The sequence below is a fragment of the Heliconius melpomene genome, chromosome 3 (assembly GCF_056956725.1).
Source record: "Heliconius melpomene rosina isolate 202511_hmr_F chromosome 3, ASM5695672v1, whole genome shotgun sequence".
NCBI classification, from domain to species: domain Eukaryota; kingdom Metazoa; phylum Arthropoda; class Insecta; order Lepidoptera; family Nymphalidae; genus Heliconius; species Heliconius melpomene.
In genome coordinates, this window is record NC_140391.1 from 2,206,012 (window position 1) to 2,782,727 (window position 576,716).

Here is a 576,716-nt window from a genome sequence, read left to right on the forward strand (position 1 = left end):
AAAAGAAAATATTATAAAAATCCTATTTGCGAATAGAAAAGAAATTATTATGCGCTAATCCATCATCGTTAGAGCCGAGTGGGGGAACATTTTATGTATCTGTGTCTTGTACATGTTTATTCCATTATAATCTAAGTATTTACCTGTTAGCACTTACAGAGGCTGTCATAGCAGAGTGCGACGACGTCGGGCTGTGAACGTTACGGTTGTAGGTTCGATTTCCACTTGGAGTAATGATTATAGTTATTTTCATATCTTGCTCTTGTAGATAAAGTACGTTGTAAAAGTAAAAATTGCCTCTATGGTGTTTACCTTGTTATAGTTATCTTTTAATCATCATCTTCTCCTCTCCCCCTCTATCTCTTTCATTCTCTCTGTAGAAAGTGGGTAAGGGATGTGTGTTAATGTAAACTGAGTGTCTTAGCAAGGTTTGGGCAATCCTTGTGTTAAGACACTCCGTTCCCAGCGCTAAGCTGGTAAAACAAAATTATCTATTTGTCAAGGTAAGATTATTACTATATATTTTATCTATGAGAATCCAATAATCGTTGAGGTTTCTTGATCCTGGTGATATTTGACTTAACTAAAAACAATAAAAAAACTACGCAACAAATAAAACAAACATATAAAGGCGACCTTCCAAAGATATATTCTGGACGTGAGGATTTGGCTTTCGACCTTTATCTAATAAAAAAGGGTTTTACGTATAAAACAAAAATATTGTCAAAGCTTAGTTGAGCTTAGTCCTTAAATTGTTAGGTTCAGTATTAGCCTGGTTTTAATAATATCTATTAAACTTATTTTAACTTTATCCAGTAGAGTAGGTACAAAGTGTTTAAAGATACTTCTAGATATAGTTCTCTATTTTTCGCTGGAATTTGAGACACTGCATATAGAGTGATGGAACTCACCGCCGCGTTTTGCCTTATCAGAGAGGGTAATGAAAATCGTTTCTTCGAATTCAGGTAATTCGTTGACTGTCACCAGGCTTTAACTCATATTTTGACAGTTAAAATTTTCACTTATGTACTCTATAATAAAAAATTCTAATAAACAAGATAAAATAAATACTTAAGTAGGCTCCCATACAATAAACATGTTTTTGGCGATTGTTAGATAATGGAACGTAACCGTAAGTGGCCGAGTCCGACTTGCACTTATATTTAGAAATATATATAACTTTAATATTAAATTAGGTCAAAATTATAAAACGTAAATTCATTTTTGTCGACACGATTTCTAGAATCGCATCTAAATCATTAGAGAATGATGTCATGTACATATCAATCGAGTGCAAGTAGCTGAATTGGTTCAAACAATTGTTGCCCTTCGAAGGACGCTACTGCTTATTTGGGTTAATGTCAGATATACCCATTTAAAATGAGGTAGGGTACTTGTATATTCTATTTTCTTTTCAGGGTAGGTTGGGGGAAGGCATGCTGTCTATATCTGCTTGAATTTGAGATATTACATGTTAAGTGGCGGAACTTTATCCCACTCTTTGTCAATTTGAAAGAATTATCTTTGTTTTCGGCAATATCATTATCAATTATTATTTGTAAGTCCGATTGTCGATTTATAAAATACTGGCGGTGCCCGAGCGATTTCGCCTTCTTGAATATATATTTATTATTTTTTAAACGTATAAAATTCATTAATTATTTTAGTATTATCTATAATAAAATTATTTTAAATTATAATATCGATCCCGTGGAAATTCCAGAATAAAATTTAGCCTTTATGTTGCTCTACAACCACCTCTATCTTTTTGTATTAGTTAGGGTTATACCATTAAAATAGGTTTAGCTGTTGCGGAGAATAGCCTGACAAATAGAAACATAGGCAGATCAAAAAAAAATAAACTGAGTGTTTTGGTGTCGTGTAAATAGCAATATGCACTTGGAAAAATATGAAATTACAGACAGATACTACAGTATTGAAAACGAAAAGAAAAATAAAATTTGTAAGTAATTATTATCTAAAATCGCTTTAGAAAAAAACTGTTATCTTATAGATTCAATCTTAATAGGTACATTGTGAGCCATCCATTAATAGATCAGTGGGTAGCTAATTAATAGCGTTTCATTTAATCAAGTAAAAGCAATTACTGGGGGACCACCTTAATTTATCTTTTGGACATAAGTAGAAATAATAGTTGAGTATTTTATATTTATTAGTTGATACTACGCGGGGTAGAACGCTGAAATTTGAGAGGGCTTGGGAGGTCGAGGGGGGCACTAATGATAACTATGACAGAATTTCTGATATAAATGTCAAACGTCCATGTACATATGTGGCAAGACTAGTCATGGCGTAGGGGCTCAAGTGTGTGACTGCAAGCATGACAGATTGTGGGTTCGATTCCCACTCGAGAGAATGAAATATTTAACATTGTCATTTCTCCGCTCTTGTGTTGAGACAAAGTGCTGCGTTGAGATCTGTGATCGTGGACAACCATTCCATTTATATAGAATGGCAGCTTTTTGAGGAATTACACCTAAAGTTACACTTCCACTCATAGCTAACAATAAATTATAAAAGTCCTATCGTAGCGTAATTGTAATCTCTCTATCTTTCTCGTCTCATCGTTTAGTCTGATCTTTACAATAACTTACTTCTAGGCTTCATTATCACCATTGTATGGGAGACTCACAAAATATACCCTACACTAAAACGTGAGCAATCGTAGAGTTGTGAAAAAGCATCTGACTGTAAACACAGTGGTTGTGAGTTCGATCTTCATAAAGTATGAAGCTGAAAATAGCAACCAAAATGGCCAGTTTTCTTTAAAACTAATAGTTATTATCAAATTGGGGTGCCAGCTGAATGTTCTTCTTTAATTAAATTAATTTACTGAGAACATTGTCGCTATGAACAAAAACTGCTCAACTTAGTTATTGATTTTATTTTTTAGATTTTTAAAATGTTACTCTAATCTCAGAAAAAAAATATAATAAACATTTTTTTTATTTCTTTTTACATAGCGGGATTCAAACACGCGGCTCGTAGAAGTTCATAACATATATAACTGTACTTGAAATATTAACACTTAAAAAGTATAGAAATACGGAAAAAAAATTAATAGCTTCACGCAGTATTCCACTAAGAGCAATGCTGTAGGAAAACTAGTGTCCTCTTTTACTCACTCTCCGTCCCGTGTGCTACTGCACCTATTCTGTGGGATGAACAGCCTTATATTACAAAATTCTTTTATATACTATTTATAGCAAACGTTCCTTATTAGAGAAGCCATTAAATATTCCCGTTAAATTTGAATATATGTAACGAACACAAAATGCAAGTATATTTTGTTTAACGAAGTGATACGACCCACGATAAATACAAATCTGTCAGAAGGGACATTTCTCTCAATATTCCGCTTGAATTTTATGCGATTTTTCACAGAGTAAACGTGGTATAGATACTTTTAAATATAATAAAACAAATATTTATTTAAATAGTGTTTAGTTTTTTCATTTGTTTTAGATAGATATAGGTATTAATTAAAATTAAACATTATTTGGACAGAGACAGAGACATTGGTAATTAGAATTAAAGTAATAAAGTTAAATTATTTTTTTAATAATTCATCCATCCATCCATCCATCAGCCTTTCAACGTCCACTGTTGGATATAGGCCTCCCCTAATTCTCGCCACTCCGTCCGGTCCTGCGCCCTTTGAATCCAGCGGATTCCCGCTGGATTCAAGATTTTTTAATAATAATAAATATAAATTAATAATTATAAATAAGAGGAGGTCGTGGCGCAGCGGCACTAGGGTGTGACTGTAACGCGACGGTTGTGGGTTCGCTCCCCACTCGAGGAAGTGAAATATTTACTTACATTTGGCATTGCGTGTTGAGTGGCGGAACTCAACGTTGTTCTTTTCCTCTACACCAGAGCGAAAAAATGAAAATATTACACATTTTCTTTCCCGAGAGAGAATTGAATCCTTAACCTATCGCGTTAACAGTCACACTCCTGTGCATTTCCACTACGTACTCTATCTCTATCTATCCATGTTCAACATATTTTCTCTGCACATAACCTAGTCTATGAATGTCTAATAGACAAGCGCGTGCTATATTGACCCCCACATTAAAAAGTATCGTTCGTAAGAATTGGGTCCGCCAGGGATCGCGATTGCTCTGCCACCGACATTACTTCGCGGCCTATATACCGATGTCAGAGATAAACAACCCTATAGATATTTTAATGTCTTTAGAAATGTTATCTATCTATACATATAAAATGATATGTAAAATCAATTAATATATTTTTTTAAATAGCAGAACATGTGCCGTTGTCTTTTATCATCTAATGGCTCTAAGCAATTCCTTTTTTTTTACAATAATTTAACTTAAAGTTTAGGTAGGTCTCGATTTTCCCTCCCACCAAAATCTAAAGATGGAACAAATTCACTAAAAAATACATAATCTACTTAAAAAAAGCATTTTACGTAAAAAAATATGTCATTTTTAAAGTGTTATGTATTCAATATTTAGGAATCAACAGCGATGCGAACAACACAAATAAGTTATAACAACCGTTAAGAATTTCGATGTAGCTCGATAAGAACGTATGGCTTAGTGGTCAGAGCGCTTGGACGGGTTTCCAAGGTGCGAGTTCAAGATTTTATACGTTTTCTAAATAAGTAAAAAATGTTGCCCGCCCATGCGCTCCTAGATCTCCATGCGTGTGATAGCTGCGTGCGCGCATATTTATTGGTATCCAGGCAAAGCGAGCTGCTATTGTCGCGGCGCGGGCGGCCGTGCTACCCTTACGCACTTTACTGAGGTAAGAGAATTTTAATGAATTTGTTTTATTTTCAAATATAATAAATATATTAATAATTTTTTAATACTAAGTTTCTTCTATACAATAAAATATTTTACTTCAATATGTTATTTTGTAAGAGTCATGCGCTACATGCATTTTTTGCGAAAGAAGAAAAGTCTATTGATTAGTGTGTGGTGTGTGGACGTGAATAGTTTATGTTATATTCAAATAATAGGCTTCAATTTTTTTTTTCGTAAGTATTTTTATTTTATAGTTTCTCGACTCTATTATATATGTATCGTTATAGAATTTTTAAAAAATTTCGTGTTTTATTTTTTTTTATTATAAATTGATACATACCTTTAAAAAGGACGTACCTTTATTTTTAATTTATAATAACTTATTATACTGATTAATCAACAGTTATTTATCAAATAAAAATTTATAATCGAAACCAGTCATGGCTCAGTGGCACAAAGTGTGACTGTAACAGGTTGTCGGTTCGATTCTCGCTCGAGCAAATAAAATTTTTAATATTTTGTTTTCTTCACTTATGTCGAGACAAAGCGTGGTGTTGAATTTCGCTGAAAAATTTGAATCCACTTAAACTACGCGACCAGCCTTGGCAACAACTATCAATATATCAATATCAAAAGTCACATTAATTTAAAGGTTAACTGCCCAAAAGTAAATGAAAAGTAAGTGAGGATTCCATTCCAATTGATGACCAAAACTGGGCTGCTAAAACTAATTATAGAGGCGCCAATTGCCTCTGTCATCTATTATTTAGATACATGTTTCTATATTCATAGGGGTTAGTAGAACATGTTCGTTCTTCGTAGGTTGGAAGTTGTATGGTAGACACGTTAATGTATATTAATTGAGTGTCACAATTCTCCTCTTAGACGTCCTAATTTGATCTGTTGAATGCCTGGAATGGTTGTCGTGGATTTTAATTGACGTGGTATTCTCGTAGACACAATCTATACTTTACTTATAATGACTATTTTATAATTTGTATTTTTTTATTATCTACAATAACTTGGTAATAGTAATTTATATATTTTATAATATCAATTCATATATTTTGCAAGGTAGGTGAGGTAGAGAGATACTAATAGAAACAAATCACTCCGTTCCTAATCGTTGACAATAGTGTCAACTATAGAGTTGTGAAAACCTATGATGACAGTGGACTCGAATTAAGATTCGACAATTAAGTTAATGAATATTATAAATATTTTCCGAGTGGAAATCGAACCCACTACTGTGACGATTACAAACCGATGCTGTGCGCCAAGACTGCCTTTTATATTTATCACTTCAATAGTCTCTTTTGTTACCAAATTTTGTTATTATCGAAGTAACCACAATCTTTTATTATTTAACAGGCAGTATGTGGCAAGCAGGTGTGGCTTGTCTAGCGTTGCTGGTGCTGCCAGTGACGGGTAAAGATCTCGAACCCAGGGATGAACTGCCTCAAGAGCAAGAGCCGGATCTCAATTATGATGATTACAATCCTTTTGGAGAAGATGAAAATGGTGAGAATCTTTATTTTTTCCTTGATTTCGTCGTAATCTTGTGGTGTTAAAGACATGAAAATAAAACGTTTTAGAGAAACCCCTCATAAATAATTATTTCTTAATAGGGATAATAAATATCAATTTCCAATTTTATATGCATTTTCTCTATTTTAATAACAAATAATATTATTTATAATTGTAGTGATTATTATAAGTTGAGGGTAAGTCTAAATAAAGCGTTGGCTTACTCAGTTGTGATCGGACATTAAACGTGTACAAATCAGTTGGCATTTTATTCTTCTATTATCTCGAAAATACTACAAATTGGCGACGAGGGACTTACCGACGTTTGCAACAACGTGTATAAAGTGCATTTCATTATAAATTTTCGAGGATAATACGAAAATGGCGTTTTTTGGGAGTACACTCGGTTATGATCACCACTCGCAACAATGGGATATTTATATCAGTCGGTTTAAGCAATATTGTACAGCTAACAATATTAGCGAGGAAAACGATAGAGCAGGAGTGAAACGTCGAGCCCTGTTTACTCAGTTGTGATCGGACATTAATCAGTTGGCATTTTATTCTTCTATTATCTCGAAAATACTACAATAATATATTATTATTGTATAATAATATATTATTTATTTATACTAATATATTAATATATTATTATTGTATAATAATATATTATTTAATATATTTTTTTATATTAGTCTAAATTTTGGCAGATCATTAAACTTTGAAACTTGTCAGACTTGTTTTCAATCTTGAAGTTTCCATGGCCGTATTTATTTACTTTAAGCCTTCTCTTAGATATTTGCATACAGGCATGATGCATTTTCAAAATATATTTTTTAAATTATTATACTTTCTTCAATTTACAGCGATAGCCGCCGAACGTGACTTTAGAGGTTCTACTACGCGTAAGTTATTATTTTACTTATATTTATTATTATTTAAATAACAATACATATTAAAATTAATAAACCACACGTAGAAATCTGAATTGTAAATTAAGTAGCATTACAATTATGATCAATTAATTGACGCCTTTATTGGTGGCTTTAGTGGTGACGTCTTTTGGTGTATTTCTAATGTGTAATCTGTGCTGTAATTTAACTAATAAGCTTCTATGTTTTTAGCAACTCCCGCTTTCCGAAGACCTTCTGTGCCGGTCGTAAGTAGAGGTGAGAACAAATGAAATAAACAATTTTATATGATAATTTTTCTTTTCTGAATGTAGAATAACACTTTAAAATGTTAACAAAATATATATTTAAATACTTAAATATTATTAAGCAGGATTTCACTCCTTGCCTCATAAATTAATTTTCCCTAATTTTTTCTCGGTTAGCACCGATAATGTTAATTGAGATATTCATTTAACCACTTCTCGCCCAATTTACGATATATTGCATATCGAGTGATGTAATTCAACTTTTCCTTACCGTCTATAAAAGCAGAAAAATAATAATTCTCTCGAAGAAGTTTGAACCCATAGCCATCGCGTTAACAGTGACTCTCTCAATATTTATTTGTTAAAGCTTCTTCAAGCCGATGCGCGGATATGGGAAAAACATTTGCCGACGGAGAGACATGGAAGAGAGACAATTGTACGATATGTCAGTGTTCCAACAAACGCGTCAACTGTTCTGTGCTGCCTTCGTGTCTTTCCTGTAAGATTATTAAAACATTATCGTTTTAAGTTCACGCTCTATCCCGCACAAAGCAGGGTAAGCAGAGGGAACCTGGAAATCTAGTGTTAAGATACTCCGTTCTGTGAATTCTGGAGTGTCGGAAATTAACGCCCCGTTTTGCATCATTACTAGAAGGAATAAATAAAAATATTAAAAAATAATAATTCATTCCCATGAGTGGGAATCGGACCCACTACAGTCGCCTTTACAGTCAGATGTTTGTGCCACTGTGCCACAAAGGTCTCGAAAGCTGTTTAAATAATATATTTTTTTTAATATTTTGTACCAGCGCCTACCACTAGTCGTCCCCCTCCATCACCTGCAATCGCAGCGCAACCCTCAATACCTATACGGGGTATTTCGGGAGAGCCCGGCGTGGACGGCCCGCCCGGCCCGCCGGGGTTCCCCGGGGTGAACGGCGTGCCTGGCGCTCCAGGTATCCCCGGACCTGTTGGACCTATGCCTGATGTAAGTTAAGATTTCTTGTCTTCGGTTATTTGTGTAATATAGTTAGAACTGTTTTTCAATAGCTATAAAATATTATAATATTTTAGAAAAACAGTCCTAGTTTTATCTTACCACTAGGTTCTCTCTGCCTATTCTGCAAAATACAGGATACTGTGTGATAATTTTATATTTTTATATAATTTTTATTGGGTAATTGACGTAATAGTTAACGTTACATTTTGTGATATTCTGGAGGTAGGTATTGGGTACACATGAACACCAGCCGTATCATCTATCCCCTGTAATTACATAAATACAGTTTTGAGCTACAGTTTCAGACGTTTTAATCATATTTTTAATTAGTTAAAGCTTTTTACGGCTTTAATAAAAGACTTCTTACAATGTAATCTGACAAGATCGAATGCCTTCACCGATTTAATTTTAGATAACTCGAAAGAAAAAATGGATTTACCGCGAAATTGATAGAAAATTTAATAGAGTTTAGTAAAAATAAGTGTTATTGTTTGTAATTAATTCAAAATATATTTCTTATGCTTAGCTATAACATTGTTATAGGTAAATGCATACTTGGCTCAATTAGCTGCTGCAGCTGGTGGTGATAAGGGGCCTGTATTCGACCCTTACCATTATATGCAAGCTTCTGTAGGCACTCCAGGAGTTAGAGGAATTCCAGGTATTTTACTACTTATAAACATACAGTATAACTAGAATAATATAAAGATTTATTAACAATTTATTTATAATCAAAATAATATATTTAATAAGCGTATTATACAATCTATTCCCGAGATTTTGTTGTAGCAGTTTTTTACTATTAACAGGTCCACAAGGTCCTCCAGGACCTCAAGGTTTCCAAGGACCTCGAGGTGAACCTGGTGAACCAGGACTTCCAGGGCCACAAGGACTCCTCGGCGAAAGAGGGCCTCAAGGATTACCAGGAAAAGATGTAAATATTATTTTGTTTTATATCTACATACTCGTATATGTACTTTACTCATTTCTAAAAATTAAGAAGCTTCACCGAAACGCGGCTTGAGTTACAACTATATTCTTTTTTTAGGGTACACCAGGTGAAGATGGAGAACCAGGCCCCGCGGGTGCAGCTGGCCAACCAGGCCCCCGAGGACTTCCTGGTGTGACAGGCATCCAGGGACTAAAAGGCCATCGAGGATTTGACGGTAAAGATGGTGCAAAAGGTGAACAGGGTCTCCCAGGAGAAAAAGGACCTACAGGTTTACCAGGGTTAATGGGACATCCGGGGCCTATTGTGAGTATTCTAAAATCTGTACAGTCAATATTTTCTTATATTACTAGTGAACTGATCATTATATTAAAACAGATAATATGTTTCTTGATTATTTGCTAATGCAAATATAAAAAAAAATAAAATATGTAGCTTAATATAATTATTAAGCTACATATTTTATGAAACTGAAACATTTAGTTATTATGATAAAACACATTTAAATGAAGTTATTACATTTTTAGGGTCCCCTTGGAGCACGAGGAGAAAGAGGTCGCGAAGGGCCAGCAGGTCCCCCCGGTATGCGAGGAGTAGATGGCGCGCCTGGGCCATCAGGCCTCATGGTGGGTATTCTTTTTTTACACACAACACTTCCTTTATCCATAAATTTCTGACACATCACTCGCAGTTATTATTCATAGAATGATCGTAATCTGTATTTATCGTAATCTTTATAGGGTAACGTTGGCAAACCGGGCTCACCTGGCTTTCCTGGGTCACCTGGATTAAAAGGTGAACAAGGTGCTGTCGGTCCTAAAGGTAGTCAAGGTATGCAAGGTCCACGCGGTGAGCCTGGAAGACCTGGGCAGCCAGGTGAAATAGGCCCTGCAGGCTTAGCTGGACGTGATGGTATACCCGGTGAAAAAGGAGTACAAGGTCAGGCAGGAGCTGCTGGTCCACAAGGTTTCCCAGGACCTAGAGGAACACCTGGTCTTTCTGGTGATCCTGGCATACCGGGGACTAAAGGCATGCCTGTAAGTTTATCTGTCACTTATGCTCCATGTATGTAAATAACATACACATGTTTTATGTATATTATGTGTACAGAACTAATTCGGCGCTTTAATACATCTCTAAATATATTTATTTAGGGACATGCGAAAGGAGGTCTTGGATCAAAAACTATAGTTTAGGGTTAGGGTTATTACCATTATATTATATTTGGATTCCAATTATGTTTCATCCTGTGTGTAGTAGTAACATTATTTAGTATTTACTACTTACCTTTATTTTATTAATCAAAAACAAGAGTAAAATAAATTTTCTTTTAATTTTAATAACAAATTATTATATTTTAGGGACAACCAGGAGAGAGAGGTTTAAAAGGCGAAACAGGTATAAGGGGTGAACCAGGTACGCCAGGACCACGAGGTTTACCAGGAACTATAGGACCAGAGGGTAAAAGAGGAAAACGTGGCTTACGGGGACCGGCAGGCAATGTGGGTCCACAAGGAGATAGAGGCTTACAAGGATTACGAGGATCACCCGGCTTAGATGGTCCTATGGGTGCAAAGGGTCAATCTGGTGAAAGAGGTAGTGTTGGCCTACCAGGGTCAAAAGGCAGTACTGGGGATGCTGGCAGACCAGGTCCCCAGGGAATTCCAGGACAGAGAGGTTTAATGGGAAGACCAGGTATAACTGGCAAATCTGGACCACCTGGGGAAAGGGGAATCCCTGGAGCAGACGGCAGACCTGGAGAACAAGGGTCGCAAGGACTACAAGGACCACCTGGATTAATAGGTAGCCCTGGAGAAAGAGGCTTACAGGTAAATATTCATTTTTCATGCATTTCATTAGTTTAGCACATATAACATTTTTGCTTCATGCTTTACTTTGTATACATCAGAATGGAAAACCTTTGCCACACCGTTCTCCACATATATGTAATTATTTTAGCTTAAGATATAATTACACGTCGTAAGATAATAAATATAAACTCTTCTGTTATCTTTTTAGGGTGAACCGGGTAAAGATGGTGATATTGGTCAGCCAGGACCATCAGGACCTAAAGGAGATGCAGGCCGAGATGGTAGCCCCGGTATTCAAGGCCAACAAGGAGTCGTCGGTCCTACTGGTGACAGAGGCCCCACTGGTCCTACCGGTCCAGTTGGGTTCCCTGTAAGTATAAATCGAGTGATTTATCACTGGAGAGTCTACATATCGCATTTTATGAGACTATGTGTTATGTTTTTTGGATACTTTCAATAACATAAGTTTTAACTTTTATGTGCTTATTATAATATAGGGTATGCCAGGGGCTGCTGGTTTACCTGGATCACCGGGAAAGGATGGAGAGCCTGGCGTATCTGGTCCTTCTGGGCCACCTGGGCCTGTGGGACCACGCGGTGAACGAGGCTTTCCTGGTGAGAGAGGTATTCCGGGACAAACGGGTACACCGGGTGAAAAAGGTGAAGCAGGTGCTCAGGGCCTGGATGGACCGCCGGTAATTACTATTTTATTCTTGACGCATTCTTTTTTTTATCGGCTTCACACTGTATCCTGCGTATAGCAGAAGATGCAACCACTAGTGTTAAGTCATTCTGTTACCTACTTTCCGCCAAATTTTTCAAGACATTGCATTTGTTGAGTGGTGAAACTCAAGACTTTTCCTTGATGGGCGAAGAAATAAAAATATAATAATTAAATAGGGATCGAACCCACTAGCATCGCATTACAATCACACCTTTGTGCCCCTGCGCCACGACAGCCTCAATTAATTGTATTGAATTCTTATGTAATAGCTCTATAACTACTTTACAATTAAATTTTGTTTTATTCAAATATTACTAGTAATGTTTTTAGTATCAATTGATATATCAACTATTAATCACAGGGTCCAGAGGGTGCGAGAGGAACTAAAGGCCATCCAGGACCAATTGGTGCTATGGGTTTGCCTGGTCCACGTGGTTTGATGGGTCTCGCTGGTGAGAAAGGAGAACGAGGGTCCACTGGTCCTCAGGGGCCCGAAGGACCTCCAGGTAATTTGAAAATTATTTTGAAATATTTTTAAATTAGGATTAAGATTTGGTATTATACCCAATCTTAATTTCAGATAAGAATTTTATTCATGTAACGATAGTGACAAACATGGTATCCTAAATAATTGTCAATACTTCCATTTTTCTTCCTTATAGGTCGCCAAGGCGAACAAGGGCCGCAAGGGCCTATTGGACCAACTGGTCCACCGGGTGAACCGGCTGAACGTGGTGAACCTGGTACACCTGGTGTTCCTGGTGAAGCAGGTGCACCTGGTTCCACTGGGGAGCGTGGTCAACCTGGAATACAAGGGACTCCTGGCTTACCTGGTCCAGCAGGGTTAACAGGCATGCCTGGTCTGAAAGGTGACCGAGGATATGCTGGAGCCAAAGGTCAACAAGGAGCAACTGGGAGTCCCGGTAAATTACCTAACTACTATTACATATAACCGTAAATGTATATAACGCTAATGTTTTATCAGTTCTACCGTAATAGTAGTTATGTCCGTCCGTAAAGTCTAGACTAGTACATTAAAAGTACTAGATAAAAATGCTACAATAGCATTTTTCTGGTAAAAACCTTACTATATTGTTGATAGATGAAACAATTATAAAAGAATTGTATGACATTAAAAAAAGGCATTGTGTAATTTTGATTTGTCAATGTCATTAATAGAATTGCCTACCCAAATATTAACAAAACAATATAAAAATATATATTTTTGTAAAAAAATTAGTTTTACAATAGTTTTTTGCGGTACAGGAATTCCTGGAGAACCCGGTCAGCGCGGACTTCCAGGACAATTGGGAGGTAAAGGTGCGCGAGGGGAACAAGGATCCAAAGGAGACATTGGTCATGCTGGGTTACAAGGTAGACCTGGGGATATCGGACCGCAAGTAAGTAAAAATTATAGCAACAAATGTTTTTGTTATGTCAACGTATATTAAGATCTCTGTTTAATAATTTATTCAATTAACTATTATTTTAAAGGGCCCTCAAGGTAGTCCTGGACAGGCTGGTCAACCTGGTATAACTGGCGCTAAGGGAGCAACCGGTGATTCTGGAAGACCAGGCCTTCCTGGTGCACAGGGTATGACCGGACCACAAGGACCAGAGGGGGCAAAAGGTGAAAGAGGAAATGAAGGAGATATTGGACCACAAGGTCCACCTGGTACCCCTGGTCCAGCTGGAGAAAGAGGGCCAAGTGGTTTACCAGGACTAGTGGGAGCACCAGGAGCGCAAGGGTTGAGAGGTTCACAGGTAATACTATAAAAAATTAATTAATTATATTGTATTTTAATTATTTCGACAAATTATGTACAAATTAAGTAATTAAATAACTACAATATATATTTATATTGTTTGCGTTATATATATTTTTTTTACTTAGGGTGAGAGTGGCGCTCCTGGCAAGCCAGGAGCAGATGGTGCTCCAGGGCCTATTGGTACTCCTGGTCTTCAAGGGCTTCCAGGACCAATGGGTGAACCTGGTCCAGAAGGTCGACCGGGTAAACTTGGGCAACCAGGTATTCCAGGCAGACCAGGTGACAAAGGACCTGTGGGACAGCCAGGACAATCTGGACCTCCTGGTCCTCCAGGATTACAAGTACATAGAATAATTCAAATATATGAAAATAAAAATACTTTATTCAAATAAACTTTTACAGGCACTTTTGATTGGTTAGACATAATGTTCCACCTTCAAAGAGGGCATTTTTCAAGAGAAGAGCCAAGAAAAAACCTCAACGGCTCTTTTCAATATAAAATTAAAAATTATAATGTTAAATCTATACTTCTATACTAATATAATAAAGCGGAAGAGTTTGTTTGTTTGTTTGTTTGTTTGTTTGTTTGTTTGTTTGTTTGTTTGTTTGTTTGTTTGAACGCTAAGATCTCTGGATCTACTGGTCCGATTTTCATTGTTTTTGTTTTATATGAAAGCTGCATTCTTCAGAAGTGCTATAGGCTATATAACATTACATTACACATATATACTAATATATTTTAAAGTACATTTTAATTTGACATGCAGTTTATTCTGCCATGTTAATAACAACCGTCGTTGCTACGCGACCGCTACCGCGACGTTTTTATATTCATCCTTATGAAAATAAATATAATAGTCATTTTTAGCATTTTATCTAGATTGAAATTATAGTTTACTGTATAACATACTAATAAATAATTAAGGAGATGTCACTGATTCCAAAAGACCTAGCCACCTAGCGGGCGGCACAGTATGACCGACGCGAACGGGCAGATGACGTTGACGGTTTTATAAATTTTCATACATTTTCGAACTTTATTTGTTGTTTATAATTAATTTAAAATACACTTTGATTCTCTTCTTATTTTATTTGATATTGCCCGCTAAAATTATCCTACTTAATAGAGAGAAATGTTTAGTTATTTCGTAGAGTCGATATCTATGTACGCACATACGGAAAACTTTAGGTACTTTTTCTAATATTAAGAATACCTATCCTTTAGTTACTTTTAATCCTTTTGTTAGTTCATTTCAATAACTCAGATAATTTTTTCTAATAATGTGTATCTACTTATTATTCTTTTTGATTATTTGAGCTTATATTTTCTTACTAATTCTATTGAGAATTGAAAATAATTTCATGAATATATTTAATAAATATTCTTATAATTGAAGCAGGCGTAGCCGCGTCCGGGTCCACTAGTAATATAATAAAGCGGAAGAGTTTGTTTGTTTGTTTGAACGCTAAGATCTCTGGATCTACTGGATCGATTTACTTTGTTTTTGTTTTGTATGAAAGCTGCATTCTTCAGAAGTGCTATAGGCTATATAATATTACATTACACATATATACTAATAAATTAAAATACTTTCTAATTTGACATGCAATTTATTCTGCCATCTTAATAACAACCGTCGTCACTACGCGACCGCGTTGGTTACCGCGTCATTTTGATATTCATCCTTATGAAAATAAATATAATAGTCACTTTTAGCATTTCATCTAGATGGAAATTATATTTCTATAGAAATTATATTCTTATATTTCAAGCAGGCGTAGCCGCGTCCGGGTCCGCTAGTTATTCAATACAATAAAAATGATAATGTATTAAATTTAAATGATAAATTATATACATTTTTGTCGTTTAAATATTCTTATAAATTAAAGCAAGTATAATAAGTAATTATTTAGCAGAATCTTTATCTAACATGGAAATATATTACTAGGGTCCCTCTGGCCCATCAGGCCCACCAGGCCCGACAGGTGAACGAGGACCTAGAGGTGAATCGGGTCCCCCAGGAGTTGATGGACCTCAAGGTCCTTCTGGTAAACAAGGACCACCGGGCTTAGACGGTGTTAAGGGAGAAAGAGGAGATGTTGGAGCCGATGGGGCAAAGGGCCATGCTGGTCTACCTGGAATGCCCGGTTTGGTGGGAGCTCCAGGTAGAGCTGGCGAAAGAGGTTTATCAGGACCTATGGGACCACCTGGAAAGGATGGTGATGCAGGTTCAAGAGGTACTAAATATAACGTAATATATTATGATAATCCTAAATTATTTTATTGATGATTTAAAATAACTACGGCCCTCACCTTTATAAATAAAAGCTAACCTACTGCGCCACGATAGACATACTCGTATATTGTGTATAAGTATTTTATATTATTTTACAAACAATATTTTATATTATAGGTTCACCTGGGCGTGATGGAACTCCTGGCTTACAAGGTCCAATAGGACCGCCCGGTGGTCGTGGTCCACCAGGCGAGCCTGGTAGACATGGTACACCTGGATCGATAGGACCACCTGGACCTCCTGGTCCACCAGGCGAAGGCTTAGCATACGATGCTGCTGCTATAGCCGCAATGCTTCAACAAGGTTACTATTATCGATTTATTTCTTATTCTTTATTTTAAATTAAATTATACTTACATTATTGTACACGTTATCTTTTAATGGATCTAGTGTTCATATTTTGCAAGAACGAGGAGATGAAAATAATTGGAATAAAATAATTTACTCTTTTTTTGACTGAATGAATTATTGACTCATTATTTTCTTATTTGTATAGGTTCTGTCAAAGGCCCGGATCCGTTAGGTGATGATCCGAACATAATGCCTCCACGTTTCTTTAAAGAAGACATGTCGCCTGAAGAAAGAAAAAAAATCGTGATGAAAGCTTACGAACGACTTAAAGTGTCTTTAGATAAATTTTTACGACCCGACGGTACTAAAGAGGCTCCGGCAAAAACTTGCGGTGATATCAAATACCATCATCCAGAATTTGAAAGTGGTAAGTGAAATAATATGAGAAATTACTATATTGATATTCGTGAGTAAACTAGAAATAAAAGTAGAAATGAATTTTGAAAGCTGTAAAAAAATGTAATTTTCATGGTTTAGAAATTATATTTTTTACCAGCGCTTTAATTGTTAAATAAGATTATTTAAACTTAACTCTTGAAGCATTCCGTTTTATTATTGACAACTTACCTTATTGCATTTCAACACCTTAAAATCAACGTAATTAGTCAAATTATTAATCAGTACATGACTATTTTTCTTTCTACTCGTAATTAAATTATGCTGTATTACTTTTAATGTTATTTATCCATTTGTAGGTCAGTACTGGATAGATCCTAATGGAGGTGATATGAACGATGCAATACTTGTCCACTGCGAAATGTTAACTGGGGCAAGCTGTCTATTCCCTAAGCCCATGATGTCTGAAGATCTGACACGTTCTGATAAGAGTGAGGGCTGGCTCAGCGAGATGGAAAATGGATTTACGGTAATTCCCCCACTTGCCCAGTTTTCAATATATTCCGTGTTGAGTGAGGCTTATCGAGTGGTCACGTTTTGTGTATAGGAGCGAAAATTAAAGCATAATTATTCCCTGTAGTATATATACCAAGTATTTTTTTTATTTTTTCGAATCAGACGGCCGTGTCTTTTCCCACTTAAATATTTGTTTATTTATGCATATTACTTCTTAAAATTATGTTATTTACATTAACATTGTCATTGTATTGGGTTGTTCACACCGTCGCGTCGTAACTGACAAGGTCGGCCACTTCCACTTTTAGGAAAAAATGTAGGTCACGTCAATCATATATAATCAAATATATTGAGAGTTTATGTAGAACTGTTTTCATCAAGTTTCCGTTTAGGAAACTCTATAAATACTTTTTTATATTTATAAAAGTATTTATAGTTTCCTTAAAGGCGCGGTGCGGTTTCATCACGTCGGCCTCAAAACTATTTGTCAGTTAATTTTAGTAATTTTAGTCAGTGTATTTGGCCGCAAAATGCAATAAAACCTCTAAAAACAACCAATATATATCCAGAAAATAAAGACAAATATATGTTTACATTCCAGATTTCATACAAAGCTGATCACAGCCAGATCACATATTTACAACTTTTATCCATAAAAGCGGTACAAAATGTGACATTCCACTGTACCAACACGGTAGGGTATTACGACCCTGCCACGAGGAACTACAAACATGGACTCAAATTGTTGGCTTTCAATGATGCTGAAATACTTCCCAAAGCTAACAACAGGCTTAGATACAAGGCTCTGCTTGATGAGTGTCAGGTAAAACTTATTATATTATATTTATTTCTTGTATCGTTTTTATTTTCACGATTGAATTGGAAAACAGGTTTGGGTTCGATTCCCTGTGGAGGAAATGAGATATTTAATATTTTAATTTCTCCGCTTTAGTGTTAAGGCAAAAGCGCGGCGTTGAGTTTCACCACTTAACACGCCTATGCCTAAAGAGGTCGGCGGAAAGTGAGAGTGAAGTGTTTTAAAACTAGGCTCTCCATGCTTACCCTGCAACATGCGGGATACAGCTGAAGCCTGAAAATAGCGTTATTAAACAAGCGAAGCTTCTTATAACTTTAATATGAATAAATGGTCTATAGGTTCTATCAATTGGTTATTTTAAATGTATTAAATATTTTCACTTACATAACATTAGTACTATTTAAACTTTTAATCATTTTCCAGCATAAAAAATTAGACTGGGCAAAGACAATAGTAGAATACGAAACAGACAAGCCAAATCGTCTACCACTCACCGATGTGGCCGTGCGTGACATTGGGAGACCTCAACAGAAATTCAGAATTGAACTCGGTCTTGCATGTTTTAGTTAAAATATTTCTTCACAGATCTCCTGGTGATTAGGGTGCAATTTTTTTACTCAATATTAATTAAGTTTATTAAATAATTATATAAATAAAACGATATTCCTATACACTCTACATAGAGTTGCATTTTTAGTATTAGGCCAAAAATATGTTAGCAAAGATTTAGAAAATAAAAAACGTGTTCTTTAAGTTTAAGTAATAATTCATATATTTTAATCAAATTAGTCTAATTTTGTACTTATCCAGTACTTAAGAATATATTTTCTAGTTAATAACTTAAGTCGTCGCAACATTTTAATATAATTACAAAGATCCTATAAGGCTGTGTTGTACATAATGTAGGTTTAAGTTAGACGTATGAAGGACCTCGCCAAATTATTTAGGGTATACATTTGTATAATCGTTATATTAAGAAATGTTTTTTTATATTGTATAAATAAATAATTGGTTATTTTTATTGGTTTTTATTGGTTATTGGTTTTTTTGGGATGTTCTATTTATTTACCTACGAGCTAAAAATTACAATATTTATGCTTAAGATTATAGATTTTTTATAATTGCTTTATTTTATTTTGCTATAAGATACAATATTAGTTAAAATTTAATTTACAATTTCAATACCGAAAATAACATAACAATTAACTTGGTTAGAACCTGTACTTAAGTTACAAAAAATTTGGTCAAACTATGATTTATTTTTACTCTCAAAATACTTAAAAAATAATTATAATTTAAAATAATAGCAAAAAGATAAACATGAAATAGCAAAAATATTGATTAATAATGTGATCACAGTTAAAGAATTTAATTTAAATATATTTTTAAATTTCAATCGTACACACGACAGAATCGAATGCAAATATTTTTAAAAAATATTAATAATATCGAGTTGTCTTATAAACGACCCCTAAACAAACAAACAATTGTATAGTAAATTTATAAGATAAAACCTAATTAGTAATTATATAATCAGTCTAAAAGTCAAATCATTTTACGATTCTAGTCTAGACATTAACCTAATGGTCGAGATAACACTGAATTATAAGCATAATATTGTCACTGACATTTTAGTTATATGTTTTTTTTTTAATTACTAAATGGCTTTAGTACTGTGGCCAGTCTAAAAAAATTTAATAAATTAATTTTAACCTGTATATTTATTTATATTTTAAAACAAATTTCTCTTATTTATTTTAGTGAAGTTTAGAGGTTTTATATTCTCATATCAAATCTAAGTTTAAATTATTCTTGGTCATCGCACGAATTCTTTTTAATACAAGATATTAAAGGAGGAACTTCACATTTGCATTTGGTACATTTTTCATCAACAGTTATACTGTCGCCAACATTAAGTGTGTAGTTGCCAAAAGTGCACTGCTCTGAAATGCTTCGCAGGTTCACACCACGGATGATTTTAGACGAGCTGGATGCTGTATGGTAAAAATAAATTTTAAATGATATATTCTATTCTTTTAATACTAGAAAAATAAATTCCAAAATTTATTTAAAAACGGTAAAACGAGAATCTATTACTAAGACTCGCCTGTCGGTTTGTCTGTCTGTCCGCCTGTCACCAGGAGGTATCTCACAAACAGTAATAGTGACACAGAGGAACACTAGGCCTTCTCTCCCTATTTTTCATTATGCACCTGATTTTCGAGACCTTGCGAGTATCACTAATGGAACCTAATAACGCACTTTGTCTACCATAGCGGAGATCAAATCAATTTAAATATAATCATTCCCACAAAAAGTAATCGAACCCAGATCTGTCACGTCAAAACTTAAGCGGCCCAGTTCAAATATAATAAGTTTAGTTCAAATAGCAATAATTTATAGTTTTCTATTACTTTTAAAGTATACTTACGACATTCAAAGTTTATAGGACAACTTTTCATATTTCCAAAGAAAACCGGCGCACATTTCCCCATTATCTGGTCCTGATAGTGTACTTCTAGGCCGCAAGTGATATCTTTACACGTGGTTGGATCGTCATAGGAACCGTTCCAGTTTGCCGTACAGATGCAGGTTTTGCGGGTGTTTGCAGGTTCGATCATTTGACCCTCTTTATAGGTTTGGCCGTCTACTTCACAGGTCTTCAGGTTTGCGATAGCGTCTTTACCTGTGAAGAAATATTGTTTTTTCAATACGGAATACTAGTATGTTTAGTGTAGTTTAGTTTATAATGCAAATTTATATATATTTATTTTTAGAGACTTAAAAATATTATTAAAATTTCCATACAAATATGTATAGGCTGATAATATACTTGAGTTTTGTTACATTTAAAAGTTAATAAAGTTGAATAGGTTACTCGAATGTCAACACTGTAAGTATATACTACGTAACTAAAAATAAATGTGTACAAACTTTAAAAGTACGGGACTCGAACCCGGGCTTCTCACATACCGTCCCAGAGGCCTCTTATTATTATACAAATTATATACAATTTAAAAAAATGTACTTTCTTAATTTGTAATACTACATTTAAAAATGTTATCGTCATTTAAGATCTATCGAGCTGTTGCAGGCAGTATTTATTTCAATAATTATCGCAACATAATGTCAATATACTTCCTTTTTAAGATATAAACAAGAATAAACAATAGGTTATTAATATTGTTCCTGTACTACTTGTCTGTTACGCATATGTCAGGATTCGTCATTCGGATGGTTTATTGTTTCAACTTGCATCGTGATTCATGAATGAACGTGTTTTTGTTTTATATTGCTCAGTGGGAGCGCGTTTAACTGCCTAGGTAGTTATAGATTCAAAACTCACGTGGAAGAATTTTTAGTAAATCCTACTTATTTGTTTCTTGTTTCTGTTACTCAAAGATATAGATAGATACAGATAATAGCTCTCCGCTTCAATTTTTCATTCTGCTTAATTATTTAACCCATTTCGAGTGACGGAAGTTTCGAAAGCGAGGAAATAAAAAAAAATCATTCCCCCGAATGGGAATCGAACCCACAACCGTCGTATTTACAGCAAACAACATGCCTTAAGATCTCAGTAAACATATAAGTAAAAATCACTATGAGATTAGAAACTAAAAAAAATCTTACCACAAACTTTCCCAGTACTGCAACAGGCGTCCAGTTCGAAAGTGTAAATACATTCATTGAGTTCATCACTATCGAAGGACTCCACGCAATCTACGGCGGCGCAATCGAACCTGGGACCGTCCACGTTGCACAAGCACGCCTGGGTGCAGGGGTCGTCGATGATACTTTGTGGTAGCATTGCACGATCTTCGTAGGGAAGTCCCCTGGAAAGTAAAGATGTAGAGAATATATAGAGTATATTTATTTTTTTATCTTATCTTATCTTATTTTATATCTATTTTTTTTTATGATTACGCTGTATACTGCCTAATATAGTGTTAAAATAAATATGAGCAAAAAAATTGGAAAAATACAAAGTACATATTAACTTTATTACATTTTTTTAATTGCTAATTAAAATTCAATTCATTCATTCATTAATTCAGCAATTAAGCTAAAAGGAAACATATATTAATTAATCCTTATATATTATATATTTTCTAAGTTCGAACAGCTATAGCTATAGATATTACATGTTATAATGTTAGAAGGGTCAACATCAAGGCGGGTAAGTATTTCTCGTTTAATAATTATGATATCGAATGAACTATACCTTTGACATTGTATACGTTTGGTATATATTCCAATTAAAGTGTAAAATGTACCTTATTTGCGTAATGCTATATCTAATTCATTCAAGAATTTATTCATTTTATATAAATAAAAAAAACAAAATTTCACAGTCTCTAGTACTTACCAATTTTTATCAATTTAATTTCATTTTAATATAATTAATTAAATTATTTTATAAATATATATGTATATATATATTAATAATTAAATTATAATATAATTAATTATAAAAATATAGAAATTCATAAGAAACTAGCTCTAAAAAAGGCAAAAAGTATATAAAGTCACTATTTTAGTTTGTGTGCGCAGGCGCAGAAGGTTGTGGTATTTCCAAACGAGCGGTCATGAGGTCAGCTGGAGGCTTTTGTTTGACAGATGATAAATAAGTGCAAAAACATGTCCACTTCTTAAGATTTAAGGTCAAGTTTAACAAGGCTTCTCATTCTATATTGTTTTTGTTTCTGATTTTCAATAGATATTCAAATAAAGGAGATGAATGCCGTAAATAACTGTATCTTTTATGAAGCGTAAATGTAAAGAATTCTATTAGTGACAGTAATTACAATTACTTGTTTCTTTAGAAATAAATACATCTATTTAGTTCCATAATGCATACTAAGAAGTATTTATTTTTTTTACCATGAAAATAAAATAATAGTCAGTAATATGAAAAACACGACGGTTTGCGGATTTGATTTGTACTCGAGGAAATTAAATATTTAATATTTGCATTTCTTCACTCTGGTAGCCAGGAAAAGTGGGGCGTTGTGTTCCGCCAATTAACATGCAATGCTTCCGGAAATCAGCAGAAATTGGTGAACGGAGCTTTTTAACACGAGGTTCCCTCTACTTACCCTACTTTGTGCGAGGTACAGCGTACAGAAATAATAAGCAAGTAAAATACAAAAGCATGCAATCAAAGTATATGTAGGATTAATTGCACATTTCATTTAATATAACAATAATCTTCGCGGCGCAGCGGAGCAAAGTCTGGCTGCACTCGTAAAGTCAGCCAGAGAGCCAGAGTTCTGGGGTTCGGCTCTCATATAAGGGAATTAATTATTTTTAATATGCCGTAAGACAATGAGCGGTTAAGGTTAAGTCCTGTCACTCATCACTGAATGAGGACTGACTGAGTCAAATCTCTTCTCTTTCTCGTTCTCGCTATATGTGACATAAGCGGAAATAAAATTAACCATGTAGTATGTAAGTTTAATATAATTGTTTTTTTATTAATCATAATATTCTGTTAATTGACAGACGTCAATGATTGACAAAAATACTGTCAATGTCTCCTATTATAAAGCAACTTACCTATAGAAGCACTTTTCTGGATCTGGATGGAGATCTGGACACTGGAAGGCGTCAGGGCAGTTTGTGCTGTTGTCAACTTTTGGAAGTGCCTCACATCCTAGCTCCATGTAGAAACTGTACATGTTACATTCCCCGGGTATGTCCGCCCAACACGTTCCTAATACTGTTATTTAAAATAATATTAGTTTGAAGATATATTGATATAATAATATTATAGCAAGATAGTAATCGTGAATGGTAATAATATAGACCAGGCGTGGCCCGTGGCACTACCGTGTAATTATAAACGAACGAAGTATTTAATGTTTTCATTTCTTTGCTCTGGTGTGGAGGTAAAGTGGAGTTCTGCCAGTCAACACGGCATTCGGCGGAAAGAGGAGAGCGCAGTGTCTTAAAACTAGTAATAGTATCTACTGATAACGGCTAAAATTGTTTATTTACCTAGTCATAAAATTATAAAACAGAATTTTAAATTACTTCTTTGCAATACTTAAGTAGTGTGGAAAATTCTAATTTCTAAATACATATTCAAATTACATCGTAAATTGATATTGCTTGAACAAATTATTAATTTTGCTTGAAAGGTGAAGAAATATGAGATTGTGGTGTTCGAAATCCCTGACCTAATGTATTGAGTTATTAATGTAAATATGTTTTTACTATTTTATACCTATGATTATTATTATTGATTATAAAATAAATCAAATAAATAAATCAGCTTCACGCTGTATCCCGCACACAGCAGGGTAGGCAGAGGGAACCTAGTGTTAAGACACTACGTTCCCCACTTTGTGCCGAATTCTGAACGCTTCGCGTGTTGAGTGACAGAACTCAACCGCCGCTCTTTGCCTCGACACCAGAGCGAAGTTTTTTTTATTATTTTAATTTCTGATTTTTTTTGAGCCGATTGAAGTAAAAAAGACTTTGAATGTTTAAGGGAACTTTACCGAAATGTAATAACAACTGCATAAAAATCGGTTTAGCTATTTTAAGAGATTAGCGTGTACAAAATAGACAAACATTTTAAGACTTATTGCTTTAAGGTTCTGTACCACTGATAATTTTTGGTTTACCAGAGCAGATATTTGAAATTATTATTATTTTTATCGAACCTACAACTACGTTTGTACTTATAGCTCATATAACACAGCAGTGGCGTGAAATATTTAAATAATTTTCATTTTCATCATTTCTTTTCTTTTTAACTAGTTTATTTCTATCATATATTTTCAACATAGTAAAAGTAATAGGCATAGTAAAAGTAACACGAACGAAATTCCTATTTATTAATAGCATTATTAAACTTCCTTCCCCATTTTTTACTGAATTCTGGAGACATTGCTTGTGGAGTAGCGGAACTCAACACCTCGCTTTACCTCGTTAATGCGAGGAAATGAAAATATTTTGTTTTTCTATTCCTCGAGTAGAAATCGAACCCCGAATCTTCATTTACAATTGCACGCTTGTGTCCCAGCGGCACGACCTGCTCTGAGCGATAATTTATATTTTTTTTAATATTAATAGTCCATAAATAATTTATTATTTCGTAATTTCAAATCAAATTATGAAATGTACTCGTATATACAAGAACATTTATGTGCTCATTAACACTTATAAAAACGATAAATTTCATTTTATTAGAACTCTAATCTATAAAACAGTTACACTAATTAAATGCACTTAAAGTAGTTATTATTAAATTTTATCTAAAACATGAAACAACACTTTAAAAGATATTATTCACGATAAAAATATTTGCAAAATAATTTTTAATAAAATGTAAATAGTTTAAATATTTTTTAAACAAAAATCTCATCTAAATACATGTCTAAATACTAATTTTAAACTTTACTTACAAAATATAGTAAAACAAATCGTTGTTTTCATGATATTCTTCATAATTTTTCACAATAAATAAGTTAAAAGTTAACTTAACCGTAAGTACGTGCTATCGGGTTAGTAAGTCACTTTGCAATGAAGAACAAGAATGAATACTATTGACATACGAACTAAAGATTTTATGTTAAATATAATATTTTCGCCTACAGTACTTTAGGTGTTTTTACTGTTAAACGTGATTTGCGTTTAAAAATCTTGCAGGTCCCTGGTTAATATTACTAGCGACCTATACGCGGCTTCGCCCGCTTTAACTTATTGTAAGATTAGAGATAAGTATTTATACAAAATTGTCTCTATGTGTTTTTTCGTTGTTTAATTTATATTACCGTGGAGTTTCGCCTAAATCCGTTCAGTTAGACAGTGAAAGTAGAACAAACATTCGTCTTCACAAGCGTTTACATTTACATATTAGTAAGATAAGACTAACCTTTACTTACGGCTTCGTCTCTTTCGTTAAATATAAATAACTAAGAGTTATTTATGGTATATGATATGACGCATTTTAATTGCCAGAGCTAACTCTGACTATGTTAACAGTGGGTTACATAAGAACGTTTATATTTATTTACTAGCGGCCCGCCTGCGATTTCGCCTGCGTAAACTACGTTATTAATAATTTCTGTCTCCATGAGTACCAACGTCCTATAAGTGACGTCCATGCAAAATTTGAGACTCCTAGCATTTGTAGTAACGAAGTTTCATACAAACTTTCAACCCCAAATACAACCCCTTAGAAATCGAATATTGTAAATTCCTGTCTTAGCGAGCACCTACGTCCTATAAATAACTCGTATGAAGATTTCAGATTCCTAGCACTTGTAGTTTCTGAGATTTCGTGATGAGTGAGTGACCTTTCGATTTTATATATATAGATAATATTATTATTTAGCTTCACGCTCTATATAGATACGGCCAAATTGAACTAATATCTGAGAATTGAACCAATACCAATTCTCTTCCTGAGATTAGCGCCATTAACCAAACTAACTTCAGCTTTATAATATTGGTGTTAATTTGTATTATAGGTATTGAAAGATAAAAGTTTTTAAGGAATTTGGTTCCCTACGATCAATAAAAAATTACACGTTTTATATTTCTGAAAGAACTGAGGATTGAAGAATACGGTATTTAAAAAATCAACAATAATTTACTAAGACTAGTCGTGGTGCAAGTTCACAAGCGTGTGAATGTAAGCGCGATAGGCTATGTCGACTCCCACTACAGGAAATCAAATATTTAATATTTTCATTTCAAAGCACGGCGTTGAGTTCTGCCACTCAACTCGCATTGCCTCTAGAATTGCCTGCTACATGCTAAATACAGTGTAAAGCTGAAGAAAAAAAGAATCCATAATTTACCATAACCATTTATTTACTTAGTTGGTTTTTGTTAAAGTTAAAGATTTACAGGAAATGGGCAAAATAAAAATCATTCGAACAAATAAATGCAAAATATATTTCAATACTGTTGTAAGCCTCTTTCTACCCTCTTCCAATTGTTTTTTAAAAAACTAACCACTATATTGAAAATTGTTCGTAGTTTTAAACAGCATTACTCAAATTATCTTTTTATAAAGAAAGAATAAAACTAAATAAATGACTTTCAAACTAATTCTTATAAATAACATATATTAATGTTCCATTAATTATGATTATTTCCTAAGTAATCCCTGACATGTTCCTCAAAATATACTTATTACATAAGTACGAGGCACTCGTACTCTGCTGAAGACCTCTCTTCGCCGTCGAATGGATAGTAGCATGTGGCGTGGCTTGGGTGGATCTGAAAATAAGGATTATATATTTCTTATTGTATAATATAATTAAACTTCAATGAGACAGTTAGCATTTTTGTGCCCATTTTATATAATGGACATAAATGGGGGCATAAAATGGACAAATCCTGGACAAACGTATAAGTAAAGATGGACAAACAAAAAATAGCTAAACCAGATCAAAATATTGTGGTGAAATTGTAACCACAATTTAAGTTAATTAAACGAAAATTTAATTATCTTCTAAAACACTTAAATATATTTTAAATAAATATACAATTATTGCAACCTCTACGATTAAAAAGGAATACTCTAAATGCTAGACGAATATCATCATAAATTATTTGTTATTTATAGGCTGTAAGCCCTAATAAACAACATAAAATAATTATATTCACCTTTCCAGGAGTGACACATCCATCGTGTGTGACTCTACCGAAGTACAATTTCTCTCCGTCAGCAGTGACGCCGGCCTCCACCGCGCCGGGCGGGACCTCGCCGTTTGTGGAGAACTGCCATGAGAACATAGCGGGTACTAGCACCTGAAAAACATTATTATTTTATTATTTATATTTTTTTTATTAACGAAATTGGCGCCAGTGTAAGATTGATATAATTCTTAAATTTAGTAGATAATCCTTGTTTTTTTAGCGCCACGATTGTATCCCGTAAACTGCAGGGTTGGCTGAGGGAACCTAGTGCTGAGACACTCCATGACACAAACCTAACTACTAATTTGATTGTAATTACCTCAAATTGATCCTTAAGTATCTCTTCACCACCAAAAGCGATGTAGCAAGCATTCTTAGATGGGATCACTTTAGCTGGGAGGATATCTCCTTCGTGATGTGCTCTGCCCGCGTAGATCTCTTCGCCATCAGCGTCAGAGCCCACACGTAGAGCACCCATGGGAATGCTCCTCTGGCTCAAGCAAGCGGGAACCCAACGGTATGTACCTGGGTAGTTTTGTTACTATTTAGTATATGGTAGAATTATCTTTCCTAGAAATATGTTTAATGAATAGTTAGAAATGTATGATGCATTTTGCATCTTGCGTACAAGAATTAAAAGATGTAATGTCATGTTTCCTTAGATTGGTCTTTAGCTCATTTACGAATCCATCAAAACATATAATCTCTATTGAGAGTCTTATGAGGTATCTCATTAACTGATACTACTGCTAACTCAAGTACTGCTAAGTCTAGTCTTTGGTGTGGTGTGGTAACCCATCAGGTTATCATAGATAGAAAATAACGAATTTTCAAAAACAATATATTGAAGTCACTTTCAATTATACATTTTTCCATTGCTATCGTAAATATTTATTGATATACGTAGAACTTATCAGTTTTTATCAGAAAAAATTGTTATTTTCCGTTTTTATCATTAGATATGTATGGGTGACTCGTTGAAAAAATATGTCAGGTACGTTTAATGTAACAATACTAAATTAAAACAACACATAAAGCAATGGCCAAAACTCTATATGGCTTATTACATACAAGCCTGGAAACATAATGTATTATTATTATAATTTATGTGAAAGAAATTTATAAAAGACAAGGAAAGGAAAGGAATTTAGGAACCATAGAGAGGATTGGCCCAACATCGGCAGACGGTACCCCAAGAATTTGAAGAGATAACACCTCGCTTCACACTACTAATGAAAAAATCAGTAAAAATAACTAAATAGATAGATACATGATAGTCCAAAATTGGATTGTTGTGTCGATTAATCATTTCAAAGACAGTGGATGGATAAGTTTAGCTAGCAGATAATATTCTTGGTAAATAGTGATAAAAGCGATTAAAATAATAAAAAAAATGTAAATATAGAAATGAAATCATGAGCAAAAGCATATTGCTTGGAAGATTTATGACAGTTAGTCATTACATGAATTATTATGTGATTAAGGAGTCATCTCTTCATCTCATAGCAAAGTGCAACGATTTCGTAATCTTTCTAAATAACTAAATAAATAATAATATAGACTAATTTATTGACATTAATGTTCTACATTAGTTAGTGACGTGTCACTAATTAAAGTATTTGCATCAAAACCAAGATTACGTGATCGTTTCCAATCCCATGTCCCGGTAAGACTTACTCCAAGGCAACTCGACAGTTTCTCCGGGTAATTCGGGCACTGCGTCTTCTGGTTGTTCGACTACTTGGACGGGATCAGGAGGAGGGCCAGGGTGAGGGTGACCGTGGGGAGGGTAGAAGTAAGCGGGGTGAACTGGGTAGTATACTACACCGGGGCCATAGGGATATATGTGGGGAGGATGGCCAGACCCGGGAGGGCCGGGAGGATAGCCGTGCGGTGGAGGCATGCCACCGTAACCGTAATATCTGTCTGCATAATACAAATTAAGATGTTATAGTTGTCTATCTATAATATGTTTAAGTCTTGTTGATTGTTTATTAAAGATATAAGAAAACATCAGATTTTGACCTTTTTTGAAATTTTAGATTAGAAAAACAATTAAATGAAGTATTCACATATTAAAAATCTCTTTTGAAGGACCATAGGTTACGTATTAAATTGGGTTAGATATATAAATTAACTTTTAGTATCAGAAATTTTGTTTAAATAAGATTGTAAAATCGATTATGTTCGATGAGTTATCATATATTATAAGACTTGTTTATCAAAGTTATACTTAGATATCTGTTAATGCCATTAAGGTATCTATTTTATCAGTTGGTAACCACTTGTCGAATGTGCAATCCGAACCAAGGAAAAGAATAAACGACATTCTTGCTGTTATTTCTAGAATAATTATATGAAAGCAGTGTAAATTTCTTGAATATTTAATATTTCTAGAAGCAGCGAAACTACTCGTAATTTTATTAGCTGTTAATAATCACCCATAGCTGTATGTTTGCGCATGCGCATTATTCGGCTGTTCTTTTTTTTATTTTTGGTTCATTAAACCTTACAACTGAACTATATGATACCAGTGTTGATACTATAAATTTAACACTTCCTAGTTCTTTTAAGATGTGATTTGTTTTGTACAAGCAGTAGTGTACATAAACATCTATTGCACATATTTTAATTATTTATAAATTTTTAGTACGAGTCCCTAATTACTTATTCGATTGCGATTTTAATTAAAGATAAATTATATAATTATAATGACAATAAACGAACGGACTGTTAAAGTTATTCGTTAATGATAAAGTAAATTTGAAATTATTAAAAATTTCTTTTGTTTCAAAGTATATACACATGTAGGGAATGAAACGCGGCTTCGCCCGCTTAAATTTATTGTTATATTACAGCAAAAAAATCTTACATAAATTGTAACCTGTGTGTAATTCTGAAGTATAAGTTATATTACTGTAAAGTTTCATCTAAATCCGTTCAGCATTTGATGCGTCAAAGTAGAACAAACACCCATCCTCTAAAACTATCCATTTATAATATTAGTAAGTTTATATTCAAATTTAATTGAATTTTGAAACAAAATTAAATTATTCGTGTTATCAACGCGAAGGTTAAATTTACTAGTAATTTCTATGAGTAATTTCTCGACGGAGTGCATTTACTAATGCAAGTGGATTACATTCTATTTACCATCTTCATAGAGACTGGTGTAGAGCAAATCAACATAACAATTGATGACGTAGAGACGTATATTTCAAGTATTCTCTAGAAAATCAGTTTTCTGGTACGTAATGTATTGTTTGTGATATATTATTATTAGACGCTATATGAAAAAATATTATAATATATACAGAATGTTTAACGATTATTAGCCTTAAAGGAATAATTTCTTGTCTCTCTCCAATAACGATATAATTTTACAATACTTTTTATTTTTTTTGAAGATAAAGACTTAAAGGAAATGACAGTACAAAAATTTTATTACTAAATTTTTTAACCATTTAATTAATTTGTTACGCTAACGAAATTATTTTAATATAGAGATATACGGCCATTGCTTTTAATATGAAAATGGGTGAAATTGTTATCTTATCAGTTATCTTATCACTCACCTGCCATGTCGCGTCCGTGTCTCACAAACGACTAATGTAATATAAACGCCACGTACCCTTAAATACCGCACACGACTCATTAACAGATAATACAATAACTAATAATAATTGTAACCTAACCTTAAGAGGCTATCGCTTAGCTGTTGGATCAAGAACCGGATACAGAAGGCAGTATTACTTGAGACGGCACGTATTGTGCGGAGGTTCCTCTCTCTGGAGCCCTAGCCACCGATGGCTTGGACCCTTGTCCCGCCCTCGGAAGAGTGGTTTTTTTATATTTTTAAATGTATCTTTTTTTTTATAATAATTTATATTTAAAAATGTAAAAATAATTCGCTAATTTAATAAAAGTATATGCTGTATTGTAATTTATTTTCTATAAAAATTTGCTAGATCTAAGAAATAAAATGAAAAGCAAAATTGTTTTGCTGTCACATTGCTAAAATGTCATTTTAAATTTTGTATATAGATCTTAAACTGGGAAGAGGATATGGGCTTAGGAATAGGAAGGGCCGAGTGATTCGTGCCCACCTCAGTATAGCCTGGATTCCACTCCAAATATTTTACCAAAAAAACATCTACATAACCCATAAAAAAAAATTAAACTTTAATATGACAGCAAAACTAAGCCCTTTTATAATTGCTAAATATATAGGTACTTATAATTTTATTTGTGTAGAATTGAAGATGAAAGTGTAGTTCTGCCACTCAACACGCAATGCCTCCAGAATTCGGCAGGAAGTGGCGCACGGAGAGAACCCTGCTGTGTGCGGGATAAAGCATGAAGCTGATTTGATTTTAGATGAAGTTACAATGATATTATAAACAATTTAATTCTTTTAATCTTTATCGAATTTTCCAATTTCGTGATTTGGAAAGTTAGTCTGTGTCACTGATTTCCGTCCACTTTGCAACATGGTTGCTACTTGGAGGATTGTGGAGGCATACATTTTAAGATATAGAGGGAGTTAGAACGCACAATGTTCGTATTCCATGAGACGCACGCTAATTTTTAACCAATGCAAAATAATATTAATTATTTCATTCCCCCGAGTGGGATTCGAACCTACAACTAACATATTTGCAGTCACATGTCTCTAAATATATATACATAGGTTTATTAAAAACTCCGATTCCAGCTTCGGTTCTGTTAAACCACTTCCGTTACTTCTCTACTTTATACGAGGTGCCCTGAGCCTACCCTTGCTTTATTATGTGAAGTTAAATAAAATTCGTCATCATTCATCTTATCGCACTTACTACTTCTGAAGAATAAAGTGAAGAACACGATTAACAGGAACTTGGCTACGTTCCAATATTCCAAAATAATAAGAAATATTATAGATACGTGTGATTTCGAATACCGCTACTAAATTAAACAAATTTTACATTGCTAAGTATTTTTCTTAACTTACTGTTTGAAGTAAAATCTAATTATACATATTTTTAAAAAAATATTTATTTCCCACAAAGTTTCATATTCTCCATAAGGAGTTGAGCAATATTCTGGAATTCTGGTAAACCATACTCTTTGCTGTTCCTCCTGTAGTAGTCGACGGAGCCGTAAGTCACAACTAAACTTTTTAGAATATCCTTTATTATATTTTTAAATATTTTCGGCTTCGGTCTGCTATCCTTCTCCGCAATTTTTATCATTTGGATTGCCTATTAATATGTAAGATATTATTATTTACATTACAAAAAGGCCAGAACGTGGCGTAGGGGCACAAGCGTGTGATAAGCGTGACAGGTTGTGGATTCGATTACCCTTCGAGGAAATAAATTTAATATTTTCATTTCTTCGCTCTGGTAACGAGGCAAAGCACGGCGTTGAGTTCCACCACTCGACACGCAATGCTTCTAGAATTCGACGAAAAGTGGGGAACGTAGTGTCTTAACATAAATAACAAATAGTTGTAATCTGTTAGTCAAATCGTACTAAACTATCAGTACGGTTAGTCATAAAATTTAGTTTATCTAATCAACGTGATCATACAATATTTTGTACAAGTAAATAAAATTTCGAGAATTTCAATTTTATAAGTAGTAAGTAATTATCATTATTTATAAGGTATACCTTCACTTTCCAAGAATTTATTAATTCACCTAAGGAAGTTCCTTTTAAATTTAGCCCCATATCTAGCAAGGCTCTTTTTAATATTAGTAAATGATGACGGCGACATATTTCTCCTGAAATATAATATAAATATATAGTAGTCGACGAATCGTGGCTGCGCTGGAGTTAGCTGTATATGCTGCGTCGATTTCATCTTACAATTTTTCTCACTTTTGATTATTCCTATCCCGGGCGAGTAATGCACGGAAGGTCCAAAAAAATATGCGAATAAAAATACAATATTTTTATTCGCATTCGCACATTTGGGGTAGGAAAAAGCTCCCTTTGGCCTTTCCCACTTCCTGCCAATTTAGGAGACAATTTGTTGTGCGTGACGGAATGTATCTAATGTCGTTTTTGATCATATAATTGACCGGAATATTTTTTTGCCGGTGCCGGTGCCGTTGTTTTTGCCAACGTGTACCTACTGTTGGGTACACAGAATTTTAAAAAAAAACTATCTATATAAATATGTGTCATGCGGACATACTAATTCAATATGTTATTTGACCAATAGATAAAATATAAAATAGAAAGTGGACATTTTTATCTTTCGCACAAATATGAAATATCGTACCTTTCTTGCAACCTTGTTCGTCGTATCCATTTCGACAGTCAAGTTTTCCATTGCAAATTTTATTAAGTGATACTCTTTCCTTCGCATCTTTACATTGATATGCAGTTAACTTTGGTTCTGCAGCACAAGCTTTATAACACACTTTTGAGCAGAAAGGCACAGAACAGGTGCCGTTTCTACAAAAGCAACTATCGTTAATCTCTCTGTCATTACCTGTACTAGATCTTTTTAACGCGAGCCCCAAATTTTGGTTTAAAGCTGCCAAGAATAAATAGGCATCTTCAATTTCGCTTGAACCTGCTGACTGTTCCAAAATATCTGTGTATATAATATTTAAAAGAGAAAAGCATTGGTCTCTCAGTTTAGTTATTATCATTTTATCAGGATCAGACTCAGTGGTGAACTTTTGTAACTTTGTGACCAAATTGTACAGATATAGCAACTTTTTTCTAGTCGAAGGACGTTCTTTGGAAGCTTTTAAATTCAACATTTTGAGTATATTGCTGTATATTCCGTGAGCATCAAACTTTGCGTATCCTAAAGCTGTGTTTGCAAATGATTGAAAAATTATCAGTAGTACATTAATTAAAGGTAAATAACAATTTATTTTTATGGAAATTATTTATATTTCTGAACTTACCAGTATCGCAACCATTTTCATCACTTTCATCAATACAGTCTGGTCTGCCGTCACATAGAGAATTCAGTGATATTACACTTGAGCCGTTTGTAGATTCGCAATTCCAGTTAGCCAGGCCGTGCTTATGTCTACAGATGCGCTTGCAAGTGTCTGTGCAATTCGGACAATGATCTCTAATGCAGCTACATTTTGGTGGCCAAGTTATTTTTTCTACCGTTTCACTAAGACCTACTTTGTCATGACTTCTTCGTGCAGCAACAGGGATATCATCACTTTTTTTAGAGCAAAGTGTACTGTGTAACGCTAGCGCAAGTGAACTAATAATTAGAGCAATTTCATTTGCTTTACGATTGATAATTACTTCGCTATCAGTTTCTTTATTTTCAGCTAATTTATTCATGTGTGAAGAAAAATTTAAATATTGCTCTTTAAAATCTAGCTGAGTTTGTAGAACGTCTCTGATAACACGAGTTTGTGTTAGTTCATCAACGTGAAAACAATTATGTTCATTTAAATTGTCTATTTTATTAATAATTTTTATTGAGAATTCCATTCTTTCCATAACTACAAAATATTTTACCATAAAATCCTTGATTTTCGCGATTTTTACGCACTTTAAATGAAACTCTTTAAACGGATTATTCGTGTACGTTACATGTTTGAATGGTCCAGTGCCCAAAATGTATAAAACTAAATATAAACAATTAATACGGCCAAACAGTTACATTTAAAATGTTTATACATATCAAAACTTATTTATCCACTGTTATTTGATTAGAAAAACAGTACTGTTAAATCTTACCTTGTGAACCGCAATATTTTTCATCAGACCCATGTGGGCAGTCAGTGCTACCATCACACAACGTGTCTAAGGAAACGAGATCATCGTTATAAATACATTTTAAGCTGTTCATATCTAGTATTTCAGAGCAAACTTGATAAGCATTGTTGCATATATCAGCTACGGTAAAACTTTTAAGTGTGTGACTGGTTGCAACATTATTATTAATAAAATCGGTCCTTCGAATTTTGTTATTATTTGCAAAATAATTATCAATTTCTTCTTTACCATTAGTTTCTGTAATTACTCTTGGTCTTTCATCCGTTGGTTGGATTACGGGGACTATATTTAATTTTTCATTTATTGAATCTAAAAATCGACGTTTGATATTGCCTAAAAGTTTCAGTTTACTTTCCTCCGTTTTTAAATTATCTAACTCGGCATTGATGAGGTTTTTTATCGTATTTGATAAATTATTTACTGCTTGCGTTCTTTCCTTAGAGTCGTTTCTGTCTACTGAAGGTTTGTCATTTTCTTTCTTTGTTTCATTGTTTTTCTCTTGCATTGTGAAATTTAAAATCTTTTCTTTGATTCCTTCCATAATCAACTGTACATGTTTCTTACCTTTTTCGCCTAAATGCTCAGCTGCTTTAAACAATTTATTTTCTACAGATCTTATCACAAATTCTCTATTATTCGGAGAAGAATGAGATAAAATGTCTTTCGCAATTTTGTTTACTTTATTCGTTATATTGTAATTGTTTTGAGATAATACTGACACATTAGAATCTCCATAGTCAGATAGTCCTAAAATTTGAAAAATTCTACCTAAATATTTAAGACAATATATTTTATATAAATTTGTAAAATTAATCTTACCATTCGTCTGTAATATCATAAATATTAATAAAATAGTGGAAATCAGGCACAACATTACAAAGCACATAAATCCATTAAAATTTCTAAGTAGTAATATTTTTGGTATTAATTGCTAATAAGCAATGGCAATAAAAGAGTTATAATCTACAACAAATTATTTTTCTAATATAACTAGAAGGTGATAAGATAACGGGACTAATGTCGCACAGTGGTTCTGGATTCTCATTTGGGACTTTATAAGTTTTACTTAGATATAACATTCTCTGCGGCAGTCATTAAAAAAACGTTTTACTAAGTGGGTACGAAGCTCTCTATTCTTTTAAAATTAAATCATTTAAAAGGTATAGAACTTATAAGAATAATTAAAATAAAGATTTCTTAAATTTATTTTAGGTTAATTTTGTATAAAAAAAGTATTAATCGTAATTTTAGTTTAAATTACGTTTGTGAATTAATTGTTTAGTATTTCTTAACGCCTTATGTGTTTACAAACGACAATTGAAAATGTCAAAATTAAATATGTCAAAGGAGGATTGACATATTTATTTATAATTATAATTCCTCTACAGTTTAAAAAAGTAAACCAGAATTTGTAAATATATATTGCTAAACTATTTCGAAAAATAATTTATATTGGAAAAATGTTAACTACGTCTATTACTAAACTAACCCAGGTATGTTATGTTACATACAAAATGTAACCTCACTTTTTTATTAGGATATTATTTAATGATTTTTAATACATTTTACAGTCTGCTAATATATTGTCGCAATGGTCACCAATATTAGCATCTCAGTTGCACACATCGGCCGCACTAAACAGAGTGGTCTCCGGAAAATATCGGATCACGAAAAAGAGAGACAAACCCCTTACTTATGAAATGGCAAATCCACCTCATTACATTGCTCATCGAAAGTCTTGGAACTCTTGGAATACATGTAAGTAGAATAATATATATATATTCAGAAAAATCGTTATTTCTCTTTTCTAGGCATTTTTGGTTCATCTAGGAAATTTAGATGGGAATATTCTATACCTATAATAAATATTTTTATAACAGAAAATCTCTATTATAACTAAAGCCATTGCGATTGTTATTGTGATCGTTTTGGGTCCAATCGCCACTCTTAGGAATAAATTATTTACATTTCTCTCTCTCATTTCTGTTGAGACAGTGCGGCATTGAGTTATGCAACTCAAAATCAAATACCTTAACATAAATTTGTCTCTACCTACCCTGCTATAGGCAAAATAAAATGTGAAGCTGATAATAAATATCAAACTTACCCAAAAATTCTTAAATGTTTCTTATAATGTAAAAATAATAATATGCAATTTTTCTTAGAAAATTAAATACTTAGTATACCTTGTTTCCAGCCAGTTTAAAAGATGGTCTGCGTAGATCAGAGACTGCTGTAGAAGATGAATTTATAAGAAGATTCATGACTGGCACATGGCACGGTCTTGTTTGTAGTGAGGTATGTAAATTATTTTACATATACAATTCTTTTATATGCCCGTTTGTTATACTCCTGCTCCTACACATTTGGACCAATTTATGTCAAAATTGTCTATTGGTTTGTAAATGGTTGGAAAATATAATTTTAATTTCTTCTAAGTAAACAAAATTTATGAAATTAGCCTAGCATTTGCTAATATTATTATACATATTGGAAAATTTCATAACAAAGTGGCACAGAATCTGATTATAAATGTGATGATTGTGGATGCGATTCCCACACAAGGGAAATTGGAGGAAAGTGGAGAATCAAGTGTCTTATCATTAGGTTCCCTCTGTCTACCTAATACTTTACACTGTATCTTATATTGCTATATGTGTTATACAGTGTGAAGCAAAGATATTCAGATTAAAATATATTTCTTTGCAAGAAACTTAAAAAAAAAACCCTATTACAGGTAATTATAAAACGTCAATTCAATCATATACGTATAGCAGCCATCATACGACGAGCAGTGTCACCCACAAAAATGTACTTCCTCATTGGTTATACGGAAGAACTTCTATCAACTTGGATACAGTGTCCGGTTACATTAGAATTACAAACTGTGGATAGCCACAAAGATGTTGTCTTTAAATATATTTAATTTGTTATTGTTATATAGATTTAGAATACAGAATAGGCAATTTATTTTTGTTTTATTTATTTACTTTAGTTTCATTTTGAGTGACCTATCACCATATGTGTTTACAGTAGATTCTCTATTCCTAAATAGAGAATCTACTGTTAAAACATTTATCACTTTTCATTGATTTTCCAGACAATGAGAAAAGTGAATCATAACACTGCACTTTGTCTTATCTGGCCAGAGAAAGAAAAATATTTTACTGCACGGAGATTGTACCCACAACTCTTGTTATTATTTTTAGTGTGGTTATTTTTCGTTTTATATAATTGTTTTCATATATCTTAAATATTTAACTAATTTTTCTATAATCTACATAAATCGATTTTATTTTTAAGCAATATAATTACTTGGACTACATTTTATATTTCAGTCATAAAATTCTTGAGCTAATCTCAAATATTATCTGCCCTTAATTTCACAACTTAATTTAAAAAAAACATCTACATCAGTGAATTATCCAAAACATTAAGGAAAGAAAAGAAATAAAAACTCAACACATAAAATTCATATTCTCTTATAATTTGATTCAGCATATCATACACAATGTGTCAACAAACAACAGCGAGACGCGGGCCGCACGCACTCACTCACACCCCAGACACACATACGTACATACACACATAACCACGTTTACACGAACATATGTACATAAATACACACACGTTCATAGATATAAAATGTATGCACACGCATGTATATATATATACACACGTACACGCACACACTGACACCCCGTCCAGCGCGACCGAACTTCTGCACATTTGTACTTTTTGTAATTTGCCTTTAATCGTGTTGCTTGATTTTGTTTTACATAATATATGTATAGTATTAGTAATTGTATTTTAAATACAAAGAAATCGATTATAAATAATTAATTGAAAAATCGAGTTGAGATCGAACTATCGTCATTAATAAAAACTAATTGTAAAGCAGAAAGATGAATACTCAAGTTTTACAATATTTAAAACAATAGGAATCAATAATATGGTTCAGATCAAAAATTTCTTTCAAGTTCGATCTCGTCTCCTTACACAGATTATAAAAAAACGAATTAATTTATAAAGTACACAATATTAATATGTAGATAATCAATTTAATTTAAATATTATTTTCACAGCAATTTAAAAAGAAGGGGTCTGTTATAGAACCAAATACATTAAAAAGGACATGGCAACACAAAATCTAGCAACACCGAACCCAGAATAGGTACACACAATAATAATATAAGTTTCATAAGAAATTTTAACACTGAAATGCTCTCGCGTTATGTTCAGGTAAATTTATATTGTCTATCACAGTGACGTAAAGCATTTGTCCTTACATACTAGTGAGTTATCGCGATCTTATTTATTATTAAATCACCGTAAAACGTTTTGTCTTCAGAAAATATTATTATTTATGATATTTTTTCTTTTTTTTTAAAGTCTCAACCAGTCTTTAGAATTGAGCTAATTCGATAGTGCCTGTGGAATGTCTGTCGAGATACACACAACTTTCGAGGCTAAGGCCGGTTATACACTGACATTTTTTTTTACAGTTAAACTCGAGACTGAAAATAAAAAATATAAAAATAAATTTATATGACTGTAAATTAATTGACAACTATAAGATTAAAAAAATACTGTCAAAAAAACGTCAACGTCCGGCCCCACTTCTGTCAAAGTCAGTTTGCGCAGAAGTCACGGCTGACAAAAGGCGAACGGCTCGCTCGTTGCATAAGCATTAATTGTCGTATTTACAAAATAAAATTTACATTTAGTAATTTAAAGGCATTCGTGATGAAATATTGCATTATTGAAACTTCCCAGTCACAAGTATCCTTTGAGGATTTATAGCAAAACGTAATTGCCAATATTAAAAAAATCGTAATTTTTCTTTTTATATTTACATGACAACTAAAATACATATAATACAGGTATATACAAATAAAGTCATACAATCGAATACTAAACAATAATCACATCTGAGGACTTTCAATAATGCATAGAGTATAAATTGAAAACATAATTAAAAAAAAACGGTTTAAATATACAAATGTAATGTGCGATAATTATTATTAGAGCTATTAAGTAAAATTGACCATCAAAATTGTATTATAAGTAAAGAGATCATCTACTACAAATAAATTACAATAAAATTGTTACATATATTAAAACTTATAGTCATTTGAGACCGTTTTTAAAATATATTTTCGAAATCGAGAAAATTTAAGAAGCACAAAATATAAACTAAAACTTCAATCTTTTTTTAATCTATAAACTAAGTACATTAATGTCATATTACACTTAACAATAAGTGTATTTTATTTAAAAATATATTCTGATAGGTAATAGAAACTTCTAATAATAACTCTAAAAAAATATTTTACATGTAGATATGTATATTTTAAAAACGGTCTCTATATATGCTTTAAATTTGCTTTTTTTTTAAATACTGAAAATATATTCGATTGTATCTGTATTTAAACTTTACTCGATAGACACACCAAAATCGCTCAAAAAGGGTACATGAATATTTTTAAACATACACAATTATCCAAAAAAAAACGTTATACAGAATGTACTTTTATTGATTTGTGACATCATTACACAGTAAATAAAAGGTTACTTAAAATATTATGTACCCTACTGATATCTGTGTGGAAACAACAGAAAAAAATGTATGCCAGCCTTAGTGTAAATAAATTATGAGAAACAATAGTTTTTCACAAATATCGCACTTTATTTATAATTTATATGATAAATAAAACTTTGTGTATAATTAATTACGTCAGATTAATAATTTAAAAAAAAACAGATGACTTTTACATAATTTTAATTTTTTTTTTTTTAATTTAATTAAAACAAAATCAATCAGTTTAAAAATCTATTAATTATACGCAAAACCTTACTTCTTATAAATCAATCCAACAATTTTAACTTAAAACTCATCAGCATGTAAGTACATAAGTAAAATTACAAAATTTTGAAAAAAGAAATCGTTGACATATAATATAGCATCTACAGTTTCAGTTTCAGACTTTATATTTGCTCAGCCATTGTTCTATATCGGACATTTTTATGTTATTATACAATAGTGTTGTAAACAATTCAATGAAAAAAAAGAATACATTTATAAGGTAGTATAGCGAATTGGTGATAATAATAGTATAAAAACGGCGGTTTCAGAAGTAAGTATTCATATAAAGTATTACAATTATTTTATAGGGTATATTTATTTAAGATGCTTTAATAAAAAATATATTATTGGCAGTTTTATTATAAAGTAGAACTTTTATAAGGCATTAATTAATTATCATATAATTTTTTTGTCAATTATGTAACTAATATTAAAAATTTATGACGCAGTAATCTTTTTGAATGCAGTAACGTATTGTTTAAAATTAATTATCTAATGTTACTATAAAGATGGAAAAAAGAAAATAAAAATATATATGAAAATTTACTTGGAAACCGTCATCTCAACTTTTGTGCTCAATGACACCAAACTATGACGCCACGCCCAAACAACACCTAGATAATACAATTTACAAAATTTCCCAAAGATCACTTGATATGACGACTTTATATTCTATCTGTACTTAGAAAAAAATATACATCGAGTGTAAAAAAAACGTATTTTATAAAACACCATGTACCCTAGAAGTAATTCGATATACCCTCCTTTATTCATGATTTGGCTCACATAATATATATCAATGACAACTTTACGATACCTATCACAAAATTGCAGTTACAAGTTAAATTAAACAGCACCTATAGTTTGATATACGTAATAATATAAATATAGAATAAAAAATATTCAAAATCATATATATAATAATGAAGACAAAAAAATTAAGCGTAGACACGATTACTATGCAAATGGTCCAATTGTTTTTTGTGTTTGTATAAAAAGTTCCAGTAAATATCACTATTTATTCCGTTTTGACAACTAACGCTTCACAACGAGGACACAACGGGATCGATCTATAGTTTTTGCTCATTAAAAAAAAAAAAGAAAAAATGGGTTATTAGTTAGTTTTTAAAATTAGTTATTAAAATTCATAATTTAAAAAATATAAAATTAATAACTATTGTAATCTGATTCTAGATTTAAAAAAAACGAAGAAATGCTATTTTAACGAGCACAAACCATACAATTTCCCTATGACTAGTTAAAAAACAACATAGCTCCACCCTTAGTCTAATGATAAACAAAAAGATCGACGATACGAACAATCCTTTGACAAAAAACAAAAAAATACGGCAAACTAATTCCGACGAACGAACGATTGTACGACAGTTTAATAAATTTATCATTCAAAAACCATTTCATTCGGCCAGGGACGAAGTGCCGTCAAAGTATCGGCAACACATTCATTCGTTCATTCACACACACCCATACATTTGTACTAAGTCAGTATGCTACCCGCTAAAGGCACTAAACATACGGACCACCATACGATTAATTAATTATTACTTAAAATTAACAAAAAAAAATCCATAGGATAAAAATTTTAAAAAAATCGCGTCCAAGAAAACAATCACAGTCCGTGTGTTTTGTCCCTAAAGGTCCCGCTGTCGACCATCTCTTAGGAAAAATTTACGATCTAATCTACAAAATGCAACGTCGGCGAGAATACTGAAACAAAAATTATAAACATTCAATTTACAGTGAGTTCGACGAGTCGTGGCCGCCCTAAACTAGCTATAGATAGCAAAAGTAAGGCGCTCACGACTAGTCGACCGTACTGTACCCTAAATCTAATTGAATTTGTAAATATTTCGAATGAAATGTCACAATGAGTCACTTGTAAAAACTACTTAGACCTACAGAGAGGTGTCCGACAGCGACGACACTACTCTTAGGTAAACCGAAATCGGAATACCAAAATCTTTTAAGAAACAGGCTATTCATTTATCACGTAACGCATATATTAACAAAAAATGAAAAGAATAAAAAGTCATTAGAAATTATAAGAAAATTATACAAATTGTATTTTTTTAGACATTACGTTATCAATGAAAAGCCTTCAGAAAGGTACTTAATTAGTATAGTATAGAAGTTTCTAAGTCTCGCTTAAGTTTGTTTGGACACACGCGTTTTTATTAACCTAAGAGCGTCACCCGACTTTGTTCTAAATGAACACCATTTAACATATCGACCACAACACTAAGGCCTTTATATTGCTATATATTGCACATGTTATGTATATTCATATTTTTATTATTTATTTAAATGATTCGAAAAAAAAATATATAAGTTACAATTGACAATATAAGAAAAATCTGTACAGTAATTTCGATTAATTTGATTTGATATTGTATTCAATTGTATACTTAACTTACATGAGCTTCCAATGTTACCAACTAAAAAAAAGTATGCATAAATCTTTAATACCAACATAAAAGTAATAACACACTGCTATATATAGCAATATGAACCTATAACCACCATATCTAAACACGACTCAATGATTGAACCATACAAGCAACACTGTAACGCTAAGTTACCAACTATTGTTCATTTAACATGCTTTGATAAGTGAGACAATTTATAACAAAAAGTGTTAATATTATTTTTTTTTAATTACATTTTTTTTTAAAAACAATCTCGAAACATCCAAATTAATTAGCAGTATTACAAAAAAATAATTGCTGAATTAAAATGAAAATATCGAATGAATTAAATCGTATACATCGATAAAAACCGTAAAGTTGGTATTACTGCAAAAAATGAGAGAAAATAAAAGAAAGAAATAAATTGTCCCACAGATCTCCATTCAGAAATACGAATTTCGAACTGTAAAATTGCACGCCCAGTCTCACCAACATTGCTAACATGCCCATTACCTAAATAAATATACAGTGGAGGAATATTCACTAATTCATAAATGGACGTTTGACTCGCAACATTTAATTTGTGCTTTTTTCTCATTTGTATACACATAATTCCAAAATATCAGAACCCGATTACAATTTTCACAGATTATATAAACGAAAAAAAAAACCGCTGTAATTGCCGCAGACAAAAAATTATATTATTTATTTTATGTAAAAAAAGCATTTCCGCATCAGGTCCCGGCTATATAGAATAATAACATAATTCCTCAACTGTATAGTGATCAATAAACTAAGCGTAAAATTTGCCCACAATCTATTACTATTGAAAAAATATTTTCCTCTCAAAATTTTATATGAATTATTCACACTGTTCAAAATTAACGACGAAACGGTCGTATTAAATATAATTAATATATTTAATTGTGTTCCAAAAGTCCTAAGATTGCACTGATGACGTCACGAACTAAACTAAGCTACTAGCGTTGCCAGATGTAAAAATTTTAAAGTGTAATAATATAAGTAAAATTTATACACAAAAAAATCGTCTATTATTATTAAATTTTAAAGAAAAAAAATATGCCAAATAAAAAAAACTTTTGTACCTATTCTTTTAAATGAAAAAAAAAAACCAACGGAAAAACATGAACAACCCATTTAAACTAATTATTTTTGCAATCACCTGGCAGCGCTATACCACAGATAATTAAAAAAAAGAAAACCTTCGAAATAATTCAAAACAGATTGATTGAAATGAGCAATGTCCATACACTCTATGCTAACGCTTTCACTTTCCACTGCAGAATCACATCGTCGGCTTAGACTATAAACCTGCTAACAGTTTATTAAAAAAACCATGAGTTTATACGTATTATCAGAAGATTTTTATAATTTCAAAAATTGATTTATATTAATTAATCGATTTTGTTACTTCTCTTTAAATAAAAAAATAAATAAATCAGCTTAAAATGTATTTAGCACGTTTACAGTCTAAGCCACCGATATTACATATGAATATATTCTATTTTGTCAATAACTAAACATATCTACGAGTGGAAAGGGAACATTCTAGTACAATAACACATTGAGTTAAAATATTACTAAGGCAGTTTTTAAACGAGACACATCATCGGTTTAAACTTACACTCTATTTCGTCCATTGTTTCTAAACGTAGTCTATTTGATAACAATGACGTATCTCGTTGGTATTGAACTCTACCAACCTTTAGAAGTTATTTAGAATTTGGAAGGATCTAATAGTAATATAAAAAATTAAGTATACAATGTTTGGGACATGTTTGTTTCAGTTTGTATTTTTTGTATATTACCAAAATTAAATAAACATCTTTTAAAGCAAATGTGTGTAACTAAAAAAAGGTATTTATATATATCAAAATTAAAATTCAAACATATCCCAAGTGAAACTAACTCAAACTTCTGAAAGTTGGTAGCACCCGCCCTCACGTTTTACATGTGTGTTTACTATAATGTTGATTTTTAGTTTGACCATCAAATTGACTGTGCTGGTGTTTTCCATACATTTCATCATAATGGCTATCAAACTTGCTATAATGTTGACCATCAAGTTTTCCATACTGATGTTGACCATTGAGTTGACCATCAGGTTTGCCATATTGGCCATTTAGTTGACCATCAATTTTATCGTGTAGATGTAAGTGTTGTAAGTGTGTGTGTAGTGGTCGCTGCGGTGGCGGGGCGTGCGTGGTCGCGTGCTACCTGCGCCCTATCAGCCCATTGCTGTTGGGGCTCGTGGTGGGCGACATCTCGAGCTCAACTAACAACGGGAAGTGGTCTGGAAATATTATATTAATTATTAGTATTACATATATTATATAACATATATTATACAATATATATGTTAAGTGCAAAGTTTTGTAATATTGTTTATTTTGGACGTAACTCATCATGTATTTTAGTTAACTTTTTAAAATAGTCTTTAAATAATTTACAAAAACAAATAGTTATTTTAAAATTTAAATGACTAGTAGAGAAGTGATGAAAAACCTTTCTTTTCCTATACAGCATTTAAATGTAAGACACTCCATTCTATGACAAATATTTCGTCGTATTCAGTGATGTATCCAGAGCCTAGTGTCCGGTGTCTAGTGCCCAATGTCTAGCTACTTAAATATCTAGTGTCTAGTGTGTGTCTAATGGTGTAGTGCCTAATATGGAATGTCTAGTGTATAATGTCCAGTGTCCAGTGTGCGACGCGTAGTGGCACTCACCGGAAGGTATGTGCGGGTGCGGACAGCCGACCACCTTGTGCTCGCGGAACCACTCCTGGCTGAGCGGCCCGAGCAGTCCCAGCGGCGTCATCGACTGTTTACTGTAGAATATGTAGTCGATGATGCCCTTGAAGTCGAAGCTGCAAATAATGTACGGAAATTATATTATAGTTTTTATGATAAGTAAAAATTAAGTATTGAATAAGTGTGTTGTATTTTTTTATTTTGAATTTTGAATAAAGATCAGCGTTAAGCTTCGCCATTCAAATGACTCAAAAATTGTTGAAAAGAAACGTAACTTTAACACTACGCTCCCTGCTATATGCGGGATGCAAAGTGAAATAAAAAAAATTGCAAATCAAAACTCACGTATAGTTAGTATACGGCATGATGTCCTCGCTGTAGGCGGACGCAAGTTTGAAGTTATGCGTGAACTCGTGGTCGGAGCCCGGCATGCGCCGCAGCGACGTCGCGTAGCCGAGCTCCTTGAAGTCGCGGTGCTCCGCCGCCACCCGCCCCGATGATAGGAACTCGACGACACCTGGAGAATTATGGTTAATATTCATATTAACGGGTGCCAATAGGCGCAGGTTAAAATCGTGATTCATTCAAGATTTGGGTATGTTTGTATCCATATTATCTAGATTATACCTGCGGCTTCGCTAATATCGTCAAATGGAAAGAACTAAGAGTTGCATAACACATTGCACATGGATAGTTTATTGCGTTCAAACTATTAACGCGATGTAATTATTTCTTAAGAATTAATTATGAAGATAAATGTACATAAAAAAACGCAAAGATGCAACATAAATAAAATAATAAGAAGTCTCCATTGGCAAAAGACGAAACACTCACCACTATCAGGTAAAGAATTAAAATCTCCACACAGTAAAAGTTGAACATTGTCCTTCTGGCCGGTGATTCTGAGCGTTCTCGCCGAGTCGTCGAGTATGGACCTCAGTTCGTTGCTCAGCATCATGGTCTGTATCAGTTTGACGTCACAGAACTCGGGGTCCCAGTGGATGTGGGCAGTGCATACTAGTATCGGTTGTGCTAGGATCGAGCTGTCTGTTGGTACACCTGGAAATTATAAGAGTTGAGCTTTTAAAAGCATATGTTAATCGTTAATAAAATTAAAGACAAACGCAAAGATAAATAACTGTATATTAATAAAACGACAACAAGTATTTTTAAGTTTACTATCGACGTGCAAAGTAAAAAAAAGAAATGACTAACAATTAAATAAAGAAGAAATGTCTTAGACACATTAGTATAGCGTTTCGAATTACTTTTTAGCCTAAATTAGTGTTTGTACAAATAACAATATTTAGTAGTGGTAGGCTAGTTCTAACAATAACATAGATACTACAAAATATTTACTACAACAGACGAAAATAACATTAAGTAAGGCATGCCAAAATAAATTATTACAGAAAGAGAAAAAAATCTTAATAAAAGAAAGAATCATTACATATAATACTTTTTCAAATTATGACACCCTCAATCGGGGTAACTTTGACAGATACGCACATTGCAAAAGTGTTTTTGTTTTTTTAGTGCCTTCATAATACTTTTCACACATAGACATTCACATAAACAAAATGTTTATAAAAATTAATACACAAAAAAATTGTACAAAAAAATTGTAAAAACATACAAAAAAATTAAAACACATCAGTATACTAGAAAATCTGAATTCTGTAGTCTGTCAAAGTTCCGCTAACTTCGGCATACAAAGAACAAGAACTACTCATAGAAAGGTATTCATAATTTTTCTTCTTATCAATATAGGTAACAGTGGTTCACGTTTTAATTTACAAAAATATGGAGAAACAGTCTTAAAAACACGTCTAATAGAAAACTTTTAGGCAAATTAAACAGAAAACAAGCCAAAATAATATAAACAACCAAAAAAAAATGAAAAGTCATAATCTCCTCCAAAATTGTCATCCCTTATGTAGAACCCCGGCTCTTTTATACTAATTTACTGGTATCTAATCATCATATTTATTTTTTTCAATTTCAAACAGCAATTCGTTTGATGTTAATGATGCTAAAGTAAGTAAGTAAGTAAGTAGTAAGTAAAGTAAGTCCGTCTATATTTGTGTTTTCTTTGTGCTGAATCCTAAGTTTCTTTCTGTTTTTAAAATAAACATATTGAATAAAAATAGTCAACATAATTATATTATACGAAAAAAATTGTGGAGACGAGTTCCGAGTGTCAATGTTACCCGAAGAAACAAAGTTACCCAGATTGACTGAAACAGTTTTGATTTTTCTTTCATTAAAAACAAAAATAGAAGTAAAATTTATAAAATATCTTTCTGTAATTATTATTTATTAAACAATCCAGCAATATTGTTGTAAAATTAAACGATACACACCGATTATAATCTTATCATCGCCGTTAAGGCCTGAGCCGGGAGCACGAGGGAAAGAAAGAAAAATATTTCAAATAATTGTATTTATACATGTATGTGATTGCATTATATATTTTACGTTTCTTTCAGTTAAAGAATAACAATAATTAATAAGTATCAATAATCAATATATACAAGAAATGATAACTTAGTTTAAAGTCATTCTATTAAATAAAACTCATGTAAGTTTTAATAAACTTCAAGCAAGATAATCTAATAATTATTACTCAATTAAAAAAACTAATTACTTATACACTTATAAAATTTATTAATCAATTAATTTTAATTTATTATATAATTTATCTTTATACAACTAAAAAAAAAATCACCATACTATAATCTAAATTTCAACCAATATAGGTACACGAGTACGATTACGGCGTAACAAAAACCAATTCCGAGTCAAAAAAAAAGAGCGTTACATAATTCAAGAACAAGTTTCAAAAGTAATTTAAGTACAGCTTTCCATTAAGCCGTCGCGTCGGTACCAATTAATTGAAAATATAATTTTTTGTAGTGACTTAACAACGCGTTGTATCGCCGTTCCTACGGTTAGTTGGTCTGTTTGCGTCGTCCGTCGGCAAAAATATCGGCAATTAAAAATGTTTGGAAAAAAAATATAATTAAATAATCAATTGAGACTATTTGTGGCGTAGGGGCACAAGCGTGTGACTACAACTGCGACAGGTTGTGAGTTAAATTCCTACTCGAAGAACATAAATATATAAAAGAAATCAGTACAAATTAAAATGACAAAGTGAAGAAAGCCAACATATATCCATTCAAACGATGAGATATGCTATATATTATTTACAATATGAATAGCAACGCCGCGCTGTTTTGCTAGGCGGGAAAGATTAAAATAATTTGAAGACAAACAAACATACTCCCGTGTGTAAATCGAACTCACAACTATCGCGCTACCTACACTATAGGCCACGTATAGAATTAAGTGAGTATAAAATTTGACACGACGTATTCGTAACTATCAATTATCTTTACAGCTAATGGTTGAGAAAAACAAAATTTAATTAATAAAAGAAATGTCACCTGTCTGCCCTACTATTAATAACGTTGTAAGAGATACTACAATAAACAAATCTATGAAAATGTTCTTTTTGGGAATAAATATAGCTTACTATGTACTTTCTAACATAATATTGTATACCCAAGTAAATATATTGAAAAAATTAAGATTTAATTTATTATGACTTCACCGCGGCAATAAATACAATATAAATTAAATATATTAAATACATATAAATTAAAAGTTAGAGGCAGTATGGGGTTCGTTATAGGTTCAACAACCGCTGAAAGGCATGTTTATATTTTAATTTAATATGGTTTGTATCTCTGATCTCTTTAATCAAAAGTCACTTAAAAAGGAAAATAATAAATAGAATTGAACTGATATGGAAAAATAATTGAATATAAAAGAAACCCAAAATAAAAAAGACTGCAATTCTAATCTCACGTTTATAGTACGGTCCACGAGTCGTGATCGCCTTGAAATTAGCTTTAATGAAAATTTGCGCTTCGCTTACACAGGAAGAAAATAATCAAAATTTAGAAAATTTCTAAACTCAGCTACGACAAGGGCAGCCACGACTCGTCGTATTATAAATATTAATATCTAAACAAAAAAAATACAAATTAAAATAAAAAATTATACAACATACCATTCTCCCAGGCCGCCTCCTTTGTCTTCAAGAGTGCCGCCAGCCCGATATTGTCTTTCGGCATCACGCGATTCAACATATTGTCGGAACCTTCGCTGTTCGCCATCGCTAATTGATTGAATTCGATGAGGTGCTCCTTTACTAGTGAAAATCTGTGGAATAGTGGGAAATAAATTTGTTAATATTGAGTTTACAAATTTTCTAAGAACATAATTAAGTAAAATTTGAAATATTAAAGTTGATAAAAGAATTTACTTTTTTACGTCAAGATATTTATAACTTACACGTATTTATACAAAGTAAAATGCTCTATAATATATATTACTCTGGTAATGAAACAAAGCGCGGTGCTGAGTTTAATGAAAAAAAAATACATCTCCCTGAGCGGGAATCGTACCCAAATTCGTCGCTTTTACAGTACGACGTTCGCGCTCACGCGCCACCGCAGCCTACTGAAATGAAATAATAACAATAACAGAAAAAAGAAAACTTACTTAGCAGATCTAAAAAAAATGGCGCATCCGTCGACGTACTTCCTCTCCGACTCGGACATGGTCTTCGCTCGAGACTTAGGCGAGAATATACCGTCATACCCATCAGACTTGAGTTCCGGCAGGAAGAAATTGTAGAACTGATCCGTTTCCACTTCCTTTTGATGATGACGAGAAAAAATATATATTTTTATAGAGAAATGCATTAAATTATATAGTAAGGTAAGAGGATGACGATAATGTGTACATGGTGGAATGACGCAATATGTCAAAGAACATTAGGAACGAACGTAACAATTGAATAAAAGGTAATTTATATTATGTAAGACGTCGTAGTTTTTACACAATATAATATAAAATTATTATGTAAAACTCTTCCGTTACTGAGTGAATGACACACACTGTACAGACGAAAGTAATGGATTTGAAAGATAAAATTTGCAAAGAAGTGCAGGAAAATACTAAGAAAGGATTTCTCGAAATTCCTAAGTGAATGTGAAATTCGAAATTTTCTGCGCAATTTCTTTTAAGCGAAATTATTTTATAAGAAAAACTATGGCATCCCAATTATTTTAAGAAAAAATAATACATATTACAGCAAACAATATTGGCGTAATAAATTATAAATGTTCACAAAGTTTATAAAATTAAAAATCATTTAGCGGACAACGCTACAACGAGGGGTTCAAAAAACAAATTAAATCCACATATTTAAGAAGGAGCAATTACTTAAATTAGTCGCGAGTACGTCGTTTTGACAGTGATGTATTAAGGTAAAAACAATAAGCATGGTTTGTTTTACAAATACCAACTTGCTATACATAACATGTACTTAAATACAAAAACTTTATACAATATAAACTTGGTTTGTATTTAAGTATTATGTTAGCAATTATTTTGTCATAAAATCTTTACAAATCATACTGAATATAATAAAATATTTTGTTATGAAATGTATTGAAATGAAATGATGAATTAACTTAAAAATTTACTACAATCCCTATATCTAATGTAAATTTAAGCATTTTTAATAGTAAAGATAAGCATGACATCGACATATATTAATAAAATTACTTAAGAATTGACAAATTTTATTGTATCAAGATTTTGGAAGTATTGGAACTATCGTAACTAACCTGTAAACTGATGATATCCGCAGCATAATGCCTGATCTCATCAAGTATTCCCTTCTTCCTGTAGTCCCACTCGAGCGCCCAGCTCGGGCAGTAGCCGTACATCTGTCTTGTCGCGTACTTGTCGCATAGCACGTTGTAGCACATTACTGTAAATATACCTGAAAATAGTATAATAATAATTTCATCAAATGAAGTGCTAAAATGTATATCAATTATTAAGGTAAATGTCCTCTTCTGAAATGCGTGGATATCCATATTCAAAAAACATGTAAATCGATTTTTTCGATCGATCGATAGTTGGAATATTCCAAGCTTAAATCAAAATGATGAATAAGACTATTAATTTCTCAAAAAAATAACTTACAAAATTTAGCACATGTGCTAAAATTGAAAGCGCAAATAGAACATCATACTCAAAAATTATCCATTCCAATATATTATCAAATTCCAACATATCTAACAGATAACCTTATTCTGTTGAATTCGGTTAAACATATAAATGTTTTTATTACTAATCTAACCTGTATACAGCTAGCTTTTTAGTAGGTACGTAATTCTAAATGGTAGCCAAATAATATAAAAATTTTGGCCAGATATATCCATATAATAATAGAACTAAAATTTCTAAAACACATGTAAACTTCAAAAGGTTTTATCGGATTTAACTGGAATTATCTAAGTAAAGTATGAAAACGCTTTAAAGTTTCACTTTGGAGCTTACTGCATGTGACGTGAAAACAAGTGGGTATTAATCTTCAGGTCACGTTTTAATGATCAAAATGAATTTTAAGTATAGAAGCGATTAGGCTGCTTAGTTTTAACCAATTATCAATCTGGTTAACCATATAGTAAAAAATACTTGTTATTATTTATTTATTAATGAATACTTCTTATTTTTTACTTTGATCAATTGTATGGCATCAAAGTATTTATATCAGATATCCATACCTATATTATAAATTCGAAAGTAACTCTGTCTGTCTGTCTGTCTGTCTTTTACGCAATCAGGCCCAAACCGCTAATTTAATTGTGATAAAATACCCATATAGAGATACTTGAGGTTCCCGGGATGAACATAGGATACTTTTTTTTCTCATATTTGTAATATTTTCGATATATATATTAAAATACTTATTAATTTGACATGCAATTTATTCCGCCATGTTTATAACAACCGCCGTTGCTAAGCAACGATTTGCAAAGCTTGTTGTTAAAAAACGTCACCCAAAATGAGCTTGCTTAACGCATCTCTCTATTAAAAACTGAAAATAATTTCATAAATATATTTAATAAATATTCGTACAGTTCAAGCGGACGTAGCCGCGTTCGGGTCCACTAGTATAGCATATATTATCTTCTTAGGACAGAACTTTCAATAACATAAACTATAATATAATTGAATCAAACACAACCTAAAAAACCTAGTTCAACATAAAACAACACCACTAATTATACCATACTATCCTAAATATTACGCTCCACATACTATATAGGCGGGCCGTGGAGAGACACGCGACAATGCCTTTGTTTCTCCAACCATTCATCGCCCGGATACGAGGAGCGGGCACTCGTGACTGCGGCCCAACTCATCCTAATGATGATACCTTTTTGCATCTGTTGGCGGCCGAGTACAAAATGGGCCGTTTAGTTGCAAGTTTAACAGCCTCGCTAAGTACCCACGAACACCCCCTTAGGCAGGTGGTTTCAAGTCTATTAGATACAATGTTGATGGGTAACTACGTAAACGCCCAGAAACATAAATTACGTATGAATACATTGGTAATCGATTATGTTCATGTAGGGTAGTGACTAGTGTCAGGTTTTAGGGTAATAGGACTATATTTAATTTATATTGTTAATAATGTAACAAGAATGACGTCGACGTGGCGCAGGGACATAAGCGTGTGACACGGCGGTTTTGATTTTGATTCCTACTCGGGGGAATAGGGGTTCTGGTACAAAGCAAGAAGTGCGACGTTGAGTTCCTCCATTTTACTCGCAATGCCTCAAGCATTCGAATGGGGAACGGAGTGTGTTAACACCAGCTTACTTCTGCCTACTCTGCTATAAACTGGATACAGAGTGAAGCTGAAAAAAAGAGTGTTAAAAGAAAGCGTCAAGACAAACTGATAGCCATCGCGACACACGCTTATTTATGCTAATCGTCACCAAGTCGTCACCTGGCGGCGCGCGGCCATCAATACGGCCGCAGCACGTGCTCCCGCGACGTCCATTGTATGCCCGATGAGACAGCACGCGCATGCCTGATGCCAAACGTCGCGAAACAATGCGCGCATCGTTAAACGTTCCGTTTGAGGTACAACTAAATTTTGTATTTGTGATAAAAAATATTTTTCATATTTGTATGACGTCATTTTTTGGAACAATGGATAATATTTTGGGGAACTTTGGAAGTATCTGACTAAGCAGAATATGTTATTTTCTTTTTCCTAAAAAGTTACTTAGAAGACAATTTGAAAAAAAAAGAAATAATGATATTTATAAAAAATATTATAATATTAAAAAAACACAAAGTTAAAGGAAGGAAACAAACCTTAACGAAACAAAGATGTTACCAACCAGATATGGGCAATCCAAAACAAAAAGCTGATATCGTCACTTTGACTTTCCGCAGTACAAGAAACAATATATTCCTTTTTTGCGAAGGTATCTCCAAATGCTCTATAGACAATGAAGCTATACCGTTACAATGGTCGGTCACGCTCGTGTAATGATTTTCAATATCAATATTATTCGTGAGCGATCAATACAGATTTTTTTGCAGAGTCCATGAGACTCATTAAAAGCGTTTTAGCCGATTGGAGATTTCCATTTGGATTGGCAATGCAAAGATCTCATTAGAGCGGTACGTACCCGGTCACAGAGACGGTGAGATCGTCGATATGACGTAAGACGACTCAATAGGTGCTAACAAGATGTAGTTAGTGGGTGTCGGGATACGAGCTGCCCGCTGTTGCTGACCGCTCTCTATTGATTTCACCTTCAGCTAATGGAGCCGTATCATGCAATTTTCTTGACTACTAATTGGGACATCAACAACAACTACAAAATATGAAGTAGAGTTTGTTTTTATTGCATTTAAGAGAACAAAAACCAATGATACTGCAAGGTCAAAATATTGAATATAATTTTAAATTCATACCACCATGACGTCCAAACGACATAACATATCAAGAAATAGATCAAAATAATGAGAAATGAGCATTTGTCTAATAAAAAATGCAAACCGTATCGGTTTTATTATCACCGAATGCACCGATCGAGGCCAAGCACATGGTGGATGTTTATGGGAACCTGCACATGTTCCGATGATTGATTCCACGAGCTATTTATTATTGACGCAATAGTCTTTGTATGAACTGTATGCTATTGAGCTAGTTTTACTATTGATTGCAATTTGATACGTTACATAATGACTCTGTAGATTGTCTTCAAAGATGAACTTTCTTTTTAATGGTAATAACCAAACTCAACCGAAAAAATATATTATTATTGGGATATTTATTTTCTTACACAATTCTTAAACAAAATTTTTACGTGTACATATATAATTTCCATTAGTATAGATAGGCAAAGTTGTCTATAATCAAAACAAATAAGTCCCGCCTCGCCTTCTTGTCTCATATGAATATAATAGAAGGAGGCGCGAGCCGTCCATCGACTGTGTCATTACACGAACAGTTTGAACTTAGCTTGCTTAGTGATTTGTTATTCACAATGAGTGCTTTAGCAAATAATATTATTTACATAAAACTTTTAGGACACGTTTAAGTTATACTGTTTAAATATAAACAAGCATAAATAAGAGTGTATTTATTTACTCTTATGTATCGGTTTATAGTAGATAATAACAAATAAATTAATTAATAGTTTTACACTGTACCCCGCGTAAAGCAGGGTAGGCAAAGAGAATCTAGTGTTAATACACTCCGATCCCATTTTCTTTTCCAATTTTAGAGACATTGCGTGTTGAGTGGCACATATCTCAATGCTGCACTTTGTCAGCTTACTTAAGCGAGGAAATTAAAATAGTACATACACGTGTGGGAATCGAATCCACAAACGTCGCGTTTACCATCAGACGCTAACATTTCTTGTACCGCTGCACCGCGAAGGTATAAGGATATACCTTTACTAAGAGTAAATAACAAAACAATTAAACATATCGATCGCGAGTTCACGGATGCGGAGAGGTCGCGCAGCCAATGTCTCTCATTGTCCATTGTTCCTAGCCCGCGGAGGGCATTTCCTCTCCTCCCTGGCCAACTGGCCGTGAGCTTGATTGAACGCAATTGTATGGGCGTACAACAAAAAAGGGATATCGTTTAGTGATTATCAGAGCAATTTGTGCCGATCATGCGTATCTGTTCCTGTTAAGGTAAAAGATATAATAAATTATTTTATTTTGCTTATAAGATACTGAAATTGGAAAATACAAATACTTATATAGCGCATAATGATAACAACCAGACAAGTTTATCATGTCATAGTTATTAAAAAAAACCGGATAAACTTATATTACAAAAGTTATAGTTATCTCGACTACAGCCTTAACCTTTCAAATAAAAACAAAAACAAAATAAAAAAAGATAAGAAATATGTTATTGAATATATTTTAATAAAAAAAATATATATCCTTGAAATATACTAATGGCATTTATTGTTATCTTGATTTTGAAATTTGAATTTATTAGCATCTCCATCAAAATGCAAGAATAGAGTATATTATGTAAATGAAAACGCATGTCGCAATCTTATCGTAATTACAAACCTGAGATTCATCTTAAGATGCCGTTTTCATTCCTAAGTTAGATATCTATGAATAAAAACGGCATCTCAAGATCAATCTCAGACTTGAGAGCGATTTATAAATACGGACCCTTAACCATTAGCATAGAAAGAACATTCAGAAATAATTCTAAATACGTAATTCGATACTCGTGGAACGAAATGTTTATATATCACTTTAAAATTTCTGCTCAGTGTCGTTTATCTGAGCTTGGAACGCATTGACCTTCTGATATTCTATATCCTTGTAACAGTTTGTAGTTTATTCTAAAAATATTTAATTAACTGATAAAAATATTATATTTATGAGAATATATTTTACTTAAAAAATTTTAAGTCTGTTTAGTCAGGCCTTCTTGAAGGTAAATGATATATAATGTTTTGTTGATTTTGTAAAAGCATGTCAAATATTTTACTCGAGGTCGATCCGTTCAAGGCATGATGACCTGTATTGAGGAGATGACAACCGAGTAACGTATCCTAGTGATAAGAACTAGCGCGAAAGGCTAACTCTACTGATACACCTGATGTGGAATCAAAGTAGTTCAGCTAAACAATAAGAAATAATGAAATTCCACCTTAGTAAAACCTGTTCAGTATGATAATACTCATTAATTTTGAATTTGAATTCATGTTACGCCCCTATACAACCCGGGAATGGAATCGCTGAGCAAGTCTTCACACAGCATTGGGTTATGTTTGCATCGGATCCAAGAGTTATAATAATAAAATTATTTGAACTATCGAATCATTTTTCACCTATTCTTGTAATTATATTTCACCTATTGTTGGAATGGTTTTTCACTTTGACAATGGTTTGTCATCTAAATATCTAGTTATAAGCTATTTATTATTTCTTTCTTTTTCAGCTTCACGCTGTATACCGCACACAGCAGGGAAAGCAGAGGGAACCTAGTATTAAGACAATCCGCTTCCCACTTGCCACCGAATTCTGGAAGCATTGCGCGTTGAGTGGCGGAACTCAACGCCGCGCTGTACCAGAGCGAGGAAACGAAAATAACTATTTAATTTCCTAGATTGGGAATCGAACCCAAAACCTGTTTTGTTACACTCTTGTAAAAGTCCACGACTAGCCTCCAAGTTAATTTTAATAAAATTATTTTATTAAATCATAATTTTTTTATACTCCGCTGCCACCAAACTTAGCACCGACCGCTCAGTAAAATAATCGCAGGTCAGATCGCAAGTAAATTTCTTACCACAAAAAAACTTAAGTACAAATTGAGTCACACATATTTCCATGATAAATGTCCATCGAGTCATACTTCATATCGCCGATTTATGCGACAGAAACTATTTCACATATGACTCAAACATACGTATAAATAAATATATTTCCTGAAACCAATCCTTGACTCAACTAGAGTATTTAATTACTAAATAACGGATAAAATTTTATCGTTTTTTCAGATAGTAGAAAGTTGTAAGCGATAAAATTGTGTAGAATACTGTTTTTTAAGTAGACATGTTATATTAAATACAAATCTACTAATATACGTTAGTATTGATTAAATTATTTCATATAAAAAAAATAGTTCTTAAGTTACCTAAAAGATTTGTGGAAGTAGGTATGTATATTTTTATACGCATTATTAGGTTTGTTACAAATGAAACCACATTTTACATTCATACATTATACATTGTTTTATCATTTAAACATAGGGAATGATGTATAGGTAAATGATTTTATTAAAGCATGACGGAGGTACGCTAAGGGAATCCAATCGAGCATATAAATGGCTACCAATTTTACTTTAATTGATCAATTTATTTTATGTAGTAAAAAATCGGGTAAGCGTGAGTCGGAGATCACCTACCAAAGTTTCCGTACATATTTCAAGATTGTAGGTCTGCGGGATGTACAATTTATAATTTATAACTTATTTTGAATGAAAGTAACCTTTAGCAAAATCGGTGCATAAATGTCCGTATCTTTTGGTATCAAATTCAGCTGGAAACTCCAAGCGATCTCGAGATAAATAATTTTGATCCTCTGTCAAGACCAGAAAGTAATCCTATAAGGATTCTGTATTTTACTTTCGAGATACGGAATCCTAAAAAAAATATCTTTTCCTTACATGGAATTACTTTAAAATTTGCAATAATCTCCCGTAGAGCCAGGATAAGGATTAGACCTTTTTCGGTCATACACGTGTTTCACCAGAACAATACTTCAAGACTAATAAATAAAAAGAAAATTCTTATCCAAAACATTAACTCAGAAGATTTTTACATATCAAAACAAGGCAAGCATGTTTCAATTAAAATAAAGATGTCGAGAGATGGACAGAACCTACCAAGATGCTGAAGTAGGCAGTATATTGCCGCTGAATTATTGCAATGATAGGTAAAATTACGATCGGGTTCCCGCCCCGCACTGAAGGTACCTATAGAACCTATAAGACTATAAAGACAGGGCGGTCCTCAGGTTATTTATAGCAAGGTGCATGCGCCGCGCCCATACGTGCCGCTATGACACATTATTAATGAAGGGCCTCGTTCACAATCATTCTATTAACGCTTTTTTAATAATGTACGCGATTTTATTAACAATTAAGGTCGCGGAGAATTGAAACCGTCTTAACATTGATTAACGGGTCGATAATTTGTATTGCATATTATTATTGAGGAAATTTATACGTTGTCATTGTTACAATACAATTTTTATTACAGATTTGTATAATAAAGTATTAATGATTCCTATCGAAAATAAACCTTATTTTTATCTTACAAATCACTAATAATAAATGTGACAGTTTGTGAGGATGGATGTTTGTTCCAGTTTCACGCAAAACTACTGAACAGTTATAGATTAAACTTTACAAAAGTAGAACTTATACATCAGAATAACTAACATTTATGTAATTTTCTAGATTTTGTACAATTTGGCCATAATATAACTATATTACATTTCAGCGGGCGAAGCTGCGTTTGACTTGCTAGTAGGTACTATACTCGTATAATCATCCAAAATTTAATATTTAAAATAAAACATAATTCACACAAGCATACACAAGAACATTGGCGCAATTTACCAAAAACTGTCTCCCAAACTGGTTATATTTTTACATGGCATTGACACGGAATACTAAGGATGACCACAACGAGAAGTGGATGTACTTACATGATGGACGAGTCTTATTGGGTCGCGCCAAGGGTATCCAAGGCCTCTGAGGTGGTTGAGTGGCAGTAACTGAAACAGAATGAAAATATTTTATTAGTATATATTTCTATTATTATAATATTTCACTTAAAAATATTGTGTAAATTTAAAATGTGTATAAAAAAATTGAGAAAATGAGATTAAGATATAATCTTTTGAGTTACATATGAGCTACTTTTCAAATTCAAAAATACGTTTGAAAAAATAAGAAAATCATATAAAATGCAAATAATCCTAGGGTAACAGTAATTAAATGTGTTTAAGTTAATCTAAAAGCTAATTTTGATACAAAACTAATTTAAATTGATCTATAGAATACTATATTATGCTGAGACCAAGTTTAAGTTTAAATATAAAGTTGGAACAAGATAGAAACGGCTTCCCAGAAAGCATTCCTAACACGAACAGCCACCTAAAACATTAATTGTTGATGTCCACTGAGAAACAATTTCTTTGAACAACGCCTGTTCGTCGTAAATCGAGTTGATAGTATCTTAACCTTAGAAATATAAAAAAATATATACTTATATTTGCAATTTATAACAAAAAGCTACCGTTATTATAAGAAAATGGTAAATCGTGAGTATTGATTCTTCTAAATTCTTAACTGATTTGCAATCATAGCATTCGCAATAATATGGCAATTTCATATTTCGGACAGCAAAAAGTTTTAATCGCATGCTAAATCATCAATCTTTCATTTACGGTGGTGAGGCGTTTCATAAAAACTTATATACAATTGTTCTATTTATATCAAAGAATCATCTGTGAAATTAATCGAAACATTGTCAAATGTCCCATGGTTCATGGTTGGAATATCTCATCAATATCAACGGTGTAGATAATAATAAAGTTAAAAAACATATTTCCAGTAACTAAATTCAGTATTAAAAATGTAGATAACTTTTGATTTTTTTTGCAACGACGACGTGACACTCTTGATTCTGATATTGGGGACGAAAACCTGTCGTATCTTTTTGTAGATAGCAACTTTTTGTGATAAATAATTCCATGACCTCAATTTTTGAGTATTTTTATATTGCTGAAGGTATTGGAAAATACATAATGATTCTACTTATATGGTAGTTGTGGCGCAGAAGTACAGCATCTGATTGTCTCTTTAACATTCGAGGGTTGTGGCTTAAATTTCCACTCGGGAGAATGAATTAGCATTCTTTTCCTAGCTCTGGTCAGAAGAGAAACAAAACTCAACATACGGAAATAAGCGTAAAGCTACTTTCCTTAAATGGTAACGCAGTTCTCATTTTAATTTTGCCAAGAGATAAAATTTCCAAACAAAATACAAAGAAAATAAAGAAAAGTAAACTGCTGAAGGAAATCTGAACCTAAGTGGAATCACTTAATAAAGTGCTGTCACTTGGCGACACCGAGTGTGATGCGGGGGCATTCGACGCAGACGGTCCATTTGCACCAGCTGGCAGCGTTCCCACTGGAAGTTATGGTGGAAAAAGACCAACATAAGTCATAACAATTTGTCTGCTCTGCTTTCGCAATAGAAATAAATACCGAGATATCAGCGGCTTCATTGACGATGTATATAATAAAAAAGTAAGTATTCTAAGTAAAATGAAAATTAACAAGTAGGTATATAAAATATCATAATAGATTAACTATTGTGATATTTTTCAGTAGGTACCTGGCCGGCCTTACGTGACTCATGATATTATGTACCTATATTATAAAAGATGTTGCTTTTACTATATTATATTTTTAAGTATAATTTATGGAAAAATATATGTACATATAAAAAATAACAAGTATATTAATCTATTATGATAATTCTCGGTACCTGGTCTTACATAACTCATAAGTAAAAAAAAACAAAATAGTAAACTTAATTTTTTTATGACCATTACTAAGTTCCTTGTTAAGAATCTTATCTGAGAATGTGATCTCTTAGACCAAATTAAAGATAAACATTAGTTAGGCTCTCGAGTATTAAAATATGGAGTAGTTCTTTGTTCGGTGTATACCTATAAGCTGCATGTTTTGTTGGGTGTGGAGCGGATCATGTCGCATTTATGTCGTCCGCGTTGGCTCGACTTTGAATATTATGTAAGTGAGCATTTAAATAGGTTTTATTATGATTAAATAACTTACCATACTTATTTGAAACATTTACAAGTATAATATTTATTGTATTTTAATCATTTAAGTTATTTAGAAGCTTTTACTGAATAAAAGTTTAATACACTTCAAATACATATTCTTCCTCGCGTATAACAGGTTAGACAATTCCTAATTATAATTTTCACTAACACTACCAAAAATGCCACTTTCATGCCAATAATAAAATACAAAGCTGAATAAAAACACCAATTTTATACAACACTTAGAAGTTTCTGTCATCGTTTCGGTGTGCGGGCGTCATCTCATTAAACTTTGTAATTAGGCCCGTGGGCCGCGAGCCCCTGCACTAAATCACGACAAGTTTAACATGCGTCCCCCGAACACAATACACGCCCGTGGATGTGTTATTGAATATTAAAAGGTAAAAAAGCTCCGTCTCCCGGCTGCCGGCTGATGTTCTTTTCATATTTTGTAAACAATACCGATGCTAGCGGCCGTTCACACGTATTGAAGGACATGTCCGTATTGTTGTGGAGAGCTTACTGATGGAGCTTTTTTACTATTTCTATTTCTAAATTTCACTCTGTATCCCATAAATAGCAGGGCAGATAGAAGAAACTTAATGTTAAGACACTCTGTTCCCCACTTTGCGCCGAATTTTTGAACATTGCAAGTTTAATAGCGGAAATGTCACGACGGCCCCAAAATCCGAAAGAAATATCATCATTACTTTCAGATTTTGTCCTCATATACAACAAAGGTAGTGTTCTAGTCAACATCTCGTATGTTAGTGAAAGTCGAATGAACAGACTAGATGGGCCAAAGTTGATAAGCGATGGCGTGCTCTTCGCATTGTTCGCGCTCCGATAGCCAAGATAAGGCTTTCTCCGTTCGTCTCTGGAGAGAACAGCTACCGTGAGAACAGCTTGTTTGTTATGAAGTCGACAGTCGACAGTCGCAAAATAGAAGCAATCTTATCGCATTTGCAATCTGTTAACCAAAATGTCCGGTCTTTGAGGTCAATGTGATTTTTGAGAAAGGTTTTTTTTATGTTTAGATACCAAAGCGGTATAACAAAATTTATAATAAAGTTTTCCTCATGTCGTAATACGAAAATTCAACATGTAGATACAGCAATAGTATCTATATAATAAAAAAAAAACAACATAACTTCCAATATCAATTACCATTATTTTGCATTTTAAACTTGTTTAACGAACACAATATCTCCAGAACCATTACAGCGAGATGAGAAACTGATCGATCTTAGGGTTAATGAAATGGACGCGAGCATTTTTAGTCATAGCTTTTAGCCAGACGTCGGGGAGCCGATTGAACGTAAACCGGTATAATCGGCATCACATTCTAAAGCAAAAACTCCACAAGCTAGTTTCTGCATATTCTTTTAATATCTACCATAAGAAATCAAATTTATGATGGCAGCGATATAACGGAGTTCTCTATCTAGTGTGGACGATGAAAAAAAATCAGTGCCTCCATAGGTTTTTGCTGGCCAGCAGGTGGCATGTTATCAGCGTATACACGTAACACATCTCAATTATTCTGAGAGACAAATGTTTATATGAAATAAATTATGTCCACATAATACATTAAATATGAGAGAATGACAGGTTAATAATATACAAATGTTTTTAATTGATTGAAAATAAATTGAACACCGTCGTCGTAGGTAAATAGCTTGTGAGAATGTTGAATGTTGAGAACCTGTACGTAATCTAGGGCTACTTTATCGCAAATAGTAATTTATACGTGGGCCGTAGCTTGTGAGCTTATAATTGGGTTGAAGCGGTCGCCGCTGTCAACGTCTGTCCGACAAGAGATAGCCTCTGTCCTACTTCATTTGAAACTGACTTATTTTAAAGGCACCACAAGTGCATACAATACTGCCAACAAGTTGTGACCTCCCTGTAGTACTGGCTGAGCATTGCACTTAAGTTCAGAAAACCTAACTTCAGGGCGGCCAGGACTTGTTGACCGCACTGTAACGAGGCGCATTGTGTTGCGTACGACGACTATTAAGCTATCCTAAACACACCAATCTGATCGTTTTTATGAGCATAATGCATTTATTACCATTTTCGCGTTGCAAATATGCGTTGACAGTGGACGCGCTCTGAATCTTTAATATTTCTAACTTCTATGAATGTCACGATGGGAAATTTATTATTTTTTTTGTTATTCACAATATAAATAAATCATTTAGTTTATTGTTGTACATTATATCTAAAAGTAACTTTAATAGCATTGTATGTCATGGCGCAGGAGCACAAGCGTGATAGGTTTTAGGTTCGATACCCACTCGTGAAAATGAAATATTTCATCATTTTCTTAAATATTTTATCTTCACTCTATTATAGACGCAAAGCGCGGCGTTGAGTTCCGCCACTTAGAATTCCAGAATTCAGCGGGAATGGGAAACGGAGTTTCTTAACACTACGTCCCCTCTGCCTCTGCTTACCCTGCTACATAATACAATGGAATAAAGCGTGAAGCTGATTTTTATTTATTTAAATAAAAAATGAAGTATTGATGTATATTATACCTAATAATAATAATAATTTTAATGGCATTGTATGAGTATATTCAATAAATGTTTTAGCACACAGTTGTTACATGGAGTCGGATCAACGAACCGGCATAACTAATTTGTTGATTAAACAAACTCTAGGCTAGACATGACTTGTATAATATATGCAATGATTTTGCGGTTTCACTTAACGTTAAAACATGTTTAGCGCCAAACATTTATAATATTATATTATTTAGCTTATTTGAGGCTAATCGTGGTGCAGGGGCGCAATATCTCCTTCCCCCCGGAGGACGTATATGAAGAGATTGATGACAGTGGACGAGGCGAAAGAGGTATACAGAGACCGTAACGTCCGACTCTCTGTTCTCTCCGACCACCACTCTAGGGATACAGCATAAAGATAAGTGAAGTTAACTCTCATAATAACATTTTATTTAATAATTCTGTTCGAACGTTCTCGGGACGATGACCGCAGCGATGTTATCTCCAAACATCGAATTACTAAAGTGAGTTATTTTGGCATAACAAGAATGATGTAACTCTGTAATTACATTGACGTCACATGTTACTGGTTCAGATATTGTATTGAGGTTTGATTATACGCGAACACGTACGACGATTCTTTCACATTCAAATTACAGTTAATCATTTATTTTTCTTGAAGCAAAATTGCGCCTTCACAGAAATATTCTGATAACAAATTAAATGAAATATTAAAACACAATTTCTTCACAGTCTGTGAGGCCAGTTCTCGTGGCGCAAGTGTGACTGTAACGCGACTGGTTGAGGGTTCAATCTCCAATCGAGGAGAGGAAATATTTATTTAAATTTACATATATTTTCATTTCTTCGTTCTGAGAGAGAGATTTCTTCGTTCGGTGTTGAGTTCCCCCACTCAACACGCAATGCATCCAGAATTCGGCAAAAAGTAGGGAACGGAGTTTATTAATACTAGGTTCCCTTTGCCTACCCAGCAAGACTTGTGCGGGATACATCGTAAAGTTGATTATGATTTAAAACACAATTTCATATGGAATAAATTATCTCCGGAATGACCATTCATTGTGAGATTTAAATAGAATCTGTGTACCCAGCATGTGCATCTTTTATCATGGATGTCAGATTGAAAGAAAACAAGTCTTTTGTAGGGGCGCTCGTAAACATTATAGATGGGTTATTTAGTTGAGGTAATAAACCACATTAGTAAAACGTAATAAATAGGGATCTATGCAATAATTTTCATATGACTCGTTCACTTTACGAAGCGTGAAATTGCCGCTGGGATCTAAACATTAGAATGTTGCAACTATACCCAATTTATCATACTACATTTTTATAATAATTTTGTATTTAAAAAATATATTTTCAAGTAATATTAAGGCTAATTGGACTGATATAAAAATAGTAGCAATGTCAGAAGTAGGTAATTCTGTAAATTCTGACTAAGAACTTGCAGGTACCTACTCGTATTTTTTGTTGTAATGTTGTCTCACAGTAATCTCAAATTACATTTTTTTATGATTAATTTAAAACAACAGCTTTTCAAGGTGTCCTCATCCTGTGTCATCAATGTATTTTTTTTACTGTACCTACCTACGGTATTATAAAATTATGTGTATACAGTATACTTATACTTAAAAGATATAGATTACCTACAAAAATAAGAGCTTAGAAGAAACATATAGCTATTTGTAATGAATTTGGAAATTTAACGTGACCAGTTTGAGTTTGTTTATTAAAATAACAAAATTTTATGAAAAAAAAAGACTATCGTGAATTTTGGAAATTGCAAAGTGCCCAGTAAATGCAAGAGAGTTTGTGGTTTAAAATAATGAAATTTAATCAAAACTTAAATCAATAGATAAGGTAAAAAGTGATAACAGAATAAACGTTCGATGGCTTCTTACAATTAATCTAAGAATGCAATATTCCAATAACGTTAACGTAAAGTAGTTGAAGGCGGTTTAAAGGAATGTTATATGCAATTGACCTTAATAAGCTACGGGTTAGAGTCGAGACAACTAGTAACAACCGATATAAGACTTGAATTTTAATAGCAGACAAAGTATTGAAAATTACTTATATTTATATACTTGACAATAATTATCAATAAAAATATGTATACATAAAATATACATGTAACTAACTGATCGATGTTTATACATGGAAAATGTATTAAAAAAAAATCTATCATTACCAATATTTCCAATTTTGGAGTTTGTGCATTTGACAGTTGGAATTCCGACTCTTGTATTTTGATCAACTGACCTTATCATCACTAATAGTTAATGTTTTTTAAATTGAAAAAAAAAAAAAAAGCAAAAAAGGCAGGTAAAGACATATATAATAAAAAAAAATCCGTAACATATTTATTAAAAAAAAAACTACAAACATCACAAAACACCATCAAATATTTGCCAGCAATGACAACATGATAATCGATCATACACACATACACCAGTAATTACTCTCCGCGAAGTCGGCGAAGCGTGCGACCGTCACGAACTTTTACTATAATTACAGTGTCGATGACGTCACTGTTACATTATTACACAGCTTTGGGTGACGATCCGCTTAGCTGGACGCAGCGGGGGTGACTTCAAAAAGATCCCAAGGCTATCGAAGATAAACGTCCAGGTATTTAGTTACTAACGAGTAATTTATAGTAATAGAGACAGAGTAATAGAGTCATCTTTGACTATTCCGCTAGGGATACAGTGTGAAGCTAGAGAGCCATTACTTAATAGGGAGAGCACAAACGCGGCGGCACAAACATGTGACTGTAATGCGACGAAGGTTTTAATATTATCATTTATTCGCTCTGGTAATGAATCAAAGCGCGCGCGGCGCTGAGTTCCGAAACGCAACACGCAATGCCTCGACAGTTCGGCAAAAAGTGGGGAACGGAGTGTTGTAACGCTAAGTTCCCTCTACCTATCCTGCTGCATACAGAATACAACACGAAGCTGAACAAAAACGTTTTGACCAAACATTTATATTAATGCATGACATTGCTACTTTTACATATTATACATTTACAATACGTCATAAAATAAACAAAAATCCAATTACATAAATTTAATTTTGTGTACCTTAAAAAAGAATCAATATTGGATGTTAAGCTTCAATAGTACTTATTCATACATAGGTACATACGTACAAACACAACGTCCTCCGCGCGACCGTTCACGGCCAAGGCCACGCAGATAATAAACGTGTTATGACGAACGACGTGCTCGCTGGTCGTCGCTTCCGAACAAAAAATCTAAGCGCGCATGCCCACGTGGTCCCTCTGCCATGATTTAATGACTTGGAAAATTACAATGGCCTCAGCCATGGCAGAAAACTGTCGCGTGACAAGAGTGCCGGTTCAAAAAAGCTATCGCCAACACACAATCTAAATTGACGTGGAAATCGGATATAATTACATTTGGTATTTCCGTTTATATATACATTATACATATAGACTATTTTTTAGCTTCACGCTGAATGCTGCAGTGGGAATTTGGGAACCTAGTGTTCGCAACACCTCGTTCCCAACTTCCCGTCAAATTCTGCGATTACGTATTAAGTCGCGAAACTTAAAGCCGCGCGTATTCTCGTTACCAAAGCGAAGTAAATGGGAATATTAAATATTACATTTCCTCAGGTGGGAATTGAACCCACAACCTGCCGCGTTGACAGCCGCTTGTATAATATGTATGCACGTAACTAAACGTACGACATAAATTAAAATTAAAAGCATTGACTATAAAATAATCCAAAGACAAGAGGCAATAAACATGTTCAAATGATCTGTAAAATTATTTGCTCTTCCATTACTCACTTCTAGAAACTGTTTAAAGGTCGACCGACATTTCCTCATATCCAGTGTTGATTGCCCGATACGAGCGTACACGGATTCAATCCGTTCACGGGGGAGTGGCCTGCATCAACGAGGGTTTATTGCCAGATAATATCTGACCGACAGACAGACGCTCTTGTATTCCCATCACGTGGCACCCATTCCTCCAACTTAGTGCATCGTACTTGAAAATGTGCATAATGTACGTGCGAACTAGAAGTAAACAGTTTCGATTTGCCTGACAGGCCTAGGATTATAATCCTGGCTGTGCAGGAAATCTGTCGTAATTTTATAAGGCTCGGTACCTATTAATATGTTTTACGGCAGAAGCTTTCGACTTTAAATAAAGATGAAAGATATGCGCATTGATAGAAACAAGTTATAATAATAATTTAGTACATTTTCGCGAAGGATTTGCGAGGTACGCAGGTAAACAGTGTAATCTTTCATCAAACGACTCAAATGGTTAAGTGAGTTTATCCACGAACACCGTATCAAGTCGAAAACGACATGCCATTCCAGAGATACGCACGTCCATACAATTATATTACCTGCCGTATTCATACTGCTACGTGGAATTATTAGGAGATGTAAACGTACAAAATTTTCCGAAATTGACATAATAACAGACATCGACGTACGCTTGATGATATGAGAAGAAAGGCAGATATTTCTTAATATTTGTCGATGATGTTGACCAACAAACTGGTGGAATGCGTCCATTGTTTGAATTCTTGGTGCGTATTGCTCATTTACCTTCACAAGTGTAGTAGTAGTAGTAGATAACGAAGCTAAATAATAGTCTCGGGTCGCGCCGTACGACAAACAAGGCAATTGCTCGGACGCACAGATGGCTATCGGGCACGCCACGTTTAATACAGCGCGTACTTCACTTTAAATACTTAGATATCAATTTTAGAGGAGTCCATTTCATAAAGCGCAAGAATTTATTATGTACCTTATCTCGTGAGCTGCTTACCTACTCGTACTCGTACAGTAGTAACAAGTTTCGAGGAAACCAACTGCAAACAGTAGTAATATATGTTTACTTTGGAGATTAGTTGCCTCTTACTTGTGCATCTCGGTCGTAATGCTCGTAAACTGTAGAGACAGATTTATGTTATATCATAATAGAACTAAATTGAAAAGCGATGTTACTTCACATTGATTTATATTTTATCATCTTTATTCAATTATCAAACCTGATTTCAAATTATTGTTTTTTGTTTTTTAGCTTCACGCTGTTTCTCGCATATGTAAGGGTCAGCCAGAAAGAACCTGGGAATTTAATGTTAAGACACTTTCTTCACCATTAGGACACTTCCGTTCTCCAATTGCCAGTAGTAGTGTACTAAAACGCCGCGTTACCAGAGAGAGGAATTGAAAATATGAAATATTTCATTACCCCAAATGTGAATCAAACACAAACCCGTCGCGTTTATAGTCGCACGCTAGCGCAACCGCGCCACTATGGCTTCAAGTGATAATAAAAATAACATTAAAATATATTATAAGTCAATATTTGTTTACAAAATTATCACATGCACATATGAAGAATAGACACAGCACAAATATTGTGTCCTTTTACCAACTTATGTGGAAAAGGTATCGATAGAACAACTAAATAAATCCGTAACCAACCTCTCTAAAATACGACTTACTTACTTATTTTTCTCTTTTAGGTTAGAATCCTTTCAATAAATAACTTAACATTCCACCTTAAATTGCCGAATTCAACCTCTTGCTTTTCTTAGATACCAATCATACAAAGGAACAAATAGATACATTAACATAAATAACTTTTACTTAGAAAACTCTATAATAGTGATTCGTTTTGGAACAAAAAAAAATCATACGAATCAATTTCCATTACTATTATAGTATTAGTAGAAAGTAGAGTGATTGCGGCCGAATAGCTCCAGAACGACTACTGATGCATTAGCGAAAATAGTGAAATCGTATTAACGCTTAGTGGGTCGTAGAAAATTTGTGATTGTATTTGTTTAAAACTATAAAACGACAATACAAGAGGCCCAGGTGCACAAAGATGTGACTGTAAAGCGACGGTTGTGGATTCGAACCCGGCTCGAGCGAATAGATTATTACTTATTAATATTTTCATTTCCTATCTCAGACGCCAAGACAAAAGCCCGGCGTTGAGTTCCGCCACTCAACACTCAATGCGTAGGAAAATTCGGGGGAAAATGGGTAAGGGAGTGTCTTAACACTTGGAATCCAGTGTGAAGTAGATTTTTTTTAACAATACAAAAGTCAGTGTAGAGAATGATTGTTATATTTCACTTATCTGTTCATCTCGTGTCGTTTGATGTTAAAACATATATATATTCTTACGTACAAAATAATTGGTGTACAGCGATTAGACACAGGCGGTTAGGTTTAACAACGCCCATACGATTTAAGTTTGCCTATTGTTTATGATGATTGTGAAGAATTAAATTTAGGGTACTTTAATAGATAAAATTAGTTCATTAGTATGCATGTTGAGGGGAAAACAAAGGAAATTGTTTTTTATTGTTTCCTGCTATATCTTATGTCTAATTATGGTTTATTATAAAATGGAAAATAATTTTACATCCATCTTATTACCAACTTGAAATAAATTTATTAGAAAATAAGAAATTTATTTATACTACATTTTTATACCTTCATAGATATAACTTATTTTTGAATCCTTTTTAAATAAAAAAAACAATAAATGTTAAAGGATGTTTTTTTAAATACAATAGTCAAAACTCCATTTAAAGTTTGGTAGATAATAGATTTTATCATATATCTTCCAATTACACACAGCGATCAGTTACAATTTTATTATATGTATAGATTATGGTATATTTTTCTTCACTTCATTAACATAAATGTAGTCAACCTGCTATAAAAATAAAGTAAATTTTATAACTAAGCACAATTGTATATCTTACTATTCATTTTATAGTCTAGTTTAGATTTGTGAAATCTATTACCAGAACGAGTGTACAAAAAAGTTGTTCACTTTTTATGTATTTCGAAGATCCAATAAAACCGTCTCAAAGAACTTGGAGCAAAGATAATAAAATATTTTATTTCGAAATTATATTTAGTTGGCCGTCTCTAGTTGTTCTTGAGTGTTACGAAGAGTTCGTTGTAAATCTGACACGTGCGCTTACATATAAAAAATCGAAATCTATTGTTTTAGACAAGAGTATTTTGGTAGAGTAAAAAAAAACAAATAGCTTAGGTGTAGATTCGGAATCAATTACGTTAAAATTTGACATATTTCTAATTATTATAATTAGAGTGTGAATAGTACTTTAAAAACGCCTAAACTCATAGTTATTGGGAACGGAGTGACATCTCACTGAACAATCTCCCTGCTTTCTCTACCATAGAGTACAAGGAGTAAGAAGTCAAGTGAAATTTCAATGAATGTGATATTCAATACGGAACGGAAGAGTCTTAATGGGAACAGAGTGTCTAAATACTAAGTCCCTAGTTTCCCACTGCCTACCCTATGATTTGCGAGTTAAAAAAAAACTCTAATACAAATAAGGTTGCAAATTGTCAGGCCGTAAATCTCGTTATAAATATCTTGTAAAACTCGACTAGACATCGATTGGTGCGATAGCGATATAGCTATTTGTTATTGCACGAGAGGTGATAAATGATTAATTATACATTATATAATTTGTTTTTATCGTAATTTCTTTGTACTTAATATGTACCGATCAATATATATAAAAAAATACTTTTGAGCATGTTTAAGTAAGAATTAATTTAGCTTTTATCTTCCAAAATTGCCTCACGCTTTTTGCTGCATAGAAGGATGGGCCGAAGGAACATAGCGTAAATAAGACATTCTGTTGCACCTGTATAATATTTCCTCGAGTGGGAATCGAACCCACAAGTTGCGCCACTACCGGCATCTAAACATACTAAGCATCTGAAAAGTATCAAATAAATTTCGAATACAAAAACACAACAAATCCAACATCACACTAACCACCAAAAACCAAAGACAGACGCAAAGTCAACGACTTCTCGTCACCATAAATCTGGAGATATATTTACGTAAACAAAGAAACACACACAAACAGACGCACATCAGCTCTAATGTATCCTAATGTATTTCCTTAGGCGTGACAGTCGAGATTGATGGTTAGAGAGTAAAAGTGAGAATCGTGCGGAGACTGCAAAGTCTTCTAAAGCCGGTGTCAATTGGAGCTGCTTGGTTGCGGTGTTGACTGTCTTTTGTTGTGTAATCAATACAGCATTTGCGAGTCAACGCGTGGTGTAACTTGATATCTATTTGACTAATTTTGATCACTGTAGCCTGTATTATATTTTTAAGTTGGTTAAATTGTTGTGTTAAATTGCAAACTAGAACTAAAAATAAATATTTTTTTTAAAGTGTTATTCCACACTTAGGAAAGAAAAATACTTATTCAGAAAACGTATAAAAATTTGAACGTAGCGAGACTCGAACCCGCATCTCCTGGATACCGTCTAGGCGTTCTGACCACTAAGCCATGCTCATCAAGCTATGTCGAAATTCTTATACTTTTGTTGCTACTTATGTTGTTAGCATCTCTGCAGAAAATATATTTTATTACTTTAATAATTTTGTTTCAGCTTCTCGCTATATCTTGCGTATAGTATGGTAAGCAAAAAAACCCATCGTTCAGAGACTCCGGTCTCGGCGAGTAACGGATCCCTACAACGGCGTTAAGCCCCAAAATCAAATTAAAAATATTAATATATAGCTATAGCATACTTTAACAAGCACTTTTGAATCATCAAATGAACATTAAGCTACCACTTAGTACCTATACCAAAACGGAGAAATTACCACCTCGTCACGTTCACATTTTATCGTTTTAACTTCACAGTAAAAAGAAATAAATGAATATAGTATGTAAATGAATATGAAATATAAACAGTGTTTGCTAACAAATTATACAAACTACATTTTTTCATACAAATAATTGAGATATTGTGATAACTACGTGTTACTTCAACATCAACCCAACAAATAAAATATATATATATTTCTATAAACACAAAATTTACAATTCTCTAAAAGGTTGTGAATTCAAATCCAAAGTAACAAAGTTAGATATCCGTTTATAAAAACGTGCCACAAGCTTATTGTTATTCGAGGCGCGGCGAGTTTTAGGACTTCCTATGTGAAAAAAAATTCTTGAAATAGACTCGACTTTTTAAAATTCGACACATATCTATGAGAAACTTTACTGATAGAACTTGTGGCGACAACATTAGTTTATAAGTTATAAGTAAAATATACAATTTTAAAGACATACAAACTTCACACTAATTTACTGGCACCAAAAAGCATTAAGCCAAAATAATATGACATATACATGTGAATACCGTGTACAAACATTTCTCTGGTAGATAGCAGCCTACTACGAGATTGAAAAACACGACTCTAATGGAATACCTAAAGTGTGTATTCACAATAATATTCGAAATCATTTAACAAAATATTTTTGAAGACAGAGTGCAGCGTTCAGTTTCGAGTCTAAATACTTCGAGAGACGTGATACTAAGTAATCTCTTCCTACTATGCGGAAAACTGTTTTTTTTTTGGATAATCCATCGTTTTGGACAGACATATATGATCTAAATTAGTCAAAAACAACCTTAATTAATGATGGGCGTTTAGTAGTTGGAAATCATTAACCTTACAACGAGCTCTCGAGTTGATGACTTATGAAGGATACGTTGATTGGTGAGCACAACCCAACCCGTGTTAAGATGAGCAAAAAACGTAACTGGTCAAAGGAGGGCAATGAAAAAACTAAATAAATATACTTAAACGAAGTATTGTCGAATGAAATATCAACTAGGTATAATGGCGTGCCAGTAATAATAAATGTGCAGGTACGAGGCGCGAGGACGTTTGAACACACACGTCTAGGTGGTTAATCGATTTATATGTTATCATTGGTAGATATGTATCTTCGATTATAGGTATTAATCGTAAACACTATAGTGTTTGTGTAACTCATAAAAAAATCGAAAAAGATAACTCGATAGGAAGTGATCGAAATGGACTCGATAGCGGAAAAATATATAACCGATAGTTTAGAATATGATAGTTTGTTTCTCTCAATATAGAAGACCGAAAGAAAATACATAATATGGTAATTTATGTATATTCATCTTCCTTTGACATTTGAAAATTAAATATAACAGTAAACACCTACACTATACCTACGACAAAATATTGATATTGCAAAAAAGGCAACATATCATTTACCAAGTAGGTACTATTCCTTTAACATTTACATAATAGCAATTGAATATCACATAATGAACATAAAAAATGAATATTATTCTATTTTCTTGTTTACATTCAAGTTGTTAGTATAAAAATAATAAACAAACTATTATAATAACATGTTTATTTTTTACATTTCTAATAGAATCTTCTGGATAACAGTTTAGTTATTGAACAAAGATCAAAGAATGTTGTAACATCGATTTGAACAAGTACGCTTGCAGGAATAGAAAGAATATCAGTAACAAAATCTTATGGCATAGGTTGCGACCGACTTTTTGGGATGCGGCTCGTTAGCAATACAATCGAGTTGATTGCAAATTGGAAGAAACATTTTATCTTTTGAAGGATCGAATGTAATATAAAAATATAGATGGACGTTAACATGTTAACTTATTAACTTGAAGAGTTGTGCACTTGTGTTGCAAGAATTAATGATGCAGGTACTTCAATGGCACCTGCTGCTAAAATATTTCGATGATGTGTTTTAATAATGAAGAAATATAGTCGTAATTAAGTACCCTATATTTTTAAAAAGAGATCTTAATAAATTAGTAAAAACGGACGAATATTCCTTAGCAAATAAAATGACCTCAACTGAGAAGAAAAAAAAATAAGATTAAAGCGACGCCGCAGGCTGTGTTTAGTATTTACGTTATATAGTCAAGGGTGGCCGTACGAACATTTGTGAGAACAGTTCTCCATAGCGCCTTGAGGCCACAGTTAACGCCGGTAGTGTACAATTATATATCTTGTATAATGTTTTAACTACATTTAATTGTATAACTGATCCGTATAAATCACCGCGCCTTGTACGGGCAGGATAACAGCTGCATCCCGTCCCATTACACTTTAGTAACGACTTAAAGTTGGATGTTTTTTCAAAAATTACACGCCAGTGCTCTTTTGCAAATTATTTTATAATAGCTATGTAAAAAGTAAATGCGGGTTTCCTGGATAAAAATGAAACGCATAAATTATACGGTGCCGACTTCATGAAAGGCAGTGGTTGAGGATCTGTAAAATGATGGTTTATAATATATAAAAGTTATGTATATACATCGACTACATTTTACGTCGCTGAATAATTATTGTATTATTATAATTATTGTCTGATCTATTAATAAATGGAGAAATGAAAATAATATACAAGGAACTAGTCTCGCCATTAATATTTTTAAAAATACAATATACGAATCAAAAAATTCCCAGTGTCCTTTAACCACATACGCGAAGTCCCTACAGTGCCCACTTCCGTCACATTTCCATCAAGATTCAACCCATAAATCTATCACAGCACGTCAACAAAGGCAGGGGCCGTGAACCCGACTCGTAGCCGTACCGCTCGTACTTTGTACTTTTGGCTTTCGAACAGTCACCAATGAATACTCACATTGTATTCTGTCATGCGATGCTCCAACTGGCACGAAGAGAGCCACAAGGTGAATAACCGAATTTTATCTTTGTAGACAAAATATATTGGACGTGTGACATCATTAGTATTTTATCCTGTTTAGATTGTGCGTAAGAGGCGAATCATACCGCTCTGCAAGACAAAGGCAGATAACTTTCTTCTGGACAGATATACGCAATATATTTTATTGCGAATTTAAAAACCTTAAATTATAGTGATAAAAAGACCAACGTAGTTACCCAAACCGAAGTTAATAACATGAAGAAGATTAAATAAATAAAACGTTTCCCCTTATACTAATTTCGGGTGTATGAGTTCAGTTTTAAGAGCCTTTCCATTGAACAATAAAATGGAGAATTCCTTTTTAGGTTTTTAGCTGCGCGGGCATTCAGCGGCGCTCGTAAATTTCGTAACTGTACACAGTTCCTTAACTCCGGGCTTTCGGACGAACCACGCCCTATTTAAATGTTATCTTTGGTTGTGCTGGCTTCCGAGAACTACATATAAGTTCGTGAGTCGTGAGTTGGTATCTATGTTTATAATATGGAGTATGCAATCATGCAAAATTTTAATTACCATTTAAATATTTATGTATACCTTCATATTTAATTTTCTCATATGTCTACGTTAAGCGAACAGTTACAAAAAAATCTGGTAATGAAGTGTTAAATTCTAATTTCCACCTATGTTAGTAAATGTGACCGACGAAACGAAAGATTATAAAATATAAACACACCCCTAAAGTGGGGCCTACCCACTAGCTACCTACAATTCTATATATATATTTCATCATATTCCTATTAAGTACAGACAGACAAACGACTCTCATCAAGACCAGTTGAAATACCCACGTATAGGTTACGAGGTTTTGGCAGGAACGACGGGCAGTAAAGACGTCGCGTCGGCATGATTGCCATCTAACGGGCGGACGAGGGAATGCTCATCGACACTTCGACGTTGAATCCAGTACGTTGACATCGAACCAGATCTATATTTTTTATTAGTGAGGTAAACAGAAACTTTCTATTTAATTAAAGGTGTGCCTGTAATGCGAGGGTTTTGGGTTCGATCTCCACTATTATTTATTAATACTTTAATTTCTTCGCCAAGATACTAAAGCAAAAGTGGCGTTGAGTTGCTTCACTCAACACGTAATGGGGTACGGAATGTCTCAAGACTAGGTTCCCTCTGCCTACCCTGCAATATGCGAGATACAACGTAAAGCTGATTTTTTCATTTAATTAAGAGGCGTGTGAATAATATAATCACATGGGATTTTGAGACTATAACGATTATTAATATACTTACATATTGACACATTTTTAGTGAAGTTGGGTATCGCTCTTGGTTATAAGTAAGATTAGTGGTTGATTAATATTTTTAACATAACTGAACACAGTTATGTAACCTGTTAATGTGATTAAAAAATATATTGAGAACATCGTGGCGCGGGGGTGTTAGCGTGCGACATGTTGTGGGTTTGATTCCCACTTGAGGAAATTAAATATTTAATGTTTTTATTTTTCTTAGTCTGGTAATGAGGCAAAGCTCGCTTCCACTTAACACGCAATGCCTCCAGAATTTGGCGAAAGGGTTGAACGGAAGTATCTCAAGTGTTAAGATGCTCTTTACACTGAAACTAAAAAATATACTTCAGTGCTTTTCACAGCCCTATCCTTCTTTATTACTTTAATTTAAAAAGATTTTCAATTCTAGTTAACTAAAAACATATTTTAAAACCACAAAACAAGAAGAAAAACATGGTATCCTATACAATTATACACCAGAGAAGGGACGGGGCGATTCATGTATAAAATAAACACATCCACATTAGTACCACATGTTAAGAAAGCTTACAGATTGAGAAATACTTCACATGCCGTCTTTAGATCCATCCGTAATGCGATTAGATAGATCTCTTTGATCTCGAGACGATTGCATTCGTGAGTTTAGTTGGTATTATATATTCAAATTAACTATAAATATTTTAACTCTAATAGTAAAAGAAAATTAATTAATCGTCATTTATAGACAATTATGTATAAATTAAAATTAAGTGGCGAAAGTCAACACCGCGTTTGTCTACCAGACTAGCACAACCATCGCTGTGCCTTTGCCTCAAGAAGGCTAACATAAAAATGATTAAGAAATGAATAAAGTTATTAAGAAATAATCAAGTGAGATCCAGTATACAATTAGTGTATATAAAACATGTCATTAAAATACTTTAAGGCGAGGTTATTTTTAAAACAATGGAAGTCCCAACACAAGAAACTCAATAAAACGACAACCAACTGAACACATCTCAATTTACTTCAAAATTTATCGACAAGACGATGCCACCAACTTTTTTGCACCATTAATACTGGCGTTCATGACGGCTATTCACACGAAGATGAAGATGTCAACGCACCGGCGCGGCGTCCATTTGGAGGGAACCAAAAAAAGTTCTAAGAACAAAACGGACGAAAGATTGATTGTGGCAAAAAAAAAATGATATACAAGACAGTTAATTCGAATTGAAAGGCTATACGAGAGCATATCATTAAACGAACTGTTACGAACACAAACGGTGTATGTGTTTAAGATTTGAACGCGTCGAGCAAAAAATGAGAGGTACCCAAAGCAAACGTTATGATTAGATAAAAATTATTCATGTCCAACCGCAAACGAGTTGTTGTTTTTTTTTCAGCTTCACGCCGTATCTTCGATATAGCAGGGTAGGCAGAGAACCCAGTGTGTTGTGAACTCCGTTCCCAGATTTTTAAATCTTAGTTATTTTAATACCTCTACGATAAAGGCTAGTTATTTACAATCTTTTAACCAATAACTAAAGCGTAATACATCCACATTCCATATACATAAGTAAATTAAAATGTAATGAATACGTAATATGAAAAAGATACTAGCGCGATTATTGGGTTTCAAATCTGAAGTGTAAAGAAACGCTTGACAGATTCTTAGTATCATTAAATAATTTATTCTTAAAAGTAATTCATTTATATTTTAATTATTATATAGAAATATAACATTAGTTTTTTATATAAAAATTCACGCTTTTATGATACAGGGCAAAGTTAATATAAGACAAAAAACCTTGTGTTGAGTGAACTTGTGTTCCTCCGAGAGGAAATAGAACCCACTACAATCACGTTTGTCACGACGGCCTTTACAATTCTTAATTTCATTCGCAGTTGATAAGCATAGACTAAACTTTACCCCCCACCAGGTGCATGGTAACAACGACTGGCGAGTAACAACCTCTACATTTCGGCAACGAGCGCAATCACTATAATCATTTATGTATCATAAATCTTAGTGAAATTACACTCTCATCGACTTGATTACCATACTATTAGTGATGACTCACTCAACATTGTTATATTGTGAGAAGAATTAATTGTCTTTAAGATTACTATAGTCAGTTGTGGTGAGTATAATAAAATTAACGTTACTTAAATCGTGTTCCATACGTGCGTGTGGATCTATGTTATTATGTTTTTGTTTTATTTCACGAATCGATGTTTAGTTCAATTATTATTATCTATTGTGGGTTTGCTAGTATCATCTTGGTAATACATTATTGAATCAATATCTACCGTAGACTCAATCAGTTGGTATTAGGAATATCTTATACACCTATATAAAATTGTATGGTCTCTGATATACCCAGAGATAAAACACAGATCCCAAATCGCTAAACCCAAAACTATTAAATTTTGCAGATGTCTAGTTCTTTGCAGGGCGTAAGAGAGCAAGATGCAAACTTATTCTTAATCATTGATTTGAATTGAATAAATTATTTTTTTTTAAATAAAAAAAGAAACTGTTAATTTATTTTTCGAAAACATAGGTTGCTTTTTACGAAGAGAAAATATCCCTTGGGATAGATCTACAACCCAGGCAAAGCCGCGAGCGGCAAGCTAAGCAGTAATTATATAACGTATGTAGGTACAGTAAAAGTAATAAATTGCGTTTTAATAGTTATACTGGTACATAATTTATTTCTATGAAATACATTACTTTTATAATAAGTAGATACAACTGAGAAGTGAATTTAATACCTACCTCGTAAATAGCAATAACTTAGGTATTAGTTACACAATCGATTCTGGAAATTATGATATTTTGCATCATTTACTTAGAAATAAGAAAATCTATTAATATTTATCTTTATCTGTTTAAGAAAAAAAAATATGAATGAAATACTATTCAATTTTATTAAAATAAATCTGATAGTTATGTCACACATCGCGACGTATTAACTTACTTGAAATTTATTGACACCTTGATGCCTGTAACGTATCGATTTCATTATAGCGCTTGTTTTTCTATTTAATAGATACCTCCATAAGATATTCAATTATATAATAACGTATTATATAAATAGTTATAAATAAAAATAAAAGAAAATTCTAAATATGAAAAATCTAGCTAAACTTAGACGGACTTAGTAAGCCTAAGGTTCCATTTCCATCGAGGTTTGATATTAGAGATATGAGTAATAGATTTTTATATATTTTTATGTAGATTAAAAGCGCAACCTTTGGTTAATAGGTATGGGACTAAATTTGTTAGTTGGTCAATTATCTAATTTTTTATTTGAAAAGAAGTAACTATTTAGATCTAAATATAATAATAAATAATAGGTATATACAATTAACTAAACAATGAATCATCCGTCTAAGCAGAGCAGACAACAGAACTTCATAAAATATATACCTATATATATATATATCCACAAACTGCAAAGACTAAAGATCAGTCGCAACATAATATACTCGGAACATACAAAAAATAAAAACAAAAAACCCCCGATCCCAAGTCAACGAACGACGACAGCTGTGAGTTCAAATATAACTAAGATATAGCAACTGGCAACATACGCACGGAACGTCGCCGCTCGCCTACTTCCAGCTGCAGCCACCGGCCGGACGGCCGTTGGAGGCTAATTAACAATGAAATTGGCCGGAGACAGCTAGGCGCCTTACTTCTGTGTATAGCAATAGCAACCGCAATAATAACACACCGCGATGCTGACGCGAGGCAATTAAAAAACTTACGAACGCCCCTTTCCCACACATTAGGTGCCCGAGATACGTTCAGTAATAGAGATTCTGGCAAAATGTAGGTGAAAGCTGCAGAACGGCGCGCGAGGTTATTACCGTCATTTCTAATAATTCTTGTAATAACGCCAGTAATCAGACAGAAATGCAGTCGCGCCGTTCTTCAAAACCAATTTTATTAGAGACGGTATGTCACGGACGCCAGGCACGCTCACGCTCTGTTTTGCATATCGCCAACGAAAGTGTAGCGGTAAGTAAAATCGACCTGTATTTCTAACAACTGTGCAAATACTGCAGCGATGTTAAAAAACGCTGCCGTGAAAACTGTGCAGTATAATTTTTAGGAATAAATAACGAAGTAATTACATAAAAAAATTATAGGCACGACCGTGTTTTCAAGCGAGAACCACTCTTAGTTTTAAATTTTATTTCACCTGTTCAAACATAAATAAAGCTACAAAAGAAGTGTTCACTCGGAGCACACGCTGCGCCACGTATTTTCGTTAGCCTCATACAGATTTCAAGGTATTGAACAATTGTCAAGGTTAAATTCCACACAAGCTAGGAAAGACAGAGTACGTGCAGAACAATCCACTCACAATGGTGATACTTTGGCGTATTTTAAAAACTTGTCCATTGAATTATTAGCCGTTCCAGTTCCCTCGTCGCGTTCCCGATTGCCGTGCGAACGCTGCTTGCTATCTGCATGGCGAATTAACGCCTCTCTAATGTAGCTGCTGAGTGACCGTGAAGAGTCACTACAAGATTAACTATAATAATCGATAGCAAACAACTAAACGATCATTGTCACTCGTTAACGATCGTGTCACAATTTTGGAACGAGGAAAAAGTGGAAAAAGTGAAGTCAGTCGATTTCGAATGCACCATTTGTCCAATTCACGAGAGCGGAACGGACGTCGGCGGAAGCGATGCGCCGCACCATTGTTAAAAATATATTAGATAACACGAGTTGGCGAGAGCGGCGACTAGACAATGACGATTTTGCATTCAAAATTTCAAGAGTGAGAGCGACAAGCACGCAAAGTAGGAATATCATCATCAACAGCCATCTTTTGTCCACTATTGGACATAGGCCTTCCCCAATTCTCGCTACCACACACCCACTTTTCGGACCCATTTTTTTTTCATTCAAAGTAGGAATATAGAATACTAGTGGACGCGCGCAGCTTCGCTTGCGTATTTTAGGGTAAATTCTAATAACCCATGAAACATATGTTCAATGAAATATTGTTAAGATTCTAAATTTCAAATTTTATAAAAATTGATGACGATTTAAATAAAACCTATACAAACTTTCAACCCCTTATTTGCACCCTTAGGGAGAGAATTCTAGAAAACGATGAAACACGTATTCAATTAAATACTTTTAAAAATCTAAATTTCAAATTTTATAAAAATCGGTGCCGATTTAATTTTTTTTCCATACAAACTTTGAACCCCTATTTCACCCCTTTAGGGTTAAAATTTTTCAAAATTCCTTTTTAGTGGATGTCCAAATTACGAAAGTAAACTTTTGTCCAAATTTAACGTTTCTACCATCAGCGGTTAAGGCTGTGCGTGCGTCTTACCTCAGTCAGTGAGGACAAGTCCTTTTATATATATAGATAATAATAGATTATTGCATGGATGCATGCGAGATCGACGATCTGTGCTGCCCGATGTACGCTGTGATTGTTCATTTCAAAGCCATTCGTTTAATCATTGTGGATTCCTAGTTTAATGTCTCGCTGTAAATGGTTTTGTATTGGTTATAAATGTGTAATAAATATATAATATATACAATAATTATATTACTTACTAAGGTATGTAGGTTAAATTGTTTGTATTTATTCAAAGTGTAAAAATATTTTAAACATATCCTTATTAACATGTTAAACTCAAAGCCTATTAGTATAGTAGAGTTCCTTTCAAGTTTACTGTAGCAGTAGATTGAAATCGTCATAAGTCATATGGCAGTACTGGTAGGCGGATATCGATAAAATCTGACGTGCGTGAGACAGATTACTTGCGATCTCTCGGTAAATATTTTTTTCACACGCTTCTATGAGTTTATATTCATGATGTTATATTTCCTGTTTGGAACTTACAAGGAAATTGTTTTAAAAATTATATTATTATTAATTTGATGCGATCTACTTATTGACTAGTTATGAGAACAGTTGAATTAAATGATGTTTTGTGAAGCTGTATAAAATCAAAGTAAAAGTTGCAGATTCAATTTCAAATGTAAAATAAATAGATCCATAAGAATATTATTATTTATTTAATACAAAAAAACGTTCTATCAATAAAAATGATAACAAAAAACCACCTTAACCTGTCATACAAAAACAAAAGCAAGTAAATCTTAAGGAATATAAGAACATTGAACATTAGATCTTTCACAGAACCAACATTTCATTGCCGACAGATCGACGGACACGTGCACCATCTAAGCACATAAACACAATTACATGACGTCGCGCCGGCATCCTCGGAGCGATGGAAACGCCTTCAAAACCTACGCAGCACTGTCGATTACCGTCAGTGAATCACGACTCGCACTCGGTCCACCGCGGCCGACCATTAACTTGTTACGTTCACACGACGACTACATATTGAACCTGATACCAGCGTTGCCAGATTTTGTTCTGGGGAAAAGCGGAATTTTTCAACGTTTTAAGTAAAAAAACGATATTCTTCCACTAAGAAAAATATCTAAATTAGAGTATTAAATGAAAAAGTTTGGATTACTATGTATTAGTCTACAGAGTCTACCTCTACAATTGTTGGAAGCTTACCAAAAAATTAAAGTAATTAAATAAGTTTTCCCAAAGTTCTTGGAATAATCTACGAAAAGCGGAACCCATGCCTATCCAGCTTGGGACATTAAATTTTTAGCACCAAGTCCCAATTGGGGACGTCTGGCAAAGCTGCTAACAATGTATAAATCTGTACCTAGTGTTGGTTAATTCAAGGAAGTATTCTAAGGTAATCCCGTCGACGTCAGCGCTACATTAGGGCGCGGGCTGGCGCCACAAAGCCGCTAACGAGCCACGATATCATCTAAAGTGCGGATCGCGAATGTAATAAAATTGCATCAAGCTTATTTTCGTGTCAACTGTAAACTTGAATTTATAAGCAACGCTTCATTGTTACAGTCAAATATAGTAGCGTCGTGTACGATTTCTCAAATGAATTTGCTTATTATAGTTAGTTTAGTATCAAATTATACCAAGTGAAAAACAAAAAAGTCAGCTTCCCGCTGTATCCCGCACACAGCAGAGTAGGCAGAGGGAACTTAGTGTTAAGTGACTCCATTCCTCACTTTCCGCCGAATTCTAGAGGCTGTGTTGAGTGGTAGAAGTCAACGCCGCGATTTATTTTTCAGAGTGAGGATCGAACCCACAACCAGTCGCGTTTACAGTCGTACTTTGAGCCCCTGCGCCACGACTAACAACCAACCTCCTCTCTTTGGTGTAATGATTTTAAATATTCACAATGAATCCGCATTGAATCGAATATAACGAATCAAAAAGTTAAATATTCATCCACAGCAGCTATAAATTACAATAACCACAATGTAAAATGTGTCAAATGAAATTCGAGCGAGTTATTAAAGAGAGTTGAAATAGTTTAACAATAATGAGCCGCGCGATACAATAGATTGTGAAACATCATGAGAGGCACAATGGAGAGAGTTGCTCAAAGAGCCAGCCAGCGTTGAACATTAATAACCGTTGCCACGCTCAAGTGAACTCTCTGAAACCCACCGCGAGTGAGACTCCCGACCTAGGTCAAAACATTAAAAATATATATATAGAGTAACAAATTAAAATGAAATCCAACCTGAATAAAGGTGCCATTTTGAAAGCTGACATCGTTATTTTATCGCAAATCGTGAGAATAGTATAGTTGGTTTGTTAGTGAAGCGAAGGCCGTACACGTCCCGTGTCCAAGTTGCATGCATCACGTTGAAACTGGGGCTGAGAGCGGCCTATTTTTAAACCGCTTTGGTTCTCGGTTAAAATGTACGTGTTTAGAAAATGTAAACAACGGGAAGACGCTACGTTTTCAAACTTTACAAAAATATCTTTTGTGTGACATGAGGATTTCAATTTTGTATTTCTTGTGGGAATATGTTTTAGAAAAAGTACAATTTTTGAAACTATATTTTACTATAATAAAACATATAAATGACACTAGGGTTTTGGATAATTCTTTTACAAGTACAGAAACGTAATTAATAAAAAAAATTACAATAAGTACGTACCTACTACACAAAGGAAGCCGTCTCAAACTAATCTTAGTACTCATTATTCAAAAATTCTTGTTGATGTCGTGTGGTACATATTCTCTATATAAGATTACGACAGCTTAGTAACTCAATATATTTTAAGTTAAGAGGCTTTACGCAATATATGTCAATGTAAAGATATTGAGGTAGTGATATCAAAATTATTTTTACCTACCTACTTTTTGTTTTATTTTAACTTAATTTTGAACAAAATTACAAACGTTCAGATGAATATCTAGTGACAAATACAATATTTGCTTAAACCTATATATCGTGGCACGAAAATAACTGCATTGACAGTCAAAACCCAATAAAAATAAAATTTCCCATAAAAACTTTTTAAACTAAAAACTAAACAAATCTAACAAAACCGCTTACACAGTTCCCTAGAAATCTCAGATTTATAATATGTTGCCTAGTCAGACATCAGAGCACCGATTGCCGCAATTACATGGCCGAGGCGATAATTTAGTGTCATTATTCGAGTGCTGAATATCTGTGTCGCATACGGTTCGCAGGTTGTGATGGTGTTTGTGTTCAATTATGGGTTCGTCTTACTTTGTAGTTGATGTGGCTGCTTCAATGTAATCAATTTATATATTGTAGAGGGAAATTATACTATGTTTTTTAGCTTTTCTATAGATTTTATTTCGATATATCTTAAAATATTTCACGGATTTCATTTTTTGTGATATGTTAGTGATAAGTTACTCTGTATTTCATTTCAATCTATTTTCACAGACATTTTGTTGCTCGATGGCAAAATCATAAAAGTAAAGTTATTTTCAAAATAGAAAGAAAACGTCCTTAAGCTCTCCATTATGGGTCAATCAATAAATACTGTTAGGTACCTATATCATATTTATATTTCTATCGTCGAACACCGGTACAATGTGCAACATTGAATGTTGCCATTTAACATTCAATCTTTACTTACTTATCAGCCATCTTACAGAAAGAAAAAGAAAGAACATGCTTTTCTTTCTTTCGTGTTTTATCTTTATAAAAAAAAATCACGAGATAGTTAAAAAGGTGAAATAGTACACACATAAATTTCAAAATTAACATATCAATAAAAATGTTCTTACTCTTTTCTCATTACGAGTCAAATTTATAACTGATATGTGTATATAAAACAAACGTCTTTATTGAACCTATAACAAGTGTTATTTGAATAGTCGCCAGTGATTTATTTAAATGCATCGACGGGACGTACGTGCATAGAAGATTAAAAAGCTGGCTGTTTTATTGCAATTTCTAACTTTGTAAAATATATACATGTATTAATAAAATAAAATAAAAATATCTTATTTGAGCATTTTTGTATGATAATACTAATAAATAGTATTGTCTAGAAAAATATGCAGGAAGCGAGATTGAATTCCATCATCAAAGGTCAAAATATATGTGTTTCTTATATTCGACACTCGTAACTATTATTAATTTAATATTATGACGCCGCGATATGTCAATAAACTTTTAATGATATTTATTTTATATAACTTTTAAAAAAATATGTTCATATAAATAAAACATAAATCCTATATGTTTAACAATAATATTAATATTTGATAAAATATTATCAAAATGACTCGTAAAATATTGAGAAGATTATTATTTGAGGGTAACAACTACTTAATCTATGTATGATAAAACATAAAATTTTATATTAAAATATTTTGTAAAATACTTTATATATTTTGTATATTTTTATATATTTTGTATTTCTTTTCCTATATATTATATATTTTGTATTTTTTTCAGGTTCTCGAATGTACCATTGCAGGCCAGAGAGAACCTAGTGTTTCTCTTGCAGAGTATCTAGTGTTAAGATAAACTTATGTGTACCTTACGTCCAAATAAAAAAAAACTCAACACAGCACTATTAATATTTACATTGTCAGTAAATAACATTGATTGTATGTTGATATATTGAAATTTAACATGGCAGGATATGAGCAAATAGTTTCTTTATAACGCTGGGAAAACATGTGTAGGTATTCCAAGAGGCAAAGATTCCAAATATAGTATAAGTATTTAAAATATTGAAATGTACTATTCAAGATGGAATCTCAATTTATTAACGATATTTAAAAATATCTTATTATTACATAATCGTAAATTAGTCCATAATATATTAGTCTACTACTATAGCTAGTTAGTTAGTTAACTTTATAATATTACAACCCATAGAATTTATCGGTCAAGTCGTTAAGGCGATCACTATTTAAATTTATATGCCGTCCATAGAAAGAACTATCTGCATTCAAATGGACGATAAAACAAGGTTGTATAATTAATAAGGCGACGCAGGTAGTAATGAAAAGATAATTTATCTTCCATTTAATTCGATATTATATACCTAAATCTTTTCTCGCATTTTACGAAGTAAACAGAGAGAATATAGTGTTAAGACACTTTACTTTCTGCTTGAAGCCGTCGTGGCAAGTGGGAGACTGAAGGCACGACGGTTGAGGGTTCGTTTACCACTGCGAAGAATGAAGTATTAATTATGTTCATTTCCTCGTGAGGTGTGTACCTACCAGGTTCCCAAGTTCCTTCTGTATATCCTGCAACGTGCGGGATACAATATGTATTCCATGTACAGATTGATACTCCCAACTGAGCCAGGACGACATATTAGAGAGACAATTAATCTCCTAACCAATTCTACACATCCATACAAATATAAACAACAAAATGCAATATCGAATGCAGTAAATCCGTGGGTACCTAGGCGCCGGCGGTCGTCGGTCTCACTTTCACACTTTCACTGGGGCATCGCCCGCGCATCGCCGCCGCCGATGTTGCAAAACTGATTATTCAACACATACGAGTACGTCACTCTCTGTTTGCTGTTGGAAATTTTAATATTAGGAGGAAAACATTCGTGGTGAAGAGGATTAGCCTTAATTTTATACTTTTTTTATATGATAATATAATAATAATTTAAAATAAATATTATTACATATTCTAATTCATAATTAATAAATGTGTAATAAACTATTTATTTAATTGATATTTAATACAACCCTGAACCAAATTTAATAATGAATCAATAAATTAACAAAACAATATTTTTTATCGATCAAATTAATAATAATAAGAAAAAACGAAAAAAATACGAAACCTTACAACAAGTGTAATATAAAATGTGTATTTTAAGCATGCTCTGTAAGAAGGTTAATAGTATCTGTTCTACCGCATGTTGCGGTCGGGCGGCGGTCGTCTCAAGGCCCGCGCCCCTTCAGCTCAGCTCGCTGTATCCACACTCGACCATAAAAAGATAGTGGCATGAGGAAGAGATAATGCAAAGTAAACTCGTGTCGTGACATACTCTGGCTGGAGTTCATCGTACTTATATCTATATACTTGTTTATTAAAATATTTTTGAACGATAACTTCGTAATTTGTGAATTAGGTAACGTAATTATTATTTTATCACCAACCAAAATATCTTTGTGTACAAAAAGTCGTCGTCCGATTTTAAGGTTTTTTTAGTTGGCTTCACACTGTATCCCACACATAGAAGGGTGGACAGTAGGAACCTGGGAACCTAGTGTAAAGACATTAGTTAACCTACTTAAATGCAAAATTTCAACTATCTAAATCCAGTAGTTTGTGAATTGTCTGTGAGTAGCTTAGTAACGGAAAAGCTAATCATTTCCTTATGTAAATAATAAAATATTAACCAAATACATGAAATGAAAACAAATTAAGTTTTCTAATATAAAAAATACACATTTCAATTCCAATTGAATAATTGATCGTGTTATGCGTCGCGAGCGTTTCGTTACGCTTAATCGAAAATCTACCGCCAATTTTACTTCAAACGCACTTTCGCTTTTCGATTTCAAATATAATTTGATTTTCTTCAAGTAAAGACTGATGAAATATACGTTATGAGTATATTTACTAGAAGAAAAAATAGACAGCTAAGCTAAAAAATAAGTTGAGATATAGATACTTGATAGAGTTGAATTCAGAACCATATTCAGAGAACAAACGGTTTCTAAGAACATGTTGACATTTAAAGAAAACCTATTATTATACGAAGACTGATCTTCTAAATGTAATTTAGCAGAATTAAAATTAGAACTTGAAATAATACAAAAAGTAATACTTATTTGTTACCATTTTTTTTAGCTTCACGCTGTATCCCGCAGCACAGAGCAGGGTAGGCAGAGGGAATCAACCTAGTGTTAATCCACCAAATTTGAACTTCAACCTCCAAATCATCAAATACCCATTCAAAATCAATAAAAAATACATAAAATCACATCCTCAGCAAGACGATGGGCTGAAGGCCGATATTAAAGTATCCTTTGTTCAGAAATGGGACAAACCGACTTGTATTGTACCGAATACGGCATCGCGATAATCCCTTTGTAACTGGGAAACAATAACGTTGCCATTTTAGGTAGTGTAAACAGCGTCTATGAATCACCGAGCGATATTGTTTGTTTGTGCGGAGTTATTGTCGTGTTGACATCCATCCGTCCCTGATCATAATAATATGTTAGGATAGTTTAGTAACTGTACGGTACGGTACGGTAGGCAGAGGGAAACTAGTGTTGAGACACTCCGTTTCCCACTTTCCACCGAATTCATGGTGTGTGCTAACTCAACGCCGCACTTTGTCTCGAGACCGGAGCGAGGAAATGACTATACATTTAAATAAATATTTCATTTCCTCGAGTTGGGATCGAACCTACAACCAGTAGCGTTTACAGTCACAATTCGTGCCTCTGCGGCAAGACTGGTCTCTGACTTGAAATTGTAATAGAATATGTTAGAGGCAATTTGTCCATACTGTGTAAAGATACTGTTTTTATTTTACGATTGCATTGTTTATCTTTAATTACCGTTAATTTTATTCATATGTAATAGTTCATCACGCTACCGATAAATTTACAATTTAAACAGTTTCATGTAGGAAATGAATAATATAAACAAACTGTAAATTATTATCATAAAATATCAATATTTTTTTAATTCAATAATCCCTATACGACCATTCAGGAGGACAACCTACAGAGTTACCTCAATCACTTAAGTAAATCATATTTTACAAAAACCCTAATAATTGAACCCTTTTATGAAGGGTTCTATATAATACCTATATATTCCCCCAATTAATGGAATATGCAATTAAATAGCATCAATTAGTTAAATTAACCAAACTAATTGCATAATGAGTTATAACGAGGTCGTAATCGGAATGCGTTCGAATTAATGGGACGGTCGGTGCCTTCAATCCTAAATGGGGCGGGTCGTCGGCCTGCGGTGAAAGTCGAGATATGGGTCAGGTGGTCATTTACCCAGACCCAGGTACCGGCGGACGTCATGTCTCTAAATACGGGGTGTATTTGTGCGAGGAGTGTTTACAGAGTGAAATGGACACATTTCCAGCTACTCCTCTGGAACACTCGTATTTGATGAAGTCTAATTTATATGATTGTTTGGTCTTGGTACATTTAGTTTATTAAGATAACGGAGACTAGAGTTATAGGTTTTTTTTTATACTTTTCTTTATTTGGTAAAAGCAATTACCGTCATTCGTTTATGAAGAAAAACAACCTGATTATAATTTTAAATCAACAATTTAAAAGTGTGAAACGAACATAGCAGTACATAGAGCTAATTTGCAATTCGGTTGGTAATCAAGAAAAGAAATTAATGAATTACTATGTATGTCAGTGTTTAACCGTGTTTAAGAGGTAACTAACATAATTATTATTATTATAATGTGGTACTGAAATATTATCACGTACACGAGTACCTACATGTAATTTATGCATTAAAACAGTTATATTTCTTTTTTGAATTCACGCTTTATATCTATAGCTAGCGACTCGCTTTCGGCTTCGCCCGCTAGAACTGCACAAACATTTATGAACTCGTCTGAATTACTTTCGTGTTCTAATTACATTATTATATTAAAGACAATAGTATGAGGATCTCCGGAAGGGCATGTATGAAGAGGCGATGGCAGTGGACGAGGCGAAAGAGGTATAGACGAGAGAGGACACCGTAGCGTTTGACGCTCCGTTCTCCCTGACTACTGACTGACTCTGACCGCTAGGAATACAGTGCGAAGATATGCATGTATGTAACATGAGCCTATGTAAAGTAAATTCAGCATTATAACGAATGCGCCTCAATTTAGGAACACTAACTTAAGGAACAAAACGGAAAAATTAAAATAATTTAAAACCACATAACGATATGAAAAATTCAAATTTATTAAACAAAAACCGATATAACTGTAATTATTAATATTTATTTGATTTCCCGAAAGCGGTCGCATGAATTAGGCATAGGTAGTTCTGTACGATAACAACGGAATACGTTTCTGGAGCGTTCTTTAATAATCAAATATGTACATAACAACAAACGCGGACAATGACACCCCCATTGGTAAACATTTAATTCTCTACATACGTTTATATATTTGTATTAGAATTATACTGTAGACATTAAAAATTATCATGTCTCTCAAGTAAACATATAACTTATAAGATTATATAATAAGGACCTTTGATTTTTTTATCATCATACATTTTAAATGGAACCTATCCATGACCTCCAAAGTGTTCAAAAACTACTGCAAACGTCGGCGTCGAAATCGTTAAAGAAAGCATATATAAAGAAAACAATAAGTGAAAATTATTAAAATAATGTTCTTAAATCGTTTTAAGAAACAAACTCCAGTTCAGGCGTATCAAATAATTCAGGGTTTAGTCCCACTGGGTCTGTACTTGAAATACTTACGTATATTTTCCCGGTTGAAGCTTATATGTTTAAACGAAAATTCACGGCATTATGAACAAGATCCTCCAACATAAAAAGAACAAGGGACCGTCTACAAACAATATGACAAATATATTCAAAGAATTGTAGAATAATCTTGATATATTACACAACGTGGCCTACTTATACAAAATATTAGGCCAGACAAGCGTCACTAATTTATTAATCGTCTTTGGAATAACTCATAAAATGGTGACGGGAGTGGATTCTGCTCACGCATTCACGACCGCACACGGCTTAAGAAATTCTTTTATCTTAAAATTTTTTTTTGAAAAGTTTCAATTTAAATATTTTCTTTTATCTAGAAAATATATTTTATTTTTATTATCTTTAGTTATAGAGAGTCGTAAGGGCATTTATATGGAATCTGATATTTATATAAATCGCTCCCCAAAAAAACTAGACACAATAATCACATATACGTACGAACGATAAAATATAAAATTTTATAGATAGACAGACAGACAGACCCACAAAAAAATTAAAGTACAATGTTTTTACGAGCGTGATGGCGCCCACTATCGCCGCCGTACGTTTACACAGGGATTCAAGGACAGACTTTCACCTACAAGAGAAAGTACCTTTCAAATTTGTTTTTTTCATTCCCTTGGAGCAACGTGACGCGCCAAGGACAGAGGAAGCTTTAAATTACTGGGAACCGTTCGTGTTGTATTACACGGGCTATTGTGTCTTTATAACATGTCTTTTAATAAGGTATTTTCTTGTAAGTGAAAAAAAAATGTTACTCGAGATACCTATCCTTATATTCTCTCTGAATCTCTTGAATATTATTAACACCGATGAGAATGACATTTTACTTTAAGAGCAAATTAAAACAGAGAAAAAGATCAAAGAATCGATTAAAAGTATACTAAACGCATACACATGCATAAATACATGTTTACATATAAACGTCTATATGGATTTTAAAACAATACAATGTTATCATTGACAACAATAAATATAATCGAAAGCAACAACGTTATATACCCTTGACTTATATTCGATTTGTAGTTTATTTTCGGTGCCCAACCATTAAGAACGGATCGGTAACATTAAGATTGGAGATAAGGCACATTACACAGGTATATTCTATTGGAATAAAAATAAAGCGAAGGCAACGTTCGGAGGAACAGACGTGCGATCAGGGGACAGAGATAAATGAAATTCCGATTGAAATATGGTAGATTCGAACACATCGCGCACGTCCTGGACGAGGTTCATCAAGATAATAAGATGATTTTCAATTTATTGCCAGATTACTATCATCGACGTATGAATACAACAATGTCATTACAATGCTTTATTCTCGAGGTATTGCGTGTTGCGTGGCGGAACTCAACACCGCGCTTTTGCCTCGTTATCAGAACGAGGAAATGAAAATTACATTTATTAGTAGTAGTAGTAGTAGTAGTTTATAACTATTTTTGCTGCCGTATTTGATTATTTTAGGTTTTTTTATGTACAGCATTATAAAACCGGATTTTTGTAAAAACGTCGAACTGTAAATATTTATTAATATATTATATTTAAAATTGGCTTAAAAAACTGTAAAAAACAAGTACTGTATATTAGGGGAAGTTATAGAAAAAAAAATTATAGTTTTTAACAACTATTTGACTATTTGACTCGTCAGTCTAAATATTAAATCGAGATTTACTCCAGAGGTGACGATGTCGTATGCGGAAGTATAAGAGTAAGGAAAAGCACTTGGTATTCGAAAGATGACCTGCTCCAGTTCGCCAGAAGTTTGACGTAACGTGGTAAATATTTATTAAATTATAATATTTATGCCAATAATATATAATCCTATATCTTATAAAACAAAGTCGCTTTTCGTGTCTGTCTGTTGTTTCTAACTCTTCTTGTTCTAAACCACCCAACGGATTTAAATGCGGTTTTCACCATTAGGTCGAGTATTTTTCATAGAAGGTTTATATATAGTTTATTATTTGTACATTCTTATGTAAATTAACATAAATACGATAAATGTGTATAAAGTCCTACCCGTTGAGACACTTTCGCGCATGCGCTGGTTTAATGGTAAGTACTACATGAAAAAAATGTACTGGAGTATTGTTCCTCTTAATAAGATCTACAAAAAAGTCCGGGATGGCATATTCGTATTTTTTAAGAATAACGTGTAGTGATCATTTTTCTGTCTAAAAATAATAATTTCAATATATTTTTTATTGTGAGTCATATTTTTCCATAATGGTATTAATCCTTGTCCTTTAAAATACTTTATTAATTTTCTACGTTAAACGAAGATAAAATTTGCTTTGTACACAATTTCGAAATTGCGAATAGTTTTAGAGAAAAACGCATTTAATTGTTGACACATCCCGCCGTTGACACATCAGCTGTATGTTACTCAAGTTTCACTTATCCCTTACTCTCAGCATATAAATAAGTATATTAGTTACGTTGGCCATTTAATGTAGACCAAAACTGTCTTTTACTGTTTTTCATTTTAATAAGTACTTTAGAAGTTGTTACAATTTTTTATTGTGAGTCATATTTTTCCATAATGGTATTAGTCCTTGTCCTTTAAAATACTTTATTAATTTTCTACGTTAAACGAAGATAAAATTTGCTTTGTACACAATTTCGAAATTGCGAATAGTTTTAGAGAAAAACGCATTTAATTGTTGACACATCCCGCCGTTGACACATCAGCTGTATGTTACTCAAGTTTCACTTATCCCTTACTCTCAGCATATAAATAAGTATATTAGTTACGTTGGCCATTTAATGTAGACCAAAACTGTCTTTTACTGTTTTTCATTTTAATAAGTACTTTAGAAGTTGTTACAATATCAAAAAATCCTTGCTGCGAAACGGCTCGCCACTCGCCATGCGTCCGCCGCGCCCGTGTGCCATACACGCATCGGTGGTTCAGTGGTAGATTGCTCGCCTGCCACGCGGGCGGCCCGGGTTCGATTCCCGGCCGATGCATTCTATTTAATTTTCCTCCCCGCAGCCACGTAGTGCTTGCTTTTCATCAGGGACAGAATACCCTCTTCAGCATTAACCACAAGCTCAAAAAAAAAACCCGCCTGCCTCTATAGCAACGAAGATTTAGATGCGTTTGCACGTATTGGATAATTGGAGTTGAATGTATTATTTCAGCGCGATATATTTCGTTTCATATTTTTTGTAGTAGTTATTAGTAGGTAGGTTTTTGTTTATAATTTCATCCGTTTAAAAATAGTCATTTAACTATCTAAAAATAATCATTTAAATATATTTTAATAAGTACTTGAAAAGATTAGTAGCACAGATTTAAAATTACAGTACCTACTATAAAATCCTTGCTGTGTAAAACAATTGGAAAATCCTTATTGAAACTACGAAAATGCGATATGCATTTATGCATGCATGCAGGGTTTAATTAATTTTCACATTATCTTAAGTGCTTTGCAAACATAAATTATATGAATAATCCAGTAGTTAAAGCGGGCGAAGCCGCAAGAGGGTCGCTAGTATATAATAAATTCAAGAGATATTTTTATTACATTAATTAAGAAACAGTACGACATTTTTGCGACACAGTTGTAGAGTGCCGGCTAAACACGATAGTTCTAAATTATTGGAGGCGTAATTACATAATAGTTCTAAAATCAACAGAATATTAATAGTACCTATTTTCAATAAATAATAATTTCAATAAAAAATGTTTCTAGGCCGCTGAATGCAGGGGAACAAGTGAGCAATCGTAAATACGACGGCTGTGGGTTCAATCCGACTCGGAGAAATGAAATATTAAACATTATAATTTCTTCACTCTGGTAAAAAGGCAAAATATGGTGTCAATTTCCGCCACTTACGACCTAATAAATTCAAGAATGCGGCGGAAAATGGGAAACGAAAAATGTCTAAATAGAAAAAGAAAACACAATAGTTTCCCACGTTCCTTCTGCCTACCCTGCTAAGTGCGAGATTAGCGTGAAGTTAAAAAAACGTCTTGAAATGACTTCAATCACATCACCTTTAACAAAACAAACATATTTAAATAGAACAATCGAAATCAAGAGTGCCTACCGTAAACGCAACAATACATTTAAAAGTAACGTAACGGCCGATCCGGTAGAAAGTATTTCATTAGTAGGTAATCGATTTAGAATTTGAAGTTAGAAAGCGACGTAGATTGCAACTGGGAAAATTGTCATTTTCTGTTGAAATCAAGCAAATGGTTTTTTTAGATAACCTACTTTAAAAATAAAAAACTATATATAATTATAAGAAAAAAATAATAGGAATTAGAATATGTTTATGAATTTCTAAAACAGAATTTGTTTACAGTCCCAAATTTCGAAGAGAGATAGCCAAAATATCTGTTATGAGTATCTACAATATCAATTTGTTTCAGAAATCGAATATAGACCAACTTTTACGTTTTACTCAATCTGAATAGAACCAAATAAGATAAAGCGAAGCGCGTAGAAGATAATAGAAGCGTTATTTGGTTCTATTCAGATTGAGTAAAGATTTCTATTCAGATTTTCTAAAAAAATTCCCAAATTATAAGTTAAAATGAAATCAAGAAGTAACATCAAAGTTAAAACGTTAAACAAGTAACTATCCCGAGAGGCTGTTGAAGGCGTATATAAAATAAGCAATACGGATGGGTCGATTAGTGAATGTAAATGATCCACGCCGGCCGCGCCCGGAACCTGCCTGCCTGTTAGCTAACAATGTTCGTTCCGTAACTTGTTAAATCATGGCGGCTCGGTGTTTCTCTTTCTTGTCTTGTCTAAAATATAAAGTATTTTAGGGATTCGTGTCGGTTTGTTCTCAGTTAATAAAATTATACTGAATGCTTTAATAAATTTAATTATGTTAACTTAAACCTTTACTCCTTTATTTTCTATCTTAAATTAAATCTATTTTAAATATTTACATAGATAGAATATGTCTATAATTTTAACCTAGCCGACTATTAATAGTTAAGTAGAAATGATAAGTATTCTAATAGTCTAATTTAATTGGTCTACGAGATCATTCGTACTTACAGCGGTAAGCAGTAAAAAAACTATCTTACCGTATAACGCTACGCTCCGCTTACCTGAAATAAATAAAAAATAAAATTAGTTTACATATAGTTAAAAAGTTACAGTTATTTTCATTTAATACCCTCATTCTGATATATGTATTTTTTAAATAGGATATCTTATTTAAAGATTTAGATAACAAAAAGCAAGTACACACAGGTTGGATAAAATCTGTTCGATTGAGCATCAACGTTTAACCTTCTCAAATAATGAGTAGGTACTTTTATGTGAGTCTTACAATAAAGTGAAAATTTTAACATAAAACTATGACGAGACAGAAAATCTTATTCTAATCTTAAAAAAATAATATGAGGCTTTCATTTTCTAAAAACGCTCACACCCAAGCACACATCCACACGCAACCGTATAACTTTGCTAAACTACAAACAAATAAATAAATTCTATCATCATAATTAGAATTCTAATTCTCTCTATATCTAACTTAAAGTCCACACAGTATCATTTTCATATAATATCCTCCTGCAGAAATTAATTATGTACACTTTTTTTTCAACCTATACCAATATCTCGATATTTTTATAGGTAACAGCTACTGACGGCAGCTAAATACCACTGGTACCACAACATACAATTAATTATATTTTATTCATTATTTAAACATACATACATATATGTACATAATTTTACAATTTGTAACGATTGTTTTCAATACCGCCATCAATTATCGATTATTAACACGTCGGACTAGGAACTGAGATTGACTCATAAATAATGTAGGTCTGTCTGTAAGAGTTGAATCAGAGTCCTCTCTGCCTAGTAATTAATGTGCAAAGCGAACAGCTTTGTTTAGACCGATGAATAATTACTATGATCTAATGTCTATATCTTATCCATTATGATACAGATACAATAAATACATTTTAAAAAAGTATGACTCACGCTTTTGATTATTTTAATAAATAAAAATAAATCAGCTACACGCTGTATCTCGCACACAGCAGGGTAGACAAAGGGAACCTAGTGTCCAGACACTCCGTTCCCATTTTCCGCCAAATTTTATTATTTACTTAGTTATACAAGTTATCTTGAAATGTAAGACACTAGGAATAAATTTCTGTTTGAATTAAAATGTTTATCTTCATTATAATTTACAGAACTCATTTAATAGTTTCTAAGATAATGTTAAAAATTCATTATTCATTTTACGAAACTTAGAAACAACTTAATATAAAATACTTCTAACATTTCTTAGAAAATTTTAATGCGATGGACTATCTATGAAATAACAATAAAATTTAATCTGTAAAAGTTCTCGATAGCTTCTAGGTGGGCGAATACGCATTACTTTCTATAAGGGCGTAGAGTACCGGTACATTCTTAAAACACCCGTCCTACGCACACCTGGTATGGGAATAAAATAATTTTATATATTTTATACATATTATAACACTATTTAAGTCTTAGTTAATTCAAAAAAAGGCATAACGTCTATATTTAACGACGAGAATCGCAACGGAGAGCGCACCGCAAGTATGTAAAACATGCATTTAAGTGTCACTTGGTCGGTGTGTCAGTGAGCAGCGCCACCGCGAGTACGAACGGGGCTTAATCTTAAATCTACCTACTTGTAAAAAAAAGGTATTCACCATTTATCTTTCTCATATTTGCATACTCTGTGACGTTTTAATGGAGGTGCCTATACGATCTCTTTTTCACTTTGTCATGTATCAAATAAGTCATCTGGGTTTCTTTACGGTTGACAACGTAGCCAGTATTTTTGTATTCGATCCCATTGTTCATAATATATGTACTGTAGGCGTATGAATATTATTTAACTGAAATTATTTTCCATTCGAAAGTAATTTATAGTGAACGAACGTTCGAGGTATCGCGGAAGAGAAAGACTTAAATCATCTTCTTGCAAATGTCGTCGTAAACCACAATTAATATTCGTCTCCCTTATAATGGCTAGGAACTCGTTTCTATCGTACGACATCTTATAAAATATACAACCATTATTGTAGGTGTTTAATATGATATAACGTAAGATAACTATTTTCGATTCTAAACTTTATTGTAAAAACATGAAAAATATATTTTTTTACTACTTACATGTTTTATTTTGTAATAACTGAAAGCCTCCACCCTTATACTCGTATGTAAAATTATATTTAAAACAAAAATGTTGTTTTTTTTGTTAATTTTTTAAAATGAATGTTATACTATTAAAAAATAATCTATACAAGGGTGCGAAGCCTACCATAACCCATAACCCATAGGAAATGAAAGATTCGGGATCGTTATGTTAATTGACGTCCAATTATAGAAACGTTTCTACCTGACAGACGAATAGAGGACTTTTTAGATTATCTCCCGCAGATAGCAGGTAACTTAATGGCATTTAGATGTGAAGAAAAAACAAGTAGAGCGTTGACTTAGCTTTGTGAGATAACATTTAATGTGGAGGTTTCCTTTTATTTCTCTATTTTTGTATATTTAACTTAAATTTTTAGAATTTCTTTCAGAAATTATAATAATTTTTATAACAATTTACTCTGATTACATTGCCTCAATCTTATATATTATTTGTATCAATCATATTTGATGTATAATTATAATATTTGATAATATTGTATTTTATAAAATGAAAAATGTAACAATAAAACTCCAATTAATAGGCCGAATCTATTAGCATAGACCATTAAAATTATTATAATAGTAAAGATTTGTCTCGACGTGAAGTTTCAATCAAATTACCAATTCAACAGTTAAGAGATGAATAAATATTCATAGCACGAGATCAACACGAATAAGAATTAATCGATACAAGGATAACAACACCGGCCGGTATAACTATTCCATAGGATCGCGTTATGGCCTGAAAGACTTACGAATTGCTATCTTAGATTATAATTACCTTATATAATATGGCTGATGTATCTAAGTTGGGTTAAATTCAAAGCTCACCGTCTTTTACTTCTAATCTGATCCATTCGACAAATTAGTTACACTTCATAAAGGAAACATATAGATAAGCGTTATAACAATTTTCAGTAGTAAAAATTGATATCCACGCTCGCGAAACACCATATAGTATGTGATTTAGAGCAAATCAAACGCCTCGGGCTACAAAAACAAGACCAGCCAACAGGGTAATAACCACGCGTCGTTTCCCGAGAGTTCTTTAGATAATAAATTGTTAGAATTAAGTATATAGATCGGTATATTCTTTTGTAAAGATAGATATATTAATAAGAAACTAGTTAGTGACTCAAAAAAACACTCTTTCTCCCATTTTCCGAGACCATAGACGAAATACAATCATCCCATCGAGAGCAATAAATCCAGAATCATCACGTCCATACCGTCACGTCCCAACTGCGCCACGATAGCGTCAATTATAATGGAAACTAAAATATCCTTAAGCTGTCGGTGCTTTTGTGTGATTTATATCGAAATCGAGATCCGTCGGTGTGCGTGTGAACGACGAACGACAGTATAGGAGTGCATCGCATGACTAATCTGTCCTTTTAACATTCAAGACCTGGTTGGGGCTGCGTCGATAATGCGAATAGACGATCGACAGTGTGCGCGACGTGTGCAATGGAAACATGCGAAGGCTAATTAATGGGATTATTGTAGAAAATTAATGCATCGTACTCTTTGGAGGTCGTTTCTAAGGTTATATTTGCAGTTGGATTATATTCAATGGCTTCAAAATAAAATAATATGGTTTCCTATACTTTTTTTAACGCTGTATCCCGCACACAGCATTCCCGCTGAAGCTTTCTATGTTGAGTGGGGGAACTCAACGCCGCTCTTTGTCTCGATACCATATCGAAGAAATGAAAATATTGAACATTTCCTTATAAACCAACTACCTCTCGCGTTTACAGTCACACGATTGTGCCGCTTCAAGTTTCCCGAATTAATTGCTATTTATTTATATTCATGAATCTATCGAAATTGTTAAATGCTCGCATAAGGTAAATAAACTGTATAGATACAGAATAACCAAGTAACATAACACTCAGCTCTACACTTTCCGAAAACTGAAAAAAAATTGGCTAGCATTCGAGCCGAAAACCATAACAAATCAAATCCCAATTACTACAACCGTCAGAAATAAACCCAAACCAAGCAAAAGTAAATAGACAGATATTTAACAATAAATAAAAAAAATATAGTAAAACTAATAGAGAAATATGAAAGTAACATCCATTCAGAATATAAAGAGCAACACTATTAAACGTGCGTTGTCCTTGCAATATATAATGCAGTTAATACTGAAGCTCGCGGCTCATTACGGGCAGACGTGTAAGTTGTCGCCTCGAGCTAGGAGCTAGAACATCGTACCGCAAACATAGAGAGATGGTTAAGGGAATGAGGATATACAATATTTAATATTTTACAACTTATTTATTTACATACGTTTCTTTATTTACGTTTATATTTCCATTTCTTCGCTCTGGTGTCGAGGGCAATTCGCGGAATTGAGTTCTGCCACTCATTGAAATGAAATGAAAATTTATTGCCAAAAATGTATGAATACAGTAACCAGATACAATAAATCTATTCTATTTATTACAGCATTCAATTAAATACGCAATGCCTTCAGAAATCGGCAGAAAGTGGAGAACGGAGTGTCTTAACAATAGTTTCCCTCTGCCTACCCTGCTGTGTGCATTTAGTTAACAATATTTATTTAATATAATTTTATAAAGTTATAATAATAAGTATGAGGCTATTGTGATATAATGAGACGATCTATCCGTAAATTCAATAGTTGTGGGTTCGATTCCAGCTGACCAGAAAAGAGTGACGATGCTTTGCATTATAACATATAAGAATAATGTGAGTGAAATTATAATATATTATTTTCAAATCGATAATGGGAAATAAAAATTAATCTTGTAAATTAATTTTCAGCAGCCTACCATAGTTGATATTCAGAGTGCCTCTGACTTTCGAAGTCAATAGGTAGTTCCATTAAGCCGTTGTATTATTGCGTGAAATTAACATGTAAATGAATCTGCTTTAATAAATATGCATTACATTATTAAGGTAAGCTCGAGCTCGCACTTTATTAACACAGTCGGTATTTCTTTATAAGGAAAAGGTCATCGATTAAACAATTATGCAGCCATAGCTAAAATTTATTCAGAATACATCTTAAAAAGGTTGTAAAATTATATAAAACCTCTGGTTTTGTAAAAAAAATCAACAAAAAATTGTTGTTTTTGCATTGCAAAATAATAAAAAAAATATATTTTATTTTCAATGCTAACATATATTTCTCAATACAAATTAAAGTTATAATCCAATTTAAAAATGCTAGAGTAGAACGTTTCAATAATACAAATACGATACACTAATTGATATTATAACAAGTTTATAAAAATAAAAGTATGGTATATTGTGATCTTCTGGTATTTTATTTTCATCATTAGTCAGTGCGGTATTACAAAGGCAAGAGTAGGCAATATTGCATAAGCGAACCAATGAAGTTCACTATTTTATCTCTATTTGGACCTTTACATAGTAAACTGTGTAAAGATAAAATGAATTAAGAAATACTTAATATATCGGTCATTGATATTAAATAAACATAAAGGATGAACAGATGTAAAATATATTCACAGATTCAAGAGCAGCTTAAAATATTTGATTTATGCTAGCGATAGATAAATATGCTAATTTATGATAAAAGGACAAAACGCTTTGCTCATTAAATATTTAAAAAAGTAGCGTTATCCTTAATTTATATTTATTGAATTATGGACAGAACGCATATTTTCGTCATAAGTAATAATAAATATACTGGTTATTTCAATTAATCTGATACAAATAGATATAAATACACATGTATTAGAATATTTTTCTAAGGAAAGCGCTAAAGAAAACGTGTTTCCTTTTAATTCCCACTTTCTACTTACACGCTTCATAAGATGCATTTCAAAAGACGAGAACTGTTTCGCAGAGATGCCGCGAAGGCATATGGGTGAATGGACGTTTTGTATGCCTTTGCTTACACAAATCTCTTAATAAAGTTTCTTCAAAAAAACCTTTTGTGCCACTAAATATAAATAAATGTAAATAGGAAATGATATAATAAACGAAACAATTTTATAAGATTCGAGGTTTTTTCATACAATTGACAAGAATAAATAAAACAATAACTTTAAAAAAAGTATACCAGGAAAACGTAATATCAAAAAAAAAAAAATTAAGGCTGTAAAATAATATACCTAACTATAAGTACAGTCAGTACAAAAATAGTATCTATACCAACAGAAGCATTGTTCCATTTGTGATTTCCATTCCCAGCAGTATGTTAACATAGTCAATTAAAACACCGAGTTCATTAGGTAAATAGCTTTAGTGAGTGTACTGGAGTAATTAATATGTTTTTAGTTCAATTAAGCCCATTCCAGTACTTTAATATATACAAGTACTACTACTATGGACTTAATATAGCATGGTCGGGTCGTGGCTACCAAATTCATGAATCATCTAAATTTCTAAAGTATGTGGAATATTAAAAAAATATATATTTCTTATTGGGTATAGAAATATAATATTGAATAGTTTTTTCACATATTCTTTAATCTATACTTATTATATTGTATTAAAATAATTAATATTGTAAAATATTTTATTTATATTCTTTATTGCACAAAAAATAAAAAAATAAAATGTACAATAGGCGGGCTTAACGCTAAGAAGCATATTTTAGTATTTTATGTAACAAATTTATTATTAAGATTTTTTTTTCAGCTACACGCATGCGTATCCCGCATAAAGTAGGGAAAAGTCTAGTGTTTAGACACAACGCTTTCCACTTTTATCCAATTTTTGGATTCATGTTGAGTGGTGGAAGCCAACACTGTGCTTTGCCTCGACGCCACAGCGAAAAAATGAAAAGAATTAGAAAAGATTTAGAAAATAATTCGTAAAAAGTCTCATACTACAAATAAATTATAGATAGAGAAAAAAACATTTTCCAACCTTAATCACGGAAACGAACAACTGAACAGTTTGAAAGAATGTTAACCAGAAGTGCTAACTAGATTTTTGTTAAAAAATCCAAGAGAGTGCGCGATCAAGGCCGCCGCCAGCCACTTTTGCTCGTAAAAAAGCGACGTATATACACTGTGGATATTATTTTTGCTCTGATTCAGGCAAGGTCAGGATTGTGTAAATATGTGAAGCACGCTCTGATTGCTGCAATGGATTCTGTTTCAAGATATATATTCCAGTCAAATATACCGAATGTGAAAATAATAATTATATTCGTTATCAGCGTTTGAGTTTAGTTCTGACGGTACAGGGCATCCCTGAATACAGTTAATACACGAATTGTATCGCAAAGTTAAGGCCCCGGGTGACCACTGGACTGACATTTGCCTCGTCTATGAATGAATTTAGCTATTCAGATGGGAAATACCGCAATGAACTGAATATTGCATTCCAATATATTTATCTACTTCCTATGTCTTTAAAACCTACTGAATTGATATTAAATATTGTTTTTTTTTTCAGTTTTAGCAGGGTAAGCAGAGGGAACATAGTGTTAAGACACTTCGTTCCCCACTTTCGTGCCTCTCAGTGCACTGCGTATTAAATGGCAGAACCCCACGTGCTCTGTCTTATTATTTTTATCACTCAGCATGAAACAAACCCGCAACCATCACGTTCACCAAGAAATTTCCAACTTATACTCCAAAAAAATCAATAGAGCAAAACAATAACAACAATCATACAAAAATAACAAATAAATCTCAAATTGAAAAAAAAAATGTACGAGAGCACTTAAAATATAAAAACAACACACTGTCGCAGATTTAATATAGGGCAGTAACGTCAGATAAGACTGACGTCAAACATATGGCAGCGTGGAGTATCAATTAGAGTTTAAGTTGACCCACATCCAGCGGATGAAGTGGAAATGGAGCCGAGTCATACGAGAGAAACCGAGCTCATTAAAATAACTTCCCGAATAGGATGTTCATAGCTGTTCCAAATATTCAAAAGCTTTTCCGCAAATAATACACAATATACTCGCACTTGGTGTAATTGACCGAGACTGTGAAGCTTCAAAGTTATTTATTTTTTGATTTATTAATTTTATTATGACAACATTTTTATGATTTTAAAGATTTTATCTGCTATATTTATACACCATTTTATACTGTGTGCACACTCGTAAAATGTAATGCAGCATTTTATGAGTAGCAGAACCGCTTCGACTTGTACCTAATGTAAACAACATTCATTATAATATGTAAGTTCATCAGCATCAGAACTGAAGTCGTCATTTAAATTTCAGCTCGGTTCAGTTCTTATTTAATGGCGTTCAAAGCTTGCCAGTTTGCACTTCGCCAACTCACATTCGACAGCGACAAAATAAAAATAATTCATCCCCCCAAGAAAGAATCGAAAATACAACAGTCCCGTTTACAGTCACATGCTGTGATGCTCACGACGGCATTAACATTTACAATTGTGACATTTAAGATTGCTCTTATATCTCTATAGCAACTAACTATATGTTGAAACATTAAAGTATTGGAAATTCAAACGAAGTTAGGACGCGCCAGCATATTATGTAAATTAAACAAATAAGTGACAGAATGACAAGAAGTTTCGAGCAAAGAAGACTTAAGTTACATATAAAATATGTAGGTATATGCAATGCAAATTGAAAATTATCCAACTTGAGCATATTTTCATTTTAATGAGAAGACAATTTTGCGCCCTTGATTTGCAATATAAGGAGTCTCGTCGAGAGCTTATAAAGAAACGAGGTTACGTTTACATTCGGTTCATGACTTTGACTATATACGGTGTATGTTTTTGCCACTTGGACCGTATATCTCTCTCTCGATGCTTCATCCTATTTCGTCATGTTTATTGAACGTGTACGATTCAGGTTCTGAAAATAGAAAATGGTGTTGCATGGCTGCCGCGTGGTGGGCGAATTGAGGTTGCGATCTTTTAATGGGTTCAAAATATTGGTCACGGATATATGTAGTTACTTTACTTTCTAGCTGCTTATATAGAAATAACTTTTTAACTACCAAAATTTAAAATATCTGTAAAAAAAATTCTAACAAATAAAGCTTATTACATTGTTCAAGAATATTTATAGGATAAAGATGTATGGAATTAATGTCTATTGAATGTCAGGCAGGATAGCTGCCAGCTAATGTAATAGTAAAATATACCATTGACTTTAAAAAGAGCAACTGTTGAGTTTCTAGCCGGCTCTTCTCAGCAGAACTGCCTTCCGAACCGGTGGTAGCTTTTTGTTGACATGTACATTCGACGATTCAAAAGTGCTTATAAAGTTTATTTGAATAAAGAATATTTTGAATTTGAATTTTCATTAATACGTTGTTAAATTTTATTTTCTTCAATATTCGTAAAAGATTACCTTAAATTTTTTTTAGCAATTTAATACAAGATGACGTTTAATATTTCACAATAAATCTCTTAAACGACAGTACAGAATAAAATAAATACATTAATACTAAACTAACAGCCGCATCGAGCGAACAGGCAGAGCCCATTAAAAGCTCGGAAAGTGATTACCCTTTGAAAACAGAAAAAAAAAACCAGCGCTTTAAATGTCACAGCGGTCTCGAGCGACTAATATTTCCGCAGAAGATATCTAAACTAAGGATCTACTACAATACAATTGTCGTCACATTGTGGTATAACTTCGAAACACGACGGACGTGCACGAACTTCATTACACGAACAGCCTCTAATAAAGCGAGTATGTGTAGCGAGCTTAAGATCTAAGAAATGGAACTTATCGTGACAACGCCCACGAGTGATAATATCATACGACAATGGCCTCGGGAAATTGGACTTTTGTGATCACGTAACGTGAGCACTTGGCTGGCGAAGCGTATATAATGTCAGCTATACCTGGAACTGGAAGGACAATTACAAATGCTATTTTATCTTTAAATTAAGATAAGTTTTGTAGATAATTCAACTTGCTATAATTGGAAACCTTTAAATTTAAACATAAAACAGCAAATTAAATCACTGATATATCATGTGTGTCTGATTTGTAAATCAAAAGATTAATGTCCTAATAATTTTGTTTGTCTATATAACAAGTATATTAGAATAAGTTTATGCAATGTTGCATGATCTGCAAATTCCCTCTCAACCATTATTTCTACACAAAATCGATTAAAATCTCATTAATCATATGAGTTTTTTAAATTTAACAATCCATCAGCTTTACGCTTTATCTCACGTATAGCAAGGGAAGTCAGAATGAACCTAATGATGAGACACTCCGATCGCCACTTTCCGCCGAATTTTTGGAGGCATTGCGTGTTGAGTGGCGGAACTCAACGACAGGCTTTTGCCATGTAGCCAAAGCGAAAAAATTAAAATATTAATAAATAATAATGCATTACTCTGAGTGGAGATCGAACCCGTCGATCGAAAACCGTCGCGTTTCAGGCACAGCCTTGTGCTCCTGCGCCACGAGGGCTTCAATTAAACTTAACAACGTTTATTAACTGAAAGCTTTTATAGCTTCCGGTGTTCTACCATCAACCCAATTTGTCAATAGGTCAGACCGGCATAGACATTTTCACGTAATGGGATAATTTGTCGTCATTATTTGGTATCGGGAGTCAAGGGCGAAGTTTTGTCGGTCATCTATCATTGTCTGCCAGTAAGTACGTATCGCTGATTATGGCCCATTACTCAATATAAAACGTAGTTTATAAGCACGTACTACGAACAAATAGCCATTAAAGCTTTTACGATGTATTAAAATTTATCGATCAATTCGCTGTAGACCTGACGAGTAACAGTCAATGTAAAAATTAGTATGAGTTCCATTTGTAGTTAAGATGTATCCTAAGATATATCTCAAGATACCACTACAACGATAAAGTAAAGACAGCTTCTCAGTTTCGCATATTCAGGCCAACATCCAAGTGGCATTATATTAACTAGCTCGTAATAGGATTACGTACGTAGTGTCCCAGTTGCGTGCACCGTTACCGAGCCCCGTACCGCCGTACCGTCGACGACGGTGTGACAATATAATGATTGTCTATTTATCGACACACCGCAATAATGCGTTGTTATATAGGAACCTATCGGAACCTGTCGAAAGCCATCGATCTAACGTATGTGGTACGATAACTGCATGCCGTGAATGGAAAATTCGTGAGACCATTTCTTTTGTAATAGAAGGCGAAAGCGCCGTCTATGGGTGTGTGACGCAGTGACGGAACCAAGTTGGGAAGTATACTTCACAAGTCATATCACGCACTATAATTGAAAGAGGCAGCGTGCCATTTCTCTACAGCGTGACTCACGAATTAGAACTCCGCCAAGATCGTAATTACAATGGTGGTATACCATAGATGCCTCTCGAATGAGAATGCTCTGTGAAGAGATATAATTGAATCAAAAAAACTTCAAATTAAGGTCAATAGTGAGACAATGGGAGATAAGCGCGTGCCTCCAATAAATGTAAATTACATTAACTACAGTCCTCCTACGTGAAAAAATCTAATGTAAGTAGGTTAGTCTCGTCTGAATAAAAGAACAAAGATATAGCAATATTAAAATTAATGTTCACAGCCAAGATGGATGCTGAGTGAAAATATAAATAACAATTTGTTTCGTATACATACATACAAGTATATTGGCATTGGTTTTACGAGCTATAAACAAACGCGAACATTGTTAACTACATGTGATGAAACGGTCGTTCATGAGTTATAGTGGAACAGATAAGTCGGCTAATTTCTTTTGTGTCCGGTCAACAGCGTATTAGTTATAGCGAGATGTTGGATTAGTGCTACTATTTGCGAAGTAACGTACAAGTGCAAAACATATTAACCGCTATAATGACGATGGAATAATAGATTAAAACAAAAACCGCCGCCGACCCGACTTGGATAGTTGGCTAGCCGGAGCAACAATAAGTCAGTATCTTTCAGTGAATAATTAATTACCCTACAGCCAAATAGAAACCACGATTTGGGATCTTAACACGAGAGCGGTAGCGCAGGTACAAAGACGCTGGGGGGGGGGGTGGGGGGTTCTAATAATACGGAGGGATCATTAAAGACAGATTCGAAGCGGCGATAAGTGTAGAAAGTGTCGAGGCGAACAATAAGCACAAGTCGAGCGGGCGGCGGGCGGCGACATTGGTGCTCTCCAATTAACAAGATAAGCTCGATTGAGGCGCCCGGAACGCGGACGGTAGCCGCGTCACGCTGGAGAGCGAACAATCGATAGATAGCATCTGTGGAATACTACAACAAGGGGCAAACTTGTGAACGCTTTTATTCATAACCACATTATTTATATTGTCATTATTTAACGTTGTTATATCTGTTGCTATAATAAAAGAAACTTACTAAATAATAATTTCAAAAAGCGTGTGAGTGTAACGCGACGGTTGTGGGTTCGATACCCAATCGGGGGAATAAAGTACAATTTTTTTTATTTATTTGTTCTGGCCCCAAGGCAGAAGCCCGGCGTTGAGTTCCGCCATTCAACATGCAATATCTCGAATAATTCGGCGGAAAGTGAGAAACAGAGTGTTTTAATACTATGTTCCCTGCTGAGTGCAGGATACAGCGTAAAGCTGATTTATTAAATAATAAAAATATTATTATTATATACATATATTAATTTGTAACCAGCATAAATTTCAATAAACTATGGCAATATAGATTATAATAGCGCAGAAATATGTTACAATAAAAGTAAGCACGTTTCTTAAAATCAATTACCACATATTTTAGATATAAAGTAATTTCACATTAATAATTTTCTTAACGTAGCCATTTCTAAGAAACGCTGCAACCTTATGTACTTTAATAAAACGTTATTTAAAAAAAGCATTTTTGTTGCACAATCATAAGAGACTATAAAAAGACTCGACTATAAAACAAACATAGGCGAGCAATATTTCCGTCAAATAAATTGCTTATTTCTCCAATAAAATATATTTTACAAATTTATGATAAGAAAATAAAATTAAGAAAAAATAAAAATATAACACTTCGACCGTGACCGCTAGTTTCATTATAATACTACATAATTATACTACATAGTCCGATTTATCCGGACTCCGGAATTATTTTACGTTTACAGCATTTACGTCAAAATTACGGAACAGCTCTAGTTTTTTTATTTATAGAACATACGTATATGTAATAGCTATAATAAAATTAAAAAATAACATGTTATTGAATTATACACAGTTAATTAAATAGAAGGAAGTGATATACAATGTGTTTACAGGTAAACATATTATATTTATAATATTGGTATAAATTGGTAATTTTTATTTATTTAGTTAATTTTTCTTAACTCTAGGTTCCCACTGACTACCCTGCTTTACGCGAGATACAGCGTGAATAGCGTGTTATAAAACCGTTATCTTTAATGTAGTTCCGCAGAGTTTCGATTTCATGATTAACAGTCAGCTCTAAGCCACTGGTCAGTGTTTAATGACTAACTAAAATCAACATCTCCAAACGTTTTATTGTGTATGCCATGTACCGACAAGATAAAGGTTTAGGTTATAAATTCTATTTTAGTAGGTAACGGCGTTTCAATCGGGTTTCTTTATTTTATCTCTCGTTATATATTACCTACCAATTACAATACGATCAAAATTAGTGTTTGACACAATATATTTAATATATAAGAAAAAAAAAAAGAAGTAGGTACCAACAGCGCTAAAAGCATTGTAATTATTAAGAAATATTCATATAAAAAGTAATAATAATATTTCTTATATTCTTACGTTATTGAATTGACATTGCGTAACATCTACCTACTCTAGAATTATTAATATAATTATTATTTACTTATTTTAATGGTTGGAATATTATTTTTTATGGAAAATTGGCCCGAATTAAATTTAAATACAAAAATTACTAAAAAAGTTTTCCTTTTAAACCCTTGAGACACATTAAGCGTGTTGACAGACTTAATTAATTATTACTCTCCCCAGTTTATCTGGCTCGGCTCTCTTGACCCGTGCCAAGATCCACTTTTCTATTAAATTGTACTCGTTACGTTATAAATATATCACTCGACGGGCCGGCATCCAGGCAGGAAGTGTCATCAAAGGAGCATAAAGAGAGAAATTTATTTGTTGATGCCCCAAATTAGAAGAAAACAATTGAGAAGATTCATAAAAATGCTGTTATTATCTTCTTCAAGTTATTCAATATAAGTACAATTGTTCAAATAACGTATATGTTCGTTGTATAAATGGGAAAAGAACCATCGCTTGTATCGAAGAAAGCGTTAAAACTCGCGCCAGCGTCAAGAGTGTTACTTTATAGCAAGACAAAAATTCTAAGAAACTTGTAAATAGGAATTGCTGTGGAGCATCTTCCATGTAATATGCACATTACATTTTATTAAGAGCCACCTGTGCTAAATTCGCATTTCCATGATGTTTTGTATAAGATGCAGAAATTATAACTGTACCAACTTTTTATGGTTTAGATATAATACCTTCACGCTTTACATGTAGCAAAGTAGGGAGCTTAGTGGTAAGACACTCCACTTTCCACTTTCGGGCGAATTCTGGAGACATTGAGGACGGAGAAGCAGAATTCAACGCATGAATGGCCTCAATTTTTTAAATATATTATTGGCTGTTAGAATTAAAATTGAAGATAATCCTAAAAGCCAAGTATATACTTATTTATTTTATTTGAATATATAAATGTATATATACAATATCTAGACTATCTTGAGCATTCAAACTCACCGATGCAACCAGCAGTGTAATTTCGGTCCACAGTGGATTTATCTGTCAGCAGATCGTAAACGGAAATTATTCAATCTGTACTGTATTTCGTTCGGCGGAGAGCGGAATTAACGAGCTCACTTCGGATTCGGACAGACCGATACGCTTCCCCGTTGCCCTGTTGCAAGCCGTGTCAGGCACGGTAATGATATTAGAGTTTGAAGGTTTTAGTGTTATAGTGAGATTTTAGTATAAATATAGAATATTTCATCACCGATTCTAAATTGCTAAATAAGGAAAAACAGTTTTTATAACAAAAAATAATATTTTTCAAATTAAAAACTATAATAATTTGAAATGAGCTCTACAATTTGTCGAAAAGTGGGAAAGGAGAGTGTCCTAATCGGAACAGAGTGTCTCTTCACTAAGTTTGGAGGTTCCCTATGCATAATTCTTAAGCGTCTAGTGATTACAAAAATAAATTGCAATTATTATAAAACTTATTTAAGATATATTCGTCAAGCATAAACATTCTACACTTACTTCCACAAAATGAGGGTAAACAGTAAAAATTCATTATACTTGAATAATGTTTACAATAATTTGCATAATTAGGATTCAATTTTTAGGACATTATGGATCATATTACTGAGGCTTAAGGGCCAAAACTCTATGCATGGTGTTCAGCACATTTGGAAAGTAGGTGTTGCTAGTGTATGCAGGCATGTAGACAGTTGGAGGGATGTCAGGAAGCGCGCTCCGGTGCGTGCGGGTGATGTCCCCTTTGAGTCCACCCGGTATACCAATTTCATTGCTAACTGGCGCGTAAGGTGAATGTGTGTAGTTCGTGTAGTCTGCTTCATTTAAATGAGGATTTGGTGATATTTCAAAATTATAATAAAAACCAAATAAAAGCTTATTCATAGTAATATTTCTGTCAAACATGGAACTCTTTGCTTTCCCTTATTTAGTGTCAGAATTATTTTTTTTCTCATTAGTAATCACAACCCCAATTATACCCAAAATCTCAATGTATGAAGCACTTGAAATCGAAGTTGTTTTTTTAAGGTGAGAGAAAATTAATTAAAATTGACAATACATTAGAATATAATATTTATCCAAATGTAGATAGATATATAATAACAAAACAAGTTAATATTTATTAAATTAATCCCGATAAAAAATTCTAAATGAGGAAATTTGTACCTTTTGTCCTCAATCCATACAAGGATAAAGCTAAAATAGGTATAGTGAAACTATGTATATCGACAATGGTTACAGAAACGACATCAAAGGTCAAACAATATTTTTTGTGTCGATATATAATAAATACGAAACAAATATTAGTAAAATGAAATATATTGTTTTATCCTCCATTCTACTTTATAGGCAATATAGAAAAAAATCACATATCACTATAATAAAATACTATTCCGTTATTAACTGGATTCGAACCTGCCAAACACTAAACAAACCTCAACATTTTCCACCAGAAACCTCACACCATCCAACCACTGAGAAATATAACGATGCATTTATCAATAACGTCTTGACATAGAGCGGTGTCGTGCCGTGTCATAGTTAAGTACGTAGAATGTCACAGTCCCACGCTGTCAGACGGACGTGCAGTCTTGTTAGCGGTGTATACCGATTACCGGTATATACCTACGGGTGTTTCGCTACCGGTAGTTACCGCGAAAGGTTTCGTAAGCGAGACGGCCGCACTTTCACTGCAAAGGTTTCATAGTCTGCGGTTATTGAGAGAATTCTTTTTTTCACGACTTTAGCTTTATTAGTGTCAGTCGAATGGGTTTTAGTTTCAGTTCCACCATTCAACACGTAATGCCTCCAGAAATTTGGCGGAAAGTGGAGAACAGAAGGTGTCTTATTAGGAACCGACTAAGTTAACATCAGGACAAAGTTACGCTTTTTAAATAGTCCAAAAATAACACCATAATACGAAAAATACGAAAGAATTACAAAAAAAAATCAGAGAAAAATAAAGTAATCGAGAGCATAAGCATCATAAAAACCGTGATTTAACGCCAAATTTCTCGTTTTACTACATGAATGTAAATTAAGAAATTTTACGAAATTCCATAATAAAATGCAAAGGTAGGTAAAGTAAAATATGGCACACAGTACACGAAACCAAAGGCAAACGAGAACTTAGCTTTGTTATGTAATCCGTCGAGTTATTTGGAACGTGACCAGTGATGACACCAACATACAGATACGTCAATATAAATTTAATTACTTTTTAGCGTGCGTTGGCTAACGAGAACTTAATTATTTATTATATGATATGAATTACCGAAAAGACCCATAAAAACTTTAAAAACTATTTTTATGAATAGAATATTATCAAATATGCACAAGAAAAAAAAACACTATTGAAAAGAATCCTGCTTGCTTAAAAATGCAAGCAGGAAAATAATATTATTGAATAACATAATATCTTATATGCATAAGAAACTGTACACTGAGACCAGTCGTGATGCAAAAAAGCGATGCGTTGAGTTACGCACTCACTCAACACACAATACAACCAGAATAATTCGGCGGATCTGTATTCATAGTTAACAAAGCTCAATCACAATCGATATATCAAAATGTCAGTGTAACAAAACCTTTACAAGTCGATACACTAGTGAAGTTACACAAGCTAAGGATAAATTATGCACAATGCATTCTGCTACACATTCTGTGAATAAGGAGGAAATAGCAGATTTTTCTACTTTATTCGAGCCAGGAAGAAAAATGGACGAGAATAATGTCACTGATGCAATGGAACATTTGAATAAAATTTTAAAACGTTTGTTCTATAGAGAACGAAGTAATGCAATTTATTTATTACTAGCTTGCGGCTTCGCCTGCACAAAATTATTTTTTTTCTCATCTGAATTACTTTGGTGTACATAGTACAGACACCGATCAGTTACGATTTTATTACGTTTCATTTTATTTCAGTTATACAAGGCAAAAAGTAGTTATTAGATGTAAATTATAAATAAGAAATTGATTCAAGTTTAAAAATAGTACATATACATATTTAGATATTTTAAGAGGTTTATCACATTTATTCGATTATTGCCAACTCTTGTTTTTTAAACTGTTGAATATCTCACATACTTCTGGGAGAAGGAAATTGTTCCCATTAAATAGTACAAGTTCAGTGTTCACATTTAATTATCGTTTTATTTTGAACATCTTTACAAACAGAAAAAATGACCTCATTAAGGATGATTAAAAAGCTTCATTTTAATTATATTCCAAGGTTTATTTATGCTTATAGGCTACGAATATAAAATTTTAATAGTTGTTTTAACATAAAGCTTACATATTACACAATTCAACTCATTTGGTGTTGTTTAGCTTTGCGGGGCAAGGGCCGATGCGGCCAAGGATATTGGATGGAGAAGGGACGTTGGTGTCGGCATTCCGATAATCGTTGTTCGGTTTCTAACACATTATATAAAACAATTAAACATTTAAATTTATTAAGTTTTCAATATTTTTAATTAAAATTTGAAAATTATTTTTTCGCTGTTGTTTCAAAGTCTGTACTTTAAATACATAGAATATCTTCTTCCTGGCACTAACTCCGGCTTTAGCCAGGGTCTACCTAATATAATATCTATAATAAAATATGTGAAAATATGTCTACACTATCTATGTATATTAATATTATAAAACTGAAGAGTTCGTTTGGTTGAGCACGCTAATCTCAAAAATTAACTAACTCAGCTACCGGTTCGAATATCTTTTTATGTTAGATAGTTGGCATTACACGCTTAAAAACGCTTCCGACAGCATAATACACAAAATATTAATTAATTCCATTTGAACGAGCGGGCGAAGTCGTATCTGAACCTAGTTAATTATAAAATTAGGCTATATCGAAGCAAACAAACACATTCATATAATCTAAATAAGACACATATTTCCCCTATTTTAAAGCTGACTTAAACTATTTTCAGTTAACTGATGCAGCCGATGGAACCCGACCAACATTCCTATGCAGCCGACGCCCGGCTAAGTATTCAAATGATAGTCATACATACATATGTGTAACAATGTTATACACTAATTCAATTACTCCGTACGTGCGTCTTTTATTAAACGCGCTGGCGTACACGTCTATTGTCCTGCAAAATCTGGTTTTCATTGTTTGTCATGTTTTAAAGGATCCTTGAGGAAGGCGTTCTTGAATAGCAATAGAAATGCTATAATATAATTTGTCAGTAAAATTGTATTCAAGCCAGTCGTGGTGCAGGGGCACAAAGTGTGCTGCAAAATCAACTGGTTGTAGGTTCGAGAGGATAGGAAATATTTCATTAAATTTATATTTTCATTTCTTCGCTTTGGTGCCAAGGCAAAGTGCGGCGTTGAGTTCCGCCACTCAACACGCAATGCCTCCAGAATTCGGCGGAAATTGGAAAACAAAGTGTATTGACACGAGACTCTCTCTGCCTACCCTGCAGGATACAGCGTGAAGCAAATTTATTTATTTTTGATTTAATTGCAATTGCAGCCAAAAATGACAACTCTAAAATAGTTTCCAGATCTTCATCTCTCATTGTTTATTTTTCGTTACAGTCTGAAAACTGAAGTGTCTATCTATATTAAGCCCGTACGAGTCAAGGTGACTCGGACGTCATTGTGGTTATGATATTGCAAAAGATAACTAATGACAAACGGCTTCCTCCCGTATATTGTTCAATTATTCAAATAAATTATCACAATCTATCTCTGTTTAATTTATTTTCCGATAAAATTTGGCAACCGTGCAACGAAATGGAACATGCGAAACTAATTTTGATGTTTGTAACGCAAACGCTTGTAAGCTTTTGTTCTGTTGCATATATATTAAAAAAAAATAACATTTGCTAATGTGGTTCTCTCATAATTAACCACTAATTATAATTTCAAATTGATTACCATCTAATAAAATATGTTTCTGTTCAGTCTTAATTAACACAACATAGAAAAATATGGCAACAACATTAAAAGTAACTAGCAATCAAAGACACAATCGTGTTATTATGTAAATTATTTTATTCGTATAAATGACCTGAAAAAGCAAATGGGAAATGTGTTCAACAACATTAAACACACGCACGAATAAGTTTTCTATATTAGGTTGTAATCTATACAATACATATAAAAAAGCTGTAACTCATAATCGCTGTCTGTACATGGGGAAGACAAATGAGGACGCCTATTATTGGAGATAGAACCCAAAATTTTCTCTGTTTGTATGGGCGTCTCAGATACAACTTAACCGATTTAATTTCAATTTTCACTATTGTATTTCGGCAAAATTCGCTTAACATTTAGTGTTAGTTTTATTTCATGAATTCAGAAAAAAAACTATTTATGTCAAAATAAGAAAATGCATGCGACAATATTGCTATAAAATAAGGTCTTATTGAATTATATTATTAAATAACAAAAACCTAATTCAGATGAGAAAATAAATAATTTTACAGCACAAGCGGGCGAAACCGCAAGTAATAAACATAAAAAAAAAACACCAACTCAAAATGGAAGCTGAACAAGCCAAATAAAATTGAAAAAGGCAAACATATTCGCCATAGCGAACATTAAAGAACAAAGCAAACAGAGTTGAGAAATGAGGCCACACGAAGGGCCGTGTACCTACTCGCACTGTCGAGTGCGAAAGTGAATTACACAGCCCAAGGCTGACCGGTCTTCTCGAACCAAGTGACCTTTATGTCGAATGATAATATCCTTGTTCCCGCTTCGGTATGCTGTATCGACACCGCGGATATCTCGATACGTCACTAAAATGTCGATACTAAAGTGGACTTTATAGATATATTGGCACGTCTCTATATTGCAGATCCGTTGATAGTGTAATAATAGTTGCAACGACCCGGTTTGCCACCGAGTTCTTTGTCAATTAAGTTGACCGGTCAGTAACTAGGTGATACCCGGCGGGTTGTTAGTTCTTAATACGATTGACAATCAGCTTCCGCGTCTCGTTCGCGACAAAAAGCTCATTATAGATGGATGGCGAAGAATAATTCTATAGTGGATGACGTGAGTCGTTGTCGTATGCACGAAATAATCTTGTTAAATAACCATTTGCATCGATGATACTAGTTCTATCGACGACGATCCAATAAGCCTTGCTTGATGCTTTCTTTAGGCATGGTTTCGATCCTAATTTTAAAGTAAAATTTTCCTTCAATAAATATAAAAATATGATTTTTATTAACCATATAAATAAAGTGATTGGTCTCGAGTTTTATATTTTATAGCCTTGTTTAGTAATTGTTGTAATAATATCTTAATTGGTAGTAAAAATGTTACATTTCTAGATAACGATATTATAATTCACGTACCCACAAGTATTTAAAAGTATACAAGTATATAATAATAACACAGTTATTACTTGAGTATTTTACGATTTTTGTCCTTAAATGGAAAACCCAGTAGGTATACACACCTAGTATTTCTAATAATAGTTTACACAGTATTTTTTTGTTGGAAATAGATAATTTGATTAGTAAATAAAGCGTACGTATACTTTTAAAAAGTTAAACAATACTTCGTCAGTTCTAAAAATCTTTCAGCGTCTACTGTACACATACATATTTCAAATTTCATGCTGTATACCTTATGCATATAGTAGTTTAGGCAGAGGGAACCTAATGTTCACCGACACACCGTTCCCCACTTTCCGCTAAATTCTCAAGGCATTGCGTGTTGAGTGAAAACTGGAACTGAAACTAAACGCCGCGCATGGCCTTGTTACCAGAGCTAGGAAATAAAATTATGAAATCATTCACTCTCCCGAACTCACAACCGCCGCGCTTGCAGTTACCCCTGTGCCACTGCGCCATGACCTCCTTCACACACACTTCGATTGCACAACATCAAAGATAGCTCTACGATTTCAACTTTAGCATACTAGCTAGAATTAACTGTGTTAAACTACGATATGACTGTAAATAAACAATATCGGTTACACAAACCGCAAGTGAGTCTCGAAAGCCATGAAAGTACGAGACAATTTATAAACAATATTCAAGTTTCCTTCACCTTCTCACCTCGAGAGAACTGTTTACATGTGAAATAATATAAGCATTTAGGCCCGTCCTGGCGCAGGGGCCCAAATGTGTGACTGAAAACATGACTGGTTGCTGGTTCGATCCCAATTCGAAGAAATGTAATATTCAAATTTATATTTTCCTTTCTTCGGTTTGTGTCGCAATGCCCCCTGAATTGTGTTGGAGAATGGAGTGTCTTAACACTAGCTTCCCTCTGCTTACCCTGCTGTAAGCGGGATACAATACAGCGTGAAGCAGATTTATTTATTTATTTTGTTTATAATATAAACATTAGTAGCTATCTAGGTCATGGCTAACCTCACGCTGCATAATTATTGCCGAAAATGTAAGTATTTCATTCAATGGAAGAAATAATACATATTTAATGTTATTTCATGATTAATCGAGGTTAGGGTTATTAGGCCGAGCTACGTATGCATTAGTCATATGTTTTCATTTCAATTTGTAGCTGAGCAAGTTTTTTTTATGTACAAATTGCTCTAGTGACACTCATATTGTGATTAGTTCGACGCTTTTATTGAACTACTTTGTTTTATACCATGTGTAGCTAGCTCGAAGCAATTGTCATTGTCGATTAAATATAATATATAGTCATCCTATATAATATATATGACTTGGTGGAAACCAGTGAAATGTTATATATTATGGCAGTTTATAGCACCCACTTATCATACGCAGAAATATTCTTACAAATGATAGACTAAAAGAAAAGTTGGTTGTTCTTTCAGCTCCACGCTGTATCAGGTCAGGGGGGGTCAGGTCACACATATCAGGGTAGGCAGATTCTCTCTGCCTTAAGACACTCCCTTCCCATTAAGACACTTATGTTCCCAACTTTCCGTCGAATTCTTGAGGCATTGCATGCGGAACTTAACGCACTTCTTTATGTCGTTACCAGAGCGAGAAGAAGCGAGGGAAAAAGTACACGACGGTGTGTAATTTTGATAATTTTTCCTAATATTAAATACATAAAATCACGTTAAATACAAAAAATGGAAATCTTTGAAGTTAACGTAAAATAGAAACCATATTTTTTTCAAAAACTGTGTACATGTGTATAAATAATATTGTCGCGCGGTTATAATAAGTGCCTTCACGGTCTGAGCGGCTTGAAGCATACGTAAGAGTTCTCAGCTTAACCTAACATGCTACGAAGGAAGGAGATTTTATATTCAATTAACCCTTAGGTCATAGATAGAAATAATTTATACTGAGATTTAATGAATATAAAATTATTAAAAAAAAATTAAAAAGTTTTTTTTATTTTATTTCACACTTTCTTTCCATATATTTTTTAAACTTAGAACTACCTGCACAAAACAAGTAACGTAGTGTTAAGACACTCCGCTCCGCTCCGCTCAAAATATTTAATATTTGTACCTCAAGAGGGAATCGAATCCACAATCTGTCGCGTTTACTTACACACTTGTGCTCCTGCCACGACTGGCCTCGAATTTGTCATCATTTCTAATCTATCTATTCATTATTTGGTTCACTTTAAAGTCATATGTATAATCTTAAACAAATAACAAAACGAAAAGTAAAACATAATTGCACTTTCTTTCTTTCTTCTAGCTCTAACATACCTACTAAAGCTTCACTTTATATAATTTATTAAATAGCCTTACGTAGAACTGTATATGGAGTCTCAACAGTCAACCGCTGGGTACAAACACTTACACTAAACGTACTTACCGCCGCCCCGCCGCCCTTGCGAGGGACGATTAAAATTTTAAACCTCCTTGCCCCGTCCGTCGACCCAGACGACCAGGAAAATACACGAAAAACCCCAACGTTTTGTTATTTGAAGTACAAGCACTGCGTAGGTATAAGAAAGGGTTAAATAAGGGTTGTATAGCTGCAGTTCATTTTTTTTTAAATCAGTCGTAGAGCAGAGCACATACGTGTGTCTGTAAAAGTGACTGGTTGTGAGTTCGATCCCCCACTCGAGGAAATTAAATATTTATTTAAATTTATATTTTTATTTCTTCTCTCTGGTGTCTAGATAAAACGCGACATTAAGTTCCGCCACGCAATGCCTCCAGTATTTAGCGAAAAGTGGAGAGCGGAGTGTCTTAACACTAGGGATCCCTCTACCTACCATCCTGTGTGAGGGGTACAAAAGCAAGAAGCTTATTTATTTTGTCATTTTTTTTATCTACTTCCTTAATAAAATATGTAATAACAAAAATATATTTTTATTAGTAAACGACAAAACTGATGCATGTTCTACATTAATATCGTACGATTTGATAAAAAACGAATATTATGATAATTTTACAATTATATTGAACCAGATTACCGTTACTCATATTACTAATTTATAATATACATAAGATTAAGAAGAAAACATCGAGTGTATGTAGGCTTAGAGAATACAAAATCCAAATCCGTCTTCGTTTCCGCCATCAGCGCGCTCATACGGACACACATTATTATACAGCATAATCGCGATAAGGAGAATATGCTGGCTGAGGTGCTGCAGCGCGTATATTCCAAGAAATTGAACCGACACTATGTTACTATTGTTTTATATATATATATATATATATAATATATATATATATTATATATATATATATATATATGTATATAGCTAGCACTAGTGTCTTAGAACGCGGAAATGTCTAGCATTCTAATGCGTCGTTACTTATAGAGACTTTGATTAATGTTATTTATTTACAATAGGAACTAGCTGCTAATAAGTCGTTGGGGGCGCTTGTTTCTACATCTATTCAATACACGGTTTACATTTATTTACATGTTGTTAATGTTGATGAACTGAATGTTAAACTTTAGTTAAAATATCTAAAATACATAATAGTAAATAGACAAATTAAACAATATAATATTGTTTCACATAAACAAATAATGTGTTATTAATTATATTTATTTTTAGTTTCACGCTGTATCTTGCACATACCAGGGGACGCAAAAGGAACCTGGGAACCTAGTGTTTAAACACTTCGTTAAGACACTTCCTTTTCCATAATTGTCGCCGAATTCTGAAGGCAAGGCGTATAGAGGAGCAGAATTCAAAAATTTGCCTTGTTAACAGAGCAAAGAAATAAAAATATGAAATATTTCCTTTCCTCGAGTGGGAAACGAACCCCCAAAATGTGTTTACAGTCACGTTTTGTAACCCTGCGAAACGACTGACCTCGGTGATATAAATAAATAATAATTATACAAATTATCAATATATAATGTTGATATATCGATGATTATAAAATAAAAGAATCAACGTGAACGGTACAATATTTGGACACGCTCCAGACCCGTTACGTGTCGTCTGTATTAGTCAAAACTTCAATCCGGTTACGTGGCTATGTCTAATCCAATTTCCAAACGAGAAGAACAAGTTTATTGAATAATTTCGCATCAACTAATATGGAAATGCATATCGAAATTATTTTTAATTTAGAATCTATATCGGGAAGTATATTTCGAAAATTGATAATTTTGCGGATAGATGAATTACAAAACATTGATAAAGGCTCAACTCCATAGAGCGTAAAAGTTAGATACTCTCTTTTCGAATAGAAATGCAGAAAAACATTGGAAATTGTTGACATTATCAAACTATAAAATAATATTTTTTTATAAAGTCTAAAAGAAAACAACTGCCAACTGCCTCTACATATTATGTACATATGTGCACACACACCTATATATAAAGCCATCCGATAGAAATGAACGCCGTTGAATTAATAATCGATTACATTTTGATTAAAACTCACAGCATGTTTTATTTATTAGGGTTGTAATTTAATCATATGGTGTATGTACCCTGATGCTGGTCACTAGGCTCAGGCATTAGGGACCGACTACAGAGAAAGTATGCATGGACGTAGGCCGAGTGGTGTGTGCCCATCCTATACGAATAGTCTGGTGCCTACCCCAGAAATTTTAGTAACAAAAAATTTCATAGGTCCAGATCGCCAAGAAATTATATCTAGATACGCCCATGAGAGCATGGTGTATAATATGTAACGGTCACTTAAGTAACGAGATTTTATGCATGCAGATGAATTTTCATCTTATTTGATTAATATGCTAATGCAATGTATTAATATTATGAGCACCGTGAATAATTAATGTTAACAAAAAGTTAGTTAGTGTAAGTTATTAAACTAATATGAGTTTTGAGGAAAATACCGTTCGGACCTTATGTGGGCAGTATAAGTAATTGAGTTTTTATACAAATACATTAATGATATAAAAACATTAACATAAATCTTACAGATCATTTTATATTATTATCTATATTTTTTTTCTTTTTTTTTAAAGTTAAAAAATAATACAAACCAAACATGGAATGGAATATCAGCCGTCTGTACGTATTTATGTATTTATTACTGCTTCACAAATATACATTTATCTATTATTATTGATTATAATATTGAAACCATGAGAACGTAACTGCGGAATATTCCATTATTAACATGGTAAATCTGACATAAAAGCTTAAGGCAGTAAATAATAATGTGAACACAATGTTACAACTACCAACAATATACTATCAATAATTCAATATATATGTACCTGTATATTATTAATATTTCAACTGTGAAAATTTTGTATACATGTATGCAAAATTGGCAGCAAAATAATAATAATATATCTCTCCGTTTTCTATATTTCGATTGTATTCAATAAAAAAAATAAAAAAATATTAAATACTAAATATTTCGGTTCGATTCCCACTCCAGAAAATAAAATATTTACGTTCAATGCGCCACTCAACGTGCAATGTCTCCAGAAAATGGGGAGTGTCTCAATGGGAACGGAATGTCTAAACACTAGGATTCCAGGTTCCTTCTGCCTACCCTACTATGCATACCTACAGCGTGAAACAATAAAAAAGGCATCTTATATTTTTATTATACACAGAAACTGACAATAATTATGATAGTCGACTTGCTATTAATAATAAACGTCGGCTAATTAATTTCTTATCTGTGTTCACATCTTATGTTTATAGGTATAGGATATATAACCACACATAAACGTTATATATGTTTACCGACGTGTCGGAGAAACTATTAAGTTACGTTCGAAGGAATAGTTTAGTACTACTGTAGGCCAAGGTGTAACTACTGTAATATAGTATCGAGAAAGTTAATGTAATTGAAACTTACTTTACTCTCATAACAAATATTTTATGTTTTTAATGTACGAGTATGTATGGTCATGGACCAAAAATACAAAAAAAAGGATTGATTAAAATTATATTCTTTTCTTTATTATTATTAGTTATAAGGTACTTATTAAAAATATGCATATACTTTTTACTATAATTGTAATTTAAGTAATTATTAACATAAACTAATATGATAAGTAACTCAAAACGATTTATAAGATATTTATATAGAGTTGAATATAGATGTTTAAGTCTGTGATTTTTTTTTTTTTTTTTTTTTTATGGAAGAAGGACAAGGCAAACGAGCAAATTTATATGAAGGTAAATATTAAATCAATAAATCTTATTAAATTTACGATTATATCGATAAATTGTGTATAATATCGTTCCTACTTTCTGTTATGTAGGATAATAATATATTTTTATTAGTTTTGAGGAAGCAGAAAGAATAAAAATTGGAACATTAAATTATTCTTTTTTTTTAGGCTCATGATTTTTTATTATAGAATAATTGTAAAAACATATTTTAATTTTGAGTCTAATTAAACATATTCGATTATACGCCCATTCCAAGACGAAACATAAAGACGTCATGGTAACGGTCTGTTACATGCGTAACATATATTTTTTTCTAACCAGGGACTATTTGAATAATTTAAGGTGTATTTACAATTAATTAATTCGAAATAATAATAAAATCTCATGGTTGTGAATTTATTACATAGAAATGTGGCGGATAGATAACATACAAGAACTTTTTGTGAATGTTTAATATTTAAATATGCATGATATATGAAATGAAAATTATATGGAAATAATAAGTGATGTTCTAGTCTGTGGCGTTCCGAACATGCCAGTTGAGAGCACTAATTACTTCGCCAATGTCACGTTGTATGGAGAACACACGAAGGAAGTAGGTGGTACGGTAGTGTGATAGATAATGTTACAACAATAGGAGAATGTACATATGTTAAAAAGATATCCAGTTGAAACACTGCTTTCGTTTCAAAAATAAAAAAAATATATACAATATAATCTACATATGTACCTAAAATGGTGAGATTGAAATAAGTAATATTTTACAAAGATGTTAGTTAGCTTATAGTTTGATATTGTTATAGCTAAAATCCACAATTTTGTAAAAAAATACAAGCATGTACAAACATTACAATACTGTCCCAGGGTTTTTTCATACAAAAATGTTTCAATAATGTATAAAATTTTAATATGGCGGTATCTCATTTAAAAGACACCAAATAACCACGGTGTGATTAAACACTCGAGTTCATTTGTCTCCATATAAAACACCAGCGGCGTCTTTATACAATTAGCGTCAAACCATTTGTGTTTACTGAAAATAACAGTCATTAGGGCCGAGCGGAATCAACATACAAAACAGAAGAGAATTATCTTGGCAAATATCGACTACTTATAATATTAAAATAATGTTATCCCATCATGTTAAACATATATTAATAATACACCGTAACTTTATACTGGCTGTGCAATTATATACTTGTGTTTGAGGTAAAAGAGAAAAAAAAAAAACAACAACTAGTGATGTGTCGGTGCTTTGAATTAAAACACAAAGCCGAACGAAATTGTATATTCTAGAACCAGTTCGCTCTGAGGTCGCTTTGTCCTAATAATTACGTTTAAACACAACGATATGTCTACGAATATGTTGCTAGGTATTCATTATCGCGTCTCGTGTGAGCTGGCAAGAGAGTTGTATGCAGATTTAAGTATCTCCATTTTATGTGTATACATACATAAATGTAGAACATTGAAATCTATCACTAAACAATGGTTGAGGAAAATGATAAGCAACGTTATATTTATTACATAAATATAAATAGATATATTATACAAGGAAGTCCTGCAGTAGGTACCTATTGATTGTTCAATATTATAATTATTATTTTTATTAGATATACATAGGTATCCTTAATATGTAATACATAAGTGTCAAGCTCTAGTTTACACTCAAATCGACATAGTGGCTAATTTCTCTGTTAAGTAAATAAATCAGATAAATTTCTATATTTAAATGCAAGTATTAGATTCCCTTTTTGAAGGAAAATTAATAAATTAATATGCACATATATGAATGCTACAACCATTAAGTGCAGATAGCGACATTTCCACTGTTCACATACGACGATGTCTAAAGTTAATTAAAAAATTAATTCAAAGGTTGACAGAAGTCATTGACTTGACTGAAGTCGACTCAGTAGGTACTTGTTGACAATTATTAAGTGGATCGATTCACTAACTATAATAAAATTTAATATAAATAAATTAATATTATTTTACAAGAAAAAAAGATTAACGAGTTGTATAAGGTATAAGAGTACCCATTAGAATTATAAATAAATTCTAAAAAAAATATCGTTTAAAATAAATGCCTATCAATGCACAGGTTGATTGTGATATCAAGGACGTTTCTTAGTATCTTGAGGTATAACGGATATGAAACTCTAAATGTAGAAGTGATAATTATTAATTTAATACTCTGTCGTTTGCTGCCGCCTTGCTGCCTTCCTTCAGATAAATAAAGCACAGCGTTGAGTTCTGCCACTCAATACGCAATATCTGGAAACTTGGGAAAAAAGTGACGAACGGAGCCGGAGTGTCTAAACACTACACGTCCACCATATTAGTACAAAACTAACATTTTTAACGTTAATTAACGAAACAGGAACCTTTTCAATATACCCTAGCTAAATCAACTACCTGTAGGTATTTTAATTGTGATAAGTAAAACACATACCATTGGGACATTTAGTGTAATTAAAAAAATAAAATTTAATCAGTATAGGGACGGATAATAAAGTAGAGTACCCATTGCATGAAAAAAAAAAAAGGAAAATAACATGTTTTTTATCAGCAATATGGGCGACGTCAATGCAGAATAATAATAACTTTTTACGGCGGCACGGTTTGTTTGTTATAGTAGAACGCCGTTAAATATAATTGGTATTAAATACCAGAAGTGTTGATTAAAACTTGAGAGTAGAAGAATGTTGTCGCTGTAAATTTTAATAAACAATCAACGATTAAAGTAATAAAGCTAACACTTATTTATAATGGATTATTGTACCTACTGGTATAATTTTTATAAAAGTAATTATTTTTAAACTTGTGACTGTAAACGCGACTGTAAAAAGTTGTGGGTTCGATTCCCACTCAAGATTATCAAATATTTAATATTTGTGTGTGTGTCTTATAATAAGTAACGGAGTGTGTTAACGATGGTTCCCACATTCCCTCTGCCTACCCTGCTGCTGCTATGTAGGAGACCTATAGATTAAAATTAAAAAAAAATAACCTAAAATATACAATTTCTAACAATTAAAACAGAATTAACATTTTCACCAAACTATTAATAAAACAAACATAAATTATAATACTCAATATAAAAGAAATGCATCACTTAAATTCGTTCCATTGATAACTTAACTACCGCCGAGCGCACTAACAACATGTAAATCAAAAAGTATTCAATATAATATGTTCGCGATGTAATAAAACAAATCATATGAAAAAGTAAGTATTAGTTTCTAGCACGCGACGCGCGCGGTGCATTCGTATGGCAAAAAAATAATCGTACACATGAAACAAACAGCCTATATAATCTATTTTTGTCACGAACTTTGAATTTGTATTAGCCTTAAATAAGACGGTGCTATGGAGTTAAATCGTTAACAAATTGTTTTATAATACAGAACAAAGAGAAGTCTGAACAAAATCCTTAATTATATTTAAAGTAAGTAAACTAATATTGTAAAGCTGAAGAGTGAGTTTGGTAGATTTTGATGATCTCAAAAACTAACGTTACTTATTAAAAATGTTTGCGATCCCACTGTGCATGTGGTCATCTATTTGACCATTCTTTATTCTCCCTTTTTCAATTTCCTCAAATGGGAATCGAAACCACAACCTGTCACGTGTACAGTCACATCCTTTTGAGCACCTGTGCCTGTCCTCGAAGAATATCCAAAGTTTCAAAAAGATAATTATGATAGCGCAGATCTACAAATCCAGTGGATCTGTAAAGTAGGTACCCAATGGCGGCGGCGGCGGCAAGGGCATCGCGTGTCAACGAGACATTAGCGACGTATGCAATCTCGATCGAGCCACGTAATTATAAACTTTCATGCGACACGATTAAAGCCGTCATGCTATTTAATAGTAATACAAAAAACACAATGCACCTCCTCTCCAGATGTTCGCTAGGAGAGAGTGGGAATGGTTCGATATGGTTGAGGTTTCTTAATATACTATATTTATTAATTTTAATAAAATTTAAACTATATGTTTTTATATAAAAAAATCAAATAAATAAAAATTATCATTCCTGTATATTGTTTATATAATTAAGAAAATTTAATTTCACATACCAGTTTCATTTTCTCTCTCTCATTGCAAAATAGAATATTTTACTAATATATGAAGTAACAAGAAATGAACACAAACTGAGCGTTAAAGTTTTTTTACGACATTACGACAGGTCCGACTTAGTTAACCTACTAAGAAGATATGTACATATGTCCTTTAAATAATATGAGGTCTTGTTTTGAAATGGCACATAGTTAGCAGCTCATCATCGTTACCGCAAAAGGAGAATTGAAAATACAATGACAATAATATATCATATTTTAGCCAAGATAAACATAATATATAGATTGTAGGGTGTATGTTACAATTAAATATTTCTATTGTCATGAAACAGAGATCTCTCCTGTCCTGTCACTACGCTTTATACCCGCTTTATACGAAATAAAGATTTAACCTTAAAAAAAATCCTTATATATAAATTAAACAAAAAAAAAAACCTTCTAGAACATTTACTTTTATAAGCTAAAACCAGCATATTTACCATCGTATCCGAACCGAGACGACTTAACGATAACGATTCGATACAAGAAAGTGTTAATATTACCAATCATTCCACTTACATTGATAAATCGACCATTTAATTGAACATACCTGAAAACAAAAAACCAAACATTAATTATTGAAATTAGTTCTAATTACAGTTTGATTACAAGTCAATTGCAGAACAAAGCGATCAACGGTAGTAACGATGTCACGGTATATTAATTCGTGGAGGTTAATTCGCTTAGACATTCTATAGAAAGTTAACTGAAGGAAGATGACGTAAAGAGGACGAAAACCTTGATTCTCTTGGAGACGTGATTAATTATTGTGAACCTCGATATAGCTGGAGATGAAATTGCAATAAAAGTGACTAGAAAGTTGAAATATGCACGATAATGATACAACATATTAGAAATTACGTCGTATGAAAAGAATATAAGACACGTTTTGATAAAAGATTCAAATCACGATCCAAGGTTTGACTTTCATTAAAAAATTTTCGTTTTCTCGAAAACTATAAGTCTGTCTCTAAATGTAATTGAAGTCAATTCGTAGAATTAAAATACCTTTCAAAACATACTTACCTGTATTTTATTTAGCATCTATATGTTCATACAAAAATATACATACGTGACTCTTTTATTATAGTTTATAATTAAGAAATCTTTTAAAATGTCTATTAACAAAAACTTAATTCTAAACTAAGTAATTTAATAGTCTTAGTAAGTAATTTTTATTTTTATAATCTATAAAAAGATAAAATTAAAAATGAATGCTTCACACTTAGTGCGTTTAAATTTTAAGCAATCAGAGCGCGTTCGTAAATTATCAGTTGCCAAATGTTATTCGAGGGCAGCGCTCGTCGTCCGTGATATGTTAGATCACAGCCCAGGAGTGCAACTCGACGACTCCAATTACATTTAAACTACTGCAGATGACAAAATTGGAGACGTCGTAGATGCTATATTTTTATCGATATCGATGTTAGGGTTATTTTGAAATATTATAGAAGTAACAAGATCTTTTTGCAATTAGAAACAATTAAAGTTAAGCCAGCCATCATATTCGGAAAAGCTATTTAGCTGCTTAATAAAGCTAACTGTAATAATATGGGTATCGGTATATCTTCAGCCAAACGCTTATAACTATATATTTGTTTATTAAGCGTCACGCTGTATCCCGCCACTGCAGTGTAGGCAGAGAATCTATTGTTTTCCTCCATTTTCCGCCGCCGCTTTTTTTAAGCCTAATAAGGCATTGCGTGTTGAGTGGCGAAACTCAACGCCGCGTTTTGCCTCTAAACCAAAGCGAAGAAGATGGAAATATCCGCAAGTGGGAATCGAGCCACAACCTGTCGCGTTTACAGTCACACTTAGTACTGGGCCACGACTGGCCTCAAAAAAACATTAAGCCATTCATCGCTACATTCAAATAAGACAACCACAATCTATCAAACACCAACAAACAGCCAACGCTGCCGTTTCAATATAAATAAAAACGGGTGCTTTCACGTAAAACGAAACCAGTTCGTAGTAGTAGTAGAAAAAAAAAAGGCAGCCATACAGAAATCGACAGGTGCGCCGGGACGTCACTACCGGTCGGCTGCTGATAAGCGAATGAATGTATGCCGGCCGTTCACCTGCGCCCACTGACACAGTGATCGCCCTCTCCCTCTCCCACCCTCCGCGCGAGCACCACGCACGAACGGGACGCACGCTCTCGGGGCACGGACAAAGGAGAGTGCACGCAACGTTTCAAAACGACAATACGTTATGCGATATTTCAATTTATGCAGAAAATATCTGCGCTGTGTGGTAATTACAGTTATCCCGCGGCACAATGGAATAGGCCAACTAGAAACTTGACTGTCCTCGCGTTTGATGTTCTCTTGCGTTAGCCTTACCCGAAACGTACGAACAATTAACTTTTAATGTTGAATTGTGTGAGGGTAACCCGACGAGAGGATACTCAGTACGTGTGAGCAGTAATCTACGTTGTAGGTTTTGGGCTAATATTTTGTATTATTTTTTTTAATGCTTTCTTCCTTCTTTCAATATTTTTTTCAACTTTACGCTATATCCTGCACTTGGGTATGGGCAGAGGTAACATAGTGTTAAGACACTGTTCCCCACTTTTCGCCAAATTCTGCAGACATGTGTTAAATGGCAGAGCTCATCGCCACACTTTGCCCACCAGAGCAAAGAAATGAAAGTATTAAAATATTTGATTTCCCGGAGTGGGAATTGTACCCACAGCTTAAAGTTTAACAGTTACACGCGTGTACCCTGACTTGCCTCGTGTATTATCAATAAATAATTATTTTCATATATCAAAAGTAGTATAAGAGTAAGAAAAAATATCAAAAGATACGATACAAAAATCCGGTTAGTAATATGGATTATTTGATTTGTGTGAGAACTAGAACCACCCACTTTATCGCGGGCTATTAAGATCTGCAAAATACGCCCACACGTTAAATAAAATATGCAATCAAGATAAAATCATCATAAAATATATTGTATGTGAACTCGTAGAATTGAATATTATTAAATTCCAACAAGTTAGTGAGTTATGTGAATCTAACAAGGAAATCGTTACTTCGCGTCTGGTGTTACTTACAAATTAATGCATCTCATTGCATTATGCCTTATTTATGTGTACAAAAGAATTACTCATAATTTAAATAGAAGATTTTTTTTAAGGAAGTTTTTATAATTTGTATTTGTAAATGTGTCTCTCTCTCTCTGTCTGTCTGTCCGTGTGTTTGTTCACGCTAACTTCAGAAACGGCTTAATCAATTTAATTGTAGTTTTCACTATTGTATTTTGGCAAACTTGACTTAGCATTTAATGTTTGAGAATTGTATACGATAATATTGCTACAAAATAAATGTATTACTGAACTGTCCCTAGTTTTTAAAAAATGTAAATTTTAATGGTATTTCTGTATAAACAAACATATAAATAGATTTTTTACAATTGCTGTATTGCCAGGTAGAACGTGCTGATATACTTGACTTGGTATATAGTAGTCCGTTTCCTATATTATATAAGAGTAATATATATAGAGGAAACGGAATAGACAATAAAACCTCTCAAAGGATACAAAAATTTGAAAACTCGGAAAATACAAAACCAAAACCTATAAATGCAAAATGTACATACACTAGGCAGTACCAAAACGATTTCCACTTTCATCGTAGTACTCGAAACCATGTTATAAATCCAGTACTATCATTAAAGTCAAAGATACAATACGCCGGGGCTTTATAGGGAACATTTGTAGGCAGATTTTACTTTCACAATTGCGCGAAAGAGCCAAATTGTCCACAATCTGGGGGCACTCCGTCCACAATCCACATTCATGCGGCAGTAAGCGGCAGTTCGCCACCTATTTATGGCAACAATGGGCGGGCGTACGGCGGCAGCGTTTACGTATAGATTGCATTGTTTGCACTTTTTCAGTACAAAAAGACAAGAATTAAGCGATAGTGGCAAGCTGTGTTTGTTATGAACGATTGGCCCGCTCTGGTTTAATATTTAAAGTTTATGGCTTTTTTTTATATAAATTGCATGGTTTTTATAATTTAGTTTCTGAAGAATTCAAACCATTAGGTTAATCAATTTAAAGAATCAAAATTTAAATTTGAACAATGTGGAAAAACATTACATTACCATTGAAATGCTACAAAAATAAGTGTAGGGTAAATCACTACTCCGACAAAGGTCACGTGTTCAACGCTAGTATACTATAACTTAAAACATGTGTTTATTTCACCATATAAATGTTTGAAAAGAGTTAGATAGCATTATACAAAGAAAAATGGTTTTAAATATATTCTACTAGGTATTTTTTATAAGGGGACATATTAAAACACTATTATTATTTAACTAACTTACACTTACTAACATACAATTTAGGCATTATTAGCAGAGAGATCCTTATCTCTAAAACACTCCATTATCCTCTGTACGATTTAATTGTTTTATTCATCCCTCCAAGAATCGAACCCACAATCATCACCACGCTAAGATAGTTTCTCTATCAACTAAATAATATAAAACTTGTACATAAATCAGTGATATACAGGTATTGCACTTCAGCAGCAGTAGTGGTGTGTCGCAACGGCACCGGCGCTTGCGCAAGCGAGCAGGGCTCACAGTGATTCCCACGCGGATTTCGTATACAGGTGTTGTTGAATGCAATTTGCAATCGTTGCATGACGCTCACAAAACATACTATCTGCTTCATATAATTAGCACAATACTATTTTTTATCAACTAGTAATGTTATTACTTAGTTGATTGCAATAATTCTATGTATTGCACTGATGATCCTTCAAGCATGAACACACCGTTAATGTTGTACGGATTTTTCGCAGATCATTAAGTGTTGTTTCCCTATTTACGATTAGAAAAATAAATATATTTCTAAATATCCAAAAGAAACTTAAAGTTTAGCAACATTTGGTTTAGCAACCTTGCATAGATTGCAAGACGCGCGCGAATTGTTAAATTTTTTATAGAAATTAAATTTCATACGAATTACGTTAACGTAAAAGAGAGCACATTAGTACGGTAGTAAGTTGATGAAGAAATAAAATTAGATTAATTTTAACCTTTGGCAGTCTCATTTTATTATCCGCTTTATTCCATACAAAAAAAACCAAGCAAATATCACCATCATCAGGGATCAGAATCAATTACTATACCTATCTATACAATTCTTATCTCTACTATATCTGGATAGTTTCGAGACGAGGTCCAATAATAGATCGAGAGGCAATAAATATGTAATTCACGAACAAAACACCTAAGAGGTCGCCCGCTGCGCCTACTGATTTACATTTACGAGTTGGTACACGTTGTACCACGCCTCTGCCCTTTGAATTTATGTTGCTCACATCTAAATAACATCGCGAGGGTCGCGAGTTTATGACTGGCGAAATTATAATCAGATATTTGCAAAATAGCCTTCTATGTAACCTTTATGGAATATTAGATTGTGAATATAAACTTTACTTAAATGAAATATAAATACATAGTTGTTTATTTAAATTTGAAGGTAGCGGCCTATGAACCCGCGCCTTCTGGAAACTGTCCAGGCACTCAGACCTCTAAGACATATGTTCTTATCAAACTATGTCGAAATTTACAATTATTACAATTTATTTACAGGTAAATAAAAGAAAAATGTCTGTTTATAAGACGATTTGGCCAGTAGGTACCTAGTTGCTAAAAGTTCCACTGACAACGAACAATAAATGGAAACATTTAGCATGGCAAAGGTCATCATAATATTTTCTCTGCTATATCTGTATTTATATATATATAAATATACATAAATGTTCTAAAGGAGAATTCGTAATTAGTATATTTAATAATATTAATAATAATAAAATATCCAAACAAAACATAACTTCAAAATTACAAATAAAACAATTTAGTAAACAGTGAATCTAAGTATAAGAGATACAGTTAAAAAAATACCTTCAATAAAACTCAACTAACGAGCTAGCGAGATTGAAGTGATGGACATTCTTGCGTTGTTCTAATTATGCGATACGTCGCGACAGTCAAGGGAATGCTACGGCGCGGGAAATTTCAAGTGTAAAAGGCAGTCCAAGTAGGTGCGTCCATCGACAACCTTCCATTCTCCAGGCCTAAGTCAATGCCGATGAGGCTATTATGTGTTCACGACAATTAATTTTTCAATTGCTGAAGCACATATATTTACATGTACTATAAGACATGAAAAGATAGATCCTAGTGTTAAGACACTCCGTTTCTCAATCTCGATGGCGAGGCAATGAAAATAATTAATTTCCCCGAGTGGATATCGAACTCACAACTATCGCGTTTACAGTCAAACACTACCGCCCACGACGGCCGCAATAGAAAATAGCTATTCCATATTATTATTACAAAACCGATACTACTTTCAGTACACATTATTATAATCCAATAAGAGATTATTATATTTATTCTATAATCTCCATATTATGACCTGAATATATATTGAATTTTATATAGACTACTACGATTGGAAAGCGAAATGTGTTATATTTATCACCGATAAATATTTACGTATCGTATCGTAAACAGAATGGCGCTCAAACGAATTCTCGATAGCTGATGGTGGTCTCTTCTATACATCTTTAAAAACTTGGCAATTGGCCGTCGGGCTTTACGATCGAGCGAAACGAATTCCAAAATCAACAGCCGTAGCACTCATCTTGGAGTATTTAGAATTGTTGAGTGAAATCGTAAACCTCGTAACCTAAATGAAGACTTGTGATATAAAATTTTCAAAGCTATCTCGATGGAAATATAACGGAAAAAGAAAATTATACACTTGACAGAATCATTAATAATGAATACGTAATGTAAGGCGAGAGCCCCGATCGAGGGCAACAGTGTACAAAAGTGCGCAACAGAGTCGGCAAGCGGGAATAGGGCGACCTTGTGCCCGACACCCGCGATAGTCGCACGTCAATCATATTCTATTAGCTCAAAGCCACATCTATAAAGTTCATTACCTTAATAAACGTGAACGAATTGCGTCGTCTATGATAGCTCTTTGTATAGGTATCGTAAACAATAATAGAGAAATAACGGATATCAATCATATTGAAATTCATTATATAAACATTAAATGAGACCAGTCATGGCACAGGGGCACAAGTGTGTGACTGTTAACGCGAATGGTTCTGGGTTCGAGCCTCGCTCGAGGAAATGAAATAATAATTTAAATTTATATTTTCATTTCTTCGCTATGGTGTCGAGGCAAAGCTCGACGTCGATTGCCGCCACTCAACACGCAATGCCTTCAGAATGCGACAGAAAATGGGGAAAGGAGTGTCATAACACTAAGTTCCCTCTTCTACACTGATGTGTGCGAGATACATCGTGAAGCTGATTTATTTTTAATATTAAATACATCAGAATTTGACCTTATTCTTTTTGGATAGCACATCTACATATTCTAGACATCTAAACTATAGGATTCACATTTAACTATGAAAAAATACACGTTTAAAATAGCAATTTAATATAGTTTCATTCCACTCTTAATTCAGTCTCAAAATCAATTTAAACTAATATTCATACTATTCACGCTTTGTTTGTATAGACATTATCAACGCATGCAAATTAACTCGTATCGCCCTAAGTAGACCATGGCGATAGTGTTGTATGACACTCGTTAGTGAGAATAAGGTGAAGTCATTACCATAATTATGCTGTAAACAGTTTTCTTTTTCAAAAAAAATAGAGACTTGCCACTTAATGACGTTACTTTTCATAATGCTCATAACTACTAAGGAAGTCGTCGTTGAACAGAGACCATCGTGGCGCAGCGCCACAAGGGTGGGACTGTTACGCAACGGTTGTGGGTTCAAGCGTTCACGCTCGGGGGAATGAATTATTATTTATTGATATTTTCATTGCTTCGCCCTGGCACCAAGGCAAAACCCCGGCGTTGAGTTCCGCCACTCAACACGGACCGCCTCGAAAAATTTGGCGGAAAGTGGGCAACGAAGTGTCTTAATACTAGGTTCCCTTTGCCTACCCTGCTATATGCGGGATACATTTTATTAGGTAGATTAAATATTTATTTTGATACCTTTAGCAAATTACGCACAGGGAACCTACCGCTAAAACATTTTATTCTCATTCTTCATTCATTCATTCTTATTCTCTTCATATTATATATTTTTTAACTATTAAGCACACAAAGTGCCTTCGTAGAATTAAAAAAAAGTCTCATCGTCCTCGCTCCTAACTTACATTGACTTCAATTCTAACATCACCTCGCTCTCCTCGGATGATAGAAAAACTAGTTAGGTAATAGATTTTGTACAAGGTAATCGCGTTTGACTCGATTCGTATTTATTATAGCTGAACATATGTCGTGTCACAAACGTGAGACAGTAAACGCGACGATGTGGGTTCGATTCCTACTCGAGGAAATGAAATATTTAATTTATTCATTTCTTCGAACGAATCAAAGGAGCTGAGTTAGGTTCCGCCATTCATTAAGCAATGCATCAATAATTCGGACGAAAGTAGAGAACGGAAATGCATTAATGGGGACTAGAGAGTGTTAACACTAAGTTCCCAGGTTTCCTCCTATTTGCGGGATAACAAAATAATTATGTTTAAACTTATACTAGAAATACTTTATAGTTTGTTAGATAAAATGAATAGCTGGTAGCCATCGTAATGGCACGCAAAGTCATAAAATAGATGGAATGCGGATAATAGAGGGAACTAATCTCAATGACCTACATTTTATTTATTTAAAGCATTTCATTATTTAGTTAATGAATTACTCTTTAAAACTATAAATATAAATACACAACAATTTTATTGGTAAACGAGAAATATAATAAAATAAACAAGAAAAATTACACAAACTTGCTATTCAACAACATAATATTGCAATTATGTAAAATATGAATATTACATATTATTTAATAACACACTGTGAGTACAAGTTTGTACCGATACAAAGGAATGAGGAAACCAAGAGGGGATCGATCATAAATTCCGCGTTCAGTATAGAAATCCATTCGGTGTATGACAATTATTGGTAATGTCAAGGATCTTAGTGGTATAGAATCAGAGAAGGTTACGTAGGTACAGCATATCGAGCATTGCAAATGAGCGCATCGCGTGACTTCGGGTAACATTTGCATATTGCTTTAGTCCGTTTGATCATTACCAAAACTGTTATTGATAACATCCTAATCTTTTTTATCATTTTTAAAGTGCTGTTCCACGGTTACGCAAGAAAAAATACTTTTTAGAAGACCTGTAAAAATTTGAACGTAGCGGGACTCAAACTCGAGTCTTTTGGAAACCGTCCAAGCGCCATGACCACTAAGCCATACGTTCTCATCATATCATACGTTATTTATCCTGTTAGCAGAAGTAGGGAGAATTTTACAAAATTCCGCTACCCAAAGGTAATTCCAAAAAATAATAATTTAGTAACAGAGAAATCCTATTAATTAAATATTTTTATCATTTTTAAAGATTTATTCCACACTTAGGAAAGAAAAAGGAGCTTTGTTAAAATTTTTATATATCTTCTAAAAAGTACCCTAAAAATATTAGCAAATTTTTTTTTTGCTTCACGCTGTATCCCGCAAAAAGGAACCTTCTTCCGTCTTCCACTATCCCATCAATCCCTGCTCTATCTAGCTACCAGAAGTAAAAAACGAAAACAACAAATTCATTGAAGTGGCAATCGAAATAACAATTTAAAAAACAAATTTGTAATTAAAAACCGATATCACAGCGTAGCCCGCAATCCGACCATCTCGTTAAACAAGTTTGTGGCAACATCTGAATCCGTATATATTATTAAATTTAATACAGTAGGCGTTCGAAAGATTGTTCAGTTTTATAATGTAGCGAGCGGTTCGCGGTCCCCGTTAATTATATTTTCAATTTCACAACTCGCCCGTTTCGCTTCAGGCAACAAGTAATAGGTATATCTTGTACGGAATCAACGCGAATATTCGCGGAGGCTCTTAATTATATCGTTCGTAGGAAGGTTCTATTCACAAATCTTAATAACAGAAATAAATATGGTAAAACGAGAGAGCGGCAACCGCCAGCGCGGACGGGTCGGGAACGCTCCGAGCTGACTGCGAGAGAGCAACGTTATGCGCATCTGTGCAATTATTTACAGACAAGCGATAAAATTACTTTGTTCATATTATAAGTTCCTTTTACATATTTGTATTTTATTTGTATAATACTAGAGACTCAAACGCGGCTTCATTCATTCATTAAACATACTTTTATGTTATAGGCAAAGGATAAAGATATATATATATATATATATATATATATATATATATATATATATATAAAATCGAAAGGTCACTCACTCATCACGAAATCTCAGAAACTAGATGTGCTAGGAATCTCAAATTTTGCATAGTTAGTTATTTACAGGACGTAGGTGCTCGCTAAGACGGGAATTTACAATATTCCACATCTAAGGGGTTGTTTTTGGAGTCGAAACTTTGTATGAAACTTCGTTACTACAAATGCTAGGAGTCTCAAATTTTGCATAGACGTCACTAGGACGTAGTCATGGACACAGAAACTAATAATAACATAGTTCACGCGGGTGAAACCGCGAGCGGGCCGCTAGTATTTTAATAAAAGTATCCTATACCTCTAAAAACATATGTACAATATTTCATCAAAATCAGTTAAGTAGTTTTGGCGCGAAAGCGAAACAAACAAACTTACATTCACATTTATAATATACTCATTTATATGATTTACAAAGATAAAGAATGAGGTATGATTATAATATACTAAGATTAAACTTCAATTGTTTGCAACTACAGTGGATCTTATGTCCTAGTTGGATCCCTTCATCATCACAAAGCGTATTCGTCTAATATGAAGTAATAAATTAGAAACAATACAAGAATGAGCCCGCAGATCACGAGGCTACCAACATGTTCTGCTCACCCTTTGCCCTTTCCGACTCACGGCAGACGCCCACGTGCCGCATGACGCACGTTTAGGCTTCTTCAATTATACCTAAATTCTGTGACCTAATAAAATTTTGGCATTTTGATGAAATACGAAGTTTGTAAATATATACCTAAATAGTCTGTTACGTAAGTTTATCTACAGATTTAATCACAAAAAACATCCAATTGATTTTCATGATAAATGGTGAGGTACCGCAGTCAGTTAATGTATCAAAGGTTAAGAGTTTAAATTACAGTTTACTGAATACTTACTTGCGGCCAGTAATCGTGAAAAGGTATGGGTTCGATTCCTACTAGCGGAAACAAAATATTACATGAGTGCTGCCATTCAAAGTGCAATGCTCCCAGAATTCAGCAGAGAGATCGAAAAAGAAGTACCCAGTTCAGGAAAAAGAACAGTAGGATCCAAGGTTCCCTCTGCCTATCCTGCTATGTGTGGGATACAGCTTTACTTAGTTTAGAGTTGTAATTTATCGTCAATCTAAGTATGTCTACATAAACCTCGTAGATCATTCGACTGGCAAGTGTTGCGTGTTTTAATCTAGGCACTAGAACTTCAATGATAAAATGAATACATAGTAGTCACAGTGAAGCTGTATAAAATTAGTAGGCATTTCTTCCAATGAGAGATTTTTCTCCTCTAATTTAATTATTTTTTATAATAATTTTTCCAAGTCGAGGTCGTCGTATCTCAGTAGATCTGCGTCTGAATGTAAATAAGGGGTAATTAACGATATTTATTTTGTCGTTTTAGTTAATAAACTGCGGCGGCGTTGAGAACCACTCAACACACATCGAGTTAAAAATTGGGTAGAAAGTGATAACTCAACACTGTATAAAAAAATCCCTCATTGTGAATTGAACCTAAAACTAAGCTACTATTGCGTCTATTTTGTAGCAATTAATATATCATTAAAGGAATATAAACTGAAGATTGCTATCAATAAACGTTCATATATCAGTTTAACGGCGTGGTAGTAGATTTTAATAAACACTTATAAAATGTATGGCGTTATTATTATTGTTTTCACATAAATTAAAATACGAAATGAAAGATGATACCGCTTTTTGGTGAATTAAACCTGCTAGCACACTTATATTTACAGCGCTACTTTAAAAATTTTCCTTAATTTATAATGTTACATTTTCATAAAATATTTAACAAACTTTTTTAGTTCAAGTGGCACTAACGCCATACGCATAACAAGTATCATTCGAAATTTACATATTTAACAGAATTAATAATCCTAAGTAGATATTTATAAGTTTAACCAACGTAAGCTCATCCACTCTCATAAACTCTTAAGATCCAATTCTAATGTCCATAAGTATAAATCGCTGTCAAGTCTGAGATTCATCTTGAGATGTCGTTTTCATTCATATATACAATTTATGAATGAAAAAAGCATCTCAAAATCAATTTCAGAGTTGAGATCAATTTATAAATACGTACTTAAGCTACAACACAGAGTTCAAAAGTAGCAAAACATTACAAAGTGCTTATTAGAATTAGATATAAGCGTAGAAGCGCCTACACTAAACGCAAGCGAGGGGAGCTCGAGAGGAGCAGAGGAGCGAGAGGAGCGAAATGATTTGCGATCGCGATAAATCCACGAGACGGGGACAGACCCGCCCGCGGCCGCCGCGATAAGTGTATCCAATTACTACGATATACGCCGGACCACACCGTCTTATATACAAAAAACTATGAATTATAAGTTTAATGAACTGCTACTTATTGTCATATGTTTTTCGAATTAATTGGCCGTAGATTTTTTGTGTTGATTCAAAATTCTTCAATTATCGAGATTTTCAAGTTCTAAATACAGAGTCAGAATTAATATATAAGAATAATTGTATCGTATTCCTATTTCTTTCCTATAATAGTAAACGTAGCAATGTATCAACAATCAACTAAAAACACGCATCAAAAAAATCAAAATCTTAAAAAAAAACCAAATAAAATAAACTCAACCACCTCATATCACACAAACCCATTTATTGGCGATGAAACGCATCAAGACCGCCACATTTCAATATAGATAGAAAGCGCGGGCCCATCAAAGGTAAATTGAAACTTATCTGTCACAGAGAGGCAAGTTTCGCTGTCTGTCGCGTTCATAGTGCAGTTAACCCTTTTCCCATAGCGCGCCCGCCTTGTTCTACACGAGAAACCCACTTGCACTTGCGCTCGCGGATAATTAATACTGTCCTGAGCTACTTGTTACTGGTCGCGGTCCGACCGCATCTGTAATTGATTCTCGGCGGAATCTGGTGCTGAGACACTCCGTTCCCCACTTTCCAGTGACTTTTGGAGGCATTGCGTGTTTTGCCAGAGATATTAATAAATAATTATTAATTTCACCGAGTGGGAATGGAAGCCACTACTGTCACGTTAACAGTTGCACGCCCGTGCCACTGTGCCACGAAGACCTGTAGTCTAGTAATCTGTAATTGATGAACGCCTTTTTCCTACGCTTAAATTGCATCCAATGCAATTTCCATCGATTATCGTGAAACTGACACAGCGATTCCTTGTAAGACGTGAAAGCGGCAAAATACTTTTAATTGTATGATAATTTATTAGACGCGTTGACAGCACATTCGTTACTGTCATTACAAAATTTGTGTCTATTTCGAAAGTGAGATAAAATAAACGAGATTTATCTTTGAATTGATTCTCATTTGTGAAATTACTGTATAGAACTTGTATAGACAAGTATTTTTGAAATTAAGTAGTATTTGTGACACGAAACCTTTAAATTTAATTCAAACTGAAGCTCCAGTTTCCACAGCGAGGTAACATTTTCCTTGGTAGTGTAACGAACCCGGTGGTTACAAAGGGGGCCGTAGCTTTGAGTTCCGTGCGGTCACTGTCACCGGACACCGCGGAAGAGCTCGGGTATCCAGGTCCTCATAAATCAAACAACCACTCCCCTCGCTATACGTCCCGACGTTGCTTTTGTTTACTGACCATTATACATTATCACTATCTGATAATCTGAAACTTTTATAGATTCTGTAACATCATATTTACTAAGAGGTATATCCTGAAGTCCATCCTATTTTTATACAAAATATAATGTATTAAATGTACCGTTATTCTCAGTGTTAAATAGATAAATAGCTATCAACACAGTTGGCTTAGATCAGTAAATTAAGTCAGTAATGTTTCTTGCAAGGCTAACCGGCGCCGCTTGCATTACTACGGATTCTGGATCTGGACAGTTGTAGTGTTCCGCGAATCGCCTCGTGCTGATTCAGATCGAGGTCTGTCGATTGAGCGCGAGATCTTCAGAAACCGATAGCTGATTCACAGCAATGCAGAAAATAACTTTATAATGTATTACTTAAGTTTATATGATTACGAAGCTGGTCTTTAAAATGTGTCAAATGACGCATTTGATAAAATCTCCAATAATATTTTCATTTCCAAAGTAGTTTAATGTTACTGCCTAATGCCTATATATATTCTTTGAAAAGATTACCGTTTCTTCACCGAAGACGCAATATATTTACGTACAGTAACAACTATAACGTAAATCAACAAGTGGAATCGACGTTGAATGCGAACGCTAAAGGCAATACAATTACTATAAGTACATATTTTGACTTTCCATTAGCAGTAACTTAGTGAATAGAAACTCACTTTGTTAGATATTTCACGACTATCGAAACTAATTTTGATTCAATATTATAGATGGCAACCTTGTAATGGGCGATAATAAATTATATCTGTTTAAATGTATAAAGGAAGGAAAATGATATATTGATATGATTCAAATTACAAACAAACAGACCGTGTGCTATTAATATTAGAGAGCGACCGAGCAAACATGTCTTTAGGGGCAAGATCAAATCATCGAATGTAATACCCTCTTAGCTTCTACCAAACGGGCGTACAGTTAACGGTATCAATGATACATTAGATATTTCCCCGCGGCTCAACTCATCCATACATTGTTTCCTGATGATAAACTGTAACATTCGCGAAACAGAAACACAGGGCTAATGCTGGCAGTCATGTAAAACGATCTGACATCCGCCTCGGGGGTCAGATACGTAAGAGCACAACAATAGTCATTAGCAATCAATCACGTGGATTTCAGTGGGTGGTGGACGCCTTGTGCGAAAATTGTAAAATCGACCCTCGCGGTGATATTGTGAGACGTTATGTAACCGTAGTATAGGATTAGGGACCGATCGTGATCGATTTACGTGCCATTTTTAGCGATACTAATACACGCCGTACCGCAGCCGCGGCCGTGTTAGAGGAGACCGCCGCGCCGGACGAACTTGAACGTGGGTTTTTATTAAAATTGCAAGCGATACGCCGATGGTTGCGGTCGGCGGCACGCGCTCGCTACACGTAGAGGCAATTGAAAACGGAGAGTTATTGCGAGGAGCTTGAGGAAAGCCACCATTAGTGCTGGAAGGCACTAACCACACATTGCGGAAAGATATTTACACGTATGGATGACACTCATAACTACACTAATATATTTTTATAGTTCTCATCATAATTGACATGTTCTTCAAGAGATTAAGTAATAAACTATCATTGTATTTACGTGTAATATTAAGATACTTTACAATAACAGTATTATTTTAAAAATAATATTAGTATTCGTATCCAACATCCAATTTCCGACATTATCTTTGTAACCACCGAAAAGGGTTTACCCTAATTATAGAATGCTAATTAATTATATTAAAAAGGAAATGACATAATATTTAACGATATATCAATCTAACGGTACAGACTGCGATGCTGTGAGGGGTCCATTAAACGCATTCGGTGCACCTCGTCGGCCGCGTCATTACACTGTGCACCTTCCGGGCCGCGTGTCCTGTCGGCTATTAACCCATCGTTCGTTAGCGGTTTCCGCTGGTCACGCATTGCGTATCGAGGTGTGTGGGATGTTGCGACACAAATATTGTGGCCCTATGCTTTATAGCTAAGGTAAAAAGGAAATAGGTAAATATAAGTTAATTATTATACTTATATGAAATTCTCTCTATTAACTTAACGAGACCTGTAGTGGTGCTGGTTTACAAGTGTGTGACTGTACATGCGATTAGTTGTAGGTTCAATCACCACTCGAGGAAATTAAATATTTATTTAAATTTATATTTTCTTCGCTCTGGTGTCAAGTCAAAGCGCGGCCTTGAATTCCGCCACTCAACACACAATGTATCCCGAATTTGGCGGAGTGTCTTAACATTAGGTTCCCTCTGGTTACTCTGCTGTGTGCGGGATACGGCGTAAAGCTGATTTGTGCTAACTAACAATATTAATTTAATTACGCGACTTCCAACGGCTATTAAAAAATTAATGTAGGTGTATTCGTTTACTAACATATTCCGTATAAATAATAAATTATTATATTCTAATATAAATTCAGCGCACGCGCATAACTCAAATCAAAATCAACAGAATCAATAAAAATCCATCACTCGCAACATAACTAAATGTCACAAAAAAAACAATATCAAATGTCATCAAAATAAAAAAAAGCCAATTTATTAGAAAAATGTCGTCCAAACAGCCACATGGCGCGTCCAAGAATCCTAAGGATGACCTGTCGAATTTTGATCGTCGAATTACGAGATATCTGATTAATTCAATGCAGGAATCAGTATTGTGTTACTTTTTTTTTGGATCGTCCGTGCCTCGTGTCGAGTGATTGATCGCTTTATATTAATTTTACTTTATACGTATACCTACTGAACCGCTAAGTATTTGTTTTCAAAAAAATGTGAAGTGTGCATCGTTTTCTGAGTATTATAAACAACCAAAACCATATTTAATGAAGTTATCTATCAAAGTTCTATTTCTAAGCCATTCTCAAATTTATAAACGATTTTTATTGTTGTTTCTGGAATTAGGTAATCCACAAGCGTTAACAGAGACTAACAGGTTACTATACAGGTTGAGAGTTCCATTCCCACTCGAGGATATGAGGAATCAAATGTGGACCCTCACCCTGCCATGTACAGGATACAGCGTAAAACAAAAAAAAGTTTGAAGAGGAACGGGCCAGGCTCAGTGCATGCCAGTCTAACGTTCCTAAGCAATCTCAGTAATATATTTAAACTATACTTCTCTTACTAGGTTTGTTTGAGCAAGTATAACGTGAAATCACAAACAAAACGTATGTGGAACAAACCTATGTACGAACGTAGGGATATATATGTACACCTTTACGAGGTGATTTCAATTATATTATATATTTATATCAGTATAAAAAGCACTATTTTAGATATTCATTTAAAAAATATAAAGAATTGTCAGAACTAATTATATCTTTATTGATTCTGAAGCACGCGGCATTTACAGTGTGCAGAAGAGGAAAAGTAAAACTAGCTATTATATAAAGTTAATTCGAATTTTTCTAAGAAATAAATTACATTACAAAGAGCTCCTTCACGGAAATAAATATCTTTGAAACATACAGATAAAGAAATATTTTTACAACATTATATTGCTATAAGTACAGACTATAGAAAAAATAGATAAAAATATGGTCGTTGCGCTTGCCAAAATGTGTTTGTGCCGCTATGTGTTTTTAGTCAAGTTTTCAGGAGAGACAAAAAACTATCTTATTTATTAAATAATAGCTTTATCAAAAAATTACAAATGCAGTATGGTGACAAAATATATTATATGTAAGCTGAGATACAAGTGAAAATGATAAAATGTACCCTTCATCTGCAATAATTTTTTTTAACCATTTTTATGCACATATCAGAATTGTCTTGCAGTCCCCATTTCGTACAAGTGAAATATATACACATGTCAGATTTGGTAAATAGCATAATCGGATTTATTTATTGTTTTGTTATTATGAGCATAACAAAAAACAAATTAAATTTTTAAATTTTAAACAGATATGTGTATTAATTATTAGTAATAATAAACGTAAAAAAATATTTGTCTGTCTTTCTTTTACGTGGAAATATTCTACGGCTATTAAATTTTAGGTTTAGGTTTTAGGTTTTAGGTAGACAGTGGGAACTTAGTGTTAAGACACTCCGTTCCCCACTTCCTGCTGAATTCTGGAGGCATTGCGTGTTAAATAAAACGTGTTGAATAAATGTACATTTGAAGTAAATCAAATGCAAGTTACATAAGCATTGCAATAACTTTATTGAGCTTTAATAATTTTTACAATTTTTTCTCATAAAAATTAAAAACAAAAAAAATATATATCCGAAACTTCGGTCTTTTTTAACCATCAATGTTAGTTTTGACGATCTTCTAATTATAATTAGTAGTTAATGCACTAAAATTAATTATGTAGTAATAAAATGTTATAAATGTAACAACTTTGGAATATACTTAAGTCTATCAATTTTTGAATCAGTCTTCAGTTTTTTTTATTAATTACTTATATTTTATTAATAACTAGCGAACCCGGACGCGGCTACGCCTGCTTGAAATATAAGAATATAATTTCTATAGAAATATAATTTCAATCTAGATGAAATGCTAAAAGTGGCTATTATATTTATTTTCATAAGGATGAATATCAAAATGACGCAGTAACGAACGCGGTCGCGTAGCGACGACGGTTGTTATTAACATGGCAGAATAAATTGCATGTCAAATTAGAAAGTATTTTAATTTATTAGTATATATGTGTAATGTAATATTATATAGCCTATAGCACTTCTGAAGAATGCAGCTTTCATACAAAACAAAAACATAGTAAATCGATCCAGTAGATCCAGAGATCTTAGCGTTCAAACAAACAAACAAACAAACAAACAAACAAACAAACTCTTCCGCTTTATTATATTAGTATAGATTGAGATTGTCGTAGAAGAAGTGGTGATCTCGGTGCATGTAATTTTTTAAAGATTGAAGACTTTCATATTTTGTCTTGTCTATTTTTCGTGGTGAGTTGTAAAGGTCCATAAGATTTGCGATTCTCCTTAACCGTCTTTGAGGCAAAATTTTCCAATCATCTGGATGGCGCAGTCTAAAAAAGATATCCCCGTCTTTATATTGCAATCCCCTGATGTCGGTAACTAACGGATCTCCAGTTCTTTTGCCAGGTCTTATTGAATCAAACTGACATATGCGCTCATAGTTTTTGAAAAAATTGTATTCAAGGTGATGAATTACATATGGTTTTTTGGATCTGGCTTGTGCCATGCGGTTAATGTAATCATTGGGTGTATAAATTGGTGGCTTAAAAAGTTGTTCTAACGTCGAATGCACACTATCTACCTGCATCATTGTATGTCCCTTCTCTAATATTAGCTGCTCAATCTCTATACTGGTATTAGATGATAGGTTCAATAAAGCTGAAGACAGTACTTTATTTCTATTTTGGTAGCCGCATCCGTCTGATATTAATATGATTTTTTTGTAACCTTTAGTAAGTTTTATGTTCAGAAAGTCTGAGACAAGTTGTGAACTCGTTAGCGGTCACTCCTTCGTCACCTTCGTGCCATACATATAAATGGACATCTTTATCGTTGCTACAATAAAAGGTGTAATTATGAATTTGCAGTTTTTGCTTATAGTACTGCACGGACACATGTAGTTTTGGTGAAAGGAGCACGCTTTGCACATCCATAGTTACCACTAAAACTTCAGATGAACATAAGGAATGCGCCCTCGTCTTGGCCTGGTATGCTTCTTCTTTCTTAACTTCGTGTACTTGATATTCTTCTATCGACAAATTTCCTTCTTTAAATGAGGTGCACGTGTCACATTGATCCTTTCTTGGTTTAAATATGGAAATTTTTTCCTCTTCCAATATTGATGTGAATAGTTTACGTTTTGCTGTATCCTTTTCATTTTCTTGGCTCCATTTTTTGTATTCTGTAAACATGTGTGTCTTGTTACGAAACGCGTTTTCAACGTAGACTCTTGATGTGCTAGCCCTGCAGTAATGACTAGAAACTTTTGGCAACAAGTCCAACCATTCCCTTACAAAAGCTGACTTAGGGGAATGATATTTTGGTTTATTTTTAGAGGTTGATTCTGGTGTGATTGCATATGATTGTTTTACCCATGTATTTAAAGTATCATTTGTTATGACAAATGTTTTAAGTAATAAATTTTTGCACACTCGTATTAATTCATTGTTTTGGTTCTGTAAAAAGCAATCTGCTCTTTTGCAGGGTTTGCAGACTTTTGCGTAGATTTCCGTCTTCTTTTAATAGGACGAGGTCGAACGAAGGTTTTAATGTAAGCTTTTTTAGCCCCCAAGTACCCCAAGTATCTAAACTCCAGAAGTATCGAAAAATAATTTCTCTTTCTTCATCGCTTAAAGTACCACATAAGAAAGTCCTGTGTGACTTTAATTCACTTGACTATGTGTACAAGTTTTAGTCTTCATTGTTTTTAGTTCTTTTACAATAAAGTTAAGTGTTTTTTTAGAATTTTCAGCATCAACTTCTATTTTTCTTCCCATGTACGGCTGTCCTACAACTCTTTGTTTCTTATTAAAGTCTCGCTTTTTTTTATTACTGTATATTTCTTCCATGTCTATCTCGTTGTAGTTTTCATCTTTTCTCTGTGTGTCAATTTCTATCAAATCTCCAGTTTGCTCATTCAATATAAATCGCCCAGTTCCGGGTTCGACTGACTGAACTGACTAACTGACAAATTTCCCTGTGGCTTCGTCCAGGTACAAGTGACTTGTATTGTCTGTACGCTCTGACTCTGCTATCTCCATCGGCAGTGGCTGAGAGTTGTGCTCAGCCTCATTTCGTACCGATGGGTTAAAAGTGGAAGGGATTGTTGCCATTGGATGGTAGCTAGTAGGTATGAAAGGGTCTAATATACCTTGCTCTAAGTTTTCTATAGAAACGTTTCCTATGCTCATATCAACGTGGAGTCTGCTTCGCCAATTACTTTGAGACGCCATTATTTTTCACTACTCAGGAATATGCGTAAGCAACCAAAAGCTTAAGTTAAGCACACCTTAAAAAAAAACAAAGAAGTAACCCACACCATTTATAATTTTATTTAAAGTAATAATCATCATCAATCAATAAAGCATGTCCCAAGCTATTAGTTTGAAATAATTGCAATTACAGTAGCATATCACTTAAAATTTGAAATAAATAAAGCCATTGTAGCCGAAACTATTTTTAGGTTATGTTTAAATATATCATAATATTAAAGAATATAAATCGAGTATTTAATAAAATTAAGATAATAGTCATGTTATTAAGTAAAATTAACTTACTTGCGCTTGATTTTATTTAATTAGTACAATTTTATATACGCTTTTACACTACAAAAAAAGTTACAACATAAACCGCCAAATCATTTATATGCGAACAAAATTTGACATGTGCAACATTGCACATAACTAATTTGTCATTGCCAGAAACAAAAATTAAATGCACATATCGATTTTGTTAAATCGACTTCTAGACGGAATTACTACATATTTGTTTTTGTAGGCTATGCAGAGTACTATTTTAATGCTATTTATCGAATAAAAAAAAAATCAAAAAAATACACATAACGGTTTTGGCAGGCGCACCGACGATATTATGATTGACAGTACAGACGATACATTAACGAACATAAATCGAACACGTCTGATGCATTTAGATGCAAGATAGACGATAGTAAATTCGTGAAGGCTCATTGTACAACACAATAACCAGAACCGTTTGTCAAACGTGGGAAGATCGAGGGATAAGGCTACTTTCATTCCATTACGCACAATTGAAGAGCAAATTCTTGCATATTTACATTGTACAATTTCAAATATTCCATTAAAATCACATAGATATTTTTTAAAATAATGTTATTGTTATTTTTTAATGTTATTCGCACAATTGGGACAAAAGAATGTAATTGACGACACTCAAGTTTTTTAAAAGCCATCATTCTCTGAAGTGAGATTGAAACCCCATAAACGTCGTTCACACTCACAAGCCACTATGCAGTAAAGAAAAATCAATATAAGCATTTTCAAAATGTTAATCTGAACTGTTATTTTAACTTGTAAACTGTAATATAAGAGACGACTTATTTAAATATGTATTAATATTTATTTCTTTATAAATATTTGTTTAATTTATAAAGTTTAAAATTGATTATCTATATTATAATTATAATAGAAGGAGCATATAAGCGTAACGTACTTAATTCAAGCATAGTAGTTAGTTTTCTCCTTTTTATTTATTTTAAAAGTCATATATTGCATAGCGGAAATACATACAGCTATTTACTGCGCTACTAAAACTCGACCCTCTCGGAAGTTTTCCGTTAAGGGTAATAAAACTTGAACAAAACGATTGATTTCTTTTTCAAGCCCTACATGACGCGTTTAGATCGTGTACCCCTGTGGAGATATCTCCAAAACTTCCCTAATAAAGACGTGATATAGCAGAGGAACACGCAGGCAATATGACTTATATTTGGTTTGTATGAAAATATGAGCAAAAAAAATTATATCTGTTTTTAAACTTTGCAATGTTGTTATTATGAAAAATATAACACATTTGGAAATTAAAGTATTTGTCATCAGCCTTGGTTTAGCTTCTATTATAGCTAGCCTCAATAAATCACAGTACAAGAATAGTCTAAAACAATTTAAATGCTTTCATGGCGTACAGATTGGCGTCTTGGACTAAACACAACGAAAATAGATATTCGCTCTGTAAACCAATAAAATATGGATTTGAAACGGGCGCGAACGGAGACGTCGCGTCGTTTTGAAAATGAATTTAATGTTTAATTTATACAAATTTAATTTAATTTCAAATACATATATCTAGAATAAAGGTACTTTAGTCTTCCATTTGCACATTGGTAAACAAAACCATCGCCACAGTTCACTAAGGATACCTCAAACATTTCACGGTGTGGAGTGGGATGTAAATCCACATCCACCTCGAATCTTCCACTAGACCAAGGAAACGACGGCATCAATACCATTATAGATATCTCAATTCTATTTCCACTGTAAAGCTGTACTCATTATTCCAATTATACCGCCAATAAACATAAAAAGACGACATTTACGACTGACAATTGTCCTAGATAAAGAGAATCTGCCGCGTATTTCACAATCTTATACTATACCCCACCGAGCCCTGACCGTTACACAAAAAGACTATTTCGTTAGACAAAGTATCCTCCTATATCTGGAGTTCCGTTATGTCACTTGATACACGGGTAGTATACTGTTATTAGGATCATGTATACCTACGAAGTTTGCGGGTATAAAGGATAGTTGTGAAGATATTCAAAGGTTTATTGCACTTTTTGATGTTTTCCGGTTAAAAATGGTTAAAAATGTTGACGTTTTTTGCTAGATTTAGATGAGACTTTGAATTAATATAATTAATTTATCTAATTCGTTGATATCGTTATATAATCAAAATGTAGACTTATATACACAGATAGTGATTTATGTGCTGTCTAGTTAGTCCTGGGTTATTTACGTAGTTATATATAATATAAAAACAATTATTACCTCGAATAGGATTTGAGCTCGCAATTGAAACTATAATCATAACGCCATGATCGCATCTATTTCATCCAGAATTAAATATGTATAAAGCTAATTCTGCTCTTTATTGGCCATTATCATTTTATGTTAATATTTTATTCGCTTCTGGCCTTTGTATAAAATAACCAGATCAAGGTAAAGTTTAATGTGAAGCCAGCCCCGGCCATGACCCCGAGAATTGGTCTGACGTCCGGATATCTCTAGTATCGTCCCCACCGATATTTTGGCACAAGAAGAACGTACAACCCTCGTTTTACGTATAAATTATAATGTCCTGTGATAAAAATTTATGCGGTAAACAAATTCAGAATAACCATTTCTTTATCAACATTTCTTAAAGGTTATCTATTATAGCATGTTTTTGTATAATATTATGTCTACCCCAATATTATACAAACAGTCTGTGAATAAAACTTGTTTAAATTAATTAGAGCTATAAGACGTATCCATAAGCTTAGTAGGTAATAATTTGCCTACATTTTTTTCCAAATGTAGACAACATTTAGTGGCCGTGAGTCGTTGACATTATAAAAAAACCAGAGTAAAAAAATAATAAAAAAGAAGTATAGATTTTTAACAAAGCCGTAAATCAAACTGAGCTTGCGATCCACTTGACGTCTCTGCAAGCGACCCGGCAGCTCTCAACAAATAACGACCGCTACGGACGTGAACGTTGCCATGAAATATAATAGTTACTTTTGAAAATGACCATTAAGTTAATAAATACAACATCTGTAATAATTGTATATTGTACAATGGGTTTTTGTTTCGGTAAAGTCGGGTAAAAACTAAATGTAGATATAGCAAATATAGTCTTGATCCATTTTAGAATTTTTAGATAGGTACATTCTAAAAATTCTTCTACAATCTACCCACTTACTAGCCAGACACTAATATGGAATTTTAATATTTATAATACTATAAAAACTTGTTGCTATATATATAAAAAAAAACTCGAATAAATATAGCCTCAATTTTTTATTATTTCAAGACTATCAAATTATAATGATGCATAAGCGGTAAATAAAAGTTATATTTTGACAAGTTAAAAGATTAGAATTTATAAATACCTATCTATTTAGAATTTATTTGAAAGTATCTAAGCGCAGTGAATATCATATTTTACAATACAGCAATTCTAAAATTAATAAAAACTGAAGTAGAGGATAATTTTAAAAACATTTTTCGCGTCAGCTTCAACAAGGTCCTTATATTTCTACTTTAAGTATTCTACTTATTTTATTTGATACGTAAAAAAGCTATGTTGCCTTACCACGACTATTTTTATTTATAAAATATTACTGAAAGATATATGGTAATATCCTTGCAAATATGATAATATTATAAATTTCCTTACAACTTAATCTCATTCAAAAAATTGTTTAATCCACCTTGAACTTTTATTTTACCTATATTAAAATTGTCCTTTAGATTATGTTATTAAAATTTATTCTTTTAAGATAATATCACCGATTCAAATCACGCGCAACCAACAAAAAACAGTCGTGTACGTTTCGTAATGTTTCCAAATCATGAAATTTATATGTTAATTCTAATTAAGTTAGTTTTATTTTTTGATTTACATGGATTTTGTAAATAAATTCTACTATTGCTATAATCATTTCCTTTACTTATGCGACTTCAATCGATGCCGTTACGACGTCCTTTAGGTAAATAATTCTTTAAATGCTTATTAGTTTTACGTTGTATCCCGAATGTAGCAGGTTAGGCAGAGGGAACCTGGGAACTTAGTGTTAAAACACTCCGCTATCATTAAAACACTTTCGTTCTCCACTTGCCGCCGAAGGAGGCATTGCGTTATGAATATAGAAACTCAACGAAAGGCTCGGCCTTATTACCAGAGCGAGGAAATAAAGATAATTAATATACTAACTATAAGTATATAATATTTCACAGTAATATAAAAAATGTATAAAATTAAAAAAAGCCTCGTGACACAACCATCCATACGCACACACAAAACGTGGTGCAGCATATACATATATAATAATTAATCAAATGGAACGTGCCATTTTAATTAATGCCATTAGATAATTCTCGAGAAATGAACGCACGCACGTGCCGTCCTCACAGTCCTCACAGTCCGGGCTGCATTACCTATCGTAGAAACTGGTACAACTATCTTAGGTACCATCTAACCGTAAATAAGATTCTGAATCGACGACGTCGCCCAGATAACATCTAATGCGTCTCAATATTGTATACTTATTAAATTATTACACTCATTAAAACAATATGATTTGAACTACGATAATATGAACTTATTAAGACTAGCCCTATGCTGTGTGCTGACGAAGAATTGTGTATGACACATGACATACCACAACATGACACATGACATAACATGTTTAAGAACTCTAGATAACTCTGACCGCATTGATTAACGGGATTGATATAACCCACCTATAGCGTTTCGCGACAAATTTATTATTCAACATTATACTAAAAGCAAAAGAAACTCTTTACCATTATACCTAATATTAGAAAAGATACGCTTTCGTAAATATTATCTAATATAGTGATATGGACAAAATCACCGTTCGTATCGGTTTAACGAACGTTTCAACCAAAACGAACACGCAATGTCTAGACATTAGAGTCTAAATCTCCGTTATTTAACTGTGCCGCTGTTGCGCAACGCATTCGATATCACATTACAGGGTAAACGATCCGACCTTCGCACGCACCACTGGACTTTCCCGCAACACGACCTCACAATAAATGTATCAAACGGTCAACTTAATTATAGCAGTATCTTGTATGTACAGATACAGATTTATCTCTGACATACCGATGTAATACCTAAAGGGTTGTGTATTGTGGGTTCGATACCCACGCCAGGAAATAAGTTAATATTTTCATTTCCTCGCTGTTGAGGCAAAGCGCGGCGTTAAGATCCGTCACTCAACACGCAATGCCACCAGAAATCGTCGGAAAATGGCGAACTTAACACTAGGTTCTGTTTAGTGTGTCTTAACTCTAAGTTCCTTCTGCCTACCATTCTGTTTGCGGGAAACAGCGTGAAGCATTTTTTTTCATTCCAATATAATAGATATGTTTATTAATGCAAAGCAATAAGTAAAGATTAACCACGCTAAATAAGAAACGATGACGCGAGGAAGAAACTTATATATTTTTGAATGATACCTATACAAAATTATTACATGATTTTTTCATATTAGAATGTAGATATACAGCTATAATAAACACGTTAATTTATAATCATATAGCAGAATGAACTATTCTACTTTATAATTAGAGTTGTGCTCAAATATATATACCATTACATATATAACTATTTCAGTACGAAGTTTAAAAAAAATTCAAATAAATGTAATTTACAAAATGAATAGTATAGTATCCACGAACACCGTGCGACTAAAACAAACTGAGATATCTAGTTAGGTCCTATAACGAACCGGAACTATTCGAGAGCGCGAAGACGCGATCCCCACGTAAATAGCCACCACTTGGCACCGGTACATGCGACTAAGATAAACAGCAACAAGTTGAGTGAGCAGCGACGATAAGGTGGATCAATGGAGAACTCAATGAATCTGTTAGTGTCTGCCAACTACAATCAGCTATAAACATTTATCTGTATCCGCTATTTAAATGTCCTTCTTGGCGAAATGACACAAGTGTGTGACTGTCGGCACAACAGTTGTCGCTTCGATTTCTACTCAGGGAAAATAACTCGTTCGTTTCGTTCTTTCAACAAGACAGAGCAAGTCGTTGAGTTCTGCCACTCATCAGGTTATGCCTTAAAAATCGCGACAAGTGGGGGAAGGAGTTTCTTAACACTAGGTTCCCTCTGTCTATCCAGCTAAATGCGGGATGCAGCGTGAAGCTGAAGAAAAATATATTTAAAATTTAATTGAAATGTATGTGGATACACTAATGTATAAGTTAAAATGACATTCAAACGGATTTATTTTACACTCAAAAATAGAGTAACAGTTATGTCTCGTATTTGAGCATACTTAAGAGCATGCTCTATAAAGGATCATAGGAATTTAACATACATAAGCAATATTTCACAAGCTGAATGCGTAATACCCTAGACAATTCAATTAGGACACGTCCTAATCCAAACAATCGTAAAACATTCTATATCTATTTAAAGAACACACAAAAATATATTCGTATTGATATTAGAGTCGTTCACTCTCAAAAAAAAAGGCAATAAAATATATTAAAAATATATATACCCTCCAAATTATGCAGCAATAGCATAGCCTTATAACCAATTCAATATTTTATCTCAACTTATAAATGAATATGCATACGACTCAATAAATGAACCAGTTGTTTAAAGTAGAATATTCGTCTGGTATGTAGAGTGGTGACCGTGACACCTTCGACGAGAAAAAAAATTACAAGGCCCCACCTAGCTCGCTGATCAAACAGAATATATTAAAAGTAAAAATAAGGACACTCGAAATTAAGAGCACCGCGGTATATTAATGTAAGCGAGAAACTGTATATGAAAAATAATTTTATATTAAGACGATATTACTGTCGCTATTCAAACGAAATTATTATTTTGAAAAATATTATAGTTTCAATCATTATATTTTTGTTTATTAATATAAATTCTCTCGGTCTCTCTCTTTTTATATGACCTTCCCTCGAGCGTCGTTTATGAAATAAATTATGGAAAATGCTTAATTTCTATTTTCGCTAAACGCTTTACATATACGATTAACGTTAAGTCGATTTAGCTCTCAGCTTTCACCGTTTCAAAGAAAATATTAGTAGCATCCATTACCAGAAGATGCAAATCGATATAGTGATACTTCACTAGTTTCAATATCAAACTTTCTAAAGGAGAAGGACAATAACACTTTCGTTTGAAGATAGGTATCACCACAGCACTTACGAGCGGAACACCGAGTGGGAATCAATCGCGACGAGAGAGTAGCGGGGCAACTTTCTCACCGCTCTCGTATCGGCATCCACAACCGGTGTTGGTTGGTGTTGCTTACCAATTTTATCATAATCGAAAAACGTCAGGCGTCAGAATTAAATTAAAGAAATATCATTTTATATTATTAAATTTCATACTAAACATCATTAACATCATTTCATATAAGAAACACCTAATATAAAGAATAAAATATTAAATATTTAAAGTAGTAGTTTTTATTCGTTTTGTAATATAATCCTTTATGAAATTACGAATAATTTATGGACAAGATCTGTGGAGGTTGTATCCAAATGTATATGGACATAACGGCGGTCGTACAAATTGTCACCGGATATCGCTGGAGCACGTGACTTGCTCTACTCTGATGGGTGCAAGAACACCGAGAAACGCAACGCTATCGGCTTTCTCTTCAGTCGCGAGCGCAACAGCTTTATCGGTCCGCGCCCATAGAAATCGCTTGGTGAAAATTATGAAACGACTACACTCGTTACATTTATATTACCGTCATAATATTATGGAAAAGATAAGATAAAAAAAGGATATTTTATACGACAATTTTATTTTATTTAACAAGATATCAATATCAAATACAAATAAAAAAAATCAATATTAATCAACGCCATCGTAATGAAAGACAAATTGACGAAAAAAAATATGTTAATAAAAACCGTAAATTATTTATGCATCTACACCAAAAAAGACGTCTTAATCAAATTATCGGGCTTAAAGTTTCAATTTGGACGAGTTCAAGAAAAGAACATAAAAGAAATGAGAAGTCAACGGCCGCTTAATGAGATGTTTTCAGATAAATATGGGTTTATGTAGGACGATTAACATTCGAATGTCTATTATAATAGCTGAAGAGAAGACGTAGGCTTCATTCAGTGTCGTCAAAAAAGTCCTCCTTTTTCGGTTGAAATTATGTCATATAATAATTAAGTTTTTACTTTAACGTTCTAATATCTTAAAGTTCTTCGTCTTCGCAGAAGGAACTTAAGATTAAGACAGTCGTATTCTCTATTTCCCGCCGGATTCTTTTCCGCATCAAAATAGTTATAAAGTCAAATCGCTATTATACGAAAATTACAATTTAAATATACGTGAAATATTTATCTATTGACAGCAAAACGCTGGTAACAAAATGGGGAGCAATAAATTATAATAGGAAGCACAATTGTAGCGAGTGATTTATAAAACCGGAGCTGGTCAAACTGCACCGGCCGCTGCAGAGACGGTCCTGAATACTTCATTAGATGACTAAACAGAACTCTTAATAAAAGAGTAAACGTACCAATAACCGCGCTTAGTGCAAGTGCATACTCATTGTGTGTGTGTGTTTTTTTTTGCCATCGCATCTCACGTTTATGGAACGTTGTAATATAGAAGTAGAGTTTAGTTTTCGAAATAAACACTTCAACCTTGGCTTCATTATATTTTACATCGTTAGATTCTATGTAATACGATGATCACTGACACCTGCTGTGTTTTAAGGTTGTATATTGAAATATATAGTATATTAATATATCACGCAGGGTGGCCAGAAAAAGTAGGTAGACACCATCCAAATATTTTATATCCTTTTAATAATACTTTAGATTCAGAGTTCCATATCCATATGAAACATCAGCTCTTTGATATCTCCGTTTATCCCCAATAATAAACCTCCATTGCGAACCCATATTTTTTTATAATCTGGACAAAGCAATTTGCACAATCACCGGCCGAACGTCGACTCGTGCGTTGCATTTAGATGATAAGCAACTTTAAATGAGAATATTGTACTGACCGTCATTTGTCCTCACCCGTACAAAAATATGGCTTACTGGGTGACAAATGACGATCGTGTATTGTATGTTTATAGAGTGAGAGGACGTCACACTCAGTGGGAGATCAAATTCGAGCTAATTCAGTAATAATGTATTATATTCGACTAAGTTATTTATGCTTAATTCTGGAGTCACCTTGGAACGTCCAAGTAATATTTCTCACGCCTTGAACGAATCACTATAAAATTACATATGTTAACGACCAACATATGTATGTATGTATACTAAAATGTCATTCGTTAGCACTAAGTACTCTATTGGTAATAACATAATTTTATATATTTAATAGATAGACGTAACTCTCGGATGACGAGTGGTTTCGCAAGTGAAATCGTGGGTGAAACTTCCCGCGGATACAAGATCGCTTTCTACCCCACCTCCCGTCGTCTAGAAGAAAACTAACTTGGCTGGTCTAAGAATAGAAATACTCATATTTAAAGATCTCCATAATCTACAATTTAATAGATCAATCAACACGCAAATTCGAAAACTAGTTGCAACGGTAAAATCTGTGGCCTTTCAAAATGCACATTCTGGGGGGGTCATAAATTTTAAATTAAATGTCATAATATTCGCACGACACCAATACAGTGTGTTGTTTTTTTATAAAAATTATGGGATATTCAAAAATTAACAAGTCAAGGATTTGGATTAAATTTAAATAATGAGATGTGTTTAAGTGATGAGGCAATATTAATTCCATTCATATTAACGACTACTGTATACGATCAACGTATTGCTAAACACTAATAATAATATCAACATCAACAAAACAATTGTTGGGTTATAATAATATATAATTTTAGTGAGTTTTGTGGTTATACTTCGCAAGTTTGTATGTAGAGTCGGGTTGGGTGTATTTACATTGAAACGTCTTCAACACCCGGTCGCCGACAAGGTCGTACGCCACGTGCGACATTTATGGCGCTGTGTACACAATTTTGTTACTATTTCATGGTGTTTTTACATGCCTACTTTACAAACTACAGAAATGTGTGACGTCAAACATGTTCAACAAATATTTGTTTAATTTAATCTGTATGAGCTAATAATACCTAATAAAACGTGTTTATTAATTTTTACTTTCATAAAATTACCCGGATACATATATCAGCGTTGCAGAGAGAAACTAGTGTTAAGATACTCCGTTTTCCACCGGAAATTCGAGACATTGCGTGCTGTTGTGGGAACCCGATGCCGCACAATACCTTACCAGAGCGAGGAAATTAAGTTTTTCCAACTAGAGATGGAATCCAAAACCATAGCATTTACTATAAAACTCTGTTTTACTACGCCACGATGGCCTAAATTTTTTTCTCTTCCAGCATATTTAAAGGTGTTAAGTTAAGAGTGACATTAACGACCCATGATTACTTGAAACGGTCAAAAGAGAAAACTGGCATGCCGTTAAATACTTTAAATTTACGTTTAGATTTTTTATCTTTTTAAATAAAATTTATCTGAAACCGGTATGTCATAAATTGAAAAGTATGACACAATGGGTAATGGGTACGTACAGTAGCTACTATTGTGTTTTATGTGCAATAATCTTTTCAATTCCTGCGTTGCGCAACGACGTGAACAGCGTGCTCTAACTTTATAAATACTTTACATACGTATATGTATTTGACGACCGACAGTCAATTTAAATGGTAAATTGAATTTTTATTCATAATATAGCCAATTCAATATTTTGTATTAACACAAAATAGCAATTTAATCAAATCAATTTATTTGTTTTTTTAACTTTCCTGCTGTAACCCAGTTTTCACTCCACTTCCCCTTTTCCGACGAATTCTGGAGACATTGCACGTTAAGTGGTGCAACTCAACACCAATATTATTTTTTATAACTTTTAATTACATTAGTATTTGGACAATAGAGTATGAGTTAGAAAAATTAAATTACTCGGCAGCATTACTATCTATCGATAAGCAAAAACAAAGAAAGAATTCAGTACATAGTGTGAGAAGCTAAAGATAAAGGCACTGAAGAGATTCATTATATTCAATAGTAATTATGTTTGCAATTAGAAAACAATTATATGATAATAATTAAATTATTTATCATTTAATGTATTTATTTTATATTAACAACCTATGGTTGTGGGTTCAAATTTCGTCACACATTATAAAAAATATACCTAAATATAATGTATATAAATTGCAACTTGTATAATAAACTTTAATGTGATATGAGTTCAATAATTTTATTCGCCTTTTAAAAAATCATAATTAATATTACTTTGTAATTTGGTTATATTAGTATTTTTATTAGTTTCGTTCCGAGTTCATTCATTCGTATTTGTATTTATTGTTGGTATATGTATTTTTTAATTAATTGAATACTGTTTGTTTTCCAAATTAAAAATAAATAAACACTACCAAATTATCAACAATTTGGAGAGATGCGACAACGAACCAAATACGATGTACAATTTAAAAAATAATACCGTATTACATGTTATATTAATCGACTTTTTACTGTAAAAAAGGCGTGTTAAAATTAATAAAATTAATTATCATACGAGCATCTAACGTAAACAAAACAACAAACATTTTACATAAAAATTTTCGGTTAGCATTTCGTATACAATAATGTATACAGTAGAACTATAAAAAAAAAGTAGTGATATTTGTACTAAGCGACTCTACAAGCAGCTCTAGGATGATGCGATCACTTTTGAATTAGTTCAAAGTAAGTACAACAGAAAAAGAATTTATTGATACTCAGGTTATTTTTTTTCCTAAGTTATTCCTATATTTCTTTCCTTTTATTTCTGGTCTAACTAGCAAATATTTGTTAACAAAGCTTCTTAAGTCATAACCATGGCAGATAATCAATAAATAATTAATTTACAACGGAAGCAATTTAGATAAGTTTACTAAATTGATAACAATGTATTATAACATTGCAGTCCTATACAATAACAAGTAGGTATTTGATAAGCATTGAATCGATCGGTATCATTTATACATAACTCAATAATAACGTTCATGAAATGAAAAATATTAAAATTAGAAAAAAATTAAAACAAATAATAGAAACGTTACTTGTATCTATATAAAAAAAAACATTAGCCTATCATTAAAAAACCCACCCAAATATTCGTTTTGTAAACGGCAGCACAAATACCAGTATAGGTACACAAATAAAAGGCAATCCACGACAATAGAAAGTATCGCAACCAATTACGTAAACAACTGTACTGTTTACAATACTGGTTTTTTTTGTGGATTTTTTATTCTTTTAATAATTACACTATCGGTGCCTTATTATGGTTATCAAGACCGAGGCAGTGTGAAAGAACCCGCAAAACGAGTTGCGTCATATATTAGGCAACAACTGCGAACGATTGTAGCAACTCATGCGCATACATACCTACATAAATTTCATATAAAAAATAAATACATATTTTCAAGTTATCATTTTGTATAGGTGATAGCGTCGTACGCCTAATTAGTAAAGAACAAATAAAACAACAGAAATTATCAGGGCTTGATGGGTTTTATTGTACAAAAATAGTGTGCAAGCGCGTAACTCGTGCCTCACGACGTACACAAACAAATAATAAACCTATATAGTTTTTTTTTATGTATAAAATGCATTCACTCATCATAGTAAGTTAGACATAGCCTATATTTGTTTACATTACATGTTTATCGTATCGTTGAGTTTTACAGCAATTACCGCTGTGCATTGATCCCGACTCGAGTGGCGCGGCTCGACGTTGAGGACGAATATTTTTAAATCAACAGAAAAATTGTTTATTCAATGTCTCCCAAATATACGTAATAAATAAAAAAAAACTGTTATATTTATCAACATAATGTATACTGTCCACATTTTTTATATTCGGGCGACAGAAATGGGGACTGGTGTTCTAGTAACGACCGGTCTGGTGTTGCTTGAGGAGCTACAATAACCTGATGCATAACGCAATCAACAGAGTCCCGCTAATGCGCATTAAATCAGAATTTTTCTGTTGATAAGACACTATAATAACTCCGCGTCTACGTCGAGCCTATCTAAGAGAAAAATAAACCAAGACACGATTTATCATGCCTTCCCACGCATGTGCCAATAAGCTAACACAGCACAAAAAAAAATGTAAATATACTAAACAGCCGATAGTGTGTAAAACTCAACGATGGCGGCGCAACGTGGTACGACCGCGAATAACTTAGTTATATTCACATTATCTACACCATGGAACTTTATCTGTTGCTCCTATTGGACCCTTCCTCGAAGAAATACACAAAAAAAAATGCTTAAAATATAGACATGGTTGATTCGCCGTTGATAACTTACATAAAAATTTTACAAGAGAATATAATTGTCAATATAATCCACCAACAACCTTTCGTGGAAATAAAATACGATTTATAGGGAAATGTGCAGCGAGGAAATAATGTTAATGAGCATTAAATATGATATGAGCAATAAAGATGATGAAAAATAACTTCTCTTATTCAAATGAGAATCATTTGACATTAGATGTAACGTAATAATGGCAGGTCAATAAACTCTGAGCCTCTTTAGAAAATACTGATAAAAATAATTTAAATGATTATGCCCTTTAACATACTACGGTGCATTTATATTTGTAGAAACGTTAACGCTTGCTTAGCAACCGATAAGATAGTGTTACATATACCATTTTAAAAGCAAAATTTTATTATAGAAAAATATTACAAAAAAAGAAAAAAATGTTTTGCTAACAGCTAATATAATGGTGACAACGTTAAGCTTTTAACTTAATAATTTATGCAACAACAGGTAGGTGGTTTAAGAAAAAAGTTTTAACAAATATAACGCTCTCAATGTATATGTTAAGCATTAAGAGTTTAATAAGCAAGTTTTACAGGTGAAACGGTTATTATAAAAGTGAACCAGCAGAGGGAATGAAAAAAGTCATTAACGCTATGAACCGGTGCACACGGAGCGCCACCCGGAACGAAGCGGTGAAATCACGGGAAACCGCAACAGCGAGCACGCATCCGAGCAACCGTGTCAGTAGAGTGATATACTAATTGCACTAGGTTAGGGCTATAAATACTTAATAGTATATTATTACCACATTCCCTTGATTTTGGCATCTTTATTTATTAAAAGCAACATCCGTCCCCACAGGAATAGAACCCAACACCTACGTAATATATCAAATCGTTCGTCAATCAATGACATGATTTAACTTCTTTTTAAGTGTCATAACGGCGAATCATAATACGTACATCGTTCAGACAAAGTTCCATTGAAGTTTACTAAGCTATGGTTAATAAAAATAAATTAACTATCGAATCTAAAGGAAACCGATTCGGAGATCTCATTCACATTGGGTCGCGTTGAGACGCTCCGCTCATGCCTCGCTATAACAATTTGAGTCCTGCTCAAATGGCGAGCGTAGTCCTTGGACTGGTAATCGTACGCTTGCAAATATAATTAGTATAAAACATGGCCATGGCGAGGACCACAGGCAGAAACTAAGGCTAAATCACAAATGTTGCGCGTATTCTCGCCAGCCACGAGTGCCTTTATGCACCCCGAATCCAAATTTTCACATTTATGATCATTGTTTGCACTCGACACAACTTTTGCACTGCTCACTGCACGACTTAATTTTAGCTTAGTATTTGTGTTCGCACATCTATCGCTAACGGCACTTTCACTTTTATCGTCGAAGAAAGAGCGACGTTCTGAGGACGAGGCCGGGGGCGAGGTCGAAAATAGTTTTATTTCCAAATCACGATGCCCATTTATAGAAGTTACAATTTCCGAAGATATTTCCAAAGCCAGAGGAGATCTTGGCTCCGGGGAACTACTTTTTCTTGGTGGTGGAAATAAAGAATAAAGATTTGGCGCCGACAATGTATCAATATTATTTATTTTTCTTTCAGGTATTCGAGCTGAAGGGTCACTCCAGCTGCGTCTTAGCGTCGTGTCGGCACCGCGCCTACCAAGTGGCCCTACCACTTTCATAGAATCTTCTAATTTTGTAGGCGCGAAATCACCACTCGAATTTTCGTCCAAGAGATGAGCTATCGAATCAGCATCCCATATTTGACCAACAGGATCACAATACCGACACTGGCACGAACTGACGGCAGACTCCGATGGAGAAGCCGCCTCTGCTAATCCGAACCGGGTAGCTTCTAAAGCTTCACCTAAAGTAGACACACGATACGTCTCGGGCGCTGGATCCGGGTAGTCTAACACTTTCACATCTAAACGATAAGGCAATGATATATCTCGACAGTAAGATTCCTCGTAACCGCCGTGCGATGCGGATCCCATATTTGTAACTGCACAGTGATCAACATCGCTGAGATCCAGTGAGACGGATGTTAAATCATGTGGCACTATGTTATTCGGTTTTCTATCTTTTTTACGACGCTTTCGTGGTTTAATTATTCTCGGCAACATTGTCTCCGAATTGGTGGAGCCTGAACTTTCGTCACTGGCTACGCTGACTGCGTCGGTGTTGTTACTACGTCCACCTCTTGATGGTCGATTTTGTTGTTGTTGTTGTTGTTGCTGATGATGATGATGATGATGTTGATTTCTCGGCCTATTATTTTCTGACATATCGTATCGATCCTTCGTGTGATGCTCTATTTGCCCCATAGGACGATGGTTCCGCTGCTCTGGTATTGTCGTATATTTTCTTCTATCGTGTCTGTTGTGTATAATAAGCGGAGCTCCCTGGGCGTGCATCGCTAGTTTGGATACGGGGTTATCGCGTTGCGGCGTACGGCCCGCCATCGATATGAGGGGAGCGCCGAGCCACGCACTGGGATGTGGCACACCGTAGGGCGGGTAGTATGGTGGCGGGAATCCCGGTGCGGTGGCACCGTAGTGAGGGCGAGGAGCTTCGCGGCGCCCTAGGGCGGCGCGCTCGCCCGGACTCATTTCGTCGATAGGATCGTTTAACCCATATTCGACACAGATAAATTCAATGTCACGGCAAAAATCCGAGTTGGTACGCGATGTCGTAATCGTAAACTAACATCGGAGGCGCGTGTCTCGTGGCGTGCATCCGCCGCGGCTGTCGGCTCACAACTGACGTGAGCGAGCTCGAGCCGCGTCCGCGACCGCGAGTGGGAGTGCCGAGCCGCGCCATGCGACTATCGCCGGCGGAAAGCTTCACAGCCCTAATCGCGCCGCAATTAAAACGTTGTTTACTTTTGTAGCGCTCGGAAAATAATCATTCCGCGCTTATGGGACTAATTTTAAGCCTGTTTACCGGCGAAAGTGAACTTATGTTTGATACTTTTAGTTATTTATGAGGGTAATCGTTTTTACTGTGTTCATGAATGAGTAAGCTTTCAAAACAGTCAACTCACTTACCTATTATTAAAACAGGGCCATGACTTTAAAACGTTCCTTACAATAAAAGGCTTACCTGAAACAAACAAAAAGTATTATTAGTTTATGTTAATTAAATAAATATGACTAAATGTACAATAACTTTTTTATTATAAGTTATTTATATGATCTTTGATTTTCGCGAATGTAACAGGTCTACCCGTGAATACTGCAATAGTTTCATTTAAGATTACTTTTATTTTTTTATGTTTTCTTATTATATTTAATCATAATAAAAAAAAAAACTCGTCACTAGTTAAATTACTCAGGCGAAAAAAAGGCTTTTTAAAAATTATTTATTTAATTTTATAAACAACCTTTCTGTTTTAAAGCAAGTTGAAGACAGAGAATCTTTATTAAAATTTTATATAATTCAAAACAGTTAAATCAGCAAAATACTAAAACACTATTGTTCGGTTCCGCGAGGTGCAAGTGCGGCGTCATCGGAATGTATCCTTATGCTTATGTAACTCCTCCCTCCTTAAGATGGAAGCTGGTCCTACAGGTTCCTGAAGCGTCCTCGCTGCTGGTTTCCTCCGGGACTCTGGGAAAATGCTCGTAGATTTTCCAAAAATAACATTTATTATAGTAGTATATAATGATCATAGATCAGCTTGAAACAGCCAGGATAATAGACCAATTTATTTTCTCCTCTTCTTCTAGGGTTTGAATATTATATGCAAGTTGATGTATATAATCGAGAGGTATATATTCTAAATCCTTCTTTTAGGTAAGAGTACCCTTTGTTACCAAGTATAAGGGTTGGAATAAGGAATAACTAGGTTATATTTATCATTAGAAATGGAAGGAATTTCTAGGATGGAAATTAGGAAATGTTCTGTACTATATGCTTTCATCATAATAGACACTTTGATTTATTTATTTGAATAGGTTTAATGTTTACAAAATTAAAACTACATATATTTTTATGAATTAATAAATTTCCTTATAATAATTAGTAGTATCTAACTACTATCGAAACTAAACCATATATAATACCATGATTAACTCTAGAAATAGTAAAAATATTTTTTTTTGTTTTTTTATAAGTAAATCTAACTTATATTCTATTTTATTTCTATAAACCTTATGTATCCTTTAAGATGAAGTATTCTCGCATACAACAAAATAAGTTCTTTATATATTATTATATATAGTATTTATTTGTATATAAAATTATTATATATAATATTTATTTGTATATAGAACTATTATATATAATATTTATTCGTTATTAAGTAAGTAAAAGCAAGGTTAAACGTATCATTTTGTTTCAGCGTTTTTCTTTAATTAATAAAATTTAAATAATAATATAATATAATAAAATTCCATTATGTATGGGATCTAGGGTTATTTTGTGGAACACGAGGGACCTGAAATAAGATGAGGCCTTCGTAGCAATTTATAACGAACTCTATTAGAATTAGAGTTTGGATGATTTTTTATAATCTCCGTTATATAGTAAGGGTGCAAATTAATTATCTTATACGGACCTTTGAAATCTGGTATGGCTTTATCTCTGAGCGCCGTCTTAGCTACTTGCTCATAGACTGTTTCACCTACCTTATGTGGTTTTCTTATGTACTTCCTTAAAGATGATACTATTTTCTTCTCAGTATTATTTACTTTGGTTAATACGTCTTTTATCAATGATCTAGTTACTCTATTGTTTAATCTGTATTTCGTACTGGGTGTTATTTTAGGGTTAAACTTCGAACTGTGTGTTATTTTAGGGTTAAACTGCCTAACTTGTCTGTCATTATCGTTATATTTAATTAATAAGCCTTTATTTTTGTTATCTGTTTGGGAATGGTTAGTGGACATTAAGTTATTAGGAACAATAGTACTGATACTCGTACTGTCAGTCTCTGATGTGAGAATCTTATGTCTGTCATTGTCAGGCTCTATGCTGTTATCGTTATTATTACTAGATACAAGGGGTACCTGCACTACGTTTTCACTAGTTTGTGCACTTAAGTCTTGGGATATACTGTCAATTATATTGTCGACTTTATTATTATTAGAATTTACAGTTGATAATGATTCGTCAGCTTTTGTATTTTGTTTGCCTTTTTTATATATAATATTATATGGTCGTAATTTAAATGTACCTATGTCACTTATGGTTCGTCCTTCTGAATTAGTATTAATGACTTTGGTTATAAATTTTCCATTTTTAACATTAATAATAGCAGCAGGGGATGTTAATCCCTTAGACCAAATATAGTCGTCGTAGATATAAAATCCGTCAGTATAGTTTGTTTTTAACGTGATAAGTTTTTCACACTTTGGTTCTATTTTTATAAGTTTCTTATTATAGTCGAAATAAATAGGTATGTCGGCTGTCGCTGTATGTAGTATTTTATTTTTCAAATTAATATTGCTAGATAATGATTTTAATAAATCTAGACCTATAAGTCCTTTGTATTTAGGGTCGAAATCAAAAATAAGGAATTTATGAAGAATATCACTATTAAAGATTGGGGGTAAAGGTAAATTCACTACATGACTATGCTGTGTTGTCGCATGGGCTGTTTTTATTTCAAATGGTTCATATTCTACAAGATTTTGAAAAATAGAATTAAATATAACTTCTGGTGAAATAAGGGATCTAGAAGCTCCTGTGTCAATTAAAAACTTACCTTTAAATTCGGGAATTACTATGTAGGGTAAATGATCTTTATCATGATTATTTATTTTTACTATCTCTTTACGTCTGGGTCTATGCCTAACGTAAAATCCTGCTGGTTACTTATTTCGTCATTAACTGGTTCATAAGTATCCTGCTCGTCTGGTATATGTATATTATCATAATAATACTCACCTGGGGTGTAGTGTTGGGAATACTCATTGAGTTGTTGCTCCTGTGGCTCGTCTGTGTAGAAGAGTTCCTCCACTGCGAACTGCGGCTTCTCTGGTTTATTTGTTGACCTCATAGTCACATCTGATATTTTTTGGGGTGGATTTATTTGCTGGTGAGGGATGTTACCTCTATGATTAATAAAAGGTCTATAATTACCTGGGGGTTGTCGGTTGGTTAATCTAAATTGTGAATTTGGAAATGGAATAAAGTTTCTATGATTTTCTTTAACCTTACTTTGGGGGTTTGACATATTAAAATTATTATTAAATCTATTGTATGTGAGCTTAGCTTCTTCTTGCCTAGCTTGTACAATGGCTAGTTCTAATGTGGTAGGTCTGGCTAGACGCACACCTATCGAAATTTGAAAGTCTAACTGGTTCGTATATTGCTCTATAACCATGTTTTCATAATATTCTTTGTTACTATGTTTACCTACGGACAAAAGGGTGTCAAGTATGTCTCGAAGGCGTTTCCCAAAAGTTTCCGCGTCTTCATCTTTATTACGTCGCGTTCGAGTTAGCTCTTGCATTAGTTGGATTTCGTTCCTAGGTTCACCTAATCTTCTAATCAAAGCGCGTTTAATCGCGTCCCAAGAGTCTAGAAACTCTTCGTATGCTATTGCATCTATTGCGGCTCCACTGAGTCTGCTTTTGATTAAACACACAATAGCGGGGTGGTGTTTCGCTGCGCCCTCTATTAAGCTTAATATATTATCTACTCTTCTAATATAAAAATTCAAAATTTTTGAATTACCATCGTAACGTGGCATAAAATCTGAAATTAACTTAAAACTAGAATTCTCGCAATTTTCAAAAGACATTTTATCTTTTAATCACGACTAACCTATTTAACAAAATAATTCAAACAAATAAAATATTTCAATTCAATATAATATTTATTTAAATAATATTTTATTATTTCATTTAATTATTTATTCATTATTTCATTTCATTTATTTATTATTTCATTTATTTATTATTTCATTCATTTATTATTTCATTTATTTATTATTTCATTTCATTTATTATTTCATTTATTTATTATTTCATTTCATTTATTATTTCATTTATTTATTATTTCATTTATTTCTCATAAACTTATTCAATAATAGTAAATGCCTATCGCGATTTGAGCTATATAGACAGATACAAAAATACGGAAGGAAATATAGCATAGGAACTTGGATAACAAAAGTACTCACCAAAGAAACCTCTGCATCTCCAACCGGGACTCAACTGCTTGGCAGAACCTCCGATGCTTAGGTGCTCCGCCGGTCTCGCCGTCGTAGATTCTTCTTAATAGATCGCGGTAATAACGATAGAAACCGTTCGCGGGCTTTAAGAGTTTGATTAAAGCCAAACACGCCGCGATCCTACCGACTGCGCCAGTTAAATTACTCAGGCGAAAAAAAGGCTTTTTAAAAATTATTTATTTAATTTTATAAACAACCTTTCTGTTTTAAAGCAAGTTGAAGACAGAGAATCTTTATTAAAATTTTATATAATTCAAAACAGTTAAATCAGCAAAATACTAAAACACTATTGTTCGGTTCCGCGAGGTGCAAGTGCGGCGTCATCGGAATGTATCCTTATGCTTATGTAACTCACTGTGCGTTTAATTTAGTAAACTTAAATACAGATACATATTTATAAATTATAATGCCACATACAAATACTACAAAATAAAAAACAAAAACTGTAGACATAACAAATAGTAAAAAAAGTAAATAAAAAAAACATCAAAGTAATCATAATTAAACATCCCATATTTGTCTAATGATGACATCATAAAAATGAAAAATCAACAAAGTAAGTAGTATTGTACACGACCTTTGTGATTCCGCCCTGAGGGACGGTGAAAGTGAACTTAATGAGTCACAAGTGAGAAGGCTCTCTCCCGATAAACGCTTTGTTCATATACGCCATACTCGTATGTATAAATTATTCTTGTGGCTGTCATGACACAGAGGCAAAATCGTGCGACTATAAACGCGATGGTTATGGGTTCGATTACGACTCGACATTTTAATTTGCTGCGTAGACAAAAAAAATATTACGAAAATTCAAATTAAAAAAATGGAGCAGACTATTTTAACATTAGATTCATGTCTCAAAAATTTAGCGAAAAAAGGAGAGCAGAGTATCAGAACACTAAGTTCCCCCTTCCACGTGGAAAAAAGCGTGAAGCTAATAAAGTTAAAGCAATAAGTTACGCTTTATACTTTTATCACGATTCGCGAGTTTCGAGTATCGAAAGTTTTTAACTACTTATATTATTTTTTTCTATAATTTAATGTATTTTGTAGAGAGTTATAATAGAAGTTATAGTGATGGGAACGTATTACTTCATTCTTCACATCATACTTTATATGTTACCAGAGAAAAAACAATCCCTGAACAACCTGATCTAGCAGAAAATCATCATCATCATCCTTTACTTATAAACAATTAATTATATTTATATAAAGATTTTTATTGTTAAAATATACAGATTCTATGCACCGAACCTATGTAGGTTCATACAGTGTGTCCTCTGACCAAACTAAGGTTAACCACTAATTTAGTACGCTAAATACGTTTAGTACGCAAATTGATAAAAACACGTGCAAATTCTAGCCGCACATTGAGGAAAAAACAGAAATATTATTATAGTGCTTTTTCAACTTTCGACATTTACAAAAACAACGTTTTTATTAGCGTTTATGGTGTGGAAAACTTAAGCCTAATAATTTAAAAAAATAATAAATCGCAACAAGTAAGACACCCAAGACATAAATGAGAGATAATTAATGATTTAATAAAAGAAATATAATGTCATTTAAAAGATAATATATAAATTCCCATTTACTAAGGCTTTTACGAGTAGAGCAAAAGTTAGCGGGTAAATGATTGACCTTTAGACACCGTTAGCGTCAACCATGTATTTTTTTAGGATTCCGCTCTTATAGGGCATTTTTTTTTTAAATATCAGACCTATCGTAATAATAGGATGGTGATTTTTTTTCGGCTTTACGCTATATCCCGCCTGTAGCAGGATAGACAGAGACCTAGTGTTAAACCTCTCCGTGCCCAACTTTCCGCTAAATTTTCAAGGCAGCTAGGAGTGGCGGAACTTAACGCCGCGTAAAATAGTAATATAAGGAAAAACAAATAAAGCAAAATGAAACCCTTCCAATTTTCAGACAAATTTTCTCCACTGTTCACTTTTACTCTCGTGCATGCAACCTGGCTTATTGCGAGTTAGTATAGTTATTACCAATTCGTGTTAGGTGAAAGTTATTAAGTTACAGCCGTCAGTTGTTACGGACCGTCCGATGTTGCGTAAGAGATGAGCTGGACGACTGAGTCAGCGGAAACTATCGTTGCATGCATGATAAGAGAGACACCTATCGGAGGTTGGCAGAGGGAAAGTGTTAAATCACCTCGTTTCTCATTTTTCGCAATATTTTGGCGACATTATTAATTGAGTCGCGGTACTCAACGCCGTGCTTTGCGTTGTTACCATAGCAAGTATGCACAAAATGATATGATCCCACACTTCCTGCATATAGAGTCCAATTCGCAATAAATTATTGAATTATACATAAAAACTTATATTCAATTACATAATAATACAACCGGGAAACAAATATCATACAGTTCCTTTATACTATGATTATGTAAAACAAATTCGGACTTAGGATTCTTGTCATTGACATTCTGAATTTCATCTTACGTAATATTATTTAAGAAATTTCTCTTAGTAGATTACGTAATCCCAATAGAAACATTAAACTACAACATTAATAAAATACGAAAGTAATTTGTAGTATGGACAAATTAGGGCGAAAGTGGAAAAATGACTGCTTTTCCCATTTTCCGCCTCATTTTTCCTATACAAGGGTAGAAAAGGAGCTTTGCAGGAAAAAGTGAACAGCTTCACTTTTTAGACAAAAGTACAATTTCTTAAAAATTGTGTAATTCGCGAATTAATTTAATATTCATGCAATAATTTAATATTTAAGCAAATAATATTTTCATTATAAACGTCAAGTCATAATTTGATAGACAAAAAACTTCTTGCATGAAATACTAAGATATTCTGAGTTAAAATGAAATATTAATTTAATGCTAGATAAATATATAGCTATTTTGCTTCTCTTAAAAGTAAGTGTCAAAAATTATGAACAATGCATAATTTACTTATTTAATTGATGTTTAAAATGTATTTAGGAAAGATTGTATAACACAAAGTTAGTAAAAACCATTGTCAATACAAAAAAAGGATTTCATAGACATATGCAATTATGCATGTACATACATAGCAATACAAAGCTTAAAAAAAAATTATCTCACAATTTTGGTAATCATAAAAAACAAACTAAATAAAAGCCACTAAAAAGGAGCACGCTGAATGAGAAAAAAGGCGATGGATTCGAATTTGCAAGAATAGCTAGGAACTTATTATTATTTTACCAAGTAAAATTATAATCCAAGCACATGGGGATATCAAGATAATAAAAAAATAAATAAACCACGTGGCGAAACGATGACGCAAAACGACTAACTTTTTAAAAAGATCAAACCCAATCGGTTCCGGCAATCATCGGTCCGAATCTCTCAATTCAGCCATATCTCCGGCACAAACAGATTTCACTCTGTTTATGTAACTGCCTTTGAAAGGCACACGTCTTAGTACTTTCGTATTGTTCGATATGAATCATACTTTCTGAAAGTACGCTATTGAAACGAAACTTGTATCGTGTCGTAATGCTCGGCTACCGAATTATCATCATTTTTTTATTCGTGCATTTTATGGCAATTCCTTGGTTTTATAAGAGCAGTAAATATATAATATACCTACATAATATAAATACAAGTATTATTCATTCAGTATTAAATACTATAAAACTTCGAACTAATATGATATGTCCGCTTCCCACTTTTCGCCGAATTCTGGAGGCATTGCGTGTTGAGTATCGGAACCCAAAACCAGAGCGAAGAACTAAAAATATTTCATTTTCACGAGTAGCCATCGAACCCACAACCTGTTGCGTTTACACTCACCCGCTCATACCCCTGCGCCACAATTAACCCCATTCATGTTAAGTCAATAAAAATATATCAACTCATAGTTAGCAGCTCCAATTAGATTAACAACAAACCATACAACTTTTTGACATAAATAACTCCTCATATAAGAAGAACAAAATTAAGGCCACGCCGTTAACAGCACAGTAGAAAATGCAAATACTCTTGTATCACATTTCCATACGATACGATAGCACGGTTACTTATACTTATTAAACAATTTCCATCATTGTTTTCCGATTTGAGTTTACAAGATGCTATTCTATGTTCTAATTAAGTCGGCCGTGTGCTTCGCGTTAGACAAAGATAAACGCATAGATTTATTGGACTTTATGTATTTGTAACAGTCTTAACTGGTTAATATAGTTCTATTGTTTCGACTTTGGGTGGGTGGTATATTTAGAAAAAACTAGGGATGACGGTAACAGAAGGGTAGGCATATGGAACATAGTATTAAAACACTCCGTTCCCACTTCCTTCCACACCGATTTTTATTGAGGTTTCGCATGTTGAGTAGAGGAACTCAACGATGAAATAAAAATATTGTTAAATGATAATTCATTCCCTCGATTGGATATTGAACCCTCAGTCGTCACAATACAGTGAAACCCTTCTTTGTGTTCCTGGACCAAGACGGTCTTGTATACTATTCATGTGTTACTATATATTAAATATTCATCCAAATATATTTGAATAAATCGCATTGAGTGATTCTGTGTCCAAAAAGCATTTTCTACAAAGGGTGACCGCAAATGTAAACCAAAGTCAAACATGAATATAGAACGAATAGAAGAAAGTTTCTGAATATCTAGCTTTCGTTAATTAAACCTAGCTACGGTTTGTAGGGACTGGAGAAATCGGACTAAGCTCGGTAGGCCTTTCTACCTACTCTATTTCTAAAACATTTACCTAAGATCGGGCAGCAAATATATTTAACTTTTATTTTTACGCGTCTTACGTAACATTTAGCACGACCATTCCAAATGAGCGTAAAGGTGCAAAATAACATTTAATATTTAAGATTTGTCATGGGAATTAGGAACACACGTTTTCCATTAGGCGTTTTTAGAAAGCATATTTTAAAAAATTTACAGTACTCCACTAAAAACAAACATAATATATACATAAGTATACTCTAACAACAACATCAACTCTAGCATCAACACAACTAAAAATGACAACAACAGAAAACTAGCTTGGCTATGTTTCGCTTTGAAAAGTTGCTAAAACGTATTTGCACGTCAATTATACTGCCATTATCGCATCCCACTTTCCATCCGTCATCTCGATTTAAACAGGAAAAGCGGAGAGTTGTTAACGATATCGCTATAGCGATCACTTTGTAAGTACAATATAGACCCTTAATTGCCGTCGCTGTGCTGTTGGAGCTTGTAGCAATAGTTATCAAAGAATGGACTGGTTTCTCTTATCAGCGCTTAGTAAGTGGAATGGAGGAGCATCTGTTTTGAAATTTAAACACGACTTGCTTTACAAGTATTATACAGGAATTGCGTTTGAAATATATATTTAATAAATACAGGTAATAATTACATATTGATTCTGGAATATAAATTATCTTAATATAAGGTAAAACATTTATATGAGTAAAATGAGAATATGAAGTGATTTTTCGCTCTTTCACAATGTGTATGTCTGGGAAAAAATTAATTAGGTTTATGACTTCAAATCTATGAAAAATATAAATTGTGATTTTCATGACATTTTTGTATGATTTGCATATTTAAGGATAAAGATATTTTTTTATTTAATGGTTTTTATACTATGGTATACTCATTACACCTCACGGGCTCTACTGGTTCAAAAATCCCGATACGGATAATTTTCAATACGTTTTCTAATAATTAAACACCCATATAGAATAAAACATAAATAATATTTATATTTATAAATTTATAATAGTCTAACATTAAAACTATCGATAGTTTAAAGTCAGTTTAAAGCTTAGACATATGCGCTTGCGCCGGCGCCGCGTCGTCAGCTAATGTGTTTTTGATTGGCGCCGCTCAAAGCTATACTTTCACTTGCATGAACGCAAGCCTGCGTTGGTTGATGCAGCGTTTTGGATTAGTGATGAGAAAACAAGTTACATAAATATTCAAACGGTAGCGTTGGGAAACACGGATATAAGTAATCTTTTATTTTATATTTTTAAATTAGTTAGAAATCAGAGCTAGGAGTGACCGCAAAAGATGATTTTAATGTTAAAAGTTGTTCAAGTAATGTTTGACGTAATAATTCGTTGTGGATGTATGTAATTTCCTAGCTCTTTTTATACGTGGCATGCAGCTTTGTCAATAGATAGTCTCCAAATGTAAGAAAATGATACTTTATTCATTTCATTACAATTCAGACTTGGTTGAAATTTAATTCAAGATAGTAAAATATATCTTAAACATAATAAATTTCCCTAGATTAGTCATAGAAAAGCGTAATCTCTTCAAATGAACATAAAATAGATAAAGATGTTACATATTACTAACTTCTTTATAATTATAATATGTAAAATGTGTGGAGATAAAAAAACAACAATAGTATAACAATCAAAACTAAATGATTGTATTAATTATCTATTTGACAATTTCAAACATTCTTCACAGAGCTCAAAAGATAAAAACCAAAACCTACAACGAAAACACCCACCAAGAAACAACAATCAATAAAGTACTATCGTCGAACATGTAATGTAATATACAAGTCCACGCTTCAGACGTGTATTTCACGCTACGACGACAAGGTGACGTATCGTATAAAGAAGAACTCTTCTGCTCTAAGAAATCGTAGCTTAATTCTGAGTTATATCAGTTTACGGCACGAACTTGGTTTACGAGGCTATAAACAACGCCGTGTGGAGGCTCTCTGATCGCAATATTAAGAGCTATCTTGAGTTTGCGATGCCTATGCGCAACACAGTGTATCACTAATGCGGTTATTATCGTACAAATTGTTTCTTGTGTAAATTTCTTGTGTATTCCAATAAAGTATTAAAGTATAAAGTATAAAGTATTTGTAACCATACAGCTATAAATACGAGGATTCCGGTGCGCGACCGATAGCAGTAACTCGTTGTTGTCGTTAACCAAAGTCAATAAATATTTGTTAAAACTTGAGTTATTCTGGATACTTTTAAGAGATTTATTATTTCGTAACAATAATAATCGGAGCTAATAAAAAAGAAAACAGAAAATAAATTACAATAACAGTTTATATAATTCAATTAAAAATAGCAAATTAATTAACAAATAAAATAACATTCACATTTATTAATTTAAATACATGATTTCAGCAAAGAATATAAACTCTTACTTATGCAAGAAGGTGACGTGACCTTTAGACTGGAGGATAGGACGTCCCTCCGCCCTTCAAAGACCGAGTAACGTCAACGGTTAAACAGTAAAAGGGATAAGTCCCTTCAAACCTTACACGGTTCTTAAAGAATATTGGGTTGTCAAACAATTCGTGAGGAGATCTTGAGATATTTCAGTACGTCAAGTTTACGATATCTTGACTGCTAACTGGTACTTATTTGGGTCCAAATAATTTAAAGAATAAAAGCTCAAGTATTGGGATAATGACGCGCCTTTTAAAAGTATTCGGCTCTGTCAAAGCTTCTTATATGTACTTAGAACCTATCTATTTAAATATATCTAAATGTTTTATCAATTTTATAAAAATTAAGTTGTTATCTATATATTTATATACGTAGTCCACCAACTTAAAAGAAAGCAATGCAATTTATATAAATAATGTAGAAAATAAATTAAACGTAAAATCAGTATTATTAGGTTCTTTGTTGTTCTAAACAAAACTAATACACAAATCCACACAATACGTACCTACAATCACTCATCTACAATCCATAAAACATCATAGGTATATAAAACAGATATTAGATTCACATTCCACCCCCCACAACAACCAACATATTAAAAAACAACAATCACAACAAACTTTAAATAGTAACAGACTTTATTAATAACGTTTAAGTTTTGTGATATAGCCAAACAATAAGTTGTAAGGGACGGTACATCCGACCTCTAGACTGCGCCCCGGCGGGCGAGGTCGCGCCGCCCTTGCATTTCGTCCGCCCTTCGTAGTGGAGCATTGAAAAGTTAGTGTCGCGATATCTATACTCACGCAATGGTATATACTTTCAATTTATATTAGTTGTTTTTATGGAAATAACGGAAAATTGATATTAGTAAAGAAAAAAGTGGATAAAATACAAAAGTATAATAAATGATCTTTGTTAAAATACAAATACATGCCTAAAACAATTAATAAGCAAATAAAAATAATATCACTATTCGTTTTCCAAACACACTTTCAGTATATTAGCACGAATTCCACTAAAAGTTTAACAACAAAAGGGAAAACAAAGGAAACAAAGCTTAAAGTTTTCTTTAATTTTAGCGTTTAACCCGCTGTTAACTCATCCCGCCCCTGCATTCAGCCGCCCTCCGGTTTTTGGGCTTATTGGAAAATAGTTAATACTGTCTGCACTCACCGTGCCGTACAAAGTGACAGTCCCTATATTCAACGCTACAGGCATACCTACCAATATGAGAAACATCTTTTATATTTTTTTTATAAAACATAAAAAAAACATATTTTTTAGAAAACATATAAAAAATTAAACGTAGCCGGATTTGAACCCGCGCCAGTGTAAAATAGCAATTTAAATAAATTAGACACTTCTAAAAATAATCTAATCTAATACTCATATACTTATGTGTTCATTAAAATATATTCCGATACATTAAAGAAAAAATGTAGACAGACTAAAAATAAAATTTCGCCATATATTTCATTTCCACAGTATTAATATGTTACAAAATAACTGCAGAACTTACAAGCCAGCTTTTACATGAGTCACAGTGGGGGCACCGAGTGCTTAGAATGTAACAAGGAACAGGTTCAGAAGTAGGTATGTTTGCTTTCTCAATAATTAACGTGAAGAAATAAAAATCTTAATTAATTATTCATAAGAGCTGTTGGACGACGAAACTTTTATTCCTTTTAAGGGACCAAATCGTGTTACGTTAATTTGAATTTAAATGCACTTATTAAATGTGACCTCACCTCACTCGACTCGTATAGGTACCTACTATAGTATTTAAAAACATGATTTCTTTTTTGAGGTTCCATTCGTAGATCCGTGATGCGGTTACAAACTTCAGCCTCATTAAAATGTCCGAAAAGAAAAAGTTGTACTAGACCCGAATGAAGACGTTTAACGTACGAAAAGTAAAAGTTTTAATTAAAACACTATGTTTCTATGATAATATTTTTGTAATAATTATATGTATCTATATTAAGATCGAATTAAACTAATCAGTCGAGACAGAAATTTAAACAAGTACGCGATAATAATCTTAATTTTAAGCATCGTCTGGGTGTAATAGAAACGTATCACAATTGATTGTTTGTGAAGATTACAGGTTCAAATCTCAGTCAAGGGAATATTTATTTATATAATTATAATATTTTGTTCGCGGAGACAATCTCACAAAAAAATTACCAAAACCATCAAACTAAAACGAATTACTTTCTTTTTGTTATCTTTTTTCAGCTTCACGCGTAATCCTGCATGTTTGCTACATGCGGGATTGAGGCAAGCAGGGCACACTGGGCTATGTAAAGACACTCCGATCCCCACTTTATCTTTATCTTTCCGCTGATTTCTTGAGGCGCTGAGTGGCGAAGAAATGACAAAAAAATAATAATCATTGATTCCCGCTTGTGAGAATCGAACCCAGAACCGTTACATTTACAACTTGTGCCCCTGCGCCACACATAATATAAACAACATCACTATTGTCACATCACTAGCAATACGCGATAAAGTTTCGCAACGTCGCCATGGGAGCTCTTGCGCAAATGACGCGTGACGTCACCGCGCGCTCGGTTCCGGCTTCACTTTCGCGAACACTTTCACCGGCCGGGCCGGGCCGGGCCGGGGCGGGCGTGTCGCTCGCATTGTCATTCCGCGAGAATCGATGACCAGCCGAAATCGACACGATATAATTTATTCTTACAACACTATTGTGCGGGGCGTACGTGCGTTCTAATAGTAATTACACAGCTTATAAACTCGTATGTTTTCTTCTGTTTTTATTTTAGCTTCTTCACGCTGTATTCCCCATGTTATGCAGGATTGACAGAATGAAGTTAGTGTTAGGACACTACGTTTCTCACTCTCCGTATATTTTCAAAATATTGAGTATTGAGTGTCGGAACTCATAGTGGCGTTTTGTCTTATTACCAAATCAACAGTCGAGGAGATGAAAATATTGAATAATTCCCCCAAATGGGAATTAAAGCCACACTATGCCATGACGGCCTGATACATGCAGCTTTAGCTTTTTTTAGCTTTAAAATATATGTACACGTAATGCTCATAATGACGGTATTAATGTGTTATTTACACAATTATACGAACTGTATTAGAGTCATTAAGAAAAGAAAGTGTGTACTGTGAAACAATGGCATGCGAGTAAAGGCATATTAATGTAAATAGATAAAGATAGTTGATAATAAATAATAAATGCTATTAAAAAATAAAAAACGTGTATTTAATCGTACATACTAAATTTTTCAAAAACAATTAATTTATACAATGCTATAACAAAAAATAGATACACAGGTTCTTAGGAACTTCTTTATAGATTTATCTATAACAATAGTTGATGGAAAGATTTCAATATAACGATTTTATAAAATAAAAAAGGAATTTATAACATGTAAAGAAGAAAAATCAGAAAAATATCATTTCGTAGATATTTTATTTAAGATGTTTCCTATCGCTATCCTACTTCCTACTAATATTATAAATGTGAAAGTGTGAGGGTGGATGTTTGTTTCACTTTCACACAAAAACTACTGAACGGATTTAGATGAAATTTTTCAGTAATATAGGCCATACATCAGAATAACACATAGTCTACAATTTATGTTAAGATTTTGTATAATTTGGCCATAATATAACATTATCTTATAGCGGGCAAAGCCGCGTTTAGGCATTAGTATTGTATATTATAACTTAGGTACAACGTTTACGCAACAGCAGCCAGTAGTAACACTAACCTAACACAACAATCTCCGCTTGAACACGATCAACTTTCACAAAATGTACGTTCGATTAATCCAGTTGCTTTTCTCTTTTCTTAGATATCATAAAATTATTATATAAAATATAATGTTTTCTAAAAACAACTATAATAATTAGCACGTTTACTATTAAAATAGCATTAGTATTAAATGAGGATAAATAATTATACTAAATCTTAACATAAAATGTATTCTATGTGTATAATTATTTTGCTATGAAGTTGTATTCCAATAGTTAAGTAGTTATTGCATCAAAATCAAACAAGTATCCACTCACACAAAGATTCAAAATTATAATATTAGTATTAGTATAGTAAGATGGAATATACTAATTGGTAAATACGGGAGCCTCGATTGATTCATTAATTAATAATATAATAACTGAACTAGTTAAGTTAATGCGAGTTAATTGACGTCCCAGTTAAGCGCAATGGCCGCTGACATTCAGGCGCCAGATAATACGCTGGTTCCGTTCTAAATTGGTAAGTAAATTTAAAACTTGGAATTGAAATACCTATGTAATTAACCAAATACCCGCGTAGAAAAGTGGAAGTTATGTTTTTACGACCTAACCGTAGAAAAAAAAACTAATTTCTCTTAAATTCAAAGAGTTAATTGTCGTTCTCGACAAAAAAACAAATGAAAGAAACATTTAAAAAAAACTATCAAGACTTTCCAAAAACGAAGCGACCATTACTCAATCAATGGTCAACAGTTTTCACTAAAAGCGCGAACAACCAAAATGGACCTCACAAAGAGTCCAAGAGCATTCAAGGAGGTCACCAGCCATTGTACGATCTATGGCCGGTGTCAATTGAATAGAAAACCATGGTGGAACAAATGCTTTTCAATAGGTATAGCTGACAAAAATAAAACCACACTAAGACCTTCGTGGGGCAGTGGACACATGTAAATGTGTGGGTTCGATTCTCACTTTGCGGAAAGAATAATTATTTATTAATATTTTCATTTCCTCGCCCTGATAACAAGGCGAATCGCGGCATTCAATTCCATCACACACAGTGTCTTAAAAAGTCGGCGGAAGGGAACGGAATATCGTAACACTAGTTTATTCTGCTACTAACTGCGGGATTCACCGTGAAACTCCAAAAAAATAATAAAACCACAACCCTGCAACAACCACTTCCACGGACGTTTTCACCGGTAGCCTCGGCAACGCTCAAACAATCAATTACACTATCTAGACGGACGTCTTCCCACACTTTCCAACGCCATTGTGGCTGAGTGAGACAATCATATCTCGCGGATTTACTGTCACGACATTATTTTTGTTGAACAACCGGGATTTCTGATGATGACTTTCATTTATGGTCTCCGAGACCTTCGGCGTGGCTCTATTTGGGACGAACGCGAGTGGGTCATTAAGGCCACGATGCGGCGGAAGGAATTAGGATATCTAGTGTCGTTTGACTAATAAACAAAAATGATTGTACACCATGTATGTATGTGTTATGTACAGAATTATATTAATAATTTTTTAACCATTTTTAGCAGCTTCAAGCATAGCAAGCTAGTCATAGGAAACCTGGGAACCTCGTGTTAAGACATTCAATTTCAATAATGATACTTCCATTACCCATTTTCCGCCGAATTCTGGGCGCAATGCCTTTTGGGTGACGGAACTCGCCTCGCACCAGAGAAAAAATGAAAATGTGAAAATGAAAAAAGAAAATGAAATGAAAAAAAAAATGAAAATATTAAATATTTCATTTACTGGAATAAGAATCGAACTCACAACCTGTCGCATTTACAGTCACACGTTAGTGCCCTTGCGCCACGTTAGGCCTCAACTCGTAAAATAAAAACAGTATATTCAAACAAAATCTAAATAATAACCAAAAATTAACAACAGAACGTTAAATATACGTTAAGTGGTTATACTTGAGAACGGTCGAATATTATTGCAAACGGACTTCCATATCATCCGACACAACGGGATAGGAAGTCCGTTAGATCTCTCTGTTGCTTTACTTAATTAATGAAATTAGCATTTATAGTCGTGGCTGCAAAAAAATATGCAACAGTAAAATTAAATGAACGTGGAATTTACGAGTTTTAATATATTTAAACTGTGCTAGTTTCGTGCACTCGAAATGCGTTATATGGATACATTTTGTATCAAAGAAAATAATGGTCGCATAATAAAAATTAGACACTTTTCTAACAATTAAGTATTAAATATATATGAATTCTTTTATAGTTTCTTTTATACACACAGCTTCTCGCTTTATAGCAGGGTAGTCAGGGGGAGCTTAGTGTTGAGCCACTCCGTTCCCCAGTTTCCGCCAAATTTTTCGAGGCGTTGCGTGTTGAGTGGCGAAACTCAACGCCAGACTTTCGACTTGGTGCCAGAGCGATGAAATGAAAATATTAATAAATAAAATAATTAGTTACCCCGAGTGGAGATCGAACCCACAACCGTCACGCTACAGTTAAACCCTTGTGCTTCTGTGCAACGACGGCCTCGGTATATATAAATATGCAGACACAATCAACACGATTAAAATGGAAAAAGAAAAGTTTCACAAAAATAATGAATCAATATTGACCTAAATATAAGGATGAGTAATTAAAGGAAGCCACAAAGAGACAAAAACATCGTTAAGGAATGTTTCGATTACCGTTATTGATGACAAACTGTTGTTTAATAAATTACTTTGAATATCATTAATTTTAACACACATTGTAACGTTATGTTTTGTTTCGTTTCTTTATTTTTCATTTAAAAAAAAAAGAGAATTGATCAACTGATTGTGGAAACACCTCTTTCCACCAAATACCATTTTTTTTCAATTTTTTTTTTACTTTACGACATATTTAATAATAATTACTATTTTTAAGCTAAACTCTTTTAGGTCAAGTTATAAGAAAGCGGGTTTCATAATGGAGCTCAAAAGAAGACGATTTTTTGTCCTTTGGAACGATCTCATCCTCTCCTTAGAAATTGCGTTACATTACATAATTTTTCTTTTATATTTCCTACTAACGCCAAGAAGGCAGGAAAAACGTTATAGCTCTCTGTTCTCTACTTACCGTCCCATTTTAAAGATATTGTGTAATAGATGCCTTAAGGCCTTAACAATAAAACAGTATAAACTACTAGTAATAAAATTCAAAAGTTATTGAATACACATAAAATACAATAGCTACAATATAATACCAAAACGTATACATTTTACTTTCTAATACAATCTAAAGAAAATAGAGGAGTTTTCGAGCAAAAAGCGTCTATTCGTTCCGTTCCGCAGAAATAAAAGGCATAATTGAAAGCGCGTGACGCTCGAACAACTCAATTTAAACAATCATCGACAGTTATATTGTAGACAATATGGACCGGACAGTTGGAGATGAGTATTAATTTATAATAAATTGTGTTATGAGGTTGATTCAAAAATAACAATATGAAAGAATTATCTATAGATAAACAAGGAATATATAATTATTTATATTTTTCACAACTTCCCATAGTTTCTAACACTAAATTATAAAAAAACAGCATTATAATTGTTGAATTAGTTTCTATCAATTTTAATAAATCGTAAAATTAATTAAATGTTTAAATTTACATTTTCATTTTTCTGCTTCGGTGACAAGGCAGAGCGCGGCGTTAAGTTTCGCCAGTCAACACGCAATGCCTCCAGAATTCGGCGGAAAAAGCGGGACGGAGTGTCTTAATACTTTACCTACTACTTTACGATTACCTACTGGATGAGGAATACAACGTGGAGCTGATATAATAATTAATTACTGTCAATATTATAATAGATAAAAGGAGAATTCAAGTATATAAGTTCTTTTTTCATACAGATGTTCAATAAATTAACAAATAATTAATTTTGAACTGTTATTGTTGTTGTTGTAAGACAACTAACACCATCTCTACTATATAAATACTTTCACTACATTTGTCGGTAGATGGCGCTACTTAAAAGTAATGTAGAGCCCTCTATCTACCAATATACGTTCAAGCTTTGAAGAGAGACATTTTGAAACTAACCCACTTGTCGCTGTTAAAAAGAAAGTGTGGATAATTTTCATCATAATTTGCTGAACTTACCTCAAATAATACGGTATATATTTATAGTTATATGAAAAAGTGAATAAAAATATCTCCAAATATATGTAGAGTATGCATATATGTATAATAAAAATAAATATTTACTATTTTTACAAAATCTAAATAATTAATGCTCCCTTCTTTTGAATTTTGATATACAAAAGAAAGAAGTTAGCCCGTTTATAATATGTTATAAATAAGACAATGTTTTAATTTAAAAATCAATTATTTAAATTTTGTAGAAAGTTTAATTTGTAGAAAAGGGAGAAGAAAAACGCACAAACAAGTATTTTTTGAAATTTTGAAAAAATCTCATTAAAAATACTCTTCTTAATATTTCAAAAGAGGAATAATAACATTTGCGATTTTTCACTCTCGATATCTTCCCTAGAGACCATATATAATCGTAAATATCAAAGACAAGTATTTTAAAGCACTAAGAGTCATTGACCCATACTTTATTTATCATAATTAATAAAATATCGCATAATATTCACAAAGATTGCAAACAGTACGACCGATAACGACGATTCAGTTGCTTTTTAAATGACTAAATATTAATCTATAGTTCTATGCTAACATCATAGAGGTGAAGCGATTGCTTGGTTGGTAGTGCTAATCTCAGGAACTGGTTTGAATTGAAAATTATTTTATGTCATCATGTTAATCTTATCTATGTAACCCACTGTAACTGCGGTCAGGGTTCCTTTGGGCACTTTGTGATGTCATGTCCCATACAATAATATTTAGTTAATCCTGTTTAACCACGAGGCAAAGTCACAGGAGTAAGGTCGTTTTGTTATATACTACGTTAATTAAATGTAAAGCCAAGAGTATCTTTAACGGTATTAAATAATAAAACAGATAATATTTATTGTAATAGATATGATAAATGGTGATGATATTATAATCTTGTTTGCATCAGCTTTAACGGAAAATATAAGTAGTATGTGTGTGATATTTATAAAAACAAAGACTACTATTTTAAAAAAAAGAACGGCGTTTGATTCGGACACTAAACACGCAACGCTCTAGAATTCGGTGGAAAGTGAGGAACGGAAGTGTCTTAATGAAAAAGGAGTATCTTACCACGAGGTTGTCACAGGGAAACAGCGTAAAAGTAAAAAAATCGTCATAATTTTACGTTCATTTTTTTTTATAGAAATATAATTAAATAGTAAATACTGTACGGTCAACACCATTTATAAAAATAATTTTTACCCTACGCCTATCAATTATTATCATCTATCCTATCAAACATTATCTATTCAAAACAAAAAAAATAAATCAAACCTAAACTAAACTCACCTTGTAAATTATCCAGCAGATAAGTCAACAGTTTCGCCGTACCGTTGCTATCGTTATATATAGATAGCATTTCCTTACTTAGCGGGTTGCCTTGCAACCCTAGGAGTTGGAGGTGGAAGAGTTTACCGATATCGTATGGCAACACTCTTAGATAGTTGTTGTGGAGGTGCAGTTCTCTGGAAGAGAGTGGAATCGTTGTATTACTTGCTATAGATTGTGAAAATAATATTGGAACTATTAAGTTGTTAACCTATGAAATCATCGTATCGACTATCCCACACAATTTAGAAAATGAACCTATACTTTTCTAGTATCTATCTGTAGTAATATTATAAGGATGCCAATTGACACCCAATGCCTCCCAGAAATCAGCAGGAATATGGGGAACGGAGTATCTTAACACTAAGTTGCCTCTGCCTAAGCTGCTGTGTGCAGGATACAGCGTGAAGCTGATTTTGAGAAGTAATTTCAAGTTCTTCCTAGTAAGTAATTTTATTGATTTAACAATAGAAAATTTAATATTGTTAAATATAACACAAAATTTGTATTTACTGTCATAAATTTATGTGTTTGTTCTTTACTAATAATAAGTAATCATTAAAAAAATAGTGTAATTTAAAATCCAATTAGTTTTTACAGCATTCTGGCCACCTTGAAGTTAAGTGATAATTATAGATTTAATTATAATTAATAAACAAACTCAATAATCAGTACCACGTTATATAAATATACTAACAGCGATAATTGTCAAAGTTTGAACATAATATAAATAATATTGATATAATGTAAGCTTGTATACATTTACTTATTTATTATTGTATGCGTCGAGAGAAGATTAACGTAAAAACTAACTATCCATGAGGCGACGGGAGCGAAGCCCCATTACTTTTATCCAATGATCTAAGTCTTTCGCTTTTTTGTTACTGTTTTATTACAAAAGAAATTTAATTAATATCTTGTGTGTGTTTAATTCACAATTTCAGCTAAATATAGGTTTAAAATCATAAGTAATTTCTAGAGGGGGTAATAATAAAAATAAATATACATAATGTATTTGGGTACCTATCGCTATTTGTAAGATTAGAGAATTGAAATAAAGGGTTATTGTATGATACATTTAATTAACTGTAATGTTAATGTTGACCTTTAAAACATGCTGGCTCTTAATTTTATATTTTCGACGATTCATATATCAAAACCTAATAATAAATATATAAATTAATTAATATTATAATTTTTAAGAGATCAATAAAAAGAGTATCACTATTTCTAAAGAGAAACGTCACTTTTTTTTCTTAAACAAAATTCCAAAACACTATGTAAACCTAGCTTAATAAAACATAATAAATACAAGAATAATATAATAATGTTAGCGCATTCATGACGTAGGTAGGTCGTTTATTCAAACCATGTGGAATAAACAAAAACATTAACATGATACCTAAGTCATCGCGGACTAAAATATACACTATTAATATTAAACGAATGCGATCTAAAGAAGGCCATAACTTCACGATTTATTTCACATATACCGGAATAGCCAGAAAAATGTACTGCCAAAACATTCAACTCTGGGCTTTCTAACCAAATTGGAAAAATTATGTATTCAGTCACGGAACTTAACGCCGCGCTTGGTTTTTTTTAGAGCATAGATCAAATCAAAACAAATCAGCTTCACGCTGTATCCTGCACACAGCAGGGCAGGTAGAGGGAACTTAGTTTTAAAACACTTCGTTCCCCACTTTCTGCCGAATTCTGAAGATATTGCGTGTTGAGTGGCGGAATTCAACGCCACCCTTTGCCTCGACACCAGAGCGAAGAAATGGTAATATATATTTAAATAAATATTTAATACCTAGAGCGGTAATCGAAACCACAACCATTGTTCACTAATAAGTTCGTCAATTTCCACGCTTATCATGGCAAACGGGAGTTCAAAGACCTTGTATACACACGCAACTCGTTTGTTTTGTAAGCCAATATAATACGCTATTTTCGAACGAGGTGCTTTATCTATTATTTATCTTAATGATCTCAACGAAGGTGAATGCGTGAAAGGAACCTAATAAATATAGTAATAAGGATACATTGGTCACTTCAAACTTCATATACTTTATATATAAGTAATATAAAAATATGAAATATTGCATATCATTGCTAATGTTTATTTGGAGGTGGAATCGGTCATTTTATGAAACGGGGTATTTTTTGTTATTAACAAATATAAGATATAGTTATCAAGATTTGTTTTATTTTATTACTAATTACTTAAATGCTCATTGAAAAGGATAAGCAATATACCTACGTGAGTATATCTTTAAAGCATATAGAATTAAGACATCATTTTAAGCTCCAATTTCAATCAATCAATCCAATCCAATTCCAAATATTAATATCCTAATCACTACAACTGATTGAATACAGTAAATTCTTTTACTGTTTTTTTTTCAGCTTCACGCTCTGTATCCCACAAGTCCTGGAGTAGGCAGTAGGAGTTTAGTGTTAGACACTCCGCTGTCCACTTTCCGCCGAATACTGGTGGCATTGCGTATTGAGCGGCTCAAGCCATGATTTGCCTCGATACCAGAGCGAAGAAATGAAACTATTAAACATATCATTTCCTCGACTGGAAATCGAACTCCCAACCTATCGTAGCGCACATTGTGCCCCCTGCGCCACTGGCCTCTCAACTCGACTCGACTATAGTAAGTATATTTTATAAATCATCATAAACTCAATTTAATTATATTTGTATATACAATCCTTCTATTAGAATACGAAATTGCTAATTCGGTCTGTTCCAATTCAAGTCTGAGCAGATCTTGTTTATACAAAATGAATATCTTGTTAAAGGAAAATGTAACTTTATTCGCAGAAATTGTCTAGAATTGACCAAAGTTTTTGTGAAGTAATTTCGGAACATGTCCTAATTGGCTATAAGTAATTACTTATATATAGTAACCGTCTGCAAGTAAAGCTAAAATATTATCGTTATAACGTACTAAAATAATATATATTAGTATTCAATTTATTATTATACCTATAGTAAGCATATTGTTTTCGCTTCACGCTGTATCCCGCACGCAGCAGGTAGAGGGAACCTAGTGTTAAGATACTCCGTTACCCATTTGCCGCCGCGTTCTGAAGGCATTACGTGTTGAATGGCGGAACTCAACGCAGTGCTTTACCTTGTTATCACAGCGTAGAAATGAAAATATTCACAAAATAATAATTGATTTCCCCGAGTGGGAATCGAACCCACAATCGCCTCTAAACATCTAAATATAAACACAACCAACCATTACAAAAAAGCGAATTACCTTAGCTGTATCAGATCACCGAGCTCAGCGGGCAACGTTCTTATTTTATTATTGGACATGTCCAAAGTATGTAAGTTAACTAGCTGACTGATGTCGGGCGGTATGCGCTGTAAGGAGTTGTCGTTGAGGTACAACGCCGTCAGATGAGACAGTTGGAACAGTTGCGGCGCCAACGCGCGCACACCTCCTGTTATCTGGAATATTGAAAAAAAAAAAAATTTTGTCAAACTTACCGTAGACAAATATTACTTTTTCTTATTATAGGTTTAATGTAAGCAAGATTTGAACCTGTACTTTTTGTATAACATAACCAAATGTTCACAGCGGTTGAGATAAATAACCACATTTTACCGAAAAAAAATATATAATTGTTACAATTTACATATATTCTTAAACTCTCTAGACAAAACAACAGAAATTTAAAACTATTCAATAGGTATATAGATAGAGCGGTCTCTACCTTGCGTTGAAAATTGTTCTGCATATGACACAATAGATATTTTATATAACTGTCAAATGCAGCATCGAATGCAATTTCTAAATATCACGGAGAGACCGTCTACTCTTACATTGAACTTACAAATACACACAAATAAGTGTAATTACAGTAACAAGCACTATAAACAAATAACACAATTATGAATCGTATTAGAAAAGGTTTCATTTTCTGGATGGGTGGATGGGTTTGCCTCAAATCGACATTAAATTTCGGTTTTTATGTCCTTAGAAGAACTATTATGAACTTCATCCAGAATTTAAGTGAGATGAAATGCAAATAATGTGGAAGCTTTGTACAAAAATAATATTTTTACGATTTCATGGTTGGGGTTTCCATGGTAACCAATAATCCATTATTTGTTTTTATATGAATTGTCTCTAATCAACAGTTTCTTTAATGAAGAAATTTATCAGATACGTACAATATAATACATATAGACAGATGGTATTTTTGCTCTTAAGAACTTATAAAATAAAAAAAATATATAAAATTGTGTTATTTATTTATTATTGAAATTATGTTTTTTGCTGATCCTATTTTTATGTCATTGTAATTATCCATCAGTATGTGTTTATAAGTTCAGTTTTACAGTAGATGGTCTATACTAAATTATATTCACAATTTCAAAGTGTTTTTTTCGTAATTATAATGAATTTAATTCAGTTAACTCTCATTAGTAAACGAAAGTGCGAGATGGTATCAATAGAAACGTATCGTCGTCCAAATAAAGCTAGCCACACACACTACTACTCTCCAATTATCATGAAAATATTCATATATTTACGAAACGTTTAATACACAAACGTTTACATTATACGGTTGACGCGTTTCAATAATACCGTTACGTCTGTAGCGGCTTTAACCGATCCACGCCGGCTGAGCCTCTTAGCAACAAAGGTATTGCTGAATTAGCACGTCAATTTAAATGTAACTACTTTGTTATTTTTTTTAGTACTTACAACTTAAGTGTTCGGAATGGTACTTCAAATAGCAATATACGAGCTAGAAATTCTTTAAAAATAGTTTAGTTAAATATTTCTAAATATAATAACCATATTATATTATATTCAGATGTTATTATGTAAAATGAAAGGAACTTATATGTGTTTGTTTCTTTTTGTTTGACTCCCAGACATGCAAATTGATCACAATTACGTCCACCATATAATACACTATAAAACATATCTTCAACATTATTAACTAACATTTTAAGAAGAAAACACTAAAAAACCAAGTAAAATGAAGCATTACCTCAAGCATAGTCCAGCCCCCGCGCCTGCCAGATGCGCGCTCCGCCTCCGACATGATGTGGTGCGTGCGCCCACTCGCGCCCTCATGCCTGTCTTTGTTGCGAGACATTCTGTCACCTGAAGCGCCACAACGATCGGGTTCAAAATATGTTTACATAAAATAACTGAGAATAGATTATACGTAAAACGATACACCATTACAGTTACGTAATATAAAACTAAATATATGTACGCAAATTACATTTGTACTGAGGTAATTTTAATATTGTATACAACCTATAATAAAACTACTATAACTTATTACTATTTAGATATGCTTAAATGATATGTAATGATCTTCAAAGTCTAATATACGAATACTAAATTATTTACAAACACTTGTATAAATTTTCCGATAGATCCTGTTTAATCTACGCCTCTGGCGGTCTAACCGCCAAATATGATGACCAACCATTCAACGTTCGCTCTATCCTGTGTATATTCTCTAATATGAAAGTAAACACTATTTTTTATAGTTTTATGTAGGCACATGGATCCTAGTGTTAAGACACTCCTGACTTTCCGCCGAATTTTGCGGGCATTGTTGTGGGGTGAGAATTCAACGCTAAATTCAAGAAATTAAAATATAAAGTATTTCGTTTCCTCGGGTGATAATCAAACCCACAAACTAACAGTCACGTGCTTGGGCTCCTGCGCCACGACTGGCCTCTTAAGTAAACACTTGTTAACTTGTTATGCTACTAAATTGGTAAATTTAGCTATTTGTTGGAGACAGAATTTACTACTTACGAATTTATTACTATTAAAGACCAGTTTATTTTCAATGTTCACTATGTTCCAGCTTATTTGATAGCTATATACCATATTAATAAAAGTAAATTTAGTTCCTAGTTTAGATAGCCATTGACATAATATTTCTAAATAACCAAATCGAAAAAGTAAAACCAATTCTTGTATGTTTCCTATTTAGATAATAAAGATTATTATCGTAATCATATATGTATATAGTACCAAATAGTTTTATCTATAAATGCAAGAATGGTTATGTTAAAAAAAATCCATTTTATATTATATACAAAAAAAATTACAATACTGTTACATAGTTCGAAAGTACCATTAAAGTAGCCCCAATATGATCAGTGCAAACATTATACAATAAAAACGAAACGCGGTCCGTTGCTCAACCACCACGCCACTACGTGAGCGATTCCGCGGGCAGGCGATGACACAATAACAATTTGACCCACTCTCCGCTTATTTCGCTTACAATACCTACGCCAAAATTATACCCGTAATATGCAAACTGGCACACTCAAGATAACACCGTACGTTACTTTCACGGTATTATTCGTCATAACAATTATGTTTTTAACGGTATAAAAAGTATTTTTAAACCGCATTCAAGTTTGAGATCGATCTTGAGATGCCGGTTTCATTTATAAATTATATGTCTATGAACGAAAACGGCATCTCAAGTTTGAGTATTTCGGCATCTCAAGAGACTTGAAAGCTATTTTATAAATATGGGCCTTACTTTATAAGCTGACTGAGAAGTTGCTTGCAATTTAAAAGTAACATTTCGTTTATTTCTAATTTTTCAGGCTCAGCTTTTAAGGCTTCTGCGGACCACTGGTTGGGGACCACTGTTGTAGAGTAACGCTACATAGGAAGTAAATGCCTCTAAATGCTTAAAATAAAGGAATAAAAGTAATATCCCAAAATCCTTTCCTTATCGCGGATAAAGAAAACCTGATTTCTAACATAGGCCAGAATAGACCGTTCTGAAGCGTTTCAGTAAAACGCAATCTTGTAAAGCGAGATTACAATTATTATTCTGCGATACACGAAGTAGGCCAATTTCTAATCCATTCAAGCCGAGACCCAAAATCGACGCGGTTGCCTCACCAGTGATTACGGATGGTTATCGAAAGCGTTGGAGGCACTAATTCTAGTGTAACAAAGACAGGTTTATTTTATTTTTTTAGCTATAGAAGGGTAAGCAGAGGGAACCCGGGAACCTAGTGTTGAAACACTCCGTAAATTAAGACACCGTACCCCACATTACGCCGAATTCTTGGGGCTTTGTGTGTTGAGTAGTGGAACTCAACGCCTCACTGTCTTCTTGCCAGCGCGAGGAAATAATTTATGCTCACGAGTGGGAATTGAACCCACAACCGTTGCGTCTACATTCGCACGCATGTACACCCGCACCACAACGGCCTTATCAGTTTATTTTAATATGTATTGATTTTTAACAAAATGGAAACGTACACAACTATATGTCAGTCATTTGAATAGTCAGGCTCAAGTATTACTCATATTAGTCATCGTATAGCCTTTGTTATATTGTTAAAATTAAATACTCAAACGCGGCTTCGCTCGCTGAAACTTATTTTTATATTGTAGACAAAGAATAATATTTATTTTCAATAAAAAAGTATCCTGTCTTCCCTAATATCTTTGAGATTATGTGTACAAAGTTTCATTATAATCGGTTGAGTCGTTTTGTCGTGAAAGCAAAGTAACAAACAAACTTACATTTATAATATTAGTATTATAATAAATCTACTAAATATTTGACAATATTTACCGAATATATTTTAATAATAAAATTGTGTTTATAATTATTAGATTTGAAACTTACGAGATATTTTTTCAATAATGTCGTAGTAAATATATCAAAATTCAAATGCGGTAACACTATCACTTTAACTACTGTCCGAATTTCAGTTGATAAGAGCACGAACTCGCGTTTCCACTATCGTTGAAACTTGTATAGGTAGAAGATATTTTAAATTTTAATTAATATAGCCCGTTCAGTACTGCAAATGGACGTTGGATAACATTGTGAAGCCTATTCTCACGATATCGCCGAGTACAAACAATGTTTACTGGTCATTTTGTATTATTTTTCAGTTTAGAAAGTAGTTAAGTGAAAATGTTTCAGAAAAAAAATAAAAAAAAGATAGCACTTAAATCACGAATGTTTTAACAATATTATGAATTTACTGAATCCAGCTGAGGCCGCCGTGGCGCAGGAGGCATAAGCGAGCGACTATAAACGATACGATTGCGAATTCGATTCCCACTTGGGGGATTTAAATATTTAATATGTTCATGCCGTGTCTTATCACTTTCCAGATAACTAGGAAATGTATGGCACTGAGTTCCGAAGTTCAACACGCCAAGCCTCGGGAATTAGGTGTTCCTGGACTACCCTTGCTTACCTTGCAATATGCAGGTTACAGCGTAAAGCTAAAAAAATAAGAATCCAGCTGCTGTATAACGCAAAAATAGATTTAAAACTAATCATTATTTCAAAAACAAAAATTAACAATTTTCCATGACCATAGATAACAATAACATTAAGTAAGAAACATTTAAAAAATATATAACAAAGGATACCAACTAAATATGATTATGATAAATAGAACGAAATGATAGAATCTCAATGTTTTATGGAGATCTATTTAAATAAATAGAGTTTAATTCGAGTTAATAATTCTTTAGTTTTTGTTTAATTGTAGTTTAATGCTAATAGCGGTCTTGTAATAATTAAAGTCAAGGCCGGTACAAAAGGAAAACAAAGGCTTTACGACTGCAACAAATATACTGTTCGTTTATGTTAGGAAAACTTTTATAATACTACTAGCGGACGCACGCAGCTTCGCTTGCTTATTTAGGGGTGAATTCTAATAAACCACGAAACATGTGTTCAATGAAATATTTTTAAGAGTCTACATTTAAAAGTTTATTAAAATCGGTGGCGATTTAATTTTTTTTCCATACAAACATTCATCCCCTATTTCACACCTTTAAGGTAAAAATTTTTCAAAATCCCTTCTTAGTGGATGTCCAGTTTACGAAAGTAAACATCTGTCCAAATTTCACGTTTCTACCATCAGCGGTTACGGCTGTGCGTGCGTCTTACCTCAGTCAGTGAGGACAACTGTAAAATCGTCAATATTGAAGGGTTTTATGTGTAACAGTTACTAATTATCCTTTTTCATAATATGAAAGTAGTAACAGTCCAAGTATTCCTTTGTCTTAGTTATGGCCTAAGAACTAAGATCCTGCTGCAAAATCGCAATGTGCCGATACAATTTTAAAAATATGTTAATTTTTCGAATAATGATTATTCGTTCAGATCAAACTGTAGATCGAATGGAGGAATTGGAATTGCATAAAAAAATTGGTTAGTTTTTCTTCTAAAAATGTATTTCCTTACCTCTACTCCTTGAAGAGATTTTACACAAATCATAGCAATGCCTTAGAATTCGTTTATTTTGTCTATTGTATTTCTTACGTAAATAAAATCCTAAACAAAGTTTGTACTTCATAGGCACCAAATAAAAGTGATTCCGTGTTACATTTTATTATTATTGATTAAGTGTCAGATCGGCGAGTCCGGTCAGGATCGTTACAACGTGAACGAATAGAATTCGTTTTAACATCACATTTTTATACTGAAAAGTTTTGGTTTCAAAGTTAAGTTAACACTATATCTTCTAAATTGTATCATTTTCATAGGAAGCATCGTTGAGATTTTAAGTTACGTCTTTTTTTAGCTTATCCTAGCTGGGCCTAGTGTTCAAGTACTCCGTCAAAACTATTACATTATAATGATTTTTAAAATTATTGATCAATCGTTAAATTTTCTATAACACAAATCTAAATTTCAACGATATCTATCTATATACTAAAATTAAATTTAATCTTTATTTTTCCGTTTCTTGAAGCTTGAAATTGGTGGAGTCGACTTTCACAACAAGATATAAAAAAACGATCAAAAACTTTACTTAGGATATTGAGCATTGATCTCATCGCATCCAAAACTATTCCGCTACGCTTAACTAAAGTTACAAGTACTTTCATAATAAGTTAAATCCAAATTGTAAAAATTCTACATAAAATTAGATTGGTTGAGGATATCGTACAGTTGGTATGTCACAATGGATGTAACTGAAGGATGTGGTCTGAAATGCAATTTGGTATAATGATAATTTTTTTTACCGAATACAAAATGTTTAATATTAATTACTGAATATCATTACAATGTCTGTTTATTTTTGTCTCTTTAAATGACTTAAAAATATAATAATAGTATAGCAGCAGTTTAGTAAGCATTACAATATTAAATGAGAAGGCTTTTAAAACAGCACATGTTAGTCTAATATTTGCATTGGCCAATAGTCCAGTTAAAAGTAAAACATGGTTTCGAGGATCGCTAAGAAACGTGTTGCACAAAAACAAAGAACAATAGGTTTACAAGAGTGTGATGGCATTCATATATTTTTAGGTGTCTAAATACGTATACTCTACTAACTCTACGTTTGTATGTATAGAACTCACTAAAAACGTAAAATTGTTAAGAAATAGTAGGTATTGTTTGTTGGTAAATTCTACAATTGGTTATAAAATAAACGAATTGACTATTGAATTCACTAAAATCGTAATTTACTAAACAACAATACTATTTCGTAAGAATTTTACGATTTTAGTGTACAATTTATTCGGTATAAATCGATTTATTTATTGAACACAATAATGCTTTTAATATTGTTATTTTATAATATGGTTATCGATTACAAAAAATTGTTATAATTCGTAAAAACAATCCATTTTAAACGTAATTCCTAAATTGCCCAACTGAAACGGAACGCAATCAAAGTTTTAAAACGTGACAAGATTAGGCAAGATCTGTTCACTTGTTTTCATTACATCTTAGCCATTCTGATGATAACATATTTATATAAACCCCAGTAGGTACAGTACTGAGTTAAAGCGGTAGTTACTATAAGCGCCACGGTTGAGGGTTCGATTTCCATGTGGATTGAGTAATCTAATGTAAAACCCGGCGTTAAGTTCCGCCTCTCAACTCGCTATATCTCGAAAATTCAGCAGAGTGTAGAACGGAGTCTCTTAATTTAACTTCCCTGTGTCTACTCTCTTATTTGCGGAATACAACATGTTATTTCTATTAGAGACTAAGTATATGTATAGTAGTGTGCAATGGCAATGCCTACAGTTTCACTGGCGTGAAATGTTAAACACGCATTCTTCATTCCGTACCGTTTAAGATTTACGCATATTGATACTAAAAAACAGTACCGATGTTGGCCGTCGCAATGTTAAATAAAAAAATCAGCTTCACGCTGTATCCCGCACAAAGCAGGGTAGACAGAGGGAACTTAGTGTTACACTCCGTTCCCCACTTTCTGCCGAATTCTGGAGGCATTGCGTGTTGAATGGCAGAACTGAACGCTGCGCTTCACCTCGACATCAGAGCGAAGAAATAAAGATATTAATATAAGTGTGTTGTCAATATGAATATGACTAAAAAGTTCATTTCCAACTTTAACTTTAAAAATTTATTCCATGGTCGTACTAATGGATTAAGCCAATATATTTAATTAAACTTTTATTCATAATATTCACATAACACCTTTGTCATAATTGTTATTGTTTAGTGTATTGTATACATACAGTATTGTAGAAAAACTTATTTTTTTTTAATGTTTTTTCTTCTTCTAACTAACTTACTAACTTAAGACAGACAGTATCTAACTGAAATTGCAGTAGTTGTAGGTTTGATTTCCACTTGTGAGGATAAATTATCCCATCTTTATTTAACACTAGCGACCCAAACGCAGCATTGCATGCTTTAACTTTTTATGTTAAATCTAAATTATGCAAAATCCTTACATAAATTGAATGCCAATAAATTATTCTGATGTATATACTATATTTCTGTAGTTTCATCTAAATTTGTTTTTGCAAGAAAATGGAACAAACATCCATCCTCATAAACTTTCACATTTAAAATATTAGTAGGATAGGATTTTTTTGGTAAGAGCAAGTGCCGCATTGAGTTTGGCCACTCAGAACACAGTATCTTAAAGTCAGCTGTAAGCCAGCTTTAGAGAAAAAAGAATTAAAAAGTAACATTACATTTTCTTCTTAAAAGAATTAAGAAATAACACTAGGTTTTCCCTACCTATGCAAAGCTGAAAATTAGCAGCATCAATGTTGTTCACACAACTTTAGAATTAAAGCATGTTTGTCTAGCCTAAGCATGAAAACTATTAATTTACAGAATCTAAACCAAAACCCTCGCATTTACAGGAAGGGCAGTGAATAAATATAAATAACTTTATAATAAAAATAAAATTAATAAGATGTATGAGAACTTGAATTAATATAAAATACTATTTGTGTATTTTGGATATGTCAAGAAAACATATTTTAAACTATGCAAAAGTATAACAGTTTATATTTGAAATTAATTCTGTAACTAAGTTAATACTTTTATCAGCACATTATTTACTCAGTTTAGTGTAAACAAATTATGTGGATGAAGGCATAAGAAATACTTCCTACATATTATGTTGGTTATAATTTCTGATAAGATTGTGATATGTAATTAATTTTTTAATCATAACATCGTCAAAATACATTTGAAATCACTTCCCTATTTCTATACTGGACAAATTGTCTAAACCTCAACTATTTAATTTAAAAATGGTAGCACTATAAACAAAATATGAAAAAATAAATAAAACTGAATTTATTGTATAGTTTATCCAAAGTTCACAATACAGATATGAGACAAAATTTTTACATGATTCTTGGGTATGTATATAAAAAAATAAACAAATGAAGTAATGATAATTGTTATATTACTAAAAATCACAATGTAAACAAGTAATTATTACCACTAGTAAACTTTTAATCCGAAGTATAATTTTGTTAATTACCTACTTACAGAATATTATTTTAGCTTCATGCTTTTACATAGAGCAGGTGAGAACGAGGGAATCTAGTCTTAGACGGTAAATGTATGTTTATTTAGAAAGGAATTTATTTTAACCTCAAGATAAAATATATTTGTAAAATAAATAGAAATAAACTAAATCTGTAAAATTGTCTTTTAGTAATACAAGCATTAGTTGCTATTGGGGCCAGTGTCACACTGAGACAAACATATGACATTGAGTTTTGATATGAGCATGTTAGATGGTTGTAATCAACTCTAAACAAGTCCTACATCGACTTTATGCATTTTAATCGCTAAAAAACGACAACATATGATTACATTTTGTACGTATATACTAAACTTATCTACGAAAACAATGATACTGAAGTTGTTATTACAAATATTTATACGAATTTATTTAGTACAAATGATACCTTTATAATACTGCGGGAGATCATTAGGGGTATTAAAATGACTTTCTTTAATAGAAGACTATCTTCACTTGAAAAATATGGACAACGGATGCATTCCATAACCTCCGTCGTTGAGGAGGTAAACCTAAAGATTCAAAGGAATTATTGGTCATCACGAGCTTTCGACAGTTATAAAAGTTCGAATTGATCAAAAAATTGCTGATTTAATTCATTATTTTACCTATAAAAACGTAAATGCGTATGATCTTTGTATACAGCTGACATAAAAGAGATGGGTCGACGCACAGTTGACGGTCTCCAAGCGCCAAATCACAATCGACATTCGAGATGAAAAGAAATGTGAAAATAACTATTTAAACATATGTCACGTACCTTCATCTACTCCTTAAAAGCTTTAACTTCAATTCGGATTATAGTAACGGGATACAAGTCACTGTAAACACACAAATAGCACAATCTTGACAAACACCACATCAAACGTCCATTTACCGACTGCAGCGACAATCGACATTAGCGGCCAATTCTAAAATCTTTTTAGTGGGTCGCGTTCTTAACCATAGACAAAAAGCTAGAAACAAAATTGTTGTAAATATAAATAATTAGCTGTCACATATTATGTATATTAATTTTATTCTTACATAAATTCAGTATTTATAACTTAATATTAATAATTTTATGTGATAGCATTAAATATGGCACAATATATTGCTAAGTTAATAATTTTTTATAAGGAAAATGTATGCATATATAGTAATATACACTATTAGAAAAAATATTTACCTATTATAAAACGTGCATTGTTTATAATATTACTTTATGTAACTTATTTTAGAATTACTTTTGTAGTAAATAGTTTTGTTGTAAGGCCACACAAACGAAGCTACGGAAAACAATGGTCTATATGGTATATCAAATATCATATAACATTTATTTATATACATTATATATATAACATTTATTCAAATCAATTTAGTTTAGTAAAAATAATGCAAAGGTATAAGTATTCTTACTAAATAGTATTCTTACTCGTATTCTATTTCTATTGAAATTAACCGAGATTCACATTATAATATGTATATCAAAGAAATAATACATTGACCTTATTAACTTTCTGCCACCATACGAAAATGGATAGTGTTCAAATTCAAATATATGTAAATGATTACATACATATTTTGCCCTATTGAACTTACTGCAAAACAATGCGATAGTAAATGAATATGGTTACAATTTCAGTAAATTATGATCTGTAGACGGCACAACGACTGTCATTTAACTGAAATTAATAATATATTTTGACTTTTTGCTATATTTAATAAAAATGGTGGAAGTTAGCAAATTGCTTGTTGATAAATCTGATCTACATGGGTATCCTTGTGGCTTAATAATTCATCCATGGACCGATAGTTGCACTGAAGCCTTATTCACAATGATGGGAAGCTGCTTAAAGGGGTCGTTATTTTTTTGGACACCGATACATCTAGTACCAATTGTAAGTTTTTTTGCATTATTTTTTGTGTTAATCCTATTTAGTAATTGCCTCCAAAATAATTTTATTTTTTATGTTTCTATATATTGCGTATATGTTCGAATTAAAAGTGATATGACTTTATGTCTATAGTCCAAGACCTCAGGGTTTCCAGACCTTCGTAATTTGAATAAAGCTGAAATTTTGAGGACTATGAGTTGGATAGGTATATAGTAAAGATAGTATGCGTAGTCACTAACTCGAAAGTGGGGCCCATTAAGAAGTAGCCCGTTATAAGGGGTCTTGAAATACTCCGTTTATAATATATGTAAAATTGAAGCTTGCTAGTATAACGTAGTTTCCCCCATTTTTAAGCAACTGTTCTGGTAATAATAAATATGCATTTTTTACATTATTCTTAAAAATATATTTAAATATGAGCGTTTCTACTTTAACGCAGTGTGTGAGCGTGTCTATAACTCTAAAAGGGCCCCATTTGTAACTTAGTAAGTATACCGTCTTAACTACACTTTCAAAAATTTAAGCTTGCTAAAATGATGTATGTCTGGGGGCCCTAGGATCTCAGTCTACTATTAATATAAAAGATAAAATCCTGATTTTATTAAATAAACGTGTGAAGTTGCTAAATGCTATTTAACTTAATAAAACATTGCAAGAGATACATAACGGAAGTATCAAAAGTTGTAAAACAACATTTTCATAAGAGGTTACATAAAAATATAGTTTTTTATAAATAAAATGAATAATCTATGGCTAAGTTTAACTTTTGTATGTCTGTCTGCTGTCATCTACTGTGATATTTTGACAGACTAACGAAATGATATTGACAGCTGACAGAGAACCAAGAATTTGCATTTCTTATTTATTAAACAGGATACCAATTTTCAACTCTTGTTATTTTCAAAATTATGAGCTATCTCTGAATATACCCACGACGTATTTTGAAATTACAATATTGTCTTATTATATTTTAATTTCCGCTAAAATGACAAAAACACATTAAATGACTACACGCCATTGAGTTGTATTGTCGATATCTGCAGTGCACAACTGGTTTGATTTATCTACGAGCCGAGAATTTGCTCAGTCAACGATTGTCCTCGTTACTCGGCGATCGTTAGTGTTATTTTAAAAGATATATTATTCTTGTTTACCATAAAACTTGTGCATGCACCCTTAATTTGTGAGCAGTTGATTATATATAGTAAGTTATAATTATTAAAAATGGTTGAAGCTAGTAAATATTGGTTTGACAAAGCCTGTAGTGCTTGTGAATGTAATACATTAATCCATCCTTGGACATATAAATGCTCTGATGCTACAGCTTCAATGCTGATGAGCTGTATAAAAGGAAGCTACAAATTCTATGCAATGGTATATCTTGTAAGTAACTGCTATTTATATACATACTCTTCTGATTTATGTTATAAATTTTATAAAATATATTTTAATATCATCCAACATTTTATATTTTACTTGTTAAAAATCCAATCGAGTTGTAAAATTACATTTATCTAATCTATTTGAGGAATTAATTATATAATCTGTTTTATTTTTCAATTTGTTAAGCTACACTACTAATACTTATTACTTTGTAATATCTTATTGCATTTATCAACAGCATTATTTTAATTACAAATTTAATTGTGGTTTTCATACAAAATTTTAAGATCGATGGATCACTTTTTTAATTAAAATATCTTTAGAGGTGCTTATTTGTTAATTGTCTAGATTTAGTTTATGAAGTTTTCTGTGTCATAGCATCGTGGGATAGATTCCAATAGCAAAAATCTTGGAAATGGTTGTAATCCCTGCTCTAGAGAATTGATTATTTCAATAAAAAATACATATATACACACATAAAATATTATTAATATTAACTATAAAATGTATTATGTTATAGGTAAAAATGTATGTCCTTTTTTTTCAGATTCAAATATTAATGAGAGGTAAAAAATTGAGCAAAAAAGAGATGATAGAGCAGTTTAAGCTTTATTTAAAATCAGGAATTTTTGGTCTTACTGTTGGCAGTTCATTTGTAACATTAAATTGTATATTTAGGTAATATATATTTTTTAATTTTTGATTATAAATAATTTTACAATATGTGTAAAAAGAAAACATAATTATTATAAAGATGAGAGAGTTAACTAAAGTATTCAAATCTGTGGGTTCTAATCTTTCCAATGTGTCACTAATAATGATATCTAAGACAAAAAATATGATTGCCTGTAAAAATATGTGTTATATGTAAATGCAATACTTATCTCTATATCTATGTAAACTACCTACTGTAAGAAATCACTTTTTAATTAATTGTGTGATGTTAAATTTTCATGCCGGATTGTGAATTATTTTCATTTCCATGTTCTTGACAAAGCACATCATTGAATTCTGCTAATCAACACTTTGTATCTAGTTCATCTGCATATAAACAATGTTAGGCATGGACACTAGACATCTCTGTGTTCCATGCTAGATCCAAGATATAGTATGAAACTGAACAATTATCCACATATTCAATAGTATAAAATAATATATAATAGATACTATTTTATGTTGAGTTCCCCCACTAGATAAACAATGCCTTTAGAATTTGACAGATAGTAAGGAACTGTCTGCCTGTACTATTGGCAGGATTCATTGTGAAGCTAATAAATATATCTGTAGAAATAGTTTGTAAATTTACAAATATTATTAATATTAAAATTAAAGATTGAGACACATTGCATGTTAAATGGCAAAAATCAACGCCGCGCTTTGCCTCGTTACCATGTTACGCATACTGTTTCTCCTGCATCACATCTGCCCTAAAAACTAAATATTTTTAATTTCTTTGCAGAAAACTATTTTTCAGTCAGTTTTCATATTATACAACAGTTTTGTTGCCATGTACAGTAAGTGGTTTGGCCGTTTACTTTGAGCCTCCATACAGAAGAGTTCTGGTTGTCAATCTGTTTGTTAATTTGGTAAGTATATTAATGAAGAATTGTTTAATTGATAAATTGAGTGAGTGTGACTGTGTGAATTGAGTGAGTGCGATGGTTGTGGGTTCGATCCCCACTTGAGGAAGTGAAATAATTATTATGTTTGATATATATTTCCATTTCTTCGCTCTGGTGTCGAGGCAAAGCGCGGCGTTGAGTTCTGTCACTCAACACGCACTGCCTCCAGAATTCAGCAGAAAGTGGGGAATGGAATGTCTTAATACAAGGTTTATTTGTAACACTTTAATCTTAGGAACAATTAATAATAATGTAAAAAAATCTTTTGTGTTGGATAGATAATCTATCAGACTAGAATGGCTTGTCATGTGTCCTACACAACTCTTAGTTTTTTCAATGTGACTAAACAGATGAAGCCGCAGTAAAAGCTAGTTATTTTATTTTAAATAGATATTGGTGAAACAATGTTTTGAAATAGATTTGTTTGTTTGCCTTTATACACTAGGTTTCTAGACTGTTATACATATATGAATATTAAATAATACTCGCCAAGTGTAAGTCGAGCTTACGCAAAAAGTATTCTGCACCAATATCTTTAAAAATGCCAAAAAACACGTTTTTTGTATGAGAGCGCTCTTAAACTTCTATTTTATTTTTTTGGTTCTTAATATTTGTTTGTACAGGGGCAAAAGAAATTCATCATATTTCAACTTTCTAACTATCAAGGAACAGGTGAAGGGATGGACAGTAGAGTTTTAGTAATAAGGTCCCATTTTACCGAAACCCAAAAAAAGTAGCTTTTTATACTATAATTTTTTATAGGTATTTGAATATTGGACACGGACATTAGAAGTAAAAGGATGGCTTCGACGGTCACGTGGAAAAGAGACTTTAATATTTATGCTTGGTAGTGCCGTCTTCTTCTATTTAATGCGATTAGAGAGGGAAAACGCTAAACGTACTCCATTGTTCTGGTAATGTTTATTTTTTTATATATTTGTATATTTTTATTTTACGTGTTTTCCCCCCAATTATGGCATATTATATGCAATGTAACGAAAACTAAATTTTACTCGTGAGTTTATAACTTTTTTCTATCTACCTATATAAGTTTTTTATATTGACTTTGTACTCTTTGCGTGATACGTGTTTAACTAAACCAACAAAAATGCCAAAAATGGATTCTGATAGTTATCTTACAAATAAACTAAGGCTAAGGACAGTATACCTACCTATATTTTAATATGAAGTTTTCTTTGAGTCGAACCAGAAAGGCATTATTTTTACTATTAAGTTAGCTACAGTTTCACCGGTTATGAATAAAGCTTCAGATTATAATCTAATAATTTAATGCTATCTCACATAAAAAAGATGAACTGCAAAATAACTGTTTCTTACTGAATTAAGTGCAAACGTTCAGAAAACGTAACTTCAGGGCGGTCACGAGTCCACGACTCGTCGACCGTACAGTAAGCTTTAGATAAAAATATTAATTTGTATGAAATTAAAAATGCTTTCTCTATAGGTTCTTCACTCCGCCACGAGTGTCTAAAGAAGTGGGAGAGCCGATTACAGGAATTGAGGGCAGAAGTCCGGCATGCCCCCATAAAGGACCATGCAAAAATTATATATTTAAGGTAATGTACGATTTTATTAGTAATTTATTTTGGTAGATTCTTCAATTTATTCATTCATTAACATATTTATTTATTCAAAACAACTAAGTTATTTTAAGTTTCGATTGTTAATTTTTTTTTAGTTGTCTGCAATAGCTTAGGACTATGAACAATTCAAAATGAACTACTAAGATGAATAGTTATCATTCTTAAATGTGATTTTCCCAAAATTGAACCTACAACTATTATGTGTATCAATTAACATATTTTGCACAATGAGGGTAAATTTTTGTTGTTTGCTTGTTAAGGATAACCTCAAAAATATTAATTACTTTAAATATAAGAAAATAAGCCTACCAGGATAAACTAGTGTAATTACCTACGAAGTAGTAAAATTTATAATAATAGTAACAAATATGTATAAAGACGTTTACGGTTTTGTATTTACGTCATTATTGTTTTCCCAATGATTTGGTTCATTGTGTAACTTGTTTTTACCTTCTACTTCCTTCTGTGACGACATTTTTTGTTGTAAAGGAAAAAATATGGTGTAGTTGTAATTTTTGCTAAAATATAAATATATTAATGGAAGCCATTGGGGTGCAGTGAGTCAGGGTTTGACCTAAGATCGTGATAGGGATGGTGGTAGGTTCGATACCTATTTGGATAACTGGATAACTCTTTTCTAAACTAAGTGTCTTTGCACGTGGTACCCTGCTATACGCGGGATACAGCGTAAAGCTGGAAAAAAAGCTATAAGAGGGTCGTTGTTGTTAACATTAAACTTGAATATGTATCTACTTTGAATTATTGATAATATTTCTTCCTCCATTCACCTGTATAATAATTTCGATTTCGTTATTTTCATTTCTCCGTTCTTAATACGGAATATCTCTTATATTAACGAGAACGGACTCTTCACACTATTTTCTCTCCGCCTTCTCTGTAATTCGAAACGAAGTGTTTAAAATACAAAAATGTCTGTAAAAAAACAAAAAAAAAAATTTACTTCAAATCCGTAGAATTGTAATTAATTTTTATTCATAAAAATGTAATAACTTGTGTACAAACTGTCTTGATTTTTAACGCCACTATTTAAGTACCAGTATTCATACAGTATTTTATTTTACCTTGCAAAAATATTCTTTTAATTTCTGTCTTATATTTTGCCATTATAATTATGGTAATTGCAGGTTGTTTTAACTCATGCAATAATAATAATTGTTTCGTACAATTAAAATTAATTTCTTTGCTTAAGAAACATAAGATTTCTTTGCGATAATATTTACTATTCTTAAGAAAGAACTATAAATAATATAAATTTTATAAAAACCCCAACACAAATAACTTTAATAATTTAGTAACAAACCTCGCCCTGGTAATGTGCTAGTAGCTCTTAAACTACTAATTCGATTATAAATCGCACTTAAATCGGTTAATTAATTCAGGAGCTGCGGTGCTACAGATGCCCACATGGACACACAGACAGACAAGCCAAATTTAAAATATCCGTCTTCTGGCCATGGGCTAAGATTAAATTAAAAAAAACGCTTAAAAAATTATTATTGCGAAATTTTAACGTCCAAACGCTCTCACCACTAAACTATACGTTCAATCTTACTTTTCTTAACTGACTACTTTACAAATTGGGGAATTTGTGTTTATTTTAAAGAAAATACTATATTATGTTGTATTTTTGTAGGGTGCTGCGCAATTATTCGGCGTCGGTGTCATAATGACGGCGTTAAGAACAATCATACCGAGAATACTCACACCTGCTAAAGCTTTAAAATCATTGAAGTTTTCGCATTTGAAACTTGGACTGTTTTTTGGAGGTTACATTGGAATATATAGGGTAAGGAAAATAATATGTTTATTGATAGCTTTGCTACCATTTTCATCATCCTGTAAAACAGATACAGAGACAAACTGTTAAATACAGAGACAAAGATAGACAGACAGACAAAAAATTAAAATGTTTACCTAAATGGTTACAATATTAATGGAGAATAGACAATGTTAAACATTTAGATTTTGTATGTCAAAATTAGCACGTAACTCACATTGCGGTGCATTGACGCAATCGTGTCTCTGTGGGAGTGTCCGGTTGTGAATACGATGGTTGTGTGTTCGACCCCACTCGAGAATATTATTTTTTTAATTTCTCCGCTCAGATAAAACAAAACGGCGTTGAGTGCCGCGAGTAAGCACGCATTGCCCCAAAAATTCGGTGGAAAGAGGGGAACGGAAGTGTTTTAACGATGGGATCCGTTTCGAGATACGGGATACAGCGTGAGGCTAAATATAACTATGACTTTGAAAACATAAATTTCTTTTGAAACATAAAAATTTGAACGTAGCGAGAATTTTATACGTTTCTAAAAAATTTTTTTTTTCCCAAGTTTGGAATAATCCTTTAAAATTTTTAAATATAAAAATTTGTTTTATTTATTTTTAGTTAATAGTATGTCTGCTATGTCGTGCCAATGGTCGTGATAGTGCACTATACGCGATTCCCGCGGGTTTCCTCGCCGGGGCAGCGTTTAGGGCGTCGCCGTCTACGCCCATAGCTTTAGCGCCTTTGACTTCTACTTTGCAAGTAAGTGGATTTAGATTTTGTATTTATTAGTAGTATTATATGCTACTATTTGTTTTTATTTTGTTTGATAGAGGTGTTAGGGGTTAGAAGTTTTATTTGGAACATTGCAATTAAAATGACAATATTTTTAAATAATAGTCACAGTTCACAGACACTATTTTCGTAGGTCAACTGAGGTCTTCCTCACTTACCACTCAATTTCGTTAATAAATTTTAATTAACACATTTATCACATGTAACTTTACTTTATTTCATTTTCTTTTAATAACTAAATAAGATTCTCCGTAATATTTATTCTTAAATATATAAGTATTTTAGTTATATCTTTAATGAAACCAGTAATATTTAAATTAATTGCCGTTTTGACTAGTATTAATATACACGGTAAAATATCATAATGTAAAATAGTTTTTTATATTGTCTTATTTTTTTGTATCTTAAATTTTATATGTGTATAAATGAATTAATTTCCCGCTCTGGTAAGAAAACAAAGTCATATAGGACAATAATGATGCCACCGCAATATTTCAAAATTTATGTGAAAAATTAAGAGAAATCTCTTAACACAAGACCGATACAGCGTGTTGCTGAGAGAATATCTATTGCTCGAGTCTATCATTACATATAGATAGTATACATATATAGATTATAATTTATTAATGAAAAAGGCGTCTCAAGATCGGTCTCAGAGTTAAAATCGGTTTTATATATCGGCTCTAAAACTGCATTTCTTTCTCTTTTCAGATTCTTTTCTCATGGCTATACCAAAAAGGGACGATACCGGCGAATTGGCCGCTTGTTGAGATCTTATACTGTTTATGTCAAGGCCTATTGTTCCACGCACGAGTTATGCATGAAGATGTTTGTCCCAAATATATTATTAATTTAATGCACACAGTTACTAGTAATAGGTGAGTATTTTTAATTTTTTTAAGGTTATATTTTTAGTTATGTTTCTCCGATTTTAGATAAGGTTAACAAAATGAATTGAATAATGAAAATAAAAAAATGGATTTGTACTTTAGATCCTTTGGAATTGAATATTTAAATTTATTTTTTAAAGTGATAAAATTTAATTATAAATTTTTAAACTTATTGGTGATAAATATTTTTTATAGAAAATATAACAAACACATTGAGACTAATGAATGAATAGGTTCTCTCTGCCCACCTTACTAGATGCGGAACGAAACAATACAAACTTATTACCTTATTAAAAAAAAATACTATATATGTTATCGCATTATTACTAAGGACAAAAAGTCAAGGAAATACCGTACTAATAATAATAACCCATGAATCATTAAAATTATTTTAACACTCAAGTGTACTTACTATCTTATAGTACAGGAAAATACTATTCGTTGTGTCTAATGTGGGATGTCTCATTAATAATATGTTATGTATTTTAGTTATTTCGAAACGTAATTATTAATAAAACACGTAGTTATTAGGATAAACTAATTTGAATTATAATATTTGTTAATACTAACTGGGAGACAATTTTTAACATATTAATTTTTTTTGATAAGTACTAAAGATTCCTTTTTCTACTTTTGGTCTCTTTATAATAAATTAAAATATTAATTTGATGTCTGGTCACTGTTTTTTCTACATTTTATGAATTATTTATTATTTTTTAAAAAGTAAACAGTAAAATTAATGTTTGTTATTTTTGCCTATTCGGTAATACCTGACTTCATCATTTATCATCTTACTATGAATAATCACGTAAGAACAAAATAGCAACAAAAAATAATGCAAATAACTTCCTGCTATATGTGGGTTTTAAGCATTTCTGTACATACAAATGGAAATATGATTTTAAATAAAAAAATAAATAAAAAAATATTTCGCATATTTGATTTCTTATAAATAAATCGTTCAAATAATTTTACATATAATATAATACATTATACACTAATAACTGAAGTATTTCAGTCTAGGGAAGTCACGATCCGTGCATTAGCATTACGTATATAAAATATCAATTCAGTTTCCAAATATTGATTTATTCATTATGTTAAGTGTAAATTACAAACAATGCTGTGTTTAGAACAATGTTCAGTAATATTTTTCAAGTATTAAATTTACATTGACAAAAAGCTGAGAAGATTACAAAATAATAAATGAATAATGTAAATATAATACTTTAAAAAAATGCCTTATACTGTATTCCGCATATAATATGTTAGCATAGTATAGGCAGAAGGAACCTAGTATTGACACATTCCGGCGGAATTTAACATCGCACTTTGCCTCGTTACGAGAGCCAGGATATAAAAAATTTTTCATTTTCACGATAGCCAGAACAAAAATTGCTATTGATAATTTTAAAAACACTTACCTAATAGTTTTTCAGAGAATACGTATTTTTGATTTAAAAAAGTAAAAGTTACGTCAAAAATGACATGGATGCAAATACGGAGACGGTTGATGGATCTTTCTTGTCCTTTTAGATATTCACCGACTAGTCTAGTCTTTGCTAATCTTATAACATATTAATTTTGAATATTAACTTTTTTTTTTCAGAGCCGATGAAATTCAAGCAGCGTTCATACAAAAAATCCTTAGGTTCGTTTGAAATGAAAAAACTTAGTATGTGTCTATGTTAATACTATCATTATGATTAAAAATAGGTGCAAATCTGTGATTTTTTTATTTAGCAGATTTCTTTATGATATTTGTGTTTTAAAACTTTGGGATTATTTAAGAAAAAAAATCTATTTGTACTTTTGTTCATTAATGTACCATCATCTAAGCGATATGTAGTTTTTTTGTTTAATTTTGATTTACTCATTACATTTAAATTATTATTTTTATAATTATACATGAATTTGAAACTATTGCCCATAGTACGCTAGTATTGTATGTTAATTACTTATACTTATTGAGTAATATTATTTTGATATTAAAGTTGAATTATTAGGAAACAGAAAGTAAACGCTTAGATGATGATAAATATATACAGTACGGGCGACGAGCCGTGGCCGTCCTGAAGTTAGCCGGAGATGGCTTCGCAGATTTGATTTTAGAAAATCTAATTTCAGGGCGACCACGACTCGTCGACAGTACTATAGAACATATAAAACTTTTATAAGTCACAAACAAACCTCATGATTACGAAATGCTCTATTTATTTATAGTATCATAGAATTGAATTATACCTAGTTGTATTTGAAATTTATTTTTTTATTGGTGAATGTGTAGATTTTATATTGTATAATTTGTTAGGTAAAGTTATGGTGGGGTGTCCTTTAGCAGATAGTTAAAAAACAATGATATATGTTGCACATAGATTTACTGCTGGTAACTTAATTTTAATATATTTTTATTTATGTGAATTTTAAAATTCCAATTAAATAGGTATCTATAAAATATATCTAATAAACGATTGAAATAAAAAAAAATAGCAAAGTTACGTTGAATTAGCATAGACAATCAAATTACAAAGGCAAAAGAAAAAAAGAACCACCCTTTTAAACTACTTTTACATTTTTTTTTCTTTTACTGATATAATCACTGACTGATATTTCACTGTTTCAAAAAATATTTAATTAAGAAAACAACCTATATATATTTGTCATATAGTGCAATTATTAGTGGTATTTTAAAATGTAACGTTATTTATTTTTATTATGATTTCTAATTACCATTTTTTTTGTAATTAATTGTCATCTTATATTTAAGGCCATCTTATTTAAATCGCTTTTAATCCTGGGATCCATCGTGAGAGCCGATCTTGAGCTATGTTGATTCTTATAGCTTATAAATACGGGTCACTTAGTAATATTTAATTACATTCAATAAAGTATGTAAAAAAATCAATTTACAATTCACGACTTATTTATATTTTTTAAGAATTTAAATAATTAGTGGAACATATCGTATAAGGATAAATATATGACCATAAGAAATTTACTTCACTCACTTTATACGTTAATATATGTAATTTGATGCCTAAAAATTGTATAAACAATTTAATTTATTTTTATAGTGGTTACCAAATGTCATGAAATGCACAAGATATATGAGAAATAATCTTAGGATAAAAGTGTGTAAGTCATTTAGTAATAATTAAGTACAAAAAAAATCGTTAATAAATAGTCCGGCTCGAAGGATCATTTCATTCTTGTTTTGGGTAATATTTTTTAGCACAAAAGGCTTATGTTATATTGTCCCAAATAAATAATTTTAATTGCGATTAAACATTGATATTAATAGTTTGCCTTATTAAAAATATGTTTCTTTTAATCAAAACATTCCGACTCCATGATTATTTCTAACGAAATAACGTCACTTTCAATTGAATTATATGATTTAATTAAAATACCAAAATGTATATTATCATAAAGATTGTTATTATATTTTTGGAATAAAAAATTAAAAATATATATTGTTTTTTTATGACACACTTTATAACATTAGTTTAGTTTTATTACCGAGACGTACAAGAAATAATAAAAGTTTATATAAAAATGTATAATATATTGAATGAAACTATTTTGATTGATATTTTATTATAAAAAATATATTACAGTTTGGTGTGTTCATAACCATTGGTATGTTGTTTTTTATTTTCTTTAACTAGGTATATATGTAATATAAAAATTAAATAGAGAAACAAGGAAGAAAGGAAGGCAAGGAAGTAGGGAATGGGATACAACTGATAAAATATTTAGAAATTAAATAGATAGATTACATAGATAGAAATAAAAATATCTCATTGAAACTCAAACGAGAAGCCTTCGAATACTGATCTAAATCTGATACCATTACATTTTGGGTCATTTCTAATCATAGTAAGTTTACCGTTAAACATTTTTTTTATTAGGAAATGTAATAATTCGTCTTACATAGAATTAGTAATACAAGTGTCATTTAGTTAAGTTAAGGCACTTCGCGCGTGGTATTTGCGTGATAGTAATATTTGTCAAAAGCTGACATTAATTAGTCGACTTCCTCAATCCTAGGTCCTCCAGAACTAACAGGTCTCGCACAGCTCGGTCCTCCAGCTGTGCCATGCAACTTCAACATAGCAGGTTGACAAGCTGCTTGAGCTGCCTTTAAATGTTTTTCTAAATCTGATAGTGATGCATTCGGATTGGTTTCTAACCATTGTAAATGGCTGTTGCATTCATCCGTTACTGAGCTACGTTCAGTACCAGAGAGTTTGTCACCAGCGTTTTCTGCAGCCTACAGGTAAAAACAAGATTGTTTTTTATAAATTGAAATTAATGTGTCAGTGAATGATGATGTCGTTTACATAACAGGTGTTACGTAAATTATATAATTCCATTAATAATAATACGTCAAGGACATTTTGTCTGGAATATTTCGTATCGCCTACTTATATGAAATACATATAAGCGAAGAGTGAGAGGTAACAGATTTGATGTGAACTGTCTACCATAAGACCTCGAAGGTGTAGACCATGGGCGCAGGAATAGGGGGCTGTTCCTATACCGGAAGAGTATGGAACTAAAAAAAATCTTTAAAAATTCTTTACATTCATAAAAAGATTAGTTCAAAGCTAAGATCCGCCCTAGAAATATCTCTATATAGGTTAGCCGATGGTGGGTATGAATAAAAATATAAGTTTACAATAATAATTTGGTCATTATCGTCCGTGGCTTCCTTACTTAATGTTATATAATCTTTATTAGATATACTTAATATTATCATTATTAAATATAAAAACAAATGTCTTACCGTCTTACATCCATAAAGATAGGATTCCAGTTGGTTCCTTAGTTCGACTGTTTTTCTAACTGTCTCATCATCAGCTTTAAACTTCTCAGCATCGTGTAGCATCTTTTCTATTTCTTTATGATTGAGTCGTCCGGCATCGTTTGATATAGTTATTTGCTCTGAATTTCCAGTACTTCTATCTTGTGCGCTTACGCTAAGAATACCATTAGCGTCAATATCGAAAGTTACCTGTAAAAAAAATAGGTAATCAAAAGTTTTGTATCTTATTGTTGTAAAATTTATTTAAAAAATCATGTATGCTGAAATTTGAACGGAGTGTATTAACACTAGTTATTTGTTAATATTTATAACAATAATAATTAATATAAAAATATTTAAAGCTTGCTTCAATTTGTGGCACCCCTCTTGGAGCTGGTGGGATTCCAGTCAAGTTAAAAGTGCCAAGTAAGTTATTGTCTTTTGTCATCGCCCGTTCTCCTTCATAAACCTAAAACATAAAAAGGAACTTCAATTTTTAATTCACATTAAAATATTATATGTATAAAAATATAAAATATTAAATTTGTTAATAATACTTGGATGGTAACAGCAGGTTGATTATCAGAATAAGTTGTGAAAATTTTCTTCTGTGCAATAGGTATCCTTGTGTTTCTCACTACCAATTTGGTCATTAGACCACCGGCGGTTTCTATACCGAGGGAGAGCGGGATCACGTCGACGAGTAGGACGTCTTGAAGACGGGTGTCATTGATGCCGGTAAGTATTGCTGCTTGTACAGCTGCGCCATATGCTACGGCTTCATCAGGATTGATTGATAGGTTCAATGTTTTACCATTAAAAAAGTCCTGAAATAGAGTTATTAGTAGGTAATTTTAATATAAATAATGTTATTGGTGATATTATTTTGGCTTGAAAAATAATATATTGGGTATATGTAAGTAATTACAAACTGAATATTTTATACCTGTAACAGTCTTTGAATTTTCGGTATTCTAGTAGAGCCACCAACCATAACGACGTCGTTTATTTCTCTTGTATTCAAATTAGCATCTTTAAGCGCTCTATCAACTGGCGTAAGTGTTTGACGAAATAAATCGGAACATAACTCTTCGAAACGGGCTCTTGTAATTTTTGAGTAAAAATCTATTCCATCATGCAGCGCATCTACTTCCAAAGTTGTTTCAGTACTCGATGATAAAGTACGCTTCGCTCTTTCACACACAGTTCGTAGACGTCTTAAAGCTTTGGGATTACTTTTAATATCTTTTTTGTACTTTCTTTCAAATTCTTGACAAAAGTGATCCACCATACGAGAGTCGAAATCCTCTCCGCCCAAATGGGTGTCACCTGCCGTCGATGTTACCTCAAATAAAGGTCCTTCTGATATTTGAAGGATAGAAACATCAAAAGTCCCACCACCGAGATCAAAAATGAGTACATTTTTTTCCCCTCTCAATTCTCTATCTAAACCATATGCGAGAGCTGCTGCTGTCGGTTCATTAATAATTCTTAAGACATTAATAGCGGCAATGACACCGGCGTCTTTCGTTGCCTGGCGTTGTGCGTCATTAAAATATGCTGGTACGGTTATGACTGCGTCTTTTACCTTTCCACCGAGGTACGTTTCAGCGATTTCTTTCATTTTCGTCAAAACCATTGACGAAATTTCTTCTGGGCTAAATCTACGTGATTCTCCTTTGTAGTTCACTACTATTTTTGGCTTACCCCCGTCAGAGACAACTTGAAAGGGCCAATGTTTTATATCTTGTTGAATTTTGGGATCTTCAAATTTACGGCCAATTAAACGTTTTGCATCAAAAACTGTGTTATTCGGGTTCATTGCTATCTATAAAAATTAAACCAAATGAGAAATGTGTTTATCATTTTATAAAACATATAGATTTATCTACGATTGTAAAATCATTATAATTTATAATTAGGCCAGCCGTGGCGCAGGGGCACAAATGTAAGACCATGAACACGACTAGTTGTGGATTCGATTCCACTCCAGGAAGTGACATATTTATTTAATATTATATTTTAATTTCTTCGCTCTGCAGTCAAAGCAAAACGTGGTGTTGAGTTCCGCCACTCAAAATGGGGAGCGGAGTGTCTAAACACAAGGTTCTCTCTGCCTATCCTGCTGTAAGGGATACAGTGTGAATATAATTTTAAATAAATACAAATGAAGTTCTAATTTACCTGATTTTTGGCTGCATCTCCGATAAGTCGTTCAGTATCATTAAAAGCAACATACGATGGTGTGGTTCTATTTCCTTGGTCGTTGGCAATGATTTCAACTTTCCCATGTTGGAAAACTCCTACACAAGAGTACGTGGTGCCAAGATCTATCCCTACAGCTGGTATCACCATGATGTTGCTTTTAATTCTAATGTAATGAGGTAAGGAAAAATTATAAAAAAAAAACCGTCAATCACCTTTAATCGACCATACCATCTATTAATAACAATATAATTTAAATTTATTATCATACAAAAATATCTCATGTTTTTTATTTTAGAAAAACCCATTAACCATACAGCGTTCACGTAAGCCATGGGTTTTACACCTAAACCTATTCAGTTTGTAGGTATTATGTATATATGATATTATATTTTATTATTCACGTTTTCGCTGTTTTAGAGCAGCGTCAAGAAATTATTGCCTACTAGAGTATATAAAAATATAATTTAATTGAATTATTAAGTATAGGTTTTATTTTAATAATCATCCCAATAGTTACTCATAATATAAATTTACATACGTACGTAATATTTAGAATAATTATATATTTTTTAATCTATATATATATTAAATATATAAATATTTCTTTTGAATAGATACCTGTTTTATTGTTAGTTTTTTAATACATATTACATGGAAAGGCCTGCAAACTACACTTGAAATTTTGTGACAGTGCCATCTGACTGTTTTGATAACTAAAAAAAGGTTTTGTATGATTATCTACAGTATAAATTAGAAGGATAAATAGTTTTATAATAGTTTTTTTATATGGAATATATTTTTTGTAATATAATTTTTGTTAATATTATAAAGATGAAGGATACGCTGAAAATGAGGAAAATATTATTCAATGATTTGTATAATTGTTTTATAAAAAACAAAGTATATAAGTAAAGAATGTTCAAATAAAAACAAATATTAATAAAAAACATCAAACCAATACTTTTAATTAATTTAATAATCACGAAGTAATTGAAGGCAACACAATACAAATCACTTGCGAAACTAAACTTTTCGCTACAGTCTAAGGGGAAGACTTTCGTCGTAAGTTAATTAAAAGTTCCAAATGAAATTGTTCTATAACATTAACGCTTCCCTTTCTTTTTCTTCTTATTGAAATCGGGGGGATGGAACCCCCTCGCTTGGAGCAGTTCTTGTACATTGTGACACGCGTAGTACACATTGTCCATGGCTGACTCTGTCAACATGTCAACATTGCAACGACCCTTGGCCTTCCCTTTTTTGGGCCTCCCCCCTCCCTTCTTAGTCTTCTTTTTATCACCCCCTTCTTCTTTATCTTTCTTTTCTTTTTTCTTGCCTTTTCCCTTGCCCGCCATTTTTTGCGACTATTTACTGTTGCTACAGTTTATTGATTATACAAGTTATATTGTAACCGTCGTGTAACAATGTCGAGTATATTGTTACGCTACGGTTACAATATAATGGGATATATAGGATGGATGGGATATCTTAATAAGTATTTCGTAATTGAGCTTATATAGAAGTATCTATGGGTTGGTATGGGTTCAATCCGCGCTGGAGGACATGTATATTTTTTTTTATTCTTTGAATTTTGAAGTATTTTGTCAGTAAATAAATAGATACCGAAGCCATCCGCACAATGTCTGACTGTAAATACGATAGGTGTGGGTTCGAATCCCATTCGGACATTTCAATTATTTTTATTTCCTCGCTGTGGTAATTAGAAAAACGCAGTAGTTTTACCTTTATTCATGAACTATTTTATTACTTTAAATATAATCATATCATGTAATATAATTTAGAATATTATTTTATCGGAAATTATTTTAGCTTTTACTATTTTCATCAAAAGTAGTTAGGTATTGTTTTAAATAATACGATAATTCAAACAAAATAAATAATAATTTCTAGAATGTGACTTTATATAGACACATATATTACTAAGTGAGAAATAAAACAATAAAAATGTAAAAACAACGTTTATTTACATTGCAACATATAAAACAATAATATAACATATATTATACATATGTATATATTTACAGAAATGCTTAGTTTTAAATGCAAATAAAAATAAGTATCGCTTCCACGAATTTATTTAATTAAATAATTTGCTGTACTTATATTTATAGTATCAGTATACTTATTTCAGTATATTGATATCTTAAAATATATTTATTTGATATTATATAATGGTTCTTTCAGTATATGTTCTACTTCAACCCGATGTAACTTCGATGTTCCTACCGCAGGAGTCGCGGCTTCGCTTCGACCGGCGTATATTAACTGTGAAATGGAAAATAATAATTTATCGAATTTTCCACATTTTGTAATAGCGTTGTGTTACGCCACTCAACACGTAATGCACGCATTGCTTCATGCTATATCCCGCACATATCACGATACGTAGAGGGAACTTGGGAATTTAGTGCTAATTAACTCCATTTCCATTTCGGAAACCCTTAATAATATCTACATTTAATTTTAATATTAATCTTAAAAGAATAAGGCTTACTGCTAAACCACAAATATTTATATAACATGTTTGTGGAACTTAAATGGATAAAGAAAAAAATGAGGCATGTTTACAATGACTTTTCATTTTGTTTGCAAGTCAAGAGCTTTTCGAAGCTTAGTGAGCTTTGTGACGTATAAATAAATACAAGTCTCTACTAAGGAATAAACAGCGTATATTTTTACAGTTTTTTCAATTCTTTTGTGGTTAACTAAAAATAACATGCATATTAAAATATGAAAGTTACATTTGGTAGCTTTAGTTTGTTTGTAGCGTTCTATTATTTTAACAATATACAAAAATAAGGGAGTTTTTATAAGGAAATCTAATACTATGTGCCATATTTCTTTTTTTGTAATTTGGTCAAGTTCTTGCAAATTAAAAAAAGCGTTAAGGCAAAAAAAAAATTGTTCATAACTTTATTTAAATAAACTCATCAAATTAAAACAGTCTCTACAGTGGGAAGCGAACCCGCAATCCTCTTCCTTGTCCACAACCATTGTTTTATAACTGTTGTATAAAATACTTACTTCTATAAAAGTTTTATAATTTAAGAGTCCTGATAAGCAATTTTATAGAAACTAGAGCAAACTATAACGGATTTTAAAATATGATTTAAACTTACTCTTTTGCCAATGAGATTTTCAAATCGTGGCTTCACAAAACTCCATCCTCCCATATTCTTGTGCTCTTCTTGGCTCCAAATAAATTCTGAAAACAATTACGAATATCGATATGTAAATATCAAATTACAAAATTGAATAAATTTCAATTTATTTAAACGATTGTACTGTAATAGTTTTCAGGTCATTGAATTGTATTTTTTGTTCTCACATATTCTTATCGCTACTTATTAATTTTTCTATAATTTCTTATCTTACGAGATAGCGTAAAGGTTATGTAATAAATGTGAATAAATGTAAATAATCCATTAATTTTATGAATATGAAATTACATTAATAAATGATGCATTATACTATCGAATGTAAAATACTCATAAAATTTGTCAATACATCACAAATTTAATATAAAAGCTTTAGTACCATGTCGTACTAAGTAATAAAATTCTTTCGACATACGAGTACGTAACCCATTCGGGAAAATGAAACTTCCTTATAATAAAAATTTCACAGTTTTCACAATTAATCATACTACTACTGAATAAGAAATGGAAGAACTGAGGTAATTTATTTATCTCAATTTGAATATTAACTTCGAGCAAAGAAATGTAAATAATTAATTTCTCCCCGTGGGAATGCAATCCACAATTACAGTCAGGCATTGGGTTTTTATAGAGAGGTAAGATATATGCAATTAAAATTTTATTATTTAAATCTATATTTAACTTGGTCTTACGGCCCAGACGATTATTTACGTAGACATAACAAATCGCGAAACAATAAAATATGACTGAATTTACCTAGATCTTTTTAAGATAAGCATCTCAAAAAGTACAAGTAAAATCTTAAAATAAAAATAGAAAATCTCTAAAGATCTTTCTTATTATCTTCAAATATATACGTTATTGTAGATCTGATAATGTTTTATTTCCCTTGTCGAATTAAAACAACTTATTACAGTAAGGGATAGATTTATTGCGAGCTATTTATGTTAAAAGAACATAAAGTATGTGAGAAGTTTGCCTTTTTCTCTTAAGCTGTTCAATTTTCATTTGTTGATTTTATTGAAAGAAAACATTTGGTTAATATGGAAAAAAATGTAAAAGTAATTGTATATTAATATACTTTAACACTTATCAAAAATACTGAAAATATTTACATTTTCCATTTTAGGGCCAAACTAAACACACAGGTACCGCCACTTCATGCATACGTAAGTTTACTTTGAAACTAGTTCATAGTTCATAATATATTAGTATAGTTAGCTAGCGAATTGTTTACAAAGTAAGTAGAAATAAATGAAACGAGAGAACGAGTTCGGTATAATTACGCAAAGTTGTAAACATGAAATAAAATTGTGGAAATCACAGAAAGTAGGGTACGTAGCTTATAATTAGAGGGGTAACTTTTCAAAAATACCTATATGAATTTTAAATGTGTGATTTAATGTGTATTTATTATTTGTTTTGCTTCACGTGTGTGGGAAGGAAGAAGGACGTACGGTAGGGAACCCAAAAAGTCTATTCTGTTTCTACTTTACGCAGAATTGGCATTGCGTGTTGAATAGCAGAACTCAACGCCGTGCTTTGCCTTGTAACCAGAGCGAGAAAATGAAATATTAAATACTTTTCTCCAAATTCAAGATGAGTCAAAAAAAAAGTAAAAAATAATTACAAGAAATGCTAAACATAAATCTTTCTCAAAATTGCCAAACTGTTAACGTTAAATTGAAAAGTAACAAAATAAAATGAAATTAACTAACAAATATATCATATTTATTTAGCAATATTTTAGAGTATCAGCTATTTATATTTCAGTCGAAAAAGTTCCAACTATTTAGATGCTTGAAATAGACAAGACGCGATTTCTAAGATGTTCTTCACAGAAATCTTTACTTTGTTTTGTAATAGCGTTAAGCGTTAGCACAAAAACGTAATTTTAACATGAATTTTCCAAACCGGAAGTAATTCGACTCCTGTTATAAATTAGAAACTAATATAACTTGCAAAAAATAATATATTTCTATTTGTTTCTAATAAATTTCTAATTTCATAGACATTATACCTATAGATAGCTATTATAGATATAGACAGCATGGCATATGTTATCCATATGCCATGCACTTATTTTGAAATGAAGTGAATGCATAGTACTTACTATTACTTAAAAGTTTGTAATGATTTTTTTCTATGAAATACCTATAAACAGAATGGATCCTATAAGGGTTTCGCGTTTACCTTTTTAGGTACGGAACCCTAAAAATAAGTATTATAACTTAAATAAAATTGGTTCCGCGCGCAATGCAAATCAGTGTTGCGTCGGAAATGAGAACCGGGATGCGGAAATGACAGCGGCCAACGAATTTATGATAATCTCTATACAAACTTTGAATTAATCTGAGGTTTTGGCACCGACGTACCTCGTGTATTTAAAATAAATTTTAATGCACCACCCATCACTTTCTTTTTTTATACAATTCCAACAACCAAAGGTTGCCTGGAAGAGATCGCTTCAAGCGATAAGGCCGCCTTATTGTACATGTTTTTGTTAATTTTGTATATAAATTGTGTAAAATTTTGTTGTTTTTGTGCAATAAAGGATATTGTATTGTATTGTATTGTATTGTATTGTATTGTATTGTATTGTATTGTATTGTATTGTATTGTATTGTATTGTATTGTATTGTCTTATTCAGAACGGAGTATCTTAACACAAGGTTCCCGGGTTTCCTTTCCTCTATCCTGCTATGTGCGGGATACAGCTTGAAGCAAAAAAAAAGAAGAAATGAGTAATTAAAATGAAAATTTAAAATATTTCATTTTCTCGAGGCGATGGAACCCACAGCATGTCCGGTTACAGTCCCACGCTTGTATCCCTGCACCACGAGTGGCCTCTATATTTTTATATGAATTTATATGTATTAGTTTTGTCAAATTGACCGACCAATACTTATATTTATTAACCGATAATTATATTTCAGCATAAGCAAATGCTCTATTAAACAATAAAGTTAGTTAGACAAGTTCATACCGTAAATAAACTTTTATGCCCGTAGGATCTTTAAAGTGTACTAAGTAAATTCAGAATTAATAACATATTAATATGAATATATCTACCTGTTTTGGTTGTTTGTTTTTGTTATGGTTAGATAATAAATAAGGTATTTATAGAATAACACAATATATTGGGTTAATTATAATTACGTTTAAGTTAATAATTTTTCTATATAATCAAATTCTTACATCGCAAGTTCGTGGTGGCGTATTTGTACAGCGTCTGATCGCAAATGCGACGGCTTTGGGTTTGATTTAAATTCGGGGGGAATTAATTATTTTCATTTTCTAGCTCTGATAAGAAAACCGTCACTCAACATGCAATTGAAAAAAAGTAGTGTTAGCTAATTTAAAAAAAAATAAAGGGGAATTTGTAATTTATTTCCTCGGGATTTAATCCTTGCTAAATAACAAACTTAAGTTTTAACTTAGAAAGTTTTACAATATTTTATAGACTCCTACTAACAGCAAAAGCTTATGATATTATTAAGCGACTTGTTTTTTTTTGGCAGAAACTAATGTTAAGACACTTCGTCACCCACCTTCCCCACTATCCGCCCACTTTTAAAGATATTGCATGTTAAGTGACGTAACTCAACATCGCCCTCTATCAGGCAATGAAAATAATTCCCTCGAGTGAGAATCAAACTCACAACCGTCGTCACGATTATCCCAAATATTGAGTGTGAATAAAACAGAACCCATATCAGACAAACAAAAAACGAATACTTACTTCTAGCATTCCCATATTTATTGAGTTCTTCCTGTATTTGTTGCAAGGGGAAAGGCGAGAGCGCTTCCACTCGTACTATGGCGACGTCCTCTATTTTACTTTTGACTCTCTCTTTGTGTAGTTCATAGTAATGTTTCCCGCAGACGAGTATTACACGTTTTACTTTGAGCGGATCCGCTTGGGTGTCACCTGGAATGTTTATTATTTTAGTAAAATTATATTATTTTAATAAACATAATCTTTTTTAAAATGATATTTTAAAATATGAGAGTTTTTTACAAAGAATAAAACATTTTTCTGTGGGGTTAACGTATTTCATGTAGTATTATAATATATTTTAATATATTTTTCTCCATATCTTCAAGAGATTTTAATTAGTGCATCAGTGTTTTTTTTATATATTTACAACAATATAAGTTTCCAAATAACAAGTAAGATGTTAAAAATTACCTTTGTTTTGTTTTATAAAATAATATACCTTTACCTATGTATTTAGAGTTAGTGAGACAAGCAAGGCTACCCATTCGGATAAAATCCATTAAGTAAATTACTTTTCAAAATGAAATACATTAATCTTTGTATAGCAGTAGAATACGTTACAACTTTAAACGTATCTATGATAATAGAAAATAATAATTATTGTTTTTATTCTTTTTACACTCATATCTTACAATTTTAAGGTTAAGAAGAACTTAAAAAAATATTAAATATTATATTATAATTTTAGAATTTGAATTCTTAATCATATTGCAAAGATTGAATTTTTTTAGTCGTTTTGTTCGAAAAAAGAGTGACAAAACATTGTGTTACATGTTTTGTCTTATTTAGGGATACAGAGATATAAAAGATATCATACCAATTACTGGTTTGAAACATGTTCCCGGCGCGAAATCTGATAAAGGCGATACTGCGTCCGCCAGACGCAGGAGAATTTTCGGAGAAGCAACTATTAATGGTCTTCTGTAGTTTCGTACTACCTACAATGTAATTAATTTAGATAATAGTTAAAATTTTGTTAGTTTGCCAGGCCAGTTGTGGCGTAGAGGCATAAAATGTCACTGTAAACGCCACTGATTGTGGGTTCGATCCCCACCAGAGGAAATATATTTTTTTATTTATATTTATATTTTCATTTCTTCGCTCTGGTGTCAGTCTGTAAAAAGTAGAGATCGGAGTGACTTAACACTAGGTTCCCTCTATCTACTCTGCTGTGTTGTGCTTACAGGGGTGATAAAATTTTTGTAATAGTTAAATATTTGTACATGGATCTTCTTTTTACGTTAATAAGCAAGATGATATAGTGAATTCATGTTAGTATCTTAAATTTTATGCTTGTTTATGTCTTAAACTTCGTGTGTTGTCATAATAATACGTAGCGCAGCGCTTTGCCTCGTTAACAGTGCGAGGAAATGAAAATGTAAAAAAAAAATAATTTCTTGTGAAGATTTTCTTGTGAAGTAAGCTTGTCTTGTAAGTCTCCGCTTTGGTGGAGTACGGGTTCTAATCTCCACGACGGTAACAAGACAAAATCCGGCATTGAAAATTAGGCGGAAATTATGGAAGTGTTCTAACACTAGATTCTTTCGGCCAACACTAACTAAAAAAACATATTTCTTACCTGTCGCCTTAACAAATGGAAATACTGAGCCGGCGTAGTGGGGTTAACAACTTGCATATTAACTGCTTCCGAATCGGGCTTAGTTTCTGAACTGTCAGTTATCTGAAGAAATCTCTCCATTCTACACGAGGAATGTTCTGATGCTGCGCCGTCGTAGCCGTGAGGGAGGAGCATCACTAGACCATTGCTGCGCACCCATTTTACTAGAAATTAAAAATACATTTTTATTTTTTTTTGAGTGGCAAGGTATTATAAGGCATTATCCCGCATATGTAGGATAATGCCTTTACTATTTGAAAAATAAACAATACAAATATAAAAAAGAAACAAAATGTCTTATATTATTTATATCCTTACTTTTTCATACACTATATTTATTACCAACAAATGTATGGCAAAGGTCCCTTAACGTAAGATGATCACAAAAATCCATTCGACCCCCGCTAAGTGGGAAAGTGTTTTGGTCGAAACAGCTCTTAAGTGTTGATGCTTGGTATACTATAACTGATAATATTTATCTTTATATTTTTTCACGCTGTATGCCACACGCTGTAGGTAAAGGGAACCTGGGAATGTAGTGTTAAGATACTACGAACGAGGAAATGAAAATATTAAATATATCATTCCACCGTGTAGGAATCGAACCTACAACAGTCGCACACTTGTGCTCCTGCGTGACGAAGATTAAAAATATATATATATATATATATTATATAAATAAAAAATATAAAAAATAATCGGTCAAAGAATAAAATATAACAGGTTGAAGAAGAAATAAAAGTATAAGATTTTTTTAAACTCACCTTCTCCAGAAGCAATGAACGTGTCAACAATTATTTGAGCACCATTGTAGAAGTCACCAAATTGCGCTTCCCATATATTCAAATTATCTGGATTATCAAACGCCATGCCGTATTCGAAACCTAGCACAGCTTCTTCTGATAGTATTGAATTTGCTACCTGCAAGGAAATACTAATTAATGTTTTTCAATTTCACATTGTATCCCAAACAGTAGGGTAAACAAAAAGGCAAAACTCAACGTTTCTAGAGCGGGGAAATAACAATAATTTAATTCCCAGACTACGCATCGAACCCACACCTATTACATTTACAGTGAGATGCTGTCTTATTACGACACAATAGCCTAAGTATTTGACTGCATCAATACCAAACATTACAGAGAGGATAAACACCATCGTTACATCTCTATTTCCAAGATTTCATGATGTTGAGTAGAAAATAGTGGAGAGTTTGAACACTGATTTTTAAAAATAGAACAGTAAATCTATCTAGTCTTTAATAATATATATATTTTTCTCTCAAGAAATACTCATATACCATTGTAAATTAATCGAATAGTACGAATATCGTTTTATTGTGACATAGTCCTTTTTTAATTGGCTTTACGTTGGATCCTGCTTATAGCGACTAGGAAGCGGAAACTTAACGTTTTCTGTCGAATTTTCGAGAAACTGTGTGATGGAATTCAACGCCGAGCTTTATCGAAGCGGGAGTTGAAAGTATTAAATAATTAATTTCCCAGAGTGGGAATCGAACCTATAATCGTCATCTTTATAGTCACACTTTACTACGACAGCCTCAATAGTATTAAGTATTAAACATAAACTTACTTCTAAAAATCCTTTCTGTTCTTCATCAATATGGTTTAAAGGTATATGAATAACTTCTCTCTCCTGATCTACGAGCATCACGTGTCTGTGCGAGAATGTACCGCGGCCTACGTCTTCACCGCTAAGACGGACATTCCTGCCTTCCATTAGTAATGAACCTATAGAAGAAAGAACATTTTGAATTATGAAGCAGACAAAAGAGGTCTGTCGTGGCGTAGTAGGACATGTGTGTGACTCTAAATGCGACAGGTTCTGATTTCGATTCTCACTCGAGGAAATTAAATATTACTTATTTTCTTTTTTTGCTCTGGTAACGAGGCAAATCGTGCGTTAAGTTTCGCCACTAAACACCCAATGCCTCCAGAATTCAGCGGAAAGTATTTTCTGGTTCTTCGGTTCCCTCTGCCACATAGTTTAATTTAGGAAAGGAGAGAGTTAAGACACTCTATTTCTCACTTTCTGCCGATGCTGAATATTCTTTAAAGAATAGCGGAATTCAACGTCGCAATTTGTCTCGTTATTAGAGCAAGGAAACGAATATAATTTTTAATACTTCCCGAATTGTAGATCGAATTAACAACCATCATTCATTCATCAGACCATTTTCCACTGCGCCAGGACGGCCTCGTCACAAAGTATTATACACTAATACTTTATTACGTCATAAGCATTAATTATAATAATCCCCCAGCTAAAACCATATAATACGAGTATGTCAAATACTGACATTATTTGATAGTCACGCAAGGCGTGGTTACAACAACCAAATTCATGTGTGCTTGACGAAATGTAAAATGTAATTATTATTTAATCAACCTCTAAAGGGTTAAAGTGAAATTGGAGATTTAACCAATATTCGTTAGATATTATATAATATAAATAAAAATTATCGAAACATTAAAAGAATTGTGTTGTTGCATTATAAGTTGGGTTTTTGAACTCAATCGCGGCGTCAATGTCCGCAATTTTTCAGAAAATAGGCAGAGATTGAAGATATTTAAATCTTGAGCTTAACTTTAGGTTCCCTATACGTTACCGACGGGAAAGAGTTTTATAGTATAAGTATATGTAAATATTTTCATACGTGGGATTTGGGTTAACCTTTTAAAAGTGTCGCAATCTTTACGTATACGTTTTAACATAAATTATTTAAAGTTAACATAAAGTTCCTCCCATTTTTTTAAATATAAAAAATAAAAATCTTTTATCACAGGCTAAAATTTAAAATTAAGTTATTAAGTTAGGTACTCATAATAAAAATTTTTATTTCAACACTCATCAACTAATACTATGTTAATGAGATGTAATTTAGTTTAAAGACCACTTACGTCACACCTAACATTGTCCTTTATTGCTTGAAACCTTCTAATATCGTTAAAACTAACTATATTGTAGTAAAACCTTTTATTAAACTTCTGTAGAATAGTAGAATATAAATTTAGATAAATGGCTACAGTACGTATGGAAAGTGTATGTATAAACTGAAAATTAAATGATAAGCGACCATGGCCGTAGAAATAGGGAGGGCCAGGTGGTCCGTGTCCACCCTAGAATTATCTTGTGCCCATCCCCAAAAAATTAGTAACAAGGAATTTGCCCTGAAAAAATAATGTTTACACGAATAGATCTGTTAAAAGCTAAAGTCCAGGATATACAACCCCTCCCCCCCTCCCCTCTCCATCTCGAAAATGTCTTCAGATTCACCCTAGGAAACGATTACGTCGTGTATTACAGTTACCTAAAGCCAACGCTTCCGCCGTTGCCCAGTCGAGGTCCTTTCCTTCCGCTATTTTGTTCAGACGACTTTTGACATGTGTTTTTGCAAGATGAGAGTGTACGTTCTGTAACAATTGAGTATATATTTTTTTAGTAGAACGCTAAAGTAAATTGTTGATATCGTGCACTGAAAAAAAATAAAATTTTGATTTATAATAAGAAAAATTAAAAAAAAAACAGAGAAATTTGCATTTTTATTTAAAAAAATAATAAACATACAATAACATTCAATTATATACTTCAAAATACAAGTTAAATATAAGGAAGTAAGAATATATAACCCATATTTTTATAAAACACTTCCAACCTACAAGACTTGTCGCCGTCAAAAGTCATTTGGGCTATATTTAGACTAACTCATTGAATGACGAGAATAAATTGAAAACAAATTGAGACAGTCACAATACTGGAAGGACATTTTCATTATAAAGAACAATACGCGAGGTGAACCCAAAGTTAGGGCCCATAAATGAATCCTTTGCCCCTTCAGTTATTTGCTTCATTTAGATTTATTGCGGTAAAATATTATTTATTAGGTGGCAAATAAAACTGACAAACTTAGATCTCAAAAAAGTCGACATAGCTTGATGAGACCGTATAGCTTAGTGGTCCAAGCGAATGAGCGGTTTTTATGAGTCGCGGTTTTAATTTCCCCTACGTTAATTTTTATATTTTTATCTAAAATCGTATATATAGGTACATATTAGTATTTAAAATGTTAGTCAAATAATCAATTATTTCAATACCTAAATGCCGTAAAAGTGCATAATAGCATTGAATCGTTAGCAAAAAGGAAATTCTTGTTCAAAGAATAACAAATGTATTTTATTAGTAAGCTTTTCCGATTCTGTTTCCTTTAACTTCGATATTTAGTATCGGTGTCGAATGTCGAGTCGATTCTTGGGAATATTTTCCGTTTGAATTATAGAATTGTTAAAAGGAATTCTTTGTGAACTAAAGAGGTATTGTTCAAATGAAATCATTATTTTTGATATTCTTTCTTCTAGTTTAGATAAGGACATAGAGATCTTATTACTGAACCTTAAAAAATGATTTAAAGGGGAAATATGTAAATAATAACTCGGTTAACAACGATTTTTTAATTTTTTTACATATTTAAAGTGTTATTCTACACCTAGGAAAGCAAAATACTTATTAAGAAAACGTATAAAAATTGAGTGGGATTTGAACCCGCGCCTCTGGAAACCTTCCAAGCGCTCTGACCAACTAAGCCATATGTACTCATCGAGCTACGTGGATAAGAGAGACTAAGAATTTCTTCTTATATGCTTGTTTTTTATTATTTATGTTGCTGTTGTCTCTGTCGGGAGATTTTTACAAAGACCAAAAGATTACATAGAATTATCGTTTGGCAAGGGAGAATACAATTTTTTAAAAATATTTTCTAACATTTATTTTAATAATAATATTATCCTTTAGCTGTATTATAGAAATTAGTTTAAGCAAGCGAATCCACGTTTGAGTCTCTAGTATGTAATAAAAATTTCTAGTATTCAATATTTTTTTGCCAAATATATTTATGGCACTCATATTAGACTTTAATAAAACGCTAAATGGTTTGACGTTTTAAGTATTGGAGCACCTGCGCGTGTAATAAGAATTCTTAGGGATTTGCGAATTGTCGCGTCTGAGAATATAAGAAGGTTATATTTAAAAATTGCTTTGCTTACAAGAAAGGACATTAAGTATATACATAGCTTTGTAATATGTGTGAGTTTATAATATACTATTGCGGGTAGATAGGATACTTAAGTGATAATTCACTCTGTTCACAGTTCTTTAATTTCAACTTATTTTAAGTTATTCTTATTATGTAGATAGTTAGATAGATATCGGCTATTTATTTACTGATCTTATCCGATGTAAAGTATCATAATAAAAGCCTAACAACATTTTTTTATAACGAATGGAATATAATAATTAAATATACTTACAAAATCATCCGGCGTCGTCACAGAAGCCCTGCCCACGAGCTTCAACATTTCAACGTTGACTCCCGTGTCCCATACTTCGACTGCTTTAGGCGCTGGAGACATACTCGACCATTGCTCTTGGAAGTACGATGGCTGGTATTTGGATAAACAAAATGAAATGATAAAGATAAAGAAACAAATAAGCAGTTGTTTTTTCAAATCTTCTAAGTTTAATAATAAGAAAATGCAATTTAATATGAAAATCGCGAATTTAATTATAACTTAAATCAATCCTTTTCTGTGTTTTTTTTGATAAAAATTCTGAGATGGACACCAGACTATTATGTGATGAGCATGGCCCACCTAGTTTCTTTCTTTTTTACACTCAAAATTATAAGCAACTTAACTAAATTATTAAATTTTAATTAAATGCTTCTTTTTCCCGAGTGGGAAATCGAAACCACAACGTGTGATCCACAACCACGCGCGTGTACCTCTGCACCACGACTGATAAATGTAATATATAGATGATACAAGAAACTCCAGCTTACAGCTTACCTCCGGCTTACACGAGCTGACAGCCTCATATTGCGTTTGCAAGTATTTGGTGTAACTCGAACTAATATCGCTCACGTCAGCTTCACTCACTACTGACTCCGATACAAGCTTGTCCGCGTACAAATCTGGGATTGATCTGAAAATAATTAATTTTGTTCATATGTTTCACATATTTTTAGGGTTAGTGTTAAATATTTTTTTATAAAGTCAAATATTATGCCGCAGCATTAGGTCTACTCATAAAAAAGTAGTATTTTATATGGGAATTGAACCTACAGTCGAACCCACAGAAGAAGTCACTCCGTTCCCCACTTTACATATAATTTTCAAAACATTAGTTAGGGTTTAGTGGCAGATTTCAACTGCGATTTGCCTTAAAAATATTAAATAATTCATTCTCTCAGAGAGGGAATCGAACTCATGACCGTCGGGTTTACAATATATTTTATGTTAATATTTTTAAAAATAATAAATTCAGAAAAATAATAGGCAAATTATTTGTTTTAAATATATAATCCTTACTTCCTCCCATTAATAACTTTATACAACAGTGGGTTAGTGAAGGTGGGGTCGTCCAGCTCGTTGTGTCCCCAGCGACGGTAGCAGTTGTAGTCTATGAACACATCTTTGCGGAACTTCCTTTGGTACTCGAACGCTATGTTCGTTGCTTTTACTACTAGCTGTGAATAAAATAAAAATAATTAGGTAAATATATTTTTAATAGGTTAACATTTGTTTGTAATAAAATATCAAATTTATAATTTTGTTAATAAAAATTTGTATATTTTAATAATTCAAAGATTAAACATGATTTCTCGAAGAAAACCAACCATTTAACCTCTGATTTTTTATTACATTTTCAAGCATCTTTCACGTTTATTTCATTACTTATTTGACATTTAATAAGAACGCACAACGAAATGAAATTGTGAATTTTCTAAAGAAATAAGAAAAATATGAAAATGGTGATTTTGACGTAAATATATTCTTTCGGTTGTTCTAAATTCAAATACAAAGTCATATTTTGTAAATACGAATATACAGTACGAATATGAACCAACAAAAGAATAATCATTTATACTAAAATGAAAAATGTTTTCCTATCCCAATTGTAAAGACAAATAGAGTATTATTCATATCAGGTATTCAGGTCTACACCTGTATGAAAGACAGAATTTTTTTTTCAGCGTCTAGGTTTATCCTACATGCAGCAGGATAAACAAAGGCCTAATGTAGTGCCTAAAGCCTAGTGTATAGACACTTCACTTTCCACTTTCCGATGAATTCTGCATTCATTGTGAGTTGATTTTTCCTGGTCGCGAGAGAATATTAAATATTTCATATCCTCGAATGGGGATTGAACCAACCACCACCACCTCTCGCGTTTACAGTCACAAGTTTGTGCTAATGCGCGACCAGGGGTCCAAGAAAAAAAACTTAAAATAATAATTATAATTAATAGTCTTTATTGAATGTTACCTCAGGGTAATCTCCATTGACATGTATGACAGGAACAGATATCGCCTTCGCGAGGTCGGTCACGTACTTGCAGGAGCGGCCGCGGTGTGCTGGTAACGTGAAACCTACCTGGAAAGTGTTTATTTTATGATTTATTCTATAAATAACCACTATATACTAATTGAAGCCAGTCGTAGCGTAGGGGTACAAATCGTGGGTTCGATTCCCAATCAAGGAAGTGAAATATTTTATATATGCATTTCCTTGCTCTGGTAACGAGGCAGAGCGCGGCGTGAAGTTCCGCCACACAACACGCAACTGCTGTTGCAACGCTATGTGTGCAGATAAAATAATTAATTAATTACACAAGGTTTTTGAACTAAATGAATTATTAGTAATATAAATAGTTTCATATGTAACATAAAACACTTACTTGATTATTAACAACTACGTGTAAAGATCCTCCGACGTCGAAATGCGGTACTTGCGACAGCATCAGCGTCTCTTGGTTCACTCCTTGTCCCGTGAACGCGGCGTCACCGTGGATCTAGAAACAAAGAGGTGTTTAATATTTGGAAAAAAAAATTAGACGGAGAAGCAGGTTGCTTAAAATAAAAAGAAAATATACTTTAAAAAAATCATGCAATTAACATTTTTAACACACTTTAAAGTTTAATGTAAAAAAAACATTAATAAAAATTGAACGTAACGGGGTTCGAATCTGCATCATTTGCAAGTCGTTCAAAGCAAGAGTCTCAGGTCTTGTTACATTAATATATAGAAAGTAGGTAGGTACTAGTTTATACAATTTTGCAAGTCTCCTAAAAATAATAATTAAAAATAGTATAAATTACCTGAACGTTTAATACTTTGTCACCAAACTTCGAAAGACCATCTTGTGAGTAATCCCCTTCCTTCAGCGTTAGTTGCTTCGATCTAGTTTTTCCCATAGACACCGGGTTCGCTGCCTGGAAAGTTTTAATAGGCGATTGAATTACAAATATTTGTTAGAAAGTAGGAGTAGTAGAGTATAATAAGAAATTAATACTTGATTTAAGTTAACAGTAAGTAAAGCCACAGTAAAGAAAGACACAAAGATGCAGTACTTTATATATTTATTTTTCAAAATTTTAATTTATCTCGTTTTTTTTTCACGCTGCATCAATTATAAAGAAGGGAAAGCAGAGGGTATCTAGTTTTAAGATACATCCTTTTTGACTTTCTGCCGTATTTTCGAGGGGTTGCTTGTTTGTCGAGTGGGAAAACTCAAAGCCGTGCATTTTACCTTGGTACTAGAACGAAGAAATGAACATATTAATAAATAATAATAACTTATCTGCAGTGTCGGAGTGTCTTATCACCGGGCTCTCTCTGCTCACTCTACTATATGCATAATTCAGCGTGAAACTACTGTTTTATATTCGAATATTTATACCTACAATCGAACTATGAGGTCTTTGTATTCATATTTTATTACCTTTCGATGGAACGTTTTAATAGAGCTTTTAACCTTTTTTCACTACATTTAAAATGATTTATAACTATCCGTCTTTAATATAATCCTAGAAATAGTGTTTCAGCAAAATCCTCTTTAGATAAATTTCGAAAAATCTTTTTAAAGTCTATTTATATGAAGATTTTTTAGCTTAATCCTGTATCCTGCATATATATCTATGCAGTAGCCACTCTAACTCAAATTGAAGATTGGTCTACATATTTTTTTAATATAGGTTAATTTGAAATACTTTCTTAAAATAAAAATATTATTTACCTCTAAATGTGATGGATTGTTTATAAGTGAAAACCGTACAGTTTTATCGTTCATCGTGATATCCGTGGATACGCCTGAAAATAAATAAACTTTATTTAATAATATTTTTTAATTATCAAATTTCTTGCTTAGTTATATTTCAAATCACAAAAAGCAACAACTGTAAACTGTAAATATATTCTTAATTGCCAAATAATTAAAATAAACAATTTGACAGAAATGAGGTTAAGGTTACTATAGATTATACCGAATTTTAGACTTAAAGGGATCCTATGTCTAAAACTCGGAATAAGTAACATCCTAAGTAAACACTCATTACATATATACGAGCGTAGGAATAAGGGTGGCCAGGTAGGCCGTGCCCACAGGTAATGAAAAAATATGCTGTTATATTAAAAAATAACTTAACACGACAGATCCGAGGCCCAGAACTTTTCTATACTCATCTATATAATATATACCTACTAAAGACTTACTCAAATGTGTAGAAATGTCGCACACAGCGTTGGCTTCTTCCGGAAATTCAGGATTTCCATTGAATTTGTGAAAGATTTTCACCGGCGGATAATTCAAGAGACCACTCAGAGCGTTCAGCTTGCCGCGGTGAGCCATCGCGAGCACTACATGCTTCACGTTTTCTAAAATATAATATTGGAATATGTTATTTAATTTTCTATATTATATTACCTTTTTACTATCATTACAAATAGCAGAGCAGGCAGAGGAGATCAGGGAATCTAATGTTAAGATACTTCGTTCCCAGTAAGACCGTTCCTCACTTTTAGCCGAATTCTTGAAGCATCGCGTGTTGAGTGGCAGCCGTGCTTGCTCAAATACCAGAGTGAGGTTACGAAGATACGAAATATTTGATTGCCCCGAGTGGGAATCGAACCAACAACCTCTCGCTATCGCTTCTATAATCACACGTTTGTGTCCCTGAGCTAAGACTGTCCTTATCACTTATATTATATATTATATATATAAAATCGAAAGGTCACTCACTCATCACGAAATCTCAGAAACTACATGTGCTAGGAATCTGAAATTTTGCATAGGAGTTATTTATAGGACGTAGGTGCTCGCTAAGACGGGAATTTGCAATATTCGACTCCTAAGGGGTTGTTTTTGTGGTTGAAAGTTTGTATGAAACTTCGTTACTAATGACATTTGTCTTTGTCATTCGTTACTAAATGCTAGGAGTCTCAAATTTTGCATAGACGTCATTAGGACGTAGTCATGGAGACAGAAATTAATAATAACATAGTTCACGCGGGTGAAACCGCGAGCGGGCCGCTAGTAATACAATATAATAATCTTACTTCAAATGGGACCTGAACCCATTGCATTCAGTGAATATAAACATAATTGTCTAAAGATAATAATCATATAATAAAGTATAACAAAGCTACTTCAAAACAAAAGTAATTTAGAAGTTAACGTGTCCAATCCAATTTTCATTCACTTTAAGTTATCTGAGGCGGTAACAATGTAAAGAAGAGTTATTGTTTTGTTTATGAAACAAAATCTTATGAAAATATGTAATTTTTGGAACCGCAAATTTTATGTTTTTTTTTGTTTTAATTAGTTTCGAGCCAGAGGAAACCTCGTGTGAAGACGCTCCATCCCCTACTTTCCGCCGAATGTTTAAGCTTTAACTTTGTATAAAAACATATAATTTGATAGTTAATATTTTTATGTAAGAATAACATTTACTTATTTAAGTAGGTTTTATATAATAGACTATAATCTATTATTACTTTCTTAGAAAAATTATAAAAAAATTAATGTAACGGGATTTGAACCCGGGCTCCTTGTAAATGGTTCTACATTAGACGGGCTCAAACCTCGCTATGTTAAAATTTATATTTTTCTTACCTTTTCTAGAATTTTTTTATCTACTACTGTTTTAGTTATAGAGGAATTTCCATCTACTATTATATTGAATCATTTGTCCCCAACATATTAGAGATAGAGTAGATTAGATAATTTCTGATTAATGTTATTTCAATTAGAATAAAATATAAAAAAAGTAATATGTAATATTGTATCAAATTTAACAAAAAAAATAATTTTCATTTTTTTATATATAACAAATAACATTTACCTGAAGTAGTCAACCTGAAGAGCGTAGAGAAGAAACTCAGCAAAGACTCTCCGCCTTCTCCGCAATATCTTTTAACAGTAGGATATTTCACAGATAAAAATTTGTCCCAGCATTGTGAATTCAAAAGTTCAGTTAGAATTTCTATTTTACGTGTTTTGTCTATGGTATCGGCACCGCTTTCTATGCGTTCTGCAAACCATTCCCTTTCAGCTTCGGTCTGTATGAAATAATTGAATTTTGTATTGGACTAGCGGTAGAGGATTTGGTTTCTTTTTGTTTTCGTTTCATTGTTTTTTGTGGGTTATTCTATTATAGTGTAGCGTTTGGATATGGGTTTGGGAATGCTTTGTTTTAAAAGGACAGATTTAGTTAGATGTTTTTAAAATAATCTGTTATGTTATCTGTTAATTTTAAAATTCGGAAAATGGAGAACGGAGTGTCTTAATACTACGTTCCCGGGCACCTGGGAACCTACCTGGGAACCTACTATGTGCGAGATACAGCGTCAAGCTAAAAAAGGAAAAAAAAGAAGGAAACTTGTATTTTATGTCGAGCACCAATAAAAACTAAACCAAATTTTATTCATATTATAGAGACAGTTTTTCCATACTAATTCTAAAGAACTACGGGATAAAATGCAAAGAAACGCACAGCTAATAATGCATTCGTTTGTGGTGCAAATTAAATTATTCAAAAGACGTTAGTATCAGAAAGTGGCCATCAATATTCATTACGACCCATCGAGAGCAAGGCTTAGTAAAATGAACTAGTTATTTGCATGTTTTTAGTATAATAAGGGAAATGCTGATAGTTAAATTGGAAGGGATAATTTGATAAACTATATATAATAATAGATTTTGAGTTATGGTTATGTTACGTTATGGGTTATGGGTTCGAATCCCATTCGGGGGGATAACATATTTAATATTTCCTCCAGTTATTACTAATTCTGACTGCATGTGCAATGGATTACTTCAAAACGACTAACATCATGTAATACTTGATGTTAGATCCGAATAAATAGAATAGATGACATAAATAATATTTTTCAATTCGAGCTTATAGTCCCTGAGATTAGCACGTTCAACCAAACATACACTTCTTAATAATATAAGTATAGTATATTGAAAATAATATACTTATCTAATTTAGAAGTTAATCAACAAACCTCCAAATACGAGAACTCATAAGAAATGGGACCACAATATATCTCCTCTAATAGTTTGACCAATTCACCGGCAGATTGTTTCCCATTGTATCCATACAATAGGCTCGCGTCCACCACGTCGGCTTCTGAGAGGCCGTACTTTGATATATCCAGCTCTTGGATGATCCTGAAAATGTATATCCTAATGTTAATCTCTGGTGTAGTGGCGTTGGTTTCCGCCATGCAATGTCTATAGAATTCGGCGGAAAATGGAGAATAGAGTGTTTTGAAACTAGTTTCCCTCTGCCTACGCTGTGTGCGGCAGCGTTAAGCTGATTCTTATTATTAAAAACAAATTATTTTTAAAATAGACATTTTGGAAATAGTTCAATAGTTACTTGAAATTTATTAATAATCACATTCAATCAATCGGTAAATAGAAATCCAATAAAATAATAATCTGGTTTCTTCTATGTACCAGAATTGACATAAATAACAAGAATTATATGTCCACTATAAGCTCGCATTTGAGATGGAACTTAACGCTGTGTTTTGTCCAGAAGTAGAAAATGAAAACAATTCAATCCCCAGAGTAATAATCGGATTGTCATCGCATTTGTAATCAGACGTGATCCTATTGTGCTAAGATGCCTTTAAACTTTGATTTTCTAATAATCGACACATAACTATGAATTTTTACAAGCTTATATAATTTTAATCGAGAAATCTAAATATTTACTTAAGTAGTTAAATATATCAGAAAAAGTTTAATAAAATCATTTGCCTAAAAGCTAAATTTATTAGTTAAACGATTTAAATTAATTTGATATTCAGAATACTAATAATTTCTTGATAGAGCTTCTTTATATAAGCGAATTTAGGTTTTGTCTGTTATTTTTATTAGCTTCATATAAATATTTACATTAATATTATATTATATATTATAAAGGAAAACAAAAAACCTTTTTTCGGCAAATCAGTGTATCTAGAGGCTTACTAGAGGCCTCTACTACGAGTAAGTAGATGCACTGACACACTCGTTGAGTGGCTAACTCAGCCCCGTGTTTTTTGTACACAACAGGTATATAAAAATTGATGTTAAAAAAATTAAATTGATAAAAAAAATAATTGTCTAGAATATAATAACACCCGCCTGTCAAACTTCAAACAGTAATATAAAGGTCAAGTTTATGCATGAAATATACGATTTTCTCGCCTTATACTATGCTTTGGTTTTAGATATTTAACACACATATAACGGAGAAAAAGATAAATTAGTGCTAAAACATTCTGTTTCACTTTTCGTCAATTTAAAAGACACTGCGTTATCACATTCATTTATTATTAGTGATACCTGTTATCATGTTTATAATCAACGTTATCAATAGATGCTCGCAGGTGGCCGTAGGTGCGATACGCCTCCACGAGACGGTGTGCGCGGCAGTTCTCGTTTCTTTTGCTTAGAATTTCTGGAGAAATTTCTGAAATTAAATTATTTTAATATTAAGAAATGAATATTAGTTTCAAGCCTTATCCTACATACGGCAGGGTAGGCAAAGGGAACCTAGTGTTAAGATACTCCGTTCTCCACATTCTGTTGGATTGCGTGTTAATTGGCGGAACTTAACGCCAGGAGTATTTTAATATTAATGCATCGTTTTTTAGAAATAAATAAAATAAAACACTCCGTTCACCAATTGCCGTAGAATTCTGGAGGCTTTGCATGTTAAGTGGCGGAACTCAACGCTGCTCTTTTCCTCGACATCACATGAGCGATAAAATGAAAATATATTTATGTATATATGTAAATAAATAAATTCATTTCGTCGAGTGGGGAGTGTCGCAAGTGTCTAATCCACAACCGTCGCGTTACAGTCACACCCATGTACCGCTGCGCCAAGATGGCCTCAACTTATTTTTTTACTATTAACTAGTAAATTCTTATAATAAAACTCTCTCTCTCTCTCTGTCTCTCTGTTTGATTCGAACCCACAATCATGACTACCAACGACAGCTTAAACACGTATCAAGATAATATCTATAATAAAGGTAGCAACAGAACTAAAACAAACATATCTGAAGATAATTACGAAATATATCGCTTATTATTTGTACTGATAGCGTACCATTTTCATTCACCTCCCGCGGTCGATGTCCGAACACACCTAAACCAGAGTGATAAGACACTCTATCTTTCCACTTTATAACTTGTCTCACAGATTTTTTACTAAACACAAACATTTTCACAGATATTTAGACTAAAACATATTTAAAAATACTTGTATTTCTATTTCAATGACATCTAAATTTAGCGTGCGCAAGAGTGGCCCGCTCTCCGCACCGTCTCGGCCTGAACTGAATTGATGGTTGAAGCGAGAAAGATAGTCTTGTTTATTTGACTCCTTACATTTTGATAATATATGAAATAGTTCTGATAAATATTACGTAGTGCATAGAAGTCAAGGTTGTTGTGTATTTTTGTTGGTGATAAAGAAAATAGGATATTTATTGGTGTTTATTTGATTTTGTTAAGAGTTGATATTAAATAAACCGTTTTAAAATAAATATTCATATACTTAATAATGTTATTGTTAATATTTTTTTAAGCTAGGTAGGTTCCCTCTGTCTATCCTGCTATGTGTATGATGCATATAGCAGGATAGACAGAGGGAACCTAGCGTTAGGACACTCTGTTCCCATTAAGACACTTCCGTTGAAAATTTTCTGAAATGCCTATGTCTGTTTGAACTATAAATATACATATTTAATTAATTTCATTTTCTCGTCAACTTATGTCTCAGATTCCGGCGGTATCAGCAGAACTGAGTGTCTCTTAACTTAAAATTAACTCTCTGAATCCAAATACCAGAGTAGGCAGATGAGAACGGTGAACCTAGTGTTAAGACACTCTATTGCCATTAAAACACATCCGTTCCTCACTCTCCGCCGAATTCTCGAGGGCGGAGTGGTGGATCCCAATGCCGCGGTTTAGCAGAGTGAAGAAATGAAAATATTCATATTTCATTCCCCGAGTGGGAATCGAACCCATAGAGTCGCACGTGCTTGTGCTCCTATGCCACGGAGGTCTCCATAAAATGAGTATTTATTAAACAGTCATGGAATATCTCAAAATGGACATTTTCCATCTTCTATAACTTGTGTTTTAAAAGGTATTTAAAAACATTCTTAAGCTTAAAGTGCGACGAATCCAACATCTTAGAGTTCCGTTCTTTAGGGTAATGTTGATTAATAAAGCTAGAGGATCCCATTACTGAGCCTGTCATCACTTTTGATTGTTTGAATTAGAAACTTAAGACGTCACTAATTAAAAAAAAATTTTTAACAAAAAGAAAAACTTCAAAATTATAAAATCTTTGTAAAATTATTTTTCACTTTTTAGTTCGTTGTTAGAAGTCGGTGTTTCTTTTTGTTAAAAATTAATTTATTTTATGATTTTAAGTGATGGGTAGATCTTAAAATGATGCTTCTTAAACGAGTGGTGATGGTGGTGGTAGTGGTTCTCAACACGTGGTTGTGATTGTCTTATGTAAAACTTCATTTAATTAGGTATTATTTTTGTGCAAAGTTACATTTTGGTATATTAACAAGAACATACATAAAAAGTATTCGGGCGAATTGGGAATCTCCCTTCTTTGAAGTTGGTTGAAAATGAGAACATCCTCTTTTTTGAGGTTGGTTTAAAAGAAATGCAACCATCAGGAATCTCACTTCTGACATCAATTTAAAAAGTTTTTGCTTGTAACTATTACAGTATAATCAATTTTTTACCAAAAAAAAACAAACTTTCTCAATTTTCTCCGGATTCCATAATCGAAACCTAACCAAACTTTCACCAAATTATCCTTGAAGTGTATCCTTTCAAATAAAAAAAGAATCATCAAAATCGGTTGGCGCGACATTGAGTTATTCGGCTATTAGTCGCGCACATGCCTAATGCAAATACAAGACTTATGTGATTTTCTCATGGATACCATTGTCAGACATGGACCAAAAAAAAATAGGACCATTCGGGAAGCACTACCTTTCAAATATAAAAAAAAAATCAAAATCGGTTCACCCAGTTAAAAGTTATGAGGTAACAAACATAAAAAAAAAAAAAACAGTTGAATTGATAACCTCCTTTTCTTACAGAAGTCGGTTAAAAAAAAACTTTTAATCGAAAATAATATTTCATGTAGAGATTGTATTTTAATATAGGTAGAGGGAACAAGGGAGCCTAGTGTTAAGACGGTTGGACGTGAGTGGCGGAACTCAACGCCGCGATGTATTTCCTTATGAGAGCGAGGATATGAAAATATTAAATATTTCATTCCCCCGAGCAATTGATCCCATTATTTTTTATTCCTATTTACAATTATATATTATTAATTTATCCTATATCTTATAAAACAAAGTCGCTTTTCGTGTCTGTCTGTTGTTTCTAACTCTTCTTCTTCTAAACCACCCAACGGATTTTTATGCGGTTTTTACCATTAGGTCGAGTATTTTTCGTAGAAGGTTTATATATAGTTTATTATTTGTACATTCTTATGTAAATTAACATAAATACGATAAATGTGTATAAAGTTCTACCCGTTGAGACACTTTCGCGCATGCGCTGCTTTAATGGTACGCACTAAATGAAAATAATGTACTGGAGTATTATGCGTCTTAATAAGATCTACAAAAAAGTCCGCGACGGCATATTCGTATCTTTTAAGAATAACGTGTAGTGATCATATTTCTGTCTAAAAATAATAATTTATATATATTTTTATTGTGAGCGATATTTTTCCATAATGGTATTAATCCTTATCCTTTAAAATACTTTATTAAATTTCTACGTTAAACGAAGATAAAATTTGCTTTTTACAATATTTCGAAATTGCGAATAGTTTTAGAGAAAAACGCATTTAATTGTTGACACATCCCGCCGTTGACACATCAGCTGTATCTCCTCAAGTTTTACTTATCCCTTACTCTTAACATATAAATAAGTATATTAGTTACGTTGGCAATTTAATGTAGACCAAAACTGTCTTTTACTGTTTTTCATTTTAATAAGTACTTTAGAAGTTGTTACAATATCAAAAAAATCCTAGCTGCGAAACGGCTCGCCACTCGCCATGTGTCCACCGCGCCCGCCTGGCTTACAAGCATCGGTGGTTCAGTGATAGAATGCTCGCCTGCCACGCGGGCGGCCCGGGTTCGATTCCCGGCCAATACATTCTATTTAATTTTCCTCACAGGCAGCCACGTAGTGCTTGCTTTTCATCAGGGATAGAATACCCTCTTCAGCATTAACCACAAGCTCGAAAAAAAAAAACCCGCCTGTCTCTATAGCAACGAAGATTTAGATGCGTTTGCACGTATTGGATAATTGGAGTTGAATGTATTATTTCAGCGCGATATATTTGGTTTCATATTTTTTTTTGTACAAACATACATTATATGAATAATCCAGTAGTAAAAGCGGGCGAAGCCGCAAGAGGGTCGCTAGTTAATTATATTATAAACAGTATTATCATACAATTATGTGTTTATTTGTATATTAAATTATAATATGTTTCAGATTTACAATACAACAAAATAAATTAATTATAAAATATGCCTAACTCTCTTCTTTAGCTTTGAAGTTACATTTTTGTCTGTCAAGTTTTTATTCGTAAAAATTCTACGATGGGCACGACCCCCTCTCTCTAGCCTTCTATGCCCATGCCGCCAACACCTATGGTATGGCAAGTAGTTCACCATATAAATAATATTATATCGTTAGTTACAATCATTATAACGTGTTTAAAATTAGGAAAAAAAAACATCGTAACATGTTTATTACATTTAAGGCAGTCACGAAAAGCATAGTAGCAATAATTATTTAATTACATTTTTTGAAATAATAATATTAATTATTCTTATCGCTTTTTTTACTTAATTATTGAATAAGCCTTGACTTGACTTGAATTTACCTTGACTTATGTCTGCGAAATATTTTAGTGAATTCCTTTTTTTGCTATTTATATTCCACTGGAATTACTAAATAAATTTTATAAAGACAGTTAGGGCTAGGTTCTGTCTGTAACTAACAAAAAATAAGTAAAAATATGTTTGTATAATATAAATATATATTGTTTTTGTTGTTGCTTTCCTTGCTTAGGCATACAAAGTAGAGCAGGACCTAGTGTTAAGAATCTCCATTTCCCAATTTACGAGGTCCCGGTCATCCCTGGATATGAACAATAAATTAAATATCATCATTCCCTTGAATGGGGTTGGCGTATCGGAAAGACAAAATAAGTAACAAAAATAGCATTTTAAAACAAAAATTTGCTCCACCTTGTAGGCAGAGAGAACCTGGGAACCTAATGTTAAAGCATTTGGGAAGCATTGAACGTTTAGTCACGACTGGCTTCATTAGATTGTTTTTTTTTTATAGTAGAGATTATGCAGTAAATGAAGCTTTTAACACCAATTTTCATAACTAAAACTGATGTACGACACGAATGTTCAACCAGTAGTGTAGTATCTAGTTAGGACAACACGTTAACTGTGTTTTTAACAATGGTTAGGAATAAATTTAGTTGTAGTTTAATTTATAAGAAATTTCTTAGTAAATTTCAATATTTTGGTGATATGAGCAATTTACATGGTATTCGCTATGTTGTTTCTGTGTCATATATTCCTCACTTGAAAAGGTAATTTAATTTTTGTTATCTGGTAATATGTATTATAAATATGAATGTTTTTGAAGATGAATGTTTGTGTTACTTTCCCGCAAAAACTAAGGAACATAATTGTTGCATCAATTTTGCATTTCGCGGTGCTGTGAATACTCGTATTTATAAGGCGCCAAATAAAAAAAATCTTTTTTTTTATAAAATTATTTTTTTGCGGGGTATAAATATATCGTACTCATATATTTTATAACGTTATAAAATTAACAAGATGCACACCACATTATTAAAAACAATATTTTAATAACATTTAAGCTCAACATATCTTTATTTAGCTTTTAAACGTGCTTAACTGCTGCTTGTTAAGCATATTTATGTACAATATTATTTGCCAGTGACATTTTAGATTTGCAATTTATAGCTTTTTTTTTGGAAAAATCAATATAATTTTAACATTATATTCATTGTTTCGGGATAAAAGTTAAACATCCACGTGTAAGACAATTGTCAGTGTGAGGGTATTTTACAGAATACAAAATAATAATAGCCACATAACTATTTACAAAAGAGGAAGGGAACGGCTATAAAAAGTGACGTTTTTGATGAATTGAGTCAGTACGTCGTTATTCTGCCTCTCGTAAGGTGTAAAATTGTGACAGTGTTCAAGTATTTAAAATCAGTGTCGTTGTTGGAACTATGCGTTTTAAAACGTGTATAAGTGTAAAGTGTTATATAGAAACAGTGTTAGAAGTGTGTATATGTAAAAGAGGAACAATAAATTATGGTTATTAAGTATTTTCTTATACTTACCCCCTGACATTTTTACACACGTATACTTTAATTTGAGTTACTTATAAGTTGACTTTAAATAAGTGAAAAAAAAGTGTAAATATATTTTATACGTAATTTGGTACATATGGCCGTTTATTATATAAATAATTTATTATGATTTGGAAATAACAGTATAATAAACTATGTCTGTACCATTGTGAAAATTCAAAATATTCTTTATTCAAAGATTCGCCGAAAAAAGGATTACTTTTAAACACATATTTTTTATATTTCAAAGATACATTACTTCAATATTCATACATTAACTTTTTATTTTCAGATTATTCTGGTCTTCAGTACTACTGACATCTTGTTTTGGCGCTAGTATGATATTGCAGTCAGCTCTCAAGCTGTTCTCGACGGGAGCCGCCTCTTACTCGTTGGAGACAAATTACTTAGATTGGAAAACGCCCTTCCCGGCGGTGACGGTCTGTGAACAAAGCGATAATGGACAAGTAAAGGCTTATCTTACTCAGTGGGTTTTGTGTATAATATCTATTCTATTCTATTCTACTTGTTTATATTTGAATTATGAATTTTATGTATATTATATTATATAGGTATTTCTGATATCTTTTATATTCATCAATTTAGTTAAAATGTTTGCTATAGATATTTTATACTTTAATATATAATTTTAGCTTGATAATGTACGATACTGTTTCATAAAAAAGACGATATGAATATTACAATCAATACAGTGTTTGATTTTTAATATACGTGTTATTGGTACACAGGGTAGGCAGAGGGAATCTGGGAACCTAGTGTCTCCTACTCAGTTCCCATTGAGACACTTCGGCACATTTTGCCGATTCTCGAGGTATTGCGTGTTGAATGGCGGAACTAACATCAATAGAACCTACAACCTGGTTTTACACAATTTTATATTTCTTTAGGAACAACCTATCGTTGAGTCTAACAATGTTTCTCAAAGAAGTGTCCTTTTGGAACGTCAAATATTGTAGGACATGCAACATATGTAGCGTCAATGTAACGTGTGTTGAGGACTTCGAGAAGGCCGTGAAGAAGATAAGGAACAAGTGTTCTGAATTGCTGACTGATTGCTGGTGGGGAGATAGATACTTTAAATGTTGTGATGAGTAAGCTATTTATTTTTTAGGTTTACACTATATCTCGAAACAGACAACGCCAAGCTAATGTTATGTTTCGTTCTTTATTTTCTGTTCAACTTTTAAAATATTTCGTGTTGAGTGGTGGAATTCAACGCCGTGCTTTTCTACCATAACGAGAAAATGAAATTATTTCGTTCCTCGGACAGGAATATGACCTACAACCGTTCAGTTTACAGTTTTATATAAAAAAATAAGTAAATAACTTTTTCGATCAAGATTAATTTCTAAAATTAGAGTATACAAGCGATGGTAATTCTGATATTAAGAAAATTTATTCAGTTAACGAGGATCTAATCCCAAGCTCCTATCTATTGGCATACGTAATTAAATTTTCCAATCAATTGCTTTTCATTATAATTATGAGCGATATTATTAGCTGGTATTATCTTTATGAATATTTCTTTTTCCTTCCAGCATTTTCAAAATTTATTGAACTGAGGCCAGTTGTGGCGCATCGGCACAAATGTTCTACTGTAAACGCGTCGTGGTTCGATTTCCACTCGAGGAAATAAGATATTTAGACTCTAAGCCAATGATATGCTATATTAAGTTGATATCTTTTACTACAATCAATAAGAGTGGTGTGTTAACGGAACATACTGAGAAAATTTGAAGATTTCGTTGCGGTATTTTTCAATTATTCAGAATTTTTCTTTTGTCGAAATAAATATTTCCTCATTAAAAAAAATCCTTTAAATAATTAATATTGTTGATTTTTTAAACATAAATAAATCTTTAGAAACATCTAAAGCAACAAAAAAGGGCAACCTTCATTGTCTCTGACATAATAAACATAACTGAATTTGAGTCCGCGTCAAATAGATACAATGAAGAATATTAATTAGGCTTCCAGTATTTTTTTGGCTTTTGCTTACTTACTTAATTATTTAACAAAAAATAAGGAACTGAAAAACTTGAAATTTTTTATTTATATATTTCGTAACATATGTATTTAAATATATTGGTCCATCGGTGACATAAAAATGGCTATACGAGCTGTGTCCGAGCGTCATATGACACATTTATTGACTGTGAATCTAATCACAGGTAGAATCAATTACATCGAGGCGAATAACGTCATATAGACTATAGGCTATAGCCCACTTCGTTCAATGGACTATATAAAAATATTTTTTCAAATTGAATCTGTACTTCGTAAGATAAGTGCATTAAACAAAATCAATTCTTCAACATTACAATAATAAGTATAGATATAGATATAGATTTAGGTATGTTAATACGAGTACGTGTACCCCAGGGATGTTTTCTTCGTACCAAACTCCTTAGCAACTGTTCCCACCTTCTTCGGCTTTCCCCTTCCTCAGTCCATTAACTTGGATATTTCCAAAAAGCCTACTTAGCCAAACTAAGGACCGCCGTCCATGAACATGGAATGAATGGATTAAATATTAATTTACCCGTAGCATTTCCCCTTTGCCTCTTTGGGGGTTTGTGTTTGATTTCTATAACAATACGCTAAGCAAAAAGTGCAAACGAAATACTATAAAATTTGGCACAGTTATAGTTTGTAGAGAGAGGAGTGTGGAAAGCTAATATTTGTTTTAATTACGCAAAAATTACCCGAAAATATGCCAAAAAATAAAAATCAAATATCTACTTGTTCGTGCTGTCTTGTAGCCAACCACACTTCACTATCTTCAATATATAACTTCTTCACTTCATGTAAGAATTCGCATATATTTTCGTATTTCAAGATTCGTCCCGGTCGCAACTGAGTACGGCACGTGCTTCGTTTTCAATTCAGCCCTACACGACAACGCTAGCGTACACACTGTGGATAGAGAAGTCGGTCTACCCATATTGACATTTACCGCTGTGGAGCTTGTTGGCGTAAGTTTTTAAATATTATTTGCAATTTAAATGTAATCTTATAAAACCGGCGTTGAGTTACGCAACTCAACATGACAAACTTAATATGTAACGCGACGGGAATCGTAACTACAAGCAACGTGTGTACGTTCAAGCGTGTCGCAAAGAAATTTACAAGGTCTTCACGTTTTATAATGCTCCTAAAATAGATTTTATATTTTTCTTTAAAAAGTAAAATATAGGTATGTATTTTCAAATGAAAACACGAGGTTATAGTGGTTTACCAGTCTAATCTCGACGTTAGATTACACGAACGTAAACCCACATATTTTTCACTGAAGCTTTTGTATCGCTTAGTTGCAATTTTGCGAAGGAATTGCTGGAACTTTTTAGACTAAATAAAATTTAATAAATTTTTTTTTAGTATTCTCCAGCATGTCATAGTAGGCAGCGAGACTCTAGTGTTAACACACTCCATTCGGCACTTTCTCACTTTCGAAACATTACGTGGTTAGTGGCGGAATTTGTAGCGACGTTTTTTTGCCAATTTAGGGAAATATTTAAATATATTTTAAATATGTTATATATTTTAATAATAGTAATCAATGCGTAGATCGAAAGAAATATATTTTAAGAAAAAAAATTGTGAAAGACTGTTGATTACGACTTAGTGGCCTTGCGCTTGCAAGGATTCCAAGAGGCACAGGTTCAAGTCCCGCTAGGAGCCATTTTTTAAACGTTTTCTGCAAATATAATTTCCCAGGCATCTAAGCATGAATTCATTACGAAAATAACGATAATCTTAATTATTTGTTTACATTAGTTTCAAATTAACTTTGAATATACCGTATATTAATTATTTCAGGTAAGAGTGCACTCACCGGATGACCTGGTTTCAGCGAGTCTAGAAAATATACTTGGGCGATCCAGCTCCTTGCCTTTGATTACTGAATTTGAAGCCATTTTAAAGGTAGAAACTTGAAGGCATATTAACGTAATTTTAATCGAGCAATGAAATCGTGTATTTGTTTTATTATTTTAACGAAATAAAAAGATAAGTCAAAGGCTAGCCACTGACAGAATATTTTGTGGTCTATATTTCATCCTAGAAGCTATAGGTGCAATCTGAGAAGCGAAATTGTCATTTCCCCAAATTAGAGGAAAAGTAAATAAAGGAGAGCCAAAAAGCTATGTGTTTTGAAGTAAAAAAAATATATTCTTTCAGGTAGAACAAACAGTAAACGATGTTTCGGTTTCGTCACTATCAAAAACCATGCGAGGGTGTCTCTTCAAATCCGACCGGCCTTCGTTATCTAATTGGCCGTTTGGAGAATACACCTATAGTGGTTGCTTGTTGTACTGCAGAGCGCTGGCACAGAAGACTTATTGTAACTGCACTCATCACTTTATGGCTAAAATTGGTAAGATTACGAAGACAAGTCATTCTCAAGTCTGAGATTGATCTTGAGATGCCGTTTTCATTCATAGATATATAAATTATGAATGATAACGGTTTACTATCGGTTAATATGGAAAGGTAACACTATAAATAAGTAACAAAGATAAATGACAGAAAAAGTGTATCTTCTGTAATTAAACTACAAGCTGTCATGGAAAAAAATCAATGGAAAGAGGATTAAAATAAGGCTTAACCTTTCGGTTCCATTTCTAGAGTTAAGTGTGTGGAAAAATCATCCCTTTTGTCCCCTCCAGTTGACACGACCTTTTTTAACGATCTTTTTTGAGAATAGCGTCTAAGACTATTTTTACTAAAGAAAGGTAATATATATTTATAGCTTAGTGTTATTATCACTATCATGCGATAAGAAAACGAATATCTCTGATATATTCTAATATGTTTCTTATCTATGCATATGTTAAATATTTATATTACGAATATAATATGTATAAAAATTTTTACTTGTCATTTACGTACCCTGAGAATATTTATTCTACATAACTATATTAATATTATAAAGCTGAAGAAATTGTCAGTTTAACGCGCTTATCTCGGGAACTTGTAGTTCAAATTAAACATTCTCATCTGAGTTAGAATGCTTCGTACACAGCTGTTACTTATTTACATACGAGCGAAGCAGTAGGCGAAACAGTATAGTATAAAAACACTCCGTTCTGCACCAAAAAAAAGAAAGAAACTAAAGATTTAGAATAGAAGAGTGACTAAACAGACTCGACCCCACCAGCACCGTGATAGTAAATCACGTTAGTACCCGACATATTAGTTAAGGGTTAAGTACAAAAGTCATTAGACTGTAAGCGCCATGTTTGCAGGTAATAAATCATTTATAAACAGGACAGGCAAGGAGTGAGGTAAGCTCTTGGATGTCCATATATTATATAAAATTTATGTTCTGCATGAGTAATAGAAATAATTAAATATAATTAATAATTAAGTTAGGTTTTTTGAATATGAATATGAATTAAAATAACCATAGATTTTAATAAAGAAAATAATATAATTTTTACAGAAAAAAATAAATAAATAATGTTTCTTTACAGTACATATTCCCGCTTGCGACATAAAAGGATTGACTTGTCTCTACCAAAATAAAGGTTAGCATTAACTCTAATGAAAACTAGGAATTACAATATAACTTTAATTTCACCCTAAAAATATATTTATTTCATTATTTGCTACCTATGGTTTAATATTATAATTGAGACACTTCATTCCTCACTTTCCATTAAATTTTCCAGATACTGTGTGTTAAGTGGTGCTTTGTTTTGTTACGAGAGCGAGGAAATGTTTTTTTATTTCCCTGAGTGGAAATCGAACCCACAATCATCATTTTTGCAGTCAGTTGTTTTGCCGTTGTATCATATAAATTATGTGTAATACTTTTTCAGATGAATTAATTAAATACGAATGTACATGCCCTATGGCTTGTGATGAAACACTCTACAAAACTGTTCATATCTTCTATAAGTAAGTACTGTTAAAAACACTACAAGAGAATAATTGTGATAAGTGATTACTAATTTATAGGTTCCATTACCATATTATACCGTTCTATAATAATATAATATATATGTAAAGATAGATAATAGATAAATATAAACTATATATAAGCAATAAGCATCAATAAACTAACTGTTATAAAAATAACTCAGTTTACTAAATAATTACACGAATAAACTCGATGTAACGCTATTTTCCTTGTACAAACTGTTTTCCCCTCAATCTCTAATTGAGGCAAAATTTGATTACTCTGTAAAATCTATATAAAAGTTATATTTTATAAGTAAAGTTATATTTTACGTAGGTATAGCAAAGGTCAAACAATCGCGCAAGCAAAAACAATTCAATTCAGTTCTTTTATTCGCTTCGAACTTGTAAAATTATTTTACATTTGAGAAAGCTTATAAATTTCATATACACCTTAGTTTTAAGTTAATATTTTAAAATAATGAATAGGTTTTCTTTGAATAAAAACATTATTTCAAAGAAAACCTATTCATTATTTTTTTTTAAAGAAAACAATATTTTTAAATACAGTCGAATTGAGAACCTTCTTTTATAGAAGTCAGTAAAAATATAGGAAAATAAACCAAAATAGCTAAACATTTCTTATTTGCCATCAGTCGTTTGACAGCGAAGTCGTCGTCCGAACTTATGAAAAGAGGATCTCGTGCTCGCGTGCGGTTGGCCCAGCTACCCAGTTTGAGGATTCGAAGACTGGCTATAAAAGATATACTTGGATTAGTTGGTAAGAATTTTTATTATGAATTATAATTTTAAGTCCGATCCAGAACCGCATTGCAGTTAGACACTGCTGCGATTTTTATTTCTACAATTTAACATAAAAGGCATTACATAATTGGACAGTAAAAAATATTAATAAAAATGTATTTTATTAATTACTTCCCAAATTTTGACAAGTAAAACAATCCGCAATAAACGTTATAAGCTGTAACTTTAACCAATAAAAATTTATTTCGACACTAACGCGTATAAACCTCAATCTATTCAAATATGATTATAGAGAGCTATCGAATTTGAAATTATAATTGAAAACCGATACTGGATGCTATAAAAGATTTAAATTTTACCAAAGATTGAAATTAAATCCCTCTTTATATTAAAGAAAATCGATCATTTTGTACTGAGGCCAGTCGTAGCGCAGAGGCACAAAGTGGGACTACGAACGCGACAGGCTGTAGGTTCGACTCCCATTCGAGGAAATGAAATATTCATTATTTCCATTATCTTCCGCGTGGCGTTAAGTTCCGCCACTCAATACGCAATACCTTCACAATTCGCCGGCAAGTGGGCAACGGAGTGTCTTAGCACTATTTACCCTCTGTCTAACTTGCTATGTGATGTGTAATTGTTCGTATTTTTTAAATAAAAGTTAATATAATTTAAGTAAACACATACACGTATTCCTTTCATTGTTTCAGTGGACGTAGGGGGAGTGGGAGGGGTGTTTTTCGGTGCTTCCCTCCTGAGTGTGATCGAGTTAATTTATCTATTTTGCATCAGATGAGATTGAAGCCTTAGTTTTAGTTTCTATTGAAATTATTTGGCCTTTTATTATGTTTTGTGTGTATTGAAATATAATAATAAAGAATGCTAAATAAAAAATGTGTTTATTATACAAAATAAATATCTATAATTAAAAATACTTTCATTTCTATTTTTTTTATTATATCTATATGGATTCTCATTTAGGGGAATGACATATTTAATATTTTCTACGCCGAGGCAAGAATACAGGCTAATTCTCCAGAATTCGGTGTAAAGTAGGGAACGAAAATGTTAAAATGAAAATGTCTTACCATTAGTTTCCCAGGTTCCCTATGCGTACCCCAAAAAACTGTGTGGAGCTGAGCAAAAATAAATTCTTAAACAACATACACCTTCAACATACAATATTGGCAGAAAATGAGAACCCGAAACATACATAAGCTGTAACAAAGCAAAAATGAGTAACATCCGGAGGAAATGCGGAAATTCCTTTTCCTGTCTTTGGACTACAGATCGGAAAATACGTTCACATTATTTTGTGACCGCTCATTTATTGACCATCTCTTTTACTATGATGCAAGTGAAATATACGTTTTATTTATTACAAACATTTTTGCAAGAAATTATAATTTATATGAAAAATTATTCCTACTTATATACAAGACAATATATATATTTCTATACTTCTATACTAATCACAAAGCTGAAGTGTCTATTGGGTTGAACACGCTAATCTCATTAACTGCTGGTTTGAAATGAAAAGTCTTTTTCGTTTTGGTCTATTCATCAAGGCTATATATGAAGTTAATAGCTTCTATGTAACCTAATGTGCTGCGATGATAGTTACCGTTAGAAGCATGGCATTTGACCACAGAGAAACCGTAGGTAAAGCCGAAGGTAAAAGCATATATGAAGGAATAACCTAAAGAAAATTGCATTTTCATTAATTTCCTTTCAAAATACCTAAATATTTAGCTACCGAGAATTAATTACGCATCATTGTGGATTCTTTCTGTAGCTTTTTGTTTAAAATATTGGTTATACCAAAAATGTATGGAACGTGTACACTAAGTGCGTGTTGCGGAATAAATTGTTGCTTAAATAACCTTTCGTTACGCTTTGAACCCGTTGAGATTGTTCACGCATAACTCGATGAGGCTATATTTTCCTCACATTATATGTTATAGATATACGAAGAGTTTTCTTTTTTTATGTATTTTGTTTTATATTTTTAAGGAGAACTTGATAAAGTGGGGAGGTTTTGCTTAATCTTTTAATACTACTTTTTAACTTTTTCTTCGTTGCAATTAAAATATTCCCGTTCCCCATTTTTCGCTGAAATCTATACACATTGCATGTTGAGTGGCAGAATTCAACGCCGCGCCTTGCCTCGATAGCTGAACGAAAAAAATGAAAATATTAAATATTTCATTTCTTCGTTGTTAGTGTATCGATGTATTTCTTCGATAAATAAACATTCGTTACAAACCAGTAGTTCCTGAGATTAGCGCGTAGCAACCAAACAAACTGCAACCTTATAATATTAGTAAAGATAATATAGATAGAAAAGACATCATTGTTAAGGTCACGCATGTAAAAATAAATTATAATTTATAAGAAATATATTTATTTTTAGAAATATATTTCTATAAATATTTTTTTAAATACCGAGCAAGTATGGTTTTTTACATCTACTAAGAAAAATATTTATTTTATAACAATGAGGCTACAATTACGTTTCTTTTCTCAATGAATCTTTTGTTCTCCCGAGCGACATTAATAGGCTTTTTCTGTATGCTGAGTCAGAGGTTTTTAAGTAATAGATTAACCTTTAATGTATGGTAGAGTTGAATTTTGTGACATAAGTATTTAGTGAGGATATATCTGTCTGTCTGTAATCTATATATATAAAAGGACTTGTCCTCACTGACTGAGGTAAGATTTTAACCCTAAAGGGGTGAAATAGGGGTTCAAAGTTTGTATGGAAAAAAATTTAGATCGGCACCGATTTTTATAAAATTTGAAATTTAGATTTTTAAAAGTATTTAATTGAACACGTGTTTCATCGTTTTCTAGAATTCTCCCTCTAAGGGTGCAAATAAGGGGTTGAAAGTTTGTATAGATTTTTTTTAAATCGGCACCAATTTTTATAAAATTTGAAATTCAGACTCTTAAAAGTATTTAATTGAACATGTGTTTCATGGTTTTCTAGAATTCACCCCCTAAGGGTGCAAATAAGGGGTTGAAAGTTTAGCGAAAGTGTAGCGTCAATGCCACTTGTATAGAGGACTTCGAGAAGGCCGTTAAGAAGATTAGGAGCAAGTGTTCTGAATTGCTGACTGATTGCTGGTGGGGAGATAGATACTTCAAATGTTGTGATGAGTAAGTTTTTCTTGTATATTTTCCGCCGTAGATTTATTATAATTTTTTTTTTATTTCTTGCATCAGGCAAGGCAAAGGCAAACTAATGTTAAGTTCTTTATTTTCTGCTCAATTTTTAAGATATTTCGTATTGAGTGGTGGAACTCAACGCCGTGCTTTGCCGGAATGGAAGGCCAGTTTACAGTTAGAACCTTTTATATAAAAAAAATAAGTAAATAATTTTTTCGATCAAGATTAATTTCTATAATAAGAGTATACGAGCGATGGTAATTCTGATATTAAGAAAATTTATTCAGTTAACGAGGATCTAATCCCAACCTCCTAGCTATTGGAATACGTAATTAAATTTTCCAATCAATTGCTTTCCGTTATAATTATGAGCGATATTATTAGCTGGTATTATCTTTATGAATATTTCTTTTTCCTTCCAGCATTTTCAAAAATTTATTGAACTGAGGCCAGTTGTGGTGCATCGGCACAAATGTTCTACTGTAGACGCGACGCGGTTCGATTTCCACTTGAGGAAATAAAATATTTAGACTCTAAGCCGATGAAATTCCTTTAATGAATATTGTTTGTTTTTTAAATATAAATAAATCTTTAGAAACATCTAAAAAACAACAAAAAAAGGCAACCTTAATTGTCTCTTCAACCCACATAACTTAATTTGAGTCCGCGTCAAATAGATACAATGAATAATATTAATTAGGCTTCAAGTATTTTTTTAAGTTTTGCTTACTTAATTATTTAACAAGAAATAGGGAACTGAAAAATTTAAATTGTTTATTTAAATATTTCGTAATATACTCGTATGTATTTAAATACATTGGCCCATCGGTGAAATAGACATGTGTCCGAGCGTCATATGACACATTAATTGACTGTGAATATGACCACAGGTAGAGTGAATTACATCGAAGCGATTAATGTCATATAGCCTATAGGCTATATATAGCCCACTTCGTTCAATGGACTATTTACATTTTTTTTTTTCAAATTGAATCTGTAGTTCGTAAGATAAGTGCATTAAACAAAATCAATTCTTCAACATAACAATAATAAGTATAGATATAGATTTGGGTATGTTAATATGAGTACGTGTAGCACCCCAGGGATGGCTTCTTCGTACCAAACTCCTGAGCCACTGCTCACACCCTCTTCAGATTTCCCCTTCCCCAGTCCATTAAACAGGACATTTCCAAAAAGCCTACTTAGCCAACCTAAGGACCGCCGTCCATGAACATGGAATGAATGGATTAAATTTGCCTTTTTGGGGGTTTGTGTTTGATTTCTATAACAATACGCTAAGCAAAAAGTGCAAACGAAATACTATAAAATTTGGCACAGTTATAGTTTGTAGAGAGAGGAGTGTGGAAAGCTAATATTTCTTTTAATTACGCAAAAATTGCCCGAAAATATGCCATAAAATAAAAACCAAATATCTACTTGTTCGTGCTGTCTTGTAGCCAACCACACTTTACTATCTTCAATATATAACTTCTTCACTTCATATAAGAATTCGCATATATTTTCGTATTTCAAGATTCGTCCCGGTTGCAACGGAGTACGGCACGTGCTTCGTTTTCAATTCAGCCCTACACGACAACGCTAGCGTACACACTGTGGATAGAGAAGTCGGTCTACCCATATTGACATTTACCGCTGTGGAGCTTGTTGGGGTAAGTTTTTTAATATTATTTGCTATTTAAATGTAATCTTATAAAACCGGCGTTGAGTTACGCAACTCAACATGACAAACTTAATATGTAACGCGACGGGAATCGAAACTACAAGCAATGTGTGTACCTTCAAGCGTGTTGCAAAGACATTTACAAGGTCTTCACGTTTTATAATGCTCCTAAAATAGATTTTATATTTTTCTTTAAAGAGTAAAATGTATGTATTTTCAAATAAAAACACGAGGTTATAGTGGTTTACCAGTCTAATCTCGACGTTAGATTACACGAACGTAAACCCACATATTTTTCACTGAAGCTTTTGTATCGCATAGTTGCAATTTTTCGGAGTTGTAGGAACTTTTGACATTTGGATCTTTTAGACTAAATAAAATTTAATAAAATAAGATTTTTCACATTAGTATAATTACAATTCTGCAATTTTTTTTGTATTCTCGAGAATAGCACAGCAGGCAGAGAGACTAGTATTAAACACTCCATTCGTCACTTTCTCACTTTCGAAACATTACGTGGTTAGAGGTGGAATTTGTTGCCACATTTTTTGCCATATTGGGGAAATACTAATTATTAACATAATGTATTTTATTTAAATATACTTTAACTAGCGGACGCGCGCAGCTTCGCTAGCTTATTTAGGGGTGAATTCTAATAAACCATGAAACATGTGTTCAATGAAATATTTTTAAGAGTCTAAATTTCAAATTTTATAAAAATCGGTGGCGATTTGAAGATTTTTCCATACAAACTTTCAACCCCTTATTTGCATCCTTAGGGGGTGAACTCTAGAAAACCATGAAACACATATTCAATTAAATATTTTTAAGAGTCTAAATTTCAAATTTTATAAAAATCAGTGGCGATTTAAGAATTTTTCCATACAAACTTTCAACCCCTATCTCACCCCTTTAGGGTTAAAATTTTACAAAATCCCTTCTTAGTGGATGTCCAGATTACGAAAGTAAACATCTGTCCAAATTTCACGTTTCTACGCACAGCGGTTACAGCTGTGCGTGCGTCTTACCTCAGTCAGTGAGGACAAGTCCTTTTATATATATAGACTAGCGGACGCGCGCAGCTTCGCTTGCGTATTTAGGGGTGAATTCTAATAAACCACGAAACATGTGTTCAATGAAATATTATTAAGAGTCTAAATTTCAAATTTTATAAAAATCGGTGGCGTTTTAAAGATTTTTCCATACAAACTTTAAACCCCTTATTTGCACCCTTAGGGGGTGAATTCTAGAAAACCATGAAACACATGTTCAATTAAATATTTTTAAGAGTCTAAATTTCAAATTTTATAAAAGTCGGTGGCGATTTAAAGATTTTTCCATACAAACTTTGAACCCCTTATTTGCACCCTTAGGGGGTGAATTCTAGAAAACCATGAAACACATGTTCAATTAAATATTTTTAAGAGTCTAAATTTAAAATTTTATAATAATCAGTGGCGTTTTAAAGATTTTTCTATACAATTTTCAACCCCTTATTTGCACCCTTAAGGAGAGAATTCTAGAAAACGATGAAACACGTATTCAATTAAATACTTTTAAAAATCTAAATTTCAAATTTTATAAAAATCGGTGCCGATTTAATTTTTTGTCCATACAAACTTTCAACCCCTATTTCTCCCCTTTAGGGTTAAAATTTTTCAAATTCCCTTCTTAGTGGATGTCCAGAATACGAAAGTAAACATTTGTCCAAATTTCACGTTTCTACGCACAGCGGTTACGGCTATGCGTGCGTCTTACCTCAGTCAGTGAGGACAAGTCCTTTTATATATATAGATAATAGTAATAAATGCGTGGGTCGAAGAAATATATTTTTAGAAAAAAAAAGTTGTGTAAGATTGTTGATGAAGGCCACTAAGGCCTTACGCTTGCAAGGATTCCAAGAGGCACAGGTTCAAGTCCCGCTAGGAGCAATTTTGTAAACGTTTTCTAAAAATATTATTTCACAGGCATCTAAACATTAATTCACTACTAAAACAACTATAATCTTAATTATATTTCATGATTTATTTACATTAATTTAAAATTAACTTTGAATATACCGTATATTAATTATTTCAGGTAAGAGTGCACTCACCGGATGACCTGGTTTCAGCGAGTCTAGAAAATATACTTGGCCGATCCAGCTCCTTGCCTTTGATTACTGAATTTGAAGCCATTTTAAAGGTAGAAACTTGGAGCTATATTAACGTTATTTTAATCAAGCAATGAAATCGTGTATTTATTTTATTATTTTAACGAAATAAAGACAGAATATTTCGCGGTCCATTTTTCTTCTTAGGAGTTGCAGGTAGACGATGAAATCTGAGGAGCAAAATTTTTCTTTCCCTAAATTAGACGAAAAGTGGATAAAGGAGTGTGCTAAAAAGCTATATGTTTTGAAGTTAAAAAAATATATTGTTTCAGGTAGAACAAACAGTAAACGATGTTTCCGTTTCGTCACTATCGAAAACCATGCGAGGGTGTCTCTTCAAATCCGACCGGCCTTCGTTACCTAATTGGCCGTTTGGAGAATACACTTACAGCGGTTGTTTGTTGTACTGCAGAGCGCTGGCACAGAAGACTTATTGTAACTGCACTCATCACTTTATGGCTAAAATTGGTAAGATTACGAAGACGAGTCATTCTCAAGTCTGAGATCGATCTTAAGATGCCGTTTTCATTAGATATATAATTTATGAATGGTAACGGCATCTCAAAAGCAATCTCAGATTTGATCTGCGACTTATAAATACGGGCCTCAGAAATACACTCTTCTTCTACCTCCTGGCATTAATCCCGGCTATTGCCAGGGTCTGCCCTCCTACTCAACCTACTCCACTTTGCACGGTCTTTTGCGTCCTCCGTGGTTAGACCATTGGCTCTTATGTCCTGCATCACGACATCCAACCAGCGCTTCCTTGGGCGTCCAGGAGGTATCATCACTCCAGGAACTGATATAGCAAGGTATTTGAATCCGACATAGTTATGGGCCTCAGAAATATACTATAATATAATATCTGTGTTGTACTAAGTATAATTATTAATTTATGGATATACTTATTACTATCGGGTAACATAAAAAGGTAACACTATAAACAACTTAAAAAGATAAATGACAGAAGAAGGGTATCTTCTGTAATTAAACTACAAGGTGTCATGAAAAAAAATCAATGGAAAGAGGGTTAAAATAAGGCTTAACCTTTCGGTTCCATTTCTAGAGTTAAGTGTGTGGAAAAATCGTCCCTTTTGTCCCCTCCAGTTGACACGACCTTTTTTAACGATCTTTTTTGAGAATAGCGTCTAAGACTATTTTTACTAAAGAAAGGTAATATATATTTATAGCTTAGTGTTATTATCACTATCATGCGATAAGAAAACGAACATCTCTAATATATTCAAATGTTTCTTATCTATGCATATGTTAAATAATTATATTACGAATATAATATGTACAAGTATTTTTTATTTGTCTTTACTCGTATCCTCAAAAAAAAATCTGAGAATATTTATTTTACGTAACTATACTAATATTATAAAGCTGAAGAGTTTGTCAGTTTAACGCGCTTATCTCGGGAACTTGTAGTTCAAATTTAACATTCTCATCCGAGTTTAAATGCTTCATACACAGCTGTTACTTATTTAAATAAGAGCGAAGCAGTAGGCGAAACAGTATAGTATAAAAATACTCCGTTCTCCACCAAGAAAAAGAAAGAAACTGAAGATTTAGAATAGAAGAGTGACTTAGCAGACTCGACCCCACAACCACCGTGATTGTAAATCACGTTAGTACTCGACATATTAGTTAAGGGTTAAGTACAAAAAATATTAGACTGTAAGCGCTACGTTTGCAGGTAATAAATCATTTATAAATAGGACAGGTAAGGAGTGAGGTAAGCTCTTGGATGTCCATATATTATACTAGCGGCCCGCTCGCGGTTTCACCCGCGTGAACTATGTTATTATTAATTTCTGTCTCCGTGGCTACGTCCTAGTGACGTTTATGCAAAATTTGAGACTTCTAGCATTTGTAGTAACGAAGTTTCATACAAACTTCCGACCCCAAAAACAATCCCTTAGAAGTCGAATATTGCAAATTCCCGTCTTAGCGAGCACCTACGTCCTATAAATAACTCCTATGCAAAATTTGAGATTCCTAGCACATGTGGTTTCTGAGATTTCGTGATGAGTGAGTGACCTTTCGATTTTATATATATAGATAAAATTTATGTTCTGGATGAGTAATAGAAATAATTAATAATTAAGTTAGGTATTTTTATTTAATCGATTAAACAATGAATAATCTATGAAATAAAATAACCATAGATTTTTATGAAGAAAATAATATATTTTTTACAGAAAAAAATAAATAAATAATGTTTCTTTACAGTACATATTCCCGCTTGCGACATAAAAGGATTGACTTGTCTCTACCAAAATAAAGGTTAGCATTAACTCTAATGAAAACTAGGAATTAGTATACAACTTTAATTTCGCCTTAAAAACATATTTATTTCATTATTGGCTACCTATAGTTTAATATTATAATTGAGACACTTCATTCCTCACTTTCCATAAAATTTTCCAGATATTGTGTGTTAAGTGGTGCTTTGTTTTGTTACGAGAGCGAGGAAATCTTTATTTATTTCCCTGAGTGGAAATCGAATCCACAATCATCATTTAAACAGTCAGTCTTTGTGCTACTATGTCATATAAACTATATATAATACTTTTTCAGATGAATTAATTAAATACGAATGTACATGTCCTATGGCTTGTGATGAAACACTCTACAAAACTGTTCATATCTTCTATAAGTAAGTGCTGCTAAAAAACAAGAGAATTGTGATATATATAAGTTCTAAATCTTACTAATACATAGATCACATATCACCTATTCGTAGCACATATTACCACAGCACATCGGTAGGCAAAGGGGACATATTGGCTATATTTTTATTTAGCTATTTTTGACACCTGTAATACATAAATGTAAACTTTACGCAAATACATAATTAATAAATATCAATAAACTAACAGTTATAAAAATAACTCAGTTTTCTAAATAATTACACGAATAAACTCGATGTAACGCTATTTTCCTTGTACAAACTGGTTTCCCCTCAATCTCTAATTGGGGCAAAATTTGATTACTCTGAAAAATCTATTTTTTTTCATTTTTTGTTGAAAATTGATGTCTTTTTATAAAATAGTTAAAGTTATATTTTACGTAGGTATAGCAAAGGTAACAATCGCACAAACAAAACCAGTTCAGTTCAATTCAGTTCTTTTATTCGCTTCGAGCTTGTAAAATTATTTTACATTTGAGAAAGTTTATTTATGAAATTTATTTCGTACACGCTTTAGCTTTAAGTTTATATTTATTAAATACATTATTTCAAAGAAAACCTATTCATTATTTTTTTTTAGAGAACAATATTTTTCAATACAGTCGAATTGAGAACCTTATTCTTTTATAGAAGTCAGTAAACAATATAAGAAAATAAACCAGAATAGCTAAACATTTTTTATTTTCCATCAGTCGTTTGACAGCGAAGTCGTCGTCCGAACTTATGAAAAGAGGATCTCGTGCTCGCGTGCGGTTGGCCCAGCTACCCAGTTTGAGGATTCGAAGACTGGCTATAAAAGATATACTTGGATTAGTTGGTAAGAATTTTAATTGTGAATTATATAATTTTAAGTCCTCGCTACCGATCGAGAACCGCATTACAGTTAGACACTGCTGCGATTTTTATTTTTACAATTTAACATAAGGCATTACATAATTGGACAGTAAAAAATATTAATAAAAATGTATTTTACTAATTACTTCCCAAATTTTGACAAGTAAAGCAATCCGCAATATACTTTATAAGCTCTAACTTTTCCCAATAAAAATTTATTTCGACACTGACGCGTATAAACCTCAATCTATTCAAACATGATTATAGAGAGCTATCGAATTTGAAATTATAATTGAAAACCGACACTGAATGCTATCAAAGATTTAAATTTTGACAAAGATTGAAATAAAATCCCTTTTTGTATTAAAGAATATCGATCATTTTGTACTGAGGCCAGTCGTGGCGCAGAGACACAAAGTGTGACTATGAACGCGACAGGTTGTAGGTTCGATTCCCATTCGAGGAAATGAAATATTCATTATTTCCATTATCTTCGCTCTGGTGTCAGGCAGAGCGTGGCGTTAAGTTCCGCCACTCAACACGCAATGCCTCCAGAATTCGCCGGCAAGTGGGCAACGGAGTGGTCTTAGCACTAGGCACCCTCAGTCTACCTTGCTATGTGGAGTGTAATTGTGCATATATTTTTAAATAAAAATCAATATGATTAAAAAAAAACATATACACGTATTCCTTTCATTGTTTCAGTGGACGTAGGGGGAGTGGGAGGGGTGTTTTTCGGTGCTTCCCTCCTGAGTGTGATCGAGTTAATTTATCTATTTTGCATCAGACGAGATTGAAGCCTTAGTTTTAGTTTCTATTGAAATTATTTGGCTGTTTATTATAATTTGTGTGTATTGAAATATAATAGTAAATAATGCTAAGTAAAAAATGTGTTTATTATACAAAATAAATATCTATAATTAAAAATATTTTCATTTATTTTTTTTATTATACCTATATGGATTCTCATTCGGGGGAATGATATATTTTATATTTTCTACGAAGAGGCAAGAAAACAGGCTAATTCTCAAGAATTCTGTGTAAAGTAGGTAACGAAAATGTTAAAATGAAAATGTCTTACCATTAGTTTCCCAGGTTCCCTATGCGTACCCCAAAAAACTGTGTGGAGCTGAGCAAAAATAAATTCTTAAACAACATACACCTTCAACATACAATATTGGCAGAAAATGAGAACCCGAAACATACATATAAGCTGTAACAAAGCAAAAATGAGTAACATCCGGAGGAAATGCGGAAATTCCTTTTCCTGTCTTTGGACTATAGACCGGAAAATACGTTCACATTATTTTGTGATCGCTCATTTATTGACCATCTCTTTTACTATGATGCAAGTGAAATATACGTTTTATTTATTACAAACATTTTTGCAAGAAATTATAATTTATATGAAAAATTATTCCTACTTATATACAAGACAATATATATATTTCTATACTTCTATACTAATCACAAAGCTGAAGTGTCTATTGGGTTGAACACGCTAATCTCATTAACTGCTGGTTTGAAATGAAAAGTCTTTTTCGTTTTCATCTATTCGTCAAGGCTATATATGAAGTTAATAGCTTCTATGTAACCTAATGTGCTGCGATGATAGTTACCGTTACAAGCATGGCATTTGACCGTAGGTAAAGCCGAAGGTAAAAGCATATATGAAGGATTAACATAAAGAAAATTGCATTTTCATTAATTTCCTTTCAAAATACCTAAATATTTAGCTACCGAGAATTAATTACGCGTCATTGTGGATTCTTTCTGTAGCTTTTTGTTTAAAATATTGGTTATACCAAAAATGTATGGAACGTGTACACTAAGTGCGTGTTGCGGAATAAATTGTTGCTTAAATAACCTTTCGTTACGCTTTGAACCCGTTGAGATTGTTCACGCATAACTCGATGAGGCTATATTTTCCTCACATTATATGTTATAGATATACGAAGAGTTTTCTTTTTTTATGTATTTTGTTTTATATTTTTAAGGAGAACTTGATAAAGTGTGGAGGTTTTGCTTAATCTTTTAATACTACTTTTTTATTTTTTCTTCGTTCCTATTAAGACACTCCAAAGTCAAAGTCAAAGTCAAAGTCAAAATATCTTTATTCCATAAAAATGCTTAACATTTACTTGGACATGTCATAAAGTAGAAAAAAAAAATACAAAACAAAATAACCAAAAAAAAAAACTTGCAATTTTGACTTGAAAAAAGCCCGTTCAAATGGTTGAGCTCATGAGAAGATACAGGCAAAGAAACTCATGGCCACTCTTTTTAAATGCCAACATTTGTTACAAATTACAATTAACAATTTTAACTTAGAAATAGAGCAACTCATTTCCAAACATCTATATCGCGAACATAATCTTTAACAGAGTAATATGCTTTTTGGCAGAGCCTGTGCTTTACCACTTTTTTAAATTTGTTCAGTGATAAATTAACCATGTCGTTTGGAAGTTTGTTATAAAAGTGTATACTTTGACCTACGAATGAGTGAGACACTTTATGGAGCCTAGAGAAGGGTACAGCGAGCTTATTTTTATTTCTTACATTATGTTGATGGAGGTCACTGTTTTTATCACTCCGTTCCCCATTCACCGAAATCTGGAGACATTGCATGTTGAGTGGCAGAACTCAACGCCGCGCTTCGCCTCGATAGCTGAACGAAAAAAATTAAAATATTAAATATTTCATTTCTTCGTTGTCAGTGTGTCGATGTAGTTCTTCGATAAATAAACACTCGTTACAAACCAGTAGTTCCTGAGATTAGTGCGTAGCAACGAAACAACTGCAACCTTATAGTATTAGTAAAGACTAGCGACCCTCTTGCGGCTTCGCCCGCTTTTACTACTGGATTATTTATATGTATGTTTGTAAAGCACTTAAGATAATGTGAAAATTAATTAAACCCTAATGTAACCCGCATTTTCGTAGTTTCAATAAGAATTTTCCAATTGTTTTACACAGCAAGGATTTTTAGTAGGTACTGTAATTTTAAATCTGTGCTACTAATCTTTTCAAGTACTTATTAAAATATATTTAAATGACTATTTTTAAACGGAACAAATTATAAACAAATACCTACCTATTATATGCTGATACATTCAACTCCAATTATCCAATACGTGCAAACGCATCTAAATCTTCGTTGCTATAGAGACAGGCGGGTTTTTTTTTTCGAGCTTGTGGTTAATGCTGAAGAGGGTATTCTGTCCCTTATGAAAAGCAAGCACTACGTGGCTGCCTGTGAGGAAAATAGAATGCATCGGCCGGGAATCGAACCCGTTCCGCCCGCGTGGCAGGCGAGCACTTCTACCACTGAACCACCGATGCTTGTAAGGCAGGCGGGCGCGGCGGACACATGGCGAGTGGCGAGCCGTTTCGCAGCAAGGATTTTTTAATATTGTAACTTCTAAAGTACTTATTAAAATAAAAAACAGTAAAAGACAGTTTTGGTCTACATTAAATGGCCAACGTAACTAATATACTTATTTATATGCTGAGAGTAAGGGATAAGTGAAACTTGAGTAACATACAGCTGATGTGTCAACGGCGGGATGTGTCAACAATTAAATGCGTTTTTCTATAAAACTATTCGCAATTTCGAAAAAGTGTAAAAAGCAAATTTTATCTTCTTTTAACGTAGAAATTTAATAAAGTATTTTAAAGGATAAGGATTAATATCATTATGGAAAAATATTGCTCACAATAAAAAATATATTGAAATTATTATTTTTAGACAGAAATATGATCACTACACGTTTTTCTTAAAAGATACGAATATGCTCTCGCGGACTTTGTTGTAGATCTTATTAAGAGGAACAATACTCCAGTACATTTTTTTCATGTAGTAGTTACCATTAAAGCAGCGCATGCGCGAAAGTGTCTCAACGGGTAGGACTTTATACACATTTATCGTATTTATGTTAATTTATATAAGAATGTACAAATAATAAACTATATATAAACCTTCTACGAAAAATACTCGACCTAATGGTGAAAAGCGCATAAAAATCCGTTGGATGGTTTAGAAGAAGAAGAGTTAGAAACAACAGACAGTTTTATAAGATATAGGATAATATAGATAGAATAGACGATAAATAAATTATAATTTATAAGAAATATATTTATTTTTATTTTTAGAAATATATTGCTATAAATAGTTTTTAAATACCGAGCAAGTATAGTTTTTTACATCTACTAAGAAAAATACTTATTTTATAACAATGAGGCTACAATTACGTTTCTTTTCTCAATGAATCTTTTGTTCTCCCGAGCGACATTAATAGACTTTTTCTGTAAGCTGAGTCAGAGGTTTTTAAGTAATAGATTAACCTTAAATATATGGTAGAGTTGAATTGCGTGACACAAGTATTCAGTGAGGATATATCTGTCTGTCTGTAATTATTATATAATTGAAGATGAGAAAAATAGTTTTGCAAATAATTATATTAATAGTACCCCAATTCATATTAGATGGCGGGACTTAACACTTTGACTCACTTTTTACTAGAGCGATACGGAGATTTTCTACAAAAAATAATTTATTATTCCATCTAATGCAAAAATATGATGAGAATCAATTTTCTTGCTCTTTTCTTGCAATTTTTTTACCTTTTTCTGCTTCGCCTGGCGTCTATGGCAATTTAATAAGCAATTGTTACTTTGTAAATTCTTGCCTGAGACAGCTTTACGTTAAGAAATATTTTCTTGTACCTATATATTTTCTAACAATTTGCGGATTTCTTTAAAGTTATAAGGCTAATAGCAAAATAAAAACTAGGGCATTGAAAGTTTCTTTTCCCGCGCTTATATTTTGTTTTTTAATAGTTTCAAAATTTTGCAAGCTCTACAAGAAGACACACGTTCAGAGACATTCAGTATTGTTTGTTGATTGGCAGAATTCAACACCGTGATTTTTGTGAAAGCACATAGATGAAAATAATTTAAATATTATAATTTTGAAAAATCATCGACTCCATATTCATTGACTTTATTCTCGATTCGACTGCGCCACAACGGCCCCATTATTTATATTGATTTTAAATATTTACCTCAATGCGGTGAAGCCCAACAGGAGTGTTGTGTTTAGGGCGTAAGTATGTTTGTCCGTTCCATTGTTCCTTTATAACTGTTAAACCAGTGAATCGATTTTGATTAACGATATGTCAAAGCGTGAATTTAACTGACTGACTGAATTTGTTCTGATGGCGCGAGTGTTGCTGGATTATGGTTATTTAGGTAGGGTTTATTGTTTTCTTTATACTTTAAATTATTTTAACAAATGTACTTTTATTATAGCCATTCGTAGTTTTTCATTGCGTACCGATAAAAAAAAACTTATTACATATGAAAACTCTATGTTCGATAAAAAGAAATAAAAACTTATTATAGCAAGAAAAGTAATATTATAAAATTCTGACATTTGTTTTCAAGAACATTATAGAATTTGGTATTAAAAATGTCATTTTGATACAATTTTGAAGGAAGTGAAAATACTTCCATTTCATCATGAATACGAAATTAATAAGTGTTATTCTACTTCTATCTATAATTTCTTGCGCCAATGCGCAAAGCTATGCAAGACCTGACTGGGAACCTTTTATGGACGATGAACGCATAGATGCAGCGAATGGTATATGCATATCTTTATAAATGTTAAAGTTGTGAACCGCGGCGTTCAGTTACGTCACATAACACACAATTTTGAACAGGGTATTTGAACACAAGGTTCCCTTTGTTTATTTTGTTCTATTCCCACTCAATATATATTTATATATAATTCATAAAGTTGAAAAAAATTTACAATGTCCTAGGCCCGTATTTATAATTCACTCAATTCTAAGATCGATCTTGAGAGCGATATTGAGATGCCGTTTCCATCTAGATAAGATCCATTAATTACTGTGGTTTCCGTGTTTTCGTTGGGAAAGTAGAGACGTATATACGTGTATCCTACGTATATTTATTCTAGGAAAGCGGGTAGGCTGAAGTAAGGAAATTTTATTTGCAAAGGTCCAAAAGTACAAATTGGGGACGAAATACGAATTATGTTTGAAAATTCTTTTGGCAACAGTTTTATTTTGTGAATACGTCATTATATTTATGGAGATTGAATTTTATCATAGGAGACAGTTCTACAAATTCCGCCCGAATTCTAGACATTCATCTTTATTAGGAAACTCAACGCGGCATTTTGTTGTGCTAGAATTGAGAAATGAAAATTACAATTCCCTCGAATGAATATCGAACCCAGTATCATCGTGTTTAAACCCAGACGCTATCTCACTGAGGTACAATGATGGTGGATGGTCATGGTCTTATTTTAACTTTTTTTTATAATTTTACGCTGTGTGTCGGAAACAGCTTGGTAGATGGAGGAAATTTGGAAACTTGGTGTTAAATCATTTATATTCTTCCCTTTCCGTCAAATTCTCAAGGCATTATGTGTTGAATGGCGGAATTCAACGCCGCCGGAGTGAAGAAAATAAAAATATTAAATATATCATCGAAGAATCGAACCAACAAGAGTCGCGTTTAAAATCGCACGCTTGAACCCCTCCGCCACGACTGGCCTCACCTATTTATATAATGTTTAAACACTGCCCCTTTCTATTATGTAATGGTTATTTCAAAATCATTATACGTATAGAAAACTTAAAGTAAACGCTGGTACATACAACTTGAGAAATATACATTTTTACTATTATGATAGTAGCGTCTATAAGACCCACGCTACTTGAAAGACGATTCGTATTTTCTTTAAGTATCTCTCTGAGGTATAACAAATTATCGAAGAAAAAGCGAATTATTTGTTAAGTTAGAAATTTTTATGAAACTTATTTATTTTCATTTGTATAACTAAGTTTAAACGTGTATTATATTATATTTATGTAAAAAAATCCTTTTCCTTCCTTTATGTTATTTTTTATAGCTTCTTCTTCTTCTTCTTTTATGCTAGTGAATCTACACTACACTAGTCAGATGATGTGCCGCTGCACCATAACGGCCTCTTATATTTCTTTGATCATTAAAAGTTTATTTGAATCTTAAATATTTTAAATTTGTACTTTGTTTTTGTCGTGTTATAGCGTTTTTATCGTCCTTTCAAGTATACATATCTCTCTCTTACAAATGAATTTCACAGTAACTACTAACAAATTTCATTTTAACAGTATTGTGTAAGTTCTATAGTATATGAGTAGGACTTATATAGGTACAACTAATGTATAAGTATAAAAGTGTAATATAATTTTCTCTAGCGAAGATTGAATCTATTACCATTGCGTGTATATTTAAATTGGCAATCGCACCACGAAGCCATAATCCGTTTTACTTAAACTATTTTATTATAACACAGCCACCGAAGCACCCTGTGACCAGACTGTCTGCGTGGAGCCCTGTCCCGGCGCTGCCCCGCCTCGGTACTGTCCATCGAGCATCAGCAAATGTGACTCTGGGTGCGCCTGCATGCTCGAATGCCAGTCACCTACGTACGTATGTTTCCAAACGAAGTTTTGCATCTCCCGACGCAGATTTTTGAATAAGAAACCCACTCCTGCTATTGTTTATTGAAATTTTTGCATTTACTGTTTTTTAATAAAAAAAATTCAACGATTTTATCAAATAAATTATTGCGATTACTATTAATTTTTTTTGTTTTATTAATATCATTGTTTATTTTCCAGCTTCACGCTGTATCCCGCATATAGCAAGGTAAGAGCCCAGTGTTAACGCACTCCGGTTTCCATTTTCCGCCGAATTGTGGAAGTATTGCATGTTGAGTGGCGAAACTCAACGCCATCATTCGCCTCGATTCCTCAAGTGGGATTCGAATCCACAATCTATCGCGTTTTCGCCACGACTGGCCTCTATTTGTTTGTATTATTTTATATAATTTGCCTAGTAAAAAACAAATCTACCTTAAGAGTTTACATGAGTACTCTAAACTACAAAGTTATAAGTATTATTTTATAGCTATTGTTGCTATTTTTTACTATTATTAGTAGCTATTGTTGGATATTTTTTACTTACAGATGAAAATTACTAATTTGCCGCTATTTTTTGATAATAAAGTCCTAAGTTTAAATTGCGAATAAACTGCGACATATATTTATATGGTATTTTTAGGTTCCCTCTACCTACCCTGCTGCGTCCGTCAGCATACAGCTGAAGCGATAAACATATATATATTTATATCTGTTTAAATTTATTCTTGTAGCTCATGAAAAACGAAGTTGTGCGAACAATCTCTCTTATTAAAGTTGTGAAGGCGATATTTCTGTATGAAAGTAAGGCAAAAGTTTGTATTGATATAACAAAATTGGAAGTCGGTTATTACTATTGAACGAGATGAATAATAAATTATGTTAAGTGAACATATTGTGCTAAAATATAGTAAATTTATTTTTTGTTGCTTGGGTCGTAGTGGCGCAGCGGCACAGCGGCTAAACGGCGGAAAGTAAATACAAAGGTTCTGGGTTCCATTACTTCGATTAGCACTCCACAGCTTTACTTTTGTATCTTTAACTTCTCGCTGTATCCTGCACGTAGCATAGTAGCTACGCAGATTGAACTGCGTAGCTACTATTGAGACACTTCGTTCCCAGTGAGACACTTACGGTGAAGGCCGCGCTTTGCCCTGTTACTAGAGCAATGAAAAGGAAATATTTCTTTCATCTGAATGTAAATAGAATCCACAACCATTACTTTATATATTTTTTTGTTATTCATTCTTCGTTCTTTAAGTATCATTTTTTCTGTTCTTTCTGTTTTAATTCAAAATTCAATATCTGCTATCGTTCTAGCATCAAATACGAAATGCTTAACCTACAGCACTCAAATTCACAATTTAGTAATTTTATTCCTTTTCACACCGTAAAGTGTACCTCTCACGTACCCACCATTTAACGTTTAATGTTTAATTTAGCTTTATGACCTCGAGTTGCTTAAATCTTTTCTTACATTTTAAGATTATTTTTCAGCTTCATACACTATTTCGCTCATAGCAGGATTGGCACAGGGAACGTGGAAATCTAGTGCTTAGACACTCCGTTCCCATTAAGATACTTTCATATCCCACTATCAAGAAAGATACTATAGTTTAAATGTCTTAAAACGTTCATATAGAAGAGAAAATTCTTGTCTTTTAGTCGTTCGTACGTATTAGATAAATACAACTTAGTTTATACGGAAAGTAATTTGTCCTTTCCATCATGAGTTGGCCGTTTAGACTGAGATAAGATAGCCTTAAGCTGAGACAGTGGCCGCGATGCCACATTTTATTCCTGATGAATAAGCCTCGACGTACGTATTTTTAATACAGATATCCTCGTATGTGAGTCCAGAAGCATAATTATCCTAGGGTTTTTAATTATTAAGGTAACTGGTAATAAGTAATAACTGCTTCCTGCATGTAGCTGGTAGGCAGTAGATGAGCCATTTCGCTCCCCCCTTTTTGCTAAATTCTGAAGGCATTGTGTGTTGAGTGGTAGAGCTCAACGCCACGATTTGACACCAGTGCGGAGAGATGAAATTATTAAATGTTTTATTAGATTGAGTCAAAATCGAACCTTTGTGCAGACAGATCACGACGGCCTCTACGGTTAAATTTTTTCAAAGGTAAAATTCTAAAACTTAGTGTAAAATAATAAAGTGATAAGACTCAATGGACAGTATCAATTACACATCCAATTTACTCTCCGATAAAGATCTAAATAAGTATAATTTTCTATACGTTCGTTGGTTAGTAAAGTAAGTAGTTTTCTATTAGCTGCCAGCTTAATACAATTTCTTGAACGCCCCGCTCGCATACTTATTTATAGAAATAGGTCGCCTACGCCCTAGTAGGTGATTCCAGTCTTTATTACTGTTTAGCCAAAGAATAGCGTGTACTGTGGCCGATAAAGGTAATCATTCAGTTAAACATGGTAAGGGTGTGGTGTGGACGGTTGTCAATATCTACTCGGGATCGGAAGATGTTTAAGTTTAAAATGTAGCGTTAAGTTTCACCAGTCAACTCTGCATGGCCGTCAGGGCGTCGTCATGGCGCAGTAGTACAAAGGTGTGACTGTAATGCAACGGTTGTGGGTTCGATCGCCACTCGAAGAAGTGAAATATTTATTAACATTTATATTTTCATTTCTTCGCTCTTCGAGGTAAACAGCGGCGTTGGGTTACGCCACTCAACACGCAATGCCTCCAGAATACGGCGGAAAGTGGGGAACGGAGTGTCTTAACACTAGGTTCCCTCTGCCTGCTGTGTGCGGGAAACAGCGTGAAGTTGATTTTAAGGCGTAAGCGATTGGGTTACTTGATGGTATATGGTGATCGCCACTCACGCTCCAGAGGAGCTACAGGTGTGTTGCCTGCCTTAGAGATGGAGGGACCTGCCATCTTGCATAACTTGTATGATATTAAATAAATATTTAAACTTTAAGAAAATATTTGAATTTGTATGAAATATCTAGGTTAATAATAGGTTGACGATTGGCAGAATGACTTTTATAAGAAGAGGGTATTGAAACATTTTAGTAATAACAATCTTGTATTACTTACATTCAAATATTAGAATTTTTATTTTTTATTGTTATTATTTATTTATTAAAATAAAATAATATATACATGCATACTATATAAATTGTTTTTAATAAAACGAAATATATTCATTTAGTAATTTATTTATAGGAAATATAAAATAAGGTTCATACTAGCGTTTATGTTCTATACAATTTATTTACATTGTAACATCCTTATACTTAGAATAGAATCCTTAGAATTAAATAAATACTATTATAAAATAAAAAATGGACGTAAATACGTAGACGTAAAAAAATGCATTTATTATTATGTAATTAATAAAAAAAATATTGAGGTCGTCGGCACATCATCTGACAGCACACGCGACAGCTTTGGGTTTTGATTTCTACTTCGAGGCAATAAATTATTTTAATTTTTCTCTCTGCCTATCCTGTTATATAGAAGAAAAAGCTTAAAACTAAGAAAATCAAAGCTCCACGGTGGTTGCATGTTCCATCTCTGTTTCAGTGAAATGAAAAATTTCCATTCGGTGTATTCATGTTAGCAGGCAGTTTTTCGAATTTGGCGAACAGTGTACATCGGAGTGACTCAACACTAAGTCGTATTACGCGAAATAAAGCCTGAATATTAAACAAAATATTTTAAAATTATAAAATTACAATTTAAAAAACAAATATGTATATGTAAATTTATTTTATATAAATCCGTGTTATTGAAGTAGTTTAACGGTACATAATCTACTTCGTTTGTTTTTCTTTTGAGTGGGAGTTCTTAACCATAATAAAATAGTAATAAATGTAAACTAAAAATGGTGAAACTGCTAGTAAAACTTTCGTTAAGATCAATTCTACAGTTTACAAAATTAGCCTGGACTAACAGACAGACCAACATTTTTAAATATTTATCACACGCGATTACTTGTGGATTTAACAGCCTATAGATATCTAGAAATACCTATATTTTTTTTCTATTAAGACAGTAAAACATTGGGTAAAAACTTTATGATGATATGCATGCTTACTGTCTGTAGACCTCAACTCTGCTACTGACTAGAAATTACTATTATAAGGAAAGAAGGAAAAACATCTTAAAGTATATATAGCTTAAAATTAAGACAATTAAAAACTTGTAAAATAAAAAAAAAACTCTAAAAAAAACTAAGAACTATCGAGATCAACAAGGTGTTTGAGTAAAAAAAATCAAATTGGTTAATTCATTCACGAGCTACAGTGCCACAGACAGGCAGATGCACAGGCGGACCAAACTTTTAACACCTTATTGAGTCAAGTATAGAAAAATAAAGATACCATGGACTTAAAAACTCGTCATTAAAATTTATTTATGTATGGGTTTTCATTTATTTTTCAGTACAATGAAAGCCTTTCCAGCTCATCTCAATGATTTCCCAAGAGTATAGTTTTATACGTTCTATATATACGAGTAAATCAATCGATAAAGTAGATTTTTTAAAAAAATACTCCTAATATTATTAAGCTGTTAGCTGTGTTTGCTTGGACGCGGTAATCTCAAGAACTACTGGTTTGGTTAATTATTTTTTTGTTTTTCGTACAATAGTCCATTTATCGAGAGGCTGTAAGCTACAGACCATCATGTTAATAGTTTAGAAGAATTTAAACAGATATATAAATTGCACTCTTGAGGGTCTCGTGAACTTGTTGAGAAATTCCCTCTGGTGTCGCGGCAAAGCAGTTCGTGGCGTTGACGTTCGTCCAAAACGCAATACCTCCAGAATTTAGCGCAAAATGGGGAACGAAATGTCTTAACATTAGTTTCCCTCTTTCTATTCTTCTGTCTGCGGGATATAGCGTGACGTTATAAAAAAAAAGATAGAAAAATTTAATAATTCAGATAATAAATCGGCAATTTATCGTAAATTAAATAAGCGTTGACGTGAAGCGTCCGTACATTTTATATTGTGACCTAGTCGGGTTCACGCGACGGTGACAGAATTTTTTTATTTATTTGACATTTTCCTATAGGCCTTTCCGATTTTTAAATTAGATATTTAATTAATTTTTTTTTAGCTGCACGGTGTATGAGGCAGCCTAGTGTTAAGATACTTAGAGAGCGGTCTCTACCTTCCGGCAAATTTTGGAGGTATTGCGTGTTGAGTGGCGGAACTCAACGCTTTTGCTTGGACACCAGAGCGAAGAAGAAAACATGTTTAATATTTTATTTAAACCTACGTATCATCATAACCTGTCACGCTTTCAGTCATCGCCATCAATCATCGCCTTTAACGTCAAATATCTTATATTCTTCGTTTAACCGACAGTTAAGTCTAAGTAGGCAATTATTATTAAAGATAATTATTAATTTATTTAAAAAAAAAGATGTTTTTATACTGCTCTCAAATTCTTTCTTATTAATAAGGTAGAATAAAATAACTAATATAGGTACAATGTACATAAATAAATTATGTGCTTATATCTTAATTTTACAAAATATATATTTCTACAATAAGATTTTCATTAAAAATATAGATTAATAGAATATTTTTATATATTTCGCTCAATTTGGTGAAACACTGACGTAATTGTATTTTATAGTTAAGTATGACAATGTCTGCGAAGATCCTAACAGATTCCTACAAGTTTTTAAAAAACGTGACTGTTGCACTAAATAAACGATTTTTACTTCTATCCTTAAAAGAAGGGATAAAAAAATAAGACAAAAGAATACTCATAGTTCTATCATATATGGCACAGTAGTTCATTTTTCACATTCTATGTCACCATTGCATCAGGTAGGCGGTTCCGGATCTTTTTCTTTATTGAGAGGACTTCCCTCTGGTCCTCCATCGCCACTGTTACCACTGTTGATCGCTATTGAGGTAAGCGGTACCTGAGGGTTAAAAAGGTATTAAGAACAAATCAGCTTTACGCTTTATCTCGCACAATTCATGGTAGGAAGAGGGAACCTAGTGTTACGGAGTGTCCGTTCCCCACTTTTCGACAAATTTATCGAGGCATTATGTGTAGAGTCTTATCTACCTACCCTGCTATAAACGCAAACCGGGAAGCAGATTTTTTAAAAATTATTCTTATAATTTCTTAGAAACATACGATAAAAATTCAGTTAGTGAATAAATTTGAATTATTAAATATTAATATTCCTTTCTTTATTGCAATATCTTATAGAAATTGAACTTTTATGAGTAAAATGCCTAAAACCCTCAGAGATTACCACTATATTGTATTTCTAAGCATTTCGTACGTGTCTATTATTAAGAGGCAGAGAGAACGTGACGAGCACACTACGTATGTAACGTAGGACGCCATACGACGTATCTAAGACGAAGATAATCTCGAACATCTTAATTCCCTGTACAATCGTTATATAGTTGTAGCTTGAGAGTAAGTGAGAGTACTGTTTCTCTTTGATAATTACACTAATTTGCGTGAAATTTGCAGCTTTAACTAGTTTCGGTATTCTAAAATAGATTTTATTTTAATATCTTTTTTTTACTTTTACGCTGTTCCTCGCATTGAAGTGGCAGAAGCAAATAATTTTTAACACCTTGCCAGAGTAAATATTGAGTTCCGAAACACAATAGGCAATTGTGTTTCGGAACTTAATATTTGACTTTGTTACCAGAGCGAGAAAACATGAAAATATTTTCTCCATATTGAACCCAAAACCGTCTATTTTTTATTTCTTTACTGTGCTATTAATTTTTTCTGTGTTTTTGGCTTCTGGATTGTTTTAAATGTATTGTTCCGTCATTTTAGGATTAAAGTGAAAAAGCTGAAAAAAAACTGTTTACTAGAAAAGTATAGAATATTAAAGTAGATTTTTTTCATTTTTATCTCTTATTAAAATTCATCAAAACTTTGAGATTCAAATCTTTGAAAATTTGTTATATTGTACTTTTTCTTTTGCTTATTCCAGAATGAAAATATAGCATCGTAAATATCTGTCATGTTGAAAATTTTCATCATAAAGTGGCGATACAAGACCAAGACAAAGTAAACACTGTATTTTTTATTTAAATGGATCCGTCAGCTTTTTGTTCAGAAAAATAAATGGTTAAGAAAACAAATTTAGCTTTCTATTCTTAAATTATTTGGGAGTTGGTTAAAATCTTGAATTGTTTACATTTCGAAGTATATAAAAAGGTATGAGGCCGTCCTGGTGAAGGAGCATAAGGGTGCGATTGTAAACGACAAGTTGTGGGTTCGATTCCCACTCCGAGGATTTAAAATATTTTAATTAGTTTTTAAGAACTTGAGTTAAGATTTAGAGGTAAAAATATTCTAAAATTAATCCAAATTACAGAAGAAAAAAAATTTAAATAATTAAATCCCCTAATTCTTCTTTTTGCTCATACATATGCTTCTCTTCTTTTTGCTGCAATTAACGGAACCGCCATTTTCGTGCTCTACTCTACTTTATATTTGTCATAGAATTCCCTTCGAGTGAATCTGAACCCATAATTACCGAGCTTATTTAGCTATAATCCGGCTCTGCCATGATGAAGTCATTAGTAGAGTAATTATTCTAAACAATCGATCACGAGAGCTAAAACGATATTCGATGTTTGCAAACTGGAGCGTAAATATAGTATTGTAATTGTTCTATTATTGTTTAGGGATTTTTTTTCAGCTTCACGCTGTACCTGCCGGGTAGGCAGAGGGAGCCTAATGTTAAGTCACCCCGCTTTCTACTTCTCGCCCAATTCTGGAGGCCTTGCGTGTTGAGTGGCGGAACTCAACCAGTGACAGTCTGGACACCAGAGCGAATAAATAAAAATATTTCATTTCCTCTAGTAGGAAACGAACCTACAACCCGTCACGTCTACAATCACACGTTTGTACCACTCAGCCACGACTGGCTATGCTGGACTTAGCTAAAAATCTGGTGTAAAATAATGATCTCAGCCAATAAAAATATACGTCGTAAGCTTACTGCGACGTTTTTAATAACGATGCGATATTTTTAATTCGAGTTTAGAATCTTTAGTTGTCTTTAGTAGACGATAAACATTTGATTCATATTTAGATTTTAGTAAATATAAAATTATATTTAAACGCCATTTACCATAGAGACTGCTGTACAGATGTTAGCGTCAGAGGGTCTTGGCGGTGATAACGCGGGGTCGAACCTTAGGTCCAATTGAAGCATAAATAAAGCGGCCACCAGGGTAGAAATGGACACCGATAGCTGTGCCGCTGCCACCCCAATACATGTTTTGCTGTTACACCTGAGAAAATGAAGGAAATTTTAATATAGTTTTCGAAATATAAAGTGGATGAAAATATTCTGGTTGATTCCTAACAGTAATAAATATGTACTAGTATGTTTGTAACCAATATTTTTGGGTTCGGGTTCTATTACTAGAGTGTGCTTGTGTGCTTTGTGTGCTTTTAACACGCAATATTTCGAATCTAGCTAGAAAACGGAAAATGAGGTCCCCTGACGTTAAATTTTCCCTGCATACACTGCTATAAAAGATAAAGTGTGAACAAATATACCCAAGATTCATCAAGGATCTGATGCAGAAGACCAGCATAGCAACATGCGCAGCGACGGCTATAGTCCACAGTAGAGTCAATGGTATTGCTGCACAGGGGGACGGACCGAGTGCCCGCCATGGCGCACCCCAGCTTCTGGTTGTTCTTGACCTAGCAGATGCCCATCCTCCGAAGCCGCGGCTGTAGTATACTGATGTAGCTAAAAATATAACTGTTTTAAAGGCTAAGTAGAAGAGGAGCAATTAGTGTTAAGACATTCTGTTCTCCACTTTCATTGCATGATGAGTGACGGAACTAAACGCCGTTTTTTACGTCTACACCAGAGCGAAGAATATATTTAAAAAAAAATCTCGACTGGGAATCGAACCCACAACCTGTTACGGTTACAGTCACACTTTGTGTCCCTGCGCCACGAATGGTTTCAATTTTGTAATTATTACAAAACAAACAAATCCGGAATTCGGCTGAAAGTGGGGAGGGGGGGGGGGTATGTTTACACTAGGCTACAAAGTGTGCTGATATTAATCATTATTAATTACCGTTATTACTCGTAATAATCATTTTTTTCATTTTACGAGGAAGGCAAAGACGACTTAATTTAACATTTATATATAAACAACGCAATCAGGAACTTCCTGACAGCCCTAAGTTAACTTCATTAATTCTTATTATACCTAACTTGAAATTGCTTTGAAATTGAGGTGGCTAAAATATAATTTTCATCATTACTTAATTTTCTTTATATAGGTAACTATAATAGAAAGTAAGTAAGTAAATTTAGAAGGTAAGGTCTTTTTATTATTTTCATTTTTCTACATACTAGAGCAGGCTAGGCAGAGGGAACCTTTTGTTAATATACTTCCCAACTTTATCCCCAATTTCCTACATAAGAATACATTTTATATATCTAGCGTTAGCGTTATCTTACCGGCAGCCAAAACTGTGAAAGCTCCAGTCGGTACACCTAAGCCGAGTTCAGGCTTTTGACGTTCTTCAAGCCAGCCGACTGCCCCGACGACTAATCCTCCTATACCGCACACGACCTATATAAAACAGAATTATATAAAAAAAAGAAAAAGAAAAGAAAAAATAGAGAATTATATAAATATTTCTCAAAAATAATAATAACTTTTTTTTTTATTTTTATCTAGTGTCTAATCTAATCTAGTGTCAGAACACTCTTATTACACTTTCCTTCTTTATTTGAAACATCACGTGTTGAATGGTCTAACTCAGCACTTCTTAACTAAAAGAAAATTTAACGTAAATCATAAAAAAAGAATAAACGAACAAAAATAAACATTTTCTAAGCTTTAACAGAAAATAAAAATTCCCGTCGGAAGAAAACAAAATTAAGCATAATATGAACGAAATATGTAAATGAGAAGATTTCTTTCGAAGACTATAAGATTCTTCGTCCTAAATAAATGAATAAAATTTATTCTGTGGTCTTGAGATTTATTATAAATAGAAGTAGATTCTCCAAGCAATCATATTGCTTTTAACGAAAGATCCAATAAATTATGCTCGAAAATAATTTCGTAGTTCTTAAGTGAGATTTAATGATAACTGAGATTTAATGATAATATTCTTAGTAACGCAATTAAGGCGTTACTTCCTGTATCTATATTCTATACCAATGCTGATAAAAAGTTTTCCAGTTTTGTGCTGTATCCTACGTGGCTGAAGGGAACGGAGTGTTTAAACATTAGGTTCCCAACCTGCCTCTGAAAGGGCTACACTTTCCAACATAGTAAGTATACATATCTTATTAACTTTATATGTATAAGACTATTAATATTCAAAATTTCAGCTTTGCTAAAATGACGTAGGTCTGGGGGCCCTGGGATCTCAGTCTATATAGATTGAAATGCAATATCAAATATCAATGCCGCACCTTATCTGACTAGCCAGAGGCGCGCCTGCATTTTAAATGTAAACAATGTCACTTAAAGCACTCTCGTCTCACAACTTAAAGTGCTAATGTTAATGATATAAGACGTGAAAGTAAAAAATCCTGCCTATGGCAAGGTAGTCAGAGGGAACCTAGTTTAGTATTTCACACGGTGAATGTAATCAAATTAAGGGTCCCCCACATTTGGCAATTTTTTGTGACATTGCGTGTTGAGTGACGGAACTAAAAGCTGCGCTTTGCCTCATTACCAGGGCGAGGAAATGAAAATATTACATAATCAATTTCCCCGACTGTGAATCGAACTGACAACCGACGACTTGAGGCCGTGGAAACTTGAGGCCGTCATGGCCTCAAGAGTTTAATTGATTTTTAATAATATAAACATAATACCTGCAGAACTCTAACTCTAAGAGCAATCGCGAAGGGGTAGATCTGCAAGCCAGCTGCGACGTCCTGGTCGTCGCCCTTAGACGCGCCGCTCACAGCGCTGCATACTGACTGCTTCCGCGACCACATGGCTTTTGTGTTGATCACTGAAAATTGGGAAAGCTTGTGGAAATATTCACATTTTTCTTTATAGTCAAGAATTGAAACAGTCGCAACAAAGCAACATAAGATGATTGTGGGTTCGATTCCCAATCGGGAAAAGAGTTATTTTTATTTACTGGCTCTGGTAGCAAAAATTTGCGGGGCGTTGAGGTCCACCAAAATTTGGCTAGCTGGCAATGGAATGTCTTAACACTATGTTCCCATTTTCTACCATATGTACGAGAATTAAATTAAACTATTGAATTATACTCAACATATCTTCAATGTCCAAATTGTGTCATAAATTATAACGCGACGTTACAAAATTATTATTCGACGTTCACAAAATACATTTAGAACGAATTGGGTGCCAAAAATCAATTGTTATCGCCGTTATCAATGAATATAGATAAGGTTTTAAGCTTTGGAAAGGAGATAAAAATGGCATCCTGTAGGCTGTCTGAGAGAAAAATGTGAATTCAGGAAATAGTGGAGGTATTATAATAAAAACGTTGGTATTGATATCATTTCCTGATAGTATTCTTATCTTCCGACTATAATTTTTGAGTGATGAAAAAAAAAAAAAAATGATGTCTGTGTGTCTTTCTATATAGAAAGGTACACAGAGTGGACCTGGGAACCTTGTGTTGTTATCACTCCGTTCTTCATTTAACAGACACTTTTTAACCGACTTCAAAAAGAAGGAGGTTATCAGTTCGAGTGTTTTTTTTTTTTTTATTTTTGTTTCCCACTTTCCGCCGAATTCTGAAGGCAATGCTTGTTGAGTTTTGGAATTATACGTCGCGCTTTGCCTTATTACCTATCAAAGGACATACTTAGCTCTATTAATATAATTTTGTTAGTGAAAATGCATCAATGTTAATAATTTTCACGGTAATAGCATTAAACGTTGATTGGTTGATTCAATTTGCATTTAGTTAGAACTAATTTCGATTAAACATATTTATTTAATATTTAATCCTGATTGAAATACGAATAAATGCTAAAACCGAAATATACTAAAACATAGTTATGATGCAATTATTAACAAACTATTAACTAAAATGTTAATTAATTTTAAGAATATAACGTATTTCATTTACTAAATTGTCTTTTTTTTTTAAATTATCTTTGGATTTTGGTAAAAATCTCTATGATAGAAGAGAAGAGAAGAAAATATATTGAGATAGAGAAGAGGTAATTTTTGATAAGATTTGCTAAACTATAAATAAAAATGTTCATACTAAATAAACTTTGTAAAGAACTGTACCAAAAGTTTTCAAACGTCTATGTTTGCATTCGGCTGGAATGAATAGTAATAAATTTTACTACTCGCGCAGTTGTAAAATTGGGTTTAAATTTTAAAATATCTTCGAATAAATTAACGTCTACAGATGTTTCTCAATTTGCTAGTTCCATTTTTACCAATGGATTAAATAAACATGGAAAACATGTATTTTGAACGTAGCGGGACTCTAACCTCTGGGAAACCGTCCAAGTTCGTGCGTGAGTGAAGGAGTGACCAAATTTATTAAAAATATGCAATTCAAAATTTAGATATTACTGAAAATTCAATTTCAATATATCCCTAGATTAAAATGCAATTAAATTTGATTTTGATACAGAGCCGTCGTCCGCCGTTTATATTACATTCAATATTCTTAAGTGGTTTGAACTACAAAAATAATGTTTATACATTTTATACATCTGTTCTTAAACGTTTTAATAATAAAATTTTATTAATAAGACCTCCTCACTTCTATTCTATAAGGAAATATCTAATATATATTTCAAAATCTATATACTTATGAAAAACTCTTCCTCTACTGCTGGACTGACTGAACGCGCAAACACATATCGAGCTGTCACAGTTTAGTTTATGAAATCAAGCACAGCCTTTAATGGTGATCGAAGGCGTTCCCTTAAGCGGCTACGATATCAAAAGCAACCCACCTCGAGCTTGGAACAAGGCCTGTGCCTCCCAAAGAGTGCTCACACCCAGGCCACAACTGGCTTTGGTCAATTCGGAAGTCGTTAAATCTATTACCTAGCCAAGTTAGCTGAAGCAAAGAAAGTCTTGTAAAATAGGGACGTTCTCAACTGTGACTGCGGCACTGACTGATAATGGCACACTTGCCCTTCTGCCCAATCCATTTTTTTTATGCTGGATTGATAAAATGAATAAGGCAATGGATGCAGTAATAAGGGATATACGGGATCCAGCGGGAAACTAAAAAAATCAAATTAACTACTTTCTGAAACTATAGGAAAATTCACATTGTTACTACTAAATATAATATTACACACATTCTTTGTCAACATGACACCGCGTACTAACAAGTTCCCTAATAAGCGACAAGTCTACTTCTTTTATATATACGAGTACGTGTTTTTTTATGTTCTACAACTTCATTACATCAGTGGTGTTACTTTTATTATGATACTTTTGTTAGAATATATGTAATGTAAATATACAAAGGCCAGTTTTGGCGCAGTGGGTTCGATTACCGTTTGAAGAAATTAAAAATTTAATATTTTCGACTTACTTTGGTTGTTAGAATTTCCAAAGTAAGAGAACGTCGAAACGACGTCTTTTAGGTCGAACAATTATAGCATAGAGCGTGAAATATATGGAGGGTGAAGCTAAAAAATATATATTAACAAACATATATAAGCATCTAAAACAAATAAACATATAAGTCGAGTGAGCTTTGTATAATTACTCGAACGACTGTAATTTCTCACATTCATCTCAACTTGTTCAAAGGTTTCAGTTAATTAATCGTATGAAATTGTTTACATGAAAGCTTATAATATCAATGTAATTAGAATAAATGTCTTGTATGTATTAATACTTTTATTTATGATATAAATTTAAAAATATTATTTTATTGTATATCAAATTTACCAATTTTAACCGTATGTTTACCAGAGCGAGAAAATGAGAATAATTCATACCCCGGAGTTGAAATTGGAGCCATACCCGTCGCGTGTACGCGTCAGGCGCTGTGCTTTAAGGGTTTAGATTATTTAGAAATTATTTATTTATATCATGCTTTAAAACTAATTAATTTAACTTTAAATATATGTAATATGTATATATTATCAGCAACAATAGCCACAAATATTTGTTAACTAACCAAATATTTTGAATAAGGTTTGAAAACAGATATTACGTAAATAGTTCGATAAACTTTCATATATTCGTACCTACAGATCACATATTTGTGTTTCACTATGAAGATATTTGTTAATTTTGATGTTGAGCTTTTCTAGTTTAAATACGTTAAAGCTGAGAAATAATTTAGTTTAAGAGCGTATATTTTATTTGTATCTTTTACGCAATTTACCGTATATAACAATGTAAATTATTTATTACAAAATTAAGTCTTTATTTTATCTTTATCCATTTTAAAATATATATATATTTAAAATTATAATAAAGTATAGCATTTATTTATAGACATTTCTATAAACATTTTATTGAGATGTGAATTTGCGATCGGCTGTTTTATTTGTACCAAAATAATATTATTTCACGTGAATAGTTAGTGGCAAGCTATAAATGTTCTATTTATTAAACAAGATTCAGCTTTTATTATACAATGATTGGAAACATGGTTGAGATGTTTATTATGTACAGGTATTTTATCTTATAATATATTTGTTTATGTCGAAATTTTTTTTATGCTTAAACTCTCCGTTTTTTTCGTGAAATGTTTCCCTCAAACATTTTGTACAGAAAGGCAGAACTAAGGACCAAGACAAGGGGAAATCGATTGACTTTCGAAAACACAAAGGAAAGTCACGTAAAAACAGATAGACCTCCCGGAGGGCATGTATGAAGAGTTGATGTCGAAGCGAAAGAGGTATACAGAGATCGATTTAGGGCTCCATTCTTTGCAGCTAGCTGGGTAGCTGGGTAGATCTAAAGAGTGATAAAGAGTGATTATAAAAAAAAAAGAGTGATCCTAAAAAAATGTTACTGTAAAAAATACAAACTATTTCACAAACCAAAACGGCACTTAAAAGTATTTTCAAATAAAACAAACACTTTTAAAACTAACTATTTAATGAAAAACATTTTCAATCAATAATCAAAGGTAGTGCTGTCACCATCGCGTCCACGGACACTCTCCTGTCATGCTTCACTGGCTCTTCCACGTTGTTAAACATGACATATGACAGTGACGATGTCGATGACTTCGTTAGCTGGTATTGGGTTTTTAATATATCTTGATATATGTGAAATTGTGTGTTTGTTTGAATGCTCGAAGCTCTAGAACTACTACTCATGTAGATTTAAATAATTAGTTTTGTAATACTCGTTGATGAGAAAGGTATTACGATATAAATAACCTGAAATATTTATATAGAAGTAAAAAAAGAATTAAGTCATAAATTATAACAGTACGAAGTTAGAATTTGTGAATCTCTTGAAATTTTTTTTAATGTCCAGACAAAGATAACCAATATTTTTGTCGTGTTTCATCAGTTATGAAATATTTTAAACATAAATTGTACGCCAAATGTTAAACGTTCTAAGCACAAAGATATCTACATTTCAAAAGACATTCATTACAGAGATTTAAGGGGGCAGATGAACGGTGTAGGTTTATTTATACGGTCGCCTTACGATCTTTTGAATAAGATAGCCATAGCCCTAAAGATATGGACATCATATTTTCTACTACTTGAATTACTTTGGGTTTTATATTTGACGAAGGTTTTTACCCACGCTTGTATAACAGGGTAGGTAAAAATAGTTTTAAGATACTCTGCCACTTTTTGCCGGATCTTCAAGGCTTCAAAAATTTAATTTTTGACAATTATTAATTTTATCTCTCAAGTAACAAGATAGTGTGGCGTTGAGCGCCGTGACTTCAAGATTTAAAAATTGAGCTCGAATAGAAATGAAGACCGGAGTATCTTAACTCTAGGTTTTCTCTGCCTACCCTGGTTTTTGTGGATACGATTTTTGTGGATGGATCGTGAAGTTGTAATAATATCACAGATGAGGATTGAACCCAGGATTGGCACCTCGTGGATAGTTAAATATTTTTCTATTTCATAATAGTCATCATTGACATCAACTTATCTTTTCCACTTGGTATTTTATGTCTTAATTAAAAATAAAAAACCTTTTGAATAAAAATAAATTATTAACAATTTCAATGTGGACTTGACATGATTACGTAGTTGCGACTGCATCATTACGAACGTCTGATAAATATATTTTTTTCACGCTTCGCATATAGCAGGGTAGGTAGAGGAAATTTAGTGTTAGGACACTACGTTCTCTATTTTCAGCGGAATTTTCGTGGCATAGCTTGTTGAGTGGAACGGAACTCAATGCCCAGCTCTTTTCTGTTTACCAGAGCGAAGAAATGAAAATATCAATAAATAATAGTTCGATATGAACTGAGATGGAATCGAACTCACAACTTTCACGTTTACAGTCTCACGCTTGTGACTTGAAATAATGCAAAATAAAATGAATTTGTATCCACACCTATCACGTGTCCAATCACTCTCTCAAGTTTACCATAATATTTTTTACATTTTGAAAGTATTATTCTATACTTAGGATAGAAAAATACATCTTAGAAAACATATAAAAATTAAACGTAGCAACATATGAACCCGCGCCTCTGCCATAAAACCTATGAAAATGAAGTTCTTGATAACAAAACTAACCACTTCATGGCTAATATGTTTTCGTGAAGCAACCCCAAATCCATCTTTAACATCGCAAACAGTAAGAGATCTACTTCACTCAGTTGAAACCGCTCCCGGATATTACACGAACGACGCAAAAATATTTTCTCCGATACTTTTAATATGGAACTTTTCTTATTGGCCCTTTATATGTTGGTATACTGATTTATGAGGATTTAATAAGAACATTCTTACTAAATGATGAAATAAATTACGAATTCTTTATTACGAGAAATATTTAGAAATTGGAATGGTAGAGTTTGAATGAAAAAAAATTGGAGGTCTCGAGCTTCTTTTGATATTCAGGCTTAGCTTAGCCAGAGCCCCTTCATTTGATGCTTTACTTGAACTACCCTTTTAAGGTTATTATTTTCTAGGATTTGACCACAAATGTGTAGTTTTTAGCTGTAGATGCTAGCTGCCAAACTTCATAGTTCTAGGATATTATTCGGAAGAACCGTATTAATTTTGATAGGGGGAGACCTCGGTTGACCTTCGAAAACAAGTATCAAAGATACTGGAGGAAGGTCACGTAAAAAGCATGAGGACCCCCCGGAGGACATGTATGACGAGGCGAAAGAGGTATGTCGAAACCGTTGCGTTTAACACTCCGTTGTCTCTGACTACCCCACTAGGGATAAAGCGTGAAGCTAAGTTAAATTTTAAGTTATAAAGTGATAGATGTAGTGATACATATCACATTACTAAAATTTAAGAAATCTTATTTAAAAATCGCTACAATTTGTTTACTTATTAATTATAAAGATAGAGCTATAAATATTTTCAAATACTTACCGGGCATTGAAATTGTTATCACGTTATCACACTACACATACTATATTATAATTAACCAAAATATAAATAAAATATAAATTTACTTTCTTTTAGAAATATTTACAACGCGATCTTTATGAAGCGCGAGACGCCTAACGTGCTTCCCCTCTCAGTTGTGGCGGAATACTGAGTTCAAATTGTGAATTTTCACGCTAGATATCAACGATAATATTTTTTTTGTATTTCAATATATATATATATATATATATATATATATATATATTTTAAATATAGTACTTTTTAATTAATTTATTAGGCTGAATAAATTATGAAATTGAAAATGAATTTTCAAAAGTTATTTTACTTGTTGTTATTTAAAAGTTATTGAATACGTAATGTATGATTAAGGGATATAAATAACAAATCACTACGTTTTATGTATTAAAAGTGTTACATATTTGTATTGAATCAAACATTTTTTCTGGAATATTTCCATTATATTTAAGCCATTCCTTTCGGTATTTACTATAATTTTTTTTTTTTTAGGTTTCACGCTATATACCGCACATGGCAGGGTGGTAGGCAAAGGAAACCTAGTGTTCTGACACTCCGTTCCCTACTTTCCGCCGAATTTTTGAAGCATTGCGTATTGAGTGGCGTAACTCAACGCCGCGTTTTGGCTTATTACCAGAGCGAACAAATGAAAATATTAAATATTTCATTAGAAAGAGAAACGAACACAATAATTCTGATATCAAGACAAATCACGGTGTTGAATCACCATTCAACACAATGTCTCGATAATTGGACGGAAGTATGGGAAAGGAGTAAAAGATAAAAGCGTTTCAATTGTTAGCTTTACTTCTTAATATTTATTCAATATTAAACTTTGATCTTTGACATTCACGATATAAATTGTAAGATATTTTACTATGTAAATGTCTCACAATAGTCTAATGAAGACAAAGCCTTTATTATTAGGTGTCTCATTATGAAATTCATATTATACCCTCTACGTGAAATACGAGTATCTCTTGTGTGATTGGGTACTTAAGAAATAATTTAATATTACATTCCTATACGTTTATTTGTAGATAACTCACAATGAAGTCTTATTTTTTCAGTTTCATTCAAATATGGGAACCTTGTGTTAAGACACTCTATTTAACCCTTCCTTCCTTAACATTATGTTGCCAGGTTCCCTCTTCCTACCCTGGTATGTGCAGTATACAGCGTAAAGTTAAAAAAATCTGTATGTTTGTAAAGGCGATTTACGGTTGATTATTTACATGATAACGTAGATAAAAAATTGCATACTTTTACGAATTTAATTGTATTATTATTTTTAATATGAAGAAAGAGTTTATTAAAAATTATTGTTTTTCAATAAATTAATACTTTCCTATACTTGTTAATTATTTTCTGTTTATAACATCACAAGGCGAACTCTTAGGCCGATCGTGCCTCTTTATCGTTTGTTCCTCGCTCTCGCTTGCCCGCGCGGCTCATATGGAACGTGACAATGACGTCATGCTTTTTTATAGGTGCAGCCGTCGTTTATCAATTATTACATCAAAAACAAAAAAATGAACCAGCTTCAGGTGAACAGAGTGACTCAAGATCTCTGCTTACTTTAGAATATACTATAAACTACATAAAGCTTATTAGTATATAAATTCAGTGCTCTTACCGTATTTTGTTTTATCGTAGACAAGTTTTATTTCATTTGGTCCGTTTTATGAGCATTGTGAATAAGATATATTTTCGTTTTACTGCCCTGAAAAACATCGCCTATAATTCAATTTCCTTTCCAATCTCACCCTGATTCCAATCATACACTATGTAGGTAGTAGAACATCTGTATCTAAAAAGACAAAATAAAAAAATATAGATATAGATGACTATTTCTTTGTACATAAAAATATTTTAAGATTATTTCTAAATTAAAAATATTGTTTACAAATATTGCGTTAAGTTGCGCCACTCTAGAGGAAACGAACGAAAAATGGTGTGGGTTCCGTCTACGACATATCAACATGTATGCGGGATACAGAGGGAAACTAAAAAAAGAAAAAAGGTAATGTCTCCAGTTACATAAGCATAAGGATACATTCCGATAACGCCGCACTTGCACCTCGCGGAATCGAACAATAGTGTTTTAGTATTTTGATGATTTAACTGTTTTGAATTATATAAAATTTTAATAAAGATTCTCTGTCTTCAACTTACTTTAAAACAGAAAGGTTGTTTATAAAATTAAATAAATAATTTTTAAAAAGCCTTTTTCTCGCCTGAGTAATTTAACTCTCCTCATTTACTATTTTCAGACCCAATTTAAAAATAGAATTTTGTGGCTAGAAACTCTTAGCTCTATACCTACATGTTTTTGACAGTTTTAACCAATAAGCAATTAAAGTACAGCGTCAATTGCAAATTAATTTTCATCATGCGCTTAATTACTTTTAAATTATACATATAGTTTTTTAGGATTCCGCGCTGAAAGGGTAAAATGGGTTCCTATAACTCTAAGATCCCGCTGTCCGACCGGCCATCTGACGGCCGTTTGTTTTCATTACTCACAATGTCAACGCGCGGCGTTCAGTTCCGCGTACTGATATACTTAGCATGTATATCAATACAAAACGTGTATTCGAAGCAGTATGCAAATAAATAAATAATATTTTTTTCAGTCAGATTTGCAATGTTGGCAATGCTCCACAATGGAGTCAATTTCATTAACCACGTTAATTAATCATCATTTAACAAGCTTACATTAGGCCGACCTGTAGCTTTGTAATAAAGTTAAAGAAGCTTAATTTCACCAACGTTTAGTTTATCATGATGAAACATGGTAATTATACTTCCATGAATTGAAAACATGGTACTGTCAACGTTTAATAATAGAGTTTGGAAGTAAGAGAAGAGGTAGGGCTGTTAGAGATATAATAAAATCCTTGAGTTTCGCAGTTTTTACACATTTATTTAATTTTTTTTACTGTAACTGTGGTTTAACATACATATGTCAAACAAAGATAAGTCTCGGTGTAAGGGTTCAGGAACACATCTCCGGTGTCGAGAATGAGTATGTATTGGAAGTCAGCTTTATGGCTTATGTGAGCATACAACGGGTATCTAGAGAAGGCGGTTCGACACTGGCATCCACTAATAAAGGGTCTCAAGTCCACCACCAGATGGCGAGGTACAGAACCCTGTTAAAATAAAATTAATATTATATTCAAATAAATTATAAACATTAAATGTTCAACAAGGCTTCGCAATTTCGATTTCAACAAACCAATTTGTCTCTACGACCGTTTAATAGCATAACTATATGTACTTTTAGTTAAACATGTCCCTAATATAAAATTGAGAAGATTTTCGTTCATAAAATAGTTTTTATACTGCTACTTGAGAACAGTATAAGAGCATTAGGGGTGGATAAAGATAATTTGATCGTCATGGCGTAGTGGGATAGCTCCTGACTTCGAATGTGATGAATGCTGGTTTGATTTTTACTTTAGTGATTTTTTTAGTGATGTCTGTAAGGCAATCGTAATTCATACGAAATAGGAAAAAGATTTGGTGGAACAATAGATGTTATGAGTAGATAAATTACTTTTATTTTATTTCTCTGGCAAGATATTACGCGTCGTTAAGTTCCGCAACTCAAAGCTTAATATTTCTCAATTGGTTGAAAAATGGATAACAAGAAGTAAAAAAATATGCTACATATATTTTTTGCTCAGAACAGTATAAGAGCGTTAAGGGTGTATAAACAGAATAATATGGCAATCGCATTCTATACTTAGCCTCCAGCGACCCGTAATGTGACACCGAAGGCTCATGAAGTACCGTTCTTAGACATATGAACATAAGAATATTGGCTTCTATTTTATATTTTTCGATTCTAAAAAGAAGCGCGGTGTTGAATTCCGCCATTTAATTTAGAATGCCTCCAGAATTGCGCGGAAAGTGGGGAACCATGAAATTAAGAGTTAAATTTGCTTGAGTTTTATTGTTGAGATTTACTTGAATAAAAGACGTATTGATCGCTTGGTAGTTTATTGGACACTTTTTCACATCATTTACATAAGTTTTTTTAATAGTTTGTGCCATATTTTCTACTGTATTTAAAGCTTTTTCCACTGCCGTAGCCATTATTATATAGTTCAATTCTATTGCAGTAATGTAATATTATAACGATCCTGTTTGTTTCTTATGAAAATACGTAGAATAGCGAAGCGTCTTATCTGGATCTTTTGTTCCAGATAAGACTGTGTAATTTTATGATATGTCAGTCGATTATGGACCAAATGCCTTAACACTAGGTTCCCTCTGCCTACCCTGCTGTGTGCGGGATACAGCGTGAAGTTGATTTTGACTTAATAGGCCGCCGTGGAATAGGGGCAAAAAGTTGTGAGTATAACACGACGGTTATGGGTGCGATCCCCACTCGAAGTAATTAATTAGTATTATATACAGCATATCTAATGTTAAAACACTCCGTTCTCCACTTCCCGTAAAGTGTCTCGAAGCATTGCGTGCTGAGTGAAGGGACTCAACGCCAGGCTTTTGCCATGGTGTCAGAGTGAAGCAGATTTTTTTATTACTGTAGCTGTTACACTATATTTTTAGATATTATGTATATTTTTACTAGATTAGGCTCTATTTTCAAATTTGAAATTGTTAATTATGTTTAATAAGCCAAAATAAGCTTACGTTTACTAATAGTTAACTAAGTATATAATGTTAGGTTTTCGCCAAATCTGTAGCTGAAATAGCGTAGAAAACTTAAATATAAATTGTGGAAGTTCTTCTGCTTCAAGAAAATTTGCCTCTTACGAATTACAAAAAAAATTCTTTTGTAAGCTTAAATTTTTGTTTGCTCCTTGAGTGTATTTAGTTCGTCCAAATATTCAATTGTAAGAAAAAAGAAACCAAGTTTTTGTCTTTGTAACTTTTCCTTTTTTACACATAATAAAGACCCGCATCGTCCAGTATCGCCCGAATTCGAGATATTAAAGATGTGGCGGAACTGAACTCCGCACTTTGGCGTCCTAATAGAGCGGGGAAACGAAAAATGTCTAGTTTTTTAAGTTGATGCTGATTTTTTGTTTTTATTTTTTTTGCAAAAAGTCACAGTTAATCTAAAATATTGCGATGCTAATACGATGAAAATTTCATGTTCAATTGAATTCCTCCAAATCTAATTATTACCTACTAATAATATTAGCGACATGCAAATAATTTATATTAGAATCATAATATTGCACCTACATCAATATAATATTTATATTTACTTAAAACACTATCTAGACATGTTTACGGGAGCGCGAGTGGGCTTTTAAAAATAACTAAGAAAGTTATATTTAAATTTACTTTAATTAAAATAAGAACAAAGGTATATGTTCTTATAACTAGCTTAAAATTAACTTAACTAGTGAATCGACCGAGCAGAAGTGCATGCTCTAATCGACTAAAGAATAAAATATATAATAATTAAAACTAAAACACTACGTTTGTTTCCCATGGCATGAGGGGATTCGCGTTACATACGCCGAACGCTGATTAGGCGTTTACCGGTACCGTTCTCACACCATGAGGCAACATAACTATCTACTGATAAAATTTTAGAATGTATGTACTTTTGCACACATATTTTTAAAGTTCTAAAAGAAGAAAAAATATTTTTTTAGCTTCACGCTATATCTCACATGTAACAAAACAGGAATAGACAACCAGGAAATCTAGTGTTAAGACACTCCGTTCCCATTAGGGCACTTCTGTTTCCCACTCCCATTTCCGCCGAATACTGAGCTCAGCCCCGCGCCTTGCTTGTTTTCACAACAAGAAATTATAAATGTTATCTATTTCACTTAAACAAATGGAAATCGAAATTACAACCTGTCACGTTTACAGTACAAAAATAATTATTTACGTACTTCCTAAATAATTCCAATTTATTTTTTGTCTAAGCGAGATTCGTATTTTCTACCATCATGTCCAAGCATATCCGAAGTCCACCACCCAGTCCATCGATAGCGATAAATAATATCTGGAATATAAAACCAAAGCTTCAAGGCTATTCGATTTTCATTGAACAGTTTAGCTCGAGGGGATCTAAACTCAGAAAATCGCTCACACGCAATATATGTTAAATCATATCTGATATCTCGTTTAAGGGCTGAGTAGACACCTAATAACATATATCCATATGGTTGTCACATATATTTTTCTGTAGGCATCCACAATTTAATGAAAATGTTCTTTTTGTACCCTGACAGCAAAAACGCAAACGTGACAAGTATGGGCCCAATCCTCACTTTGGTAGAAAAATGCAGCGTTGAGCTACGCCAATCAACACACAGTTTATTCGTGAACCTAAAAGAAATGCTAGAAATAAACTAAATAAACACCTATCGTCTAGTAGCATTCCAATTACACTATAATACAGTATATAAAAATGAAACAGAGAAAAGTCATCTTATTCTACAGTTTAACTCAAGGCAATTGAACTCGGAAAATCATTCACATTCAATTCGTTATAAATCACAGCTGATGGCGCTGAAATTTGCTGCTACATTGAATATTAATGTATTAAAGTTATTTCAACTTTTATAAAGTTAAATTTTGTATGAAGTGTGCACAAGTCGAACGTCTATGACCCTGTTGGGTGACGAATTTAATAAGACTCAATAATAACAGTATCTAATTTAGTAGAAGAAAATATTTTTATTTATTTTAGTTCATAAGCGTGGCGGTTGCGGGCTCGATGACTGGTCGAAGGAATTATTTCCATTTCCTTACTAATTCTACTTAGTAATAAGACAAATCGCGCCATTGACTTCTGTCTCTTAACACACGATGTCTCGATGACGAAAATTGGGTGGAAAGTGGAGAACAAATTGTTCTAACACAAGGTTCCTTCTACTTAACAAAAATAAACGAGAAATTAATAAAATCAATTACGTCTAATTGTCTTTTAAATAGGTACACTTTAAAAGATGTTTCGGAATTCAAAAATATGTGAATTGAGTTTCTTTTCTACGACAGGAATATATAAGTTAAAATATCAGAATATCTAATTATGAGGCATAAGCTATATAGAATTTAACATATACAATTTACATATATATAAATATGCCTATTACGACGATATCGCTATAAATATAGAACAGTTCGATCAACAAACATTCATCTAATATCTCTTGGGAATTGCTTTGTTGTTTACTATGTTTAATAACAACGTGATGAGGATTAGCATATCGACAGTTATTTAAAATGTTTTTTTAACTAATAATACATTTTTTTTAACTTTACACTGTATCCCACACATAGCAATAGCAGAGTAGGCAGAGGGAACCTAGTGTTAAGACACTTCCGCTTCTCATTTTTGGAGGCATCACGTTTTGCCTCGTTACTAGAGAGTGACAATGAAAATATTAAATATTTTATTTTCTACAGTGGTAATCGAACCAACAACTTGTAGCAAAGTTTTTACTCCTACGCTATGACTGGCCTAGTAGAGACTAAAGTGTAGAGACCACTACGTTCTCATTTTATACGATGCGATTAGTAATTGAAGCAAGTAATTTAAAACAATTCTATAATACAAATTTGATTTTTTTTTTTACATTTCACCATGTTTAGTTCCTTTAAGAGCCAGAGAATTCTCGTTACACTCTAGGCATAGCCAACCTAAGCCCAACATTTACATCCTCAATCTAAACATTTGTCTCCATCTCCTCCTTTGCCGCTATATCCATTACGAAGTAGGGTTAATCTCTATACGATACACTGTGTATCTTATACAAACATTTGTACTCGTACTTTGCTGTAATTAAAGCTTTGTCGTAATCCAGCGTATTGGAATTGCTAGTAACTTATTAAAAAATACTTAAAAAAAAAGGACCTTTAAAAAGGACGACCACGACCGTTCTGTCAAGAGTGAAACGACAAAGAAGATTAAAAAATAATAGTTGTGAGTTTGATCCCCACTCGAAATATATAATATATCGAAAAATATTTATTTAAATTCATATTTTAATTTCTTCGCACTGGTGTTAGGGAAACTCGTTAAGTTCCGTCACTCAGCACGCTATGTCTCCGAAATTTGCCAGAAAATGGGGAATGGAGTGTCTTAACATTAGGTTCTCTCTGCCTACCCAGCTCAAAGTGTGTGTAATAAGTTCACAAAAAGCAGTTCATAATGTCTGTCCCACTAGGGACATTTCAATTTTGGGCTAAAAATTGAGACGATACCTCCAAAATCTGGATATCTGACAACGCTGCCGTATCCATTCTGAAGAACAGATCTTTAATATAGGTATAGTTATAATATAGCTATTGCAAGACAATTGTTAGTGTGAGGGTATTTTACAGAAAATAAAATAATAATACCCACATAATTATTTATAAAAGAGGATGGCAACGGCTATAAAAAGTGACGTTTTTGATGGATTGTGTCAGTACGTCGTTATTCTGCCTCTCGTAAGGTGTAAAATTGTGACGGCGTTTAAAATCAGTGTCATTGTTCGAACTAAGTTTTAGAACGTATATAAGTGTAAAGTGTTATATAGAAACAGTGTTACGTGTGCTGTGTAAAGTGTTAGAAGTGTGTATATGTGAAAGAGGAACAATAAATTATGGTTATTAAGTGTTTTCTTATACTTATCTCCTTACGTTTTAATACTATAGTATATTTGATTTCGTATTGACTTTGCTCAATAGTCATCGGTTCAAAATTTTGTTGGATATCACATATAACAGGAAAGGCAGAGGAAACCTGGCAACCTATGGTAAGTCACTCCGTACTCATTAAGATATTTCAGTTACCCATTTTCTGTCGAATTCTGGGGACATTGCGTGCTGAGTGGGGGTACTGAACGCTACGCTTATCCTCCTTACCAGAGTAAGTAAATAAAAATATATATTTCATTTCTTCGACTGGGAATCGAATCCACATCCTGTTGCATTTACAATGGCACTCTTATGCCCTTGCGCCTTGAGAGTTCAGCAAGTTTCTGGCATCTAGGGATAATAGATTGTATTTGTGGAATAAGGTAAGGAAATAAATAATGTGTATAAGATTCTTTTTGACCCATAGCTGATGAATAAGTGGGTAGCTGAATTTTATTCTGTATGTATATTGTAAAAACCACTCTTTATATGTGAGCGATCCCTTTATCACGTGTGACGGACGACAGGTGGATTCATAGAAAAAACTCTCTCTCACAATCTCTCAGAATGTTTTTTATTATTTTTCAAACAGTTTCTTTATTTTTCTTGTATATAAATATTATATTATGTTGGTTACTTTTGTGATTTATATATCAGTGTCAAATTAAGAATATTATATATGAAGAATCACTTTGGTAATACGTATGTTAAAAAAAAGTCGAAAAATATTTTTTTTAATATCGTGAGGATTTGAGCCCTCTGTCACAGTCCACAAGAGTAGGCTCTCGCTGCTTCTCTGGTTCAGCGGTTCTGAAGATATGAAGTATCTCTTCCTTTGCAGTCGGGTAAAAATGTCAATAAAATGGAATCTATATAAAATTATATAGTTTTAAACAATCTAGACAGCTGAAACGAGTTTGTCTTTGTTCCGAATAAATCAATAGAAACGTTTGATTTAAATCGTCTCTTTATTACTTCTGACGTTGTGCTTCCAACAATACTATATGAGTTACGAGAAAGTTACGCCTTTTAGAAATTACTTTTTAGTTGAGTTTTAGTTTTGTCATTATATAATATAGCTAACTGGTGGTTTTACGATTTCTTTTACTGCTATTTTATTGTTCAAAAGGGTAAATAAATAGTTAAATAGTACTTCTTAGTGCAAAATGTAGTACGTAGTGGCACATAGTTAGATATTTACATGATAACAAGATGAAGATATGTGCTCAATAATCAAAGAAACGTCCTAGTCTTAGATATTGTCAGTGTTTATTCTATTTTTTTTTGTTTTATGCTGTATCTCAAATATGGCAGGCAGAGGGAACCTGGGAACTTAGTGTTAAGAGACTACATTCTTATTTCGTTCTCCACATAAAATCCTGTATTTGTAAAGCATTATTTTCATTTTGTCGCAATGGTTCAATAATATGGGGCACGCTGCACGCTGTATCTTGAACCTAGGCAGGGTAGGCAGAGGGAAAACAGAAACCTAGTGCAGAGACACTCCGTCATTAACACATGAGTGAAGAAATAAAAATAACATTTTATGCTTTCGTCAGTAAAAAGAAACTTCTCTAAAATTAAATTTAAAAGCAGTATAAAACGATACTATTAATTAAACACTTTATCTAAATCGTTTTATCGTACTAATTTATGTATTTCTTAATTAAAATGGTGAATTATTTATTTTATATCCACGACGTTGTCATTATTTATGAAGTTAAATTCGACGATAAGTAACGCAGTGAAGCTTAATATATTTTTAATTGCCTTTGTTTGCTCAACTTTAATAGCTATTTCAAGGCCGGTGCGACTGGAAACGCGACGGTTGTAGCTTCGATTCTCACTCGGGGCAATAAAATATGTAATTTAATTTCTTCGCTTTTAACGACGCAAATCGCGTTATTGAGATCCGCTACTTAACCCGCGATGATACAAGAATTCCGCAGAAAGTGAGATACGAAAGTGTTTTAATGGAAATGGAGTGTTCCAACGTTAGGTCCTATGTGCGATTACGGGATACAGCGTAAAGCTAAAATAATAGCTAATCTTATTATATCTAATACTAATAAAAATACTATTAGACTTTACAATAGAAAAAAAGCACTGCTTTATTAATCACTAGCTTTTATTGCTAATCTCGAAAACAACATTAAACACATTAAAGTATTTGAAAACATTTTTTATTTTAAAATCATAATAAAATCTAAATTAATAAAACTCCTTAGTATTTGTGACTTAATGACGTCTCTAACCGTAGTGTCATAGCCACTATGATTTCAACAACTATTATGTCTCAATGCCAGTTTTATAAGCGTAATGTCTAAAAAACCAGACAAAAAGGCAACACGAGCACCTGGTAAACAGCCTTCTCTTCCTATACCCGGAACCTCAAAACAACCTGCTAGTATAAAAACAAATACAAATGATGCCGAAGATGAAACCAACGTTTCTTGGAGAAAACGATGCTGTAATTATATGTATGACAGAGAAAATAAATTATTTTGTGGTAGATCGTGTACAAATTGGTTCTCTATTATTGTATATTCCGTTATGTATTTAATCTTTCTAAGCACATATACGTTAATATTTCTGTTTGGTTCCTTATCAGTGATAAAATACATGGATGATTACCAGAATATCGACAAAATTGATCTCTTGACTTACTCTAGCAAAGGAATAGGCTTATCTGCCACTCCTACCGGACTGAATAGTACTCCAATAATATGGTACAGAAACGATGTGAAAGATTATCAGAAATACGTGAACGCCATAAGTGATTTTCTCAAGAAAAGGAGGAAACGAGGAGCGACCAACGCTACGGATCTTGGTCCATGCGGCACATCACCATTTGGTTACGGAAGGGAACCTTGCATAATTATAAGAATAAACAAACAATACAATTGGTCTGGTAAGCCTTTATTTCTGAATATTTCAGAGAAAATGAACTTACCATTGAAAGTGAAGAATTATTTGAAATTGGAGAAACAGAAGCTGTGGCTGAATTGTGAGGGTTACCGTTCAAAAGATAAGGAACATATAGGTAATATTAAATATTACCCCGACCCTCCCGGATTTGATCCGGAATTATTCCCGTTAAATGAAAACGCTCAATCACCTTTAATAGCGGTACAGATTTCGAATTTCACTTTGGGGAGGTCTTTGGTAATTGAATGTAAGCTGTGGTATAATGAAGGAGTTTCATCTGTTCAGTTTACATTGTATGTATGTAAAGACTAAGAAAAATAATCTCATAATTATGTGTTAGATTATTATGATAGTAATTTTTATATAAGGTTAATTAAATAAATATTTTTTTAATTATAGAAGGTTATTTATTGTGATTTTATAGTCATTTCTAGTAAACGGTAAGAAATTTAATTTTTATAATTTTTTATTATTGTACCTTTTTTATTATTGTTTTGTAATGTAAACTGAACTGCAATGGACCTAAAAGTATTGCAGAATATATCTCACGCAAGACACTTCACTCTCTATTTTCCGCGTAATTCTGAAGCCATTGTGTGTTGAGTGGCAGAATTCAACGCCGCGCTTTTGCCTCGATACAAGAAAAGAAAATACTAAATATTTCATTTCCTGGAGTGAGAATCGAATTCACACCTGTCGCGTTTATAGTCACAAAATGAAGATTTATTGTTAGATTCTGTGGTAGCATGAAGTTCTAAAACAAAGGTGTACCGTAGATGGTATTTCACTGCATTTTGTCATGAATATGCATATCTTAAATTACAATGGGTAGGTCTATATCAGTGGTTACAATGTTGATTATTCTGAATGTAGGGGATTTTTATGAGGATTTTTCTTTATTTTGGTCATATCGTGGTGCAGCAAGATTTGCAGCAGTATTTGGCTGTCTACTTAATGATTCGGAAAAATTAAACAATTATGATAATAATTATTTTTCACGCCATCGTGGCCTGGTGGCATAAGGTTGTAACTGTACACGTGACGGCTGTGAGTTCGATTCCCTCGACTGCATTATTAGTTCCAATAAAAAATCTCCAAAAAATATATTATATTATTTGGAGATTTTTTTTATTGTATAATCATGGATTTTCATAAAAACAAATAAAAATTGTAATAATGTATTATACACAGTAAATATTCCCATACAAATGTGCCCGTTGAGTTGACACGTACGAGCCATTAGCATAAATCTCTAATTCGCCACAGCTACATGAAGCTGTATGAAGCATATATATCTATATCTTTGTATTTATATATGTATGACTAAATTTCTTTGTTTACTTTTATTAGTATCATATATCAGTGAAGTAACGATTTTGTTTACGCGTTTAGCGTTTAGCGTTAGCGTTTATAATAAAAAAAATATGTTATAAATTGAAAAAATATGTTAAAATTGTGAAATTGTGCAAACTACGTGTAAGCGCGACATTTGTGGGTTCGATTCCTACTCGAGGGAATTTCATGTGCTCATTATCTCGCTCTAGTAGTAAGGCGAAGCGCGACGTTTCCTGCATTCAACACGCAATGCCATAGGACTTTTTGGCAGAATATAGAAGCATTTAATATAGAAAAATCTAGCTGCTGCTTATGTCTTAAGTTAGTTTTCCAAGTTTCTGTTATGTCTACACGAGTTCTATATAAAGTTCAGCTCCGAGCAAGTTTATTAATAAAGTTAGAACTACATATTAATTTAGTAGAACAAATTCTTTGCAAAAGTTGCTAGGTGTAAAATAATGAACTTGTTCTTCTTTTCTGCTTTACGCTAGGGCTTAGTGTTTAGGCACTCCGTTTTATATATTCCATAAAATTTTTGGGACGTTGCGTGTTTGCGCGCGGAAGTAGAACGGCGAAATGAAAAATAATAATATAATCATAATAAGGTCTTTAATTTTCTCGATTTTATCACATTTTAAATAAAACTACTTAATATAACTAATATTCGTATGAAGTGGGGTGGGTCTAGTGTCAAAACACTCTGTTCTTCGTATAAATTACAAAATCCATATCTATATAACTAAATCCATCTAAGCATTTCAAAATTATTCAATTACAGTAACACAATGGAAGTCTAGTCAAAGCCTCCATTATATATTGTTCAAACGTTCTATATTGATTGCTAACCGCTGAAAGTCGACAGGCACAATGTCACTTAATCGGATTAGACAGATCCACTAACTTACTGCTTAACTCAACTAAGAGTCGGCCCAGATGACTCGTTTTACGCTCAGGCGAAAGTCGAGTCGCGCGTAAATCGTCACGACTTCTGGAGTAACTCTAGTCCAAGTATTGGTAAATATTGTTTATTACCAGTGTATATGCATATTTTTGTTATATTAACGGGTAACGTTTCTGTGACGGTTACTTAAATATTTATTTTTTGTATGGACAGTCAACTAATATTAGTGGGTAATCGCTTCGTTCCCGTATTCTGTCCTTTATACCTAACGATCCAGATCGGTTAGAATTTATCTGATCGAAAATTAAATAAAGATTTTTTTTTTCACATGTATTGCATGCCATTTACACTCGAGTGTAAAATTCCGTGTTTGTATGCAATATGCATATGTATATGTGAAAAATTATCCTCTAGTACCTCACGAACGCGCGATTCGATAGACGTTATCTGGACAAGCCCTAAAACTATCGTAAGTAGATAAGCAACTAAATACTTATATATAAATGTATGTATGTACATACCTAGTATAAAATAATTAAAAAAAAATAACTATGAAGTCTTGAAAAGTAGATAAAACAAGGGATATTTGTATTTTATAACACCATTTTATTAGAAAGAGATATTTCTTCGTTGTACCAATGCAAAATCCGCCGAGTTCCGCTACTAAAAAAAAGGAAAGATAAATATTAAATTAGACAATTTTCACATCATTCGAACTATAAATAGTTCATTTATCTACACTTATCCCCTTAAGCAGTCCGTTTCATCCCTTAAATGAAAAAGCAATATCGTATATTGCTGATCATTTGTTATGTGATGTTTTCATCCAATTCGGTGTCAGCGGGAGACCTCATCCAATTATAACCTATTGAGTTTTGTTCTACGTACGTATGTACTATGTAACGTTTGTAATTAACCTTCTGAAACTTTTACTGAAGAAAATGGTATAGGGCGATTTATATTATTGTTATAGTATTATCAGTCAAGGCTGTACTGGAATAGGGTGGTTGATCGCTTCGCTTCGGTTCGATTTTCATGAATTATGAGTATATATGAATTTTGAGGAATGAATTATTATTTGTTAATCTTTTCATATCTTTCCTCTGGTATAAACTGGTACCTGGTGCCAAAGAGTGTGGCGTTGAGTTCGGCCACTTAACGAGAGAGTGTCTTAACGCTAGGTTACTAATAATAATTTATTTCCCCGAGTAGAAATCGAACTCACAACAGTCGCGTTGATAGTCACACACTTGTACCACTACGCCATGATGGCTAAAATATATACATACTTGATGTAGGAAAAGTTTCTTTATAAAAAATTTTTTTGCTACGCTCGTTACTCTGTTTACATTGAGACGGACGCCAAGAACTACTTTTTGTATTACATTTTCTTTATTAAGTTAGGAGAACACCTATCAATATTTATGTAACAGCCTACTTTAGAAACATTTGTACGATATGAGGTTATTTTCGTGTATGTATGGAAAAATATTTGTTGGCAATTTTTCTTTGAAGAATAGTTGTATTAGTTTTATAGTACTGAAACAAATTCCGTTCTTTTTATGCTTTTGCAAAATTGAAAGAAAACGTAGCTTCATGCTAGGGAAGATCGAATCACAACCATCACGCTTATATTCAGACGATGTTCTACTGAGCTATAATGGACACATACTATAATAGGTACATTAGGAGCAGAAATTAAGGATGCTTAAATACAAATAAAACAATGAAAATCAATATTAACGCAATAATTTATTAATACGCTAATAATTCAATAATTATTTTTATTTCACACTATTTTTAAAGAGTTGTTTTTAAGTAGTGAAGACATTACAATCCGTGTTCTTATCCTTTTCAAGGTACGTTCGTCACCATCCCCTTACTGCCGTTTTACCCCTAGCTTCGTATTTACAACATTCACAGGCGAATAAACAATATAATATTTATTTTACTATTTTCGTTAGGAATTTTATTATTTTATGTATATTAAAATATTAAATTAAATGGTTATTATTAAAAAAATAAATTTTTAGACATTCGCGAAAATAGGCTTTTGTAAAATGAGTGCAATTTCATATTAAAAAAGGAATAGATATTTTAATAATCAATTACATACTTTAATATTCATAAAAAAAAAAATACTTTAACAATTTTAGTACATTTTTTCAGGGAAACCGATGATAAATGGGACATTATGTTTTCAGCCCTCTTAATGACTCATCCATTCTAACGCAGATGGACATATTAAATAGGCCTTACTTTCTCGCTTACAAAAACCGGTCATTAGTGTTTTTGCAGCTAATTATATTTAAGCCCTATTTTTTATCATCATACCCTGCTATAGCAGGGTAGGCAGAGGGTCAAGACACTCCGTTCTCCATTTTCTGGAGGAATTGTGTGTTGAGTGGGGGAACTCTACTCAAGAGCGAAGAAATGAAAATATACATTTAAGTAAATATTTCATGTCCTCGAGTGGGGAGTGAACCCACAACCAGTAGCGTTTACATGCTTGTGCCAATGCGCTACGACCGACTTCAAGCTTTTATGTTATATAAAGTATATTAAATTAATAATTATTTAAATTAATTATATGAATAAAATTCCTATCGAGAACAGTAAATAAGAGTATTAAGAATAAAAATGTTATTTAAGTATTATAATTAATAATAGGTTTATTTTAGTCTATTTATTGGCACTAACTAATTACTATCACATTTGGATGCAGCGGGTGAAAGAAAAAAATATTTTTTTAAAAATTATACATAACTCATGTATGGAAAATGGTAGCTGCGATTTTAATTTTATTATGATAAAGAAGAATATTATTTAAAAAAAAAACAAACTTATTCTTAAACTATAATAATTATAATAATAAGAGAAACATTATTAACATAACTAATTTAATTTCTATTATAAATTTGTTTGGTACGATCTTGTATTTTAGTTACTAATAAATAATTGTATGGGACATTGCCGATTTTATCAAATGTTAAACAATTATTTTTATAAACTAAATAATTGAGCTGCAAATTAAATAAAAAAAAAATGAAAATCGCAATCTATAGATAAAATTCTACCTTTGATGAGCGAGTGTAGGTGTGTATGGTAGAAGAGAACTAAAAGAAGATATCTCAAAAAAATGGATTTTGACATTTTTACATGTCTCAAATAACTTCAGTGTTAACACGGTTGTGGGTTCAATTCCCACTCAGGGGAACACATATGGAAGTCCTGAGTATGGAATCCTGTTCCAAAATAACAAAATTATAGTTTAATAAATCGGCAATGCCCAATAAAAATTGACACTCGAGCAGGAATCAACGTATGAGGCTGCATCTAACATTTTTAATCTGCTATACAATTCCCGTAAACTTTAGCAATATTCGTCGTAGGCTTATCAAAAATAGAAGGATTAGAGTAATATATATATCACAAAATATATCCATTGTCACAACGAAATCAACACTCTGCTTTTAAAACCACATTAAATTGAGATGGAGAATATTAAGAAGGAAAATAGTGAATTTAAAATAATGATTGTACAGTACGGCCGGAGAGTTGTGGTCGCCTCGAAGTTAGATTTTGCGACTTTTCTAACTCTTCCCTAGTAAACAATGCGCAAAACTTCAGAAAGCCTAACTTCAGAGTGGCCACGTCTAGTCGACCGTACTATATTAAATTTGAATTAAAAAAATAGTAAAGCTAGATTTTTCAATACTTTAATGTGGCTTTAACAGCAAAATTTTATACTTGTAGGCCTGACACTGTTCAATATGGACCACTTGAATAGAGGTATTCCATTTTTTTTCACTCATTACATTACTCAAGCTACAGACTAACATGCATTTGGCTAAAGAAAATGCAATAAATGCAAGGTCTAAGTTGTCTATCTTAATTTTATATGAGAAGTTCGTTTGAATGCATAAGTTTCGGTTTCTTTTCTTTTTTAATAAAATATCGTAGTAATAACTTTAAGTCAAGAATAAGTGCTAGTAGTATTTTATACTGGAGTACTAGATTTCAGTCAATATTTATACTTTTACGGTTATACGAAAAATTTTGCTATTAATGAAAATTTTAACTGTCGCTACTAATATTTTTTAATTTTCATGAAAAACAATTCTAAGAGTCAAAATTCGTAGAAAGCTGCTTATTATATGTTGTGACATAAAAAATATGTATAATGAAAGAAATTTAGAAACCTACTAAAAACTACTAAAAAAACTATATTCGTTCGAAATCAATCATTCAATTTACAGGAATGTTTTTTTTAAATAAGCCTAATAAATTTTGTATAGCTATAGTGCAATTTACAGAAAATGCATCTAATAACAAAATGTATTAGAATAAGGGGCCTTAAGTGTTTAGGGCCCCCCAAAAAATATTATTACGGTTCTCTAAAAAAATATTGTAGCTACAGTATAATTTGTAGAATATTTATATGAAATTAACTAGAAAAAAATGTTATAACAGGATGAGGCCCTACAATTTTTTTTAAGTCAGATTAAAAAGATAAAAAAAGATACTTGCATAGAAGATACCTCATACGATTTAATTGTACAGATATGTCTGCTAACCAGTAACATGCATAATAAAATATTTTCAACCGACATAACCCGATAGACTTTATAATTTAAACAATAAATTTAATAAGAAAGCGATTTTATCGATAAGATAAGATAAGATAAGATAAATATTTCCAATAAACTTTTAATACATTTAGATGATAGTGTATATGTATGTAAATGTAAAGCTTTATACAAAGATATTTTTTAATATGAATAAAGTGAGGATACATTATAAAATAGATCTAATTCTATACCAAAAAATATTTACCATATAAAATAACGATGAGTCGCAAATGGTGAAACTATTAATAATTATCCTATTACACAAACACATATAAATAATTAATTACCTTAATAATGGACGAACACATATCATTCGAGCGAATGCAGTCTAATACAGCGATTTTACGATTTCATTGCTTTTTTTCATGAACTTAGATATTTCTTAACATTTTTTTAATACACTTATAATAGAAAAATATTTAGAAACGCGAAAAAATTTGAACCGGACCGTGACCTCTCAATAATTAACTTATTAGGCGCGAGCTCCAGTATTTTTTTGAGTTCCTAAATATTTTTACAAATAGTTCCTTCGACTTTAATATCATAAGTGCACTTCACCCACGCAGTACATACCGATGTGCCGACTGATAGCAACACAAAAAATATCACAAAACGACTATCAGAAAATAATATGCTTCAAATTATAATTTGCAACTTCATGGAATATAGGAAGATAACTATTATATTATTAAAAACATGTATTCGAGACCTATAAGTCATATAGCTATAGGTTTTCAATAATTATAGAATAGATGAAAATATATAATAATCTTTTTCGAAGATAAAAAACATTCTACATATAATTTGTATGGTAACTTTGTAAAATCCATTGAGATCACACATCGCTTTCGAATATAAATCACAATTTAGGCTCCACTTTTTATTAATAAGTAGTACGTCTTTTGTCCTTCTATATATCAAGTCTTAAGGGGAAATACCGAAATCACTAGACTAGGATTTGGGTTCAGTTCAAATAGGCCACTTAGCAGGTACTGTATGATATTAACACTATTTTATTTGTTTATAATTATGTTTGAGGTTAGTTTCTTTGATTGATCATTTCCAATGCTTTGTAGAATTCTTCAGATATTTCTAGGAGCCAAAATAAGCCTCAAATGTAAAAGTACGTGAGGATGGACATAAGTATTACTATGTAGAAATTTGGTGATCTGAGGAATCCCTTGCTCCAGCTGCAGTCTAGGTCTTTTGCTATAACCTGCAAATAAAATTCCAATAAAAAATCCATCGTAGCACAGTGGGTCAAACGACTAACTGTAAAAGCGATAGTTGTGGCTTCGATCCTCAATCGGGAGATTGAATTATATACATTTTCCTGTTCTGGCACGTCAACGCAAGGCGTTAAATTCCACTACTACACAAACGACGGACGCAAAAAAATATACGAAGTGTCTTGACACTATGTTTTCTATGTCTATCATGCTGCCTAAGTAGTGAAATTTAGTTTAAAGTTTAGTTCAAAATATAATGTACATACATCACTAAATGTTCTATTATAATGTGATGGACACTTTGCAAATCTTAGGTCGTCCCGAGTCGCTACACATTCGGATGGTCCTTCGCAAAGATATTGTCTTCTCTTTCTGTCCCATGCTTGAACCCATCTAATGAAAAAAGATAAAATTAATATTTAGTGCTTAGTAAATTGATGTTTGACTAGATTTTATTCATGTTCATGAAAAGTAAATCTAAAAAACAATAAGCAATAAAGAGAAACTTAAACAAAAAAGAAAATGTCGATTTATGGTGAAAAAGTGCCATGAATTAATTATTTTTTAAAAAATGTAGTAAACTTACCCAATACTACAATCACATTGTAAAGGATTTCCAGCCACATATATATCTTGGAGAAATACAGAATTAGGTACCCCAGGCCATTCATGCTTGCCTGGGTTTGGTACCCTAGAAATCTGATTATCTCGTAGGTCTAAAGTTAAGTTCCGTATGCGACCGGGATTCCAAAATACTTCACCCATTATTTCGGGAATACTCGTGTTGTAGATAGTCAGCTTAAAATTTTGTGATGTTACACCCTAAAACATAGAAAATGATTAGAAAGTTCTACCACTTTTTGCAACAGAAACCAATGAATTTATGATTTAATGTTACTTCGTGCTCCTTCGGCATTTTCGCGAATCAGATTGCAAGAAATTTTCTAAATAAAAATAGAAATGGTTTAAAAATAGAAAAAAATAATCTTACGTTTAATAACTTCTGAGATAACGCCCTCATAGCTCTTCCAGTTATAGTTAAATTACTCAGCTTAGACGGTAGATATCCAGTCATTTCTTTGCTAAGATCAATTTGATTATTATCTATTTGTAAGTAGAGATTCTCTAAGGCAGCATTATGTGTAAGCGTTTTTGGTATATTAAAATCTCTTATGTTTCCGTTGACTGAAATCTTCAATGTCCTTAAGCCGTACATTTTGCTGAACACTCCGTGCTGTAAAATTGTATTAAAGAAATTATTATAAATAGACAAGAAACATAATGTTTGTTTTTAGAAAGCAGAACAATGACAGGAGTATCATTGACTGCTTGCGCTCTACGTTCTGCCACATTGAGAGATATTAAGGGACGCAACCTGAAGATATCTTACCAGACCGATGAAATGAAAATATTTTTTACTTTTGAGTAGAGATTGAAACAACGTCCATAACGCTTACAGTTAGTTAATACTTAATTTAAAGTTAATATAATATTTATACGTCTCTCTAATCTTAGTTAACACAATATTACCTCTAAAATACCCAATTTCAAGTGGGTAACATCCAAATATTCAAGTCTTGGTGATACTCCATACATGCTAGTATTCATGAGAGCAGTTATTGGATTCCCTGATAATGACAGCCAACGAAGGTCACTCAGTGAATGCGTTGCCTTAAAACGTACAGAAAAATAAATTAAATATTGAGTAAAATATGATAAAATTCTAGGAAAGTAAATTTAAATATTATACAACCAAGAAAAATCCTGGTTTAAATCTTCAAAATTTATTTAATGTTATATTTTAATAATCAGCACTAATTGTCATTTGATACTTACAACAGGTACATTAGTCAAGTCATTGTACGAGAGATCCAAGGAACGAAGACGTGTGAGATTTGCCGTAGTGTCAGTTGGAACGGATGGTAGGTTGTTGTATGACAAGTCTAAGCTCTTCAGCTTCGGTAGTGGCATTGATGGAACCTTAAACAAAATATTAAATATATTACAAATGTGTCTACTTTAAATAGTTTTTACTTAATATTATCTTAACTGAATTATTAACTGTAATTAGAACATTACTTATTTAAAAATATGTATAAGTAAAGTCATAATGGGAATGGATTGTCTTACATTAGGTTCCCAGGCTTATCATGCATCAAGATTAAGAAATGATATTTTATGGTGCTAAGGCACCGTTCCCTCGAGGCTAAGGCTCGTTAAAAATAGGTCTAGGCAGAAGGGTTTGGAAATCTGATAAGAAATAAATAACAAGTCTACTTAGAGGCTACTTACAGCAGTCAAACTAACATTCTTCAGCCCCAAATGCGACAGTCGTCTCTCCAAGCCTTTAAAAATACTACCACCACGTTCACCGTTATTGAACGGCGTGTTCATACTCAAGTCTAACCAAAGGAGTCTTGGTAACGCTGTGAAGGAACCGCTTTCGACTCTTACCAAGTGGTTGTCAGACAGGTCCAACCAGGCAAGCGACTGGAAATTTAGATAAATATATTATTATGTATAAATATAGTATTATGTATGCTCATAAGTATGTATACAGCTTAAAAATACAATTCGTGTTAGTTATGTGCAAAAACTAGTTTATAAGCAAGAAGAAAATAAAAAAGATAGAAATAAGTATAAATAAGATAGAAATAAGTATAAATAAATCGAATAATAATAAATAAAAATAATAAAGTTTGAATTCAATATAAGTAATAACTAAAGCTTTCCAAATTTGTATCATTGCCACAATGCTTGAAATTTGTTTTAGCGCGTTCTCCCCAAAAAAGTTACACACAGTTTTGTACAGGAAAAAGATCGCTATGACTCCTCGCATCCGTTTCACGTTGCTCTACGTAAATTACGGCTTAATACATTCATTTATCAAAAAATCGTTCACAAATCACAAAAATTCGCAAAACTCAAACAAAAAACAACAAAATTAAAAAAAAAACCATCCAAAGTTTCCATCAAGGGTCTATAAGCAACAAACACAAACCTTATACAAGACATTCTGAGGGTATTGTATCTTCCTGTGCAGGACGCGGGGGTGGTCGCGTCGCACGGTGTGGTACATGTACTCGTCGCTATAGTCGGGCTCCTCCAGCCAGTACTCGCTCGGTTCGTGCTGCACACATGTTAGCCTACTACACACTGGCCGGCGTGGGTGGATATCGATTTCGAGTCGGGAATATCGATTTTAAATTGAACTTGTACGTGGATTGGACTATGTTGGGGTATAATTACTTAATATCGATTTTAAATTTTAGAAACTTATATTCACAATAAAATTATCTTAGGGGACTATATAATAGGGAGGAGATTTTTTAAAGAACGTTGCGATACCCAGCTACGCTAAAATCTGGCAATGGACAACTATCTATTTGTAAATTACAGTCAGGTACATGTATCGTACATGTACTCATTCCTGTCAGGCTTCTCCGGCCAGTACTCGCTCGGTTCGTGCATATGTAGCCTACTACACACTGACCGGCGTGGGTGGATATCGATATTGTATGGGAAATGTGGATTTTGTATCGATTTAAAATTGGAATTGGATGAAAAAATGAATCTCAATTGATTTTTTTTATAATGAGAAAAGTTAAGATAGGTGCTCTAATTGAAATTAAAGCATATATTAAAGTTTCAATAACATTATTTTTTGGGGTCAATATAATATTTGTAAATCCATAAGAAAATTAGTATAAACCGCGATAACTAAAAAAGGTATATAATTGGGGAAAAAATAATTAAATGCGACTTTAAAAAATTCTTGAAGAGATTTTCGATACCCAACTACGCCAGCAACTGACTATATAACAACATAACTATCTATAGGTTAGTAACATTTAAATAGGTTTCTTCAATGAGTTTTATATTCTGTTTTTCATTTTTAGGCACTAGTAAATATCACAATTATTATTATATTGTTTTGAAATAAAAGTTTCAAATTGAAGATAAGTTGAAAAAGAGAATATAAAACGATATTATCAGTGCTTTTGATTACAAAAATATAACGTTAATTTAAATCATTTACATATACAATAATATGACAGACAATCGATACTAAAATCAAGCTATTAGTTTCATTTCTACTAATAAATTACAAGGAAATTCACATTTACAAAAGTAAGATTTTTATTGATACTTACTCTATATCGTTGGACTAAATCTGCTATGGCAACATTTGGTATAGTATTGCCACTTAAGTCCAATTCAACTAAGTTAATAGCTGCCGCTGGTGATAAGCAATTTGTTGGTATCCTTGATAAATCGTTGTCGGATAAATCTAACCTGTAAATGAAAGAATATAATAATAATTAAGTAAATATAGTTATACAAATATAAGTGCGGATATAATTCCGTAAATCCAATGAAGGAACTGTAAATAATTGATTGACCTGCTATCTAGTTGGAACGTTAACAAATGATTGAATGGTTGATGTTGAATTAGGGTAATTACCTTTCCAAAGCAGGTGATATGATGAGGTTATCAGCTAAATTCTTAATGTTGTTGTCGGAAAGGTCAACTGATGTGAGCGCCTGCATGTCGTGAAACACTTCCACGGGTAGCTCGATCAGATGGTTATGGGACAAATCTATAATCTGTGGAAGATGATATAAGACATTATAATATTGATTTTGTTAGCCTCATGCTGTATCCCGAGCATAGACGGTAGGCAGAGGGAATTTGGAAATGGACATGCCCCGAAACAAAACTGCCAAATATAAAGGCTGTTATTAAAATTTTGTGATATTATTATATTCTTAATTTATTTTTATTACTAATCTTAACAAATAACGTTACATATATTCTGTTAAAAATTAACGTCATGACGTCCAAGTATACTTCAAAATAACACTGGTGACGACGAAATAGTTTTTATATTATAGAAAGATGAAAATTAACTAAAATAAGAATTAATTACATTTAAAAAAATTACCTGTAAATTCTTAACTTTCTTGAAACAATCATATTCCATATGGAATATTTGATTGTGCGACAGATCCAGGTATTGTAACATTAGCATCGAACCGAACACTTCTCGCGTTATGTTTCTTAATAAATTGTGAGATAAATCCAACTCCGATAGTGTTAAATCTGCATGCCTGAAAAATATTTAAAAATTTTAATAAAAAAAGCAAGTAAGCTTAATTATTAAAGAAGTAATAAAATATTTTTTATTAGAAATCGGGCAAAATCATATATTCTTCCTACTGATGGATGTTTCTTCAATTTTTACACAGTTATTACTGTACAGATTTGAATAAAACTTTTTAATAATATTCTTTATTTATGTAAAGATTTAATAATTTGGCGATAATATAATAATGAGGACATTTGTTTCACTTTTGCGCAAAAATTACTGAGCAGATCTAGATAAAACTTTACAGTAATATAGTTCATACATCAGAATAAAAAATAGGCTACAATTTATGTAATAATTTTACTAGATTAGCTCTAAGCAGTGTGTGTGCTCAAAGCCAAGTGTGTCTCTGGTATTTTATAATTAGACTTTACCTAAAGTAGTATGGCGCTATATACGAAATGTTGTTGTGTGAGAAATCCAACACTCGAATATTCACTGATACGGTTCCGAGACCTGAAAAATCCATAAAATATAAAAAAAATAGTAATCATAAAATTAACATATACTTCTTAAATACTTTGGTCTGCAAACCAACAGAAAATAAGCTCAAAAAGCTTATTTTTGATGCAATTTTCTTAATTAAATACAAAATGAAATACGAGAAATTGTAATAGTAAAGACCTTTTTTCTATATATTTATATAACTTTTATGGAATTATCAGTTTTATGTATAAAACCTACAATATTATACGCAATTAAATATTATTTTTAAAAATTTTAAAAAAATATTTTTTAACTTTGAATAATATATGTCAATGTAAAATAATATTAAGAAATGTATATACTAATGATCTAACATGATATACAAAAAAAGAAACTTAAAATAAAAGTTCCGTCACCTCTTTCTATACGTAGAGGACTGGGATCCTCAGATTCTAATCCTGCGTTAGAAGTAAAGGAAGCTTTGAATAAGTGCAAATGTTAATTAAAAAATTGGAATAAAAAGAAAATAAAATTAAAAGAATAGTATTTAGATAATAAAAAGATAAAGCAGATAAAAATGACAAATATAAAAAAAAACTAAAAATAATAATAGTAGTAAAAACAACTGCAAAATTATTATTAATGACCAAAGAATAGTAGATACTAATAGTAGTATTAAGCTTGAAAATATAAATAAATTAAAGCAATTTTTGAGCTTTAGAACTTAAAAACGCTTACTCTGAGCTTTAGGTGGTGGATAAAAGTTCGATGTGAAGAAACTCGGCGCATTGGAATCGGCTAAAGAAATTATTCTGTTATATGAAACATTAACTTTCAATGCCGTAGCCGACCCAACTTGGTCGAAAATAGAAAATTTAAATGTCTCCAATTGGTTAAACGATATATCTAACCTGAAAAGAGAAGAAAATGATAATCTCATCAGATTAGAGTGTAAACAGCCTATTAAGCAAATAATCAGGAGAGACAAAGATACGTCTTTAAAAAATTATGAGCATTTGTTTATGTATCACATCAAAATGTTTACACAATTTCGATAATAGATTAATTATATTTGGTACTAAATCTAAGCAGTTTGATACTCTAAGGTGACGATATAAATATGGTTAAAATCTAAAATAATCATTAAACATTAGGCTTGAGGATAAGGCCACTTACTCTTTAAGTGCTGGTAGATTTTGAAAAGCTTCCTCACTAATTTCCGTTATAATATTTCCTCTTAATTTGATGACTTTCAAGTTATCCAAACTTGTGAAGGACCGCCTATACACAGTCTCTATTAAGTTGTCTTCTATCAATATCTCTTGTAGCTCTCGTAAGTTGACGAATGTGTGTTGATCTATTCTTTGCATTTGGTTGAGAGATAAGCAGACGCTTTCTAGCTGACGGTGAATGTCACCCTGTAAAATATGCAAAAAATATATATAATAAATATAAATATATAATACGATTTTCTATCGTGTTGGTGAAATATATTACACAGAATATAATTATTACTTAATTAGAAAACGTATAAAATTTTGAACTTTCCCACGCCAGGGTTAGAAATAGCTATCATTTGACCTCTGTGGTATTTTACGCATTTACTTTCAAGCGGGATAAAAATAAAGATAGAATTGTCATCCATCCATCCATCAGCCTCTCAACGTCCACTGCTGGAGATAGAATTGTAAGACTTCGTAATTATACTTTTTGGGAACTTTGGTCAAGAGATGTTTAGATTAAATTATTAGTCTGTACAGGCCCACGTTGGGCGCCATTTTATATTTCAAACAATATTAATAATTATTTTATTAATGTTAATGTTTTACCTGAAGTGTTCCTTTGGAGAATTGATCAATTAGGTTATCTTGTAGATTTAACGATTTTAGCTTATACATAAAATGGAATGAAGTATCGGGAACGTTTTTTAACTTGTTGTTACTTAAATCCAATTCTTCTAACTCTATAAGCGCCTTCAGAGGTTCAAACGGTAAAATTTTAACGGAGTCCGCCAAACCATTTGCCATTTTTAGTGATGTTAGACTGTGAAGCTGTAAAATATAATTTTCTTTAATATACTAATGATTTATTTACACCTTCCAATAAATTAAAAATATTTTATAATTTTATAACTTTATAAAATATTCCTCAGGCTATTATGGCATAGCCGGAAGCTGACTGTAAACACTATCGTTGTAGATTCGATGCTCAATCGGTGGAATGTTTAAATTATTTTCATTTCTGGACTCTGATTAACAAAACGCGGTGTTGAGTTCGCCAATCAAAACGTAGATACGAAAATTGAGATTCGCTCTTTTTACCCAGTTGTGTTGAAAAAGGCGTAACGATGTAAATGAAAAAACATACCTCAGCAAACGCGAAAGGATCTATATAATCTATATTGTTTTCAGACAGATCCAATGTCTTGATTGTCCGCACATGCTGGAAGGCACTTGCTTCAATTCGATTTATAGTACTGCCAATAATTTTCAAATCTTCTAGTTCCACACCAAAATCAATAAAATCATCCGTGTTTATACTTCGTTTTATCAATTTGCTAACTGATAGGTAGCGAAGCGATCTCATTCTGTAAAAAGAAAAACAATTATCTACGGCAGTAATATATTAATTTATATGTATTCTTCTTTTCATTTTAGGATTCCGCATCCAAATTGTTTTTATTATAATAAATTGTTAAATATTCGAAAATTTTAATCTTATTCTAATATTTTTTTAATGTTGTATTCAATATCTTAGATACGGAACCCTCGATATACATTTCCGACTAACAGCTCGGTCGGATATTTCAGAAGCATTGTGCAACTAATTTGAAACACGTTGAGAATGTTTTCAATACATTTACACAACCTAAAAATTGCTTATGACACGGGTTTTTTCATGAAAACTTAATGAAAACCTTCACCTTGAAAAAAAAACAACTGAAACTGAAAACAAAAAAAAAACAGAAAACGTAACAACAGACAACCTTTGATTTAATAACGTACAACACTCATGTGCAAGCATTTAGAACGGGTTTTAGAAGTTATTTTGTATACAAAGCGTCTACTAAATGATAAGTTAATATGTGATGTTCATAAAAACACATTGAAATTTCAAATGAAATGAAACGTATGCTCACATACATTAAATGTCAAATTGAAAATGTCACACGATTAATCGATTTTTGATATGGAATATAAGTTATACTAATAGAGAGGGAGCCGAAAGCAGCCTTCCGTTGCGTTATAACACCTGAAAGTTCTCGTGCATCCAACCTTGGAAAGAACCGTTAGGGAATATGAAGTTTGGGTGGTGGGTACTTTGGCAGTTATTAGGTAAATAAGGTGCATAAAATAGTACCCAATTTTCCTTTAATTTAAGTTTTATATTTCCTTGGGAATGATATAAGAAATTAGGTTACCCATATCCAGACTTTTAGCATGGATTTAACAATGGATAACGTCGTTTCTAACATTATTTCCAAGAAAATATAATTCAACGAAAGTTAGGTACTATATACGTACGTACCACTCAAACTCCTCATTCCCTAATAGTACTTACCTGTGTTGGGTGTACTCGTATGGGCACAGGAACTTTCAGATTTTATAAGGTGTGGCTTAGTTCAACTCTGGGGCCATAACAAATGATCTCGTGCTACAAACGCAGTGACAAAAGCGACTAACATCCTTTCCATAACATCGAACTATACTAAGCCTCGATTGGTAGAAAAACATACCGAACTTACTTGCTCTCATCGCGGCAATTGTCTGACTCGTTTCTGTAATCAAAATGTAACGAAAAACTGGTACGAGACTAAATAACTTAAGCGTAGGGTATTTATATCACTTAATAGAAAGATGGTACCGAGCTGAGCCTATGAACTAAATTCAATTTAATAATTAGCTAAGTTAGATTTAAGATAAGATTATATAAAAAGATAATAAATATCTTATTCTCTAAAGGATATTATTAGTTGTTAAAAAGCAAGAAAGTTAACACTAGAATATTAAAAAAAACTATTTAAGATCTACTTTTATAGAGAAAAAGGAAAGCTGGATTAAAGAAATTAATTTATTAAAATTAAAAAGAAAGAATCATGCTAAACTAATTCTATAAAAGAGTTCTATTATTTAAAAGCTAAAAGTAAGCCAAAAGTTCTATCTTTCCGCTAATTCTACAAAATTTAAGAATAGTACTAAATAAAAGCAGAAGGAATAAACATTTAGATACCTATTCAGCTGTTGATAGTTTTTTTTCAGTAATTGGTTAGTTATAAATACATTTTAAATACCACATATAAATAATTTTTAGGTTGTGTAAATTAATGAATGTTAGTAATATTAATATTAGTTAGTGTATATTTCCAAAATTACCTTCTAACGTCTTGCAAGCTCATTTCCAGTGATGAGGAGCCACTGATGTCCAGATAGAACAATTTGTATTGAAAACTGTTTGTGACTGGTGTACTGTATTCTGAAGGTGCACTCGTTGACAGTAAATTTGGGTCCACCTGGAATGTATAATATTATGATTTTAATAATAATAGTCCATGCTGCATTTTTCATATAGCTGGGTAAGCAGAAGGTAGTGCTATGATTCTTCGTTCACCACTTCCCAACCATTTTTTTAGATATTGCCTATTGAATGGCGAAACTCAACGCCTTTGTCATATTATCAGAGTCAAAAAATGAAAATAATTAATTTTTCCGAGTGGGATTTGAACCTAGAACCGTAAGTAAAAACATTTTTTTAAATTATACTAGTAAATTTGTATAATAGGCTGTACACTATTAGTGAGGAACTGGTACCTATTACGTTAACTATGATAACAATTTTAAAACATATTTTAAATATAAACACACAAATATTCTCATTGCAATTAAAAAAAGTAAATAGAAAAAATATACTAACTGACCTTGTTCTCTCTAAGGTTCAAAAATCTTAACGAATCCAATTTATTAAGCATGAATTTAGATATCATAGTCAAATTGTTCTCAGATAGGTCTAAACTTTGCAAGCTGTTCTCCAAACCGGCGAATGATGAAGGTGACAGCTCCGTGACACCGCAGTCTCGAAGGGACAAAGTCTTAATCTTGGCGTTGCGGAATGCATCTTCCTGGAATAGAAGAAAATTGTATGAAATTAGTAAAAATCATTGTTTTCTATAGCACTGTAGTAAAAAGTTATTATTTTCAGTTATATTATAGTAAATATTCGTTAGTTTGTTCTAGTAATTTTTTCTTTTCTGTGGTCAAAGTGCTTGTGATACTTTTATTCACAATTTTATACAAATTTGTACTTTTTTGAACTTGACAAGTATATACATACTTGCATTTGTATATACACATATTTGTATATGCAGTAAAAAACTTATAAACTTATAATATATTCTTAGTATCTTAGTACTATAGTTGTATGAAGGCCAAACAAAGGAGAGTACAGTAAATCTTGTGCATAGAAATATGTAGAGGTCTCATAATTGTTTACAATATGATTCTGCCATTCACTTCCAAGTCGTTTTATGTGCATAGTTTACTTGTAAAATGTAATCTTTAGCATATTTTTTTTAGGTTAACTTTGTACCTCGTAAATAACAGGGTAGACGGAACCTAATGAATACACTAGGTTCCCTCAAAATCATGTTAAAATTTGAACGTAATTAAGGAGATACTAACAACATAAATAAATTGAACCCAACGCGTATAACAATTTAACATAGCTGAATCAAAACAAAGTCATTTAAATAAATAAATAAAAAATAAAACGAATGCCTAGAAGAGGCGCGGGTTCGAATCCGCTATTTTAAAATATTTATATGTTTTGTAAAAAAGTAGTACCTACTTATATTTTTTATATTCAATGACTTACCCTTATTGTAAATATAGGGTTCCCATTCAAAGTAGTGGTGTTCAATATGTTGAAATTTTTGAATGAGCTTGGTAATAAAATTCGTATATTATTTTGGTCCAATCTGAAACAAAATATAGATTTTTTTGTTTAGTATCTGTAAAGTGTTATTCCACATCTCAGAACACAAGACAAATTTTTAACCGTTTTCTAAAAAAAAATTCAACCCAATAAAAAAGCCCAAAAATACGGGTTTGATACCCGTATATTTGCGTAAATAATAACTTTTTCCAAAATCATCAACTTTCCAAATAACCGTAAGATTGCGATTTAGGTGTAGTTAAGTTGAGGCAGTGGGAAACTGGGAACCTGGTTCTAAAATACTCCGTTCCCTATTCAGGCATGTCCGTTCCTTTATTAATTTCCGCCGATTTCTTAAGGTACTGTACGGTATGGAGTGGTTGAACTCAACGCCGCGTTTATCCTTGTGTCCCTTGTGCCCTTTAATTACCTATAATTTACTTAGTTCTGTGATACCACACTACATCCCATATATAGGGAAGGGAGCCTTATAAGCTTTCATTAAGCAATATTTTAGTTCACAACAAGAAACGTAAAACTTACTTCAAATAATCCAAAGATAATTTAACTCCATTCAGGTCGTGAGCCGGCGGCACTTGTTTTATTAGATTGTTCGACAGATCCAAGTAGCGCAGCTGGCGCAGTGGTGACAGCTCCTCGTAAGGGATCAACGTGAGCTGGTTGTCTCCAAGGAGAAGCTGGAAATGGAAATGTTAGTGGTATTATAGATTTTTTTTCGTTTCTCGCTATATGTCACGTGTAATAGCGTAGGCAGAAGGAATTTATTATTAAGATAATTCGTTTCCTAAATTTCCACAAAATTTTTGAGACATTGCGTGAGTGGTGGAACTTAATGCCGATCATCGTCTTGTTATCAGAGCTAGGAAGTAAAAGTAATTGTTTTTGTTAAGTTGTAATCGAATCATTAACCGTCGCATTTACAAACGGTTTACCGCTGAGCTACGACATCTTCAATAAACATTTTTAAATTTAAATATTAATTTTATCCAATACATTAATAAATATAATGCCCCATATAAAAATTTGAACCCAGAACTGCTATAAACACTATTAGAATTGCAATCCATATGTTTACGTCATTGAGGTTTTCAAATAAAACACATGCATGATCAAGTTTACTCATTAAGCTTTGATTACAGCGGTGTTTTGTTTTAATTAAACATACAGTACGGCTAACAAGTCTTGGCCGACCTAAAGTTAGCTGTAAATGCACAGATTAGATTTTAGAATTTTTCTTACTTTTTATTGTTTTGTTCCCGAGTAAACAATGGGTTAACGATCAGAAAATCTAGCTTCATTCGGCCACGACTTGTTGACCGTACTGTACATACAGATTAATTTGAAAGCCATGTTTAACCGCAAAGTAGATATGTCTATATTCATGGCAATACTGTTAATGAGTTTAATATATGAATAATCTATTTTCAATCAACCGTAGCGTATGGCGCTCAGTTTTAACGGACTATCTAGAAGCTAGGTTCGATTAGATTTTAGATTATTATTAATTCATATGTATGTACATAAGAGATGTCAAATTGTATTAAGTTGTAAAATAAGCGACAGTCGTAGCGACAGAAGAGAACACTTTCATTTCTCCGCTGTTAGACATAGCACGGCGTTGAGCAGTAGTGTAGTAAAGGAGGAGGGGGAAAAGAAGGGGGGGAGGCATCATGCTCCGGGCGCCGCTCATAAAGCGGCGCCAAATAGTCAGTAAAACTATTTAAACATACATATGAAATTATATTGTGTTCGACTGGGGGGCGCTGTAAAAGTATTTAGCCCCTGGCGCCAGTTAAGCTCGCTATGCCAATTAACATCTAAAAGCGATTTAAATATAAAATAATCACCAACTTACCTTATGTAGTCTGCTCATACCATCTCTGAAGACGCCACTGTCGATCACTGATAAGTGATTGCCGTGCAAGTCCAAGGTCTCCAATACTAGTAGTCCAGAGAACGCGTCCAGGGGAAGGCTTGCTATTGAGTTGTCAGCTAGTATTAGGGTTTGTAGGGAATTCTCCAGGCCTAACCAATTGTCGCCAACTATGTCTGTTATTTCGTTACCTGAAACAAATATTATTGTAGAAGATATAGAAAAGTATAGTTTGAACTTTAACGATTCCGAGTTCTAAGGAGGAATAATGGAGGAAAAATGGAGGAAGGAGAATGGGCAGACCAAAACGGAGATGGCGAGATGAGCTGGACCATTATAAGCCTGACTGGGGGTGAATAGCGCGAAATAGACCAGAATGGAAGAAGTGGAGAAAAGCCTTTGCCCAACAATGGGATAGTTTAGGCTAGGGAAAAAAAATTATTTCAGTGTTTCAGAGAAAATAGCTAGATTATTTTAGTATTCTATCTACATTATAACACAATAAATTTAATACAAATATGTTTAGTTATTCCGTATCTAAATGGGCAGGCGGTAACGGTAATCCTCGCTTGTGAATTCCGATTTAAAAAGTAGCCTATTAAGTTGTTCTACAACCCCGTTTATCTTTCAATGAAAGTCCCATAAGAATTTGCTCAGTAATTACGTAGATTAAGCCGGACAAACAGAAAACAGACAGACATATAAGATTAAAAAAAAAATGTTTATGTTTTCGTATCTTGTAAATAATTATATGAAAATATAGGAACTCTTTTTGAATTTACCGCATTCATATTATATGAATAACCATAAAATAACACGAAAAAAAATAATTTACAAAGTTTTTATTAAAACAAGAACAAATAACGAATATTGTGTTAGACTTTTTGTATGAGAAAATAATGTTTCTGAATAATAAAACATGATGTGGAAAACCCTAATGAACCGTCGAGGATAATGAGTTGCATTACAGGGAGTATAGCATGCCTAGGTTGTTTTATATGTAATTACACTATTCGTTTAGTATATGTATATAAATAATTATTCTTTGGAGTTTAGATATGTTAAAGTACCCATTTGGTAAGTAAAAGAGTGGGTGAAAGAGAGAATGGAGAAATAACTATTACCTTCTTTCTGTTTAAAAAAAACAAAACTCCGTTCTACAATTTCCGCTCAATTTTCGAGACATTACGTAATTAAGGGCGGCACTTAACGCAGCGTTCTATCTTTATTCTAGCGAGGAAATAAAAATAATTCATTCCCCCGACGGCACACCACTGTGCCACCAGGCTAGAACATCCCCTAAATCTAAACAATTATAAAATAAAACAAAACAATTGCTAAACTCATAAATTATTTAACAAATTGAAGCATAATATTATCATTTTGATAAGTTGAACGACAGTTTCGGGAGAAGCCGTCAAAATGTAGACACTAGTCAAGCAAACTTGAACAAGAACAATTTGCAACTCGGGACAAGCCATTAATTGCCGTCTCCCCCGAGACTAGAGACCGACAAGGCACAAGTATTTACAAAAAGCTTAAAAAGTACTATAAATAGTGGTAATGAGTTCTAATTTTTATGTTGGAAATGATTTTCTCGGGATGTTTTCTTTTCTTTTATTTAAATTTATTCTTCTTCATCTTTGGAATTATTAAAATTATATATTTTCAATAAAATATTTAATAGGAAGGTGTGACGCAGTGGCAGAGTGGTAGACTGTAAACGCAATTGTGGGTTCGATTAACTCTCAAAAGACAACATTATTTTCATTTCTGGTCCCTCCCCGGAGAACGAAACGACTGTTTTCCTAAAATATGTAGAGAAAATAATAATAAGCGTAGTTTTAAAAATAAGTCTCTGAACGATCGAATTTTATGTTATGTTAAAGAATACGACGAAACTATTGGACTTATAAATTTGTTATATTTATTAGGCAGGTCAGGTCAGTGTAGGAGAAAACTAAGAGAAGACTTCTGTAAATTCCTATGGGAATGGGTTAAAACGAACGTCACAAAAGGTATTTTTTTAGCATCACGCTGTACCCCGCACATAACAGGATAGACAGAGGGATCCTGGGAACTTAATGTTAAGACACTCCGTCCCCGTTAAGATACTTCCGTCCCCCACTTTCCATCGAATTATGGAGGCATTGCGTGTTGAGTGGTGGAACTCAACGATGCGTTTCTCCTCGTTACAAGAGCGAGATAACGAAAATATAACATATTTCATTTCTTCCACGATTGTATTTTTAAAACATTCTTTAAAAATATTAAATATATTGTTTTACCCTATTTTTAACAACACCAAAAAACCATACTAACCTAACCTACCTATTTCAAGCGAAACATTCAAAAGCGTCGGCTTCAACATTATCTTAACGAAAAATCTAGATAAAAAGTGTACGCAACATAAAATCCAGTCAAGTAGGTATTCAGCCAGAGCCATTGAAGAGGCCATCATCATAGCATGATTTAATATTTCCTTATTAAATTCCTTTAAGCCTCTACTACTCGTGACCATGTTAACCTCTTGGTCATTTACGATCGTGTATCTAATATAGAAAATTACTGGCATCCTAACTATTTTTATATAAAACAATTTGGAATAAAATGTGCTATTTTTAGTTTTTTATGTTATTTTATAAGACACTTCGTTCAGTTTTTAAGACATTACGTGTTGGAATTGTAGAGCGGAAAATTTAAAATAATTTAAATATAATCATTCCTCTGAGCGTGAATTGAATCCACAACAACTTATTATTATTTTTTTAACATCTCTCTCTCCCGCACGTAACACAGTAAGCAGAGGGAACCTGGGAATCTAATGTTAAGACATACCGCCACCCATCGAAACACTTCTATTCCCCACTTTTCGCCTAATTCTTGCGGCATTACGTATTGAGTGGCGGATTTCAACGCCGCACTTCGCTTCATTACCGGGGCGAGAAAATGAAAAACCTAAATGTTTCATTCCCCAGAGTGGGAATCGAACCCATGAGCCATGACGGTCTACTATTAATATATCTATACTAATATAATAAAGCGGAAGAGTTTGTTTGTTTGTTTGTTTGTTTGTTTGTTTGTTTGTTTGAACGCTAAGATCTCTGGATCTACTGGTCCGATTTACTTTGTTTTTGTTTTGTATGAAAGCTGCATTCTTCAGAAGTGCTATAGGCTATATAATATTACATTACACATATATACTAATAAATTAAAATACTTTCTAATTTGACATGCAATTTATTCTGCCATGTTAATAACAACCGTCGTCGCTACGCGACCGCGTCATTTTGATATTCATCCTTATGAAAATAAATATAATAGTCACTTTTAGCATTTCATCTAGATTGAAATTATATTTCTATAGAAATTATATTCTTATATTTCAAGCAGGCGTAGCCGCGTCCGGGTCCGCTAGTTATGTATAAAAATCATAATCACCTGTTAAGTCAAGCAAATGTAGCTTTTGTAGATATCTGAGAGCTCGACTGGGTACTACCATCAGTTTGTCCTCCCTCAGTTCCAACTCCCACAGTGTATTGTCGAGTCCATAAAATGCTTCATCCTGTATACTCTCTAGCGGGTTCTGGTTTATAGCCAGCCTGTACATACCTGGAATTTATGAGATTGAGATAAATTATTCTTTTGATTTCAATTTTACTTGAAATTTCGGAGATAAGTTAATTTTTTTTTCGTAATCTGTAGAGAATAGTATTTCGTAGTCTTTTTTTTTGAAAAACTTTTTAAGTTTTTAGTTTCAGACAGGCACATGGAACCTAGTTTTAAGACTGTCACATTCACTTTCCGCCCAATTTTCAACTCTGGGGTGTTGAGTGGCGATACCCAACGCCGCGTTTTTTTTTCTAATAGGGCGAAGAAATTGAGGATATGGAAATCAAACTAAACAAGAAGGTTAATTCAACACTATAATAAAGTGACATTTTATTAATTTCCTACATGATATTAAAAAGAATATAAGCTTAAAAGTCAATTCGTTCTCAGTTTTCCATTCATTTTTTCGTCTACACGCATTATAAATTTGTTACCAAGCATACTGTTCTTACATGAATACTTTTCAAATAACCATTTATCCGAATAGAAATCGAACCTACAACCATTACGAACGAACAAGTTCAATCAATCCAATCTATTTATCAGCTATAACAATAATTGTACACCACAAGATATACGTCCATATATATATATATATATATATATATACATATATATAAACAATTTGTTTGAGATAGTAATTAACTGTCTAAACACGCAGGTGGCTGTCGAGGACAATCTGGACAAACTTTAATGGTAGTGTTAGAAACTAAATAGCGTTGTTTGGACGTGACAATGCAATTTTAAAACTTTAACCGTTGTAAGAAGTTTTAATGTTAGAATAAATTTTAGAATTTTCTAAACGTATTCTCGATTTTTTATTTGACTTTTGTATTTTCAATATCTTTTTTTTGAAGCCAGTTGTGGCGCAAATTTTGATGCTTCACGCATCAAAATTAAAAAATAATATGTTTTTTAATTTAGTAAATAAAAAAATAAAAAGGAATATATATTTCATTAAAATACACAATCACTTTTAAGTTTTATTTGCTTCACGCTGAATCACGCCAAAGCTAAATGGGCAAATGCACACTCCCTTCCGGACTTTCCACCAGTTTCTTCAAAACATATGTGTAACATCATACTTTATCTTTGTATTACAGTGAAGAAATGAAAAAAAATTAATCGCCTAAATAAGAATCGAACCCAAAACCGTCACGCTTACAAACTCCTCTTATTACATAATTAATATTAATTATACTAATATTAATATTACTTCACAAATGTAAGTAATTTACATAATGACCAGCTATAAATTATTGACAATCTCTCAAGTGTATTAACAATACTAAATCCCAATAATCCCACTAATGCCATTATAGTCGGCTTCGTGCTACTAAATTAGATTATAATGTTAATTATTTTAAACTGCGGTTAAAGCTTTGATCAGTCAGTCGGTTTGTTGATTGAAATGGTTGGGTTCACATTACATTTAATAGTTGTGGGTAGTTAATAAAAAATCTCACCAGTAGCCTGAAAGAAATGAGGCTCCAAATCCCTAATCTTATTGCCAGTGAGCTGCAGCGTGAAGACCTTAGAGCTGTTGACAGCGGCCGGTACCCGCAGTATTGGGACATGGTTGCAAGTGACGAACCCCAAGTCACCAGCTGGCTTCGAACACGTGCATAGCGCTTGGAAGAGACAGGGTGGGTGGCCTGTGTCTACGTGTAACTGAAACAAGTGGAAATAGGTCAATACATATATATTTTGGTAAAATCTAACAATAATCGTTTTCCATTACATAGTAATTCAGAATTTACTAAGTCTAGACATTTTTCTACATTATCTTTATAATACATTTCATATAATGAATATCTTGTCGTAATTTAAGAACAAATCGTTGTATGAAATGGGAGACATTTCCAGATTTATAATATTGCCAAGAGATTGTATACTATAATATTTTTGCCGAATCAGTAATAAAATTGCTGTTCTCTATCTCTTCTATAGGCATCTTTTTACTTAAATATGTGCCATTTACTTTTTTGTCTTTGCTAATACATTAATTTAAAATCAAAGATAGTAGGTTCGATCCATGGTAACTATCCTTTTGATGTATTACTTAAAATCGATTTATTTATTATTTTTTTAAGCTTCTAGATTTTTCACGTTAATCTAGCGGGGTAGCTATCTTTTAAAATATTATGTATCTTGAAAAATGTCCTGAGGCCGTTATGCACTAGCGTGTGATTGTAAACGCGACGGTTGCGAGTTCGATTTGCACTCAGGGAAATTAAATATTCAATATTTTCATTTCGTCTCTCTGGTAACGAGGCAAAGCGCGGCGTTGAGCTCCGCCGCTCAACACGCAAAGAATTCAAAGAAAAGCTTAAAGACGAAGAGGAAGAAGAAATGGGAAACAAAACACCGACATTTATTTTCTTTAAAATATATTTAAGCCTTTGATTATAATAATTGATAAGAAAAAAGAAAAATTCTTTAAATAGCTATACAATTAATTCAGTTATTTATTAATAAATAATAATTTTGTATTACATGTAACGTATGGGTATATTTATTTAAAAATCAATCCAGCATTACACCGTGAAATTAAAGCGAGGCAATCTGGGCAAAATGGATTAACATATAAATGGCTCAGGCTTGACTGAAAAGAGACCACATTTATTGAATACTAAATAACATATAGTATTTTTATATGAACATTTTATTCTTAATTATTTTTTGTTAAGAAATAAAAAAGTTCATAAAGATAAAAAAATATATATTATTGTCATTTATAAGAGAAGGACACTAGTCCTTAATTAAAAATAGTATATTTTTCTCCCTCTGTTTTTGACTGGCATAGGCCCCATTTTACTGTTCTACTACCTACTACATTTACCTACGTGATGGATCCTAATTCATAAAAATATTTACTCAATTGTGGTTGCGTACTCGTACGAGGTCAAATCAAATTCAAAAATTATTTCTTCAATTAAGTTTTTACATGTAAATAAATACCTTTGAACGTCAAATCAGATAAAAATATTTTGTCAGTCCTACAGAAGATGAAGAGGTGGAAAAATAATAAATAAATACATATAATTAAACTACTAAATTTCAATAGAACATTTCAATACAAGTTTAAAAAGAATTTGACTAGACGCCTTACATAACTTATAAGAAACTAAGGTCGAATGTAAATCCCACCAGTTTATAGACTACTATAAAGTCGAACCATTTCTCTTTGTGTATCGATAACAATGTTAGTATTCCTTTCGCACTTAAAATGGTTATGTTTTATGGGAATTACTATTTTATTGATATGTATTGCTTATTTTAATTTAGCATAAACATTTAACTTCTAACTAAGCGCAACGGTTTGATTCCCACTTGAGGGAATAAATTATTTTTCATTTCCGCGGCTCTGGTAATTAGACAATGCGTGGTGTTAACTTCTGCATATGTCTCAAAATAAGGCGGTGCGGGGCGAACGAAATGTCTTGGCATTAGGTTCCCTCTGCCTACCTTGTCATGTGAGAAAAAGTGTATTTCAATTTTTTATAATTCCAAAAGGAATTTGAACCCATAAAACGGGTATGTACCAAATAATATTAAATTTAATATTAAAATACTTACTTCTAACGCTCGCGCCAATGACGCCCATATCATTAACAGAAATGATACTACCACTATGGTATACCCGAACTTGATTATCAGCATCAAACTCTGAAACAAAATAAAAACATTATAATTTTAGAATATTTTTAGATGATTTCTCTATGCTTAAAATTTTAAATATATGTATACTGAAATATGTATAATATAGTAATTTTAGAAACATTGCGTTATTACCAGATTGAGGAAATGAAAATAGTTCCTAATTCCGAGCGGGAATCGAATGCACAACCGTCGTTTACGACCTAAGATTTCTTCTCAAGTAATCATGCTTGAACTTCAATTAGATGAAAGCAAAGTCTACATCGTTTGATAAGATTAATTCTTATTTACTTAAGTAAAGACAAATTAAGTTACAATTTAGTAGAAGTTTCGCAACTCTCGAACTGATTAAGTAATGTATTACCATACGCAAGGACGACGCATATAAAAACTTGGTCTGTTTTCTACTAAAATATACGATTTTTTGGAAAATAATTAAATGTTTTTAATAAGTTTTTCGTAAAATTTAGTAAGAAAAATATTAGTAGGTATCACTAGACGGAAACCACTGTTAGGACAATCCGTTCGCTACTTTCGAGACATATCGGAACTTAACGCTGCGTTCTGTCTTTGTTACCAACGGACCTCAAACACCGCGTAAAATCTATATTCTAACAAACTTTTGAAATATTAAAAATACCTAGCACCTACATATGCAGGTATATATTTGAAAATGGAAAATAATGCCTCGCTTTGTTTAACCAAACTGAAATAAACATCAATATGGCCAGTTTCCAATAGTACGTCTGGTTTATAAATTGATTACTGAGTCGAGGTCTTATTATTATATATTTATCTAGATTCTAGTGTAATAGACTTGAATCTAGATAAGATATATAACAAATTCCATTACACAGATTTTAGGTCCACTTTTTGGTTCCACTTGGGTTAACTTTTAAAATATTTTCTTTAAATTGTGCTGAAGGCTCTATCCCTCTTGTAATGTAGGTAAAGAGAAACTAGTAATAAGCAATTTTCGAGATATTTCGAGTGGCGGACGCTTCACGCAGTATCCCGCATATGGCAAGGTAGGCAGAGGGAGGGAGAACTCAACCCATATTGTGTTTACTCATCTAAACAACTAAAGGCGTGGTTTATCCTGGAAAATACACATACTCCTATGCCGATCAGTGATATCCATTCGTTTCACTAAAAATGATGCATTTTGTATGAACAATTGAAAAAACTTGTGGTGGACTATTAACTATTATTTTTATATTATTCATAGCTTTTATGTTTACAGAATAATAATGCGACCGCAGTGATTCAGTAGGGAATTTCAATCCCATGCGAATGATTGTCAATTGCGTATCGTTGTTTGTATGTTATCTGTACGATTAAGATAGCATAGGTACTATATGTAATATATTTCAAATATATTAATTTATATATCTCAAGAATAAGAGATAGAGTTGTCTTTTAATTAAATTGTAAAACAAATAAAACTAAATGCACAAAAATAAAAAAGAAAACAAACCCAAAGTTCATATGAGTTAATAGTAAGAAGTCCGGATCCATTTTAAATAAATATTAATTTAAAAAATAGTGAGGCTATCATGGCGCAATGGAACACCTCTTTGTAAATTCGATGATTGTAGGTTCAGTTATCATTTGAGAGAATGAATTGTAATAATTTGTCTGCTTCAATAGACAAATTATGGTGTTACGTTCCAGAAGAACGAAGTCTCTTGTGACTAGGTTCTCTCTGTCTGCCCTGGTATAAGCGAAGAAAGCTTTGAAGCTACAAGAAGAATATGTTATGTACACAAACAAATGAAACGCTCAGTTTAGGCCTCGGGAACTATAACTAAATATAATTTTAATATATCAACGATAGACAAATTAAAAAAAACATACTGATATAATATTATCGTCCATTTTGAATAACTTTAACAAATCGAATTAATCAAATGTATTTGTATACTGTATCAATGAAATACACTGCGATTAGTTAAAAATTGTTTAGAAATTCAATTTATTTAAAATATAGTAGCGTATTGGTTAAAGCGTATAACTTTCTAATAAGCATGCTTCAATTCGTTAACGTTTCGCCGATCGTGTGTAGAATTATTTAAATTAAAATTAAACAATGAAATAGCTACTTTATTGCCTTGTGTTAAGGTTTAAAATTTCCAAATCAGAGTATAATGCAGTCAAATACTGCCTCTGGCTGCAATGTTCTTATTTCCCAGCGGAATAAATAGAAACGTAGAAACGTCAATTATAATCAAAATATAGAACTAGCGTTTGTTAATAGTTAATGCTTTTTTGATAAAAATAGGTCGTCAAAATCTTGTTTATTTTATTTGTTTATTGATGGTTATTAGTTCTATTTCACATCAAGAAATCTGGCTCTGGTAATAAGATACGGTGCGGTTTTGAGTTCCAATACTCAAAACAAGACATTTGCTAACTTTATCATACCACCGTAGAACAAAAGAAGAGAGGGAGAGTAGGTAAACATTAAAATTAAAAGGGTTAAACAAGTTAAAATGCTTATTTATGTTGATAAATGTCATCTTTGAGCTTTACCAATTTACATGCAGTGTTTGGAATTCGAGTGAAAAGTGTAGAACGGAGAGTGTTAACTCTAGTTTCCCACTATTTCGTTATACAGAACAAAATGTGAAGTTAATAAAAATATTTTGTGTGTTTGTTCTTTCCTTTTACCGTTAAAATGTAAATAAATTACTTTTAAGTCACGAATAATTTTTACAAGTGACTATTTTTTTCAAAACTAATATTAAAAGCGAAACAAGAACGAAAATAAGTCACACGCCATTGTTAGCTTACTAACTCTTATCAATATCAAATCGACACTGACCAAAATTACGTAATCGTAGTGTAGTAGAAAAGTTTCTGATTACACACGTTATAGTTTTAGGTTCAATCCTCTCTTAAGATTTTTCATTATATTTTCGTAATTTTTCACGCTTCATTTCCCATTTTCCGCCAAATTTTGGAGGCATTGCGTGTGCGAGTGGGTCAACACTAGGTTCTCTTTGCTTTTTAAACGACAATGGCTTAAAAAACCTACCAAAATGGAATCCAAAATAGGCAAAATCAATTTTTGCGAATACAACTAGATTAAACGTCAAAAAAACTTGATACCGATATCTGAAGCGCAATCGCAAAGCCCCGTACACTTGTTGTTCTCGAACAAATATCGCCAGAATTGGTTTTAGTTCTGAGCCTGTTCCAAAAGTACTCTTCTGAAGCCAATGAGCCAAAGTTTCAATTTCTAATAGCAATCACAGCTGTAGAGGTTTTAAATGTAATTAGAAATTTGTGGCCATTTAAATTTAGAAGATAAAATATGTCTTAAAACAAATAAAAAAACAATTTTACACTTCTCCTTGCACAGCAGGGTAATCTATTGTCGAAACACTCCGTTGTCCACTTTCGGTCCCAATTATAGAAGTAATTGATTCCTTCAAATGTGAACCAAACCCGTAACCATCGTATACGGTCACGGTCAGTATACGCTGTCTTTCCTACTAGGCAGAGGAACTGGAGAACCTAGGGTTCTCATTAATAGCTACTTTTTTATTGCCTTGCTATCAAAGCGAGAAAATGAAGTTATTAAATATTTAAGTAAAAGTCGAGTCCTTAGCACAACATCTCATCGCTAAATTATTTTCGTTAAAAGAGTGACCCATCACTTTTTCTTTCAAGTTTTGTATGGTGCGTGTTGAGCAGTAGAATTAAATGGGATTTGTCAAATTACTATTTTGATAGAACATACATAAAGTAGGATAACAATCTTTATCCATTACGCTATTAAAACAATGTCAGATGCGGCCCAAATCTGTCATGATGATATCAATTGTGGCGAACGTATTTTGTTGTTAAGACACTCCGCTCCCCACTTTCCTCTGAATTCTGGAGGCATTGCGTGTTGAGTGGTGGCTATCTATCTATATTTATGTTATGGGTTCGATTTCCACTTAGAGGAATGACTTAGAGGAAATTATTTTTATTCCACGGTTGACAAGACGAAGCGCGGCGTTGAGATCCGCTAATCAACATGCAATATATCGAAAATTAGGAAACAGAGTGTCTTACATATATTAACCTCAAAACCTGTAACCATAACTTTCAAACACCTACATTACGATTAAAATAAAATTGATTCTAAATCGAACCCACAATCACCGCCATACACGTTAAGTCTAAAAACAAATATATGCCTTCATTTAAGATAGACCATTATCTATAGAGATGCAGTGCAGTCGAGAGCTCCAGTATATACCAGGAAAAATACAATCCCATTTTGTATTTTGTAGGTCAAACACTAGAACTTCTGTGTCGATGACGGACTATGAAACTGTACTGAGTGAAATTAAGGTTTTAAAACTTTCATGGAAATCATTTTGTGGAAATTAGTATCGATTTTTATAATTATTTTCTTCGATTGGGGCAACAGCACGGCAACAAGACAAGAGCACGGCGTTGAGTTACGTGACGAGTTAGTTTAGTTAGTGAGCCACTCAACAAGCAATGCTTCGGCGGAAAATGGGAAACGGAATTTAACATTAGGTTCCCGCTACCCACCCTGTTGTTGTTTATTAAACACATTTTATTTATAACTGTTCGCTTAATACCAGCTATTAAAGTAATTTCAAATGCTACGCTAACCTTTCAATTGATGACATTAAACAAGCCGAGAATAGACTAAACCAATTGATAAGTGCATTAGATGAAACTATATACAATATTTTAAAATATACAAGTTTCTTTTAAGGCAGAGGGAACTTAGTGTCAAAACAAGCTGTTTTTCCTTCTCCGCCGAAGTTTGGAAAGGTTGCGTGTTGAGTAGTGGATCTCAACGTCACCCTTTGCCTCGACACCAGAGCGAAGAAATGAAAATATTAAATATTTTATTTTCCCTTTTCTCAAGGCGAATATTGAACCTTTAACCACAGAAATGCAATCAGATTTGCTGTGCTGTGATAGAAACACATAAGTTTTCCCTTTTCAAGTAAAATTATAAAACTCAGTATTTCTTTTACGTTGAAAGTACTTACGCTTATACAGAAAATTGACCTTTATTTTACGTAGAATTTATGCATTCACGAAACTAGCAAAGGCTTCAAAAACATGTTTACAGAATGTTAAATGTACAAAAATAGTGGAAAGCTTCAAGAAGTAAATTTCGCTTTGTATAAAGCTGTTTTTAGAATATAATAAAGTAAGTTGAAGTTATTCATAAGAATAACTCAGTAAGTGGAAAGTGGGGAAAAGAGTGTATGTGTAACATTGGCGGAAACAACTTGAGGCTTAAAAAATAAATAAATAGCCTATACAAAAAAAACAACTCCTCTACCTATATACCAATTTGTATATTTTACAGTAATTGAGTAAATCTATGGATTCGGTTAAAAATCGATAGTCATGCCATCAAAGAATAGAATGCACTTTTTTTTTTTTTAATTTATTTAAATTATAAGGCAAGACGACTTCCAGAGTCTACTTATTTATATATTTGGCGTCCATTCACAATTCAGTTTTACTTTTAAAAAAATTGCAGTTAAAATTTAAACTGTAAAGTTCAATTTTTCTTGTTTAGTCTTTCTTTTCGGGATGTAAACCCATGATTTTCTTGATGAATCAACAATGACTCATCCGTAGATTAAATCACTTACTACTCTATAATTTCAGTCAAAAATATAAAAGTAACATTTATTATCAATATCAAAATTGTCAGTTCATTCTAAAATAAATATATGTATATACTCGTATGTACATATATATTATTTTCTAGAGCTTCACTCGTATACTAAGTAACCAATTCAGGATGGGAAGCGATCGAGCCTCGCCGATGATTTCTGCGGCTATGATTAAACGTTCCAATAACGAGGTTGAACGTATTCAGTACTGATGTGAATTTTTATTGAAATTTATATTACCTTTTGCAAATTATCGTTTGTTTAATATGAAACGAAAATGCCTTTTCATAGTTAAGTTAGCTATAATTGACTGTGTTAAGTCCCATTAGAAAATTACAGACAACAGAACTGAATTGAATTGAACTCAACTGAAATTCTGCATATAGGTTTCTAGGGAAGGTTCCTAAGGGACTAGTTTTCAACTACCAGCTACAGGCTACCAGAGACATATGTCTCTGGAAGCCTGCAGCATATTTTCTAGATTAATTAGAACCCATAACTATCTTAGTCCACCAGCTACCAACCTCACAATAGCGTTAAAGTTCTTTAAAATAAAATATTTCTACAAATTCAGAATTTTTATTTCACTCTGTTTAATTTGAAGAAATCAAATTAAAAAGCTAGCGTTTAAATACCGTAGTACTTTCCTAGTTTACATAAAAGAGAATCTGAGAGACTTTAAGATCTCATTAAACGTTACAAACGGGTTTTTTTTAAAATGGTTAATTTTTATTCTTTCATAGTAAAGTATGAAAAAAATTATGTCAAAGAATTACAGCTTTTGCTTTACTAATCCTTGTTACAGTCCTCGAGTTAAGCTACGGTTTTCATGAATATTAAAGGTTAATTAACTTTAATTTTAATTAACTCAGTTTTTTTTATAAGGCAACATTTTCAGAAGTCTGATTCTGAAGATGAGTTTTTCTAATAACACATAACCCTAATCAAAATCTCAAAAAATTCTATTTACTAACATTGTTTTCCCCAGTTAAAAATATATATTTTTTTCTTCATTCTATCAGGCATAAATCATCTTAGGCAAAGGGAACCTAACATAGCACCGGCATAAATAATAATTAATTCCTCTGAGGATCGAATCCACAACTGTCGCATTACAGTCACACCTTTGTGCCTCTGCGCCACTACGCATAATAAATTTATGAAATAAAAATTATTCAAAAGGAATTCTCAAATTCTACAGGATTTTATAGTCGAGGACTTAGAAGAGGAATAGCAACTACGTAAATGTACATACATTCATACATACTATATGTATATATGTACTATACATACAAACAATTGTATTCACACGAGATCGTTAAATTCACACGCTATTATTTACTGTCGTGCATATCGATTGTTAGTATGGTGCTAATATGGGACAAGGATATTCCTATTATAGGTTTTCTTTTGTATTTTTATTTGATAAAAACTAAATATAAATGATAGATTTTATTCGGCAGATTTGACTGTAAACGCGGTGGTTGTGGGTTCGATATCCACTCGGGTTAATTTTTTGTATTAAAAATTAAGCTAATTGTATGATACTATTTACAAATATATAGAAAAGTTCCTTTAAATGTTGACTTCCAAAGTACTATTAAGAAAATAAGTACTTAACAAACAGGATTCTTTCACATATTTTTATTTATTTTTTAGCATCACGCTTTATATCACATATAGCAGTGTAGGCAGAGGGAAATTAGTGTTAGGAAATGTTAAGTAGCGGAACCCAACGCCGCCATTTTGCGTTTAAACATATACGTTGAGAGGTCGGGCCAAAAAATATTTTGTAACATATTTCACTATATTTCACCTTGTTCTATATATAAATATTTAAAGCATCGTTAACACGCTATAAACACTTACCATGACTACGGATGTAAGTGCACTCCCCCATAAAACATACGCCTTACTCAGTCATCCTCCTGGAAAAGATAAAAAATATCTTTAGATATATTTATAGAATAGATATAAGATATATTTATAGTGATAGTTTTTTTTTTCAGAAATATAAAAAATCGAGAACCTAGAAATAAGTAATTGTTTTTTTTTTATTTCTCCTAAGCTCTCCTCCTTTTAAGCTTGTTTAGGTATGATCGCGTAATTAGCATCGCAATTAGCTATTGCATTAGCTATTTTATAAAAAGATATAAAAAAAATTAAACACTGCTTTTTCTCTGTTTACCAGAGCAAGTAAATAAAAACACATTATTTACTCAACAAAAAACTAAAATAGTAATATATAACAAAATATAAATCAATTATTATATTATCTTATCATAAATAAATATAGGAGGTATACGAGGCTAAAATTAAAATACTTTGAGCTGAACTGTATATTTAAGCACGTCATTAAAACGTTGACTTTTCGTAACGACGTATACGGATGCAGTGCCGCTATTATTTCCATGCAAGCTGTGCATACGGCTTAAAGTATAATTAATATGTATATTATATGTATATTGTATAATACGGTCGATGAGTTGTGGTCGCTGAATTAGACCGCATTGTTCATTCGCCAAGGAAATTACTAAAAGTAAATAGACTCCTACAATCAAATCTGCCCAGTCATGCAGACAGCAGGCCAGTACTTGTCAGCCTTACTCTATGTATATGTATATTAGTATTCAAAATCATTAATTATTAACTTAAGTCCAAGTTGGGATACTCGTCTCTGACTATAGCTCAGTGTTTGACATTTAAAATATCAGAGAAGAAGATATATTTATTTATGACTAGCTTTTACTTCGGCTTTGCTCCCGTGGTCAAAGGGACACAAGCTAAGAGTTGTGTATGACACATGACACATTCTAAGTTCTTGAGGTGACTTAGAATTTTTAGGCACACTGTAAAATTGTAATAAGTCAATATCAGCCTTATTTTATATTCAATTCTATAGATATTTCAATCTGTAAGAAAAATTCTTACTGAGATGTTATTAATGTAACTCTCCATTGTTTGTAATTTAAGCTTTGTAACTAAAATATTTACGAAGAATCGCAAAACCTTACTACCGATTATCACTCGACTATGATTTATTTTCAATTATCCTCTTCTGGTAAGAAGATAAGGCATGGCATTCAATTCTACCACTCAACACACCACGTCTAGAATATTAGTCGGTGCGTGACTAACTGAGTGTCTTAAAACTTAATATTAGAATCCCTTTTTTTACCCCGCTATGAAACAAAAAAAAAATAAATAAAATTAAAATACTCGAAACGTAGCGTACTATAAATACTATGCTAAAACTCCATACATATATATATATCAATGTAAATACTTAACTGTAAGTTAAAAATAAAAAAAACTTCAACAACCCTAAACTAAAGATACGAGAAAAAGCAAAAACAGCCGAGCACGTTTATTCATAATTATTAATAAATGTACCCGCATTCGTTAAATTATGAAGAACTCGAGCAAATGAGATCAAGTGTGTGCTGAAATGAACTGAAACGTAGCATATTGTAAGCTATCAAATATACATTAGTCGATCGTAAACGTTGATTTGAATTTACGTTATATGTATGTATGTAGGTACCGTCAATATGACGTATCTGTTAAATTAGATAGAAATACAGTGTTATTATTGGGTTATATGAAAATTATGTTAATATTTGGCTATATATATTTGGCTATATATATTTGGCTAAAGGCTTTTAATTTGTCTAAAATGAATATAAAGTTTATTTTCATTTCTTCGTTCTGTGAGTGAGGTAAGGCGCGGCGTTGAGTTCTGCTATTCAACGCAAAGCCTCTAGTATTCCACGGGAAGTGGAAACGGAAGTGTCTTAATAGGAACAGAGTGTAGTAAAACTAGGTTCCCAAGTTCAGTTTGCTTAACCTGCTATGTGCCAAAACAAGGTGGAATTATTTTTTTTTTATTTAACAGGTTCTACTTTTTCCGGCTTAGCAGGGTAGACAGGGGACACTTAGTGTTAAGACACTCCACTTTCCAATTATCACATGATAATCAGGGCGTTTTTTATGTATAGTGTACATACTATACAGGATTACATATAAATGTCTGTATGTATGTACATACGAGTATATCGTATAACACAATAGTAAAGTATTGATTGTAAACTTTTGTAGTCGACGTGTCTAGTTGAACGTCCCACATACCTTGTGGGATTGAGAGCACAATACGCTTTTAGGATTTAATTAAATTATATTAATACTAGTGTTTTGTTTGTGGATTTGCTCGCGAAATTACTATAGCATTTGTATTTTCATATCGTTGACTAATCCGTGATTAAACGTTAAACGTTCGGTTAAACTTATTTTTATAAAAACTAGGTCTTATATCTTTTGTAATACCTCTAAGAATATGTGTAGAAAGTTTCTAGTAGTTTTGTTTAGCTTGGCGTGAAAGCCAAATAAACTTACATTCACATTTATAATATTACTATATAAGTACCTGCTTACCTATAATTTTTATTATTTTGTTTCATTTTACCTTGAACCCATAAAAATTCTAACTTAATAAATTTTATAGCAATACAAAATAAATAACCATATAAATCAATTACCATTAAAAAAATGCTTTCATCAAATAATAATTAATTTTCCACACCTAAGCTTCAAAACAAAGCTTTAAATATACACAATGGCGCGGGCGCGACAATTCTGTGTTGGCATTCATTCTATTAATGTCACAGCTTTTTGTCGTTTCAATAAAAGAATCTCAGTAGAAAGTTTTGTGTGAGGTTTCTACCTATAGCCGGCAGAATAAGACAGAGAAAATTTAGGGTCAAAGCACTCTTTTCTCTCATTTTATAGCTTCACACTGTATTCCACACGTAGCAGGATAGGCAGAGGGATCCTGGGCACCGAGACTTGAAACGGGAAGGAGTGAGTTACATTTACATTTCCCGCAATGTCTCGAGGCATTGCGTCTCGCCTGGCGTAACTCAACGCCACGCCAGTTTACTTATAGTTAACCTTAAAGAATATTTCAGTTGCTGAACCACTACAATACTTTTCTTTTAGCTTCACGCTGTATAAGCTCGCCGGATTCCCGAAGCATTACGTGTTGAGTTGCGGAACTCAACAACGGGATACAGGATGATGCTAAAAACAGATATTTATATGAGAATATTTCCTCGGTAAGCAATTTTTCAACCACAACCCTGCCTCTTTTACAATATACGGCAAAAGCAAGCAATAAATCGCCAAAAACGCTAATATCGTGCGTAATCTCATTAACCCAGTTTCGGATGAACACAGAACCAGAATCCTTCTAATTTCATTTTTAATAGCAACGTAATTATAATTTTTATTATGTCTGATTATTCTGTTTGTATGTTTGTCTTAATAATATTTTACGTTTTTTTTAAAAAATCTTATTTATAAGTGTGGAATAACACTTTTAAAATATTATAAGTTTTGCATTGGCACAAGCGTGCGACCGTAAACGCGGGTCATTTCTTCGCTCTGTTGACGAGGCAAAGTGTGGCGTTAAGTTCCACCATTCAACAATTAAAAATATTGAAATATTGTTATATAAAGATCAAAGCGCAGCGTTGACTTTCGTCCTCAAAATACAATGTCTCGAAAACACAGCTTTTCTCTCTCTGCTTACAGAGCTACAAGAGAAAAACTGTCAAACGTTATTTTAATATTATTTTACCCTGATTTTATATATAAAAACTTAACAAAACTTAAAACAATTATGCCTACGAAACGAAAATCAATATGTAGATTTGTTTTAATCTGCAAACTTAGATTTACTTCATAATTAAATTGTTTCATAGTTAATATTGAAATTTTGTATCTGTAAATATTAGCTTCGTGAAAGAAATTTATCGATTTTATAACTAAGAGGAAGTGTACTTTATCGGTAGGCCGGTCGTAGCGGCACAGAAGCACTAGCGACTGGAAACGGCAGAGGTTGTGAGTTTAAATGGGAACTTAAGGAAATGTGGTATTTAATATTTTAATTTCTTCGTTCTGATGTCGAAGCAAATCGTGGGGATGAGTCCCGCCACTCAACATGAAATACCTCCAGGAATCGGGGGAAAGTGAGAATGGGAGGTTAATAATGAGAGAGGGTATAATAATGAGATGAGGGTAATATTATTAGGAAATGGGTACTGCCTACCCTGCGATGTGCGGGATACAGGGTAAAGCTAAAAAAAGTCTATTTTACATTGATTATGGATTGCGTTTTCGGCACATACTCGTATTTTTTAAAGCCTCACGCTATTTCACTTAGGATTGTCACAGATGACACAGTGTCAAGACATTCTGTTCTCTGCTTTCCGCCTTAACTTGAGATATTGCGCGTAGAGCGGAATTTAACGGCGCATTTTGATTTGACAGAACAGGGAAATGAAAAAAATGTATTTCCTTTTTTACCGTTTTACGAGCAGAAAGCGGAGAATAAATAATTCAATTCTTTTAATTTCTGGAGCCGGAATGTTTCCTATAATTATTACGCTTACAAGAGATTTTGCCCCACTGCAGCACAATGACCTCGTTTTGAAAATTTCATATAAAAATATAAAGACAAAGAAAGGGTTAGTTGGTTGTCCTTAGAATTATAAGCCTAGGATTAACTAAATTGCAAACTTAAATTATTTAGAAACTTCAATGAACTCCAGCTATTATTATCACACAAATATTAACACAATTTGGGCTTAACAAAGATATTCGATACCTTTCGGGGTTTCATAATATTTACAATATCCATATATATCGGTTTATTATAATGAAAGTGGCCAAATTCAAAATTTCTGTAACTTATAATTTTTATAATATACATTTAAAGGCTAAATATAAAACCTTATCATTCAAGGATTTTACGGTTTTTGACAAAATGTAATTCTGTTCCCACTCGAGGATCTGAAATATGAAATATCTACATTTCCTCGTGGAGCTAAAAAGCGAAAAGTGTGGAACGGATGTGTCATAATGGCAACAGAGTATCCTTAACACTAAGTTGCAAGGTTCCTTCTGCCTACTCTGCTTGCTATATGTACTCCTCCTGTCTTTACTCGTAAAAAATCTCCAAAAGCATATTGAACCCACGATCCTTACATGAACAGTCAAGCACCAAAGACCAAGACCAGCGCCAACTATACAAAACATAGTCAAATCAAACTCATTTGCATCTAATTTACAGGCTATATATCTAAATGAACGTCTAAACGCACGTATTGCCAGTACCGCTATACCAAGGTAAATGAATTTGGGTCTACTTCCAGCTCGAGCCTGAATAATTGTTGTAATTACGTATTACGAGCTCGACTGTCGTACTTCGTTGCCATGTTGATTAGTTACGTTTCTAATGAACTACATATGTTATTCAAAGTAAGTACTAATGAAAATGTAAAGTTGGGAGTTTATTGAAATTCTTGTTGAGAATTTGTAAATAGATTTTTTTTAGCTTTACGCTGTATCCTGCATGTAGAAAGGTAGGGGAAACCTGGGAGCCCAGTATTCATTCCGTTCCCATTGAGACACATGTGTTCCCTACTTTACGCCGAATTCTGGAATTACCAGAGAGAGGTAAATTCAGAGGACCTAAATTTTCATTTAATTTGTGGAGACCAAATAGGTATATCAATCAGTCCTCCCTACCTTTTGTGGTAAAAAGAGTAAATAGCTCTCGTCACGTAGTTGTGAAGAAGAACAATTTTTTTTTCTTTATCATGAACTATCACGATGACGAAGATTTATTATTTCAAGTACAAAAAGATGTTCTACAATTTTCGTTTCACTAATAAAAAATACTTCAAAACATCCCTATTAAATTATAGTAATACAATTTACCAGACAATTTGCCAAAATACCAACCCATACTTATATCGACAACATTGTTAGGCTTGTATCAAATAATACCGAAATCGATTAAGCAGTTTGACCGTGAAAAGGGAACCCTAGACCTTTTTAAATTAGAATACATTCATATATAAGGGAAATTTCACTAATAAATTACGTAAATGGTAGCATATAACAATCTCGAAAGTACTTTTTCTTAGAGTTACCTCAACAAAAGAGGGCGATTTACTGAAATGTGACAGTAAAATCCTTTTGCTGAATAAGAAAATTGCGGTACGGTAAGTTGTGGTTCACCCAAGGATAGTTATGGCTAATTTTAGTGAAATATGAAAAAAAATATTTTATACTCATTTCAAAGCATATTGAAATGAATATAGAGAAGGCTTGGTGACAAATCACTTTGTATTTTTCATCGTTGTTAAGAACTTACAAGATAATGGTGCAAACCTCACCTTTTACACAGCGGTGTAGGTAGAGGGATCTTGCGTTAGGAAGTGTCGTTCTCGTTTTATAAGACATTGCCTGTTTAAGAGCGTAACCTAACGACGCACTTTGTTACTAAGACAAGGAAATGAATTCAATTTTTACACCAAATGGGGATCGAACCCATAACTCACGACTGGCTATATGTTTTTTTTATTCTACTTTTTTTATTATATTATAGGAAAGTATGCCTCAGAATAGAGTAGAGTCGTCCTTTTCTTGCCCTTTGTCTATTTGAGGAAACAAAACAAGGATTAGAAGTAGAAGCAAGGTTTAAATAACTGAATGACTGAATGTATATAAATGAACGTATTTTTTAAAAACTTAGCAGAGAGGAACTTAGAAAGACATCGTTATGTCTCTTCTGTGAGCAAGCGATAATCGAACCCATTACCGTCGCGTTTGTGTTCAAATACTGAGCCGCTATGGCGAAGGCGAAAATCATGTACCTAATCTATATAAATCGGCTAAGAAAAATTATAAAAAGCTTAAAATTGTTAAAAATGATTTCAAATAAACATTTAATAATAACAAATCTATATTTTCATGTATTTCATAAAAAATATATATCTAACCATATTGTAGAAACTCAGTAAGGGTGTTTAGGAAGGAAGCCGGCCGAGTTTCCGATTTAATCCGCATCGGTCCGAGGAAATTAGGTCATTCTGTACTTAATTTTTTTACTTGTACGATTTCAGTTGAAGGTTGAAATTTCTTTATTTATATAAAAAAATATTTGGTTTATAGTTTCTTAAAAAACAAGTAATTGTAACAGAGGCCAGGGGCCTCCCTGGGGCCCTAGGGCTCAAAGTGTGACTGTTAATGCGACAGGTTGCGGGTTGGATTCCCACTTGATAAAGTGAAATATTCAGTTCTACCACTTGGCACGTATTGCCTCCAGAATTTGGTGGAAAATAGAATACAGAAGTATTTTAATGGGAAGTAAGTTTTACCAATGAGTGTTGTAAAGCTTGAGCTTTTACCATTTCAGTTGGGGATTAACCAAGCTTGAAAGGTCTACTTAATACACAAATATAGTTATATTAATAGAACAATCAACAGAAAGGTGAAAAGTTATCACAACTTTTATATAAACATACGTTTAAATTATATTTATAATACGTGTTATTTACAAGCAAGCAAAAATATACCTAAATACTTAGAAATAAGATTCATAATAACGAATCATTATTAAGAGCGTGGCTTGGAATGGTAAGAAAAATAAATTAGAAAACATTCTTTGGTTCACACTTCATACTTGTAGCCGTGACCCTGCAGTTTCAAGGTTTAACGTACGGTCTTCTGTAAATAAAAATATTTCTAGATTTTAGTCTTTTTTTCTAAGTAAGATAATATCAAAATCTGAAGTTTTTAAGAATCTTTATCAGAAGTTTTTAGATTATAATAATTTGTAAATAATAATATAGGTTTAATAATAATAATACAGGTTAGGCACAGGCGAGGTGGGTTCCTCTTGATTTTGGAGTCCTGGAAACTCAACGTCCCACTTTATCGTGTTACCATACAGTAAATGAAGATATTTCATTCCCCTCAATGGATCGAACTCACGACCGTCGAGTTTAAATTAACACATTGTTCCACACGACAGTATATAAGTAGGTACCTAGTCTAAGTATAATGAAAATATGACGAACAAAATTATTTGAACACTTTTTCCTTATACTCATGCGTTATTTATTCGCTTGTAAAGTATTATATACATATTTGTATATAGGTGTAGAATAGATAATAAGAATCTAGAAATAAGCCACAAAATCATTACTTATTCTTAGGTACCTATATTTTTATAGCTTAATAATTATTTATCAAGAATAATTATTAAGCTAAAAGAATAATTATTAAGCTTAAATAATTATTAAGCAAAAATCGAATTATTGCGTGTTGAATGACGGAGCTTAACGCCGCGCTTTGCTTTACCATCGCAGGAAAATAAAAAAAAAATCCTCCTAGTTAGAATCCAGAGTTAGACGCTGTCCAATTAAATCCACGATGGCGTCTAACTTTTGATCTTTACAACTAAATCCACCGAAGATTTATTTTCAAATAAATTATAAACCAATAACTCATATAATTTTTTTAAATAAAAACATGAAAAAAATGATTTATTTGAAAATTGAAAACATATTTTACGAGTATATTTAGTAAGTCGGACGTGCGCGGTGTAGCAATGTAAACAAATGTATCGAAATCCAAACAAAATCCATGATTATGTCCAAATGCTTAGATTTAATAGACGAGAGCTCAAATTTATTATGTTTAAACTAAAAATAAAATTATAAAAGTAAATTACGATTCAAATTAAATGATGAAACTGATTGAAAATATTTTTTCACAGTAGAAGCTAGGACTAGTAGAAGCAGGTAGTTGCGGGTTTGATTTCCATCAAAGATACATATTAATGATGACTGTGGCCAAATTTATATATTTATTTTTAAACCGTAGCGGCGGCGTTAAGTTAAGTTTTCTTACTGTCTTATTACTTAGTTTTTAACATACCAACGCCAATAACACCATTATGGCGTAGAGATAAAAGGGTGTGACAGTAACGCGACGGTTTTCGGTTCGATCCCCATTCGCTTGAATTATATATATAAGTATATGTTAATTCTTCACTCTCTAGTAGCAAGGCAAAAGGCTTGTGGCGGCGTTGTGTTCCGCCAAATGAAAAACAAACGGAGAAGAAGAAAACGATGTGTATTAACACTAGGTTCCCTCTGCCTACCCTGATATATGCGGGATACAGCGTGAAGCTGGTTAATTTTTTATGTTATTTTATGTTATGTTATTATGTTAAAAAACAAATGTCCCTTAATAAAAAACATTATAGCCATACTAGAGTATGTATAAAAAGTCAACAACCATATTATATGAACATTCATAATATAATGTTGGCCGGTCATGAATTTTTCATGAATATCTTAACTAGAAGGATGCTTTAAAAATCTTGAATTTTCAGCATGAAACGCCATCGGGAGATAACTTAAAGGATAATCAAACTATCAGGATTTAGTGCAAGCTAATGTTATATGATAAATAATATTTTCTAGAAACCGTCGTGGTACAGTAGGACAGATTCTGAACGTATATCTATATTTTTTGTTAACTCTGTCAAAAACGACAACAGTTTGATTTTCAGCTTCACTCTGTTCTCTTCATGTATACCGCATATAGCAGGATAGGCAGAGAGAAAGCCTAATGTTAAGTAATACTGGGAACGGTCCCAACTTTCCTCCGAATTTTTGAGGCATTTCGTGTTGAGTGGCGGAACTTAACGACACCTTTTGCTTCGACACCAGAGCGAAGAAATGAAAATATGAAATATTTGATTTCTTCGAATAGGAATAGAACCCGTAACCTGTCGCGTTTAGTCACATAATGTAATGTAAATATTATATATATTCTTTATTGCACATGTAAGAAAAAAGTAAGAAAACAGTTAAAAAGATATGTTTACAATGGCGGGCTTATTTCTGAAAGAAATCTCTTCCAGCCAACCTATGGAAGTGGATGAGTGCCAAACAGCGGAATAACAACACAGTGCAATCAAAAAAAATTATTAAAATATCAGAAAAATATATATATTGACTAACACATTATATACATAATACATACTACAATATATATATACATACACACATATATATATACAAGTTATAAATATATAATTATATATACTATTAAATCGACTATATATACTATATAACTACATTACCTACTATATAACTGATATTTAATGCTCCTTTTACTTAAAGGTCAAGCTATAACTATATTAGAAACTCGTATGGACGAAAAATATTATTTCTTAGAACTATAACTTCGTAATTGCTCATAAATGTTTCGCATTTGCCCATATAATAAAACATATATATGTTTTTATTTACACGCTGTATAACAGTAAACCACATATATCTGGGCAGGTAGAGGGAACATGGGAACCTAGGGTTAAGATACTCCCTAACTTCCGCCGAAATCTAGAGGCATTACGAGTTCAGTGGTGGAACAGTAAATATTAAATATATTTAAATTCAAACAAGTAGTTCCCGAGATTAGCGTGTTTAACCAAATAAATTTAAAGAGATTTATAATGGGTATTAGTCTAAATAAATGAATATTCATTTACTCAAATTTAAATCCAACTACTGCCTTAAATTTAATATAATGGCGTCAATATTTAACCATCCATATTTTAAACAAAATTAAATTTTCTCTCACAACTTACAAATTAATAGACTTTTAAAACTTAAACAAAGACTTTTTTCATATTTTCACCAGAAATTTATAAACTTGATACTTCATCCAAAGTAATTTGTAGTTAAGTTAACTCAGTGTGAGCAAAATTTAATAAAACCTCGCCCGTGATCTTAGCCACCTGCCCTCTTATAGCGAAGCCAATTTTACAAGGCTTCCATTTAATATCCTTCATGCTAAGTAAGTACTTGAATACTAAAAGATTTTCGTCAACTTTGTCAACATTTTATATTTTAAATTTTTTTTAATAGTTTCACGCTCTATCCCGCACACGGCAGTGTAGGCAGACGGAACCTAGTATTAAAACACTCCGTTTCCTATTATCCACATTAGTGAAGTCGCGGAACACAACTCCGCGATTTATGCACGACACAAGCGTGCGACTGTAAGCGCCATGGTTGTGAATTCACCACTCAAGGAATAAAAAATACTATATTTCCATTTCTTCGTTCTGGTAACGAGGCAAAGTGCGGCGTAGAATTCAGCGGAGGGAACAGAAGTGTCTGAAAGGAGAACAGAGTGTCTTAACTGAACCAGGGAACCTACCCAGGTTCCCCCTGCCCAACCTGTGTGCAAGATGCGTCATGAAGCTAAATAAACAAATAATAATTACAAGTAAATTTGCAAAAACATGATGACTTTAAATACGTATCAATCTCAATGAAGCTTTCGGGAGCTTTACGGTTTACGGTTGAAAAATAATGATGGGATGGTTATGCAAATAGTGGGGAAGTGCTGAGAAATGCGATCCGGATATTAACAATCCTCGAACAGGCGGTCTGGAGGATTAAAGTCCTAACAAATTTTAAAAGTTAAGCTCTTGGTCTATTTTTATGAATAAGTTATAATTTAAGTGAATAAGAGAAGATTTTTCATTTCAATAGTCAAATTAATAAGAGTTTGATAGTTCTGACTTTGTTTTTAAAAATTTTGGAATTAATTCGGAAGTTTTCTTCTATAATTTTTCCGGAATATATTACTATGCTAGCGACCTAAACGCGGCTTCGCCAACTTTTGTTTGTGGAAATGAAAAATTTCATATCGGCAAAGCGTTCAGTGTTGAGTCGCATTGCCTTGAGAATTCAGGGAAAAGTGGGGAACGAAAGTGTCTTAATGGGAACGTATTGTCTTAATACTAGTTTCCCTCTGCATATCCTGCAGTATACGAATTACAGCATGAAGCTGATAATAATAATAATAATAAATTGATTGATTGATTGATTCGCTAATTTAATAAAAGTATATGCTGTATAATAAATAATAAATAATGTACTGTAATATAAACTGTAATATAAATTAAATACCACAACTGCAATTGCAATTAGGTTATGACTTAACTTAAAAGGTTTCCGCTAAACAGATTTAAATGTCCAAGGCCTTCGTTAATATTAATCCTATTACATTTAACTATATACATACATACTAAAATTGAATTTATTCTTATATTAGTCCTTTATTTCATATTCAATATTGCTTTTGTAGTCTTATATATGTTAAATATCAAATTCTAAAGTTATTATTTTTAACCGACTTCAAAAAATTTAGTTTATTCGTCACCAGTAATTGAATGTTGACACGGAACTTGACGCAACGAACATCTATACGAATTGAGCTACACACAAGCGTGTGACTGTAACGGATGTGGGTTCGATTCTCGCTCAGGAGAATGAATTATTATTTATTATTATTTTTTATTTTCACTCTAGTACTAAGGCGAAAGCGAGAAGTTTAGTTTATATGGTTAGAAAAGTAAAATAGTCTAAGGTGTTTTTTTTTCAGTTTCACGGTATATCTTTTATACAGCAGGGTAGGCAGAGGGAACCTAGTATTGCATGTTTAGTGGCACAACTCAACGCCATGCTTCGCTTCGACACCAGAGCGAAGAAATGAAAATATTAAATATTTAATCCACCATTGAAAATGTACTTTGTATTCTGTAAAATTTGGGGTATTATTAGACTCTACTATTAATACTGAAACAAAAAAATCTCAATAAAACGAAGAGTTAATGACTTGAAGTATAATAAGGAATAAATCCCTCTTTAAAGGGCTAAGAAAACCGGTAGAAATGATTTACGAGGAGCAATTAGTGGCGATTCATCGCTAGTCAAGTATTTCTGCCAGGGTTTAATTTTGCGTTTAAAATATTATTATATTAATTATGTAAGAAGTTATTTGCAAATATTTTTATACTTATGTTGAAGTACTTATGTTTTTTATATTAGGTACAGAGGCTATAGGTTTCATTCCCGTGCGATGTAAATAATTGTTGTATTAATAACTTTTTTTTATATAAGCATTATTTGCAAAGGGAATATAATTCTCTCTTTTCTAGTCTTACTTTCGTTGTGTTGAGTGGTGGAACTTAACGCTGTGCTTCGTCTGCTTAATAGAGCGAGGAATAATTCGTTCTTTCAAGTTATAATCGAACTCACAACCTTCGCGTTCACAGCCAGAACTGTTCACAGCCGCTGCGCAACGGGCGTTAAATTTTAATAAACATATGTCAATACATAGTGAACCTATGCCCACAACCACCATATTTACAGTCAAACAAAAACGTACCACACCATCATCAAATCATTTTATTTATACTAATTATATTAAAGCTTTTGAATAATGTATAAGCATATTGAAATACAAGCAAACAATTTGCCCTAGTAATTTGGTAGGGTGTCTCATTCCACATCCTGCTCTGAGATTCCTATTTCCTTGTCCCAATTTCGATTTGTAGGTATATGTAGGGGATTGACATAACGGCTCTTACTTACGATGTCTGGTATATCTTCTATTTGTTCTCTGGGTGGTGTGATATCCGTCTCTATGTAGACTAAAGATAATCAAAATAGTGTTTCTTTGTTTGTATATTGTTATTATAAACCAATAATAATATATATAGAAAATATTGTAAATAATTAAAATATAATTTATGTATCTTTTGGAGGTAAAATTAAGTCAAATTTTCAATAATTAATTGCCTATTATATTACTAATTGATACACCCAGACGGATCAATTAACGTTTTAAATGCAACACGATAAAATGTTATCAAAACTGTACTCTATAAAGAAATATACGGTAATTGTAAATTTTTTAACGGTAAGCTATGTTCATTTTCCTAAACGGGAATCGAAGCCGTAACCGTTGCCTATACAATTAAAGAAATAAATAAATTTATATATGTTTATCAATAAGTTACTAGAGACAGCCGTGGCATGGCGGTCTAGCTTCTAATTGCAAACGCAATGATTTTTCGTTCGATTGTTCGAAGACAAATCGCAGCGTTGAGTTTCGCCATTCAACATGCAATGTCTCTAAAATTGGGTGAAAAGATTTGCTACGAACACTTCTCTCGCTTATAGCAAAGTTGCCAAAACGAACTTAGTGACTCTACTTTACGTTTCTTAAAAGTTTTTTTTACTATATTGTGAGATAAATAATGTGTTTTTTCTATAGATATATTAATATTATTTTTTTAAGTGCACTTTTGATACAATCCCAATGAGTCAACTGTCCGTTGCGAGCGTTAAAGAGAATTAAGGTTAATTTATCGGGTCGTAAAAGCTATGGTAGAGGCCAAAAGGTAAAGGTTAACCCAGTCTATTAGATAATTTCGTCATCGAATGAGTTTGCTAATCCAGAATCTTGTGGAATAATGTCTTTATACTAGAGAAAGAAGAGAAAAAGAGAGAAATAAATGAAGTGGCCTGTCGTGGCACAAATAAGTGATTGTAATGCAACTGGTTATGGGTTCGATCCCCACTCGGAGAAATGAAACATTTTTTCATTTCTTCGTTCTGGTGTCGAGGCAAAACGGGAATATTTTTACCTAATTTTCGAGATATTGTGCGATGATTTAGCCCCGTTTACTGTCAGACAACTATAAACTCTTCAAAACATCGTATATTCTTGAATTAGCTATGAATATACTCATATTCTACATATATTGTTGTTAGTGTTACATAAGAAACTGAGTTCGTACAAGAACTTTCATATCTCACGTCTTTATATATAGATAGCTAAGGTTGATATTCGTGTTTTTTTTACTACTTTTGCCAGACTTGAGATGCAATGTTTTGTTCGTGAATAGGTACAATGGCACTACTGTATTAAGAGGGATGGTAGTTTTGCCATTTACTTTTAAATTAGCCTGTGTTAGTAATACAAATAGTGGGCTTGTATTTTTGGTTTAAAAACCTCCATCTACTAAATACTTTGAGAATATAATATATTGCTATAATAAATACATATTTAATAGTCAAATTGAACTATTTAGTAAAAAATACACAAACATACAAACAAAAAAATACTTTTTCTATATTACTCATTTCATCATGCTGTATCACTCATATACCAGGTTAGAAAGAGGGAATCCAGTGTTAAGACACTCCGTTCCCTACTTTTGGTCTAAAATTTCGATTTTGTTAATTCATTCACCCGAGTAGGAATCGAACCTAAAACCGTCGTTTTTACAGGCAGAGGTTAAACCGCTGTACCTCGAAAGTCATAATAATTAAGTCAACTTTACGTAAGTCAATATTTATTTCATTTATCGTCTCAATCATCGTGTTTACTTCTTCGGATATAAGCCGTTCCTCAAACAATTCATAATAAGTATTCCTTTATTGAATCATCTTTAATAAATAGGAAAACAACAAAATTTATCTTATATTTTCCTTTGAAAAGAATCCTTTATTATATTATATACCTATTTATTATAGCTTCTTTTTAAATGTCCTGTTTTTTTGTTAATTTCGCTTATACTATGTCAATACATTCTCCTTTTTTTTTTAGCTTTACCTGTATCTAACACAGCGGGATTGGCATAAGAAACCAGGGAGGGAACCTAGTATTCCCAAGACACTCCGTTCCCATTAAGACACTTCCGTTTGCCACTTTCCGCCGAATTCAGAAGATATGTTGAGTGCGCTTTGCTTGTTTAGCAGAGTGAAGAAATTAAATCTTCTATGCTACGTATAAGTAATTGCCAAGTTTTATGACGAAGCAATTAGACCAAATTTAGTTTTATCTTATATAATCGATCTAATAAAGTCCTATATATAATATTGAAGAAGAAAGACCGACACTATATTTTTCCTACTTTAACGTGAAAAATCGCTATGTCATTGGTATTTTCTTATCTAAGCCTGGAACTGACATAGTGAATTAACGATACGTCCTAACATGCTGAGTTTTATTTACTAGTCTTTTTTTTAAAAAAAACCTGTATGACAGGAGAACTGTCAAACAATATAGTTTATATCTATAATTGCCAGTATTGACTATTGAAATTTCTCTGAGTGGGAATCGAAATCATTACTGTCGCGTACAGCTAGACACAGTCCCACTGCGCTACGACTGTCTTAATTTATTATATCTAGTAATTTTTCTAGTAATTAGTAATTTTTCTAGTAATTAGTAATTTTTCTAGTAATTAACATAATTCAAAGAACTCAAAATTATATCTTAAAACAAATAGGGAACTGCCCATGGTTCATACAAATTAAGGAAATGCATAACTATCTCCAAATACCTACAGTGAAAGAGGAAATAGAGATAAATACAAAAAAAGGCTTGTAAGTCACCCAAATAAATTAGCCGAACAACTCACCTTACCTATGGCAATAAACCGACTAAAAAGGAAACAAATTCTAAACATAACCAACCCAACGTCATGCTAGGCAGTTATTCCATATAGGAAACATTTCCAATGGGGAATGAGTTCCTAAAAAGCCATTATAACTCTCCATACATCTGTTCATAGTCCTTGGACTGATCGCATGATAATATCTAATATATAAAAAAAAAAAAGTAATTAGTTTTAGAAATTAAGAAATAGGTTTAAAGTTCATTTGTATGCGGTAGACGTAGAATCTCTGTCGCTGACATTTCGCTTTTGTATCTCTCGTACACGTGATCGTGAACGTGATGGGCATGCACGGTGAGTTTATGGTAACGTAATTTCTTCTCTTCTTTAGTTTTTCCTCGGGTATCGAACCAACAATCGTCGTTTTTACAGCCAGAGACTCTGTCGCACTGTAGCACGTATAAATAAGCAGAAGCTATATATATATATTCTTTCGAGTGTTGAATGGCGACACTAAACACCAATTTTGTCCTTTTTACAAAGGGATTATAGAATTTCAAAAGTATTTTCGTAAAAATCAAACGGAAATTTTAATTTAATTTGTTAAAGTTAAAAAGTTTCCAATCGTTCGCAAAGACCCTTTATTAATAAACACTCAAGTTACGAATAACTAAATCTGAACTTTACAATCGATTGGGAATATTAAATGTTAATTAATTAAAAGTTATTTTTGTGATTAACACAACTATACCTACAGGTACAAAATAATTTTCGATGAAATATACCTATATATTTTTAATAGGTCCAACTAAGCAATATTTTTATATGTACATAGTATATACAACATTTTTATTTTCCGTTGTGGCGCAGGAGAATAATCATGCGACTGAAAACGTGACAGTTTCAGTTCGATTCCCACTCGGGGAAATTAAATATTTACCATTTAGTTTCTTCGGTAACGAGGCAATCGTGTTGTTGAGAACTGCTACTCAATAAGCAACGCTTCAGTAACTCGTTACTCTCATCTTTAAATATAAATTTGTATATAAAATACGTTTAAAAAATTTTTAAAAAATCTCTTCCAATAGCAGAACAAATATTCCAGAGCCGGTGGTCTGGGACATTTGATTATCATAGCCAGGGCTCCAAAGTGACAATCATCATCACAATATACGCGCCGTAATACTACCTTCTGCCCCCCACATTTGGTGTACTGCAGTAGTACAGGCAGAGGATACATAGTAGACCCAAATTTTACAAAAATCCTTAATATACATTTTTTAATATTCTTTCTAATATTCTTAGCAGGTTATAAAATTTACTACCCCTTCAAATAAACCTTAATTCACTTATTCGTATCATTTTCTATGACAAACGGCTGTCGGTGACAATCGAGGGTTGACGAAGGTGAGACCCTCGTTCAGTATTATTTTATTGGATCCACCAAGATTAATGGTCAGCATATACACCTCTACAGTCCTCACAAAGGAGTGATAAAATGTTTGGATATCACTTACTAACTTAAAAAGCTGTATTTATATGTATATTCTTCATTTACTGATCAATTATGAAAGGGTTTTGTTACTTCTCTTAAACAAAATTTACATGACATTATAAGAAGGAATTAGACAAATAATGTCTATAGGAGAAGAGAGAAGGAATTCCAAAATAAGAACATTTAAGGCTATCAAGCAAAAAAAACATGAACGTAACGTAACTACGGTTAGCGTATCACGTCTCATACATCATTCTTATCATTATCCTTATCATTAATATATTTGACGTGGCCGAAATTAAAAGCTAAAAATCCATTTGACGCGGGCGAAGCCGCATATAGCTAGGTAGAGAGTCTAGTGTTAAGACACTCCACTCCTCACTATAAGCTAGTTTAATATAATACTGAAGAATACATAACAATTGTTAAAAAGATGTCTTTAATCACAAAAGATCTTCAGCATGTTCCTTTCATCCATACCACAAGTATGTCATTCAAAAGTTCCATTCTCCAGTAAGAGTGCAGCGGAGTAATAGAAAAAGAGCATACTTTTATTAAGTGCAGCATTTTCGTGGACTAAAGGGAACTCGTCGTGTACATGTCCTCTGAATGGTCTACTCGCTTTCAATAAACCTGCAATTTAGGATATCGGACTTTTTAAAATGTCTCTGATTTTTCGTAGAAAACTGTGAGTTTTTGGCTGAAAAGGACGAAGTCAGCTTATTTTTTACCTTGTGCTGGTAAAAATGTTGTCGGTATGCAGAGTATAATTTTGATTGCTATGTACTTTGACGTTCAGGGTTGGTTTTGTTATTATTTCTTATTATTCTGGGATATATAGAATAAAAAAGCGGAAATTAGCTTACTTTGCTAATCCAAGCTAAGAAGACAAAATATTTTATTGGTATAGCCTTCACTATTTTACCCTTAAATTATTATTTTTTATCCTACGTATAGCATGATGGCCACTTTTTACCGACTTTCTGCTTTATCTTCACACCAGCTCTCTATCTTGCTTCTATACAGCTTTCTTCACTGTGACCTGTTCAATGCCTAATCTTTTCTGCTTTCTTTCCTATTTTAATTATAATTTTAAAATATACATTTAAATAAATATTTCATTATCTTGATCGAACCCACAACCAGTCGCATTTTCAGTCACACACTTGTGCCACTGCCCCCGACTGGTCTTCTGAATTGAATTGTAGAGTGTACATTTGTAAAAAGCTTCCACTGTTCAAATATCAGTGTCAGAACGAATAATGTATTTCATTAGTTCCATTAAACCAGATTTGTAATAAATATACTAAAGCAGAGAAATATGGCTGGGACCAGTAGCAAAAATCATTTTATTTTGAGCCAATGATATTTTCTGATTTTTTTTGCAATTTTCGAGGAATATAGCAAGTATACCGCCTTCCGTTCTAACTATTCCTACACTTAAAGGTTGCATAGAAGATCGCTTATAGCAATAAGGATCTTTTATTTTTCTGTATTTTTTATGATGTACAATAATGTAATAGGAGAGCGGAGAATTATTATTCTTAGAAAATCTTTCAAAAACGCTTTTAAGCTATTATTTTAAATTGCATTATCTTCAACAGTAATAAGACGTGAATTTCTTTACTTCCTATTATTCGCATGTCCTTTGTCCCATTAATTACTGAGACATCTAAAGTGATAAAGTTAATCACGATCAATGAACGCGTGCGTGGGCGCAGCAGGTGTTGGAAACGAAAGCTTATATATACGCTATAGTATATTTGTAACTTATACTTTTAATATTTTTAAAGAGTTATTCTACAAGTACGAAAAATACTTATTAAGAAAACTTATTAAACTTTGAACGTAGCGGGATATGAACCCGCGCTCTCACAAGTATTTTACTTATACCTTACAATATTTGCATGAATAGGTCTCAAATCTAAAGTTGTACTAAGCTGGTGTTTACATTTAAGTTTTTTTGTAGTATATATCGTAGCCAGAAATGGCTTCGTCTTTGGAAATAAGAGACTATTTTACGATAATTGACAAGAGTCAACAAAACATATAAAACTCGCTATTACAATATAAATCTATATAAAACATGAACTATTTTCATCACAAACTAAATTAAATTAAACGCCATTTTGTTCGGAAAATATAAATTTATACGTAAATATCTTCAGTAAAAGCGTGCCAATAAGGAAAGAGGATAGTATCTAAGACGTCAGTACCGTACCATCGGCATCGTAACTTTGCAATTTGTGAACGCCTTATCTCGAAGTTTGACGTTCTCTTCAATGGAACAACTGTAAATATGGGATTCCTGTCTTAACATTTTCTTGTTTATATAAGCTTTTTGTAAAATTGAATAAAGGTATGGGTATGTAATAGGGTAGGAAGAGAATTAACACTCCGCTCGACAATGAAAATTCACTGAATACTGGCGGTATTGTTTCAGTGGCGGAACTAAACGCCACTCATTGTCTACGTATCAGACAAGAAAATATTTCAACCACGATAGATTGTAGATAGGTATATTTCACACCCTCGAGTGAGAATCGAACCCACAACGAAATAAATATGATATGACTAAAACAATCTTTTTATGTAATATTAATACTTATATGTAAATTTTTAATCAGAATAATTATAAAGAGAGTTCCCCTTTACACGGTTGCTTTAATGTTCTTACATACATACGAGTATATGAATGTAAGACGTAAGTAGGTACTCCTGTAATATAATTAAACTCACTTATGGGCGCACCGGAAAATAACACTTACTCTTATTGTTGCTTGCGAAACGTAATGTCAATTTGTAATATACGTTTAGAAGAGATAATTAAATGTTCAATTAATTTCTAATTCTTGCTGTGTTTGTACTCGTGGTGGTTATGAGTTCGATTAAAGCTGGTGGTAATATTAACAAGAAGTTGTGGCTTTAAGTTCAATGACTCCATTGATGATATATCAAAAATATCGCTGGACAAGTCAAAAAGTAAAAAAAAAAATCTTTAATTAAGTAATAGATTAAAAATAATACAAATACATTTCATTCAGCTTCCCGATGTATCCTACATAGTGTTAATGGCGAAACTCAACACAGCGCTTTGCTATGTTACAAGAATGAAATAATGAAAATATTGATACGAAGTAATAATAATAATTCATTTCACCGAATGGGAATCGAACCCATAACCGTCGCGTTTACTGTCACACGCTTGTGCTCCTGCGCCAGGACGGCCTCACATATATAATACTGCCTTTTAAATATACATACAAGTAAAAGTTGTCTAGCTCTATAGCGAATCGAGAAAAAAATCTTCAACTTTCTATAGTATTACAAATCAATGACGTATTCGATATTAGAACATCACGTTTAGTTGACGAAACAATTTAATAGAGAGATTCTCCGTTCTCCACTTTCCATCTGAATTCGAGATATTGTGTGTTTAGAGGCAGAACTCAACGCCGCGCTATTTTTTTTTTTTATTTATACCCCCGTTGGCATCGAACTCACGACTATCGCGCTATCCATCCCGCTGTGGTATACCGATACCTACAATTCCCCCTACATACATTTGAATCCACTACGGTCAAGGGCAATACGATGCGACGATGCGAGCAACCACGACGGTGTCAATTCTTTCACATATATTTAGATAGCAACTTTTGATTTAAAAAAAGTAGGTCAAGTAGTACTAAAACAAAATTTTCTGCCTTCTACAAAACATAACCCACAAACACTGAAGTTTCTGATACTAAAAACTTCCCATTTTTCAAGTAAGTAAATTGAATTAAAATTCGCTAAGTTTATTTTAAGCATCATCTATTCATATGTGTTATATTTATTTAAAATTATATATGGGTACATATAATATTTACTTTGACGATAACGTCGCCGTTTTGGAGAGCGTCGACGATTGAAGGTTCGATTCCCATTCGAGGGAATGGAAATACGTCAGACTAAAAATATATTATCTTTAACGTAAATAAATAACTACATACATATAAAGAATATTTATCTCGATTGTTTAATGTTTCTTATACTCTTCAATAATATAGAATTCATCACAATGACGTCACTCAATCTTCATATAATTATATAAACAATGTAGAGGTAAATTGTAACTGTATACAATATTCTAAGACTAGACGTGGTGTAGTATATAAGCGACTGTAAGCGCGACGCGGGTTCGATTCTCTCTTCCTTTTGACTCGAGAAAATAAACTATTTAATATTTCCTCATTTAATATTTTCATTTCTTCGCTCGGTGCTGAGTTCCATCTGTCTACATCCAAAGTGTCTAGCATTCGGCGGAAAGTGGGTAACAAAAATGTCTTAATGGTAACGGAGGTTCCCAGATTCCCTTTGCCTACTTTGCTATGTGCGGCAATATAAAATTCAATAATTCATACCTACATAAAAAGGAAAAATCTTGAATAAGCTAAGTACGAACAGATTACGTCGTACAGTCGACTGCAAGCACGTACTTGGAACAAGTTTTTCTACGATGCGTTTACCATTCAGTGTAGGCACGTGATTTGGGTCAAAAAATATAGGTATTTAGCTTTAAAAATCAAAATTATATGATAATTTAGCAAGAAATAGATCATTTAGAAGTATTTTTTGTCGTTTTTGTCTAATAAAGGTAGTAATTTAAAGTTATAATATGAAAATCCTTGGAAATAATATTATAGAAGTAAATAATAGGTTATCGTTACAAACACTCAGTTATACTGTGTTTTTAACTATTATTAAAGTATGCGGAAAATAAAGTCAAAGTCAAAGTCAAAGTCAAAATATCTTTATTCCATAAAAATGCTTAACATTCACTTGGACATGTCATAAAAGATAAAAAAAAATGGAAAACAAAATAACCAAAAAAAATGTGCAATTTTGACTTGAAAAAAGCCCGTTCAAATGGTTGAGCTCATGAGAAGATACAGGCAAAGAAACTCATGGCCACTCTTTTTAAATGCCAACATTTGTTATAAATCACAATTAACAATTTTAACTTAGAAATAGAGCAACTCATTTCCAAACATCTTTATCGCGAACATAATCTTTAACAGAGTAATAAGCTTTTTGGCAGAGCCTGTGCTTTACCACTTTTTTAAATTTGTTCAGTGATAAATTAACCACGTCGTTTGGAAGTTTGTTATAAAAGTGTATACTTTGACCTACGAATGAGTGAGACACTTTATGGAGCCTAGAGAAGGGCACAGCAAGCTTATTTTTATTTCTTAAATTATATTGATGGAGGTCACTGTTTTTATTAAATTTATTAATATTCTTATGCACATATACTAAGTTGTCGTAAATATATTGGGAGTGTAGTGTGAGGATGTTAAAGTCTTTAAATTTATTCCTTAGTGACTCCCGTGGACCCATTTTATAGACTGCTCGGACAGCCCGTTTTTGGAGCACAAAAATGGTATCTATGTCAGCGGCACTACCCCAAAGTAATAGGCCGTAAGACATAATGCTATGAAAATAGCTGAAGTATACTAAAGGCGCGGTGTCAACATCGGTCAGTTGACGAATCTTGCGGACAGCATACGCTGCCGAACTAAGTCTACCAGATAAAGTTTCTATATGCGGACCCCATTGTAACTTAGCATCTAATGTTATACCTAAGAAAACAGTTTCATTAACTACTTTAAGTTCCTTATTGTTCATCAAAACCCTGGTTTCTACTTGTTGAACATTCTTAGTAAAGAACCTGATACATTTAGTTTTACTACTATTTAAAAGCAAGTTATTGGCACTAAACCAGTGCAATATCCTAGAAAGAGCATTGTTTACATCGTCAATTTCCAATTGCTGTCTATTAACCTTAAAAACTAAAGATGTATCATCTGCAAACAACACCATTTCACAGATATCTCTCATAAGGTGAGGTAAGTCATTAATGTACAAAAGGAACAAAAACGGACCCAGAATAGAGCCTTGTGGCACCCCCAATGCTACAGGTGACCCGTGTGATAGTTTCCCGTTGACATTTACCTTTTGAATCCTATCACTTAAATAAGAAGTGAGAAGATCCAAAGCAATGCCTCTTATACCATAGTGGTGTAGCTTCCTGATAAGAGTTTTATGCTGCACACAATCAAATGCTTTGGATAAGTCACAAAACACCCCAAAGGCATCACGTGACTCCTCCCAAGCCGCGAATACACTCTCTAATAATTTGACCCCAGCATCAGATGTTGACCTTCCACGAGTGAAACCAAATTGACCTGTGTGCAGTAATTTATTTTTATTAAAATAAGTAAGAAGCTGACTGAGTATCAGCTTTTCAAAAATTTTACTAAACGTAGGTAGTACTGAAATCGGTCTGAAATTTGTGGGGTCTTGCGTACTACCTGATTTAAACAATGGAGTTATTTTACTATATTTCATCAAATCAGGAAACACTCCACAATCAATACATCTATTAAAAATTGTAACTAAATCAGGAATCAAAATATCAATTAAAGAATTTATGATATTAACTGAGACACCCCACAAGTCGGCTGTCTTTTTCATACTAATTGATTTGAAAGCTACACTAATGTCTGAATAAATAAAATACAGAATGCAAGTGATTTAACACTAGATCTTTGGTACCTATTTTGCAAAAATGCAGGTGTGAATATAATTAATGGTTTTTTGAAACAGTCTTACGGAAAATGAGGAACGGAGTATCTTAACACTAGGTTCCTCCTGCCTACCCTGATGTGTGCGATATACGGCGTAAAACTGATTTTATTTTTTTAGACGCTAGTGTCAAAATACTCCTTGCTAGTGTAAAAATATTATTCTCATAACCGAAATAATTCCCCCTAGTGGATCTCGAACCCATAACCATTTATTCTCATGGGAGTATCTATAAAAATATTAAACCTTGCCATATATTTTCAATCAAACCAAAAGGTATATAAACTTATGGTGTACCACTCCCACCACTGCGATGTCAACATTCGTTACGCAATGAGACCTCGACCAAATCTCTAAAACAAGGACCGAGCTTTAATAGCTTTTATTGTTTTGAGAGTAGAGCTTAATTTCCTACGGCAAAATAAGTAAGCCAAACCAGCTAAGTATTGACGCTAATAATATTATGAAATGTATGGGAATTCTTTTGGCTAGTGTGTTATAGTGCGTATTTTGTATGAAAAATAAATTCATTTTCTTTATATTCTATCTTTTATAATAATAATAGATAAACGATTTTTTTTACGTACTTGTTTAATTAATAATTATTATATGCTTTTGGATACTGTGTATATAATTGATGCTTAAATTAATTAAATCTTTAATCATTGTAATAATTAAACATAGTTTTGTTAATGATTATTTAAAAAAAAACAATTCCAACCTTCATTTAATCTACGATTATGGTTTCAAAACCCATTCCCATAAATATATTGCCTTAAAAAAAACCAGCGAAATTTCAATAACAACATTACTAAGACTATTTTTCTATTGAATCACCGTTATAATCAACCAATATATAGTATATGTTAATTAAATTCATGAGTCATACATACCAACCAAGTAATAAGCTAGTAAATAGAAGAAGTGTATTAGATGTAACTTAAGAATGATTCATTGTTATACGTCCTTCTGCTGGAGGCTAGGACAAGTTATACAGGTTTATTCTATTGTCAATTTAAGTACTAGAATAATTGCAGGTCTTGGAACTTCAATCTAGTATTTATATATGTTTATAGTCGTTTTGTTGTTATGTTCTTTAGGTTTTGTGGTAACGTGGTAACTGGTTTTGATGGTTATAAATTTGATATGTGATGACGACGGATAAAGGAGTGTTTTAACACTATCCCTCTGCCTACCCTGCTGTGTGCAAAATACAGCGTGACGCTAAATTGATTTTTGATTTAATTTTTTCTTTAAAAGAATACGAATTATAATATTTTAATTAAAAAATTTTATTGTTTTAAGTTTATATAATTTCTTTTTATGTCAAGTTAAAAAACATAGAGACTTTTTTCTCAGTACAAATATTACAGCAGTTTTGGGCTAAGTTACAATTAATTTATTTGATTAATGTTATACTTTAGTTTATATCATAAACTGAAATTATATGTATTTTTATTTTTAAAGAGGATTTGTTATCCATTTGTATGAATTGTATTTGATACTAGCTTCTAAATCTGCGGCTTCATCGTAGCAGTCAAATCGAAACAGCTAAAAGTTGTGTTTGACACATGACATGTTCTAAGTGGCCAAAGTAACAATCATCGAAGGTCATAGTGTGAAATCGAAACGTCAATTTGGGCTTACATGTGAACCTATAGCCTTTCCTGATAAATAGACTAACCAAGACTGTTTCAATTCTAATCAGTAGTTCCTGAGATTAGCGCGTTTAAACTTTAGTATAAATTTAAATTCATGCACCATTTTATACCAGTAATCAATCGTTTGACGGTCGAATTGAACATCTTATCTTATAAAGTACAATAATAATTAGATAAATTTCCTTCCATTAATTTACGATAGTAATTATTAAATAGACATTAATTAATAATTAACGTTTAATGACACTAATACAACATATTTATTCGTGTAATCATAGATGTGTATTTGTATATTATTTTTCAGCTTGTGGCAGTAGCATTGCCTGTAGTAGGGTAAGCAGAGGGATTCTAGTGTTAAGGCACTCTGCTCCCCACTTTTCACCAAATTCTGCAGGCATTGCCTATTTAGTGACGGAACCCAATACCAAATAAATGATTATATTCAATATTATCATTTCCTCGACAAGAAATCGAACCCATAACCAGTCACGTTTACAGTCACACATTTTCGCCTCTGCTCCACGACTGGCTTCAGATATGTATGTATTTGGATGAGCAATACAGCTGGAGTGGCAACCAGAACGCGAAAATGATTTTGACATTGAATGCAGTACATACAGTGTGCGCTGTGCAATCTCTGAGAGAACACTCAACAAATTGAGTTTTGAAAACCTCTACAGTGTATTACAGTGTTTCAAATATGAGAAAAATACTAGCAGCTTGTGGAACGTGCCTGATTGAATAAGTGAAGGTTAAGGATTCAATTCCCAATTGAGGATAATTTATTTGTGTTTGCTTCCCGGTTTGTTAGGATAGACTGCAGCGTTGGGTTGCGTTATCCAATAATATTTAAGTAAGTAGAAAATAAAAAGGAAAAAACATGAGATAGTCAACATTCTCTGCACTCAAATAAAATAGTTAAAATAAATAGTTGACGTTAACACCGACTCGTTCCATTACGATAGAACAATTAACAATACAATAAGTAATGACACAAAAATAAATTTACTTAAAATTTCCCAAAAAAAAATTATAAAAATTTAAAAATAAAAAAAAACCACTACAAACCTTGTAAACGTAAACAAAATCCGTTGGCAAAAAGCTAGAAGGGTGCTTATTGAACACTGATGCACTGCCGCCCCTGAACTTGACGTCATACGTTGCTATAGCAATCCCGTGGAAGCACTTTTTAAAAAAAACTACACTTTCAAAATATAATAATTATTAATATATCGCGACAAATTAAATAATTAATTAATTATTGTATTTCTTTTTAATAATTATTTTTATCAGATTCGAACAGAGGACTATCGAGACGCGCGTCCCGTCGACAGCTCAAGGCTTACTACGTAAATGTTGGCGGTCCGGTACGTGCGGGGCAACGTAGAGCCGTGGGCACACTGAGCTCGCTTTCTCATAGCGTCGTTTTGACGTAATATTGACTGGTTTGTTATGTAATTTGTGTGTGCTAGTGTTTTTCTAGTTGGTTTCATATAAAATGTGTAGTGATTGTTATTTTTTCTTTTTGATTGTTTGTTTGTTTTGTATAGTTTATAACAGTAACAAGGTTATTGAAACATTGGTAACTATTTACCTTTTCAGTTAAATAAAAGCTAATTAAGGTATTTTGACAACGATTCTCTTAGAAAAATAATTACTTAACTAGATTAATGCAATCTAATGTGGATTATTTAACACATAATAAAATAATATCTTAAAACAAAAAAAAATCTAAATATTTTTTAATTATAAATAATTTAGTAGCATAAGCAAATAAATAAAAAAAAATAACAAACAAAAAAACTAGAGAACTTAAAAAAACCGTCACCATAGAGTACATACCCTTACAATGCGAGACAGAGATAGCGTACATCCGAGCGTTACGTAAGCTACCCCTGGAGCCTGGGAAACCTCCCTCCGCTCGGTTTCAGTAAGTTTATATTACGACTGTACGATTTGTCTTCATTAATATCGTTAGATGTAAAAGTCGTTACGATATTGATTTCTTATTTTTTTTAGTTTCACACTGTGTTGGTATAATAAGGTAGAGGCAATTTAATGCAAAGTCACTCTATTCTCCACCATGGTTTTCCTTCATCACCAGATAGAGAAAATGAAAATAATTTGGAATTTATCCCGACGCTTTATCTTGTTTCCAGACCAGTTTAATCACTCCTAGATATACTCATAATTCCGACTTTATATATAATTTTAAATAGATTGATATTATTTGCATGTAAATGCACAGTTGTATCTCGCATATAGCAAGGTAGGCAGAGGAAACCTAGTGTTAAAACTCTCCATTTCCCAATTATACACGTTTTTAAGACAGTAATGATTTATGGGTTAAGAAACATGTTTTTTTCTTTATTTATTTATATACTATTATTTATATTAGTTAATCGTACAAGCAATATGTGAACTTTTCATTTCGTCTACTCGCAATCATTGCACGCTTAGGCCCGTATTAAGCGACATTTTTGACTTTGAATTCATCTCTTTTATAAATAGATATGTACATATTTTATGTCTTTCTCATATTTGGACTTTTACAGAGAAAAATTCAAATCACCTTTTCTCTTATGGTTTCATGCTTTTTCCCGTATAGCATGGTAAGTAAAGGGAACCTATTGCTATTCCACTCCACCCCACTTCACAGCTTTCATTTTCGAGACATTGTATATTGGCGGAACTCAACGCCACGTTTTGTCACCTACTCCAGTGAGAAAAACCTTTACTTTGTGGTCTTTGTGGTCTTACACTTCGATATCGATAAATGTTTGAAACTAAAATATTTTTTTTAACAAATTTAAAATGTTATTCGACACTTAAAAAAAAATACTTATTAAGAAAACGTATAACATCAACAGGTTTCGAAGAGGCGTGACGTCAAATCCTGAATTTTCTAAATAATATAAGTAAAGTTGTCTAAGTAAAATCGAATCTACAACTATCGTCTATACAATCAGACTTTTATTTAAAAATCAATAAATTAATAGTTATCTCAACATTACTGACAGCGAGCGTCAATAAGAGAAAAACGTGAAGACTAATAGAAATCGTAGAGTCAACAATTTGTTTTCAGTTTCATTGATTGATATCTCATGGACGATGTACTAGTATTGTTTATTTTTAAGTATCAAATAGCAAAAATAGTTTCAAATTGTTTCATAAAAATACGTATAATTAATTATAAAATAAATATAATAGATGCTTTCGTGGCGTATCATGTGAATGTAAGCGCGGCGGTTATAGGTTCGACTCCCACTCAGAGAGAACGGGGAACAGAGTGTCTTAACACTATAGTTAACACTATTATTTTAGTTATATAATTATGCTGATTTTTTTAGCTAAAATGATAGATATGAAAAAAATAGTTGGTTGGTATATCGCGAAATTATTTGATTACTATAAGTTCATAACAATGAAAAATACCTTTCTTGAGTTAAATATATGAAATACCCAATCTTCACAATAATATAAACAGCGCGGACAATGAGAAAAAAATATAAAAACGAGGATCTTTTCTTTTCTCAACACTGGACCATTAAACATCCACAGTGAATAACTGCAAACACTAAATAATTTAAATAGCAAAATGAGGTAGATTTTTTTATTTTAATTTATTTTCTTTTATTTAATTCATTTTATCCGTTTCCTTTCCTCCTTCCTTTTATTTTCTTTTATTTTATCCGTTTAAAAAAATCCGTTTTTCATGATCCCGTATGAAATTCGTGAAATTCTCTAATAGTTCTCTCCTACACTGTCTAACTGATAAGTGTTAAGACACTCTGTTCTTCTACCACTTTCGTTTACCCTTATTGTAACTAACATTTATTAATGTAAAAAGACAGAATTTAATGTAAAAAGACTTTCCTGAAAAACCTGAAAGGAAGATATCCTTTAATCGTGAAACTAATTGACAATTACTTCTCGTTTTCTTTGTTAAAGCTGCCTTAGTCCAGACTTAATATAAAGAAACATAGTAAAAAAGAAAAGAATAGATGTCGTTGGAAAATTTAAGGTAAGCGGTATGCTGTTTATATTTTTGTAAATAACTATATTTATATTTTTAATGTATTTGTCGGGAATGAAGTTATGCATAATTTCTATTTGGCCTCATGCTATATCCTACATATGGCAAAGTAAGAAGAAAACTAGTTTTTAAATTACAACAGCCCACAACTGGGTATTGAACTAGCATCCTTTACATATACAAATATATTGTAAATACTTTATGTTTAAAGATAACAAAAATACATAAAAAAATTCAGCCAGTAATATCTTTATATTCTAAAAATGTATAAAGAGTAGTGCTCTTGACAGTTTATAAAACGTGAACATACCTACAAAGTTCAAAACTTACGAGCTCTACTTCGCTCGAAGTTTTCCGGTCAATTTTCATATTTGAAAATCTATTTGATGTTAAAATATCGTTACAATTTACTTTTACCTGTTCAAATAATATCAAAAATTCAATAAATTTATATGTTATAAAAATTCAATATATTATAATATTTTAAATAAGGATAGTGAAATAATCAACTAATTTGCCCTCAATACACTTAAAACCTAATATCGCAAAAGATCGTGCAAAGTGGAGTAGTTTGACTAGGAAGGCAGACCCTGGCAATAGCCGGGATTAATGCCAGGAAGAAGAAGACCCTTAAAACCTAATATAAAAATTAATATTCGTATAGTTCAAGCGGGCGAAGTCTCGTGAGGGCCACTAGTTAAGAATATAAATTATAGTAAACATAAAAAAAAAACATTATTGGTGGAACCTACGGCCCCACAGTTCGTCTAGACAATATTTTTAAAAATATTAATATATTTTCATATGAAAACGTCAAAATATGTATATTTAGTATTCCAAGCGTGGAGTCAGTAATACTGGGGGCTAGATATGATAATGACTATTCATGAGAACGAAGTGATGTTATGCTATGCAAATATACTATATTGACGTATAAATATATACATATATGAGTTTATGGATATTCTTTGTTGTGTAAGATTAATGTTAGAATTTATATAATTAAATTAGATTTGAGTTTTTGTTGAGGCCAGTGGTGGAAGTGTGTGACTGTAAACGCACTTGTTTGTGGATTCCATTCCCACTCGAGGAACTAAAATATTTGTTTAAATTTGTAAATTGTATTTTCATTTCTTCACTCTGGAGCCGAGACAAAAAACGGAGTTGAGTTCCACTACTGAACACGCAATTCCTCCAGAATTTGGCGGAAAATAGGAAAATGGGAATGAGAACAAGTGTCCTAACACCAGATTCCCTCTGCTGTGTGCAGCATACAACACAGCGTGAAGCTAATTTATTTTTTTTATTAATTTTCAACTCCAGGCAATAACAAGTATTTAAGATATTATAAGATAAATGTAAATTTCTCTGTACGGCCCAATAAAGCCTTCACTTCCATCATCCTAACATAACCCTAAATATCTAAAATCTCTCTAAAGAGATAAATGGCAGACTATGATTTCTGTTTACCCGCGTGACATGGAAAACGCGAATTTAGTAATATGAAACATAATGTGTCACCTTTCAAGGAAATTGTGTTCACGAATCATTTCTACCACGTGCAGGTTAGAGAAACCTTAGTTTGTGTTCAGTGGAACTTGCAAATCGAGTTATTGGAAGCCACATTGTGTATTTACAATACATATATGTATATGTAGGGGGTATCCCATACAAGATATAATGGACTTAGATGGAAATAAGTATTGACGTAGGTATGTGATGAGATTCATTGTTCTGAATGTCAAGGATATGGGGAATGTGCGTATAATCTTTTTACGTGATCGATCCAATTATATTTAACTTGTTTTTAGCCGTAGTGATGTAACGGATACGTCGTCTGGTTACGTGGTACTCCACTACTGTGGGGTTTCGTAGGAACCTCTTTCCACGCGCCACGCAAATGTGGAATAGCCTACCTGTGGCACGGTTTCCAGGTCGATACGCTCTGGGTACCTTCAAAATGCGTGTCCATCTCCAGCTTAAAGCCCTGTTTATGTTGTTTTCTCGTAATAACACCTTCCTTTATAAGAGTATGGTGCTAGCCAAGAAAAAAACATTAAGAGGTACTACTAAATACATAGAACGGAAGTTAAAAAGAATACCCAGTAAATAGGTATGTAGAATGAAGTGGTATTATTATTATAACTAGCGACCCTCTTGCGGCTTCGCCCGCTTTTACTACTGGATTATTCATATAATGTATGTTTGCAAAGCACTTAAGATAATGTGAAAATTAATTAAACTCTAATGCAACCCGCATTTTCGTAGTTTCAATAAGTATTTTCCAATTGTTTTACACAGCAAGGATTTTTTAGTAGGTACCGTAATTTTAAATCTGTGCTACTAATCTTTTCAAGTACTTATTAAAATATATTTAAATTACTATTTTTAGATAGTTAAATGACATTAAATAATACATTCAACTCGAATTATCCAATATATTAATTATTATATCCAATATAATTAGTGCAAACGCATCTAAATCTTTGTTGCTATAAAGGCAGGCGGGTTTTTTTTTTCGAGCTTGTGGTTAATGCTGAAGAGGGTACTCTGTCCCTGATGAAAAGCAAGCACTACGTGGCTGCCTGTAACGAAAATTAAATAGAATGCATCGGCCGGGAATTGAACCCGGGCTGCCCGCGTGGGAGGCGAGCATTCTACCACTGAACCACCGATGCGTGTAAGGCAGGCGGGCGCGGCGGACTCGCTTGTATAAGCATAACGTCGCGAGGCGCGTTTCGCAGCAAGGATTTTTTGATATTGTAGCATCTTCTAAAGTACTTATTAAAATGAAAAACAGAAAAGACAGTTTTGGTCTGTATTAAATGGCCAACGTAACTAATATACTTATTTATATGCTGAGAGTAAGGGATAAGTGAAACTTGACTCGATACAGCTGATGTGTGAACGGCGTGATGTGTCAATAATTAAATGCGTTTTTCTCTAAAACTATTCGCAATTTCGAAATAGTTTAAAAAGCAAATTTTATCTTCGTTAAACGAAGATAAAATTTGCTTTTTAAACTATAGTAAGGTAAACTAGTAAACTATAGTAACTAAACGTAGAAATTTAATAAAGTATTTTAAAGGATAAGGATTAATACCATTATGGAAAAATATCCCTCACAATAAAAAATATATTGAAATTACTATTTTTAGACAGAAATATGATCACTACACGTTATTCTTAAAAGATACGAATATACCATCGCGGACTTTTTTGTAGATTTCATTAAGAGGAACAATATTCTAGTACATTTTTTTCATGTAGTATTTACCATTAAAGCAGCGCATGCGCCGAAGTGTCTCAGCGGGTAGGACTTTATACACATTTATCGTATTTATGTTAATTTACATAAGAATGTACAAATAATAAACTATATATAAACCTTCCCTGAGAAATACTCGACCTAATGGTGAATACCGCATCCAAATCCGTTGGGTGGTTTAGAAGAAGAAGAGTTAGAAAGTTCAGACAGACACAAAAAGCGACTTTGTTTTATAAGATATAGGATAGGATAGGATAGGATAAACATATATATAAACATAATATTATAACGATTCGTATACATTCGCTGCGCCAAATTTAGCTTTACTGAAATTTCTTTTTAAAAATTTATACTACCAAAGTTAAAATTTTAACTTTTCCCAATTAGTGAAATAAATTATTGTCAAATAGTTAGTTTTTCCGTATTTGTTGCCTAAGGCTTGGAAAAGGCAGTTATTTTTAAAGTAAAGAGATGTTATCTAAATGAAAATTCTACAGTACTTTTTCCAAGTTTGAGCTTACTCGTTATCAGGTAGTAAATTAAAAGTGGTTGTTTAGTTAGGAAGCAGTTAGTTTACGTTTGACTTGTGTATTCTTTTTAAGATTAACTTTTTAATTTAGACTTCAATCTTGTTTCGTATTAAAATTAAATATCTTTTTAAATTAAATTAAATTAGTTTCACGCTGCATCCCGCACACAACAGGAAAGGCAGAAAGAACTCAGTGTTAAGACTTTCCTCCGAGTTCTGGAGGCACTAGGGTGTGACTATAACGCGACGGTTGTGGATTCGATCTCCACTGGAGGAAACAAAATATTTACGTAAATTTATATTTCCGTTTTTTAGCTTTGTTATCGAGCGCGGTGTTGAGTTGCGCCATTCAACACGTAATGCCTCAACAATTCCACGGAAAATTGGAAAAGGAGGAAACCAGCGTTCCTTGTTCCCTCTGTCTACTCTGCTATGTGCAAGATACAGCGTCAATTAAAAAAAAATACTAAAAAAAGCTTTTAAAAATAACTATACTTAGGAAATTCCAAAACAATTTTTATTTATCAATAGTAGTTTCCTACTTCCACAATGAAGCTGATATGCTGAATTCTTAAAAGAAATCCTGTATTCAACCACTGATTGTGCGCAAATATAGAGACAGCCGTGGAACGCTTTTTAGAAATTGTTGGCAATTCATGACAAAATATGTAGGTATATCTAAAAATTAATTTTTAATAAAAACAAAAACCGACTTCTAACAAGGAACTAAAAAGTGAAAAATAATTATATAAAGGTTTTATAATTTTGAAGTCGGTGCCAAGTAAAACAAACAGGTTTAGTAATTAGATATTGTAGTAAAGGTGTTGTAGTATTAGCTTGACACCGACTTCAAAATTATAAAATCTTTATATAATTATTTTTCACTTTTTAGTTCGTTGTTAGAAGTCGGTTTTTGTTTTTGTTAAAAATTAATTTATTTTACGATTTTTAGTGATGGGTAGATCTTAGAATGATGCTTCTTGAACGAGTGGTGATGGTGGTGGTAGTGGTTGTCAACGAGTGGTTGTGATTGTTCTATGTAAAATTTCATTTAATTAGGTATTATTTTTGTGCAAAGTTACATTTTGGTATATTGACAAGAACAAACATAAAAAGTATTCGGGTGAATTCGGAATCTCCCTTTTTTGAAGTTGGTTGAAAATGAGAACATCCTCTTTTTTGAGATTGGTTGAAAAGAAATGCAACGATCAGGAATCTCACTTCTGACATCAATTTAAAAAGTTTTTGCTTGTAACTATTACAGTATAATTAATTTTTGACCAAAAAAAACAAACTTTCTCAATTTTCTCCGGATTCCATAATCAAAACCTAACCAAACTTTCACCAAATTATCCTTGAAGTGTATCCTTTCAAATAAAAAAAGAATCATCAAAATCGGTTGGCGCGACATTGAGTTATTCGGCTATTAGTCGCGCACATGCATAATGCAAATTTAAGACTTATGTGATTTTCTCATGGATACCATTGTCAGACATGGACCAAAAAAAAAATGGGACCATTCGGGAAGCTATACTTTTCAAATAAAAAAAAAATATCAAAATCGGTCCACCCAGTTAAAAGTTATGAGGTAACAAACATAAAAAAAAAATAAAAATAAAAAAAAAATAAAAAAAAAAATACAGTCGAATTGATAACCTCCTTTTCTTACAGAAGTCGGTTAAAAAAAGATAGAGTTAAGGAACATTTATCCTTATTCTCATGACATCCTCAAGTAGCATGACAGCATCAGAACCTGGTGTTAAGACACTCCGTTCTCCAACCTCCATTTTCGAGTCAGTCATTGGTGGCGGAACTTAACGCCGCGTTTTTTCTAGGTACTATATTTATTATAATGGTTCCTTCCCAGAATGGGAATCGAACCTACAATTATCTGTTACAATAAGGTAACTGCAGAAATTATTACTTCATCGATAACATCTCTATTTTATCTCCAAATTATTTTATTTGTTAGGTTATACGAGTGTGGAGGTACTGTTTTATTGTAGTTTCTCTATAAAATATAAATTTATATAATATAGATATTAGAGACCGTATGTGGTCGGTAATCTTGACTCTTGGGGGTTCGATTCCCGTTTGAGGAGGATGCATTATTTTCACTTTCTCGCTGTGGAAACAAAACACTATATGATGAATACAGTGGAAAATATTTTTCTTTGTAACACTTAACAATAAAAGAAATATTTAAAAACTTCTTCTTAATGGCTTTGTTTCGTTTTTTGTTCTTACTTTATAAGGCATTGGTCGTCACTTTGTATTACTGAATTGACCAGAAAGTAAGTGAATTGATATATATTTAGACAATATATTAAGACACTCTGCTTCCCATTTTTCCATTGCATTCTGGAGGCATGTGTGTTGAGTAGTGGAACTTAACGCCGGAACAAAGAAATGAACATATAAAATTAAATAAATAATTCATTTCCTCGAAGACGTCCTACATTACGCTATCATTTCTTACCCTACTATATATCTTGAAATTGTTTACATAGATATATTTTATAATAAAACCTTTTATATTATCAATATTTTAGTGACAAACGTCAAAATAGAAAAATAAATAAAATTTAAACGTTTTTTTTTTATTTCTTAAACCAAGTAGGGAATCACGTAAAAGAATGATATATGATGAAACAGGTACAACCAGAAAAGTAATTTCCGTGTAGATTTTCACTCATGGTCACAATAGGTGCGGCCGCCATTGTCGTTAGCCTAGTGTCCCCATTCGACAATTAGGTTAAAAAAAACTTTTGACCTACGAAAGTCTATGAACATTTCACATTCGCTTATTAATCTAACCCATATTTGGTATTTTTTTGGCAATACATGGCTTGCGAGTTGAAATAAGTTAACTAGGACAAAGTTTATGCAATTAAAGATAATATTTATTTTATTATATTATTTGGGTTTTATATATTTTTTTTTCTCTTAGAATTAAGTACATGTTATTATTTATTTGCTCTGGTAATAAGAAAAGCCGCGAAGTTGAGTTCTACCACTCAATACGTAGTGTCAAAAATTGGGCGAAGTGTGGAGAGCGGAGAGTACACTAGATACTCTACTATTTGCGGAATAAAGCGTGAAGCTAAAAATGTAAGAAAGCAATCATTAGTATAGGTATACTTTCTTTTCTTTCCTCTATTATAATATAACAACCACCATTAAAAAGAACAATACAACCAAATACTGAAACCTGTTAAAGATTTTTCATTTTGTTTACTAAAATCTTAATGAATTAAAATATTTTTATTATATTAAATGTATATAAAATAAGCTTCTATTTTAAAATTGTAAAAGATTAGCAACATGATAAACATAGGGTTATTATAATAATTAAGAACCGTTCAAATTTGAGTCGTACTTCATAACGAGGGTTCCGTACTATTTTCAGAACTTTTTGTCAAAGGGAGGTAAAATTTATAAAAGCTAACAAATTTAAGTTTGCGGACGTATTCAGTCATTTTGTATTAAATGAATTACAATTATATGTTTGTAATTATTTTTCCAATGAAATATCTATAATTTTAGTTCTTTTTAATTTTTTTCCTTTATTGCTCTTCTTGCCAAATTTCAAAATATGTGTACACGGGAAGGACTCTATAGGTTTTGATTTGGCGGTGAATTTCATAAAAAATCTGCAAAAACGATGCACAAGCTCGTATTTATTAGAAGCTTAATTTTTTCTTTGTTCTAAGGGACAGAAGACGTCGATATTTGACTTTAATTTCAAGTTAATACAAGTAAGCTATCTTAAGATAAATGCTCATTACATTTCTCTACCCATCCCGCTAAGCAAGATGAACTGAATTACATTTTTACAAAGAAATATTCTTATTCTTCTCCAGATATGTAACACGAAAATGAGTTAAATAGCAAATTCTAAGGCCTCTACAAATTAATATAGAACGTGGAAGCCTTAATTAGATAACAAGTAAAATACGTTCCCCGACGTCGGCGACCTCATTCACAGATTGAGACATAATGCAACTTTGTTGAAATGGCACACTGAGACATATATATAGTGGAAATATATTCAGAATTTAATTTTATGTAAGTTGTGAATGTAAGTTTATATTTAAATTAACTTTAATTACAAAGCCCGTCATGACACAGCGTCTAACTGAAAAAGCGTAACACCGTTTTCCACTATCCGCCCAATTTTTGAGACATTTCATGTTTAAAATGTCTTAAAAATTAAGCGGAACCGTGGCGGAACTCTACAAAGCGCGATGTATTGCTATGAAAGCGAAGAAATAAAAATAAATCATTTCTCCCAGTTGTAATCGAACCCATAACCGTCGCGGTAACAGTAACTGTGCATTTACGCCGCCATAGTCTCAACGCTAACATCTAAGTCTCAAATATATATTTTAGGAATTGAATCCACAACTACCGTGTATCTGCAAATATCAACACACGTTTCAACTACTGCTAATGACGTAAATCATTATATTCAACATAGAGTACTATATAAAAAGCGTCAGACAACTTTCCCGGCGATTAAATATTCGTTTCTTTGCAATTTCCTTCAGCGAATGCCTTTAAAGTATTCGATGTATGGTTAACTACATTTTTATGTGGTTTCTCTTAATATTTAAACAAGTTTAGTAAAAATAATTAGTAGTGGACAAAGCTTTACGCTGTATCTGGACAGGAGGATCAGGGTGATCCTGCTATGTCCTGATGGTGATCAGAGGCAAGTGGATAACGGTTTCTTAATACTAAATTCCCTTTGTTTCCCCTGCATCCCCCGATAAAGGAGGAAGTTTAAATATTTTCTATAAGAAAAAAAATACTTCTATAAAACATTCTATACAAGGAAACCGTTTTATACGGCGACTTGGAAAGTTGGGATAAGTATAAAAAGTTCCACCGTCAGTTGAACTGTGAATGCCTATATTTCTTATTCACAAAAATTCTTGGACTAAGCGCTTATGTTAGAAGGATTCGCAAATTATAAGCGAAATCCCTCTGAGATTTTTATTTGTGGTAGGAAATTGATGATACAGTGTATTTATGTAATATATTTTTTCTTTTTTTGTCGTGCTGTCGTAGCGCGGTGCTGTTTTAGCTGTAGGTGAGACGGTTGCGGATTCAATTTCCATTCCTTGCTTGAATGACAGAAGAAAGCGAGTTTCGTCACTCAAGATACAATACCTCGAAAATATGGCGGAATATGAGGAACAGAATGACTCAACTAGGAATCCAGTGTTCCCTCTGTGCCATGCTATATGCATGAAACAAAAAAGGAAAGGAACTTTACTATGATTTCTTCGTATATAACGAAGAATTTACCATTCATTCACCATTCTTTGTTCAAAACAACTGCTTACACTACCTAGAAATCTAACTTGACTTATGCAAAGTTAAGTTAGACCTCTAGGTAATTATACAACCTTTCAGTCATTTCAAGTAAATTGTAATTAAAAACGTATGTTCTTAGAACTGTAGTGGAATCCTGAAAAGTGCTGTAACTGAATACCTTTTGTAAGAGTCGACCCGCTATTATATTATTAAACGTATATTTAAACGTATAAAAAAAACATACTTAAGTTATATTTACGTTATGTTGGTAAATTTACTTTTAATTATTAAGATTTGTAAGAATATTTTTCTTAAAGTGGACTTTTCTTAACATTTATTATTGAATGCTTTTTTTATAATGGATATTTTTGTAAATAAAATATGAATAAAGATGTTATTTGTGCAAATTGCATTCTTGTCATATAAATATATACATTTATACATATAGTTATAATAGAAGTGTGTGTCTGTCATTGTAATATATAAGATTTTAGAGACTTTTAAAGCACATATATTTATTTGTACAGTACCTAAGCACGAACAAACAATCAACATTTTTCGTCCGTCGTTCTGCTTGTCCAGGCTTATTTCCAGAACCGCTGAACCGAATTTTATGTGACTTTCGCAGGAAGAAAAATTGTAGAAAAGCGCATAGACTACTTTCTATCCCGGAATACCCATGGAATAGGGATTTGCGCAGGGAAACTTACTTTTTGTTTAGTTGGGAAACCTACTCCAAATAACCAAACATTAATCTATTACATACAACAAATAGAATCCCGAAAAAGAACTAAATTACAATTTATTTAATGTATTTTTTAATAATAAATAAATAAACACCACTACAGGCCAAACCGCGCGGGTCCACTAGTATATTAATAAAATAGAAACGTCAGGTAAATTCCTAGCGTCTTAAGCTCGTTCTAATTACGTAAGAGAGGGTAATAAACGGACATCGCAAGAGGCGTTTAATCCACGCTGAACCTACGGATAAAGTCCTTGTCACGTTTAGACTATAATAAATTATTATAGTCTAATCATTATTATTAATAATGATATTTATATATTATTTTGTATTTGACGATATTGTAGAAATATGGATAATTGTGGGGATGAATTGTTTTTTTTTTTAATTTTAGTTGTTCTTCAAGATAACAGCAAGCAATGCGGCGTTATGTTCCGTAAATCCATCACATCTTTTATTTTTATTTTGAAAATACTATATATACTAGTAATGAGCTACTGAAAGTGAAGACCAGTCTTTATATTTGCTCTATACTGGCTCTTTATGTCTACTATGATATTAGTTTATAGATTATAGAGGGATATCTTGTTGTAAGGTAAAAATATTATTAATATAATATCTTTTTTAAAGCCAGACTAAGCACTGGGGTGCAAGCGTGCAACTGTGAACAGCGGCGAGCGACAGGGTTCGATTCCGACTCGAGGAAATTAAATATTTCATATTTTCAGAAGGAATGAAAATAGTCATTCCCCGAGAGGAACGGAAAACGCGAATAGAAACCACAACCGTCGCGTTAACAATCAAAATCCTAAATAAGTGTTTCTTGTCATCAAATTTATACTTATTCCGCTGATTATGCGGAATAATGTATATTATAATGATTAATCATTCTATCTTGTATTTTTCTTTTTCTTTAAAGAAGTTTCTGCTAGATAGCGTAACTTAACGTCGCACTTTGTCTTCGTACTTAGTTTGGGATACCAACTAGTTTAAGTCAAGATATAAATTTTTCCAAGTAGCATTTAAACTTGCAACCATTGCGCTCGTTGAGACACGTACGAACTGCGGTGCGACAACCATGCATATTTTATAGCTTCAAGTCGTATGTATTCATCTAAACAGTTCCAAAAGTTTATCCAAATAAAATACAGCAAAATCTAATTTTACGTTTTTCTCAGCCAAATACCATAAACAAAAAGAACTGAGTGTTAAAACACTCCGTTGTCCACTTTCCGCCCGATTTTTGAGACATTGACCAGAAAAAGAAAAGATTATTGTGATATGGTCTATTCCAAAAGTCACAAGAAATACGACATTTAAACGAATTGAACACACATTGAGATAAGTGAAATTAATCTACTTGAAGTTTTTTTACCTTGAGGCCCACCGTGGCGCAGGGGCACAAAGTGTGACGTAACTGGTTATGGGTTCGATTTCTACTCGAGGAAATTAAATATTTTTTAAAATTATATTTTCATTTCTTCGCTCTGGTGTCGAAGCAAGCGCGTTGTGTTACGCCAATCCAAACGCAACGCCTCCATTTTAATTTGGCGGAAAGTGGGGAACGAAGTGTATTAACACTAGGTTCCCTCTGCCTACCCTAGTTTGTGCAGGGTTACAGTCTAAAGCTGATTTTTTTGTACTAGAAGGTCGCGTTCAAAATGTCTCTTTACGCAACAAACTCAATCTTTTAATCCTTTTATAATGTTGTGAAGAGAAGCACTCAGCGATTGATCCGCGGATTAAATGTAAGCACTCAGGGCATGTCCTTTGTTTTTTTCATACAATGTAGTATGTAATTGGATTTAAAACAGAGTTAATTGTAACAGCTTATGATTTAAATTGTTAAAATAATTGTAACTGCATTTTTTTGGTTTTATTTATTTTTTATAGTGAAGTGAAATGTAGGTCGTGAGGTCGTCTTGGTGCAACGGGATAGCGTTTAAGTGTAAACAATAATAGTTAGGAGTTCGATTTCCACTGAAAATTATCGATTGAATATCGGTCGAGTTCCGCCACTCGACACGTAATGTCTCGAAAAATGGTCGAAAGTAGAGAACGTAGTACCTTAGCACTAAATTTCCTTTTCCTACCCACAGAAATAAATATAGCCCTCTAACTAAATTGTGTAAATCTCGTTTTATTTCTGATGCGAAATTTCGAGAATTCTGTCAGTAATTAGTTCTGATGTAAGTTCTCCAGAAAATGTTCATACGAAATTTAATCTATCTTTGATCATTTGTTTCGACTGTGCGTTTTCCGTCAGTCAGTGAGTAACGGACGAATTATATATTTATAGCTTAACTAGCGACCCTCTTGCGGCTTCGCCCGCTTTTACTACTGGATTATTCATATAATGTATGTTTGCAAAGCATTTAAGATAATGTGAAAATTAATTAAACCCTAATGCAACCCGCATTTTCGTAGTTTCAATAAGGATTTTCCAATTGTTTTACACAGCAAGGATTTTTTAGTAGGTACCGTAATTTTAAATCTGTGCTACTAATCTTTTCAAGTACTTATTAAAATATATTTAAATGGCTATTTTTAGACAGTTAAATGACTATTTTTAAACGGAAGAAATTATAAACAAAAACCTACCTACTAATAACTACTACAAAAAATGTGAAACCAACTATATCGCGCTTAAATAATACATTCAACTCCAATTATCGAATACGTGCAAACGCTTCTAACTAAATCTTCGTTGCTATAGAGGCAGCCGGGTTTTTTTTTTCGAGCTTGTGGTTAATGCTGAAGGGGGTATTCTGTCCCTGATGAAAAGCAAGCACGACGTGGCTGCCTGTGAGGAAAATTAAATAGAATGCATGGGCCGGGAATCAAACACGGGCCGCCCGCGTGGCAGGCGAGCATTCTACCACTGAACCACCGATGCGTGTAAGGCAGGCGGGCGCGGCGGACGCATGGCGAGTGGCGAGCCGTTTCGCAGCAAGGATTTTTTGATATTGTAACAACTTCTAAAGTACTTATTAAAATGAAAAACAGTAAAAGACAGTTTTGATCTACATTAAATGGCCAACGTAACTAATGTACTTATTTATATGCTGAGAGTAAGGGATAAGTGAAACTTGAGTAACATACAGCTGATGTGTCAACGGCGGGATGTGTCAACAATTAAATGCGTTTTTCTGTAAAATTATTCGCAATTTCGAAATATTGTAAAAAGCAAATTTTATCTTCGTTTAACGTAGAAAATTAATAAAGTATTTTAAAGGATAAGGATTAATACCATTATGGAAAAAATCCCTCACAATAAAAAATATATTGAAATTATTATTTTTTGACAGAAAAATGATCACTACACGTTATTCTTAAAAGATACGAATATGCTCTCGCGGACTTTTTTGTAGATCTTATTAAGAGGAACAATACTCCAGTACATTTTTTCATGTAGTACTTACCATTAGAGCAGCGCATGCGCGAAAGTGTCTCAACGGGTAGGACTTTATACACATTTATCGTATTTATGTTAATTTACATAAGAATGTACAAATAATAAACTATATATAAACCTTCTACGAAAAACACTCGACTTAATGGTGAATACCGCATCAAAATCCGTTGGGTGGTTTAGAAGAAGAAGAGTTAGAAACAACAGACAGACACGAAAAGCGACTTTGTTTTACAAGATACTAGCGACCCCCTTGCGGCTTCGCCCGCTTTTACTACTGGATTATTCATATAATGTATGTTTGCAAAGCACTTAAGATAATGTGAAAATTAATTAAACCCTAATGCAACCCGCATTTTCGTAGTTACAATAAGTATTTTCCAATTGTTTTACTCGGCAAGGATTTTTTAGTAGGTACCGTAATTTTAAATCTGTGCTACTAATCTTTTCAAGTAGTTATTAAAATATATTTAAATGACTATTTTTAGATAGTTAAAGGACTATTTTTAAACGGAAGAAATTATAAACAAAAACCTACCTACTAATAACTACTACAAAAAATGTGAAATCAAATATATCGCGCTTAAATAATACATTCAACTCCAATTATCCAATACGTGCAAACGCTTCTAACTAAATCTTCGTTGCTATAGAGGCAGCCGGGTTTTTTTTTTTCGAGCTTGTGGTTAATGCTGAAGGGGGTATTCTGTCCCTGATGAAAAGCAAGCACTACGTGGCTGCCTGTGAGGAAAATTAAATAGAATGCATTGGCCGGGAAGCGAACCCGGGCCGCCCGCGTGGCAGGCGAACATTCTACCACTGAACAACCGATGACTGCTCATGACGCGCTTGTATAAGCAAAACGTCGCGGGGCGCGTTTCGCAGCAAGGATGTTTTGATATTGTAACAACTTCTAAAGTACTTATTAAAATGAAAAACAGAAAAGACAGTTTTGATCTACATTAAATGGCCAACGTAACTAATATACTTATTTATATGCTGAGAGTAAGGGATAAGTGAAACTTGACTCGATACATTTGATGTGTGAACGGCGTGATGTGTCAATAATTAAATGCGTTTTTTTCTAAAACTATTCGCAATTTCGAAATAGTTTAAAAAGCAAATTTTATCTTCGTTTAACGTAGAAAATTAATAAAGTATTTTAAAGGATAAGGATTAATACCATTATGGAAAAATATCCCTCACAATAAAAAATATATTGAAATTACTATTTTTAGACAGAAATATGATCACTACACGTTATCCTTAAAAGATAAAAATATGCTGTCGCGGACTTTTTTGTAGATCTTATTAAGAGGAATAATACTCCAGTACATTATTTTCATGTAGTATTTACCATTAAAGCAGCGCATGCGCGAAAGTGTCTCAACGGGTAGGACTTTAGACATATTTAACGTATTTATGTTAATTTACATAAGAATGTACAAATAATAAACTATATATAAACCTTCCCTGAGAAATACTCGACCTAATGGTGAAAACCGTATAAAAATCCGTTGGGTGGTTTAGAAGAAGAAGAGTTAGAAAGTTCAGACAGACACGAAAAGCGACTTTGTTTTATAAGATATATATATATATAGGATAGGATATTTAAGAAGATGCCGTTATGGGTCAGCGGCACACACATAACCTAAACTTGGATAAAAATGAAGGACGGAGTGTCTTAGCACTAGACAGACAGACAGACAGATAGCAGAGTTAATCTGTTATAATAATGTCTCTGCTGATCACTCTGTTAAGTATGCTAAAGATTATTTTTAGCTTCACTCTGTATCCAGCACATAGCAAGGTCTTTACTCCATTAATCCACTTTCATTCCCCCCTTATTACCGAATGTTTAAGGTATGTCAAATGACGGAACTTAACGCCGCATTTTGTCTCGTTATGAGAGCGAGGAAACAAAAATATTAAATATTTTTTGCGACAAGATGATATGTAGAAATAGAAAATCCAATATATTTATTAATAAAAAAACTACCGTTTTTATATAGCATCCTCATATTTAACTTGAAAAGCCTTATGACCTGCATTTCCTTCGCCCTTGACCCGCAAGACGGGGTGTTCCACGAAAAATCCGTATAGAATTACCTTACATCCCCAAATTGGCCATGTCGGTGAAACCTTACAAATGTGTGTTAATTACAGCTTAGGAGTGTCCTCTAATAAAGTAATAACAAAATTTAGAAACTTAAGACTGTAGACGGTTGTTCGCGAAAAAATGTATTATCCCTTCTTATGAGATTAAATAAATCACCTTTACGGTGTACCTCGCGCACAGCAGGGTAGGCCGTTGGAAACTAGTGTTAAAACACTTTTCCCGAATTCTGGGGCGGAACATTAAGGGGCGGAACTCAACGCCGCACTTTCTCTCCACATCAGAGCGAAGAAATGAAACTATAAATTTAAATAAATCTTTCATTTCTGCGAATGGGGATCGAACCTACAACCAGTCCTCGCTTAAAGCCAGACGCTTGAAAGCCCTGTGCCACGGCTGGCTTCAATATTACACTCATTGCCATTTATAAAGGCAAATGCAATTAGCAATATCCTGTATCTTAATGCACATTAATCCATATAGTTACTAGAGACTCAAACGCGGTATTGTGCGCTAAATACTATATATGTTTTTTAATATCTTTTTAAAAAAATATCCTATGTCCTTCCTAACATCTCTAAGAATATGTGTAAAAAGTTTCATCATAATCGGTTAAGTAGTTTTAGCGGGAAAACGTAACATACAAACTTACATTTACAATATCAGTATGATCGGTGTAATATATGCAACAATTTTAAATCTTTTTCACTCAAGTCCATCGACTGCAAAACCAATTTTGTTTAGAAATTACTAACATTGTTATTTTCGGCACCACACGTGTTATTTAACACTAAATGGTGCCCAAATATTTTATACTTACTTCCAGTTTTACTCGCGTTCGTGATCCCGATACTGAATCATTATGTATGACGGATGGCCTGTTGAGTTATAGAGTGCTGGAAAAATGGGATCTTGCTTGTGGTATCTATATTAGTTGGTATTTCGAGATTTTTTTTAAATAGTTTAATATAGATGATAATTTTGTAATGAAATAGATATATTTTAAAGTGTGGATTTACTCGAATTTAGATCAAAAGTGGAAAACGAAGTGTTCGGACACTAGATTCTCTTTAACCTAGTATATTCAGTTCATAATAATCTAAAAAACCATATTACATCAGAATGTTTGTATAAAAAAGGATTTCCTATCCAACCATTTCGCTTCCTCTAAAGCTCCTTTGTTGATACATTGTTACGTATGTAGGTATATCCTGCGTAGCTAGTTGTACCACGTGCTCTAATTACTCAATTACGGGTTCTATTCTTAGATTGAACGTTTGATGGAAAAAAATCTTTATAATAGGTTAGGTATATAGAGGAATTGTGTTTAATACTGACAATTTTTGATTTTATTCTTTCGCTCTTATAGGTTTTATTATGTTGTTACTGTCAAAGTTGCCAAATTGTTTAGAATGTGTCATTTGTCAAAAATTATAGTTATCTCTGGAATTTCATATACAACTTTCATTATAATTGTAAGTGCAAGTACGATATCCACTCGAGGTAACGAAATATTTAATATATATTATGTCAAAGTGCGGCGTAAAGGTCTGCCACTCAACAGGTAATGCTTCCAGAATTCGGAAAGCGAGAAACGGAAATGTCTTAATGGGGATGGAGTGTTTTAACTCTAGGTTCCCAGATTCCTTCTGCCTTCCTTCCTTCTGCCTTCCTTCTATATGCAGATCTATATGCAGATGTGAAGCTAAAAAATCTTATAGGTAGTCATCTCTGGTCACGGGGGAGAACCAGAAAAATGAATAAGAAGGAGGATGTAGGACTATCGGTGTAATAAATGATATTTTTTTTCATCTAACGTCACATAAACCGCAAATAGGAAGGATGTTTGTAAATTGTCACTATTTCTAAGTAAATTACTAAATACTTAAAGAACTTGTTAGAGGAATAATTAATTATTATGTATTTTTACATTACTCATAGCTTTGTGGTGAATTATAAAAGTAAATATTATATTTTTTATTTCATTTCATTTAACTTCTTTAGCTTCACGCTGTATCACGCATAGTTGGGAACTTAGTGTTCAAAAAGGCAGAGGGAACCTAGTGTTAAGATACTCCGTTCGACATTTTCTTGAACTCGAATGTTAAGTATTTTGACATTCCTCCAGATCCAAAAAACGAAAACAGATATAAGCATATCTCCAAATGGGAATCGAACTCACAATCCACGTTTACATTCTGACACGTTCACTCATACCACCTAAAAATAAGTAAACATATTATAAAAAAGAAAAATATTTTCAAAGAATTTTATGACATGTTTTATACCTTCGTATCAATAAAGTTATTTTCATATACGAAATGCATTTGCATTCCGCTTGCACCGCGTGCACTCAATTTGACACGTCATCGACGGGAAGTGACGGGAGCGTGATGTGAATCATGCGGGCTTCGATTGTTTTATAAGGGGAAGGTATAGTGTTACGATAATAATAAATTATTAATACCTACTATAGAGTTGAATGAAAAAGTATTTTTTTAATTATATAAAAATACTTTGTAAATATAGATTTATTGCTTTTTTCGGGAGCTTAGGATTTTTTTATAGCACGCTGTATCCCACATATAGCAGAGTAGGCAGAGGGAACCTAGTGTTAAGGGTCTCCGTTCTCCATAATTCTTCCAATTTTCAGAACTCATCACGACACCAGAACGAATAAATGTAAATATTAAATATTTCGTTTACTCGAGTGGGAATTGAACCCACACCCAGTAGCATTTACAGCCAGCCGGGCCACTACTGGCCAGTGGTTAATAACTTCCTTAGTTATATTCACAGTGTCAGTTGCCAGATAAAATCAATCGAGCAGTATATTGAACTCACAAATTGAAGTGCAACCATCGTTTATCGTCAAATTGAAAACGGATTGACGGACAGATGCTTTGTTTATGAGTTATTTACGTACAGTACGGTCGATGAGTCGTGGGCGTCTTGATTTTAGTTTTTCTGAACGTTTGTGTATCACACAACAGAGAAGCAAATTATCAAAATTAAGAGAAAAATCTTAGATCAGATCGACGCAGTCATCCCCACTTAAGTCCTGGGCAGCCACGACTCACCGACCGTACTATACAGTACGGTCGGTGAGCTTTTTGTAATATTTTTGATATCAAAGAAAATTTTATACAAATATAAATATCGATAACCATTTCACAAAACACTATTTCGGAAGAGTATAATATTATTATAATATATTTTAATAAAATTAGTATAAACATTAGTTCAGAGTAGAACTTAATCTTGTTAGGGCGCAGCGGTACAACTTCTGTCTATAAACACGACGCTAGTGTGTTCAATTCTCACTCGGGGGAAAGAATTATTTTTAATTCCTCGCTCTGGATCCAAAATAAAAACACGCAATTTCTCCGTCTCCGACTACGGAATGTCTAGACACTGGTTTCCCCCTGAAAAAGAATCGAACCCACGACCATCGAGCATACATTCAAAAACGTTACCCAAAACGATAACAAATTGGGAGAAGTAAATTGATTTAGTTTATTAACCTCGCACATCAAAGTGTACATACAGTACTTGTTTATTGATATAATGGTATTTCGTTTTGCTTTGAAGTTTTATGTAACTCAATGATATTGTGTGTATTAGATAGGGCCGGGTTCGTATGGGATTGGGTATTTTTTTTTAGCTATAAAGATACCTTTAGTTTATGTTGAGAAACAGTGGAAAAGAATTTAATAATATTAATTATTATTTAAAGGTTTTTCTAGTGTCATCTATAAGTATATAATTATAACTTATAGGTAGATACAATTCTAAAACAGTACTGTACAAATTTTCTTAATAATAACTGTAATAATTTCAGGGCACTCGTAGCGCAGTGGCACTAGCGTCTGCGGTGTGACAATAAACGCGACAGGTTGTGGGTTCGATTCCCACTCGAGGAAAAGAAATATTTAATCTCTCATGTGGTGTCTCGTCGAGTTCCGCCATTCAACACGAGATGCCTCCAGAATATGGCGGAAAGAGGGAAGCGGAAGTGTCTTTACACTAGGTTTCTTATGCCTACCCTTCTAAGTAAGTGCGGGGTACAAATTGAAGCTGAAAAAAAATAAATAAAAGGTATATTTTTAGCAAAAATAGCGTAAATTACCCCACATATCGTCCGTTTCAATTGAATTGAGCGTCAAAAAGATAAACAAATTGATTTGGCGATCAATCACTGTCAAAACGGTTACTACTTCATTTTATAGCTTTGGTCAGTGCAAAGTTGTATTAAGAATAGTTAAGGTTAAGGTGGAAAGTGGAAGCAAGTTCAAATTTTGTGAAGGAATATTCTTTATACCATTAATTTTAAATACAAAAATACATTTTCTAATTAAACACATTGCGTGTGACTTGCAGAACTCAACGCCGCGTTTTTTGAGACAAATTTCTTATTTTCGTACTCATCAGAGGGGTAAAATGGAAATAATTTATTGCTCCGTTTGAGAATCGAACCTGCAACTATTGTGTTTATAGTCACTGCGTCATGAAAGTAATATATGTATTAACGTATAATTATTTATTCTATTAAAATAATGTAATAGTTCTGAAAAGGACATAGTAATTGGAAATAATTAATAAACACTCATATGTATAAAAAGTATTTATTCACAGAATAAAATATAACAATATCACAATATAGAAACATGATTTCTTTGAAAATATATTTTATATACACAATTGTTTAAACTTATTAGTAGCAGATAAATAAAAATAATTAATTCTCCTGGTAGGAATGGAACCCACACACATCGGGTACAGTCAGACACTAGTCCACTGCGCCACGACGGCCTATGTAATTTTTTATATTAATCTAGAAAATCCAATTTTCTTAATAACTTGTTATATAAATATATATATTTAGTACAATGATATTTAACTTCTTCAACTGTTGTTATTTCAGCCACTTCTTCCGAAGGCGGTTCTGAAAAAAAGATATTAAAAATAAATATAACAAACATAACGTTGAGTCCCGCCACTCAAAACGTAATGCCTCAAAAAATCGGCAGAAGTGGGGAACGGTTCCCTCTGCCTACCCCACTATTTGCAAGATATAATGTCAAGTTAAAAAAAATAACAAATAATTACCCAAAGTTTGCCAGACTTGTGGAGGAAATGGCGGCAATTGTGAAAATAAGTATGTAATAGTGCGACTTCTGAAGGGGTTTTCTGTATTCTCCTTTTTAGATAATTGCATTCGGTACCAAAGTGCGTTTTTCCTGTAAAAACATTATGGTCTAAAATAATTATATTTAGTTTTAGTTAGTTTTTGAGAAACATCAAAAATTTATGAATCTATAAGAATAAACAAAAAAGAAATAAAAAATATTAAAGAAAATGAAATATTAAATTGAAATATTAATTAATATTTGTATTATCTGATAAGACGACATTGCGTATTTGTAATATGTCCTAAACAAAGGTGATTATTGTGGGTTCAACACTATTTGGGGGCATATTTAATTTGCAAATACAAGCCAGGTCTACATTTACACTAATAACAACAAATATTTCAAGTCAAGTCGGAAAGTTAAAGGCGTAGATATATCTCAGAACCTTTATCCATTTCAAAATTATTACTCCAATCTGAGACAGAAATTAAAAAGAAACTAGCGCCCTCTTTTATATATTTTATAAATGTCGCAGTATATGTCTAATAGTAACATATTTTTTAGAAGTGTTTAGAGATGGCGCTTCATTTGTGCAACAAAGTTCTTTGATTTGAACAAATATGTTCGTACGTATTTTTTGTCAGAAAATTTCTGGGGTGGGCACTACACTATTATGGGGTGGGCACCAGAATATTCTGAGATGGGTAAAGACCCCTCCCATATTTCTACGCGCCTGGTTATAGCTTAGTATATAACTTACTTCAATTGATCTGTGACGACGTTATTAGCGATAGGTATATTAATCTTTTGTACTGGATCACTCAATAGCTGCCCCACTGTCTTTATAGGGGATTTATCTGATACGTAATGTTCTAGAAGTTTCGACGCCATAGGTTTTAATTGGGCTGAAAAATATATGTGTGTTTTAATATAAAAATGGAAAGAAAAACACAGTAACATTTTTGGAGTCAGTTGACGAAGAATTATAATGGAAATCTCACCAAAATCAGCTCTCAAACAATTTTCAGCGCGATACAAGTGCTCTAAGCACACGTGGATTTGAGCGAATTTCGTTAGTAGATTCTTCCACGGACTCATGTCTATTTCATCTGTTATTAATGGTACCTACAAATTAATATTAAATTAATTAATTAAAAAAAAAAATTGTAATATTTTTTTCGGTAGCTTAGTGTTAAGACAATCCACTTTCCGTTACGCGTTCATTGGCGGAACTTAACGCCGCGCTTTGCCTCGACCCCAAAGCGAAGAAACCGTCAAAGCGCTTATGACCACTAAGCCATAAGTTCTTATCAAGCTACGTCGAAATTGATAAACGCTTGTTACAACTTATTTATATTATTAGCATCTCTGTAGGGAGATTTTTACAAATTCCCAAAGGTAGCCTTTGAGTACTGGGGTGAAAGAATAATATCTTACAATTATTGTTTGGCGAGGGAGAATGCTCTTCAGATTTACAATATTAGTATAGATTACTTACTTCGTTAACATCCTTCTTCTCACTAACTAACCCATGTTTCTTCAAAGATGCAAAATCATCAACTGTCAGTTCGTTGCCGTCTTCCAAACAAATCGATTCTGTATCAAAACGTATGGAGTTATCTGACGTGGTTATAGTTTCGAAGGGGTTTAGGGTGAAATCACCTCCCATTGTCATATCTTGGATGGTTTGGTTTATTTGTTCTATTGATTCCTGGGATCTGAGAAGAAAAGTAATTATTTTGATATCTCATTAACAAGATTACTTTTTATTTTTACTATTTGAAATTTCAACGCATCTACACATCTGATCTCACATCCTCACATGAGATCTTGCATCCAACACATGTGATATGACGTCCATAAATATGATCTAACATTCACATATGTGATCTGACATCTCATCATTTAATAAAACTAATTTTATAATAAAAAAAATTGGAATTTTACCTAGAATCCGCATTCCAAATGCCGGCAACAAAGAACGAATGTACAAACAATGACATTATCCTAGTATATTCCCATACAGATTTCTCAAAACCTACTTGAGCTACCAAAGACAAAGCTTGGGGCGGACTGGAGCGTAGATTTTTCAATACTTTAGCAGTTTGAGAATGTCCACGAGATAATTTTAGCACCAATTTTGATAAATATGTCTTGTTGTTTACGTCTATCTGTAAATGAAATGAGATTTTATTCCTTTATATGGTGGTAATAAATATTTTTAATAATTATTGCTTCACGCTTCATCCCGCAGATAGGCCGAGAACATGAGAGCCTTCCATTTCTCAATTTCTGCCAAATTCAGGAGTTCAAAGTCACATAATAAATATTTTAATATGAAATTATTATCATACTATAAAAAATATATACGTCGGTCGGCCTTTGTTATCACATACCCATAACCATCAGTCAGTATGGTGTAAAACAGCATTTAAAATTCTTAAATTATATTTTTTAATTTTACTAAAGTATTAATGCATAAAAAAAAACTATTTACTTACAAAAGGTCTTATTTTGCCAGATGAAATGAATTTGAGAGCTTGAATTAACAATGTTATCATTTCTTCAGCTGTTTCACAATCTGAAAAAATAAATAAATACGCCAAGTAATAAAAATCCAAAACTAGTCAAGAACGAGGCGGATACGCCCATCGAGGGATTTCAGGATTGTAGGTCAACAGAGAATAAAACTTATAAAAGTTGACAAACTTAAGTTTGCAGGTGTATGCATTTATAAAGAATATTTCTATGAAATATCTATAAATTTGCATTTTTCGCTTTGATTCCTTTATTTTTATTGTTCCACTTTGTATCAAATATCACAACGGTAGGTTGACGGGAAGTACCCTATAGGTTTTTACCGCATGGTGAACATCATACAAAATGCAGCAAAACGATTCCTAAATGTGCATATTTTTTATTGCATTGACTTGAAGTTTGATTTCTTCTGTACATACTAAATAAATATATCTTAGTAATTACAACGTATATGGGTAAATTTTTATATAATTTAACCCTAAAATGCATTTCATATCATTTGAAATAACTATCTATTCCATTATTTATACACAAAAAAAATACTAACCTCTTAAAATATCCCACAATTTATACGTAAAATCGTTGCTGGACCCGCAATTAGACATCAAATTCATTGCTTGTTTCAAACTAGTAGTATCATCAGTTATACATATACATCCACCGGCAGGACATTCTGATGTATATGTATAAGTTTCTGTTTCATTCAGTAAATCTGTTAGACGCTTTGAATTGTTATACTTTTTCATACCTGGTATTAGGTTTCTGTAATGTTATTAAGAATTTTATTACACATTCCAGTTTATTTGTATAAAATTTTTTTTTAGCTATATATTTTGCAAATAACTCTCTCTCCTCCCAATTTTTGAGACAGTGCATTCTAAGCAGTGAAACTCAATGTAAAAGAAATATTTAATATTTCCATTTTCTTTGCTCTAGTATGGGGGCAAAGTGCGGCGTTAAGTTCCGTTACTCAACACTTTTTTCAAAATTTGACGGAAAGTGGGGAGCGGAATGTCTTAACATTAGGCACCCTGCTACATGCAGCATTTAAATCTAATATCTGATAATAAAATATACATACTTTATAATGGCATTCTCCAACTGAATAGAATTGACCCCAGCGGCTGTCATGTCTACCAACAACTGGTTGATATTGTGAAGTGCCGACACTGATTTCCATATTGCATTACATGGACTTAATAAATGACCTACAGTTACTTCTTGTTCCTGGAAGTAACAATAATATGTATGTTTTTTAATGTACTAATATAAAATAATATAATATAGGATTCAAGAGGGGTAGAGTCTAAACCATGAGTAGTAGATTAAACCGAGGTATATGGGTTCGATTTCCACTCAGGGAAATTATTATATTTAAATTATTTTTATTTTCTCGCGTCCTCGCTCAGTAAAAAAACGCAGCATTGTGTCTTCAACGTTGCTCGAAAATAGCTTAAAAAGTATTTCATAGAGTGACCTACCATTAGGTTCTATGTACTATGTGGCAAAAAAATAAGTGAAAAATAGAGTAATATTAAAATTACAATGTTTTTTACATACATATATAAACTAGCGGACGCGCGCAGCTTCGCTTGCGTATTTAGGGGGAATTCTAATAATCCATGAAACATGTGTTCAATGAAATATTTTTAAGTCTAAATTTCAAATTTTATAAAAATCGGTGGCCATTTAAAGATTTTTCCATACAAACTTTCAACCCCTTATTTGCACCCTTAGGGGGTGAATTCTAGAAACCCATGAAACACATGTTCAATTAAATATTTTTAAGAGTCTAAATATCAAATTTTATAAAAATGGGTGGCGATTTAAGAATTTTTCCATACAAACTTTCAACCCCTTATTTGCACCCTTAGAGGGAGAATTCTAGAAAACGATGAAACACGTGTTCAATTAAATACTTTTAAAAATCTAAATTTCAAATTTTATAAAAATCGGTGAAGATTTCAATTTTTTTTCATACAAACTTTCAACACTTATTTCACCCCTTTAGGGTTAAAATTTTTCAAAATCCCTTCTTAGTGGATGTCCAGATACGAAAGTAAACATCTGTCCAAATTTCACGTTTCTACGCACAGCGGTTACGGCTGTGCGTGCGTCTTACCTCAGTCAGTGAGGACAAGTCCTTTTATATATATTAAATTATAAACAAACTAACATTTAAAATAAAGTTATTTATTTATACATACGAAATTCACTTTGCAGCTAATAAAAGGTGTAAGCAAAGTTTTATTAGTCCATTCACAGTATAATTCTGTTACTCCACCATGAGGTGTGTTTAATTGTTCCTCCATAGTAAGAGATCCATATGACATGCCTGATATTGAAAATTTACAATCCACTGCTACTTTTACCTGTAAATTTGTTATATAGGTGTAAAAAGGATTTCTAAACATAAAAAAAAACTTTAAAATTAAAAACAAATATTTAGGGAATCTACAAGTTTTAAGATAAATAGTATAAGATATCTTAAATAAAACATAATCATTCAAAAATAGCTCTATTCATTAAATTATTTAAATTTATTTTAACATGCCAATACACACTTACATAAGAAAAGTAAGAATATATCTTATAGCATTACAATAACATTATGTTAACATATACTAACTTACCAAATCTTCACTAACACTTTCATAAGAAGCAAAATCACTAATAAACTTCTCTACATCAACCTCTTCTAACACCATAGAACCTTCGTAATTTACTATGCCTCGGCTAAAACAATCTTCATTTGATTGAATAGTTAGTAATAACGGCTGCCCTGTGTTACTTGGATTACATAATACCCACATGGGTATTGCTTCTTCTTTAGTTAATTTAGCTAAAGTTTTGTTGTATAGGTTGGCTATGTCTCTGTGAAATAAAGAAATATGGAAAATGATTTAGAAAACAAGAGTTTTACTATGCATAACAATAATTTGGGGTTAATTTGCTCTACTGGGATCGGTCTATTATTACTGACAGGTATATTGTTGCCAATAGACCTGATATAGTACTAGTAGACCGAGCGGCGCGCCGCGCAGTGATTGTTGACGTTACTATCCCACATGATGACAATCTCGTGAAGGCCGAAAAAGAAAAACAATCTAAATATTTGGACCTAGCCCATGAGATTACCGCCATGTGGGATGTCAATGCGACTATCATTGTGCCGATAGTGGTTTCGGTTAACGGTCTAATAGCGAAAAGCCTCGACCAACACCTTAAGAGGCTATCGCTTAGCTGTTGGATCAAGAACCGGATACAGAAGGCAGTATTACTTGAGACGGCACGTATTGTGCGGCGGTTCCTCTCTCTGGAGCCCTAGCCACCGATGGCTTGGACCCTTGTCCCGCCCTCGGAAGAGTGGTTTTTTATATTTTTAAATGTATCTTTTTTATAATTATTTATATTTAAAAATGTAAAATTTATTCACATATTTAATAAAAGTATATTCATATTTGGGGTTAATATGATGTATTCTCATTTTCTAGCTCTGGCAAAGAGCACCATTGGACTTCATCACAAATATACAGTTCCTAAAATTGGGTGGAAGGCGAGGAACAAACTATCTTAACACTACTAGGTTCTCTCTGCCTATCCTACTATATACAAGAAACGGTGTGGTAATGTATCTTCTAAATTTGAAATTTATCAAATATTTATTATAGCAAATATTAGAAACAGATATTCTATTTTCTGTTTAAACATGGATTCACTAAACTACTTTATATATCGTCAAGAACAAGATATAATAAAATGAATAAATAGTGTGTAAAACACACTAGTTGCAGAATTCAACAGCAATTTGTCTAGAAGAGTGTTGATGTGTAAATATTAAATACATTAGACCAAATAGGGATAAAGTCCATAACTATTACACACTTTTACAAACTGTTTTCTCAGAACAGGCTCTTAAAATATTGAATTATTTAACATACCTTGCTGTATCAATATTTAATGGTGCATGCAATATTTCTTCTTTCTTCCAAAGCTGAGGTTCATCAGGGAGTACTGTTTCATCCAATATTGCATGCAAACTTAGATCCAATTTGAGAGGAGAACCTGTCAACTCAAGCTCTTCTGGAAATTTATTTAAAATATGTATTTACTGACTACAAATTAATAATGTAGATCATTTATAATAATAATAAATAAATAATTTACTTTATATAACATTGATAAAAAACTAACCGCTCTCATTTCTTTTGTTTTTTATATTTTCCGGGGAATTAATTGTTTGTTTAGCCTGGAAAAGGAAAACATTTTTTTAGTATAAAAAGATAAAACACAAAGAACATAACTGCTGATCATATTTAACTTAAGGCAGTCTTAACTAAAAATGATAAAGAAATACATTTAATCATGGATACTGTTTACATAATTAACTTTTTAGTATAATTATAATTTTGAATCCGATGTTTAAAAGCTTTAAAGTATTTAAACTATATATACCTTCATATAAGCCAAAACAATTTCGCTATCTTTTTTTGTATAAATTTCCACATAACTTGGGCATTTTTGTTTATTTATTGTTAATTTCGGAAAACTTTCTCTAACTGGCTGTAATAAGTTATCCATTGCTTCGTTTAAAATAAAATAAATCTAAAACTTTAAATTTCGAATTTTACTTTAAGATCGTTATAAAACGTCAACATAAGATCAAGATTTGAAATTAATGTTATCTGTCAGTTAACACAGGTTATAAATTATAATAGTTTATAAAATATAACTTTTTAGTATTTAATTGTAATTATATATATTTAATTATTTTGTATTAATATTTTTATAAATAGTTATAATTACTACCTATTTCTTATTTTGTATTTAACTACATTTGTTTTAACGCCATCTGCAAACCTTTATTAGAAATAATAGTTGAACATAAATATAGCTAGATGGCATGAACCGTAGTTATAAATATTTTATTATAATAATACTAGCGGACGCGCGCAGCTTCGCTTACGTATTTAGGGGTGAATTCAAAAAAACCATGAAACATGTGTTCAATGAAATATTTTTAAGAGTCTAAATTTCAAATTTTATAAAAATCGGTGGCGTTTTAAAGATTTTTTATACAAACTTTCAACCCCTTATTTGCACCCTTAGGGGGTGAATTCTAAAGAACCATGAAACACAAGTTCAATTAAATATTTTTAAGAGTCAAAATTTCAAATTTTATAATAATCGGTGGCGTTTTAAAGATGTTTCCATACAAACTTTCAACCCCTTATTTGCACCCTTAGGGAGAGAATTCTAGAAAACGATGAAACACGTATTCAATTAAATGCTTTTAAAAATCTAAATTCCAAATTTCATAAAAATCGGTGCCGATTTAAATTTTTTTCCATACAAACTTTCAACCCCTATTTCTCCCCTTTAGGGTTAAAATTTTTCAAAATCCCTTCTTAGTGAATGTCCAGATTACGAAAGTAAACATCTGTCCGAATTTCACGTTTCTACGCACAGCGGTTACGGCTGTGCGTGCGTCTTACCTCAGTCAGTGAGGACAAGTCCTTTTATATATATAGATTATAAACTATAAAGTTTTCCTTAGGGGGTTTTCCTTCCTGGGTGGGAGGAACTATTAGGTAGTTGGTTGAACTGAACTATTAGAGCTCTTTATGAGATCTGGTGCATCTCATAAAGAGCTCTAATAGTTCAGAAATAATAGTTCTAATAGTTCTTGAATTTTCATATGTCAGCGGCTCATCGGAAAATGCTCAGAATGGTCTTCAGTAGAATTTATATATAGTAAAAAAAATCAAAAAAATTCCCATTTTTGTTAATAATGTTCTGATAACTTCATAGGTTCATATATCTAAATTCGTTTATAGCCCAGCGATTACCATGTCAGAAATTATGAACTGCAACTAATAAAACTTTATGAACATATTATTACTAAGTAAACTTAATATAAAATTATAGCACTTAAATATAATTGACATAACATTACTAGTGCATACATGGAGTTAACAAAATCCACTTGTATCGAGATATGGGTTAATAAAATATACTTATAGTGGATTAAATGGTGAAAACCCTGTAAATAGGTATTTCTTGATGGAGGTAATAAACGGTTCTTTTAAATAACTTAATTTATTAATATGAAGTCGCCTGTATCACAGTTTGGGCCAAAGTATGTGGTTCATCTGATTCTTAAAACGAGGCTTCTTCTGCATATCCTGCTGTACTGTGCTACTACAGTAGGTAAGCAAGAGGCACTTCGTGGCAAGACACTCCATTCTCTACTATTTATTCCAACTGAAGTCATCACTTGTTAAATGAGGAACAGCGTCGTGTTTTGTCTTATCATAATTGGAAAATCAAAGAAGTCATTGATTGCTCCGGTTGGTAGTGGGTTTTATTCAAATGCTGTAAAATTATGCCCCGATGGCCTTTATCTATGAACTGCCTTAACCTATATCCTAAATTTTTTGTATTTTGTAGAATTGAAATGTTTGATTGTTGTGTTAGGTTAGTAATTCAATATTACAAAGGAGCCTTAATGGTTACAATAAATTTCGGCACCTACACTATTTATAATCGGCTATTGTAAAAAAAATATATAAGTACAAAGGGAAGAAACAACCTTTTTTATTATGGAAAATAAATTGGATTAATGACTGTTATACATTTATAACTATGCATAAATATTTTCAAGGCTCATTTGGGAAACGTCTATTCCATTCAAAGAATACTTTTTTATTTCTTTTGTATTATCTTTCTATCGTAAATATTAGCTTTACGCTGTGATCTGCACATAGCAGAATAGGCGTAGGGTACCTGGGAATTAACCTGCCTATATCATATAACGTGGGAGAAGAGCGAGAGCCGTGAAGATAACAATAAGGATTGCAATTCGATAAGATTAAAAAGAATCGATGTAGTAATCAATAGAAGCTTCATAACTTGAATATATCAAGTGTTTCATATCTGAATTTTATTATATTTTGGAAAAAGATAATTTTATCAGTAAATAAATTACCTTTTCAGGGTAGGCAGAGTAAACTTAGTGTTAAGAAACTCTGCTCCCTATCTTTCTACCACTTCTGGTGGTTTCGGCTCTGGCTTGAAGCTGAAAAAAAGTTATATCGGTGGTAAGTTAAAAAAAATGTTCAAGAAATTAGTTTTACATACATAAGTACCTCATACGACTTCTTATGGAGAAATATTTACTATTCTAGAATAAACATTGTAATTTGCTATTCCTATCATCAAGACATTTCAAACCTATAATTACAAGTTCCTCACAAATAAAACAACCCGTTCCTAGCTATATACATACATACGTACGTCACATGGATTAACTATAAATATCTTAGGAGATACCTTCTAAGAAAATAAACACTAAGGTAAATCGCTCTAGTTAACCTTCGCTAAAATCTTTTACATGAGAGCGTATCCGTTTCTAATATTAACGTGAATAGCAGTAATGGTAACGGAGAAATGTAGCTGTATATCTAATATGCATTATTTTTATTTATTTTTAGGTTCACGCCGTATCCTGCATATAGCAATGTAGGCAGAGGGAACCTTGCGTTAAATTTGCGTCGTTGAAGGGTGGACATGGGCGTAGGAATGGGGGGAGCCGAGTGTCCAGCTCAGAATAGTCTGGTGCCCATTCAAGAGTTTTTACTAACAAAAAATTAAGCTTGAATAACACAAATGCTATTTATACAAAGATGTCAACTCACGTCCCTCTTCGAAAATATATTTTGACTCCCACGCCTATGGTATGAAGTTTTGAGCTTTACCTTTACCAAAGCAAGAGATAAATCGAACCCCAAACCGTCGACACAATCCACTGCACCGAGAGGGTTATAATATATGTAGTTATACATTTTGCTGATTAATTATAAAATGTAGGCGGTAAGTATTGAAGCGTTACTATCGGTTCTACGACTAACAACGTCATATGAGCTTTATGTGGTTATTTGAAATTATTGGATTATATTTGTATTTGTCATCTATATATATAAAATCGAAAGGTCACTCACTCATCACGAAATCTCAGAAACTACATGTGCTAGGAATCTCAAATTTTGCATAGGAGTTACTTATAGGACGTAGGCGCTCACTAAGACGGGAATTTGCAATATTCATTTTCTAAGGGGTTGTTTTTGGGGTCGAAACTTTGTATGAAACTTCGTTACTACAAATGCTAGGAGTCTCAAATTTTGCATAGACGTCACTAGGACGTAGTCATGGAGACAGAAATTAATAATAACATAGTTCACGCGGGTGAAACCGCGAGCGGGCCGCTAGTACAATATAATCCTTGTTTCCGTTTGAGAATTATGTTATATTTAGATTAAAAGAAGGTATATTGATATTGTCCATTTACTTTGTTCATTTTATATGAATATGGGATGTAGGTAAGTAATAGTAATTCCAGTGTCCCTTGAGTGGCGAAACCAACACCGCTATTAAAAGTATCAAATATTTAAATATTTCTACTATCGGGAATCGAACTTACAACTATCTAGAGCACTTTAACCAAAGAACCACATGAGTTGACAATTTTAGTTTTGTAACATGCATTTCAATGTAAAAAGAAATTTCATTTTCAATTGTCCACGTTAACATATATAGGTATGTGTTTTTGTTATAGGTACAACAAAGAAATGAAAAGCAATTTAAGATTTCCAACAGAGGGACACGACAATCACGGGAGTGACAGAAAGGGCTCTTGGGGATACTCCGCTATTTTTATAATACTTTCTTTTAGAAATTTTGGACTATGCATGCCACGTTTAAATATGTTAGTTAGTAAAAACGTTTAAATAGTTTAAAGTTCTTAAATTTATATTTTTTTAGATTCACGCTACATCCCACATATTGCTGAGTAGGCAGAGGGAGCCAAGTGTTGAGATTCTCCGTTCTCCATTTTCAACTGATTCTCGAGGCAGTTTGCTTGAGTGGCAGCAGTTACCCCCCAGTTGGAATGAAACCCTCAACCATACACAGCTACACGCTTGTACCCTTGCCCCACCACTACCTTCCATCATTCTCAATCTATTTTATAACCTATAATGCTTAAAAACAAAATATATTTCTTATTACAAAACGTATTATAAGAAAATAAGATTCCTTACAAAAATACTTCACCTAAGTACTATACACTCCGTTGCAAGTAATTTAAACAAAATATATTTATTCTCAATGTGAACATTAGCGGATCCTCTTACCTGATTAACATTAAACATTTTATTCTGATTGCATTCTCATTACATTACCTTTCTCCTATTTATTTTATTGGAGCTATTTTAGTTTAATTATTCCGTTTGAACTTTTACCTATATGAAAATTTTATCTTAAATTGTATCATAGTCTATGTTTTTGTTATATTAATTATCTGTGTTAATTCTAAACGAGAAGTTTTTTTAAAAATAATAACACTATTAGGTACTATTATTTCAGAAATTTTTAATTCCTTTAAACATTATAGGACAGCGAAATTAAGTATGTATCTTTTATAACAAAAAAGTTTAGTGTTTCTCCACATATAAGAAGAGAAAATACTCTTTTAGAAAGCGTACTTTCTTTTTATCTTTTCTTAGTGTAGAATAACACTTTAAAATGTTAAAAATATTTAACAAAATAATATTCTCTTGCCTAATAATAAATCTTTGGCTAACTATAAATAAGTTGTAACAAGCCTATAAGAATTTCGATGTAGCTCGATGAGAACGTATAGTTTTTTAGTTAGTATAGCTGTAAACGTAAAACAAAATCTTGGATCAGTTAAGGTGGTTTTTCCTTTTGATGTACGGATCCCTAAATAAACGAAGAAGAACAACGCAGGACGTTCAATTACAGCACACCTTCATATTGAAATTTATGGCGGCGTTATTGGAAATAACGTTATGCAGCATTAAATATTAATATTTGTATATAAAATACATGAGACAATCGTGCCGCAGCGATATAGTCTGACTGTATACGCATCGTTTATGGGTTCCATTCCTACTAAGGGGAATGAATAATTAACATTTCCCCGTTATACATATTAACTCTCTACTCAACGCTCGTTTGCCTTGCCTTTTCCATAAAAAAAACAAAAAAAAACCACTTTATTCAACGTATTTAGAAAACAGTGTCTAAAACTGTTTATAAAGTTTATAGTATGAGACGAGCGTAATGAACAAGATATAATGAAAAATTAAATAAATTTAATCTATTTATAGATTGTTTAGTCATTAAATATGATATTGTATTGTTTTTTCAAGTTTCTCAGATAAAAACTATTCTTTTGTTATACAAAGAACTAGAATCATTTAATTTGTTCTTATTTGATCCTCAGGTGAATTGTTAGGTTAGACTTAAAAGAATTCAACGAAGGGTATTTTAGGTCAAAGTAAAAAAATAAATATTGAAATATATTTTATTTTTATTTTAACTATTAAGAAAAAGTATGTATAAATATTTAAATATTTATTTATATATCTTAGAGAAATATACCTTAACTTTATTTGAAAGTATAACCTGTATGCAACAGTGTTATATAGAGAAATATTAAAATCTATTGAGAGGCAATTTTATTAGCGTAAGTAAATGATTTTTTTTAATTATTCACATCGAATAATAAGAAGAATATCGAATCGGATAGGAATCGAACCCAGTACTTACACTCAGACGCCGTAGTACGTTCCAAATAAGGTTAAACACGTATAATAGCAATGCTGTTACGAAAATAGCCATTCATATTACAAAATAATAGAAATAAGAAGAAAAGTTCGCGAAAATAGCTTTTGAATCTTGAAATGTATGAGCGTGCGAAGTTTTATAATGAAGGCAACTAACGAGTGCATACACCGTTAAGTTTAACTTTAAAGTTGATACATTATTCCTTGTGTTTGTTCGTGTAGGTGTAGGGTGTTAAGCTGTTTTCTAAGTTATAGTTATTTTACCTTACATTACTTGTATTTAAATGTTATTTGGGAGTATTTTATTTTTATTTAGTTTATTTATATTTTTTAAATTAATAAACAGTGGAGAACAGAGTGTTTTCTATGTTATTGTTATTTCTCTAGGTTCTAGGTCATTCAAAGAGCGAGAGGGTCAAAGGTAATTTCCTAAAAAAATAACAAAATTTTATTCTATTTGATATCTTACAATTGACTCTCCATAAAACATTTCAGACCAAAAAGGATTTAAACCTGCAACTATATCTTGTCTGAACATTCTAGTTAACTAAGCTTTACCTTCTTTTCTTTATTCTCTCTTCTGTTTCTCTCTTCTTTTTTTTATTATTTTTTTTTTTTTTTTATAGGTATTTTTTACGTACGTACGTGTAAACCGTATATTGCATTTATAATATAGATATTTGTTTGTAAAACATGAACAACACTTTTGACATCAGTATAATATTTCTTAATAACATATCTAATTTAGACACACCCTCACGCTTCCCTTGAATCTAGTGGAATGACAACGAATTTAGTGATAAATTATTCTATATTCCGTGTATAATATATGTTGCACTTTTAAAATTACTTTGTATTTGTTTTCCCATATGTTTTAGCTTTCTAATTCAGCTTAATTATGTTTTTAAAATATATTTATAAAAAAAATAGAAAGACCTATCTTAAATTTTTTTATATCTTTCATACAATAGCAATAGTCCCCAGTAACGTACAGGTTCAGCTTCTACCATTTGGCTACCGAACCCTAAAATAAGACATTTTCTTTTAAAACTGAGTTAATCCCTTATAATATTGTCAAATCTATCATTAACTTTTACTGGTTAAACTTAAGCAATCTGCCATAGTTATATATTTGTGTTTAATATCGTTTTACTATTCAAATAAGAGACTAACGTCTTGTCAATGGTAAGGCGAACTATGTAACTATTAATTGGATATTTGGTAGAAGTGATACATTGTTCTAAGGTCTAAGGTAAGTATTAGGATCTGTCTTATTTATATTAATAGCCTTCAAATTGATATGTGTTTTTAGATTATTTGAAATGAATTTTTATTTTTGTGGGATACGGAGTGTTTTAACACTAGGTTCCCTCTGCATTTACGATATAATTTGCGACATTTCAAGCAATATAATTTCTAAGCCAAATGAATATCTTTTGTGTTTGTAACTTGTTTTCATATAATTTTCTTTAGGTATTAGCTTTTTATATGTCTACATGAGGTAAGTTTTTCACTCTTGAATGATATCAGCTATAAAACATCTAAGACGCGGTTAAGTAAAAACAATTATTAAAGCAAATCGTAAATTAATTATGAGAGAATATACGAAGTAGAAATAAACAATAAGAAGATTAACTTAGTTCATCGTGGTGTAGTGATTTGTCACTGTAAACATCACGGTTGTGGGTTCAATCTATTCTTTTGAATATTTGAATTACATTTAATTTATTTGTTAATTTCTTCAGCGTGGCGTTTACTTCGCGGCGTTAATTTCCGTTAGTTAATGCAATATTCTTGACACTAACGACACCAATATAGTGGGGAAAAACAGTGAAGGACGGACGGAACATACCTAGATACCAATGTATAGGTATTTTTGCATAGTAGAATCTGTTTATTTCATTTGGTATTGAAATGAAATTATATCAGTACTGGTCATTGTTTATTGGTGACCACCATACCTACACATAGAATAGCCTGTAGCAGCATGTAGCTTGGTGGTCAGAGTGTTTGGATGATAACGAGCTTAAATCTTGCTACGTAAAAATTTTACACGTGTCCTATACAAATATTTGTCATTTCTAAGTGAGGAATAACATTTGAAATATGTAAAAAAATACTGTATTTTGTGTTGAGTGGCGAAACACAAAAAAACAGTCGCAGTAAACAGTACAAAGGTAACGCTAAGTGCAAGTTCAAGTTTGCTGGCATATGCACTCATTTTGTATGAAATTAACTACAAATATAAGTTTGTAATATTTTTTTTTCTACCTTATAGGTGATGATTACGCGGCAATTTCATACAAAATATAGCAAATTCGATGCAAAAATCGTAATATCTTTTGTTGCGTTGATTTTGAAGCTTTATTCTTTCTATGCTTTAAGGGACCGCATACTTAAATATTTGTCATTAATTTCAGCTTGATACCTCCAAACAAACTCGAGATAAATAGTCTTGACTAGATGGAAAACAAAGTGATTCAATAAGGGTTCCGTTTCTACCTTTTTTAAAGTAAGGGACCCTAAAGATTTTGAGCGGACTTTTGAAGAAATAAATTATGGTAATTTTTACATAAAACATCAGATAATTAAATGTTATTGTGCTAAATATTCGATGTACTCGTACAGCTTTTAAACGTAAAAGATAAAAAAATACTTCCAAAAACTGTCTCTAAAAACTATTTTTTGGATATAATAATATTTTTTTAGATAGATAGATAGATAAAATTCTATATTGCATACACAAACTATTAATTACATATCTATATTTTATTTAATATTTATTCAAATAATACTAATAAAATAATTTATATAACTTTCTATAAATACTTTAAAACTATTATTCTTTATATATATAATAATAAGATACCTGTTTAGGCCGCGTGCGTAGCTCCGCCCTACGCCCGCCCAAGCCCAAAGCGACTATAAATGCGACGAGCACGCTTCCAACGGAACTTGTTGCACTTCGTCGCTCAGAACTTTCGAAATCACCGGAAAGATTAAATAAGGTAAGGTTTTTTATTTTTTTTAATTTATTTTTTTTCTTTTTTACTTTTATTTTTTTCTTAGTACGAATGGAGATGACTTTTTTGTAATTTGTTATTTGTTATATTTTCATGATATAATTTACGAAATATCGTAGGTAATTTAAGTTGTAATTTCATTTTCATTATATGTATAATTAAAACGAATTAAAATATATATGTAAAAAGTAGTAAAATTAAAATTAAAGTTATAATTAATTTAATTAAAAAAAAACATATATTTAGTTTTCGCTATTTACTAACCAACTCAATAATAAATATCAAAGTGAAATGAAAAATCCTAAAATGGTATTATATTTTTATTTTTATAGTATACTATAATTTTTACATAAAAAAAAGTAAAACAAAAGTAAAACAATAAAAAAAGCGCAAAAAATAATCATAGATATATAATATTTAGTTTTTATTGAAATAACTAAAACTTTTATTAAATACATAACAAAATCTGGACCAAGTTATTTTTCTTATAAATGTAAATGTCATATTTAAATGACTTTTCCGATCGCAGTCCCAAAGGAAAATCGCGCGTAATATGTGTTACGCTCTGAAAATTCGAAAGTAAACTTGGAATTATGAAAATATTATTAATTTAACGTTCTAAAAATCTTTGAACATTTAATTTTCCGTTTTTTTGTGTCAATATAATGAATTTTAATTGTTTTTTTTTTTAATTCTTTTTCCGTTGAATTCGAGACAGTGTGAGTGGCGAAACTCAACGTCGCTCTTTATTAGTATGAAAATGGTTCATTCATTCTAATGGGGATCGAACTCACACCCTTCGTGTTTAGATACAAACGCTCTTTCACTATGCTACTATGTCTAAATTTATTTTATAAACTATAATATTATAGTTTATAAAATTGCGTATATACGCAATTTCTTTGATAAAAGATAATATTTATTAAGAATTATTAAATGTAAACGAAAAATAAACGTTCTAAAATAAATCATGGAGAAATGTAAACTGCCGTTGTAATCTTGCCGCATATAGCAGGGTAGGCTGCAGAGACTACCTTCTTCACTTCCCGTTCAATTTTAGAGATTTTTTTTGTTCTATTACCAGAGCGAGGAAATGGAAACATGTCGTTGTCTCAAGTGCGAATCGAACTCACAACCGTCACTAACAGTTAGATATTGACCGTTGCGCCGCGACGGCCTTAAATATAATAAATAATGTAATTATATTACTACTACTATTTAGAATTTCATATCCAAATAAAAAATGAGAATAACTTTAAGCATTTTTTATATTGTAAAACAATTAGGCCAGATTCAGATTAAAACTTTCTAAACTTCTATTTCAATAAGCAAGAAAAAAATATACTAAATTTTATCTAAATTGTCTATATTTAAGTAATTAAAATTTCAATACCACTGATTTAAAAGTTTGTTTCTTGATTACTTATTCAATGTGACCAATAACAAAGTTATATAAAACTTTTTCCCATCAAGGTAAGGTAAATAATCTTGTATTTTTAAATCGAGAATTTTACTATAGTGTTAAGACACTCTGTTCCCATTATGACATTTCCGTTCCTCTTTTCCGCCAAATTCTGGAGGCATTGCTTGTTGAGTTGTGGAACTCAACGCCGCGCTTTCCTTCGTTACTAAAGTAAAGAAATGAAAGTATTATTTTAACTAAGATTGTTTTCGAAATTGGGCGGAAGGTGCCTATCTTGCTATGAGGAAAAAAGAGAGAGAGAGAGAGAGTAGAATTGATTATTTTGAAATAGTTTTAATTTATAGACGCCATTGTGGCACAGTGTGTACGTCTTTATATGCGATTTTTTAGGCTTCGATTCTCACATAATGTTATTATTATATTATAGTAACTTCCCCGCTCTACTAAAATAGGATACGGCGTTGAGTTCCACATTTAATATGCTGTTTTATAATTGAGCTTAAAATAAGAAAGGGTTCATTGTTTACCTTGTTATAAAGCAATAAATAGAAAAAAACAAAGGGGCTTATATGTATATTCTCATATTTTTGTAGTACATTACATTCTTCAAAGGCAGAAGAAAAGTATAGAAGAATATATTGAAAAAGAAGCAAAATATATCATAAGCTAGAGTGGTTTCACTATTATTGAATCAAAAGATGCAAATACATTAGATATAGCAGTGTATTATACCCTTTTATCCTCCTTTTCTAGAGTATTAAAGGATTAAAATAATATTATAAGAGGAAACAATGAAACCGAATAAAGAATAAGTTTTATATACGAGTAAATCTAAGTAACTTATATGAATGTAATCTTCTTATGAATACTAATGGAACATAAATAAGAATGGTTTTTAAAATGTTGCTTTGAGTAAGTACGGTTACGGTCGAGATTAATTTTAATAATTATATATTATTAAATTATAGATTTATTTTTATTTAAATATTTTTCATTTAATTTTATGAATAATTCAATTAAAAGTATTCTTTAACTACACTTATAGTAACGGGTCGGTATCTCTACGTTTCCACGTACATACAGAGAAATTTTTAAAATTTTTGTGTGTTTGTCTGTGCGTTTGTTCACGCTTATTTCACAAATAGTTGTTTTTATTGATTTGGCTAAAACTTTACTTTTGAATAAAGGTATAATTTATTAAAAATATAGTTATTATTATCAAAACAATGAAGTAATGCAGGTTAGTAAATTAATTGTTATGTACATTAAGCGGGCGAAGTCGCAAGTCTTAGTTTATAATATTTATATATTATATAGCACTAGTGTTTCCAACACCAAAAAAGATTAAACATTACAAACAAATAAGAATATATATATAGCTTTAAGTAATTAAATAAGTACTAAGCTTTTTTAAGATATAGCACAAAGGTATATTGTCTTCAAACACTGTACTCTCATTAGAAATCGGATCTTACGAGTTTAATCAGTGGATATTCCCTTTCTTCGAGTACTTTTACACCGTACAGGTAAAATTACCTACTTTTTGTTTTTACTAATCTAATACAGCTTCTTAATATGTCGGGTAGTATATATATTTTTAAACTAGAATTTAATATATGTAGTGTATGTTCATAAAATTAATATCAGAATTCATTTTTGTACTACAATATGCAAGTCACTTACTTAGCCCACCCACTAATAGTAGGGTAGGCAATCTAGTGTTAGGACACTCCGTGGCCCATTTTGAGATAAATTCTGGAGACGTTGTATGTTGAGAGTTGGTCGCTAATCGCTTTACCTAATGCATCGCTAGAGTAAGAAAATGAAAAAAATAATCTTCTTTCCATTTCTCGATTAGAAATCGAACTCACAACTTTCGTGTTTACGCTTGTAGTCCTGCGCCATGACTGGCTTAACACTCAAACTTTATTTAATACCAACAAATAATCCACTTTTTACACAAAGTCCTAAATAAATAATAAATTTTTTATTTAGTTTTAAATCCCAAAAACAATAATATCAAAAACTTACAATTTAAACAAAAACATCACCCCAATAGATAGTTTAATAGTAAAAACTAAGTTTTAATACGACACGACCGTATCCATTAAAAGGGACATAAAATTTAAATAATATATAAGAGGTAATCCTCTTTTGCTTTCCTCTTCTGGAGGTTCAGCTCGCCCATTCATTTACAATGAGGGTAACTAACCAAATAATATTATTTTACCTTATTATTAACGGTATATTAGTTAGGATTATTTGTCATGGTGAAATGGGGAAAAATATCTGTAAAAGTGATTATAGGTTCGATTTGCATTTTGCGGAATGAAGTATGTTAATACAATTTGTGGTCATTTTAGTGGAGAAATGAAATGCAATGATTGTGGGTTTAATTTTCTTTTTTATAGTCTTTTTTTATATCCTGTATAGCAGGGTAGGTAGAGGGAACCTGGGGACCTAATGTTAAGTCGCGTTCCCCATTAAGACACTTCCGTTCACTGCTTTCCACCGAAGTATTGAGGCATTGTGTGTTCAGTGGTGGAACTCAGAAACGATTTGCATCAATTTTCACTTTTGTGGGTTCAATTTTGACTTAGTGAATTCTCTGGTCTGAAAAGATCAAATGTGACAACAGAAAATGAAAAACAGAGAGTTCATACTACATTTTTTTCATTTACGTTACGTTATGTTAAAGATCCATAAATTAATTTTTACTAAATAGATATAGAATATGAAGCCGTTTAAAAGAAGGGCTTAATTAAAATCTTTTATTATAGAGTGTAGAATAAATGAGATCGAAGGAACTTTAACGATGGGTAATTAAATGTTTTTTTAGTATCGAAGTAAAAATATTTTAATTAGCGGACATCAGATTTTAAGGCATTTAATTTTTTTTGACTTTGCATATAGAAGGATAGGCTTTAATGTCTAAATAAGTAATAAAAAAATATATATTTAATAGAAAAAGATAATATTTTAAATTTTTATATTTCTAAAGTTATTCCAACCTTAGAAAAGTAAATGACTTCTTAGAAAACATAAAAAAAATTGAACCAGCGCTTCTTTGTAACCGTCCAAGCGCTCTGACCAACTAAGCCATACGTTCTCATCGAGCTACGTTGAAATTATTATATGCTTTTTACAACTTATTTATCTTAATTTACGTATTTAAAATACATAATATCTATATCAAAAAAAAAAAAATCTGTCAATGAGTTATAAGGATTTGTGCAATAAATAGGTTCAATAGTAAGTTAATAAGCTATTACTTTCGCAGGGATCATATCGCGTTCCTATTATATTATGCCGAATCGCCTTAGATTTTCCTTTGATCTGACCTAAGACGTAACTCTTGAACTTTATTAGTGTAATACATTATGAATAATATTAGAATTATAATATTCTTTTGTTAAAAGGTTATATATTACTAGTAAAGTATACTTGTGAAAAGTTAATTTCTTTTTTAATTTTACATTTTCCGCATTTTTATTATCGAGCCAAAAAAGGCTCGATAATAAAATAATTGTGGCAATATATATTTTTTTCTCTATTGTCCAATCTTTCTAAGACATTGTGTGCTGAGTGATGGGCATCTAATAACTTTATAAAAAAACTATTTAACTTCTTTAACCAACCTGTAGCGTTCATTCAATTTAAATTAAAAAAATAATAGTTCAATAGACAATATTTAACCTAATATTTATTAATAAATGTGAATTTAGTACTTTAATTAAGGAAAGATAAAAAAATACTCAATTTTAACAAAATTTGTAGTACTCGTACGTACTTACGTTGGGACAAATATGAAATGAAAGCGGTTTTTCGGTCAAAAATTAAAAGTAAACATCGTATACAATGACCGCATTAACATTCGAGCTTATATTACGTTGAACAGTACAATACAATACAATACTATACAAAGATCAAATAAAATTAAAACAATTAAAGGAAAAATATAAAAGACAAAAGAAAAATATTTAATTTAGAAATGAAATTTTCGCGCTCTAAGAATTAGGTGGCGTAAACGTTATTTTGATTACACTAAGTGTTGTTCTAATTTAAATATAGTTTATTGAATATTCTTAGTATATTGTTTGATTCTATGTGATTGTTTTTGTTTTAAAAGCAGGGTAGGAAGAAGGAACCTTAGAACCTTCTGTTAAGACACTTCCGTTCCCCAGTTTCCACCGAATTCTTGTCTGAATTCTTCTTGAAATATATGTACATACATAAATAAAAGTATCGAAATGTAATGTATGAATGATCTTTTCCGAGTGCGTAGGGCTAACCTTCATTTCCGAATTAAAAGATAATTTTAAATTATTGCCAAATTTATATAAAATATCTTCCATTTTCTTTTTAATATAGTAGAAAAATCACAAAAGAATAGGAAAAAAATATCAAAAGATTTAATAGAAAACAAAACATATAATAAAACACGTTGAAAAATATTATGTGAAATAAAAAATCTAAATGGAAAATATAAACTGAATGGATTGTACTCTCGGCGATCTCACCTCACCCAAACCTCTGAGGGTCAGAATGTATGACGATTTTTATGTTTTTATCATATAAGTAAGACAAAAATATTCCAATTGATAGCCGAATCGTTCGTTGGGTCACAAAAAAATTCAATTTTGTTCATATTACATTGAAATATAATAAATATAGGATTGTTTTTTGTTTATTTTTTTTGTGTCTGCGCCAAACAAATAGGTAGATTTGTTTTTTTAAATTACTATAGTTGAAGTTTTTAACTTCACGCTGTATCCCAATAAAATAGGGTAGGCTACGGGAACCTTCTGTTAATTATTAAATTTAACTTTTAAAATATTTTTAAAACATGTGAAATATTAAGCTACAACAGTTGCCAAAAGCCACATATATATTATTTATGTAGTATATATAAATTCCCACTGTATTTGAACCTGTTCCCATCATGCTTAGTACTTGGTACTTATTCAGTTAGTACCAACAGAAAAATAATTCCAATATACATATCTAAATCTTATTAATATGTAACATATCTTAATGGATTATTGCTTTGTGTCATAATTAGCGTATGAGACCATCCTCCTCAGTTGGTTTGTTCTCACATACATCACCGTTAACGCATATATTATTGTTTGTAATTCAATAAATGGTGGCTTTGTTATAGTAATTAATTATCTTATCATCTATAAACAAATTAAATATAATAATTATATTCCTGTTGAGCGTGTAAAAAAAATATTTAACCCATAAACATACAAAAAGGTAAACGAGTAAATAATAAAAATTAACATATAAAAGGAAAGAAAATGTTGACGTTAATTATTATTTTGTATCCATTTGTACGCAATACACGACTTCAGACAATTAAAAGCAGAAAACACGTATCTGCACTGAATGACACTGTATTGAAACCAAAGAGAATTTTCTGTATTTTAAAAATATATACATTTTTTAAGTAATTAACAGATGTCCTCGTGGCGCAGAGCAACAGGTGTTTGATTACGGTTGTGAGTTCGAACCCCATTCAATGAATTATTTATTAATACTTTCGTTTCATCGCTCGCTCGACACCAGAGCGGGAGGCAGAATTCTGATGAATTCGGCGGAAAATGGGTAAAGAAGAAATAAAGAATACTTTTAAAACCGCGTTACTAACTTTAAATATTATAAAACAATATGTGTTTTTATCATATTAGCATTTGTAATCTATGTTTAAGTACTTGGAACTTTTATTAATATGAAAAAGTTATCAACTCCATTTTGTAATAATCCGAACTCAAATAAAGTAAGCCTTAACTCCGCCATGTGATAGATTAATTAAAATAAGATTAACTTACCTGTACGTTGTAGCTTTAGTTAAGTTTGTTTCGAAACAATAGTTTTAAAATTTTTTTTAATATTCAATGTATAATCGTAAAACAATGATGATAGATCCGTAGTAGCGCAGTGGCACGAGCGTGCGACTTTAAACACGAGGGTTGTGCTTCGATTCTCAATGAAGGGAGTGAAATATTTAATATTTTCAATCCCTCGCCCTAGTAAGGAGGGTCCGCTCCGCAGCAACACAACGCAACAAAAATTGGGAACGAATTCTCTCTACACCAGGTTCCCAGGTTCCCTTTGCTTACTTACTACTTACTTTTGATTTGCTTCTAACCATTTTATGTAAGTATTTTTCAATAGAGATAATAAATAAAATAAGTTTAAAAAGGGCTGTTATATTAATTTTGAATTCACCAAATAGTTACAAGGCTACCAGTTTCTTTTGAAATACGTATACATAGATCAAGTCAAAAAACTCGAAAGCCAGAAAATCCCTCTGGACTTCTCGTACCCTTAATGTTGAAGTAGCTATAAAAATTGCATAGCATTCCTAATCCAACCCGTTCCTTGAAGTATCCTTCGAGGTACAGAAAAATCACTTACATATTTATCAATGTTTATTTAGATTAAAAAAAAAAAAAATACATACCATCACCATCTATAATTGGGGTAATTGATTAATAACTTTACTAAACCATTTCAGTATTACAAATAATTTAAGAGTAATTTTTAAGTCTACTTCTTAAGCATTCGGTGCCTTTCAAAGCCCTTCACTGTCCATTTAACGTGACGAAATTTTATACTGGAATTTGATTATTTAGACTTCTTTTTTTTTAGCTTCACACTATATCTGCACTAGAAGCCTAGCCTGCACGAAAACCTGAGAACCTAGTGTTGAGATACTCCGTTCCCATTAAGACACTTCCGTTTCTGTCCCTTCGTCGTCATAAATAAATATATAACCATAAACATTTTCTATATCAGAAAACCCAACAAATACATCACGAGGACGTCTGTATTTTAATAAGCCCAGAAATATACCAAATTATAGTAACATACAAGTTCATAATAACATAAGTCTACATTATTCCTTTGACGCCATAATAATATGAGAGCGAATATGTCAAGATAATTCCCCGGCCGCGGCCTTTGCTCGTTTCGCCGGAAAATTCATTGATGAAAATCACCAACCCTGACCCCCACTGCCTACAGCCTACTGTCCGCTGCCCACTCCCTAATATCTTATTAGAATTTAAATGAAACTATTATCTTATTATTAGAGGCCAGTCATGGCGCAGAGGCACGAAGTGAGACCGTAAACGTGACTGATTGTGGGTTCGATCCTCACTCCAGGATATGAAATATTTCTCTGGCACGCAATGCTTCCAGGATTCGTTGGGAAGTGGCGAAAGGAGTGTGTTAAGTTTAAATGAAAATAATATTTTATTAAAATTTTAATGAAAACAAAAATTTACTTTTTTGGGTAATTACAATTCTCATCCAATACTCGTACAATCTTTGAACAATTTGAATATTTAGTTAGTTGCTACTAAGATTTTAATTTGTTGGAATTGTTTCTGTTTGTGAATATTTATTTGTTGTTCGCTTGGTTAAGTGAGTTTTTGGTGAGCATTTTTTTTCTATACAAACAATATCACGCTTTAACAATATTATAAGTCTAAACACGTCAGAAGCGCGGCGTTGAGTTACGCCGCTCAACAAGAACAAGAACAGAATTCATCGGAAAATGGGAAACGGAAGTGTCTTGATGGGAATGACTTATCTCAGAACACTAGATTCCCAGGTTCCCTTTGCCTACCTTGATATGTGCGGGATACAGCGTAAACCAAAATATATATATATAAATCCTTAACTTTCCCCACCAGACATCATGTTCAGCAAGAGGATCCTGATCGCTCTAGCCGTTGTCGTGGCCGCCATCTGCCTGGCCGAGGCCCGTGAGGAAGGACCCCACGACATGGCTGATGCTCTACGCATGCTGCAAGAGCTGGACCGCCTTTATACTCAAGCTGCCAGACCTAGGTACGTTTAGATATGCTTTTGTTATATATCCGGTTGGGAATTTGTGATTGATAAATATTAGATATAGAAGAACTAAGTATCGATTAGAGATGGCAAGTCGGGTTTTAGATTTTTTTTTATTGTCGCGCCGTATTGCGTATGTAGCAGGGTAGGCAAAGAAAATCTGGGAACCTAGTGTTGATACACTCCGTTCTCATTAAGGCATTTGCCAAACCCAAGTTCCATTGAATTTTGTACTTTTTCACTGAATTCTTTTTTTCTTACAAATAAAATTGACTTAGGACAATTATATTACTACTATTTATGCATATTGTAAGAAAAAATATAATTTAAAAGGTTAAATAGAAAAAAAAAGTATTTGAGACTTAGATTTGCACCATTAGGTGCTTTGGCTAAGAAACAAAATATCATTTGAAACTTGATAAGAGCAAATTAAAAAAAACATGAATTAAAATTTATTTACAGAATTTACTCGATTTAAATATAAATAAGGAGAATAAAAAAATATACTCAAAGGGGAAAAGCTCGATTACGCAACTTAAAGCGTGCCTACTTATCGATAGCTTCCTTACAAGTGTTACTTTAAAATGTTACTATTGTAGATCTTTATCTAGGCGAGATGATAGTCATATTTGGACTGCAGCCAACGGTCGAGTATTCTTGTCAAGGTTTCAAGGAGTTCAAAGAACTCGACAATACTCGTATGAAGCATTTTTACTTGGAAGTAATTTTAAAAAAATATATAATCTTATTTATTAGCGTTAGACAAGTTCTTGGTTCGATTCCCACTCAAGAAAATGAAATATTTCATATTTTCGTTTTCCTCGTTTTAGTAATGAAGTAAAGAGCGGCGTTGAGTTCTGCCACTCATCACGCAATACCTCCACTAGGACCCTAGGTTCACTCAGCTTACGCTGCTAGAAGCTAAAAAAAATATAATAGATAATGATATCGTAAGCAAATAGTATGTCGATATGTATATGTGTATATCTACTTAAAAACAAAAATGCAAAGTAAATTTAGTAAAATTAAAAATTGAGAATCTAATTCCTTCGATAAACATAAAACATCTAAAAACATTGAGGAAATAATTAGAAATATAACAAAAAAGTTAAAAAAAAATACTTCCAATCCCACCATAGCGTTAAATAAGAAACCAAACTTTGTAATCTTTACTTAAAGTGTACTTAAGCTGTATATAAGAGGAAAGTAATTAGGGGGTAGAACTGAATATTTTAGGAGATGCGTATTTACTTGACTCTGGCTTATTATATTTTTATTTTTCTTTTATTTACACATCAGACGCTTCCACTTACTCTGACTTTTACAAAGTCCAATTTTGTTCCTACTGTTTATTCCTTTACGTAATTAATTATTTACTAGGACCAAAATAATAAAAAAAACGTATATTTAGGGCATTTTATAAAGAATTGTTAATTGACAGACTGAATAAAAGGATTTCTATGAAGTCTATAGCATTATAATATTTACAATTTGAAGGACAAATAATTGTTCAAGTTCTCTTTGATGTTCATTGTTTTTGAGAAATAAATTCTAAGAAATTTTAATATTACGACATTAAGACAAAATGCTTTTTAAGGTAGTGTGATATTGGGTGATGATATCGATACATACTTATTGCTTTTGCAAGTGATATCAGTGTAAATTAATAAGTATAATAAGTTAATAAGTTCCAAATTTTCATTTTTTTTGAAAATTTGGGTCACACTCGTGGATTCCATGTTTGATAGCTTATGAATGCATTTCCAAACATTTTCAAAACACTGAAATAAACTTTAGTCTACTGTATCGTCGTTTTCACGCAAAAAAAATTGAACTTAAAACAGTTCCTGTCATTAGCGCGTTCAACCAAACAAACTTTTCAGTTTTATAATTTTAGTAACAGTAAGATATTTTACATTCATTTTGGTATAGTACATATTCATATTAACTTCATATTTAAATATATAATAACATTCCTAAATCGTTAAATACTGTCAGGTGTCTACTGAAGTAAGTTGACAGTATTGTGTTTCTTCATATAAAATGAAAAGCTTAATAAGAACTCCACCATATATCATAAAAGCTAATTTCCGTATGAAAAACATTAGCGTCTCATAGTAAATATTAATTTTTAAAGCGAAATATAAAAGAACTTTAAAAAAGTTGCGGTAAAATAAGAAATAATATAATATGAGTTTCAAAGCATTGTATAAAGATGGTCATATCCGTTTAGAAGCGACGTTATAAACCATTTTAGTTAAAAAATAACATCGCGACTTTGATACTTGGTGGAATTAGTTTTGTGTTTTTTTTTATTCTAAAAGAATTTAAATCTTTTGCATAAGAATAAAATAAGGAATATACCTATATTGAGAGATTTTCTTAGATAACGTATAAATATTCGAATAGGTGCACATAATAAAGAAAAAAAGAAAGTTCACATTTCTTTATTTTGGACAAGGAAGGGCCAATTTTAAAGACATATAAAAGAATTTCAGAAAAATTATAAATTTTAATCTCTGTCCTAAAACCTTAATTGATATTAATCATCTCTTGAGCATAAATAAAGACGTCCCGGAAACGAAAAAAGAATAAATTTATGGCTTAATCCGCGTGTGCTCTTGTTGGAACTTAACTCCGCGCTTTATCATATGAATATGAATTTTAACTTTATTTTGTTTAATCATTTTATTGACTTATTTTTCGCTTTTTTCTTTAGAAAATCCAAAAGCTCTACTGTCAAATAATGAACTCTACACTAACTAAAGATCATGTATTTTGTTCACACTTTTCTTTCTATCTCACAAACACAATATAATAAAAGTTTTTCCCTTAAAACTTAAATTCCAATACCTCGGAGGCGAGAAATCTTATTTGTACTACAAAATAGTGTGCTTTCTTGCAGGGATGGGATTAGTTTTTTTTCTCTATTCCTTCAAATAATGTTAGAGTTTTTTAATATAAAAAGAATTAAAAAGAAAACGTTAAGATTTACTCAAGAAATTTACGTTAAATTGAGAAAAAAATGGCATTTTATTTATCAATGCATTCCAATACAATATAATTTTCCTACATAAAAAGTTATAGAAACGATTTGTCGGTGACGGCTTGGTTTTCTTAATAATAATAGAGTTAAATTAAATAAGAGTCCGTCGTGGTGCTGGAGCACAAGCGTGTTATTTTACAGCGACGTTTGTGGGTTCGATTCCCTCTTAGAGAAATAAATTATTATTTATTACTACTTTAATAACTTCGTTCTGGCATCAAGGTAAAAGAGCAGCGTTAGTTGCACCACTTAACACGTTATGCCTCGAAAATTCGAGGAAAAGTGGGGAACGGAATCCCTCAACAGTAGGTTCCTTTGCCCACCCTCTATATGGGATACAGCGTAAAGCTGATAAAAAAAACGATATTTCGGCCGATAAAATAAATATATAAATTTCCATATAATATACACAATTATATATATCTATTTATATTGTACTTATATTATCCACCTAGCCATTGTTACGCATTTCCACACAGTTCCCAATTATCATAACTTATCCAATAGAAGCGACAAGTATTTGACAAGTTCCCTCGATCCATAAAAGTTGGTGTCAAAGGATTAAGTTTGGGATATGCGGTTAAAAGATTCAATCAAAGTACAAAATAGTTATTTCCTTTATTTGTTCATATGAGTTTCTTAGATATATGGGTGTTTTGTGGGAATTGATAAATAGCAATTATTTTTATTTCTATAGACTCTATCACATCATGCCTGTAATATTTAAGTTCATATTTAAAAATATATATTATAAAAGCTTTTATTACTAAGTTTAAATAAAATGAAATAATAGTGACGGCACTCATTTATTTATTTCTATCCTATGGTCATAACAACGTGGATGGCAAGAAATTAGAACTTATGACTAACTATATTAAACAATGCCAAGGAAATAAAAGATTCACTGCGCTTTATAAAGCTTCCGTTTCTATTTTCTACAAAAGCTTTTGAAACTTAGTATGAGAGCTACTATAACTGTAAAGTTCCTTTATAAAAGTTGAAGATGCGTGATGAATACTGATGAAATGGTATATGGTGGTACGGAATCGTAACAAAAGCGAGTTGACTGAGTCAAAATTCATTAAAATTTACGCAAAATTCATTAAATATAATATTTTCTGGAAAAGAAGCGCTACTTAGAGTTCAGTGGCGCAGGGGTACAAGCATGGAACTTTAAGCGGTTATGGGTTCTATTATCTCTCAATAAATTATTTAATATATAGATCATATTAATGTTTTTAATATTTAATATTTCTTCAATATTTCAGTTTTTTTCGCTCTCAGTTAGTAAGCATTTTTGAGGCAAAGGGCGGTGTTAAGTTCTATCACTTAACACGGTAACGCCTTCAGAAGTTGGCGAAAAATTCCAACAATAGGAACGGAATGCCTTAAAATTACGTTTCCAGGTTCTCTCTATATACTCTGCTATATCTAGTAAAGCTAAAGAAAGAAGCTTTTTTAATTGCTTCAAAGTTTTTACTTTTTTTCTTTTCAAATATATATTTTTGATTATTACCATTCCCTAATACCTTAAACTAATTTCACGTGAAATATGTCGATGTATTTTTAAATAAATAAATATGGATTTCTCACAAAACAATATCAAATAACTTCAAGTTCCAACTACAAAAAAAAATGTTGTAAGAAGATTAAAAGTTACAAAAGTTTATATTTAATTCTTTTAAACTATTAAACATAAATAAAATATTAATTTCACACAATAAATTATAAAACCTATATAAATTAGTACTTATAGTTTATATAAATCTATACCTACTCGTAGTGAACGCTTCCCCGCTCCCAGTAATGAGTTAGTGAAGTGTTATACTAATTACCGATATCGATATCTCGTATATAAGCGCACTCGTTTCAGTAATTTTCTGATTAGATTATAAGCTTGCACTTTATTGCAAATCAGCGTAAGTGGTCGTGACGAAATTTTACTTTATACGAGTTTTTTTTATATTTTCAACAGTAAAGTTTTTATTCGTGTAATAATGTTAACATATCCTTTTGTTTCTTCGTCTTATATTATCATACGAATATTATAAATGTGAATGTAAGTTTTCACGCCTAAACTACTCAAAACTTTGTACACATATTCGAAGAGGTATTAGAAACGACATAGGATACTTTTAATTAAAATCCTTTGACTATAATATAAAATATAATATAATATAAAAAAAAAATTAAGCTGGCGAAGTCGCGTTTGAGTATATTATATATTTAAGCAATATGAGACAATTTTAGTTTTGTAATAGTATATACTAGTTAAAACGAAATACGTGTTTACAACTTTGAAACAATTACATTTTAACTTTAAATATCCTTCGAAATTAACATAACAGATTGATTAGGGAGATAAAGCTTGCGATAAGGTTAATTTACCGACTGTAATAAAGAACTTAACTTTTAAAATACCGACAAATTTGATCCGATATCGACCTAAAGACGTATTCACTTTCAAATATCAATATTACAACATTTCAATCATAAACAATCGTATCTTGGTCGCTAGTGTTGTGAATACATGTCATATCGATATCGAAATATTGGCAGGATTGACCGCCGTGACGTTGCGGAAGGGGAGCGTGTCGACCCAGACTTGTTAGATCGTGCTGTGAGGCTCCTACAATTGCAGAAACTAGACCGCCTTTACTCCTACCACACGCGACCAAGGTACGATATCGATGTTTGAATCCCCTCCCTATTCTTGAAATTTGATATGTAGGGCATGATCGATGTATTTTTTTCTTTATTTCTTAAAATAATTCTGTTTTGTATTTTTCGTCTAAATGAGGCTTTAGGTATTAAGTCAGGTTTCAGTTAAATGGAACGAAGAGCGACGATAGTAGGCTACCATGAAATTTTATACGTTTCTATTTTTTAATTTCAAGAGTGGGTATATAATAATAGCTGGAAAGAAGTAAATAATACTTCCTGATAATTTTGAAGACTTTTGAGTCTTTCTTCATGAAAGAGGAGCAGCTTGGCACTCACTTCTCCACTTTCCATAAATTATACGTTAGATAGCGGATTCTAACGCCTTATTAAATCAGATAAAAAAATCTAAGTCGTAGTTGCTCACGGTGGTGTTTACACTGTATGTTATTGAGGCGAGTTGTAGCACAGGGGCACAAGCGTGTGACTGCAAACACGATTGGTGGTGGGTTCATTTCCCACTCGAGGAAATTAAATATTTAATATTTTCATTGCGTTAATTTCCACCACTCAACAAGCAAGCCTTCAGAGTTTAGCAGAAAATGGGGAACGGAGTGTCTTAACACTAAATTACCTCTGCCTATCCTACTGTCTGTGTGATGCTAAAAAAACATTGTACGTAAAATAAAGACGTAAAACATTGTATGGAAAAAAAATGGAAACATTAGATTAGGCTCACTAATGAAAGTTAAGTAATTACCTGCAAGTAATCCTATTACGTGTGCATATTGTAAAAGTCGTTAAATTAATTTGAATTCGATTTACATGTTCTATTTCTCTAATTCTTAAGTAAATAGACAAAAATATATTTTTTTCGTGCGTAATGTTTGTATAGTTTAATTTAAATTTTGTATGCTTTTAATATAGTTAATGAATATATATTTTTACCTACGACAAAACATGTATCTGTACCGAGGGGAATGTGCTGGCGTAAGGGGAATGAAAAATAAAGTACTATTTAACTGTGTGAGTAACAGACTATAGCCATGTAAATTAATATGAAATGTTGAGTCGATTACTTTCTAAGTCTATGCTACGAAAACATAATCGGCGTTGTATATATATAACAAAAAAGATTTACATTCCTTTATTTATTGTTCACAGATTTGGAAAGCGCTCTGAGGCCTTCTCGAACTGGGCTAAGGATCTTGAAGTTAGTATGAAATCAGAAAAATTCTAAAAAAAAATAAACTAGAGAGAACCTAGTGTACGCTCTTCATTCTCCGTCCAATCATTCATTCACTGCAATATAGAGAAATATAACCATTACATCCAGTGAGAATCGAACTCACAACAACGTTATTGACGTTTTCATCTTGACTTTCTATTTAGTTTCCTATGCAATTAATTACTACTTCTTTGAAAATAATAATATGCATTTTTTCTTTCAAATTTATGACATATTCTTTATTTATCCCAATAAGTTTAATATGATTTTTTCTTGTAACAATCCAAAATTACGTTACAAAAAAGAAAATAAACCTATTCATAAAAAAGTGCTAATATTTGTATACGATATTGAAAATTAGATATAATTTTTTCCAGATGAGGGGAATTCTCATTTCCTAAAGTACACTCCGCTATAAAACTGACGAGATGTTCAAAAATATTTTTTATATAATGCCAAGGAAAGGTCGCTTTTACATTATAAATAAATGTAATTACCGAAATCGTTAAAAGCAACACGATTTTAACACCAAAAAGTTTCTTCTTAAATAATTAAAGTTTATAGTTATAGTTTTAAATTTTTGTTTATTTTTTTTATAATTTCCATTTCTATCTACCTTGTATAGGTAGATAGAGCCAATTATTACTTCATTAAATTTAATGAATTATCTAATTTATATCATTTTTTTGTCATTGTCATTATTGTAATTAATGAAATCATCGGAAATATATTGACACCAGATATTCTTTTTTATGTCAAAAAGGAACTAAAAACCTACTTTAGTATGTAAAACTGTTATATATAGTTATATCTAAAAAAATCTATTTATATTATGGTAATATATTTATATCTTATTACCCATTCGTAAATTAAATTAAATTTAACATATTATATTTATTTAAAACCTGTTTTATTTTAAGAAAGCTCACTAAATGGGCTACCAACTTTTGTATACGTTTTAATTATCGCGCCATGTTTATACAGTCCTATGAAAACGAAATACATTCTCGGTGATTTTGTATTTTAATTGAGTTACGTACTTGGCGATAGTCGAGGTTTTTAAAGCTAATGTCTCATCAGGTTTTAGTTTTCACATTTTTTTCAGCTTCACACTGTATTTCGCACATAGCAGGCTAGGTAAAAGTACCTGGGAACCTAGTGTCAAGAAGCTCTGTTCGCATTAAGACATTTTCGTTACCGACTTTAGGAATTCCGGAGACATTACGTGTTGAGTGGCGGAAAAAATAAAGTGATTTTCTTTTCCGCTTTGACTTTAATCTACAGAGAGTACCATAGTAAACAATATCTACAGAACGCTAAATTCTCATATTTTTTTGCCATAATGTTTCTAGAAAAATAATTTTTTTTAGATATTCTGTGCTCGTAAAGAAATGTCTTTACGAAAATAAAATTAAAATTAACCTTCACTCGCCTTTTATTGGTTGGTTTAATTAACTTACTATTTCACCATTTCGAGAGGATACGGTCACTACCAGCCGATGTTTGGAATAAGAATATTTGGACGATCCCTTTGCTCTCAGGGTTAATTAATCAGTATAAATTTGTAAATTGACTTTAGCTTCCACTGGCTTAAACTAAATTAGAATAGATTTTTTATATATATAATTTTATATATGTAAAGTCACATGGACAAATTCGGGATATTCTTATACCACTAACTAAATTTCATGATAAATGGTTGATTATTTATGACGTGATAGCATAACAAACAAACTAACATTTATAATATTAGTATAACAACAAATTCAATATATACAATTTATTACTAATATTAAAATAACTAACTCTGTGAACGGAGTGTCTTAACACTATTTTCCCTCTGCCTACCCTGCTGTTTGCGGGATACAGCGTGATTTTTTTTGATAAAAAATAATTTAATACTATACTATTATAAAAGCCGCTTCTGTTCATAAAACCTTTATATCTACAATATTCATTTAAACGTGCCTTAGAATGGCATTTTAAAATATCCAACCACAATATGAGCTTCGAACACCGTTCCATATTACGTTCGCTAGCGTTGGCTGGGATTTACTTGTATTTATGACTGTGATACTCACAAGCAATATAACTAGGCAATACCTGTATTCATATGCTGGTATTGTAGGACGACAACGCGCGGCGTTAAGTTCCGCCACTCGACTCGTAATGTATTGAAAATTGTACGGAATATGGGGTATGGAATGTGTTAACTCTCGAGGAAGTGAAATATTTATTCTTCGCTCTGGCGTCGAGGCGCGGCGTTGAGTTCTGCCACTCAACACGTAATGCCTTCAGAATTCGGCAGAAAGTGGGGAACGGAGTACACTCTGAGTCACTTAACACTCGGTTCTCTCTGCCTACCCTGCTGTGTGCGGGATACAGCGTGAAGCTGACGGCGTGTTAGCACTAGTTTCTCTATGTCTATCCTGCTATTAATGATGACATGACCATGTTATTGTAACTTCGACTGTGTAGGATTTGTATATAAGATAATTTTGGGTCTGATTCCTATTTTTTGGAAAGATTTGAAATTATAAAAAATATTATAATTTCCCTGCTCTGATGAGAGGCGTTAAGTTCCGCATTTTAATACTGTTACTTTGTGCTAATAAGAAATGAAAATATTAAATATTTCATACCCTCGAGTGGGAATCGAACCCAAACACCTGCGCCCCGATAGAATAGTATAATCTAGGTGTAATAACATTAAAATAATCTTCATACAATATTCGTTCACAGCAAACCGTTACAAGCTGTAATATCATTATCTTGTATATTAATAAATTGGATAATGCTTCTCGCCCCCGACTCTGTAATAGAATCAAGTTGCTTCCATAATTTACTCATAAATTTAAGTAATACACTTTAATAATTTAGATAAAAATATACATCTACTAGCGGACGCGCGCAGCTTCGCTTGCGTATTTAAGGGTGGATTCTAGAAAACCATGAAATATACATGTTCAATGAAATATTTTTAAGAGTCTAAATATCAAATTTTATAAAAATCGGTGGCGATTTAAGAATTTTCCTATACAAACTTTCAACCCCTTATTTACACCCTTAGGGGTTGAATTCTAGAAAACAATGAAACATGTGTTTAATTATATACGTTTAAGAGTCTGAATTTTAAATTTTATAAAAATTGGTGACGATTTAAAAAAAACCTATACAAACTTACAACCCCTTATTTGCACCCTTAGGGGGAGAATTCTAGAAAACGATGAAACACGTGTTCAATGAAATACTTTTAAAAATCTAAATTTCAAATTTTATAAAAATCGGTGCCGACTAAATTTTTTTCCATACAAACTTTGAGCCCCTAATTCACCCCTTAAGGTTAAAGTTTTTCAAAATCCCTTCTTAGTGGATGTCCAGATTACGAAAGTAAACATCTGTCCAAATTTCACGTTTCTACCATCAGCGGTTACGGCTGTGCGCGCGTCTTACCTCAGTCAGTGAGGACAAGTCCTTTTATATATATAGATATTAGAAATAAAAATTTATAAAATCAGCTTCACGCTGTATCCCGCATACAGCAGGTTAGGCAGAGGGAACTTAATGCTAAGACACTCCGTTCCTCATTTTGTGTAACTAGAACAGACAAAAAGAAAGAACTTAAATAAAATCGGTCGTCGCAATAGCGATCGAACTCGCAACCATCGTGCTTATAATAAGACTGCACCACTACGCCACGACTGTATAAAGTATTTTTTATAGTTTCACGCTAAAACCCTTACATATCAGGTTAGGCAGAGGGAACCTGGGAACCTAATATTAAGATACTTTCTGACCCCTATTTTCACGTGAATTAAAATATAATAATTTATTTTTACAGAAACCCGACATACCCGCTTGGTTGGCCTACGCCCGGAGATGAGCGCTACGTCAGCTAATAAAAACAATATATCACACTTAACGCACTATGGTCTTCAATATGCTGTATTTCATATTAATTTTCATATTTCAATACTACAACTAGTCTACTGTATTAATGTCATATATAAAATATTTTTTTTAACTTCCCTAGTCAATTCGTTAGGTAATATTGTATAACACTTATAGAAAGTAGATAATATCAACTGTACTTCAATTATTCATTGTAATGTTATAAATAAAGGCATTTGTTAAAAAGTAAATTTAAATTGTTGTTTTATTTATTCTGTTCTTCAGTATATTGCAAGAAAAGCTGAGAGAATCTCCATTACGGTTAATCTTTCATTAATGTTAGGTAAATTATATAATTATTATTACTCTTTGATTAATTAATGATTGATTAATGAATTCAATTTCCACTGCAAGTAATAAATTAAGTTCCACTCAATACGAAATGCCTCCAGGATTCGGTAGAAATTGACGAACGGAGTGTTTTAACACTATGTCTACGCTGGTGAGTGTGGACTACAAAAGAAAAGATTCATAGATTAATTATTGATTCAAATTCAGTTTAAATAGGGATTTATAATATAGAAAATAAAAACTAAAAAAATAGTATTTTTTTAATGTACTTATCCCTTAAGAAAACGACATATTTAATTTGATGGCAAACAAGGAAGAACAATAAATAGTATTTATTTGTGTAAATAAATTGTAATACAATTTAGCTTCAAATAAAATGTTCTGCTTTTGATCGTTCATAGAAATAATGTTCGCCAATTGTTCTAAGGGAACTTTTGTGACGATTTACATATCATTGTTTACTTTATTTTGCAAAGTAAAGAGATTTTTCTGTCAATATTTTATATTATATACTTTTTTTATTTATAGTTAAAGTTTCGGTTAAGGTTTACTAGTCCTTTATAAAGAAAGTAAATAAATGTTTACTTAGCCTTGCCATAAATATTATTATAAAGAAAAACATTTTTTTTATTATTACATTTGTTACTATGTTCGAGGGAACCTAAGTGTTAAGACACTCCGTTTTCCACTTTCTGCTGAATTCTAGAGGCTTTGCGTGTTGAGTGGCAGAACTCAACGCCGCGCTTTGCCTCGACACCAGAGGACACCAGAGGGGATCGAACCTACAACCGTCGCGTTACAGTCACACCCTTGGGCCGCTGCGCCACAACGGTCTTTTATAAGAAAAACAAATAACAAAACATGTTACTTCTAACTTTATATAACTAACATTTAGTAATCTCTCCTCTCTCACTCTCTCTAAAAAAGGTCAAGAAAATAAAACACTACATATATTTATTAATTACCCATCTAACTTTATTATTCTGTGTCAGTACATCGAGGTATCATTAAATAGGTGACTAGCTTACAAAGTTAAGCACGAAAATTTATTTCTCTTTAAAACTATATCAATACACTGCATCAATCGTAATTATTTTACATTTGAAATTGACGAGAACCCACCGCTCAAGCACCTATTTTCATACAACCGTACATTTAAATACGAATTTATTATTTAATTTTATTCTTATTAATTAATTTATATAATTAATCTTAATAATATGTGAAAAAATACAAGCCATATTATGGATATCTATTTCTGAAATTATAATGAAGATAGTTTGTTAAGGATGGTTTAATAATATTTGGAAAATTAGATAGAAAAATGATCGAAAAAAGTTCGAAATATATATAGTATGTGCCAAATAACTTACAGAATAATATTATATTTTCGATTTTATACACATTAAGATGAAGCGATAATCCTTAATAATTAATTAATAAAATAATATCACTAAGGGATAATCTACGGTCAAGTTTATGGGAAAAAATAAATATGAAGAAGGAACATTAACATATAAAGTTGTCATGCATTTCAAAAAAAACAGTTATCAATTATTTTCTAATTAATTTTTCTGCGTACTACTGAACTATTAAACAACTTGCCCGTAATTTTGACTATTTTTATAGAAAAAAGAAATAGATTTTAAGCTAAAAACGTCAGAAAGGCATCAAATTTTAAGATAGAACTAGTTTACAAGATAGGTATATACTAGAAACAGATCTAATATCTAACGAATTACAACAAAATATCTAAGAACAGCTACAGTAAAAGGCCTGGTTGATATTTAAATTAATTTGGCAGATTTTTAGGTCACATCGATTATGAAGCTTGAGATATTTATTATCTTCATACAAATTTCTAAATTATTATCCTGTTCTATTGCTTATGTGGTGTTCCCGTGAAATTTAAAATACAACAAAATGGTGTCTTTATTTTTATAATTATTTTTCATTTTTCGCTTCATGCTTAAACATATCCCGTACATGGTAGGGTAGGAAGAGGAAACCTGGGAAAATATTTATAGATATTCCCATTTTTCACTTTCCGTCGAATTCTGAGGACATTGCGTGTTGAGTGAGGGCACTCAACTCCGCGCCGCCTCTGCACAATGAAAATATGAAATATTTTATCCGAAATACGAGTATTAAATGTTTCATTTTTCCGAAATATTAAATTTCTCATTCGTCCAAGTGGAAATCGAACTCACTACCGTTTACAGTCGCATGATTGTGCTCGTGCATCCAACACATCCAAATTTTTTAATATTGTTTTAATTATTCAAAATATTATATGCTATCTATTTTTATTTTATTTGTTCGAAAATGTGTCAAAACATTTAAAAACCACGCAGGCCTTTAAGAAACTACGTTACATACATAGGTAAAGAAGAAATAGATTAGACGGATGGAAATTCTGGGGCATTGCATATAACTAGGTACTACATATTTATACTCTAAAGGATTATTACGAATAGAGTACGCTAGAAGAAAGACTAGAAATCTCTATAATATAATTATTAAGGAATTTTGGCAACACAGAATTATGTACAAATAACTTCCTGCTTTTTTTATTTCATCTTCCAAATTTACATCTCATTAGAAATTATAGTCAAAACTATTCCTCACTTTTTTAAAATTGACAGAAAAAACTGTCAAAAGTGTTATTTTGACAATTTGTTCCGAAAAACTTTGACCAATTTTGACAGTGAAAAAGTTTTGACTATAATGTCACATGTGTTCATTTTGTATTTTTGAATTCATCTCTTTCCAAATTTCAAATGTGTGTTTATTTATTTTTTAAATTTAACACTCCGTCCCATATATATTTTTAAGATATAAATGTACAGTACACATTAACTTACATAATAGATTAGAAATGTTAAGTGTAAAAGGAATTAATTAATATATTTGAAATAAGTAATTTAAGAAATATTTATAAAATATTTTAACGTTATTAATATTACTCATACATACTCGTACACTAAGGATAGAAACACATAAAGAAAACACGGTGTTCAAGAGGCGCTATGTGTTGTTTTTATATATTTCTAAATATATGAAGATATTCTTTTAAAAAGATATAAAATGAAAATTCGTATACACTTATCATTTCCATCTATTAATTTTAAATTGTTAAACTAGAAATTAAATACAACCATTGAACTTACACAGTCAAATACTCTTATAATACTGTTAATATAAACTAAATCTTACCTTGATACTGTTAGTAATATTTGTAACCAGCGATTCTAGCTTCCTAATTTATTTAATATATTGAAATTCTAAATTTTCAGTTTCATTTTAAGGCGTAAGTTTATGTAGATTATAAGCTTGTATTTATTTCATGAGGTTTTAAGTACGAGTATAGATGGCGGTTGTTTTCTGTGAAGATAGATGAATGTGAAGAAAAACACTAAACGAAATGTAAGTAAGAACCATACAATGTTAAAAAAATCGAAACTACTATGAAATTTTTTTTTCAAAGATGAAAAAATGATGAATTCAGAATCAGGAATTTGTACGAAATATGCTATAGCAGCAACTATTTTCTACTCGAAGTATTAAATGTAAGATTCTTTACAGGAATTCAAAATGGCCTTATTAAGTAACTTCGCTTAAATAAGCTTTCATATACAAGCTTTGAGCATGACACAAACACACTAAGTCACAGCGCTTTTAATTACGAATAAACACAAACACACTTTATTTACATTTTAAATATTAAATATAAACAATTAGTGCTTCCGAACTAACGAACAACTTGTGCTTAGAAATTATTCGATTTTTTTCTCTTTCTCTCTCTCTCTCTCTATTCAACTCAAAATGGCGTGAATATTACAAAAATATGCTGAAGTCTTTGCCTTAAATATTATATAACAATATTTATAATGATCGATTATTCTGCGTTGATTTGTCATCTTCTATATCGATTTTGGCATTATTCGGGTCTTTTAGTAGTTCCCATAAGTTGTTCTTGTCTAATATTTCGAAACCTCCTTTATTTTCGGGCGCAATATCGATTTTTATTTGGCTGTTTAATGATTTGTCTAAATCGGTTTCAGAAATCGGATTCGATGGTATTTTGTGAATTTCCTTGTTAATCGATTTTATCGGTTTCGATATGTGTTTGGTCACTTTATTCGATTTTATAATTGTATCGTCTTTTGTTGTATTAATGTTGATGTCTTTGTATGTGTCATTTGTGTTGATTGACGGTTTCTTTATTTGTGTTTTAGGTTTTGGTTTTTTAGTTCTATAATGAATATTTTTTATGTTGCTTTTCGTGATTGTTGTTATTGTATGAGGCATTGTTGATGTTTCAGTTGATTTTGTTGTTTGTATCATATTTTTTATACTGTCAGTTGTGTTTTTATCCAATTCAGATGATTTTGTTGTAAATATTAAATTTTTCTCGGTTGTAACTGTATTTTTATCTGATCCTTTCACTTCGATCACTTTTGTAGTTGTTATAATAGGAAGTACTGTAGTGGAAATTGTACTAACATTTCCTTTATTTGCTATAACGTTGTTATTTGCCTTAGGTTTTGTAACTACTGTAGTCTTATTTTCAGTGTGATTTATAATTTCAACAAAATTAATAGGTTTAGACTTGATAAAGAACTTCTCGTGCTTATCTCCATAGGTTGCTTTCAATGTACCTTTACGACGAGGCAACGGTTTTTTAAATATATTTGACTTTTTCAAAAAACTTTTGCTTACAGGTACTTTTTGTATAATGAGTTCACCATTTGGAACAGGTTCAATTTCATTGTTAACTTTTTGATTGTCTGTATGGTTTATATATGTTACAGTCGGTATTATTATAGGATCATCTGATTTTATAGTAGCTTCCGTCGATGAATATATTGTTGTGTTATCGTTTATATGACTAGTTGATACTGTCGTAGTATCTAATATTCGTGCTGTTGTTGTTGTTGAAACGTCATTATTAGTTTCAGTAGAACTAGCTTCTGGACTTTCTGCCGTACTTGCATTAACTGTATTAAATGTTTCAGTGCTAATACTTTCAGTACTAGAACTTTCTGTAGTTTTCGGATGTTTCTTTTCATAGTCCGTCCTAAATTCGTAATCACGACTACAAATACGTCCACATTCGCATATGTTATCTATATTTGTATTCGTTTTGAGACTTGCCAATTGTGTTTTATCGAACCAAGTAATGAAGTCGTCATCAGTAATTCCTTTTAATAAGGGACTTCCAGGTCTCGCGTGGAAGAATGTCTCGACAGCTAAATCTGGTCGACTTGAAGGGTAGATTTTGGCGAATGCCGGGCGGAGACTGGTTATAACGAATTTAGATCGTGCTTCGTATGTCACACACACTGGACATGTTGAGCTGATCTGTAATGTAAAGGAAAGAGGGTAAAATAAAATAAAGATTTTATAAGCTATAACTAATGCTTAAAACAATTTTAAAACTGATAGTTCTATAAGCCCTCAAATATTTATATCTAGATTTGAAATAATGTCAAAATTTGAATTTCACTTAATTTTATATTGAAAATAATAATATTGCAAAATAAATATTGATGTATATATTGTAGATTAGGAATTTTATATTATTTATTACTTACATTAGCAAAAACGAACCAAACAGATTCTCCTCTGGACCCGTAGTGGAGGTCAGCGAAGGTAGCTCCATCTAACACCACCGGGTTTACAGAACGTAGTTCGTAACCAGAGAATAGAGACGATTCGAGCCGAAGGATTCCGGAACGTTCTTTGCCTTTCCATCTAAAAAAATATTAAAGTAAGTCTTAGTTTTAGTAGGATTTCTAAAAAATACATTGATACAATAACTGTTAAAAGTATATTTTTTTATGTTTTTAAAGTGTTATTCCATACATAGGAAAGAAAAATACTTTTTAGAAAACATCTAAAAATTTGCCTGTCGAAGGAAATTTGTAAAAATCTCTTTACAGAGATTGCTACCAACAAAACATAAGTTGTAACAAGCACATAAGAATTTCAACGTAGTGACGTAAATTTTCACAAATGATATTTTTTTTGCCTTTATAACAACAAAAACTAATAAACACAACAAATAAATATTTAAGGATATTTATTTATTGTTAATGGGAGCCCCATTTATGGGAGTTTAGCAAATGGGATTTTTTAATGTTTTTTGTAGACGATGGTATCGGTATTAATAGTTATAATTATAAAAAAAAACCCACACAAAACTTTTATTATAATCATGATGATTTATGGAACGTACTTGAAGCAAGTTTTAATGATAAGCGTCGGAAGATTTCCTTGTAAATCTTCAATACTGCTCCTCTCTGGTCGTATCTCTTCGATTATTGCTGCTTGGACGTTGAGAAGAGAATTTTCAGGTTTCGGTATATATGTTGAGTATGATATTGTTCCCTAGAATGAGAAAAACAATGGAATATAATGAAAAAGTCATTAGAGGCTGTAGTAGCGCAGGACCTTTAACGTTCAACTAATGCGATAGGTTGTAGGTTTTATTCGCGCTCGCGTAAATATTTTTTTTTATAATTACCATTTTCTTGCTCTGGTAACGAGGTGCGGCGTTGAGTTCAACCACTCAACATGCAACGCGTCAAAAATTCGGTGGAAAGTGGGGGACGGAAGTGTTTTGATGGGAACGGAGTGTCTTAATATTCGGTCTTCTGCCTACCCTCCTTTGTGTGGAACAAAGCGTGAACCCACAAAAAGAAAGAAATTGAAATAACCACCTGTACAGTAGCACACCCAGCGCCGGTCGCGTACACGAACACCTTAGTGGGCAGTCCGGGCAGCACGAGCGCTCGCGGCGGCGTGCGGGCGCGCAGCTCCAGCGTGTCCGTCAGCTCCATGCCCGCCGTCGCTAGGGACACGGTTAATGCTCGGTGCCTGGAATTTTATATGGAAGTGTTTTTGATAATTATGTATTTAATTAAACAAAAAAGTTGGGAATCTTATATCCTATAATTCATTTTGTTGTTATTTTATCTGTCTGTGAAGACATTTTTTTTTTAAATATATTTTTTTTTCTATGATCTCCAGTCATAAAATATGCATTTTACTTATATGTTTGTATAATAAAAGGTCAGTACTAATAGTGGCTAAAGTGTATGTGTGTGACCTGTCATAGGCGAGACTGGCGTATCTGGCGGCGGCGTCGGTGGCGCGGAAGGCGAGCGCGGGGTGGCGGCGTAGCGTGGACGCCCGATAGTACAGGAAGCGCGCCGCCGCCTCGCCCTCCGCTAGCGCGCCGCGTGCGCACGCGCATTGCAGCACGCGCACGCCCGCCACGTACTGCTCCATAGTTACTGCCTCTGTGTGGATTGTGAAGGAAACAATTTTTAAATACATTATTTTCTTTAAATCCATTTCCTGCGGATTCTAAGTTTATGTCTGTAGTAATAAAAGATATGTAGCAGATAACTTTCGACGTGAATATTCCACACTTATGAAAGAAATATACTTTTTAGAAAACGTATAAAATTTTTAAATTGGCGTGGGTAGTGGACTGTCTAAAGCCTAGGTTTCCTCTGCCAACCCTACTAAATGCATGACACAGCGTGAAACTTAAATAAAATATAATTTTTGATATTTTGAGCTAACCGTAAGAAGTAGTTTTGATGTTTCTTGAAGTTTCTTCCAACAACCAATCTGCTGCATCTTTCCTCGGCGCCGGCCAACCGAACTCCCCTTCTTCCGTTGTTGACGCGTTCCTTAGTATAATAAGCGCTTCAGGTACCAACGGACTCCTGGAAATTGTAAGTAATTTATATTTCCCGATACAAATTTAGTTTACAAATAGTAAAATTGAGTTAGCATTATGATATTTTAGGAAATATTAATAAAAAATATTAATACCTAGCCATGACTAAAGCTAGCACTGAAGCAGCCAAAGCAGCGGGTGAAGTTAAATTATATAGATTTTTTTCCAAATATTTCTGTGCCCGTTTAGCGACATCGGCGTCCACCTGTAATGTACATTATTAATTCAACATATAGTATATAATTTTAGATTATGTATGCCCTGAATGACTCTTCGATGTAATAAAGCTTTATTTTAAGCTTAGGTATTCGGTTTAAAGCTTATATTATTTGCCTTAGCTTTTTATAATACCAGAAAAACAACAATATTAAAACAATCTATTTTGGTAAAGACGACATGATGATAACTAAATGAACTGTACAGTTTTGGTTAAAAAATCTGATGTACTCGTAGTATATTTAAAATATTTCTATTTTACATCTAAATGCGATGTAGATACAGTTGGGGTTCTATCCCGTAAATACAAGGATTACAAATAGAAAATAAAATTTACATAAATTTAAAATATGTAAATTTATATTTTGGGAATGAGGGCTATTAAATATTATATTTTCACCTGATTTTCAACACCAACTTCCAACAAAGCGCTTAAAGTTTCAGCCGTCACTTCAACAGTCCTTTCCCATTCCACGTCATCTTTAGTCATATTACCGTCTTTATCATAATAATAATATTCACTAACATCTATATTATCTAATTTATCAGTATTATTCTTTATTTCCACTGGAAAATAATCAACTTCTTTATCATCTGGTAAAGGAGTGAAAGAACCATCCGAGTTTTGTCGTTTTTGTATCCAAGTTTTAATAGATTGCAGTAAGTTTGGATCGATTGGATAATACGATTGTATTTTGTTGAGAATTTCTAATATTTTAATAGTTGACAAGTGACTGCTGACGGAAGGATGGTCGCTGAAAGAATTGTCATTTTTCCGGAAGGAGAGTAGAATTTGAACCTGTAATTTTTATTTCAGTTGTTAGTACGTTGTCATGTTTGGACTGTATCTTTTTATTTCAATTAGTTAATAAAGATTTGTGCGAATGATTTTCATTATTGATTTCTGCATAAATCAAAAATAATTGTAATTAATCATAATTATAAAAATGTCATAACCTGCTCAGGCAACTTCTTCAAGATCCTCTCCCTTTCATTAACGTCAACCAAATGTGGAATATGTTCTAAGGCCAATAATGGCGCTAAATCTGCAGTAGCAGCTGATATTTGAGAATCCCTCCATACATCTGACCATTGATCCACATTTTGGAAGCTGTATAGTGGAAGATGTAGACCACCAGATATAAGCAAATTTCCTGATGCTGAACCTGGTACTACACCGTGAGGGAGACCCAGCTCCAATACCTGAGAGAAGCCGGCTTCTTCGTTGAAGTTCCATATTCTGAAATGTTAGGAATTTTTCTGTAGTATTTATATTTTAAAGATGTTGAAAATAATACGGTACAAAGTTTCGTTAATTTTAAAATCGTAGATATTATTTTTTTTTAACTTTATTTATACTGTCATGTACAAGATTTTTTGTGTGAAAAATGTTAAAAGTTTTTATGATAGACACAGAATCTACATAATATTAAATACTACTTCAGAATTAATTTTGGATTCATTCAGACCATATTTGTAAGGACAGTAGGTTAACATAATATTTTTTTTTTTCACCTTAAATAATATAATTAAAATAATAAAAACCCCAAAACTCACCTAAAATCAGCCTCATCACCCCACAAAGCGCTAAATCCTACATATTTTATCCTCATATCACTGGCCAAGGGCCATACTAGCAATCGTCGTTCAGCTGGTACCGCTCCCCTACCGACTGACAGCCTCGACCCCTCCCACCACACCCACCACGCGCACCACTGCGTGCAATCTGTTTGGTCAGTTTGTTCTGCACTTGCTAGGTGGACGTCGTAGCCTGAAAATAGGAATTATCTCAGTATAATGCTACAGAAAAAAAGTTGTGTTGAGTAATTAAAATTTTTGTATTAATAAAAATATCTTAAACATTTATTAAACATCAAAATCAATTTAATTTTAACATATAGAATTTTTTTTCACAGGATCAATCAAAATTAGCACAATAATTTAAAGCATAGGTATATCTCACCATGTTTCCCTTTAGCAATCCACACGCGGCTCCTCTCAAATACAACTCTATACATGTCATCTGAAGGTTCTCTTATCGCTGATAAGGCGACGTGAGCGGCGCCCTGAGCTTTCAATTCTAGGACAAGCCCAGCTCTGTTCCTTGGTGCAGCTACCCATTGCCATTCCCATGAACCACGGGATGATACGGCCAAATGTTCTGAAAAGTAAATAAGGAGATATGTATCGATTTTAATTTTTAAAAATTTAAGACAATTTTATTAAATAATAGCTATATTAAAAAGTTCCTCATAAAAGTGTCATTAAATATAAATGTATTAATTTAATTTTAAAAACATAAAAATTAAAAATATTTGTATATCTATCAAAAAATGCCTCAAAAAACGTCAAAAAGTATAATGTTTTGCACTTGTTTTTCGAGTATACATTTGGAAAACGATAAACTACCGACATTTTCCTAACTAGGCCATCGGTAAAACCAGTTTGATAAAATTCAATTCCATTCTATCATCTAAACAACATCTTCAAAGAAAACAAATAGACTACATAACGAAACGACGACTACTAAAAGAAAAAAACACATACCGTTAGCACAAAAATATGCACTCTGCGTATCACTCCTATGAAGGCCTTCAGGCAGCACCAGCACACTCGCTGACCGGATCACTGAGCCAACTAACGTCTCATTGTTAAATGAGGTGTAGGATACTGAACAGTTATCAGCGCTATAGCCGGTTACTTCCACTGGAAAGAGGATTTACTGTTATTTATGGTGTGTTTCGTTATGGTCGTTTTTTTTCAGCTTCACCTCGCGTATAGTAATGTTGGCAGAGGGAACCTAGTGTTAAGACACTCTGTTTCCCACTTTCCGCCGCATTTTTGTAGCATTCATTCATTCATTTTTGAATTCATCGCCGTGCTTTGCTTTGTTACTAGAGCGAAGAAATTAATAATATAAATAAATAATAATTAATTTCTCCTAATGGAATTCGAACCCACAACCGTCACGTTTACAGTCACATGCTTGTTCCACTGAGCCACGATACCCTCTGCCTTTATTAATACTGTTTAATACTGATTATTTTGTCCTATTAATATTAATATTATAAGTAACGTCGTCGTAATAGATTTGTTAGCATTTCATAATTTTCTATGAGGTTATTAAATAAATATATATCTTAACAATTATAACAAATTATTATTTTGTTATAATGGTTTTTCTTTTGCACTGCGTTTTCAAATTGTACTTTTTTCACATACTCTATTTTTTCATATCTTTTATATTTTTTCTTATTTTTCACTGATTTTAGAGACGTAGCGTTAAATAACGGTATCAATCACCAAGAATTGTCTTTTAAAGAAAAGAAAATAAAAATTAGAAATACAATAATCCGCCGAATAGGTACCAACCCAAAACCTCCGTGGTGTAAACAATCAGTCACTTTTCTATTATAGTATTATTCTTGTTATTTGCCATTATTACTTCTTCTTAATAACAATAAACACTATTAATTAAGAAGAATTATGAGCCTCATACCTATATATAAAACATATCAACTCCAATACGAACAAAAGTACTCCCTCTTCATATGGGGTCATATAAGAACATCAATCTCTATCAAAACAGAATCAATAGCGGCGAAACGAGCGCGAAATCGTATAGTGAAGTATCGATACGTGAAATTTGGTACAAAATGAGTCCTGAATCATTATGACGTGTCATTTTAGCTGTAAGCACGTGAAGTGTCTTTTTTAAATATTTTCTGTGAAAATTATTTGAGATTTTCACCAGATTTTAACAACCATATTTTATATCTTTGATTATAATTAATTAAGAGCAGACACTATTGTCTGCCTGTCTATGCAGGGAGGGGGTGTGCCTGTAAATGCCACAGGTTCAGTTCCCACTAGAGGAAATTAAATATTTATTATTTTTTTAGTGGCTGGTGTTGAGATAGAGCGTGGTGATAAGATTTTTTTTAATGTATTATATTTTCGAAACAAATTTAACATATTCCCTAATTCCGAATTCTTATAAAAATTACAAAAGCAAAATTTTATGTGAATCAAATAACCTTAAAAGTACAAAATAAATCGCTAACTCTTGTAACTTTCACCGTAACATAGACATTAAAAATATCGGAACATAACAGAGTTAGGTTCGCGAAACTTTATTAGTTATAGATAATGTCCATTAGTTAGTCGAATTAATGACCAGATAAATATGTCATAATTTAATGTTTATCTCGTCAAAAGTGAAAATGTGATAAAATATTTTTTTAGCTATATAGAGGCAAACAAAGTACGACAGAATCTAGTGTTAGAGCACTCCGTTTTCACTTATAATACATGATGTATGCTTATCCTATTATAAAGCTATAAACGTGAAAGCTTTTGAGGATGTTTGTTCGACGATCACGCAAATATTACTAAACTACAAGGTTTAGTATAGACTCCCATTCCCCAATTTCCGCCAAATTCTGAGGGCTTTAAATGTGAAGTTGCGAAATTCAGCATCGCGTTTTGCCTCGTTACCAGAGTAAGGAAATGAAAATATAAAATATTTCACTCCCCTAAGTCGAAATCAAACTCACAACGATCGCGTTTACTAGCACGCTTATGCCACTATGTTACTACGGTCTCATTATATAAGTTGGCTATAATTTAGCAGTAAGTTTAAGCGGACGAAGCCGGGATGGGTAGCTAGCTTAAAACAATCTATTATATCCAATTATAATTTTCAAAATTGTAAATTAACTTCCATTACAATTCACAAACAATGATCGCCGACTCCCCTCACTTCCACCACGACATAGACATTAAGAACACCGCAACACGACAGAGTTAGTAACGTAATGGAATTTCAGACTTCACCGAGTTTATTGCCATGTTACTATGTAACCCAGTTGAAATATTGCTAGATTCACATAGATTTGCTTCAGGGTGATTTAAATTGTATTCAAATTTTACATTTTGGTTCATTTTCTTCTTGTAATTGTGTAGTTCTGTTCTGTTTTCTTTTTCATATTGTTTTCGCTATTATATTAAAAGATAGTTATGTTTTACACTCAGAGAAAAGATCTTAGTTCCTTGTAACGTGGAATGGAATGTAGGTTAAACTAATAACGATTGACTGAGATTTTTAATTAGATTTCAGCTGGTAAAATTGCTCTTAACTTAGTTTTCCTATAACCGTATCTCAGTACCAGCAAGAATACATCAACAAAATAATTCATATAGATTAGACAGAGGGAACCTAGTGTTAAGATACTCCATTCCTCATGAAGAATTGTAGAAGAATTTTATGATTTAAAATATATAATACTTTTGAATTAGCTATAATGTTTATTTGATAAACATTTGTAGCAATAACTAGAATAATAAATAGAAGAAACACTGCTTTGAATAGCAACTGTCATTTGCATAATTCACGAAATGACGTCATTAAGCGTGATTGTGCTGACATGTTCGATATAAATGTTAATTCTGTTGGTTTAGTTACATAATTTAGCTAATATATTACCGAATATGGATTATTACGTTAATGAATTGGTAGTGCTTAGTTTATGTGGTTGTAACGTTATATAGTGGGTTCAAATCTGGGACATGTATTTTCTATGCAAGAACTTAGTAACAGATTTATTGCCCTTTTGTTCTATATTAGGGTTCCGTATCTCGTAAAGACAAAACGCAATCCTTATTGGATCACTCGGTTGTCCGTCTCACAGACTGTTAAAATAATTTATCTGCAGATTGCATGGAGGTATCAAGTTGAAATTAATATGAAATATTTAGGTAAAAACATATAACTTCTAAGTCAACGCAATAAAAAGGTACGATTTATTGACTGAGATGAAAATAGACAAAAAGTCAGAATTTGCACTACAAATTTAAAAAATTAAACAAACTTACGCGTACGCCTGCTAGTTGTAGGTACTTTCTCTACAACCCAGGAATTAGTACAGAACCATCCGTAAGTTAAAAAAAAATCTTTCCCACAGGTGGGAATTGAACTCACAACCACGACAACGTATGAGCGGCATAACCATGCCGTATGTGAGTGGATTTAAATCCTGCTGTTTTCATTGTATATCAATGACTATTACATTTATACATTTGGATTTAGTACTATAGTAATGTTAGCTTTAATACAATGTATTACAAGGTTTCATTAGTAGCAACGCGACAAGAGGGAAGTAGGTTAGGTAATGTTAGGATTTTGGTTAGAAGTAAATTTGTCTTTGTTACGTTATACTAACTTATATGATCAGGTTTATAGAGTAAATTATAAATTTATATTCGAAGCCTCGAAGTATCACGCACATTGCAGAGTAGGATAAGGAAACTTGGGATCCTAGTCTTAAGATACTTCCGTTCCTCATTCTTCGCCGAATTCTGGAGGCAATGCGAGTTAAGTGGCGGAACTTAACACCTTATTGCTTTATTACCAGAGAGAGGCAATGAAAATGTAAAATATTAGATTTTTCTGACTGGGAATCGAACTCACAACCTTTACAGTCGCACGCTTCTGCCTCTGCACTACCTTTGAGGTCTTTTAATCCTAAATAAACTATAACATTCATAACCGATTATATAATATACTATCTAAACATACTTCACAAACACTATAAAAGAAGGTATAAGGAGCTTCCAAAATGACAGGTGTTTACAAGGCAAACCCGCTCTAGTCTCCACATTCGACTAACACAAATATATGAGAAAATTGTTTCACATAACTTACAAAAAGTTTATGCAATAAAGAACAAAATCCTTTGGCGTGTTGTTGAACAAGATTGTGTTCGAGCTTTCCTTTTGTGTTACACTGAAAATATTCTTTGAGAAAACTAATAATAAATTATATTAAATGTAACTTACAAGCTGTGTAAAGTGTGATTATATGAGTTTGTTCGTGTACACGCTAGTACGGATTTTGTATGAAGTTTTATAATATTGTTATATTAATAGCTTTATGCTATATCCTGCAAATAGCAGGGTGAGCAGAGGGAACCTGAGTACCTAGTGGGAACATTCCGTTCAAAGGGAACGGAAAACACTTACGTTCTCCACTTTCCGCTGAATTCTGAAGACATTGGGAGTTGAGGGGAGGAATTCATAGCCGCTCTTTGCCTCGTTACCAGAGCAAGAAGATGAAAATAAAAGCTGTGTCAAGTTGGCCTCAACTATTTAGTAAATAAATGTACTAGAGTAAGGCCGATATTTTTTAACAAAAATCGCTTCTATATAATAATTATTTTATGAAAATACCTCGATGTTATAATTAAGCTGCGAACAGCCAAGAATTCGCATGGGGAACTTCATTTAAATATTTTGCTTAAAAGATTACTTGGATGAAGATTACGAATAATTTTATTTTGTCTTTCCGTCCTTTAATATAAGAACGGAAAGATTTATGTTGGAAGATTTCTTTATCAGTACTCATCTTTAGTGGTTTAAAGGTTAGGTAATAATTATTTTAAAATAACGTAGCGCAGTGGTTATGCGTTCAACTAGACTATGGGAAATAATTCCATTTGTTTTAATTACCTCGCTCTGAGAAACACTACGCGAGGTTGAGTTACGCCGCTCAACGCTTAATGATTTTAAAGTTGAGTGGTGCGTTCAAAATGGTTGTCTTAACATCACTTTCTTTTACTGAAAGCTTTCTTTATAATAATTGACATTCTATAAATAATATATGTAGATTTTACGCTTTTGCAGATTAATTTTGGTATTTTGTTATTATTAAACAAGAACAGAACAGTGCCTTATTTTATATGCATCATAGAAAACTTACTTCTAAATAAACTTTAAGGGTGTTTTGAATTTCAGTTAAGCTTAAACTACAAATGATTACAAAACAGTATGTAACATTCAACAACTGATTTGATTTTAATACGATGATAGTGGATTTGATTCCCGCTCATAGAAATTATTATATTTGTATTGTTATTATTTCCCCAATGTAGTTTAATGTCTACACCGAGTACTTAATAGAAGAGTTAGAATTGATAAATCTCTCTTAAATCTGTGAACGATCTTAAAATATCATTGTATTTCTTAAATTATACATCTATGAATAAAAGCTCAAAGATCATCATCATCAATAAAAGCTCAAAGATCACAGATCTCAGATTTGAAATATTTCTAAATACGGGCCTTAGTTATTTCCATGGGGAGCAAAGTTGCAGGTAAAAGTTAGCTATATATATATGTTAATATAAGCAAATACAATCAAAACTTACCAGTAATATTCTTCCTTCCAGGCGTATCAACAGCGACGCGCACAACCAGTTGTGTTCCTCCACGAGGTCCAAGTCGAAGTCGCTCTGTGACATATAGGGCTCCCGTACTAGCGAAAGCCGCCCCCGCACTTAATGCTAGAAGTGCTGTTACCTGAATGATGAATTTGTTAAAATTATTTATAATTATTATGAAATTATTTAAAAATTAATTTGTTCATAATTTTCATTACATTAATTAAATGGTAAGAAGAAGAATATAATAAAAAAAAACTTTATAAAATCAACGAGTTAAAACCTTAAGTAACTTAAGTAGAGCAATTATTTGCTGTTAATTGTTTTTAAAATAAAGTAGTTATTAAAATAATATATTGTTAAAATCAAACAAAAGAATTCCCTTTAGATCGAATGTTTTATTTCTAGAAAGAAAAAAAAAATACAACTGTAGATAGTTTAAAAAAATCGGGTTCAATGCAACAAAACTAAACAGACTAAAATTGTTTTTTTTTTCTTACTTGTTTTATTATTATAATTTTTACCATATTTTTCATCTTCATATTTTTTAAATATTTAAACTAATAAAAATATTTCAGTTGTTTCCAAACTTGAAGATTTCCAGAAATAAAAATAATTTATAAGTTTTATAGAAGTGGCAGTCAACAGAGCTACGATAATGTTTCTCAACTCAACACGTCTAGAGATAACAAAACTTAATCTCATAATCCTATACTAAAGGAGGCGTCTCTAGAGTATCGTTCAGTAAACTACTTGGTTATAGGGAGTGACAAGGTTTGATAAATTTAGTATAATTTGTATAGAATAAATATTGGACTTGGTTGGTATATGCTTAATTGAAATTAGGATTGGGATCAATTAGGATTCAGGCTGTCGTTTATATATGTATTTAGTATATACGATTTTGAGTGTTTTGAGGTGCAATGTGCTTAGAAGATCTGATTATAATAGATACCAAAATTTTTAATGAAAATGATTTCCTCTTAGAGATATTTTTAATAAAAAATAGTATAAAATGTGTGGAATACGGTAGGTATGTCGTAATCAAAAAACTGTATTTCTCAGGTTAGGCAGAGGAAGCCCAGTGTTGAGACACTCCACTTCCCACCCACAACCTTTAACGTTAACTTTCATTGCATAAAATTACCCCCACACCCAAAAATACACTAGCGTTGAATAACAATAACACGAACACCTGCACAAATTTCCACTCAACTATAGTCCATTCGTTATAGCTGTTGAAATTCTCTCCCTGGAGTCATTTGAAATGGGACAATGCTAACTAGTTCGCAAGTCCTAGTAGCGTGATTACGAGTCGGTCGTTGTTTCGGAAAATTAAAACTTTTATCGTCCACGTTTTGTTATCTACAGGAATAAAGCATTCGTCCCCTAATTATGTTGAGCTTTTTAAAGTTTGAGAAACTTTGATTAGTATAGTTGATGGGTTGAACAAAGAGGTGACGTTGATAAGGATTGAGTTGTTTGTGGATTGTGAATTGAATTTTCACTTAGTTTGGAAAATATAAAATGTATTGTATGAAGAGATTTTTTATTTTTTTCTCATACTTTATGATAAGCGGGGTAGCCTTACAGAGAGAGCGGCTCTACATACCTCGTCCACTGTAGTGTCACGTCACTCCAGTATCATCGAAACTGTGTTTTCAGAGATGAACTGAGGTGTCACTGTGTCTCGCGTACCAATTAAGATTTAATAAAAGTAAATACTTACATATTTTTTCTGAATAATATAGACTTACATTGTATTAAATATTATATAACTCATAACTAGAACGCACGTATCTTATCTATATAAGAAAATTCATATATATTTTGGTACTGTAGATTACTTGGAATTCCCTATAGGATTTCACGGAGTAACGCCGATCGCAACCTATCGCTAACGCACGTGTGCAACTGATGGCCTTTTACAACTTACGATGTATTGGATCGTAATATATGTATACTGGTATTTGATTTTAATATATTCGTCCTATGTTTCTTTTTTTATGGATTTTATATGTCATACTTACGCAGTCAAAGAGTTGTACATCTCTAACTAAAATGGGAATTAAGGTGTAAAATATAGAATATTTTTTAGCTTCACTTTGTATCCCTACTATCCCTATTACTGCGAACTTAGTATTGAGATATTCCATTCTCCATTAAGACACTTCCGTTCCCATCCTTCTTCCGGATTCTCGTGGCATTGCTTATTGAGTGGCGGGACTTATCGCCGTACTATACTTCTTCACCTCAACCACTAAGGAAGTTAAATAAAAAATATTTCACTCCTCTGACGGGATATCGAACCCATAATAATGAAGTTTCTCTCTCCTTTCAGTATATACTCCCTATCCATACACATACATATGTATATACAAACCAAATATATATGTACATTTTCTACATTGACATACTAAAATTCACGTTAGCTTGTTAGAAATATTCCTTTATAATACGACATTGTAAATATGAAGTAATCGTTGATCGTAAAATGTAAATGTTAGCTTTCCACAGTCTATACAGATATTAAGTGTGATGGATGCGCAGAAGCTTTTACATTTAATAAATGTTTTTTATTTTCCTTTATATATTTTTTATTTTTTTTCCGTTTACTTATTTTTATACTGTGGTACGTGTGTAGGTACATATTATGAGTATGTTATTACGTAATTTTATCATCTTTAAGCATCTTGTATCGATTATGGGCGTAGGAATAATTGCCATTCGAGGGAATGATTTTTTTTTTCATTTCCTCGCTCTGATGGGAAAGCGTGGTGTTAAGTTTTACCAGTCCACGTGCAATGTCTCAAGAATTCGTGTGTATTGTGTGTAAGCACTACACTTTTACAGCCTATTCTGTTATATAGCAGGATATAGCCAAAACTTAAAAAAAAATTCAGACATTACACAATAAGTTGAGTTTATACTATTATCTAAGAAATGAATATTAATTTAATTTCCATCGTCGTTTATTCCGGAAGGCACCCATTATACAATTTATATCAATATAGAGAGGAAGCATGTATATTATTAAGGAAGACTCTATAAGATTAAATTTAACGCCATGCACTGGTTGATCTGACACCTTCAAATAATAATTGGTTCTACCATCTCCAAATCAATTTACCTTTCCAAATATACCGACAGTGCGCTACGCACCAAATATCAGGTATTCTTAGATTGTTTATAATTGACTGTAATCGAAAATTAATCTTATAACGTAGCAATAAAGTCCATAATCCATTTATACAAATGTGAACAACGAATTAATTTATATAGATACAATTTCAAGTAAAGCAAATAATATACGATAACATTTATAAGGGAGCGTCCTGAGTAAATACAATTTATTTCGTTATGTTGTTATATTTAGACAGACTCTTCAGATGTAAATAGGTTGGAATATTCGGCTAGGAATGTTTATATACGGTTAATATTAAAAAAAATATATTTTTTGTTGAAAATGTTAAAGCTTCATGCTGTGTCCCTAGCGGGCTAGTCAGTGAGAACGGAGAGCCAAACGCTAACCTTAGCGAAAGAGATACGTAGAGACCTCTCTACATATCTCTTTCGCTTCGTCCACTGTCATCAACCTCTTCATGTATGTTCTCTGTGGGGTCCTCATGCTTTTTATGTGACCTTCCACCAGTATCTTTGATACTATATTTTCAAAGGTCAACCGAGGTCTTATTTCCTCATACGCTGTTATTACTAGATACTACTCAAAATATATAACAAATTACTATAAAAATACTCACATCCATACAATTATTGATATTATTTGTAATCTTGACATCCACTTCAACAGTTTCACCAACTTTCAGGGCGGGAGGTAGGGCGAAGTCGAGTTGAATTGGTCGGAAAACGTTGATTGTTCGAGGAGTTGAGAATCTAAGACCACGATTTGATAGAGACAGTGCCCATAGAGACCATCGACCAGCTTCTGATGGAGCCGCTATTGTGACACCGTCAGTTGATAATTGAGTTCTGAAAATAATAGTTATTTTATTATTTTGTTATTTTCTATAGCTTCTTAATGTATCTCGCATGGAACCTATTGTTAAAATGCTCTCTCTATTCTCTATTCTCCATTCAATTTTCGAGATTTTGCGCTTTGACTAAATGGTGGAACTCGGCGCCATGCTTTTTCTAATTACAAGCGAGAGAATGAAACCAAAAATGAGTAAATTGCCCCCAGACGAAATCTAGTCCACAACTTTACAGTAGTATTCAGTTGTGTTAAGCAACGACGCGACGACCTCGTTTAGTGATATTTTTTAAAACAATTCCCGATTTAGAATCGATTTCAAACGTTTTCATACACTCCCTTTTAGTTTTACGATTCATTACAATAATATTATTAAAAATTAATTAATTAATTTAAAAAACAGGTAAATGCAAGTTTCACTCGCCCACCGAAGTTTCCAATTTCAGAATTGTAAGTCACAGGGAAGTAAAATTTATAAAACTTGACAAATTTAATTTTACACCATATGCACTTACGAGTATTTTGTATGAAATGAACTACAGATCAGTAATCAGTCAGTAATTATTTTTTTATAATAACAACTTTTCACACACGACGTTTTTTCTTTTGAAGTACGGAACTCTAGAAGTTTAAAAAAATATAATAACCCTAAAAATACTTAACCAATATTTGATTTATATACAACCGATCGTTTAACCATTCCAAGCAATTATTATCAAACGATATTAGTTCAAAAAATCCAATTTAACATAAATTACCCAATATCAATGAACATTATACAGGATGTTGTGATAATTTGGTACACGCACGCTACAAGCCAAGCTTGCTGTATGATAATTAAACAGAACAACGAAAGGTTTTTATCGAAAAACAATATCCGCAAACCAATTCGATAGCTTTAACTGACACGAACGAGTAATGGACGCTATATTGAATATGTTTTTGTAGTGTTATTGTATTTTACACTAGTACTGTTTAAAGTTATAAAAATGTATTATTTTTTAATAATTTGTTTAAATTAATACTTTTTTATATTTTGAAATTCTTAATTTAATGTAAATATACTTTTGTATATAATTTGTAATTGTACATTCTTTTTCATGATATTTTTTCAGAAACTTGTTTCTTAATATAATTTACTATTAATTATCATTTTAGAACCATTTGTATGATAAAAAAAACCGGGTAGAAAACTGCTGGTGGTACGGAACTCTCCGTAGCTGACTATTCCGTTCCATTCGGAATTAGTTTTCTAATAATATCTATAATTAGTTTCGGAATAAATTCAATATTTATCTGATAAATTCAATATTTATCCTCCAAAACAGAGCCGTGAGAAATATATACAGGGTGGAATTGAACTTTAAATGAAACCACAGTTTTAACTACTCTATAAAAGCCTAATATAATTCAGAAAAAGAATAATTCCCAAAAATGAAAAAGTTATTTTTTCAAACAAAATAAATAATAAAATTATCGTTTTAAAATAAAACGCCATTTGTAAAGTATAATATAAACACGCACACACTTACACACACTTACCTGTCAAAGCGGCAACTAGCGTAGGTATGTACTATGTAGGCAACGGCGGCGAGCTGATGTTAAATTAACGCAACACTTAGGAATACACTTTACACACACTTTTATTGAATTATTTCTATTAGGTTTTTAATTTTACTTTTGTTGCACTACAAACTCATATTTTTATTTTCCCTTTTTAAACTAACACTCATTTTTAACATGTTTACAAAATTATTACAATTATCATTTTTTCTCACTTTTTTTAACAATAAACATTTTCTGTCCACATTACATTCAGCTCGACAATGACCCATATTATTACACTTGAAACATTTAATATTTCTTTTAATTGTAGCATTTCTTTTTACAATTAATGCAGATGATGATGATGACACAATTTCCCTTCGTAGTAGTATTATGGTTTGGAACTTCCAAGCATTCCAATTTTTTACTCCTTCCAGTTTTATTACTGTGCTGTTTCCCTTCCATCGTGATTTTTTGCTTGTTTTTCTTTTTTATTCCTTCCCGGCAACTTAACCTCCAAATTTCAATACCAACGTCGAAGCGTCGCGTGAAGTAACGCTGTTTTAAACTCGCCAGTATTTCTAATTTTCTACGATTGATGCAATCTTCTTTATTATTGTTACGACGTGGTCTGGGCCCATAACCCATTGTATTTATATGGTTTAGTAAATAGCATTCAGCTATAATTCAACCCAACTATTATTGCGCAGAATGTACGCGCCGAACCGATTCGATGGGAATCCCGGTAATCGGTGCGGCGTGAGCGGAGTGTCTTTGTGCAGATAACAAAATTATTTTTTAATATTGATTGATTGTTTAATATAACACTATAATTCATAATAAATGTAGATTATACTTTTTACGCATGATTTGATATTAAAATAATTAATAAAATTATCAATACTATTTACAAATAATTACTAAATATTAATTTATTTCGTATTGAGTTTTCGTAGGTTCTCGTGTAACATTATAAAACTCGTTTAATATTTAATTTTTATACGATTTTCGATCAAAATAATTATACAAATATAAATAATAATGAAAATCTTAATAAAAAATTTAATAGTATATTCGATAAGTATTTTAGTTAATGGCAACTATTACAATGTTTTTAATTATCTGTGTAAGAATAGAACTTAGCCGCGGAACGGCTAAGTTCTGTTGTATTTACATTATTTTGTTCGACTTTATACGTTGAATAATTATTAAGTGTTTTAAATTATTTGGATGTTGTTTAATATTAATTTTATCATTAATCAAATTTCTAAAATCGTGATGAATGTTTCGTGATCGTGATGATGTGATTACTGAGTATTTTTCTCAAATGTGAAACTATTGTGTCAGTATTTGAGTGTACTATCAAAACATACATTCTTTTAAGACATTTCAAACAAATGTTGAGTTTAATATTACTTATGATGTAAATATTAGTGGTAGTAAAAGGAGAATGCGACAGCGACGATGTAAAACTAATGTTGAATGTAAGTACCTATCTATTGTAGTTCAATATCATTTTGTGTGTTAAAAATTTTGAATATAACTTTGTGGGTGGTTCAATAACCATGCAGTATTTCTAAATAATTTCATAATAAAGGTGATATACTAAATTAACTTAAAGTAGGATTTTATTAAACAATTTTAATAAGAGCTTTGAACGTTTTTTAGATTTATAATAAATAGATAATTGCGTGAAAAAGAACGCGAGATATCGTTCTTTCTCGTTCGGTTTTGACGAATGACGAATGAAAAGTAGAAGTTTGGCAACGCTTAGTAGTATTTTTGTAGTAGTATGTGTATGTGTGTGTCACACGAAATACAGGTATGGAGAAAAATCGTGAAATGAAAAAAAAAATCCTACGTCGAAACTGTTGAGGCATCTTGATTAATTTCTTTAGCTTCGGGTTTCAAATATTTTAGCCTAGATGCAGTTTCAATAAAAGAAGCGCTGCCTCTTATATATACACTAAGAGCGCGAGATTCTCTGCGAGATGTTTTCAAAGATGCAGGTATTCTTACAGTTGTTTCCCAATTTATATACTATAATATTCTCTTTGTCCGACAAAATATACATTGTCATAGTAAACATAGTGACAATCATACGATAGGAACAAGAAATAAACATAAGATTGTTACTCCAAGTTTGCGCCTCCAAAAAGTTAATAAATCTTTTATGGGTCTGAGCATACGTGTATATAATAAAATTTCACAGTGTATTCTAGATTTGCCACTACCAAAATTTAAAATATCAGTAAAAAAAATTCTGATAAGTAAAGCTTATTACACTGTTCAAGAATACTTAGAGGACAAACATGTATAGAATTAATGTCTATTGAACGTAATGCAGGATAGCTGCCAGCTAATGTAATAGATTGTACCATTGATTTTGAAAAGAGCAACTGTTGAGTTTCTTGCCGGCTCTTCACAGCAGAACTGCCTTCCGAACCGGTGGTAGCTTTTTATTCATATGTTCATTCAACGATTCAAAAGTGCTTATAATAAGTTTATTTGAATAAAGCATATTTTGAATTTGAATTTGGGTCAACAACATGCACTCATTGTAATTGTAGTTTATAATTGTATATAGGGTGTTGGATGCTCCATAAGCTATATATTTAATACTTACGCTACTGAGAGACTCACAGACAACGCATGGACGAAACTACTGAACTTAAAATATTCAAATTTAACATGTAGATAAATTAGGAGGTGTAGCACTAAAAGCGTGTTTCTCAAAATTTTTACGGGAGAGGAAATACAACGAAACTCTCCATTTTACGTTAGACAATTCAATCCAACAGATTTGTGGTCGACGTCTAGTAAAAGTAAAAATTGTAATAAATATAAAATATATTACTGAATTTAAGCAGTAAACTAAATAACTAACTAAGTAATAAATAAATCAGAATTAACTTCAATAAATCTCCAACCTGTCCGCTCATCTCGGTCGTAACTTATCCGTTTTGAATGACACACTGCCCGTCCGGCTATCAGGAATGTTTCCATTCAAGCAAATGAAAAAGCTACGTGACGTTGTGATGGAATTATGGTCCACTAGCTCTGGCCGATGGAAATACCGATACATTCTTTGTGCAATGTATGTATGTTATTAGTTAATATATCAGAGGTAGGCAGAGGGAACCTAGTGGTACTTCTCGAGACGTTACGTACTCGCCAAGTGGCATTCAGCTCCGAACTATGTCTCGCTACCAGAGCAAGGAAATGAAAATAATTTATTTTACTCCGAGTGGAAATCGAACCTGTGGAATTTCGAGTTTACAGTCATACGCTGTACCGGTGCGCCTTAAAATTTCTATAGTAAAACATATAAACGTTTGTCTGTACATGAATTTAATACTTTAAAGGACGTTTGATTTTGGATAAAGAACGTTTGCCTCAGTCTTCCTTAGCTTGCACAGATTCAACAGTCGGGCTGTATTTGCCAATTTTCTTCAAGAATCCGATTTTTACCAAAAAAAATCACAAACCACTGAAAATCGGCTAACATGGGGGTTAAATGGTACCGAGGTACTGTTATCCATAGACAATCGTTGATCCGTCGATCGCTTTACTCTCTGTATATACATATGTGTAACCTTATACTTAAACAGAAATCCTAGCAAATGGAATAATAAATGTTAATGCTACTAAAATAACGTTTAAAATTTCGATCCTGATAGGATTTTAAGAAGACGCGTCACTTAGGCAACACTTCTAACAGATGACATGGCGTCTGACAGATGAACCCTATAACTTAAATTAAGATATTGGTTCTCGGCGAGATATGTCAAAACTTTAATAGCTCATAATTAGGTATAACGAGTTGGCATTCGTGGATAATAAATTTTATCGCATTGCGTACTGAGTAACGGAACTTAACGCCGCCTCGATACCAGAGCGATGAAATGGAATGGAATGAAATATAAATAAATATTTCGTTTCCTCGAGTGGGGATTGAACCCACAACCAGTCCAACCAGCATTTACAGTCACACTTTGTGGTCCTACACCACGACTGGCCTCAATGGAAACAATGAAAACTTGACAAGTAATTAACCGGTTTTCAAAAGCTGTACATTTTAACTTAATTGAAAATTTATGCCTAACGCACGTATGCTACAATTATCACATTATGTCCCACATATATTATATTATAATTAATGCTATAATTCTAAATTAAATACGTATGAAATGTTACCTCATTGGAATATGTAGAGGGAACTTGGGAATCTAGTGTTAAGACACTCCATTCCATGTGATCTCCTAATAATTAAATAGGTACTCACGTATAATTAAAGCACTTCCACATCCACAATCTATCATGGGACGCTGGTGGTACAAGATGGGCTGGTGCTCGTGGTACAGATGCTGTTCTTTGTCTGTATAGCACGCCGCCACCACACGCCCCACCTCCGACGAAGAGGGAGACGCCGGCTGATACGAACTCTGGTCCTGGTGGATCTTCGTGATCAGTGCTAAGGAAAAAAATATGTTATAGAGAAAATGTTATAGAAAAAATATTAATATTTTTAACATTTTATATAGGTTAAATATTTTTTTTTAAATGTTGTATAAATATTTTACAATTTCGATTTAATTAGAAAGTTTCTAAAATTAGCCTTATCACATTTCCGTTGAATTTCCCCGCAATACCTCAAGAATTTAGCGGAAAATGTGGAACGGAGTGTCTAAGCACTACGTTCTCTCTGCCTACCCTGTTGCAGAATGTACAGCGTGAATCTAAAAAAAGTGTATTCTATCTTTAATATAAAAACAATGAATTTATAGATATACGAACAAGAAAATCAAATATTATTCGATGGTTTTATACAATCGTAAGAAAAACATACACGTACATGAATCCACGTTTGATATTGTTTTTTCAGTTGTTGATAAATGATCTGTACCAGATGCAATGTTGGTATAGTATTGATTTATTGCAACATTATTATATTATTGTTTGAAAAAGCAGCTTCTAGCTTTTTCTTGTATAACAAGACAGGCAGAGGAAAAGCAGAACTAAATGTTAAAATACCCCCAATTTTCGAGACATTGCGCGTTGAGTGACTATAGCGGAATAAATACAAAACAATTGAACTATAATCATGAGTGGAAATCGAACCTATAACAGTCGCGTTTACTGCCTACGTCACTGTGCTACTGCGCCAGAACGGCTATAGTTGTTTTATTTTTTTGTATGTACATGAATATAAATATTATCAACTAAATAAGATCAATAGCTAAGTGTATATATATTTTTTATGGTAGCTATTATTTTATAGACAATGTAATAACTATATTTAAAAAAATCAATTAATTAATTATTTATAATATTGCATACCTTCCTCAATATTCTTCAAAAAAATATTAATAAATTATTTTTCTTATTCATTATGTTTTATCCAATTACAATCCTACAGTCTAAAATAAAATCTGTACATTAAATGCTACTAGAATTTCTTGCATCAATTTAATTCCAACAGGAACTAAAGGCAGCTATAACAAATTAATCACGAGGTAGAGTTGTTCACAGTTTGCTGCTAGAAAATACTACCCGCTATTGGAACTAAATCTATCAAGGCGATTCAAATACTTAATCAACCTGGTTACTTGTTTCTATTCAGTGTATATAAATTTGTTACTTAACTTAGAACCACTAACTAATGTCTTGTTTCATTTAATCTACATTTATTTATGTAAATGCTGATAAATTAATGTTTTCGTAGATTTATATGCTGTATCCCGTACACAGCAGGGTAGGCAGAGGAAACCTAGCTAAGACACTCCGTTCCCCACTTTCTGTCGAATTCTGGAGGCATTGCGTGTTGAGTCTCAATGCCGACACCAGAGCGAAGAAATGGAAGTATAAACGTAAATGAATATTTCACTTCCTCGAGTGGGGATCGAACTCACAACCGTCGCGTTACAGTCACATCCTTGTGCCGTTCGACGGCCTCAAAGAATACTATATTTTTGTATATTAATAATATCCTTTTTACAGAATACGAAAAGAAAATCCAATGACTTTTTTGCTTTTCTTGGGTGTATTTATATACGACAATCTATAATTAAATAAAAAAATATTCATTAGAAATCAGTACAGCTTTGCCATGCTTATCGGGCTAGACCCTTTAATGTCATAATCTAAGCCAATCGAACTGACAGTAAAACTAAAAAAAATATTTCGGTATTATGTAAAATTACTACCGTAGATATATCAATGCGACATAGTATTTGAATATAAAGCATACATATATTGATTGCAAAACAATATTCATCATCGATAGCAATATGCTAATATTTGATTTAGGATTTCCCAGTTGCATTTCATAGAGCGATTCGAGGATTAAATTAGTTGCTAGTTAGCTTTGAGGGCCTTCAAATACAATAGTAATGTTGAAGCTCGATATTCAATTATTGTTTGTATGGAAAAAATATTTTTATTTTGGCTGAATTCTCAACGTCATGGCGTTAAGTTCCACCAGTCAACTTGCTATAACTGCAGAATCTGGCGTAAAGGTGCTTTAGTGAGAACGGAGAGTAACCACTAGGTTCAGAAGTTTGGCTGCCTACCCAGTATGTACGTTAAAAAAAAATATTACGTTATTTGATATTTCAAATTAAAGGCAAAATTTAAGGAATATTGTTACAAAATAAAAAATATTTCATCAAAATAATTTAAACATTTTAACTCTACTGTAACAATGAAATCGTTCTCTTAGTTTTAAACTAGAAATAAGGCATTTTTTTTAATTTTGTATTAAGGCTTAAAACATAAAAAATATTGGACATACTTCTGATGAGCATCAAAGCGAGTATCTGGGGGAGCTCTGGCACCAATCAAGCACATTAGTGAATCGGGTGGTGCTAGCACTCGTAACTGTAGCGTTGCTCGTGGATACCACCAGCGTCTCTCTTCTAATGCCACTGCCACCTAGGAAGAAGAAAAAAATATTATAATTAACCCAAATGAGTCAAAGATACGATGGTACTGATAGATATATACGATTTCTAGTACAAGCTACAAATTTTCAAAGCACTCCAGAATGTAAAAGAACATACTCAAGAACGTACCAGTGAATTAAATGTTCCCGATTTATATACAACATAAATATAATTGGGAGAACTCAGTCTAGTCTAGTTTTGGGATTTTTTCTTTATTTGTATTTCAAGTTCTCACTTTATGCAAAATTTTGTAGTTGTAAATCATTTAAACTATTAATTGATTCAAAGAAAGCTTAATAAATAAATTTCATTTAACTCAGCTAGGCCTACATTTTAAAGATATTCTAAATTTAGTAAACTTAGTGGAGTTTCTTGTTTATTTAATATTTATCCCAATTAAAAGGCCTTCTGTCTCGTCCTCTGTGAAATTGAACTGACGCCTACAGTGCCTAATTAGTGTAGTGTTGATTTTCAAGACCCATTCTCTTCAGTAAAGGTACCTACGTACGTTCGTAGGCTTTAGGAGAACAGTTGTTTAATTATAAGTTATATTGTATTAAAATTAATTAGCTAGTATTGCCTTTTTATCTAATTTTTTTTCTTTGAAAAGTCAAACTAATGAAGCATACTATTCGCTTTTACAAATAATAATTGTTTCTTTTTGTAAGATAAATATATTTTTTCTTTAATACAATGCTTTTATTAGTATTGTTAACATTTTATAATTCTTATTTAATGATATTTACTGACAGACAGTATCTTTATTCAATTATTAAAATTTTTGTCATTATATATATTCTAGCTTCACGCTGTAAGCTAGTGTTAAGATACTCCGTTTCCTAACATCCGCTGAATTCAGTAGGCATTGGATGTTGAGTGGCGTAACTCAACGCCACGCATTACCTCTACACCAAAGGGAAGAAATGAAACTATTAAATATTTCATTTCTTTATAGATATATAGATAGAAATAGAAAATTAATATTACTTCCACTATCTATGAAGATATCCTACACATTTAAATTAAAATAGTAAATTGTTTGCATATTAATCCAATTTCCATACATACTCCTCCATAATTAAATCTAAATCTCACTTTCATGAAACCAAATGCAAATAGACCTACATGCTCCAGCTAATCTTGCGGGAAATCCTTAGTATACATATTATGAGACTAGTCGTGGTGCAGGGGTCCAGGATTGTGACTTTAGACACGACCGGTTATGGGTTCGATTCCTACTCGAGGAAATTAAATATTTAATATTTTCCATTCATCGCTCTGGTGTCGAGGCAAAGAGCAGAGTTGATTTCACCTTTTGTAGAATAAAAGGTGAGTGAGGAGTGTCTAAACACTAGGTTCCCTTTGCCTACACTGTTATGTGCGTGAATCGAAAAAAAAATTTAGGTAATATTAATAAAATGCTTCGTGGAATTAAGGGTAACGTTCGCGTCCCTTTTAATTAGTACTAATAGGACCTCCAGCGTATACAGTAAAACCCATTTCCTTTTACAAAATTGTATATTTAATTGTTGCTCGCAATTATGCCTATTACTTTTGTAGGCCTAAATCTAAAGGATAAGAAACATTTTCTATTTATACTACAGTTCTTAATGGGAAATATATTTATTAAACCCATATTGAGGGCAGTCGTGGCGCAGGGGCACTAGGGGGGCGCTTTTTTGGTTCTAGTGTCGAGGTAAATCGCGGCGTTGGGTTCCGCCACTCAACACGCAATGTTTTTAGAATTCAGCGGAAAATGGAGAAATATATGTCTTCACAATAAAGTGTCCCTGTGCCTACCCTGCTGTGTACGGGATTCAGCGTGAAGAAAAAAAACTTTTTTAATAATATTTCGGATCCAGGTAGCTACAGAAATGTTTTAGGTACATTTATTAAAACATTATTTTTAAACCCGCCTAATAAGTACATGTAGGTCTCCACAAAGGGCACATTTACACGATTAATTGCAAGCCTTGGGCTCATTTAAATGATAGAATTAATTTTATTACAAAAAAAATGCTTCACGCTACCTTAAACCTTTTGTTAAGACACCTTCACCTAACATCGGCCTTTTTTATATACTTGAAGAAGAAAATGAAAATATTTCATTATCCCGAGTGGAAATCAAACCTCTACCTCTATTTTTAACATACCTACATTAACATTTGTGAAAGATCGATGTTAAATCAATTTGTATAAAGAATTAAAAAACCTTTGAAATAGAAATATCACAGAGTACCATAACACTATTTCTCCATCATAAATCATAATAATTCCTAGCAATAATTGAACCAATCCGAAACTATTAAGCACTAACAGCTATAATACAAGTATCGAGAGATTTAATTACCGGGCAGTTTAATGTATATCAATTTGTATTCGCGACTACAATTAAGATGAGGAACGCTTCATTGGAAATCAATTTTAATATAGAATTATCGTATGTAATACTGATTTGCTTATAAGCTTAAGTTTTATATTATTGTTTTAATGTTTTTATATCAGTTTCGTGCTGTATCTTGCATATAGCGAGGTAGAGGGCACCTAGTGTTAAGACACTCCGTTCGCCACTTTCCACCATTTTTTTTCGAGGCGTTGCGTGTTGACACAACGCCGGGCGTTTGCCATGGTGCCAAAGCGAAGAAATGAACGCCGGGCATATGCCATGGTGCCAAAGCGAAGAAATTAATTTTTTTTTCAGCTTTACGCTGTATCCCGCACACGGCAGGGTAGGCGGAGGGAAACTAGTGTTAAGGCACTCCGTTCCCCACTTTTCGCCCAATTTTCGAGGCATTGCGTGTTGAGTGGCAAAACTCAAACCTTTGCCTCGAGATCAGAGCGAAGAAAAGGAAATATAAATATAGATATATATTTTATTTTCTCGACTGGGGATCGAACCCACATCTGCGTTACAGTCACACCCTTGTGCCCATAGGTCAGGACGGCCTCATGAGGTCCCATTTTCCCGAGTTTGATCAAAACCACAAATGTCGCGTTATGGGTGACTATACGCCAACGCCTGGATCACGATGGCCTCAACGGAATAATTACACTATTATTTACTTTTCATATATAGCAAAAAAGAACACACAGACAGTCAATATTATTAGAAAATGAATGTTTTTCAATTCATTTCATATCAACATAGAATGGAATATGAAGAAAATAAATCGCGACATTCTCCCCTCATATCTGAATTAAAAGGTTGCGGTTTTTGGCGTAGCTTGTATTTTTGCGGTAAATTGTTTGAAAAATTTTGTATAAATGGAATTTGGTAGTTGAAATATGTTTACGGAATAACGATTTACTTTAGGAGAAATATATATGGAAAATCTAAATGTATTGTTGTTATTTCAGTTTTGTCTAAGAATATGTTATATATTCTTTTAATCAAATAAATTAATCAGCTTCGCGTTGTATCCCGCTCACAGAAGGTAAGCAGAAGGAAATCTAGTGTTAAAACACTCTGTTCCATTATCCAAAAATTAAATTTTGTGTCCAAAATAGAAGACTGTTAACAAGTCCGTAACAGCATCGATAATATAAATTTAAGCCCAAATGGTTTCAGTGTTATCGCAATTAAAGCTTCGCTGAGCAAATTCAAGAGTCAAGATTAATAAGTAGGACATCTTTATAATTTTCATCAATTTATATTAAAAATGGCTGGAAAAATGGATTATTAATTTCCATTATTTTAAAGCTTTATCTAAAAAAATGTTTTAGTACGTCGTAGTGTCAAGACACTAGGTTCCCCATTTTCTGCTGAATTCTGAATCTAAGTATTTCTCAAGCTAAAAATACGGTAATAGAATAATAGAATTCCATCACAATATTACACACTTTCGTTTACCTGCGCTATGACTGGCCTACTGGAATTATATGAATACATTTCTATATATTTATGCAATATCTCCTTAAGAGAGTCCAGTCACTCATTTCAGTCGTCATTGAACCTTGTGGACCTACCTCTTTGTGCAGCAGTCGTACGTGGAAGCTGGCCACGTCACTCACAGGCTCGCCCGCCTCAGTGACGTAATAGACGAGAAGTGAACTGACCGGCGCCATGTCAGCTGTCACGGGGAACCTGGGGGTTAAACGGGTGTATTGTTAGAAGATTGCTTGATTTGTGGTTCTATATTAAATTGTTTGGGATTGGGGTTGAAGATAAAATTATTGTTGGAGTTGAAGATAAATGAGATAATAATAGTTTTGATTATAATATTAAAAAATCGTTGCGGCGTAGTGGTGTACAGGGGTGTGCCAATGCCAGTGCCAATTAGGGAGCGGAGTGTCTTAACACTAAAGTTCTCTCGGCCTACAATACTGTATGCGGGATACAGCGTGAATAAAAAAAAAATTCATTTTTAAAACATTTTTCTACCAATTTAAGTTGTAAAACAAATTAAAGGAAAATTCGATTAATACTATTCAAATATTTATATACAAACTAAGGTTATTTTCATTATAGAAGTATAAGAACAATTATAAACAGACAGACAGATATTTAATATCATACGATGACACAAAAAAAACCCTGACATGAAAATTGATAGAAAAACCTATGCCACATTTATATATTGACATGCAAACAAAGCGGTTATGATATAACAAGCGTGACGAGGACTTATCGGCTGTCGGGGCGCCCGGGGCGAAATGGATAGCGTATTGGTCGACCGGGCCGGGACAATGTCGGTTATGTTACGTGTCCCCATTGTCCCCATTGTTGGGGAACAGATTCGAATAAGGTTGCTGGTATTTAATGTTTTCAGGTTATACTGCAGTGCACTGTAGTTTTAGTTTAAATAATAAAGATAAATTAATGCTTAGAGAGCAGTCTCACAAAGTATGAACGCGACAGTTCGATCTCAATCGAGGAAAAATATTTATTCAAATGTATATTTTCATTTATTCGCTCTGGTCACTTAATACGTAATGCCTCCAGATTTCGGCTGAAAGTGAGGAACGGAGTGTTTTAACACTAGGTTCCCTTTGCAACGACAAAGTTCATGATAATAGGTTTAATAGTTTTGGAGTGAAAGGATAATAAACAAATTTACATTCACATTCTTAAAGTTAGTATATTATACTAACTTTAAAAATATTTTTGAATTATATTGTTATAATTTTTTTACAAATTGTATTAATTAAAAATCACACTACTTTTTTATGTTGATATATATATAATCCTGCCTCCCTGGATCATGCCATGTATTTCAGGATGTCGCTGTAATTTTGGTTAACTGCAAGATTTAAACAAAGCGAACAGAATTTAACATTTTCTAGTTAACTTTAACTTCTCTATCTACCGGTATTTTATTCATCAGTACAATATACGTAAAACTTGACTGGGATTTTACGCTTTACATTAACAATTTCGGTGTAGAGTTCCTTCACTCTGTGAAACATAGCTCACGTCAAATATAAAGTACATATATGTCTATAAACTATATTTATATACAAATATATCACTCTCATACATGTGCTGGATTAATCAGTATTAAATTTACTGCGCAGTAATTATTCTTTCGGTCTACTCAATTTTCAATTTCCCTGCATCCGTACTCTATAATTAAATGGACCAAATTTGTTTCAAGGTATTAATGACCTCGGTCTTTTTTTAATAATATCGTCGATTGCTTCTGGATTGATTTATTTTAGAATGTGAAAAAAAACTTATTTAGGCCAGTCCTGGCGCAGGAGTAGAAGCATGTGACTGTAAACGCGACTGGTTGTAGGTTCCTAGAGGACCAATATTTATTTAAATTTATATTTTTATTTCTTGGCTCTATATCGGTATCGAGGTTAACCGTGGCGTTGAGTTCTGCCACTCAACAAGCAATGCCACTGGAATACGGTGGAACATGGGGAACCCAGTAGGTATTTTAAAAATATATTCTCTCTATATACCCTCCAGTATTTGAGATGTAGAAGTACAATTCCCTAACAAATTCGAACTTATCTATCTATATATATATCAAAATTGAACATATCTATCTATATCTATATATATTTGTAATGAAGCATAATAGATTCTACTAATAGAAAACCGTCAGACACAATACATTGACGTTATTCAATGATCTACGACTATCGACCTCCACCACAAACTTTCTCCATTACGGCTCCAGCCCGCCTATAGACGTCTCTTTAACTTAAATTACTTTTGAAGTTTAAATGAATAGTTTCTTAATAGTCTCATAAATGGATATTTAGAAACTACAAGATGTCTCGAGTACGAAAGTTTGTATTTGTTGATGTTTGTTTTTCTATAGTTTAATTACTTTATATTGTTATTTATTTATTAATAGTCGTCGGCCAGTCGTAGCCGAAGGGCACAAGCATGTAAATGTAAACGCGACGGGTTGTGGATTCGATTCCCATATGGGGGAATGAAATATTTTTAACTTTATCGCTGTAGTAACGAGGCAAAGCGCGACTTTGAGTTCTACCATTGAGCACACAAAGCCTCAAAATATTCGGCGGCAAGTAGAGAACGGAGTGTTTTAACACAAATTTTTCTCTGCCTACCCTGGCATATTTGGGATACAGTGTCAAGCTGATAAATAAAATAAAAAAAATGCAATTATAATGTAGAGTCGATTGATCAAAGTCAAATAAAAATTACAAAAGCTCAAATGAAACTAATTACACAAAAAGTTGAGTAATTGTTAAAATTCAATAAGTTAATTTAGAAATGATAAATCATTTAAGCTTTATAGAAAGAAATATTAAAATATCTTCAATCATAAAACTTCCATTTCAAAGCGCTACTTCCGTTCTAATTATATTTCGCTTATTACAATACAATAGTGAGTAAAACGAGCAGCTCATAGAAATCTTGTTTTAGTTGAGTAAATAATATAAATCGCATTTAGTAGGGCAACAGAAAAGAAGAGGATTTAGTTTATATTCTGTCCATTTTAGAGGTATTTTCTATTAAATTTACCTCTACATCCACGAAATACACAATGCCTAGAATTCGATGGAAAGTGGAAAAAGAAAGTTTCTTAACACTAAGTTCCTATGTTCTCTCTGCCTACCCTATTATTTGCAGGATACAGGATGAAGCTGAAAAAATATTCCATCCTTCTTCCTATTAATCCATGCACACTAATTTGTGTTTGGTATGTTTTACAATACCGTAAAACATACCAAACACAAATTTCAGAAAATAAGCATATACTTTTCCTGCTGATGTATATAGCATTTGCTCCATATATTTCTAAATTTATAAGAAAAATTTCATAAAAAAGCCAATAATCTTCCGGGTTGGACAGAAAGATGAAACGGCCCCGAGGGTACCACTGCCCCACATCTTATGAATTATGCTTGTCTTAGAGCGGATCTTTCTTTGGAAGGTTCGAGACTAGGGGGTTTTTGCTACCTTAATAAAAAGTGCAAATATTGCTAGTATAAATATTGAAGAAGTGGTTTTTGAAAATTATATATAAAAACTATATATATCCAGTCTCTTTCATGTATTTTGTTATATTTAAATTTGACTTTATATTTTTTATAAAGACATTATTTGACGTTATATTTGTTAAAATAAAATGTATATATACTTTTTTTGAAAACGTATATAAAAACTTGATCGTAGCAGGATTTGTAATCGCTCCTCCCGGAAACCTTCTAATCTATACCAATAAACCATACGTTCTCTCTCATCAGCTAGGACGACATTGTTAAACGTTTGTTACAACTTATTTATGTTCTTAGCGACTAGTTAATTTCTAAGTGTTGTAATATGGGTTAAAATCACGATTCGTTCAAAATTTTAGACGTTTTCTAAAAAAAAGAAAACCCATGTAATATTTAGGAAAAAGGAGAAAAAGCAAATTATACTTATTTACTTAGATAAACTCATTAAAAAAACCTATTCAACACAAAAAAAAAACACTATAAACGCAATTAAAATACCCATAAACAATATATAAACTAGAAATATAATTTAGTACGGCAGGCACTGCGTTTTAACGCAATAAACTACCCGGGTATTGTCCCGGCGCGTACCGAAACAATTTGTATAACGTCAGCGAACGATACCCGGGGGCATCAAATTACATTGATTCATTAGTGAACCCCTTATTTGTATGACATGGGGTGGGGGGTTATTTTAAATATGTTGCTATTTAATCTGTTCTAGATATTTTTTTTTTCGGTCTAGGCCTAGAGAAATACTTGTTTTTTTAGCTTTATGTACAGGTATGGTATGGTAAGGAAAATGAGAATGGAGGTTAAAACAGTTTTCAAAATAGAATAAAATGGAAAGAAAATTTAAGAGATATTTTTTGTATAAAGGAAGTTGATTTATTTGTAATTTTTTGAACTCCGAATTAAGTATTTTTCAAAATATTATTACTCTAGACAAACTTAAAAGTTTTACCATTAGTCATTAAAAAAGTTTTAAGGTTTTAAGTGTAATTTTGTTACCATACATGGACCATGGATTCTTATATATAAAATCCAATAATTTCTTTTTTTTTGCCGTCATGGCGCAGCAGCACAGCGTGCGAGTTTAAACGCCGTTCTGTTCAATTCCTACTTAAGTGTGAGAGTGTCTTAACACTAGATTTTCCTAGGATCGATCAGATCCATTCATGAACCTATATAATTTTTCACTGAATTCTGAGATGACCGGAACATGACGTTATATTATATCACTAGGCTCTACCTTACAAGATTCATGAGATGGGTGTACTCCGAAACCGTGTTCCAACTTAATCCCAGCAATACATATTGTGAGAAAATCAATACTCCAAACATTCCCATTCCCATTCTCATCCCAGAATCTCAGTTAAAGTTATTTTCGCATAAATCGTAACACAATATGGGAAGTCGGTAAGTTAACATGTAAGGCTTGTGTATGTAAATTAGATGAAAAGACAATAAGCTAACAGTGTATGTTGTGTAAATATAATATTAATTATAGTTTATATTATAATAGTGTGTTTAGTTCTATTAATAAATATTTATTTTATTGCTAAAAAATCCGTTTTATTCTGTAGAAGTGTTCGGTCGATTCAGTTTCATTAACAAAAGTTTTAAATATATTATTATTATTTTTAACGTCAAGCACTTGATATTTCATGAGGTCTTAAACAATTATAAGAAGTTCTTGAGAATAATGAAGAACTTTTGAGCAGCATGACGTGAATAATTTGATAAGATCCAAAATGAAATAATACGCTACTTGAAAATGATAGAATAATTTAAAAAGGAAACCATTCAAACATTTTTATACCGCCATATTAACATCGAATAACAGGAAGTTCTTTCAGAAATATTTTTAATGTTTTTAGAAAGAAAAGGCGCTCGTTGCAGCCATTGTAACGCAGTGGCACAAGCGTGTTCTGAGTTCGATTCCTATTCGGAGAAATTAATAATTATTTATTAATATTTTAATTTATAGGACGGCGTTGAGTTCAGCCACTTAACAGTGTAAATGCAATGTCTAGATGAAAATCAGAAGTCAATTTTATTATAAATATAGACACACACCCCAACAATCAACCCCAAACAACCATTAACAAAAATAATCAAAAACTTGCAAAGCAATGAAAAATAATAAAAATTGTATTTGAAAAATTAATTTACTGGAAAATTTCTCTCTCTCTCTCTCTCTCTCTTCACGGACGGGTCCACTAACGAGGTATAAATCACCAATGTACGAATAAACAAAGTCCATAGTATGCGTTATGACCGGCGAGGAGCATTCATCACACACATAATCTTGTTTCCGGTCTGACACGGACGTATTGGACGATATATCTCTTTTATATTTTTCGTTTTGATTATTTTTATTTGTTTTTGGTTTTAAAAGTGTGTGGAAAAGTTATTTATAGTAATTGGTAGGAGTTGGCTATTGGTTAAGTTTGGATTTTTATTATGTTTCATTATTTATTTCTTTACCATAAATTTTAGTTCTCTTAACTTTGAGTAATTTATTATTATATTGGGTGGAAAGAAAGGAACCTATTGTTAAGACATTCCTAATCCTAGGTTCCTTCTGCCTATCTATGCTATACGGTAAAAAAGGTGAAGCTGTAACCGAGCCCAAAAGCACAGTTTATGCAACCAAAATAAAAAAAAACTCCTATATAGAAACAGAAACGTTCACCGAGTTTAATTCGAACTTGAAACCATCGTTGTTTGTATGTCATGTCCTACTAAGCGAAAATAAGTGAAAAGTGTGACACTACATAAAATCACTTCATTAAATGTCACGAGCGAGTAAAAAAAAATATCAACTCAATTAGTGTGGCTTTCACCGTAACGTCCTAACATTTTTCAGAGGAGCGACGCCTAATTACCTTAGAGCTTATTTTAACGCTACTTTTTATGCGTCCATTACTCTTAGAATGCAATTTTCAGGGACTAATTATCGAAAGCTATAAAAATAAAGTTTAACGATCGTCAATACGCTTTCTTGAGGCCGTCGCGGCGTAGTGGCACTAGCGTGGAACTGTGAACGCGACGGTTGTGAGTTCACTCGAGAAATGAATTATTATTTATTAATATTTCTTCGCTCTGGTAACAAGGCAAGGCGTGGCATTTAGTTTGGCCACTCAACACTCAAAAATTAGGGGGAAAGTGGGGAACGGAGTGTCTTAACACTAGGTTCCATTTGCCTGCCGTGCTCTGTGCGGGATACAGCGTGACGATGAAAAAAAGAGTTTTCTTTTGTTTATAGAAGACAGACGATGATGCCATAATTTTTTTTACTGTAAACCTCATTAAAATATTCCAGATTGAACAAATGGTGCATCAAAAATGTTTCTTATTACGACTACAAAACGACAGGATGACATTATAATAATGGGATATACAATTTTTTTTAATGCTTTTCATTGCAATTAATTTTAATTATTTCAATTTGGTTTCAGTAAATTATTGCTGATAATGACGTTCGTGGGACTCGTCCTATTCACTTTTGTATTTCGATTGTTTATTTTCTCACATTTTTACAGGTTTTGGAATATACAGGTGTCCCAGGAGTCAACAATAAAACGAAACCAGGTGAGAGACCAAGTCGTGACAGTTATGAGAAAAATATAAAAAAAAATCTTTGTCATGTATTTTTCATATTATATTGATTTTAAAAAATATTGGAAAAACCGACACCCTGTGATGATTTTTCAAGTCCTAAGACTACAAATACTACTCTTTCTTCATTTTTTTTTCTGTAATGTAATCATGAGTAACCCTTCTGTGAATTACAGTTTAAGATTTAAACATACCTGCATCAGTTTTCAATAAAATGTGGTGTTTTTGCCAAACATTAAATTCAAAATATTTACTACACCCTACTTTAACCGACTGTACTATAAAAAAAATGTACTACACTGTTTTTGCAAGTAACTTTAAAAGTTGGCGCATCTAATCTGGATTCCAAAATGGTACAACACTTGCTGGATTACTTCTTTGTTGAAGAGAGAAAAATCGAAATACACGATAATCGGGATGACGTTCAGCTTTTTGGTATCTTTTCCGATACATTCTAGCTGCAGCATTTGCGTTACATAACCATTCTCCAAGAATTAAATGCATATTGGCAATGTGTCAAAGACCGAGTATATGGCCTGCGAGAGCCCGGACTCGAGCACTGTCCTTATAAATCCTGGGCCAGCCCATGATGATATGTCTTTCATGTGTCCATTTTTTGTCCATTTGACTTTTCTTTTGATTCACCTTGCATACTACGCAGAGGAGATGTAAGTCCTCCAAATAGTTAATTTTAGGTTTCCGACCCGGAGATCTTGGATGAAATTCTTAAAGGATCACATTGTTGTCCATCGGTCTGTACGTCTCTACATCTCTCAAGACTGTTTATCAGAATATGAAATGAATATCAAATGTCCAGGACTTACACAGAGAAAAAGCTTAAGCATATAATTTTAATAAATGGTATTATGTATAACTTTTGACCATGTTCGTCTACCAAAAAAAAATTATGATATTGTGTGTTGCATTTAGTAAATAGGAAAAACTTAGAAAGAATTATTTGTTTCTATAAATATTAAACATTAATGAAAAAAAAAGAAACGTATTAAAATTACAAAGATTTTGTATATAGCAAATAATAGTACTTAACGATTATGAAAATCGATCAGTCTCTCAAAGAAGTAGAACTTCATATGAACTCCTTAATTATTCAGCCTCCAGACATACGGTTTTGTTTCACAAAAGGTAAAATGTCATATTAATTAATACGAATGAGTCGCGTGTAATGAAACCCGTTGTAAATGTACACGGAATTAGATTAAGCGGAATGGGGATGTGACCGCCGCTCGGTGTGGCCGTCATAAATAATATGTTTTTTTAGGCTTCAATTTATTTAAGTAGACTTGTGAAATATGTAGGTGTGTATTTTTATTTTAAATATTTAAAATTCCGCTCGCCCATGGCGGTAACAGAAGTAGGGGGAGACCTCGGTTGACTTTAGACAACACTGTATTAAAGATACTGGAGGAAGGTCACTTGGAAAGCATAAAGATCCCCTGGTAGGGATGTATGAGGAAGATGACATTGGACGAGGTGAGAGATGTATTGTGTAGCTAACTTTGCAGCGTGAAGTTAAGTTATGTCGTTCAGTGGTTAGGTGTTTCTTTAGAATATGGCACTCTGAGGGTGTCAGTTGATAATTAATTTTTATAAGATATACTTCTTGCTGCTTTATATAATGAGCTTTACTAGTTTCCTAAATAATCAAATAAATAATCAAATAGTAGACGCGACAACAACGTATACAAGAATTGGAATATATAAAAAAAATGACTTTTTTTTTTCCATACTAAAACTAAGACTTACGTATAATTAAATCGGCACAAGTTCGAATTATTTCCAGGATTGGGAGCTGGTACAGCTGCCCAGTGGACGGCGCGCCCTCCACTCGTGACCGCTGTCAGTAACCTTTGCCTGCATCCGCATGAGGACCAAACACTTGCACTGGCTATGCCACCGGCCTGGTGATTTTATATAATGGTTAGTATCGAAATATTATTAGCTTCACGCTGTATCCCGTATGCAGCAAAGTAGGCAGAGGGAACCTGAGGAACTACTCTTATGACATTTTCATTCCTCATTTTCCTCTGAATTCGAGAGGCATTGCGTATTGACTGCAGTAATGCATCAGGTAATGGAGAAAGTGTCTTAATAGGAGTGGAGTGTTTTAATACCAGGTTCCCAAATTCCCTCTTCATAGCAGGGAATGTAGAAGCTTGAAAGCTTGATGCAGTGTGAAGCAAAAAAAAAGGAAAATGTTGTTTTTTACGTTTTATAGAAATTTTGACTATAAAAGACTGCCTATAAAAACAACTAGAAGCTAGAAACAACAAAATCAATAAAAAAATACAATAACATCACAATCATTAAAAAAAAAATGAAACAGGTAAATTGAAATTTCACAACACAAAAGATAATTATATTATAATTTAAACTTGAAATTTAATTTTAATTGAATTTCCTTCAAAAGTTTCATATTTCATACCTGTAGCGGCGTTGGCAAGTTTTCAACGAGCAGGTAGCATTTCGACGTGGAGTTCCACCGGCGTATACGTTCGCGCGCTAGTACGTAGTGTGTTTCTATCTCCTTTCCTTCCACAGCGACTAACTCCGCCTGTGAGGAAAGAAATAAATGATTTTTCTTAAGTATTGTCTCTTTACTCGTAAAGATATATATATTGGTGATGAATTTCTTATAGAGGTATTGGTTTCTTTTAATTAAAATCTGTATCAAAGCAGTAAAACTTATTATTGACAATATTTTAACTATTTATTGGAATATACTAATTATTTCTTAATACTTTCATTTCTTCCAAAGGAAAAGCCTGGCGTTTAGTTCCGCCACTCAACACGACATGCCTCGTAAAATTCAGTGAAAGGTGGGGAACGGAGTGTCTTAACACTAGGTTCCCTCTGTCTAACCTGCGATATAAGGGATACTGTGAAGCCGATTTGATTTACTTTATCTATATATATAAAAGGACTTGTCCTCACTGACTGAGGTAAGACGCACGCACAGCCGTAACCGCTGATGGTAGAAACGTGAAATTTAGACAGATGTTTACTTTTGTAATCTGGACATCCATTAAGAAGGGATTTTGAAAAATTTTAACCCTAAAGGGGTAAAATAGGGGTTCAAAGTTTGTATGGAAAATAATTTAAATCGACACCGATTTTTATAAAATTTGAAATTTAGATTTTTAAAAGTATTTAATTGAACACGTGTTTCATCGTTTTCTAGAATTCTCGCCCTAAGGATGCAAATAAGGGGTTGGAAGTTTGTATGGAATAATTCTTAAATCGCCACCGATTTTTATAAAATTTGAAATTTAGACTCTTAAAAATATTTCATGGAACACATGTTTCATGGGTTATTAGAATTCGCTAAATACGCAAGCGAAGCTGCGCGCGTCCGCTAGTTTTGTATATTTATACATAAATATAGAATATCAAACCAATATTCAAACCACTAAGTATGACATATCGGGACAAGTTATTTTATTAAGCTACTATTTTTATTACTTCTTCGTATTCTAACGTTGGGTTGTCTCGTAAATATAGAGACGTTATCCTCGAGTCGCGTGCTTTCTACTGATACGGAATTTTATTACATTTTATTTTCATGTTTATTGCCTCTTCTATATCGAGAAGCCCTCTTAGGAGTATGAAAATATTACCTTTCGTGGTGAAAATGAATTTCCATTCTATCTATGTTTAGAATCTCGTATAAATATTTTGCTTTTTTTTCTGTATCGCACAGACATGTTGTAAATGTTTTGTATTGAATACTTAAAAAGATTAAATACAATTAATTATTATTCAAACAGTTATAGTTATCGTAAAAAAAGTTAAATCTGTTAAATTAATTAAAATATAAGAATGATAATTTGCAAAATTCCTTTCTAACACAATTATTTCTTTATTTTTTTTATCGCAGCCATGTTTAATTGCCAAAAGTTTCTTCGTATCTGTCAAAATTATGTGCGGCCAGCAAAAAGCATGAAAAAGCCAAAGTAAAAACACGGCGATCTACACATTAAGTAGAATCAAAAAAATAAATATTTTACTGAGCGAGAATCGAATTTACAACCATAGCTTATTGCTTATTGTATATAATCATGAAATAACTGCTTAACAATGTCATTATAGACACTAGTATTTACTTATAGAAAAATACTTTAGAAAATAACAAAAAGAAACAAAATACAATAGTTGAAGCCTGAAATATGAGCTGACATAAACTGAAGATTGCTTTCACATGTTGGTTGTTCGCTTTTTCATCGCCAAATAGCATTTACACTCCTGTACTGTATCGTATCTCACGCTACGTCTACGTTGTTATTCTTATGGTAAAATATGGAACACGTTATATGTACTGGAATATGGATAATCTAATATGTTTGTTTAAATTTTTATAGCATCTAGACTAGATACTTTTTCAGCTTTCGCTGTATCCTGTATGTAGCAGGGTAGGTAAGGAGCTTAGTGTTAAGGCTCTCCGCTCTCCAATGTGTGAGTGAGTGAAAATATTAAATATTAATTCATTTCCTCGAGTGGGAATCGAACCCACAACAAATCGCATTCCATCTTGACACAATATATTTTTTTATTTGCACGCACTCTCCACGTATGCCAGGAATTTCTTGTTCTCCCATTATTTTCATTCCGAAGGTTTCCAGGTTATTGTTACTAAAGTCAAAGTAAATTCCGTTTATTTGACGAAACCACCTAAATATTTATATTTTACATAGATATGTAAGTAATTGATAAATCTATAACAATGAAGTTATAAATAACTTATCAATATATATTGTAAAAATAACATTTTTTCATCTAAAAATAGAAAAACGAAATACAGTATGAAAAAGCGATGTTCATCTTTTCTCAAAGCAATACGAGCGAACGGGGTCTCGTGCCAAATTTACTGGAAGTCCACTTCAAAAGAAGTCCGGGGGGAGGCGACGGAATTGCACAGCGGTCACTTCTGTAGCAAAATAATATATAACATTGATACTTAACATTCAGAGATGTGTTTCTGATGTAGGAATGAACTGCTATTTGTATACAGGGTGGAATTGTCAGCACCACTTTAAATGAAACCACAGTTTTAACTACTCTATAAAAGCCTAATATAATTCAGAAAAAAAATAATTCCCAAAAATGAAAAAGTTATTTTTTCAAACAAAATAAATAATAAGATTATCGTTTTAAAATAAAACGACATTTGTAAAGTATAACATAGGCACGCACACACTTACTTGTCAAAGCGGCAACGTCGCATACGTATGTGTGCGTGACACGAAATACAGGTATGGATAAAAATCGTGAAATGAAAAAAAAATCCTATGTCCAAACTGTTGAGGTACCTTGATTAATTTTTTTATCTCTGGGTTTGAAATATTTTACCCTCTATGCCGTTTCAGTAAAAGAAGCGCTGCCTCTTCCATCCTGTATACATATATGGCTCTGCTATGGGCGTATCCTGCCCATAGCAGCATAGCAGACCCTGGGAACCTGATGTAAAAATATTTCGTTCCCATAAAGATTTCCCATTTGCTCTATCGTTCCCTAATTTGTGAAAAATTATGGAGGTATTGCAAGTTGAGTGGCGAAATTTAACGCCGCATTTCGTGTGCATTTGATTTACGTTAATAAAAATTATTATTTTAACGATTTTTTTTTAATAGTGCCTTTAACATATTAGTGAAGCCAGGCAATCAAAAGCGACCTACGTAAATGCGTAAGGTAATGGGTTCGACTTTCATTTGAGGAAATTAAATATTTAAAATATCCAGAGTTCTGTGAAAAGTAGGGAACGAACGTGTCTTAATGGGAACCGAGTGTGTTAACACTTAGTTCCCAGTTTCCCTCTGACTACCCTGCTATATCTATACTAATATAATAAAGCGGAAGAGTTTGTTTGTTTGTTTGTTTGTTTGAACGCTAAGATCTCTGGATCTACTGGTCCGATTTACTATGTTTTTGTTTTGTATGAAAGCTGCATTCTTCAGAAGTGCTATAGGCTATATAACATTACATTATACATATATACTAATAAATTAAAATATTTTCTAATTTGACATGAAATTTATTCTGCCATGTTAATAACAACCGTCGTCGCTACGCGACCGCGTTCGTTACCGCGTCATTTTGATATTCACCCTTATGAAAATAAATATAAAATAGTCACTTTTAGCATTTCATCTAGATTGAAATTATATTTCTATAGAAATTATATTCTTATATTTCAAGCAGGCGTAGCCGCGTCCGGGTCCGCTAGTGCAGTATATAGCGTGAAGCTAAAAAAGGACATATTACTTCTATTGAGAATAAGTGGCCTTGATGGCGTCACTCAACAGACAGAAAAATATAGCACTATGTCACGTATCCCTAGATCCTTTCTAAGTACCACGCAAAATAAAAATAAAAATATTATACATATAATATATACTTCGAACATTAATTACTCTTCATTTTTTATTCTATTTTTTATTACCCTCTGGAAAATGCCAACATAAAATACCGTTTACAGATTAAATCTGAGCAAGGGAGGGTTTAATCCTGTTATTTATCCTTAAACCTTCTCCCAAGGGGGTGAAAGTTTTTAAAAACACAGCAAACTTTATTCAAGTTGGCAAAGTGTCGCCAGTTTAATGAGATTGATCAAAAAGATTTACTTAACAATTTTGCAAGTGGAGATGAGGATGCTAACGTAATTTAGGAACTATGTAAATTGATTTAACTTACATATTTCTTAAGATCGTCGTACAGTAGAGAAACAAGGGTGTGACTATACGGTCGGTTGTAAGATCGATTCCCACTCGGGCAAATGAATTATTATAAATGAATATTTTCATTTTGTTGCTTTGGTACCAAGGCAAAAAGAGATGCCTTAAGTTCTATTAAGTGGGGGAACCCACTCAACACGCATTGACTAGAAAAAATCGCCGAAAAGTGGAGAACAGAGTGCTTTAAAACAAATTTCCATGTGTATGTTATTTATTAGTCTCTACTGATCGTTTATACTAAATTGACCTCAAGGAGAAAATAAAAAAGCCACTTAACCTCGACATCAGAGCGAAGAAAATATTAAAATATTAATTTCCTCGAGTGAGAATCGATCCCGTAACCTGTCCCATTCCCAGGATTATGCACCTGTGCTATTAATTTAAACTTTAGATGTTCACAAAAGAGCATGTTAGGTATGCCGTATAATAGTTACATGATATGTTAAACCACATTGCATCTAGTTTAGTGTGTGCTCGTAGTACTCTCTTGTAGGGTGTACAGTTTCATATGCTAACAAAGGAAGCATGTAAAATGAATATAAGGCTTTAATTTTATCACCTTTAACATAAAGTGTATGGAAATATGGCGTTCATATTATTATTAATTATCATTAGTCTGTTTTAATGAAAAAAATCTTAAAAATATGAATTTGCGGCGTTGTGTTCCGCTCAAAAGACAATGCTTTCAGAATTCGTTGGATTATAGGGAACGGATGTGTCTTAATGATAGCGGAGTGTTTAACACTAGGTTCCCAAGTTATCTCTGCCTACATTACTATGTGCGGGATACAGCGTGAAGCTAAGAAAATATTTTTTGCACTTTTGATAACATTAAGATATCCAATCAGGTAGGGAATGCTATACTTTATTTTTTCATTGCAATAGCGAAGAAATTATAGTATTTAAATATTTGGAAACAGAGAGACGCTACAGGTTATAGGTTCGATTCTCTATTCCGATATAAGAGAATCGAACACCAAACAGTCGCACACTTCTACTGACCTCAAAATATATTTTTCCAGAAAAAACGATATGTGCATATTTTATGTATATATAATAAAATATATATTGTTATTATAGCAACACATAAATAAAAGTTAACCATTCCAAGACCACATTCGCTTGCCAAGCACCTAACTTGGAATGCTCACCGCGCGCCGGCGCCGTACGAGTACGGAAAGTTGAAAACTTATGCACGGCTGCTATAAAACACGATTATTGTAGTTTTACGACCTAAATCTACGTTTTATTTTATAGTGCTACATCACTATTTTTTATGTTTATTTATATTTGTTTATTAATAGATGATAGTTTCTTTTGTGTGTTTATATTTTCGTATATTAGGTTTTGTATTGAGTATTAAGTATAAATATAGATATACTAGTGTACCCGAACGCGGCTACGCCCGCTTGAACTATACGAATATTTATGAAATTATTTTCAGTTTTCAATAGAGAGATGCGTTAAGCAAACTCATTTTATGTGACGTTTTCTAACAACAAACTTTGCAAGCCGTTGCTTAGCAACGGTCGCATAGCGACGGCTGTTATTAATATTAATATATAGGCGGAATAAATTGCGTGTCAAATCAATAAGTATTTTAATATATTGGTATATATCGATAATATTACAAATAGTATTATATCGATATCGATAATATTATAAAAGTATCCTATGTTCATCCCGGGACTCAAGTATCTCTATATGGGTATTTTATCACAATTAAATTAGCGGTTTGGCCCTGATTGCGTAAAATACAGACAGACAGAGTTACTTTCGAATTTATAATATAGGTATGGATAACAAAAAAATCATTGATAGTTATATAATAAGACTAGACACTAATCTTAAGTTGTTGCAACTTACCTTACAGTGCACGAGGATAAGCATATGCATATAAACGTTGCAAGTTATAAGCCCGGGGCAAGTTTAGATTTTCATTCAAAATTATATTCTAAGTTGTATTTACTGTCACAAAAACATAATGAAAATATAGTTGTAGTTTTTCACTCTAGAAAGGCTTAATTTTATTAAATTATGCATTTTAGTAGAGATCTACTTGTGGAGTGTCTTAATATAATTTCAATTTCATGCAGTATTAAAAATGCTTATAATTATACAGCCTGGGATCTATATATTGTATTGTAACACCTTAATAAAAATAAAATATTTAATTAAAATTTCATAAAAGAAATTTATAAGAATTCGAAAAGTTATCTAACAATATAAAAATAAACAGAAAAGTTTGCTTCACAAATGGAAAAAATTAAAAACATGGCGTCGAAGGGAAATGTTGCAGTGCGTTGGTACCGAGCCAAAGGAGGTGGCACTGCGGAACTGAAATTAATTTTCTTTATTAATTTTATTAACATAACAACAAGTATTAATAAAGTCAACGTATATTTTTCATAATAACGATATATTTTTGAAATTTTATTTTAAGAAAAAATATTCGGAGATTTAAATATAGTAAAAACATAACGTTAAAGTATCTAACTTTGGATTTAGTGAATATAATATCTATATCTACGTAAAAGGTGATTATCTACAAAATTCGACAGAAAGTGCTCTGCTGTGTGCGGGATTCAGCGTGAAGCTGATCTACTTAAAAGGTTTTTCACTTGTAAAATAAAATAATTATATTCATTTTGCTTATTTTTTGTATAGGTACCTACGGTTTTCGCATTACATGAGGTGGAAGACTCTTCCTCTAGAGTTGGGATATCGAATATATTTAATATTTTTCATCTCTGTGATACGTCTAAAGATGTCTCAAATGGAGACAATTATTATTAGTCATAAAATAATATCTTTTACGCATCTGTCTATTAAATAAAAAAAAACCTATGATATCTAAACTTAAAACTATTATGTTTTACATGTCATTTCTTTGAATAAAACTATTTAAGTACTTTGCGAATTTCTAGTAAAACTTATCAGAATATTTTTTAAGGAAAGCTTCGTTAATTTTAAATCGTCCACAGTTTGTTTGTGAGCGTGGAAACTTTGTAAAAGGACTTTGGAAGACAGCCACAGCTACAGAAAATTAACTCAGAAAGCTATAATTTATAAAACAGTTTTAAGTGGTCATTAGCAATTATGGAGAGGACTTTCTTGTAGTAACTCGTATAAGCTTAAGAGAGCTTATTATTAGCTAAGTTGTGTATTAAATATGTGGTTGATAGAAACTATGGATAACAACTTTAGATAAGATTTACTTATTATTATTAAAGTTGACAATTTTAAATATGCGGACATATGCACTCATTTTGAATGAAATGAACTACAAATAAGTTTCTAATTTTATTCTATGGAATAGCTAAAAAAAATTAAATTTTAGGATTTTTCCTTTATTTGTATTGTAAGTTCGCACTTCGTTGACTTAGATAATTAATAAAAAAATAATAATAGAAAGATAGACCTTAATATGATATTAATTTCGGCTTAATAGCTCTACGCGATCTTGAGATAAATGGTCGTGACAGACGGACAACAAAGGGATCCTATAAGGGTTCCGTTTTTACCTTTTGAGGTACGCAATCCTAAAAACAACTTAAATATTGGCGACAAGTACTATGTGTCGTATAGCTGCGTTTTCACAATTTTCCACGTTATAATTGACTAGTGTTGAGCGGCGGATCACAACGCCGCGTTTTATAGATTACATTAGATTAAGATCAATATTTTCATTTCCATTTAGCTGTTTGTAATTTAAATTTCTCGTCTTTTTATTCAACTATACTATTAAAATCAATGTTTCCTAAGCAAAGTGTATGTAATGTGATAGCAGCACACATCCATAGATCCAATTAGCGTCGATTAGTTTGACTTGGGCAGACTTTGGAAAGTTTGCTCGAGGTTGTCTTGCGTCTTATGCAATAGAGGAAGCAGTAAGTAAAAGATGTATCTACCATATATGAATATAGTAAAACTTACGTTTTGGACTTTAATACTAATGATGATATACTTTTATTAAATTAGTGAATCAATTTTACATTTTTAAATATAAATTATTGTATAAAAAAATACATTTAAAAATATAAAAAAACTACTCTTCCGAGGGCGGGACAAGGGTCCAAGCCATCGGTGGCTAGGGCTCCAGAGAGAGGTACCTCCGCACAATACGTGCCGTCTCAAGTAACACTGCCTTCTGTATCCGGTTCTTGGTCCAACAGCTAAGCGATAGCCTCTTAAGGTGTTGGTCGAGGCCCACTAGGACTCTATGGAATCTACCATGCAGCTCTTTGCTCTTCCATACAGCCATGCGATCAGAAGTAGTAAGTACTACAGGCCAACGACAGTTCTCTTTGCCCAAGGAAAGAGGAGTAAGTCCTAATTATTATTAACTTAATACAATTTTCAACTTAATTTTATATAGCAATATAGATAGAAAAATCACTCACAGTATTTAGACATTCCATTCCTTATGAGCCGCCCAATTTTAATTTCTTTTTGTATTTTGACTAGTATAGCTATACAATTCATTGTTCTGAGTAGGAATTGAACCCACAACCGCGTTTACTTGAATGGAATGGAGAATTGTAGAGTGGATAAGATAGTATTAAAATTATTTTATTTTCCTTGCAAGATAAATCTTAGCGTTGAGTTCCCCTGCTCTTCACAATGTCTCGAAAATTGGGCGGTGTGTGGCGGACGCAGTGTTTTAGCACTAGGTAACCGCTGCCTACATTGTTATATGTGGAATATAAGGTGAAAGCTAAAAAATATATGTTTTTAAATCATGCAAAAATTCTTAAAACTCATCTTAATAACTTACACATTATAGAAAGTATGAAAAGTGAATTGAACGTAGCGCAGCAAATCCAATCAATGTGGATTAATGAAATTAGTCTGGCAAGGGCTGACTTCGCTAAGTTGCCAGTGGTCTTGCAAATCTTGTAGACACGATTAAGGGTATTAATTATATGCTTGCGTCATTTGAAAACTTTTATTAATATAGATTTTTTTCAAATATTGCTTGAAAAATTCAGCTTTACGCTTTCTCCCGCATATAGCAGGGTTGGCAGCGGGAACCCAGCGTTAAGACATTTTCCTCATTCTACTGAATTTTGTAGGTGTAACTCAACGCCGCATTATCTCGACACCAGAGCAACGAAATTAAAATATTATTTTGGTTGAGTTTCATTATATAGGCTCATATGCTACTAAGCACGAATTTTTCAACCATTTTTCTCCTAAGATAAATACATAGTATGTTGAGTGGCAATACACAACGTGACGGAGAGTTTAATTGGACGCGGTGAAGGATTAATAATAATATCGTTTCAATAATACGATATCGAATCCACAACCTTCGCTTTATTTATAACTTTTAGTTGCGTCAATAACTATTTCGTCCTTTTAATATTTGATGTTGTCAAATTCAACTGATAAATCATTAGTGTTCATTAATAAATACAGTATCATAAATACAATTATTATCTAGTTCTCTAAACTAAATTGGTAGTCAATAATTAGCAATTTCTCACTAATTGTTGATACCGAACATTTACTATCTACTAGAAATCTAGTTAGATATATAGTAATTGTAATTTATCTATTATTTTATTGATTAATTATCTATTTGATGTTTAATTATATCAATTTATCTTTTTCCAAGCCAAACTTAATATTAATTTTATTTATAAAATCAAAAGAACTACTTTATGACATTTTTTAAAAGTTTTATTTTACACAAAATACTTTTTAGAAAACTTATAAAAATTTGGACGTAGCGGGATCTGAACTCGCGTCTCATGAAAACCGTCCAAACGCTCTTGCCACTAAACGGTATGGGTTACGTTTACGTTTTCTTAAAAACAACAAAAAAAAAATCCTTTTTTAGCATAAAATATACACACGTATATTACATATTAAATAATAATGTATGTATATTACATAATAAAAATAATATAATTAGAGATAGAGCTGCCCTGTTAAAATAAACTAGACTATCCAAATCGAATCTTCAACTTCAATTAATGATCTCGGGATAGACCACAGTCTACAAATCCGCCAAATGAATTGATTTCGAACTAAATTTCAGCTTAGCCTAACCCTTTGAGCAACGGTTTGGTTTCCGATGAGCAAATTGGTAAGTTTCGAGCAAATGATAGCGTAAACTGGCGTTTTCTAATAATGTTATAGACATTAGTTAGATATTGGTGTGATGGCCTGTAAAGTGATAGGTTGTGAATTCGATTCCCATTCGTGGAAATGAAATATTTCGTTAATATTTCCGTTTCGTCGCACCAGTGTCAGAGCATACGGCGGCGTAGAGGCACTTTTACGATGTAGCATACCTAGTCACTTAATTATACATTCAATTATAATATTTTTGAATTGTTATTCTAAACTGAGAAAAATATATATTTGTTAGACAACGTATAAAATTTTGAATGGAGTTGGACTCGAACCCGCACCTTTTGGAATTCATCAAAGCATCCTGACTACAGCACAGCTATGCATTCCTTTCAAGCTACCTCGAATTCTTATACGATAACAAGATAAAAAAGTTATAACAAGCGTAAAAGAATTTCGATGTAGCTTAATAACAACGATCTGAGAATTGGACCGACTTGGGTTTCCAAGAAGCGCGGACTCGAGTACAAATAATTATAAATTTACCATATCTTTAAGAAATGTAGATGGAAATAGTCAATTAAACAGTTTAACAAAAGAATTATAACAACCTGGTCTGGGCATTGGAATCCAAGGAAAACCCAACCTAGAAATTTTACTAACAGAAAATTTGCCACGAAAAGTGAAAAAAAAAAACATTTACACGATCACATTTATTCAAAGCGAAAGTTCATGCCCCCCCTAGAAAATATCTCTCGATACGCCCATGCCTGTGCCCATCTATTACAAAAGTGACAGCAGACAATAACAAATGTGATAGTGTTTTTATCCATTTTTTTAATAAATATTAGTCATTACGAAAAATTGAAGAAAATTCGTTTTAGTATTAAATCAATATTTGAAAACATTACTGTTTTTAATAAAGTAAGAACCTTAACCAAAAGAAGCTACCAATATTATTTATAAAAAATATATTTATAAAATAAAATAAAAGTCAAATAACGTTCACATAAATATAACTTATGAAATGGCTCCCATCTTAGTTGATAGCACGAAAATTTGGTGATTTCGATAATGGAGTTACTTAAAGTGAAGTATATTTCGTTGCCAAAATCCTCTACTTGAGCGTTGGCTCGGGATTTCGCTGATCTAGGATAGCTGGTGGCTTGAGCGCTGTCATTTTTTAATGACGTACCTACATTTTATAGGTCACTCGCAAAGTTGCTGAAATATACTTAAATAAAATGTAATATTTAAATGTTTTGGTAAACGTTAGCTTCTCGTAGTAGGTACTGATAAAAATATTACATTCATAATTCAAATAATTTACTTAAAAAATATACACAAAATTTTTGAAGAACTAAATAATTGACAAAAAGAAAACAATGACAGAAAAATAATATATAGGATTAAAGACGTCATTTCACAAAATAATCATATGATTTCGACATCGTCAGCATAATCTACTTTTCCTAAGACGAGATTAGTATACTAATATTTTTAAAAGCCCACGCTTACCGGATTTAATGGAGTGGGATTATTTGACTCTAGCTTGGTATAATTTATTTGGTCGATGGAGGTTTGGCCCGGAAGCTCTCTTGAAAAAATGTCCGCCGATAAAATACAAAAAAGAATTTCCTGAAGCTACAATGGAAGGGCAGGATGAATAACGAGGATAATTGTAACAATACATTAAGGAAGTGATAGAGAAAGTAAGGGTACCGCCATTTTTTATCTATAACGGCTATTCGTATCACACCATCCATCATTTTTGGTGATAATGGATGATATTAATTCTTGTGTTTTTTATTAAAGTGACTGGACGGTGTTTGCTTTTAATTAAATTTTGAAACATTTTACTTAGATTTACTTTAATTTATAATCTTATTCTTGAGGCTGTCGTGCCGCAGTGGAACAGCGTCGAACTGTAAGCGCGACGGTCGTGGATTCGATTGCCATGCGGAGGAATTAATTATTTTCATTTCCTCAGTCTGGTCAGGACATAGGGGCGCGTTGAATTGGTAAACTTATGAGGAATTTAATAAAACTGTAAAGTAATTTTAGTCTGTAAAAGATATTGTTTGTCATGAATTTTATTTCACATATTCTACGTGGAAAATGTTTGTTTTTACAGGGAATAAACGTAGAAAGTTAATTAATTTAATTATATTTATTTAGCTATCGATTGCTGCTCTTAATTAGATAAGTATAAAATAGAAATAAATTATCATTTATTATGCCATTTCAGTTCCATATCACTCTCATACAATAACATGTTTGTATGAACATCAATACGAGGTTGGGTAATTACGTGGAGCCATCAGGAACTAAGTTATTTCCTTCCTAAGGGTTAACACTGTAATTGAAACCAATTTCCACTTTCCCTTGTTACATTCAGTCTAATTGATCACAAAGCAGATGTTATACGGTTATACAGTTCAGCAAATTCATTATATTTTAAATTTTCTATAAGAGTATTTTGCTCATAGCAGGATAGGTAGAGAACCTGGAAGATTTGGGAACGTTCCCATTAACGGCCCCACTCTGGTGTTCTAAAGTAAATAAATGATTATTAAATTGATTACTACAGTAAAAAGATACTTGTAAAGTAAAAGTAAATACTCTTATTGTTCAATTTTATATTATACGTCTTCGTCGTTCGCTCTTCGCCTGTTAAAAAACTGAGACTAACTAAGACCTTAACATTGTTTCCAAACAAATAAAAGTAACCAGTTACTAACTTATTACTATTTAGCTCTGGCAAGAAGCAACATTTCAAAATATGCTTCCCAAAGAAGAAATCCCATAAAGAAGCTTCACACCTCAATGAAATATTCAGAACCCATGAACATGTTTATTGCTCATAATGACACTGAGTGTCTCGTTACTTACACTTGCCCATGATAATATTTATTGCTCATACAAACACTACGTCTCTCGTCACGTTCATTGCTCACACAGACACTGTGTCTCACTTGCGAGTACATAATAATTCATAAGATAGTTACCAGGTCTAAAGCACTTTAGCCGGATTGCCAATCCCGTTCAGCGGCGATGTATTTGCATGATGACTACGTCATAACCACGCCCGACCCAGTAATTGCTTTCCTGGAGTGACGTTGGGAAGATGGATTTTAAAATTTCTAGTCTGGTTATAATATATTTTATTTTATTTTTTAGTGTATTTGTGATATTTATGGTTGAGTGTGGTTGGGTCAGTAAGTTTTTGTGTGTAAATATGTAGTTATGTTTAAACTATTTTTATATGGGATTGACTACAATTGGCTTTGTGCGATAGAAACTTTTTCTTTCTATTGAATTTCATCGGAAATACGGTAATTTAGGATTTTTTTTAAGTTTCACGGTGTATCCTGGATGTAGCAGGAAGATAGAGTGAAGAAATTAAATTCCTCGAGTGGGAATCGAAGCTAAAACTCCTCGTTAACAATCGCATGCTCGTGGCCCTGCGCCACGAGCATACAACTGGCTAATATATTAAGATGAGTAATGTAGTGATCAATCAGCAAACCATTCATCTTTTTATATATCTAAAAACATAAGTTAGGTAGTCATATCTTAATGTCGCTTCCAAAACATTTCACTGAGATCCTGAAACTTTTCATGTTGAATTTACTTAATATCTGTTTCCGAGAATTAAGACTTATCTAGCTTCTTAGTTTCACGGACGATTTAAAGTGGAGACAAAAACATTTTCCATTTTACCGAATCTCTCGGAGGCTTTTTGCCTAACCTACCTTATGAATATTATAAAATGCAAAGTCTGACTGTCGGTATATTTGCTTATTCCTTTAAGAGCCCATTAGCAAATTCGGTGAGTGAGATATCGTAAAAGTGTACTTTAATCTGAATAAGATACACTATATGGCAATGGAGAAGTTAGATTTTCCATTTTATTTATATTATACAAGATATTTTGGAGGCAGTCGAGGCTTAGGCGTAGGTAGTGGGTTCGATTCCCACTCAGAGGAATGAAATATTTAACAGGCAATGGCTCGAGAACTGGGCGGAAAATGCGAAACGGAAATATCTTGCTTAATGGGAACGGACTGTCTTAGCATTAGGTTTCCAGGTCTTCTCTGCCTATCTTTCTATGTGTTAGAAAAACCTAAGGATAAAAAATAAGAAGATATTTTTTATAATTACTTAACTAAAAACAAATGTATATCTCAAAAAATAGTAAAAACTTAATTTCTATGTTAAATACAAATCGAACCATATTGGCTGTTTGAAAATCCACACAAAACCCGCAACCTCCACGATTCGTTCAGAAGCAATCACCAAAGATTGAAGTATTAACTCCAGGAGTATAATCCAATCTAACACAGCATTACCCGTCAGTGCCTCACTGAGATTAACGTAAGACGTTACCAAGAGAACCGAGGGTCAAAATATAGCTATTTGTATTCCGTAGTAGTTCCACGATTACTATCCAGGGGTTACCAAGTTTCACAAGTTCCTAGGCCTATTAATGAGACGATTAAAGTAAATTAGGCTGGAGGCGCGAACGGCCAATTCGGTTTTGGACTGTGCTGATGAGGACCTGATCCGAATTAAACAGTTCTTGGTGACATATTGCGGTGGGATTGACGGGATTTGATTCGAAACTTTAAAATTACATTGGATATCCAGTTGGGATTGACTTTATTAATTCGGCAACTTCTGGCATTACAGAAGTTTGATTAGGGTGCTTAAAATGTAAAATTAGTTGGCTAATGGTGTTGTTAAAAGCTGAAGAGTTGAGGTTTCCTTGTGACAAGTTAATAAAATTTTATTTTATTATTGTTTTTTTAGCTTCACGCTGTATCATGCATATACTTGAAGCAGGATAGGCAAAGGGTACTGTGGACCTTTGGAGCTATTGCGTGTTGAGTGGCGGAACTCAACGCCGGCTTTTATTTTATTACCAGAGCAACAAAATAAAAATTAAATGCTTTATTTTCTCGAGTGCCTACATAAGCGTAATTTTTCCCTAATTTTCCTCAACTTTGTTTATATTATAGCTTTACTAATCTCACTAAGCCTAACCTACTTCGCAAGGAGAACTATCCTGAATAAACATAAGCTTAAACATGAGAGAATAACTTATTACTTCACTCTCATAATATAAAATATTAAAACGGTGTCATATAATAATAATAAATAGAACCGAGCCATAATAACTATTATAATTTAAGATTATGTTTACACATAAAACAGAATTAACATAATAATCAACATGTTGAGTGGCGGAACTTAACGCCGCTAGAAAATAGAACTGGTTTTAAATTATTTTCGTATATTTTATATATGTATGACCCATATACTCTATGTAAATATTCACTGACTAACCTGCAAATTAACATATGGAGCATCAGCCATAACAGTAGGAACGATGAAACCGCCTTCTCCAGTGGACATGTCTATATCTTGACTGTAGATATCAGTCTTGTCGTCGTAGAGCTTCACTCGGACTCGAACCCGCTTCTCCGTGCTCATTGCTTCAACCTTGGAATAACATTTTTGATTAATAAATAGAAAGGATAATAGCTTCACGCTAGATAGAAAGAGGGAACCTAGTGTTAAAACACTTCTGTTTCCCATATTAATTTAATTACATTTTTATTAGCTTATATGCAATTTTAAATTATAAACACTACATTTAATTATAAGTAATCTTGGTTATGTATAAAATGGCAACGATATTGCGTCACCGACTTTAGTCTTTTTAAGTTATTTAGGCGACCCGACCTGGCTTAGATCCAAACCTGCCGACACTTTTCATATGAAATAGATGTAATTAAACATTATAAAGCCATTCGTGGCGGAGGCACAAGTGTGTGAGTGTGAATGTACGCGACAGCTGGTGGGGTTCGATTCCTACTCGAGGAAATGAAATATTTCAAATTTCCATTTTTACGCTCTGGTGTCGGGGTGATGCTTCCAGAGTTCGTCGGAAAGTGGGGAGTGGAGTGTTTTAGCATTATGCTCGCTCTGCCCGATGTTGAGGCAAAGCGCAGCGTTGAGTTCCACCTCTCAACACATAATTCCTCCAGAATTAAAAAAACAATATCATCCAACTACTTCCCATAGTAATGAGGCAATCAATCATAAGAACAAAAGCATGAGATAGTTATACTAATTCCAAACAGAGTGCCGACACAGAAATCGTGATATAAAGCCTTCGTTAGACAAGATGTAATTTATTATATTGTACTGTTGCCAACACAAGAAAGAATAGACGGGACGTGCTGAATACAAATCGATGTAAGGATATTTGTTTTTTTCTAATTTTTTCCTTTGTACGCTCTGGGAACGTTTTTTTTTGTTTTGTATTTCCATTATTTAATACTAATATGGCCTTTTCACACTTTTAGGTGTAAATGGTAAATTTTCACTTTTTTATACCTTAAAGTCAATCCAGAAAATAAACAAAATACTCGTAAACCGGTCAAATATTCTCAATTACATTCATACATTCATTTTATAGGCCTCATTACGGACATTAGTCCTTAAAATACTAGCCACACAAAAAAAACAATTAAAAATGAATAAATAAACACTAGGAAGTAGAATAGTTATTTAGAAAAGAATAGTTATTTAGAAAACGTATTACAATTTTTACACAGTTGAATTTGACCTTCTCTACTGTTGAAAATCTTAGCGGTCTGACCACTAAGTCATACGTTCCTCTTAGACAGTTTTCACCAAGCATGGGTTCAAATACCGCTACGTAAAAATTTTTATACATTTCCCAAATAAGTATTTTTATATACCACTTCAAATATGTTAAAAATATTAAGCAATATATTACAATAATATTAATTCTTTATAATTATAAAGAAATATATTTTTATTTGTGCTATCAACATTATTCCTTACGCAGCTTTCTTCTAAATGTTACAAAGAGGCGTTCACGAAATGAAGGACTGAACAAGCGAAGTATTAGCTAATGAAATTAATTCGTAATTATTTGCTTCTTACGCTTTATAACGCGTACGGGTAATTGAGTATAGGATAATGTAATAAAATGTAATAATATATTTGATTTTCTTTGTTTCTGCAGGCATGTTTTGTATCTATCTAATAATTTAGAAATTAAATGGAGAAAGCTGTAAGAGTCGTATATTTAATATATGAATTCAATTTAATAATAATCTATAAAGAAAATACTTTTACGAATAAAAATATCGAGGCACATGTAAGTTAATGCGACAGGTTGTGGGTTCGATTCCCATTGGAAGATATGGAATTAACGAATGGAATATTTCATATTTTCATTTCTTTGCTCTAGTAATGAAGCATAACGCACGTAGCGTTAAGTTCCGCCAATCAACACGAAATGCTGCAATGAAACGGAGTATCTTATCGCTCGTTTCCCAGGTGCCCTCTGCGGATGAAGCAAAAAAAACCTTTCAACGGGTTTTGAACCTACACCGTCGTGTGCCTCAATCAATTCAATCTAAGCAAAATACAACGAAACCGATGTTTTCAATATCAATATTAACTTACCGGCAACAATACCAGCATTGCTCTTAGTTAAAGCTAACTAAGCTTTCTCAATAGCTTATACTGTTATACAAATAAACATTATGTAATGTGATATAATCGCTTTACTATGCATTGTCCTTATTACTAGAGGCCAGTAGTTGCGCAGCGATTGTAAATGTGATTGTAAATGCGGCAGGTTGTGGATTTGATTCCCAGTCGAGGAGGTGAAGTAATTAATATTTTAATTTTTTCACTCCAGTGCTGAAGCAAAGGGCGGCGTCGAGTTTTGCCACTTACGTAATGCCTCCAGAATTTGAAGGAAAGTGAGGTGCGGAGTGTCTTAGCTCCTACATGCCTAAGCCCTGTTACATGCAGGATATATGAAGCTGGGTTAGAGTGAAGAAATGAAGATATTAATTAAATATTTCATTTCCTCGAGTGGGAATCGAACCCATAACTTGTCACATTTTGTCACCCCTGCGCCACGAATGGCCTCAAATCCTTTCCTCTTTATACGAAAAATATTCTCGTTATTTATATTGTTGTTTATATGAATTTTTCCTACATTATACGAAGTGCCATTAAAGTATAATGTTTATGAGTACTTTGTCAGTTTTATAAGGTATCCCATATGCTGGGAGAAAGAAAATTGTGCTCATGTAGGGTTGTCGAAAAGAAATATTAGGGTGAGGCTTTCAAATATATTCATTTATATTTAGTACGTGTAAATACATATCAGATATCGCCGAATTCTGAAGGCATTCCCTCCCACCTCGATACCAGCGTAAGTATATGAAAATATATACCAGCTAAAATAAGCTATAAATAAGTAAAAAAAAATAAAAGTTCTATTAAGCACCATCTGAACATCTAATAGCTCGAACAACTTGGCGAGAGCAAGCCGTTCTAGATAGGAATCATTTTACAATTGTAGTTTAAGTGCAGAACTGGACTGAAAGGAAATTTTCTTAGAATAAACTATTCTATTCCATAGTACTTTTTATATTATATTTTTCTTGAGGAAATAATATCTAGTACTGTATTCTTAGTTGCTTCTTTTATATGCAAATTTGTTAAAATATTTCATATTAATTTTAACTAAAACTGAATAAAAGATATTAATAATTATTTTTGTGATCGTATTTCAAATAATAGATTGAAGCCAGTTGTGGCGCAGGGGAACAAGCGTAAGGTTGCAAACGGGACAGGTTGTAGGTTCGATTCCCACTCTAGGGAATATTGAATTTAAGCACATCACTTCTTCGCTCTGGTAACGAGGCAAAGCTCGGCGTTGTGTTCCGCCATGCAACACGTAATGTTTGTGTCTTAAAATTAGGTTCCCAGGTTCACTCTCCCTACCCTGCCATGTGCATGAAGCTAAAAAAAATTTAAATGTTCTACTCTAAATATTATTTTATTTTATTAACAAAATATGAATACAACCAGGTATAAGATTGAAATAAAAATCACAGCCCTTGATAATGCTTTCGAAGAATTGGCAAAGAGTTTTTTCCTGTTATAACTATTGATTGTAACGATAACGAATAAAGGAAAAAAGAATGTATCCGCACCTGCTTCTCATTGTGAGGATCTAAAAAGATCGGGAGGAAAAATGTAAATTCTGATTAGGATTTTGTGTTATTTATAAAAAAACGTATGTAATTCGAAGCGAAATATAAATGAACAATAAGTAGTATATAATGGTATAGCTTCATGCTGTTTCCATCTCATCCATATAGCAGGATAGGCATTGGAATCATAGTGGTAAAAACTGGTCCCCGTTTTCCGCCTTATTTCCGAGACATTTCGTCGCGGAACTCAACGCTGCGTTTTGTCTTATTATCTACTATTAGAAGGAAATAGAAATGAAAGGAGGAAATCATCGCACTTACAGTCAGTAAATAAAAAATAAATATAATCAACAAATTCTCATGCCAATCATTAATTATTATTAAATTTCTAATCAAAATGTGATTGAATATAACAACTAATATTTCATTACAAAATCAGTAAACATAAACAATACTCAGAATTAGACTGTAAAATATTCAAATTTCTTCAATTAATTAGTTGTATTACATGAATTTCAATATAAATTGTTTGCGCTGGCTTGTTTTGATATCCCTTGGCTTTAGGCTATTAGCTTCAACTATAAAGGTTAGTTAACTATAAACACGAGCTTTGAACAATCTGGATATTTTGTTAGTATATAAATAAATTAGAGAGAGAGAGAGAGAGAATTATGATTTTTGATGTACCTAATTAAGATCTTTAATTTAATAAGTAGCCAGTAAAATAAGGCTAGTTATTGCGCAGAGGTTCAAGCGTATGACAGTAAACCAAGAGGTTGTGGTTTGATTTCCTCTTTAGGAACCTCCCCTGCTTTGTACGGGATACTGCGTAAAGTTAAAGAAAGTAGTTTAAAAAAATAGTACCTGGTCTGTGATGTAACTAAGAGGTAAACAATGAAAACTAAAAATAATAATTAGCTAGGATCTGCTTGACCAGCAACCTATATGAATAAGTAGTTATTCATATTGGTTGCTGACTGGCGGAACTAAACGCCATGCTTTAAATAGCCTAACTGTTGATATCCTCTTGGAGAACTGAACCCATAACCATACGGGTAAAGCTAAACATATCAGATAAACTACGATACTCTCATCCCAAATGCTTTTAGGTTGTCGGTTCAATTCCTACCTGGAAAAATGAATTGCTCATTGTGGTTAATGTTGCCATCCAAAATGCAATATTTCATGATCACAGTGCGTGAGGCATGAGGTCTTCACAATAGGTTCCTTTTGCCTACCTCTTTATATGCAGTACAGCATGAAGATAAAAAAAATTGAATAAAATTACGAAAAAAAAACTATTATATGAATACTTACTCTACCAACAAAAGGTAAGCCAGGCTTGTATCGTCTTCTCATACTATCAGCAAACTTCAGTTCCACGTAGTGTTGTTCAGCTGCAGGGGTGGCTGGAGTGGTACTGCCTAGCCCTGAACCAACTGTTAAGTCGACTCGAGCTGACCCTCCACCACACTGGGCTTCTATCCTCCATGTTCCTGATCTTGCTCCAGACGCGAGAATTGCATTTAGTTTTCTTACACCTAAAGAACAAATAATCAATTATTTATAAAAATATTAAATGATTCATTTTCTAGAATAACAATCAAATCACTATTACTATTGGAACATACCTTTTTTTAATTTTCAGGTATAGTTATTTTAAATCTATTGTTTTAAAAATGAAATTCAAGGCTTCGTTATATTCAATAATAGGATAAATTGTAAATAAATTCATTTTTAAGCTTCATGCTTTATCACACAGCAGGGTACGCAGAGGGAACCCAGTGTTAAGAATGAACCCAGTGTTGAATTCTGAAAGCATTGCGTGTTGAGTGGCGGAACTCAACGCTGCGTTTTGCCTCGATCAAGAGCAAACAAAAGAAAATATTATTTCATTTCCTAGAGTGACAATCGAACCCCCAACCTAACCCCTAACCTCTATTAATTCACGAATGTGTTAACAATTAGATAGTTCCTAATAAGTACCGTATAATTAGCATAATAATATGCATAAATTGCACTAATTATAGATCCAAATTCACGTAACATAAGCTATGTTTATCTCCTATACAAATACAAAGATAAACACAGGAACATGGCAATTAGGTGTCTATGAGCAAACATGTATGTAATCTAGTCACATAGTCAATACTGTGATTACCTTGTATAATTAAACGTGTTATTTAGTTTAAATATGCTTATTTAAAATTTAAATTGTTTTAAAAGTATTTTTTTAACTATCTAAGGCACTTGTCTTAATAGTTCATGGTGTTAAGTTTGGCCATTTATTCTCAATTTAACTTAACGCTACGCTGTCGAAAAAAACGTTAAGTTGCTTTAAATATTTACAATGCTCGTAGATTAAAATTTCAGTTAGGAGTTTTTCATATTTTAATTTTCATAAGTTAATTATTTTCGAGGTACTTTTAAGATATGTATTACTAAGAAAGAAAAATACTTAGCAAAGAGAAAATAAGAAATATCTAGTTTCTAATCATCAAATATGCATTTTCCCGAATGGGAATCTATAACCTTACTGTTAACACTCAGAAGCTGTGCTGCTGAGCCACTACGGGCGCATCAAACACAATTTAAACAACAGCTTGACTAAATAAAATGAAAATATCACTTTTAAATAAAAAAAATACTATATCTCTGGCCTTTTTCTTTTATGTGGTAATACATATAAATATCTTTATATCTTTAGTTATTTATGTTTGTTATTTCTTTTCCTAAAAATAGGGGTTAATATTTTGGGGCACATTTTGGGGGCCATTTTTAAAGCCTATGCGAGTTTGTCCAACGAGTTGTCTAACACGTAACGTTCGTATTTAATGTAGGGCACTTCTGGGTCGTGCTTAAACAAATTGAGGCACGGGATTTCGCCACCCAAAACGTGATCCCATTTTTAAACAGAAAGATACCGATAGCAAACGCCTTTTCAATGTCACTAAGTTATCGAAATAGATAAAAAAGTTAATTTATTTATATCATTTTTTAGCATTATGATGTTGATGTCCATAAAAGCAGAAAGAAGTTAGTCCAAAATGTTTTTAGTACTAAATAATTTTAACAATAGAACTCCTAGCTTTTTTACATACCGTATGATTATTGCATACAAAATGAACTTTACTATTTTCATTCCTTAAAAGTTTCGAAACAGCTTCACATACTAAAATTTAGCTTTGAAACCAGAGAATAGATGAAATATAGTGATTAGTTTGGAGTGGTGGTTTCTAGCGAAGTGAATTCGAACACAAACACTTTATGTATGAACATTTAATAAACTCCTTAATTAGATATAAGGAAAACCATATACTTTTCAAATGAAAATAAATAAAGCTTAACATACATCACATAAAAGACAAAGTAATCTATGGAATTTTTCGCAAATATAAAGAAACCACTAATAAGACACTCCGTTCTCCATTTTCCATTTTCCGTCCAATTCGGGAGGCATTGCTGTCGACTGGCAGAATCCAACTTATTCCTCTAACTGGAAATAGAATCCACAAACGCTACGTTTGCACTCAGGTGCTGTACAGCTTCACCAAAACGGTTTCAGGGACATTATATAAGGTTAAGCATAATACAAATAATTGTATTCTAAAAAAAATATTTTAAGATATATTTTTGTAATTAAAATAAATATAATAAAATTTAACTCAAAAAGTAAAACACTAAACTAATTTTGGCTTCCCCACTCGACCCAGTGACACAAGGCGTGGCTTAGAAAAGTTTTCGCCCTCATATCACAGGCTCTAAGGGTTGACGAATATAATTAATCAAAACCTCGAGCCTCTGACATCGAGACCTGACATGTTTTAGTTATTAATGTATTAAAACAAAAGGGAAATTACTATGTTATTTACATTATGGAAACTGTGATTCTGTTGAGCAAAATTGTTTTTAACAATAGATTACTGGGGTTTCTAAATGGGGGAATATACTCGTATTATGGGGGTGTATAAAATGTATGTAAAATATTTCCGCTCGGAGAATTTATTACAAGTACTTAAATTACTTAACAGCTTTGTTAAAACAAGCAATGGTGTAATTTTTATATTCCGGCTCCGACAGACGAAACGCGGCGTTAAGTTCCACAAATTAAAATTTCTCTGCCTAGCCAGTTTTTTTTGCAATCATAAACTATAACAAATGACAAAAAAATATATACAAAATTTCAACAGTTCTTTTATATAGAATTTTCAAATATAGTCTTGTCTATTCGATATTAAGACAGGAATTTTATTTCGTTCATTACTATCTCTTTACGAAATTCTAGAATTCAAAATTCTTAACGAATAAAAAATAGATAAGATAGCTAAAAAAAATATTTTATTTTTAACCAAAACATTTCATCTCTAACAATCACGTTCCCAAGAAAAATAAAATATTTTCCTATATAAGAAATATTGGCCCTAAATCTATCAACGGCCGTCATATAAAAGTAAAATCGAGCAATATCGCAAAAGGTTTTCTATGTTAACACGGCGCTGTAACCTCGTACTATGTCAGGTGTTTTTGATCCCTTTGCTAGTGTGAAAAGTTTGTAGAATATGAAATTATTATTTTTTTTTTTCGGAAAGAATACCACTTGATTTTTCTTAGTAAGATATCTTAGTACCTCTGACTATAAACGGGACGGAGAAATGGTATTTGATTATTATTTTTCATTTTTTTAAGAAAAAAAGTAAAACGCGGCGTTGAGTTTCGCCACTCAACATGTAATATCATGAAAATTAACTAGAAAGTGACCTTTATTCTATTTGGCTGAAAGCGGGGAGTAGAAATGGGAAAGCTATAGCAACCACCTAACAAAAATACCATACTCTATTATAAAATGTTTGAATATTATAAAAACAAATATAATACCAAACAAGATAATTTTTATACGGGAAACATAAAAACAAAAAAAAAATCAGCATTTTTTTATATAAAAATTACCACAATATCAAAAACCAACTAGGTAAATTCCACAATACTAAAACTTCTTTTTCACATATAAAACATATAATATTTTATATCGAAACTTTTTCCATGTCAACTCACAACGGATACCATACCGGTGTCAGGTGTACTTGATTCTTTACTTAGTAAAGAATTCCGAATCCCGACACCGTGACGCCTTCATAAATGTATGACCCAATAAACAAATGTGGAAAATATACACATTTTACTAGCGACCCAAATTCGGCTTCGCCCGCTTAAGTCTAGGGTTATATTATAGTTTAATTGTAGACAATTATAAAATAAATTATATCCCACACACAGCATGTCAGGCAGGAACCTAGTGTTAGGAATTCTAGAGGCATTAATTACGTGTTGAGTAGCGAAACTTAACGCCGCGTTTTGTTTCGACACCAGAGCGAAGAAATAAAAACATTAAATATTTCATTTACTCGAATAGGAAGCAACCCACTACCTGTCACGCTTACAGTTACATGCCTGCGTACCTGCTCCACGACTGGCCTCTGTGATGTATTAGAAATATTATTGTAAATCGATTCAAAAGTTTTTGCCTGATAGGGGAACAAACATCCGTCCTTGTAAACTTTGTGTTATTTTCCGCATAGACCTGCTGTAGACTAAGTACTTAATTTAGGACCTTTTCAGACATTACGTGTCGAAAGGCGGAACTGAACGCCCCATTCTGTCTCGCCAAAGTGGGTAAATACTTCCGAAAGAAAAAGTAACCTCATCTATAGCTATTACAATTAGATGATGCCTCTCTTTAAAATTCTGTGACCCAATAAACAAAATTGGAATATTGATGCGAGTATAATGAAAATGCCGGATTTTAGGCAAATCCTTTTTTCAATACAGGATTTAGGTCGGAAACAATTAAAAAATATATTAATATTCTGATCGTGGCATTGATTTCATTGAACAAAGAATCGACATTATTTGATGAAATTTGAAAGGCTTAGATTACGTTTTCAAATTCATTATTTTTGTATTATTTTATCAAATATTGTAATACTTTTTTTATACAAATATTTATGCGATTAGGGCCTGTGACACAAGAGTGTGGCAAAACGCGACGGTAGTGAGTTCGATTTTCATTCGATGAAATGAAGTATTAAATATTTCTATTTCCAGGCCAGAGCCTGGAAACCACCAGAGTAGAGCCCTTACCAGAGTAACGAAGCATAGCGAGGCGTTGAACTCCGCCACTCAACACGCAATGCCTCCAGAACTAGGCGCAAAGAAGAGAACGGAAGTTTCTTAATGGGGATGGAGTCTTTGTCAGTAAGTCTGTTAGATACGTTTAGAATGAAACTTTACGGAATATTTAGAGCATATCATGGAAACGCTATTTATGGGTTCAAATTGCATACCATACAATAAAAATTAAAGTATTCAATGTTTATATTGAATGCATATGTCATTATGATCTAGCTTAATGTTGTAAATGTAGATGTAAAGTAATAAGGTAATTTATCATAGTAAAATAACAATAACTTTTATTCTTTTTTACAGCTTCACTTTCGAAATCTCATTTTGACATCTTGAGCTAGACCTAGTGACAAGTCTCTTGAACATTCCGCCGAATTATCGACATATTGTGCCATATAACATGGCGGAACACAACGCCGCGATTAAATCAAAACATAGAAACTAATCTCGAAAAACCCGAAAACGAAAACGAAAACTACCCTCATATAACCCATCGATAAACTGGACAGCCAAATTTCAATATCACCCGCACGTCGCGTCGCGTCGCTGACAGCCCAGCGGGGCGCGACTCACAAGGCAAGGCGGACCTAATCTATCAAAATTTGACACGGGTTACATTGCAATTGACACGAAAAGGCTTTTATAAAGCTAGCTGTGATAGCTAAGAAAATTTTGTGCAATTTTAAGTTAAATTAAGTTTGTTTATTTTCATGTATAAGATTGTATATTTAATAGGTATGTAGGTTAGGTTAATGCTAAAGTTATACGATTTTATAGACTTGTATGTCTTGTAATATTAAGAAACATCCGTTATCAACTTTACATAGTAATGTGGAAAGATTGTCTGTTGAGTTTAATTTAAGTATTTTATACATAAAAATTAATCATAATGATATATTTTCAGCAAGTATAAAACAAGAATAAGCTATTACATTAAAACAATATTTTTCTTCAGATTCTTTGTCATTAAGATTACTTGATGTTAACAATACTTCAAAAGTACTACTGTAAGGTGCCACAATAAACTAACGAATCAATTAAATTGTAATATTTTTTTACACTTACACATTTTTTACAATTGTAGGAAGAACACAGAGGGCCGAGTAACATATCACTCCGCTCTCACATTTTCTCCATATAAATACATTGTACACTACACTACAGTATACACTATAAATATTCCTTTATCTATTTTTGAGATAAATAAACATCTTTATCGTACAAGAGATGTATAACATTGTTAGTAGGTATACAAGTATGTAGAAATATAGCTTTGTTTTTCTGATTGAAAAACAATATTAGTAACAGTACATTCTTAGAACAAATACAGCTATATCAAATATCTTATCTATATATATAAAATCGAAAGGTCACTCACTCATCACGAAATCTCAAAAACTACATGTGCTAGGAATCTCAAATTTTGCATAAGAGTTATTTATAGGACGTAGGTGCTCGCTAAGACGGGAATTTGCAATATTCGACTTCTAAGGGGATGTTTTTGGGGTTGAAAGTTTGTATGAAACTTTGTTACTACAAATGCTAGGAGTCTCAAATTTTGCATGGACGTCACTTATAGGACGTAGGTACTCATGGAGACAGAAAATTATAATAACGTAGTTCACGCAGGCGAAGCCGCGGGCGGGCCGCTAGTATTTCATATATCTATCTATCATCCACTCTATCTATATGCTAGACCAATACGTTTATAGAAATGCTTATCATAAGAAAGATAGATTATTTTAGAACATAAGAAAGAAACATTAGAACTAATAAAATTCTACATGCTTGTTATTATTTATTTATGTAAAGTATAACTGTCTTTTAAGATGGTGACATCATCATCATCATCATCATCAACAGCCATCTTTGACAGCCATGGTGACATGTAACACTACAAATTAACGCGCCATCGAACTAGGGATCCGTATCTAAAATCCTAGTAAGTTTAATATCAGAGCAAATATTCCTCACGGAGTGTCCTTCTAGACGATTCTCTCTGCTTAACCTGAAGCGTGAATCTAAAAACATTCTTATAAGATTCAAATCCACAATTTTTACCCAAGAAAAACGATATTTGCAAACACAAAGTCTTCGAAATAACATTCGACACAATTCACATCAGTGTCATAATAACATAACCCACTTAGATCTTTTTATCTTCCATCATAATGCAAAAATATCCGAATCCGATATTGGATTAGGAAATATGAAAGGCGAGCGTAGCTTCCTACTTCCCAACGAAATGGAATACTTGGCTCGCTTATTACTTTTGACTTCGGGGTCGGAAGGCAACAATAACAAAGTTACTTTGCAATTAGAGAGCTTGTTCGGTGTCGTTGATGATATAAAATGATCTTCCAAAGAACTGTTTTAGCGAGAAGTGCTGTTATAGGATAGGTAGTATTATAATGTAAATTTACATACAATTTATTTTAATGAATTCAGTAATGTATATAATATAAAAGATAATCTAAGATATTTCATAATTAAATAACATGTAATACACGTTAAGTAAGTTTGTTAAATCCGAATATAAGAAAAAACACTTTAATCTCTATGTTCCAGTTAATTATTCAGAAATATGGCTTTTTCAGGTACAGAACTAAGCTCAGGTATTCTCTAATTACTATTTAAATATTTAGAAATTTCAAAAATATTTAGAAACCAGGTCACAAAGGTGTCCGCTGTAGATTTCCAAATATTAATATTCTGACACCTCGGTCTTGGTCTCAGGTTAGTTAAGGCCAACGCTATGATTTGTAACAGAAACTCAAAGTAATTTGGTATTACAAAGGCAGGAGCATCTTCAGGCATGACATGGAACAATTTAGTTTGATAGTTCCTGAACTTGTCTAGCTCATTTGCGGCGTGCCAGAGTTAATAGAGTTTACAGTTTTAGTTTTAGTTTGTTTGTTTCCTTTTTAATTACATAAAGTCTATAATTAATGTTTTCGCTGTTGTTGAATATTGCAATTTTTTTAGGTCCAATACTTCTTTTTTTGGCTTTACGCTTTATCGCTAGTAGCGTAACCAGAGAGAATAGAGTGCCAAACGCTACGGTCTCTGCATATCTCCTTCGTCCGCTGTCATCAACTTCTTCATAACATACACATATTCCATGGCTTATTAATACATGACAAAACGACATACTATTATTATCTATAGTATCTTCGAAATTCAGTCGAGATCCCCTCTGGTCTCTCTTTAGTTATCTAAAAGTTAAATATTTATGGCTTTGAACTTCACTCAGTTTAGATAAGTGTTTAGATAAAATGTGGTAATTGATTTTGCCACTCTATGCATCTAGTGGGGCGGAAAGTGGAAAACAAAGTGATATTTCAATAGTTTACTATCCGACCTACTTCAAAATACACGAGTCTCCGCAGTAGACAATCGGTTAAAGTGCGTTTTATCTTGGATTTATTTGCACATACACTACCCATTCAAACACTTAAACTTCCGGTTCCCCTGATTCTCTATGTAACCCTTTTCGTGATCGTAACACTATTTATAATCGGAAATTGAATCTGTCAAAGCTGATCTTCACTGATCTGACATAGAAAGCCTTTTTGAAAGACAAAGAGAAAGACTTTTATACAAAAATCAGTAATGCAATCAGAATAAGAAATATATGTTAATAACTATGTGTTAATCAGACTAGACCAGCCATGGCGTAGGTTCGATTCAGTGGAATGTGAGAAATATTTACTATATAATTTCATGAAGATGAAGCAATAGTGATTTAAGAAACAGACTAAATATTTTTTTCAGAATTAAATAAAAAAAAAATATTATCTCTACTTACGATTTTATTCCAGTTACTTTTTAAAAATATATACGTCATTTATACTTAAAACGTTAAAAAAATCTTAATACTATACATTTCATAACATGATATCGAAAGTTATTTTTATAATTAACTATATTTTAAAACAGTTATGTAAATTTGATAACCAATTTGTTCTAGATATTAACAACTATCGTATTAGATATAACAACAGTATCCCAAATGACCACTTCTACAAGGGCCATAAAATTACTTGAAACTTACCTTCATCCATGGATAGTTGATCCCAAATAGCAACTTTAGTTCCCGCGGGATCGCTCAGCGCTACGTACGCTATCTCGTCTCTAACTAAGCGAAGATCGTGATCCAGGGCCAGAATCCAAAATGTAACTGGAACAAGTATGAATTATGTTACTATATAGTTATTATTGCATAATTATAATTAAATTTAAGTAATTATGGGAACGTTATTAGTGACTTATTCTAGATTGTGTAATTCAATGTTAAACATAATAATAATATTTAAATTAAATATGTAATTGGTGTCTTTCTTTTGTGTTCCAATTTTATGTCAATAAAAAAAAATACTCAGAAAATACCTCTAGATACGCCAATGACTATCTATAGCCAAGATAAAAAAAAACATACAGTCAAATTGATAACCTCTTTTTCTTACAGAAGTCGGTTAAAAATACTCCATATCGTCGTCATATACATATGAAACACTTCACTCAGACTAGGATGAAAGGCCATAAATCCATATATCCCTTAGATAAAATCAAAACATAAAGCACAGAAAAGCTATAAGATATACCCATAAATAACTGTTATAAGCTTATAAAAGCTCAAAATACACAAAAAAAGCTTATACATATTATATAATATCTCATAACTTTTTCATTACCTTTCATGAAATAAAAAACGGGCACATTAATGTGAATAAAATGTGTTTATCGTATTTTAATGGCGCGAGTTGAAACTCTGTGTATATTTAATCTGCTTAAGTACAGTATGGGATTGGTTCGCAATATTCAGATATTTGTTGTATTGAAGTAAATATTGGATGTTTAATATTTATGAAAGTGTATGTTTAAGCCGATTTGTTCGTTTTGCTTATTAAAAATATGTTTTTTGTGCCTTTTCACGTAAATCTTTCAGGGTATGGAGAACGCTAAGTGAACAGATCAAATCATATCAGCTTCACGCACATAGCAAAGGTAGACAGAGGGAACCTAATGTTAAGACATTCCGTTGTCCATTTTCCGCCGAATTCTAAAGGCATTGCGTGTAGAATGGCGGAACTCAACATCGCGCTTTGCCATGAAATTAAAATATAAATTTAAATAACACAACTATAATATCATCATAATATAAATAATTAACATCGTTTAAAAAGTTCAGCCATTTCTCTAAAATAATCTCTAAAAGGTTTAAAATATTCCCAAATCACTCAACCATCACTCGTCAAGCCAAGTTAAACCATCAATAAAAATGAGACCACAAATTGCCGTGAAACAGTTGAAAGACAATTTATCCAGCTAAAGTAGTTGCCAGCGTAATGTATGGGGCTTGCTTAGTAATTAATTACTTCGAGTCGTGTTTTCGAACTCCGGTACTGGGGGCTGCCAAATATTTTATGAGATTTGAATCTGTGTCAATATTAGTATATAGTCGGGTTGGAGGAAGACTTTAGTGTCAAAACACTTTGTTCACTATTCCCTTTTGCCTAATTTTGAGTCAACGCACGGTTAATTGGCGCAACGTATTCCGCGTATGGCAAGGTAGGGTGAGATTGAACCTAGTGTTAGTTCCGTTCTCTATTAATACTTCCGTTCTCGACTTTCCATCAAGTACTTGAAGCATTGCGTGGTGATTGGCGGAATTAAACGCCGGACTCTGCCTTGGCACCAGATATTTTATTTTCTCGAATGCGAATGAAACCTTAAATCTGTAGCAATTACAGTCGCACGCTTGTGCCCCTACGCTACTACAGGCCTCTTTGTAAAGTTAAAGACAATATTGGTATTTAAAATTACATTTAACTAACACTGGTAGCTTGCCAAAGGAAGCCCGTCGTTAATTTAACAGCCAGATAGAACGTTTTTTTATGCACGTGATCGGAATTTGTCCGTAGTATTTGTTATTCTTATTTCGTCGTATAGTTTTTAAGTAAAGTGCTGTGAGTTTATTTATCGAATTACTATTGGCGGATTTTCTTTTAAAGATAGATTAAAAAACTTCCTTTCTTTTAATAGTTAAAATAAGTAAAAGCTTAGGGAGAAGTTTCAATACATAATCGAATATATTCAGAACAGTGATTTTCATGGTCTATTACAATTTGTGCAAATTTTTGCTTTCATGCTATATTCCGCACATAATATGGGAGACAGAGGGAATCTTGGAAACTAGTTGTAAGATACTCCGTTATCATTAATACTATGAAATGTGAATGTATGTTCACAACCAATGGTTCACAACTATTCTGTTCCACTTTGATTTACATATGCCCATTGCACCAATGGACCGACGACCTGAAGAAGGTTGCTGGCTTCGACTGGATGCGGAAGGCGGAGGATCGGGAGATTTAGCGCACCCTGGGAGAGGCCTATGTCCAGCAGTGGACCCGAAAAGGCTGAATGATTGATTGATTGCACCAATATTAATATTTCACTTGCAATAACGAAATAAATTTATTTTCTTTTTTACCAACAAATGAATATAAGGACTTATAGATATACGATGTTTTATTCATTATATTTTAGGACCAAAATAAGGAAAAAAATGTAAAGCACTTTAAAGATGTTTTCACAATAATAACATTTGGAATATTCGCCGAATGAAAAGCAGGAGCACGTCTTAAATAAAATTTATTATAGAAAAGAAGCCGCCAATCACTATGGTGACAGGATAATCGAAAATCTAATTAATTACGCCCAATACCTTCGTTGCTTTGGACCGAACATAATAAATGTTCATTCAATCAGCCTCCAAAATAATTTATGATGAAGAGAAATCTTTTAAAATATTATAATTTTATTTTTTTAGAAAATATAAATGTTTGTTTTAATAATAACTTGGCTGGACACGCTTTCGGGTAATTTGAAGGTGTTAGCAAAGCTGCTAGGCAGCTTGGTGGGTGTGGGTGGTGGGTTATTGAGGAGTGGTGACCCCACGATAATAAGGAGAAAGAAGATAGGATACGAAGAACGAGAAAAAGAACACTGCAACTTTCTACCTCATAGGTATATAACAGATCTTCATTTAAAACATAATATAAACGTATTATTAATATCATTTATATATTTTTTAGATTCACGATGAATTTACTCTTAACATTTACTTAGAAAAAAACGAACTCTGAAAATCTCTTACAAGATTTTATAAGAATTTTCAGTATTTTTCTAACAACTTTCTAACATATCTTTATAAATACAACGAAATAACATAACATAGATACTTACTAGTCTCCCCAGGACGGTAATGATGCCTTGCGGGTCGTACTATCACATCCCGGACAGGTCCCAAGAGACGGATGACGCTGTGGCTTTTAGCAGTGCATTCGTCGTTGCCCACGCAGCCCACTGTCGTATGTAGGGTGCAATGAGATACAGGTGATGAAGGTATCTTGAGAGGTATTATGCCATAACCTGGAACAAAATAAACATTAAGTACTGGATTTCTTTAGCTTCACTCTTCACTCGGTTGTAGCATGATAAGCAGGAAGCCTAGTATCAAGACCTACAAAGAATATAATATATACGATTTTTGTTTAATTAATTAAGTATATGCGTTAAGGTACTTTTCCATATTTCATGCACATTTTTTTTTACCCAATTCTTATTGTTAATTATTCTATATTTATTGTAGTTGAATATTGTTAAAAGTAATAAATAAACGTGTAATTTACGATATTTGTTATAATTATTAACATATTTATTATTAAAACTGTTTTTTTTTTTTAATTGTTACCTGAATTAAACCATTTATTTTTAAATTACAACTGAATAGTATAGAAATAATCACGTTCAAACAGAACAAAGGTTTCCCATAAAAGCTGTGTAAAGTTTGAAATATCAACAATAAAAGCACTTGGAGCACCTCCAAATGGAAAGATGTTGAAGAAATTGCTCTAGCATTTGCCAACCACTCAAATGAACCAGACACTATTATTAAGAGGTGAAATAAGGGTAAAATTATTACCTAAGTAAGAATGGTAAATTTTATTCTATTGTAGAATTGAATTATATTCTTTTTTTTAAATAGAGAGAGTACATTCACTCATTCACATATTATTATTTTTTATTCGAGAAAAACATATTATTTAACTATACCCTTAGTAGATTTTAATAATATATTTTATAAATGTATTAAAATACGTGTATAGTGATATTTTATGGCTATAATTATCTATTTTAAGGTACTAAATCACATATTACTTACATTTATTAACATATGGAAATACAGTACATTAAATCTTATAATATATCATGAAAAAAACAGAATATATATTATACGAATAAGTAGAACAACTTTTTCTTGAGCAGTTCATTTGAATTTCAAATACGAATACACAGAATTCGTTACATATTAATAACAAAGGCGACTTCTAGAACGACTTATTCGAGTTTATCTTTGTTTCTTCACATAATTCTTTTATAAGAAAAAAGGAAAGCTATTTTTCATTTCGAGGACGCAAATATATACAGTTTTTACGGTTTTTTTTTCAATATAAAATATTGTCATTTCAGTAGTTAAAAAAACAAAAGTTTTTCACATATTTCATAAATATCAAAATTTATACTTTATAAATATATGGACACGTTAATTATATTCATTATAGAAATAGTTGAAGAAAATTCTTTGAATACCACGTAGCTTGAGTGTAGCTTATGTGATTACATAATAAGAATACATGAGGCCATTGTGGCATAGTGGCATAAGCGTTTGAATTTAAGCACGACGTTGTCGGTTCAATCCCACTTGGAAAATTGAATTATTATTTATTAACGTAAGTCAATAACAAGGCAAAGCACGGCGTTGGTATCCGGCACTCAACATGCCATGCCTCGAAAATTCGGCGGAAAGTGGGGAAAGGAGAAAGAGAACTTAAAGGTTCTCTCTGCTTATCCTGCAATATATGATTACATTATGACATTTTTTACAAAAAAATATAGAATTATACTCAATATAAGAGATTGAGGGCAATACATAGAAATAATATATGTATATTTTAAGCGTTTATTGATTTCTCGTATGTTTACTTTGTAGATCCGTGGTTAATTGAGTTAAGCCTCTTTGAGAGGGCAACAAACATTCTAATAATGTAAAAATAACGAATTCTTTTGCATTTATTATGTATCTAGGTATTGTTAGGCATATTTGAGGATTGTATGCCAACGGGAAGTACATAAAAGTTGACAAAATTAAATTTGCGGATGTACGCATTCATTTTATATAAAATGAACTACAAATATAAGTTAGTAATATTTTAAATTTTGTATGAAATATCTATTTTCTATAAATTTACTGCTTTTTGGATTTTTTCCTTTATCAAATTTCATAATTTTAGGCCTACGAGAAGGTCTATGGTACGTGGTAAATTTCATACAAAATTCAGTAATAATGAATCGCAAACGATCATATTTTTTGATTGGGTTGAGTACTCAATTTCAAATTAAAAGAAACTAGACATAGAGTAGAAAACAATATAACAACAGCATTTTAAATACAAAAAGCATTAATTACATTCAAACATAAACCCTTTCACAGCTAACCACATACTAACTATAGCAAACGTACATCAAGTTGGCTGTCAACACCGACATTAACATAAGATCTAACAAAGAATTGTATGTAAGTACATACTCGTAGAAACGAATAAAGGAATAGCTGAACTTCCTGTAAATGACGCCATACATCTTCTGAGGTCGGCTAATGAACCAGTTTGTGGCACTAATTTGCTAAATTATATGCAACTCGAATATTAAACCTGAACTAAGTACGAATTCAGTATAATACTACAGCTTTAGTTACATTTCTCAGCGTATTTAACGCGTAAATACTCGTAGAATAGCCCGAAAGTTACGTTAAATTATAAAGGAGAATAGAAGGAAATGCGGAATATAATTTTGGTGTTTGTTTTTATGTAGGTAATTGTTAATACGATTAAGCTTTTATTACTGGGATTAAATACATATCTTTATTTTGTTTTTACGTTTGAATTTAAGAATAAAACAGGTCAACTGCGAGTCGGATTCGTATACCGCGGGTTCCGTGGGTCAACAGAAAGTACAATTTATAAAAGTTGCCACACTTAAGCTTACATACACATGCACTCATTTTGTAAATAATAAACTATAATTATAAGTTTGTAATATTTTTTGTATGTAATTATTATTATTTTTTTATTTTTTGTATTTTTCCTATACTGCAAGTTGTTACTTCTTGCCAATTTTCATATATTCTGTAGATTCACGGGAAGTACCCTATAGGTTTTGATTACTCGGCGAATATTATACAAAATGTAGTAAAATCATTTTAGAGAGAGAGATTGATATAAATTACAACAAAGTGTTCATATAAAGATTCCGTTTCTTCATTTTGAGGTACGGAACCCTAAAATAGCCTTATTATATAGCCTATGCGCGGACTGTGCATAATAGAGTTCATTATCTCTTGGACCTTGATTAATTAAATTACAAGCTGGAGATAGAAATAATTATTGCATGAGTTTGATTCACGAATTAATCAGTTTCACGCTATATCCCGCACACAGAAGGGTAGGCAGAGGGACCATATTGTTTAACATTCCGTCCCTCCAACCTCTTTCCGCCAATTTCTGGAGACATTGCGTGTTGAGTGGTGGAACTCAACGCCGCGTTTTGCACTTAAGAAATTGTTATAAAATAGTATTGTTTTTAATATTTTCAATTTCCTCAATCTTGACTGATAATGATAAGGCCTTAAATACAATTTCTTTAAAATGACCAAATAGTAAAGAAGAAAGTAACTAATTACGAAATTCTTTTTAACTATTCCGTTTTATTCGAAAAATGTATGATAATATTATTTTTTTGTAGTAGACACTAAAAACAAAACTATTACTATACTATTTTAGCTTGTGCAGCTAAGCTTCGTTTCTTTTATAATTTCTAGTATACCCTGTTTCAAGCTCTAATAGTTATAACAAAGATCCAGGGAAATCCACCTGGGACTGTGTCGTTTATACACTTGCTCCTTTACGAGACCGTTTGGTGCAATAGTAATAGCATTGTCAACGGAATTGCAATTCTACATAATATAGTTTTATATAATGCTGTATTTGTTTCTTTTAATTAAATCCAATATATATTTAAACAAAACACTATTCGTTTTTTAATGAACGAGACTTTCAAGCAATTCGACATATTCGGCTAGCATCCATACCTATATTATAAATTCGACAGTAACACTGTCTGTCTGTCTGTCTTTTACGCAATCAGGCCCAAACCGCTAATTTAATTGTGATAAAATACTCATATAGAAATACTTGAGGGTCTCGGGATGAACATAGGATACTTTTTTTCTCATATTTGTAATATCGCATTTTCGATATATACCAATATATTAAAATACTTATTAATTTGACATGCAATTTATTCCGCCATGTTAATAACAACCGTCGTGGCTAAGCAACGATTTGCAAAGTTTGTTGTTAGAAAACGTCACCCAAAATGAGCTTGCTTAACTCATCTCTCTATTGAAAACTGAAAATAATTTCATAAATATATTTGATAAATATTCGTATAGTTCAATCGTTTCAAGCGTTCGGGTCCACTAGTTTTTTTTATAAAATAAAGGTAAAATCATTAACGAATCCACTCTAATACCTAATGAATTGTCTATCTCAATTTATTTGTAAAATAAATAGAATGTAAATTCAATTAAGTTTGAGATAATTAAATTTTCTTGGTACTGCGCCACGGTTTAAAGGATCAAGTGTGAGTCCACTTGAGAGCAGAGGTTTAAATAGATTACATTTTGGAGGGTCTTTTATAAAATTTGAACGAGACTTTGATAGATACTTTTGATTGTGGGACGAGTGTTTGAAATCAGTTTAAAATCGATTTTATATATGAAAAAAAAGATATATAGAATATAAATTATTTTGTATTTTCATTATCTTATCTAATTTATTGTTTTTTAACTTATATTTTCGTTTCTTAAATTATAATTTATAACTTGGTATCTTTGCCAATCGTTTCAATTGTAAAGTAAAGGTTAAAAAATATTACAATTAAATTGTACCGTAGATAAGCTTGGTATTCTTCTTTATACTCGTTCCATTTTCTTCACATTGAGTGTCTTAGTTATATCATAAACACTATTTTATGTACGAGTATATAATTTGATTCAATTTGGGTAACAGAACATTTTTTTTAACTTCACGCTGTACGCTACAGCAGGATAGGCACTGGACCTGGAAACTTAGTGTTAAGAAACTCCGTTCTCATTCAGACACCCACATTCTGTCGAATTCTGCAAGCATTGCGTGTTGAGTGATAGAACTCAACGTCAACGCGAGAAATGGAAATCGAACCCACAATTGTCGCGCTTACGGTTACTCGCTCGTGCCCCTACGTCACGACTAGTCTCCTAAATATTACTTATCGGAATCTATAGACATGTGTAATTGACTTTGATTGAAACAGACGTCTTCCCAAAGTAATTGGGATGCATCTGAGTGCATGTCACAAGGTTTAGAACCACAATTCCCTTGAGGGTAACGTTTGTATGTATATAACATGGTCATTAAATTTTCTCCTATTTGGTAAAACAAATTATATGAAAACGTTATGTTTACTATTCTAGTATTCGATATTTTAACTTATAAAATAAAGAGTGACGGATCACTGGTTCGGACGGATCACTGAAGCCCAGTTGAAAGTTCTGAGGTACTAATATAAAAAAATATACAGTCGAATTGAGAATCTCCTCTTATAAAAGTCGGTTAAGAAATATACATACCTACAGGCTTCATAAGACGTTAAACATTTGAAAAGTATTAGGTGTTGGACGAACTACATCTTTTCCAATAATAATGATATCCCGACGGAAAACTTTAAAAAGTTACTCTTTCGAAAATGGTCGGAATATTGAAAACTGATATCTGTAGATATCTATCCAGTGAAACTATTTTAAATATTGTTCAAAATATATTTCAAGAAAAAGTTTCAATTCTGTATTTTTTATTTATTTATTTAAAATTTTATAGCTTAACAGACAAATAGCCCGTAACCTCTACTATTTAAAATTACCTATAAATATTATTTTAGATCTATAAATTATCATCAAAATCTAAAGAATGTAAAATTTACTTTGTCAATGACAAAGATACACAAATATAATAACAGAGCAACGAAACATAAAAATTTGAAATATCAATAATTCTCATTATTTACCGAATTCACAATTATGGCATACTTTTCTGTCCACGAAAAATTTATGAATCTTACTTAAATTTTGTAATTTACAAAATACAATTTTCCACAGCATCAAAAGTTTAAAAAAACATCTACCCTCATATTTTCATACAACCTAACCTAACCTACCAAAAATAATAGACTACCTAAATTACACGTCCCACCGCCTACAAAAAGACAAGCACGGCACAAAATCGATCCAGCTATCCCATCCAGAGGGATCGGGCTTAAACTTTTTATATAATAAAAAAGAAAACTGGAAAAGAACAAAAATAACACTAACGAGAACACTGCAGCATTGAGTCTTTCAATAGATAGAGTTTGTTATTCGTAGCGAATGCTATATTTTATTACATTTTTAATAACATTATTATTTTATAATAATAATAGTGGATAACATTTTTATTAATACTTATAATGATAGGAATTAGAAGCTTCTAATTTAGATACATGGGAAATTAATTGGGAGATTATGTTATTTTCTTTTTCTCCGCCTTATCCACCATATGGGATTTAGGCGGAAAGAAAGAGAAGGAGTGCCTATAAACTGGGCTTCCTGCCTGTTGTGCGGATAAAGCACGAAGTTAAAAGAAGTTAACTCGCTGTATCATTTATTTGCGCTCTTGGACTAATTAAGTATTCGTCTCAGTGCAACGATAAATAATATTTGCTAAAATAAAAAAACAAAAAAAAAAACTAGTTTATTATATTTATTTATTTGATTTGGTTTTGGTTTTATTATATTAAACATAGAATAAAATTTACTTTTATTATAAAGAAGATTAAGTTAGTTGTATTTTTTAAAAATATCCTTAGCTTCATGCTGTATCCCGTACTTAGCAGAGTAGACATAGGGAACCTGGGAACACTCCGTTCCGACTAAGATACTTCCGTTCTCTGTGTTCCGACAATTTATGGAGACTTTGTGATTTAAGTGGCGTTACTAGAGCGAGGAAATGAAAATATGAAATGTTTAATTTGCTCGAATAGGAATCGAATCCACAACCTATCGCTTATACAGTCGCACGCTTGGACCCTCAGACCATGACTGGCCCCTACCACTATTTTTTAATAAATATCATAAATATTTATATATTTCCATAAATTATGTTATTGGATAGAGAAGTGCACTTATAAACTCTGTTTCAATACACAATGGAGAGCATTTTGAGCCAATTACAGTTCGAAGCTGACTATGACTTAAATGTTTCCTCAACACTTCCATTGAAAACTTCTCCGTAGTAATTATGTTATAATTTAAATATTTATACGTTTATATTTATGTTTAGGTACATATTTTAAAATTACTATTATGAAAAATTAAACAAAGAAATCATAAATAAATTTACTATTATAAAGAGGAACTATGTACATGGCGAAAACTATAATAAAGCGAGAGTTGTAGGTTCGATTCCCACAACCCTCGGAAGAATTAAGTATTTAATATTTTCATTTCCTCGCTCTGGTAACGAGGCGGCTAAAATTCGGCGTAAAATGAGGAACGGAAGTGTCCTAATGGGAAACAAAGTGTCTTAACACTACACATTTTTAAGTTCCCTCTGCCTATCCTTATATGTGCGGAATATAAACTAGAGAAAACTTAAACAAGTTAAGTTAAAATAATCGTTATGCATTTTAACGTTCAGTCCACCATGAGCTAAAACTTTAGGAACACGGAAGCAATTTGTCTCCGCCACGTGTATTTGACAGCTCTCCGAATCTGTACGTAGAATAATTAGAAAAGTATTCGTCAATGCTGGCTTGAGGTAGATTCAATTAAAAGTTCCTCTGGTTGATTTAAATTTCTTGTTTAACATCACTTTTCAATGAATTATGTTGCTTTTGCTACGGGTGTTTAGTTTTTTTATAGTGTTTATACGCTTTAAATTTAAAATACTTGTACGTCATGTTTTATATCCGTCAATACGGTCATGTTTTTTTGTCCAGAAGCAACACAGCAGGGTAAGTAGAGGGAACCTAGTGATAAGACACTCCGTTCCCATTAAGACTCATTGTCTATAAGACGTATAGTATATGTACATATATATAAGACTTTAACAGAAATGTTAAATTGTAATCCAACGTAAAGAATTTGTTACCATTATAAAGCGTAGTAAGCGTTTTTCGCTTTTCAACCATATTTGAGAAGCGTTGAATAACTAAACTAAGTACCGGGCTTTTTCTTACAGAGCGAGAAATAAAATAACTTTAAACATAATTATTTCTTCGAGTCAGAACCAAACCCGCAACTATAGCGGTAGCGGTAACAAACACCATTTCACTGCGCTACGATAGAGATTTTTATATTTAGGTATATTATACAAATACATACCAGCATAGCTGTTTACGTAAATTGAATTGGTTTTAGAACCGAAAGCAATTGGCATTTTGAAGTCAGATCTATGATGTCACTATTGCAGCGAACAATCCCATGCACCTGGCACCAGCCGCGACGCATCACGATTTGAAAATCTCTAGACAATACGAAAATCTTATTGCATGAAAATAATCTAGGTATTACGAAAACCTGATTTGTCTATCTATATGTAGAATTTTATTATTTTTATTTTATATATGTCGGAAATAAAAGGCGTAATAGACATTAAAAATAAACGAGTAGAACCTCCGACCATGTCCTGGCCTTTGGTTACTGGTTTGGTACTCGAAATACTTAATTAAATAAATAAGTAAATCTAAAACAAATAAATAAACCAAATAATAACTGGAAACATAATAAATTACAAGGAAAATAATAACAACATTATCTTATTCTTTAAATGATGGCTTGGAGCAGTGCCTGGGACTTGTGACCCCAGGAGTAGGCTTAAGGGATCCCTTTCCGATATATCAACACTCGCCTTTCACTGCTCTAGTCCAGTATAATTACAAATAGGTCTTAACAACATTCATAATTAAAATAGTCGAGGTTAACCAGCGGTGGAGCACGAGTAGTGCTCCGAGCCGTGGCAGAGCCTCGACTGAGCGTACAACGCCCGCGCAGCCTTTTATAAATTAACAATGACATTGACAACGGTGACGCGCCCAAAGTGGCGCCACCGGAAGCTGACAAATACAGAACCATCAATTCAATAATTACAGCATTTTATTAACTCTTAAATGTTATTTCTAATTTTACTCCTTAAAACATCTTTTGTAATTAATTAACTAATTATGAATTTATTCTCAATATTGAATTAAATTAACACCAGCCGACATATACATATATATTTTTTTTAATTGTGATGTAGATTTCTCGTTTTTTAAATTCCTAATATCGGTTAAAGAATTAGATCCTTGCGTTATTGTTGTTCAAAAATTTGGCTAAAATTGACTGATATTATATTATCTATATTGTTAGAAATAATCAAATAATGACCATAGAGGTTATATAAGAACGGCTCTAATTGCTGGCTGGCACTTTTATGGGCTGTCAACAGCGACCGAAAGAAAAGGATCGCTAACGTCACTCTGCCCGATGGATTCTTTAGAACCAGATATTGTTATTAGACTGCTAGATAATTCCCTTTGGTTGTTTAATAATTATTTGAAGCCTTGTTTTAATTCATTACCTTTCCCACTTTATTTAATATTTCCAATAGTTTCTAACAATATATATAAAAGGACTTGTCCTCACTGTCTGAGGTAAGACGCACGCACAGCCGTAACCGCTGATGGTAGAAACATTAAGTTTGGACAAAAGTTTACTTTCGTAATCTGGACATCCACTAAGAAGGGATTTTGAAAAATTTTAACCCTAAAGGGGTGAAATAGGGGTTCAAAGTTTGTATGGAAAAAAATTTAAATCGGAGCCGATTTTTATAAAATTTTAAATTTAGATTTTTAAAAATATTTAATTGAACATATGTTTCATGGTTTTTTAGAATTCACCCCCTAAGGGTGCAAATAAGGGGTTGAAAATTTGTATGGAAGAAATCTTTAAATCGCCGCCGATTTTTATAAAATTTGAAATTTAGACTTAAAAATATTTCACATGTTTCATGGATTATTAGAATTCACCCTTAAATACGCAAGCGAAACTGCGCGCGCCCGCTAGTAAGCAATATAGGCAGAGGTAACCTATTGGTAAGACTCTCCGTTCCACACTTTCGCACATGTTTTCGTCGCCGATTTAGTTTTAATTTATCTTATGCATAATATATTAAGGTAAATTATAGAAAAGAGTGTATAGAATAAAGATGAGTCTTGGTTTAATATCCAAAATATTTCAAATTTCATCGCAATGTGAAACTAAAAATATTTCATTATAAATCTAAAACTACGTAAATTTGTTCGTGATGAGCTTTTATACGAAAATTTATGTACTGAAAACCACTAATGAATATTTAAACTTTTTAAATATTCATTCTTTTGATATTATAAGGAATTTGATGAATAAAGAAGTTTTAAAAACAAATTTCATTTACGATTTATTTATAGTAAAAAAATAAAAAAATTGCACACATAATTTTCGACCGAAAATCGGCTATTTCTTAATAAATATACACCTTGTATCGTGTTTATACTAAAGAAATCCTAAAAAAATCATAAAAAATGTATATCAATATACTTTCCTGTTGCCTGTATGTTTGTGGATTCAATTGATTTTGGTATATATGGTTTTAAAATAGTCTTGTTAAAATAAGGTCGTTGTCGCGCAGGTTCACAAACGTTCTGTAAAAACGACGGTTCTGGGCTCGACTCCCACTTGGAGGAGTAAAATATTTTAAATATTAATTTCATCGCTTTGGTAACAAAGGAAAGCGCGGCGTTGATTTCCGCCACTCAACACGCAATGCCTGAGGAACTGGAGAAGGAAGTGTTTTAAAAGGAAGTATTTTTGAAAGGAAAACTTCAAAGGGACATCAAATTTAAAAATTGGCTGTTTATTATTCCGTGTGAAAGAATCGGCGACGAAAAATGGACACCAATACAAAGCGAACGATATATATATATAGCATAATATAATATTTTTCGTGTACAAAAATCTTTTGTACTGAAATCTGAGATTGGCTTTGTTGGACGCACAAACAACTAGAGTTCATTCAAAGGAATTTTTCAACGGAATCCATTTGGTTGAGGAAAGTTTTCATATTTCGTCTAGAATATGCAAATTATTTAGCAAAAGAACTGTTTACGACTGAAACTGTGGAATATACAAATTAAAATGTGTTTACTGGACCATTGGATCGGTAGGCTTGGCTTTTTCGACAAAAAAGGCTCATGAATTTGGCAAAAAATTATGGAATATTTTATAGAAGAGCGGAGTGTTTTTTCACTATGTTCCCAGATTCTTATCACTATGTACAGGACATAGTGTGAAGGTAAAAATAAATATATGTGAAACACATCACATAAAAACTCCAGACAACTATAAAAAAATATAACGATAAAAACGTTAGACCAAATCCATATTTACCCTTTCCTATAAGCGTAATTCCAACAGAACATTTTCCTTTACAAGATCTAATTTTTCCGTCTCATCAGCTGGAAGCAGCTGGCATCTGCGACGGTTCGTTAGGCCCGCTGCAAAGTAAATCGGATTCCTTGGCGAATTAGCGATTTCTATTAGCTTCAGCGTATTGTAGGTATGGAATAGTTGGAAATTATTTAAACTAAATTAAATATATTGTAAAATACAAGTGTGTACCTTTGGCTCGCATTCAAATTAAAATTGATATTGGAGATCTTCCTTTTGAAATCTTCTTGTAAAAACCTCATACATGTCATGACTAGATTAAAATCAAATATTTTCCAAAGAAAGTACGGACGATTAACTATAAACTAAAAAAATGTCGAATATCTCTTAAATGAATGAATAAATCGTCTTATTTTTAGAAAACGTCGCAATAAAAAAATACGCCTCTTGTAACCATTGACGCCGTACGTTTTAATTTATTATAAAAACGTATTACAGGGAACATAAATAATATAAAGGAAATATATAGGTAGAAATATTGGAAGCTACACTTAGATATTTTTTAGCAAGATAAGCAAAAGGAACTTAGTTTCGTTGGCGTAGCTCAACGCCAGAGCGATGGAATGAAAATATTAAATAATTTATATTCTCGAGTGGGAATCGAACCCACAACCTGTCGCGTTTACACTTACCCTTTGTACCCCTACCCCACCACTGGCCTAAACAATACTTAGGTATTATAATACACTAGCAGACCCGCGAACTTCGTATCGCCTAACAGTCGATTTTTTTTTATTCTGCTATTAGCGATACCGGGTCAGCTAGTAAGATAAAAAAAATAAAAACTTAAATCATTTTTAATTCTTACAATATTCATTAAAAATTATAATAAAAATAACAATTTCCGATATCTTATTATGATGCCTACTTATTATATTTTATTTTATTTTTACTTATTCTAAATTCAGTTTCATTTTCATTGTAGTACTTTATGGTACACGTTATTTTTTGTTTGGTTATCTGGCGCGTAAACAAACAGAGCAGATTGTTTTCCAACACGGGAACAGGCAACATACAACAAACCATGCGAGAAACATGAGTTTTCTATATTAATACCACTAACACTTAATAACTGCCCCTGGGATTTGTTTATAGTCATTGCGAAAGCAAGCCGTATTGGAAACTGTAGTCTTTTAAGCTCGAATGGTATGTCAGTCGAAATCATTGGGATGCCCCGCATCATCAAAAAGTCTTCTCCTTTATACTTTCCTTTTAATATGATTGCTTCTATTACGTCAATCAAAATTATAAGATTTTTTTTTTTATCTGTGATACACATATATGTTACCGATTTATGGATTTTCTTTTTAAATTTTATTTAATTTGTATATATTTATTAAAAATATTTACTTAAATTTATATCATTTGGTGTTGAACCATTTTAAATAATAATTATGGTATTACGTAAACGTCAAAACAAATGTTTATTACGTAGAATAATTTATTTTAAGACGATTGACGAATTATATGTTTAGCTACTTGGTGACTGGGGTTCCACATTGGATCCAATTTTTTTTATGTCAACAGAAAATGCTCATCACGTTGAATAACTTTTCCTAATTCGTTGTATTGATATCTCTTATAGATTAGGCGGGCTGCTAGGGTTTCACATCAGGTATTCGGACTATCAAAATAAATTATAGCCTATATGTTGCCGAAGACTAATAGCTATGCAACAAAAGAAGTTTCATTTAAATCTGTCCAGTAGTTTTTGAGTTAAAGAGTCACAACAGACAGACAGACAAGAATTCCAAAAATCATATTTTTACCTTCTATTAGTTGTATTGAGTCCCCCTGAAGTGTTTTTTTTAGTTTATATTCAATGTACAGATTTTACCCCCTTTACAGTTTTATTATATATAATATAGAATAGATATAGATTACTGATGCCCTATATATCTAGATTTTAAATAACATCCATGATTTATTTGAATCAGCCTATCCGAATAAACGACACTTATCAACCGAGCCTATCAGTCAATGCGATCAGATGAATCATTAAGCGGAGGATATCTTGGAACGCTTTGAGCTATTAACACTGAATCAGTTAGTCTGTGTGGAATTTTAGGCTGGATTTGAATGTTAAATTATTTTTTAGGCTTTAGGTATTTCTATTGTATAAGTAAATTAATAATCAATTAAATTAATATTGCTTCTAGATGTTTACATTTTTTATGGTACCACGTTGTATTCAGAAGGGGAGGCAAATGGAACCTGGGAACTTAATTTTAAGACGTTCCATTCCCATAAAGGCACTTCTGTATCCAACGTTCGTATTCCTTATTTCAAAGTACAAAGAAGTGGAAAATCTTAAAAATAATAATGATAAAGAAAAACTAAATATAAAGCTGAACTAAAACAGAAAAGCTCTTTAAACATACCTACTTAAATTTGAAAGAAAAACAAGTTATACGTTAAGTAAAAGTATATTTTAGTAGATTTAAACGTTATAAAATCCACTTCGTAGTATCCAAGTACAAGACAGGACATCAGCGACAGTATCTGGACGTGGATAAATGTGACATTGAGATTGAGAGCAACTACCGTGATGAATGGGTATGCAGTTAAGAGATAATTTTATAGTGCCAAGTTTTCATTTTAGGGGGAATAATTTTAGTTTTTGATATATAGTGTGTAGGACAGTAATTAATTCATATATTTTTGTTATTTATTTCAGCTCACGCTGTATATCACATATAGCAGAGGAAGCAGGAACCTAATATTAAGACACTCCGTTCCTTTCTGCCAAATATTAGAAGCATAACGTGTTGAGTGGTGGAACTAAACGCCGCCCTTTTGCCTTAGTACCAAACCGAAGAAATGAAAATATTACTAAATAATAATTAATTCCTCCGACTGGGAATCGAACTAACAACCATCGCATTAAAATTACACGCTTGTGCTCCACGACTAGCCTCATGTGTATTTATAGAAGTACGTATAATTTAAATATTTACACATGTTTTCGTAGATTCCAGGACTTATTCGAGCTCCCACAAAACAATTTAGGTAAAGCAAGATAAAGAGCTATCATGCAGGTTTTAAAACCACAAAGGGGGCACCAATAAAACTTCCAACGCCTTCGTTCATGAATACTGGAATGGCTAAAGTTTTCTAGACAACAAAATGCCTTTATGATTCCCTGAGACGTCGTAAATTGATATTATTCTGGATATTTCTATTTTCCATTGCTTTTCTGGTGGTTATGGTGGGATTTATTTTGTATTTTCTTATATGTATAATGTAGCGTATGACTGTAAGCGCAGCTGGTTATGAGTTCCATTCCCACCCGAGGAAATGAAATATTTAATGTTTTCATTTCTTCGCTCTGGTGTCGAGGCAAAGCGCGGCGTTAAGATCCGCCACTCAACACGCAATGCTTCCAGAAATCGGCAAAAAGTTGAGAGCTGAGTGTTTTAACAGTAGGCAACCTCTGCCTGCCCTGTTTCATGTCAATTGCAATAGTAATGGAAGTAGATTCAAATTCTAAACAATGGTAACAAAGTTGAATTTGCGTAATTATGAACACATTTAAGTTGTAGATTTGAAAAATCAATAATTGTAATTGAATTATTGCTCTTTTGAGAATGTATAAATTAAATAGAAAAGTAATAAATTTAAATAAGCAAAGGAATAAGTAAAAGTTGATTTAATAAACGTTCACTGAAATATTATTGAATAATAAAAAAATCCTATAGTTCTAGAAAAATATTTACATATTCTATTCTATACACATGCATATTAACCAAATATTATGAAAAAATATATATATTGAAAAAAAAACAAAGCTTTTTCAATATTCGCAAATAACTTTAAACTAAACGCGCTCTGAAAAGTTTGTATGAAAAGTAGAATTCGCTTTCAAATTTTATTTTGACGCACTTTTGTGATGTAGAATTCAGTACATTTTGTTGGTATATTGTTGGCACAAAATGCATGTTCTAAAACCTGTAAAAATCAATAATATTATTCAATTTAAATTTTAGTTAAAGTTTTTTTAACATTAGGTTAACTTAACTAGGTTAAGCTGTAACAAAACTAAGCTAAAATATATGATTTTCAATTTGAACCACTTGTAATAATTGTATCTTCATGAAATTTGGCAGTTATATGTAGTTTAGATACAATAATATGGTATCAACGAGCTGGCGTGATGACGAACCCAGGATCTGAATATTGGCACCCTTCAGATGTAACTAGTAAGCCATTCGAGTTAAGGCTCATACAATTTATAACTCCGAACAGTTTCTATAGATAACTTGATATAGAACTTGGCGTGTTTTTTGTTTGTTTTTTAAACGATACACTTATATAATTTCAGCATTTTATAATTCCTATTTATTAATACTATAAATAATATTTACTTATTCAAGTAGACTTTCGCGAATAATTCACAATACGAAAAAAAAACACTTCTACAGCGTAAGCTTCCCAAAGTTTTATAACATGCAAAATAATTTAGTTATACTTGTCCGGATATCTGGAACTTTTATTTATGGCCAAGTTTGTGGAGTGTACGTGACGGTGCAACTCACACTATATTCATTTACACAAGCTCGGCTTAACTTTGGTGAAGTCGGTTCTCAAAGTTTTAGATTTAGAAAGCCAATACGTGTTGAACCAGTGGCTTGGTGATTGGTGATTCAAACACAAATTGTGTTATTTTCTGTTTATATGCTACTATTAAATAGCTAAAATGAAGAAGAAGAATTTTTAATGCAAAATATGCATATTCATGTCATTCAAAATTAAACCAAAGTTTACAAAAACCTCAATAATTTTCATATTATTTCATACATATCCTGAACGTACCAGGTATTTTATACATTGTCGAGGTATTGTTTAGAATACAGAAATTATACAGATTGTCCGTAACATATACATATGTATATTATATTCATTCTACCGCCATTTTGTTACAGTTGGGTTGTATTCTTAATATTATAAAGCTGAAATATTTGTTTAATTGAATGAGCTCATCTTAGAAAATAGTAATTTAAATTCTAAAATTCTGTTTGTGGTAAAATTCTTTGCTAACGTGGGGAAAGCCGAAGGTAAATACTAGCTGTACTTATTACAGGTTAGAAAATGTAACATGAACATATTCTTACCTGTTATCATTTGACTAGCAGTTGTCAATAATTTCACATCGTTATCAGCATCTTGCGTCTCCAGCCTCACGGTGACGTTGAGAGGATCTAGCGTCTCATCTCCTGCTCTACCGTGTAGGGTAACGAGAACAGCTGTCGTCTTCCCTGGTACTGCGACTTCGGGTGCCACTACTGAGAAGCCTCTGTGAACAAAAGGTGGATTTCATTTTATGTTTTGAAATATTTCTTTTTCAGCTTCTCACTGTATTCCGCATGTAGCAAGGTAGGATGAGAGCCACTTTCTGCCGACTTTTCGAGGCATTAGGTTTTTGCCTTATTGCTAGTACAATGAAATATAATTATAAATAAATAATAACTAATTTCCTCCAGTTGGGATCGAACCCACAGCGTAACAAAAAATACAGTAATATAGCTCTCACACTATACACTATATTCTATTCAAATGGTTATTTCACTTTGAATATAGGTTTAATACAAAAATAAGTTTAAGCGGGCGAAGCCGCGTCACTACTGTTCTATATATTTCATGACTCTACCAAACACAAGATACAATACATCATATACAGAGTGTTTTTGTCATCACCACTTAAAATGAAACCAGAAATTTAACTATTCTATAAAAGTCTAATACAATTCCACCCTGTATAATAAAATAACACTTGTCACCAATGCACAGGAACCAACCAAAACAACATGAAATATCAAACGCACGTCTTGAATATTGAAAAATCCACTTTCAGCAGCTGCAATGCGACAAATCGTATGGACACGTTCAAATTATTGTATTTCCTTCAAGTGTACGACTACGGAATTTTGTTTGACTATTTGACGTACACTTGGAAAACGATCGTGAATGGTATTTGACTTTGCTGAATCTCAATGGAGCGCTCAATTTACTAGGGCTTGGCTATTGTGGTACAGTGGTCTATTGTTTCGAAAAGTATGAGTTCTAATTTTAGTTGGAAAATAATGTATTTTTGTATCTATGTATATTATGTAAAGCATAACTTAGACCTTTTAACACTTTAAACATTATTAAAATAATAAATTACATATAAATTAAAAGTGTTATAGCTATTGTTCTTGTTATAGTTCTTGTATTGAGAATAAAAGCCTTTTAAGCATTACTACAGCAACTACCTTTACGATTTTCCAACGTATATGAGTAGGCACGAGAAGTAGACAAAATCGAATATCGATATAGTCCGTACTTCTCTTAGATTCATTCTTTGGTACTAATATCAAACATAATACAAAACAAATATGGCGGCCGACGTGTTGCAGCTTTACATATTATCCAATATTGGATATCGCCATTTTATTTTTCCTTAAAAATTGTGTTGGGTGGCAAATAAATTTCCTTCCTCTCCTTTTCTCTTTTATAACAACTTGAATCTGGTTTTTTATTTAAATGTGAACATATTATACAACACTGATTTTGTTTTTACTTATTTGGTATACGAGCAAACTACTTTTCATCTACATTACGATATTAATATTTTTCTCTTCCTAAGTATGGAATAATATTTAAGCCGTGAAAAATATTCTATGTAAACATGAGTTTTGATTGAAATTCACTTTGAATTAAGAAATATTTTTTTGTGTCGAATAGTCCATTTATCGAGAAAAGCCTAGGCTGCATACCTACGTCAGAAATACCTCGTGGATTATAAATGTGTAATTTGTCATACACATCTCTTAGTTCTATCCATTTGATTACAAGTGCGAAGCCGCAGGCAAAAGCTAGTTACGATATAAACTAAAAACATTAATTTTGGTTAAAATTTTCATCAAATATACCGAACCACAGTCGATTGGTCAAACAGTTGCCAATCCCTGCTATTGGTTTATAGTCGCCACCAAACATTTAAAAACGTTCGATACGTTTCTATTGGTCAAAGATAAAAAGAGCGCTTGAAATAAAAAGAAATAAAAAAATATATTGTTATAGTAATTTCATTTTTTATTGGAATTTAGTTAAAGTATTATTTCCAATTAAACTAATTTTCTTTAGTGTCATTTCGCACAGAATCGAACCCAACATCCTCATCACGATACTACCCCATCACAGCAAAATATCCTCGATTAATTTCAGCATGTTTTTCAGTAATTCATTACACATTTAGCTAAAACGCTACGTTTAAACACTATTTCTAGACGAATGTTTGACTTCCCGGATGCGCGACTATTTACTTTTAACTAGAACTGTTCACTCGAAAATCGTTCTGGATTCGCTCTACCAGATCGTTTGGGTGTTTGTATTTTAAATATTTGATTATAGCAGTCTTTTGCATGACTGGTTTGTTAACATGGTACTTTTTAGTCTAATTTATTATAGGTTTGATTCCTGTTTAGGTTTTTTTTTAGTTTCATGCTTCTCTTGTTTGTTAATTGACAATTTTAAGATATAATAAATACTTATAATCGGTACTTATTTAGTTATAATGAATTAAGGAGATGCCTTTTTATTCGGTGGAAAGTAGAGAACAAAAGTATCTTAACACTTTGTTCTCTCTGCCGACTCTGCTATGTGGAAGAAACAGCGTGACGAAAAAAAGGAGATACCTTTAACATAATTAAATATAGTTTCAAAAATATTTATCTATCAAGATAGGGAAATTAAAATAATAAAAAAATAGAATCCTTCTACTGAGTGAGGATCGAACCCGCACCCATCTTGTTAATAGTGAAACATTTACGCTACAACGGCCGTCAATATTTCACATTTACCAATAGCGATAGAATAAAAAAAAATCTATTTGTTTATTCTAAAACAAAATCCGTCTAGCAATGTTTACAAAACGTATACAAACAAACAAACAAACATGCGTACAACCGATACACTTGTGATGTTTTAATTAAGTTGTATTGATTCGTGGCTTTGAAATGAAATAAACTGTTTTCAATATATTTGTTACATAGATTTCAAATGTTAGATTTGTCCGCAGGTTTGATTTTAATCGTATTTCAATATTGACTTAGCTTTATTATTTTTTTTCGCAATATGCCTGGAAGGAAATTGATCCCACAACCTGTCGTGTATACAATAGCACGCTCTTGCCTTATTGTCATTTGAGGAAAAAAATTACCATATACCGCCACGCGAAATTCGTGCGTGTTGAGTTCTGCCACTCAACACGCAATGCCTCCAGAATTCGTCAGAAAGTGGCGGACGGAGTGTCTTAACACTGGGTTCCTTCGGCCTACGCTGCTGTGTGCGGGATACAACATGAAGCTGATTTATTTTTTTATTTTATTTAAGTACCATATATTTTATTTATTGAAGTGCTTTTATGTTAATTAAATATATATGAATCTCAATTAAAATGATGAAATTGAATTTATTTCCTGAAATTAAGTTGGATATAAGTAAAAAATTAGAACCAGAATCTTTTATCAATTATTAGTATTCTTTATTAAGAAAATAAAAATCAGTATTGAAAACAAAAAAAAATCTCTACTTAACAAAATTAATTCTTAACAAAGAACCAATTTTGACGTCACATCCAAGTTGAAGAATAGCCCACGTCTGTACAAAGTTTCCGGGACAAATCTGGCTTAATCCCGGATCAAAATAAGTGCGTACATTTGTAATTCGTAAGGTCTAATGGTTGTGTTATAAAAAAAGATTTGGTGTGTTTTGTTGCTTCATTTAAAAACTCTACCCGCAAAGTCACTTTTTCACTTTTTTCTGTTATATTTTAGAAAATGTATAAAATTTTTTACGCGAGATTTGAATTCGCGCCTCTTAAATATCGTCCAATTACTCTGACCACTAAGCCATACGTTCATTCATTCATTCATTCACTTAAAATGAGATAAGCCATAGCTTTCATTTGCGTTATCTTCATAAAAAAAGTAAGATTAAATTTTTTTCAATTATTTTATTACATTTTCCAACAAAAAACCTTCAAAATTTTTTGTGAAACTAAATAAGAAATAAATTCTTTCCAAGAATAAGCAATTTCTTTAATAAATTAAATTCCAATTCATTATTGTTCAATCTCATTTTGTATTAAGCAATGTCTCGAGTTCTCATACAAATGGAAACTTGCCAAGTTTTCTGCGAAATCGATAGCCTTTGAGAAAGGATTATTTTGCTCGAGTGCTGTCAACATAGCACTAGTACTGCTTGATGGATTGCCTTATATATATTTGATACTAGAGATTCAAACCCGGCTTCGTTCGCAAAACTAATTATAGCCAAAAGTTAATATTTTTTCCAATTAAAAGTATCCCATGTCCTTTCTAATACAACTAAGAATATCTGTACAAAGTTTCATGATAAACAGTTAAGTGGATTTAGCATGAAAGCGAAACAGACAAACTAACATTCACATTTATGATATTAGTTCGTATTTTATTTTCCATACGTCTTGAGACTTAACTTGGGTATTGAAACCTAACGCCATGGGTTGATCAAGTTCACAAAATATTTCAAATATATTCTCAAGTAGCATAAAGTCTGAGTTAATAAATATTCTATCTTTCCATACCTAACAATTGCGGCAAGGTGATAAAATCCACCGACAATCCATAACCCCTTGGGTCTGAAAGTGTTACATTAGCTCGCTGCGGTTACCTAACAACTTAGTGGAACTTTTCAGGAAAACCACTTGAGAAACTCTCAAAATAATCTATTACTTTAAGTCGATATAAAAACCCCATTATAAGTGAATTTTGGCTAAATGAGGATTGATGGGAAAGATTTATTTGACAAATACGGAAAAAAGTAAAGTTGAGAAGTGAAGAATTTGTGTAATGTGTATATTATATATTTTTTTGTTATTTTCAGTTCTTGGTGTTTCGGCGTCGTCGTTATAATTGTATTGCTAAATAAAATATTTATTTTAAAAAATACCGGTTAAATGCGAGTCGGACTCACCCACCGAGACTTCCGAACTAATTTCAGGAAGTAAAATTTATAAAAGCTGACAAACTTCGCAGCAAAATTAAATCTTATATTCTGATTACATTGACTTAGAAACTTTATAAATTTTATATTATTTTCATCTTGATAACTCAATGCGATCTCTAGATAAATAGTCTTGACAGACGAACAACGAAGGGAACCTAAAAGGGTTTCATTTTTTACTTTTTAACGTAACGGAACCCTAAAAAAACGAAACAACAATATAAATACAATAATCAAACGCACATTAAAAAGCATTTTAACAAAATAAAACAAGCTTAAAGCTTCATCTCGATACATAATTGGCTTTTCTGTACTGACAATATTTACAGATCGACCGCCTTATATAAATGGGATAAGCGTGGTCATCGAAAATTTCCGATATAGCCTGAGGAAAATGACCTATTTTCAACAGCGTTATGTACTTCATACATACTTATGGTAGCAAGGAACCGGAAAAGTGTGGCGTGACGTGACTCCGTTTAGTTGCACAATGGTTGTGGCTTCCTATAACTATATACGAAGAATACTTTGAAAATAATTGTCGGTATCTTTTAGAGTTTGTGTTTTTGATCGTCGATTATAATTAGAAATGTATTTTACTTAGTTTGTTAAGCTATAGAGATGGAGAAAAAGATAAAATTTGACAATAAATAAAAAAAATTAAACTTTTGTTACGTAGTGAATGCGGTTCAAAATATGAATTATATTTTCTTATTTCATAAAAATCAGACATTTTATCCCTTTTTTGGATTGCAGGACAGACAGAGGGAAGGCAGCGAGAAAATGAACTGGGAATTGAACCTACAACTATTACATTTATATGCAGACACTATCCTATTGTACCACGACGACATAAACACTAAGCCAACCAGATATTACAAGTATATCAAAATAAATAATAACAAATACCGAAAAACAGAAATATTATTCCACAAAAACTAAATACTTAATTCAATTTCTTTCTTCCCTTTTATCTCGAATCAAGGATAAAACAAGACATACTATTATTTATATAATAAGCACGTAGATAACACGTGTCGCTCTGCTCGTTCCTCATCGAGATGTCTCGAGGACGCCACAAATATACGCTAATGGTAATGAAAATATAAGATAATAGAAGACATAATATTTTGTATGGTAAAATACACGCAATGTTTCCAGAATAATAATGGAAATTGGAAAATGGAAGTGTCTTAACTCTATGCTTTCAGGTTCCCACTGCCTAACCTGCTATATGCGGGGTACAGTGTGAAACTAAAAAATAAATAAATAAGAATATATGTTTTGTAATTATATTTACCTTACATTATATTTACCTGAGAAATTTCTAAACAGCTAAGCCATAGCAAATTTTAAAAAGAAAAATAAAAAGAGAAAAGCACATCCACTCACCGTGCTCTATACACAATATACATTTTTTTTTATCTAGAGAATCTTTTCTTAAGAAAACCCTGTGGGGCATAGAATCTGTACAGAAACAGAATACTTGCCCGCGGCTCATTACGTCTTAATAAATTATTCATGTAGACTCCCCTCTCCGACCAAGTGACCCCGAGTTTTAGAAGGCTTTATTGACTAGTCTTTGACGTCATATCTCCTTTCCGGAGAGTGGAAATTAATTCTTTTGCTCACCGGAAGTTGGTGCTGACACGTAGTGTAGAATGGAATTATGGTATATGTGAAAGGTTTCTTTTTATGTAGTTGTAAGAAATGTTTTAATCTAATGTCAATATTTTTTATACAGTTATTTGTTGTTGAGCTATTGTTATATATTTTTTTGCATTGCTACTAACAAAAAAAATGTTTTTAAAATTAAATTATTTATTGTGTTTTAGTTTCACATTTGGCAAAATTAACATCGAACCTTGTATTAAGACACAGATTCTTTGCCTCATCACCAGATTGAAGAAATAAAAATTATAAATATTTCGTTTTGAATGGGAATCGAACCCATGATCGTTGAGATTAGGGTCTCATCCGTGTGCTTTCTGTTGTTTTTATTTACTATATAAAAAGCAATTCTATATTTTTTTTCAATCACAGCACATTGTATACGAACCCCTACAAGGGCTACCAACAATATAAAAAGTTACAGAGGCACTTTAGAACCCTTTGAAGTATTGTCTTTGAGTTTCTTCAATTAAATAGGTGACTTTCGATAATAAATCGAATTTTACTTCATTGTTAAGAGAATTTTCTAAGAGAAAATATTGTGGAATATAAATTGGTTAAAGTAAATTATTTAATCTGGGAAACAAAATGAAGAAAATAAAAGAAAATGAGGAAAATTTTGTTAACTTAAGGAGTAATCGCGTTACAAACATACGAAAAAATATACACAAACACCCTTTTTTGAAGTCGGTTACATATCTTAGAAGAAAATACTACATTTCAACAGTAATAAGTCTGAATAAGCAACGTTGTGCCCTCTTAACGATTTTCGTGGACACGTTCAAATTGTCAGTTGCTTTATCACCAAAATTATAAGAGACACGTGTCCATCCATCAACTTAATTGCTATAAAATGTTATTTTTTATTAAATAAAATTATTACGAATTTAATAATGATATAAAAGAATATTAAATCTTTCTTTTTCTTTACTTAAAATTAAAGAATTATGCATGCCAATAGTATTATTGATGTGTTGTTTTACAATTAGGACAGAAAGATACTTTTTAAAAATTGGTATTAAAATTCGAAAGTTTGAACTTGTGCATGCCTCTCTGAAACGTCCATTATGCCGCTTGAAGGAAATGAAGATTGTGGGTTCAAATCCCACTGGAGGAAATGAATTAATATTTGTCAATATTTTTGTTTCTTTGCTCTGACATCAAGGAAAAAGTCCGCCGTTGAATTTCTTCACCACGCAATGTCTCGAAAAATCTGGTGAAAAGCGGAGAACGACCCTCTCTTTCCCTCTGCTTACCCTGCTGTGTGCGGGATACAGCGTGAATCTGATAAAAAAATAGTGAATATTCAGATTACAAAGCGTTTTCTACTTATCTCATCAGTTAAAGCAAAGAATTTACATTAGCTACGAGCAGCCAAGTTAAGACATCGTTAAGGGGATGACTTTTCAAAATAAAATTAGCCCACTGAAGACCCCGTTGTTTGCAAGTCGTTTTACAACACCCCGTGGCCTTTGAAAAATGATTATCGTCGAAGTTTCACTGTTAACATAAAATTTTAGGGTCCCTCACGGAGCTTAATGAAACCAGTTTGAATAGAATTGTAAATGTTATTGGGTTAACAACAATCGATAAATATTTGAGTTTTAACATTTGTTGTTAGTTGTTATTTGAAATATGTTTAAAAGTACATAATTATGAAATGAGAAGAGAATAAGACAAAAAAAATATGAATTAATAATGTTTTGTGTTAATAATTATTTTTTATTTAGCTTACAGTTAGGAAAAAACAAAAACATATAGAACTTTGATTTTTCTAATCTATTCTAATATTTTAATCTAATCTGAAATAACTTTTTAGTGCACTTTGGATCGAAGGTTAGCTTTGATTTTTTTATTAAAACCCAAGGATTCTACCACTATTTTGTAGCTAACTTGACCGAATAATAGAATGGTCAGTAGTTAACTAGGCTAAACAAAACATATTATACAGTTTTTATAATAAAAAATATAAGAAATAAAACAAAAGAGTATAAAATAAAATATAAAGCTCTCCAGTACTGTACAAAAATCTTTTGCCATTATTAAAGTTTCATATTTGCAAAGCGCTAACAAAAATTTAAAATTCTACCTCTTTCTAAAGAAAACCGAATTGAAAAACGTTAATCAACCCCCGTGTACAGCAAAAAGGCCGAAAAGTCTCACAAAGTCAATCCAAAATAACTGACGAGACCTTTCATTCGAAAGTGATATTTTAAATGAAGGTCTCACGAAGTTTGCTAAAGCAGCGAGCTACGTTTTCTCCTCTCGCACTTGACATATTTTCACTTTCGTTTCTGTCGGTATTAACACTTTTTTATAGAAAAGAACATTTAAAAACACGATTTCTCTGTCAAAAGGTCAAGTATACGCTACTATGAATAGTAATCGCTAATGATGTTAGGTTAATACATTAGCTACTGTAGAATAGAGAGCTAAATGTGGCACGTGCTTCACGTTCTCGCTATCGACTAACGAGTTTAGTTTTTGTAGTAGAAATTTTAGTCGCTTTAAATATTTAGTTCTATTGATCCTAAGAAATGTGCCGTTTCAGTCGAAATTTGAAAGAGTAAGGTCAAGTTGAGCTTTGAGAATATTCAAATTTCAGATAAAAGAAACTTTGCAGTATTTAAGTCTTGCAACCGCAGTAATTTCATTCTACCGCTACTATTTAAAATTAAACTTTGTACAAACTACCGACGTTTTACCTTATTTTTTTTCTTTTTAAAAATTTTCTTTACAATTTTTAACGCCAGGTTAAATTAAGAGACAGTGCAATTGGTAGAAGAATTAATTCTGTTTTATTTATAAAGTAATTTAATATTTTTTTGCAAGAGAGTGAAACAAACTTCCCTAAAACTTCCCTGGTCAGATAAAAGGAAATGTGGCGCTGGGTACCACCACCTACCAGACAGTACCCTAAAAATAACGTAGCGCTGGTTATCACCATCTCAAATACAAGAGAAGAAGATATGTGAAAATAAAAAGACTAACTATATAGGTATATGTAAAACAAAAGAAGAATCAAAACAATAAGGTTTATGCGTTAAAAACGTTGCAAAAACGCGTATTAGCGTAATGAGGTGTTGCAAGCCGTCGTGCGTGGTGTGAAGTAATCCTGCTGGTTGGTAATAGGATGAACAGTGATTGAAGATACAAATGTATGCGTAGAATCATTTTTCTACGTAACTACAGACAAGATTAGGTTTTTTTAGATTTGAAGCTAAAAAATAATGCAATTTTACGTATCATTTCAGTTTCCCAAAACATGGTTTAGAATATTTCAAGAATTATGTTTGTCTATATATAGTTTGTTTATCTAATTACATTACTTATTTATATTTTATTAAATATAAATAAAAGTAAATTAACTTACGTAGTACATTTTCCAGCAGCTGCCACCGCTAAGTGAAGCGCCAACAGCACTATAGTCGCCATCTTGTAACGTCACCACATTTCTTTACACCATATTATTTTTTAGTTTTTTTTTTTATCTGAAACAATTAAATAAATTAATTTTATTAAATGTTTTTCATTTTAATAATTGTATTTTTTCTTCTATTGGAATATTTTAGAATTTTGGCACGGTTGGTAAGTAATTACTTACACTATGATTTGGATTACCCCAAAAGGGAATCAAACCCAACGTCTTATATTAATGGATATAAATAGGTATAAAAATGTAAAAAGCGACTGGAACAAGTGACTCGAAATTTCTAGCTGAAAATACATAGAGACAAGACACTCTACGTAACTTTTTCATAATATCGAGATAGTAGAAAGAAAATGTAATACAAGTTTTATCGAACGAACCAGAATTATAAAATAATATAACAATAATGTACGTAGTTTGGTTAAAATTTTATAAACAAATTTAAAATAAGTTAGTGGGTAAGCTTGCCAACGCTATGACATGAATATCATTTTTAAACTTAAACTTTAAGTATTTCTCGATACTTTTAAACTAGTTCCTTGGCAACTTAGATTATGGATAGATGCTTTTTAGTTAGGTATCAAAATGATATGAACATTTTCGATCTTATGGTGGTAGTAAAATATTTAGTGGTAAATCACTTTGAAAAATTTTTTTTTACATTTTAATAAGATAATATATTTTGTACTAAAACACTCAGCGCCCATTAATACTTTTCTCCACTTTCCGCCGAAATCCAAATGTATAGTGTGTTAAGCTAAAATAAATGTATTATTCATTGTATGTGCATTCAGAAAATTCTTTAAAACTTCATCACAATGGAGTCAGCAATTTAGTTTTATTTTACATATAAGTGCTTACTACATTTTTCCAATACATATTTATCTTAAAACAATTACACAAACAACGTAACCCATAACTAAACAAAAACAAAATAATAATTGACACTCGAAACTTTAACATTCCCTTCACGTTACTTGTCCGGTAGTAATAAAATACATACCCACCTAAAGTATATAAAGTAACAGAGACAAAACAACTAATCTCAAGTGATAGCTTCTGCAATTGGCTGACCTCATATTATTTTGCTGAGAGAACTCCCTACGTGATGTGAGTATCGAGTGCGAGAAATATATCGTGTATCTGATAATAAAAAATGTGAAAGAAACGTTCGTTCGTATAGAAATATCTATTCGTATAACGTTGTACGTTATGACTGGGTAATGAAAATATTTTCCTTATGTCTTTTGGGGCCAGTCGTGGCGCACAGTGACTGTAAACATGAGTAGTAGTAAGTTCGATTCCCATTCGAGGTGAACTATTTAATATTTTTATTTCTTCGCTCTGGTATTGACGTGTGTGGAGAAGAATTCGGCTAAAAGTGATGATATATACATGATACAATAGTGAACGGAGTATCTTTATACTAGGTTCCCAGGTTCCCTTAACCTGCCCTGGTATATACTAAAAATAATAATAAAAAATACATAAAATACATTACATTTACATATTTTTTAATTAACTTCCTTCACTAGGCAGACTTTCCTTAACCACTAAACCGTACAATATATAGGAAAAGGATAAACATAAATCTCTTCAGCCTCAGACTTAAGATCTAGGTGGCCTAATTCCGAGATAGGTGCAGCATCCCAAGTAGCTACATAAAAGATAGACATACGTAATTCACTGTCAGCTACGTTAATGATGATGACGTACAACAAAGCCCCGTCTCTGAGGAGATGCTGCTAATTAAATTCGCGACACTTCCAACGAGTCGTTTGTCTGTGAATGTGTCTGTGAAGAAGTTTTATAATTTGAAATTGTATGTATAATTTGAGTAGGTGTATACTTTCATTAACAATAATCTATATATATAAAATCGAAAGGTCACTCACTCATCATGAAATCTCAGAAACTACCAGAGCTAGGAATCTGAAATTTTGCATAGGAGTTACTTATAGGACGTAGGTGCTCGCTAAGACGGGAATTTGTAATATTCGACTTCTAAGGGGTTGTTTTTGGGGTTGAAAGTTTGTATGAAACTTCGTTACTACAAATGCTAGGAGTCTCAAATTTTGCATGGACGCCACTTATAGGATGTAGGTACTCATGGAGACAGAAATTAATAATAAAGTAGTTCACGCAGGCGAAGCCGCGAGCGGGCCGCTAGTTATAATATATGTATATGGAGGGAGGGGGGTGATGGGTGTGGGTTCTAATTCCATTCGAAGCAGCATATGTAAAGGTATAATTATTTTATGAATTTCACTCTATATAGTTAAGGCAATCTGTACCCAACGCGCGCCCCAGTTTCTGAGATATTACCAGAAGGAACTCAATGTCGTACTTTGTCTGGTTACCTGAGTGAAGAAATGAAAATAATTTTTGTCCCTTAGCGGAAATCGAACCCACAGCCGTGGTGTTTACCGTAAAAACTGTGGTGTTTGATATTTTCATTCCAATATTATTAAATAAACTACATTCTTGTAATCCAGCAAGTAGGTGTTTTAGAGATATTTGGGACAGCGAAGTAATCCTATAGAGATTCCGTTTTTTTTCAGATACGGAACCCCAAAAAGATGAAAACACAAAAGAAAAACAACTATATTATAATTAAATTTATGTCACTTCCCCGCATTCCGTTCCTCTGCGTCCGCATCACCTGTCATTTTAGTGGAGCGTTGTCGCTGTAATGGATCCATTTTGTTTATGAGCACCACTTGGTTTTGCCGTTTTATCTTTCAGTATTATGAAATTTAAATGTCAACTTTAGTAAGCTTTTCTACTTGAATTAATTTCATTGTATTTTTTCCATTGTTATTCTTTTCTGAATTGAATAAAAATATTACTAAAGTGTTTATACTATTTTACAATATTTGTATGTATTATCATAATATTACATTTGTAAGAAAAGTGCTTTATTTTAAACGGACTTTAAGAAAATACATTATTTACATTGTATCCCGCAAATTGCAAGGTGACAGGTGCAGAAGGAACCTAGTGTTAAGACACTCCGTTCCCGACGCCTTGAACGACATGACAACCCCATAACCCTCGCGATACATTAACACGCTTGTCCCCCTGTATCATGACGGTGTCACGACGATGCCACGTATCTGCATAGATACGTGAAAGCCTAAAACAAAATATTTCTCACAATGATCTCTCTATCTACCCCAAAACGACGGGGTGCACATAAACATAAATACAAACCACCACTTTTTAAAATCCCCTATAACAATATCTTAAGCGAATTCTCTTGTAACGTTTGGAAGCGATATCATAAAATTAGAGATGTTAGATAGTGTAAGTCTCTTTAGTTTATACTAAATCCGATTTTTCTGTGGGCGGTGATCCTGATATTTGTTTTGGTTACTTCTCGAATAAATTAGGTCTACTGGTTCGATTCCATACCGAATATAATAGAGTCAATTTATGTTTTCTTTTTTTAACATTTGTACGTGTTTTTGACAATTATCTTCTATTCAGAGGTAAGTCGTGGCGCAGGAACACAAGCGAGAGACTGTAAACGCAGGTTATAAGTTCGATTCCCACCGTAGAAATGAAAAACAGACGGAAATAGAAGACTGGATGTGTCTTGTCACTAGTTTCTCATGTTTCCTCTGCCTATCCTGCTATGTGCAAAATCTTCAAAAAAAGATAAACTACTATAAAGACATACTACTTACTAGATATTATATACATAAATTTCGATATTCAATTTGAAATAAAATCAGAAACAAGTATTAAAATAGAAAACATTATACATAAACCAAAATAAAACTCAGACCTATCAGTAAACCCATATTTAATTAAACTAAAAAACACTTATCTAATACCATACAATCATAACCATTCCAACATAAACGAGATCCAGTCTAGACGTGAAAAAAAACTAATCAACAGCAGTGGTCATTGCCATATACGTACCAAATGTACCATTAAACCAACAGAAAGGGGTATAGACGCGAAAAAAATAAAAAAAACCCTAACATTTCTCTAACGTAAAAGGAAAACCGCCATACAAAGCATACCCTTCACTAAAGGACCCTTACATAAACTGACAAAGGTGTTAACAGTTGGGGCAGTCCCATATGGACCTAAATGGGGCCGGCCCTCAGTTGGTAAAGACAGGTGGAACATAAATTGCGGACCCTTTTAGTTCGCAAATTGCAGAAGTGGTTAGCGCTAACGACGTCAACCACACACGGTAATGATAAGTAATGGTTTCAATCGATTTCTCTTTATTTGTCTGTTACAATCAGAACTATTTGATTTAAAGTATATTTGAAAAGTTTGATGAGAACAAATAAGTTTGTAAAAGTCTTTTTCTGTAATGAGAATGAGGGCATTCTTGGCGCTGGGGCACAAGCATAAGGGAACGGAAACTTCTTAATGGAAAGTCGAGTGTTTTAACACCAGCTTCCCTCTGTATAGGCTTGTACATGCGGGGTGAAGATGTAAACATCATTCCTTCGAGTGAAGATTGAGCTTACAATCATTACGCTTGCAATCATTTATATTTAGTCCTTTTGCCATTGCGCCACGAAGGTCCAGGCCAGAAGGCCAGGTTTTCCATATGGCAAAGTCTTTTTCGTGTTTGTAGTCTAAATTACCCAAATTTATCTTTTTATTGTGAAATACTTGCATATTTGGACTAAAAATGACTGTATAGTTAGAAACCATCCATGCCATATTCAGAATTCCTCTCAAAAACATACCACAAACTTCACAAATTAACAGTTCCTCTATTTATATAGAGTACTGTATTTCGCTGTTAGTATTAAAGTTAACGTACACCAGATGTCAACGCGCGAGCATTTGTGACCTAGTTTAGCTAAAACTAAGCACTGTATGTAGGTTTTAGGTTTGTTTTTAGATTTGTTTCATTATATTTTGTATATATGTATGTTTTAATTTCACGTTGCACCCTGTATATGCAGAGGGTACCTGGGAACACAGTGCTAAGGTACATGGTCCCCCACTTTCCACCAAATTCTTGAGGCGTTGCGTTTAAAAACAGAATCTTTCTTCTTTCTTTTTTAAGGTATTTATACATATTTAGCGGTAAAAAATGTTATCTATATATATAAAAGGACTTGTCCTCACTGACTGAGGTAAGACGCACGCACAGCCGTAACCGCTGATGGTAGAAACGTTAAATTTGGACAGATGTTTACTTTCGTAATCTGGACATCCACTAAGAAGGGATTTTGAAAAATTTTAACCCAAAAGGGGTGAAATAGGGGTTCAAAGTTTGTATGGAAAAAAAATTAAATCAGCACCGATTTTTATAAAATTTGAAATTTAGATTTTTAAAAGTATTTAATTGAACACGTGTTTCATCGTTTTCTAGAATTCTCCCCCTAAGGGTGCAAATAAGGGGTTGAAAGTTTGTATAGATTTTTTTTTAAATCGGCACCAATTTTTATAAAATTTGAAATTCAGACTCTTAAAAGTATTTAATTGAACACATGTTTCATGGTTTTCTAGAATTCTTCCCCTAAGGGTGCAAATAAGGGGTTGAAAGTTTGTATAGATTTTTTTTTAAATCGGCACCAATTTTTATAAAATTTGAAATTCAGACTCTTAAAAGTATTTAATTGAACACATGTTTCATGGTTTTCTAGAATTCTTCCCCTAAGAGTGCAAATAAGGGGTTGAAAGTTTGTACGGAAAAATCTTTAAAACGCCACCGATTATTATATTTTTTTTTATTTAGACTCTTAAAAATATTTAATTGAACATGTGTTTCATGATTTTCTAGAATTCACCCCCTAAGGTTGCAAATAAGGGGTTGAAAATTTGTATGGAAAAATCTTTAAATCGCCACCGATTTTTATAAAATTTGAAATTTACACTCTTAAAAATATTTCATTGAACACATGTTTCGTGGTTTTTTAGAATTCACCCCTAAATACGCAAGCGAAGCTGCGCGCGTCCGCTAGTTCTAGATAAAAGTAAAAAGCATCCTGCCTTGATGTGGACTTAAAATTTAAGGAAAAAATGTATATTGGCGCATCTGGCAAATTACGGGAGGCGAATTACGCGAAACGAACAATCACTTTGTTTAGCTTACTTAGTAATATTAGTTTGATATTTTATATTTTTCCATAAATATGTATAAAGTGTCTTCATAGATTTTGATTAGAAAAAAAAATTGAAAGCTTTCTTAGAACATTTTTAACATATTTAAAGTGTATTGGATTGGAACCCGCCGTTCTTGGAAATCGCAGGTTAAAATCTTAGAAAGAGGCACAATACGTCGAATTTTTTATACGTTTTCTAAATAACTATACTATTTTCTTAGCCAGTTTCTTCCATTTAATCGTATTTAAATTAATCTTTCTTCAATCGCTCCTTCCGTGAAAAGAACAATTTATCTGTGTCTATAAATCTTACTGAATGATAAAATATCGCGAGGGGAGAACTCGTAATTATTGTTGTACAATTTACACTCTCCACTTATTTCACAATAGATAATGAATCATTAGTTAATTAGAGATTGTTAATAGACAAAGATTCTTTGGTTGTAATTTAGTAAATTAAAATATTCTATTTTTTTCTATTTCGCATATAATTATTTCCTAATTAGAGAAGAATCTAGTAACATCTACGAGGAATTTATTATTCAAACACTCCTTCTTTACTTTTTGCCAAATTCTGGAGACACATTGATTAGAGGAACTCAATGATGTGCTTTGTGTGTTGCCAAAGCGAGAAAATAATAATATTAAATACTAGCGACCCCCTTGCGGCTTCGCCCGCTTTTACTACTGGATTATTCATATAATGTATGTTTGCAAAGCACTTAAAATAATGTGAAAATTAATTAAACTCTAATGCAACCCGCATTTTCGTAGTTCCAATAAGGATTTTCCAATTGTTTTACACAGCAAGGATTTTTTAGTAGGTATCGTAATTTTAAATCTGTGCTACTAATCTTTTCAAGTACTTATTAAAATATATTTAAATGACTATTTTTAGATAGTTAAATGACTATTTTTAAACGGAAGAAATTATAAACAAAAGCCTTCCTACTAATAACTACTACAAAAATATGAAACCAATAATAATGAAATATATCGCGCTGAAATAATACATTCAACTCCAATTATCCAATACGTGCAAACGCATCTAAATCTTCGTTGCTATGCCTCTATATGCTGAAGAGGGTATTCTGTCCCTGATGAAAAGCAAGCACTACGTGGCTACCTGTGAGGAAAATTAAATAGAATGCATTGGCCGGGAATCGAACCCGGGCCGCCCGCGTGGCAGGCGAGCATTCTACCACAGAACCACCGATGACTGCTCATGACGCGCTTGTATAAGCAAAACGTCGCGGGGCGCGTTTCGCAGCAAGGATGTTTTGATATTGTAACAACTTCTAAAGTACTTATTAAAATGAAAAACAGTAAAAGACAGTTTTGATCTACATTAAATGGTCAACGTAACTAACATACTTATTTATATGCTGAGAGTAAGGGATAAGTAAAACTTAAGTCGGCACAGCTGATGAGTCAACGGCGTGATGTGTCAACAATTAAATGCGTTTTTCTCTAAAACTATTCGCAATTTCGAAATAGTGTAAAAAGCCAATTTTATCTTCGTTTAACGTAGAAAATTAATAAAGTATTTTAAAGGATAAGGATTAATACTATTATGGAAAAATATCCCTCACAATAAAAAATATATTGAAATTACTATTTTTAGACAGAAATATGATCACTACACGTTATCCTTAAAAGATAAAAATATGCTCTCGCGGACTTTTTTGTAGATCTTATTAAGAGGAACAATACTCCAGTACATTATTTTCATGTAGTACTTACCATTAAAGCAGCGCATGCGCGAAAGTGTCTCAATGGGTAGGACTTTAGACACATTTATCGTATTTATGTTAATTTACATAAGAATGTACAAATAATAAACTATATATAAACCTTTCCTGAGAAATACTCGACCTAATGGTGAAAACCGCATAAAAATTCGTTGGGTGGTTTAGAAGAAGAAGAGTTAGAAAGTTCAGACAGACACGAAAAGCGACTTTGTTTTATAAGATATAGGATTTCATTTCCTCGAATGGGAAGCGAACCCATAAACTCTTGTGCATCCTTCCCTCTATATCACGACTGCCTCAAATGAATATCATAGATATCAATGAATTAGGTTTAAAACTCACTCGGATAATATAAAAAAAACATAAGCCTATCATACAAAAATTATGCTGAACTCTTTTGTTTACGTAAAAAAATATATAAAACCTAAGAAAATATTTTACACACACATTATCTCTCTTGGTTAACTTTGTAACGATATCATGAAATTTCATATAACATAAAACAAAATTTTAACAAAGGATGACCTTTTGAGGGATAGCAGACACGCTATTAATTTCAGTGAAACCCGACGCGTCTCGTAAAAAATAACATACAGTTTACTACTTGCCCAAAATATAAGGCCTTTCTGTAGAATTTTTGTACGCATGTTAGCTAGGTAGTAGTAAATTTATGATCTGATAAAACTCTTCAATTTAAGTTTCTCTTAAGGCCAACAGAGATAAAATGTGACGAGGATTCGATTTGCTATTGGAGTTCGATTCCCACTCGAGGAATATTAAATATTTAATAGTTTTATTTTCTCGATCTGGTGACGAGCCAAAGCACAGTGTTGAGTCCGCCTCTCAATACCTCTAGAATTTGGAGAAAAGTGGGAAATGGAAGTGTCTTAATGGGAACGGAGTGTCTCAGCAGTAGGTTTACGGGAAACTAAAAAACTAAGAGAAAAAAATATAAATACTATTTTTTTCTGTAAAATGTGAATTACAGGTACAGGAAGGATCACGTAAATCCTAAAAGGTACTAGAATATCCTATTAACTTTTATTTAAAAATGGGCACCCGACGCTCTGACAAACGAAGGGTTATAAATATTTTAGTGAGGTCGTTTGAGGCACAGACGCTTTTTGAATATTTAAATGTTTCAAACTTTGGTAAAGTTCCCCAAAGTTTGGATTGGTAAATCGTTATAAGGCTGCCAAGTTACCAGTTATTACAATGGCTAGTTTATACTTAATTGAATTATAGATAAGCAACAGATATTAATGTCAAAAGTTATAAAATTAAGGCACATCAGATCTTAAAATATAAAAATTTAACAAATATTTCTTTATTTATTTTTTCTTTTATAATTTAAGAAAGAGAGAAAGAAATTGGCGTAAGTCCATGCAAATTTTTGTTAATTTTCCTATTACAGGATAAAGACCAAAGTCTAGTCTTTATACAAAGATATAAAGTTTTTGAGCTGATTATATGAATCAGAATATTATTTTCTAATGTAAACGTTGCGATAAATTGAGGTCAGAGAAATATTTATGAATTATCATAGACTTTTTAGTGTCAAACAGGAATAGCTGAGAGAATTTAGTGCTAAGACACTCCATTCTCCACTTTCCGTCCAGTTTTCAGATCTTATTATCAAAGTGAGGTATAAAAAAACTCATCCCCTCTAGTAATAATCAAACCCACAACCCTCACATCACGTTTACAATTATACTGTGCCTCTACGACCTCGACTTTTTAATAGTTGTTTAGAATTAAGCAGCTGAATTCTTACAATACTGAAGATAGCACGTACTAGAACACAGCTATTCAACAGACAACAGATACATAAATTATATGTAAATATTTGCCTACGAAATCCCAATTAAGCCATACCAGATAATATTCCAAGGCTTCCCAACTTTATTTCACAAGCTAATTCCTTTTAGCGACGTCATTACAAAGTTATATCTGCGTAAAACCGAGTGTTCCGTGATAAGGTTATATTATTGTTATGGCTCTACTATATTTCTGTCATTGTGATTTAACGACTGTGACATAAACATGACATAATGATATCGGGATTTCGGTGCCAGAGTGATTTTTGAGGCTTATTTTATAATGGAAGTAGGAATGTCTTATTTTTGTTCTTTTTTTTGGTAAGGTTCCCAATGAGGTTAATATATTTATATTGTTTAAACTCTCTGTTTCTTGTTTTTGTGCCTGATGTGTTGAATGTTGAGAGCAAATGAAAATAGCTTAAATGAAAATAAATTTTAATAGGCCATCTAGGCGCAGGGTAATCAGTGTTCGAGTGTAAACTTGACGAGTGTGGGCTCAATTCCTCCTTGAGAGAATAAAATATTTAATATTTTCATTTCTTTGCGGTGGTAACGAGAAGCAAAGCGAGGTCTTGGCCACTCAAGGCGCAGCGCCTCGAGCATACGACGTAAAGTGAGGAACGGTAGTGTCTTAATGGGAATGTACCTTAACACTGGGTTCCCAAATTCCTTTCCCTACCCACCTATGTGTGAATACAGAGAAAAGCACAAAAAACAAATTAAAATGGTTATAATCATTGAGTAAATCAATTTGAAAGAGTTTATAATTTACTGTGTATATTATATTTGCTTGCATTTCAGTAAATTCACCCCTTCACATAAAGCTAGTCGATCAATATAATTCGTATAAAAGCATCGTCGCATTGCCTACGTACAAAGTACAAATACACGGTTAATCGTGTTATTGGCGTATCCGCTCCCTTTACTGCTATTTACAGTGTCATAGAGATGTGAAGAGGAAATATCGATAATGATTTTTTTTTTATATTCAAGTAGAGTTAAAGAGAGTAGAGAGCTTATTGATTATTCCAATTTTCTTGATTTTTCCTTTATTTTATTTTATGTATTTGGAAAATATCCTATAGGTTTATATTATGCGACGACTTTCTTACAATATGCACCGAAAACAACGTATAGCGTGATCTTAGGAAAAATTGTACGCAGACAAACTAAGGACTGATGGACAGACAGACAGTCGACAGAAATACAGACAAGCATTATGGTGAAAATTTCCTATAAGGATTTGATTTTTTCTATTGAAATAACGAAGCTATTATTTCACTTTATTGTTTCACTTACTTACACTTACACTTACTAATTTATTATTTCACTTTATTGTAATATTGTATGGGAATACTAAATAAATGCAAGAAATAAAAGTGATTTCATACGTTGCTACATGTAGGTAACAAAAATCTCGTTTATACCTAGAGGCGATGACCTGACACAAACTGATTTTAAATGTTCGAATGCGAAACTCTTAATTGGACAGACTTTTAATGAAAAACTGTGTTTATTTGTAATCTTTACTTAAATAAATTATGATATATTTACTTTTTATAATAAATGTATACCTATATATTAATAAAGCATTGATAATTTTAATTATATTTCTCGTTGTCCTAATAGCATTGGTTTTTTAAGTCTCTTAAGTGTGTTACGACACTCCGTTCCCCACTTTATTATAAAAGCATTTTTATTTCAATTTTATACAAAAGTTAGTGATATTTACTACGTGCGTTCCAATATTTCATGCATTCAGTTGTAAAAGTACATAATAGTTAAATATACTTGTACCCAAAGGAATATACGAAGTTCATTTAATTAAAACTTGTTTCCGGTTATAAATTTTGATAAATATTTATATGATTCTTTATATTAGTTCTTATTTGTTTTTTAGATTTATTAACTTGTTATTTATCTATTTATTTATTTAATATAAGCTGGTTAGTTTTAACTCTCCATAATATTTATAAAAAGGGAAAATGGAGAACGAAAGTATCTCAACGAGAACAGAGTGTCTTAACACTAGGATCCCAGATTCCCTCTGCCTACTCTGCTCTAGAGCGTGAAGCTATAAAAAGTTACATATAAATTCCGTTACTTGAGCCAATTAAAATTGTAATATTTAAATAATTATGTTGACTGAGACATCGCATTTACTGTTTTATACGTTTCGTAATTCCACGAGAATAGTTTGTACTAAACATGAAGCTAATGAAATTAGAACGGCCTGTATTAGAAGTATGCCTAGTGTTGGTATAAAAAGTATCGATATATTTACATAAAACAGCTTCACGCTGTATCCCGCACACAGCAGGATAGGCAGAGAGAACCTAGTGTTAAGACACTACGTTTCCCATTTTCCGCTGAATTAATCGAGGCGTTGCGTGTTGAGTGACGGATTTTAACACCGGACTATTGCCTTGGTGCCAGAGAGAAGAAATGAAAATATTGATAAATAATAATTTATTTTCTCGACTGAGGACCGAACTCACAACCATCGCTTTTCAGTCACACCCTAGTACTTCAGCGCTATGACGGTCTCAAATGTATATATTTTTAGTACTAGATATAGAATAGAATAGTTTAATTAGAAAAATGTAGCAAATAAATGAGTAAAAACCAATCATGTGCGAGTTGCACTCGCCTGTTAAGTGATACACACCAATTTCATGAATATAGGTCAATTGGAAATACAATTTATAAAAATTGACAAACTTAAGTTTCCGGATACAAAAGTAACCTTCCGTTTTTAGCTTCACCTGTATCCCGCATGTAGAAGGGTAGGCAGAGGGAACCTAGTGATAAGACGCTGAAATTTAAATTAATTCTAATATAAATTAATAGTATTTTTTTCTATTATATACACAAATCCTATCGTTATTTGTATTTGATGGGTGGATATTTGTTTCATTTTCACGCATAAACTATTATATGGATTTAAATTTTATATTTCTTTTCTTTATTTATACTGTAAACTCTAACTTATAAAATTTTATAATATTATGTCAACAAAAAGGAACAAGTATCCTATAGGTTTTGATTACACGGCAATTTTCATACAAAATGGGGATAAAACGTTGCATAAAGGCTCGTATCTTTTGATTATGTTGACTTAGATTTTTTTTCTATGTTTCAAGGAACTGTACACTTGGGTTTTTATATTATTTCAATTTAATACTTCGATACGATATATTTTAAGATAGAAAGAAAGAAGATTTAGGTGGGTAGGCAGAGGGAACCTAGTATTAAAACACTCCGTTCCCACATTCCGCCGAATTTTTGAGGCATTATGCGTTGAGTGTATAATAAATAGGAATAGATTTTCACGAGTGGGAATTGAGGCCAAAACCGCCGCCTTACTGTCACGCGTTTGTGCGTGGACCGCGATAGTCTCAAAGAGGAGGAGGAAATTTTAAGAATACTAACATAAATATCACAAACATGCTAGGTACCCACCAATAATGCTATCCCTTCTCTATGCATTAAAAATATCTGAAAGTGTTCCAGAAAATTTAAAGTGGCGTTTACGAAGGCAGCTTGTAAAGTCTAAAAGGCTTTAGTCGACTTTGCTAAAAAATGTAAGATCTTGAATGAAGTCATTAAAGTACATCTTAGTGTTACAAGGCTTTTACGCAGTTCTACATTTCAGGTCAAGTGAAGCCTCAAACGCTTAACCTCAACTGTGAAAAGAGATTTTAAAAGAAAAAATACGAAAATATAATTTTTGGTATAAGTAACCAACTAAGAATAAATGATAGTTCATGTAAGTACACATACCTGACAAAGTAGGTAATATCTTGAAAGCTATTAAACCGATTTTGATGAAATTTTGAATATTACTTGTCATCTCGACAAAAAACATAGAAATAATTGAAACATAAATAGCAGCCAATTTCAATAATATTTTACCTCCCTTTGTTAAGGCGGGTAAAAACCATGATAACCATATAATAGAGATATTAAAAGTTTAACCAATATCCCTATAAATAGAGCAATTTCCACTTAATTTAATTCCATGAAGTTAGGAAGTCCGGTAACGTTGCATTACGTTGCTGTCACGAGACAAATGGTGTTTGTTCAGCAAATTGACTTAGAGTTTACTTGAATATAGGGTATTTTATCGAGAACTTTAAACGATAGCTTATCATCGGGTTATTTTCAGTTCCAATAAGATAGATAGATAGATAGATTAAGATACTACTTAAAGTTTGGCGCTATAGTCATCTTTTGCTATTTTATTTCCTAATCTTGCGGAATGAGTAATGACTTTTGTGAAATATAATTTTATTATTATACGTGCACAGTATTTTGTGAGAGAATTTTCTAGCAGAATAAAATATTCCCTTTTACTCCATTTAAAGATATTATTTACAATATTAAAATCATAGGATTGAAAAAACAAAAACAATAAACTATCCTTTCATTCCTTTGCATGTAAAGTTAACCAATATTGTGTTTATTTAGACTGATTTCTAATTATAACGTTTGAAATATATTTCATAATATTTAACTTAGGCCACTGTGATGTAAGGTAACATCTTTACGGAAGTAAAAGGTTTGAACTCATACGCACCAAACAATTTAATTATTAAAGATGAAACGTGTTTCAAATCCCAATGTCTTGAAATCGAGCAGTAAGTAAATCAAAGTGTCTTGACATTACTTTCTTTCTGTCTACCCTTTCTGTCTATAGTTACACATAATTTTTTTCCAAAACAATCTGAAATAAGCTTGAGAGCATAGGAATGGTCTCGTGTAACTCAGCAACGTCCAGCCAATCCATTTGCTAGATCGCTTTTCTTATCAACTCATAAATTTCGCAACGTAGCTATAAGATATCCTAAAATATATTATAAGATTAGAAGCGCGTCATACTTAGTATATATAGTATATAATTTATTAATTGTATAACTTTAGAAAAATATCTATTATTGGCATTTAGCAGTTTTCTTTAAAGGTACATAAAAAAATGGAATTTGCCCAGTTTTTTATCGCGAGTCGCATTTTAAAAACTTTAAAAGTGTAATAAACTGACAACACAGTCAACAATATAAGTAAAAGTGATTATTGTCCACCAAATAATACAATATACATATGGAACATTAAAATATAATAACTTGAATAGCACAATAGGCGGTGTTATCGCTAAGTGAGCGATCACTTCCAGGCAACATTGTTGTAGAGGTATATCTCGTATAGTAGTATTGTTACCAGGCACCTTCGAACGATACATTGCATGCTGAGTGAAGGAACTCTACGTCGCACTTCAGGAAGAAAAAGAAATTAATTACTCCTACGAGTGGTTATTAAACCCAGAAATATTATATTAAAAGCCAGAGGTAAACGCCTCAAAACTGAAATTATGCACATTTTTTTTTCATCTTAACACTATATCTCGCAAGTAGAAGGGTAGATAGAGGTAGCCTAGTGTTAAGACAGTCCATTACCCCCTTTCTACCAGATTCTGGAGGCATTGTGCACTAAGTGGCGGATCTTAACGCCGCGCTTTGCCCCGACACCAGAACGAAGAACTTATATCCTGTCGCCTAACGACACAACTGGCCTCAATACAAAGTATTATTAATAAATCTCAAGATGAACTATAAGTTAATTATACTTAATTATAATTTTGCGTTTATTCTCTAGAAACGTAGCGTTGTGTACGGCTGGCGGAGCAGGATATAATAATACGAATATAACAATAAGCTGGGAAGGGACGGTTATTTATTCACTAATTATCATTTTCCTACTAGCACAATATGATACAGGATGTCCTTATAGCTTCCCGTGTAAGGCAAGCGGGGTTCACTTTTGTTATTGTTATTTAATAGAAAACTATTAAAATTATATGATTAATGATGAGACCAGTCGCGACGTAGGTGGTTATGGGTTCGATTCCCATTCGAGAAAATGAAAAGATTGATATTTCCATTTCTTCGCTCTGGTGTTGGCGGAAAGTGGGGATTGAATTGTTTTAACATTAGGTTCTTGAGGTTTAACTTCCCTTTGCTTATCTGCTATGAGCGGGATATAACGTGAAGCTAAAAAAAAAAATTGGTTCTGTGATCTAGAAGACACTATCTATATTACGAGTATCTAACGGAGTGACATACATTTCTCCTAAACTCTCTCTATCTTTACCTTAAAAGGGTAATTGTGTTGGATATAATAAATTTTTGGCTGGTTTATCTAAGGTAACTAGATTAAATTACGAAACTACAGGTTTTCCCTGCCCCATTGGCTTCTTCATTAATGTAATTGTACGTCTAACATAGTAAGCGACACGATACTGATTCACTGTATGGTCTTAAACTAAAAATGGGAACTGAAATTGTAAATTCATTAAATATATAAATGTCGCAAAAGAAAAGTAATAAAATAGTTAATTTTCTTCTCTTTCTTTATATACTCACATACTTAAAGAAAATTTAACAAAAATATAGATATTGTTTCTTAATGTTTCTTCTAATAAATACATTTATATATTTAAAAATATTAAAATCAGTGTTAACAATACTGTCTTAACTAGAAATATAAGTGAAAAATAATACATTACGACATTCCACGAAAAAAAATAACAAAAACGAAATTTGATTGTTTTGCCTATGCTGCTGACGGTACGGCTCGTGGGCTCGTGGACTAATTGGGGTTCGTTAGGCCCCGATTGTTTGTTGTTCGATGGCTAGCGGATACGCAAACACGGTAGAATCAATGCCATTTTAGTTGGACTCGCGAAGTTTTAGCGGAATACATTTTGACGAAAAGAAAAATGAATTCGAGATATGTACATGTGTATATGTAAGTCAATTTTTAAAGGTAGGTACGGGTGAAGTAAATGATTTTGGAAATTTATGTTATTTGATTTGCTGGTTTATTTTATTCTCTTACTTTAAAATTTAAAGATATATTATTTTAAATCGCTCCTTTTTCCACATATCACCAGCTTATACTAAATTCTAAGTACCGATATAGCCCTCAAAATATGCATTAAGTGGCAAGGGACAGGGTATGTCTTTAGAAGGAGTGACAACCGATGGGGAAGACCACTGTTTAACCCAGTGGACTGACGAACTAAAGAAGACAGTAGGAAGATGATGGATTTAAAGGGAACAGGATCGGATGAAGTGGTGATTTTTAATCACATTAGGTGATTATGTCCAGCAGTGGACTACAAAAGGCTGCTGGATGGATGGAGAACGGCAGTTCTATAGCACTCTGCCCTACCTAATAAGACATACATATTATAGTGAGTACATACGTTTATAAATCGTAGATATATGTAAATGCATAACACCACATTACTTAGAGATATGTACATTGTAGATTGCTAATGAGTTTTACAGAGAAGCCAGTTATTAGCATCCGGGGCTTACGGGCTCGAGATGGATTACAAAACAGACTATCTGTTAATGCTTCAAGATAACTATGAAACAAAAGATGAATTATTTATAAATTCAGCATTAAAATTTTGTAGAAATGGAAAGAGAAGAACTAGGTACAACCAGATTGGGTGCTCAATCCCATTCTGTCTTCAAGCTGTATCCCGTATGTAGCAGTTAAGTAGAACCTAGTGGTAAAACACTCCGTTCTTCGCTTTCCATTGAATTCTGAAGGCATTGTAGCGGAGTTCCGTACTGGTTCGATACCAGAGCAAAGAAATGAAAACATCAAATATTTCATTTACTCAAGAGGGAATTGAACCTACAACCTGTCACGCTTGTGCCTTAAAATGTTTTATTAAAATATCTATAATTTTATATTTATCTATCACAATATAACAATGTGTAGTATACTATAATTATCTGAAGACGAAACGTGCATATGTTCATGCATTTCTGAGATCAGTTTCTGGAATGTAGGTTATGCTGTTTGGAAATATATCCCCGACTTATATGAGCTTCAAGATACGTTCGTTATTAGTTTCTGTTGGGGTTTAGCATTGAGATTTAATCTATAGAAAGTGATATTATTATTTTTATTAAAAATATGCTTTAAATATTATGAGACGTTCGTGGCGCAAGGACACTAGAGTGTGACTGTAACGCCATGGTAGTGGGTTTTATCCCCACTCGGGGTAATTAATTATTATTTATTAATATTTTCATTTCTTCGATTAGGTACCAAGGCTATATATTAAGGCAAGCTATAGGTATCAAGGCAAGGAGGTGTTTACCTCGTTGAGTGCCGCCACTTAACACGCAATGCCTTAAAAATTTGCTGAAAATTGGCTGAAAGCGGAGGACGGAGTATCTTTACACTAGGTACCCCCCACCTACCCTGATAAATGCGGAATACAGAATATTAAACAGGTTTATGAGACGTCTACGCCTCTATTTCATTTTGCACGAATAATATTTATGAAAAATTATAATAAATACATAAGCCTATCTCGCTAGGATGGACGACAAAGCGTTACTTAGCCAGGCGTTAGCCGCGAGCTATTGGCAATTATGATGGACTTTCAGATCAAAGAGATAGGAAAGTGAGGCCTTTTACGCCTCACGTTAGTGAGTGGATATAAAATGAATGAGGGTATTAATCGTGGATATTTTCTTTTTTTTGTCTATAATATGGGATGGGCGAAGAGATTCAAAGTGACACGATTCTCCACTTACCACCATATTTAAAATAATGAATGTTAATGAAATGCATGCATGTTTGCATTTTATTTAATTTTACCCGCAATTTCGTTTGTTTATCAATATATATATGAGATCTCAATGAGATATGTCTGACAGAATACGAATTCCATTAAATTTAAAAAAAAAGTATTTTTCTTTCTTAATAATAAAATAATATTTTAAATATTAAAAATAATTATGGACTCTATTTTAGATAATAAAATTCTGTATACCTAAATTTATAACTTGAAGTTAGTCTATGCGTGCCATTTTTATTCGTGTTTCTTAAGCCTTTTTTTCTTTCAAAAATATATCAACTTTAGTTTTATGTTTAAAAGAAAACTTTGTTGGCAACAGAAGAAACGTTGATTTATTAATATAAGTTTATTATAAATGCGAGTTGTTGCACAGCTCTGTGAAATAAAAAATAAAATATGGTATAACTAATTTCAAGAAATAGTGACAACTTCTAGTTGAGTAAAATATTAATTTACAAAATAATTAAAAATACGTGATATTCTAAACTTGAAGGTTTGATTGCCATTCCGAGAATATTTTTTATATTTTCATTGCCGCCGTCGCCACTCAATGCGAGGGTGGAGGGAGGACATGCTCATCATCATGACTCACTTCAGGGGAAAATGGGTAACGGAAATGTGTTAATGGGAACGGCGTGTCCTAACACTAGATCCTCAGGTTCTCTTGCCTATTCTGATACATGCGATACACGACGTGAAGCTAAAAGAAAAGATAAACCTCTAAAGCAATTCCTCTTAATAAAAATATTTATATTTAATCTGTTTTACTCCTCTGGATTGATAGAACAAAATAAAAAAAAAACACTAATCAGTACATTCAGTATCCTAACGAAGTCTTTTCTTTCTAAGATTGTAATTGGTTGCGAAAGTTAGATTTATCTTAACTTTACTTTTACTTGATTTTATCTAAAGAATTTTTACAAGACAAAAGCAACTTGAAGTTTCTACAAAAATGTTATACATAGATCAACTAAGTTTAATTAAAAGTATTGTTCGAAAGGTTAAAATTTAGTCTATTAAAGTTACGACGTGATGTAACGCGATAAAGTTAAATAAGTAGATATAATTTTTATATTATAGGTAAAGAAAGCTAGCTTTGATATTTTCCTTTTGTTTCTGAATGTAATTATGCGAGTGTAGTGGATTCGATTCTTGCTCAGGGAAATGTATTTTTTCAATTATTGGCTTCAGTGACAAGACAAAGACAAAATTGTTCTCGAAAATTAGGCGGGATGTAGGAAAGAGAGTATCTTTACACTACGAGCTTTCTCTTTGCTTATACTGAAATGCGGTGATATAAAAAAAAAAAAACAGTCGAATTGATAACCCCCTTTTCTTACAGAAGTCGGTTAAAAAGATCATCATTGTACGCGATAGTTGTGGGTTCAATTCCAACTCGATGCAATGAAAAAAAAAAGTTCATTCCTCCATTAAATTCAAATAACAATGAAATTTAGTCGCTTATAAGCAAATGTAGATCGGAAAGTTTTTTTTTATTGTATTATACTACTTTAAAACATATTAAACGTATTTACTGGTATTAGGCTATATTAAACTAAATACATAACATATGTTAAACTAAACTAAAAAATACACTAATCATTTTAAAAAATCCTTTAACAGATTCAAACTGGCACTACCATAACCATTCTGATAAGCAACTAACTAACAGCGTACATTAATTACATCAACTTAACCTCATATTACTAAATTAACATTAAATTTCACATAAACCAAATTTCAGCCATAATTTAAATCATACGGCTACATTATTAGCAATAACTGCGATCGGACCGGATCTGGTGCAGAATAAGCAGATTTCTACCAATTTCCCGTTGTAATATTTATTGGACCTTCGGAAATGCTAGCGAGTTAAACGTAGAACTATGGACTGCTGGGAATATGGTGCAATATCCAGGTTTATTGTTTTAGCATCTGGAGAAGATTTGCTTTGAAGAAAAGGTTGATTTGGCAATTTGTTTGTGGGTATTGGATAATATGTGAGTATACTGGTCTGTTTATATTCAAAAAAGTCAAAAAGTCTATGTAATTTTGTTTGTTCGTCTACAAATTTGTAAGAAATTAACAGTTATATCGAAATATTCTTAAATATTTTAACTGAGATACTCTACTTATATCGCAATTTAGGAAACAGATTTCATCAAAATCGGTTGAGCTTTCTTTGAGGATATATATAACTTTTTCTATGTTGTGTTTTAGTAATAACAAGGAAGAGACTATCAAATTCAAATTTGTATATTAAACAAATTTTACTGATACGATCATCAGTCATAGAGATTACGAAATTGTTAGAAGTTAGTTTAATTCAATTTTAAATTTAATTAAATAAAGCTACCACATGAGTTATGATAGCAGAAGTAAAATAATATTTTAAACTTATATAATATCCCTAAAAATATATAAAAATTCACATATTAATTTCATTTCTGCGATCTAGTAGGGAGACAAAGCGTGGCGTTAAGCTCCGCAACTCTAGACTAAGTAGTTTTAATTCAATAACCTATATATAGTACTAATTAGGAGCTACTAACAAGTATAATTAATGAGCGAAAATTATTTTAATAAGGTTATTTGTCAATGTGAAATTAGAAGAACATTATATATTAATTATTTAATTTTCTTGTTTATTCAAATAACAATTTCCTTGAGCAAGCCCACGAGTGAATAGGTATAATTTGTATTTTAATGAACGGACTGCATCTGAAGGATTTAGGGGTTGGTATAATTGGGGTGCGGAAGCGAAATATTTGCATTAGCCCCTACAATAACCCCTACATAACTATAAGAAATTATGTTTATTTGTTAGATTATTTTAGGATGTCCTGGCGCGGTTTAACAGCGTCTGATTGTAAGCGCGATGGTTCTGGGTTCAGTCCACACCAGAAGGAATTATATTTGCTTTATTACTCATTTATAGGCAAAGCGCGGCGTTGAAATCTGCTACTTAATAATCAATGTCTCGAAAATTTGGCGGAAATTTGGGAACGGATTGTATCAACATTAGGTTCCTTCTGCCTACTCTGCTACCTGAAGCTATACTACAACTATAAGTATATATTTGTTTGTCATAGATCACTGATATATGATGGATATTTTACAAAAAAAACTGAACTGATACTTACTGAACAGATTTAGATCACAGAAAAAAAAAAACACAAGTGCTACAATTTATGTACAGATTTTTTATAATTTGGTTAAAATATTTAAAAAGCGAGCATAGCCGCGTGGGGGTAGCTAGTGCTGTGATAAAAAAACACTGTAAGGTTATTTTTAATAAGATAAATCCAACAAAAAAACTTTTTTCTTTTACCCATTTACTATAAAAATTTAGAACAAACTACACAACCATTTCTGAACAAACTAAAATAAAAACTATATTTTTGTTTGTATACAATATACTGACGTTTGATAATTTCAGCGTGAAATCGGCTTACGACCGCAGTGTGATTTGGCTAAATAGAAAATATCATTATCTATAGTCTCTCTTTGACGTTATAGCGGAAAATGGAACACGTTTACTTGAAAATGGTTGGTTTTAGACGACATTTTATAATTTTGTTAAGATATTCTGCTGAGAAAAGTCGCCATTTAAATTTAGTAATTATTCTTAGGAAGTATACAATAGTTGCTACAAATAAAATTAATTCGTCCGGAATCGAATTCATAACCTATAAAATATTTTTTCTATACGTTTCAAGTACTAAAACTAATGATTCGACCCTATCATTAATATGCTTTAATTTTAAAAAAGGTCATCAATTGTAAATAATGTTAAGTAAATTAGTACTAAACAAATACATTCCCTTTGTACAGAGACCACACCTTTTACAGACATCGGACGACACAGTTAATAATTAATTAGTGTTGGAACACGTGTGGAAATAACGTCGTCTCGTTAAAACTGTATTTCAATTACAGATGTATTTATTCTTCGCTAGAATATTGTATAATTGTAAAGATTCTTATACATTTCCTTAAGTTTTTTTTAGTGTTTTTATTAGTTTCACTTGCATCCCGCAATCAGCGGGATAGCAGAGAAAACCTGGTTAAGACACTCCGTTCTCCATTTTCCGTCGAATTCTAGACGCATTGCGGGTTGCCTCGAAACCAGACTTATAGTTGTGTATAACACTTAACAATTAACAATTTTTTGTTTTTTGAAGACGTTATTTTACAATCAGACATTACTAACTAGACAAGAAAAGCTTATATTTCATTTTTTATTTAATATTCAATCTCTCGGTCTGGTAACACAGCCGAGCGCGGCGTTAAATTCCGCCGTTCAACAACGTATGCCTCCAGAATTCCGGGATAAGTGTGGAACGAAAGTGACTTAATAGTGAATATTTTAATACTAGGTTCCCAGGTACCCTCTGCCTATCCTGCTAAGTGTACTATACAGCGGGAACCTAAGGAATAAATAAATGTATAATTATCAAACTTCAAATAACTAAACATTAGATTTCACCTCTGCCTGTTAAAGTCAGGACACGTGCCAAAGTTAGTACATCGTTAAAACAACGCGTCGCGCAGCAAACTGTAATTATTATTAGTTTGAAACATTTATTTTGGAGTGATGCTGACAGATTGGCCTAGTTAAAGTTTTTCATCGGTAATTGAAAGGTATACTTTCATATATTCATTTCAATAATTGAACGGATATTTTACCTTTCAGAACACCTGTATATATATATACAGCTTCAAGCTGTATTCCGCACATAGCAGAGTAGGCAAAGGGAACCTGGGAACCTAGTGTTAAGACTCTGTTCCCCACTTTTCGCTGAATTTTTCCTTGTAACCAAAGCGAAGAAATGAAAATATTAATAAATAATAATTCATTCCCTCGAGTGGGGATCGTTGCGTTACAGTCACTAGCTGTTCCAATAATTTTCGATACTTATATCAATATTTTTAATACAAATAAAAATTGAGTTCATACGATTAAATGTACCAAACGAGGGTATTTAGATGTAAATTGAACATTTTCATCTGTTAAATAACTGGTATTGATATTAAAAATTTATATGGAAAATATTTGCTGGATGTTTTGCAGACTAAAATGGAAGTTATTTTAAATGGTATTAACCTTTAACTATGGACGTGATTTTTTTATAACACACATATGGACGTCGGGTCTGTCAGACCAATGTATTTATTGGTCATATTCCGTCTGTTTTTTAAAGGAAGAAGACAATTTTATGTTTTCGTTTACATGAATAGCCTCTAATCAAACAAAATCAATATAAATAAAATCACTTTTTATCAAACTTTACGCATCACAACGATTTAAGTAACTTAAAGTCACAATTTCAGTCTTTGGCCACATGGGAAAATCTCTTAAGAAAATAATACTATAAAAAAAGACAGATAATAAAATAAATGTTTTTTTAACAAAATATAAAGTATTTAAAAAAATAAAGAAACTACATCTTACGGTATAAAATAAAAATTTTGACAACACCTCAACATAAGGTACGATTGAACATCGATACACAATGGCTTTCAACATTGTAGGCTAACAGGACGATTGCAGTCAACATAAGTATATATTGTCTTTCTATATATCTTATGGGGGCAAAGTGAACATGTTTTTCAAGAACCCGAAACTATTTTTTTAGCTTCATGTTCAATAAATAATAGATCAGATCGCGAAACGCGAGTCAAAGTCATTCTCAATTCTTAGAGTAGTTTAGTATACGAAACGCGTCTTTTTATTTGATAAAAAAAAATTCTTTATAAAATGTCGTCGTCCAAGTCTTTTGTTTGATGTTGATTATAAAGTACCGATATTTTTGTCCCTGATGTGCTAGGTCGATCATTTTTTTCCATTTTATCGTAAAAACTAAAACTAAAATATATAACAAACAATGCAAAATAATATATGAAAATAATATATATATAACAATAAAAACATTTGAATACAAATAATACAATTAAAATATTAAAGTATATTTTGTAATATTATAAAAATATATGGTGTTTTGAAATCATTATGTATGGGAAACATGGACGTCGGGTCTGACAGACCCAGGCCCCGTTTAGAAATTTAAATACTCACGTGTTTTGAACCCAGAGCTATCTACATTCATTTTGTCATTAATACGAAAGGTACTGAGCGACTCAGTGGCGGAGGTCACCGAGAAGTGGCCGATTTGTAGAATTCGTAGAACTAGATGGGTCTGTGAGACCCGACGTCCATACTTAAAGGTTAAAAAGATATTTGAATTATTTTTGTATTTTATAAAACTATTTCTATTTATGTATATAAATTTGATAGGTTTTTTCAATCACTTTAAAATAACCAAAAGATATTTAATAAAGACTTAAGGTTAATATCAGTTTTTACCAGCTATTATAGTTATAGCACAAGCCTAATTACCATATAAAGTCCTTTTTGTCATAGTAAATGACACGGCTTACGGGATGGACGTATTTTATAAAAGATTTTTAAACACTATTTTTTTAAAGCATCACCATTATTAGTGCTTATCTATGAAAAATTAATCTTTTTTCATATTTTTTTAGACCAATGGGCAATTAGTACTACAGATATTTAATACTTCACTTTTATTTAAGCTTTACATAATAACTTAATAATATCATGGAGAGAAAAAATAGATTTTTTTATAAAAAAATACAATTATCAAAGTCAACGAACAGCTCAAGCACAAGCCAAGATGTCGTTTCTGCTTACGTCGATATATCCCAAACAAAATTTAATTAAGCTATATAGTTAATCACAAAAGATCATAAGAAATATATCTTACATTATATCTGTCCTTATGAAAATTATATTAAAGCTACAAGAAACGCCTGAAGGAATCATTAACATGAATCCTCTACATGCCAAATTAAGGAGTGTAAAATTTTAAGCGTCTACGATACTCGAATAATGTTTTATTGTGTAAATTAAACGAATTACAGGGTTTTAGAGGGTATCTCACAAATTCGTGCTTTTTCTTCTTGATGATACTAATAATAAATTAATAACTCTACATAAGAAATAATGATAAAAAATTGTATCTGATATTTTTGGCGTAATTGAATGTAAAATAACAATAGTATCTTGAACAAGGTCAAGAAATTTAGCTATATCAATATACTACCAGCGTAAAGGCAAAATAAATGCATAAATATATACTATTTTTTTCTAAGTAAGAATTGATTCTATTTCCATAAGAACATTTCTTTTACTCTAGTGGTATACAAATAAGAATAACATAACACAATCGAAAACAAAAGATGTATCAAACATTTTGTCGCCGTCTGAATTCTTTATTATTTTTCCCAGGTACAATTTTCCTTGAGATGCTTGTATATATAATTCATCTTGGATATTGCCACACCAAGTGTATTGAAAGGTTCGAAGAAATAAGCTTTATATTTTACTAAATATATTATGTAACTTTTTTTTTCTACTCACTCGTTTCACGCTGTATCGTGTATATATCAGGGTAGGCAGATTTGGCTTAGTGATAAGACACTCCATTTTACATTTTAACTCTAGGCCACGCTTTGCCTCGACACCACAGTGAAGAAATGAAAATATTTAATATGTAATATCATTTACTTGAATTGGGATCGAACCCACAACCTTTCGCGACTGGCCTCAAAGAAAATGTTAATATTAAAATATACCTGTACGTATTACTTATTTGTATATATAAACGGATTCTATATATAGTATTCTCCAAAGGCTTTTATAAATGGCTTCTATTAACGATATTCTCCATTCAAAGTGACACTGGTGAAGTTATTATTGCTCTACGCCATAAACTAAGAATTTATCTTCACTGACGTATAAACGGACATGTCAAATTAGGATTAACTTTTTTACTATCTGTACTTAAAAAAGTCATATTAAAAATAATTTATTATTTCGGCCCTATAATAAAAAGCAGCCTTTTTTCTTCCTTTTCCTTTGTATAATGAAATCACAAACTTTTTATAGTTCATCGAAGGGTAACGTTAGCGTTAACGTAATTTGCATAAGGTTTTTGCGGTCTCGTCCAAACTTTTAGGTTAATGGATACAAATTCAGATTTTGTAAGTGAATAATAGTGATCTCGCATATATTTATAAGTAAATGGGCTAGGTAGTGGGTTTGATTTCCTTTTGAGGGAATGAAATGTTTAATACTTTTATTTCTTCGCTATGGTGTCGAGGCAAAGTGCGGCGTTAAGTTCTACCAATCAACATACAATGCGTACAGAATTCGGCGTAAAGTGAGAAGCGGAGTGTTTTAACATTATACTCTCTCTACCCTGCTACATACGGAATACAGGGAGAGGCTGGAAAATCTTTTTTTTCTATGCTACAAACATTATATTAAAATGTTTGTAGCTTAGGAATTTTAATTTTTTTAGGAGTTTTGCGATATATCAAAGGAAAACTAGTGAAAACACTTCATTAACCACTTTGCACCCAACTTTCGACACATTGCGTCTTGAATGGTGGAAATTGACACCATTTTTTATTTTTATACAAGAGTGAAGAAATGAAAAATATAATTCCATCGAGTGAGATCAAACTCGTAACTGTCGTGTTTAGCTACGCTATATAACTCTGCGCTACGACGGCAATAATAATTAATTAAGAAAATATTATACATACCTATATTTTAATTTTGTTGCTTAATTTTTTCTATAAAGTATGAGGTAAAACTACTTTTATGGTTTCCCTTTGGACCGTATTTTAAAATTTAATATCAAAATCGCCTTTTAATGCTACGCTTTTAACACTTTCTGATGTGTATATTTTATGAAATACAGTCTCGGCTTTAGCGTGAATTCTTTATGAACTTAATAAACACGGACTATATTAATAGGTAGAATATTTTTCATTATTAAAGGATTTTTAATAATTTTGAACTTTTGTGGCGTAGTGAAGTAAGTGTCTGGAATACTTGTTCAAGAGATTCGATACCAGTACAAAAAAATGTTATGGCATTCCCTGATGCTGCTCAACCATGATTTTTCCATCTGGTAATAGGCAGATATATTAGTAAAGATTTAGATTTTAAATTATTATTATAATAATATAAGTTAAACTCATCTATTTATTATTCAACCAAGTTCATTTTATAGTCCAATGCTAATAGCCTTTGGTGCTATTTTAAACAAATTACAACAAAGTACTTCGACAACAAAATGATAATAACACATAATTATTCCAGAATACAGAATAAATATTCTTACATAGACAATACGAGTTTAATATAAATGAAAATTTTGAGATGAATATTTATGAATTTTTATGCTTAACCCGTCTGGTAGTCTCCCCTGCGATACAATTACTGTTTTGTCGTGCTTGTCTTGTTTCACCCTGTATTCCGCACACAGCAGGGTACCCCGCGGGAACCTAGTATTAAGACACTCCGTACCTCATTTTCTGCCCAATTCTAAAGGCATTGCGTGTTAAGTGATAGGATTCAACGCCGAGATCGAACCCATAACCATCATATTTTTACTTAGGCGTTCTATGGCACTACAATGGCCTCATGGACCATTTAAAAATGTAATTACCAGTATGCTTGGATTTTCCATTGTTTAAAAATCTTAAATACATTTGCACCTTTCGTAAAATGCAATATTATTTTTATATACAAAATTATTAAAAAAGAAAAAAAACCGCTAGGACGTCATTGAATTAACAAAATCGTGCAACCCAAACAAAACCTGTATTGTAATTTTCATACATATTTTTCATAAATATTTTCAAAATTTCCACTCGAGACTGACATTAGCATTTATAAAATGCTAATGCAATTTACATCGTATTGCTTCGAGAATAAAGTTTAAAATTCAATACAAATATTACTTGGCGACCGTACGTCATGAATTATGCACGTCCTCCCCGGGGCGAAACTGCCTGATTAAAGGTGCTTTGGACCCTAGCGTTTATTACTACCCCTTTTACTTTGCTCATTCAATTTTCAACCCTAATACGTTTAAATAAAACCTCTTTTAGTATAATCCTAATGGGCACGTAAGCTTTTTTCAAAGTGATAGAATAAAATTGAAAATTCAAAGTGTTTATTTTTCTGATTGGAATAAAGTACGTTGTCGATAATTTAAAATGCTTTTTTTTTTAATTTATAATGCATGTAAAGAAAAACATTTACAAGTTTTTGCTCATTTCAAGATTGTGTTTATTTATTTAAAAAAGAAAGAAATTAAAAATAAATGCGTACATTAAATTAATTAAATTGGTGGCGCAGGGGCATAAGCGTGTGACTGTAACGCGACAGGTTATGGGTTCGATTCTCACTCGAGGAAAGGAAATATTAAATATTTAAATTTCTTCGCTCTGGTGTCGCGACAAAGCGTGGCGAAAAGTTTCGCCACTCAACACCCAACGCGTCCAGAATTCGGCGGAAATTGGAGAACAGAGTGTCCTAACACTACTTCCTTTGTCTTCCCTAGCTACATGCAGGAAACAGCGTGAAGCTGAGAACAATAATAAAAAAACTCCGAACAAATCTACATGCATATATCGACAAGCTCGAAGACAATGCCGAGATAGAGGTTCAACCGGCATTTGCATTCATGCAAGAAATCGAAGCGATTCTCGTTCCAATTTTTTTCCCCTATTTTAAAAAGAACGTTCTGGAAAATTGTTCTTGTAAATTCTACTTTGCTGCGAAAATAGGCAAACAAAATGCTGAAAACAGAAAAAATATTTTATTTTTTGTGGGCATTGTAAAAAAAATCTTTTTTATTTAAGCTTCATTTATATGATTATACGAGTACACCAAGACATGGAATAACATTTTTTCTCATATAAATGCAATATAACTGGCATTATGAAATTCCCAAAACCAATTTTATTAAACTTTTTATTACAATATCTTCAGAAAACATAAAAATTTAAACATAACGAGATGTGAACCCTTCACCTTGACAGGATTACTTATAATCTTGCAAAACTTAAAAAGCTGCATTTTTACTACATAAGGTTTGAAATTTAGATGTAGATGTATGTAGATTTGTATAAGCTTATTGCAGAGACATTTATCCAGCAATGAACGAAGAGTAACGATGATATTATTATATTTTAATGGACTTGGACAGTTGTCCAAGTCCATTAAAATACACCAAGTTTGGTGAAATGGACTTTTTTTTGGATGAACAATTATGCTTTTGATTGTACAGACGGTACAGACTGCTAAGAGTGGAGAATTGACAATGACAATTGAAATATGATATCGCAGTGTTTAAATCTTAATATCTTTCATACGTTTACTTTTTGTCAGGGCCGTGAATTTGACGAAACGTGGAAAGGAGTGTTTTCTCACTAGACGGATAATTATAATAAAAATATTTTGTCGCCGTATAAATGAACATTGAAATACCATATATCCATAGATATGCATATATTTTACATTCTTTCTACAATGTTCAGTAAAAATATTGGTGTCGGGATTTCAGGTAGATATCGTTTTAAGGTGGGCTTATAGGATTCTATCTCCATTAGAATAGAACGTGCGTTTGAAAAATCAGGGCATAATACCGGCGTGGTTTCCGTATTCTTGTTTTATGTTTGTTTTGTGGAATATTTTTTTTTATCTTTACGCTATATTTCTAGTGAGGTAGCCAGAGAGAAGGTTGTGCCAAACGCTACGGTCTCTGCATACCTCTTTTGCCTCTTCCACTGTTATAAACCTCTTCATACATGCCGTCGCCCCTGATCCTCATGCCTTGATCTACCTATCCTACTGTATGTGGGATTCCGCGTGAAGCTAAAAAAATATATTATTTTGAGAAAATGAATATATTTAATTTTCCCGAGTGGAAGTCGAACCTATAACCGACGCGTTCAAAGTCAAACGCTGTTACGTTGCGCCGTTACTGCGCCTTCATATTTCTCAATTAGGTAAATACACAGATTTATAGAAACATTAATAAAGAAAATAATAATATTAAGAAAGAAACTAAATCTAAACGTATGAAATGTTCATATATGTAATATTCAAATACACATTCCTACTATAAGCAATAAACATGGCCAGTAAGAGCCTTTGTTCTATGGCGAATTAACCTCAAACATTCCATAACAGAGTCGTTCAAGGCTTATGGAATAGTTTAGGGTGTTTATGAAAGTTGTCCTTTTGTACTTATGTTCATTATGGCGTTATTACATAGAAATTAATCGATTTTGAATATTTATTACTTTATAGAAGTATTGGATAAGTTTTATGAAATCGATATCGATACTACTGTATGGAAAGAGTGGAGAAACAGAGAGAGAGAGAGAACTGAGAAGTAACAATTAATGTTTAACTGATGTTTAGACAACTGTAATTAAATAATTAATCAATTATCCCAAAATTCATTTAAATATTATAAAATATATATTCATCTAGTTCAAGCGGGCGAAGCTGCGTAACAAAATAATAACGATGTATAAACAAAACACAATTCAATTGTCGCCTCACGGAGTCACCCTTACGGAACCGTGACATGCATTCTCTAGGGGTCGCTAGGTTTTCTAGGGTTGCTTACTACTTACTAATGTTGCTTATAAATTATTATATTTTAGTACATAAATATTTTATTATTTTAATTAATTATGATTTTAAAGTAGTAATAAGTAAATTTAATTAAATATTAAATTATTTTATTAGTAGCTAGTAATATCTGTATCAATTGCTGAAAAAATTTAATATTAATCGATATATTATATACTCGTAAGACACTAAACATTTATTTTAGACCTCTCGAGCTTATAAAAATATTCCTTTGAAATCAATCTCTACAATGGGGTGTTCAACGTTTTTGCCGGAATGAATTTTACGAAGAGGATTAATAAAGTTGTTATTATTCTTTATTACAGGCCAATTTGCGAGAAAGCTCCGAAGAATTGGGTCAGCTCTTTTGAGGGTGCCTTTAAAAAAAATCTTTTACTGTCTTTCCTTAGAACAACACACTGAACGATTTGACATTTAATTACTTTTAGAATTGTTAACACAAAAATAACTAAGCTACCTTATTAAGCGGCAAAGATTTATTAAAATATGATATATGCAGCCGGGAACTTAGTGTAAAAACTCTCCGCTCCCCACTTTCCGTCAAATTCTTGAAACATTGAGTGTTAAGGGGCGGAATTCAATCCCTAAAGATTGTGACAATTTCTGAATGGATTTAATTCAGTTGTAAATGAATAATATGTCTAATATGAATTAATAAGGCACTAGCTTTGGTATTACGTCGTTTATATGCACGTAAGAGGTATTAAAATATTATATTTTAAATATATCTACAAAAGAAAGTAGTATGAAACCAACGCAAGTACTAAGAAGAGATTCATAAGGGTCGACCTCACCCTTACAGGGGCGATTATAAAAACGACACGACCCCCGATTTAAATTGAGCCAATAAAACATTAAGATTCTCTGTGTATATCTTCTTAAAAAAGATAAACACAATTTTTTTTTCTTTTATATAATGATATAGTTAGGTTAAAAATATATTTTTATAATTATTTATTTATATGTGTATATAATCATATACATATATAAATAAATATAATATAATCTCAAAATAAAGAAATAAATATTTTGATAATTTTATATGTAATTTATTATGAAGGTGTATGACTGTTACGTGATGGCTGTGGGTTTGATTTCTACTCAGGTGACTGAAATATTTGATATTTTCATTTCTTCGCTCTGGTAACCAGGTAAAACGTGGCGTTAAGTTCCGTTAGTCAACAATTAATGTCTCGACAATTCGGCGAAAATTGAGAAACGAAAGCGGAAAATTGAGATATGGATGAATAGGTTTCCCCTACCTACCCTGCTCTATGGGCGGGATAAAAGCTCATTTTAAAAATATCTTAAAAGCTAAAACCTAACGAAATCAATGCTTTTTAAGCTGAAATCTCTTTTTTTAAAAATCTAACACAGCGTAGGTAAAAAATATTTAATCAATACTACAAAATTTAATATTACTGTAAGACTATTAAATAAATTTGTATAATATTCTACTATATTTAAATCAAATCTTTCCTATAAAATAGCATAAATACAATAGAATAGAATAAGTATAAAATAATATTATTTTCTATTCCACCATTCAACAATAAGCACCTTGTGCTCCGTATCTATGCATACATATGTACATATATCATAATCGAAGCATGAAATTCTCGATTTCACTACGAATGCATCGCTTGTCGCCTACTTGGGGGATTTGTGGGACAATACCTAGTTGGGAACCTTTGTTTGGTACTAGATACTGTTGTTTTAGGATAAATCTGTATAGAGGTTATCTTAAGGACTTTATGGATTTTTTTTTTCGAGTCATTGAGTGTTGTGTTGCGGAACTCAACACCGCGCTTTATCGTTTTATTTTAGCGAGGAAATGAATTTTATTAATTCCATCGAGGTTCTACCAATGGCTTGAACAAACATTGAATATTAAGGTAAGTTCACCGAAATACAATAATGAAAACTGTATTTCAATCCGTTGAGCCGTTTCTGAGATTAGCGTGCATAAACGTACTGACAAACATTTTAAAAATCTATATTTTGGCTTCTATTGCGTTGATAAACGTCCCAATAATGGTTTTTTTCATATTTCTTCCGTGGACAGACAACGATTAATAGCATTTTTACCATACGTATAAATTAATTAGCTTTTACTTAAGGCTTTGCCCGCGTGGTCAAATGGTAATAACTAATAGTTGTATATGACAGACATTGATGATATGGAAAACGGGAACGGAGTGTGTTAACACTAAATTCCCTCTGTCTACCTGTGTTACGGGATACAGCGTAAAACTATTTTTTTTAATGGACATCTATGTAATTATAATTGCGTATAACTTTCACAAAAAAAAAATAATTTAAAGCAATTGCTACAATAGAATAGATGCAAGCTTGCCTGTTTTTTATCTACAGACATCTCTTCTGCGCAATTGAGCTACAATCCAAGCCCTAATCTGTGATGCGGGCGAGCCCACACACGGAGGGATTTTTCCAATACATTTATCCTTACACTTGAGTTGTCTTACTTTAAAAAGAATATTCTCTAATCAGATATTTTAGATAGGAGCTGGAGGTTGTTTGGTCAAAAAAATGGGGAAACAGAGTGTATGTACACAAGGTTCCCTCTCGTTACCCTACGTATACATTGAAAAGTGTAAAGTTATCTATGTAAGAAAAATAAACAGAAATATAAATAAATAATTACACAAAATAGAACCTTAGTTCTAGTAAAATGATAATCAGGATGCAACATTTATGAGTTTTGGAAGCGGAACTTACGGATTCACTAATAAATGTACGTTCTCAAACTAGACTCGTTAATAGTCGAGTTTTAGTGGTTGGTTTACACCTAACTTGCATTTACGGCAAATACCTTAATCTGTTTGTGTTTGAATTCTACGTTATGAGTTATTTTTGCTTATTATAATTATGTAAAGTGGAGAATATCTCTATTTTTAACCTACTTCAAAAAGAAGGAGGTTATCAATTCGACTGTATTTTTTTTTATATTTTTTTTTTATGTTTGTTACCTCATAACTTTTGACTGGGTGAACTGATTTTTATTTGAAAGGTGAAGCTTCCCGAAGGGTCCCATTTTTTTTTAACTTCACACATATTAGATACACATTGTATACTAAACAAACAAATTATTTCTAAGTGTATACTTAAATTACTATGTAAATACAAAGTTCCATACTTCCATTAGTGTCTGAATAAGATAAATATGGCATTTTAGATTAGAACTAATGTATTAAAGATAGCTTTACAACGTCTTATGTAGGGTACATTACTATTATTTTTTTACATTTTTCAAATAATTTAGAAGACGTTTTCATATTTTTTTAGTTACATACTTTATCCCTAAACTGCTATTAGGCAGAGGGAACCTAAGAACCTATTGTTACGGCACGAAATGAAAATATTAAATATGTCGTTCCCCCGAGTGGTTATCGAATCCATAAACGTCGCATTTACGGTCGCACGTCTGTGTTGTCGACAACAACCTTTCACATAATTATAATGTTTATTTTTTCAATATATTTGTTCTGAAAACTGTTGAATTTATTTTTAAATATAAATATATATAAAATTTATCGACTATAAAAAACTCACCTATCCGCGCTTAAGGACGCTATTAGCAACGTGCCATGTTTTAAGACACTCTAATCTCTACTTTTGAACTAGAACGAAGAAATGAAAATATAAATCGAACCCAAAACCTATCACGTTTACAGGCACACACTTGTGCTCCTGCACCACGACTAACACCTCCTAGTTTTAACCATTTAACTGCAAAGGAAAGCTCAGAGTAAAGCCTACTTTATCATACTTATCGCCATTGTTTCTTTACGTATTCACATATATTATGACCAAAAAAAAGTACTTTTGCTAGATAAAACCCGTGAATGCACCAGAACATCCCATAATATAAGTTCTTCACAACCCATAAAGTTGAAAGATATTCCTACAATAGCATGTCTGCACCCAGCTTAATGTACCATTATATTACACTTATTGCGAACTCTCGACTGTTTCGTAGAACATATTCTATATATAGGTATATGTATATTTCGATGTTTCACGATTTCTCAAAAGTTCACTCTAGCCGGTGCCAACTTGGCTGCCAAAATATTATGGGGTGTATGCGGAATTTTTATAAGCTTGGATTTTTGTTACAATTATCTATATTTGTAGCAAGGAAGCGATGAAAAAAATCAAAGGAATATTTGCATTAAAAATTATCGTTATTTGTTTAGTCTGGTTGGAGATAACCTTGTGTCAAAACACTCCGTTCTCTCGTTAAAATATACTAAACATAATAATAATTAACCTGGTGGAGCCCATCACGTTTATGACCTTATATAATAGATATATGGAGATAAAAATATATAGAACTTATCCAAAAATTACTTGAACTTAGAACTATAGCTTAAATTGCTTCTCTTATATATTCTAACTAGCGGACGCGCGCAGCTTCGCTTGCGTATTTAAGGGTGAAGTCTAATAACCCATGAAACATGTGTTCAATGAAATATTTTTAAGAGTCTAAATTTCAAATTTTATAAAAATTGGTGGCGATTTAAAGATTTTTCTATACAAACTTTCAACCCCGTATTTGCACCCTTAGGGGGTGAATTCTAAAGAACCATGAAACACATCTTCAATTAAATATTTTTAAGAGTCAAAATTTCAAATTTTATAATAATCGGTGGCGTTTTAGAGATGTTTCCATACAAACTTTCAACCCCTTATTTGCACCCTTAGGAAGAGAATTCTAGAAAACGATGAAACACGTATTCAATAAAATGCTTTTAAAAATCTAAATTTCAAATTTTATAAAAATCGGTGCCGATTTAAACTTTTTTCCATACAAACTTTCACCCCCTATTTCACCCCTTTAGGGTTAAAATTTTTCAAAATCCCTTCTTAGTGGATGTCCAGATTACGAAAGTAAACATCTGTCCAAATTCCACGTTTCTACGCACAGCGGTTACGGCTGTGCGTGCGTCTTACCTCAGTCAGTGAGGATAAGTCCTTTTATATATCCCATCAAAAACATAAATGTAAAATGAAAGCCAAGTTTTGTAATAAAACGTATGCTTTCAGCGATAAAAGAAGTGAGATGTAAATGTATGCCAAGTTCAATGGTCAGTCCTGAAATTTATTTTTAACAATATAAAATATTTTATAACAACTGAAAATGCCCATTCTTCTTACAACTTGGAGATTTTATTTATGTGTAAAATCTGACTTGGCTAGTTTTCAAATGAATTTACATCGATGTAAATGAATGTATTCGAATTCTATTCTATTCAGATTCTATTGTAAATTCATATGAAAACTAGCCAAGTCAGATTTTACACATAAATAAAGTCTCCAAGTTGTAAGAAGAATGGGCATTTTCAGTTGTTATAAAATATTTTATATTGTTAAAAATAAATTTCAGGACTGACCATTGAACTTGGCATACATTTACATCTCACTTCTTTTATCGCTGAAAGCATACGTTTTATTACAAAACTTGGCTTTCATTTTACATTTATGTTTTTGATGGGATATCATTACTTTTTGTATAGAAATTATAAGTAGGAAGATTCATAATGTAATCAAAATCAAAATATTCTTTATTCAATTTGCCCATTACAAGTACTTTTCCTATAGGAAGCTACTACGGCAAGAAACTCAAGAGTTGCTCTTTTTAAAACATAGTTTAGAGTAAGCGCTTCATAGGACATTTCTCTTCGCCGAATAAACCAAGTAGGACACCATTGTGATAATACACTTCTATCTTAATATTGTACAAATCCACTGCAGCCTTTATTTCGTAAGTAGCTCCGTACGTAGTTAAGCAAAGCATGTCTTCTTTAGAAAAGTAAGGATTCCCGTTTCGAGCGCTAGTGTAGATACTTAAATCATTCCAGTTACGACATACGTACTCTACTATATCGCAATTTATTAGTTTGTTGTATATCAATACGCTCAAACAAAGAATATGCAATAGCATGGAAGAGACAGGTCCCATCGGGAGGCATTGGAACAATTCGGTGTAAGTTCTTGTTTCAACCACAAGCAATTCTATTGAACGACTCATTGTTCAATATGTCTTGGAAAAAATATAAACAATAAGTTTATTAAGTGCTGACGGTACCAATCTGAATTGATATGATCCCAAGGTCGACTTCGTTCTGTGCCGTTTTCACAAGTGTTCCTAAAACCAGTAAAATCATGAAACCCAGGCCAAAAAAACCATTAAAATATGAGCGCCTTCGTACAATACAATATATCTAATATAATTAGGTATTTACTTTTTTATTATGGTCAATAATATTATGTTTTATTACTCTTAAGACGATATTTAATTATATATGAAAATAGATTATATTTATCTATGAATCTCGACTATAGTTTTTATTTTGTTGATTAAATGACAGTTGTCAGATTTGAAAGTAATTAATGTATGCTGCGTTTAGAAATCTGATATATTTATTATTATTATTTTCTAATTTTATAATTTTACTAGCGGACCCGGACGCGGCTACGCCTGCTTGAAATATAAGAATATAATTTGTATAGAAATATAATTTCAATTTAGATGAAATGCTAAAAGTGACTATTATATTTATTTCCATAAGGATGGATATCAAAATGACGCGGTAACGAACGCGGTCGCATAGCGACGACGGTTGTTATTAACATGGAAGAATAAATTGCATGTCAAATTAGAAAGTATTTTAATTTATTAGTACATATGTGTAATGTAATATTATATAGCCTATATCACTTCTGAAGAATGCAGCTTTCATACAAAACAAAAACATAGTAAAACGGACCAGTAGATCCGGAGATCTTAGCGTTCAAACAAACAAACAAACAAACTCTTCCGCTTTATTATATTAGTATAGATTGGAATAACTCAATACGCAATGCCTCCAGAATTCAATGGAAAGTGGAGTTACTGAGTGTCTTAACACTAAGTTCCCTCTGTCTACCCCGCTATGTGTGGGATACACCGTAAAGCGGATTTATTTATTTTTTATTATTTTATTTAAATAATGTTTAATTTTCTCTTTTTTTTCTTATTTTTTTTATTAACAATTACTTAAATTTTTACTGTTAATAATTACTTTATAATTACTTCTGTTAAGATAGCTGGTAGGCTGACAAGATATCAAAAGATGCAGGATAGCTGCCAACTAATGTAATAGATTGTACCATTGATTTTGAAAAGAGCAACTGTTGAGTTTCTTGCCGGCTCTTCTCAGCAGAACTGCCTTCCGAACCGGTGGTAGCTTTTTGTTCATATGTTCATTCGACGATTCAAAAGTGCTTATAATAATTGCCTATTTGAATAAAGAATATTTTGAATTTGAATTTGAATTTGAAAAATAAAAATCAAATCAGCTTCACGCTGTATTCCGCACTAAGAAGAGTAGACAGAGAGAACCTAGTGTTAAAACACTCAGTAACTCCACTTTCCATCGGATTCTGTTGGCATTGCGTGTTGAGTGGCGGAAGTCTACACCGCGCCTTGCCTCGACACCAGAACGAAGAAATGGAAATATAAGTTTAAATAAATATTTCATTTCCTCGAGTGGGAATCGAACTCACAACCAGTCAGGTTTTACAGTCACACTTTGTGCCCCTGTGCCACAACTGACCTTACAGATAGTATATTATTATTAAATTTTATATATATTTTTATCAATATAATTATTTTTTATAAGCTTTTATTTATATAAATTTTTTAGTGTATTTTTTTTTCTGTTTTAGGATTCTGTACCTTGAAAGCAATAAAATAGAACCCTTATAGGATCTTATATAGGACTTAGTACTTAAATATTGTAATAATAATTTAATATCAAATACGTTAATCGACTATGCAAATACTCTTAGTATAATAAGTACTAAAATGTTTAAATTATCTATATATATAAAAGGACTTGTCCTCACTGACTGAGGTAAGACGCACGCACAGCCGTAACCGGTGATGGTAGAAACGTTAAATTTGGACAAATGTTTACTTTCGTAATCTGGACATCCACTAAGAAGGGATTTTGAAAAATTTTAACCCTAAAGGGGTGAAACAGGGGTTGAAAATTTGTATGGAAAAAAAATTAAATCGGCACCGATTTTCATAAAATTTGAAATTTAGATTTTTAAAAGTATTTAATTGAACACATGTTTCATAGTTTTCTAGAATTCTCCCGCTAAGGGTGCAAATAAGGGGTTGAAAGTTTGTATGGAAAAATCTTTAAACCGCCACCGATTATTATAAAATTTGAAATTTAGACTTAAAAATATTTAATTGAACACATGTTTCATGGGTTATTAGAATTCACCCTTAAATAGGCAAGCGAAGCTGCGCGCGTCCGCTAGGAATAAATAAAAATGAAGGATGTTAATCCATTTATTATATTTTTATATTTTTACGTGAAGCCCTTGAAGTCCACATGATGACAGGCTTTCTCAGGACATAAATTAGAGTCATTTTCAGCTACAAATGGAGACATATCTTATCTTAAAATATATTTGAAAGCATCATGTTGTTGTAGATGGCTTACGTAAGTAATAGTGAAGTTAGTCTACAAAACAAATAAAATATTTACTAACGTGTGACATAAATATAAGCAACAATATATAAATAATGCATTGCTCTTATATTATGCCAGGCGCTACACTATAAGTAAATGTTCCTAATTGAATCTATTTATTGAAAAATTATAAGAAAATGTTAAAAAAATACTAGTTTCGGATTTTTTCCTTTACATACACCCAATTACTTAACCGGATGCTAAATTTCACCATTCCAGGTCATCTGGAACTTGGTTAACATTAAGGTCTATAGGTCAGTCACCCCCCTAAAAATTTACGATTTTTGGACGTCATTATCTAAATAACTGTTTGAGCTGTGTTTATGAAATTTAATGTACGTATACAGGTAGGGGGTCTAAATATTTGAGCCAAATATGACAGCTTTAGGTGGAATAGTTTTTGAGTTACGAATAGGTAAAAAGTGGCTTCAAATGGTTCGTGTAAAATAACACACGGTGCTGCTCGCCAGTTCTGTTCGTAAAAAAACTTGGCCACGCGCTCCGCGCGTTTTAAATATAGATAACTAATAACACATACTAAAAATAAGAAAGTAAAATCTAAATCCCTGTGTATTTACGTAGAGTTAATCCCTAAATCTGTATTTCAATACTCTTTCAAGTACAGTCTAGACGTATTCATATAAACAAGCTGAGGATTTTAGGCAAAATAAGTAAACCTGTTTGCGGATCATGTAAGAGGCTTTTTACGTTGTTTTGGTGTATAAAATACCCTATTTATAATCTATTCTATTATATTATATAAAAAATGGTGATTGATATATTGACAAGTTGACCATAGCAGTATGAAATATAAAATTTAAATATTTTTTTTTTGCAAAGAAGACACTAGGCTAGTGTTAGGACACTTCGCTGCTCACTTTTGCACTATCATATTCACAACTGGCCCCACTATGAATATCTACCATTTAATTACATTATTAAGCATTTCTTCTCATAAGAGAGACAATCAGTTTGTTTTACATGTAAATATTTGTCTAGCTTAGGTGGTTAGTTAGTAATTACAAAATATTAAACGACAATAAAGAAATTCACATAAAAAAAAAAAGTTTGTGAAACTAAGTACTTAGTAAAAATATTATGAATATTATATAATATAGATTTAATATTTTTATTTACTCTAGTAACAAGGCATAGCGAAGAAAGTGGGGAACGGAAATATCTTAGCACTAGGTTCCCACTTCCCTCTACCTCCTTTGTGCAGGATTTGCATCCCGTGTGAACCCAAAAAAACAATAAATAAATAAGTATGTAAATATACAAAAGTATTTAGCCATAAAAACACAGTTCTTTCCAACGACTGCAGTGTGCATTTAAAACAAAACCTTACCTCTTGACGTTCAGTAATAATCCCCTATTACATACTTTTAACCGTCTCTTTTATATAAAGGCCTTTTATCTACTTGGCTTAAAATAAAAATTACTTTAATAAAATGGTTTTCTCTTTATTTTCTCGTAGTTAAATTTTGTTTTTATAGTTAAACTACGTTTAGAATAATAGTTTTAAAATATGAATTAAATATTATTTTACCAACTATTAAGCTTATTCTAATAAATCGTATCTTGTGCTTAAATAAACTAAAAAGGCCAAATATTTTAAGCATTCCGCCGAGTGTATCAATGATCTCCAAAAATGAAAAATGAGATATTTTAATTTTTTCTGTCTAGTAGTCTAATATAACAAACCGTGGCGTTAAGTTCCGCCATGTAATAAACAATCATTCGAAAATTGGAAGGTATTTGGATAACGGAGTATCTAAACACTAGAATCCGTCAATCTTTCCTGCTAAAGGGGATACACCATAAATCAAAAACAAAAAAAAAAACAATATCTTCAATATTCCACAAAGAAAATGAACAAAACTTCAAAGAAAAACGACGCTAGTATCATAAAAAATACACAACCAGTCCATCAATTACTCTCTAGCGACTGTGCATTAAAAAAAAACAAAACTGTGCTAAAGATGCCCCGCAGCACAGAATAATTCACCTCGACTCTATCTATTCCATACCTTTAATGTACCCGCTTTATAAACCGCAAGCTTCGCTTGTAAAAACAGAGCTTTCAGTTCTTTCATAGCATGGGTGAATAATTAGGTTCCTTTTTTGTATAGATTTCTTGTTTATGTTGGGAGGGTAATTATTTTTGAGGTTAAAATATGTTTCTAAGTTGGATATGTGTGAGCGTTTAAGATATTTGATGGTGGTAGTAGATTCGATTTTTTTTTTTTTTTACTTTTTTTAATTCGTATTGAGTTTTTTGTTTTTGCGAATGGATATAGAAAACGTGGTCGTTGCTGTTAGTTTTAGGAAAGGCACAGGGTCCAATTTCGCTACCAAATATGGCATGCTAAAGTTTCTCTCTGTGTAGAAAGAAAATGGACCAGAATTATGTAATACGAGAACGAAAGTATTTTAAATAAATATTTGTCTAAACGGAAATCGAACGCAAAACATGCATCTCTACACAACTCCACGATGCCTTTACAGTAATAAATATTAAAATACAATAAACAATATAACAGTTACACCGTAAATTCTCTATTGTGTTAAACAAAACAAACGAGTTTTTATTTTATTTTTCACGTCATGTTTTATGTTCACTATATCTAATATATATGTGAATGGAGCAAGCTATATAATAATTTTAAAACGTCGTACTAGCACGTTGATAGTATGGAAAGCATTTTTTTTATATAATACAGGTGTATAATCATTTTCATTACATTTAACGAAACTATGTCCATTGGAGCCCGTTGTGGCGCAGTGGTAGTGTCTGACTGTAGACTGATGGTTGTTGATTTCCTAGTGGAAATAATAAGTCACCTTTATTTCCTACTTTTCGCCAAATTCTTGAGGAACCCTTGTTGGTGGTGGAACTCACCAAAACGAGGTAACGAAAATATAAATTAATTCCTCGAATGGAAATCGAACTCACAACATTCGCGTTTACAGTTGTCCATTTTAATAAATCATAGTAAAAGAGCACTAAAGTTTAGAAACCTTTTTATTGTAAAACAGTAGTGAGCAAGAGAAAATGTTTCACTTTAAAAGATAACGTAATGGGTGGAATTACTGGGCACATAATATATATCCTTTAAATATGTGAAAATGATGATTGTTAAACTGTAGGGTGAATGACATTTCAATTAGAATAAATGCATAGAATATTTTATTTTAACTTAGCTTCACGCTGTATCCCTAGCGGGGTAGACAGAGAGAACGGAGGGCCAAACGCTACAGCCTCTACATACCTCTTTCGCCTCGTCCACTGTCATCAACCACTTCATACATGCCATCCGGGGGGTCCTCGAGCTTTTTATGTGAACTTCCTCCAGTATCTTTGATATTGTGTTTTATTTTCGAATATTATATTGGAACGAAGTTCTTTACGGAAGGCTTGGAAGGGATAGGGATTTCGCGTGACCGAACTGAAAAAAATGTGATAGTAAAACCGTAAGAAAAATGCGTGGAATAAAACCGTTAAATGAGACGTGCGCAGGCGCGACAGTCGCATACACAGACGAGTAGTGTATAATACCTTTCTCTTTCTCCCTCTTTCTTTTCGTTCTCTCATCCCTTCTCTTTCTATTATTTCTATTTTTCTATTTCTATGTAATTTTATGTTGTCAAACAAAAATAAAGAGACATATTTTGTTATTTTAGTTGATAATTTGAATTACGCTGTTTTTTTTATTTTAAGTAATTTATTATTTCCTAAAATACTGAATTTCCTACTTTCTTGTACTTAAAAAAAACTAATCAGCAAAATTTAAAAGAAAAATCAAGAAACCCAACATAAAATTGAGCACGACTTTTTTTGCAATTTGTGTCGGTTCTACATTAGCCGAAGGAACCTGGTGTCCCACGGCACCATTTTTTTTATTTAACTGACTTCCGTTCTTCATTTGTTGGCGTCTTAGCGTGCCAGTTGACCACAACTTAATTCGCCAAAGTCACATTATATAGAGGACATACAAAGTTCCGGCTAATTTAAGTAAAGAAATGAATTTCATCGTTTTATGTAATAACTATCATATTTCGAATATTTAAAAATGCCACCAGCAAAATTAAATATAAAGTAAAGAAAAACTTCTCTGACTAATGATTTTACATTCGTCTTAACAAAACTACTGGACATAAATCAGCTTCACGCTGTATCCCGCACACAGCAGGGTTGGCAGAGGAAACCTAGTGTTAAAACACTCCGTCCCTCACTTTCTACCGTATTCTGGAGGCATTGCGTGTTGGTGGCACATCGTGGCGGCGTGTCATTAAGAGAGAAATTATTGTAGTGTTGAACGTAAATAATTAAAAGTCTACTCACGATTAACACTGAGTATATTCAGCACCACTTTAAAGTACATATAGCTTGAACACAAATAGTAAATCACTACACAGTTTATACAAAAGTCAACCACAAACATATATATGTAGAAGGAAGAGATTAGAACAGATATTATATTATCTTAGATGTTTAATGATTAGCTTTAATATCATCTGTTGCAACTGTTTATAATATGACTGGCTGTGTTCATGTAAAAATGACAATGTGTCAACACATTTGTATAGCTTCAGAGGAAGTGATCGAAAATACACTAATTATTGATTATTGTAGAATTACGATTGGCTGACTTATGTTAAAGAGACTCCAACTTGACTTTTATTAGACCAGTGAGGTAATTTGACCAATAACGCGGAGGCTTATGCCTTGAGTGGAGTCGTGACGTGGAGGGTGAAGTTCGAGTTTAAAATTTATTTTTAATATATTTAGTGACGAGTGTCACGAATCTGCTGCGTTATTCCTGCTTGCGTTAACCCACAGTGGAGCCCACAGGTCCAATAAAAGTCTCATTTGCGAGCAATCTCCTACATATATATACAAAAATAACTGACAAAACAATGGAACATGTATAAAATGCCTCGAGTGGCAAGCATCGACTGTGATAATAAAATATACGAGGGTAGGCGTAGATCTTAGGACACCTTACCGGTTCAGTCGAGGCCAGCGAGCGCTTTCATATAAATATTGTTAGCGTACTCGTGTAAAAGTGAGTAGACTTAGGTGAAAAAGACAATAAAGGCAGTGTCTCAGTGGAATTGTGCCAAGCGGGAACAGTTGCTTGTAGGTGGAAGCCCTAATTGAAAGGTATCTAGTGTGTAGTGTTGTTATTGAGTGATACATGTCACTTATTGTAATTATGTGGAACCTCTGTCCGAGTACGTTGGAAACATAAAGACGGTATGTATTTTTATTGTGTTTATTTTAAAACGCTAACCGCGTCCGTTTTCTAACAATACTAAATACGAATACTTACAATAAAACTATAAATGTATATATGATTTTATGTATGTATATCCTATATCTTATAAAACAAAGTCGCTTTTCGTGTCTGTCTGAACTTTCTAACTCTTCTTCTTCTAAACCACCCAACGGATTTTTATGCGGTTTTCACCATTAGGTCGAGTATTTCTCAGGGAAGGTTTATATATAGTTTATTATTTGTACATTCTTATGTAAATTAACATAAATAAGATAAATGTGTATAAAGTCCTACCCGTTGAGACACTTTCGCGCATGCGCTGCTTTAATGGTAAGTACTACATGAAAAAATGTACTGGAGTATTGTTCCTCTTAATAAGACCTACAAAAAAGTCTGCGACAGCATATTTTTATCTTTTAAGGATAACGTGTAGTGATCATATTTCTGTCTAAAAATAGTAATTTCAATATATTTTATATTGTGAGTGATATTTTTCCATAATGGTATTAACCTTCATCCTTTAAAATACTTTATTAATTTTCTACGTTAAACGAAGATAAAGTTTGCTGTTTACACTATTTCGAAATTGCGAATAGTTTTAGAGAAAAACGCATTTAATTGTTGACACATCACGCCGTTGACTCATCAGCTGTGCCGACTCAAGTTTTACTTATCCCTTACTCTCAGCATAAAAATAAGTATATTAGTTACGTTGGCCATTAATGTAGATCAAAACGGTCTTTTACTGTTTTTCATTTTAATAAGTACTTTAGAAGTTGTTACAATATCAAAACATCCTTGCTGCGAAACGTGCCCCGCGACGTTTTGCTTATACAAGCGCGTCATGAGCAGTCATCGGTGGTTCAGTGGTAGAATGCTCGCCTGCCACGCGGGCGGCCCGGGTTCGATTCCCGGCCGATGCATTCTATTTAATTTTCCTCACAGGCAGCCACGTAGTGCTTGCTTTTCATCAGTGACAGAATACCCTCTTAAGATTAACCACAAGCTCAAAAAATAAAACCCGCCTGCCTCTATAGCAACGAAGATTTAGATGCGTTTGCACGTATTGGATAATTGGAGTTGAATGTATTATTTCAGCGCGATATATTTGGTTTCATATTTTTTATAGTAGTTATTAGTAGGTAGGTTTTTGTTTATAATTTCTTCCGTTTAAATATAGTAATTTAACTATCTAAAAATAATCATTTCAGTATATTGCAATAAGTACTTGAAAACAATTGGAAAATCCTTATTGAAACTACGAAAATGCGGGTTGCATTAGGGTTTAATTAATTTTCACATTATCTTAAGTGCTTTGCAAGCATACATTATATGAATAATCCAGTAGTAAAAGCGGGCGAAGCCGCAAGAGGGTCACTAGTAAATGATAAATAAATGAATTACAATATTGATATATATATATGACACATATTAAATAAATTATAAATATAAATAATAGTTCCCTTCATTATCAAAATTCCTTCGGAAACGGAAAAATACCGGAATTCTACGTTTAATACTTAACGTAAAAGAAATTGTAGACAATATTCCACTTTGCATAATTCAGCAAAGTAGGCAGAGGGAACCTAGTTTTAAGACACTACGTTCATTTTCTGTTTAATGGCGGAACTCAACGCCGTTATAATAATTGACGTTATTATAAACAAAACACTTATCTATTATCTTTCATATTTAAAATATTCCTTTTTAATTTAATAAAACAATTTGTATAATTACAATACATTTGTAAGAGACGGTTGTTCTGTTTGATTAATTTATTGGTTCATTTTCGTATTCGCGACAGTTTTAATGAAAATATGAATTATTCTACGTCGATGTCGAATTGAATGGAATGGAAAACCTTCAAAGTTGCGATAGCGTATTGAAAAGTTTGCCTGCTTTATAATTCTCATTATTATTGCATGTGAGTTTTTAATACGATATTTCATTTTTTTGTATGTTTTCGTAGATTTTTTTTTAATAATAGCTTTGGTTTTTTTTCAGCTTGACGTTTTATCTAGCATATAGCTGAAGGCAGAGGGAACTTAGAGTTGATACACTTTGTTCCCCATATTTCGCGGATTTTTTTTAATATATTGTGTGTTGGGTGCCACTATGCCGCGCTTTATCAAAATTTATGTGTATACACATAAATTATTCCTGTAAGTAGTTAGAGTAGTAGAGTAGTATATAGTTGTTTTGTCTAATACTAAGAAATAATAAAAAATTCAGAACATTTTCTTTATATACACAAATTGATATGAAATAAGCTGGATAAGAAACAGCAATCATTATCAATGTCATGTTTGCTAATTTTCATCAAATCAAGTTTCTAGAGTTCAACTGCATTAACATACAAATAACATCTGTACTAGTAATTTATACTAGTTATATTAGATTTTTTTCTCGTTTCTCTATTGTAGTGTAAGCAGAGGGAACCTAGTCTTAAAACACACTGTTACCCATTTTCCACCGAATTTTCAAGGCGGGACTCAACGCCGTGCTTTTCCTTGGTACTAGAACGAACAAACGAAAATATTCATAATTAATAATCCATTTCTCGAGTGGCAATCGAACCTACAACCGTCGCGTTACATTCACACACTTGAACCCCTGCGCCACGACAGCCTCAAATCTTTTATATTAAATCTGATTAAAAAACAAAACGTCATACATAATCAGCATATTCAAAAGGGAACCTAAAGTGCACAAAGATTTAATCATGTAGCATATCACAAAGGGGGACAGAATTAACAATTTATATTCCGTACGCTATACAATTTCAGAATAAAGATGCTAGAGTTTCTCGAGAAATCTTCGCTTTGACAGCTCCTTTATATGCCAGCTTCAATGTTTCGTTATCTTTTACATAATAAGAGAAATTTCTTACAGCGTGATTGTATAGATGTGTATATATAAGTCACGCTTACAAATGAGGATTGGTTAAGGGAACCTGGTAATCCAGTGTCAAGACCTTAGGTTCCTCCCTTACCGCAGAATTCTTGAGGAGTTCAAGTTGAGTAGTATATAGAGATAAAATAAACGCGGTGTTAGGTTACGCCAATCAATACCTCAATTCTACTGCTTCTACCTGCTTCTTATATACATGAGATGCGCGAAAGTAAAAAAAATATATTTCATTGAACAGAAAATACACTTGACTTAACGCCAAAAATAGAAATCAATTGATTTGTCAGAATACGCACATCGCCCCGCTATACCGACATTATTATTTATTGAGAAAGAAATATATTCGTATGTGAATAGGCGACCCATTTAGTGGTCGTGAATAAATACGAAACCGATCAGCGTAGTGCCCCAAGTTTTGTAAAGAATAGCTGGTGACCTCCATAAATCTTGCATTCATTGCTCTAGATCGAAGAAGCCACAAATTTTATCCTTAAGTTAGAAGTTTTTGACGAGATAAAAATAAAAAAATATTTTAATCTCGTAGTAAATTTTCGTCTAGGCCAGTCGTGGCGCAGAGGCACAGGGGTGTGATGTAACGCGGTGGTTATTATTTCACTTCCGCCACTCAACCCGCAATGCCTTCTTAAATTCAATGCAAAGAACGGAGTGTCTTAACACTGGGTTCCTTCTACCTACCCTGCTATGTGCTGGATACAATTACATACAAGTTTAGCAATTACATCCATTTCCTAGTGCTCAATTGGGTATGAAATTTGGAATAGAGCTTGAGTTCTGATACGTTTGCTATCACCCTTTGTGCCCTTGTACCACGACTGGCATCTAAAAAGAACTGCTATTTCGTACGCCACGCCAACTTCTTATACCTTAAAACTCATCCCAGGAGCATTGGGAACAGAATTTTTGTACCGCGTACCCTTAGTTATGCTAATGCGTATGACCGGGTTCTGCCAAATAAGGGAATAAATTGTGGTCTCTGACTGTGACTATGAATAAATTTATCGGTCTGCCACGGAGGCCGTAACGTAACGTAACGTACATACTAAGTAACTATTGCGTTGATCTAAAGAAATCTAAAGACTTGTTTGATGCTGGTAGTAAATTGGTTGTTGGTATATAATGTACGCATAACATAGCTAAAATTAAGATTAAATTTTAGGTTCATGGGTAGACAAAATGGACTTTTGCAGAATTCCTTGTTAATTCCTTCAGTACCACCATGTACCTTTCATATGCCAAAAGTTTCCTTGTGCTAAACATATGATTGCACTAACAGCTCTGTACTTTCAGCTGAGAGTTTGAACTGTGGATTTGGACTCTCGACTATATCTTTTGCCGTCGGTTGCTGAATGCCATCTAAGCCACTTTCAGTGAAAGCTCGAATCAAATAATGGTGGATGGTCCCTTTGGGTTCTGGAGTGTACAGGCATAAGACAAATAATATCCTCACCTCTGTCCTCATAAAAAATGACCTAATGCTGTTTTGATGTCTTTATGGATCCTAGTCGGTCCACCATTTTCTCTCTGCTGTACTTAAACCAGCATGGTATCTACGCTTATTATTTTACTCCTTCTTTTGTCGTCTCATATAACATTTAACAAATTGATACATACAACTGATACATGTACATTTATACAGATTGTCGTTCCAACGCAATAAATATATAGTACTTATTATTTATTATTAATCTTATAAATTCTGCATAGAAATAAAAGAAAGATCCATTAAATTAACATATAAATTATGTAAGTTTTACTTCATATTTATGAAGTTGAAAAGTTGGCCATCATTAAAAAAAGGCTGTAATTTTTAACCATTATCTAAGATTTATGTTCTTTTTTCAACTGAACTATCTGTTCGATTTAATTCGCGTTATTATTAATTTAAATAACTTTAATAAAAAGATTCGTTCAACATCAAAGTTTCTGCGCGATGGTTGTGGGTATCATAAGTTTTCATTTACTGGCAATGGATAGACAAAATATTATACAAGTGCAAAAAATGGAAAACGAAATGTTATATATTTCCATTCGGGGAAGTAAAATCTTTAATATTTTCATTTTCTTTCCGCCACTCAACAGGCAATGCTTCAAGAATTCCGCGGAAATCGGGAAACGAAAATATCTGGTTCCATTCTCCACCAACTAAATAAAGCTATGAAATAAAAAATTAAAAAAAAAATGTCATGACATCAGGCTCTCCCTAATTTCTGTCTTACCAGGTTTATAAAAAAAACATGACGCTGCTTTTTTTACAGTTTCAAAAGAAGCACTTTAAATATATTCAAAACGTTAGCGTGGATTGTAAAATTAGTGCTGTATTTTAAGCAATTTAAATGCTAACTAGATATTTCGCTTTAATCTAATTACGACCTATTCTTTTAGTGGATTTAACTTTGTCAAATTACACTTTTTGTGCAGAAAAAGAGAGAGAATAGCGAAAAAAAGTACTTTTAGCTTCATCTACATACTAAAACTTTAATCACTTAATGGTTAGTTATTAGTGGGCAAGATCTGATCTGAACTTTTTATAATGTCTTTCTATTTCAATATACATAATAATATATTCTGTATTAAAAAATATATTGATGTATCGTTTTCTATCTAGCACGAAATATCTCTAAATGATCTAAAAAAAACACTACGAGTGTAGTGTTGAGACATTTTGTTTTTTACTTTCCTGTCACTAAAATGATAAAAAAAACATATGATCTGATGATGGAGCCTAGATCTTAACAGTGGAACTTTTCAGCGTTTAATGGTAGACCATTCGAGTTAAGGCTCACGCAACTAATAGCTGAGCTCACTCTGTATCAATTGTGAAACTTAACGTACAAACGGTTGCTTTTTATTTTTTTTAACTATATATTTATGATTTTAACTACAAATTTATCTAACGGAAATCGAACCCACAACCAAATACTAAAAAGTACCAAAAACATTATATAATAAATATTAAAACAATTCAAAACATCAATATCAACTTGTCAGCCGCCATTCCAATTTCCTACAAAGATAAATTCCTCGATCCCGCAGACACACCATTGCGCGTGTTTAGACGCTGTCAGGCCGACTGATCGCTCTTTTAGGGCAAATGAAAAAAATGAATTACTTTCCAATGGTTCCCTTGATCTGGAGGAAATTGCTGTCGTAAATAACCGAGTGAAGTTGAGAAAATGAAATATTTTAACGTTTGCATTATGGATTTTATCGATGTTGTGATTAATGTTGTTGAATGATTTTTTTATCAGTTTCACGCTCTAACCCGCATTATTAGGATAGACAAAGAGAACCTAATGATAAGACACTTCAGTAAAATTTTGTAATATATTCTTCTAAGTCTTGGGAAAAAATTGTGGACCTGTCATTAAAATAACTCGAAATAAGTATATATATAGATATATTATACTTTTTAAGTATACTTAGTACTTTAAAATTGTAAATACCAGTTATTTTTTCACTCTAAAAGCTAATAATAACCATATATTTTTCTTCTCTATTACATATGTAGGTGTGGTGAGTGTTTATATTTTAACTGTAGAATGTAGGTCGCTCTAAGTGGCTCAGCACTTCATCCATTAATAACATTTATAATTTTTTAGAGGAACTAGAAATTTTTATGCAAGTGAAAAAAAATATTTGCTGAAACTTCATATTGAGTTTTGTAGACTATAATTTTTTTGCGATTTTTGTCTCTTATTAGTCTTTGGCAAAAATATAGAAACAAATATCTTGAAAATGAAAATATTTTATTACCACTAGTAAGAATGGAACCCATTACCGTCGGTTAAAAATACTTATAATATTTTCTTTGCTGGATATATTTTTTATAATTATTAATTTATTAAAAGAAATAAATTTATTTAAAAAAAAAAGAAATAAATTAAAATATATTTTATAAATTATATTCATTCATACATTCATAATGTGTGTTTTCGTTTAATTCGTATTGATTATCAGAATTTCCATAGAAACCATGAGAGGGTATGATTAAAATAAATCCTTTGGGATATTCAATTTAAATGAGATATTGTGTATTCAGATTAAATAAGCAGTGTCTCTCTTTTTAATTTGAATATTTTAAAATCATATATAAATTTATAAGTTTAATTTTTAAGGTTTTTGCTTAATTAAGTGGGTATAGAGTATCGAGATATATCATGGCGGAACTCAACCCCACACTTTGCCTGGACACCAGAGCGAAGGAGTAAAGAAATGAAAATATTTAATATTTCATTTTACTCCAACGGGAATCGAATCCACAACCTACCGCGCTTACAATGACACCATTATGCCCCTGCATCACGACTAGACCCAATTTCTTAATAATACTTAATACAAAAACAACTAGCTATAAAGAAATTAAGGAAAAAAAAACACATTAAAATGTAAATGCTCATCTTAAATTGAACTGAAACGAAATGGTCCGCAAATGTTCGCCGTGACTTCAAAAAGAACGATATTGCTTTAGAGGCCAAAGGGAACGTTTTTACAGACACGTTTTTATAAGAGAAAAAGAAAAACGTAATGATGATTGGAATTAAGATTCTAACATATACCTTCTTATTTCTATGTACACAATTACATAAATGATTGCATAGGCTCACAGCGGAGTACCGACTGACTGTAAAAGAAGTTGTGAGTTCAGATTTTGGCGGAAAGTGGGAAACGGAAGTGTAG

General features: G+C 32.4%; 19 protein-coding genes, 1 long non-coding RNA gene and 1 other non-coding gene across 31 annotated transcripts in view; 7 read left to right on the forward strand and 14 right to left on the reverse strand.

Annotated features, from left to right (window-relative positions):
- Window positions 1-4,733: 4,733 nt before the first annotated feature.
- On the forward strand, window positions 4,734-19,076 carry LOC146539843 (uncharacterized). Its single transcript, XM_085207484.1, has 25 exons — window positions 4,734-4,797; window positions 6,171-6,320; window positions 7,193-7,231; window positions 7,451-7,495; window positions 7,853-7,984; window positions 8,295-8,473; window positions 9,029-9,146; window positions 9,295-9,419; window positions 9,534-9,740; window positions 9,962-10,060; window positions 10,175-10,471; window positions 10,796-11,263; window positions 11,454-11,615; window positions 11,743-11,940; window positions 12,331-12,475; window positions 12,632-12,892; window positions 13,236-13,369; window positions 13,464-13,733; window positions 13,864-14,079; window positions 15,688-15,976; window positions 16,153-16,338; window positions 16,532-16,753; window positions 17,082-17,251; window positions 17,840-18,061; window positions 18,479-19,076. The coding sequence occupies exons 2-25, from the start codon at window positions 6,176-6,178 to the stop codon at window positions 18,623-18,625; spliced, it is 4,476 nt and encodes a 1,491-aa protein (XP_085063610.1). The 5' UTR covers window positions 4,734-4,797; window positions 6,171-6,175; the 3' UTR covers window positions 18,626-19,076.
- On the reverse strand, window positions 18,801-25,627 carry LOC146539844 (uncharacterized). 2 transcript variants are annotated; one of them, XM_085207485.1, is made up of 5 exons: window positions 25,471-25,627; window positions 23,615-23,777; window positions 21,689-21,891; window positions 20,487-20,741; window positions 18,801-20,049 (listed from the first exon to the last, which is right to left on the reverse strand). In XM_085207485.1, the coding sequence occupies exons 1-5, from the start codon at window positions 25,511-25,513 to the stop codon at window positions 19,862-19,864; spliced, it is 852 nt and encodes a 283-aa protein (XP_085063611.1). In that variant the 5' UTR covers window positions 25,514-25,627; the 3' UTR covers window positions 18,801-19,861. The 2 variants fall into 2 exon arrangements, with proteins under 2 accessions (XP_085063611.1, XP_085063612.1); XM_085207486.1 differs by lacking the exon at window positions 25,471-25,627 and adding an exon at window positions 23,888-23,906.
- Window positions 25,628-26,948: 1,321 nt separating this feature from the next.
- LOC146539845 (pfs47 receptor-like) lies at window positions 26,949-31,407 on the reverse strand. Its single transcript, XM_085207487.1, has 5 exons — window positions 31,294-31,407; window positions 29,396-29,644; window positions 28,038-28,243; window positions 27,686-27,829; window positions 26,949-27,295 (listed from the first exon to the last, which is right to left on the reverse strand). Exons 1-5 carry the CDS (start codon window positions 31,298-31,300, stop codon window positions 27,209-27,211), a joined length of 693 nt encoding a protein of 230 aa, XP_085063613.1. The 5' UTR covers window positions 31,301-31,407; the 3' UTR covers window positions 26,949-27,208.
- Window positions 31,408-31,514: 107 nt separating this feature from the next.
- Window positions 31,515-36,305, reverse strand: LOC146539846 (uncharacterized). The gene is made up of 6 exons (XM_085207937.1): window positions 36,287-36,305; window positions 35,429-36,214; window positions 34,627-35,190; window positions 33,987-34,529; window positions 33,371-33,483; window positions 31,515-32,958 (listed from the first exon to the last, which is right to left on the reverse strand). Exons 1-6 carry the CDS (start codon window positions 36,303-36,305, stop codon window positions 32,752-32,754), a joined length of 2,232 nt encoding a protein of 743 aa, XP_085064063.1. The 3' UTR covers window positions 31,515-32,751.
- A 486-nt stretch (window positions 36,306-36,791) lies between these two features.
- Window positions 36,792-38,437, forward strand: mRpS24 (mitochondrial ribosomal protein S24). The gene is made up of 4 exons (XM_085207330.1): window positions 36,792-36,960; window positions 37,039-37,225; window positions 37,665-37,765; window positions 38,205-38,437. The coding sequence occupies exons 1-4, from the start codon at window positions 36,928-36,930 to the stop codon at window positions 38,391-38,393; spliced, it is 510 nt and encodes a 169-aa protein (XP_085063456.1). The 5' UTR covers window positions 36,792-36,927; the 3' UTR covers window positions 38,394-38,437.
- Window positions 38,438-38,933: 496 nt separating this feature from the next.
- On the reverse strand, window positions 38,934-200,950 carry twin (CCR4-NOT transcription complex subunit 6-like twin). The gene is made up of 12 exons (XM_085207329.1): window positions 200,759-200,950; window positions 192,198-192,313; window positions 190,448-190,641; window positions 187,128-187,303; window positions 60,190-60,258; window positions 52,236-52,393; window positions 51,103-51,257; window positions 50,609-50,760; window positions 47,365-47,589; window positions 46,876-47,047; window positions 46,507-46,646; window positions 38,934-46,070 (listed from the first exon to the last, which is right to left on the reverse strand). Exons 2-12 carry the CDS (start codon window positions 192,303-192,305, stop codon window positions 45,991-45,993), a joined length of 1,629 nt encoding a protein of 542 aa, XP_085063455.1. The 5' UTR covers window positions 192,306-192,313; window positions 200,759-200,950; the 3' UTR covers window positions 38,934-45,990.
- On the reverse strand, window positions 162,805-166,441 carry LOC146539849 (uncharacterized). The gene has a single exon (XM_085207505.1). It carries the CDS (start codon window positions 166,223-166,225, stop codon window positions 164,759-164,761), a length of 1,467 nt encoding a protein of 488 aa, XP_085063631.1. The 5' UTR covers window positions 166,226-166,441; the 3' UTR covers window positions 162,805-164,758.
- Window positions 200,951-202,734: 1,784 nt separating the features above from the next.
- LOC146539850 (transmembrane protein 135-like) lies at window positions 202,735-213,427 on the forward strand. 2 transcript variants are annotated; one of them, XM_085207564.1, is made up of 9 exons: window positions 202,735-203,258; window positions 203,806-203,936; window positions 204,718-204,844; window positions 205,643-205,794; window positions 206,346-206,457; window positions 208,139-208,291; window positions 208,895-209,035; window positions 209,780-209,946; window positions 211,568-213,427. In XM_085207564.1, exons 1-9 carry the CDS (start codon window positions 203,100-203,102, stop codon window positions 211,617-211,619), a joined length of 1,194 nt encoding a protein of 397 aa, XP_085063690.1. In that variant the 5' UTR covers window positions 202,735-203,099; the 3' UTR covers window positions 211,620-213,427. The 2 variants fall into 2 exon arrangements, with proteins under 2 accessions (XP_085063690.1, XP_085063691.1); XM_085207565.1 differs by having other exon boundaries at window positions 202,739-202,991.
- Window positions 212,898-217,120, reverse strand: LOC146539851 (heat shock 70 kDa protein cognate 2-like). Its single transcript, XM_085207563.1, has 6 exons — window positions 216,950-217,120; window positions 215,712-216,593; window positions 215,323-215,592; window positions 215,133-215,234; window positions 214,748-214,975; window positions 212,898-214,231 (listed from the first exon to the last, which is right to left on the reverse strand). The coding sequence occupies exons 1-6, from the start codon at window positions 217,118-217,120 to the stop codon at window positions 213,986-213,988; spliced, it is 1,899 nt and encodes a 632-aa protein (XP_085063689.1). The 3' UTR covers window positions 212,898-213,985.
- Window positions 217,121-217,942: 822 nt separating this feature from the next.
- Window positions 217,943-218,418, reverse strand: LOC146539852 (small lysine-rich protein 1). The gene has a single exon (XM_085207911.1). It carries the CDS (start codon window positions 218,326-218,328, stop codon window positions 218,077-218,079), a length of 252 nt encoding a protein of 83 aa, XP_085064037.1. The 5' UTR covers window positions 218,329-218,418; the 3' UTR covers window positions 217,943-218,076.
- A 520-nt stretch (window positions 218,419-218,938) lies between these two features.
- LOC146539853 (putative 2-oxoadipate dehydrogenase complex component E1 homolog) lies at window positions 218,939-240,258 on the reverse strand. The gene is made up of 20 exons (XM_085207582.1): window positions 240,019-240,258; window positions 239,247-239,373; window positions 237,914-238,079; window positions 236,746-236,962; window positions 235,118-235,279; window positions 234,642-234,715; window positions 233,725-233,838; window positions 233,304-233,417; window positions 232,892-232,999; window positions 231,935-232,092; window positions 231,413-231,548; window positions 230,876-231,007; window positions 228,883-228,985; window positions 227,145-227,302; window positions 226,316-226,472; window positions 225,513-225,715; window positions 224,751-224,871; window positions 223,895-224,083; window positions 220,114-220,199; window positions 218,939-219,259 (listed from the first exon to the last, which is right to left on the reverse strand). Exons 1-20 carry the CDS (start codon window positions 240,131-240,133, stop codon window positions 219,149-219,151), a joined length of 2,751 nt encoding a protein of 916 aa, XP_085063708.1. The 5' UTR covers window positions 240,134-240,258; the 3' UTR covers window positions 218,939-219,148.
- Window positions 240,259-244,522: 4,264 nt separating this feature from the next.
- On the forward strand, window positions 244,523-252,865 carry LOC146539854 (sodium channel protein Nach-like). The gene is made up of 10 exons (XM_085207938.1): window positions 244,523-244,584; window positions 245,675-245,869; window positions 246,291-246,494; window positions 248,243-248,378; window positions 249,223-249,327; window positions 249,583-249,778; window positions 250,878-250,931; window positions 251,226-251,304; window positions 251,961-252,085; window positions 252,780-252,865. Exons 1-10 carry the CDS (start codon window positions 244,523-244,525, stop codon window positions 252,863-252,865), a joined length of 1,242 nt encoding a protein of 413 aa, XP_085064064.1.
- Window positions 252,866-253,703: 838 nt separating this feature from the next.
- Window positions 253,704-263,433, forward strand: LOC146539855 (sodium channel protein Nach-like). The gene is made up of 9 exons (XM_085207939.1): window positions 253,704-253,727; window positions 255,101-255,228; window positions 256,772-256,907; window positions 258,998-259,102; window positions 259,343-259,538; window positions 261,306-261,359; window positions 261,654-261,732; window positions 262,458-262,582; window positions 263,305-263,433. The coding sequence occupies exons 1-9, from the start codon at window positions 253,704-253,706 to the stop codon at window positions 263,394-263,396; spliced, it is 939 nt and encodes a 312-aa protein (XP_085064065.1). The 3' UTR covers window positions 263,397-263,433.
- A 9,840-nt stretch (window positions 263,434-273,273) lies between these two features.
- Window positions 273,274-287,747, reverse strand: LOC146539856 (uncharacterized). Its single transcript, XM_085207816.1, has 6 exons — window positions 287,599-287,747; window positions 280,948-281,090; window positions 279,571-279,685; window positions 278,643-278,841; window positions 278,209-278,371; window positions 273,274-276,012 (listed from the first exon to the last, which is right to left on the reverse strand). Exons 1-6 carry the CDS (start codon window positions 287,603-287,605, stop codon window positions 275,911-275,913), a joined length of 729 nt encoding a protein of 242 aa, XP_085063942.1. The 5' UTR covers window positions 287,606-287,747; the 3' UTR covers window positions 273,274-275,910.
- A 9,459-nt stretch (window positions 287,748-297,206) lies between these two features.
- On the forward strand, window positions 297,207-299,496 carry LOC146539857 (sodium/potassium-transporting ATPase subunit beta-1-like). Its single transcript, XM_085207940.1, has one exon. The coding sequence runs from the start codon at window positions 298,576-298,578 to the stop codon at window positions 299,494-299,496; it is 921 nt and encodes a 306-aa protein (XP_085064066.1). The 5' UTR covers window positions 297,207-298,575.
- A 3,657-nt stretch (window positions 299,497-303,153) lies between these two features.
- Window positions 303,154-362,738, reverse strand: chp (leucine rich repeat containing G protein-coupled receptor chaoptin). 9 transcript variants are annotated; one of them, XM_085207454.1, is made up of 28 exons: window positions 362,598-362,738; window positions 335,489-335,547; window positions 327,870-327,959; window positions 325,757-325,961; window positions 324,120-324,290; window positions 320,661-320,869; window positions 319,328-319,482; window positions 318,725-318,827; window positions 317,772-317,972; window positions 317,230-317,366; window positions 316,602-316,634; window positions 315,224-315,443; window positions 314,686-314,907; window positions 314,033-314,274; window positions 313,595-313,767; window positions 313,273-313,314; window positions 312,805-312,886; window positions 312,227-312,392; window positions 311,746-311,888; window positions 311,435-311,576; window positions 310,282-310,410; window positions 309,573-309,770; window positions 309,117-309,260; window positions 308,811-308,951; window positions 308,272-308,514; window positions 307,867-308,102; window positions 307,547-307,673; window positions 303,154-307,267 (listed from the first exon to the last, which is right to left on the reverse strand). In XM_085207454.1, the coding sequence occupies exons 2-28, from the start codon at window positions 335,489-335,491 to the stop codon at window positions 307,163-307,165; spliced, it is 4,062 nt and encodes a 1,353-aa protein (XP_085063580.1). In that variant the 5' UTR covers window positions 335,492-335,547; window positions 362,598-362,738; the 3' UTR covers window positions 303,154-307,162. The 9 variants fall into 9 exon arrangements, with proteins under 9 accessions (XP_085063580.1, XP_085063579.1, XP_085063583.1 ...); XM_085207453.1 differs by having other exon boundaries at window positions 313,273-313,335; XM_085207457.1 differs by lacking the exon at window positions 316,602-316,634.
- Window positions 362,739-368,172: 5,434 nt separating this feature from the next.
- On the reverse strand, window positions 368,173-368,243 carry TRNAG-CCC (transfer RNA glycine (anticodon CCC)). Its single transcript has one exon. It is a non-coding gene; the product is annotated as a tRNA-Gly (tRNA).
- Window positions 368,244-385,590: 17,347 nt separating this feature from the next.
- Zwilch (zwilch kinetochore protein) lies at window positions 385,591-393,336 on the reverse strand. The gene is made up of 14 exons (XM_085207775.1): window positions 393,083-393,336; window positions 392,822-392,876; window positions 392,569-392,710; window positions 391,261-391,501; window positions 390,835-390,999; window positions 389,709-389,854; window positions 389,175-389,389; window positions 388,591-388,670; window positions 388,037-388,260; window positions 387,588-387,807; window positions 387,091-387,214; window positions 386,850-386,994; window positions 386,067-386,197; window positions 385,591-385,902 (listed from the first exon to the last, which is right to left on the reverse strand). Exons 1-14 carry the CDS (start codon window positions 393,206-393,208, stop codon window positions 385,787-385,789), a joined length of 2,130 nt encoding a protein of 709 aa, XP_085063901.1. The 5' UTR covers window positions 393,209-393,336; the 3' UTR covers window positions 385,591-385,786.
- An 8,817-nt stretch (window positions 393,337-402,153) lies between these two features.
- Window positions 402,154-422,623, forward strand: LOC146539861 (uncharacterized). Its single transcript, XM_085207463.1, has 5 exons — window positions 402,154-402,284; window positions 411,429-411,585; window positions 417,194-417,313; window positions 418,460-418,508; window positions 422,365-422,623. Exons 2-5 carry the CDS (start codon window positions 411,434-411,436, stop codon window positions 422,404-422,406), a joined length of 363 nt encoding a protein of 120 aa, XP_085063589.1. The 5' UTR covers window positions 402,154-402,284; window positions 411,429-411,433; the 3' UTR covers window positions 422,407-422,623.
- Window positions 422,624-423,716: 1,093 nt separating this feature from the next.
- LOC146539862 (C3 and PZP-like alpha-2-macroglobulin domain-containing protein 8) overlaps window positions 423,717-576,716 on the reverse strand; it is a 165,168-nt gene continuing 12,168 nt past the window's right edge. Inside the window, exons 2-26 of the mRNA XM_085207464.1 lie at window positions 524,343-524,460; window positions 514,384-514,565; window positions 497,797-497,982; window positions 494,600-494,725; window positions 485,683-485,906; window positions 480,656-480,811; window positions 464,923-465,051; window positions 464,244-464,398; window positions 455,400-455,517; window positions 451,283-451,422; window positions 448,775-448,963; window positions 442,715-442,943; window positions 438,942-439,092; window positions 433,285-433,443; window positions 432,701-432,898; window positions 432,295-432,508; window positions 431,695-431,977; window positions 431,138-431,536; window positions 430,617-430,726; window positions 430,362-430,507; window positions 429,880-430,072; window positions 429,491-429,647; window positions 429,007-429,158; window positions 428,363-428,522; window positions 423,717-428,129 (exon numbers count right to left, since the gene is read on the reverse strand). Of these exons, the coding sequence (XP_085063590.1) occupies window positions 426,651-428,129; window positions 428,363-428,522; window positions 429,007-429,158; window positions 429,491-429,647; window positions 429,880-430,072; window positions 430,362-430,507; window positions 430,617-430,726; window positions 431,138-431,536; window positions 431,695-431,977; window positions 432,295-432,508; window positions 432,701-432,898; window positions 433,285-433,443; window positions 438,942-439,092; window positions 442,715-442,943; window positions 448,775-448,963; window positions 451,283-451,422; window positions 455,400-455,517; window positions 464,244-464,398; window positions 464,923-465,051; window positions 480,656-480,811; window positions 485,683-485,906; window positions 494,600-494,725; window positions 497,797-497,982; window positions 514,384-514,565; window positions 524,343-524,404 (5,697 nt within the window). The 5' untranslated portion in view covers window positions 524,405-524,460 and the 3' untranslated portion in view covers window positions 423,717-426,650. The remainder of the gene's footprint in view (window positions 428,130-428,362; window positions 428,523-429,006; window positions 429,159-429,490; window positions 429,648-429,879; window positions 430,073-430,361; window positions 430,508-430,616; window positions 430,727-431,137; window positions 431,537-431,694; window positions 431,978-432,294; window positions 432,509-432,700; window positions 432,899-433,284; window positions 433,444-438,941; window positions 439,093-442,714; window positions 442,944-448,774; window positions 448,964-451,282; window positions 451,423-455,399; window positions 455,518-464,243; window positions 464,399-464,922; window positions 465,052-480,655; window positions 480,812-485,682; window positions 485,907-494,599; window positions 494,726-497,796; window positions 497,983-514,383; window positions 514,566-524,342; window positions 524,461-576,716) is intronic.
- LOC146539863 (uncharacterized) lies at window positions 560,839-562,389 on the reverse strand. The gene is made up of 2 exons (XR_014879468.1): window positions 561,541-562,389; window positions 560,839-561,443 (listed from the first exon to the last, which is right to left on the reverse strand). It is a non-coding gene; the product is annotated as an uncharacterized LOC146539863 (long non-coding RNA).

Coding starts and splice junctions, on each gene's coding strand:
- LOC146539843 (XM_085207484.1), top strand. CDS start 6,176: ATGTGGCAAGCAGGTGTGGCTTGTCTAGCGTTGCTGGTGCTGCCAGTG. Junction 6,321..7,192: donor TTTTGGAGAAGATGAAAATG/GTGAGAATCTTT, acceptor TTCAATTTACAG/CGATAGCCGCCGAACGTGAC. Junction 11,941..12,330: donor AGGGCCTGGATGGACCGCCG/GTAATTACTATT, acceptor TATTAATCACAG/GGTCCAGAGGGTGCGAGAGG.
- LOC146539844 (XM_085207485.1), bottom strand. CDS start 25,513: ATGAAGAATATCATGAAAACAACGATTTGTTTTACTATATTTT. Junction 23,778..25,470: donor GATTTGTTTTACTATATTTT/GTAAGTAAAGTT, acceptor TTTAAATAACAG/TATTAGGAACGTGTTGGGCG. Junction 21,892..23,614: donor CCAGAAAAGTGCTTCTATAG/GTAAGTTGCTTT, acceptor TTTACTTTCCAG/GGGACTTCCCTACGAAGATC.
- LOC146539845 (XM_085207487.1), bottom strand. Junction 27,830..28,037: donor TACTTAAGGATCAATTTGAG/GTAATTACAATC, acceptor AATGTTTTTCAG/GTGCTAGTACCCGCTATGTT. Junction 27,296..27,685: donor GATGTGTCACTCCTGGAAAG/GTGAATATAATT, acceptor CCTTATTTTCAG/ATCCACCCAAGCCACGCCAC.
- LOC146539846 (XM_085207937.1), bottom strand. Junction 34,530..34,626: donor TGAAAATGGTTGCGATACTG/GTAAGTTCAGAA, acceptor TTGCAAACACAG/CTTTAGGATACGCAAAGTTT. Junction 33,484..33,986: donor CGAACAAGGTTGCAAGAAAG/GTACGATATTTC, acceptor ATTATATTTCAG/GAGAAATATGTCGCCGTCAT.
- mRpS24 (XM_085207330.1), top strand. CDS start 36,928: ATGTTAACTACGTCTATTACTAAACTAACCCAG. Junction 36,961..37,038: donor CTATTACTAAACTAACCCAG/GTATGTTATGTT, acceptor TACATTTTACAG/TCTGCTAATATATTGTCGCA. Junction 37,226..37,664: donor TTGGAACTCTTGGAATACAT/GTAAGTAGAATA, acceptor CCTTGTTTCCAG/CCAGTTTAAAAGATGGTCTG.
- LOC146539849 (XM_085207505.1), bottom strand. CDS start 166,225: ATGAGTCCGGGCGAGCGCGCCGCCCTAGGGCGCCGCGAAGCTCCTCGC.
- twin (XM_085207329.1), bottom strand. CDS start 192,305: ATGTCTCGCAACAAAGACAGGCATGAGGGCGCGAGTGGGCGCACGCAC. Junction 50,761..51,102: donor ATTTTTTTTAGATCTGCTAA/GTAAGTTTTCTT, acceptor ACTATTCCACAG/ATTTTCACTAGTAAAGGAGC. Junction 46,071..46,506: donor GCACCCGCACATACCTTCCG/GTGAGTGCCACT, acceptor TAATATTTCCAG/ACCACTTCCCGTTGTTAGTT.
- LOC146539850 (XM_085207564.1), top strand. CDS start 203,100: ATGGTTGAAGCTAGTAAATATTGGTTTGACAAAGCCTGTAGTGCTTGT. Junction 204,845..205,642: donor TCAATCTGTTTGTTAATTTG/GTAAGTATATTA, acceptor AATTTTTTATAG/GTATTTGAATATTGGACACG. Junction 205,795..206,345: donor AAACGTACTCCATTGTTCTG/GTAATGTTTATT, acceptor CTTTCTCTATAG/GTTCTTCACTCCGCCACGAG.
- LOC146539851 (XM_085207563.1), bottom strand. CDS start 217,120: ATGGTGATACCAGCTGTAGGGATAGATCTTGGCACCACGTACTCTTGT. Junction 216,594..216,949: donor GAGATGCAGCCAAAAATCAG/GTAAATTAGAAC, acceptor TAATTTTTATAG/ATAGCAATGAACCCGAATAA. Junction 215,593..215,711: donor AAATTCAAAGACTGTTACAG/GTATAAAATATT, acceptor ACTCTATTTCAG/GACTTTTTTAATGGTAAAAC.
- LOC146539852 (XM_085207911.1), bottom strand. CDS start 218,328: ATGGCGGGCAAGGGAAAAGGCAAGAAAAAAGAAAAGAAAGATAAAGAA.
- LOC146539853 (XM_085207582.1), bottom strand. CDS start 240,133: ATGTTTGTGTTTAGTAAAAAATCTGTGAGACAAGTTATAAAGTGGAAA. Junction 235,280..236,745: donor CTTCAGGTTGACTACTTCAG/GTAAATGTTATT, acceptor ATTATATTTTAG/AAAACGTGAAGCATGTAGTG. Junction 225,716..226,315: donor GTTCATTGCTTCTGGAGAAG/GTGAGTTTAAAA, acceptor TTTAATTTCTAG/TAAAATGGGTGCGCAGCAAT.
- LOC146539854 (XM_085207938.1), top strand. CDS start 244,523: ATGAGCAATTTACATGGTATTCGCTATGTTGTTTCTGTGTCATATATT. Junction 246,495..248,242: donor TACTTTAAATGTTGTGATGA/GTAAGCTATTTA, acceptor TCGTATTTCAAG/ATTCGTCCCGGTCGCAACTG. Junction 251,305..251,960: donor ACTGTTCATATCTTCTATAA/GTAAGTACTGTT, acceptor ATTTGCCATCAG/TCGTTTGACAGCGAAGTCGT.
- LOC146539855 (XM_085207939.1), top strand. CDS start 253,704: ATGGCATTTGACCACAGAGAAACC. Junction 255,229..256,771: donor TACTTCAAATGTTGTGATGA/GTAAGTTTTTCT, acceptor TCGTATTTCAAG/ATTCGTCCCGGTTGCAACGG. Junction 261,360..261,653: donor TTGTCTCTACCAAAATAAAG/GTTAGCATTAAC, acceptor ATACTTTTTCAG/ATGAATTAATTAAATACGAA.
- LOC146539856 (XM_085207816.1), bottom strand. Junction 278,842..279,570: donor TTTCACAGTTTTGGCTGCCG/GTAAGATAACGC, acceptor TTATATTTTTAG/CTACATCAGTATACTACAGC. Junction 278,372..278,642: donor AGATCCTTGATGAATCTTGG/GTATATTTGTTC, acceptor TCATTTTCTCAG/GTGTAACAGCAAAACATGTA.
- LOC146539857 (XM_085207940.1), top strand. CDS start 298,576: ATGTCTAAAAAACCAGACAAAAAGGCAACACGAGCACCTGGTAAACAG.
- chp (XM_085207453.1), bottom strand. Junction 313,336..313,594: donor TCCACCACCTAAAGCTCAGA/GTAAGCGTTTTT, acceptor ACTTATTCAAAG/CTTCCTTTACTTCTAACGCA. Junction 312,393..312,804: donor ATAGCGCCATACTACTTTAG/GTAAAGTCTAAT, acceptor AATATTTTTCAG/GCATGCAGATTTAACACTAT.
- Zwilch (XM_085207775.1), bottom strand. CDS start 393,208: ATGGATAACTTATTACAGCCAGTTAGAGAAAGTTTTCCGAAATTAACA. Junction 387,215..387,587: donor AGAAGAAGGATGTTAACGAA/GTAAGTAATCTA, acceptor ATTAATTTGTAG/GTACCATTAATAACAGATGA. Junction 386,198..386,849: donor GTCGTCACAGATCAATTGAA/GTAAGTTATATA, acceptor ATGTTTTTACAG/GAAAAACGCACTTTGGTACC.
- LOC146539861 (XM_085207463.1), top strand. CDS start 411,434: ATGTTCAGCAAGAGGATCCTGATCGCTCTAGCCGTTGTCGTGGCCGCC. Junction 411,586..417,193: donor ACTCAAGCTGCCAGACCTAG/GTACGTTTAGAT, acceptor AAATATTGGCAG/GATTGACCGCCGTGACGTTG. Junction 417,314..418,459: donor TCCTACCACACGCGACCAAG/GTACGATATCGA, acceptor TATTGTTCACAG/ATTTGGAAAGCGCTCTGAGG.